This window comes from Carassius gibelio, chromosome A8 (genome assembly GCF_023724105.1).
Source record: "Carassius gibelio isolate Cgi1373 ecotype wild population from Czech Republic chromosome A8, carGib1.2-hapl.c, whole genome shotgun sequence".
NCBI lineage: Eukaryota > Metazoa > Chordata > Actinopteri > Cypriniformes > Cyprinidae > Carassius > Carassius gibelio.
Window position 1 is genome coordinate 18,569,296 of NC_068378.1, and position 539,816 is coordinate 19,109,111.

A 539,816-nucleotide genomic window follows, 5' to 3' on the forward strand; every position below is an offset into this window, starting at 1 on the left:
TTAATTAAAGGGTGAATTTGCATTTGTTTCTGCTGCTTGTGTTTCAGAAATGTATTTAAAATGGGAATACCACCCAGTATTATGACCCTAGTGTATTCAGGTATGACGGCGGGACAGCATTGATGGACTATTCAGAGCTCCAGGAGGGAAGCAGGGCTATAATCTTCAAAAATGTTTGTGGCACAACTTTTTATTTTTTTCTATGATAGAATCAGTGTGCCATAACCTCCACAAACATTATATAGTTCCTGCCCCTTTTAATTCTTATATGCTATTGTAATACTAGGACAGGGTTCCTCAAATGGAAACTGCAGGGGGGTTGTGAGTTGATTAAAAAAATGAATAATAAATTAAATGCAATGTAAAATTAAAATTAAAATATGGGGATCAAATTAATCGCAGTATATCTTTCACACACATATTTGCATAGTTTCCAATATTTTTGTGGACATTCCATTAGTATTCTGCCCAAATAAAATCTTGAAATGATAAAAGCTTGAAGGTTTGAGTCTTTGAAAGTGAAGAATAAGAAAATATAAGCATTGTAACTTGTAGTTTAAAAAAGCAAACTATATATTTTTTTACAGTACAACTGTAATTTACAGCAGTATTAAATGTCAGTCTTCCGTTTTATAATTAGAGTTCAAATAATAATAAATGTAATCAGTAATTATTAATATTTATGTGTTGTTAAATCTAAAATCTTAGGGGGTACTTCAAGTAAAAATCTTATATAAAAAAAATCACAGTAAGGTAATTAAATTAATTTAATTAATATTCATAACTTAATATTATATTTATTAATATTCTTTTGCCATCCCAAAGAAGCACAAAGTCACTTTTACGGAGTCCTTAGCCATCTTCAAGAATAGTCTTAAAACACATCTCTTCCATCTTTATTTGACTCTCTAACTTTAACACTCACTATTCTAATTCTATTCTTTAAAAGAAATCTAACTACTTTTCTAATCTTTTTGTATTCTATTTTCTTTTCATTTATTATGCAATTGTGTGCGTGTGTGTGTGTGTGTGTATGTGTAAAGACCTCTAACTAGCTTGCTCTATTATTTTATTTTTTTATTCTATCTGTTTTCTTTTTATTTATTATATTAGTTTAAATCCCATGCTACGTGTACTGTTTAACCTAACTGAGACTTGTTATAGCACTTATATATCATTGCTCTTTTGATGTTTTTGATTGCTTCCACTGTCCTCATCTGTAAGTCGCTTTGGATAAAAGCATCTGCTAAATGAAAAAATGTAAATGTAAATGTAAGTTTCAATAACAATTAATATGAAATAATATTATCCACTGTTTTCTTTTAATGACAAGTTAGAACATGCCCAAAATTAAGTTATTTTTCTACTTTGTCAATTTCGAAAATCCACAGCAGCGTGACAACAGCAGTGCCACAGTGCTCTTTAACATGTCTCCCTCTAGTGGATACAAATGTAAGCAGTAAACAGCTTAAAAATGGATTTGTTATTTAACTTAGCAGTGAATATTTCTTTGTTCTGGTCCATGGAATGTAAATGCAGAACTAATGACAACAGAATGACACCAACCCAAAACTAGTAAAAGTAAAAATGTGACGAATGTTTTGCAAGTATCACGTGTACCACTTCAACACAGTACGAGCATAACTGCCTGAACAAGCTTTACTGCAAACATATTTGTGCTATTGTAACTTTACAGCAAGTCACTTTGCATAAAAGTATCAGTGAATCTTTCAAGAATGGCCAGTATCTGTAGTGTATTCAAAAGGCACTTCAACACTAAAATCTTTGTTAAAAAAGTATTTTATTGTTATTTATGTATTAATATTATTTAATTTATTTGTTTATTTATTTTTTTCAGTCTACCAGGGGGTGGGATGGGTTGGGATAGGTTCTAAATTTGCACAGTTGCTTTTTGTTTTATACTATTGTTCCCAGAAGAAAATTAAATAAACAGTTGTTAACAACAAAAAAAGGCACTTTACAAAGTGTGCATACAAACTAGGTGTGTTTTTGATTTCCAGTGGAATCCTCAGAAATATTTGGGAAATCCTCGACAGAGCAACTTCCTTGTATGTGTTGTGTAATTGTTGACCTGTTTGAGTCGTCACTCCATGTGACAGACCTGAGCTCATAAAAACCTCACACAAAGAGCCTCTTGAGAATATAAAAACAATGCAAAAGAGAAAAACTGAATCTCCAAAGTGCTGAGACTAAGTGCGGCCCAGTGTTTCACAGAATGTTGAATGTTCAAGTTTTTAACACTGAATCGGTCAGTTCAGTTTTCCGTTGATCTCACTGCTGCTCGTTTCATCATCATCTGTACCCATCAGCCCTCTGATGACCGCCGGACCTGAGGAGATCGTAACAGATTTGTAGTAGGAATACAGGGGAAATAACCACATAAGGATATAGTGTGAATAAGTCTATTTACATATAAAATGCTTAGATGAAAGCTACAAATAAGCATACAATATTATTGCAAAATGCTAGCCAACATTGAGAGAGAATATACAGTATAAACGTTTTACAAAATGTATTACAACATGTTGATGTAACATATTTAATAAATAGGTTAAATACAGTCATTTTTAAAATGCATGTTTCCAAAAATTCCAAGACTCACGTTGCCGAATTGTAATGGGCCAGATGAGAATGGTAGAGAGACAGAGAGCTGCAACGCCAGCCACACCGCCGGTAATGATCACCATGACAGTGCGGTAAAACCATTTGCAGTCAGAGTCCAGTGTGCTGTAAATAAAGTGCAAAATAATGTGAGAAACTGAAGATGAAATCTACATAAAACATTGGACAATGAAGATTTATGCTCTTCTACTTTCACACTACTGAAAACACATAGACCAAATGTAACATACACAGTACAACAACCAGTGAACATTTGTCCTTAAATGAGACCAGTAGATTATCATAGCCACTGTGGATTCCAATCTGTATTCGGAGACAAGAAGGGTATTTCAAGATTCTACATTCCCAGCCACTATGGTCAGGAGACTGGAATTGGAATGGAAATGGAATTAAAGTGGAATAGAAATGCTGTATTGTACTCACTGACAGGGGTGTAAAGTCTGTATTATCATGACTCCAATTCCATTTGCCACCTTATCAGTGAAGCTCATAGCACCGTATACAAAAGCACCACTTTGCTGTAAAAAATAAATAAATAAATAAATAAAATATTTCATTAGTGCTAAAATATGCACAGATCAAAAACCATTCACAAGCAAAAGCAGTCCAAAACCTTACTGGTGGATTTGTATCTTGCAACCATGCAGCTTTTCCCTTCACAAGACGTTAACTGATGGACTGAAGTTGTGTGGATCATTTTTGTGATGTTTTTATCAGCTGTTTCAACTCTCATTCTGACGGCACCCATTCACTGCAGAGGGTCCTTTAGTGAGCAAGTGATGTAATGCTAAATTTCTCAAAATTTGTTCCAATCAAGAAACAAACGACTTCTGGATGCCCTTATGGAGAGTAAAGTTTCAGCAGATTTTCATTTTTGGGTGAACTGTTGCTTTAAATAGAGTTCATAAGAGTCATTTGTTAGCTAATTAGTCGTTAGCACTTGTGCTGTGTTCATTGCTGCAAAAAAACAAGGATGCACATTGTTTATGCTAAAGAGATAATATCTGATGAAACCACATTTGGACAAACACAAAGTTAGGATGACTGATGTTAGATTTTACATTTTAAACTACTGTCAGAATTGTTTTTTTGTTTTGTTTTTGTCGTATTTGCAAACATTTTAATTGCCTTTTGGAGCGCTGCATATTTTTTTTTAAAGTCCATTTGCTCAGGAGTTGACTGAAGTCCAATTTAAAGTTGAATAAAGTGCAATTTAAAGTCCAACTTGCCAAAAATTATTAAACAAGACCGAACAAAGCTGATTACCAACCAATTTCTTGTATTAATTGCATCTGATGTGTGCAAAGCCCCTCAAAAATAGGTTTATAAGTTATCACTTGTTCTCATCACATACTCTTTGATCTCCGATGAGATTGGCAGTCATGGACAGTGACATGACCAGAATGACAGCAGATCCAGCTCCCAGCAGCACGGCGGCTCCGTAAACCCGTGGACCCATGTTTGTGTCCACCAAAACCCAAAAGGAAAACCCCATTATGGGCACAAGACCTACAAAATAGGCCATCTGCAAAGACAGAAATTAAATATGAGGCATTCTGATTCACAGTATGTTGAACATGTGAGAGAAACCGTGAACTTACAGAGGTGCCGATCCATTTGTTAACAGGCTTCATAAGCAGAGAAGACACAAGCCCACTGACATACTTGACCAGGGGAATCGTTGCAATGTAGTTCTGCAAAAAAGAGAAGATGTTCTACTCAATTTTAAATCTGCTTTATTGTGCCAGTACATGCCTGGCCAAACCAGCTTCACTGTAGACATGTGGTTTTGTAATTAAAAGTACAAATACACTGTGTTAATGTTAGTTTATTTGTCTAAGCAATGAAAGTCGGTGTGCTCCATTGATCCATTGGATCCCTTTGGCTTTCATTGCATTAACTAAAATAAAAACATCTTCTTGTTATTTTAGCTTTATTTATATACCATTACAGTGTTCATTCAAAAAAAAATTATTTTAGTTTCAATTTTTATAATTTTGTAATGTGCTTTTTGTATTTTTATGGTATATATACACCATATGTTTCCATTTAGCTTAATTTTTTAATTTTGTTTTTAAAAGGCATAATTTCTAATCTGTAAGTTTTTGTTTGTTTGTATGTTTTTTTTTTACTTAAAATTCTAATACTTTTATTAATAATAGTTTTAGATTAAATGATGATTATGATTTTCTTTTCTTTTTCTGTGAACTATCCATTTAATATTCTCATGGTAACTGGGTTTTGATGTTCCACCACAAAAAAAATAAAAAAATAAAAAATAAAAACACAGGAAGATAACCTTTTTATGAGTTTGTTCTGGGAAGTGTCATGTTTCTCACCTTTGGAAGTGATAAAGAATTTATCAGATACATCGGGATGTATGTTTGGGACAAATTTACAATCAGTCTTGTGCACATGTATAGTAGGGCAACCTGGAGGAGGACAACAAACATACCTATATTGTTAATCAACAGATATTGTCAAATATTTCACTGTTAGGTGGACTTTTACTTGCTTGAAGTGTACATAATAAAGATTTTTGTATGTCTGTGTTTGCTGTTCATAGTAAAAGTGAGAAATCTCCATGTGATCACCTGATAGAAGGCAGGCTCGATGAGCCAGTGTTTCCATTGGAGCAGGGGTCCGGAGTTCTGGGAAGAGCTGGGGATGGGAGTCTCTTCACTCTCCTGAGGCTCGACTCCTTCCTCCTTAATTCCCATGTGAAAGATGACGGAGGTAACAGTACCGATGGCCCACATTATGAGTGCCAGATACTGTCACAATAAAGATAAAGCAGACATTACATGGACATTAAAACAGTAGATGATATTTAGAATAATGTTGGTTCCCAAACAGTTTCCATTCCTATTGACTTTGAAGCTAATGGGAACGGAAACTGAAATTGTTATAAATATCTTCTTTTATTATTTTCCAATAATAAAGGAAAGGACGTTTCCTTTGACTCAGATTGTACATGTCTTCAGCTTAATAAACTGATAGACTTTCAACTTGATCTCCAAATTGGGAATTTATATTTGCATTTACTCACTCGGAATGTGGTGAAAGGAATTAAATTATTTCCTTACGAAATTAACTCCCCAAGCCAAAACTCAGGAGCTCACAGAAAACAGATACCATTCTGACATGCACAGATAACATTCTACCATGCAATAAAACAATAAACTGATCTGGAAAAGAGATCTTCAAGGAGTGCAAACAACACCTAGTTACAGCCTCCTTCCTCCCTCTCCTCTCCTCTCCTAGCCTCTGACTCTCACTCTTCTCCTCCAAAAGCAAGAATATCCATATGCCATGTTATATCTTGTGAAAAGGTTGTTTTTTCCACTTCATGTTTAGTGTCATTTTAAAGGTCTTTTTGCGATTGGTAAAATGGTCTCTATTTCACAATAGTCATTTATATTATGAGAAAGATCAAGAACTTTTGTAGAATTGTTATGAATATGATGAATATGAATATGATGAATATGATGAGAATTGTGTTCTGTTCAGAAGGAGGTGTGTTCCTGTCACAGTGTCTGGGTTGTGTTCCCTGGGGTTCCACTAGATGTCCCCCTTTCTCACGGTGTCTGTCACCTTATCACTTCCTGTTCCCTTATTTGGTCACCTTCCTCCTTGTTGTGTAATTGATTGTTCCCCCACCTGTCTCCTGTTTCCCCATTTTCCTTCTGTGTATAAATACCCGGTCTGTCTGAGTCTTTGTCACGGAGTCCTTGTTTAATGTTACAGTTATTTCATGTCCGTCATCCTTGCCTTGCCTAGTGTTCGTGTTTTTGTTCATGTTATTTTTTGGATCTTCTGGTTTTGACCCTGCCTGGACTGTTTACCCCTTTGGATTTGCCCTCAAATAAACACCATACCTGCAATTGGATCTCTCTCTCTGTGTTTCCAGTACACAGTTCGTGACAGAAGGACTCCGTCAACATGAGATCCAGCGGTATGTCGTTTTTCCATTCCCCAGCCAAGATGGCGGAGCAGAGAACAAGGTATCTTCTATTGACCGCCCTCCGCCAAGAGGGCAATGAAGTGGGTGCCCTGGATCAAGTGTTCTGGTCCCTGGCTGAGGGCATGGGCTACAATGATGCAGCCCTTAAAGACCATTTCAATGGTGGGCTGGATGATCCAGTGTCTCAGGAGGAGATGGCGCAGTTAGAGACACTGGAATTCTGGGAATTCGTGCGCTGCCTGCAGCATCGGTGTCAGTGGGATGCCCCAGCCACTCCTGTCTCTTCCGGCGGGGTGGTCGTCAGCCCAGCACCACTGCCCAGGATGGCTACCAGTCAAGCGCCACAGCACAAGATGGCCGCTAACCCAGCGCCAATGCCCAAATTGGCCACCGGTCCAGTGCCACAGTACAAGATGGCTGCCAGTCCAGCGCCACAACCCAAGATGGCCGTCAGCCTAGCGCCACAGCCCAAGATGGTCGCCAGCTTAGAGCCACAGCACAAGATGGCCGACTCAAACTCTGAGTCGCCAGTCAAGGTGCCACCGACTCGCCATCGTAGAGGGCGGAGGACGAGGAGACAGGCTTCTACCGTTCTTCAAAGCCTGGAGAACGTTCCCGAGCGGGCCGCTGCCATCCAGGGGGACGTTCCCGAGCGGGCCGCTGCCTCCCAGGAGGACGTTCCCGAGTGGGCCTCTGCCGTCCCTGGGCGGTGCCCGAGGTCGTTCCCAAAGCAGTGACCGAGTCGAGTCAGGTTCCCGTGGACTCTCAGGAGTCGAGTCAGGTTCCCGTGGACTCTCAGGAGTCGAGTCAGGTTCCCGTGGACTCTCAGGAGTCGAGTCAGGTTCCCGTGGACTCTCATGAGTCGAGTCAGGTTCCCGTGGACTCTCAGGAGCCGAGTCAGGTTCCCGTGGAGGCTCAGGAGTCGAGTCAGTTTCCCGTGGAGGCTCAGGAGTCGAGTCAGGTTCCCGTGGACGCTCAGGAGTCGAGTCAGGTTCCCGTGGACGCTCAGGAGTCGAGTCAGGTTCCCGTGGACTCTCCGGAGTCGAGTCAGGTTCCCGTGGACTCTCCGGAGTCGAGTCAGGTACCGGTGGACTCTCCGGAGTCGAGTCAGGTACCGGTGGACTCTCCGGAGTCGAGTCAGGTACCGGTGGACTCTCCGGAGCCGAGTCAGGTGTTTGTGGACACTCCAGAGCCAGGTCCAGTCACCGATGACCCTCCAGAGCCAAGTCAAGTCACTGGGTGGTCTGCTGCTCAGTTCTGGAGGACTCCGGCCTCAATCACGGGGGCGTGTTGGTCATCGGCTCCGCTCTGGGGAAATCCGACGTCGACCACGAGGACGTGTTGGTCATCCGCTCCGACCTGGGGGAATCTGACGTCCACCATGAGGACGTGGTGGTCATCCGCTCCGCCCTTGGGGACTCTGCCGGCGACCTTCTCATGCAGGGTTTTAGCCAACATTATACATATAATCTTTCACATTCTCAGTGTGCTTTTTTTTTTTTTTTTTTTTTTTTTTTTTTTTGCTGAATTTAATGCTTAGATTTTAGGGGGGAAAATTAAGTCAGAATTTTTTTATAAAAATCGAACTCCTTACTTTTATAAAGATCTGCAATATCGTTTCAGATTCTGAACACATCAGAAATCACCAAGCCTTCCTGACATATCTTTCCAGTTTGCAACAATATAACATAAATAACAATAAAATATAATTAATTGAAGCATGACTTATTGGGGTAACTGTTTTTTCTTGTAATAGAACACTATAGAACTACATTCACTATAGAACAGGAACATAATTTGTTGGTAAATTTTTCTTGCCTATTTTCTTCCTAGCAAAAAATTAATGTATATGCCAAAGTAGAATTCAACAACTTTAGCCGTAATCTCTGTGATCAGCTCATCATCTCTCCATACCCTCTCCACATGGAAGTCACCTCTTGTACTTGTCACAAGATCACACCAGGTAAACTAAGCCACTAACCATCAGCTGACCGTGGAATGCCAATTGTGTGTTTCTTTCTCAGTTTTGCATGGTCCCCGATGAACTCAACGTGGGATGCCTCTCCGATTTCTTTAATATCAGGGCACTTAACCTCTAACAGGCCACAGGGAGGTTCTTCATTTGGGTCCACCACTTTGCCATCTGCACCAAGGTGTGGAGCATCAGGGTGGATGATGAGACCAGATGGAAGAATGTTAACGTCAAAGGTCTCCTCATAGCGGTGAAGAACCTCTGGCTCAAGTTTTAATCCTCTACACATAGCTCTCTAATGACCCCAACAGATGTTTACACACACTGTTTAATGCAAGATATAAATGCATTCAACCTGCAATTACAAATGCATAATGTTTTAATGTTTTAATCCCAAAATGTTGAATACTGATATTTGCAAAGGAAGAAAGTGCTTTAAGAGGTGAAATTCAAAACACCAATATCTAGACAATCATGAATTGTAAAATCACTTCCTTTAATGTTCTTACTATACAGTTGATATTGAATTTGTTTAAATGTAAAATTTTTGAAAAAAAGTATTACATGTTTATATGAAATGCTTATACAAAATAAATATGTAGTTAACTTTAAAGTATATCTACATTTCTTGCTTTCATACATGGTCATATGAAGAAATTGCCGTACTTAAGTGGTAGGTTTCTGCCATTTACTGGAAAACATTTAAAATTACAATTTTAAACAAAAGCAATATATTAACATTCTGAGTGATTTTATTACACTAATATACAATCAGACATCCCAATTTCTGTTTTGGTAAAGTCATTAAGTGTCATGTCATTTAGATGAATTTGAATTTTATTTAAGTTCCTGAAATACCCTGAACACTGCACAGAGGTTAAGATGACCATTGCTACATAAATAAAATAAAAATTGAAACTCATCCTATTTTGTTTTAATTTTCCCTTACTAAATTATACAGTTACTGATGCTATGGACTGTGGGTTTACTAACTGACTATTAACAAAAAATTGTCTCTATACCTCTTTTCTCTTTATTAAAACTTGACCTAGTAGCCTACATGATAGAATCAAATGCTTTGCAAATCCGCTCGAAAGACCCGATATCAAATATTCGCGAAACGCGCTTCGGAGTCCCGATTTGAATCAAATATTTTGCGAATTTCGAAGCCCCAATCAAATGATTCGCGAAACGCATTTCGGAGTCCATATCTTAATCAAATGTTTTGCGAACTCGCTCCGAAGCCCCAATCAAATGATTCACGAAACGCGCTTCGGAATCCCAATCTAAATCAAATGTTTTGCAAATCCGCTCCGAAATGTGCATCAGCATGAGAAAGATCCGCCTTCAATTCGCCAAACACGCGTGACTGTATTTGTAACATAAATAAATGAGCTGTATCAAGCATATATTTTCAGGATTTTACGTAGGCCTAACTGTTATAAAATAAAATCAAGTTGCCTTGGTGCTTTACAATAATCTGTAGAATATGTATTCCACCTAAACTCCTTTAAAATCCCTGCAAACTGCCGTTAAAGACATGAAGTATGCATCAGTGGGTTCCGTCAGGCAGAAGGTTCATATTCAAAGCAAACGGGGAAATCAGACGGATGCTCGTCAGCTGTAGTCTGGGAATGTACAGATGCACTTTCCTCGAATAGGGTACAAAATAAAGCCGTGAAACTGAAAAACGGAAGTGTTCCCAACAGAAGGTAGTCAGTGAACTGATGTCGTAAAGTTCAGGAATTCAAACAAAATTTAATTTTGTTTTCTGTGTGTACGTATTAATTTTTTATTATTATTATTATTATTGTGTGTATGTTTGGCGTTTTACATCCATAGGAAAATATTTTATGCTGATAAAATTGTGTTACAAAATATAAAAATGGAAGACTAGGAAACAGGTTTGCGAATTTAGCTTTAAAGGCTGTCATTTAGTAGCAACTCAGTTTGGGACCAAGGGTTGAATTAAAGTTATACTTTACCACTTTATTTATTAAATGTTAATTCTTTAAAATAAGTACCATAAATTAAAGAAAACATTTGTTTTCTAATTTAGTTTTTCTCACAATAACACAATAACAGTAAACACTACTAATTGTCAATCTTTGCAAAATGAACTGTCATATTGTAGAAAAGGTCCAGATGATGTCCCCTCCTGACTGTCATAATTTCACAGCACTTAACTGTTCAGTTTATATATGCTTATGCAAAATTCCATTATTAAACTCATTATTTGAGGATTTTGTAAAGCAGTTTTACTTACCGTTTTGTTCAGTGTCGTCCAGTTTTTTTCGGTGATTTTCTACCTGATTCTGTAGATGTTAAAAAGGTAAATCACAGTTTAACATCAATATTTCTGTTAATGTTCAGATCAAGATGAATAAACCTCAGTTGTCCAAATGCTTTATAAATAATATTTCCTCATATCTGAGTTTCTCTCACCTGTGATTGTGACTGTGATCAAGATTTCTCCTTCAGTGTCCAGAACTCTGTATGATCCTGCATCTCTGTCCAGAAATGATTTAATGATCAGGTTTCCATCATCAGTATCATTCATTCTGTCGCTCTGAACCCCGTGACCTCTCGTCCAAACCTCCTTCCACTCTCCACTAGAGTTTGTCTTCACTTTAGCAGCGTCAGACACCAGAACAGACATCTTTAGCTCCTCGCCTGTTTTCACAGAAATCTCATCTGAGGAGAAACAGAAAGACATTAGTCATTATTATAATGCTGTCAATCAATCAAGACCATAAACACATATTTATGATTGGTGACCATATGTAATCATTTAAAGAAGCAGATGCTGATGTTTGATCAGTTTTGTTGTCACCATGAATATGAAGTTGGTACTCCAGGTCTGTCCGATCATTATTGTAATAGATTCTCAAAAAGTATTTCCCAGCGTCACTGAAACTCAGATTCTTGATGACAACGTCACGGTTTCCTTCTTTAAACACTCGTCCACTACATTCTTCAGTCTCACAAACATCTATGTCTTCTGACAGTCTGAATAACTCTATGTGAACAATATTATTGTCCTCATGTTCAAATCTGAATGTGATGTTTCCTCTCTTTTTTCCTGACACAGGTTTAGATGTGTTTCCTGAAAATAAAGGATAATATTCAATCAATAGAAAGTATCAGTAATAAAAATCATGTTTCTGTCTATTCTCAGTAATTAATGTTATTATAAAATATTCTAATAGAGATGAGTCAGTTGTATTTTCTTTTGTTGAAGATATTTCATATCAGTGGAAGTGGATTCATCAGCTGTGAACTGATGGAGGAGTTTTGATTTAAGATCAGAAATGAATGTAAATATTAAGGATGTTCATTGCTCATCAGAGACATGATCTATTGTGTCTTTGTGCTCTTCATCTAGACTCTCAAAATATATAAAAAAATATAAATGAGGGCAATAAGAGAGAGCAATATTAGCAAATGTTGATGAAAATAATATAAAGCTGTATCAGATGTAAGAGAGTAGTTGTAATGAATTCCTGAACAATGTTTATTGATAAATTAACAGCAGATAAATCAGTGAAAATCTCCACATCAGTCCACAAATGTTAACAAAAGTCTTGGTTGAGAGACACAACAGAGAAATAATTGACTAGAATAAATCTATCTGACACTGAACACCAAGAATAAATAGAGTTTATGAACATAAATGACACTGACCGCTGTGATAAACCAGACAAAACAGCAGCAGAAGAAGATTGAAGCCTCTTAACCTGATGAGAATAACAGACAGATACAGACACACACCACAACACATTAATACAGACAGAAAATACTGACCTGAGAGATCAAATACTACACAACCCACACAATACACAGACTACAAACATTCTCTCTCTGTGTGTGTGTGTGTGTGTTTCTTAATCATCTGAGATCTGAGTCAACATGATGGAGACAAACAGACAGAGTAACCAAACAATCCTCAAATCAACGTAGAAATCATTTGAATTGAGTAATCAATGTAGAACATTTTAATAATTACATTAATAACCACACTAGTAAAAAAAACATCATCATTATCTTCGTTCATTAGCATAACGGTAAACATGTTCACTAATTTCCTTAACGTTAGCATCAGTAGCATGTTAGCAGGCAACCCTTTTTTTACAACGATTGGTATAATAACACAAAACATACAAGCTTATATTTAAACGGATAAAAAAACTTACATTGTAAACGTTCAGCAGGAGTTTTACATTCTACATGCATTACATTTAGTAAACCACTGGGCGTACCCATAGGCATCATATAGGTAGAGTTAGTTAGACTATGTATCTCCCTCCCTCAACTCAAGTGTTTCTCACATAACTTACTATTCAGATCAGAAAGAAGTTCGAAAAAGCACTTGTTAGACACACGAAACTTACTTTTAGCGTTAGGTAACGTTAAGTGCCTATTACCAACACAATCCAATCTGAAGTTAATACATACATTGTTTACATACAATTACATATAATGATTGTTCGACAGGACATAATAACTGTTATTTGTGTTTGCGCACGTGATATCAGGAAGTAATGTATATTAAGGTTGCTTTGTTCAAATTTGTCTGTTCTGTAAAGTGTATTTGAGTACTGTGTAAAGCGCTATATATGTATTATTTGTATTCTTATTATAAGGTGCTGAGAGCTGCAGAGAGGGTGATCCGCCAAGCTTCAGAAATACAAGCTCCTCAGGTGTCAACAGTCACACACATTGTGTGGGAGGAGATTGGGACAGATGATGTTTTCCTTCCTGGAGAGCACATTGAGGAGACCCAGTTTAGCATCGACAACCATCAGTCTCATTTGTTGTCATTGGTTGTGTCTGTGTTTCTAAAGATTAGGCTCCACCATATTGCCAAACTCTCCTCTCTTGAACTACAGAAAGGGAGCATGAGAAAGAAGCTCTGCAAAACAGTCCTCTTTCAGGGGTGTGTGTGTGTGTGTGTGTGAGTGTATGAGAGAGAGAGAGAGAGAAAAGAGTGTGTGTGTGTGTGTGTGTGTGTGTGTGTGTGTGTGTGTGATAGAGAGAGAGGGAGGGAGAAGAGTGTGTGTGATGGAGAGAGAAGAGTGTGTGTGTGTGTGTGTGTGTGTGAGAGAGAGAGAGAGAGAGAACCAGAGAGAGTGTATATGTCACAAATTATAATAAATTGTTTCTTCAACTTATTAAAATATCTTATTTTACTGCAACTATCTGTTTCTGCTTCTTTATCATATTTATAGTGTGTGATTTATAAATATCCTACCTCACATATTTAGAATTTGGGCGTGTGGTAACTTATATCTTATATCAGAATATAATATGTAACTGTAAAGCCTGTTATGAATATTAAAATACGCTGAACCATGTGTCCTGTATCATAGCTGCATGAATGACCTTTGCAGCAAAGAAACCCGCGTCAAAATCAATCAGTTAGGTATTCAGTGAGATATGATTAATTTAATGCCCTGACAGCTCATTGCACCTGGCAAACAAGTTACTCTTGAGTGGAGCTGGTTGAAATGACTAATATTATGAACAAGGTATAATTTCATTCATTGCTAAACCGGATAAAGATCCAAATTTGATAGAAAATTGGAGACCAAATCTCTCTTGGAACAATTGATTATAAATTAATTACTTTAGTATTTGCTAACAGATTACGAGAAGGTTTAAATAAAATTATTAGTGAATGTCAATCAGGTTTTTTGAAAGGACGACACATAACTAACAATATTAGACTTGTGCTTGACCTTTTGGATTATGCTGAGAATGTTGATGAAGGAGCCGTTGTTTTCTTTTTAGACTTTTATAAAGCATTCGATACAAATGAACATGAATTTTTATTTAAAACTATAACACTTTTTGGATTCGGAAATACATTTTTGAATGTAGATAAAATGTTTTACAATGATATTAATAGTTCTGTAATACTTAATACTTCCATCTCTAAAAGATTTAACATTAACCGAGGAGTACGTCAAAGGTGCTTTTTATTTTTGTTGGTTGTCGAGTTATTATCCATTGGTATTGCTAATAATGAACAAATTAAAGGTCTCCAAATTTTTGGTAAAGAAATTACAATTTCACAATTGGCGGATGACACAACCTTATTTTCAAAGAGCTCATCTCTTATTCCTACTGCTATCTCTTTCATCAACATTTTCACTAAGGCTTCTGGCCTACTAAATTTATCCAAATGTGAAATCTTTCCTTTACACAATTTAAATGATAAAGTTATAAGTGATATTCCAGTGAAATCCTCTGTCAAATACCTAGAAATTCTTGTAACAAAGGATGTTACAGAAAGACAAGCTTAAATTTCTCCTCTAGATTAAAAAAGACCAAAGCATTATTAAACTGTTGGTTACAAAGTTATTTCTCTGTTTATGGTTGTGTCATTATGTAAAGCAGAAGGCTTATCTCAATTTGTCTATCCCGCCTTATCTTTATATGTTAAAGATTCTTATTCTAAAGATATCAATAATCTGTTTTATTCTTTTATTTGGAAAAACAAATCCCAAAGACTGAAGAAAAGGGTTCTTACTAACAAGAAAGCTGAAGGGGGTCTTTAAATACTCTATTTTGAAGATGTTGATAGAACTTTTAAAATCAATTGGATTAAAAATGTTTGATTAATCGTTACTCCCTTTGGAACCACATCCCACACAGTCTCTTTGACCAAATGGCTTTGAATTTCTGTTAACTTGTAACTTTAATACATCTAAACTACCTCTTAAATTGTAAAAATTCCACCAGCAAGTGCTTTTAGCATGGAAAATTTGCTATTCACACAATTTCTCTCCTCACACTGCCTTCATATGGAATAATATCAATATAACGAGTGCCAATAGATCTTTATTTTTAAGGAATTGGTTTAACAGGGATATTAATCATCTGATACATATGTTTGATAATATTGGAAATCTTTTAACTTTTGAACAATTTATGCAAATCCACAATTTCCCTGTGCATTTTAAGGAATTTAATTTGGTCATTAAAGCTATTCCTTCTACTCTTGTACATCTGGTTAAAAGTCATATTCACTACAACTCTATAGTAAGGACAAAACCAAAATTAATTTTAAACGGTCTTGAATTGATTAAAAAATGCAATGAAAAGCATATTTACATTATTTTCCAAAAACAAAATAAAATAACACCTAGAGGAAAATGTTTTTGGAACTCTATTATTGATAATATTAATTGGAAGACTGCTTGGTTAATTCCATTTAAATATTGTATTAATAACAAAACTAAAGAAATACATTTTAAAATTTTGCATATCATCTACCCTGTTAAATCAATAATTTCAAGATACTCTTGATGATTTTATGATTTATGATGATTTATTGATGATTTATGTTCTTTTTGTAAAAATGAGAAAAAGGTGTTAACACATTTGTTTTTTGATTGTAAAATTGCCCAAAAGTTTTGGAAAGAATTGGCAGATTTCATTTTTTCTCTTGTAAAGGATAAATACTATTTTTCTTTAAAGGATATTATAATGTACTATGAAAATAATGTAAACAAAGGTCTTGAATACATTGTTAATTTATTCATATTGCTGGCGAAATTCTACATATACATAAACAAAAATGTTTAAACTCATCCCCTATATTTAAAGTATTTTTAATTGAATTTGATTGTTTTATATCTTCATTGAAATTGATAAAAAACAAAAAGTCATTAACATGTTTAAAATATTATGCAATTTTCTTTAGATCCCCTGTAACTAATTAATGTCATTTTATATTACACTGACTGTCCTATGCTCTGTACTATGTATGTTATTTGTTCTGTGTTCAATAAAAAAAAAACTGAGTGGAGCTGGCTACCGGTCCAAGATGGCGGCTCCACGGCTCGTGCCAGAGCCGTTGAGAGCCGTTGAAAAACAGAGTTGCGACACTCCCATAGACTGCCATAGGAACATTGGAATGCGGAAGTAACGTGTGTCCTGGAGCAGCCAATAGTTCCAAACACTGATAGTTCCAGCGCTAAGCTCCACACATTTTCAATGTTTCTGAAAGACGCTCGCTGGTAAATTGATGAAATTACTCTATTTTCGACATTTGAACGCATTAGCCGACCTCTCATGAATCTATATAATAGTTGTATTTTATGTAGCCAGCTTTATTAATGTTTATTGGAGCCTGAGGTAGGACTCTTAATCGCTGCTCTGATTAACACTTGTTTGCGACCGTATAAGTACACCTGATTACAATTAACTTTAGCTAGTTTAACTATAATTTTTTTATTTTTACTAGCTCAACTACATAACATAGCTAACTTGTACCTTGCAAGGTTGTTCTTTTGTTAATTTAGTCATTAAAGTTACACAGACCGTTTGTTAGACAGTGCATTGTGATGATAGGATATGTAGCATAAATGTGGATGATCCCAGCAAATAAAAAGTATAATTGCAAAAAGAAAGATTATTAATCTATTTTTAAATTGAAGAGGCTGACATGTGAAACAATTTGAGACTGACTTTTGACCAAAAAACTGAAGTCATGATTGTAATAGTTGTGATTTAGAATACAGTGAAGAATTTCAGCTGCATAACTCATGTTAATGGCTCTTAAAATTTTTGATGAAAGAAGCACATGTACACTGCTGCTCTTGAAAATGTATCAAGGAAAATTGATCTACCCTCTCACAGGATGTAATGTTTAATTTTGCAATGTTTTGTTGAATGCAATTGGTTGCCTTGTATATTTTTCACTGTTGACATTTTTTCTTGACTTAAACTGAGCAGCTTCTGGCATTCATTGATATTCACTTGTTGTGCATGTGTATATATTTATGTGAAAACATATACCACGGCAAGACGCAGCAACAAGACACAAGACGGATGCGCTGCTTCAGATGTGCTGCCCAAGCTCTGTTGAAGAAGCACAAATAAATTGAGGACTGGTCAGCAATGTCACCCAAAGAAACTTACTGCAGAAGATGAAAGGCACATCATGCTTACTTGCCCTGCGATTAGAAGATGTCCAGCAGTACCATCAGCTCCGAGCTGCAGAAAACTGGGACCCTAGTACATCCATCTATCGTCTGGAGAAGTCTGGTCCGAAGTGGCTGGCCAATTCCTAAGAAGCAGGTTTTAAGACAACTTTGTTTCACTTTTTTTGATCCATTTCTAATTTTGACTACTCTATATTATATATACATTTATTTAATTATATATATATATATATATATATATATATATATATATATATATATATATATATATATATATATATATATACATGTATATCAGTGTGTGTGTGTGTATAATAAACACATTACATATAGTGTTTATCTGTGTACGTGTGTGTGTGTGTGTGTGTGTGTATATATATATATATATATATATATATATATATATATATATAAAAGCATGTATATGTGTACACACAAACTCACCATATGTAGAGTATGTGTTTTTATGTACATATGTGTATATGCATGTGTGGGTGGGTGTGTGTATATCTATATCTATCTATATCTATCTATCTATCTATATATATATATATATATATATATATATATATATATTTATATATATATATATATATATATATATATATATATATATATATATATAGATAGATAGATAGATATAGATATATATATATATATATATATATATATATATATATATATATATATATATATATATATATATAAAATTCAGAAATGCACACAAAATTCAGAAATACACACACAATTCAGAAATGCAAACAACATTTACAAATGCACTCAAGATTCACAAATGTGTGGAGTCAAGTCAGGGGAGTCTCAAAATTCACACACAAATGCAGTGAAGTTCACAGACCGCAAGCAGTTTGTAAATCAAGATATATGTGTGTGTGCATCAGAAATACATTTCTGAATCTTGTCCTGTGCATTTGTGAATCTTGAGTGCATTTGTAAATGTTGTTTGCATTTCTGAATTGTGTGTGTATATCTGAATTTTGTGTGCATTTTTGAATTTTGTATGCATTTGTGAATCTTCTGTGCTTTTTAAATTTTGTGTGTGCATTTGTAAATTTTGTGCGCATTTGTGTATCCTGTGTGTGTATTTATGAATTATGCGTGTGCATTTATCTTTATTGAGACTCTTTTGACTCTATACCCCTGACTTGACTGACTCCACACACAAATGCTTTTTTTTTAAACAGGGAATTGTCAGCAACCAATCAGATATCTCCCTTCTTTTAGCCAATCACAAGAACGCACTCCATGGTGGGGGATTGTTTACTTATGAGCCAATCACATGAACGCTTTCACACAGCGTGATATGCCTGTGGTGCTGCATATTAAAGCCTATATGAAATTGTATGAAAATACAGATGTTTAGATTACAATTCAGGTTTACTTTTTTATAATTTTTATATAAATTTATAAATGTCTCAATACATATAGCCCAGTGACTGCAGAAAAAAAGTTAACCATGGATTCATAAATTTGCAATAGGAAATTATTTAATTTTATTGAAATATTTTAATGAAAGAAAAAAAAATACACCTTTTTGAATATTTAAATATATCTAAATATTCTTTTGGATGCAATATAGAAGTCACTTTAATTATAATAATTCGTTCCCTACATGAAGAGAGAGCCAGTGCTCCACTGCAAGAGGAAAGTGACTCACCGGCTGCGCAAAGTGAGTTGCCGGCTGCATGAGGAAAGTGAATCGTTCGCTTAGGAAAGTGAGTCGTTCGCTGCGTGATTCGTGAGGAAAGTGAATCGTTCGATGAGGAAAGTGAGTCGTTCGCTAGGAAAGTGAGTCGTTTGCTGAGGAAAGTGAGTCGTTCGCTGCGTGTGGAAAGGGAGTTGTTCGCTGAGGAAAGTGAGTCGCTCGCTGATTGGCTCATAAGTAAAAATCCCCCACGTAGGGTGCATTCTTGTGATTGGCTAAAACAAGGGAGATATCTGATTGGTTGCAGATCATTCCCTGTTTAAAAAAAAGGCATTTGTGTGTAGAGCCAAGTCAGGGGAGTCTCAAAATTCACACACGAATGCAGTGAAGTTCACAGACCGCAAGCAGTTTTTAAATCAAGATATATGTGTGTGTGCATCAGAAATACATTTCTGAATCTTGTCCTGTGCATTTTTGAATCTTGAGTGCATTTGTAAATGTTGTTTGCATTTCTGAATTGTGTGTGTATTTCTGAATTTTGTGTGCATTTCTGAATTTTGTATGCATTTGTGAATCTTCTGTGCTTTTAAAATTTTGTGTGTGCATTTGTAAATTTTGTGCGCATTTGTGTATCCTGTGTGTGTATTTATGAATCATGTGTGTGCATGTATGAATCCTGTGTGTGCATATGTGAATGAAGTGTGTCCATTTATCTTTATTGAGACTCTTTTGGCTCCATAATGCTTGGGGTTGATTTTGTCTTTAGTTTTCTCCAAAACTATACAGTAGAATTATTTAAAAATGAATACAGTAATGGTCAGATTGACTGTAACCAGAAATAAACTGAAAGAACGAGCAAACCTATAGAGCAAAGATTTTTTATGAGTGTTTGAAAATGGGTAATGGTGCAACAGATAGAATAAACTTTGATTTTGGCATGATTTTGCCAATGATTTTTTCCAAAACTATACAGTAAAAATAATTGAAAATTAACACAGTAATGGTCAGAGTGACTGTGAATAGGAATCAAGTGAAAGAATGGGCAAACCTATAAAGCAAATATTTTAATAAATGTTTGAAAATGGGACATGGTGTTAAAAAGCTTATGTGATTAGATTCTTGGGGTTGAATTTGGCTTTAGTTTTCTCCAAAACTATACAGTAGAAATATTTGAAAATTAATACATCATTGGTAAGAGTGACTGTGAATAGGAATCCACTGAAAGAAAGAGCAAACCCATAAAGCAGAGATTTTTATGAGCATATGAAAATGGGTAACGGTGCAAGTGCTAAAATGCACTTTTTTGGAGTCATTTTGCCATTAACTTTCTCCAACGCTATACAGTAAAATAACTTAAAAAATTAATTCAGTAATATTCTGGGTCACTGTTATCAATTGGAAAAAGGAGCAAACCTTTTAAGGAAAGCATTTTATGAGTAAGTGCTTTTTATGAGAAAAGAGTGAGAATGCACTTTGAGTTTTGGAGTGATTTGCCTTTAAATTATACAAAAATTGTATAATAGTTTTAACTTGAAAATAAATACAGCAATAGTCAGGATCACTATTAGTTGAAAGGTATACACACACAAACAACACACAAATACGCAATACATATTGTATCAATGTGTGTATGTGTATATATATATATATATATATATATATATATATATATATATATATATATATATATATATATATATATATATATATATATATATATGTATGTATGTATATATATATATATATATATATATATATATATATATACATACACACATTGATAAATTATGTATATTAATGTAAAATAAAAATGTTAATGTACAAAAACAATGTGCCATACTGCGGTCAAGCCAGCCGCGGTTTGAAAGTACACGGTCAAGCCAGCCGCACTTTTTTTTGTTTGTGCGTCTAATCGTGCACTGACGGTACGGGTGCAGGGAGCTGTCAAAATAGATGTAAAGAAGCTGTCGTAACGGCGTTTCCTTTATACTTTTTCTGATATTTTCAATAGTTCACGGGTGCCCACCCCCTCCCAAAAAAAATAAATGAAATAAAATCTGCATAAAACGTAATTTAACCCTAAAAAGAACTTAAAGGGACATCAGAATATTTATGTATTGCTATTTTATGTCATGATATAAATAATGCATTTTTTTTAAATGACTTGAACATTGAATTAATGTTTGTGAATGCATTGTTTTTGTACATTAACATTTTTATTTTACATTAATATACATAATTTATCAATGTGTGTGTGTGTATATATATATATATATATATATATATATATATATATATATATATCAACATTGATACAATATGTATTGCGTATGTGTGTGTTGTTTGTGTGTGTATACCTTTCAACTAATAGTGATCCTGACTATTGCTGTATTTATTTTCAAGTTAAAACTATTATACAATTTTTGTACAATTTAAAGGCAAATCACTCCAAAACTCAATGTGCATTCTCACTCTTTTCTCATAAAAAGCACTTACTCATAAAATGCTTTCCTTAAATGGTTTGCTCCTTTTTCCAATTGATAACTTTTAACAGTGATCTAGAAAATTACTGAATTAATTTTTTAAGTTATCTTACTGTATAGCGTTGGAGAAAATTAATGGCAAAATGACTCCAAAAAAGTGCATTTTAGCACTTGCACCGTTACCCATTTTCATACACTCATAAAAATCTTTGCTTTATGGCTTTGCTCTTTTTTTCAGTGGATTCCTATTCACAGTCACTCTTACCATTGATATATTAAGTTTCAAATATTTCTACTGTATAGTTTTGGAGAAAACTAAAGCCAAATTCAACCCCAAGAATCTAATCACATAAGCTTTTTAACACCATGTCCCATTTTCAAATATTTATAAAAATCTTTGCTTCATAGGTTTGCTCATTCTTTCACTTGATTCCTATTCACAGTCACTCTGACCATTACTGCGTTAATTTTCAATTATTTTTACTGTATAGTTTTGGAAAAAATTATTGGCAAAATCATGCCAAAATCAAAGTTTATTCTATCTGTTGCACCATTACCCATTTTCAAACACTCATAAAAAATCTTTGCTCTATAGGTTTGCTCGTTCTTTCAGTTTATTTCTGTTTACAGTCAAACTGACCATTACTGTATTCATTTTTAAATAATTCTACAGTATAGTTTTGGAGACAACTAAAGCCAAATTCAACCCCAAGAATATAAGCGCAAAAGCACTTCTACACCATATCCAATTTTCAAACACTCATAAAAAATCTTTGCTTTATAGGTTTGCTCGTTCATTCAGTTTATTTCTGTTTACAGTCAATCTGACCATTACTGTATTTATTTTTAAATAATTCTACTGTATAGTTTTGGAGAAAACTAAAGCCAAAATCAACTCCAAGCATCGAAGTGAATAAGTACTTTACATCATGTCCCATATTCAAGCACTCATAAAAATCTTTGCTTTATAGGTTTGCTCGTTCTTTCAGTTTATTTCTGTTTACAGACAATCTGACCATTACTGTATTAAGTTTCAAATATTTCTACTGTATAGTTTTGGAGAAAACTAAAGCCAAAATCAACCCCAAGCATCTAAGTGCATAAGCACTTTACATCATGTCCCATATTCAAGCACTCATAAAAAACTTTGCTTTATAGATTTGCTCGTTCTTATAGTTTATTTCTGTTTACAGTCAATCTGACCATTACTGAATTAAGTTTCAAATATTTCTACTGTATAGGTTTGGAGAAAACTAAAGACAAAATCAACCCCAAGCATCGAAGTGCATAAGTACTTTACATCATGTCCCATATTCAAGCACTCATAAAAATCTTTGCTTTATAGGTTTGCTCGTTCTTTCAGTTTATTTCTGTTTACAGTCAATCTGACCATTACTGAATTAAGTTTCTAATATTTCTACTGTATAGGTTTGGAGAAAACTAAAGACAAAATCAACCCCAAGCATCTAAGTGCATAAGCACTTTACGTCATTTCCTATTTTCAAGCACTCATACAAATCTTTGCTTTATAGGTTTGCTTGTTCTTTCAGTTTATTTCTGTTTACAGTCAATCTGACCATTACTGCATTCATTTTTAAATAATTCTACTGTATAGTTTTGGAGAAAACTAAAGACAAAATCAACCCCAAGCATCGAAGTGCATAAGTACTTTACATCATGTCCCATATTCAAGCACTCATAAAAAACTTTGCTTTATAGGTTTGCTCGTTCTTTCAGTTTATTTCTGTTTACAATCAATCTGACCATTACTGTATTAGGTTTCAAATATTTCTACTGTATAGTTTTGGAGAAAACTAAAGCCAAAATCAACCCCAAGCATCTAAGTGCATAAGCACTTAACATCATGTCCCAATTTCAAGCACTCATAAAAATTTTTGCTTTATACTGTACATCATGTCCCATATTCAAGCACTCATAAAAAACTTTGCTTTATAGGTTTGCTCGTTCTTTCAGTTTATTTCTGTTTACAGTCAATCTGACCATTACTGAATTAAATTTCTAATATTTCTACTGTATAGGTTTGGAGAAAACTAAAGCCAAAATCAACCCCAAGCATCTAAGTGCATAAGCACTTTACGTCATTTCCTATTTTCAAGCACTCATAAAAATCTTTGCTTTATAGGTTTGCTCGTTCTTTCAGTTTATTTCTGTTTACAGTCAATCTGACCATTACTGTATTAAGTTTCAAATATTTCTACTGTATAGTTTTGGAGAAAACTAAAGCCAAAATCAACCCCAAGCATCTAAGTGCATAAGCACTTTACATTATTTCCTATTTTCAAGCACTCATACAAATCTTTGCTTTATAGGTTTGCTTGTTCTTTCAGTTTATTTCTGTTTACAGTCAATCTGACCATTACTGTATTCATTTTTAAACAATTCTACAGTATAGTTTTGGAGAAAACTAAAGCTAAATTCAACAACAAGAATATAAACGCAAAAGCACTTCTACACCATATCCAATTTTCAAACACTAATAAAAAATCTTTGCTTTATAGGTTTGCTTGTTCTTTCAGTTTATTTCTGTTTACAGTCAATCTGACCATTACTGTATTCATTTTTAAATAATTCTACTGTATAGTTTTGGAGAAAACTAAAGACAAAATCAACCCCAAGCATCGAAGTGCATAAGTACTTTACATCATGTCCCATATTCAAGCACTCATAAAAAACTTTGCTTCATAGGTTTGCTCGTTCTTTCAGTTTATTTCTGTTTACAATCAATCTGACCATTACTGTATTAGGTTTCAAATATTTCTACTGTATAGTTTTGCAGAATACTAAAGCCAAAATCAACCCCAAGCATCTAAGTGCATAAGCACTTAACATCATTTCCTATTTTCAAGCACTCATACAAATCTTTGCTTTATAGGTTTGCTTGTTCTTTCAGTTTATTTCTGTTTACAGTCAATCTGACCATTACTGTATTCATTTTTAAATAATTCTACTGTATAGTTTTGGAGAATACTAAAGCCAAAATCAACCCCAAGCATCTAAGTGCATAAGCACTTTACATCATGTCCCATTTTCAAGCACTCATAAAAATCTTTGCTTTATAGGTTTGCTCGTTCTTTCAGTTTATTTCTGTTTACAGTCAATCTGACCATTACTGTATTAGGTTTCAAATATTTCTACTGTATAGTTTTGGAGAAAACTAAAGCCAAAATCAACCCCAAACATCTAAGTGCATAAGCACTTAACATCATGTCCCAATTTCAAGCACTCATAAAAATCTTTGCTTTATAGGTTTGCTTGTTCTTTCAGTTTATTTCTGTTTACAGTCAATCTGACCATTACTGTATTCATTTTTAAATAATTCTACTGTATAGTTTTGGAGAAAACTAAAGACAAAATCAACCCCAAGCATCGAAGTGCATAAGTACTTTACATCATGTCCCATATTCAAGCACTCATAAAAAACTTTGCTTTATAGGTTTGCTCGTTCTTTCAGTTTATTTCTGTTTACAGTCAATCTGACCATTACTGTATTCATTTTTAAATAATTCTACTGTATAGTTTTGGAGAAAACTAAAGACAAAATCAACCCCAAGCATCGAAGTGCATAAGCACTTAACATCATGTCCCAATTTCAAGCACTCATAAAAATTTTTGCTTTATAGGTTTGCTCGTTCTTTCAGTTTATTTCTGTTTACAATCAATCTGACCATTACTAAATTAAGTTTCTAATATTTCTACTGTATAGTTTTGGAGAATACTAAAGCCAAAATCAACCCCAAGCATCTAAGTGCATAAGCACTTAACATCATGTCCCAATTTCAAGCACTCATAAAAATCTTTGCTTTATAGGTTTGCTCATTCTTTCAGTTTATTTCTGTTTACAGTCAATCTGACCATTACTGTATTAAGTTTCAAATATTTCTACTGTATAGTTTTGGAGAAAACTAAAGCCAAAATCAACCCCAAACATCTAAGTGCATAAGCACTTAACATCATGTCCCAATTTCAAGCACTCATAAAAATCTTTGCTTTATAGGTTTGCTCATTCTTTCAGTTTATTTCTGTTTACAGTCAATCTGACCATTACTGTATTAAGTTTCAAATATTTCTACTGTATAGTTTTGGAGAAAACTAAAGCCAAAATCAACCCCAAACATCTAAGTGCATAAGCACTTAACATCATGTCCCAATTTCAAACACTCATAAAAATTTTTGCTTTATAGGTTTGCTCATTCTTTCAGTGGATTCCTATTAACAGTCACTCTTACCGTTAATGTTTTAATTTTCAAATGTTTCTTCTTTATAGTTTTGGGGAAACCTAAAGCCAAACTCATCCCAAGCATCTAAGTGCATAAGCACTTTTACACCATATCCAATTTTCAAGCACTAATAAATATCTTTGCTTTATAGGTTTGCTCATTCTTTCAGTTCATTCCTATTCTTAGTTGTCCTGATTATTACTGTATTAAGTATAAAATATTTATACTGTATAGTTTTGGAGAAAACTAAAACCAAATTCACCCCAAGCATCTAAGTGCATAAGCACTTTTACACCATATCCAATTTTCAAGCACTAATAAAAATCTTTGCTTTATAGGTTAGCTCGTTCTGTCTGTTTATTTTTGTTCACAGTCACCCTGTGTAATGGACTGACAGAGACATGAGAAGTGCTGATCTATATGCAAGCTTTCTTTCCCTGACATGATCTAAACACAGACAGGGTTGAAACAGGAGCAAACAGGTATGGTATGGCCAAGACACAAGAATAATCCAAGGGCAAAAAAGGGTCTCTGATCAGCGAACAATATCCAGAGGGCTAAGCAAGAGGGGTTATCCAGAATTCAGAGCTAAGGGTCAAAACACAAGTAACAGGGCAAAGCAAGAAAAAGACTAAACTATGAAAACTAAAAACTGAAACAAGACTATGAAAACTATAAACTTAAACAAGACTATGAAAACTATAAACTTAAACAATACTATGAAAACTAGAAAAAGAGACACAACTATGAAAACAATGAACTTAACAAAAGTATGAAAAAAACACGGAATGGCTTGCTATTGCTAGGGGAGGGATATGTGCAGAACAATACTCGACAGTGTGTGAGGGAAAGTTCAATTCTTATAAAGCGTGTCTGATGATTGTGCTGTGTGTGTGTGTGTGTGTGTGTGTGTGTTTGATTGGTCTCAAGTGCATGGTGTGATTGTTATCAGGTGAATGTGATTGGTGCAATGGAGCTTGGTAAATGTAGTCCAGGGTGTACTGTTTAGTGTGAGAGTCTGTATTGTGGATGATGACTTCTGGTGCTGAATTAATGGCAGTCCAGTGGCCGGATCATGACACCCTAACTATTCCTTTAAGTTTCACATTTTTTCACTGTATAGTTTTGGAGAAACTTAATATCAAATTCACTCCAAAAAACAAAGTGCATTCTTATACTGGCACCATTTGCCATTTTCAAACACTCATAAAAGTCTTTCCTCTATAGGTTTGCTTATTTTACCATTAAAGTCACTTCAAGCATCCAAGTATATTCTATCCCTTTTACATCAAGCCCCATATTCATGACCCTTTCACATTTTTGTAACCATACAAACTGATCATGTTCATAATCCTTTTGAGAAATTGTTATTTGCTTAGTTACTCACCAATACTGTAGTTTCTTAGTTCTATGATTTTTATAGACATTTCAGTTAGGTCTTAAACTGGCAGCTGTTTTGTTCTAGATTGTGCCTGCAAAGTAATTTTTGTTCCTTTTTTGTTGCTGTTTTGTTTATTGTTTTGCTTTGCTGTGTTAAGGTTTACTTTAATCTTAATTCGTTGTTTCTCCTCTTCCTCGACTGAGCTGTTACATTGTATAGTATTGAGATTAACTTTAAAAGTAAAAAATGATAAAAGTTTATAAAATATTTGCTCTTTTTATTGCAGAGAACAACTATGTGCATCTTGCAGAACAATACCACTTTCAGCATGCAGTTGGATCCACGTACATCTGATCAGACTGCACAACAGTGTCAACTGTGGCATTAGCACCTGTGGACATTTATTGAATCTCTGCTGCACACTGATCCACTCACATAATAAAATAATGTACATCTATTACTTTATTGCTGGATTAGTTGCTTTTTTTTCTTTTGTTTTTGTATTGCTTAAAATTTACATATTTGCCTGTGGATACTGTGAAATTTCATAACACGTTACATAACACATATCACTTCATTTTCTTGTAATTTAAAATTCTTCATTAGAAATGGGTTGTGTTGCAATATTCTGATAATTAGTCAATACTGTGTCCGAAAGCTGTCATTGAGTTTTGAAAGGTGCGTATAAAAAATATTATAGTATTATTACCCATACATAGGAGTAAGCTGCAGCTGAGGCTGTGGCAGAATGACACCAAGGAGTTATGCAGATGCATGAGGAACATCACCATCTAAACAGGAACATGACCATTTTCTACTATTGACACTCAAATAATAATAATATTAGCACACTATAACAGGCTATAATAATCTTACAGTATTTAAAAAATATAGATATAATGTATATATTTGAGACTAGAGGGTATTTGATTTTTTAATTTTCTTTTTATTATTTCATAATAACTTTTGAATGACTTTTATAACATTGCCAAAACTTGTTTTAAACCTACATAATCTATTTTACAGTACAAAGGTGGAGGTGGAACTATCCAATCTGACAGATAGTTACCCCTTAGAGCATCGATCAATAGCACTGTTAGCGAAAAAGTACTTATTGTTTTATGTAAAAGACATTTCTTTTAGTTGCGTTGCCGGATTGCTTTTGAATTATGTCAGTTATTTGTAAGAAGTTAGTGAAAAGTATACATATTCTGCACTAAAGGACAAGTAATCCCAGTCACAGGTAATCAAACATTTAATTAGCATGCATAGGGTATCATGTAATAAGATACTGTGTCATAAACCTTTACCAAAGTTATCTGCTGTTTAATCAATATCTTTTTTTTTTTTTTAGCTTTACATTTTTTTTTTTAGCTTTACATCTGCTAAATGTAAATGTAAATGTAAATGTTACATTTAGTCTACTATTGCCTATAAATATATATTTGACAAAAAATACCATGTTAGTTTACCTTATCTTGTCATAATATTATTGTGTGATGATTTGTAAAACTTAGTTGTGCTCGAAGGAGGTAAGATCTAACATAGCGAGCCTATTTCTAATGCAGAACTGTGACACACGTATATGGTCACACATAATATATGTTATATATATGACGCACGCACGTAAAGCGCACATACACGTACTTAAAGCATTTGATTCTTAATTGAAAAGCAGCATTGAAATGAAAAGACAAATTAGAAACATAATTGGCCTTTAAAATAACTGATTAAACCTGTATTCCTTATTCAATGATGAAAATGTGTGAATCCAGTTTTTTCTTTTTTTAACTAAAATTTGCATGTGCATTTTGAAATTTATTAAATCTGATTTAATGAATAGTGTTTTATGTAGTTGTTGTTGTACATTCCTTTTCATTGTGAAATATTTATTGATTATTATTTTATCATTATAATTTAATTTATAAATTTTTCATAATTTCTAATTGTATTTTCCCATTAAAAGATCAAGTAATAAATAACTTTTTTTTATTTAGTAATTATGTAACACATTGTTTCATTAATTGATTTATTAATGTTAATCTGTATTAATATTAATACAGTGTTTTTTTTTGACATTTTTCAAAACTGGAGACACAAAACTCAAAACTGTCATTATTTGTAACACAGTTCTTTACATCGTTCAAAATGCATGTTGCATTCAAAGCCTTGCATTTGCAGAATCACTGGTTCAAGTAACTACTTTATTATCAACCAGAATAGGAACATTACTTTACATCACACACACACACAAGATACCCATCATGTACTTTCTGTGTGCAGTTGTCAGTACAATAATGTAAGTAGTTCACAACGTGGTATGCAGGTTTCATTACGATTCTACACATGCATACATCACAATAATATACTATATATGGAGAGAGATCAAAGTACAGACATTGCAAGCATTTTACAAAATCTTAGAATGATTGTTGAAATAGCTCACAACAAAGGTTTTGCCAACATTTTTGTTAAACAAAATTTTGATAAGAAGAGAGAGAGAGAAAGAAACCCAACAACAGTACAGTTGAAAAGTACAGTAAAATGTGAAATTGAGTGTTACTGGAATCCTGGCATCCAGGCCTGACACTGGTCTCCTGTCACTGCACGCATTATCCATGGCCAGGAGAAGAGGGACTTGTTTGTGAGGGTGCCTATTGTAAATCTTCCATCTTCATGTGGAGAAAAAATCCTCAGTCGGGTTATGGAAAGGGGAGTGTGAGTGTAAATTAAAGGTGATCGTCTTGAAACCATGATTAAACTCAGTACCATTGAGGATCTCTCAGATTTACTTTCAGTGGGGGGTAGTTGAACCTGGAAACAGAAATAAACAGAAATAAAACTGAAAGAACGAGCAAACCTATAAAGCAAAGATTTTTATGAGTGCTTGAATTTGGGACATGATGTAAAGTGCTTATGCACTTAGATGCTTGGTGGTTGATTTTGGCTTTAGTTTTCTCCAAAACTATACAGTAGAAATATTAGAAACTTAATACAGTAATGGTCAGATTGACTGTTAACAGAAATAAATTGAAAGAACGAGCAAACCTATAAAGCAAAGATTTTTATGAGTGCTTGAATTTGGGACATGATGTAAAGTGCTTATGCACTTAGATGCTTGGTGGTTGATTTTGGCTTTAGTTTTCTTCAAAACTATACAGTTGAAATATTTGAAACTTATTACAGTAATGGTCAGATTGACTGTAAACAGAAATAAACTGAATGAATGAGCAAACCTATAAAGCAAAGTTTTTTATGAGTGTTTGAAAATTGGATATGCTGTAGAAGTGCTTTTGCGCTTATATTCTTGGGGTTGAATTTGGCTTTAGTTTTCTCCAAAACTATACTGTAGAATTATTTAAAAATGAATACAGTAATGGTCAGATTGACTGTAAACAGAAATAAACTGAAAGAACGAGCAAACCCACAGAGCAAAGATTTTTTATGAGTGTTAGAAAATAGGTAATGGTGCAACAGATAGAATAAACTTTGATTTTGGCATGATTTTGCCAATGATTTTTTCTAAAACTATACAGTAAAAATAATTGAAAATTAACGCAGTAATGGTCAGAGTGACTGTGAATAGGAATCAAGTGAAAGAATGAGCAAACCTATAAAGCAAAGATTTTTATAAATGTTTGAAAATGGGACATGGTGTTAAAAAGCTTATGTGATTAGATTCTTGGGGTTGAATTTGGCTTTAGTTTTCTCCAAAACTATACAGTAGAAATATTTGAAAATTAATATATCAATAGTAAGAGTGACTGTGAATAGGAATCCACTGAAAGAAAGAGCGAACCCATAAAGCAAAGATTTTTATGAGTGTATGAAAATGGGTAACGGTGCAAGTGCTAAAATGCAATTTTTGGAGTCATTTTGGCGTTAATTTTCTCCAACGCTATACAGTAAAATAACTTAAAAAATTAATTAAGTAATATTCTGGGTCACTGTTAAAAGTTATCAATTGGAAAAAGGAGCAAACCTTTTAAGGAAAGCATTTTATGAGTAAGTGCTTTTTATGAGAAAAGAGTGAGAATGCACATTGAGTTTTGGAGTGATTTGCCTTTAAATTGTACAAAAATTGTATAATAGTTTTAACTTGAAAATAAATACAGCAATAGTCAGGATCACTATTAGTTGAAAGGTATACACACACAAACAACATACACATACGCAATACATATTGTATCAATGTTGATATACACACACACACACACACACACACACACATATATATATATATATATATATATATATATATATATATATATATATATACACATACATACACACATTGATAAATTATGTATATTAATGTAAAATAAAAATGTTAATGTACAAAAACAATGTATTCACAAACATTAATTCAATGTTCAAGTCATTTAAAAAACATGCATTATTTATATAATGACATAAAATAGCAATACATAAATATTCTGATGTCCTTTAAAGTTCTTTTTAGGGTTAAATTACGTTTTATGCAGATTTTATTTCATTTATTTATTTATTTTTTTGGGAGGGGGTGGGCACCCGTGAACTATTGAAAATATCAGAAAAAGTATAAAGGAAACGCCGGTACGACAGCTTCTTTACATCTATTTTGACCGCTCCCTGCACCCGTACCGTGTAATGATAATAGTAATTGGAACCAGGTGTGGTTTTGGTTATATATGTCTGCACATGTGCAGTATGGGGTAGATGACTGCGGTCAAGCCAGCCGCGCTTTGAAAATACACGGTCAAGCCAGCCGCACTTTTTTTTCCTTTGCGCGTGTAATCATGCACTTACGGTACGGGTTCTGAGAGCAGTCAAAATGCATGTAAAGAAGCTGTCGTACACACGTTTCCTTTATACTTTCGCTTATTTTAACTCATTATTGTATATAAACGTTTTTGTTGTTCATTAATTATTTTAAATCGTTTATTAGAGATTATAAATTACAATATTAATGATTTTCATTCTTTGGTTTTTTTTCATGTTTGTGTGTGTATATGTGTATGTGTGTGTGTATATGTGTGTGTGTGTGTATGTATATGTGTGTGTGTGTATATGTGTGTGTGTGTGTGTGTGTGTGTGTGTGTGTGTGTGTGTGTATGTATGTGTGTGTGTGTATGTATGTGTGTGTGTGTGTGTATGTATGTGTGTGTGTGTGTGTGAAAAAGCAAAATCACCCCAAATAAAAAATGCATCCGAGAAATTGCAGTGTGTCCCATTTTTCCACATCCATAAAAAGGGTTGCTTTATAGGTTAGCTCAATATTTCAAGTTATATGTATTCAGAGTGACCCAGACTACCACTGTATTAATATTCAAGGCATTTTACTGTATAGTTTTGGAGAAAACTAAAAGCAAATTCCCGCAAAACATCAAACTCCTATTTTTGCACTTAAACTTTTTCCCATTTTCAAAAATTCATAAAAAGGGTTGCTTTATAGGTTAGCACAATATTTCAAGTTATATGTATTCAGAGTGACCCCTACTTTCACTGTATTAATTTTCAAGGCATTTTACTGTATAGTTTTGGAGAAAACTAAAAGCAAATTCACCAAAAACATCAAACTCCATTGTTGCACTTAAACTTTTCCCCATATTCCAACATTAATAAAAACATGTATACAGAGTGAGCCCGACTATCATTGGAATCATTTTCAAAGCATTTTACTGTATAGTTTTTAAGAAACTAAAAGCAAATTCACCTTAAAAAAAATGCATCCTAGCAATTGTAGTTTGTCCCATTTTCCAACGCTCATAAAAAGGTTTGCTTTATAGGTTAGCTCATTTCTTCAGTGGACATGTATTCAGAGTGACCCTGACTATCGCTGTATTAATATTCAAGGCATTTTACTGTATATTTTTTGAGAAAACTAAAATCAAATTCCCCCCAAAAAACTAAATGCATCCTAGCAATTGCACTGTGTCCCATTTTCCAACACTCATAAAAAGGTTTCCTTTATAGGTTAGCTCATTCTTTCATTGGACATGTATTCAGAGTGACCCTGACTATCAATATATTCATTGTCAAGTTATTTTACTTTGTGTTTTTTCAAAACTGTAAAGTAAAATGACATGAAAATGAATACAGTAATAGTCAGGGTCATTGTAAACATGAATTAATGAAAGAATGAGCAAACCTATAAAGGAAAGAATTTTATGAGCCTTTGAAAATGAGACGTAATATAATAGTGCAAAGGTGCACAAAGATACTTGGGTAGAATTTGGCATAAATTTTCTCCAAAACTTTACACTAAAAATATTTGAAAATTACCACAGTAATAGTCAGGATCACCATGAACAATAATCAATTGAAAGAACGAGCGAAGTTACAAAGAAAATATTTTTATGGGTGTTTGAAAATGGGTAATGGTGCAACTGGTAGAATGAACTTTTTTTTAAAGTGATTTTGCCATTAATCTTATTCAAAACCATACAGTCAAAATAAAAAAAAATATGATCATCCCACCCCTATCAGGAATGCTGAATCCCTGACAATTTTCAAGCGACAGCTGAAAGCTCATCTCTTTCAAAACTACTTGGCTTCATCGAAAAAAAACAACAACTCTATTTATTCCTTCTTTTTCTAGCTTTTACTTATTTGAATAATGTCTAAAACTTGGTATTACAAGCACTTCCTGTGTCTGTTTGCCTCTAAGAAGAATCCCTTTATGTATCCCGAAATTGTGAGTCGCTTTGGATAAAAGCGTCTACAAAATGACTAAATGTAAATCCATCCATCCATCATCTTCCACTTATCCGGGGCCGGGTCGTGGGGGCAACAGTCTAAGCAGAGACGCCCAGACTTCCCTCTCCCAAGCCACTTCTTCCAGGTCAGCCGGGAGACATAGTCCCTCCAGCGTGTCCTAGGTCTTCTCCGGGACTCTGCTTCTGCTTTGAAAATGAATCCAGTGATAGTATGGGTCACTCTGAATACATATGATTTGAAAGAATAAAGCAACCCTAAAAGAATGAGCTAACCTATAAAGCAACTCTTTTTATGAATGTTGGAAAAGGGGAAAAAGTGTAAGTGCAACAATTGAGTTTGATGTTTTGGGTGAATTTGCTTTTAGTTTTCTCCAAAACTATACAGTAAAATGCTTTGAAAATGAATCCAGTGATAGTCTGGGTCACTCTGAATACATATGACTTGAAAGAATGAGCTAACCTATAAAGGAACACTTTATATGAATTTTGGAAAATGGGAAGAAGTGCAAGTGCAACAATGGAGTTTGATGTTTTGGGTGAATTTGCTTTTAGTTTTCTCCAAAACTATACAGTAAAATGCCTTGAATATTAATACAGTGAATGTAGGGGTCACTCTGAATACATATGACTTGAAAGAATGAGCTAACCTATAAAGGAACACCTTTTATGAATTTTTGAAAATGAGAAAAAGTTTAAGTGCAACAATAGGAGTTTGATGTTTTGGGTGAATTTGCTTTTAGTTTTCTCCAAAACTATACAGTAAAATGCCTTGAATATTAATACAGTGATAGTCCGGGTCACTCTGAATACATATAACTTGAAATATTGAGCTAACCTATAAAGCAACCCTTTTTATGGATGTTGGAAAATGGGACACACTGCAATTGCTAGGATTCATTTTGTTGTTTTGCAGGAATTTGCTTTTAGTTTTCTCCAAAACTATACAGTAAAATGCTTTGAAAATGAATCCAGTGATAGTCGGGCTCACTCTGTATACATGTGTGTTACATCCCAAAAATTCCTGTGAGTGCCTGCTCTCTCTCTCTCGCTTTTTCCCTCCCTGGCTGTCAATCTCTTAGGCGCCTCCCTTGTCTGCTGATTGGCTCTGGAAGCTGTCAATCTTCATTAATCAATGTGACACCGACCTATCACCTACCGTGCCAGTAAAAGTTTCCACCATCAGATAAAAGGACGTGCAAGGAAGTGAACTGGAGACCTTTTTGCTTTCCTGGGGTTTTGCTGTTATGTTACTTGTTTCTTGATTTGATTTTTGTTTCTTTTGTTTATGCCAAATTTCATTTAGTTTGTTTTAACCATTTTCCTTTTGAACCTTGCCTCTTTTTGATTTGCCATTTTGTTTGTTTTTGTCACCTTGTGACTTGGATGGCGTTGCTCTTTGAGCTTTGCTGAGCTTAGGCTCTAAGACGTTTACTCCTTACCCAAGAGGAAGGTGGATAGGAAAGATGTCGTGCGACTTCCATTGTGCAACATTTAGGTAACTCAATCTGTTTAGACACCCTAGGTAAGAGGTGAACGCCACCCTCTGTATGTTTGGTTTTTTTATTAGTTGAGAATAGGGAAGTTTATGGCGCCTGGCGCTGAAGATTTGCTTTTTCTTTAGTTAGGTTAGAGGTTTAAAATAAGTTAGAAGTGATTTTGTTTTGTTTCTTTCTTTCTTTTGGCGTCACTAGCGTCCTCTTTCTCTTGGGTTTATTTATGTTCTTTTTGTTTGTTTTTCTGAGTTGTAAATATTTGTATATATTGGTTGTCTCTTTAATGATTTATATTCTTTTTGGTAGTTATTTGGATTTTCACGTTGTACAATAAATCAAATTTGTTGGCAACCAGTGTCTCTGCATTGTCTCTTGCTGCCTCCATCAGGTTTACAGGTTTACCACAAGAATTTTGAATGTTACTCCTTTTACCCCTAGACCATTTTAAGAGGGTCATAACATTTAATGGGGGCTCGTCCGGGATCAATTAATCCCAAAAGAGTGTGTTAATTGTGGTAACTTTGTAAATGTGTTGGTGGCAAAGAAATGGACATTGCATTGTTTGTACTGCGACAGTATAGGATTTTCTAATGTGGTGTAGTAGTGTAATTCTTATAGGTTGGTTATTAATTATGGAAGTGTTTAAGTTGCAAGATTTTGTTATCAGTCCATCTGTACAGCAAATTAACTCATGCAGGAAGCAGGATTTATTGCAGATTGCAGACCATTTTCAGATTGTCGTTAGTAAACAGTCTCTTAAAGAAGAAATAAAACAAACACTGATCTTGCGTTTGAATGAGTTGCAGGTGTTGCCTATGTCAAACGCTGGGGGCAGTGAAACGGGTGGAGATGTTAACGTGGATGGCGTGGCTCTGGCGCAATTCAGTTCTGGGGAGGAGGACAAGCGTAGTGATGGAGCTGATGCTGACGTGGAGGCAGAGGTCAAAGCCAAGGCCGGCTTACCACCGTTTGAGCCGTTTTCACCCAGTTCTGTTGATTCACGGGATGGATCGCGACTGAAGGTCCGCCTTGCCCGTTTGCATTATGAAGCGCTAGAGAGAGCCCAGGTACGCCAAGCAGAACTGAATTTGCAGTTGGAAGTACGCAAGCTGGAAATTGAGGCTGAGACGCAGGTGAAGCTGAAGCAGCTTGAGCTGGGTGCATCAAACGTTGCTACCGGCTCCGCTTTACAGCCAGTCCCTGCTCAAGTCTCTTCTACTCCTCCGCGGGTTGGTTTAGCCCCAGATGCTTTTGATGTGGGTAAACACATTGCACTTGTTCCTCAATTTAGAGAAACAGAGGTCAATACTTACTTCAGTGCGTTTGAACGCATCGCAACTTCTCTTCATTGGCCTAAGGAGGTTTGGTCTCTGCTTTTACAATGTAGATTGTTTGGTAAAGCGCAAGAGGTTTGTTCTACATTATCGTTATAAGAGAGTCTGAAATATGAGTCTGTGAAGTCTGCTATCCTGCGAGCATATGAGTTGGTTCCGGAAGCTTATAGGCAACGTTTTAGGAAACACAAAAAGAGTCCTCCACAAACATTTGTGGAATTTGCTAGGGAGAAGGGAGTGTTGTTTGATAAATGGTGTGCTGCCAGTAAAGTGAGTGATTTTGACTCCTTAAGAGAGTTGATACTGCTAGAGAAATTTAAGGGATGCTTATCTGAACGCATAGTAGTATACCTTAGTGAACAGAAGGTGACTACTTTGTCACACGCAGCGGTACTTGCAGATGAGTTTATTTTAACCCACAAGAATGTATTTGCTTCTGCACGTCCTGAAAAGTTACAGATTGACTGTTCACAATCTCAAGCATCACGTTTCAGATTTAGTCCCCTTCATAATAAAGAGGAGCGTGAATGTTTTTACTGTCACAAAAAAGGGCACGTGATTGCAGATTGCTTGGCATTGAAGCGCAAGCAGCAACCACAACCAAAGAGCGTGGGGTTTGTGAAAGCTCTTAAATCTTAAATCTAAATCTTAATCTTCAATCTAAAGTTATCGGCCCTTTGTGTCGAAAGGGTTAATATCACTGAGTGGGATAAGAGAGGACCAGGAAGAAGTAAGAATACTCAGGGACACTGGTGCCATGCAATCATTTATTTTGGCAGGTAAATTACAGCTGTCTGACAACACCTTTTGTGGTTCTAGCGTGATTGTTCAGGGCATTGAGATGGGTTGTGTGAAATTCCCGCTCCATCGTTTGCACTTACAAAGCGAGTTGTGTACTGGTTTCGTAAGAGTTGCTGTGTGTCCTTCACTTCCTGTGAAGGGTGTTGAGTTTATCCTTGGAAATGACCTGGCAGGAGGAAAAGTAATGCCTGTTATTGAAGTTGTTGATGAACCAAATGTATTTTGTGAGTTCGAGGTGCTGTCTGAAACTTACCCTGATGTTTTTCCAGCCTGTGCCGTCACACGTGCTCAGTCGCGCAGAGTAGGTGATGTAGATGATCTGTCTAATACCTTCATGTTTCCACTGTTGTCAGGTGACGCATCACTGGATATGAATCTTGAAAAGAAAAATGGTTCAAAGACTGAGAATAAAGGTGTAGTTGTGTCTGACGCAGATTTACTCAAATTACCAGTGTCACGTGAGAGAATTATTGCTGCGCAGAAGGAGGATAAAACTCTTGTGACTTCTTTTAATTCTGCTCTCTCCCTTGATGGAGCTAAGGAAAATAAATTTGCTTATTTTATTGATAATGACTTATTGATGAGAAAATGGTGTTCTCATGTTGACAAGAATTCAGACTGGAATGTTGTTTATCAAATTGTTGTCCCCTTTTCCTATCGTCAACATGTCTTGTGCTTGGCTCATGATCACCAGCTTGCTGGTCATTTAGGAGTTACGAAGACCTATAATAGGATTTTGAGCCATTTCTTTTGGCCAGGATTAAAAAAAGATGTCACTCATTATTGCCGTACTTGTCATACCTGTCAGATTGTCGGGAAACCGAATCAGAGAATTCCACCTGCTCCTTTGTGTCCTATACCTGCGATTGGAGAACTGTTTGAACATGTGATGGTAGACTGCGTTGGTCCATTACCTAAGACTAAGTCTGGTAACCAATTTTTATTAACCATGATGTGTGTGGCTACTAGATTCCCAGAGGCGATTCCACTACGAAAAATCACTGCGCCTGTCGTCATAAAAGCATTGGTGAAATTCTTTTCCACTTTTGGACTTCCAAAAATAGTGCAAACTGATCAAGGTACAAACTTTTTATCAAAACTTTTTAAACAAGTACTCGAGTCACTGGCAATCTCTCACAGAGTCTCAAGTGCATACCATCCGCAGAGTCAGGGTGCACTTGAGCGTTTTCACCAAACTCTTAAATCAATGCTTTAGAAATATTGCCAGGACACTGCAAAAGACTGGGATGAGGGGGTTCCCTTAGTTTTATTTGCTGTCAGAGAGACCAGTCAAGAATCTCTTGGTTTTAGCCCAGCCGAACTTGTGTTCGGACACCAAGTTAGAGGTCCACTCAAAATTCTTAAAGAACAGATTTTAGAGCCCAAGTTGAGTTCAAACACTAATGTGTTGGATTTTGTATGCACGTTTTGAGATCGTCTTCATACTGCTTGGTCACTAGCTAGAGAATCGCTTGCTAATGCTCAGAAAGACATGAAGAGTAAATACGATAAGCAAGCGGTAGTGCGATCATTTCAACCGGGTGATGAAGTGCTTGTGCTGTTACCTGTCCCAGGATCATCTTTGTCTGCTCGCTTCTTTGGTCCTTATGTTGTGAAAAAGAGAATGAGTGAAACTGATTACATGTTGTACACACCTGATCGAAAACGAAAAACCCGTGTTTGTCATCTAAACATGTTAAAGGCTTATCATACTAGAGAGTCGTCAACCGCAAGTGCTGTGGAACAGACTGCAGGGCCCGCGGTCTCTTCTGTTGCGATAGCTGTGGATTTGGCGCCATCTCCTAGTATCTTGGGTGTGGACACAGATGGTGTGGTGCTTCGTCAGGCTTTTCAGCAGGGTACAAGGTTAGCAAATTCAGAGATTTTAGAAGATCTAAGCTCCTATCTTGATCATTTGACTGTGGATCAGAGGATAGACATTGTAACCTTACTTTCTGATTTCAAATGTCTGTTTGGAGATGTTCCTACACAAACAAATGTCCTGAAACATGATATTAAGGTGAATGGAGCTTGTCCTATTAAGCAACATTCTTATCGTGTTAACTCCGTAAAAAGATCTGTTATGCGTCAAGAGGTAGAGTATTTGCTGGAAAATGATTTAGCCAAGCCCAGTTGCAGTCCCTGGAGCTCTCCGTGCCTGCTTGTTCCCAAACCCGATGGCACCTTCAGATTCTGCACTGATTACAGTAAGGTAAATGCTGTGACTGTGCCAGACAGTTACCCGTTACCTCGAATGGAGGATTGTATAGATAACATCGGTTCTGCACGTTTCATTACAAAGCTTGATATGCTGAAAGGATATTGGCAAGTTCCACTCACCCAACAAGCTTCAGAGCTTTCAGCCTTTGTAACCCCAGATAACTTCCTTCAGTATACAGCGATGGCTTTCGGGCTTAGAAATGCCCCAGCAACATTCCAGCGCCTCGTTGATATAGTTTTACGTGATGTACCAAATTGCAATGCGTATCTTGATGATCTGGTGTTGTATTCGTTGAGTTGGACCGAACATATTGGACTGTTAAGAACAGTATTTGAACGACTGGTTAAAGCAAATTTAACTCTTAACCTAGCAAAATGTGAATTTGGCAAAGCAACGGTCACTTACCTGGGTAAGGAGGTTGGTCAAGGCCAAGTACGACCAGTAGAGGCCAAGGTCACGGCAATAATGGAATTTCCGGTTCCTACTACCCGTAGAGAGTTGCGGAGGTTCTTGGGTATGGCAGGCTATTATCGTAGCTTCTGCAAGAATTTCTCTACAATCGTGAGTCCTCTTACTTCACTACTCAGCCCTTCTAAAACTTATGAGTGGTCTGCTGAGAGTCAGCATGCTTTTGATTCAGTCAAAATTTTGATGTGTAATGCACCTGTTTTAATGGCACCTGATTGTACTCGTGTTTTTAAATTGGAGGTTGATGCGAGCGCCGTGGGTGCTGGTGCCGTTCTTATTTAGGAGGATGAGAATGGGATAGAACATCCTATTAGTTATTATTCTCGTAAGTTTAATAAACATCAGCTGAATTACTCCACAATTGAAAAAGAAGCTCTTGCTTTATTGTTTGCGTTACAACACTTTGAAGTCTACCTTGGTTCCAGTAGTCTTCCGATTGTGGTTTATACAGATCACAATCCTCTTGTGTTTTTAACTCGAATGTGCAACCACAATCAGCGTTTAATGTGCTGGGCTCTTATTGTCCAGAGCTACAATTTAGAAATCAGACATAAGAAGGGTTCAGAGAATGTCTTAGCTGATGCTCTCTCAAGAGCGTAGTTGGGTATGGTGTTTATTTTACAAACGAGTTTGTTCTTAAGGGTGGGAGTGTTACATCCATAAATTCCTGTGAGTGCCTGCTCTCTCTCTCTCGCTTTTTCCCTCCCTGGCTGTCAATCTCTTAGGCGCCTCCCTTGTCTGCTGATTGGCTCTGGAAGCTGTCAATCTTCATTAATCAATGTGACACCGACCTATCCAGTGCCAGTAAAAGTTTCCACCATCAGATAAAAGGACGTGCAAGGAAGTGAACTGGAGACCTTTTTGCTTTCCTGGGTTTTTGCTGATATGTTACTTGTTTCTTGATTTGATTTTTGTTTCTTGTGTTTATGCCAAATTTCATTTAGTTTGTTTTAACCATTTTTCTTTTGAACCTTGCCTCTTTTTGATTTGCCATTTTGTTTGTTTTTGTCACCTTGTGACTTGGATGGCGTTGCTCTTTGAGCTTTGCTGAGCTTAGGCTCTAAGACGTTTACTCCTTACCCAAGAGGAAGGTGGATAGGAAAGATGTCGTGCGACTTCCATTGTGCAACATTTAGGTAACTCAATCTGTTTAGACACCCTAGGTAAGAGGTGAACGCCACCCTCTGTATGTTTGGTTTTTTTTATTAGTTGAGAATAGGGAAAATTATGGCGCCTGGCGCTGAAGATTTGCTTTTTCTTTAGTTAGGTTAGAGGTTTAAAATAAGTTAGAAGTGATTTTGTTTTGTTTCTTTCTTTCTTTTGGCGTCACTAGCGTCCTCTTTCTCTTGGGTTTATTTGTGTTCTTTTTGTTTGTTTTTCTGAGTTGTAAATATTTGTAGAGAGAGAGCAGGCACTCACAGGAATTTATGGATGTAACACTCCCACCCTTAAGAACAAACTCGTTTGTAAAATAAACACCATACCCAACTACGCTCTTGAGAGAGCATCAGCTAAGACATTCTCTGAACCCTTCTTATGTCTGATTTCTAAATTGTAGCTCTGGACAATAAGAGCCCAGCGCATTAAACGCTGATTGTGGTTGCACATTCGAGTTAAAAACACAAGAGGATTGTGATCTGTATAAACCACAATCGGAAGACTACTGGAACCAAGGTAGACTTCAAAGTGTTGTAACGCAAACAATAAAGCAAGAGCTTCTTTTTCAATTGTGGAGTAATTCAGCTGATGTTTATTAAACTTACGAGAATAATAACTAATAGGATGTTCTATCCCATTCTCATGGGGGCTCGACAATGAATCCAGTGATAGTCTAGGTCACTCTGAATACATATACATTAAAAGAATGAGCTAACCTATAAAGGAACACTTTATATGAATTTTTGAAAATGGGAAAAAGTTTAAGTGCAACAATGGAGTTTGATGTTTTGGGTGAATTTGCTTTTAGTTTTCCCCAAAACTATATAGTAAAATGCCTTGATAATTAATACAGTGATAGTCTGGGTCACTCTGAATACATTTGACTTGAAAGAATGAGCTAACCTATAAAGGAACACTTTATATGAATTTTGGAAAATGGGAAGAAGTGCAAGTGCAACAATGGAGTTTGATGTTTTGGGTGAATTTGCTTTTAGTTTTCTCCAAAACTATACAGTAAAATGCCTTGAATATTAATACAGTGAATGTAGGGGTCACTCTGAATACATATGACTTGAAAGAATGAGCTAACCTATAAAGGAACACCTTTTATGAATTTTTGAAAATGGGAAAAAGTTTAAGTGCAACAATAGGAGTTTGATGTTTTGGGTGAATTTGCTTTTAGTTTTCTCCAAAACTATACAGTAAAATGCCTTGAATATTAATACAGTGATAGTCCGGGTCACTCTGAATACATATAACTTGAAATATTGAGCTAACCTATAAAGCAACCCTTTTTATGGATGTTGGAAAATGGGACACACTGCAATTGCTAGGATTCATTTTGTTGTTTTGCGGGAATTTGCTTTTAGTTTTCTCCAAAACTATACAGTAAAATGCTTTGAAAATGAATCCAGTGATAGTCGGGCTCACTCTGTATACATGTGACTTGAAATATTGAGCTAACCTATAAAGCAACCCTTTTTATTAATGTTGGAATATGGGGAAAAGTTTAAGTGCAACAATGGAGTTTGATGTTTTGGGTGAATTTGCTTTTAGTTTTCTCCAAAACTATACAGTAAAATGCCTTGAATATTAATACAGTGATAGTCAGGGTCATTCTGAATACATATGATATGAAAGAATGAGCTAACATATAAAGGAACACTTCTTTGTGTAGGAAACTGGGACAGTGCAATTGGTAGAATGCAATATATATATATATTTATATATATATAAATATTATATATATATATATATATATATATATATATATAATATATATATATAATATATATACAGTATTGTTCAAAATAATAGTAGTACAATGTGACTAACCAGAATAATCAAGGTTTTTCGTATATTTTTTTATTGCTACGTGGCAAACAAGTTACCAGTAGGTTCAGTAGATTCTCAGAAAACAAATGAGACCCAGCATTCATGATACGCACGATCTTAAGGCTGTGCAATTGGGCAATTAGTTGAATTAGTTGAAAGGGGTGTGTTCAAAAAAATAGCAGTGTGGCATTCAATCACTGAGGTCATCAATTTTGTGAAGAAACAGGTGTGAATCAGGTGGCCCCTATTTAAGGATGAAGCCAACACTTGTTGAACATGCATTTGAAAGCTGAGGAAAATGGGTCGTTCAAGACATTGTTCAGAAGAACAGCGTACTTTGATTAAAAAGTTGATTAGAGAGGGGAAAACCTATAAAGAGGTGCAAAACATGATAGGCTGTTCAGCTAAAATGATCTCCAATGCCTTAAAATGGAGAGCAAAACCAGAGAGACGAGGAAGAAAACGGAAGACAACCATCAAAATGGATAGAAGAATAACCAGAATGGCAAAGGCTCAGCCAATGATCACCTCCAGGATGATCAAAGACAGTCTGGAGTTACCTGTAAGTACTGTGACAGTTAGAAGACGTCTGTGTGAAGCTAATCTATTTTCAAGAATCCCCCGCAAAGTCCCTCTGTTAAAAAAAAGGCATGTGCAGAAGAGGTTACAATTTGCCAAAGAACACATCAACTGGCCTAAAGAGAAATGGAGGAACATTTTGTGGACTGATGAGAGTAAAATTGTTCTTTTTGGGTCCAAGGGCCACAGGCAGTTTGTGAGACGACCCCCAAACTCTGAATTCAAGCCACAGTACACAGTGAAGACAGTGAAGCATGGAGGTGCAAGCATCATGATATGGGGATGTTTCTCCTACTATGGTGTTGGGCCTATTTATCGCATACCAGGGATCATGGATCAGTTTGCATATGTTAAAATACTTGAAGAGGTCATGTTGCCCTATGCTGAAGAGGACATGCCCTTGAAATGGTTGTTTCAACAAGACAATGACCCAAAACACACTAGTAAACGGGCAAAGTCTTGGTTCCAAACCAACAAAATTAATGTTATGGAGTGGCCAGCCCAATCTCCAGACCTTAATCCAATTGAGAACTTGTGGGGTGATATCAAAAATGCTGTTTCTGAAGCAAAACCAAGAAATGTGAATGAATTGTGGAATGTTGTTAAAGAATCATGGAGTGGAATAACAGCTGAGAGGTGCCACAAGTTGGTTGACTCCATGCCACACAGATGTCAAGCAGTTTTAAAAAACTGTGGTCATACAACTAAATATTAGTTTAGTGATTCACAGGATTGCTAAATCCCAGAAAAAAAAATGTTTGTACAAAATAGTTTTGAGTTTGTACAGCCAAAGGTAGACACTGCTATTTTTTTGAACACACCCCTTTCAACTAATTGCCCAATTGCACAGCCTTAAGAGCGTGCATATCATGCTGGGTCTTGTTTGTTTTCTGACAATCTACTGAACCTACTGGTAACTTGTTTGCCACGTAGCAATAAAAAATATACTAAAAACCTTGATTATTCTGGTTAGTCACATTGTACTGCTATTATTTTGAACAAAACTGTATATACACACACACATATACATATATATATGCACATATACACACACACTCAAACATGAAAAAAACAAAGAATGAAAATCATTAATATTGTAATTTATAATCTCTAATAAACGATTTAAAATAATGAACAAAACACAAACGTTTATATACAATAATGAGTTAAAATAAGCTAAAGTATAAAGGAAACGTGTGTACGACAGCTTCTTTACATGCATTTTGACTGCTCTCAGAACCCGTACCGTAAGTGCATGATTACACGCGCAAAGGAAAAAAAAGTGCAGCTGGCTTGACCGTGTATTTTCAAAGCGCGGCTGGCTTGACCGCAGTCACAAATGGATGGGTTCAGGAGCTGCAAATCATAGAAACGGAACAGAGGCAAAACAGTATACGTTACAGTAATCCGGTAAGCTGTGCTCTACCTAGCTGCTAGTTTAGCAACCGTTAGTCCTAACAACCATTCACACATGGACTTTTAACAATGTGTTTCAAAAGTGTAGTTAGTAGCTGTCCACCCTCCCGTTTTTCCGGGGTTCTCACGTATTTGAGCTGTTTTCCCGTTTTAGTATTTTCCTGTAAAATATCCCGTTAGCCCCTCCATCAGACCTGTCAAGTCTCTGTGTTGTTGTCCTGTTGCTACTCCTTGTCCTTCCAGCGAAACAGATGTTTTCAAAGCATCGTTTTGCTTACTTGAAAGCAACCTTAACTTGAAAGCAACGTGATGTTGGGCTTTTGAGATAGCGTGGTTGTTGTGAGAGCACGATTTCAAGCCAATCTGTAACTAAAGTCACGTTAGACCTGAGACCTTCACAAATCGCTTAACGTTAGTTATTGCAGCAGTTTTATAGTACGAATTTTTGCTGTCAGCAGAGGGATAGCAACAAAAAGATGAATGTTGAAATTTCCCGTATTTTTGATGAGTAACTTGAGAAATTTCCCTTATTTTCAATGCTGACTTAAGCTATATAAATTAATATTCAGATGTTATGGTCTCCGTAGTCGCGCCTCCAAGCAGGAAAGCGGTGTAAAGTTAATCCATTCTCATTTTATTTTCCCCATGGCGATTAAGTGTTGCGCTATTACACCCCACAATACAGCAACGGTTGAAAATGGTTAAAATTGATTTTTTTTTAATTAATCAAATTAAGACACACGGATGAGAGGGAGTATGTCTAAACACTGCGCTGTAGTCCGAGTGGCAGTAAAGGAGGCATTCAACGTGGCAGCCACGCCAAGTAATGACGTCACGACGCCCAAGCCCTATACAGCGTGTTTTATAAACATGTTGGTGCTGATTGGACTGCAGTTCTGACACACCCACCAAACAAGAGAAAACGCATCTCAAACCCTGTTGCTCACCGGTGCACAACGTTTCCAGGAAACATGACGTTCAAACCGTTAACCGTAGCAAAACGTTGCGCACCGTTTTGAACTTGAACATGCCCCATCACACAGAGGAAGTATGTGTTTTGCTCCACCCACTAAAGTAGAGTATGTGTTTGGCTCCTCCCACTAAAGGAGAGTTTTGGTCTTTATTGTCCTCTGCTGGTTATTCTGTGAAAGCTGAAGATGTGTATGAGTCGAGATAGAGTCAGATGAAGTTCATTTTAAACAAGATCTATGATGATTTCAGTCTGATCTCAACAGTTTGAGCAGCAGATGTAAACTTAACATCTACATATTTTATTAAAATGTTATCAAGACAATAAAGCATTATTTTTCTGAACTTAGAAAAAGAAAATATTAAAACTATTTAATTCATACATAAATACAAATCAACAAATCAACACCAAGAAAAATGTTTCTTACAAAAACAGTTTAATATTTACTCTTTCACAGCACAGGAATAATGCAAATAATAATGCAAATCCCCAAATAAACAAACAAAAGCAACATATAAAAATAAACGTATATATTTAAATAGAAAAAAAGTAAGGAATATACATATTTACAAGCACACTGTTTTTCACAGTTTGGCACAGATATACATGTTAACTGTTTATATTATAATTATATTTATATTATTTTATAAATACTTTACTATGTTTTTCTGTTAATGGATTAGAACAGAAACAATAATTCCTAGTAAATGAATACGGATTGGTAGAAGTGACCAGTCCAGATCTTTCAGTCAGTTTCACACAAATACTAAATGCAGATAGAGTTAAACTGATTCCTGTAGGGCTCTAGTCTAAATGTGCACAAGCACTGAAAATGACAAATAATGCTGCAGAAATATGTTGAGAGAATCTTCTGCAGATCTGTTGACTCTGAAGACAAATTACAAGAAAAGATTTGAGATTTGGACAAGTTGAAGCTACTTTGTTACTAAGATTGTGATCAGTCAGAGTTTACATTTCACAAAAACCATGAAGTATTGTATGATGGGAGTTTAAGATCAAATTTAAGACTTTTTAAGAGCTGCACAAATAAAATTAATACCATCAGAGCAGGGTGGAGCAATGTCTATGATAACATAATAAACCATAAAATGAGTGATTGAGGAAAAGTTCCGTGTTCAGCAGTGAGGTCACTAATGTCCTGCACACCCCTCCAGTTTAATCATAGTCTGTGGGGCCCTCAGCAGACATCATTATGGGTCCTCAGTGCTACTGGGGCTCTTGTCCTCCTCGAGAGACACCGCAGGTAACCTCTGAGCAGACGCTTGTGTAACGTGACAGCAGTCAGAATCAGAGCCAGCAGAAGCACAACCACAGTCAGTGCAATCCAAGAGACTACAGCTGAAGAGAAAAGTAGAGACAGAGAGCACTTCTTTTAGTTTGACATTCACTCTTTAACAGATTTGTGAAGCTCTCAATGCCTCCTGTTTTACTCACAGTCATACTTAATGTCATCAGTGAGCTCCAGTTTTTCCTTTGATTCTGTACAGAATATTGAAAGGTTAGTCTCACAGTTTAGTATGAATTTGCTGTTTATATATTAAAGATATTTCTAAACCTCACTGAGCTTCTTTCACCTCTGACTGTGACTGTGATCAAGATTTCTCCTTCAGTGTCCAGAACTCTGTATGATCCTGCATCTCTGTCCAAAAATGATTTAATGATCAGGTTTCCATCATCAGTATCATTCATTCTGTCGCTCTGAACCCCGTGACCTCTCGTCCAAACCTCCTTCCACTCTCCACTAGAGTTTGTCTTCACTTTAGCAGCGTCAGACACCAGAACAGACATCTTTAGCTCCTCCCCTGTTTTCACAGAAATCTCATCTGAGGAAAAACAGAAAGACATTAGTCATTATTATAATGCTGTCAATCAATCAAGACCATAAACACATATTTATGATTGGTGACCAAATGTAATCATTTAAAGAAGCAGATGCTGATGTTTGATCAGTTTTGTTGTCACCATGAATATGAAGTTGGTACTCCAGGTCTGTCCGATCATTATTGTAATAGATTCTCAAAAAGTATTTCCCAGCGTCACTGAAGCTCAGATTCTTGATGACGACATCACAGTTTCCTTCTTTAAACACTCGTCCTCTACATTCTTCAGTCTCGCAAACAGCTATGATTTCTGACAGAGTGTTTAAAATAATATCAGAAATCTTATTGGTCTCTAATTGACATGTGAGTGTGACGTTTCCTCTCTCTTTTCCTGACACATATATAGAGAAGGTTTCTGCAAATAAAGACAAAAAGAATATTAATTTAATACAATACAAAGTATAAATAGAAAAATAAATGTTGTTTCTCTCTTTTCTCTGTCATGAAGGTCATAAAATATTCTAGTAGTTATTTTAGTCAACAGAATATATGTGTGTGAACGTGTGTGTGTGTGTGTGTGTGTGCATGCGTGTGTGTGCATATATATGTGTATAAAAGGCTCTAACGTTTCTGGGTGCCTGTCGCTTTAAGACTCTTCTTTATGGAAGCAGTTTAGTCTCAAATATAATTCACGCAAAAAACACGATTCACACATGCGTAGACAATTTCACATGCATGAAACCTAATTCACGTACACACAAAAAAAATTAACGTAAGTGAAAAAAAAATATATTCACAAAAAGCAATTCACATGCTTTTTCACATAATAAAATTATATATTTATAAAATACGTTTCACAAATGCAAAAACTATTTGTAGATATACAACTGTGCACAAAAACCTTTGAATGTTTAAAATGTTTGAGTGTCTGAATGTACGAATCGTCATTTACAACGAATCCACTCAGATTTGTATTTGTGTGTTTTTGAGACTTTCCTGGCAGAGCTCTCTTCCCACGTGGGTCTGTCGTACTCTTTAGCCAATCAGATGCGAGCTTACCATTCAACCAATCATATCATAAGCCACTGAGTGCATTCAAGGAGCACGATTCTGCGCACCTTTTGCGCAATATGGATTAATTAGAACGGAAATTAAGCCTTTACATCAGTAATCCAGCATGACGAATGAAGAACGGGAAGCACGGGTAAGAGTTTAGTTTATTTCATAAAAGTCTGAGTTTACACATTTTATCGTTTACACATTCAATCAAAATACAGTTGTAACAGGACAGTTACAGTAATTATAAATTAAACTGTAATCAGGATATCAAAAAGAAAGACCTGTAAAGACAAAAGTAACATTTTGAGAGTTGTTAAATTATAATTCTAAATAATCTTGTTTTATAAATTGATGTCTGTTAGGTCAGTGTGTACTTTCTTACAGTAATACATTTTAAAACACATGTAGCCTAGTCACCACTACGTTGAAGCAATGTAGTTCGATCAAGATAAACAACCTCAGATATTTATAAACGTTGTTTAATTTGTAAATATATTGTCTGTACATCGAAATGCATTTTCTTTTCGTATAATTTAGGAATATCTAAAGCAGTATATTCTTCAGCGACTTCATGATCGTTTAGTTCAGGGATTCCCAAAGTGTGGTGGTGCGCGAGAGGAAAAATGTAATGGCGGTCTGTTTTTTTTAATGGGATTTTTCCATACAATAAAAAACATGAACAGTAAACATTTCCTTTGTAATCGCTTTTATTTTAAATAAAAAAAAAAACTATAATTTATTAGTTTTCGATGGAAACGTAGAAGACAGATGCTGTCTTCATCGCACTGTTCTTCTTTTATGTACTGCAGGCTAATATGCGTGCCAACTCGTTTCATTCATTCCATAATATATAATATAAATATACTTAACTGGCTGAAATCAGAGAAACTGTCAAGTCGGACATCTTATGATAAAGTTGTTAGCCAGGAGGAGAGGGGCCAAGAGAGAGTGAGGATTTTGAGGCAACAGAGACGAAGAGAATAGATAAAGAAAATGAGCAAATAAAAAATCTTGAGGAAATATCTCTCTCGCTGCAGGCTGAGTGACTTTTGCGCTGCACTCGAAAAGTTCCAGATGCATCCTCTTTCATTTTATTTTATGTTTGAGCCTATGCTCTTTGCAACTTAATTATGTTGTGGATCGTGTGTAGGTTATTTATTGTCCCTCTTAAAAAGTTTCAGATTGATCCTCGTTTTTATTTATTTTAAATATTTCGGAGGCTATTCTCTTTAATGATGTGGATCGTTTGTAACTTCATTGCAATTTAATTAAATGTACTGTCGTTCTAATTTCCATAACCGTTATGTTATAGTGCAGCGGTTCCCAAACTTTTTTTTCCTGTGCACCCCCTTCTATGTCCCAACCGGATTGGCGCACCCCCAATCCCCACTTATAAAAACGCAACAAAGCTGTCTTTTATCGCCATATAAAGAGTCATGAACAAAGAACATCAACAAAGTTTCAATATAATGCAACAAAGCTAGGCACAAGCTTCCACTTTTAAGAGGACGAGTGACAGACACAGGCTCAGTAACAGAAAGCACGGTTATTTTCAGCCGCGTAAAAGAAACAATATGCTAGGCCTATTAAATAACCATGGAGCTAGCAGCAGCATCATCTCAACCCACGGCCCGTCACGAATTCAAATGCGTCCCACCATGCTGAACACAATTAATATTTTTCTGTTTTAAAATTATTATTATTTTTTACATTAAACTTAAGAAATATAAGCTATAGCCTAATGTTTTTTTATGTTAAATTATTTTGTGTTTCATATATTATTTTCAGACATGATCAGATCTACTAACATAACATTACTCATTTAACGAACACATACAAGCGCCCACTTTGCCAGAATTCAATCAACAGCCATTAGTTCGGTAAAATTGAGCATCATAATAGACAAATTTGTTTTTAAGGGAGAAAAAAAAAATGTGAAAAATGCCAGCGAATGAACACATAAAAAAATAATAGTCCCAGTATCAGTAGTGAAGGAGAGTGCTGGATTTTCGCTTTGCCCTGCATTTTACTTGAAGTTCAGGCAAATGGGAACACCATATATTATGCCGCGTTTCCACCGAAATTACCCGGAACATTTTTACCAGGAACTTTTTTTCCCAGGAACTTTTTTCCCCCCAGACCTGTTGCTTTCTGCGTTTCCACCGCGGTGTAAAGTATCGGGAAGATTAGGCAAATGACTGGTGACGTAGGTCCGCGCGCGTTTCTCAATACAAAGTACCGCTGATAAAAAAAAAAAAACAAAAAAAAAAAAAAAGTATGCTGATTTTGGACGTGCATCATCGGTAGTTAGTTCAGACTTTGTGCATTCGACTGGGGAGTGTGATGTCTGCAACTACGCAAGTCTGGTAAATCTATAAACAGCAGCGTAACTATATATATATATATATATATATATATATATATATATATATATATATATATATATATATATATATATTATACTTGATAACTTCAGTCAGCTCGTCTTGGCTACTGCAATTTTCCCTACTGTATATTTACAATAAAACGAAATAGGATATCAAATACCACTGCCTCCTTTGGTTTTCATTTAAGCATAATAACAGCTGCAGAAATGTACTTATCTCAGAGATATGTGTATATGCAGCCTTTACAATGAAACGAAATATTATATAAATTTGCCTTTTTTATTTTCATTTTAACAAATAGATAAATTGAATACAGACCAAAGAAAACCTGTTAGATTTACCCCGCAGCTGAATTATATTTTATGTTTAACCACTAAAGACATATCAGAGCCAGCGGCACATATCAGAAGGTCTATCCCAGGAGAGGCTGCTCTCGGCGGATACATGAGGACTGAGCTCCCGCTGATCGAGTGGAGCTCTCCGTCGCAGAGATCGGCGAAACACATTTTTTAAATAGGCACGGTCTTTATAAATAAACCACAGATTTGAGTTTTAAACAACTACATTCTCGCCTGAAATACTTTTAAAATTACATTTCATGACACAATAACAGTAATATTTGAAAATGATCCAAATAAATGGTGGTTGAACTCAACCAATGCTGCGTGAACTCAGATGGCTTTGGCTAAAGCAATTTTTCCCCTCAGTATATATACAATAACACGAAATAGGATATTAAATACCACTGCCTCCTTTCGTTTTCATTTTAACATAATAACAGCTGCAGAAATGTACTTACTTCAGGGATATGTGTATATATATACAGGCATTACAATGAAACAAAATATTATATAAATTTGCCTTTTTTATTTTCATTTTAACATATAGATAAATTGAATACAGACCAGAGAAAACCTGTTAGATTTACCCCGCAGCTGAATTATATTTTATGTTTAACCACTAAAGAGACATCAGAGCCAGCGGCACATATCAGAAGGTCTATCAAAGCTGAGGCTGCTTCTCGGCGTATACATGAGGACTGAGCTCCCGCTGATTGCGTGGAGCTCACCGTCTCAGAGATCGGCGAAACACATTTTAAAATAGGCGCTGTCTATATAAATAAACATCAGATTTGAATTTTAAACAACTACATTCTCGCTTGAAATACTTTTAAAATTACATTTCATGACACAATAATAGTAATATTTTGAAAATGTTGATCCGAATAAATGGTGGTTGAACTCAACCAATCAGAATGTTTAGCGCCAAAGTCCCGCCCCCGAAAGTTCCTGAACTTTAAAAAAGTACTACCTCGCCAGCAGGGACTTTCTGAGGGGCACTTTTTTACCCGGAACTTTATTTAGTTCCTGGTTCCTGCGGTGGAAACACACCAAGTACCAGGCCAAAGTCCCTAGTTCCTGGGTAAAGTTCCTGCGGTGGAAACGCGGCTTTACATAGCAATCATCCTTAATTGAAGAAATGTGCCAAAACATCTCTGGAGAGAACCTTATATTATTAAATTTGAATGTGCTTTCCATATTTGGATCAACATAGGCTACATTTGTGAATGCACATTTTCTGCAATGTCGCGTCAAGTCATGCTCCCGTGCGCGTTTTACAGACTGCATCTTACCCATATGTTAAACTTTCCGCGTCCGTGGGGAGACCGTCATGGGAGAGTGTGTGTGGTGCTCCCAAATGTGATGCTCCCATTTTTTTATGACCACGCGGACAGGTGTGTGTGGTCAGTAGGCTTCAAAAGCTCAAATGCACATGTGGAGGCAGTGTGAAGAAGCCCATTGCTACTCGAACATGTGCAATCCGCTTGCACTTGGACCATACTGCGGCCCAGTGGAAAAAAAGGTTGAGAACCACTATAACATATATAGTTACAAATTAAACAATGTTTCTAAATATCTGATGTTGTTTATCTTGATCGAACTACATTGCTTCAACGTAGTGGTTAACAATGACTAGGCTACAAGTTTTAAAATGTATTACTGTAAGAAAGTACATACTGACCTAACAGACATCAATTTATAAAACAAGATTATTTAGAATTATAATTTCACAACTCTCAAAATGTTGCTTTTGTCTTTACAGGTCTTTCTTTATACTATCCTGATTGCAGTTTAATTTATAATTACTGTTACAACTGTATTTTTTTCTAACTAGTTTTCTAACTAGAAAAACTGTCTTGATTGAATGTATAAACGATAAAATGTGTAAACTCAGACTTTTATGAAATAAACTAAACGTGAATTTTTTTTGTGTGTACCTGAATTAGGTTTAATGCATGTGAAATTGTCTACGTATGTGTGAATCGTGTTTTTTGCGTGAATTATATTTGAGACTAAACTGCTTCTATACTTCTTCGTTGGTTATGGGGAGGAAGTGTGTAGCTAGTGTGTTGGTTATAGTGAGTTCGGGAAAGTGTTCAAGTTCAGCAGCATAGTTCAGCCTACGTACCCGTGTTGTGTAATTTCCTTAATCTGTTCTGAACTATCCAGCTTCCAATATTTATGTATTGAGTTCATGACAAAAAGTAAGTTGTCACTTCACTGTGTTAGTGTTTCTATACTGTAGAATTACAATGCATTAACATGCTCAGCGTGATGAGTGCGATGTATAGCGATAGAACAATGTTTATGCTGTAAAATACTGTAGGAAATACTAATTTAACTGATGTGAGCTTCCTGATGTTTAAATTACGTAGTAACGTTTATAACATTGAATTAAGAAGAGTTAAAACTGCAGTAGGGAACTTTTGACACTCTAGCGGTTAATAAACATAACTGCTTGCGTCTTGCGGAAGAACATTGTAGCCGGAACTACTTCTCTCTGTTTATGTCTATGAAGAATCACAAAGGTACTGGGTTACTCTGCCGCGGTACCCCCGAAGCAATCTAAAATAGTCCGAATATAAACACTTATTATAGGTGTACCCTAGTGATTCAGGACAAGCTAAAAACACGGTTTGGTAAATGGATTCATGGTGTACTCGCTTATTATGTTCATTTTTCTACATTTTGAACACAAACAAAGTTACGGACCGCAGCTCTGATTGGTTGTTTTTTACCGGGAGCGATGGAGTTTCTGCAAATGGCAATAGGACCACTGGGAGGAGCCAGAGGAGCTTGATTTTTTTCACATATTATCTGTCTCATATTCTACTGTCAGGACATAATGACAGGTTTAACAAATATGTAAAAAATATATTTTTTACAAATGTTCCCTACTGCAGCTTTAATATCGTGCTCTGGAGACCACTTGCAGATGCTGTTGTGCAGTAGCCTTTCTGGCCAGAGGATGTCGCCATTTCTCCTTCTGTAAACCCCTTTTTAATATAGTTTTAGGTAAACTGGTCAGTGATATAGAAGGTGAAGCTATTATGTGAAGGAAATAATATTATGTTTAAAGGGACATAGCAATGTTTATTGATATATTTATGTTTGATGATCCTGATTTGTATTATTTGTGTGGATTTATTATATACGTTGCATAGTAATCAGTACCTAATGGTGATTTATTTGTTTCTCATCAGACTATAATGACAATGCTGGATGCTAATGTGAGATGAGAGATCTGATGTGAGACCTAAAAGTCAAATACGTCGACCTGTCAGACTTCAGGACTTTGAAGTGGACTATATGGGATATAGTCAACAAGACCAGCACCAATGGGGCCTCTCATCCCCTGCCTTGGATAGGAGAGCGTTCCCTTTCCAGACAGCCCACCCTCACTCTAGTGGCTTCCCCAGGAATGCTGCTCACCCTGAGATTCCTCAGCTAGCCCCAGACCACAGCCAGAGAAGGGATTTGGATGGGCTTAGCCAGCCTGCGCGGACACCCTCATCCCATCAGAGCCCATATTTGGATTCTCGTTTCTCTGAGCAAATCAGAGCTATTCGAGAGGAGAATACTAAACTGCTCCAAACACAACAGGCCTTTCAAATGGGCATAAAGGAACTCAATGAAGAACGGCTCGAGATGAAAGAGCTACTGGAGGTAGACCACTCACTGAGAGCAGACCTGGCCCAAGTTAATAGCCCAATGTGTCAAGAGGGATGTGCAATCTCAGGGTTAAGGAACAAGGGCTAGACCGTAGACATCACGACCTTTCCCCTGAAGCCAGAGTATGTAGGCCTTGTAAGCCTCCACTCCCTCCTCAGTATCCTGCTCCTACTTCCGATAAAGGGATATTACGATACCTCTCTACACGACCCTCTCAGTTGCTCACACACCCTGCCCCAGCTCATGCACCTGTGATGCAATCAGCGCCTGCCCGAACCTACCATCCTTTAGCAGCCACTGAAGCGGTACATGGCATGCCACCACCTAATCATTTTGTGCAGCCGCCAGGGAATGAACAAGTGCATCGAGGGCCCCAACCCACAATCCCAAAGTTAATTCGCCCGGATCCCAGTGAATTTGCATGGCTTCGCATAGCTCTAGAAAACCTACTTCCAGATAGTGCTACAGAACTCTTCAAGTATCAAATACTTGTGGCTCATTTAAAGCTGGGGGAAGCTAAGCTTATAGCTGATGCTTATCTACACTCGCCAACCCCCTATAGTGACACTATGTCAGCCCTCCATGACAAATTTGGTCAGCCTCATCAACTTGCCTTAAAGAAGATAGCAAGTGTTCTAGAAACCCCCGAAGTAAGGCGTGGTGATACTATGGCATTCCAGAAGTTCTCTTTAGTAGATCTTAGAAGATCTTTAGTGGGCTTGTTGCGGACTCTGGGTCCTGAAGGGGAAATTGAACTCAACTGTGGCTCATATGTTGCTCGTCTGCTGAGTAAGCTCCCTCCGGAACAGCGAGCTGATTTCCATCGACATCAGTTCAAGCAGTTAGGGGCGACCCACACTCTACATGATTTGGAAGAATGGCTCCGCTATGAGTCATGGTGTCAGGGCTTCGACAGTCAGGCTACTGGACACAGCATAAAGGAAAAGCAGAATGTGAAGACTGATGGTCATCCTGGAAGACAAACAGTGACCATCCTACATGGAGCTGGTGAGTCAAGAGAGACAGCATCTTTGTACCACAAAGAGAGTTCAACCAGCAGAGGGGCCAAGAGTAAAGCTTACTGTGCCTACTGTGAGTGTACTGAGCATTATCTTAGTCAATGCAGTACGGTCACCAAACTCTCCAAAGACCAGCTTAGAGAGTGGATACGGGTTAATAAGCGGTGCTGGCGCTGAAGAAACCTTGCAACATCTGTCAGGGAAAACACCTACTTATGGAGCCAAAAGAGTCTCAATAAAGATAAATGCACACACTACATTCACATATGCACACATAGCATTCATACATGCACACACATAATTCATAAATACACACACAGGATACACAAATGCGAATTTAAAAAGCACAGAAGATTCACAAATGCATACACAATTCAGAAATGCACACACAATTCAGAAATGCAAACAACATTTACAAATGCACTCAAGATTCACAAATGCACAGGACAAGATTCAGAAATGTATTTCTGATGCACACACACATATATATTGATTTACAAACTGCTTGCTGTCTGTGAACTTCACTGCATTTGTGTGTGAATTTTGAGACTCCTGACTTGGCTTGACACACAAATGCTTTTTTTTAAACAGGGAATGATCAGCAACCAATCAGATATCTCCCTTCTTTTAGCCAATCACAAGAATGCACCCCACGTGGGGGATTGTTTACTTGTAAGCCAATCACATAAACGCGTTCACACAGTGCGATATGCCTGTGGTGCGGCATATTATAGCCTACTTATTTATGAAATTGTATGAAAATACAGATGTTTAGATTACAATTCAGGTTTATTTTTTATTATTTTTTACAAAATACAAATTTAAAAATGTCTCAATACATATAGCCCAGTGACTGCAGAAAAAAAGTTAACCATGGATTCATAAATTTGCAATAGGCAATTATTTCATTTTTTTTTAAATATTTTAAAGGGACAATAAGTAACTTTTTAGGTATTTTATTATCTAAAATCAATATTTTTATTCATAAATATGCCCTCAATGGTGTACAAATACCTTTCCCAATGTTTAAACTAATCCTTGTAAATGAAGAATTTATTATCTTTATATACATGGGACGGGTAGGTCGACGGAGGCTTCCATGTAGCTCCGCCATCTTGCAAAACTATAATAGCAGAGAGGGACAAAAAGTACTAAGCCAACGCGTTTCCACAGCGCGTTTTCGGTCAGAGCCAGAAACGCAGGTGCAGAGCAGTGAGAGGCGCTTGAAACTGCACCGGCAAGTTTAAAAGTCTGGATTGCATTCTTATTATGGACCATACATATGCCGCGCCACAGGAGAAGAAAACATCGTCGCCAAAACAGTCAAAAATAGAACGTAAAAGGAAACGTGACCGTAGATTACAGAAAACAAGAGTTAATGTCGGGGAAGCTTTTTCTAGGTGGAAAGAGCTAATGCTGGAAAAGATTTCAAAAGAGACGCTGAAGTGGCCAGTTTTCTTCTCGACAGGTAAGTCAGTGTTACAATCTATATTATAATATTTTTTTTTTTATATCTAACAATGCATATAATTCAGAAAATATAACGAATAAAGAAGACATAACTACTAATTACAATATTTCATGTTTTCCACAGTCAGTAATTGATACTGTAACATTCGTTTGTTAGTTGTCATGTTGCAGTTTGTTTGAAATAACACACCTGTTTACCTGAAGGAAAACTCGACGAAGTGCTATTAGTAGACATTCTGTCAAAGCTTTTTGGTACATATCGCCTACCGTAGATGCAACGTGCATTTGAAAAAGCGAGGTGCTGGAGAGCAAAATTAGTTTGAATGCAAAATACAATTTCACCACTAGATGGGAGTAATTCCTACTTAGTGTCCCTTTAATGAAAGTAAAAATAAAATGACCTATACCTTTTTGAATATTTAAATATATCTAAATATTATTTTGGATGCAATATAGAAGTCACTTTAATTATAATATTCGGTCCCTACATGAAGAGAGAGTCGTTCGCTTAGGAAAGTGAGTTGATCGCTGCATGAGGAAAGTGAATCGTTCGCTGAGGAAAGTTAGTCGCTCGCTGCGGAAAGTGAGTCTCCTGCTGCGCAAAATGGGTGTCCGGCTGCGCAAAGTGAGTCGCCGGCTGTGTGAAGTAAGTGAGTCGCTGAGGAAAGTGAGTCGTTTGCTGCGTGAGGAAAGTGAGTTGTTCGCTGAGGAAAGTGAGTTGTTCGCTGATTGGCTTATAAGTAAACAATCCCCCACGTGGGGTGCATTCTTGTGATTGGCTAAAACAAGGGAGATATCTGATTGGTTGCAGATCATTCCCTGTTTAAAAAAAAGCATTTGTGTGTTGAGCGCAGTGAAGTTCACAGACTGCAAGCAGTTTGTAAATCAAGATATATGTGTGTGTGCATTAGAAATACATTTCTGAATCTTGTCCTGTGCATTTGTGAATCTTGAGTGCATTTGTAAATGTTGTTTGCATTTCTGAATTGTGTGTGTATTTCAGAATTTTATATGCATTTGTGAATCTTCTGTGCTTTTTAAATTTTGTTTGTGCATTTGTGAATTTTGTGCGCATTTGTGTATCCTGTGTGTGTATTTATGAATTATGTGTGCATATGTGAATGTAGTGTGTGCATTTATCTTTATTGAGACTCTTTTGGCTCCATACCTACTGGCTCTTCACGAGATAAATACAAGAGAAGAGGGGGCTATAAAGATGTAGCTGTTAAAGAAGAGAGCTGCTTTACCACCTCTGCGGCTGACTTGCTCTACCTGGACAGACCTGGAGCTGGGAATCGAGTCATGTTAAAGGTCGTCCCTGTGCTTTTACATTTTGAGGACCGGACACTTGATACCTTTGGGATCCTCGATGATGGGTCAGAGAGGACCATGTTGTTGCCAGCAGCAGCTAAGTTTCTTGGCATAAAGGGCACTCCTGAAGCGCTTCCTTTGCGTACAGTCTGACAGGACATCCAGATCCTCCATGGCCACACGGTGTCTTTCAGTGTCTCACCAGCTGCAAACCCTCACACCAGCTATAAGATCAATGGTAGCTTCACGGCTGGCCGCCTCAGCCTAGCACAGCACACTCCCCATTGACCGTCTGAAGAAGAAATAACAATACCTAAGTGGCATTCCCCTACCTGCCTTAAGAGATGCTCAGCCTACACTCCTTGTAGGCTCCGACAACCCTCAGCTGATAACACCTGTCGAACCAGTCAGGCTTGGTCCACCAGGTGGCCCAGCCGCAGTCCGTACCAGGCTCGGGTGGACTCTTCAAGGCCCTACCTCATTCAGGGGGTGGCCAATCCAACCTGCACAGTGTCTGGTTACTTCATCTGCACCACCAATGGATGAGCTTTACAAGCATGTTGAGAGGCTCTGGCAAGTGGACACTGTACCTTACCGACATGAAAGAGAGGTGACTCGGTCTAAGCAGGATCTGCAGGCTGTAGCATTGCTTGAAGCCAAGACGGTCTGTACTAATGTAGATGGAATTCTTAGGTACGCCACACCATTGCTGCGCCATCCAAGCATGCCACCTTTGCACTCGCCAAAGGAGTCAGTTATGCCCATGTTACGTAGTACTGAGAGGCGACTCTTAAAGGACCCTAAACTAGCAAATGCATACAAGATGGAAATGCAGAAGCTCATAGAAACGGGTGCTGTGAGGGAAGTCACTGAGGAGACCTCTACCAACGAAGGATGGTACATCTCACATCATCTCGTCAGCCACAACGGAAAGAACCGCCTGGCCTTTAACTGCTCTCACCAGTACCTCGGGCAGACCATGAACCAGTACCTGCTACCTGGCCCTACCCTTGGTGCCCCCTTGCTGAGAGTCTTATTGAGATTTCATGAACATCCCATAGCTGTTAGTGGAGAAATCAAGGGACATCAAGTCCGCCTCATCCCTGAAGATCGCCACCTTCTAAGGTTACTGTGGCGAGACCTGAAGGTGGAAGAAACCCCAAGAACATTTGAGTGGCAAGTTTTGCCTTTCGGCACAACCTGTAGCCCGTCCTGTGTGACATACGCCCTGCAGCACCATGTTGTTGACCACTGCCAGCTGGACGATGACCTGAGATTCTCGGTTGAGAACTGCTTTTATGTAGATAACTGCCTGCAGAGCGTGGGCAGGTCGCCTCAGGGATCTTCTGATTTCTGCAGGTTTTGAGTTGCGTCAATGGGCTTGCAACAATCCAGGTGTCCAGAGTCATTTGCCTCAATAAGCCAAATCTGAAAGCCTGGACCTGTGGCTGGCAGAGGATAAGTCCAATCCTCTGGAGTCAACACTCGGTCTCAGCTGGAATTGGGCAACCAAGTCCTTGGGCTACAAACATAGGCCTGTGTTCTACCAGGTACCAACTCTGAGGAATATTTACAGAGTTCTAGCTACTCAATATGATCCCTTGGGTTACATGTTACCTTTTTCCACCCGAGCGAAGCTCATCATCAGGCCGCCGAACTCCTGCAAGCCTGGTCCAGCTGGGAGGCTGAACTGGAGTCCTTACCTCTCCTCACATTTCCAAATGCATATGTTCCAGCGGACGCCAACCTTGAGGGTGCTACCCGTGAGGTGCACATCTTCGCAGATGTGTGTGAGCAGGCTTATGGAGCTGTAGCCCACATGAGAACTGAGGACAGGGAAGGCCCTGCTCATTCACGAGTAGCTCCAAGACGCCTGCATTCTATCCCACGCCTGGAGCTTTGTGGAGCTCTGGTTGCAGCACAGCTGGCTCATGTCCTTGAGAGGGAACTAAGCTTGACAGTGGCTCGAACTGTGTTGTGGTCAGACTCCAATACAGTTCTAACCTGGCTACACTCCCATTCTTGCCGCTACAAGGTCTTCGACAAGGTGTACCAAACCTGGCAGGAGCTCATAGATGCCACTGCTCTAGAAATTCTAGGACCAAACCCTTCAAGTTCACCACCTAATGCTGAAGAGTACCAACAGGCAGAGATGATTGTTCTCCAGCGGGCCCAACAACAGATATTTCCAGAGGACTACAAACTCCTTGCAGCCGGGAAACCTGTCTCACCTGGGAGTCGATTACTCACCTTGGCTCCAGAGTTAGATAAATCCACGGACCTCATACGAGTAGGAGGTCAGTTACGACGTTTGGAAGGTCAAGATGACTTGACATTGCACCCTGTAGTTCTGGATGCCTCACACCCAGTTACACGCTTGCTTATGCAAAGGTTTGATAGCAACCTGCTCCATCCTGGTCCAGAGCGGGTCTTTGCAGAGATGCGCCGGTCATTCTGGATAATCCATGGAAGGGAGGCGATTCCCAGACATCAGCGTTCTTGTGCCGAATGTCAGCGCTGGAGAGCTCAGCCTTTCATTCCCCAAAATGGCAGACCTTCCCGTTGCTCGTCTCCGATTACACAAACCCGCCTTCCATTCCACTGGCGTGGATTGTTTTGGACTCATGTTTGTGAAGATGGGCAGACGCCAGGAGAAACGCTGGGGGATAATATTTAAGTGTTTAACAACCAGGGCGGTGCACTTGGATCTCCTCAGAAATATGGATGCGGATGTTATTGTGTTATTCTTTGGTATTACTCAATACAAATGTGTTATTCTATGTTATTTACTTAATATGGTATTATCTTACTTATAATATTATGCATAACTATGACAGAAAGCAATATACTGATCAATATGCTGAATTATTCCCAAATACTGGTTGTCATGAAAAGGGTCAGGTGTATAAAAGCCCTCCCATAGGGCAGTACTAGTAGTGTTGAACAGGATTGGACATAAAAGACCTCCCACGGTGAGGTCCTGGTAATATTCCACTAAGTTGTATCTGTGAACTAAACTGACCTCTGTAATGCATCTGTGAACTAAAATAACCCTGAGAACTTTGGGTGATTCCCAAGTGTTGACATCAGTGGTAAACAGACTTGGAGGGATGTCTCACGTGACCATAGCCAATCAATAGGGAGAGATTGTTTAATTGTTGATTTGGCTAAATTCCATCATTAAGCGATAAGGGTTGGCAAACTTGGGGAGCAATGCCAATTAAAAACCGGAACTACCAAATAAGGTATGAAGATAGAGGTATAAAATGAGTGCATGGACAGACAGAAGATTCAGATGCGGCGGCCGTCATCTCGGCATTGTATCTATGAGCAATAAAGTCTATATTCTGACACCTGGAGCCCGTCTTCCGAGCCTTATTTATTTGACTGAAGAAATTCATCATCAGCCCTAAGACACGACATAATTGGCGACCACGAAGGGACTGAATTGAAGTCCGGTGTCCATGAGAGCCGTCGCGGGCAGAAGGCCTGACTCCCACGCAAACTACTTGAAAATTAAAGGCGCCTAAAAAAAAAGGTAAGCAATTTTTGCTTAAATTGTACACAAGAATGTTTGCGTGGTAGGTTAAGGTCATGCCTGTGGGGGTAATTTGGACAGGGCTTCACCAATAAACAAAACTTAAGTATTGAATTTGAACTAAATTTAAAGAAAAATAAATTTAATGAAAAGTTAATTAAGTATAAATCAAGGGGCTTGCGAAAAGTAGATAGTTAGAAAAAAGTGGAGACGCCTAGGAACTAGGGAACTGCCCAAGTAGGTGGGGTGTGGCCCTGGTGGGTCTCCATGAAAAGCAGATAGAGAGAAAAAGTAGGGACGCCTAGGAACTAGGGAACTGCCCAAGTAGGTGGGGATGTGGCCCTGGTGGGTCCCCGCTTAAAGTTGATAAAGAGATTTATATGCATATGAAGTGTTAAGTGTTATTGCCCAAGAGGGGCAAGAAATCCCGTTACAGGGACTTCCTAAGTGGGGGCGCCTAGGAACTAGGGAACTGCCCAAGTAGGTGGGGATGTGGCCCTGGTGGGTCCCCGCATGGGAAGGGCTGCTTGTTCTGGTGTCTGCAGACTGGAAAGAGTTAAAAAGTGTTAGTCTCTGTCTGTCCATTGTATGTTGAGAGAGAGATTTGTGTGCGCGCGCAGCAAGCTGGATACATTACTGTAAGCGCTGATTGCTTGGCTATACTAACCACATTAACTATACTGGGCTTTGCATGTAACTAAATGTGCTGATTGTATATGTTTTATGTGGCTGTTTATGTTTTCAATGGTATGGAAAACTAGTGTGAAAAATTGTAAAATAATAAAGGAGAAGGCAATAAGGTGGTGATTGGAAAGTAAAGAGTTTATAAAGAGTTGAAAGAACAAAGAATATTTCAAAGAACTGGCTTTATCGGTTGTTTGGAGGTCATCCAAGTTACCGACATTGTGATCTAAATTGTGAAACAATTATTGATAAAGTAACAAGTGACTGGTTTTTCGTTTCTAGAGTGAGAGAGAGAAAGAGAGACAGAAACCAAGGCTGTTGTGTGCATGACGGAGGGAGTGGAAGCAATGAGTAGGAGTGAAGGAGAAGCTGTGTGTGTATGTGTGTGTCCATGCGAGAAACCTCTGTATGAGTGAAAGAGTGAAATTATCTCTGCGAGTGTCAGCAAAGAGTAAAAGCAAAAGGGCAGGGAAGAGGAGAACAGAGCAGCTGTGAGTGTGTGGTGTGATGGAGTGAGAGAGAGCATGTATTTGGGCACACATGTGAGAGTGAGTACCTGTATATTGGTCTGACTGTGCGTGTGTGTGACAGAGAACAAAGAGAAAGTGTTATGTGTGTATATGGGTGTATGAAAGAGTGTGTGTACGTGTGTTTGCATGTGTGAGCGATAGTGTGAGGGAGAGAGTTTAGGGTGTACTCACACTAGCCAGTTTGAACCGTGCCCGAGTGCGTTTGACCACCAAAGCGCGGTTCGTTTGACTAGTGTGAGTGCTCCGAACCGTGCCCGGGCACGGCTCGATTAGCCGGCCCTGGCCCGCTTGGAAGAGGTGGGCCAGAGCACGGTTAAGTTGGACGCGGTTCGCATGCAGTGTGAGCGCTAACCGTGCCGGAGCACGGAATAGGACGCGTTGCGTCACGGTTTTGCGATGCTCCAAAACCAACATGGCAGGGAAAGGGTCGCTTAGGTCTACGGCAGAGGTGAAAAACGCATAAAAACTCAAAACTGTCCAAAAAGTCCTTGCTGCACTTCAGCTGGTACCTTGCAAACTTTCTCATACGAGCAGCACGATTACGTGAAAATTTTTGCGCCACTAAGGTGACACATCTGTTTAACAACAGGCTGTGAGAGGGCTGTGGACCACCGTGGACCAAACGACACAAAATTATCCACAAAGAAAATAGAGCGATGGACTCCATTGTGTTCGGTGAGTGCCACTCTTCCTGTTTATCCCGAAACCGTCGCACCATAGTGACGTAAGCGTGCTCCGGCACGAATGCTGAAACCCTATATGTGAGTGCAGGCCAGAGGGGGAGGGGGGACAATCGTACTCGGGCCCGGTTCATGGCAACCGTGCCTAGTGTGAGTACACCCTTAGTCTTAAGAAATTACACATTAGATCCAAACATATTAAAAACATGCGAAAATCCTTTGATCTCAGTAATACTGCTGCTGAGGTCAATATGACCCCAAACATTATGCGTGTAGTCATGTCATAACGGACATCAGAAACATTATTATTAAATAAAAAACAAATCCCTAAAAAGATATTTTGTAATTAGGAAATTCATGAAATATCAGGATAGTAATAATAATAAAAAATAAGGATATATATTTTCACCATGTAAAGTGGGTCTGGGGTATGTATTATACGGATGATAATGAATATGTTGATGAATGTAGACTATTATATATGGACGGTAGAAATGTTGGTAGAAATCATCCAGGATTAAGAAATAGAAGAGCAGATGTTGAGATCATTGCTTAATTGATTTAAATAATAAAAAATAGAAAAATGGGTGAAGTTGTTGTAAAAAAAAAAAAAAGAGAGAAGAAGGGGATTGAAGGGGTAGACGAATTCTATCAATACAAGGAAAAAGATTGCTAATTGACTTTTATGGAACCATTAAATTTAAATTATTGTCAAAAGATGAACTGAACATTAGAATATTCAGGATAGGAGGGTTTCGCATAGAGTTAACCCCATCTTTCACTTACTCAATTTGGGCAGGAGGAATGACAGCTACAGGTGGCAAATTGTGGAGTTTTGAGGCAATTAGCATGGGAGAAAACAATTTGCGATGGAAAGAAACAATAGATCCTGTGTTACCCTTCAAACTGTTAACTAGAAAAAACATTGTGATTATTTTAAAATATTTGAGACAATCTAATCAGCTTCTATAAAAGGTGATAAGTCCTCTGCCCAGCAAAAGTCCAGGTGGAAATCAGGGGTCGGATACTTTTAGTGATCCTCATCTGATGAGCCTGGTAAAGATTAGCTATTAAATTGCTGGGATTAGAGAGGTATGTCACTGAGGGAAAAATAATACTAATTTATTGTGTTGAGCAAATTGATAACTGTGACTTTCAGAGATGTCAACTCAAGTAGAGTTATTGGTTTCTAAAAATCCAGCCTGTAAACAAGTACTAGGGGAGCTCTCAAAAAGGTGAGCAGCGAGAACTTGTTAAAAATCTTAAAATAATTACAAGATCAATGATAAATAAAAAATAAATAAAAAAATGAAATGAAAAACGAGAGCAGGAATCGTGGGTATTGACTCGGTTAAAACAACATGGAATTAAATTATTAAAATTGGAAAAAATAAAAAATAAAAATAAAAATTGGAGCCGCCTCCATTTGCTCCTTCCTGTGATCGAGTTGTTAATCAAATGCCTGTAGTACAGGGAAAAATAGATTTAAAGGGATAAATAGAATTTGAGTGATATGTACAAGATGCAGCTGCAGATGTTAAAATAAATGAGCAGCACAGCAGAAGTGAGCTGAGGAGAATGGCAGACAGCAGGAGAGAGAGTAGATTCACACACAGCCATGAGAGAAGGGCTGAAGCTTAAAAAGGAGGGGCTGATAACATCAACACCAATGTCTTATTTAAAACAAAAATAGAGAGAAAGAACATCCCACAAGGTGGATCTAAGGATTGAAAGAGGAGGGGCCAAGGACTACCTAGAGGAGGAGAAAACAGGTGAGCCACACACATCTCGGTGTCTTTCAGAAATGGTCAAAGAAATGGAGAATCGCCACAAACACCTAACCTCAGTTTATGAAGAATTGGGGAGCCATCAAGCAGAAGAGCTTGAAGATGCACCTGAAAGAACAGTGACGCCTGCTGACTCAGCCCAAGAAGCACTAAATGAGATGGAGGAAAGGTGCAACGGAACAAGAGAGAATCTCAAACAAACTGTCCACATGACAAGAGAAGCAAGCTGTGGACACATTGCAACAAGAGCTGGACGAACTGATGGGCAAACATGAACGAATGCAATCACACCCAAGCCAACATGATTATGTCCAGCGGAAGCAGTATAAGCATGTAGTCGGGGCACTGGTCATGCAAGACATAGAATATCCAAATGATCTGTTTCAATCATACAGACGAAGAGGAAAAGAGCAGCATGGATCAACAAGGACATCAAGAAGGACTGAAACCCCAAAATTTGAAGTGCTCAATAATCATCAAGCAAGGTCACACCCAATACATTCCCTGGGCAAGTCAAGATCTGGACACTGGTTTCCCGTCCTCTAGACATCCATAAAGGAGCTGGAAAATGGAATCAAAACTTTTGTAGAAGAAACAACTGGAAAGCTTCTGGCCCTAAGTGACATCAAAGCCCTGTTTGCTAAGTATTTGGGGACCTCCAAGATGAATGACATTCTCAAGCAGTCTGGCCTCCACCAAGCAGTTGACAGGCCTCAAGCAGAAGGAGTTTCTTTTGACAAACATTGACGTGACATCTGGATCACTCTGAGAGTTGAATACCCTATGCAAACTGATCCAGGATTCCTGAAGGGGGAGCTATTCAGGGAGACTGAGAATCCCACCACCTACATACAGAAAAAAACTAAGATGCTGGAAAGAAGAACTGGAAAAAGATCCCGAGCAAGAAAAAGTACTGACAGCATTCTTCAGGACTGCCATTGTGGAAGCCAGAGACCATGTGGTCCATGCTGTAGAACAGCACAGAAGACCAGAGTTAAAGATGAAGGACCAAAAAAAAGAGCTGCTAAATAAGAAGAAAAAGGTCCAAGCAGTGCAGAAGGAAGACCACTAAGCAGTGATGGCACCTGTCAATACTTCGATGCCTGTCAATCCACTTGTAACAATGAATGTGCCTGCACCAGCAAATCAGACCGTAGCAGCACAGGCACCGCCTGCTGGAACAGTGATGCACCACAAGGACCGGCACCAGTCGTCATCTATCTCAAGACAGATCAGCCAAACAACAGGAGCTGGAATAGACAACAACAAAAAGGACGTGGGAGAGGAAGATTTAACAACAATCAATAAAAAGTTGGTGGCCTTCCAGGAGTATGTTGGGGATGCTATCAGCCTGGACACAGCAGAAGAGACTGCCCCATCAATCCTTGGCAACAGAGCCAGCCAATGGCCCCAGGAGTCCACTATGGACAACGACAAGTGCAAGCTCAACCTCCAGGCCCTGTTAACCCATGGCGTGGACCTGATCAAGGCTATTAGGGCTGCCCAGAGAATCCTACTGGGCGGAATCAGCTTCCAATGATATCTTGTGATGCTGATCAAGAACCAATGCTGCAAGTTAAAATCGAAGAAAAACCCATTATTGCCATGCTTGATACAGGGGCAACAAACTCCTGTTTAAATCCAAGATATGCCTTGCCCCTCCCAATGTCTGGAAAATATATAAAGACAGTAGGATTCTCGGGGACAACTCAGTTACTTCCCATGACTGCCCCTGTAAGCATAAGCCTGAAAGACACTGAAATAAGGATACCAATCTTAGTCTCAGAATACACACTTGTTAATTTATTAGGCAGGGATGCTATATGTAAACTAAAAATGCAAATAGGGTGTACACCAGATGGAATTTATGTAGACGATAGGGCAATTAGACAAATTAATGTTTCATCATTACAACAAACACAAGAACCATGTGCTAACATATACAGTACTGGTTAGGTGATCTAAAGGAAGATGTAGAAAAAAAAAAACAATTAGCAAATGGGGAAGATAAATAAGAGAACAGCTTTGTGAACCAAGTCCACCAAAAATTGAAAACAAAGACCCAGAATTTGTTAGAAAACATACAAGGGTTGGAAATCCCCATGAACTCGCAATACATAATAGTAGGACCATAAGGTTAAGCTCTGCAGATATATAAAGAAAAATTAATTGATGAATGGTTAGAAGTGCCAAACTTGATTCCTCATGTTACATTGTATGTAAATAAAAATTGTGTTTCTAAAGACTTAGGCCCCACGATGAAACAAGCAGAAAAAAAAATCAACTGGGAAGCCACAGAAAATCCTTTAATTTTCCAATCAGCAGATTAAGTGTATCTAAAAATTTTGTGTACTACTCCAATGATGGGAGTCCCCAGAATGGTTATGAATACAAAAGTTGAGCCAAAGGTTAAAAAAACATCAAACAAAGCAAACTGAATTGAGAAATGTAGAAACATGTACCACCTGAATTATGGTCTCAGCATGACATAGATGTGGGATTAGTAAAATCAGATAATCCAGTTAGAATAGTGCTTAAACCAGGAGCTAAGATACCCAGAAAGTTACAGTACTAAGCTACCCAGAAAGTTTCAGTATCCTTCAAAACCAGAAGAAGAAAAAAAAAAGATAATTTGTTGATCTGTTCTACGACTTTGCCACCAAGGCTCAATTAAAGGTCTTACTTGGCTGAAGGGGGACATAAGGCATCTAAAGAAAAACTGCAATATTGCTTACCGCAAGCTGAGTAATTAGGACGCACAATTTCACATGGGATGAAAGCTACAAACAGTGGAATAAATTAATACTTTTTTGGGAATGACAGGTTTTAGTGCAGACTGGATTCACAATTATTCAATCAAAACAGTTCCACTTAGAGCACTAAGAAAACATGGGCCATTAAAATATTAAAGGACCTTTGATTATTTGAGGATTACTGATGCATGAACAACATTTGAACCATTAACGCAAAAAAAATCCAAATTGGCTTTGGCGCTCATATGAAGGTCTATATTGGTTACAATACTTATACGTTTTCCCCAAATTCGCATCATGGAAGATCAATTAGAAGCAATTGCAGATTACTACTGGGTATGTGTGAAAAAAAAAAAAGAGAAAGAGCCTCACGAAAAGACTGGAAAGGTAATGTACCAGAGTAAGACTGTTACAAGGGTTAACAATGATTGAAGGAGACTTAAATGAAGTTAAGCAGCCGCAACTAAGGTGACAGAGATAAAAGAGCCTATGAAGCAGATCCAAATCTGTACATAGATTTAATTGGCCAACCAAGAAGAATACCAAGAGCAATATAAAGCTAGATAGTAAATAAAATCTGGATTTGAGTCTATAGTTGAATGACTAGCCCCAAATAAGAACACAGAGAGGATAAATTATATTTACTACAATCAGCAGAGATTCAATAATTACATTGATGATGCATTGAAAGCCCTGGGAGAACAACTGAGTCCTACAAGTAAAATGGTATGGCAAAACAGACAAGCACTGAACTGGCTTCTGTCTGAAAAAGGAGATGTATGTGTAATGTTTGGAACTGACTCATATACTTATATTTCAAATAGTACAGCTCCAGCTGGATCGTTCACCAAAGCTATGGAGAAACTGGAAAACCTGAGAGAGGAAGTGGCCAAGAACGCTGGAGTAGACGTGCATACTTGGGATTGGTTTAATTTACTTTTTGAGTCTTGGGGACAATGGTTAACTAAACTGGGCATCAAAATAGGCATTGTTGTTGTTGTGTTTCTTTTGTTGTTCTGTTGTATTGTGCCTTTCATCAGATCAATGCTGGCCAGTGCTGCAGCCAAACAGATTATTAATGTGTCAATGAGACCAACTGGAGTGGACATTGGATGTACCAACGTGCACATTGGGACCTGGACTGGATGAACTGGATGAATTTGTGTGAAACCTTCCTGAAAAACAATGGAGTGGTAGGGAAGGGGTGCCTTTTGTTTTCTATTTTTTAATTTTTATCCTGTATTGTAACTTTTGATAGAGTGGGAGTCAGTATCTTCATTGTATTTTCATTTTCTTATTATGTAGTAGAATTAGAATACTTGGATAGAGTAGGCAGGAAGTTAGATGGTGTTATTGTATTTTATTTTGCCATATGCCCCTTCCTGAAGTTATTTACTCCTTAAGTCATTTATTTCTTAAGTCACTTATTATCTAATCATTTATTTTAAAGAACATCTTAGGAAAGAAAGGGGACGCTGAAGGTGTTAAGCAGGTCATTGTCCGAGTTACGAGGCAATGCAACCAGAAAAGGGGACGATAAAGAAAGATTGCATATTTCCTTATTATTTGAATGTAACCTTCATTTGTTAGTATATAGTTTGTCCTTTTCAACACTGGAAAAGTCTTTAAAGTTTGAAAAGAAGAAGGGATCGACGAGCACCTCAGTGCTTAGCAACATGAGTAGATTCAACTGGAGGTTTAAAAACCCACTATCTACTCCAACACCAGATAGCGCTGAATGGCAATGAAAGTTGCCTGAGCTCCTCTGGCAACGAAGGACAGCATCACCAGATAGAGCTCCAGGCTACCGGAAATGCTTGGAGTTCCTCTGGCAGCGTGGGATGAACCAGTGTACAATTTATTGTATTACTTTGTTTTTACTAATTTTGATCATTTGAATCATTCATATATTCTACATAACCATGACAACCATGGGCAAGGCTAAGACATCTCATGCACATGCTTTAATACACATTGTTGATTTGTTTTGATTCATTTGACCCCCAAGAATGTATAGATAGGGAAGCAGATTCTTTTACTCTTCTCTAGTCAATTGTGGGGAGAGATATTTGGATCTAACGTCCTCTGGAGTGCAACAACATAAAGAAACTATTTGTTAAGAGGAAATGGAGGACCATTATTGGTCCATAGATGGACAGAAGGAGAGGTGGACTTGTGGTGTTGTATTCTACGCAAAGGGCTTAGTGGTGAGACTTGGTAAAGTCTCAGAGGGGGGAATATATTGTGTTATTCTTTGGTATTACTCAATACAAATGTGTTATTCTATGTTATTTACTTAATTTGGTATTATCTTACTTATAATATTATGCATAACTATGACAGAAAGCAATATACTGATCAATATGCTGAATTATTCCCAAATACTGGTTGTCATGAAAAGGGTCAGGTGTATAAAAGCCCTCCCATAGGGCAGTACTAGTAGTGTTGAACAGGATTGGACATAAAAGACCTCCCACTGTGAGGTCCTGGTAATATTCCACTAAGTTGTATCTGTGAACTAAACTGACCTCTGTAATGCACCTGTGAACTAAAATAACCCTGAGAATTTTGGGTGATTTCCAAGTGTTGACATCAGTGGTAAACGGACTTGGAGGGATGTCTCACGTGACCATAGCCAACCAATAGGGAGAGATTGTTTAATTGTTGATTTGGCCGAATTCCATCATTAAGCGATAAGGGTTGGCAAACTTGGCGGGCAATGCCAATTAAAAACCGGAACTACCAAATAAGGTATGGAGATAGAGGTATAAAATGAGTGCATGGACAGACAGAAGATTCAGATGCGGCGGCCGTCATCTCAGCTTTGTATCTTTGAGCAATAAAGTCTATATTCTGACACCTGGAGCCCCGTCTTCCGAGCCTTATTTATTTGACTGAAGAAATTCATCATCAGCCCTAAGACACGACAATGTTTACTTGATGGCTCCACTTTGGTGGAGTGTGGGAGAGAGAGGTCCGCTCCGTCAAGTCTGCACTTTACACCTGTGTGGGGGCACAACCTGTTCATGAAGATGTCCTTCTCACTGTTCTCCTGGAAGTTGATGCAATCCTCAACTCTAAACCATTGGGTTATGTAGCTGCCGACATTGCGGATATCGACCCTGTGACGGCCAATAGTCTGCTTATGGGGCGGCCCGATGGATCTCTACCCCAAGTGGTCTATCCTGAGACGGAGCTCCTGAGTCGCAGACACTGGAGGCATTCACAAGTTCTTCCACATCAGAGGAAATGTATTAGAGCTGAAACAACGAATCGATTTAATCGATTAAAATCGATTATTAAAATAGTTGTCAACTAATTTAGTAATCGATTCGTCGCTAAATAAATTTTATTTGCCATAAGCGGCTCATTTCGTGCATATTTCAAATCTGCGGTGACCAAAGTGTGGCAGTAATGAGCCACCGGAGGTTTTACTCGGCCAGTACAGCAGATGAAGTAGCGAATAGCCAATAGCTGGCCTCGTTTTATGTCACGTGCTTTCCGAACAGCGTCTCTGCAGCATTCAGCAGGAAGTGGGAGTACTTTACTTTGAGCCTTCAAAATGAAGAGTAACCTGTAAACTCTGCACTACTGAACTGTTTAAGGGGCCGTTCACATATCGTGTCTTTTGCGTGCTCAAGTTCGTTATTTCCTATGTAGGCGCGCAGTATGCACTCTCAAAATGGAAGCGACGCGGTCGCGACACGCACGCGGTGCGATGCGCCCGTTTTTCCAGGCGCGTCCACACCGCATCGATTTATCCTTTGCTGAAATTTCCGGGTCTTCATGGAGAGGGCACGTCATGGAGAGAGCACGTCATGGTTGCTTAGCAAAGGCAGCTGCCTCAGGGGCGCTTCTGCCCGAGCGCTTTGGAAAGAAGGAGAAAGCGGCGCGACTAGCGTTTTCCACACGTTTTTAGGTGCGATATGTGAACGGCCCCTAAAAAATTTATTTGTGCAGATTCTCCAGTACAAGGTTGTTTGCAAATGTTTAGTCGTAAAAGCTGATAACATTGCTTTTTAACAGTTAACATTTAAAGCTTTACAAACATGTTATGTGATCAGTTTGTCGTTTACCAGTTCATAATTCAGACTTGCAGCCTAATTATGACTGAATGAGAGAGGTAAATGTTTGAGTATATTTAAAATGCACTTCTTTTCTAAGTATTCACTGCTCTTTTTCACACAGCAGGTTTTTTGTGTGTGTCCCAATTTTTTTTTTCTGGACAACCTTCTGATGGATTTTACTTTAAATTGTGAGTTCCATTCAGGTTTCATGCCATTGGCACTTTTTTTCGAAGGATTGTTTACAATTTCACAGCATAAGCTATAAAGCTTTTTCCCAGTAAATAATAAAATACAATGTACTGCAATTTTATTCTGTTTTATCCTTATACTTCGTGAAAATATGTTCTCAAAGATTCCTTAAGCTTTGTTTGGGATGTTAAACTACTTTAGGAGCTCTAAGGACTGCCATAGTGAAAACAATATTTGAAATCTCCTTGTGAATTTTGCTAGAGTATGGGTCAGTGTTTTGATTGCAGAAGAGTTCGACAAAGGATTACTAACATAATAAAACAACTCCAGGTATATTTTTGATGAGCATATGACAATGCAAAATGGTTAAAATCTCTTAAAAATCTATGCTGAATGATAAAGACCCTTTATTAAAAATTTACTTGGGGAAAAAATGGAAAAAAACTAAAATATAAGTACATAAACCGATTAATCGTAAAATTAATCGACAGATTAATCGATTATCAAAATAATCGTTAGTTGCAGCCCTAAAATGTATACACGACCGGTAGTTCGGTTGGTGATGTTGCCAGCTCTCCCGTTGGGGGAGGATGATGCCTCGGTGAGCCCCCCTCAGCCTGACCAGAGATGTATAGTAACGAAGTAGAACCACTTCACTACTGTACTTAAGTACTAAAAGGCGGTATCTGTACTTTACTAGAGTATTATTTTTTTCTCCTACTTCCACTTTTACTTCAGTACATATTTTCACTTTAAAGTTTAATACTTTTACTCTGATATTTTTTTTTTATGTGCTGCATCGTTACTCGTTACAATTATAAAAATGTTACGAATCATTCCATTACAAACCCACATTACCACTGCCAGAACTGAAAATGGCAGGTTTGATGAAGCTGGCACATCACTGAGCGAAGACTGCACGTGCTGACTGAACTGCTGTGAAGAGAGAGATGAACACCGAGCCGAGCCAGATAATGACTCGTTCACGAGTCAAGAACCGGTTGCATCGGTTTTCGGGATCACCAGTAGTTCTTTCTGACAGTTCGATTCAATAAACCAGTTGAAGAAAACAGTTAACCAATTCTTTTGCACTCGACGTAATGGCGTCATTGGCGCTGACTGCAAGCCTCCAAGCCTTCGGTTTACCTGGGCTCATAACATTAGCACAGAATTCGGTTCACGAATCGGACGCGTCTGACAGAAACGGTTCTTGACTCGTGAACGAGTCAGTCTGTTGTTCGTTATCTGGCTCGGCTCGGTGTTCATCTTCAGTTCTCTCTTCACGTCAGTTCAGTCAGTGTACTGTGTGAGTAAATGTATTACTCCGGGATATTGGTTTGTTTTAACTCAGAGGGAGTGTCAGACACATTAAACAAGTTAACAGCTTAAGTCATTTGTGGATTAATGCTTATTGGAGACGCGAACCGTTTAAAACGATTCAGTTCGATTTGGTGAACTGTTTAAAAAAGATCCGGTTACATCGAATGATTCGTTCGGGAACCGGATATTACAAACTGCTCTGTTTTTAACTGTCTTACAACAGAAACGGAAGAGAAGACAATGCTGAATAAAGTCGTAGTTTTTGCTATTTTTGGACTAAAATGTATTTTCAATGCTTCAAAAAATTCTAACTGACCCTCTGATGTCACATGGACTACTCTGAAGATGTTTTTCTTACCTTTCTGGACATGGACACTAGACCGTACACACAGCTTCAAAGGAGGAACTGAGAGCTCTCGGACTAAATCTAAAATATCTTAAAACTGTTTTCCAAAAATAAACGGAGGTCTTGCGGGTTTGATACAACATGAGGGTAAGTTATTAATGACATCATTTTGCAAATTGGGCGAACTAACCCTGTAACCGTTTTTTGTTTACAAAAAGTTAGTCAAAGGATTTGTGATTGTCCTTTAGGTTAATCATAGTAAAAACATAGTAAAAAAATAGTAAAAACAATATGTTCAAACTTTTGACTACTTTCTTTAATAACTACATAACACAATACTTGTACTTTTACTTTCAGTACTTGAGTAGTAAATTTTAAAATAGACTACTTGCAATACTTAAGTACAAAAAATTTTGAATACTTTAGTACTTCTACTTAAGTGTGGTGCTTAAAGAGCACTTCAACTTCTACTCAAGTCACTTTTTTGATAGAGCACTTGTACTTTTACTCATGTCTGGATCTCTAGTACTTTATACATCTCTGAGCCTGACTGATGAGCCTTTAATGGAAGCAAATGTGCTTGCACATTTGGAGGCGGCTGTAAAAAAGGCTCTGACGTTTCTGGGTGCCTGTCGCCTTAAGACTCTTCTTCGGTAGTTATGGGGAGGAAGTGTGTAGCTAGTGTGTTGGTTATCAGGGTTTCTGCATGGTTTAATCAGTCAAATTTAAGACTTTTTAAGACCTTTCTATGACTATTAGCATTTGAATTTATGACCTACACGAATTACGATAAATAACTTCATTCTTTGAATGAAATGACTTTCATTGATAGTAAACAAGTTTCATTATTTAAAGAGTTATTCTATTATTTCTTAAGATTAAGAAACTGAAGCTTTCGCATTCTTTTTCTTGAGTATCAAGAACACAGGAACACTTAACAATTGTAACATTGTAAAGTAACATTGTAAATTAACTATTATTTTATGGCATTACTTTCCAAAATAACAAGTGTTATTGGTGTTTGGTCACAGTATTCAACACCCACAGTCAGGGACGTAGCTGCGGTCAGCGGGGACCCGGTGAAGGTTGTACCAGTGGGCCCTGTTTGAAATTGTTTAATTTGTATATTCGTTCATTTTTATTTATTTTTGCTATTTACACAATGTTTACAACTTTTTCAAGTTTGTATGTGTCCAGGTATAGAATCCAAATAAATAGCACTGGATAGTCTTCAATGTAAAAATTAAATATACAATCAAACCAAAATTTATTCAGACACCTTGAACATTTATCACATTATTACAGTTTATTTGCTATTGCTTCAAAAATGGTTATAAAATGACAATAATTTAGAGTTAAACTCTGTCAGAACAAATTTGTCTTGATAATGTCATAACTTTGATAGATGGATTACAATCAACCAAAACTACAGACAACTGTTATTATGACAATATTTACACTACCATCAATACTTTGTTGACCAATTACCAAGCAATGCTTAATTTTGTTCAGAATGTGGTGTGAAAAGGTTGCATTAGCAATTCAGAAAAAAAAAACAATGCATGGTGCTTTATAAGATGCTGAATATTTTTTGTTCCCAATTTTATATATAGATAGATAGATGAAATATTTATATCTATCTATTTCACTAGTAGTTCACTGTATGAAGATTCTTTGGGTATAATATGTCACAGTTTGCTTATACTCACTTACATAAATGTATTAGTGTCCTGTACCTATTGGTAAAATATGTATATCAAAAATTATATCTAGAGTCTGGATAATTTTTGTTTTGACTGTGGATAAATTCTTGTTAAAACTACAAAGTAATGTAGTCAAGAGCAGTGAGTGATTTTTCTTTCATTTTCTTGGATTAACATTACAGCAGCTAGTAGCTAAATTAGGCGCAATCACTTTAAGAGACGAAAACGCATCTTTTTCCTCAACTGTTTACTTTCACTTAAGAAATAACTGACAAATAACTGAAAAGAAAAAGTTTTTTCGAGCATAATATCCAAGGCGGGTATTTGACATATTTTGTATGTATTTGTCGGCACAAGAGCAAAAAGAAGCAAATTCGGTGTACAGGCGTTTTGAGACGCCTTTCCTGAACACCAGAACACTGCGGTACTGAATTGGGCTCTTTCACATCCTTTTGTTTGTTCAAAACTGCGATTAGTATTTGTTCGTTCATGTGCAGGAGGGACTGTCCGTGATACGCGGCTCTCTCTCTCTCCGCACCGAACACAGGTACTCGGTTCAGCTTTTCCGCGTCTTGTGTTTGGATGCTTGATACCGATTGTTAGCGACGGGCTTGAGCCAGCTACTAAATGCACCACCTTCGAGCCATAGATCGAGGTACATTTTCCCATTGTGATAGTCAGGATGATTTCAATTAAGCTAAGCAGTGACTCAGTATAATACATAGACAGTAAAAGAAATGGACACAGCGACCCCATTGGAACTCAATTGAGACAAGTGAAGCCCATTTTTAGCATTTTTTAGCACTTCCGTTTCTGACGCGCAGACTCAACGCAGCAGTAACTTCCAGGCATGGTAAAACAGTGCAGAATTGCGAGAACCTCCTCTTAACAACACATGTAAACAATCCTGTTTCGCCGCCGGTATCCTTCCAACATGGCGGAGACCGTGATATCAAGGGAGGGGCTTTGTGCTATGACGACAACTTCTCATTCTCAATAGGAGGTGAAGCTATTATGTGAAGGAAATAATATCCTCATTATGTAATTGTAGATTATGTTTAAAGGGACATAGCAACGTTTATTGATATATTTATGTTTGATGATCCTGATTTGTATTATTTGTGTGGATTTATTATTTACGTTGCATAGTAATCAGTACCTAATGGTGATTTATTTGTTTCTTATCAGACTATAATGACAATGCTGGACATTGGAATGTTCTGATGAGTACTGCTGGATCTCAATACAGTTAATCAAAGAAATGACATCTCCTCGTCTTCATTCCTGTGTCCTGATCGATACACTATCCTGTTTACTGGCTAAAAACCCTAGATGAACTAGCCCTGCTAGAATACCTCAGTAGCAATGTGTGTGTGTGTGTGTGTGTGTGTGTGTGTGTATTTGCATATATATGTGTCTGTGTGTGTGTGTGTGTGTGTGTGTGTATATGTGCATATATGTGTGTGTGTGCGTGTGTGTTTGTGTGTATATATGTGTGTGTGTGTGTGTATGTGTATGTGTATATATGTGTGTGTGTGTGTGTATGTATATATGTTTGTGTGTGTGTGTGCGTGTAAATTAAGGCAACAGGTAGTCAATGATATCAGAAGAGACGAGATATAGTATAAATCTGAAGCAGATATATCAGTGCAGTTGCAGTGAATTCCTGAACAGTGTTTAATGAATGAATGAACTGCACAGATACCCAGTGATGCAGTGTGTGTTATTTCTGTAATATGATTGTAGATTTCCATCATCAGTCACAAATACTCACTAAACTGAGCGCTGTAAGTGATCAAAACCAGCAGCAGCAGCAGATTCACCCTGATGAGAAACACAAGAGATGGAATGGGACAAACAGACTCTAGAAAGATTAACAGCAAACTCTAAACATTCACTTTCACTTCTGTTGAAGATTTGTACATCTAAACAAATATCCAATGTTTTTACTTAAATCTCACTAAACATGCCGTGGTTTAGACATACAGAATGTAAAACTCGAGTAGAACTTATGATTTGGTTTTATTTGTGGTAAAACAATGTTTTTTTCGTAAAGTATATCTATGGAGGACGAGTGCAGTTAAACCAGGAAACATGTTGATAAAGTCAAGTGTTGCCAGGTCCACGGTTTTTCAGCGGAATTGAGCAACTATAATTATGTTACTTCGGGTTGAAGTGACCCCAAAAACATGATATTTACCCCCGATATGTGTTTTGGTCTCGTTTTGAGTTTTTTGGCGGAGTTTTTATTGGGGGGGGGGACCCTCCCTGAACAGCAACCCTCCCTGAACAGCAAGAACTGATGAATCATCGAGTGAAGACACGGTGTCAACATTCATCTTTCTCATTAAAAACTAAAATTTTTGAATTATTACATTTTTATACATTACTAAAGTGTATCTCATCCTCAGATTGAGAATGGTCCAGATTCAGTTAAACCCAAAGTCCCAATACACAAGCAAGAGCTTTTAGAAGTTATTTTTTCTTCACCGATCCGAGTAATCATGGTTAACATTTATATTAATAATCCCACTGTAAAATTATAATCATAATCATCATCGTATCCACAGTAATGTTCATACAAAAGAAACAGACAATCCTTCACTAGGTTTAGTTTTCCACAAACACAAAAACACTGCTATTACACAAAACACAAAAGTTGTCTCTGTATTAAAAACAACAACAACAACGAATACGTACATGATAAATTTTCTGCATGTATGTTTCACAACTGTACCGCCAGGGATTTGTCGTTTACAAGTAGTACCGCTCCTAAGGGGGTTTCAACACCGAGTACCGGGGCTAAGCTGGTTGCACGAGGCTGTCTCCAGCTACTCTATCGCCAGTTCCTTATTCGCCGAGCTATCCGTTCCACCTTAAAAATGCTGTACTGACTTGCTCGGCATTGGTGGAAACGCTCACAAAAACGTCATATATGTTTATGCAGTGGGGGAAAACAAACCATTCGAATTAACGCGCTGAGACCCTTATATGGCGCTTGATCTTTGGGGGAAGACGCGGCCTAGTTGTTAGAGAGTATGAGTATGACCCTAGGGCAGTGGTCCCCAACCTTTTTAGCACCAAGGACCGGTTTAATTTCAGACAAAATTTTTACGGACCGGGCTTTATGGATTGATGGATAAATACAAAATAAAATGATACGACTGGCATAAAAACTGTGGTATAGCTACTGTAAATATAATAATAAACATGAATCCACTGTGTATTCGTATAAAACTCTGCCCCCTAACCCCCTTTTTTTTCACTGATTATGGTCACTATGGTGACGTTTAAACATGCCTAAAAAATTAGACGCACCACAAAAACGAATATGAAATCCATGAAAATAACACAGAGCATCTGGCCAAGTAAAAGACTGCGGTCAAGCCAGCCGCGGTTTGAAAGTACACGGTCAAGCCAGCCGCCCTTTTTTTTGTTTGTGCGTCTAATCGTGCACTGACGGTACGGGTGCAGGGAGCTGTCAAAATAGATGTAAAGAAGCTGTCGTAACGGCGTTTCCTTTATACTTTTTCTGATATTTTCAATAGTTCACGGGTGCCCACCCCCTCCCAAAAAAAATAAATGAAATAAAATCTGCATAAAACGTAATTTAACCCTAAAAAGAACTTAAAGGGACATCAGAATATTTATGTATTGCTATTTTATGTCATGATATAAATAATGCATTTTTTTTAAATGACTTGAACATTGAATTAATGTTTGTGAATGCATTGTTTTTGTACATTAACATTTTTATTTTACATTAATATACATAATTTATCAATGTGTGTGTGTGTATATATATATATATATATATATATATATATATATATATATATATATATATATATATATCAACATTGATACAATATGTATTGCGTATGTGTGTGTTGTTTGTGAGTGTATACCTTTCAACTAATAGTGATCCTGACTATTGCTGTATTTATTTTCAAGTTAAAACTATTATACAATTTTTGTACAATTTAAAGGCAAATCACTCCAAAACTCAATGTGCATTATCACTCTTTTCTCATAAAAAGCACTTACTCATAAAATGCTTTCCTTAAATGGTTTGCTCCTTTTTCCAATTGATAACTTTTAACAGTGATCTAGAAAATTACTGAATTAATTTTTTAAGTTATCTTACTGTATAGCGTTGGAGAAAATTAATGGCAAAATGACTCCAAAAAAGTGCATTTTAGCACTTGCACCGTTACCCATTTTCATACACTCATAAAAATCTTTGCTTTATGGCTTTGCTCTTTCTTTCAGTGGATTCCTATTCACAGTCACTCTTACCATTGATATATTAAGTTTCAAATATTTCTACTGACTGTATAGTTTTGGAGAAAACTAAAGCCAAATTCAACCCCAAGAATCTAATCACATAAGCTTTTTAACACCATGTCCCATTTTCAAATATTTATAAAAATCTTTGCTTCATAGGTTTGCTCATTCTTTCACTTGATTCCTATTCACAGTCACTCTGACCATTACTGCGTTCATTTTCAATTATTTTTACTGTATAGTTTTGGAAAAAATTATTGGCAAAATCATGCCAAAATCAAAGTTTATTCTATCTGTTGCACCATTACCCATTTTCAAACACTCATAAAAAATCTTTGCTCTATAGGTTTGCTCGTTCTTTCAGTTTATTTCTGTTTACGGTCAATCTGACCATTACTGTATTCATTTTTTAATAATTCTACAGTATAGTTTTGGAGAAAACTAAAGCCAAATTCAACCCCAAGAATATAAGCGCAAAAGCACTTCTACACCATATCCAATTTTCAAACACTCATAAAAAATCTTTGCTTTATAGGTTTGCTCGTTCATTCAGTTTATTTCTGTTTACAGTCAATCTGACCATTACTGTATTTATTTTTAAATAATTCTACTGTATAGTTTTGGAGAAAACTAAAGACAAAATCAACCCCAAGCATCGAAGTGCATAAGCACTTTACATCACTCATAAAAATCTTGTCCAATTTGATGTCCCATTTTGAGCCATTTTCAAGCACTCATGTCCCATTTTCAAGCACTCATAAAAATCTTTGCTTTATAGGTTTGCTCGTTCTTTCAGTTTATTTCCGTTTACAGTCAATCTGACCATTACTGTATTAAGTTTCAAATATTTCTACTGTATAGTTTTGGAGGAAACTAAAGACAAAATCAACCCCAAGCATCGAAGTGCATAAGCACTTTACATCATGTCCCATTTTCAAGCACTCATAAAAATCTTTGCTTTATAGGTTTGTTTGTTTGTTCTTTCAGTTTATTTCTGTTTACAGTCAATCTGACCATTACTGTATTCATTTTTAAATAATTCTACTGTATAGTTTTGGAGAAAACTAGAGACAAAATCAACCCCAAGCATCGAAGTGCATAAGTACTTTACTGTACATCATGTCCCATATTCAAGCACTCATAAAAATCTTTGCTTTATAGGTTTGCTCGTTCTTTCAGTTTATTTCTGTTTACAATCAATCTGACCATTACTGTATTAAGTTTCAAATATTTCTACTGTATAATTTTGGAGAATACTAAAGCCAAAATCAACCCCAAGCATCTAAGTGCATAAGCACTTTACATCATGTCCCATTTTCAAGCACTCATAAAATTTTTTGCTTTATAGGTTTGCTCGTTCTTTCAGTTTATTTCTGTTTACAGTCAATCTGACCATTACTGAATTAAGTTTCTAATATTTCTACTGTATAGGTTTGGAGAAAACTAAAGCCAAAATTAACCCCAAGCATCTAAGTGCATAAGCACTTTACATAATTTCCTATTTTCAAGCACTCATAAAAATCTTTGCTTTATAGGTTTGCTCGTTCTTTCAGTTTATTTCTGTTTACAGTCAATCTGACCATTACTGTATTAAGTTTCAAATATTTCTACTGTATAGTTTTGGAGAAAACTAAAGCCAAAATCAACCCCAAGCATCTAAGTGCATAAGCACTTTACATCAAGTCCCATATTCAAGCACTCATAAAAATCTTTGCTTCATAGGTTTGCTCATTCTTTCACTTGATTCCTATTCACAGTCACTCTGACCATTACTGCGTTAATTTTCAATTATTTTTACTGTATAGTTTTGGAAAAAAATATTGGCAAAATCATGCCAAAATCAAAGTTTATTCTATCTGTTGCACCATTACCCATTTTCAAACACTCATAAAAAATCTTTGCTCTATAGGTTTGCTCGTTCTTTCAGTTTATTTCTGTTTACAGTCAATCTGACCATTACTGTATTCATTTTTAAATAATTCTACAGTATAGTTTTGGAGAAAACTAAAGCCAAATTCAACCCCAAGAATATAAGCGCGAAAGCACTTCTACACCATATCCAATTTTCAAACACTCATAAAAAATCTTTGCTTTATAGGTTTGCTCGTTCATTCAGTTTATTTCTGTTTACAGTCAATCTGACCATTACTGTATTTATATTTAAATAATTCTACTGTATAGTTTTGGAGAAAACTAAAGACAAAATCAACCCCAAGCATCGAAGTGCATAAGCACTTTACATCACTCATAAAAATCTTGTCCCATTTGATGTCCCATTTTGAGCCATTTCAAGCACTCATGTCCCATTTTCAAGCACTCATAAAAATCTTTGCTTTATAGGTTTGCTCGTTCTTTCAGTTTATTTCCGTTTACAGTCAATCTGACCATTACTGTATTAAGTTTCAAATATTTCTACTGTATAGTTTTGGAGAAAACTAAAGACAAAATCAACCCCAAGCATCGAAGTGCATAAGCACTTTACATCATGTCCCATTTTCAAGCACTCATAAAAATCTTTGCTTTATAGGTTTGCTCGTTCTTTCAGTTTATTTCTGTTTACAATCAATCTGACCATTACTGTTTTAAGTTTCAAATATTTCTACTGTATAGTTTTGGAGAATACTAAAGCCAAAATCAACCCCAAGCATCTAAGTGCATAAGCACTTAACATCATGTCCCAAATTCAAGCACTCATAAAAATATTTTCTTTATAGGTTTGCTCGTTATTTCAGTTTATTTCTGTTTACAGTCAATCTGACCATTACTGTATTAAGTTTCAAATATTTCTACTGTATAGTTTTGGAGAAAACTAAAACCAAATTCACCCCAAGCATCTAAGTACAGTTTTGTTCAAAATAATAGCAGTACAATGTGACTAACCAGAATAATCAAGGTTTTTAGTATATTTTTTATTGCTACGTGGCAAACAAGTTGCCAGTAGGTTCAGTAGATTGTCAGAAAACAAACAAGACCCAGCATTCATGATATGCACGCTCTTAAGGCTGTGCAATTGGGCAATTAGTTGAAAGGGGTGTGTTCAAAAAAATAGCAGTGTCTACCTTTGACTGTACAAACTCAAAACTATTTTGTACAAACATTTTTTTTTTCTGGGATTTAGCAATCCTGTGAATCACTAAACTAATATTTAGTTGTACGACCACAGTTTTTTAAAACTGCTTGACATCTGTGTGGCATGGAGTCAACCAACTTGTGGCACCTCTCAGCTGTTATTCCACTCCATGATTCTTTAACAACATTCCACAATTCATTCACATTTCTTGGTTTTGCTTCAGAAACAGCATTTTTGATATCACCCCACAAGTTCTCAATTGGATTAAGGTCTGGAGATTGGGCTGGCCACTCCATAACATTAATTTTGTTGGTTTGGAACCAAGACTTTGCCCGTTTACTAGTGTGTTTTGGGTCATTGTCTTGTTGAAACAACCATTTCAAGGGCATGTCCTCTTCAGCATAGGGCAACATGACCTCTTCAAGTATTTTAACATATGCAAACTGATCCATGATCCCTGGTATGCGATAAATAGGCCCAACACCATAGTAGGAGAAACATGCCCATATCATGATGCTTGCACCTCCATGCTTCACTGTCTTCACTGTGTACTGTGGCTTGAATTTATAGGTTTTCCCCTCTCTAATCAACTTTTTAATCAAAGTACGCTGTTCTTCTGAACAATGTCTTGAACGACCCATTTCCTCAGCTTTCAAATGCATGTTCAACAAGTGTTGGCTTCATCCTTAAATAGGGGCCACCTGATTCACACCTGTTTCTTCACAAAATTGATGACCTCAGTGATTGAATGCCACACTGCTATTTTTTTGAACACACCCCTTTCAACTAATTCAACTAATTGCCCAATTGCACAGCCTTAAGAGCGTGAGTAGTAGTAGATATACGGTAGCTTCTGTCATGATGATTTATGACTTTGACCTTTGACCTTTTGACAGGTTGAACTTCCGGTAACCTTATGATGGATGGGCGGAACAAATGAGATCAAGGGTTAACCTATGACCTTTCCACGCATCGATCATGCGGTTTTGACAGAAAGTTTTACCCTATTGACCTAATTAGTTCTAAATCATGGTTTTGACGGCTAGTTTAAACGGTACATGAAAGACTCCCCACACATCGATCATGCGGTTTTGACAGAAAGTTTTACCCTATTGACCTAATTAGTTTTAAATTAAAACGGTATATGAAAGACTCCCCAATCATCGATCATGTGGTTTTGACAGAAAGTTTTACCCTATTGACCGTTAGTTTGTTTGAAGTCTGTGCCAGATAACTTGTTTGAAGTTTGTGTCAGTTAGCTTGTTTGAAGTTTGTGTCAGTTAGCTTGTTTGAAGTTTGTGTCAGTTAGCTTGTTTGAAGTTTGTGTCAGTTAGCTTGTTTGAAGTCTGTGCCAGATAACTTGTTTGAAGTTTGTGTCAGTTAGCTTGTTTGAAGTTTGTGTCAGTTAGCTTGTTTGAAGTTTGTGTCAGTTAGCTTGTTTGAAGTTTGTGCCAGATAGCTTGTTTGAAGTTTGTGTCAGTTAGCTTGTTTGAAGTTTATCACAGTTATACGGTTATGTGTGTGTGTGTGTGGATATACGGCTTCTCCCCCCTCCCATTACGTTTATGAGCGGTGTATAAATGGGATCGGTGTGTTCTACATTTTATATATATAAAACATTATATAATTTATATAATCTCAAACAATTAAAGATTGAAAATACATTTTAATTATTTCACATTTATATATATAAAACATTATATAATTTATATAATCTAAAACACATTTTAATTATTTCACATTTATATAATATAAGTAACGCGTAATAAGACAGTTTTTGTTAAAAGATAAAGATATGGGCTGTTTGAGTAACACCTTCGTCTCCGATACTCGAAGTTGTCACCGCTTACAGGCACCCCACTAACCTAAACCTGTAACTCTATCATAATTATTTAAAATAACTATAAACTTCATGCGTGACACCTATGTAACTGACTAAAACTAATATGTATGCTAAACAAAATATTTGTGGTGGTGAAAAAAAAAAATGAAGTGAATTAATAGCTGTCAGAAACTGCTCGTCTCGCGGTTTTCTTAAAGAAGAGCGGTTATTTAGACGTGACAGCGCAGTTCCAGTCGTAGTGCGGTTTCCCGGATCAGACCTTAAGCACGACGAATGACTAAAATGGTCAAAATCATCCCGCCTCTCACTCAAAATGAACGACTTATCAACAGCGGTTTATTTATTGAAGTACTGTTTAGAGATGCATACGATGAAAATACCGCATCCATGACATCCATGACTTTTAATGTCTAACTTTAGTGTAGTAGATGGGTTTGTATTAAGTATAAGAGTCATAACAGAAGATGGTAAGGCTCATTTTAAAAGTCGAGGTAGTGGCTATTATTTGTCATTGTGACACAGGTAGACCAGAAAAAGCTCTAAAGTGCATCACAATCTCAGTTTAAACACTCTCTTGACAATCGTTTAATCATCTTGTACTCTATTTTGTTCACGTTTTGTCTGTTTGACCAAACTCTGAGAATAGTCTTTATCTAAAAAACAATGAAAAACATACACGGCTGGTGGGCCGGATCAACATTAAAAGTTTTCACAATAGTTTAGAAGAGTGGATTTCACTATTAGGTAATTGTTATTCTGATACACATTTCCTGTATAAAAGACTATATCTATAACCTTTTCAGGTGAATGTAGTGCAATCTTATGGATCTTAAAGGTAATCACGTTACAACGAGGCGACATAGTCCCCCTAGCAAATCCGTCAAAAGTGGCCAAAGCAGAAAATGAAAAGGTCATCGGCTATATGAACAAGAGCTCTCGATGTTGGGGCGATATTGTCATGCTGTAAAATTCCTATGAACAGGCAGTGTATGTTTGACCGCAGTCAGAGAAAACTCTTCATCAGAAAACTGCAAAACAACGTGTCAACAGATCGGTCGACTATCTCTGGTAAAAATAAATAAATAAAATTATACATGTTTACGAGTCACACATTGACAATTTTTGTCTTATGTGACCATTACAGCTAAAATCACTGAATTATGAAATGCAAAAGTGTGTACGGCATTTTTCTCTAACCGTTACAAAAGTGAGAACGTCGTAGTTCTCAAATGTGTTTGTATTACAACGGTAGCCCATTTAACAAATCTGGAAAAATGGAGACGCAAAGATGTTTAGCACATACACGCGTACACCGGAGATGTTGCTTTATTTGAATCGAAGAAGATGGCCGTAGGAACTGATTGTGTTGTGTTTTGTCAAAATAATAAAAAATGTTCGGGGGAAATGTTTAATCATTTTTCTTAAATGAATAGAATGCGCTCACCCCGCGCGAGAGTTGGCATGGACTTACAGGATTCTTAAAACAAAATGTGATTTGCGTCATCGGCTATCCGAACACGATGACTAAATCTAACGGAGTAATAAAAATATCATTTACAAATCAACAGTTAACAAAAAATAAATACTTTAACAATTGTATTCTGAATTCTATATGCGTTGTAAACGTTAGTTTTCTTTCTTAGCTCGAATACACAAAAGGTTATGGATAAAATGTATCTCACAAGAGTGTGGAAACTTTAACGAGTGTACCGTTTGATTTGTTTAAGTTGTAATAGTTTTAAGTGTAAAACAGCTAGACTTCATTTTTGCTTCGATGCTTCATGCGATCACACTTTTGGACAGACACAAAGTTGAGCTAAAAGAAATATCTCAAAGAGAAAAAACTGTTACTTAATTTCTTAATTTTCATTTATTCCTATTACGATGACGCCGCACAAAGATCGCATAAAAACGTAGGATCCGACAAACAAATTGTGAACGGCCGTCCAAAATCTTGATACGGCTAAATCTCGAGGTGTAAGAAAAATGTGATTTACAAAACATCGGGATTCTTAGATGTGAAACACCCTTGACATAATCTGTTGGCATCTACAAAACAGTCAAAGTGTATGTTTTCTGTTCTAGGTAAGAACATTTACACCGAGTGTTATAGGCCGGGTAAATAATTTGAAAATAGTATTTCTGTCGAATGAGAAAAGTTTAGCGTACATTTAAAAAAAATTTCTGATGTAGAAATTATGTTTCTGCCAAACACATCCAAAAGAGAAAGAGTTTTCTACTCGTTTGAGAAAAGCACTCGGGTGGATAAATTATATGAAGAGACGATGACGGTCATCGGTTATTTAAAAAAATAAGACGATAGACGGTGTGCCTTGCTTTAGTGACACACAATGTGTTTAAACACATTTCAAATTGTAGGTGTAATTATTTTAGTGACTTTAAGTAAGATGTATATTTGTTATTTTACAGTACGCATACAATCTACAGGATAGAAGGATGGGGATACAGTAAAATACAACTATAAACTTTAAGAAAAGTTAACTTTCATTACACTATTGTAAAGGGATCTTACAGTAGGCTAAATGAAAAGCACTACGTGATAAGGCTGAAGGGCAAACAACTGATGGAAAACACACGTTGGGGGGATACTGTCGGTTAAATATATTGTTTGAAATAAGAATTTAAATACAAAAGTAAGTACTTTTAATACAAAACATATAAAATAGAACTACAGCCTGTTAGATGTACAGGCGGTCATTTTAATATTTTTGCTTTTAAATGGAGGTATTTTGGGACGGCTAAGCAGAGGGCCTGCAAATGTCTTTCCTGCTCTGTGTCTGAAAGTACCGTGGATATGTGAAAGGTTTACGACCGTAGCAACGCACATAAATTACATCTCTAGGACGCGTGGGTCTTTCCTGAACCATCTTTAATGGTTGAATACGATCGAGGGTCTTCTAAAAGATAAAGCAACTTCATCTAAACTTCACAGTCTATACTGTGACAAACAAATGAGCTCCTCAGCATAGATTTAAAGCAAAATCAATATTTTAAGTTTTATTTTTAAAAAACATACAGAAAGACTTTGGCTTCATGTTTCATTGTGTGTGTGTGTGTGTGTGTGTGTGTGTGTGTGTGTGTGTGAGAGAGAGAGAGAGAGAGAGAGGGAGAGGGAAAGGGAGAGAGAAAGAGAGTGTGTGTGTGAGAGAGAGAGAGAGATAGAGAGAGCGAGAGAGAGAGAGAGTGTGTGTGTGTGTGAGAGAGAGAGGGGGGGAGAGTGTGTGTGTGTGTGTGTGTGTGTGTGTGTGTGGGTGTGTGTGTGTGTGGGTGTGAGGGAGAGAGAGAGAAAGAGATGGTATGAAAACTTTGAAGATGGTGCTAAAAATAAGAACTTTAAAGAATCTAAAGTGATTAATGCATGACGCATCTAATATAATATAATCATATATATGATATATGATATAATATGATATAAATAATTTTTTATTATATAATATTATATAAAAATATAAAATATTTTAGGTAATATATATCATCATTTTGTTGAATTAAGAATCAACGGACATCAGATGTACCGGGGGTACTGATTATTAAAAAACATTACATTAATGTTAGCTTTGAAATAATGTACACCATTGACTTAGATCATGCGGTCTGGAACTCCACCCTCGCCTGCGCGGGGTGTGTGTGAAGCAGCCCCTCGGGTCTCACATACATTTCACTACGAGGACCTGTGAGATTCTGTTTATGATTTAATCATTTTTATTTTATTTTTTAAGTCGTATTATTTTATTTTGGGGATATTTCATTCATGTTTGGACATCTCTCACCGGTCTAAAACTGTAAGGGATGATTTTTTATATGTATCATCAGAAATGTTTATTGTATATATACTATGCTATCACATTTAAAATAAGTTATCTTTTAAAAAAAAGAAGAGAATGGTGTGTTTTATAAGTTTGATTAACTTAAATGTTGAATACTTTTTTTGTTTAATGAATTGCTTTAGGATGATGATGTCATTATATAATTATTTATTTCCATATTCTTTAACCCCTGGAGTCTGAGTGGGTTTTGGGGGGACTGGAGATATTTTGACACCCCTCAGACGTTGGTGTTTTTCATTATCCTAAAACGTATTAATGGCTAGAAGTCTGAATATCCATAATATGTGATCAGCATGATTGTACATTGTCTGTAATTTTGAGAAGGCTGTGTTTATTATTAGTTTTTGTTTAAAATATGTTTAAAACGTGTTTGTATATGTTGTATAAGTATTGATTGAATACATGATTAAAAAAAATGTATGATAAAATTATTTGTTTTGGTTTAGTAACATGTCTGTTACTGCGATGTGTTTTATAAAAACGATGAATACTTGTTTAAAATGTATGTTCCGGTTTAGTAACATGCCGTCATATATAATTTAATATTGTTTAAAATAGAGATAAGTCTCTTTTTTAACTTGATATGTCCACGCGTATGTCCGCTTGTTTATATGGTTTATCAGAATACAAATTTGTATAGCGCCGTGGATATTATAGTGATATAACAAGGTACGTGTGGCTTATGATGAAATTTATAGGCTAGTCATAATTCAGATCGCTTAAAAGTGTACGTGCATGCAGCATTTTATTGTATGGTGGTACTGTAGGTGTACGGTTAAAATAAATAATTAAACAGCTTTTTGAAAAAGATATGATATAAAGATGGATATAAAAGGTTTTAAATATAATACAGAAAATGTCTTGCAACAAATAATGTGAAAGGAATTTAACTGAATTGTGTCAATGACACGTCCGGGTTCCTCAATAGACCATATTCTTCATTCTGTTCAATTATATATTTTTTCCCCGATCCTGGTAAAATTTATATTTTTAGTGATGAACAAAACTAATGTAAATGTTTTGTTTTATATTGTTTGTGAATGTATAATGTGTTTATATTCATTAAAAGAAGAAAATAAGACTTGGAGACGAATGTGTGTACACAGGCATTAGAGGGAGAGAGAGAGGGGTACAAGAGATGCTAGCCACTCGCCCACCGTAATTCATAGATGCACCGGTCAGAAAACTGTCAAAAACATGGTACTCCCGCGTGAGATACGTTAGTTTTAATAAAAAAATGGCTTTGAAGATATTATGATTTTGTAGTAAATTCCGACGAGTGTGCACTGTGGCGTGCAAACGCAGACAGTGGGGACACAGAGGGTCAGGATCAAAGGTGTGTGAAAACATCTCTTTCCTGCTCTCTAAAAAAAAAAAGGAAAAAAAGATCTTGTTTTATCTGAAACAGTCGGTTTCAGTATATTTTTTTATACAGTTTAATTTATAACCTTTTTTTAAAAGAACAGAATGTTTTTTCAACCTTAGTTAAATTGTTTTTAGATTATGTATATTATATAAATGTGAAATAATTAAAATGTGTTTTATATTATATAAATTATATAATGTTTTATATATATAAATGTGAAATAATTAAAATGTATTTTCAATCTTTAATTGTTTGAGATTATATAAATTATATAATGTTTTATATATATAAAATGTAGAACACACCGATCCCATTTATACACCGCTCATAAACGTAATGGGAGGGGGGAGAAGCCGTATATCCACACACACACACACATAACCGTATAACTGTGATAAACTTCAAACAAGCTAACTGACACAAACTTCAAACAAGCTATCTGGCACAAACTTCAAACAAGCTAACTGACACAAACTTCAAACAAGCTAACTGACACAAACTTCAAACAAGCTAACTGACACAAACTTCAAACAAGTTATCTGGCACAGACTTCAAACAAACTAACGGTCAATAGGGTAAAACTTTCTGTCAAAACCACATGATCGATGATTGGGGAGTCTTTCATATACCGTTTTAATTTAAAACTAATTAGGTCAATAGGGTAAAACTTTCTGTCAAAACCGCATGATCGATGTGTGGGGAGTCTTTCATGTACAGTTTAAACTAGCCGTCAAAACCATGATTTAGAACTAATTAGGTCAATAGGGTAAAACTTTCTGTCAAAACCGCATGATCGATGCGTGGAAAGGTCATAGGTTAACCCTTGATCTCATTTGTTCCGCCCATCCATCATAAGGTTACCGGAAGTTCAACCTGTCAAAAGGTCAAAGGTCAAAGTCATAAATCATCATGACAGAAGCTACCGTATATCTACTACTAGCGTGCATATCATGAATGCTGGGTCTCATTTGTTTTCTGAGAATCTACTGAACTTACTGGTAACTTGTTTGCCACGTAGCAATAAAAAAATATACGAAAAACCTTGATTATTCTGGTTAGTCACATTGTACTGCTATTATTTTGAACAATACTGTACATAAACACTTATCCAGTTTTCAAGCACTAATAAAAATCTTTACTTTATAGGTTTGCTCGTTCTTTCAGTGGATTCCTATTCACAGTCACTCTGACCATTTATATATTATTTCTCAAATATTTTTACTGTATAGTTTTGGAAAACATAAATGGCAAAATCATGCCAAAATCCATGTATATTCTAGCTGTTGCACCATTACCCATTTTCAAACAATCATAAAAATCTTTACTTTATAGGTTTGCTCGTTCTTTCAGTGGATTCCTGTCCACAGTCACTCTGACCATTAATGTATTAATTCTCAAATATTTTTACTGTATAGTTTTGGAAAACATAAATGGCAAAATCATGCCAAATTCAAAGTGTATTCTAGCTGTTGCACAATTACCCATTTTCAAACACTCATAAAAATCTTTGCTTTATAGGTTTGCTCATTCTTTCAGTGGATTCCTATTAACAGTCACTCTTACCGTTAATGTTTTAATTTTCAAATGTTTCTTCTGTATAGTTTTGGAGAAACCTAAAGCCAAACTCATCCCAAGCATCTAAGTGCATAAGCACTTTTACACCATATCCAATTTTCAAGCACTAATAAAAATCTTTGCTTTATAGGTTTGCTCATTCTTTCAGTTCATTCCTATTCTTAGTTGTCCTGATTATTACTGTATTAAGTATAAAATATTTATACTGTATAGTTTTGGAGAAAACTAAAACCAAATTCACCCCAAGCATCTAAGTGCATAAGCACTTTTACACCATATCCAATTTTCAAGCACTAATAAAAATCTTTGCTTTATAGGTTAGCTCGTTCTGTCAGTTTATTTTTGTTCACAGTAACCCTGTGTAATGGACTGACAGAGACATGAGAAGTGCTGATCTATATGCAAGCTTTCTTTCCCTGACATGATCTAAACACAGACAGGGTTGAAACAGGAGCAAACAGGTATGGTATGGCCAAGACACAAGAATAATCCAAGGGCAAACAAGGGTCTCTGATCAGCGAACAATATCCAGAGGGCTAAGCAAGAGGGGTTATCCAGAATTCAGAGCTAAGGGTCAAAACACAAGTAACAGGGCAAAGCAAGAAAAAGACTAAACTATGAAAACTAAAAACTGAAACAAGACTATGAAAACTATAAACTTAAACAATACTATGAAAACTAGAAAAAGAGACACAACTATGAAAACAATGAACTTAAACAAAAGTATGAAAAAAACACGGAATGGCTTGCTATTGCTAGGGGAGGGATATGTGCAGAACAATACTCGACAGTGTGTGAGGGAAAGTTCAATTCTTATAAAGCGTGTCTGATGATTGTGCTGTGTGTGTGTGTGTGTGTGTGTGTGTTTGATTGGTCTCAAGTGCATGGTGTGATTGTTTTCAGGTGAATGTGATTGGTGCAATGGAGCATGGTAAATGTAGTCCAGGGTGTACTGTTTAGTGTGAGAGTCTGTATTGTGGATGATGACTTCTGGTGCTGAATTAATGGCAGTCCAGTGGCCGGATCATGACACCCTAACTATTCCTTTAAGTTTCACATTTTTTCACTGTATTGTTTTGGAGAAACTTAATATCAAATTCACTCCAAAAAACAAAGTGCATTCTTGCACTGGCACCATTTGCCATTTTCAAACACTCATAAAAGTCTTTCCTCTATAGGTTTGCTTATTTTACCATTAAAGTCACTTCAAGCATCCAAGTATATTCTATCCCTTTTACATCAAGCCCCATATTCATGACCCTTTCACATTTTTGTAACCATACAAACTGATCATGTTCATAATCCTTTTGAGAAATTGTTATTTGCTTAGTTACTCACCAATACTGTAGTTTCTTAGTTCTATGATTTTTATAGACATTTCAGTTAGGTCTTAAACTGGCAGCTGTTGTGTTCTAGATTGTGCCTGCAAAGTAATTTTTGTTCCTTTTTTGTTGCTGTTTTGTTTATTGTTTTGCTTTGCTGTGTTAAGGTTTACTTTAATCTTAATTCGTTGTTTCTCCTCTTCCTTGACTGAGCTGTTACATTGTATAGTATTGAGATTAACTTTAAAAGTAAAAAATGATAAAAGTTTATAAAATATCATCTGATCAGACTGCACAACAGTGTCAACTGTGGCATTAGCACCTGTGGACATTTATTGAATCTCTGCTGCACACTGATCCACTCACATAATAAAATAATGTACATCTATTACTTTATTGCTGGATTAGTTGCTTTTTTTTCTTTTGTTTTTGTATTGCTTAAAATTTACATATTTGCCTGTGGATACTGTGAAATTTCATAACACGTTACATAACACATATCACTTCATTTTCTTGTAATTTAAAATTCTTCATTAGAAATGGGTTGTGTTGCAATATTCTGATAATTAGTCAATACTGTGTCTGTAAGCTGTCATTGAGTTTTGAAAGGTGCGTATAAAAAATATTATAGTATTATTACCCATACATAGGAGTAAGCTGCAGCTGAGGCTGTGGCAGAATGACACCAAGGAGTTATGCAGATGCATGAGGAACATCACCATCTAAATAGGAACATGACCATTTTCTACTATTGACACTCAAATAATAATAATATTAGCACACTATAACAGGCTATAATAATCTTACAGTATTTAAAAAATATAGATATAATGTATATATTTGAGACTAGAGGGTATTTGATTTTTTAATTTTCTTTTTATTATTTCATAATAACTTTTGAATGACTTTTATAACATTGCCAAAACTTGTTTTAAACCTACATGATCTATTTTACAGTACAAAGGTGGAGGTGGAACTATCCAATCTGACAGATAGTTACCCCTTAGAGCATCGATCAATAGCACTGTTAGCGAAAAGTACTTATTGTTTTATGTAAAAGACATTTCTTTTAGTTGCGTTGCCGGATTGCTTTTGAATTATGTCAGTTATTTGTAAGAAGTTAGTGAAAAGTATACATATTCTGCACTAAAGGACAAGTAATCCCAGTCACAGGTAATCAAACATTTAATTAGCATGCATAGGGTATCATGTAATAAGATACTGTGTCATAAACCTTTACCAAGGTTATCTGCTGTTTAATCAATATCTTTTTTTTTTTAGCTTTAGCTTTGGATAAAAGCATCTGCTAAATGTAAATGTAAATGTTCCATTTAGTCTACTATTGCCTATAAATATATATTTGACAAAAAATACCATGTTAGTTTACCTTATCTTGTCATAATATTATTGTGTGATGATTTGTAAAACTTAGTTGTGCTCGTAGGAGGTAAGATCTAACATAGCGAGCCTATTTCTAATGCAGAACTGTGACACACGTATATGGTCACACATAATATATGTTAAATATATGACGCACGCACGTAAAGCGCACATACACATACTTAAAGCATTTGATTCTTAATTGAAAAGCAGCATTGAAATGAAAAGACAAATTAGAAACATAATTGGCCTTTAAAATAACTGATTAAACCTGTATTCCTTATTCAATGATGAAAATGTATGAATCCAGTTTTTTCTTTTTTTAACTAAAATTTGCATGTGCATTTTGAAATTTATTAAATCTGATTCAATGAATAGTGTTTTATGTAGTTGTTGTTGTACATTCCTTTTCATTGGGAATGGGACATGGTGTTAAAAAGCTTATGTGATTAGATTCTTGGGGTTGAATTTGGCTTTAGTTTTCTCCAAAACTATACAGTAGAAATATTTGAAAATTAATATATCAATGGTAAGAGTGACTGTGAATAGGAATCCACTGAAAGAAAGAGCGAACCCATAAAGCAAAGATTTTTATGAGTGTATGAAAATGGGTAACGGTACAAGTGCTAAAATGCACTTTTTGGAGTCATTTTGGCGTTAATTGCAGTAAAACGCTATGCAGTAAAATAACTTTAATTAATTAAGTAATATTCTGGGTCACTGTTAAAAGTTATCAATTGGAAAAAGGAGCAAACCTTTTAAGGAAAGCATTTTATGAGTAAGTGCTTTTTATGAGAAAAGAGTGAGAATGCACATTGAGTTTTGGAGTGATTTGCCTTTAAATTGTACAAAAATGTTATAATAGTTTTAACTTGAAAATAAATACAGCAATAGTCAGGATCACTATTAGTTGAAAGGTATACACACACAAACAACATACACATACGCAATACATATTGTATCAATGTTGATACACACACACACACACACACACACACACACATATATACAGTTTTGTTCAAAATAATAGCAGTACAATGTGACTAACCAGAATAATCAAGGTTTTTAGTATATTTTTTATTGCTACGTGGCAAACAAGTTACCAGTAGGTTCAGTAGATTGTCAGAAAACAAACAAGACCCAGCATTCATGATATGCACGCTCTTAAGGCTGTGCAATTGGGCAATTAGTTGAAAGAGGTGTGTTCAAAAAAATAGCAGTGTCTACCTTTGACTGTACAAACTCAAAACTATTTTGTACAAACATTTTTTTTCTGGGATTTAGCAATCCTGTGAATCACTAAACTAATATTTAGTTGTACGACCACAGTTTTTTAAAACTGCTTGACATCTGTGTGGCATGGAGTCAACCAACTTGTGGCACCTCTCAGCTGTTATTCCACTCCATGATTCTTTAACAACATTCCACAATTCATTCACATTTCTTGGTTTTGCTTCAGAAACAGCATTTTTGATATCACCCCACAAGTTCTCAATTGGATTAAGGTCTGGAGATTGGGCTGGCCACTCCATAACATTAATTTTGTTGGTTTGGAACCAAGACTTTGCCCGTTTAACTAGTGTGTTTTGGGTCATTGTCTTGTTGAAACAACCATTTCAAGGGCATGTCCTCTTCAGCATAGGGCAACATGACCTCTTCAAGTATTTTAACATATGCAAACTGATCCATGATCCCTGGTATGCGATAAATAGGCCCAACACCATAGTAGGAGAAACATGCCCATATCATGATGCTTGCACCTCCATGCTTCACTGTCTTCACTGTGTACTGTGGCTTGAATTCAGAGTTTGGGGGTCGTCTCACAAACTGCCTGTGGCCCTTGGACCCAAAAAGAACAATTTTACTCTCATCAGTCCACAAAATGTTCCTCCATTTCTCTTTAGGCCAGTTGATGTGTTCTTTGGCAAATTGTAACCTCTTCTGCACATGCCTTTTTTTTAACAGAGGGACTTTGCGGGGGATTCTTGAAAATAGATTAGCTTCACACAGACGTCTTCTAACTGTCACAGTACTTACAGGTAACTCCAGACTGTCTTTGATCATCCTGGAGGTGATCATTGGCTGAGCCTTTGCCATTCTGGTTATTCTTCTATCCATTTTGATGGTTGTCTTCCGTTTTCTTCCACGTCTCTCTGGTTTTGCTCTCCATTTTAAGGCACTGGAAATCATTTTAGCTGAACAGCCTATCATTTTTTGCACCTCTTTATAGGTTTTCCCCTCTCTAATCAACTTTTTAATCAAAGTACGCTGTTCTTCTGAACAATGTCTTGAACGACCCATTTTCCTCAGCTTTCAAATGCATGTTCAACAAGTGTTGGCTTCATCCTTAAATAGGGGCCACCTGATTCACACCTGTTTCTTCACAAAATTGATGACCTCAGTGATTGAATGCCACACTGCTATTTTTTTGAACACACCCCTTTCAACTAATTCAACTAATTGCCCAATTGCACAGCCTTAAGAGCGTGCATATCATGAATGCTGGGTCTCGTTTGTTTTCTGAGAATCTACTGAACCTACTGGTAACTTGTTTGCCACGTAGCAATAAAAAAATATACGAAAAACCTTGATTATTCTGGTTAGTCACATTGTACTGCTATTATTTTGAACAATACTGTATATATATATATATATATATATATATATATATATATATATATATATATATATTAGGGCTGTAGTACTCGAGTCCGGTCTTGGACTCGAGTCCGGACTCGAGACATTTTTCTGTCGTCTCGGACTTGTCTCGGACTCGTTGAATTTGCACTCGGACTTGTCTCGGACTTGGCCATTGGACTCGCCAAGTCTTCTAGTTGGTCTCGACCGAGTCCAGCAAAAAAATAAAATAAAAAATTTCTCCTTCAAAACAAAACCACATTTGCATGATGTCGCGACTGAAAACGTGTGGAAAACGCTAGGCGCGCCGCTCTCCTTATTTCCAAAGCACTCTGTAGCCTGCGCTTGCGCTCCAGTGGCGACTGCTGTTGCTGGGCAACCATGATCCGCTCTCCATGATGACGCAGAAGTTTCAGCAAAGAATAAATGGAATTCCAGCACTTAAAATCACTTGCAGTAGCTCTGCTAATAGATTCATTTAAAAAATGGCTATCATTGTACAACTATGATCATCTGTTTCTCCATCTTGCCTTAGCTTTCAGTATTGTTCCGGGAAAGGATATGCATGACCAGTGGTGCACTTACTGCGACCTGAAAAGTTTAGATGTTTCTAATTTAATTTTCTACCTGTTAGATTGTGTTTTACCTAGATAGCCTTTTTTTTTATCAATAAACGCGTATTAATGTATAGCCTTATGCAACAATTACATATGTAAATTTTAAAAACTTTATATATGACATTACATATTTACATTTTCATGTAACAGCCAGTATTTGTATCTGTAACAATCACAAATTTTTTCCTATCTGCATTCGGATACAACATCGTACAGTTATTTGATAAGACTGTTATGACATTTTATATATTTTTCGTAGTTATCACTGAACAAGTATGTCGTGTTAAAATGAAACAATTATTAATTTCTAAAATAATATTTATCATGCAAGCAGAGAGATGTCATGACAAACGTTTAGTGATCATTTGAACACGACTGAATCCATTCAATGCGCACATTTTCATTACGCAGAACACTTTGAGCGAGTCTTAATGTTAATGAACTTCACTAAACAGATGTGTGTGTTCCGCGCAAACCAGCAAAAGGTAAATATGCAAACATGTAGGACAAGTAGACAATGTATCCGTATCGAAGCTGATTATTAGCCTACTCTTGAGAGAGAACTGGTTTGGTTTTTGAGAGACTGAGACGCGCAGCGCGGCTGTTTGATTGGTGAGCGCGATGTGCTTATTCCATTCATTCGTATCATGGTAGCCTAAGCTTTCAATATTTGCCTTTTAAATATATACAAATAATATAACGTGTAGCTATGATGTATTATTATAGGTAAAATTACTCTTGCAACGCTCTGATTTCTGAGAGATAAACAGAGAGGCGACAACAATGCGGTGTTTGATTTGCTCTCTTTTCACTCATAAAGTTTACATTCATTCACTTCTGGCGCTGATGCCCTGGCTCACCTGTTATCTAGCAAACACCAGACTGTGTCAGCTTCAGCCGAGTATTCAGGCAGAATTATTCCTTGTGCGTTATTCGTTTTTTAAGTCATTATCCTTGCCATTCCGAATAAGGTATTTGGCTTCAGGCACAACCCTAATTATTACATTACATATTTTATTTTTACATGCAACATAGATAAGGTCATATAGTAACAGCTCCACGCAATATTGTAATTCTAAAATTCACGTCGTACTTGCAAACACTTTGTGTGAATTATGGTTAATGCATGCTGGAGTAGTCGATTGTTTCCGACAGAGCTCGACTAGTCTATGCAAGCACTAGCATAGTATGACAAAAATGTCGCTGTATTTATGTGCGCATGTCCAGTAGAGCCAAACGTATCCATTCTAGCCTTGCTGGGCGCATTTGTCATATCCCGAGCTTTGCGTGTGTCTGTGCACTGTGCCAATTAGGCATAGTCATAAACATTTTTGACCACAGATATAATGTCAACAAAAAATAAAGTACATAAAAATTATTTGACCTTACAGTTCCAAACTTTGTTTGTTTATCCAAGTTTAGCTCCCAGGGTCGGACTGGGGGTAAAACCACTCATTAGCAAGGCCCCAAAGGAAGAGAGGGCCCTTGAAAAGTATGAATCTGAAATATATATTTTTTACCTCGATATTTTCATGGGTGGGGGCCTTGGGCGCCCATCAGGACTGCCTATAAATAGGGCCCAGGATCTTGTTTAACGCCCCTGTTAGCTTTAACCCTAATTATACACACTTGAACCTAATCAAGCTCTCACTAGACACACTAATCTTCCAGGTGTTTTAAGGCCAGTTGGAGCTAAACTTTTCAGGACATTGGCCATCCAGGATGTAGTTTGGAGACCCCTGTCCTACATAGCTGTTACTTTGCACATGCTTTTGATCATTACAAATAATAATGTAAAATGATTTTCTTAGAATAGGAGATATGCTTTCTCTCGCATCACAAACATTATCAGTAGTTAAGTATGTGGTCTTGAAGAGGACCCTTTTTTCTTTCATTTGGACTCGGTCTTGGACTTGGACTCGAAACTTTTGGACTTGGACTTGACTTGGACTCGAACCTCTTTGGACTCGGTCTTGACTCGGTCTCGACTAGTCCTGGACTTGGACTTGACTTGGACTCGACAAAGCCGGACTTGACTACAGCTCTAATATATATATATATATATATATATATATATATATATATATATATATATATATATACACATACATACACACATTGATAAATTATGTATATTAATGTAAAATAAAAATGTTAATGTACAAAAACAATGTATACACAAACATTAATTCAATGTTCAAGTCATTTAAAAAACATGCATTATTTATATAATGACATAAAATAGCAATACATAAATATTCTGATGTCCTTTTAAGTTCTTTTTAGGGTTAAATTACGTTTTATGCAGATTTTATTTCATTTATTTATTTATTTTTTGGGAGGGGGTGGGCCCCCGTGAACTATTGAAAATATCAGAAAAAGTATAAAGGAAACGCCGTTACGACAGCTTCTTTACATCTATTTTGACCGCTCCCTGCACCCGTACCGTGTAATGATAATAGTAATTGGAACCAGGTGTGGTTTTGGTTATATATGTCTGCACATGTGCAGTATGGGGGAGATGACTGCGGTCAAGCCAGCCGCGCTTTGAAAATACACGGTCAAGCCAGCCGCACTTTTTTTCCTTTGCGCGTGTAATCATGCACTTACGGTACGGGTTCTGAGAGCAGTCAAAATGCATGTAAAGAAGCTGTCGTACACACGTTTCCTTTATACTTTCGCTTATTTTAACTCATTATTGTATATAAACGTTTGTGTTGTACATTAATTATTTTAAATCGTTTATTAGAGATTATAAATTACAATATTAATGATTTTCATTCTTTGTTTTTTTCATGTTTGTGTGTGTATATGTGTATGTGTGTGTGTGTGTGTGTGTGTGTGTGTGTGTGTGTGTGTGTGTGTATGTGTATGTGTGTGTGTGTGTGTATGTATGTGTGTGTGTGTGTGTGTGTATATATATATATATATATATATATATATATATATATAGCATTCTACCAATTGCACTGTCCCAGTTTCCTACACAAAGTGTTACTTTATATGTTAGCTCATTCTTTCATATCATATGTATTCAGAATGACCCTGACTATCACTGTATTCATTTTCAAAGCATTTTAATGTATAGTTGTGGAGAAAGCTAAAAGCAAAATCACCCCAAATAAAAAATGCATCCGAGAAATTGCAGTGTGTCCTATTTTTCCACATCCATAAAAAGGGTTGCTTTATAGGTTAGCTCAATATTTCAAGTTATATGTATTCAGAGTGACCCAGACTACCACTGTATTAATATTCAAGGCATTTTACTGTATAGTTTTGGAGAAAACTAAAAGCAAATTCCCGCAAAACATCAAACTCCTATTGTTGCACTTAAACTTTTTCCCATTTTCAAAAATTCATAAAAAGGGTTGCTTTATAGGTTAGCACAATATTTCAAGTTATATGTATTCAGAGTGACCCCTACTTTCACTGTATTAATTTTCATGGCATTTTACTGTATAGTTTTGGAGAAAACTAAAAGCAAATTCACCCAAAACATCAAACTCCATTGTTGCACTTAAACTTTTCCCCATATTCCAACATTAATAAAAAGGGTTTCTTTATAGGTTAGCTCAATATTTCAAGTCACATGTATACAGAGTGAGCCCGACTATCATTGGACTCATTTTCAAATCATTTTACTGTATAGTTTTTAAGAAACTAAAAGCAAATTCACCCTAAAAAAAATGCATCCTAGCAATTGTAGTTTGTCCCATTTTCCAACGCTCATAAAAAGGTTTGCTTTATAGGTTAGCTCATTTCTTCAGTGGACATGTATTCAGAGTGACCCTGACTATCGCTGTATTAATATTCAAGGCATTTTACTGTATATTTTTTGAGAAAACTAAAATCAAATTCCCCCCAAAAAACTAAATGCATCCTAGCAATTGCACTGTGTCCCATTTTCCAACACTCATAAAAAGGTTTCCTTTATAGGTTAGCTCATTCTTTCATTGGACATGTATTCAGAGTGACCCTGACTATCAATATATTCATTGTCAAGTTATTTTACTGTATAATGTTTGAAAAGACTAAAAGCAAATTCACCAAAAACATCTAACTCAGTTGTTGCACTTGCACTTATTCCCTTATTCCAACATTCATAAAAAGGGTTTCTTTATAGGTTAGCTCATTCTTTCAAGTCATATGTATTCAGAGTGACCATAACTATCGCTGTATTCATTTATAAGGCATTTTACTGTATAGTTCTTGAGAAAACTCAAAGCAAAATCATCGAAAACAACAAAATGCACGACACTCCTCTGCCGCCCAGTGGATGGCGACGGCTCTCCCAGTTTTGGGCAGCCGGGAGGAGTCCCTGTTCTCTGCTCGTCCCCTTTCCGGGGGATGGCAGCAGGCTCGGGCTCCTGGCGAACGGTGCCATCTCCTCCGCTCCCTCAAGCGTCCACAGCGGCACACTCCCTCGCCCTGCTCGATGGCACCGCAGACTCACCACAGCGACAAGGGATCTTCAGCAGCGCGTAACCTGCTTCCTCCCAGGTTTCGGCACCAGTGTAACACTATAAAAGCTTCAGAATCTCGGGAAGGAGGCGGGAACCAGCGGACATTCAAAATAAGCTTTAATAATAAAATTAACACAAAACAGCGCGACAGCCGCGTGGAGACGGCTGCAATTCAACCTAATGGAACTTAAACAAGAGTTTCATCAAGACTGAAAAACAGAAATAAGATGTGATAGGATTATTTAACCTATATTATGACATTTCACAGATACAAATGCAAATATGTAATTTTTTATGCGGTGAAACAAAAACCTAATATGAGAAGATGATTTTAGGTGTACGCATCAGTGTGCAGAAGACAGTCAATAATTGTTCACAGGTGTTGAAGCCACAGTAGGCACTGTTGTGCAGTCTGATGGGATATACAACAGTATGCCCAAAGTGCTATTATTCCTTAAGATGCACAAAGTTGTTTTCTAAAACAAGAAAGGCAAAAAAGAAGAAAAAAAACACAAATAAATGTATAATATATATAAATATCATGTATTTATATAAAATGCATAATGTTTATAAAGTACAAAGAATGATAAAATAAAGATTAGTAAAATTAAAAATTAAAAAATGTGTGTTGTCACCTAGCTTACCATGTGTAATCTTGTTGTATCAATGGATTTTAATTGAGATTGATCATTCTAAAATCCGTTTTAATACAATTATAATCGATCAGTTACATGTAAGGAGAAACAAGAAATTGCAGCTAAGCAAACCTATTCAACAGACTTATGATTATGGGAAACAAACAAAGCAAAACAAATAATTGCTTTTCAAGCATAATCACCATTAACAATACAACAACCTCAGGGCTATAAAAGCAAAGACATAAGAAATGTAACTAAAAATTATAAACCATGGACACAAATAAGGACTTCTCAGAGGTAATTAACCTAATCATTTTCTATGGTTAAAATTAAGATTTGAACTTAATTAAATGTGACACTAATAATTAAAATGTAAGAAGAGGTTGAGAGTATCAGGAGGGTATTTCCTAGCAATTTTGACCAATACTATTTATGAAATAAGAGTCAGTTTAATGTGGTAATAAGCGTGGTACAATTGCATAATAATTCCTTCAAAATCTGAAACTTTATATGTTGGAAAATGGGATATGAGTGCAACAATACACTCTATAAAAACATTTTTGAAGTGAGAGTGTGTTTTTTCAAAACTGTAAAGTAAAATGACATGAAAATGAATACAGTAATAGTCAGGGTCATTGTAAACATGAATTAATGAAAGAATGAGCAAACCTATAAAGGAAAGAATTTTATGAGCGTTTGAAAATGAGACGTGATGTAATAGTGCAAAGGTGCACATAGATACTTGGGTTGAATTTGGCATAAATTTTCTCAAAAACTTTACACTAAAAATATTTGAAAATTACCACAGTAATAGTCAGGATCACCATGAACAATAATCAATTGAAAGAACGAGCGAAGTTACAAAGAAAATATTTTTATGGGTGTTTGAAAATGGGTAATGGTGCAACTGGTAGAATGAACTTTTTTTTTAAGTGATTTTGCCATTAATCTTATTCAAAACCATACAGTCAAAATAAAAAAAATATGATCATCGCACCCCTATCAGGAACGCTGAATCCCTGACAATTTTCAAGCGACAGCTGAAAGCTCATCTCTTTCAAAACTACTTGGCTTCATCGAAAAAAAACAACAACTCTATTTATTCCTTCTTTTTCTAGCTTTTACTTATTTGAACAATGTCTAAAACTTGGTATTACAAGCACTTCCTGTGTCTGTTTGCCTCTAAGAAGAATCACTTTATGTATCCCGAAATTGGATAAAATTTGGATAAAAGCGTCTACAAAATGACTAAATGTAAATCCATCCATCCATCCATCATCTTCCACTTATCCGGGGCCGGGTCGCGGGGGCAACAGTCTAAGCAGAGACGCCCAGACTTCCCTCTCCCAAGCCACTTCTTCCAGGTCAGCCGGGAGACATAGTCCCTCCAGCGTGTCCTAGGTCTTCTCCGGGACTCTGCTTCTGCTTTGAAAATTAATCCAGTGATAGTATGGGTCACTCTGAATACATATGATTTGAAAGAATAAAGCAACCCTAAAAGAATGATCTAACCTATAAAGCAACCCTTTTTATTAATGTTGGAATATGGGGAAAAGTTTAAGTGCAACAATGGAGTTTGATGTTTTGGGTGAATTTGCTTTTAGTTTTCTCCAAAACTATACAGTAAAATGCCTTGAAAATTAATACAGTGGTAGTCTGGGTCACTCTGAATACATATACATTAAATGAATGAGCTAACCTATAAAGGAACACTTTATATGAATTTTGGAAAATGGGAAGAAGTGCAAGTGCAACAATGGAGTTTGATGTTTTGGGTGAATTTGCTTTTAGTTTTCTCCAAAACTATACAGTAAAATGCCTTGAAAATTAATACAGTGGTAGTCTGGGTCACTCTGAATACATATGACTTGAAAGAATGAGCTAACCTATAAAGGAACACTTTATATGAATTTTTGAAAATGGGAAAAAGTTTAAGTGCAACAATGGAGTTTGATGTTTTGGGTGAATTTGCTTTTAGTTTTCTCCAAAACTATACAGTAAAATGCCTTGAATATTAATACAGTGATAGTCCGGGTCACTCTGAATACATATAACTTGAAATATTGAGCTAACCTATAAAGCAACCCTTTTTATGGATGTTGGAAAATGGGACACACTGCAATTGCTAGGATTCATTTTGTTGTTTTGCGGGAATTTGCTTTTAGTTTTCTCCAAAACTATACAGTAAAATGCTTTGAAAATGAATCCAGTGATAGTCGGGCTCACTCTGTATACATGTGACTTGAAATATTGAGCTAACCTATAAAGCAACCCTTTTTATTAATGTTGGAATATGGGGAAAAGTTTAAGTGCAACAATGGAGTTTGATGTTTTGGGTGAATTTGCTTTTAGTTTTCTCCAAAACTATACAGTAAAATGCCTTGAATATTAATACAGTGATAGTCAGGGTCACTCTGAATACATATGATATGAAAGAATGAGCTAACCTATAAAGCAACCTTTTTTATGAATGTTGAAAAATGGGACACACTGCAATTTCTTGGATGCATTTTTTATTTGGGGTGATTTTGCTTTTAGCTTTCTCCACAATTATACATTAAAATGCTTTGAAAATGAATACAGTGATATTCAGGGTCATTCTGAATACATATGATATGAAAGAATGAGCTAACATATAAAGGAACACTTCTTTGTGTAGGAAACTGGGACAGTGCAATTGGTAGAATGCATTATACAGTATTGTTCAAAATAATAGCAGTACAATGTGACTAACCAGAATAATCAAGGTTTTTCGTATATTTTTTTATTGCTACGTGGCAAACAAGTTACCAGTAGGTTCAGTAGATTCTCAGAAAACAAATGAGACCCAGCATTCATGATATGCACGCTCTTAAGGCTGTGCAATTGGGCAATTAGTTGAAAGGGGTGTGTTAAAAAAAATAGCAGTGTCTACCTTTGACTGTACAAACTCAAAACTATTTTGTACAAACATTTTTTTTTTTCTGGGATTTAGCAATCCTGTGAATCACTAAACTAATATTTAGTTGTACGACCACAGTTTTTTAAAACTGCTTGACATCTGTGTGGCATGGAGTCAACCAACTTGTGGCACCTCTCAGCTGTTATTCCACTCCATGATTCTTTAACAACATTCCACAATTTATTCACATTTCTTGGTTTTGCTTCAGAAACAGCATTTTTGATATCACCCCACAAGTTCTCAATTGGATTAAGGTCTGGAGATTGGGCTGGCCACTCCATAACATTAATTTTGTTGGTTTGGAACCAAGACTTTGCCCGTTTACTAGTGTGTTTTGGGTCATTGTCTTGTTGAAACAACCATTTCAAGGGCATGTCCTCTTCAGCATAGGGCAACATGACCTCTTCAAGTATTTTAACATATGCAAACTGATCCATGATCCCTGGTATGCGATAAATAGGCCCAACACCATAGTAGGAGAAACATCCCCATATCATGATGCTTGCACCTCCATGCTTCACTGTCTTCACTGTGTACTGTGGCTTGAATTCAGAGTTTGGGGGTCGTCTCACAAACTGCCTGTGGCCCTTGGACCCAAAAAGAACAATTTTACTCTCATCAGTCCACAAAATGTTCCTCCATTTCTCTTTAGGCCAGTTGATGTGTTCTTTGGCAAATTGTAACCTCTTCTGCACATGCCTTTTTTTTAACAGAGGGACTTTGCGGGGGATTCTTGAAAATAGATTAGCTTCACACAGACGTCTTCTAACTGTCACAGTACTTACAGGTAACTCCAGACTGTCTTTGATCATCCTGGAGGTGATCATTGGCTGAGCCTTTGCCATTCTGGTTATTCTTCTATCCATTTTGATGGTTGCCTTCCGTTTTCTTCCACGTCTCTCTGGTTTTGCTCTCCATTTTAAGGCATTGGAGATCATTTTAGCTGAACAGCCTATCATTTTTTGCACCTCTTTATAGGTTTTCCCCTCTCTAATCAACTTTTTAATCAAAGTACGCTGTTCTTCTGAACAATGTCTTGAACGACCCATTTTCCTCAGCTTTCAAATGCATGTTCAACAAGTGTTGGCTTCATCCTTAAATAGGGGCCACCTGATTCTCACCTGTTTCTTCACAAAATTGATGACCTCAGTGATTGAATGCCACACTGCTATTTTTTTGAACACACCCCTTTCAACTAATTCAACTAATTGCCCAATTGCACAGCCTTAAGATCGTGCGTATCATGAATGCTGGGTCTCGTTTGTTTTCTGAGAATCTACTGAACCTACTGGTAACTTGTTTGCCACGTAGCAATAAAAAAATATACGAAAAACCTTGATTATTCTGGTTAATCACATTGTACTGCTATTATTTTGAACAATACTGTATATATATATATATATATATATATATATATATATATATATATATATATATATATATATATATATATAATATATATATATACACACACACATATATACATATACACACACACATATACATATATATATGCACATATACACACACACTCAAACATGAAAAAAACAAAGAATGAAAATCATTAATATTGTAATTTATAATCTCTAATAAACGATTTAAAATAATGTACAACACAAACGTTTATATACAATAATGAGTTAAAATAAGCTAAAGTATAAAGGAAACGTGTGTACGACAGCTTCTTTACATGCATTTTGACTGCTCTCAGAACCCGTACCGTAAGTGCATGATTACACGCGCAAAGGAAAAAAAAGTGCAGCTGGCTTGACCGTGTATTTTCAAAGCGCGGCTGGCTTGACCGCAGTGACTGTATTAGAGTGCTTAAAGTCACTTAGCTCTTGGCTGAAGTACGAAGTCTAGGGTTGAGTTAGTATTGTTAGGTAGGTGGGAAACGTCACTAAATGTGAGAAGTTTGAGTTTGTAAATATTGTGAGGTTTTTTTTTTCTGTCTCACAATGAGTGTAGAATTGACAGATTTTTTTGAACATCCTTATGAGGAGGGCTTTAGTCAGCTTTCTAAAAAACAGCTATTAGAGGTCGCAGACAAATCTAAAATTCCCCTTACCACTTAAGATAAAAGTCTAAAGGAAGGACTGGGGCTGGTCATTAAGGCTGCTCTGGTAAAATTAGGCATTTTGACATGTGAATTATCAGGAACAGACTAAAAAGAAATTTCCTGAAGGGACCGTTACATCACTTACATTTGAACAACAGAAACAGTTGCTGCTCTTGGAGATGGAAAAGAATAAAATGAGTCAGGAAGTTGAATTGCGTAGGTTGGATGTGGAGGCTCAGAGGTTTGCTCTGATTAGAGAGGGTAGATTGGGAAACTACGATTCAACTCCAAAAGCTTTTGATGTGGCTCGTGCTCTTAAATTGATGCCAAAATTCGATGATAATGATTTGGATACTTTTTTTAATTTATTTGAGCGGTTGGCAGGTCTTATGGGGTGGGAAGATTCTGAGCAGACGCTTCTGTTACAATGTGTGTTTTATGGTAAAGCTCAAAGAGCGTATTCCACTCTTACTGTTAGGGACAGTCAGATTTATAGTAAAGTGAAAGAAACCGTGCTAAAAGCCTATGAGTTGGTTCCAGAGGCCTATAGGCAACGATTTCGAGCTTTAAGAAAAGGGGCACAACAAACATTTACTGAGTTTGCAAGGGAGCTAAGGATTCAATTTGATCGTTGGCGCTCAGTCTCACAGGTAGAGGATTTTGATTCTCTTTGTGAGTTGTTGTTGTTGTTGGAACAGTTTAGAAATACTTTGCCAGAAAATTTGTCTGTTTATTTAACTGAGCGAAACGTTCAGAGTGCAGAGGCTGCTGCTGTTTTAGCCGATGAATATGTGTTGACCCATAAAGATGTAAAAAGAACTAATTGGCGTCGTCCAAATAGCTCTGTGGACAATGTTTCAGTGGAGGTTCCATCTTTGCCTGCTAATGTAAAAGCTGAGAAAAAGTTAAGAGCTTTTGGTGACAAGAGTGATCAGTGTGCTTATTGCTTAAATAAGGGACATTGGAAAAAAGATTGTCCAGCCCTTAAGGCAAAAATGAACCGTACTAAATCTGATCTAAAACCTGCTCTTGCTGCTTCCTCGGTTACTAAAGTAGTTGAGGGGGCTGATGTAAATACTGCTCAAGGTAATTTGGTGTTGTGTAGTGATGAAAAGTTGAGTTATGCTCCTTTTATTACTGATGGTTCTGTGTCTCTGGTTGGGAGTGATGAGAAAATTTCAGTTAAAATCCTTAGGGATACTGGTGCTTCAGAGACATTTATTTTGGAGTCCGTATTACCATTTTCAGAGAGTTCCAGTACTGGGAGTGAGGTATTGATAAAAGGAATTGGTTTACAAGTTTTGTCTGTACCTTTGCACACTATGGTACTTGAATCTGAATTGATTACTGGTCAAGTTGTAGTAGGTGTGCGACCCTCTTTACCAGTGGAGGGGATCACTGTAATCTTGGGAAATAATTTGGCTGGAGGTCGTGTATGGAGGGATGTACCACCCCCACCTATTGTAACAGATTCTCCTTCTTCTTTACTTGAACAGGTGGATGTTGATAAACAGTTTCCTGATGTGTTCGTAACGTGTGCTGTTGATCGGGCAATGAGGATAAATGTTGTCAAATCAGGATAAGGAACCTAGACAGATTAGGGATAGAAGGAAAGTGTTTCCTAATCTTTCTCTTCTTTTCCCTACAGTCTCTCGTCAGGAGTTGGTGGTGGCACAAAGGGAGGACCCCAGTCTGAAAGAAATGTTTTCTGAAGTGCTAGCTCCGGAAGAGGTAGAGAGTGCAATGAGTGGTTGTTTTGTTGAGGATGGCCTCCTGTTAAGAAAATCTGGTAGGGAAGTACCCATAGGTGAGCCTTATGAACAGGTTGTTGTGCCAATGTCTCTTCGAGATACTGTGCTGCGTTGGGCACATGGAGATGTTGTGGGGCATCTTGGGGTTAATAAAACGTACAATCATTTGTTGCGTTATTTTTATTGGCCACAGTTAAAGAAAGATGTAAGGAGGTTTATTAAAACCTGTTCAACCTGTCAGCTTACGGGGAAGCCAAATCAGTGCCTTAAACCGGCACCGTTATATCCCATACCTGTAATTGATACACCGTTTCAACATCTGATTATAGACTGTGTGGGTCCATTACCTCCATCTAAGTCAGGAAGTGCATATCTTCTTATTGTAATGTGCCAGAACACTAGATATCCAGCTGCCTATCCGCTTCGTTCAATCACTACCCGTGCTATTGTTAAAGCTATGACACAGTTTATTTCTGTGTTTGGGATTCCAAGAGTTATTCAAAGTGACCAGGGATCCAATTTTACTTCGCATATGTTTAAGGAAGTGTTGCAGCAACTTGGTGTGAAGCAAAATCAGTCTAGTGCTTACCATCCACAAAGTCAAGGGGTTTTGGAACGCTTCCACCAAACTTTGAAGTCGTTGCTGCGGGCTTATTGTGTGGAGTTAAAGGGTGATTGGGAGGAGGGGTTGCCCTGGTTAATGTTGGCAGCTCGTGAGGTGGTTCAGGATAGTCTGGGTTTTAGTCCCAACCAGTTAGTCTTTGGTCATAAAGTGCGTGGACCATTGGTTTTACTTCATGATGGATTAAAGGAAGTATCTGACCCACCTCAGGGTTTGCTACAATATGTAGAGGGTTTCAGGCGTCAGTTATTTTTGGCTGGTCAAATGGCTGAAGAAAATTTGCTGAATAAGCAAAAGAAGATGAAGCGGTTGTTTGATAGGAACACAGAGTCTCGTGTGTTTTGTCCAGGTGACCAGGTGTTAGCTCTGTTGCCTCTTCCTACCTCTCCATTTTGTGCAAAGTTTTTGGGTCCCTATACAGTTGTACGTCAAGTTTCAGAGTAGAATTATTTGATTTCAACTCCTGAGCGGAAGCGACATTCACAGCTGTGCCATGTAAATTTGTTAAAACCTTTTTACTCTCGTTTCAGTGAGTCCGAGAAGGCTCCAGCTGCTGTGGCCATAGCATCTTCTGTGACTGAAATGGCTGAGGATGTTAAGGTACCCGAGGATGGTATTTTACAGCCTCGGCTTAACAATTCTGAAACCTTAAAGAAACTGGATGAGTTTGTTAAACACTTGCCTTTTAAGCAGAGAGATGAATTGTCTTCTTTAATTTCAGATTTTCCTATGTTGTTTTCAGATTCTCCTTCGCGTACTAATGTGATAGAACATGATATAGATGTTGGTGACGCCAAGCCAATACGCCAGCATTTTTATCGGGTTTCTTTGGAAAAACAACCCCATCTTGAGTCTGAAATAAAAAACATGATTGAGAATAACATCGCCAAACCTTCCTTTTCAAGTTTGGCATCACCTTGTTTATTGGTGGGAAAGCCAGATGGTACGTTCCGATTCTGTACTGACTATCGGAAGCTTAACAATATTACAAAACCAGATTCGTTCCCTTTGCCCAGGATGGAAGATTGTGTAGATGTGGTTGGCTCTGCTCTGTATGTTAGTAAATTTGATTTACTCAAAGGATATTGGCAAGTGCCTTTAACCACTCGTGCACAAGAGATTGCTTCATTTATTACTCCTTCTGGACTATATTCTTATTCAGTAATGAGTTTTGGCCTTAGAAATGCACCAGCTACTTTCCAACGCTTAATGAACCGTGTAACTTCTGGTTTGGATGGATGTGCTGTTTACTTAGATGATGTGGTTGTGTATAGAGATTCATGGGAACAACACATTACGTATTCGAGCACTTTTTGAGCGATTAGCTGAAGCTAAGCTCACAGTCAACTTGGCCAAGTGTGAGTTGGCCAAGGCGACTGTGACTTATTTGGGGAAAGTAGTTGGGCAGGGAAATGTACGTCCTGTGCGAGCTAAGGTACCGGCAATAGATAATTTTCCGCCACCAAATACAAAACGAGAGCTTATGCGGTTTTTGGGAATGGTGGGCTATTACAGGAGTTTTTGTTCAAATTTTTCTTCAGTGGTAGCCCCCCTGACCGATTTATTGAAGAAGAGTGTGAAATTTGATTGGTCCTTGCAATGTAAACAAGCATTTGACAATGTCAAACTGTTGCTTAGTACGGCACCTGTTTTGGCTGCGCCTCGGATTGGATACCCGTTCCAGATTCAGGTTGATGCCAGTCAAGTTGGGGCCGGAGCGGTCGTATTACAAACTGATGAACATGGAATAGAAAGACCAATTTGTTATTTCTCCAGGAAGTTTAAGGCTCACCAGTTGCATTATTCTACTATTGAAAAGGAGGCATTGGCATTGATCTGGGCTTTGCAGTTTTTTGAAGTTTATTTGACAAGTGGCACTTTTCCGATTGTGTTGTTTTCAGACCATAATCCACTTACCTTTTTACATTCTTTGCAGAGCCCAAATCAGCGCCTTATACGCTGGTCTCTTTTTCTGCAGCCTTATCCATTAGAGATTCGACACATAAGGGGTGTCGAGAATGTGTTGGCCGATGCCTTGTCTCGGGCTCCATGTGAGAATCTGGATACCTGATTTAAAAACTTGTATGACTGTGACTGACTTGTTTTCGTAGGTGCCGAGAGTTGCTGTGGTTCCAGTTACAAGTGAGGCCATTTTGAGAACATCTGGTACATTGTAACCCTTATTTTTTCTGATTAATATAGGTCCTTTACAAGGATCCTCTATCTTAAAGGGGGAGGTGTTATGGTGTAAGGGTGTGTGGTTTTTTTTTTTTTTTCTCTTGTGATTTCTTCTAGGTGATGGCGTAATGAACAACACCTGTTATAGATTGGGACGTACGAATAAAAGTGCCTCTGAGACGTGGGTCGAGGCACGTGGGAAGTGACATCATCCCATGCTGCCACTTGATCGCACGTTGTTTGTGGATCTGTCGTCAGTAATTAAATTGATGTGTTAATTTTAAATGTAAACCCCTAGAATTATGTAATAAAAAAATATTCTTCATTATACGTTTTTGGTTTGGTCTTCGTCATTCTTGTTGCAGTTTTGAGCTGACTGTAACAGTGTATACGTATATATACGTGTATACGTATATCTAATATATACATATACGTATATCTAATGTATGTACGTGTATGTATGAATGAATGAATGAATGAATGAAATAAAAATGCAATAAAGTCATAAATAAATTAATCCATGGCCTGTTGCGGAGTCAAGTTTTGGCATAAGCAGAGGAATAAGCATAAGCAAACCATATAAATGTATTGGTAAAACAAACTAATTTTGTTCTGCATGTAACCAATAAAGGGAAAAAGTATGGATTTAAGCACACAGATGACTGAACATTATCTTGTGATCATATGATATAGGACATTACCACAGACACATGGCCATAAGACATTCATCATAATGATGATGTCACACTTAGCATTTAAAAAAACACCAAGTACTAAACAGGTCTGGTGAATGATTGGAATTGCAGGTGAATAAATGAGTCAGCAGCTTATGAAGTGAAAATCCTGATTGGCCCGTAGATCCCTAACCTCGACCCCATCAAACACCTTCAGGATGAACTGGAATGGAGATTGCTAGCCAGGCTTTCACATCCACCACAGTGCCTGACCTCGCAAATGCTCTACTAGATGCATGGGCGGAAATGTGCACCAAACTCCATATTAATATTCATGTATTTAGAATGCAATGATTTTGAAGTCCCTGTTGATGTACACACACACACACACACACTGGAACTGTCCAAACACAGATCTGCATAAAAGTCATAAACTAATCATAATCATGTCATTTGCAAAACTTTAAAATAAACATTGCATTGACTCAAAAAAATGTCAGTGCAGGACAATAATTGCTTAAATTTTAAACATTTTACTTGGAAAGGCACAAACTATGATTTCCTGGTAAATAAACTTTGATATGAGAAATAAAATAAGTACATCATTTTTCTTCTTTTCTTTAAATGTTCCTTGAACAGACATCAGACCTCTGCAGGAGCATTACCACATCAGTTTATATAGTCTGTCGTTTGTCTCGTCATTTCATTTCAAGACCGTGTTGTCTTTTTTGTTTTGCTTTTCAAAAGTGCAATAACAACGACGAGAATAATATCCATTTGTTTCTCCGTCCCCCACAGTACCTCCTGAGACCAGTAACTGTGCTACAGAGTCCACATTGACAGAAAAAAAAGGAAGAATTTATATTTAAAAAGGACAAAAAGTAAGCATTTCCAGGACATTATAACTGCTTTACAACCCAGAGAATCCTCTCAATCCAAAAAAATATATATAAAATTACAGGAAAAAAAAGTCTGGTTGAGATGAAATGTGTCCTGTTATTTAGTAATTTGGTGGGTGTTATTCCCAGTGCAGAGGCGACTCCTGCCCTCACCTTTTTAATCACAAGATCTATTTCTTAAGAAACTTAAATTATCTGTTCACTAATGTAATGTCCCCTGATCAATGAACAATAAATGCTTTGCATGGAAACTAGTATACACCAACTCTTTCAAACAGCATCTTTTCACACCACTGTGGTTTTATGTCATCAATTAATCTCATATCATCTTCTCTTCATCGTTTTGTGTTTATGTGTGATTTTTTTTTACACATCTTCTGTTTCTTCATTTATTTTTAAGGAACCAGAGTCTGTTGGACAGTTAACAACATTTCCTTTGCACTCCATTAAGTGTTGGAGTATCAATGAAAGAAAGTGTGATGGGGAGAGAGAGAAGGAGAAAAAGACAGAGAACAAGATCTGTGTATTTTCTTGCATTTTAAACTTAACAGTGACCAAGAATGTTTCAAGTTCTTTTCAAAGAGTGCGCTTCACTTGTGCCTCTGAAGAGCTTTCCTCTTTCTTCTCTTAAAAAAACAACAGCACCTGAAAGAAAATCAGAGCAAACTTTACTACAGACCAAAAAATATATACGTTATCTATTTCAAATGTCTGAAGCAGAATTATATGGGGGTAGAATAGTTGCATTATTCCAAATAAATAGATTATGAGCCAGAAATAAAACTAAAGCATTTAACAAAAACAAACATATTTACAAAATAAATAGAATGAGATCCACCAATAAATCTTAAGAGTTTCACAAACATTAATTCACAAATTAAAAAATGTGACCATAAATGCGTGCAGCAATCTACAAATGTACAGGACATGAATCACAAATGGATGGCAGGCAAAGTTGTGTTTGTGTCATAAAAATGTCTTTGTGAATATGTTTTTTATTTGCAAATCTCATTCTATTTATTTGTCAATTTAAATTTTTTTTTGTAAATCTCTTTCCATCTATTTGTGGATTATAATTATTTATTTGGAATAATGCAACAATTCTTCCCCTCACAGAATTAGGCTAAAAACGACATAACGAGGAACATTAAAGCAGTAAAGGGACATTCATATAGCAATTTGCAGTGACAAAATTAGTAATTCATAAATAATTAATTTTCAATTAGAATTGATGAGCTTACAGTAATTAATTTGTCTCTTATGATTCATAACCACCCACATACAGGGATAATATAAAACAAAAAATAATATATGAAAAATTGTCAGTGATTAATAGGATACATTATTCTCTGTAATTTGTATACAAATGCATCTACCTGCAGAATGTTTTTTTCTTTTTTTTATGAATGAAAGCTGAACACCACTGGGTACTTCCAGTGATAATAAACTTACTTTGTGTCCTCTGCCACCTCTACCTCAGCAGGTGCAGTGATGGGAGCGTTGGAGTGTCCTGCGGTTGGGTCATCTGTATTCAGCTCTCCATTCGTGGAGCTCATGACCTGAAGATCACACAGACAGAAACAATAAAAACAAGTCATGCAATACCCAAAGAACTGAATTATTTTCAGTGTGTGACATTAGAAAGACACAATTCACACTCTAAAGAACGTATGCATTCTGTAATAATTAATTAAAAACTGTGAATTGTAAATATTAAAGATATGAAATTTATATGACCAAAAGTGCAAACTTCTTTCAGAGTATGTGAAATAATCTAATAAACACATGTACTGACTGCTATTTCATCAAAATAACATTTGATACATATGAAACACCACATAAAGTACTTCCTAAAAAACACCTTTCAACCACAACAATCATCCTTAAAAATTAAAACATATATGGAATAAAGGAGGAAGCACAGCATACAGTGTATGTGTGATCATTTAAATTAGTCATTAATAGGGGTGTAACGGTTCACAAAATTCACGGCTGTGTTACGGTATGTTCTGTAATTGGTTATGTTGCAATGAAACCGAAACAAAACATTTCTGTTTTATGAAGGCGAGCCAATGGATATCACACAGGCAGCATGAAAACTTTGCACAAGAGTTATGCCTGTGAACGTCTTAATCTCAGTCAATTCACTATATGCAGAAAGTGGAAGTAAAAACGGACTGACAAGAGTAATGATGGAGTTTCGGCATCTGACGCCGCATTCTCTCTCAGAGACTAATCTACTTCAATATATGCTGATAACGGTATATAGCTAAATGTTTGAATTTATTCACTTAATATTTCTCTTGTGGTCCTTACATAGTGAGGAAAAAAAAACAGCAAGTCAGTGCTTGGAATAAAAGCTTTTTTATTTCACAGATTTTTATTAATGACTACAGTGTTAATATTTTAGTTATAGGCATATAATTCATTGTAGACCTTAAAAGACCGTTTTTAAAAACATTTTAATTTAGGAAAGGCTACAGGTAAATATATTTTGTAATCCTCGCAGGTTGTCAGTTATGAGGTAATTATTGTTGGGCAAATTAATAGTAATTTTTATTTAATAATAAAAGTAACTTCATAATAATAATAGGCATAGTAAAAATAAGAATGAAACAGGCCTATATTAATTGGAAATGCCAAATTGCAGTGGCACTGAGCAAATTATATTTTCACACTTTAAGCTCTTTTATTTTCCTAATGTAAATTCGATTGGTCCAACAAATCATTCGGTGATCATAAATTATTAATGCGAACCAAACCGAAAGCCTCATACTGAATGGTTCAATAAGAATATCTTATCGTTACAACCCTAGTCATTAATGATCTTTTTTGGGGGGTAGAAAACATGTAACTACTCTGCAACTACACTGTTGGCCTGTCTCATATTCAACCACTTTAAGAGTCATTTTGTAAAATTTCTAACTGGAATCTAAAAGCATTTTTCTTATACACTTTGTAAGGTTTGGGATCTATACGATAACCCTGTGCTGAGGATTATAATATAAGATATAATTATCTCCAGGTTTTAGATGAAAAACCCCAGATCTGTGTTAGACCATGGGATATCATTCTAAAATCCAACACTAGGTGGCATGTGCACCACAAATACACCACTTAAGAGTTTCTCTTTTGAAATCTATCAGCATCCATTAGATCCTATCACACCGTGAGCTGCTCTTTTCAACTAAAACGCTTGATGGCTTCTATTTAAAACACATCTCCAAGGAACGGCACTGTCGCCATCTGGAGTGTGTCCAGAGCCTAAAGGAGCCAAGCAGAGCGTCACAGATGAACGAGTGTGCAAAAGACAGAGAGAAACAGTCACGCTCACCCAGAAAGCAACACCATGGCATAAGCAGTACCTGCACTGAGCCCCCCAGCCTCTCGGCCGTGAGAAGCGACCCCAGAGTCTCCTTAATGGTCACTGGAGTGGGCTGGGACTCACTTCCTTTGGGCTCGGGTGACTGATTGACAGTAGAAGAGCATTTTGGGTGGGGAAGCATGGAGGGTGGGATAGGGTGAGATGGATGGAGATTTTGAGGCATGATGGGAAGGGGCCGGTGGGTGAGTAAACACAAACAAATGAAAACATAACATTAAAAAGAAGACATTTCACATGCAGAAGCTTGCTCAATTACTAAGATAAAAGTTACAAGTGAATTACAAACTAATGTAAATTAACGAGTGAGAAAAAAAACAATACAAACATTATTTTTAAAAAATGAACAACCCAGCAAACATGCAGAATTAAGAAAAGCTGCTATTAGAAATCAAAATGGGTTTTCACAAATAATGACATGAGCACTACCATCATATCTCTTTTGACAGTTTTTTTTTTTAAGACATGCAAGCACAAGCAGAGGGGCACATACAGATACAACAATCTTCCACCAGGCTTTAAAGCTCATTTTATGCTCGTGTAGCATGAAATGAATGCACAGATACTCATCACCACAGGTTAAAATGGGATTTTGGAGTTGGGGCCTCCTTATATATATATATATTTTTTTTTTTTTAAACAAGCAAAATCGCAACTATGTTAGTGAATGCACATCAGGATACATTTGAAAGATTTTATTTAAAGATGTCACAGAAATGGAGGGATGAGCCATAATGAAATCAGAAATTCAAGGGCGGCATTCTATGCTGCACTGAAGATCACCTTCTGTTTGTTAGTGGATGTATATTAGTAACAGGGGCACATTTTGGCTACATTTTATTTTATGATTTCATTGAGACATGAGTGAGCAACAAAGAAATGGTTTATGTGCCAGAGTAGCTTAATCACAGCAAGAACACAAAGTCCAGACAAGGACTAATTTAAAATGTACACTGCCATTCAAAAAGAGTTTTTCTTTTTTCTGTTTGAAGAAATCTGTATTTTTCTTCAGCAAGGATGCATTAAGCTGATCAAAAGTAACGGCGAAGTTAATAATGTTACAAAATGTATATTTCTTAATAAATGTGGTTCTTTTAAATTTGGTATATCAAAAAATCCAGAAAAAAATGCATCAGTTTCCACAAACATTAATGCAACACAACCATTTTTCTCACATATAAGAAATGTTTTTTGAGCTCCGAATCAGCATATCAGAAAGATTTCTGAAGGATCACGTGACTGAAGACTGAAGAGCTGGCTGCTGAAAATTCAGCTTTAACATTACGAAAATAAATTACATTAAAATAGAGAACAATTTAGAAACTGTTGTTATTTAGAAATATTACGGTTTTACTGTATTTTATTTCAAATAAATGCAGCCTACATGAGCATAAGATACTTTTTTCATAAATATTTACAAATCTTACTGACAACAAACTTTCGAAAGGCAGTGTATCTAGACAAAAAAAAAAAAAAAGGAGAATCAGTATCGAGGAATTCTTGTCCTGTCCACATTGTCACAATCATCCAGATATCAGGACAAAAACAGATTCAGGAACATGATATTTATGGACTTTCACCATATGGTTAAAGTCAGAACATTTACGCCCAACAGAAAGTGAAGATTTTGTTTCAACGCAAGGGAACTTTGTCTCTAAGCAACTGTTCAGTAAAACAGATTTGTTCACATCAAGGAAGGCACAACTAACCAGCCTTCCATCCCACTAATTAATCACATGAACGAAGTTCAGAAACAGCATTGCACAACTGTATCTTCACGCTAAACCTGAGCAACTCCTCTAACAACTTTTCTTCTGTCATCAATGTATAAGGCCAAAAACATCAGGGCTTATTCTGATTGGTCACATATCCAAAGAGGAAAAGTGTTCAGGACACTCACCTGGACTGGAGTTGGTATTAGGGTTGTGCCGATAGACGATAGTATCGTGTATCGACGATAGTCAGAGATATCGACGTAAGCAGATGTCTCTGTCGATAGTCAACACGATATTGGGCTCATTCTCTTATTAATGTATTGAATTATAATAATGATAACTGTTCTTATTTTTATGATGCAGCCTATCATAATTCGGCTATCAAACTGCCCAGCTATTTCACTTCAGCAAAAGAGGATTAGACCCTGTAGTCGGTGAAGTTGTAACGCTTTGACTCTGATAACTCGTTAAATCCATGAAATGAAAGAGATAGAAAACGAGGAGTTGGTGTCCCACACATTTAATGGCTGGTACACGGCTCTTCTCATTCACGAGAGATTAAATCTTTCTTGCCATTACAAATAAAGTAAATACAAAATAATAACAAGCAAGCAGGGCGAACTTATCATCCATAGTGGTTCTAATGTCATCCTCTTAAGAGACTGATCACGTAACACTCACTATGTGGTGATGACGTAGAAGGACTCTGTGAGAACCACTATGGATAAGTTCGCTCTGCCGCCGTGTTATTTTCATGCATACCACACAAAAATGTGATGCATGCAAAATACATAGTTTTGGCCGTTACAAAGTCTCCATCCACAAACATACGTACATCGTCTGCAGATATAAGGTATTTCGTTGCACTTTAAGTAATCTGAACGTCATATATGTGCAAGATATTAAACGAGCCCTCACTAATGGAGTTTAAAGCCACAGTTATGTTAAAATGCATCTCATTCTTGTTTCTGTGGCGGTTCGTCGGACTAGTCATGAGGTGCGCGGTCCGGAGCGCTGTATGACTGATGCATCAGTTAAATTCAACCTTACTCCAAATATATGAACTTACCTGTTTTGAATACTTTATATTAAACCTGTTCATTTGTGTCCAATATTAGTGTTAAACTGTCGGACTTTAAAAGAAATCTACTATTGATTTTCACTGTTGACTGATTTCGCAGAACATTTAGACATAACATCTGTGTGCAGATGCGGCAAATTTGTCACAGGATACGCGATAAAACAGTTGCGTCCGACCATATATGAACTAGCTGTTTTAAATACAGTATTTTTATATTTAATGTTAGTTTATCAGTATGTTTGAAAGTATATTTTTCAATTATTGGTGATTTCATAGGCTCCCTCTTGTTCACCTGCCAGGTTTAAAACACCAATTAGTTATACTGTGACAAGAACAAAGAGTCTCTATCTTGCTCCACACATGCACGGTAATATCGTGTATCGTCGATCTCACAGGCTGATGATAATGACGATTTGAAAAATGACCATATCGCCCAACACTCGTGGGTATACTGAATCTGGATACATGTTTGATGCATCCTAAACTGCACTGGAGTGAATGAGATGTATACTACGACCACCTAGGAGTGAAAATGCACCCAGCTCACCTGGTTTTTGGTCTGTTGTTGTGCTTTGTCTCTGCTGCTTGGCTGGGGTGTGTCTGTGGGGATGGGGCCTATGGGTGTAGGCTGTAAAAGACAAGAAGGATCTCACAAACGCATACATGATGACCAAACGTAGCATGACAAAGACTTTTTTACAGCTGAAGTACACAAGAAAGGCATTGAGGGGAAGTGTCTGTAGAGGAAACAAACACTCACTAGAGGCTTGCCGACCCAGTCGTACTCGTAATCAAAGATGTAGCCGTTCCTGTCGAAGAGGTCTGTGAAGAGCTTCCTCAGGTAGTCATAATCTGGTTTCTCAAAGAAGTCTAGTCTTCTCACATATCTCAGATAGGTCGCCATTTCCTCTGCAGGGTGTAAAAATAGGAAATGCGTTAGTTCAGAGAATCGCTTCGCATGCTACTCTGCTTGACATGACTGAATCGGTGGCACTAACCTGGGAAACTTTCACATAGCACTTCGATCGGCGTAGCTCGCTTGGTGTCGCCAATTTTCTGGTAACGTTCTTTCAGTGTGTCCGCCTGTATGGAAAACACACACCTATATTGATTTCCCACCCACAAACTCCTCATGAAAAGACTAAAACTGGCTGAAATGTAATTAAGCATATGCAACAAATCCAGGGCAAGATTTTGCCCCTGGCTAGTTTTATTGAATAGCCAATGACTCACACAACAAATGAAGATGGTTTTACTTTTTGTTTTTTAACATTTACTTTTTCATTCTCACCCTACTGTCATGTGTCTTCCATGTAATCTCTTTATGTGATGAATTAACAATTATGTGAGAGACAGCATTGCAGCAAGTAAACGCTGAGCTTCTAACACCTGTGTGCATTCAGAATCAACCACAACCACTACCGCCATGTGACTGATTGCTCTATGGCACATGGCTGAGAAACTGAAGCACAACGTGAGCAGCTGATATCATCACTTGTTGCCATGTCATCACACTTCTCAGTTACACTACTGTTCAAAAAGTAAGTATACATTAAATTGGTCAAAAGTTATATTGTTATATTAAAAAAAAACAACAACATCCAGTCCTAAAAAAAAGGTCAAAAAAAAAAAAAAAAACATTTCAAGATTGGGTGGCAGAAAAGTGCAAACCTTCAAGCCCTGCCATGGCAAACTGCCTCTCAGGAAGTACATAAACATATGGCCCAGTGCTTCTAGGTCGTCCCTTCTGCTTTGTTCTGAGGAGGAAGAAAATGAACAACTGTTACATGTCATACTGACAGACACAAAAGGTACAATTTCACTGTGAAATGAGATTGATGCATTTAAAACTGCATGATTAAGTGTGTTTCATAAATGTGAGTCACTCAGGAAAATAAAAAAGTATGTAATTTAAGTTGCTGATTTTATTATTTTTCCTCTTCGTCCAAGAAATCAGTTTAAATAAATGTATCCAGAAAATTAACATTTTGGAAATACAAGGCTGATTTTCATAGGAAAATGAAAGGAGTGCACACCTTTTCCCAAATGTGTGTTGATACTCATATATCGTGCAGTGCCAGTCAGGCTCTTATGCTCTCGGTATGGGATGTGTTTTTTGGTCTCGGGGTCTATGTATTCTTTGGCAAGCCCGAAGTCAATGATATGAATGGTGTGCTGCCTCTTGGACCCCGGCCGCCCCACCAAAAAATTCTCTGGCTTGACATCTCGATATATCAAGCTCCGCGTGTGAACGTACTCCATACGTGTTATCTGAAAAAACAAGGAAGATGCTGTTAAGGACATTCTGGACCACCACCCTGCAAAAAATCCCACAAAAACATGCTAGAGCTGAATGATTCCTAGAAATCGTTTAGAAAACAGCCAAAAGAAATCATAAGTATGTAGTATGACTAACCAAAATAGCTGAAACAGGCTCTGACCAGATGCTTACCAGTTGAATAGCTATCATTAGGACGGTCTTGAGAGAGAAAGTGCGGTCGCAGAGGTCAAACAGGTCCTCCAAACTGGGCCCAAGCAGTTCCAGAACCATAGCATTGTATTTCCCGCATGGCCCGAAGTAGAAGACCTGAGGAACTCCCTCTGCAAAGACAAAATGATAATTTAATAACCCAGTAAAATACAAATTTAGAATCTTGAATATCAAACTTTTGTCATGTTTTTGTCCTTTAGAGAAACAGTTCTGTTTATTATATTCTTAACACCACCAAGAGGTTAGCATCCTGTTCACAGCCAGCACAGGCCACCGTCTCTGACAGGACCCATAATGACAACACATTGAACAAAACATTACTACCAAGCCCTTGGAGAGAGGGCACATCATGCAATTCATTAAAACAGCAACTATCTCACACTCACAGAGTTTACAGAGGCCTGTAAAACAGCAGATCTATCCACGTGCATGGCAAGTTCTCTCCCACAGTAACTGCTCAGTGCATAGACTATGAGTATGAACCTGAAAGGTTAATGAAGGCGGGACAGATGACTTGAACATCATTCAACAGAAGTGCTTTGCTTCCATTGAGACTATATAGCATAGTAGGGGAGGGTAATATACCAACTGAAATTACATTGACTGGTATACATTTTCTACTGCAATTATGAAAAACTGGTTTATGGTGGGGAATGGGCACTCAAAGAGCAAAAAGAACTCCCCTTAGATTTTGATGCAAACATGACAACTAAAAAGCATAATAAGCAATGACAAGCAGATATATTTAAATCAATCTAAATATAAAAGTGTATATACATGACAGTAAAAATAGGGGGAAACAATGTAGAGCTGAAGATCTTAATTTATAATATATTACGCAGACTCGGGCCAGGCTTGCTCTCCAGTTTGCGAGGTAAATGAGCGGTCATGTGATGCGTTTCGATTAGCGCGAGAAAGATGTGAAAATGGATACGGAGTAGGTCTAACGGAGGCTTGCCTCTGGCGATTACATTTTGGTTGCACCAGCAACTAAAGCAAAGTCTGAGGTGTGTAAAATTTTGACTATGTTTATAATGAGAATAATGACGCACCAGCAGGAACGCGCTGAAGCCATCTACAGTGGATTCAATAATTTTCCTCCACAAAAACATGTAGGCTTAGCCTAATCTCTGTGAGTAAAGGTTTTTCAAATGACAACTAAATATTTATTGAGTTTTAAATGCATAATGTGGAGAGAGTAGTTACGCTAATGTTGGCATTATCCTTTTATTAAATGTCAGCTGCTAGTGGCAAAGCAAATCGGGCGGAGCCTTTATCTTAATTTCGTTATTGCCAAATACCCATCTTAATAAAAAATGTATCTTGATTTAATTTGTTGAAAAAATACTCGTTTTTATTGGTGCGTTGGTCTATTTATAGGGTAAATGAGCCTATGTCTATTTAGAGTGCTGAGATGTCAAGAGGTCACAGAATATTTATTTTATTTCTTTATCCCAACTTCCAAGTGGTCTATGTTAGTTATAAATAAATTATGTTAAAACATGTATAAATGACTCATTCTTGACAAAAGGCAAAAGAGCTGTGTGTGCGCACATTTGAATAATGTCGGGCTGTAAATGGGTTCGGGCTTTAAAAAAGCTGTCAATCAAAACGTACTTTTCAGGCTCGGGTCCTGTCCGGCATTACAGCTCTAGAACAATGTGTTAAAATATGTATAAATAATCTATAATAATTAAATATAAATAAAATAGTATATACCAATATGTTATTATTATAGTTTTAAGTTATAAATTTTACATATATTTAGCAATGCATTTAATATATAATTTTTTTAAGAATACTGTGCTCTAAATTTCTGCTTATATCTCCCACCACTAGCACCACAGTACATGTTAAGGTTTCAGACCAAAGTAGATAGTCTGGTGCAAATAGCAGGTGTTGAGCATAATTACTTTTTTGAAGCGGTCTTTGAAAAATCAAGCATTCCTGTATCCTGTTACTTCACAAAACAAAACCTATAGGACATACAGTTCTTAACTGCCTCCCATTGCCAATGTTTCCAATTCAATTTCTCGGTCGTCTGTTCCAAATCCCACATGTGTGTGATCTTCGACCCAATGGTCAGATGCAGAGGCACATGAGACAGCGAGCCTAGGGAAACCTAGCTCCAGGGAGGATTATAGAAGGATTTACCTGACTTGGTAAACGTCATTTGCAAACACCTGCCTGCACTTTAACCGGCCAGATCCGTTAGGGAACCACATTGATGATGAATGTGCCCACGGCAAGAGTGCCGTCAGGAAGCTGACTCATCAAAGCACCAGATCCAAGGTTTAAATCCAATGCCAACTCGACAATCAGGAGGAGGAAAATTACAACCATGCGAAGCTGGATCACTTCCTTGAATTGCAAACAAGTCCGTGACAAGTTTCAAATCATACCAAATTTTTATTTTTATATTTGAATAATTGAAATCAGGACTATGAGAGGAAGCACCGTTCAATTTATCCATGCAGTACACAAAAAAAGCTGCACAACAGAGTGGCATGTGATGAGCAGTAATTACAGAGTCTACAAAAAATATATCTGGACATGCAAGACACAGCTTTCAATTAGCAATGATCCGATAACAACATTACAGGGCTCCAGACTGCGACCAACCATTTTTTCTGTCGATGCAACAAATTTTTGTGAGTGGTCGCGCTGGCGCAACCACTGCGTTGTCCAACTCATGAGCTCTGCCATTTCTGCTGCATTTGAGAAACATAAAACAGCAAAATAAAGAAATTAAAAATAAAACACACTATGTTTGATCTGCACATCATGGACCGTTTATCAGCTTGCACAGCGGCACATACAAACTTGTCCAAGCTCAGATCAGCTTTACTCAGGAGTTGATTTCGTGACACTGTTACTGCACAGATGCAACAGTGCTGCGAGATCTAGTGAGAATCATTAAAATTCTGCACAGAAATCTCTGTTATAAACAGCGCTGACATTCATTTGGAAACCAGAAGTGGTAATACTAACTGTAACCATGGTGTTGTGCTAGAAACAGTCGAATGCATTACATCATTCATTTCAAGCACTTTACAATGACTTTCAAGCATTTCACAATTATATACAGCACTTTAAAGCTCTTAAATGATCCCGTTTGAATCTTACTTTTAATGGGATGAACAAAATATACTTTGTGGTAAATAACACTTTCAATTTAACATGTAAAATAAAAAAAATACATCAAATCACAATTCTAACCAGTAGACAGCAGCAGAGAATCACTTATCGGCTTATTAGTCATTCATTTCTACTTTGTCTCTATATTTTGAAGTTATAAAATTACCATTATAAACACTTTTTTTGTGTATGAAGTAAGAAACGTCACAAAGTGCCTTGAAAAACAAACTTTTCTTCAATTTACTACTAAATCACGCATAATCACTGAAGTAGGTCAGTTCCATATACCGTATTTTCCGGACTATAAGTTGCACATTTTTTTCATAGTTTGGTTGGTCCTGAGACTTATAGTCAGGAGCGACTTATTTATTAAAATGATTTTGACATGAACCAAGAGAAATTAACTAAGAGAAATTAACTAAGAGAAATTAACCAAGAGAAAGCCACGGCTTGCGGCTGGAGACGGTAATGTTTAGAACAATGTGTTAATGCGACTTATATATGTTTTTTCCTCGTCATGACGTATTTTTGGACTGATGCGACTTATACTCAGGTGCGACTTATAGTCCTAAAAATACGGTACTAACATGTACGCTACTGTCAATTTTCTACCATCTAAACTCAAGCTTAGTGCTTTACTGTCAAATCTGTATAAATAATAAACAAAAGAAAAATAAACAAGAAATGAACATGAAATGTTATTAGTAACTGCATTTGCAAAACAATAGTAATTTTATGATTAAATTACCTATATCTTACTAGTCTTACTAGACACTACCCCCAGCGCTACCAAATCTGCTCCTGGTGCAACCATATGTAGAACGTAGTGGCAATGTTATTCTTGAGCCCTGCATTATGACTTATGCAGAGAATTTGATATTTTTAATATGGCAGATATCCGATAAGGTTCTAATGATAAATGAAAATCATTCTGATAATGAAAACCATTCTGAGCTGAGGTGCAATTACATGACTCAGCTAAACACACAAGCATAGTTGCAAGTTCTACAGTGCTCTTCTTCATGTGAATATGAGTGTGCAGTTAAAAACTAGATTAGAGTGGCATCTGCTGTTAAAAGCTAAGCTTAGAATCGATTCCAGAGAGAATTGCATTCGGAATCAATCCATGAATCGCTATGCATTGCTTTATCGTCAAAGCCTTAAAAGTATTATAACATTATGAAATACAAAATACAATGATAGCAAAAGTAATCGAAAAACAGTCAGAAACATCCACCCATGATTAAATATTCATTATTAGCTGATTAATATCAATGTCAACCGATATTGATAAAAATAATAAAACAATCAATCAATAGACTAATGCTGTTAGTGATCAGCAGATCAGTTTTGGCAAATGTACGAAATTAGCTCATACATTTTTAAAAGTGGTTTAAGTGTCCAATCATCTATGCAGGCAGTCTCTCATTTTATGGATTTTTTTTGAGGCACACCGTTGCACTTTAAACAGCCTCTGTGCAGCAACACCAAATTTCGAAAAGGAGATTTTCTGCCATATCAAAATCCCACTCACTTACATCACTAAGTGAGCTTGAGAGAAAACAACACAACTCATTGTTCATCGAACACATGTCCTCTCAGAGCAGATGCATTGGAATGTCAAAGTTTAGAACACATGCCCAAGTGAAGGCTTGCACATTAAAGATTCAGCATGCAGCCGGAGAACAACAAGGCCCTGATTCCATTAGCGGGACAGTGGAAAAGAATCAGGAGCTGAAACGTGATCGTTCCAGCTAGCGCAGGTCCCAGTGTGATTCAGGAGATGAGAGGGCTTGCGTTATCCGCCCTGCTGCATAAAACATCCACAGCCTGCACTGCAGAGAGTTCCATGACCCTTTTCCCCCAAACGTCAGAGATTGAATGCAATGAATGAAAAGCCACTAATCAAATCACAGTCACACCATGCAAACTCAGCTAAAAAAAACTCAAGAGCTTTAATCAGCAGCACAACAACAATTAAACCTTTAAAAAAAAAAGCTATTTCAAACAAGACACAAAAGCAAGCCAGCAAATTCCCCTTCAATGCACTTTAAAATGTTTCACGATTTAAATAATTGACAGAGGCATAAAAATGTATGACATTTAAGGTACAAAACTGTTGATGGGCTAAGCAAAGATCCTATTTATGATAAATGCAGCACTGTAGAATCATGGAGCACAGGTAAAAAAAGAGGGTGTGGAATTACGCCCCAGAAGTATGCTAATATGACCTGGATTCATTTTCCAGTACAGGAGAGAATTAACACTCTATTTAGCCGTAGGTGCATGTGAGCAGAGGTTCTCTGGTGGCTTAAGACAAGTCTCACAATGGCAGATCCTCTCAAAGGATTCTCTGTTGGAAAAGCTGGAGGGTCTGGTTTAGTTGTCGCTCTCTGGCTTCATAAACCTTTAGATCCAGAGTATACAACTGTGAATTACTGGATCCAACTGGCTTACTTTGGAAAGTGAGGTTCACTTTGAAATGATGGTTATGCATTACCAGAAAGTCTGGTTGTTTAAGATTCAGTGTCACATTGAAAATCATAGGTTGAATGTGCATTCATCTTTAAGTGCTGAACATCTCTTCACATTTTGAGCTGACCGCTGACGCTGAGCTCTTACGTCATTCCCCCAGAACTGCTTCAGTTTTACAACAGTGAGCGTGATTAGAGTGATAATAATGTTTTGAACATGGATATTTTTCTTTAAAAATCGATTCGCTACAGAAGGCCTTTGCTCACCCCCCCCCGGAGCCATGTGAGACACTTTTTTTTGATGGGTGTGCTTTTCTCATGAACTGATGGAGTGCAACACCTGCTGAGTTGCATCAAAAGGCTTGAAAGATCAAAGACAATTTTTTAAATAACTTTGACTGGATTCGTATGAAAGAAGAAAGTCATATACACCTAGGATAACTTCAAGGGGAGTAATTTATGGGCTCATTTAAATTTTTAGGTGAATTAAGGATGTTTACACATTTGAATTGGAAAAAATGCTGACAAAAATACTAAAGATATGAAGATATTGAAGAAATGAAGATATTCATTATTTGCAGCGCATGCAATATTTACTGTTTTTATTTTATGAATGTAAGATTTTCTGCTCCAATGTAAGACCTTTTAAGGTCTTAATGTGTGGAAGCACGAATTATGACTTTTTAAGACCCGCAGAAACCCTGTAAATAGTCAAACAATAAAAGATTAATGATTATTCTTTCTTTAGCCCTGTAAAAGACCTGGATCAAAACAACAGCAGCAACCTAAACACAAGAGCCATCCGTGTTTATTTTCTCTTCGTGCACTACTGAACATATGGCTTTCTTCTAGTCACGTGCTGGACATTCGATAATGGTAACCCAGCCGTGAGGAGTTGTGTAGTTATAAATATAGCGGGCCTGCCCTGCACGCCAGCACTTTCACTGGCTATTAATGTTACAGGGGTGGCAGCAGTGGCTCTGGTGAGCTGGCAGAGGATCAGATCCCGGCTCTGGAGACAGGCGTTCAGTGAATGAGATCATTTCATTGCAGGGTGGCTATGAGTCGATGTGAATTAGAGCTGCACTTCGCACCAGTCAACCTTCCGGTTCAGTGATCAGATGGATGGAAGCACCGAGGATTTGTACAAGCTGCTCGTCCTTTTCATTGTAGGGCTTAAAAGGATCAAAGTTCAGCTTTCTGGCTCTGCAACATGTATGGTAATTACAATCAAAATGGCCGGGTGCAGCTCTTCAAACACACAGCTCTAGATTTAATCTGTTTTAACCTCATTCATAAAGCAAATGATCATTTAAATCTGGGAGGGTGATACACCAAGGCATTACACGATGAATAAGGACTTGAACACAACCTTCTCATAGCAGACTTCCCTTCACCTTATACCCCATTAATCTCGATCCAATCTTAGACCCTCCTTCTTTTCAATGTCTTCTGCTGCTGATGGGTGAAGCAACCACATCAAAAGGGTGGAAATTACCGCCCCCACAATTCTCAGCACACATCTGAAGGATGATCAGTCCCATACAGGATGAGTAGGTGGCGGCTTTTCATAAACTATGTAACATACAATTCTAGAAAGGCTGTGAGGCTTACCTGAATTTCCCAGCTGTTTATAAAATCTATACTCCAAATGGAGTTGAGGTGCTCTGGATTTGATTGGCTCCTGAAAGAGAAGAAACAGAAAAGGCTAGGCATTAAGAGGATTACAGGAAATCATCAGAGAATCTGTCAAATATAACACAAACATGACAATAATCCCTGGCTTCAGCCTAGCACAAACTAAAGGTAATCTTGAGACAACATATACAGAATTCTCTGATGTATATAGATCATTTATTCCAATAGAACATTTATGTGAAGAAATCAGTGGTCAAATTTATGGATAAATCTGAACTTGTCCTAATTCCAAATTCACTGAAACAGTTGCAGTGCTTTACAGCTGAATGGGGAGATCATCAATACAGAACATATTTCAGTCTGTAAAGATTGATTGTAGGATGCAGTGGAAATCTGGATAAAAGTGATAATATTTAGTTGCAATTAGGGATGGGCATTTTGGTAAATTTCTCATTTCGATCATAGATAAATTTAAAAAATTATTAATCGTTTAATCGGGGGTGGGGCTTGTGTGAGGGGCGGGGCATGGACAATGGATATAAATGTAAAAAATCTGAAGATTGTTATGAAAAGGAATGTTAAAAATGTAAATCTGACATGAAAACTTGTCTATGAAAACATGAACACATGATTAGGACATGTTAGATTATGATTATGACAAAGCAATGTTATTAATAAAGAAGCATCTAGAAAGAAATATCTTCCTGAGGTGAAGGGTAACTTTATACCAATAAACTGAAGCTGATCCTATGACACATCCTATGATAAATCCGATAACTGAAATACATAGCAGGCGTAACATTACAACTTGTATCAGCACAATAAGATGCCAAGTTATGCATTAGACCGAGAAAGAGAGAGAGAGAGCGCGTGAGCTCCCGCTGATGCGTTTTCATGACAGTGCGCTGAAAGATGGGCAAGGACTGATTTTACTATAGATTCCTATAAAATTCTGTTATTAAGTGTAATAGTTGTAATTAAGTTTTATTTTACATCCACCTGTGTATTCTCGAAGCCATATGAACTGAATTATGCCCACAAATATGACGACAAAAAATCTTGGCTGCATTATTATAACATCAGTAATAAAATAATACCAATAATAATAAATAAAATAAAAAACATCTTAAAGCAATTACAATCATTATCGGGCATTGCATATATGAGCATAGGCTAGCTATTACAAATTTATCTGAAACAAATTCGCCAATGCAGATGTGAACCTGACCGAAAGTGTAACTCAGATTGCGCTTTACAAACACGAAAGTATAATAAATTCACATTAGTGTCACTGTCATTATTATGTATTCTAATATTTAATCAATATGTTGTATTCAATTTGCACATTCTGATCAACCAAAATTTTATTTAACAGCATGAAAATCACTGATTATTGCTAAATAATTGAATAAATTATTTTCATAATCTCTACGAATATGTTCATCGTAATTAGGCTACAAATATATCCAATGCATTTTTATTTTATAAAAAACTATTTCATTATTCATCTGTGATTTAAAAATTAACACACAAAGATAGTTTTTCTTTTTTGCTACTTTATTCAACTGAATTTTTTTTAAAACAAAACATTGTCTTCCAGTATAACTTTAGCAGCATATTTTGATCCAGCGGTGAATTTAAAATAACAAAAATTTTAAAACTTCGTTTTTTAAAGATAAAGAAAAAAGTTCACCAAAGTTTAAACAAACAACTGCTATAAGGTATAAAATGGAGACCAAATAGCCCAGATATTTTAATTATGGCTAAAACTCAAAACTAAAATAATAATATTAATAAAAAAAAAAAAAAAAAAGTATATATTTACCACGACCGGTAAAAAATGTTTGTTCAAAAAGATGAGTTGGTCTACGCGCTCAGATGAGAGCCGAATGGGAGTCTGTTCACAATTAGGTCGGCGGTGGAATAAATTCGCTCCGCTGGAACAGATGTTGCAGGAACAGCCAGGTACCACTGGACAAGTATGCTTGGCTTTATAAACCGATTCTCATTTACCTTCCACCACAGTTAAGGAAAACTTTAAACCTTCTCCATCGCTGAAACTAATGGGCAGCAAATCTTTCACCACCATTTCAGCAATTAGCTGTGTCGTCTTCTCTGTTCTGCCTGCGTTGCATTTAGGTCTTACGGCAAGTGATTCAATGCTCTTCTGAATTGCCGCTCCGTTATCGCCAGACATTTTATGTACAAATGTTAGATGATAGCGCATTGTAGTTCTTGTAGATTTGTCTGACAGCTTGGTGCTGCACAGCTTGCACTGAACTGTATTTTCATCATTCTTCTCAAAGGGAAACCAGCCATCACTTTGAGGCCATGATTGTCTCTCTTCTCACATCTTTTGAGGCATCAAGTGGGAAGCTAACCAATCAGAGCTCAGGGCGCCGCCCAAAGTGCTGCCATAACCAATCCAAAAAAATAATAATTCAATCATCGTTTACACGATCGATCATCGCTGCCGAGTACTCAAGTACTCGATCACTGTTGCACATCCCTAGTTGGCCACAAAGAAAGTTTTATTTTTAAGAACACTCAGATAAATAAATTAATACACATAATTAAAAGGAGATAATAAATAGACAAACAGGACATATAAAAAATAAATCTAAGCAACAAAATGAAAATTGATTTTTACAGAAATGACAAGTGGAAATGTCAAGCGGTTTACATCATTTAAGACAAATCAGTAAAAGCTGTAAGAATACAGATGGCACAAGTACTCTTTTAAAAACTGAAGTAGGATGATAAAATGAGAAGTAAATGCCAAAAACAAGACTGACTGTATCAGTTCTCGTTGTCAAAACAGCAGCGAATGTTCTGTCACCCATTATAAAAGTCAAGAGAGATTGCCTGGAAAAAACTTTCCAGTGTTTAATGGCCTGTAACAGAGAACACAGTGAGCGAGTCCTCAATCAGGTGTCATGTTACAGAGACATCAGAGTTCAGCAGCCAGGCCTCGCAATCTCCCAGAGCCTGCAAACAGCCAGCACTCAGGGTTTAGCAGCATCCCTCCACCTGATCACAGATGTGCACAAACATGACCTTAATTGTGTAATGGTGGCCCTGTGATTAAAGCCTTTGGGCTGGCAATGAAAAAAAAAAAATCACAAGTTCAATCTTAGGTACATTATTGGGTGACCCATGTTCCAATAAACACAAATATCATTGAATAAAGCACTTAACCACAGGATGCTCTAGGAAGACATCATATAAAATTAGTACACTGTGAGTTACATTGGATGAAAAACATCTGCAAAAAATTACAAACAACACTGATATTTTATATTATATCAGAAATGATTTATATAATTATATATAATTAATAATCTATAATTGTATAAATATATAAATATTTCCAAAATAACTGGGAAAATAATTATTATTGCCAAGGGGAAAAAAGCCATGTTTAGGAAAAGTCTGTCATTACCTGAAATAAACATAACATTAAAATTAACATTAATCATTTTTATTTAGTGTAACTTGACATACTATTAAAACTAATACTGAATCCTATAAAAAATATAATAGAGACTATTTCAAACAAAAACTAAAAATGACAAAATCTTAAATTATAAAAACTTCAGCAAGAATTAAAATGAAAAATATAAAACAAAAACTGATTTAAAATATTACCAACAATTATATTAGTTAAGGGTCATCATGGTTACTAAAATAACACTGCTTCAGTACAACATGGTACTTCAGGAATCTTTCTAATATACTGATTTTGTGCTCAAGAATAACTCTTTAATTATAAGTTTTGAAAACTGCTTTTTTCAGGATTCTTTGATGAATAGAAAGTTCAAAAGAACAGCATTTACTGGAAGAAAATCTTTTGTAAGATTTTAAATCTTTACTTTTATGTTGATCAATTTAATTCATCCTTGCTTAGAAGTTTTCATTTTAAAAAGGTTTCAAGGTCTGCTGTGGCACTGAAAGGTAAAATCAGTAGAATAATGGCTGGGTTGGGTAAAACACTAGAGACTAAGAGGGCTCTATGTTCTGGATTCTAATAGTTCAATCCAGCTCATGTTACTTGCTCAGAAAACGGTCAAACACAGCGGTGCAGAGCTGCATCTGTTGAGCTGTGATGTAACAGTGGTCAGGCACACATACAGCTCTTTCCAGGAAGAACAGTGAAGGGATCAGGACTGATTAAGCAGACCAGAATGTCCATCCAAATCTCTCAGCTTTTAAGGGAAGTGGGGGCAAAGTTTATTGATATATGATATACACCTCTGGTACACATTCAAACAAGCTTGAAATAAACCATTTAGAATCGTAAATAAACAAATAAATAGCACTGAGAGATACAGTTATACTCTTTAAAATCAACATGTGTCATGCATTAAAATCTCCGGGAATCACTTCACAGTTTCAGTAACTTTGCATTTCCTTCAGTTTTCCATTTAATGAGATGGAAATGATCTGATACAGTTAGTGGATTCCATGCAAACTTTTAAAACACAGTTTCTGTTCATGCAAATGAGCATCATCATGAATCACTGTTATAAACAGGATGCCCAAGGCACTACTAGCACAGGTTGCTATTGTGAGCACTTTGACCAGTGCAAAAACGAGAAATCAGTGTCCTGTCCTAATACCCATGGACAGCTCCACCCAAATAATTATTCAACCATAGATATGACCAAATAGCATGACATTATTTAGTATCATGAGATCTCGGAGTGCTATTAGCCGATATTAGCATGACAGATGACATTAGCAGAAAAGGGAGAGTTGATTAATTCATAATAAGACCAGGAACATGTATTCAAATAAACAATGTGACATTTGTTTTCATGTTTCCTGCTGTATTAGACTATTATATAATATACGACCCATCTTTGAACTGCAACCGAGATCAAGTCAACTAGTCCAAAATCAGTTCCTCTTTGACTTTCCAACTGACTGAGCTTTGAGAATGAATGTACAGTCTCCCCAAATGACACAACTGTAAGCAAGCAAGAGTGGACAGCCATGAAAAGCATTTCTACAAACTAAAGCTTTAATGTCATTAAAAAGCTTGAGAGATGGTACTGAGCAAATTCACTGTGTAGAAATAATTCAGGAGTCCCTGATCTCATTTTAATGTGATGCACTCTGCCCTTACACGCATGCCATTAGGAAACATATAATCCAAAAAAACGACTGTGAGAAGCTGAACGGAGTTAATCCTTGTCAGTCAGTTGCAATCGAAGATATCATCTCCTGCATTAGAGGACTTAAGTACATCTTAACCTTGAAGATAAAGTATAACTGGCTACAGGTATTACTTAATTACAAAAAACATTCAGTTTGAGCTGCTTTATGATGAGCAGCAAAGCAATGCACATAATCTTTTACCTATGTAATTAGTCAATAATAAGAAACAGATCATGAAATTGTTGATTATTGAAAATTAGTATATTTGCAGGATGCAATGTCGAATATATTTTTTATTTCAAAGATTAAACGGGTCAACATTGGACAGAAGAGGGATTTCAAAGCAGTTAGCTATCTATTGCTGTGAAATACCCTACAATTTGGGAGACTGTCCACAAAACAACCTTCAAGACCAAGATTATATGTAATCTCTGCCCTGGAAACCAGTCTCAGTGTTTACATGTGTTGACATTTTTAGGGAGCTAATCATCTGTAATAAATTGGTTACTCTGAAATTATATAGAACTAACTAGATACATAAGTGGACTCAAAAAGTAAAGAATTCTTGCAGAAGTTGCTTACGCAGGTGGTGCATAAACAACATTCACTAAAATGTGCCAACAAACTAAATTAACTAGAACGTCTGGGCCCCAAGGACCATCTGGAATGCCAAATGTGTATGTTTTGATGAGGTGTTAGAAAAGCCAGGTGGGGACCCATCATTATTGCTGACAAGGGCTGAAGAGGGCAGGTTGCACAGCCAGCAGCCCACACAATGAGAATGCAAGAGATCAGTAAGATTTTTAATGTGTTTTAAAACAAGTATTTTCTGTTCATCATAGCTGCGTTTATTTAACTAAAAATAGAGAAACAAACAGTTATATTGTAAAATATTATTACCATTTAAAATCTCGTTTTCTATTTTAATATACTTAAAAATGTTATACATTTCTATAATGCAAAACTGAATTTTCATCAGCCATTACTCCAGTACTCAGTGTCACATGATCCCTCAGAAATTATTCTAATATGCTGATTAATTGTCAATGTTGAAAACAGTTGTGCTGCTTTATATTTTTTTGGAAACCGTGATTTTTTTTCAGGATCATTTGATGAATCAAATTTAAAAAAGTGTTCATTTAAAATAAATAAATATTTTGTTCAAATACATTTTTGTTCAAATACCCAAATGAATTGTTTCTATCATCAATATGTAAAGCCAAAATAAGCACATTATACGACAGTCACAACCAGGGCCTTCAGTCTGAAGTAATTATGGGCAAAGGTGTCGAGGAGTCTGGATAAGACAGAAACAGCTGGTCTGTATCCTGCTCCTTTAACCCCTTGATTTCAGATCAGATTTCAGAATCCCAGATGGAGGGAGAACAGCTGCAGAGTCATACACAGACTGGTACCAGTGTCACTAGTGTGAGCAGCCCGAGGGAGATGAGAGAGGATTCCAGAGCAGGCCATCATTTGCAATGCAGTTTAGGAGCAGATGTGACAGGCCTAATCTACTCTGTATAAATCAGTCTTCTGCTTACTGACAGAGGACATTATAGACAACTCATTGCATATTCTTCAGGATGCATCCACGATCAACATCTTAATCTGTTCTCCAAAGACACACATACTTTAAATGCATTTATTGCCCATATTCTTTTTAAGAACAAGATGGATGCAGGGACAGGCAACAGACTCCGAGGTAGAATGGACTCCAACCCATAAAAAAACCAAATCTTGATGACAAATGACAAAACCAATCTTCTTGCCTAGAGATTATGCCAATTTATCTGTTTCTCCTGCTAACATTTCCAATTCTCACATTCCCAAGCTCTCGGTCTCAAACGATAAATGGCTGAATGCAAGAGCAGAATGAAAGACTGAATGGGTTAAGCACAGGACTCCAACTGCAGAAGAAAAAGTGAAATCCCAGAATCTCTCACACAGCGAAATCTGTGGACACATGAATGATCAAACAAGCCAGAGCTCTTGTATTACAACAAAGTAGCTGTTTGGAAGTTGTCATACATGTATTACACAACTGGGATCCCCAGCACAAGTGTGTGAGAAAGAGAGAGAGAAACTACACAGTGTTTCCACTCCTCCGCTCTGTTCTGGGTCCCTGTTGAGCCTCTCATTATAGACTGACTGGAGCACTGTGTCGACAAGAACCAGGGAACAAAGCGAACCTTTCATCAGCTTTATTCTCTCTCCAACAACTTTTGTTTCTCCAACTCTCCTCCTTTCTTTTTTTTTTCCATTTCTCCCACTATTGCTGTTCTAGGGATTTCGTCAGAGAGCAGAGCCTGACTGTGGCTCTTTTCTTTCTCATATGTTAGGAAACCCGTGACATAGAAGTTTACCTTTGCTACAGGTGCAGCTGCTACACACACAAAAAATGTACAAACTACACAAGCTAAAAAGAAACAAGGAACTTTTCAGCACTCTTCAATTTTCAAAACACGTGATCAGTGTTGGTTATGGTAAACTGGCACTGGGTTGGTTCACTGATGCTCACGTTTGGTGAGCTCCATGTGAGCGGAATGTGAAATAAACATGAACATGCCCAAGACTAGAAAATCAGCAAAGGGGCTTTAAGCCAATCAAGGACTCGCTGCTGCAAAAATCAACATTAAGACATTAATTCTCAACCTGTATTAAATCTTTGTTACAATCAAACAACAAGAATGTTTAACTGATAGCACAAACTTGTGGTCAACTCATTAAATAAGCAGAAGGCAGCTGTTGAGGACTGTGGGTGCCTTGAGGTTTTAGTGCTCAGTGAAAAACAGACATGCAACATTCTGAGTTTGCTTTAGTAGACAAATCCATGAGTATCAAAACTAAGGTTTAATTGTTTAATGTAAATAAATTAATAAATTATAACATTTATTGGTCTTTGCATCATATACACAACTGCTCATAAGTTTGGGGACAGTAAGGTTGTTGTTTTTTTAATAAATAATTTTACATCACTAAATAAAACCTATTAAATATAAAATATGTTTTAATGTTTCTATTCATCAAAGAATCCTGAAAAAGAAAATATCACAGTTGATGTAGATGTAGCCTATTAGAATGATTTCTGAAGGATCATGTGACACTGAAGACTGGAGTAATGACTGCTAAAAAAAATTATTTACCATTACAGGAATAAATAACATTTTGAATTTCTTTTTACAATTTTAGTTATTAAATTCAACAATTTATACAAACAAACAATCATGTATTTTAGAGTCAAGACATACATAAACTGAGTATTGTTGAAAGGCTGATAAATATTAAGCTTTTCTTATTAGCTACATAGCCCAGCCATGTTACAGATAGAAAAAGTGGACCAAAATGCAGTGGCACGGGTGCATCATAATCCTAAATCATTTTAACACTAAAATTACAGTGCTTGACTTCATATTGAGCTATTTAAAAACTCTTTAAAATAATGAAGCCTTTGACATTACTAATGCAAAGATAATCACATACTTCACTGGAGGATCCGGGGAGGAGGGTGACTAAGTGTGCACATGCTATCTATGACAATCCCTTTCTCATGGTGCCAAGTTACATGACAGGACCTCCCATCAGCTTAAAATGTACCTAATAAAACTCCCATTAAATAATAAACACAACATGGACTTTAAATAGCCCTGGACTTTAAGCTTCTGTTTGGGTGTAGCACAAATAGAACATGTTTCAGACTTCCCTTATTCTGTTTATGAGCCAAGTACAGATACGTGAATAAAGATCAGAAGAAATCCAGTTATCTATGACAGTCCAGGGGCAGCAAAATCTGTTCACACATCTGACAGACCTATCCTGGAATTTTGGGCTCCTATTTCCTCAAATGTTTTGCCATGTTTACTTATGTTTTAGAGGTCAAATTGAGCCCAAAGAAAGTGTGAGGAGTTACATCATAATTGGGGCTGGGAATTGACCGGCCGAATTGCCTCGATAAAAAAAAAAATTCTTGTCATCGGTACCACATTTTAGTGGTTTATCTAATTATTAAGTGTATTTTTTAAGTGGTTAATCTGGTCAACATCAGTGAGCCAGTAAGCATACAGCATGCTTGATGCACCTAAATCAAGTGCTGGTGATTGGCTCTGGTGAGGCATCCAGGAAAAACACTTATTTCCTCCTGGTTCCTCGCTGAGATGCTTTTACTCAAAACTCACTTTAATTAAACCACCATCGAGTGTTTGTAATCACTTCCGACTGCAAACAAATGTGTGTTGCTGCAAATATGCTATTTGAAGCCATTTATATCAAACTAAGAGTTATATGAACTGCAAAAATTTTGTATCTAGATAATGAATATCTAGATACAAAATAAAATTGCCCTAGTGCAATATTGAAATAGTTATCAATAAAATGTATTCCAAAACTGCACTGAAAGCCAGAAATGTAATTATTAAATTATTAAATTAATTCTTACTTTATATAAAATCTATGAAATGAATAAATAATGAATATAAATAAATAAATGAATGAATAATCATATTGTCATAAAAAAAGGAAAAGTGACATTGTCAGTACTCATCTTTGCACAAGAGCACTCACCAGTTTGATGGCCACATATTCATTTGTGTAGAGGTTCTTGCCTAGCCGCAGTTCACCGAAGTTTCCACAGCCGATCTTCTTCCCAACTCTGAAGTTGGGGCCAACCATAAGGACCCCAGAGTTGTTCCCTGTTCCCCGGCCCCCATGTCCACTCCTACTACTAGCTGTTTTTGACATCCTTTTCCCTTCCTCTGTCTCTCCCTTCCCACCTCTCTTCTCAAAATCCATAAGCTTGTGATACCCTGGCCTCTCCACGGTTACTCCCCTGCCATGCAAAACAGAGAAGATTCAAAACAACCCCCAGGAAACGTGTGGGGATAGTGGCGTGAAGACAATGGTGAAGGGTTTTAAAAGTATCAATATACTGGTTATTTCTGAAGAGCAGAAGCCAATGTCTTCTGCAGATGTGGTGGGTATCACCAAAAGTGTCGTCCTTGCATTAATCCTTTGGTGGATGGGACTCCTGTACAGTTGTCCTCAGAGTAGCATGTCACTGCCTGAAGAAGGCAGGTTATGCTAGCATACGCACACATACAGACGCACACGCACGCACTCCCGCATCCACCCACAAGTGCTCCTCAACGCTGACATACACAACTTCTGCTAGTGGAACCAAACAAGTGAACATCCCCTTGTGCTCCTCATGGTTTTGTTGAAGTCAGTCTTGGCTATTTTAGTGAACATTCTTCATGTTCTAACACTGCTGTAAGCAGACTCATACAGAACCAGCATTAACAGGTTTGAGCAGTATAGCCGTCTTTCTCTGGATGCCTGAAAGACAATGGAAAAAAGTAGAAAACCAGTTAGAATCAATAAATCGATCATGCACCTTATTTATTTAACAGTCATTAAAACTCAGAGCACGACCAGAGACAGATTTCATATTTATGTACATCTCTCACTAAATGTTACATTTGAATAACAATGCATTTTTATGCATTTAAAATGCCACATCAATATTAAAAGCTCCATTAATCATGGCCAAAAAATGCATCAAAATTTACATTTAAACAAGAACAATAAAGAATCTTACAGTTTATATATTACAGTTAATATTTGTTAGAAATTCCAAACTTTTCCATGCATTTTTAAAGTAAGTCCTCTACTACAAATAAATAAACATGCAACATTTTAGGAACACAAGAATAATGGGATACAAAGTGACAAAGTGTGAAAGTGACGTGACATACAGCCAAGTATGGTGACCCATACTCAGAATTCGTGCTCTGCATTTAACCTATCCAAAGTGCACACACACACAGAGCAGAGAACGCACACACACACCGTGAACACACACCCAGAGCAGTGGGCAGCCATTTATGCTGCGGCGCCCGGGGAGCAGTTGAGGGTTCGGTGCCTTGCTCAAGGACACCTCAGTCATGGTATTGCCGGCCCAAGACTTGAACCCACAACCCTAGGGTTACAATCAAACTCTCTAACTACAAGGCAACGACTTCACCGACTAGGCCACGACTTTCCAATACGCTAAAGTACGGACGCAAATACACAAATAATGCTTCCCGGCAATTGTTCCCGGGTTGCTAGATTTTGCATTTCACACTGCCAGTGATTTCCCAGAATATGTGCATGCTTTCACACATCAAGGTGTGAAGTGTAATGTACGAGTAAAAAACGTTATGCACGTTATTCTTTCACTTAAACTAGCAAACGATCTCAGCATCAGCGTGGAAAGTGAGGAACTAACTCATCTCTGCTTCATTACAGTTTGCACATATTTTTCCGGCGCGAACGTTGATCTTCCTTCAAAAAACCTGGTAAAAGAGTCGCGCGATAACGTGTGTCATCACTACGACATGGCTTTTGTTCACACAGCACTCGTTTTGGGACTGAACCTGCCAATCTTACTAGGTCCTCGACCCGGGATCAGTCCCAGGACGTGTTTGCTTTCATACAGAAGGCGACCCGGCAATGTTCCAGCAATTTGCCGGGTTCGATATGCAGTATAAAAGAGGCTTAAGCAATAGTAGCCCATTTATGACTACACCAACAGATTTTGCTGGTCTGCCTAGAAATCATGAGATTATTTTCAAAGTGTGGAGAACAGACTGGTTGAGAATTACAAGCCTATCAGTGCCTGTATCAGTTTCCAATACCAACAGGAACTTTGACGGCACATGTGCGGTTGATAATATAGCGGGGAAGCAGTGTAGAAGGTCAGAGATCTCTGTTGCACACCACCCCCTTTCCCATCCAGGGTCAGCACTGCTGTTAATGCAAACGGCAAAGAAAGCCGGAGCAGGTAATGCAAGAACTATATGAAAGACGGCTGTGCTTTCCTTCAGAAAATGCATTAAAAAGATCAATGGCAGACTGACTGGCTGTAAAAGGATACCAGACCAGTGCTGATAAACATTATACAATCAGCTCAGCAAAAAAACATCTTTGACACTTTATTGGGGGGGATTTTCATTACTTAATTTCAGCATCCAAGGCTTTGTTTGTTCAGCAAGTGACAAATGTGCCAGAGCTTCAGTGCATTAGATTATTAATGCATGGCTCGTTTTTCTAGTCCGAGGAAATTATAATACGTTAGCCTGTGCAAAAAGAATTATGAAAATGGTGCCCTGTCATTCAGCAAAATAAATGCATCACCAATCATGTCGGCTTAGCTTTTTATCACAGTTACGAGGGTGCTGGACAGCCCTTTTATGAAAGAATTCTTATGCATCAATTCTCAATATAAAAATCAATCATTACTGGAAACACTTTCATCTTAATTGCACACTGTAGACGCTACACAAAGGTGAATAATACACTGGATTACATAAGGCATTTAACAACAAGCACCATAATGATCTTAATCTATGGCCTAAAAATGGGAATAACCTCAAGCGACAGTTTTTCGACGGGACTGGCAGTCTGTTGTGTCTTCCCATGGTCTATTGGTTGCAACTCCACATGGTACCATAAAAATGCTGATTATATGCTCATACAACTACAAAATGGAAAACCATGCCACAAGGCAACAGTCAAAAAGGGATCAGATGTAATTACAACATCTGTGGACAAGAACTACTGTACAAGTACTGATTATGGGCTGTTTCCATCTACTACTTAGATCAGAAACATCTTATCAGTGCTTGAATGATGGTTAACTAAGATACACATTGCAGTAGCTGACTGACTCTGGCTTCAGTTTCATATTTAGAGAAAGATATATAACAGATTAAGGGATGAATCTCATAAATAACATAGGAACGTCATCATTAGAAAAAAAACACCTGACGCAAAAATTCATCAGATAAAGCCAAAATGATGACCATGATACCATATAATCTGGAATTAAAACTGCCCGACTAATAGTGGATGCCAAGTTAGTGCTGACAGCTATTTTTGAATGGGGAGATAAGCCTGCTAACAACCCATTTAACAACTTATTTCGAAGCAGAAAGATCTAGGTCTTAGCGTAACAACTTACCACAGTCCAACTTTGTGTTTCAGCTTTCAAACAGGAAATATGCAAGTGTTAGAGGCTGTGTAAAAACCAAGACACCTACTTCTACTTTCTCAGATGGGCAAAAGAGAGAAGCTAGTGCGATAAAACTGCTTCTGTTCTTCTGACTGATCTATAAAGCCTTGTGTGGTGTTGATTTGGGCATGAGCTGCCTGGTCATTTATTTCCATAAGCACAGTGTGATTTTCCATACTAATTTGTTTAGCCTCTATGTGAAACTGAGATACAGTTTAACACACCTCTTGTTTGCTGTCTGACGCCCTTCTAGTCTGATAACTCTATTTTTAAATGTAAATCCTAGTTTATAATATGTGTCCAAAATTAAGCTACATTAAACCTAACCTACTCGTGAGCTTAATACCTTAATGTTCTTAAATTACATAGATTGAATTTCCAATAACGCACTTGACAGAGATGTCTAAATCAGTTGTAATGTTACATGTATAAAATGTCGAATAAATTATATGTATATATTAATAATCCTGTCACTGAAAGTGTGTCTCATCCATCCATAAATGTTTTATTTCATGATGAAGTGTCAATCCTAGAAAGCTCCCTATTCTGGCCTAGCAAAAAACACACACACTTAAACACGTCTTTAACAGTAAATATATATTTAAAGGAATTCTTTGAGCCGTTTTCTTGGCCAGTGCCTTAAAAAACCCTTAAATTAGTGGCTGTCTAGCTGAACCGTCAAATATGAACTAAGTACACATCGAAATGTGCTTTGTTCTACAGTTAAAGCAAAATATATTCCCTCTCCTATCTGAAAGGGAAGGAAATGCCGACAAACCAGCTAAACAACTCCAAGACTTGTTATACAAACATGTCAATAATCCTCCATAAATAAACTAGCTTAGCAACCACCGGCTAAGCTAACATCATATTAGCCGTTTAGCAACGGACCTTTCAGTCTTTCGATTAAAACGAACAGGGGAATGTTATTCCTTAGGAGACATAAAGATGTTTTACCTGCGTTTGAGTTCCCTATGTAGTACGCCGCGACATTGTCTTTTATTTAAGCTCTGAAAAGTAATTTAATTTCCCACTAAAGAACAGCCCGGCTTTGCTGTTGTCTCTTTAAGCTTACCGTTTCGGTGAACGAAGCTCCAGCGTCACCCGACACTCCCATTGCTGTAGATACGTTCTCAAAAGTGCGTAGATAGATTGGTGAATATGCGGCTGTGCTATCGCGCGCAACCGAAGCTGAATAGCGTCCCCACCTGGAGAAGAACTCAACGCTTTTGCCCATATCAACAGTTGAGGGGCTCTTTACTGGAAATACTGGAGTCGTGTTTTGAGAAAGAATTTCACTAGGACTAGTTTAATTTGAACAAGGATGTGTAAATGTTTATTGTGATACCTTGAAAAGTTTATGGGAAAGCTGGAGATTGACAAGGCTGTGATAGAATTATAGGTTTCTGCCTTGAGTCCATTGTCAAAAATATTATTTGCTGAGAAGACATTAAATTTTAATAAATTTTATATCTCACTTTTTTTTAGCTGATATATATATATATATATATATATATATATATATATATATATATATATATATATATATATATATATATATATATATATACGTGTGCGTGTGTGTGTGTAATATTTTATAGCTATAACATATAAATAATTATATATAGTACATTTGTTTAAAACCTGTTGACTGTCATCGGGCTCCTCAGTGGGCCCCCAACGTTTACTTTATTATATTACAATTAAATCCTATTCTAATCATGACAAACTATATTTCGTTGAATAGGTCTAAGACTCCTAAATAAATATTTGTTAATAATGATGTAGAATAATAGATTAACTTATGGCAAGAGTGCACCTCAAAAACCTATATCATAAGTTCTGTCAAAAAAAAAAGTTTTCTTTGTTGCCTTTTTCTCTATCACACTTTTTCTATAGAAATCATCAGAAATTATATATCACTGAAAACTTAAAATCTCATAATTCATCCTTTGAAACCCATTTTAAAATCAAACATTGCATTACCATGAAAATGGTACATTTTGTAATCATGTTACAAAATGTTTTCAGTCATGAATTATAACAATTTAGGTTTGGATCATGTACTTTCAAGTCTATGTTCAAAAATGTGAGTGACAGTAAGAGGTTAAAATCTGAACATGGGAATTCAATACCTGTTTTTCTCTTTTGGAATTAAATGCTTAATCTTGCCATCTATTATAGTGATTCAACTTATACATTTTCATTTGTTTCCTCTTAATGGCACACTAGCTGTGTTATTGTATAATGTAGTTCATTAAACTCTTACAAATATAGACAATTAAGTTGCTTGATGTTTGCACTGTAAATGTTTTTTGTGTTTTTAGTAAGTCCTCATTTCAAAAATGTTTCTTCAGCTTGACTTTTCACCACTGTCTGTATCTAATATCACCTGTATTTAATATAATAGAAATTAATATTTAGTTATGGGTATATGTTGAAGGTGTTTACATGAGCCAAAATATTGATTAAAACATACATATTTCAGTAGACTTTTTCTGACTTACAGAAATCAGACAGTTGGCTTAAACTAATTATGACAAACTGATTTACATGATGCTTTAAAAATGAAAACATGACCATAACATGTAAACATCTTCATTGATGGGTAACTGTGGCTTTCGTTCATATAAAAAATGAGTAAATCATGGTCTTACATTTTCTGTAGCTATAAATGAGAATGACCAAGTACACAAAAATAAGCTTTTTTTTTTGCAGTGACATAAATTATAAAGACCAATTGTGCAATCCCAGAGGTTACACAGACGTCATGATGCAAGTTCACACAGTTATATACGGATTCAGACGTTTTTCATGTTTATTTGCATTCAGAATGATCATATGTTCATATAAATCTACAAAGTGCTCAAATATGTATGTGCAACACAACAGAATGCTCTAAGCTATGCGAAACGGAGCATGAAAGTTCACAAAATAAGCCAGTTTGTACAAATGCAATCCAAACCACTTAATGAAAGTTACAGAAAAAGATCTAAATCCAAGCCCTTCTGTTATTTTGAGAGTAAAAAGTTACAATGTTGTGGTGGGGGGAAGGACACAGGAACACCTGTTCCTCCTTCACATCCTAATGAGGACAACTGGCTCAGTGGGGTTTATCGGTTGCTGGTATGCTTACATGTCCAAGTGGCGGTGAACCATGGATTTAGATCGACAGGCAGACTGAAGCATGAGATTGTTGCATTTTCCCAATGGCACGAGGTTGACGGCTGTGCTATGCTGCTGTTGTATTAAAGGCAAATAAGTAGGAGAGAAAGGCAGACCTGCAGACAGCAGCCCAAGTGCATGAGGCATTGGTTGTTGGTAGTGTTCTCCATTAATAAATGGAAGAACAGCTGAGGAGTGTACTCTTGGGTGGGAATGAAGGTGAATAGATCCCGATGAGGAAGAAATGGTGTTGTTTTCCCTAATAGAGGACTGAGATTTTGAATTAGAGCCTTTCTCCTGGTTCTTCTCCAATTCTTTCTGTTGTTTAGTTGCAGGACGATGCATTTGGCTTTCTTCTTTGGAAATGGGTGCAAAGCGTTGACCTTTTCTATATTTGGCACGTCTGTTTTTGAACCACACCTGAAAAATAACATTTGTTAATTTCAGATGTTTTCGGTAGCACTTTAATGTATTCTAATATTTAGAAGTGTTGGACGCTGCAGATGTTGCAATGGCTCTCACCTGGATACGGGCCTCCGGGAGGTTGATGCAGACTGCTAGTCTCTCTCTCATGCCCACATCTGGATACTGGGTTTGCTGAAAGGCCTTTTCCAGCGCCTGTAACTGGGACACACTGAAGGCGGTACGACTGCGGCGCTGCTTTTGCTGGTTCCCGTAGCGTGCTTCAAGGATGAGTTCTAAATGAAGGAGATATTCATTACTTGATTAATTAATTTAATGATACCAGGGTTGTTATAGTTAACTAAAATTGAAAAGAAAATTTAAACTAACATTTTCATTACTTAAAATAAAAGAATCATCATCTAAAAAAAAAATTTCAGCTAGTTCATTAAACTTTTCAAATATTTCAGCAAGTCCATTTAACTTGATGAACTTAACTAAAACTGAAAGAAAAATGAATTAAAAATTATAAAAAACTATATATATTTAGAAAACATATTTAAAAGCTACTATAAAAAAAACACAGCACATTTACTAAAAGGGAAAATGAAAGAAAAGAATATATATGTGTATATATATATATATATATATATATATATATATATATATATATATATATATATATATATTAGTGCTGTCAATCGATTAAAAAAAATTAACTAATTAATCGCACAATTTTTTAAAATTAATCGCGATTAATCGCGATTAATCGCAATTAAAAGACTGAAACTTTTTGGATATGTAAATGTAAAATGTAAATAATTCATGTAAACTCAAGACAAAGAAACTATTTAAATTCAAAATATGATTGTTTATTGGAATTTTTGTTTAACTTGTAACACAGATTTTCTCATGTAAACAACATACCTGCAATAAACCATCAATATCCTCCAAATTAACTGTTGGCTTGAAAGCCATATTTATTACAGAAATAAAAACACAGGCATGTAAGTATCATTTGAATTTCAAAACAATCGATGCCAATAAAAAACAAAAATGATTTCCATGTTGAATTCTAAGTGGACTGCAAAAAAATTCCAAAGTATAGTCATTGCCAGTGCTTTAAGTGGGCCTGTAGGCACCAGTACTCAGTACCGCCACTTCCAAATATAGCTCTTGAGCGTACCGCCACCTCTCCGTGCGCCCAGAACGTGCTTGTAGCGTACCGGTACGCTCATTTGGACATCTGTTTTAATAGAGGTTTTAATCTTTTACCTGCACTGCCGATTTTCAGAGCGCCCTTCACAATGCAAGCTTCCTAATTAATCCCACCCAGAGCAGAAACTACATTACAAATTCACCCTTAAGTTATACAAGTGAATAGCGCATGTGTCGCTTTTCCCACTGTTAAGTGTCAACAACTCAACGTGGCCGGAGAAGGTGTGTGAAACTCGTTGTGAGTTATACTAAAGCAAAATCTTGAGTATTTATTGTCTGATAAACATTAAAAACTGTCTGCGGAGGTTGAGTCGTCCTGCAGCCCCCGCTGGCTGCTCATTGGCTGCAGCATCTTTTTTCTAAATTCTAAAAAATACCGTAGACGGCAAGGCACAAATTTAGATATTCATTTATCTAATTAATCTATAGCCTATGCACAAAGACAATATGATCTTTTTGTCCCCTTTTTGTTTTAAAGCTTGATGAAGAGAGAGAGCGCAAGTTGCGGCAGCTGCGAGTGATGCACGCGTACAGGGGTGATTGACAGTTCGCGGCACTGTGTACAAAAAATACTTAGCGTTACAGAAAGGTCTGATTTACGCACTGTTACAGTCATTGTTTTTTTTTTTTTTAAACAATGACATTTGAGTTCATGATTTTAATGTTGCTGTTTCTTGTGGCAGACTAAATAAAGAGTAATGTTTCTTGTGGCAGACTGAAGAGTAATCCGGCAGAGTTTTATACTGAAACTTTCCGTCTAAAGTCCTTCCTTGGTCTTATCCATATTTCTTTGCACGTTGAACACACATAGGCCACAACTGGAAATAAAAAAAACTGCAACCGCGTTAATTGCGTTATTTTTTTTTAACGCGTTAAATATTTCAAATTAATCGAATGCGTTAACGCGCTAATTTTGACAGCACTAATATATATATATATATATATATAGCCTATAAAACTGATTTAAAATATGAATAAACCTAAAGTATTATCTCAGTGACACTAAGTCAACACAGCACATATAGGGCTCAAAAGTGTCCACATAAAAAAAAATCATGGAAAGAATAGTAAAACATGTAAAACAAAAAAGCATTATAATAATTTTTAAAGGCACTATTTTTTTTTACTTTTGTACACTATTATTAAGCAAATAATGCTTCAGTGCTTCACTGTAAGTTTTTCCTGTTTTTGTTTACTCAATCCTATTCCATTATCATTTATAGCCCAATTGTTTATACACTCATTTATTTGCAAAAAATAAAAAAATGTCTGTGTGTTGTTGTCTCTGTGTACTAAAAGCTTGTCACTAAAACAAATTCCTTACATGCGCAACTTGGCAATAAAGCTTTTTTTATTCTAATTCTGATTTCTACATCATTTTTAATTATTCAAAACCTCAAAACCTATAATTTGAAGATTAATGCAAAGTGAGGAATCAGAAGTTACATTTTAAAAATGCTTCATTTCTCCTGTTGCCTGCTTAATTCATATTTTGAGCCTGATAAGTGAAGCGGCCTCTCACCCGCCAGGCGCTCCGCCACAGTGAGAGTCTGCATGGACGCGGGACTGGCCGCTGTATGAAGCTGATACTGCTGCGCCATCTGCTGGTGAGCCTCGTGAAATAACGAGTTGACGCGTTGTAATTGAAAAGGCCCCTGGCCGTTTCTTGCTCCACAGAAATATACAGAATTCATGCTGTTGACTGAAAGGATTAAATATATGACTTAACTTATTCGACTTAAAATAAAATGATAAATTCAATATCTCATTAAACACTTTCAATAAATAAAAAACATTATGAACACTTACTTGCGACCTCCAGTGAACTATGGAATGACGATCAGTTGCAAATGAACATTTACCCAGATATGATACTAAAATCCCAAGGAAACATTTCACAGAAGCTGCTAAAATCCCCAAAAATATGATAATAAAGTTTCTTTAGGCAAGGCAGACCTGTAATACTCCACGTTGACTGTGTTTTAGGTCCTCTCCAGTTCAGTTTCCACTATTTAAGAGGCATTAACTTCAGCTTCCTTCAACCATTAGCCAATAGAAAGAAAGGTATTAGCCTGGATTAAGTGGGTGAGAAAGGGGGGGTTTGGGGCTCAAGTTTTTGAAACTATTGAACTTGGGAGATTTAGGCAAAGCATCTCCCTTCAATGAGTGGGCATTGCGCTCCCCCCCAACTTTAAAACAATTAAAACAATGTGGTCTGCTAATCTCTGGGGTTGGGCAGATTAAAATAACAGGCTTTGATTGTCCGTTGTTCCCTTCCTTCTTTCTCCACCGATCCCCAGCTTTTGTTAGTATTAACTCCAGGGGGGGTGGGGTTTGTTTTGCTAACTGGACCCATATTTTGCCCAGAAAATGTCAACTAGAGAATGCACTCTGGAAGTGGCCTATTAGGGTAATTTCTTAGGGCTAAATGTACCAGAAATCTTTCTTTCTGATTAAATCCTCTCTCTCTCTCTCAAAAAAAAAGAGAAGGATTTAGCATTTGAAAATAAATAAAATACTCAATAACATGAAAGACGCATGGTACAAAACAAAGCAATTTGCAGCCAGTGGTGTCAAAATTGGTTGTAATTATGCAATGACACAGTTATGAAGTAAAGTGAATGTCATCCATCTCTCAAAACTCCCAAGCAGCAGTTTAGCTCCAGCTGAAACCTCAGTCACCTCAGATCAGATCATCCTCAGTTAAACTGCAGCCGAGCGGCTGGGAGCGGCTCAAGAGGTTCAGAGATGTAAATTCCTCTAAATCCTGACACTGTGCAGCTCAGGGCCAGGAAGGCGATGCATGTGGAGAGCTAGATTATGTTTCCCACGAGTATCAGGGCAGTTGCACACTCCTCGGTGTGTGAGTGTGTGTGTGTCACAGAGGGCAACACAAGAACCAAAACAGCAGGCAGGCACTGCAGAAGCTGGGCTACACTGGCATGAGACTGGCACACAAACACAAGCTTCACCTCACATTTGGCTCACTTTTCTGCTGGAAAGATTTGTTTGTTTGTATTCAGACAGTCATGGAATTCCGGTCTTTATTAGAAAAGCAGATTTGCACAATAAGATCTCTTTATATCTTTACACACATCTTTCATTATGTAGATTACAATGGGAATGTTAATTAAATGCAAGTGCAGCTATACGCTACTTGATGAACGCTTTGATTATACCTTTAGTTCTAGTTATGTCTGTTTAATAGGTTTCACATTAAAACTGCATTATATTATTTTTTAAAGAATTTAATACTTCAGCAAGGACATTAAACTGATAGAGACGCATGCAATATTACATTTTGATTTCAAATAAATGCTGTTTTTTTTCTCTCTACAAAAAAAAACTTTTCAAACTATTTCCACAAAAATATGAATATGAATATAAAAACTAATGTAACAAATATAAATATTTACTGTATTCATTTAAAATTTTCTGATCAAATAAAATGCCTTTGTGTGTATAAAAGACATCTTACCAACCTCAAACTTTTTGACATATATAAATATGTTTTGAATATTTAAGAAAATATATTTAATAATAATAATTCCTTACAGTTATATAGCGTTTTTCTAGGCACTCAAAGCGCTGTACATTGTCAGGGGATATCTCCTCATCCATCACCAGTGTGCAGTAATTGATATGTTTATATATATTTATATTGTGTTTGTCTTACAAACAAGTGAAATCGGTCTCCTGTAATTATTTAAAAGCTAATAAAAAAATTTATATAGTCAATCTATAAAACATCTATGACTATTGCTGAATTTAATGTTCAGCAATTTAATCCTAAATCAATCCTATAAAAGAAAAAGAAAAAAACAACAACCCAAAGTTTGGAGAGCCAAAAAGTACTTTAAAATAAATATCTTTTGATGTAATAAAGCCATTTGTAAAAAAAAAAAAAATTTTAAGCTTGGAGATTTTATGTTTTACATCATTGCAAGTATTTTGGCTTCCTTTTTCAGCTGTGAAATGGCACCAGCTCATCTAGACCAACACTTTCCACATTTCTGATATTTTCACACCTGACTGACCTTTCAATCCATCACGGAATTGTGCTGAACTTTTTCTCCCTGTGTTCAAGGCTCTGCTTTTTTCTCTCTTTGCGATGTTCTTGCCTGTCAAGCTGTATTAGTGTCCACTCAAAATAAGTCATTTAGAAGAACCTTAGCTGAGCAGCCTCTGAACCCCATTAAAAGCTTGGAGCTCCGGGCCCAGAAGCCTTTGTCTCTTCAGCCTGCGGGATTAGTGGAGATTTGCTGCTAAGAAAAAAAGTAGTTATTTCATGGCACTTTCATGATGAAACCTGGCCAAAGCTGTGTTGGCTGGGAGGATTAGAGCCACACAAAGACGCTGGTTGTGTGTGACCCCCTCCCCGAAAACCAACGCCCCTGTGCAGAGCCCCCTCCTAAACACACACCATTCCCACCTCATAACTCCGGCTCAGTCCGTAATGAGAGCTCCGTTTTCATCTCCACCCCACATTGCATTTCGGCTTTATCCCGACCGATCTGGCAGCTTTAAAGAGACCACAAAGTGGTGGATGCATCTGGAATTTTCTCATTCATTTGTTTATTTACATAGGTGTAATTGGATGCAAACGCATTCATCTGTCTTTGTGCCAAGCTATAGTCAAGCTTTGAAAGTTTATGCCCTGTCTGTAGAGTTTAAGGGGTTTAGAGGATGTATGCTGGAGGATCCACTTACAAAGACACAGATTAGCAGCATTAAAAACACAGGCCAAACTAGTTAACTCATTACAGTTTCCAAACCATAAAATAGCTTCAGATTTTGCTTTATTTCAAAAAGAAAGAACTGATTTAGTATTTAGGAACACCTAGACAAAGTATGGGTCTTTCATATTTAACTCTTTTCTTCTTTAGTCCCACTTTAAATGTTTAATCTATTGAAAAGAGTTAGCAGCTTACTTAAAGGGTTAAGGCCACATCGCAATGCTAAAGGTGAAACAATGCAGTGTTAGGCGCCATTCACACAGAATGTGTTTTTACATTCAACTGCATTAATTTTCTATATAAACATGCACTAAATGGACCTGTTTGACCATATCATGCTTTATTAAGATCAACTTTTAAACCGTTTTTTTTTTTTTTTGTCTTTTCAAAAAGAGGAATACCATTCTAAAAACTTAACATTTAAGTTAAAATAAGTTAAACTTCTAAAAAGCGTGTTTCTAGACTATGTTTTTCCCTATTAAAAAATGCTAGGTCTCAAGCTGCGTTTAAAAAAAGTTACTATACTATTAAAAAGTTTTATTTTCATATCAGTCTGTCATGCGCAAGATGCTGCTTAAAGACAAACACATTAACCATATAATGCATGTTTATATATTAGAAGAACAAACTTATTAGGAAAATCAGTGCAGTCGCAGTGGAACGCAAAAACACATTCTGTGCGAACGGCCCTTTTAGGACATAAAGGGGCAGTTGCTCAGCAAAACTGAACAGTGCTGGTCTCATTTAATATTCATGATATTTGCACAGAGATTTTTGCAAACTGTGTTAAGCATCATACAGAAGTGATGGAAAACGTTAATTTTTGTATTACTTATTTTTGTATTATTTATTTTTATTATTACAGTTATGATCCAAACACTTACTCAAGACCCACTGTATGGTGCATACTATATGATGACAAGTCATTATTTATAGATCACTTGCTGTGTTTGTCCAATCAAAAATATGCTCATAAAACCACAAACCTGGGATTTACACATGTACAGTGTGATATGCCTATAATATAACTCCAGTAACAACTCCAAAAACATAATCCACATAAGATATCTTTCAATTTTATTGAGTGTTTGGAGTGCTAGTAGAGTTCAGCTTTGAGTACGAGGAAACTTTTGCTCTTTTGTACTATAGAATGGCTTTTATTAGCAGAATTGTACCTTTTATCTCAATGAAGTTTCTAAAGCTGCAGCTAACTGAAAGTTTTTTAATATGATTCGGATTGGTTTAAAACTACAGGGGGGCTCTAGAGAAGGACAGAGGGGTTTCATTTAGCCTTTTGAGAGGTTTTATTTACAGGTCCTGTTTAACAGATGTTGGAGTGAGGAGCAGAATGCTCTGCCTTTCTTTAATTACTTATCAATAGTGGAAATTTGTATTGACAAGCGCCTGTCAAGAGGAGAGCTTTGTAGTTGTCAGTTATCTGAGAGAGCCGCTTAACCAAAGAGGCCCCTTGAACACTCGCCGGATCGATCCCAGCGAGGCACAATTGGCTCTCTGGGCAGCTCTGTGTGGACAGGAGTGTGTGAGGGGGGCCTCGGGAGAAAGGCTGTTGGACTAAAGACTTCTTCATAGGGGGAAATCGATGTGGCGAGCTTGGCCTCTGACCCTGCGCAGTGAGGGTCCAGAAGCGTGAGGTCAGCAGCACAGTTTAAGCTCCAATAAGAGGCACCCAGAGATATTCTCAAAAGAGCATTTGAAACACGCAAACAAAAGCTATCAAACTCCAAGAAAAAAACTAAACGCACTGCAGGAGTAAAACGTGCACCAGATGTTTACTCCGATAGTGGACTGATCCCAACTGTTTAACTGTTTATCTACATGTTAACCCATGAACACCTGTTGAAATTCCATAAAAAAAATAAAAAAAAATAAATAAACATGTATGAAGGAGTTTTAAATAAGGTCCAAGCTATGCCCTCTTGAAATATAGCAAAGTATTTGCAGTTTTTAATGTCAACGTAGTGTTGGATACATACTGTAAATAAGAAATGTCTTTTTTTTTTTTTTTTGATGATGACCCAATTATTAGGAAAACGGGAGCAAAAAAGATTGCTCCCGTTTTCCTAATAACTGAGTAATCACCAAAAAATGCAAAAATTGACATTTATACATACACACACACACACACACACACACACATATTATAAGCAAGCAAACACTTTTTTGATCTCTGTGGACCCAAACCTAAACAAAACCTTTTATACCAGACCATGGCACGAGTCTGGCTTATCTTAAGCCTAACGGATCAATATTGGAAATAACTTGAGGATCAGTCACTTAATTAGGTGACAAGATTGTGCAATGGTCTAATGAGTAATGACATATGATATGCAGTTGAAATCATTTTCTGGTGTTGGGGGTGTTGACCAGTTCACTTGGTGCTTAGTGTTGCACACAAAACACACATTAAACGTAACATAAACCTAATCATATAAAAATATTAATGACAGTGCATTAGATGACTAAGTATCAGGCCAAATCGCAAAACACTACCATCTGGCCATGAGCAGCACTCCTCTCTGTCATGACCCCAGCAGTCAAAGGTGATCAGAAGAGTGACTGATTGAACTTGATAATGACCAGGATTTTAAGCTGCACATGCTAAAATCTTTAAATCACTCAATAAACACAGTAAGAGCCATCCCCCTTCCCAGCCACCAGACATTGTGTGAGATATTGATCCTGCCGCAGTTTTTAATACCTGGGGTCCGGGACTTTGACATGAGATGGCTGCAGCCCAGGGTAAACACATGGGCTTAGGGTGAGCGGGGTACAATAGGCCTTCCCTCTATGCCTCCACAGGCTCTTTGTGTCATTTTGTTGTCTGAAAAATCAGCTGCTGAAGAAAGAGTTCTTAGTCAGGCACCTGCTAGAAAAGGTCTGATATATATAGAATCACAAAATAAATGGAGGATGATGGTGAAGTGGAACAGAGGAGTTAGGATAAAATATCAGAGAACAATCACAAAGAAAGATTTGACATCCATGTGCGTTTAGAATGTTTAGAATTTAGTTGGACATGTTCACCTGTCCATTTGCTGCTGAAATACACATGCTGACACACACACACACACACACACACGTTTGTTTTGGTGAAAAGTGGGTCCATCCCATAGGTGTAATGGCTTTTATACTGTACAAACTGTATATTCTGTGGCCCTACACCAACCCTACACCTAACCCTAACCCTCACAGGAAACTTTGTGCATTTTTACTTTCTCAAAAAAACTCATTCTGTATGATTTATAAGCGTTTTGAAAAACGGGGACATGGGTTATGTCCTCATAAGTCACCCTCTCCTTGTAATACCTGTGTCATACCCATGTCATTATAAAAAGTTGTGTCCTGATAGGTCACAAAAACATGCCCATATATATATGTGTGTGTGTGTGTTCAAAGGTTTTGGGTCTGTAAGATATGTTTATTAATTTTCTTACATGTTTGTGCAAAAAAGGTCTCTTATGTTTTCAGCAGCAATCACTCCAGTCTTTAGTCCTTTGGTAATCATTCAAATATGCTGATTTACTGCTCAAGAAACTTTAGAAGAAACTTTCATGATTATCAACATGAAAAGAAAGTTCAAAAGCATTTATTAACATAATTTTTGAAACCGAAATAGAACTTAATATATAAAAGTCTTCAGTTCTGTTCAATTTGAAGCATCCTTGCTAAATTAAAGAAATAAATCTTTAAAAAAACTTTATACTGACTGAATGTTTACACAGTAGTTTATATGTTTATACTCAAGATGTATACATACACAATATTCTATATATAATAAAAATAAATATATATGAATGCTAAGGTGGGTATAAAATTTTTGAGCTGTGTCATTCATAGCTTTTTTTTTTTTAGAAAAACTAAATAACTACAAAAACAGTTCAAATACAACTTATTTACAGCTCATGGCATTAATGTCATTTAATAACATTACAAATCAATGTACATCCATCTTGATCTTTTTTTTTTTGACAAATATCAAAAGTTATGTGTTTTTAGTAGTAATAATGTGTTTAAAGTGGCAGGCCTACATGAATGATGTGACGTTTAGAGTGTCAGTTTACAATAAACTGCATTTAATAGCTTAAACTTAATACAAATTTAAGTAAATTAAAAAAGTAAATAAAAGTTAAACAGTTTATTATTATTTTTCTAAATGTCCTGTCAGCTCTTGATTTGTGTGAACAAATCCCCAACAAATTTGAATGTGTAAACAAACTGTACTAATTGGAGTACAGATAATAATACTGAGTCTGATTAACAAGGCATTGGGGTCATGAAAATGTCAGAATGCTCTAGTTTTACTCATTCGGAGCTAGACAAGACAGCATAGTTGATTATGTGGTTTGCTATACATTATTACTAGAGGAATTGACATCGAATCAGTGCTGAAAAACATGACTTAAGAGTGCAACACACAGACCTTCCCAGATCCACATCACCTAGAGTGAACATTAAAACACCCTCACAATTGATGATGTGTGGGACTAGGGTCTTTGAAAACAAATGTACTGCTGAAAAAAACAGAGAATACTTTAACTCAACTCAAGGTCAATTAACCTCTCCTCAATCTATGTCCACTTGTGAAAATAATGCCCAAAACTAGATCAGTTTTAGCATGATGGGAATTAAGATTGCTTGTTTGATAGCTCTGGTTACTAGGAGCCATGGTGGTCTAGGCATTGCAATCTATCACATTATCCCTCCTGTCAGTCCATCTCTTTCTTTCCCTCTCATTCAAACTGCAGAGTTTACTCTGAAGCAGTTTATCCGACCCAAGTGACGCACAGCCCATTATGAAGAGCTTCAGTGACTCTTCCTCTATGATGCTCTGTTCATCGAAAATCCTTCAAGGTCATAACATCGTGTGAGAGAACTGGCAGGGTCAGAGGTCATCGCTTCACCTTGGCATCCTCTTTGATTTTCCAGATCATGAGTTCCATGCAGGCTCGGGCATCTTCACTGGAGTCATGCCCTCCAACTGTAAAGAGACCGGAAACACAAAAACAGTCCAGAGCATGGTACTAACAGCCTTTATGTGTCACATGTTATTATATGGGTTTGATAATACACTACTATTATAAAATATTCCTTCAACGGCTAGATAAGAAGGTGAAGCTCATAGAGGCTAGATTTAACCACCCAAAAAATACAAATATTTATTATACATGCCAATATTCTTTTTAAATTGTGAAGTATTTATATATTATAGTAACATGGTAGTATTTGTACTGACTGGAATTTATTGTGTCCAGGCAAAGTAAATACTAATGACACTATATTCAGTTATTGATGACAATAATAACTTTAATGGTCCTTAAAAGTAAGATTCATTTTCTTTATGCAAAAAAGAGTTGAATAACAGAGTGAATAACACCCTGTACATTTTGCTGGGATTCATGCAGATGATGCAAATGAGTGCAGATTAATAGTATCCTCACCGTTGTCTTGTATGATGCGTTTGAGGTAGTCGGCCATAAGGTTGCGCAGGGCACGCTTGTAGGGCAAACCCAGGCGGTGAGGAAACACAATAGCGGTGTCCACAACCAAGCAGTGAATAAGCTAGTAAACACAGAACAGATAGAATCATTGCATTAATAAATACGGATTAAAGGACAAAAAGATAGCATGCTACTTTACTGCACACACTTCTGCAAGCTTGGAATATTAAGGTATTTTATTATGTACCTTTATTTATTATGCTGTTTAATGGCCCTTTGTTTCACAAACACACGTAAAATATCTAAGAATACTAACTAGGCAAGCAACACACTGTGTTTTGTATTATTATGAAGACAGTAGAAATAGTGTTTGTGTGAACCTTGAGCGCAAACAGGTCACTCTCAAGACTGTGTCCGATCAGGATGGACTCTGCACTGAACATGCTCAGTAGCACCGCCTGCACATCTCTCAGGGTGATGGTGGTGTTCTCCAGGTCATCCTGCGTCACACCTGAAAACCTGGCCAGAAGGGAAACGGGTGTAACTGAAACTGAAGACAACTGAGAGGCAAATGAATGGCAGATCTCTTAACACAATTCCTACCGTGTGTTATAATCCACCACTTTGCTGCCAGGCTTGACAAAAGTGTCATAAATAACCTTGAGGTCAGAGTTAATGACGGTCACTCTGGTCAGCTCCAAACCTTGTTTTGTGTAGCACTATAAATCAAGTATTGAGATGAAATGGAGATTAATAAAGGATTAAAGCTGCTTGTAGTATCGTTAATATCACCTTCACAGAAACTATTTAGACCACATCCTGTTTACTTCACGAGGTTTTTTACATCCACCTAAAAATAAGAGTGGGAGTATTTGAATAACCGTTATTCTCACCATCTCACAGTCCAAGGCGTAGACGCCTCCATTTCCATCTACTGGCAATGGCTTGTTAAAAGTCTTCACAAAACCATCCAAGGACTCTTTACGCCCATCTTGTACGTGTTGCTGAAGGAAAAGGAAACATCTGATATCTTATTTCAGATTTAGGAAGTGATTGTGGGAGATCCAATATTTGCAGATGCATGATGATACCTACTTTAGAAACTTCACATCCAGGAGAACCAACTGCACCAGAGCAGCAGTTGTAAAGTGTCTCCCAACCTCCTGGAACTATGTAAGACACAACAACATGTCAGTTGAGCATGAAATAGATGAAGCAGTTGTACGGTCTCATCCGGTCTCACACGTACACATACCCACCTCTGTTTCTGCGCAATCTTCCCCAGTGGTGACTGCACTCCTCTTTACGCACACAGCTGCCGTTAGCATTTATCTTGTACTCGGCGCCACAACGACAACAGATTTTGGAAAAAGCTGAGGAAGATATATAGGACACTTAATCAAAAGTACAAAAGTTATGGTAAGGGAAGATATGTTCAAATTTAATACAATATCATCTATCACAAATGTTTCAAGTAATGTAACTCGTGTTCAATGAGTACATGAAAAACAAAACTGTACTGGCTGACTGGGTGATAAACGTTTGAGCGTAGTGCCACCTAGTGGTATGGCCTTTTATTAAAAGATTGAGGCAAAGGAAATTGGTGTAAGACCATAAAAATAGAACTTACGGTCATTGTTTTTCTTCTCTGGGAGGTTATGGACGACAGCATGACCCGACACCTCAGGGTGAGGTCCGGGGTAGCCATGCTCCAGCAGCTGTTCTTCAGCCATTGCATACTTTTTCAGTTTTTTGTAGAGAATGGCTCCTGAAAACCAGGATGATGCAAAAACACCTGGTGAGCCTTTGGAAATACCCCAATAATATCATCCAGACTGGTTTAATGCTAAAGAAATAATCTGGACATGGGTGAGTGAGATCAGAACAGAAAGCGGTTAGTGTTGTCATTGTTACCTAAAACTATCAATTTAAAGAAATATATATTTTTTTTATAATGTTGTTTTGGAAACTAACCGAAACAAAATAAGTACTCTAATTATAACTAAACAAGAAATAAAATAAAGAGAACCAAAAATAAAATGTGATGAAATTATTAATAAATAATATATAAATGATACTAGAATAACACTGAAGTGGTAGTGAGGTACCTTTAAGGTCTACATCCTGCTGTTTGCCGGAGCGGTTGATTGTGTAGCTGGTTTTAGCAGCAAGCCGTCCACCAAGAACTCCTTCATGAGACTGACACTTTGTATTCACTGATACAGCAGGGCTCTCTTGAGAAATAAACAGCACCAGTCATGGTGAGAAAATACATATTTTGTACAGTTAAACAACAGAAATTACATTACATCACTTTAGATGAACATCTGCTAGTTAACAAATAAATCCAAAGAAGAAAGGAGAGTATAACGGGAGTATTAATGTGCTTGTGTGTGTTAGACGCACTGTTGGCAGGGGATGAAGGTGTGTTCTTGCTACGAAGTTTCTTCAGTGTGTTTACAGCGACGTTCAGGTAGATGTTCTTACTGCTGCTCCTGTCACACACCACCTTCTCTTCTTCCAGAGCCTGAGAGCGAAGAAGACACAATATACACATCAACAATAAAGGAGTTGCCATTAGAAGGGTTGCTCACCTATAAATGGAAAAAGAATGTTTCTTACTATAGCATTGACTTCCATAGTATGAAAAAAATACTGTGGACTATGTGGTCATTAACATTCTTTAAAATATCTTCTTTTGTGTTCAACAAACGAAAGAAACTCATACACGTTCAGAACAGCATGAATGTGTGAAACTGATGACATAATTTTTTTTTTTTTGATAAACTATATCTTTAACTAAACTGGAATTATGGAGGTTTGATGACATACCATCTGAAAAGCTTCCTGTTCAGAGGAACAAAACTTCAGGCACTCATCAATGAAGATGTTTAGGTAACGCTGGCGGACATTAGTGGGCACCTTGGCCCCAAATTCTGCAGGAATGACAGGACGCTTCATGGCAGAGCTCTGTGATGGGCAACAAAGACAGAGTGTTAACTGAGGACATGCAAATAGACTGATGAAGGGCTGTTAGAGGGTAACGTCACCTTCATGGTGGGGGTGTGAGCCACTCTTTTCTGCACCGCAGTGGAAGTGGTCTTTGACAGGATGCCCACCGATGTATGAGCTTTGACTGAAAGCTGATCTGTCGCCACTCTGTTGGGTGATAACATCCGACTGCTGGCATCAGCTAGTCCTAAAAAAACAACCAAAAAAAAACCTCAAACATAAACGTGTTTTTAACTCCTAATACTTAATCCTGCTGGACCCCTCATACCAGGCTTTAAGGAGGGCAAAGAGGCATTTGGCCGGTGCGCCACCCGTCGTTTCTCTCCAGAGATGCCCTGTTTTGGGTTGGTTGATGCAGATGCAGCTTTTACTGCAGCAGCCAGCTGTGCCGCCTGTTGCTGGGCCTTCTGCATGCGTTGGTAACAGATCTCCTGCGCTGTCATCCTCCGCTGCGGCATCGGCATAGCGTTCAGCGATGTCCCTGACTGAATATAGAGAATTATTCAAGCAAATAATTAACGGTTGTTCTCCTGCAATTTCTGAACACATGTACCGATTCATCAGTTATTAGTATAGTATAGGTTATGAACCTTATTTAGGTGAACTTTTTTCCTCCTTACTTTTTATTCTTATTGAAATCGTAATGCTTTTTTTACATCATATTAATACTGGTATTAATATGTGAAGTTAGTAAGCAAAATACTTGCACTCCAAAATACAAAAATGTAATAAAGTGATCAAAAGTAATATTGTTAAATATTAATACAATAAAAAAAATTGTAATATATTTTAAAATGTAATTTATTTTTTAAAAAGCTGTATTTTTAGCATTATTACTCCAGTCTTCAGTCTCACATGACCCTTAGGAAATCATTCTAATTTGCTGATTTGGTGCTTAAGAAACATTTCATATTACAATTCAAGTTAAAAAAAAAATTTGTGCTACTTAACATTATAGATATCTTTACTGTCTCTGTGGCCAATTTAATGAGCCCTTGCTGAATAAAAGTATTAATTTCTTTTGACACCAAACTTTTGAACAGTATAATATATTTGTCAGTGTATAAATTGCTACAGATTCTGTCTTGACTTGCTTATGGTCATTAACTGTTGCACACCAAATACAGCTAATATGCAAATATGAAGTGCAGGGAACCAATAACAGAGAGATATGTACGAACAAGCATTCTCACACAAACCTTTCCTTGAGCTTTAAAATGTGACACCCTCTTCTTCTGGCCAGGAAAGAGAGTAGTTAAAGTGCTTTCTGTTTCTTCCTCATCCCCCTCCTCCAGTTCCTTTGAAGGCTAAAAACACACATGAGAGTAAAACTGAAATTTCAGTTGAAACTAAGAAACCCAGAACATACTGTACAATGGCAAAAACTTTGCATAACAACCTCAAAACCCCATTTTAGAGTAACCAAAATGACTGAAATGGAAGTAGAGAAATTAATAAAAACTCTGTGTGGTACCTGCTTAGCTTGTCTCCCTTTGTCTTCCATCTTCACCTCTTTGGATTCATTAAATATCCGCAGACACTCGTCCATCGGGTCCGAATCATACTCCATCTCATCCTGCAGACAGGAGTAGTCCACTGCTTCACCACCACCACCATCATCATCATCATCATCATCCACTTCAGAATCATCTTCCGATGATGTATCTTCAGACATTTTCCTTTTTTGATTCATGATGCTTCCCAGTTTAAAAGCAGAGGCCGACTTCCTCGCTATCCTCTCATCTTCCTCATCATCTTCTTCAGCACTCTCAGCACCGAACAAGTCTATGTGGTTCAGATTCCTCTGTTTGGTCTCACTTGCCTCTTTGTAATCAAGGACTAAGCTGCTTTTTTTGCTTTTGTCTTTAGTGCTGCTGCAACCATGGCTGCTTTTGTTTTTGCCCTTCTCCTTTGTGCTGCTCTCAAGTTTTCCGTTCTTCGGGTCTTTGAATTTGGGTGGCACCTTATTGGTTTTTACCACCTTGTCCATTTTGGGCTTCTTGATGTTGGCACTTCCTCTATCTTTTTCCTTGTGGCAATGTTCACTCTTTATCTTAACTATCTTGTTCTTTTCATCAGTACTTTTTGACTCTGAACCATCTTTCCGCACCTTTTCCTTAGACTTACTGATTCTGTCCTCATGCTTACTTTGGTTCTTGTCTATTTTACTTGAATTCTTTGAAGTAGAACTTTCCCACCTTTCTTTTTGACTCTTCTTATTGGATTCCTTCTCTTTTTTCAGTTTATCAGATTTTATATTTTTCCACTGACTCAAAGGCGTCTTTTTGTCTATCTTTTTGTTTGTCCTGTCCACATCCTGGGACTCCAAATAATCTGATTCGTTTTGTGAGAAAACCTCATCAGTATTAGACACTCGATTTCCTTGCTGTCCCATCGTACCTGACTCTCGTTCCTTTTTCAGGCTGATGTTGATCCCTTTGCGCTGCATTCGGCTTATGGATGTTGGACGATACTCTGTCCCAGAACTTTCCTCATCGGATTCAGAGAAACTCGCAGTGTACTTTGGGACAGATGCTTTAGGAGACATCGACATTGGTTTCTTTGCCGTTGGAACATATTCCTCATCTTCCCCTTGTATTCCAGGGTAAAACCTCTTTCTCGCCTTTCCCTCTGAACACAAAGTCTTTTGTTCTTTTACAGCCAGCTTAGCCGAATAGTTCAAGAGAGGGTCATACTCCATGTCCGAGGTTGGTTTGGAGTTATCCAGAGTGTATTTACACTTTGTACGGGACGGGGGAGGTAACACCTTTTTAATGCTTTTTTTGGAGACAGAGGTGGGCACATATTCCAGTGCATTGGCAATGCTGTTGTCTGAGTCTAACGTGTATTTGCTGGAGCAAGGAGATGGGGTGTATTCACTCGCTTGGCCCATTTGATGGCTCCCAGGATCGTAGCCCTGGTGGGATGATACATTGGGTTTCAGTCTCTTAACAGAGTTTGTGGTCGGCTCATATTCCTGATCGCCAATCCGAGAAAGCTTCTTCTTGTCCCTTTCCATCTCATTGCGAACAGCCTCAATGGCCTGATTGACCAATTCCAGCTCCACAGTACCCAGGTCCACATCCTGTCCCACCAACAGGCTCGACGGTGGCTCCCCATTATAATGTTCACCTGGTCTTACAACCTCTGGGCTGAATGGATCATATCCCTGATCTGTAAACAAGTTACAAAAATCAACCTTGATCTGTAAACAAGTCACACACAAAAAATAAAAAATAAAAATCAACCACAGGATCAAAACAATATATAGTGCATTGTATTTGTACATACAAATGCAATTAATTGCAAAAAAGACACAAAAAAACATTTCCCAGTTACTTCCTTTTCGAGGCATCAAAGTTGTTCTGCCAACAGTAAAAGCTATAGAAACTGGTTATTTTTAATAAATAAATTGGACTGTCTGACATGACAGCACTATTGTGGGGTTGTTTTAGTCTCTGTTCCGCAGCAGAAAGCTTTTGTCCATTTAAATGTACATGAACCCGAAGACTATTTGAACAAAGAGAAAACATGACACCACAAACACATTTTAATCACCGTTTGGACTCGCAGAACGCGCTTTAGTCTTATTGATGTCGTATATCCCAGAGGAGGCTCGTCTTTGTTTGCTGTGTCTGAAGTGACAGTAGGGTCTGCTGCACCCATCTGCACCGGCTTTCCCATTAGCATTCTCACAATAAAACGGGCAGTCAATCCCACGGAAAAAACCCGTAGACCTCAACATCGCGTTTCATAACCAGTGTGACTTTGTCTGCCTTTTAACTGGTATGTTTTTGCCACTACGTGCGTGGTTATTTGCATATCCGTATGTTACCACTTTCTTTCGAACAACAGACTTCATACGACACCATATTTTATGAGCGACAGAAGAGCGCAAGGCCCCCAGCGCATGTCGCGCTCTCTACGTAATACAGTTAACCGAATCATCCGCCTGTCAGAATTTAGCACGCTATCTACACCGCGCTTCTGCAATCGAGAAGCTGCTTTATTTGAAAGCAGTTTATCTTGAAACATGTTAATGCCTCGGCTTTAGGCTTTATATTCAAGCCTTTGGCATCTCGTTTTAATCGAATAATTTGTGGTTCTCGTGATTTAAGATGAATATAGGTCAAGGGAGTGTAAAGGAGTGCACACATTGAGAAGTGTTCATAACTGACACACGCACAAAAGGCTTTATTTTAGAAGTCAAAAATTGCGTTCAAATTATTCATCCCCGATGGAGCTTCTTCTGGCTGCAGCAAGCTGGGGAAGAGGAAACAAGGAGAAAAAAATTGTTTTTTTTCTTCAGCAGGGTAATAAAGGGGGGGTGGGGAGTTTGTGTAATAGTTTATAAGTTACAATTGTTAGCAATTTAAATGAAACAATACTCACCTTATACATACAAATAGCCTACACATGTGCAAGTGAGCCCAGTGACAAAAACAACTTGTCCAAGGTGAATATAAACCACAAACAGCCCTCATTCAGAAAGTTGCATAATACAGAATGAAACTCTAAACCCCTTTACAATGCTTTTGATCCGACTTTTATAAAGGTGCGCACACCTGAATACAATCTCAACTATTAACTGACAGGACATCTTAGCCTATTAAAAACTGGGTGTAATTTGAAATCCTGATTTATCATTGGCAAATTACACACGTTTTTAAAAAAAACACATCTTAACAGGGTAATTAGCACTAAACAGTCTCCAGGATCCAATGAGAGAGCATTGGTCATCAGAGAAAGAAAGTGCTCATCTAACACTAGAGGGAGGCATAGCATAAGCACAAAGTATGAAGAGGTATGACCGTTATCACAGTGCAAAACACGAGAGCCTGGATTTTGGTTATTTTTTTATAATAATAATAATTCCAGATCAAATATTTAACCTAAAATCCTGATATAGAAAAATATTTTATTTTAGTTTAAAAAAATCCATTCTAGTACTTTTATAAATATTCTATAGGTTCTGCTAATATCAATAATGTTAATATATACACGCAAAAGTATAATGGCCCTCAATTTATGTACGTTCACACTTGTGGAGGACACATAGCAGTGTGATCAAAACAGTTTGTTGACTTCCTTCCTCCGAGAGTTCATGTCCAACCCACACTTTTACAGTGAGCTGCTAAACTGCTCTTAGATCTTTATGACAACCGTGGGCTAGCTAACTTTTACAGTGTTTACACCAGACGCTGTTATGTAGTCGGCCCTGAAAATCAGCACTTCTCTAGAGCAGCTCTAGTCATGTTGACTTAGTAACGTAATGCATCATGGGACTCGCGCTCAGGTGATAGCGACCTGTGATTATGTCAACAGGATCAGTCACTTTCAGAACCTGTTCGAAGAGGTTGATCTTTATTAGAAGTGTCAATGTTTGCACTATCAGCATGTGATATGAGGAATGTGATTCTGTGTGAACACAGGCAGAGGTTGAGATTGATAAAGTTCAACTTTACAGAAACACTGAAGACAAAACAAGAACACTGTTCAAAGCATTTTATTGCGTTTTTGTTGGTTTGTTTTGTACAAAACGATACAAAATTCTGTTACAACAGTCATAAATTTAGCTTCGTGTGAACTGCAGTCAGCCACGTTGTACAGTAAAGTGCTTTTTAAATCAATACCTGTTGCCCCTAAATGTGACCCCATTTTAGATTTTCCCCCCAGTTATTATTTGACAAAGTTTTGAATTTGGAAATGGACAAACAGTGCTCTTAATAAGTGTTGCTGACAACACCCCCAAAACAATAGCCTTCGAACTAGAGGGTCACATTAGATATAGATATATAAACAATTGTGCGTCTGAATACTATTATCCCAATAAACTTTGAATTGGGGAAAAAGAAAACCTAGAAACTTCATATTATGGAAATTTACACTTGTTTGTAATGGCTAATATTGCCCTGTGTAAAACAGGGACATTGAATGAGAACTTTCTACATCCCCCATTTTTGAAAATCCAAGTCAGATCTGTTAATTCAAGGCGACCCATTACTATAATATGGGTAAAAGAGTGGTGAATCTTTTGTCAGAGGCACAGGGACTTCATAGGACTAGCCAAGCGCCACAGACTCTTCAGAAAATACAAACCCAAACACTTGGGATTTCTGCAAGATACCAAAGCAATGGAGAAAGATAAAATACTGAACAGAAGTGGTGGAAATGGTACTTTCCAGAAAAAAAACTGCTTTAAATCTCAGCTTATGGACATTTTCGTTTGCCATTTGTATATTATGGCAAAAGAAGTTTCCTGAACAAAACATGAGGAAACTTTAGCACATACAATTCAAGTCTTACTATAAGACATAAAAAACCCACAAAGTTGCATCTGTAAAAAGATTCTTAAAGAAAGAAAGACAAAAAAAACAAAAGGTTACAATCAGTGTCATAATAATCAGCACAATGGGCCCTTCAAAATCAAGGGCTGCCATTAGGTTTCTCAAAGCATCTCAGAGCAACACGACAGAAGAGGTGACTCTCTGAAAACATTCAATATATGCTTGGGTGATTTGAACTCCCACTGGTGACATTAATGCTTGCAGAATTTATAGACTTAATCTGAATCCAGAAGTCTGGACTCAAATGCTTTATGCACCTCAGAGAGGGAATGACGGTCTGTGCTCAGCTCAACCAAGTATGCGGTGTCTTCTGAACTGGCTAAAACTGATTCAAGATCAGCACAACCAGATACCTCAGTGCATTCGATTATAGAAACGAGTGCACTTTGGCTATAACTGATGCATCTTACTAAAACGATCAAGCAACCAATCATTTCGGAGAGAAAAGGGGAGTTTAAACAACCCTGAAGCCATTTCCAAATGATGAACGAAAACAGTAAAACATCAGATCTGTACAAGACTAGATGACGCCCTCTCTTTTTTCCTTCCTTTCTCCCCGACTCTACTCACATTCACTCTTCTCAGTCTTTACAGCATATAAATCAACATGAATAAAGTAACATAACTATAAAAAAGGAAAACGTTCCGCTTGAACAGCACCTGCATAAAAATAATATTCTTTCAATAAAAAGTTAAAGAAAGCTCAACGTTTGAAACATCAGTGTGGCACACTCTGCACTGGAGTCAACCATTAACGTATATATAAAAAAAAAGAAAAACAAGTAAACTTTCTTAGACCATTTCAATTACACAGCTACATTTTCTTGGAAGACTTTTTTTGTTTAGTTTTTTTTTTAATACGTATATTTTTTTTCCTGGAATGCTTTTTTTTTTTTTTTTTATGTTACTTGAAAATAATCTCTCCCTCCCCTCTTAATATTTATATAGTTTGCTTTTTGGTGGCATCCACAATCTGACAGTTCAATATTTCTATAAACAAAGTGGGGTACAAGCTCGAAGCCTGAACTCTCTGATACGTAAAGGTTTATAGTCACTCTTAACGGTTATTGATTCGGTTTTGGTGAAATTTACAGGAAACTTTAAGAGTTTCCTAGATATCGGTTTGGATGCACCAGATGCTGCAATTCCAATTTGAGTCTTGCAAGGCAAAAACCTTCTATACACCCTAAATCAAATGCATTTACCGGTTCCTCAACTAGGGGAAAGCAGACTGCTGGGATAGTCTATCTTTAAGGACACAGTCTGGAAGTGCTTGAATAACAAAGAAAAAACTAGCTATTCCTAACGGTCAGTCAGGGGATTTTCTAGTCGCAATTAAAAGGCTGTGGGGGAAGGACATCGATGCATTAAATTAGGCGAGGCACTATTATCAGAGCTTCGCTACACTTATACAAGATCTCTGCTAAAGTAATGCAAGTCATAATAGCCTTCATCAGGGTTGCATAAGCATATACCAGTATCTTCAGTATCTGCTGAAGGGGAGGGGGATATATGCACACACAAATACAGGAAGAACATTCCTGAAAAACAAATGCAGTTGTATCTCTCATAGAGAAAATTCACAGTGGATCCAGTTGTAACGTGGAAGCAGCACAAAAAGAGGTTTGGGAAGGAGGTGGGAGGTATTAGACCTTTGGTGTCGGAGCTGGTATTTTACGCTCTACCTTTAATTTCTGAATGGCTTGTGTAACCCAATCTCTATCCTAAACGGAGTCCAGTTCATTCGCCTTGAGCTCGCAAGGTAATTGCCATGCTGTCGAGTTGATCAAAGTGCTGGAGGAGCTCTTGCTGGAGCAAACTGGATTTGCAACAGGCACAAACTGAACCATCATTTAGGAAAGGGCTGGGTCCCATTCAAGTGGGCAGACGAAATGGAGAGGAATTTGCACAAAAGGTAGCAGATACATTTGAAATTGGAAAATTGTTCACGGGGAGCCCAGCTCAGCTGATCAAACACAGTCTCCCACAATGACCAGCGGTGCCAGGAGCTGCCTGAGCTCGGAGGCAGACACAGGTGCTCCTTTCAGCAGGCTACTCCTCTGTCTGCGCTTGGCCAGTTTAGAGTTGGAGGGAGGGGAGAGGCGCATGGAGGTGGAACTGGCTGTGACGACCTGAGGGGAGTCCTGCAGCTGCTGTTCTTCCAGGTCGTCTTGCTCAGCTAGTTGCCGGTTCATGGCAACAGCCTTGCCCGCAAAGAACGTCAGGTCCTTAGTGCTGCTGTTCCTGTGAGCATGGAAGGAAGGATGAGGTTAGCTTGATGAGGATGCTACAAGCTGCATGTATTAGCAGAAAAGCTGGTACCAACTCAACTCACCTTGGAAGCAGGATAGAAGAAGGGAGACAGTCAAAGGCACCCTGGAGAAAGAAGACAGTAGAAAATCATGAAGATACAGTCTAAGGTTGCTAAAATGACACTCAGAAGTTTTGTTGAATAATCAGTAACTTACCCCTCGTACCCAGGGGTGCTGGAGAACCTGAGCAGCGCTAAGACGCTTCTTGGCGTCCCGCACAAGCAATTTGGAAATGAGGTCTTTGGCACTTGAGGAAATGTGAGCCCACTCTTTCTCTGGAAACTCATACTTGCCCTCTTGGATGCTTTCAAACAAAGTGTTCTGGGGGGAATCAAAGAAGCAAGATATGATTATGTATTCATTGATATGTATGATAGTTTTGATGTTGGTTTATAACTGTTCACACAGTGGTTGAATAGACTAGGTAGTGTGATTTACCTGACATGCATGACAAGGGTCTCCATTCTCCCATCCACAGTCACTTCCACAGTGGCCAACGAAGGGAGGGTAACCGCTCAGCATGATGTAGAGGATGACACCCAGGCTCCACAGGTCACAGCGCTTATCGTAGATGGTCGCCTCCTCATTGAAGGCTTCCACAACTTCCGGCGCCATGTATTCAGCAGATCCACACTAAAGTGGGAGCAAGAAGAGATAAGAAGAAAGTAATCGTTAGCACATGGGTCTTTTCAGTCAAAACGCAAAAACACTGAAATGGCAGTCACATCGGCTATGCAATGTGGCGAGCATACACAGAGCTAAGACTTTTTTTTTTTTTTTTTTTTTTTTTTTTATGTGTTATGTACTTTCTAAATTTTTTTCTCCTAACTGTGGATGACCTTGTTCACATTCATGCATCTAGCTGACAAATGTCATGTGTTAATGCGAGAGCCCTAAGCCTGTCTGAAACCAACAGTGTGAGAATCACATGGTAAACAGCAGATCGCGCCACGCGCTTAGTTGGAGTGGAGGGGGGAAAAGTGTGGATAACGACAGATTATCTATTTGAATGCTAAAGTATTCATCCCTGGTTCTTGCTTATGAAACACATTTCTGCCGCAGTCTATATAGAAAATGTGACGGTGGCGTACAGATCCTTAATTGAGGTAACCAGGGTAACGTCTGTTATGTCACAGATGGAGGCGGGGTAGTGAGTCATGGAGTGTTTTGAGGGCTCAGCTGCAAGTGCACACTGCTTTGTTGGTTCGGGCTCCGACAGCATCTGCCTAAAACTAGGTTGCGCATTGGGACAGAAAAAAAAAATAAAAAAAAATTGTGCGTCCCAGAAAACCCACATACCATGCTTCATTACATAACCGCAACACACACTCAGTTTGCAACAACATCGCCACACGGACCGAAAAATCTTTCGATAAAACCTCTCTGTAATAACGGTTCAGTAGTTCAGCAGGACAAAAAACCCTTCTGGAAGAATCTGCAGAACTGGGTTTCTTTTAGTTTTCCTCGACAGGCTGGGCCATCTTGCTGCATTAAGACCCTATAATTATGCGGCGACTCAGACTGAGGTCAGTGTTACAAAATAACTTGCAATAAAAAAAAATTCCAAGAAATCAAAGATCCCAGACCTTCCCTGAATTTGTATACTTCAGTTCTGACGCATCCATGCCAACATCTGAACCCTACATGACATAAATAATTTGCCCATATAATAACTTATTATCATACAAAGTAGAAGTTCACAATTTGGAATAAATCAATAATGCTGCAAATCCAGTGATTGTAATGACCAATCTGTATATTTTCACAGGTGTTTGCAACTTGGTCATGTTTTGGTTTGTGTCTCTGAGGTTAAAGGAAGCGGTCGGTCTGCTCTACTTGTTTCTTTTGTCGTCCTCAACCCAGCTGCCGTTGTTGCTCCGCCTTCTTGCACTTATGTAATGCTATTTCGCAGTGCAGGAATCCGAGTGCAGACAAAAGCGTCCACTGTTGCACCCAACCCCCATCCACACCGCTGTTTTGGCTCTCCGCCTCTCAATACCCTCACTTCACAACCACCCCCACTCCTGAACAAAAGACTTTCAGAAAGAACGACCAATCCAAAGCTACATATACATTGCTACAACATGTAACCAGTCAGCTGTGTACCCAATTTCTAGAAACCAGGAAAACAGAGCGACCTGTAATTGGCAAATAAGGGCTCATGTTTTGCAGCAGTTTCCACGCGTTTCATAAAACCTAAATATATTCCTCTGACTCGCTTGTGAGCCTATCTCTGTGATCTGTGTCTGGGTCTCGAATGATAAGGGTGCAACAGATTTTCAGTTTCATGACACACTTCAGCTGTAAGACTAGCTCAGCATTGCATCAGTCACTTGCTACAAGCATCTATCACATGAGTACATATGGGGCTTTCCAAGGAAGGACTAACTGGCTTTAGTAGTCGCGCAGTCAGTTCGTGTGTTTTTGTCGTTGGCGGTAAGGCATGCATCAGCTGATCGAGCGAGTCATCTATACATGCATGAATTTCCACTGCGGTTATTGGTTAACACGCAGTATAAGAGTACATGCAGTGCAAGATCATCAAAAGAAAGCGCTTTTCTACTCAGTTCAGGAAGTACAAGCACTTCTCAGAAACTGCGACTTTTTTTTTTTGAAGCATTTGTGATATGATCAGACTAGTACACGCACACGCAAAAAGCCTGCGGTAACTGTAAAAAGATAATTATTTTAAAAAGGGAAAATCTTACAAGAAGCAAAGCAATCAAGTTATAAACAGAGTTAACATCAAGCTAGCGGTGAGAAAAACACTGATAAGATCCTTGGGATCCTGCCAAAGAAAAACATGTTGAGTGTATGACCAGAGTGCATTAAATGCTCCTCCCCCTTTCATCCGCCCTCTCACCAAACCAATCACAGAACAGTTGCTAGGTGTGGGGTGGTAAGACTGACTGAAAGACTAATGCCCAGACAGGCTTGAGGAAATCCACAGAGACAAAAACAAATGAGAAATGGAATCTAAACTGTGCTTAAGGGAGAAGGTACGGCAGGAAATTGAAGCACAAAGACAAAATTCTCCTCATGCTGTCCAGAAGTGGGAAATGACAATTGAAAAATTGGAACTATATAAACATTGGCTCAAAGTAAAAAAAAATAATAATAAATAAATTTCTGATTGAGGACATGTTTCTTGGAAAAAAACGGAAGCAGCCAAGAACAAAACATTCTTACAAATCTGGAAGCTTCCTACTTCAAGGTGTTTCTCACTGCACAACTAAGTCTGAATTTTTAAAGAGATAATTCACCCAAAATATTAAATACTTCATGTTGTTCAAAACCTATAGGACTTCTTTTCACCTACACAAAAGTACTATTTTGAAGATATATTTTGAAGAATGATTTAACAGTTTTAACCGTGTTAACTGTTTTGCAGAAGAAAGTTCTACGAATTGAAAATGATAAGGACTTGAGAAAATGACAAAATTTTAGATCTCTTTAAATACATGCAATGCATTAAATCAAACCCTCTCCTCTACTGCAGATTCACATGAGATGCCCATAAAGCAAGCACAAAGACAACCCCCACATTGGTTTACTGACTAGATACACTAAAACCTTTCACCCTTTAACCATTCAGTCCACAAATAGTCTTTTCAACAAGCTGTTGGAGCCAACTCAGGTTACCCTGAAAGCCCCATGCAGAGGATTTCTCACTGTCCACCCCCAACAAATCACCTGTTCTTGCCTGTCTTGCCCAAATCATTCAAAGCCATCAAGGTGAAGACAGATCTTGTGCTAACACCCACACAAGCACACAGCAGAGATAAACTCTTAAGCTTAAAATAATAAACCCAATTTCAAATATTTAGAAAGAAACAGGAACTGGGATCATTTTTAAGATTGTAAGCCAAATGTTATCCACAAGTCTGTGAAGTTGATAACTACATGGATGGGCTCAGTACTGGCGCTCCACTATCTGAAAACAGAGATTAAACTCTTAAAAGTTCCACTGTGGTAATAAACCAGCCCTTGACCTCATCAGTCTCTAGAATGATTACATTAGCCAATGAGAATAAGCTACTCTACTGACACTACTCTACATCCATCAATCGCATTAAAGCAGGTCCTCCTGATAAGTAACGACATTGACAATGTGCACATCTTATCCATAAACTTCAAAACAACAGTGAGGCGGCCGTTAACAGCTTATCATGTTTGTTTTTTTCAGTCAAATGCAATTCCTAGTTTGGGTGAATCGGTGTTCACAGGGTCACAAAGACACTCACTGGAGTAAGGAGCTCTGGAGTGGAGATGGGCGAACGGTCACTATTGAGTTTAATTCCGCTGCCCAGATCAAAATCACAAATCTTCACAGGCGAAATCTGGAAGAAACACATCAACAGAAAATCTGATCAAAAACCTTTGCTCAGAAATGACTATAGCCAAAACTGACCACCACTGAGTGTTTACAGTCTGCTTGGAAACCTCGACTAATCTGATCAAAAATGCAAAGTATAATCTGAATCTCTGACTCTGCAATCATGCTGTCGTAAAAGACTCACCCTGTCCCCGTGCTCACACAAGATGTTTTCAGGCTTCAGGTCTCTGTGGGCCATTCCTACAAAAGCACACACACAAGTCATGAGTTAGTTGTGTGGTATTCAGGCTAAGTGAAGATATTAGACAGGGCAAAGATAGGCGGATGTTTCCAAAACCGCTTGTTGCTAAGTGCTACTAAAATTAGCTTAGCAACCCCTCACCCAACAGTACTGACAGGAATAAAACATAAACCCACAACTTCACCTAGAAGTCCAGTGTGCATCCCTCAAGCTAGTCTATGAACTATGATCAAGTTACAACTTGATTCAATTTCCGACAGCCCCCATAACCTCCCCTTCCCCAGCTATTTCTTATCTCCCCTTTCCAGGCCTAAAACACTCCTCCCAGTCTGTTCGCATACCTTTATTGTGAAGGAAGTCCAGTGCACTCGCAATGTCCTGCACCACAATGCTAGCTTCCTGCTCGCTGAAGTATCTCCTCTTGTGAATGTGGGCCAAGACTGAACCTAAAAAACACATTGTAACAATTAACACCAGGGCATGCAATCCATACATTCCAATGGAGAGGGTCTCAATTTAAATCACTCATGGCTGGTCTTTGAGCCCAGGGAAGACTGGGTAAGGTTTCTCAAAAGTTACATAACACCACAGAAGCACACCTACCTCCTCTCAGCTTCTCAAACACAAGGTAAAACTTGTCCTCCTCCTCAAAGAACTCCACCAGCTCCAGAATATTTCTGTTGGGTGGACAAAAGATCGGAGTCAAAACCACCTTGTCGACAGTGGCAGGTTATTAAAACACGCAACATAAAAGTTTGACAATGGGTTACCTGTGGCCCTGACACTGGTACAGCATTTCCACCTCTCTGAAAACACGACTCCTGCTGTGTCCTGGCCTTTTCTCAATGATCTAAGAGTAAAAAAATAAATTAAAAAAATGGAAGGTTAGGATCAAAGCCAAGTGAGAAACAACATCCTAAAATGACAACTGCTCCTTAATCTAAGTGACAATCTGATTATAAATCAACTTCCAAAGGAAATATAGACTGCCGTTTAATCCATTTCAAAGTTATAGCTAACCAAAAAAAGTGAATGATCAAGTGTTGTTTTTGTATTATATGCGTGTTGTTGCATATAAGTGGATATGTACATTTTAAAACTGAATAAAGCAAATGGGATCTTAATGTTGATTTGGACCTGTATGCCCTGTATGGAGAAAAAAACACTTTTGTTTTGCACAGATTGTTATTCTTGGGTAAACTATCCCTCCAAAAAAACTAACATTAAAAAGTTCTTAGAAACTGAAAACGAGGGGCCCACACCATTAATTTAATCCCTCCAAGACCAATGACCAAATACATAAGCAGAAGTTACTATTTATTTTGAATCACATCCTCCCCCATGCGAGGCCTCTGTGTTTTCCTGACTCTGTGTGGCTCTTCCGGCTCCCTGGATTAGCTATTGAGAGCGTGCAGGCGAGCACACAATGCGTATCAGGGTTAAGAATGAGGCCTGCAGGCCAGCGCATTCCCAAAACCCTAGCACTGCTGCCACACGGCTGAGTCAGCAATCTCTACTCAAAAGCCGCAAAAACAATTACAGGGTATTATAAATGCTTAAGGCAACCTGAGGGATGTGGTGACAGATTTCACCTAGTTGAAGTCTAAACATGTTATTTGCTGCACAGAAAAGCTTTCACAATATGTTGGCAAATACGTTTTGCTATACGATGCAAGTGAGAGCGCCCATAAATTAGAAAGGCGCCCTATAGAGTCTGACCGCTGTCTGTAAATCAAACCATGCCTGTAAACACTACTCAGGCCCGGCTGAGGCTGCTACTGGAGTTGTTTTCATTCAGGCTTAACTTTAGTTCAGACCAGGACACCAAAACTACGCTAAAAGGAGGAGGGGGATGGCAGGACATCTGGTGAGAGTTGTCTGAAACCCATCCCAGCATAAACTGATCTAATGCTTGTAACAATCCATCCCCCTCAGGGATTGAAACTCATCCCTAAATCATTAAATTGTCTTTGTTTGGCTGGATTATAAGAGGACCTTATATTAAAATAAAACATACTATATTGTTCCTCTTTTGGGTTTAAATTTTAAAAAGGAAGACAATTTAAAATTCTGATAAAAATAAGAAAATTAACAAAATATAGGGTTTAAAAAAAAAAAAGTTTTTAAATGATACATCAGGACACAAAACAAAACATGCAAAATGTCACAACAATCACAACTTCCTCAAATCAGTCAAGTAAAAAGCAGACATATTTCTGGCACACAATGTACGTTTCCTAACATGTTTTTGTTCTAGATTCTGCAATAAAAAAATTTTTTTGTAAAGTAGGTAAACCCTTCAAGGATTTAACTCCACTCTAGCCCCTCCTACTTTTGAGGTTTATGTTTTATCAGACTTTCCAGTACATTATGTTCTTGCTACAGTACAACCTACAAGCCAATGAGAGCACTGAACAGTAAGAGCATGTAACTGTTGAACATTTCTGATTGGTTGGCTTTCTATCCGGTCTAACAAAAACAATGAAGTCTTTCCGTTAAGCCTGCTCTAGAACTTGTTAAACTACAGTAGCACAACAGAGGCACTGTTTGTTCAACCATCCGTGTCAGGGAACAACAACATCACATGGTTAAGAGAAAGCGGCTTAGATAAACTACACAGACAGTTGCAAAAACTTCAGTTTGCGGTTTACGGATTTAAAAAGTTGTGAATGAATTTAGTAATCTTAACATTTTCAAACCCAAGTATGCTTTTAATAAGCATGGCCTGAACATGACATAGCCATCCACAGCTTGCAGATATCTAGCATGCCTTCTCCAATCACATGCAACAGTGCCAGTCACAGTCAACGTCTAACCTGCAAAGCATCTTACCTTCACAGCATATTCTTTGTGGGTGATTTGGTTGATGCAGGTCTGGACTCTGGCATAGGCCCCTTCTCCCAGCACCTCATCTTGCAGTTTATATACATCTGACATCAAAACAAAAGTGTTATTATTACACAACTGAACCTATTTGGACCTGTCAAACTGTAAAAGCATGCTTGAATAATTTCCCTGGAGAAATGTAAACGCCTTGCAAAAATAGAAAACTCCATGCGATATGCACTTACCCTCAAATCGCCCTGAGAAGCTGTCTGTTGCCCTGCATCTCTTTTTCTTCTTGTGTCTCTTTTTGGCATCTGGGATGTCGATGGGCTGGCTGGATAGCATGTCTGCACATCACAACAGAAAGAAAACTCTAATTTGAAAACCTGATAAGCTGTGATATAAACATGCACTGAAAGCAACTTGATTATAACCAGAAGGTATTCATCCCTAATCTTTAAAGATAATATGTTAACACTGTTTCTGCCAACAGGACAGGTCTTCCTATTGGTGTTTCCATAACAGTAGATAAAACATCAACTTACCAGGTCGGGTGGAACAATCAAAATCAAAGGAAGATTCAAGGAGATGGGATCCTGTTTTGGAAAATTCCTCAGATTCAAAGGGATTTTGGCCCTGGAGATAAAAGAATATATTATTCAAGACTTAAACAGTTCAACAGTCACTTATTACTAGGCTTCTAATGAACAACTAAGAGCTTGCTGGCATTCGCTTTAATGTTTAATTAATGGTTGATCTCTGATATCCTATGCAATGTAATCAGCCTGATCAAAGTATAAATAAATGAGCATCTGTGCCTATCATGTGACATGATCCATTGCCTAATGCCAAAACAATTCATTTGTTCATGCAACAGCAGTGGAGGCGAGTGAGATTGCACTCTCACCTTAAAAGAGCGATGGAATCCGGTAACTTCAGTGATCTTGTTCTGCACCATTTTGTTCGGATTTGTGGGACTGGTGGATGTCGACAACGGTGGTTTTAGCTTTAGTGCTAAATTTCACTCAGCTAATCCAATGTCTTAGGAACCGTGGTACTTTAAACGGATTCCTGTGGGGAATAATTTGTTTATTATTACCCTTGACATTATGAATTATAATTATACATTTGTAAAAAAGATTCAGAATCACCATAATAGCAGTCCAAACGACTTGTGCGCTATATATATATATAAAAAAAACTTTAAATCGACTATAGCATTTTGTAAGGATAGACCAATAATAAGTTGTTAGCTCACTGGAGGTGTAGATCAACCTGGATTAACGATCTCGGATACCACCATTCATTAACGTCAATGAATACAAAGACTTATTTTTTTTCTTTTGCAAAATGTCTCCATTGTGTTTCCGAAAAACAATTAAGTGGTAGGGATTTGTAACGATATGAGTTTTAAATAAAAATGACAATTCTTATTTCTGAATGAACTGGCCCTTTAAATCGACACCTCAAACAGATAATATAAGGTTAAAGTTACAGGCGCAGTACAAGCAAGTCACGTCACAAGAAGACACTTGCATTTACATGCCCGTGAAACTTGTGCCAAGAATAACTCCGGTGGAAAAAGCTCGCCATTTCCGCCCGTTATTGACTCAACGACATACATTACTCTCCTTATGAGACTAAAGTTAATCACATGCAGTCGTGATGTTCAACGAATCAACACATTGAATGAATACAATGAATGATTCAAAAACAGTTTGCAACGCAATATTGACTAGTAATGAGTCCACCAGCATCTTAAATTCAATGTAAAGCAACGAAATCCTCCCAAAGACAAATGACAGCAATAACTTATATGAAATTGTAATTTCGAGACATTTCCATTTCCAAAGATCTGCCAACAGTGAACCAAATCCAACCGTTGCGCCGCATCCTTTAAAATCAAAGTTTGCTCTTCTGTCAATCCCGATCTATCGGCTGAATGTAAAGCTCGTCCTTACCCCCGTTACTGTCTTAAAAGCTCCAGGCTTGACGCCGTTGTATGAGCCTCTGCTTCGGGAGCAGCAGATGGTGGCCGTGGGCGGTAGGGACTAAATGCGTGGAAGGTACAAAGAAGACACACAGCGATCCTTGGTTTTATAATCTCAAGCCTCTTTGTACCCACCTCCTTCAGTTAGACCAGCCCCCTAGTCTCTGTAAACACGTACCACACACACTCCGCACAAACTGAGAGAGAACGAGAGTCACGTGGGCTGGTGACGAACGTTAGGATTTAAGCCTGAGGTGAATAGAGGCGCTGATGGGCTTTAGTCTGCTGATTTTTTATCACTAAAAATGTAAAATATTTTTAAACTGTTACTGATACCGTAATAAGAATCCACTCAAAAGAATGATTAAGACTCTAATGTTCATAATCCAAATCGTACGTCGTGTGTATACACTATTCGAACTAGCTTTCATTTAGCCTGATGCAATATTCTGCAACAGACAAATTAACTGTCAGAAACCCCAAATGACTAAGCTGAGGTTTTAAACAGCTGGTAAGAACTGGTATTCATTAAATACCAATTCAATATATATATATATATTGGGTGGCAGAAAACTCACAAATTATTACTAAATTTCACAAATAATTACAAAGAAACGTCAGAAACAAAGCGAATTGAATGTGTTTCTTTGACATATTACAATTATGTGCTAATTTACAGTTTCATTATAATGTATGAGGTTGGGATCTACACCTCTCTCTCACTGTGTGTGTGTGTGTGTGTGTGTGTGTGTGTGTGTGTTTGACCTAAAATATTTATTTGTACTCCCTGAGATTTAATGTACATTTTTCAGTAACCTAACACATTCACAGTTTACAGTTTCAGTGGTTGGTCACGTCAGGTTAAAAAAAACATATAGGCCTATATATATAACTTTACAATCATTTATTTACATTTCATGATTGAATTCATTATTAACATTTCACCAATGTTTGGGAAACCCTTTGATGAAGAGCAATATTTTCTTGTAGATTATATAGGAACAATGCATGGGCATTATCCACCACTAGAAAACGACATTTGTTACTCTATAAAACACAACTGTCTCATCTGAACTGTAACTTCAACATTCCATGCCCTTAATTGAATGGATGGGAATGTTAGCATTCACTGGCACACATGATCGTGACACAGGCACGTTTTACAGCCATGCTGAGTCTGAGATAGACGGGTCAGGTGTGTATCCTCACACTGGTGTTAATGAAAGCTTTGATGATTTCGATCCCTTGAATGAGCCAAGTGAAATATCTATTTTAGTCCTAGACATGGCAGTTTTGATACCTGAGTTATTTCAGCTTCCTGTACACTCTCTTAGAAACAAAGTGAAACTTTCTTATCCTTAACTCATAAGGTTTTGTCAGTAGTTATATATGTTTTTCAGTGTCTTTATTTTCTCGGGTGGTCAAATAATTAAATGCCACTTAAAGTCATTTGTCCACCTTGTCCACCTGTCTCTCTTTCTGGTTGGTCTCCCAGTGTTTTTGGCTTATATATTCAGCCATGAAAACAGCCGTAAAGATTACGCAAGGTTCAGAGTGAGGCTTGGAGGAAAGAAGCACATGATGAAATGCCAAGTTATGTTGAAAACAAGCCACGTGATGGAGGAGGAGCAGTGCGTACTCTAGGTTGACAGAGTGGGGCCTTCGCAAAAGGGTCCAAATAGTATTCTAACTCTCCATTGGGTACATGCATAACAGAGTCAAAAAACAGCAGTGTGCACATGTACATCCCAAAGAGGATGAGATCTGATTGGTGAGGTTCTGGTGTGTTAGGAAGAGTAATGTCTGGTTGTTCTGTTTAAGAGAACTAATCTGTATTTGTATGTGCAAGAAAATATGTGACCCTGTCCCTGGACCACAAAACCAAAGCTTTTTTATTCAGCCTTTAGATGACGTATAAATCTCAAAACTGGTTTTGTGGTCCAGGGTTATGAGGTCAGATATGTGTGAATTGTTTGGGAGGAGGAAAAGTGAGGAAAGTGGAGAAAATGAAAAATGAGAAAGCGAGGTGTCTGGTGTTAGGTGAGTGTGTGATGAAAGTGGAGTGTGAGAGTGTGTGTGTATTTGGAGAGGGAGAAAAAGACAGACAAGTTTGTATGTGTGCTTGGACTGATCTCTTTGGGAATTCTGTAGTCCTCTTCTGTTACATCAAGGGCGTGTAGGTTTCTGAGGAGTCAGCTAGTACATACACACATGACAAAGATTTATTTACACTTCTGCTGTGGCGCCAAAACCTTTCCTGGATTCAAAATCCATGTGGCAGGAAAGCATGAGCAACTTATGAGGAGACTGTCATCAGACACATCAGGCACTGACAGCAGAATACACCTGAATGTGATCCTATCCGCTCAACCTGAGATTGTGGATTACATTTATTGCTTGGGTGCACAGACTATGTATACATAAGGTCTCGCTATAAAAAATTATCAATGAAACTAATAAAGTTGAAAGGTTTTGTAGAAAAAGAGCAACTGTGGAGGGAAGCATGCACTTCTTCTTTCCTCTTAAACGAAGAATTTTGTCGACCCCTGAAATATTTTTCTGATTAAGCAATGTGTCCTGGGCTTCTATTGCGTAAGCTTGCTTTTATCAGTTTAGAAACTGGAAATCCTCCAGGCCCCAAACAATAAACCCCGAAAATGTAAATACTAGTGGAACAAATGGAAAAATATTTGCATGCCTGTGAGAGTCTGAATAGTCGGAGTTTACAAAAGAACAAAACAGCGACGTAAATGCGCGAGCAAAAAAAAAGTTAAGCACAGGATCACACACTGAAATAATTAGATATGTTTATATACATCTCTAGGTATGTACGAAATGTCCTAAGATATGTCTAAATATGATGTGTACACTTTTCTAAGGATATTCATATCATAAAACTCGTTTGTTCGTTCCTTCCTCGCAATATTATTAAACTGAATGCATTTATTGAACTATTTATTTTAGTTTCAGAGTGTTTTAGAGTCCCTGGGTATCAGCAGTCTAGTTAACATTATAAAATTGCATATTCGAATCCCAAGATAGACAGCCTTATGCAACATTTAGCCGCATTGAATCAGCCTGACGGCACCAACGCTTGATTAACATTACAGCGCGAGCGCGTTTTTCACCACCTCGTCCTGCACGTACCCACCCCACCACTGCTGGAGCGTGAGGCCAAAGCTCCGCCCACTGACGTGCAGTTTCTGCTTCATTCCAGTTCTGGTACATTCCTAAAGAACACGACAATATCCAGATAATAACACGTAACAGACGGTCGGCCAGGCGTTTTGTTGCTGAAAGTGAAAGAAAACGCCTGTTATGGCGCGGAGTTGTTGATCAGTGCCGAGGGAATGTGACGGAGCAGAAAAGCTAGATCTGATGCAACTCACTACTTCGTAACCCTTTCCAACGACTATATTTTGAGATTAATACATTTATTGTGTGTATGAATGCGCATATACAACATTTGCAGTTGGAAGCATATATTATGTAAACACTTTTTATGTAGCCCTTCTATGTGTTCATGTAGCGAAGCTGGTTTACAGAACAATAAACAGAATACTTGAATACTGAGTCGGTTCTTTGAATCAGGCAATCACACTCGCGCATTGATTCCTCTATGGACATTAATTAATGTAACCTATGGTACATACAGTGTGATGGCAGTAGATGATATATATAAGACATATATATATATATATATATAAAATAGTGCATATATTGCCATTTGATATAATCACTGAACTGAACCAATATGCAGGCAAAACTGTGCTTTCCCCCAAAAAAATTAAGATGTACACATGCAAAGGCAACTGGCCAAATAATTTTTCAGTGTATCTTCTGTTGGGTGTGTTTTTCCCTAATAAAAATTAAGTAGGCTATATTAAATTACATTATTATTATTATATATTAATATTTATTAAACGATGCATAAGCATGTAGTATTAATACATTCGTTGAAACAATATATTTTAGTTGAACTTATTTTTTAGAGCAGTTGTAAGCATAGTTTCATTAAGAGTATTTGTTACATTTTTGCATGAAAACACTTGAAGTGAATATAAACTTTTTAATTGGCATGAATCTCAACTAGGTTTATAAATGCGCTTTAACGAGCACATTTATTTGAGCACATAAACTAGCATAACCTTGTTACAGCGTTCAACGTCAGTGTTGCAAACACGCCCTCTCATTATGATGCAGAGACTACTGGAAAAATCTGGAATTGGGGGCAGACTGAAGAGGTGGTGTTGAAATCAAGGGCAGAGCGCGATTCACAGTTAACGACTTCATCATCCAGACAAACTGGGGCTGAATAATTATTTCCTCTAAACGTGCAACTCAGCACTTATTCAGCATGCAGGATAGTAGACAACAGAGCAATAAGATAACTATAAACTTACAGTCTGGCCGATTAGTCGTAGTTGAAACGCTAAAGAAAGAACAATTATAAAAGAGCCTTGTCCAAAAAGGAAAACCCATTGAATAACCAAACCGTAGACATAGTTGAAAATTAGTAAAATAAAATTAGTGATCAGGACTTAAGGTAATGCAACATTTTATTATACAGGTGTGCTGGAAATGCCTTTATCGCCATCTAGTGGACAGAAACAAAAGTGTTTATGAAACAGCTGGCTTGTGTCGGCCCTGCAATCTAATTTAATTGTGAAAATCGTGAGAAGGCTGAGAAAATAAGACTGAGACAAAACCAGAAGAGCTGGAGAAACAGGATTGTCTTTCATTTTAGAAACAGAAAAGATTAAAACAAAAGCAGAAAAAACCACATGACTATGAGGTTATTAAATAAAATTCCAGGGATGATGTACTGAATGATATCTTAAACTTTTATAGTAGTCAGACATTAAGTCCTACCGCTTCATCAAGTTTTTAGTGAGAATTAGTGATGATGCAAACACAACCAGTAACTGAGAACAGAACTGATGACATACAGACATGAGGAAGTGGGTTTAATATCTCAACCGCAGACATAAATAGTCAAATATAATCTGTAAATTAAAGATTATAACAGCTCAACAGAACAAAAGAAATTATTCAGAACAATTTTGAAACAAAAATAACTGATAATACTGATTTCTAATAAAAAATACTCTGCATATGCCTACACATGAGAATACGGAGAGATGTACATGTCTCTCCCTCTACACAGAATATTACAGTACATTAAAGTGTATAAAAAATAAAGTTTGGTTTCTGTTTCATCTGCTTTGAAATTGTAAATTTGCATGGTTCTGATCTGTCTGAAATGTAAAGGTCCGCTCTCTTTTTCAGTGGCACATCCGTGATGTCATCTCTTTCTGTTAAGAGAAATAAACACTGCATCAGTATGACATAAACCATTACTTTGTTTTGAATAAAAACAACTTGGCTGCCTCTAAAATGATAATCATTTATTTTCTTTTTCATTTATGAAAGGAAATATTAATGATATAAAATGTGAAATAAATGCTGATCCTATTCCCTGTGTTTATATATACACTTTACAGATGCAAAACTTTTGGAAACACTATGCAAACAGCCACAAGCTCCTGATGTCAGTAACAGGACCTGGGGTGACATCTGATGCCACGGAACCAATTCAACTGTGACTACTGAGATAATGAACTATAGATGAAGGGTTTTTCTGCACTAGGAGCTCAGACGCTCATTAAGAGCCTGTGAGAAAATGATAAAGAGGCTGGAATATCAAACCCGCTGACTCATCCTGTCCTAGTGTGACCCTACCAATTAGCAAAGCCATTATAAAATGGCCTTGTTAAATACCAATCATGACATGACGCATTAGCGCTTGTTTCTGTATCAGTCGCTCTTTGTTTCTCGCTATCTGCCTTCATTAGGTTATGGAAAATCACTCTTGATATGTTTCTAAATCCACACACACACACAGAGACGCATGCACATATAAATACTATAGTTATAAAATAATAACAATGTTTTCCGTAGCATTTTACTGCACATATGTAATTTTTTTTTTTGCATATTGCTATATTTAACACATACACTTACCAGAGGTTCCAGCTCTTTGTGGTCTATGAGGTTGAATTCAGTAACAAAGTTATAGAAATGTTTGTAACAGGTGTTCACGTGGGCCTCTGCTCCCATCTGGCTCACGCGGTCGAAATGGTGGATGTACACATGGACAAAGACTCGGAACAAACGAGACAAGATCTTCTTTGCAACCTGCATGAAGGTCTTAGGGAAGGGCGTACCTAAGAAAGAAACACCATATAAAAAAATGAATAACCTGCAAGTTTCAATGCGAAAACAGTAAAAAGAGTGAGAACTAAAACACAATTTTTTTAATCATATGCAGGCACATGCACGCAGCCATTGTTTCCGCTATTATTTTGTGTAGTTTTTTCTATTTTCAGGCCTCTATTTTAACAAACTCCTCCTACAGTTTTAATCGGATCATCTTCAGATTTGGATAGTGGAATCATAAGGCTTTTGCCATGCTAATTTTTTGTTAAAGGGTGTGTTCGTGATGGCCTGTTAAAGTCTGATGCTTTTCCACGCAAAAGGAAATGACTTGTTTTACACAAACTTAACTTTTAGGTCCGGGCCCACCCATTTTGGCCCAGGCCTATGATTAGTGAGTGATTTTCATTCTAGCGGTTTATCCAATAAGCAGTCCGAGGAAAGCTTTTGAGTTTTCTGGAGGCCCACCTACAATAAAAATCCTGGAGCCGCTAGTGGTTGGTCCATATACATAGTAAGGTTTCACAGAATAAAACCGAGCAAATAAAGTGTAATGATATAAATAAAAACTGTATTCTTCCACCAAACAATGTAGTTCCTCTGAAACAGTTGTGGTTTCAACAAAGTGGTTGCCGAGCAACACACAGAAGTAAACAAAGGTGTATGTTCGTAGTGTAATTTACAACAGCTTCGAATGCGCCTCAACCAATCAGAATCAAGGACTGGAACTATTCGTTTTATAAAAATGACTTTGACATATTCCTCCTATATTCACCACTTTAAATGAATATTGTCCACTGTTTGCTGTTTTCCTAAAGCCACTGGGTGGAAGTGGCCCCTGGTGTGAGGGACTTTCAGTACTGCTTGCAGCTATAATTTCTCATTGTGATTTTACATCCATATCAGGTCCTAACATTTGAAAGAACATCAAACTAGTTATTTGTAGATTAAAGGTAGAACTGAGATGACAAGCTGAGCCTGCTGATATCACCATAGTAAACAAATGCCTCCTATCTCTGGATGGTAACGTTAGGCCTATGTCTTTTCTCATTCGCATGTCCTCACTTCATAAGTTGCTCATCTGAGGCACGTGCTACAATATACATTGCAGAATCATATTTCCTCAGTGCGGTTTATTAATAGAGCCCCGTGATCTGGCCTGGATGAAGACAACCGTGTCCTTATACATTGGATATTCTCAGGCCCCATTTGTTTACACTAGTGCGTTTTCGTTTTAAAACAGCGTTTTAGAGTTAAAATGATCTGCGTTATCACTGGCGTTTCAGAAATGATCTCTGTCTACACTACATAACTGAAAACGCATCTCACATGACCATTCATGCACACTGGGCAGGCGCGTAAAAGTGTAAATCAGAGGTCGGTTGCTAGTCACTGGCAGGTTCAAAAAAGAGCATGATTGCTATTCACGATACGGTAACACGGTAGTCAATGATATGCAGAGATCACGTGGGCCGCCACACCAAAGTTTTGGAAAGTCTCTGTTTTGGTCCGTTTACACTAAAATGCAACCCAGGAGTTTTCAAACTAAAATGGGGTCAACAGCATTTTCCAAAGTCTCCATTTTCGAACGTGGAAGACACCGGAGTAGTGTAAACGATGGTATCTCTTTTCTCATCCACATGTCCTCACATCACAAGTTGCTCATCTCAGACACGTGCTGCGATGCGATGGATTATACATCGCAGAATCATATTTCCTCAGTGCGGATTATTAATAGAGTCCCATGATCTGGCCTGGATACAGACAACCATGTCCTTATACATGGCATATTCTGAGACTGTCTGATTGCATTCTAAGAACTGTTCCGTTTGCAGACTTGGTCTATTTGTATCCCAATGTAAATTGTATGTACCAAATTGATATGCAGCACAGATGTCCAATGACAGGTTGAGGATAATGAGATAAAGCCTGGGAAGTCAAAAACTACACTTGACCACCCCAAAGTTGTCTGCATAATTTATTATCTCTATCTTGATTCATAGTTAATCTTAAATGATGCTGCAAATGGTCAACAGTAGGGTAACCAAACGTGGCATTTTCACGTCCTGGCCAGGATTTCTATAATGTCTAAAACATCCAGGATTTGGCTTTGGGTTCCTGTTTTCATACTTAATGAAGCTAATGATCGTTTGATCAATACAATGCATACATTGTACGTAGCCGACCAATCGTGGTGCATTAGAAGGTGGGATCCACAGAGAACGGTCAAAGCGATGCAAATACGTGTACATATCAACGTGTTCAACTCGAAGCAGCACTGAGCATACCATCAGGTACTGCGTCATACAACAATTGGTCTGAGCAGTGGAAACAAAGCCAAAGCGTGGATATTTTAGACAATATAGAAATCCTGGCCTGGACGTGTCCTGGGAAAATGGCACATTTGGTCACCCTAGTCAACCGATTACTTTTTATATGGTGACCTATATGATTTCTTTAAATGTCTGCATAGCACATTCTGATGACCTACAGAGGTTTAAGTTTGATGGACTAAATAGAGAACAAAAGGTACAGTATTTGGACATTTAAGCCACACTTTTGATTACCTTTGAATGTCTGAATGTCACTGCATTGGAAAAGATGCAATGAAGTAGCATTCATTTTAAAGAATTATATGCCAGTTTGTTAGGTTTTAAATGATAAAACAATCGACATACTAAAAAAAAGACTGATTTTATACTGTATGTTCACTAAACTCCTTTGAATCAATTGGTTAAAAGTGCTCAAATAACTCCAAAAAGTTAGTTATGAGAAAAAAATCTTGGATTAAACTGGTATTTTGCTGTCTGACCAATATAATTAATTTATTTTAAGTCACTGCTAATTTCTTTTATTACACTCCTTACTACAGTCTTAAAAATGAAGTTGGGGCTGTTGAGGCAATGTAATAGAATAACCATTTTGGTTTTTACCAAAGAACCTTTCTGAAAGCAAACAAACTTAAACCCTACATCTACAGTGAAGTAAACTGTAATTTACAGTAAACTTGAAGGAAACTGTCAATAGTCTTGTATGAAAAGAAATTGGGTTTAAAACAACTTTACATATCCAACAATTTAAGGAAATTTTGGTGCAAAACAATGTTTTGTTCGGGTCATTTGGTCCTTACCAACATTAGTGGGGAAGATGTGCTCATTGTTGATCTGGACCTCAATCCAGTCCATTAGCAGGCTCATGTATTTGGGTGCTGAGACAGCGGTGGGCTTCTTATACTTTTGTTCATCCTGCCAGCGGTACTCGTACTTAGGCCCGCCTGACATAACGGGGCAGGTCTGGTCTGTGCAGGAGTCGCTGATGGTGCCGTAGATGAGGTTGATGCGGTTAAAGAAGTCCACCACGTGAACGGCCACCCAATCATTGAGGTCTTCACCATGCGGCAGCTGCACCGCCTGCTTCAGGTCCAGGCCGGCATTCAGGGACGCCTGTGCTTTCTTGTGCAGCTCAAAGCGCTGCGTTCCAGGCTCAAACTTGCGCTTGGGCCGGAATGTCCTGTCCTTGTTGAAGACTTGTTTTAGGGCTGTGGACATGGTTGCTGGGGGACAGGGTTGTTGTGTAATGTGTCTAGAATGAGCCTTTTGATAGCAAGGATGCCTGAAATGAGAAATTAAAGGATGGATAAACAAGGACAATATTGTGTGGAGGCTTTTCAGTATCACCGATGGAGGAAGGACGGATGCTGAATGAGAAAAAGGGAAAGAAAATAAAACTAGGTCAAACTTAGTCTCCTCCAGGGTTCCAAGTCCTTTTGAATAAGGGTTTGATTACATAAGAGCAGAACATCATTTTATAAAATAGCACACACATTAAGAGCAGTTTCTAGCAAATATTTTATGTTTATATTATTTAGTGCTGAGCAAGACTAAACTAAAAGAAGATTTTATTAATTTCCATGACTTCTCCCGGACTTTCTCTAATATTTCCAGGTTTACAGATGGGAACCCTAGTAGACAAAACATTAAAAGAGTGCTTGAGAGTGTCAGATTTTCTTCTCGCTGTGACACTGAAATAACTTCATATTTTGGGACCCACATTTTTATTATTGCACAAGGATTTTCTCAAACTCAAGGATTAATTCCAATCGGCTGTGCCTCAACATTAAGTGACAGAATGGCACAAGTAGCAAGAAACAGCATTTTGACTATTTTAATTTTTAAGAATTTCTCAGTTTAACCAACTGAACAAACAATATATCATATCTGCACTTTAAAGAAAAGTCGGCCACTGAACAGGTTGTATACAGACTTAGCATATTTAGAATATTAGGGGAATTACTGAGTAATTTCCTGTTGGACATCATGGGTGGCATTTAATGGCCAGGGCAGGGGGATTCCACTAACTTCTATAAAAGTTAAAGTATGTTTATTTATAACACATATTTATAACATCTTTTTCAAAAGTAGGCCTATGCATTTAAAATTAGAACTTTTAAATAATTGTAATACTTATTTTTAAGTTATATATTTTTTTTTATTTACATATTTCTATATTGTAAACATGTAAATCTGTACATGTTTGTAAATAAATGAATGTCAGTAGCATACATCAAAAGTGAAATATGTTGCTCTCTTCTGTCTACACAGTAATTCCGTATGACGATGTCTTTTTAATGGCGTGACGAGGACACGAATATTCACACGAATTTAACTTTCATGAAAACACACAGGTGCGACAAAAAAATAACCTTTGTAAAATCGACAACTGTATACCCAGAACGCATAAAATGACGATGTTTTTAAGCAAATGTTTACAGTGAAGTTGAAGCAAACTTACCGAGCGAGCGCCTTTCTTGTTCCGCTTTGATGTGAACCGCCTTTTTACACCGTCCTCTATTTTGTTCGGTATTCAAGATGGTGCTTGTTTATTATAATTACATTGTATTTGCAATTGTTATAGAGTTAAAAGGAACATCGCCTTCGTATTGTAACAATTATTAAGTCCACACTTTCTAAGCAAACCACAAGCCCCTCCCTGCTGAACAAAGTACACTTCCTCTATTGAAACATCAGTGGAGCCTCTCCAGTCCAATAGAGGAGAAGCGTGAACAAGAAGGAAGTGCATTTGTATGCACTATGGTTACACGCTAACATCAAAACATTTTATGCATCGGAGATCAATTTATTGGGGGCTGTGAAAAAAAAATTATGAGGGTTGGCTGGCAGACTTTTTACACAGGTTTATTTTTGAAAGGAAGTTTATAGACACATGCCTTGAACTTAAAACTTCAAAGAACAGAAAAGAAAAAAGAAATAAAAATAAACTGCCATTTACCAGAAAAAATGCAGTTTATGGAGTAAGTTTACGCAATCTGTCATCATGCAGAATTGTATAGGCTTGTCAGCTGAATTATAACATAAATAACAAAAATGTAAAATGTAATATAAATAAAATCATTGTTTTGGCTGATATAGTAATTTATAATAAATTTGACACTGAAAACAATTGTGACATCTTGTCTCAGTCTGACATTTATAAAAATAAACCTATTCTGAGAACAGTTTAACCTGTGTTAAATGTGTTTCAGTGTGGCTTTGGCTGTGGTCTTCTCTATATATTTGTATAATTATTAAACATATATAATTATGTTACTCTTTTTATGTTCAAGTGGAAAGTTTATGCATACGACAGACCCGTGCATCTGTTTAACATTAATTGTTTTATTGCATGTACAGGTTATTGCAAGTAAAAGAAAAACCTTCAGAATGTGTCACAAAATATATTTTCATTCAAATATTTGCGAACATATATTGTTAAAAGGAATACTGAAAATTGCAGGAAACTTACAATCAAATTATTTAACAGAAAACAAGACCATGAGGTTTAAGTAATTCCTCTCATATTGAAAGTGTTAATGGGTGATAGAGAAAATACATCCGATGTCAATAACTGAAACACTTGCAGGAAGAAAAGCACTTCCTGGTATATTTAAATAGTAAATAGACACTGAACACAAATAGTATTATGAACACTGATAATAGCAGGCCAATAATTTAAAAAAAGGTGACTTGTATTGCTCGGTCAATAGTTTGATAGACATAATGCTAAAGATTCGATTTTCTGCCAGCACATTATCCATTAAGTTTGCAGACATTTCCTTTAACCCTGGAACACAACAAAATGCAATGCAATGCAAAAATTCTAAATACATGATAGATTTGCCCCTATGATCACTTAGGGGGCTTTCCATTCTCTGTTTTCATGTAGTCTGGAATCTTCTTGGAAATGGAGTAATAGAAGTTTCTCATCTTCTCCTCTACTTTGACAAAACCTGGCCGTTCTTCATGCCTGAAGAAGACAGGAGTCAAATGTCAATCAGAGGTTATGTATATTACCTTGAGCCCCTCAATCCAATCCACATACAAGCAAACAGACAAGTATTATGAGTTTATAATGTCAATGTAAGAAACGTAATGGCATTATATTTACTTGTATGTCCAGCACTCCTTCATCAGTTCATACATGGTCTCAGGACATCCAGCAGGGCAATCCATACGATTGCCACTTTCAATAAAACTCATTACCTCTGGACCTTTCATTTTCTGCATTAGGAAAGCAAACGGATGAAAAGTCACACAAGCAACTTATTGAAGTTGGTTTTAAGTACTGTAACAGTGTAAATATTTACCTTATAAGGCTTTCCTCCGTAGGAGAAGGCCTCCCACATCGTAACACCAAAGCTCCAAACATCACTTTTGCTGGAGAACTTATGAAATTGAATGCACTCTGGTGCGTACCACTTCAGAGGCCATCTACCTCCTGTACGGGCCTAAACACATACATAACCACAATGCAGTGTTTACCATTAAATTACACAGATGCACAATGCAATAAATTATATTAATTAGAATGTAATTGTGGTAAAAGTGTGTTTCTCTCACAGTACACCTGAGAGCAGCCCACCTTGTAATAGTTGTTGTCTGCACCCAGTGCCTTGGAGAGGCCGAAGTCACTGATCTTGGCATATTGCTGGTTGACTAATAGTACATTACGGGCTGCCAGGTCTCTGTGCACAAAGTTCTTTCCTTCTAAGTACTTCATCCCCAGTGAGACCTGATGCATTAACGTCACAATGTTGTCCATAGTGACCTCGTCCCTGAAAGGAGCAATACTGATCAACTTGGGAATTTTCTAATTTAGTCAGAACAATGTTTTAAATGATGACTCTATTTAAAATTTGCTTAGAAATGACAGATTTCACACTGACTTTAACACAAGTTGGAACAGAAATCACTATTAAATCACTATTATCACAGCTAAAGTGTGACAAAAAATATATTTTATAGAGTATATATAGACTGTTAAACATATTCTAGTATACAATATAGACCAAATGTAGAAACACATTTATATATTATTAATGACACAAATAAAAGATTAAGTTCTAAATATTTTTATTCTGATATGCTCACTTCTTGCCGGAGAGAAACTTGTTGAGTGGGCCAGCGGAGGCCATTTCCATCACCAACATGAGCGCTTCAGCTTCACAGAGTCCAATCATGCGCACAATGAACGGATCACTCAGCTGATGCATAATATGGGCCTCTCGCATCATTTCATCCTTTATTGATTTTTCATTACCTTCCTTCAAAACTTTAATTGCCACATCAATCTGTTTGCTACACAAGAGAAGGAAACATGTGCTTATGATGTAGAAGTATTTCATTTAAGGAAAATGTTACAACACAAATTCTTCCACTCTTTGTAGTCACCTTTCCATTTTGAATACACCTTTCTTGACACAGCCAAAGTTGCCCGAACCAAGCTCCACCTCGTCGATCATGAGCTTGTCTCTCTTGATGAATAGTGACTTCTTCTTGCATTCATTTGGATCATCGTAAGGACTGATGAATGCATCATGATCCATAGGCAAAGATGGACGTGCACACTTGGGCACTGGGGAACATCACAGCAGATGTTAGATACATGTTTTTAGTGTGCTGATCAACTTTTGAAAGTGAAAACTTTTGTAAAATATTTAACACATTCAGTTTTTTTATTGCTAACAAGTAACACATTTTTTTGTTGTTGCTGTAGTGCGTATGTAGCAACGTGTTAGCAACATAGCTAATGCTAACCACGGGCTTATTTTACTCATAGAAAGTTAGAAATAGAAATTCCAGCAGAAACACGTGGTTAATGCAAATTCTCTTCTTCAGGACTACAAACTGGACGGCTCTATGGTAAAGCCAAGCCATTAATTTTTGTTGTTCTTTGTGCAAAACCAGTGGTTTCTCAATACTCAAGAGTTTAGTAATAGCCAAAACTTGATGCATTTATAACGTAAACAGCACAGAGACTGAGGCGTGGACTGTTTAAAAAAAAAAAAAAAACATATTTCAAGCAGACATACAATTCTAGGCTTATTTTTATTTTATTTTCTCACTGCTGTTAGATGGTTTCAACTTTCTAATGTTGTACCGATATAAACTTACCCATAGGCGGCGGTGTGTATCCATTATTTCCAGGCTTCCTCTGAAACACAAATAGAGAACCCTACGATTAACCACACACATAATATTATTAAATGTCTTTAAAAAATAGATGTGTTCTGTCATCCAGACTTACCGGACCAGTCGTAAGAGCTAAAAGTGAAGAAAAGAAACGAGAAGAAAAATATGATCTTAAGACATTTTCACTCACAAATATTAATTTTAATGTATTCATACCATGTAAATCCTCAAGTCTGATTGTTCATATTTGTATACAGAAATGTGTGGTTTTGGTGAAGATATATAACTTTTACATAAAATGTTTTTAACATTAAAGTTTATACCTGAAACTGCATTACTTTGGTTGATACACTGTTCTCTCAGTACAGTCACAAGACCATCAGGCTTCATCTTTAAATATTCAACCAGCTGCCCTCCAGAGGAATATCATTATTACAAAAAAACATCAATGACAACTACAAAAATAAAAAATGCTTTATATATGCAGAAATAATTTTCGATATTACTGTTGTATTATCTATTGGATGTTTTTGTTTGCTCTGCAAGCTGTTATACTAAAACACATTTTCAATATTTTGAAACAACTTAATATGCACATTTATTGTGCAATACTTTAAATGATTTAAATTATATATTGATTTACTTTTTGTGGTGCCAAACACCACAGTATGCACAAATACAAATAATTATATTATATAACCTTCACAAAACATAAATCCTAAATATCTATATCATAGACATACTCTTTTCTTGTCATACTCTTTATGGAACTAAATATAATGAATTAAAATACATAAATGTTAAATTTCATATTGCAAAAGCTATTACATTCTAGCGACATTGTGTGAGGGGTATTTTTATCCTTCAGTCTTTTTTTAGTCTTTCATAAAGCATTTTCAAGAATATAAGATGACAGGTAAAGCATACCTGCCACACGGTGTCAAATTTAGTTCCCTCTGGCATTGCGTATTTCCCTGATTTGTCGTGTAAAATCTGATAATGGTATACTGTTTTTCCGTATGTCACTGACAGCGCGAATGTTCCAAATTCTTCTCTCTCTCGGACTCTGGAAAACAAAACAGGTCAGATATTTGTTCATGTGCTTTCTGAGTTATTGAAGTAACAAGTACTGTATATGTAATATTGACCAATCATGCTGTGTGTCTTTTTGAATTGCATATTATTTTTATGATGCAGACAAAGCTACTGAGGGAATGTAGGTGAGCAAATATCGCATCTACAGCTAACATAATTTTTTGTAATCATCCGATTTGCATTTATTTTACTCATTACATCACACAAGACCCAATTTTATCTCTGATACAAACAATATGTTAATCAGATTTGCCTCTAAAAGCAGCCCAAGTATCATCGTGACTTTCCACCCTAACGCTGCAGGAAAAATTTAGACTGATGATTTCTCAAGCTCTTCACTCACAGGAACTTTCCATCCGGCTGAGATCCTGAATACAGTCGTCTCTCACTCTCCTGGCGAGGGATCTTGCCATGGAACCAGGGCATTTTCTCATGCGCTGTGGTGGCAATCAGTTTCTCTAGCTGTGGGGCCTGGCTAATGACGGCTTGTTCCATGGCCTCCCCCTAAAAAAAGAACATAATATCCTATTTTCGGGGTCTCTCATGAAAAATGATCAAACATTTCCTTACCATTGAAGACTGACAATAAAATTTTATTTTTATTTTCATATTTTTTTTTTCATAATTAATGCATAAAATATGTTAAATACATTTAAATAAGAGGAATAGGCCATGACGAGATCATTTAAAGGAAAAAGACTTTAATGTGTACGTAAGACAATTTTTAATTAAAATTAAAAATTAAAAAATTAGTTAAAAATTAAAAGCATGTATTCTAAAAAATGACTTGTAAATGAAAGAATGTTTGTTACACTTTTCATTTTTAAAGTTCAAGAATTTAAATATTTCCATTTAAACTATAACTATATGGATAGCCCACCTAAAAAATAAAAAAAAGTCATAATCTACTCACAATCAGGCTTTCTTCTTTATTCATCATATTATATTTTCAGAAATGTCTTTTTGGTCCATAAATTGGAAGTCAATGTTAACCAAAATTATTATGGTATTAGTATGGTAAATAATAGTAAATGGTTCTAATTTTTGGATGTCCTATCCCTTTAATGCACATATAAAACTGTATAATTTGCATAGATCAGAACATTTTTCAGGTTTAGATCACTATAAAATGTTTTTTTCATTTACATTTAGTCTTTTAGCAGATGCTTTTATCCAAATGGTTTTATTTTGCTTAAAACATGCAAAACTGCAGTTATTAGGTTGGCAAAAAGTGATATGGAACCGTAGCATGGTCATCAAACCTACAATTATTTCATAGCCACGCAGTTACCTAATATTAATCAACACCTTGCTTGTCAATCAGAATCAAACCCGTTTTGAACCTCTTACCTCCAGGTTCCAAGTGTGACGCACATATTCCCTGAGCATATTTTCCCTCAGGCTGTCAAAGACGCCCGTCTTGATTGGTGTGTCAGCCGTTCGCAGGCAGGGTTTTCTCAAGGTGCACACGAGCCCGTCGGGGTCTTTGCTGTAGTACTCACAGAGCTCAGCAGGTCCGCAGTGAGGCTTCCCACCTGCGATGCAGAATGTGCCATTAAGTTGTTTTTCAACCGAGTAATGGTAGAACTCCAGGTTCCAAACCAAAGACAGGACGTAGCCCCCCAAGCTGCGGAGGCACTGGCGCAGGAGGAAGAGGCCGTCTCCCATGCCGGCCAGCTTCAGGTTATCCTCGGCCTCCGAGCGGCTGATGCTGCCATAGAAGAACGGGAGGTCTGCGGCAGGGTCTGCCATGATGGAGGCAACAAGGGGGTTGAAGAGTCTCTCTAGATCTAGAAAATGATGTTTGAGAGAAAAACAGAGAGAGTGAGAGAGATTGAAGTGACTGATAACTTTTAACTAAATGTGGCAAACTGTAGTGAGCATGTGTTTCTGCTGATGTGGGATGTGGGAGTATTTTTTTTCACATCTGAAAGCATCTCTCCCACTTTTTCTTAGTTTTCCTCTTTTTTTGTATCCTCAACAAAGACATTTTTGTTTTTAATGGCACTATTTAATAAAAAAAATGGTATGTAGAGGTATATAGTGTTAAAAAGACAACATGTAAAGCTGGTGTGGTTGGAGCTTTAGTGCTGTGCAGCCGGCAAAGTCTCGCACTCGGATCGATTCACCACAACAGGAAATTCAGCCATATCCTTCCCCTCCCCCGCCACCTCTTAAATGACAACCCTCCACCCTGCGCAGGTGCCGATGCTTCAAGAATGTTCCTAAGCTCATCAACAGACACATGCTTTGCTGAAATGCATCTCTGGGACTAGAAGAAAATGAAGAAGATGAATAAAAATTCTGTACTTGTAGATGCCAATAAGGCAAAGATGAAAAAAAAAAAAAAAACATCTGTAAGGGACTTCCTTATGTAGTTATGACCATTTTCCAGTGACCGAATGCTAATGCTGTGTAGGAGAGTATGAGGTCAATAATGAAACATAAGCATGTTTTCACCAGAAAGCAAAAACTGCACGTAAAACACCTCAAAATGCCTCACACTTCAGATTCCATTGTTTTATGCAAATGATCCGACGGTGACTTCAGAATGGCACATGTCCTGAAGTGGCAACACATGGACTGAGAACCAATGGAAGACACAGGCAGCTGTGATTTAAACCACAGCTTCCTGGACACAGAGCTGCCCACACTAACAGGGATGACAACGGTTGAAAACACAGAGAAAGACCCACAGCCACACATATACACAACCTTGTCTTAAACCACCACAGGCCACAGCAAAGGTCTGGGGGACAGTGCATTATCTGAGGGGAAACGTGAGACTCATGAGGCAATTTGATCCTTTCCATTTTACATTTGGAACTTAATGTAAGTGTGATGTTGCACTTTTTTTACTATTATTATTTGTTACCCCTGAATATAGCACAACACGAAGGATTTATCAAGAAATAATTTAATAAATGATAAGTTATTAGAAAACTGATGCTTTGATTGTACTTTTTTTAATAATATAAATAGCACATTAACACACACACACATAAATTTATAGTCATATGTGTGTGTGTGTGTGTGTGTGTATGAAGAGTTCATGTGCTGTCTGAATTTTTTTTCAAATTTTTTTATTTTTATCAGGGTCTTATGTTTAGGTTCAGTCGTTTCACTTTTTACTTAATTGGCAAAGTATAGATCCTTTTCTATGCCATTAAAGTGAAATAACATAAATATAGGAGAACCAAATTTCAGATGGCAATTAGAGGCTTTTTTTTGCATCTGAACACTTCATATATATATAACCCAATTTAGCATAGAAATGTAAGCAATTTACATAATTAAAATAATGCAAATTGCTGCAATTTAGCATATGTATAGATATTGTAAAATAATTTATATGTGTGTGTGTGTGTGTGTGTGTGTGTGTGTATGTACTTATATATGTGTATATATAACATTTATATTCGGCTTCAGTCTTCTCCCCTAGGGAGTATAACCAGTTCTGAGAATGGATAGATGGATATTATTTAAATATATATATATATATATACATATATTATAACTTAATTTTGGGGAAGTAGAGGCAGTACTTATGTCAACTAGTTCAAATTTGTATTTTCAGTGGTCAAAGATGTGTCTTCAAGATAGATTTATCAATGTTATGCGAAAAGTGAAATGGTATTTAATAATTTGTTTGTCTAAACATTATTTTCCGGTGTGAAAGATGGGTGACGAAATTGCGGCCGAGCCTCATCGAAACATCTTCTCTTCCGTATTAGGGGTAATTTTATCATTGTGAGCAAAATGTCTCATGCGTTCAGAAGCAAGCAACCATCTAAGATGGGGGTTCACTGTCTATTTAATCTATAAAAGGAGCTTTGAAATTGAGCATCTTTGAAAACTATTCAAGACATAAATAAGATCAAGGCCTTGAGGCATACGCTCGTTTTTAAGGTTGTTTAGAAGTATATGGACATTTTGGAGATGAATTTCAAGCTAAGAAATCTGAGTTGGTACAGCTCATTTGTATGAGTTCTCTAAAATGCCCCAATAGTGGTTTCATAATTATTTTTTTTTTGTACAGATTTTCTCAACTGAAGAATCTGTTCTATGCTACTTAATGATACCTAAACTATTCATAGTGTTTATGTCCATAGATCCAAACTCAGCTGTCTTGAATGGAAACTAGCTCTGTTCAAACAGGCAAAGTAGCCTACGACGGAAACAAATACCTTCTTTTTCCCATACATAAAAGGCTATTTGACCCCTGCCCTTTTCGTGACTACTCACTTAGTTTTTTTCTATCGCTCTTTTTCTTGTCCAACTTTTCATGATTTTGTGCCCATATTTAGATGGTCTCAAAGGACCACTGAAATTTCACGGGCATTTGAGCAGTGAAACTGTCTGGATTCTTGAACCGAAACCTTTGAGTTACTTGTGATTCAGTGTACCACAAAATAATGAATTCTGGTACACATTCATTTCAAAGAAGCAGAATTAATAGAAGTGTCACCTGTTTTATGAGATAAGTTGAGCAAAATGATTTAAGTAATGGGACTCACAATGTGTTTTTAACTGTTAATCTTTAAAAATTCTTTACCTACTAATTTGAAATTAAAATTGTGTGCTGTACTTAAAAATTATAATTGCACATTTAGTTCAAACCAGTTAACAGCATCTGAGACTTTTCAGATCTTCTGCACCTGTTTTACAGTTCAATACATATTTTATCTTCGTCTCTGAAGCCACAGATGAATTTTGTGCTACTCTGCGGTCCTAGTGATGCTATTTTATATTTGCAGAGACACATTAACTTTCCGATTGCATATACTATATACTTTTCATACACATTTGCAAAATAAAACGAATGTAAAAAGTATAAACTGTCCAAATGCATAATTTATTTATGCATAAATTACAAGCTTGCAGCCATAAACGCAATGAAAATCCCTTTAAACAATCATTTATGATTATAATTCACCCTGGGAAAAAGATACCAGCATTAGCAGTGCTTTATCGTTAACATTTATTTAAATAAATGTAGACTACGCAACAAGATAAGATTGAAAATTGCACCCTTGACTTTCCGTGTTATGAACTTTCTTAACAACATGCAACATCTGCTCAGACAGCCTTCAAAAGTGTTGCTTAACATGCATACATATATGCCAACAAGATGTTTCAAATTACCTTCATATCTACAATCTCAATTTAATGTAATGGTTATGTGTCTGTACGGTATTTGACCCCTGAACATATCTCTCCTCCTTTGCACGTTACATGCCTGACATTTTGATCGACCATGAAAAGTTGTGAATTTGCCCCGGGACAAGATAAGAACAGATGGTTCTTGGCAGCCAGAGTCAAAAAAAGCCAGAATAATCTAATTAAAAACTCACCGTGGCCTGTAGCTGAAATCCAGGAAGAGAGAGACAGAAAGAAAGAGAGAGAGAGAGTGAAAAAAAAGAGTGGAGACACGGATGTTCTGGTGAAGGAGTTATAACAAATGTATTTAGTTTGCTGAAGTGATGATGCTCTCTGATCTGGCTTGTACGCTAGATGGCTTTATGCTTGCCAAGTTTGTGTGTGTGTGTGTGTGTGTGTGTGTGTGAGCTTAAAAGAAAACGCGTGCACTTATGTGTGAATATGGGTCTTGTGTGTTTCTATGCAAACAGGTGAACTGTGTGGGCTGCTCAAATCACTCATATTTGCATTCCCTTCGTGGCTTCTTCTACAGAAACTGTAACTTACTTTCTCACCCATGTCTTGGGATGTAACTGCTGAATGCTTTGAAAAGCTGTGACTAATGCCTAAAACAGTTAGAAGAAATTGGTTCATACATTTTGCATTCAATTGCTTTAGGGACCCGTTAAGGCATTTGAGAGATATATTTGGAGCAGTGCACAGTGAAAACTCTCTTGAACAAATATCATTAAATGGTTTTATCATCGCACAAAATCTTGAAATTGGAAAACATCAAAGCCAGGGTCAGAACTTAATTTACCTCATGCTCTGTTGAGTTTGTTTTAATGTATTTATGTTTGGGTCCCCGAAGACCCCTAATGTCTTAAGTGTATAATAATTAATAATAACAATAATATCAATAATGATTATTTTCTCTAATTGGACCTAATAAGAACATTTGACTGATTTTAAATGATGAGGTTTTAATTCTTTTTTTTTAAGTAGACAAACTTTTTCTTTTTCTTTTTTAAAGAAATGTAACTGTTGTGTAATATACAATGTAAAACATGTTTTTCTAAGTTGTAAATAAAACAAATATTATTGGAATATATGGAGTATGTCCTAGGCTATGTTGATATTCTTTGCATTTATTGATGTTTTTATTTGGAGTCTTGGAGACCTAAAACAGAACCCTTTTAAAAATGTTTAACAAGTTAAAATTGTGTTTATAATAAGTTCTCAAAAGATTAAGAAAAGTCATGAAGTATCAACGTTCAACTTCAATGTTTTTTTGTTTTTCGTTTTTTTTTTTTACATTAAAAGAGCCTCTCTTAGACCCAAACCCGACAAGAACTTTTTATTTCACGCCTGTTCTTCATTTCTATTTGAAGGTAAAGGAGTCACGTTTTCCTCTGAGTGTTCATAACTGTTGACGACAGCGCATCCGGCTCTGTTGGGGGGGGGGGGGGGGGGGGGTCTATCCGATATCCAACAGGTGATCGAGGCGGCCTCTGAGCGCGAGCTGATCAAAGCTAATGTAACGGTGCGACGCACAGAGCGCGATTGTTCTTCGCGGTGACTCCTCCCTGCGTTCAGAGTTTGTCTTCCTGCAAAATGAGCGCTGTGCAGAAAGCGCTACAGCATGGGGGCGTCCGATTCATTTTGCAGAATCGATTCGCTCGGACGGTTCGTTTTAAATTAAGCTTTCAAAAAAGATTCGAACTGTTCCAGTCGTTAGCTTTTTACGTTTATTCGGAAATTCTCGGTTGTGTTCGAAAGTTGTAGCGATATTTTAAAAGATTTGCGTCAAATGCTGTGTTTTTTTTTAATTGAGAGCGATTAGTGTTGTAACAGTATTAGTTTACAACTGAGCCACACAGAGAAATTAGATTTCTCCTGACGTTCCTCCTGAGCCATGAGAGTAAAAAGTATAGCCTACCTCATTTGTTTACAAATATAAATAATTTATAGGACAAAAACATTCTCAGGCACCCTGTTCATTATTGGATCATAATTTATACTAATGAATATTAAATAAATAATTAATATGAATTAATATGCTAATACATATTCCTGGAACTGGTATTAAACGAATCAGCAGGTTTTCGTCTTTAATTGGATTTATACACTGTCATTACCAGAGCCGTTAAAAAACAATGTCAGCTCAACATCTTTCATGTGCTTTAAAGTTCTTAACTCAAATTCTCTCCAACGATGAAAAGTTTTACCGATATTACATTTTTTAACATTTTACTGCTACATAGCCTACGACTGTCACAGATAGTGCTATCTCAAGATAGTTAGGCTATTCCCGTTATATTTTTATTATTATTTGTATTTACTTATTTCTGCTCATTTTTCCATAAAATGCTTGCTGCTCTTTTAATGTAGCCAATTATTTCCAACTAGTTACAGTTAACGTTTGTCCTGATTTTGTCGCTTTTATTTAAACTGTTCAAAATTAAGTGGGTTGGGAATAATGAAGAATAATAGCCTAATTATGTTGAAGTAAATTTGATCTCTTAATCAATCAACAGTGTGAGACACTTCTAACTTAACCCGCGTGAATCGGCTCAATTGAATCCCTAAAAAGATCCTGTTCAAAAGAACGACTCGGCCACGAATAGGACATCACTAAAGCGCAGTCCCTCTCTCCAGCGGCGAGACTGAAGGATTCAGAGAAACCACGTAGCACCAGAGAGAGCACCGTCCACCGGCTCATCTCAGTATGTGGCAGAGAACTACGTGGTGCTGAAGGAAGACGACAAAACAGACGGAGGTCGAAAAAGCTCAGGGTCGCCAAATTGCCCGTTCCTGAACATATTCAACGGTAAGGTCGTTGTCAAACGACAGTTTCTTTATACCTATGTTATAGGAGAATGCAAATTAATGCATTGCCACCTTGCATTATCATCATTTTAACACAAACCTTTCAGGAATACATATGCATGTATTTTCTGCTGTCAGTTTGTTACATGCAGTTACATGAAGCTAAAATGATGAAGGCAGCAGCGCTGATCAACCAGCTGATGATCACTCTAGCAGAGAGCAGAAATATCCCTCTTCTGTCTGTGGGGTTCAGAGTAGAAGAGTTTGCCAAGAGTCTTTGAGGAACGCGTCCAGTTCCCTGGGCTACTTCATAAATGATCTGCTCTTGTAATATTTCCAGTAATGCCTGATTACAGCTGCTATCAAATGGAATGACTGGTAGACAAAAAAATAAGAATTATAGAGCAACAGTCTCCCCCATGAAATATGTAGTTATTATACAAGCATAATACTCCACCATTTGGCTTTTCGAGACATGACCGTTTGAAAGCTGGATAAATTATTTAGTTTGAATGCATAAGTTGGCAACGAGGATGCCCAGGAGACCTGTTCCCCGTGAGGTAGAGCAGTGGTTCCCAACTCTGTTCCTGGAGGCCCCCCAATAACACACATTTTAGATGTCTCCCTAATCAAACGCACCTGATTCATCTCATCAGTTTGTTAGTGGAGGCTCCAAGAATTGCAATGGGTGTGTCAGATGCGACATCCAAAGTGTATGCTTTTGGGGGGGCCTCCAAGAATAGGTTTGGGAACCGCTGAGGTAGAGCGAGCACTTCTCCTGGAGCAACTCCATGCCTGTCTGTGTGCATACCTGTGATGGAGAGCAACTTGGGATAGCTGCTGGAAACTACACGTCTTATATTAAATTAAATTTATGCATTTAGCAGCAATTTTATCCAAAGCAACTTACATTTCATTCAAGCCAACAATTTTCTCCTAACATGTGTTCCCTGGTATTCAAACCCTCAACCTTGCTCTTGCTAATGCAATTCTATATTTAGACTCTGATATCAGACATAGCCTTATGTTTGTTCTCGCAGAGCGTCTTGATTTGCAGATAATTTTTTTATCTGAGTTAACAAGAACTGGTCCATGGCTCCCATGCGTATGGAAAATAATTAGGTTAAAAATAAATAAATCAATAAATAAAATTTCCAGTACTTGAAATTGGAATGGAAATGATATCTTGAATAATAATGGAAATTCATTTGTCTAATAGTGTTGGAAATCTGCTGTTCTTCCAGGAGCTGCCAAATGCTTTGTGTTAAATCTTTGGGTTATCAGTATTGATCCATTAAACCAGGGGTTTTCAAACTAAAAAATAAAGAAAGAAAGAAAGAAATTAAAGTTAAAATTAAATAACCAAATAACTAAAAAGATTTAAATAAACAATTAATACATACTATAGTGAGTAAAATTTTCTATTCGTCTATACATGAAAATATAGCTGCCTTTTGAATTTTATTATGAGTGTCTCTCACACAAGGATGATCATATTTGGGGGTCTGTGACATCTAAAAGATTGAGAACCCCTGCACTAGACTACCTCCCTCTGCTGGTGAACAACATGAACACGTAATACATTTTTTAGGTCTTTAAATAAACAATGTACTGTTTTGTCAAGGGAAAACAAAGTGGGTTTGTAGGGTTGGTGTAGAAAAATCAATCTGGTTCAGGGGTTTGAGGTTTGCAAGCTGACTAAAATGTTCATGGTCCACAGCCGGTCATGAATAGCTCTCACATTATGGTCTCTGTTGATGGATTCAGAGTTCATTACTGGCTGTTCCATAAGTACCTTCTGCAGACAGTGCATTGGTGACCATTATCTTAATTCTCTTGTTTGTGCTTTGTTTATTTAAAAGAGCGAGAAGAAAATTGACTGAGAAGTGTGATGCACTAACTTTTTGCTTTTGGGGTCTTTTCCCAGTTTGAATCCTCTGGTTTGTGTAAGTCAAGTGTTGTTGTTAGTGGGTAAGACAGTGTTTGTGAAGGCCAGTGGTCTGTGGCTCTTTCGTACTGTTACAGTGCAGTGTCAAGCTTAAGCGAGGAGGCTTTCTGCTCAGCATATGTCATCCAAATTTTGATGAAGAGAGACTAGTTTCCAGAAAGGATTGAGTCCCAAGGTTTCTCCACTGCAGAGAGGGCTTTACATTCAGTCTGTCATATGGGTTTAATTATCAGAGTTTCACTCGTGCCTGATGGCTCCCCGTCTCAAGAGTAGTCTGAAAGCACAAAATGCTTCTTGCCATCTCAGATCACACATATTCTCGTACCTCATGTCTACACTAACAGGCCCTTCCTGAAATTCCATGTCACATTTAGTGTATGTTGAGACGCCATCTGAAGCTTGCAGATGCTTCTCATTCTTGATTTGCCCCCAAGAGTAGCCAAATATGAAGTTTAACTCCTTCAAGGCCACAGCTGATTTTTCTCTAGAGGTCATGTCTTCCTGTGGCCTCTGTGGCTTGAGCTCCTTGTCCTGTTTTGTAGGCTGGTGTTTTTTTTTTTTATCACAAAACAAACTGCAGATGGACAAGTGAATCAGTCACTGGAAAAGTTTATTATTTCCTCTTATTTACACGATTTCTGTAATATTGTTTTATATAATGGGGATGGGAACTGAATGATTCTGATTCATGAACTTCTTTGGCAAGATTTAGATAAGACAAGATTTTGAAGAAAACCACCGATCTCAGTCTTGTAACTTCACAATACAACAAGACTCTAAACAGAGGTAATGCAAGTAAAGGCCTGCTCTCTTGGCAGGTATTCCAGCCAGTTCTATCAAACCTTTACAATTAATCCAGAACACGGCAGCAAGATACATTTTTAATGAGCCGAAAAGAATGCACGTCACACCTCTTTTTATCAGTTTGCATCGGCTACCAATAGCTGCTCGCATAAAATTCCAAGGCATTGATATTTGCCTACAAAACTACCACTGGCTCTGCACTCCTTTAGCTAAATTCGTTACTTCAGACTTATGTGCCCTCTAGAAGCTTGCGTTCTGCAAGTGAACGTCGCTTGATTGTGCCATCCCAAAGATGAACAAAGTCATTTTTTACTGACTTTTTTAATATAATATTCCCTCCTGGTGGAATGACCTGCCCAACTCAGTCCTCAAGAATCTGCAAAAATAGATCTTTATTTGACCCTTTAGCTCTAGCACTGTCTATTCTAATTCTATTCTTAAAAAAACACTATAAAAACAACTTGCACTCTATTCATTTGCTGCTTGTTTTCTTATTAAAAAAACTAGCTTTCTATTCTTTTTGTATTCTATCTTCTTTCTTTTCATTTATTATGCAATTAACAAAAGCAAAAAAGATCTCTAACACTAGCTTGCTCTATTCTTTTTCTATTATGTGTTATGTAAAGTACTTTAAATGCTAAGAAAACAATATTTAAATGTAAGGAATTATTATTATTTATTTTATATGATTACTTTTTGTTTATTATACTATTTAAAAAGCCTAAAAAAGTGTACTGCATTAAGAAGACTGAGACTTTTTATAGCACTTGTATTTCATAGCTATTTTGTTGATTTTGATTGCTTCCATTGTCCTCATTTGTAAGTCGCTTTGGATAAAAGTGTCTGCTAAATGACTAAATGTAAATCTAAAGAGACTTTGCCAAGCAGGAAATAACAGTAAAATCCTGGAGGGTTGAAAGGGTGTGGAGAGCAGAGGCATGTATACCATCACTATTTGTAGGGGACAAAGACCTCTTAGTGTTTTAAGATTACTTGCTGTACTTAAGCTGTTTCAAAGCAGCCCATAGGAAATGAGGGGAACTTAAAACCAGCATCAGCCTCTGAGGCCACATTTGGGTCCTGACCTATTTGTTGCTGCTATTGTTTTCAATGGAGACGGAGAGTGATTGATTTTTAATGGAGAAGAATGTAGAATATTGTCAGCCAGTTTAACATGGCTTATTTTGTGGCAACAAAAAATCTTGAATGTGTTTCACACAGTGGTTTCAAATAGCTTTCCAAAACAGTCTTTCCGTAAAAATTAGACAGAGTTCCCGCACACACACACTTCTTTGGCCATTGTCTTTTTTTGTGGTACAAGTCGGGAATAGTTATCCTTGATGGAATGTATATTATTTATCCCACCCTTTCACAAATGTTCTACCTTTCCTCCTCCTTTAACCCCTATAAACCTTTTCCCCTTTTCTTTCTTAAGTTTTTCTTCTCTCTTTCTCTTCTTTCTCCTTTTTTCTTCAGGAGGCAACTTGTATCCTTATGTTGCCAAATCATTTCTCATCTGTTCTTGATTACCTTTGTCTGCATTGTTTCTGTACACCCATCAGAGCTTGCATGGCATCTCTTTCTACCTCTTCCCAGAAAGCATGGAGTGAGGGATCCATAGATAATGGAAAAAAGGAGTGTGTAAAGGAGGTTGAATAGCTTTTGTTGATGATGATCATATTGCTGATAAAGAAAATGGAAAAATGTCTGAAACCTGTGCATTGCCATGTTTGAAATGGTATAATAACATACTACTCATGTTATCCCACAATGCAATGCACTTAACTTATAATTTTCAATGTGATGAATGAATTGCAGATAATTTCAACAGCGATTGCTTGAATTAACCTTCCTTTTCCAGTGCGGCAGAGGCAATATCAACCACAGTTTTTGCAATAGTGTATTTAATTTACTTTACATGTGATTATTACATTAATTTCTACAGTGAATTGCAGTCTCCTGAGATTATTCCAAAAAATCATTTTGGGTAAAATCATTTGCTAAATAAATAAATGTAACCAAACTAAAAGCTTTGTGTGTGTGTATAAATGTAGCATGACAACCATGTTGTGTGTGCATTCACATACTATGATCAAAAATAGTAGGCATTATACAGTATGTACAACAGTGTGCATTACATAGCCGAATATGGCTTCCTCTCTCTCATTGTGTCCCATTAAAACAGTGGTGCCACACAAGCACCTCTTGTAGTATTTCTCAAACATTTTGTTTTATAGCCGGCCCCAGACTTTTATTTTTCTTTTGCACTCTTCCTGTGAATGACAGAGTGAAGAGAAACAGCAGCCAGCAGTTTAGAAAGCGTTTTTTCCCCTTTTCCTCTTGAATGTGAAAGGAGGAATGATTGATTAGCTCTAGCAACAGGATGCAAACAACAGCCTCCCAAGGCAATATGTTTGACCGGTCAGAGAGGAACCATTTAGCCAAGAAATTCACTTTTCTTCCTTTTCTGTTGCATCTATCTAACATGTTTGTTTTTCAATATAGGGAGGCTCTTCATATTTTTGATCCCCGGTTGTACACATCTTGGAACTGCGCAAGGCTACCTCCAACCCTGAGAGGTGAAGTGTCAGGTTCGACGTAGAAGTGAAGCCCCGATGGCTCCAGAATCCTGTGAGTCACTTTGGTGAGCGTGGGGCTGTTAGAGGGCAGAAGACATGTTGGGACAGAGGGCTGGGCACCGCATTGAAGCTTGCTGTAGTAACCATGGAAACGGTGTGGAGGAGTCTGGCCTTCGTTGGTATCATCACCATGGTTGCCAGTGGAGTGCCAGAGAGTTGGAGTCCTGAGGAGTTTGCTCAGTCTCAAGGTGAGTTTCCTGATTGTTTTATTGTGATTAAGTTTAAGTAAATGGTGTGAAGAATAAGTGTTCTTTTCTTTCACAAGAGCCAGCCAGACTTGATGACCCTTCTTCCATGAAACCGACCACTGTCTCTTTTCACACAATTAGTGACCCAGTTATCTCTCTGACGAGACATGAGGCACCTTTTAGACATCCCACATCAAAATCTACATTCCTGCAAATTATGCTAATCCTGTAGCCATTTCAAATATATAAAATTTAAAGAGATATAAATGTTTGTTTGTAACTGACTCAGAGAGAAATTTTGTTTGTTTTTGCTCAACATATTGAAACATGCTTTATTGTCTTTCATCTCGTATATAGAAAATCAAGTTCTGTTAAAGAGATACAAATGTTACATAATAAGAACATGTTCAAGCATGCAGATTTGATGTGATTTCATCGTCTGGTCCAGTTCAGGACGAGCGTGTGAGCGTATCTGGCTGAGTTTCTGTGTGTTTATGCAAAAGGTGGATGGGACAAATTTGCAGACCAGCCGTAGTTGCTATAAAAATGACATTTTTTTCACCTATGAATAGCTTAATAATAGCTTAATAACACATTTTGTTAAATCATGTAGTGTACAGTTATTAAAGCAGAGCACTGAGTTTATGTATAATCTCACCACATGCAGTGAGCAGTCACCACAGGCATATAATTAATTCTTGTAGTCTAAATAGCAGTGTGACAGATGGTACACAAACAGGATATGGATGGGTTTTGAGTCGCTGACAGGGCCTCCGTTCAAGAAAGACCGACTTCTCAGCCTGGCATAGGGAAGAGTTTTCTTCTCTGCAAGTCTGGGTGCACTCGTTGACTTGATACAGCTGTTGCACATGATCTGGGAAAGGTGGACTTCTCTCTCTCTTTCTCCAGCCTGGTTTCTACAGGAAAATTTGTTTAAAAAGTGTATGTGTGTGTGTGCGGGGGGGGGGGGGGGGGGGTGGGGTTGACTTAAGTTGTCCTGCATGGCCCTAATTAAAGGTTGTTCCCTTTTCTCCTTAACCTTCTAAAATAAACTTTCAAACCCTGGGCGGCTCCTGACTGTGGTTTATTTGAATCAACAGTAAAGAGTCTTTATTCTTTTAATGGGGCTCTGTCCACGTTGAGGGAGTTTATGGGGATGTAACACAGGCATCCTCCTCCTTCGGGTTCCTTGTTGAGATTAAAGACCCATCAAAGGCTCTGGAGGATCAGTGCACCCTGTAGGTTTAAGGGCAGGGAGTACCCTTCCATCAATTGTGGGCCTTATGTTTATTTAAGATAGTGCTGGTTGATGGCGGTCAGAGGGCTGAGAGTGTGGTACAGTTTGAGCTCCGCTTTCATGTTTTGACGTAAGACCCAGCTGTGCTCCTGACTCCTGTTATTGAGACTGTCTGGATTCAAGTTATAGAGAGAGGCTAGATTACCTTTATGCTTGGCTGATTCACAGACACTTTTATACAGAGTGACTTATAGTACAGTTTTAGTACACGGATGGCCCCTCTAGAGCAACTTAAAATCGTTCAAACTAGCTAAATTTCTATCACTAATGTAATAGTGTGCTTATGTGAATTTTGGAAGATCACATGCAAATTCTGAATGAAAACACGGAGATAAAATTTTCTAAATGTGCATTAAAAATGAATTCTAAGATCAGATTTATCCTAGCATGTGATGTGTTACATCGTTGTTTTATGATTAATAATAATGAAAATTATAGTAATATTAAAAATGACGTTGTTATTTGGCTTAGGCTCTCTCTTTATGCGTTGCAAGTGTTTTATTCGTTTATTTTTTTCATTCTTTTTTGTTGTTGTTATTAGGCTGTTATTCAGAGTGGTATGTTTTACTATTGCTTTTACACCTGAATATATGTGTCCTGCTTGCAGTTTAAACATCTTCGTTGTTTATAATAGAAGCAATCTAGTTTTGTCACTTCATGCCACTTACATGTAGACCCATTGTCACACATAATGCATGCCTACGTAACTATAATTGACTAATTGTGAGAAGGATTTCAGTTGTCTTTTCATGTCTTATGGTGTAAAAAGTAAAAAAGTATGTCATTTTGTATGTTCAATCGTAAAAATTATCCTCAGAAGCAGCAGCTCATTCAGTAATTAGACAGTCTTATTAAGTGGCCCAGTCTGAGTAACTGCTGTGAGGAGGGAAAGATTCATTTCTTGGTTTGAACCTTCATTCCCTCCTTTTGGAAGCTTTAATGAAATTGACTGTATTCTCTAAGGTTACTTGTCCTTCTCTTGACATTGTATACAATGCCACATTTAATGTAAGTCATATGGTGCGTCTGCAGCTTTGAGAGATTACGGAAAGTAGTAAGACAAGCTGGCACGTCCTGATTTTGCTGAGTTAGATGTGTTCCTAGGTCAACATATTTTGTTGACCCTGGAACAACATTTTACTCCAAAAATATATTCTTGACCATTTCCCTACACCTAAACCTAACCTTAACCATGAGTAATCCCTAAAATCAGAGGAAATGATAGATGAATGACACATGATGTACAAGCAACAAACAGCGATTTTAAGTGTAAACTTCACAAAATCTATAAACTGGTTCTTCAAATCTGATTGGTTAATCACAATGTTGTTCCAGGGACAACAAAGATGTTGTCCCAGGAACATGTCTCACTTGGTAAAATCAGGTTCTGCGACAAGCTGAATCAAGGTCACGCACAAGTCTCATCTTCATGCCTCTGGACCCAAACAAAAGAGACATTGCTGTCACCCTGCTCACAGTGTTTGAACTGGCAGGATGGAGTAAACTAACCAATGGAACAAACCTTGTTTCACGTTAAGGACACTGATCCTGGTGTATTTTTTCACATATGAACGTATGAAAGGGTTTGGTTTGGTTTCAGGATGTTTGCCTCTTTGGCATTCTCCGTCCCTTGGGTGCAGTTTTTCAAATGCCGAATTTAAACAGTTATAATCTCTAGGCCCACTGTTGAGAACAGGAAGTATACAATTTCAGGATTTCCATAGCAACAAACAGCCTTGGTCTTTGGGCAACTAACTTGCTTCTTTTCTGTGGCTACTAACTTTTTCATGGTTTCACTGTGAACTCTTTTGTTTGCCAATAGACACGGTCAGAGTACATAACTGCAACTGAATAAAAGCCTTGTAAGTAACCAGAGGCCAGATTTTGATTAGTCTTTTTTCCATGTAAATATGCATTTATATTCCAAATTTTTTTTATATTATATATATATATATATATATATATATATATATATATATATATATATATATATATATATATATATATATATATATATATATATATATATATATATATATATATATATATATATATATATATATATGGAAATAATATTTTACAATTTTATAGGATATTTTCATTTCATTATATCCATTACCATTCAACTCTTAAAACTTTTGAATGACAATGTATGACAGTTATTATTATTGTTAAAAGAACGATTTCAGTGCATTTAATTATTAATTGTTTGAAACTTAACTCAACTTCCATCCATCAATCTAAAGGATATTTCATGTGTTTCCACAGCTGAGTTTCTGTCCAGCTTGGACCAGTATGAGATCGCCATCCCAGTGCGTGTGGGGCCACATGGGGAAACGCTATCAGAAGAGGAGATCTCTCACAGGAATGGCCGACACCGGCGTAGCACGGAAACGCAGAGCGTTCCAGAACCACAGCTGTACTATCAACTCTCCACATCGAGCACTGACCTTTTGCTCAACCTCACACTGCAGGGAGGACTGCTCTCGCGACAGTTCCGTGTGGAATACTGGAAGAGGGGGCGCTTGGCTTGGAGTCACCCATACTTGCCCAGTTGCCACTATGTGGGTCACCTGCAGCACCAGCCTCACTCTAGTTCTGTGGCTGTTAGCAACTGTAATGGCCTGGTGAGCATCTCTCGAATTTTGAAGCAAACGGTGATGTGTCTCAAATGATGTGCTCATTACTATGCACTTAACCTAGGCATACACTGTCTATAACATCAAATGTAGAAGTCCACAAAATGGGATACACCTATTAATAAATAACCTAAAGGAATATTCCAGGTTCAATAAAAGTAGGCTAAATCAATGGCATTTATGGCATATTGTTGATGAATACAGCAGAAATGTGAAGTTTATAATTTTATTAAAATACTTAAATTGAGTCTTAATCAAAATTTTATATGATTTGAACTGTAAAAGCTGTTTTTAATCATTATTTTACTGTGATGGCAAAGCTGATTTTTCAGTAGCTGGTACTGCAGTATTCAATATCACATGATGCTTCAAATTCATCTAATATGCTGATTTGGTATTCAAGTAACTTTTCTTGTTATTATCAATTTTGAAAACAGGTGAACATTTTTTTGGAGACCCTGGTACTGTTTTTTCAGGATTCACTGATCAAAAGTACTCCGTTTATTTGTTTTTAAATAATTGTAACATAGCATTACAATTGTGTTTACTGTAACTTTTGATCAGAGTTATGCATCCACAAGCTCATTATTTTAGAGGGGAGACTAATGATGGGATGATTTGATGTTGTCAGGGAGTTCGTTGTATATATAGTATGTAAAATCAGATTGCCCGGGGAGGCCAACCGTTTAGTTTTTTTCACGTGCAAGCAAAAGCTTGTCATATATTTCAATGCCAGACCCTTCATTCTAATCTGAATCTATGGTTGCTTGTTTTGTTTTTTCAGCAAGGGGTCATTGTGGCTGGAGGTGAGGAGTACATTATCGAACCCTTGGTTTCTGTTAAAAACTTCACCAGTGAGGATGGCAGAGAAGGGCACCCCCATGTGGTGTACAAACGGTCATCTCTAAGATACCAAAACATGGACCAGTCCTGTGGAGTAATTGGTAAGAACTAAAAAGACCATGAGCATGTTTTTTAAACCTTTTAAGCATCAACTCACAAGATAAAATTGTGTACTCCAACCCATTTCATGGGGTCTTTCATTATGTATGGTATCCCGTTTTAATTGTTACATTAAATTCACATAAAAAATGGAAGTAGCAATTAGGGAAACACGATATATATTGGGCGATGATTAATGCACATTTCGTCAGTAAAGCCGGTTCTCTAATCAGCGGTAAATGCCGTCAGGTGAGTGATTTCAATGCCAAGCTACGCAAATCCAAGCTGATAATGAATGTGGATTTGCGTAGCTTGTCAGTTAACAACGGCTCTGTGTATTAACAGCTGCTCCATGTGAAATCATGCACCTGATGGAATTTACCGCTGATTAGAGAACCATTTTTACTGACGAGATGTGCATTAATAATCGGTCAATATATCGTGCACCTCTCGTGACAATGGATATTTTCACACATATTGACATACATCTGAGTGAAACTTGGAATTTGGTTCTGTCCATCAGTGGAGGTAGATTTTAATGGCGAGCTGTAGTTGATTGTAAGAAAGGGCTGGGGTTTAAGCACACTTAATGATTGGAGAAGTCGCTGTTTCATCTGAAGCTCAAGGAATTCATGTAGAAAAAATGACAGAGTGAATTTACATTTCATGCTGACTCTCTAACTAGATCTATCTTATTTGGGAGATTGCCAAACTATTTTCATCACAAGATTTTAATAAAAACTGTGGCATTGTGGATGTTTTCTTTAGATGAGAAGCCTGGTAAGAGCTATGGATGGTGGCAGAGAACAATAAAGCCCTCACCCAACCAGATGGGACGGGGCCAGTTACCACTGAAGCGTTCTGTCAGCCAAGAACGCTACGTTGAAACCCTGGTGGTGGCCGACAAGATGATGGTCAGCTATCACGGCCGTCGCGATATCGAGCAGTACATTCTGGCTGTCATGAATATTGTAAGCTTCAACTCTCCTTGTTGCTTAAAGGAATAGCTCACACAAAAATGAAAATCTTGTCACTTCTCATGTCTTTTGGAAACTTATATCACTTTCTTTACATATAGAGATATTTTTAGCAGAATGTCCAAGCAGCTCTTTTCCATACAATGAATGTGAAAGATTCAAGAAAATTTTCACAACATTTTAGATTTTGATCTGTTCCTTAAAGCTATCATATGCATTCAGCATGTAAGTTAAATTATGTTTTTGGTGCTTATTTGGGATTTGACTGCCCCTGGTTTCCAGTTGCTGTCTTTTTTATGGAAGAAAGCTGTTTGGACATTGTGCTAAACTTGAGAGCCTTACAAATACCTAAGATGAACAGTCTGCAATGTCTCACAGACTGAGTGAACCTTTAGAGGATGTTTGACCCATTCAGGTCATTTGTATTGTCTCAGAGAATAATGATTTAATGAAAACCAAGTAACTGTCTTCTGTCACCCTGAAGATCCATATTTCTCTCTCCAATTTATTATCTCCATGGGCATTGTGGCATTGTTAAACCTGTGGAATGTGTTTAATGAAGGGATTACCTCACCTCGCGGCCCCACTGCAGCAGTTAGCACTGGTTTTATAGTAGACTGTAAACTGTCCATCTTTACAGTAAACAGCAGGATTAGAAAAGTCTAAAAACAGACAACTGGCTCATTTTTAAGACTGGTTTTTTCTTGTTTCCCTGGAGGTCAGGTTGCCAAACTGTTCCAGGATTCTAGCCTGGGGAATGCAGTGAACATCGTTGTGACGAGGCTTATTCTACTGATGGAAGACCAGGTACTATTACTGAAGTACAATAGCCTAGGGGTCTGTAACATATATAACATTTATATTACATTTGCCTGATCACATTATTTGTGCGCTTTAAATTCCAATCACATATTACATTCAAATAGGGACATTTTATGTGAACATAGAAATACGACAGCATGTTTCTGTTTCTGGTGCAGCAGTGGGTTATGTGAGATATAAACACTTCTGCATCATTTGGGAAAATTATAAACAATGGTTTAAGATGCATTGTGAATTCAGCACTCTGGCTCTACTTTATTTTAAAGTGATGGTTGATTACAATTTTTTTACTTTTTATAACGCTCAAAGTTCAATGCAAAGGGATATATTTTCTTTCAAAGATATTGATGTTTAAGGACTACAAAAAAAAAAGCTTGTAGGGACTAAAACAAGCTTCTTTGTGGGTTTGTGATATTACTAACCCTATGCTTACATAAACTCTGCCTACGGAAACATGCAACTACCCGTAATGGTAGTAATAATCACAACACACTGGGCCAGCTAACCAATAAGAGCCCATTTTGGAGGGGCTTCATGGAACCAGGAACTCAACAGACTGTTTTGACAAGAATGGAAACAGCGGTGTAGTAGAATGAAGGTAAAATATGTGAAAATAATGTGTTTTTTAAACCGATGCATAAGCACTTGTTACACTGCACCCCATAAACACAATCAAGCCTTCGAAAAATGCTGATCAACCACCCCTTTTAATATAAAATTTACAAATATATAATTTTCAAGTTTTGACAAGGATTTAGGATAGAAATACACAATTGTTAAAAAGTTTGGTGTCAGTATGTTTTATTATTATTATTATTCAGCAAGATGTGTTAAATTGAACAAAAATGACAGTAAAGACTTTTAGATTGTTAGACAAGAGTTCTAATTTAAATATACTTCTCCGTGGGATCTCTGGAATATGCTGACCTAAAACAGGCTTCTACAGATGACGCAGGGCAGGGAAAGGACAGGAGTGGGGTTTTGCGGTGTATTTAGTGACACATTAATGATCTCAAATCGCAGACCGCTAAAAATAAATCCTCTGTAATTTGTTCCGCATAATGTCATTTGACAAATGATGGGAGACCGGTCATTAGGAGCAGTTTTAGCCGTGTTGAGATAACTACCGCGTGGTATGCTGAGGTTTCTTGGAACCAAACATGGTTCGTTTCCAGATGAGAACACCCCGTCACCCCCTAAAGTAGAGGAAACCTGGAAATTTAGGATTCTGAGCACCGGATTGTGGGATGATACTATTATTGTCACGTGTATGTTCCTGTTTTCCCTATGTGATCATTCCTGTTCCTGTCTTAATTGTTTCCAGTGTGTTCCAGGTGTGTCTAGTCATTATCCTAGTTTCCCTGTGTATTTAAGTTTGCGTCTGTGCAGTTTGTCTTTGTCTAGAATTGAATGCCACCCCCTGTCCTAAGTGTGAGTTTCTGTCAAATAAAATACATTTTCTTGTTAATCCTGTTAATATATATATATTTTTAAAAAAAAATATTTGTTATATAATCACATTAGACTGCAGGTACTCAGACTCGGGATGCCCGAATCACAACGCATATGTAAGCAAGCTGCGTAAAATGCTATCTGTACAGACTGCCGTATTTACTTTCATATGAAAAACGTCCTCCTGGTGAATGTCTTGAGAGGAGAAATTCCAATGCAAATTTCACATCATGTTCATGTTTGTTGAACGTTTAATACTAAATGTGCTGCATTTACTGTTATAAAGCTGCTTGATTCATGTATTGATACACAACATTTGGACCGTCTTTCATTGCTAATTTTCATTCTCATTTCACCTTAAGGTGTAGACACTAAATGTGAGCCATATGATTACTGTACCAATGGCAAATGGAAGTGTTCTATATAACTTTTTGAAAACAATCATTACTTATGCAGTTTTGTTTTGCACTAATTGAAATATTTCAGCTTGAAAGAACCAGCATATTGTCAGCTGTTAAATAGAAGTCCAGTATCAGCCTAGTTGGGAAAAATGTTTAGGGCCTTACTGTACTACAAATACATATGAGCATGTATATACATTTATCTAATCAAATTATACACAAAGAGTACGATGTATATGCAATAAATCTGATCCAAGTTTATCTGATCCAAATGTTTCCTTTCCTCTCTTGCCAGCCCACACTAGAGGTAAACCATCATGCAGGGAAGTCTTTAGACAGTTTCTGCAAGTGGCAAAAGTCCATCCTCCACCGGAACGGACATGGGAATGCCATCCCTGACAATGGAATCGCTCACCATGACACAGCAGTCCTCATCACCAGGTCAGCATATTTTAGTATATGCTTTTAAAACTTTTTCCACACACACACATCTGTCTAATATTTTTTAGCACTCTATTGGTTCTACAAGGCAACAGGTCATGATTTTAAAATGGCTGTAATGTATTTGAAGTGTGTGCTTGGAAGAACAAGCGATTTATGGTAAATCATGCTATTGCTTTAATCTACACAATGAGGAGTTAGGTTGAATTTATGTGCTTTAGAATTGAGTGAGAGAGATAACATGAAGTATGAGAGAGAAATAGAGAGTGAGAAAGAAAGAGAAATTGTGGGAAGTGTTGAGTCTTTATATTGGAGGCTTGCATCAGAGGGTATGTCTGCTGAATGCATCAAGCATTTGCTTACATTGTCTTCCCTATTTTATCATGACAGTGTCTCACAGTTCAAGTATCTGTGTGTATGTGTTCTGTGGAAACCCAAGCAGTTTATTCATCCAAAAACAAACAAAAAAATAAACATCATAAATATTTCTCTGGTGTGTTTTCAGGTATGATATCTGCATCTACAAGAACAAACCATGTGGAACACTTGGTAAGACATCAATCATTCCATTTAACCAATCCATTCTGTTGTCCAATCCATCCATCTATCCATTTAACCAATCCATTCAGTTGTCCAATCCATCCATCCTATCATTTCATCCATTCTACCAATCTATCCAATCTGTCCATCCTACCAATCAATCCATTAGTTCTACAAATCCATCAATTCTACCAGTCTATCCAATCCATCCGTCCATCCTGTCCATCCATCCTACCAATCCATTAAATCATCCATAATTAATTGACTTATCTGTCTGCATATATTAAGTATTTTCTTTTCATTGATGAAATCTCATTTCTTCTCTGTTCATAACAAAGCTAATCGAACGTTTATTGGTACTGTATTCAATTCTAATTTTGATTCGTTTGTAGAGACTAATTAATTAATTAACTAATCAGCTGTACTGCAGTCGGATTTGCATATATGTATATTTGCATAACCACCTTATTTTTCATTGTGGATGGAAGCTATTTCCTGTGAATATGTGGAACTTCCAATCAATTAGCCGCTACAGGCAAACAACTATAAGAATAAACAGTACAGGAAATTGTAAAACAATTTGTGCAATAAAATATGTTTGTAATTGGTTTAAAAATATGATAATATGATAACAAATACAAGTTTGCAATATCAATCAACATACAATTTACTCTTTTTGTAGAGATTAAATAACTGAAAGCGGATGACAGAGTAAGCCAAGTTAAAAAGACCTGGGCCACTCTTTTACATAAAAAATATGGTGGATAGTATTGTGGCATATATGTCTGTGTTTGTGTCCATGTCACTGTGCTCTTGTGCACACCTGTCCGTATCAGGATTGGCACCTGTTGGTGGTATGTGTGAGCCAGAGAGAAGCTGTAGCATCAATGAAGACATTGGTCTGGCCACTGCTTTCACCATTGCACATGAAATAGGACACACGTGAGTCTCTTCCAATTCCTCAACTTCCTTACATATTATGTTCCTTTGTTCCTGCCTGTCTTTTGGCCTGCATTTTGATGATTGATGTTGTTTACTTTGGGTCAAGAGTAGTGGTCGACCGATATATCGCCAAGGCCGGTTTATCGGCCGATATTTGCTGTTTTTCATATATCAGCATTAGTCAATAGGCTTTTCTGCTTGGCCGATGTTAATGTGTTTTATTTTGACGGTACACCAGACTTTTATTTTGATGACGCTGAGAGTGGCAGCGCCTATTATTATTATTATTATTATATTAATAATTTGTAAGGATAAGGTTGAAGTTTGTGGATTTTTATGCTTGGGGGAGAAGGAGGGAATTAGGTGAATTCTGTGAACCTGTCGTCTGATCCACACTCCGGCTGAGCGCACACAGTTCTTTCCCTCGTTTACCTATCGTTGTTAAAAATGATGTCTAATAATCAGATAGAATGGTTACACAAAGGAATTCATGTTTACAAAAAGTATTATATCAAGTGCTTCTATGGTATATTATTAGGAATAGAAAGGCAAAGATTATAATACTTTCTCATTTGCCGTCAGCATTAAGCAAATAAACATTTATATAATTTAAACAAATCTCTGAATGGCTAATGAACATTTAGTTTCAGAAACCTTGCAATTTAGTCAAATCCAGCTGTGAGATCTTGTTAAGTGTGCATTTTTATCACGTGTTCTCTGTGTGACACTCGATCATTGAATGGATGTGATTTGAATGTTTTAAACTTTAAACTAGTAATTTCAAATTATGCTGTGCTTTACGCATTTGCCGACTGTCATATTCATGTAACTTTCACTGTGTTCTGTATTTAAAATGAGTGTTACCCTGGCTTAATTTGAAAAATATGATTCCTAATGCACACAAAATTCTCAGAATACTGAGTGCCCTGTTGGTTACAATGTTTACTTTCTTTTTAATTATATTTGTAATAAATATATATGTATTTGTGAAAAATACTTTGTCATCTACAGTATATGTATGAGTTAAGTATAAGTATGTTTATTTTACACATTTATTTTTTAATCCATTGTCAAATTATTTAAAATTTCTAAAATATTAATAAAATACGGTAATAATTATTATATCGGCCCCCTTGCTTTCCAATATATCAATATCAGCTGTCAAAAAAACTATATTGGTCGACCACTAGTCAAGAGGGAACTGCAGGGGGGTTGTGAATTAATTAAAAGCTAATTCATTAAATGATAACCATGTAAAATGAAAATAAATATAAAAATGTAAAATAAAATGAAATGCTTACTAAAAAAGATTCAATATTTAGTTTTTTACCTGCATCTAACGTGACCAGTAAACAAAGTAAGAGAATTGTGAACATGCAAATGTTTTGTTGAATTATTGAAATATTAACTTAAAATCTCAGAAGGCATTAAGTATTTTTAGTTCAAAGGGGTTCGGCTGACAAAAAAAGTTTAGGAAACCCTGATGTACCTAAACTCTGACAAAATTATGTAATTATATAGTATATTCCAAAATGTTCATATTCCAAAACCTTTTGAAGCTCTACTATAAGCCAGCATTACATCAGCTCTCTGAAATTCCAGTTTTGCCTACTTGAGTAATCATCATCTCAACTCTGACCCTTGACATCTGACCTCTACTCTGAGTGGCCTACCAAAACAAACTTGGGTTAAATTCAAGGATGAACCCTAAAGTCTCTGGAGCCATTTAAATACAAATAATGCTCATTATCAACAACTACACTAATATTTTCTGTCAGTCTTGTGAAAATTATATCTTGCCCACTGCTCAAGGTGTGTGTTCACAGTATGTGTGTGTGTACACTTGGATGGGATAAATGCAGAGCACAAATTCTGAGTATGGGAAACCATACTTGGCTACACGTCACTTTCACTTTAATCTGAATTTATGGGCATGCCTGTTTGATATCACACTTTAGAATACTTCCCTAAAAGGCAGTTGTGTTGTAATTTCTGTTGATTTGGTAGTTGAAAAGCATTTTTCCCTCATCATGGTACAGATCTGAGCGCTGTTTGTGATGGGTCATTCAGCACATTGCTGCCTTGGCTATGCTCATGGGCCTCGGAGCTGTTTTCATAGGTGGTGAAGTCATTAGTGGTCTGGTCCTCAAGGTTCATCCAGGTACCTTTGAACTGATGGCCATATGACGCTGCACACTGGGGTTGTCTAGACAAGGGGGCCTATGTTTAACTGTGTATAGGATTGCATAGGTTTGTGAGAGGTGCTGATTGGTTTGGCATTCTGTAACCAGGACCATGGGATTCCATTTTATAATTCCATAAAATCATTAATCTCTCTCTTTCAGGTTTGGGATGAATCATGATGGTGTTGGCAATGCATGTGGGGTGCGCAGTCAGGAGACTGCTAAACTCATGGCTGCCCACATCACCATGAAGACTAACCCCTTCGTCTGGTCTGTCTGCAGCCGCGATTACATCACCAGCTTCCTCGAGTGCGTCTGCTGCCTCAGTCTGAGAATCTGTATTTTCATTGACCATAAAATGTTGACCATAACATTAATGAATTTTAGTAATATAAATTTCCAAAGGATTGGATCATAAAAATGATTATTGTGAATGTATGTTTAAACTCATACAACATGATCATCTGAGTTTGTGTTTAGGAGGAATTTGTTACATTAGGTGGTTAATAATGATAGACCAATAGGCAGGCTAGTTAATATTTGGCCATTTTAAACTATAACTGAAATCTTCTGACAGCTAGTTTGCCATTTTTTGTTTTAAAATACTTTAATGAATATTTATTGTACATTTTAATCAAATTGTATTTCTTTTCATTTTAAATATTGTTTATTCTCAAATACTACAGTAAAGACTTTTTGTGTTGTTACAAAAAAAATCTATTTCAAATATGTGTGGTTTTATTTTGATAAACATTAATATTTAACTGTTAATATTTAACTAATTATTATTTATTATTACTGTTAATATTTTACTAATTATTATATTATGATTTAACTAATAATAATAATATGTTTCTTGAGCGCCAAATCAGCATGTTCTGAAGGATCGTGTCACACTGAAGACTGGAGTAATGGCTGCTGAAAATTCATCTTTGCTATCACAGGAATAAATAAAACTTTGAACTATATTATAATATTATCAAATTAGTCTGTGGCACTTTTTTTACGTAAATTTCTTACTATGTGATTAAAACCATTAAGGCCATTTCACAACACACTGATCCAAAAAAAAAGAAAAAAAATGTTAGAATTCAGTGTTTGTTGGCATCAGGGCAGCATACACTTCAATCACTTCTCACACACCCGTTATGTTTTCTTTCTGATTGTTTCTTAGCTCTGGCATGGGTTCCTGTCTGAACAATGTTCCCCCCAAGCAGGATTTTGTTTACCCCACCACAGCCCCTGGTCAAGCCTATGATGCAGATGAGCAGTGCCGCTTTCAGTATGGAGTGAAGTCTCGTCAGTGTAAATACGGGGTACTTGCATCATTCAGTGTAATCGACAACAGTTCTTCAACCAAGAAAGAAAATTCTGTCATCATCATCATCTATTAAAAATGCAGATGAGCATGATTTTTGACAATGGTACCATGAAAATACCATGTTTTTTTCTGATCAATCTTTCAAATGTTTGGGGTCACCTTCTCATTCAAAGAGTCTTCTTTATTTTCATGACTATGAAAATTGTAGATTCACACTGAAGGCATCAAAACTATGAATTAACACATGTGGATTATATACATAACAAAAAAGTGTGAAACAACTGAAAATATGTCATATTCTAGGTTCTCCAAAGTAGCCACCTTTTGCTTTGATTACTGCTTTGCACACTCTTGGCATTCTCTTGATGAGCTTCAAGAGGTCGTCACCTGAAATGGTCTTCCAACAGTCTTGAAGGAGTTCCCCGAGAGATACTTAGCACTTGTTGGCCTTTTTGCCTTCTGTCTGCGGTCCAGCTCACCCCTAAACCATCTCGATTGGGTTCAGGTCCAGTGACTGTGGAGGCGCAGCACCCCATCACTCTCCTTCTTGGTCAAATAGCCCTTGATGCCTTCAGTGTGACTCTACAATTTTCATAGTCATGAAAATAAAGAAAACTCTTTGAATGAGAAGGTGTGTCCAAACTTTTGGTCTATACTATATATATATATATATATATATATATATATATATATATATATATATAATTTATTCATTTTTTCTGTAAAATTATATTTTACTTTTTAAAACATCTCATTTAGAAGTATATAACCGTCCTACAGTAAGACATCTATGCTCAAGTAGAGTCTTTGCACAGATGAATTATGGGTTATGGTCCTATCCAGGTTGCATTTATACCCACTGTAAATCATTTAGCGCACTCTTTATCTCTGTCTCTGTCTCTCTGTAAATCTTCACCAGATGGTCGTTCTACCTTTCGCTGGCTGTAATAATCCATCTTTTTGCTCCCCTTAAGACTTCAGACACTGGCATTCTGCCACTTTTGTCCAAAACCACTTTTGGTCAAAAGTTTGCTTCTCTTTGGTTTGCGGCTCTATTTTCTGCCAACCAAGCTTGAACCTTACACCTCCACAGACCTACAATGGAGCTCAGAGCTCAGTCTGTATAGTGTGCTATGTCTGCTCTCGTTGAGTAAAGCTTTAGGTATCGACTGCTTTATTGGATACCGGAGCAGGAAAAGTTATTAGGTATGAAGTGTAGTGTGTTCCTTACATTTGTGGGGACATCTGATCTACATCCGAAACAAAAAGAGTACCATTGTATAGCTACAACATGCTTAAAATGCTCAGAACACCTTAGCATCCACATCAGAAGACGTTGTTTGTTGAAGAAATTTACAATTTCTGCTCATTCCATACATTTCTTCAGTCTCATGACTGTTTCTCAAGGTCTGTTTTTTCCTAGGGTGACCATACGTGCTATTTTTACAGGACATGTCCTGGACAGGATTTCTATATTGCCTAAAATATCCAAGTTTTGCCTGTAGGCGCTGCACAGACTGATTGGTGTATGACATCATAGAGCAGATCTTATTCTTTCGAATCGCTCTCACGGTACTTTGATGTAAAGCACCGATCGATCTGCGCAGCGCTGCTTCAAGTCTAACGAACGAACACATCTACTGTAATCTGTACCGCTCTCTGCAGATCCCACCTTCACACTCGCCATGATCGGTCGATTATGTACAATGTCTGTAAGTTATTGGTCAAGCTAACTTTCCATCATTACCTCAGTCAGTAAAAAACAGGAAACAAAGCAAAATCCTGGGCAGGACGTGTCCCGTAAAAATGGCGCGTATGGCCACCCTAGTGTTGTCCGCATTATCTTTAGTTTTGTTTAGTGGGTTGTGTGTGTGTGCTCAGGAAGTGTGCAGTGAGCTTTGGTGCATGAGTAAAGGGAATCGCTGCATCACCAGTAGTATCCCAGCAGCCGAGGGCACCATCTGTCAGACCAGCACCATCGAAAAAGGGGTAAGCACAAGGATTTCTGAGAACATGCTTTAGTTTTAAGGGAGGTATGGAAGACCGAAATTTAGGTTTTCTCTTCAGATGAAAGTGTTTTTGTTTGACGCTCAATAAGAAAAAAAAAGAAACTATAAATAAAATGTCCGACAGATTAACAAAATTCTTGGCCAGGGTCCGACTGGAGCCCGTGTCTTTTTCCCTCTCTCGCTTCCACATTGCACAAGCTGCTGTTGCAGCCAGTAAAATAGTTTTAATGTCAAATTGGTTATATATTTTTTCGTTTCTTTATTAAATTCATTGAGAAATACGTTTGGAACATTTCTTGTTTGTTCAATTCAAATTTTTATTTTTTTTATTAATTAATAACAGACATCGGCAGTTAATCACGTTTTATTTAATTCAGTTTGATTATTAGTCTTCTCAAGTAACACGACTTTTCTAAAATAAAATCTATGATATAAAACACTTCAAACATATTTCAATGTTTAACCTAAAAAAATGAGCGCTCCCCTTGCGGCCGTGCGCCCTCGGTCCGCACTTCTGCTGACTCTGAGCCCGAACCTGGGCGAGCTCCGCAGAGTAGCCTAGTATGAAGCTGCAGACTCGGAGCCTGCTGCATCTACAGTCCCGCACCCAGAGTCCCGCATTCTCTGACCCCTTGCAACCAGATCTCACGGCAATTCGTGCATATTTTAGCAGGTGGCTAATTTATACGACCACACTCGTTTAGACAAATCATATAAAATCGTGCGAGTGAGGTCATACAAACTATTAGCCACCTCGTAAAAAACGTACGCTTTGCTTTGTTACCTTTTAATAAACAAAGTAGTATCAGCTTTAAAATTGTTTAAAAAATCATAAAGAAATACATGAGAAAGACACACTTTTGAATAGTAATGCATATTGCAACACAACACTTCTATTTTGAATAAACACTGTTCTTTTGAACTCGTTATTTATCAATAAATGCTGAAATCACAGCCCCCCCCCCCAAAAAAAAATTAAGCAGCATAACTGTTTTCAACATTAATTATAAATCAGCATAAGAATGATTTCTGAAACATAAAACTTTTATTTTAAATTGTAATAATATTTCACAGAGTTATTTTTGGTAAGAAACTTACTGATCCCCAAATTTTGGTCCGCCCCAATGTTCAAGACATGATTAGGGCCTTGATCCAAAAATTTGTGCGAAGAATGGAAGCTAAAGCGTGCTTTGCAGTACATTTTATGCTCCATTCTGCACTATCACTTGCATTTTTTTCCTAATAACAGTAGAAGCAACTTAATGTTGTCATTTTTGCTCATAAAGTAAAGTGTAATACACCATGTAAAGGACTTACTTTTATTTGTGTGCAATCATAATATCAACAAAACGTTGTACTTTTGTAAAATGAAGAAAACAAACAGGATTCGCTTTTTTTCCATCTCGGGCTTGAACAGGAGTGCTTCACAAAAATGAACCAAAACTTGCCTCACAGACATGATAAATATATCTATAGAAAGCTTTCAATTACTACTTTAATACGAAATAATTCAAAGTGAAAACAAAATCTCTTTCATTATGTAATCCATAAAGATGCATTTCTCTCTAAAGTAGCTTCCATTGAGGAGATGGTGAATCATGACTGTCAGCTTCATCTTTGAAGCAAAAAGAAATTCAGAAAACACTAGATTGTTAAAAAGTATAATTCAAATATCTCCTTGCCATTTCCATCAGACACATTCATGGTAAGTACTTTTGCTGGGGCTTTGCGGGAAGCTTTAGCCTATTATGTGCACTTAAATGCAAAATAGGCTAGTCTAAATATTAAAAGCTTATTATGGTTTAAAATTTAAGTAATTAATCTCTGGTCAGGGGCGGCCGTAATTTAAAGCCAGTCCTCCATTTTTTCTATACCCTAACTCTTCCAGCTGCGCCAAAGGCACACTCGCTGCTGCTGCTGGAGGGAAAAATAAACACAGTGCAAGCCGGTTTTGACAGTCGTGGTAGCATGGTCTCATGTTGTATCCACCAGCATGGCAAATCTTTTTCGTCACCATAATTGACAGATGTCTAAAATAAAAGAAAAACAAATAAAAATATAGCTGCAAGCAGCGATGGCGGGCTCAAGCCGTCAGTGCAACGCCACCCCGGTGGCATCGGGAAAACTGTGCCCAGCGGGCATAAGCATTTACAGTAACCCTCTGGCAATCAAATTCTAAGGGATATGGCAGTTAAAGGGTTAATCCGACCCGTCTAGACTTTGAAATCACATACACAGAACAATATATATAACTTTAGTAACACTTTATTTTAATATATATATAAATGTATAAGGTGTACATTGTAGCTGACACCTAAATTAACACATTAAAATTGTTTTATGATTGAATTTACATATGACTTACAGTTTGTTTTAATAAATATCAAACAATCAATTTAATGGTGCATTATAGCTGTCACCTAGATGAACAATTACAGTTGTTTTTATGACTGTAAGTCATTCTCTTCAAATGCTACTGACGTTAGAAAATTGTATAACAATATCACATGTAACTTAAGAGACGGTCCCTAAATTTGAGACTCTCGAATGTCCAATGTCAAGCCAACTTTATGCCTGTTTTTGTTTTGTTTTTTACTTTATTTTTCTTTTCTCTGTGCCGGATTGCTGATGACTTTTACCCGGGCATAGATGTCCATCCATCAATTACGAACATTCATCCGCAAATGTCCGAGCGGTCGCGAGCGCGGATGGGAGAATGGCGCATGTTTTATTTTACTGGGATGGTGCCTCCTCTGGGAGTTGGTGCCCTACGAAGACTGCGTATTCTGCATATAGGGAGCGGCGGTACTATCTGGAAGATATATTCCTCAAACCGTCGTACAAGAGGAGGTGATGCTAGTACTTCAAGCATCTCTCAAAACCTATCTGTTCATAAAGCCTATATATAAAGTCTTAATATAGTATTCCACAATATGTTGTGCTATTCTAATATTATTGTGGTTTTTTATTGACATTGTTATTTGCTGTTATTTTTTCTTTTAATATTGTTACTGTTGTTACTTGTTGTACGGTGACCTTGAGTGGTTTGAAAGGCGCCTTAAATAAAATGCATTATTATTATTATTATTATTATTATTATTATTAGCTGTACACTTGATAAAAAAAATTAAATATAAACTTATGCAATTGTATATATATGTATATATAGTGTACAGTTTTCTTTTATTGCATCTTGAAATAAATGTTTCTGAGTTCTGTGTTTGTTTATTTTTTATTTTTATTTTTTTATTTTTTTTAGGAAGATTACAGCCTTTAATCTCCTCAAAATAAATGTGCATATAAACCATGAACAATTTAATTATAGCTGTATTTATAAAATGCTTACTAATGACTATTAATTTTGGGAGATGGCTATATAAAGCAGCAACAGTTGATGTTGAGGCCTAAGATATTTCTTAAGCTGTAATGATGAAAAAACAACAACAACACAAAATTGCTTTTTTTTTCTGCTGGTGATTAAAGAGATGATTAAGTCTCCCCCCCTCTCTCTCTCTCTCTCTCTCTGACACCAAGCCCATCCCCTCTCCCACACATTCACACAAACTCAGCACACACACTTAACACACAAACACACACACACACATTACCCACAGTGACAGAGGGACAGAGTGACATCAGATGTATGGTAGTTTTTTAATTTTCTATCATCCATATAGTGTTGTATAGTCATGAAACTATGCATATTTCCTCAGCATGACTTCTATGTGTACATTTTGTTGAAGTGTTTAGAAGCTGCACTTTAAAAAAATAAAAGACATTTACTGGTTACTTTTTTACTGTTATTTCAAAAAATCACCACGACAAAACCATTCAAGCTATTCAAAATTAATTTGCATCTGTTCTGTAAGATAAATTCTTTAAACAGTGGTAAAAGAGGATGTGGTGCTGATCCTTCAAGAGTCACTCAAAACGTGTCTGTCCATAAAGCCTATAAAGAATTATTCTTAATATACAGTTCACAATATTTCAGCTTGTTATTCTAATAAAGTGAGGGTCATTTTATCAGTAAATACATAAAATTCATATTATTTTTCTTTGAAAGATCCTATACCTCCATCTGGTGGCCATTATTGGTACTAAGAATTGCAAGCTTCATTTATAAGTTATGATAGTTTTAATTTTATGCTGGCTCTTGAAAATGATAAAGCTATTAAACTTACTGTGCTTCCTTCAAATGATGACTTCTACGTATATAAAAAAATATGAAGAGTTTGGAATGAAAAAAATTAAAGATATAGTAAAATAACTATTGTATTTTTTTTATGTTACTTTAATAAATCGCTATGACCACACCATTTAAGCTACCCTAAACCCATTCGCAATTTAACATCTCAGTATATTGGCTTCATGTTAAAAAAAGTTTGGTGTGAACTACTTGTGTCTTCTTGGAGGAGTATGAAATCATTTACAGGCTGATTTTATCATAAATCCACAATAGAATTTCTGAGTTCTGTATCAATCAGTGTTGTTGTTTGTTTATTTTTATTTTTTTATTTTTCATAGGAAGATAACTGACCCTTTACTCTCCTTTTTAACAAATGTGCTTATAAACCAAAAACAAGCTATTTATAGCTGTATTTATAAACTGCTTACTACTGACTATTAATATTGGGACAAGGCTTTATAAAGCATGAACTGACTATTTACTTTTTGAGTTTGAAATTATTATTTGCAGCACAAATAAGGTTTTTTAGGATTTTTAAAAATCCCTAAAACTGTCAGAAAAGGATAAGGCCTATTTCTATGTGAGTGGCTACATTTATTTGTTTTTATAACTATAATGCATAAACTATGAAATTATACAAAATGTATAAAAAAAGTACAACAGTTATTGTTTTCCAATGTTTTTTATTAATTTTTTTTTTTTTTTGGATTTACATTTAAAAAAATTAGCCTACTGCAATCATTCTAAACAGCTTGAATAAAACCTGTCAATATTTATTATAGACCACTGTAACTGTGTATAATCTAACAAACAAGTTTATTATGAAAATAAAAGTGTGTACACCAGAAAAATTGGACGATAAAGAAATTGCTAACAATAGTATAATAGAGCATGTTTTATGTTTTTAGGCGTTTAGATGCAGAAATGGACAAATAAAATGTAAAATAAAATGTAATTGATTTAATTAAATATAGATTAATTCTTGTTAGAGCAAAATAATAAATACATACGTACACACATTAAAAAAGCAGCCAAGATGAATGAGTTTCATTTTTTTTATAGATTCAAATTGAAGACAGAAGCAGCTGGTATATGCGGTCACTTAATATTCAAATCCAGTAGATCCACTTCAGATTTATTTCTCAACAGTTTATGTTCAATTGGCTGTTTTCGTTCATATTCGCCAAGCTATTTTGAAATAATCTTGTCCGTTATGTGTTCGTTCGTACGACGAAAGGCAGAATCCTGCAGCTCGAGAGATACATGTTATTCTGCCAGTGGCGGTGTCAAATAGTCTTTCACACTTAAACGAGTCACAAACACCTGCATTTAGCTCTTGCAGTGTTACAATGGGTTTATTGTGTGCATTTGTGGTAATATTTTATTTAAAAAAGCTCTTAAACAAGAATAAATTCGTTTGTTTTGAGCTCGACACTGTAAGCGCTGATCGGAGCGGTGATTTCAGACAGGCAGCCGCGAATATTTAATTTTCACACAAACAGTTCAAAAACATCTGAATTTAGCTCTTGGTGTGTTCTAATTGGTTGATTGTGTGATATCGCTGTAATAATTTATTTTTAAAAGCTTTAAAACAGGAATAAATTCGTTTTTTCTGACCTCTTTACTCCAGACGCTCGTGATCAGAGCGGTGATTAATCTCTCCTATTTCTCACGTATCTCTGGCCAGAAATTATTTATCCATGAGCCCTGAACCGGTAATAATCAGATATGTTGGTTTAGCTTGTCAGTGTGAATTAAATCTAAGTATGTATTTGTATTTTTAACCGATTTAAAAGTGAAAGTAAAAGTCCGGTAATTGCACCTGTAGGGGCGCTATTTCTCTCAGACAATGGAAGTCTGAAGCACATATACTCAAACAGAGGGACAGAGTGAGATGAGATGTCTGACAGTTTTTTAATTTTCTGTTATCCATACAGTGTTGTAAAGTCGTGAAACTATCCATATTTACTCAGAATGACTTTTTTTCTGTATGAAAAAAGGTTTTGAAGTGTTTGGAATTTAAAAATGCAGGACAATTAATAATTCCATTTTTATTGTCATTTAAAAAAATCACCATGACAAAACCGTTCAAGCTATCCAAAATCCATTGGCAATTTAAGTTGTTTAAAGTGTTTTGGCATCATGTAGACAAAGTTTGGTGTGTATAGTGTTACTCTCCTCTGAGCAGTATGCATTAATTCACAGCTAAATGTAAAAAAAAAATCCACATTCAAATCAAAATAGCTGACTTCCTGTTGATCGTAGCTGATGACTGTGAATTAGAAAGTTGTCCGTGTTGATAAGAACAATTTTTGTACCGAGTTTGGTGTCTGTAGCTAAAACTAACCCCCCCACTTTTGACAAAAGGTGGCGCTATAGAGTGCCTCTTCCACGCCCTTTTAAAAGCTTTTTCCATTGTCTAGCTATCAAGAATACTGATATGTGTTTTGAGTTTCATGTAAATCTGAGGTTGTTATCTGCCTCAAAATCACCATAACAGAATATTCAAGTTTGACACGTTGCCATGGCAACAATATATAAGATATCAATATCCCCACAACAGATTTACATCGGCCATGTTTTGTCATTATTCTGATGAAGTTTGAAGCAAATCGAGTAAAAATAAGATGCTGAATTCAAAGCATTTTGAAAATGACTCACTTCCTGCTGCCAGTTGGTGGCGCTATAACGTTGACTCTTAATAATCACATATATACGATCGGTATCATACATCGAACAAACCGATGAAGTTTGATCAAACTCAGGCAATGTATGTGGATGTTATTAGGCATTTCCTGTTTCTCACTTTTTGCCCTAATTTCAACGCCTCGCCACGGGCAAACCGTTCGAGATATAAAAAATCCCCTCGCAATTTTTCATCCCCAATGTCTTGAGATCATGTTCACCGAGTTTGGTGGCAATCATGTAAAAAACCTATGACAAGTATATCAAATTCCAGAACATGCTTTTTTTAAACAGCCATGAATAGCTGACTTCCTGTTGGGCGGAGCCTTTGACATAGAGCGCGAAAGTTGTTCAGCTCAATGAGATCTACAAGTGTACTGAGTTTCATATAAATATATGCAAGTGTGTGTGAGCTATGGTTCAAGATTTCTGACTGTGTTCCAGGGGGCGCTGTAGAGCCCCTGTGCCACGCCCGGGTCCCAGTCTCTGTGGCGTCCTGATGGCCGCAGATTCCAATGTGTGTGCCAATTTTCAAGAGTTTTTGAGCATGTTAAGGCCCCCAAAAACCCCCGGAAGGTTTAATAAAAAATAAAAAAAATAATAATAAATATAGCTGCAAGCAGCGATGGCGGGCTCAAGCCACCAATGCCATCGCCACCCCGGTGGCATCAGGTAAACTGTGCCCAGCGGGCACATGCATTCACAATATCCCTCTGGCAGTGACGTTTTAAAGGATATGGCGGTTAAAGGGTTAATCCGAATCATCTAGACTTAAAAATCACATTCACAGAACAATATATATATATATTCCCCAAACATATATATATATATATATATTTAGTAACACTTTACAATAAGATTTCATTTATAAACATTATGTTAACATGAACAATATTTATATAGCATTAATTTATGTCAGTTAATATTCCAAACTTAAACATTAAAACATTGTTTTATTGTGATTTTTTTCCAAGCACATTTTACCAATTCCAAACCATATCAATCTTAATAACTACCATTATTTTTTATTTAATCATTTATGAGTGCTATACAATAGTCCAGGAAAGCTGGAAGAGAAAAACTCCTTATTTTCATGTGTGCAGAATTATTGGGCATGTTTTCTTTTACAGATGAAATGCGCTAAAAAAAGAGTTTTAACTCTGTAAAGCCTGTGAGAAATATCAAACACAAATGCAATACAGAAATTGATAAATTAAGACTTGGCCATTGTACAAAAAATGCTGACTGGGTCATGAGGTCAGAAAAGAAGAAGAAAAAAACAGGTCAAGAAGAACTGACAAAAAGAATTGCAAAATAATTAGGAATTAGTGTGAAGATTAATTTTTAGTCAATTCTGCAAGACAGACTTTCAGGAAAGGAGGTGGAATAAAAAAGAGCTCCTAAATCTTAATCCCGGATTCTGGAAGATATATTCCTCAAACCATCGAACAAGAGGAGGTGCTGCTGGTCCTTCACGAGTCACTCTAATCTGTTCATAAAGCCTATATATAAAGTCTTAATATATAGTATTTCACAATACTTCATGGTATTCTAATTAAATCATTTTTTTGAATCTTAGATCTCTCAGAACCTGGCACATTGTAATTCTGAGACTCCAGGAAGGTGGCAGTTCTGTAAAATGTTGGCGCTGGAGACTAAATGCTCCCTGATAGTTTCACACCTAATTCACTTAACACACACACACACATACACAAACACACACACACACACACACACACATTACCCACAGTGACAGAGGGACAGAGTTACATCAGATGTTTGATAGTTTTTTAATTTTCTATCATCCATATAATGTTGTATAGTCATGAAACTATGCATATTTCCTCAGAATGACTTGTCTTCTATGTGTACATTTTTTTGAAGTGTTTAGAAGCTGCACTTTAAAAAAATAAAAAGACATTTACTGGTTACTTTTTTACTGTTATTTCAATAAATCACCACGACAAAACCATTCAAGCTATCCAAAATTCATTCACACCTGTTCTGTAAGATAAATTCTTTAAACAGTGGTAAAAGAGGATGTGGGGCTGAACCTTCAAGAGTCACTCAAAACTTATCTGTCCATAAAGCCTATAAAGAATTATTTCTTAATATACAGTTCACAATACTTCAGCTTGTTATTCTAATTAAGTGAGGGTCATTTTATCACTAAATACATAAAATTCATATTATTTTTCTTTGAAAGATTTCTATAAATGATTTAAATTATACTCGTTTCTACAATAATTATTTAAAAGTAATCCTATAGCTCCCTCTGGTGGCCATTATTGGTACTAAGAATTGCAAGCTTGATTTATAAGTTATGATAGTTTTAATTTTATGCTGGCTCTTGAAAATGATAAAGCTATGAAACTTACTGTGCTTCCTTCAAATGATGACTTCTACATATATAAAAAATTATGAAGAGTTAGAATGAAAAATTTTAAAGATATAGTAAAATAACTATTGTATTTTTTATGTTACTTTAATAAATCTCTATGGCAACACCATTTAAGCTATCCTAAACCCATTCACAATTTCAGTATATTGGCATCATGTTGAAAAAGGAGTATGGAGTAGTATGAGGAGGAGTATGAATTCATTTACAGGCTGATTTTTTCATAAATCCACAATAAAATTTCTGATTTCTGTATCAATCTGTGTTGTTTGTTTATTTTTATCTTTTATTTTTCATAGGAAGATAACTGACCCTTTACTCTCCTTTTTAATAAATGTGCTTATAAACCAAGGACAAGCTATTTATAGCTGTATTTATAAACTGCTTACTAATGACTATTAATATTGGGACAAGGCTTTATAAAGCATGAACTGACTATTTACTAATGAGTGCAGTTATTATAAAATGTTATCAATGCATTTGCTAATGTTAACAAATTAGACATTATTTTACAGTTATCAAATCCTTAATGACTCATAAGCATTTGTGAAAGTTCTGCTTGCATTACAGCTTAGTATTGATCTGTGAGCTGAACAGATTTACTGTTACATCCATGAGATTATGTAAATTCAAATAAATATAATGTCACAGGATGTCATAGGTCAGTATCAAATTAGTTTGAAATTATTATTTGCAGCACAAATAAGGTTATTTTTAGGATTTTTAAAAATCCCTAAAACTGTCAGAAAAAGGATAAGGCCTAAGCTATTTATATGTGAGTGGCTAAATTTATTTTTGTTTTTATAATTGTAATACACAAACTATGAAATTATACAAAATGTATAAAAAGGTAAATAAATAAATACGCACACATTAAAAAAGCAGCCAAGTCGAATGAGTTTCCTTTTTTATATAGATTAAAATTGAAGACAGAAGCAAGTGGTAAATGTGGTCACTTTAATATTCAAATCCAGTAGATCCAGTTTATGTTCACGTGGCTGTTTTCGTTTATATTCGCCAAGCTATTTTGAAATAATCTTGTCCGTGATGTGTTCGTTCGTACGACGAAAGGCAGAATCCTGCAGCTCGAGAGATATGTTATTCTGCCAGTCGCGCTTTCAAATAGTCTTGCACACTTAAACGGGTCACAAACACCTGCATTTAGCTCTTGTTGTGTTATAATCGGTGTATTGTGTGCATTGGTGGCAATATTTTATTTAAAAAAGCTCTTAAACAAGAATAAATTCGTTTGTTTTCAGCTCGTAACACTATGCGCTGATCGGAGCGGTGATTTCAGATAGGCAGCCGCAAATATTTAATTTTTACACAAACAGTTCAAAAACATCTGAATTTAGCTCTTGGTGTGTTTTAATTGGTGAATTGTGTAATATCGCTGCAATATTTTATTTGTAAAAGCTATAAAACAAGAATAAACTCGTTTTTTCTGAGCTCGTCATTCCACACGCTCCTGCTCAGAGCGGTGATTCATCTCTCATGTTTCTCACGTATCACTGACCATACATCAATTATTAATGAGCCCTGACCCGGTAATAATCAGATATGTTGGTTTAGCTTGTCAGTGTGAATTAAATCTAAGTATTTATTTGTATTTTAACCAATTTAAAAGTGAAAGTAAAAGTCCGGGAATTGAACCTGTAGGGGCGCTATTTCTCTCAGACAATGGAAGTCTGAAGCACATATACTCAAACAGAGGGACAGAGTGATATGAGATGTCTGACAGTTTTTTAATTTTCTGTTATCCATACAGTGTTGTAAAGTTGTGAAACTATCCATATTTACTCAGAATGACTTTTTTTCTGTATGAAAAAAGGTTTTGAAGTGTTTGGAATTTAAAAATGCAGGACAATTAATAATTCCATTTTTACTGTCATTTAAAAAAATCACCAAGACAAAACCGTTCAAGCTATCCAAAATCCATTGGCAATTTAAGTTGTTTAAAATGTTTTGGCATCATGTAGACAAAGTTTGGTGTGTATAGTGTTGCTCTCCTCTGAGCAGTATGCATTAATTCACAGCTAAATGTAAAAAAAAAATCCACATTCAAATCAAAATAGCTGACTTCCTGTTGATCGTAGCTGATGACTGTGAATTAGAAAGTTGTCCGTCTTGATAAGAACAATTTATGTACCAAGTTTTGTGTCTGTAGCTAAAACTAACCCCCCCACTTTTGACAAATGGTGGCGCTATAGAGTGCCTCCTTCATGCCCTTTTAAAAGCTTTTGCCATTGTCTAGCTATCACTAATACTGATATGTGTTTTCAGTTTCATGTAAATCTGAGGTTGTTGTCTGCCTCAAACTCACCATAACAGAACATTCAAGTTTGACACGTTGCCATGGCAACACTATATCAGATATCAATATCCCCACAACAGATTTACATCGGCCGTGTTTTGTCATTATTCTGATGAAGTTTTAAGTAAATCGAGTAAAAATAAGATGCTGAATTCAAAGCATTTGGAAAATGACACACTTCCTGCTGCCAGTTGGTGGCGCTATAACGTTGACTCTTAATAGTCACATATATACAATCAGTATCATACAACGAACAAACCCATGAAGTTTGATCAAATTCAGGAAATGTATGTGGATGTTATTAGACATTTCCTGTTCCTCATTTCTCGCCATAAGTTCCACACCTCGCCACGGGCAAACCGTTCGAGATATCAAAAATCCCCTCGCAATTTTTCATCCACAATGTCTTGAGATCATGTTCACCGAGTTTCGTGGCGAACGGGTTGAAAACCTCAGAGGAGTATTTCAAATTCCAGAGCATGCTTTTTTTAAACAGCCCTGAATAGCTGACTTCCTGTTGGGCGGAGCCTATGACATAAAGCGCGAAAGTTGTTCAGCTCAATGAGATCTATAAGTGTACTGAGTTTCATATAAATATATGCAAGTGTGTGTGAGCTATGGTTCAAGATTTCTGACTGTGTTCCAGGGGGCGCTGTAGAGCCCCTGTGCCACGCCCGGGTCCCAGCCTCTGCGGCGTCCTGATGGCCGCAGATTCCAATGTGTGTGCCAATTTTCAAGAGTTTTTGAGCATGTTAAGGCCCCCAAAAACCCCCGGAAGGTTTAATAAAAAATAAAAAAAATAATAATAAGAATAATCCTTAGAAGAACAATAGGGCTCTTCGCCCCTTCGGGCTTGAGCCCTAATAATAATAAGAAAAAGAATAATCCTTAGGGGAACAATAGGGCTCTTCGCCCCTTCGGGCTTGAGCCCTAATAAGAAGAAGCATAAAACAGACCACCCGCATCTGAGCTATGATGTAAAAAATTTCCTGAAGCCCAGCCCTAAAGGGGTGTAAATAAATAGGGGCTTGTCAGGCTCTGGCAGAAATGCAGAGCTCTATAGATGTCAGAGATGTGGCTGTCTGAATGACTGCCTACGGTACGTCAAATTGGCAAAATGTATTTTTCTGTTAAAGTGCAAGACGATGCAAAAAAAAAAAAAAAAGAGGACAAAATATTTTTTATTTTTATTTTTGCCCCCTAGTTTCCTGGGTCCATATGCCTGGCATATTCTGCAGCCCCCTTAACAGCACCCCTGCATGCCAGGAATAGCAGAACACAGCCATATATACTGTTTTATACTGTTTTCTTACTATTTTCTCATCAGTGGTGCTACAAAAGAGTGTGTGTGCCATATGGAACACGTCCGGAGGGGGTAGATGGTGGGTGGGGCCACTGGTCGCCATGGGAGGAGTGTAGTCGCACCTGTGGGGGCGGAGTCGCATCCTCTATTCGCCATTGTGACAGCCCCAGGTCAGTCAGGCTCATATGATTGATTAACACTGTTTTTTTGGACAGATCATTAGTTGCATTATTCAATGACAATGGTCATATGCTACACTGTGTGAAGGACAATGTTCAAAGATTTTTTTTAAATAGTAAATGGAAAAAATAGGCATTATTTTTTTTCCTACATTGTCATATTAGCTCATTATAATGTATTTGGGGCATCCAGTTACAGCATCGTAAAAAATCTAATAATTGGTCAAAATGAGTTGACATTACTTATGGTTCATCTATCACGTTGGAAATGGAAGGCCAATCAATCGTGTTGCATTATGGGATACATTATTATGTGCAGTATAGTTGGACTTCCAAGTATTTTATGTATACAGTATAAAATTCTGTTCAGAAGTTTGGAATCTTTTTTTTAAATAAGAAATTAATACTTTTACCCAGCAAGGACACAGTAAACTGTTTAAAGGTGACAGTTAAGACATATTTCAAATATAAATAAATTACATTTTAAACTTTATTTTTAAATTGTAATAATGCTTCACAATATTACAGTTTTTCTGTGTTTTTGATTCAGTGAAGCCTTGGTGAGCATAAGATACATCTTTTAAAATCATAAAAAAACGTACCCACCTCAAACTTTATTGTAACATTGAATAAAAGTGTATATGAGTGATTTGATGATTCATAATGTTCTTACTCTCAGCCTGTTGTACTCAGTGAACCTAGTCTGTCAACATGCCATGGAAAATTGGAAAAACTAACAGAAAGTCAGAAGATGTCTGGCTGAAATGAACTTGAGCAGAATGAATTAGTAATTGAGAGCTACATTGAAATTACACACAGATGTATCTTATGCCTGTCTTTGTATGGATGCAGGCCAACAGTTGGAGGAAAATATTGTCTGGGAGAGAGGAAGCGTTTCAGATCCTGCAACATTGATGTGAGTTTGATACCTGAACATCACTTACTGACTTCATCTGGGTGTGTATCTGTCTGACGTTTCTTCAAATAATTACTAGAACTTTGGTTTGTTTGTGGATGAATTGTGCTACTCTACATTAGTTGACCACTGAAGACTGGTGCATTGGGCAAAATATTAAACATCTGAATGTGTAGACTTACTCATTATTAAATAAAAAGGATTCTCAGATGACATGCTCCACTATAATCTCAGACTGACTGAATTGTGTGTGGATTAGGAGTGCCCATCCGGATCTCAGGATTTTCGACAGATTCAGTGCTCGGATTTTGACAGTGTTCCCTTCCGGGGGAAATTCTACACCTGGAAGCCATACAGGGGCGGTAAGTACACAGCCCTTTATAGCACCTATTCCGAGACATACTGGTTGTGCTGCTTTGATTTATGTCACTTCAATTAGCCTGTTTTTAACTGCTACAGTTCTACGGTAAATGCACTTTAAGTCTTACAAAATTGGTATTGTCCTATAAATGTGACCTATTTTACTGATATGTAAAATAGGTCAGTAAATTAAATACAAATTATATTCATGGGACCCTACATTATTTCTAGTTGGCATAACTTTTGTTAAACACAATAGAATTACAGTAAATGTTTACACTAAGCCTTTATGATTTTTACAATACTTCACAATACAGTCCCATTAGTTATTGTTAATTAATGCATTAATTAAATAATATTAGGTGACGGCAGTGGCTCAGTGGTTCATGTAGGTTGTCTACAAACCGGAAGGTTGGTGGTTCAAACCCCGGCTCCACCTGACAAAATGTCGAGGTGTCCTTGAGCAAGACACCTAACCCCAGCTGCTCCCGACGAGCTGGATGGTGCCTTGCATGGCTGATACCACCGCCGTCGGTGTATGGGTGAATGTGAGGCAACTTGTAAAGCACTTTTGATGGCCATGGGTCTGTTGAAAGCACTATATAAATGCAGTCCATTTACCATTAACCGATACAACTTTAGATTTTAATAAAATTTCATACATTTTTAATATAATTTCATACTAAGATTAATACTTGAGAGTAGTAGTAGTGAGTATTTCTCACAGTGAATGGCATGGCGGACACACAAATCCAATATCATTAAAAAAATAATAATGCTGTATATGTGCTACAGAATATAGTTTTTATAATTTTTCAGGTGAGAATGTAGTTGTCTTAACTTTAGATATGCAGTTTGTTAATAAAGATAATGTCTATTTGAAAATTCGCTAATATTATTATTATTATATTTTTGGTGATGTGGTTTTTGGGGATGTGAGCTCCCTCATAATTTTGAATAATTTGTGGTCTACAGCCGTGGACTATTAAGGGGAGTCTTATTTTTTCATTCTTACAAAATATAGATTGATATCTAAAGTTAGATTCAAAATATAAATAGTTATGATGTCATATTGGTGCATCCCTTGAACTAATACAAATGTCTGTACTGAGAACTGAACAGAAGCACGTGATCTCTTGGGGATGTTTAAGTTCTCAGTTGTTGTTGTTTAAGACTGTTTAGGGCTTTGGAAGGTGGTTTAGATATTAGGACTGGACCACCATGCTCCAAAAAACCAATCACTGCACTGGCTCGGGTCCAGCACAGATGTGAGAGAGAGATAATTAGAGAGAGAAAGAAACTGCAGATAACAGTCTGGCATCCATATGCTGGGCCCCCGGACTGCCAACTTCCCAGAATCCCCAGTTTAAGTTTCTGCTTTTGATGAGTGTAAAGCTGGCCGTCAAGGGCATAACTGCCTTTAATCTGCCCCTCCAATAACATAATGGCTTACAGAGAGAAGCCCACTGCAGGCTACAAGCACTGCTTTCATCAAGTCAGCTGATTTTACAATGGAAATCCCTTGCAGCTGTTAAAATAAGTGCCAGACTGCTGTTTAACTCTGCTGCAAGGTCAGGTAGCATATAGACCTTAGATCTGTACTCTCTCTGTGTTCACACTGTCATCTTCCTTGTGATTTTCTTTTCACTTCTAGCATTGATTTCTTTGTTTTGTCTGTCTGTGTGGGCCTTTCGTGTTGTTTTTATACTGTAAATTGCCTGCTATATTTTAATAACTATATGCAGTAAACATTTCACCTAGTAGAATGTAGCATTCTATTGTTTGCACTGCGTATTACTAAAAATATAGTAAATAAAAACAAACTGACTAACATCTGTTGCATATTTAATTATTAGTTGACTTGATTTGTCTCTCTCTATCGTGAATAATTTCTTTCTATCTTCTGTTTTTTCGGTCCTTTTTGTTGTTAGTCAGTTTGTGTTTATTTACCATATTTTTAGTAATATGTGTAACTAGCACTATGCAGTGCAAACAGTAGTATGCTACATTGTGGTCATATGCCCTTGCAAGATGTTTAATTCAGAGTGTTTAGCATTTTTTATAAAATTTTGTGTAAAAAATTTGATATGTTTGCATGACCACTATTGTTCAAAAAAACTGAGGTTGGTAAGAAAGAAGTGATTTAAGTGATTTGTAGTTTAATAATCACACTATCATAATCAAAGGGTTATGTTTGCATGAGCTCCATCTTAATTGCAGTACTGCCTTAATTGCATGGTGTGTGCTTGTAAATGTAGCCTGTGCCTGCACTTGTAGGTCAAGCGCATTACATTTTGAGATACATTATTTAATTAATCATGCCTTGGCTGTACACTGTCTCTCACCAGTACATCCTGAAATGACTTACACTCCAGTGAAGCCCTCTTCTAGCCACCTCAAAAATATACCTATGCCCTTCCAGAGCAAAGTCTGATGGGATGTGCAGTTTCCATCGTAAGCCTGCTTCAGTATATGTTTTCACAGTCACCCAGGACCTTATCAAATTAGTCCAACACTAACAGAAAATTGGCCATCAGCTCAAAAAAACACCCTCCATAGGTTTCTAAAACACATTTAGTGGAAGAGTTATTATTTAACGTGAAGACCAGTAGATGTGATCCTACTGATAAGGCAAACGGCTCTTAGGTAGCCAAAGTGAGATTCAACACCACTGCTGCCAGGCACAGACATGGGGAACAGGTTCAGGCCCACCATCCTGTCAAGCATAATATAAAGGAGGTGTAGAGTAGGGACAAAATGACGTACTGGTTCCAGTCAGAGTGGGATTAGGAGTCATTTAATTCCTTGTTCTGTCACACTACCAATGAAGAATATAGTGTGTGAGTACAGCATGTTCCTCTTTTGTTCTTTTGCTCCCTCTTTACCACCTTTCATGTCTTTTTTCATCTTGTACTTTAAATACCTGCAAAACTGTATTTTTCTTTAATGAATGGATAACTTAGTTAAACTAATCTAATAATTTCTTAGGGAGCATTTATATAAAATGCATTCTTGCTTTCAAAAACAACTGTACAGAACATGACGGAATGAAGGAGAATGGAGCATTTGAAGTATTAGATGCCATGTCCTAAAAAAGCAACATTTTAAAGGTTTTTTTTAAATCATGCAAATTAGGGATTCTCTTATACCGTTTTTTTTTAGAACAAGTCCGACACCAGTACTTTTATTTTGGGTACTTACCAATGTACGTTCACTGCATTTGTTATTCAAAAAAAATATTGGATACAGAAACCAAAAGAATATGAATCATGTTAACTGGCTACATTTAGCAAATAGATTTATCCGTCAGTTATTTTCACACTTAATCATGGCCGTTAAAATGTATTGCACAAGCTTTTGTAACTTTCATTGTACATTTTATTGCTGTGTTTATTGCTATATCATGTTTAATTTAATAGTGCACATGAGAGCTGCTCCACTGCAGTGGCTCAGTAAATTTGGTAACAGCGATGAACATTTTTTCTGAAATATAAGTCATGTTTTTTTATCATTTGAAATGTGCTGCAACATATATTCTAAAGTGACTTATATAATGCAGTTAATATCAAGCAAGCAAATCAAGCCCAATGCACACACTCATTTGTATTGGTTCAGTATGAGAGACAGACATTTCACACAGGCTGCTGGTTTTACTTTCACTTTAAATTGTATGCTTTCCTTTAAACTAAATGTTGTTTATAGTGAATGGCCCTATAATTTTTCTTTGTTTTATATTTACAATTCAGTATTAATCCAAATGGTGCATGTTCTAATGTATGGAGCCAGAAGAGTCTCAATAAAGATAAATGCACACACTACATTCACATATGCACACATAGGATTCATACATGCACACACATAATTCATAAATACACACACAGGATACACAAATGCACACAAAATTCACAAATGCACACACAAAATTTAAAAAGCACAGAAGATTCAGAAATGCATACAAAATTCAGAAATGCACACAAAATTCAGAAATACACACACAATTTAGAAATGCAAACAACATTTACAAATGCACTCAAGATTCACAAATGCACAGGACAAGATTCAGAAATGTATTTCTGATGCACACACACATATATCTTGATTTACAAACTGCTTGCGGTCTGTGAACTTCACTGCATTTGTGTGTGAATTTTGAGACTCCCTTGACTTGGCTCGACACACAAATGCCTTTTTTTAAACAGGGAATGATCTGCAATCAATCAGATATCTCCCTTGTTTTAGCCAATCAAAAGAATGCACCCCACGTGGGGGATTGTTTACTTATAAGCCAATCAGCGAACGACTCACTTTCCTCACGCAGCGAACGACTCACTTTCCTCAGCGAACGACTCACTTACCTCACACAGCCGGCGACTCACTTTGCGCAGCCAGCGACCCACTTTGCGCAGCGAACGACTCACTTTCCTCATGAGTCACGCAGCGAACGACTCACTTTCCTCACCCAGCGAGCGACTCACTTTCCTCACGCAGCGAACGACTCACTTTCCTCAGCGAACGACTCACTTACCTCACACAGCCGGCGACTCACTTTGCGCAGCCAGCGACCCACTTTGCGCAGCGAACGACTCACTTTCCTCACGAGTCACGCAGCGAACGACTCACTTTCCTCACCCAGCGAGCGACTCACTTTCCTCACGAGTCACGCAGCGAACGACTCACTTGCCTCACCCAGCGAGCGACTCACTTTCCTCAGCGAACGATTCACTTTCCTCACGAGTCACGCAGCGAACGACTCACTTTCCTCACCCAGCCAGCGACTCACTTTACTCAAGCAGCGAAGTTGAGCGAATGATTCACTTTCCTCACGCAGCGATCAACTCACTTTCCTAAGCGAACGACAGCCGGAGACCCACTTTTCGCAGCCAGAGAGCCACTTTCCTCTTGCAGCGGACCACTGACTCTCTCTTCATGTAGGGACTGAATATTATAATTAAAGTGACTTCTATATTGCATCCAAAAGAATATTTAGATATATTTAAATATTCAAAAAGGTTTAAACATTTTTTTATTTTTTTTTATTTCATTAAAATATTTCAATAAAATGAAATAATTGCCTATTGCAAATTTTTGAATCCATGGTTAACTTTTTTTCTGCAGTCACTGGGCTATATGTATTGAGACATTTTTAAATTTATATTTAGTAAAAAATAATAAAAAAATAAACCTGAATTGTAATCTAAACATCTGTATTTTCATACAATTTAATACAATTGCTGTGTGAACACATTCATGTGATTGGCTTATAAGTAAACAATCCCCCACATGGGGTGCATTCTTGTGATTGGCTAAAAGAAGGGAGATATCTGATTGGTTGCTGATCATTCCCTGTTTAAAAAAAAGCATTTGTGTGTCGAGCCAAGTCAGGGGAGTCTCAAAATTCACACACAAATGCAGTGAAGTTCACAGACCGCAAGCAGTTTGTGAATCAAGATATATGTGTGTGTGCATCAGAAATACATTTCTGAATCTTGTCCTGTGCATTTCTGAATCTTGTCCTGTGCATTTGTGAATCTTGAGTGCATTTGTAAATGTTGTTTGCATTTCTGAATTGTGTGTGTATTTCTGATTTTTGTGTGCATTTCTGAATTTTGTATGCATTTGTGCATCTTGTGTGTGTATTTATGAATCATGTGTGTGCATCTATGAATCCTGTGTGTGCATATGTGAATGTAGTGTGTGCATTTATCTTTATTGAGACTCTTCTGGCTCCATACTAATGGAGTAAACAGCAATCAAGATCATGAAACAAAAGTCAAGTAACTTTAGTAACTTGTGTATTGTTTTACTACTTGCTTTTGGAAAATCCAACCGAACTACAAACTTTCCAGGGATGTCTGTAAGAATGGGAAAATTCACAGTAAAACACTACATTTAGAAGGAAAAAAATATTACTGTTTTTACTGCATTTTTGATTAAGTAAATACAGCCTGGGTTTAAGAGATTCTTACAAGAAGACCCCAGACTTTTGATTTGCAATTTTTTCATACAGGCCTCAAAGGCCATCAGTCTCCTCTTACTCTCCTTTCCTCACCCATCTGGTGAGTTGCATGATTTCTTCTTTGTGTTTTAGGGAATATGCTGGGAGAGGCTGTTTTTCTCTCCATCGTGTTCTCAAATTTATAGGGCTTTTACTGAGAAGACGGGAACAAAGTGTGTGTAGAAAGCGTTTCAGCTGCTTTATCTATAAGCAAGTCATCTGAAATGTTCCCGAAATGTTCTTCTCAAGTATGTAAAATCAGTGAAAGAAGAAACTAACTAACATAAACCTCACAAGCTCATTAAAATACCATATGCAGCCATGAAACTCTAAAGATTGCTGGCGGACATCCCGCAGAGTTAGTATAGTTCTAAAGCTCTGTTTGGCTGCATTAAATACGCCGTTCACATGTCTCCATTGTTGGAGGCGCATTAAACCACAGACCAAATTTGCCAGCAGTTTGTTTTCAAGTTTGTTTTTTCCATTGTGTTATGTTGTAAAGTTAACAATGCATAACACGTGAGGAGTCAGTTCTGTGAATGCATGCTTAATGGCATTGGCATTACTTTCAGTGTATCATATTACATTTCTTTGTAGATTTTATGATGCCCTGTGATGCTCCTGAGGATATCTCATTTGCTTCATTTGTCTTTTCTATGGCATATATAACTTGTTGCACATTTATTTGAAACTTTTTGAGAAACTCCATGTCTTACTGAGTATCTGCCAACCCTTTTTTTAAAGTATGTAACATGTTTCTGACTAAATGGCTCATGATTGTTGAGGTATGATGTTTTGCATGTTTTGGCTGCAGGTGGAGTGAAGTCATGTTCTCTGAACTGCCTGGCAGAGGGCTATAACTTCTACACTGAGCGCGCTCCAGCTGTGGTGGATGGCACACCTTGCAGGGATGACTCTCTGGACGTTTGTGTTAATGGCGAGTGTAAGGTGAGACATTCACACACTCTTTTCTTCATGTATACATATCTCAGAGGTTTTTGATACAATATATGCTTTTCCAGTTGTTGTTTGTGGCTTTGAACTCCTGCCAAAGCAAGAGACAGAACAGAAGAGCAAAAATGTCCCTCTTGATACAAAGATTCACCAATCTCTGAACACATTATCATAGTAATGTGGAGCATCCTGGATTTAATTAGAGATCTGAGCTGTCCAGACTCCATTGCTCCTCGCCCCATTTTTTACTAACTGTTAAGGATGCTTTAATGCTAAAGCTTTATAGACATCAGCGTTTCAGTATCGTTTGGCTGGTGTGAAAGTGATTTTCTATAGCTTCAGGGCTCAACAATAAACATTTAGTGGCACCTAAAATAAATGATCTTTGCTAAAACATCCACTGGGCTTTAATGCAAGTGCTGTTCTGTATAATGGACAATTTAAAGCAACAACAACATGAAAACAACATTAAAGTTGGCATGTACTCGTTGGAACCATTAGCTAGTTACTATGGTAAACTCAAGGTGGCGTTTTCTTTGATGATGGTCTCTTCTAACCCAACAGTTCAATGCGACTGTACATCCAGCTGGAACTGAACTCTGGTTTGGAGCAAACAATCAAACAACGTGTGAAAGTGGCTTAAAATATGTTGTTTATTAGCATGTTTCACAATGCAAACTGTAGTGTACTTTATTTTCGGTTTTGTTTTGATTTACTGCACAGGACATGCTGCATGTGCGCCTTTGGAATGAGTTGGGCTGGTTTATCTTTGCACTGTTGTCTAGACCAGTGGTTGTTTTTATCAACAGTTCAGTTCAGTCCAGCCCCGTTCTGCTCTGCTCTGAATGCCGCAAGAACTCTGTGACCCCCCAGATCCATCTGTCTTCAGTACACACAGCTGAACATGATCACAGAAACTTCTCCCTCCCTGCCGTCAGCTCTCACTCTTTCTCCATTTCTTTCCTTCCCTGCTCTCTTTCTCTGTCTCCTTCCCTCACTCTTTACTCTGCTTTCTTATTTATGGTGCATATAAAAAATCAAAGAACAGCAGGGGGAGAAATCAAAGTAGTGTTTGCAAACTCATGATGGCTTAGCTTCCATACAATAAGGGTTTGATTATGAAAGCAAGAGCTTTGAATAACAAGACATTAAAAACAGCCTGTATAACCAATATAATAACCTGTCCCACAGCTCGGCTCTATTTGGTCCAGCAGAGGACATGTCCAACCCCCTTCAAGCAGCCATTGAATAACCATTGTTGTTGTGAGAAAATAGGTCACACATTTGCAGGTTATGGAATCTAGGCCAGGTCAACAAAAGTCTTTGGCACTTTCGGTGGATTTTTGGGAAGTTACGCAGGCCTGGATTTGGAAAGTGTCAAGCAGTTTGCAGGTCTGCCGGTTGCTAGAGTTCATTTTGTGTGTTACCTTTTACATACTGACAGCAGAGACTCCTCAGTTTCTTCTTGAATGGTCTGGATTGTGTGCAGATTTGGCCCCTTTGAGGAAACTTGTCAGTGAAAATGAATTGTTATCTTTTGAATTATGGGATTACGCTTGAGATCATACGTCAAACCTTGATATTTCTATTAGGGCTGTCAAAAAGTAACATGTTAATACACGTGATTAGTTAAATGTGTTAACACCATTTGAGCCCTTGACTTACTTTCCTCTGTGGAATAGAAAAAAGATACATAGGAGAATCAGAATTAGAAAGATCTTTATTGCCAACTGCTTGCTTGGTAATGAAGCTTCTAGTGCACACATAAATACAATAACACATCATAATAAAATTAAATTCTAAAATATGAAAAAGAATAAAGGCCGGTTAAGTCAGAGTAAACATTTTTACTGATTATGAACATTTTAAAGTATTATGGATAATAATATGAATAAATAGAAATGAATAGGAGTGAATTTTGAAGAAATTTACTGATTATTTTTTTCTCTCTCCATGCAATCACAGTGATTAGAAACCCAAGCTTTCAAGCTTCAAAAAGAATGCAAAAGCACAATAAAATCACTTATTGTGTGAAAATCTGAACATATGCTTTATCCTTGTTCATGAAGTCTTAATGCATAATACATACTGTTGACTAAAATATTAGAATAATTTTTGTTTGTGTGTTTTTGAATGAATAAATTATTCAATACACAGCTGTCTTATGGTTCTGCCATTTTCAGTTCAAGTATTAAATATTTTTGCAGAGCACATGGCAATGCAATATTTGACTGTGAATGATGTGAAGTTGATCATTTTCATATTAAGCATAATTGATTAAATAGAGCGTGAAAAATAGCTCCATACAAGTGTTCATTTGTATAGTGATACAGTATGCCTAATTACTCCATATACATAATTGAAAAAAGACATCTTTTGTAAGCAGAGTATTTGTTCTACATTCAAAATGTTGCTAGAAAGATATGATTGATAATAACTTCAGGTAAATTAAAGTATAATATAAAGATTATAATTTAAATATTTGCACAGACAATGAAGCAAATATATGTATGTATTTAGTGTAATATCTGCACATTTTACATTCCTTTTTGCCGGTAAATCTTGTGACCTTTGCCTTGACCTCTGACCTCTCTAAATATGTGTGTGCATTTGCAGCATGTGGGCTGTGACCGGATCCTTGGCTCGGATGTTCGGGAAGATCGCTGCCGCATTTGTGGAGGAGATGGGAGCAGCTGCCAGGTCATCGAGGGGGTCTTCAATGACTCCCTGTCTGAAGGAGGTACTAAGTGTGCACTTCAGTTTCAACTGGAACCATTTGTAACAATATGTGCAAAGAAACATTACTGAAATACCGTTTATCTCACTGAGGACCTGGGCGTTGAAAAGTTTCCACAGACAATTCCATTTCAGAAGAACAGTCTTGTGAAATAATGTTTTATAGTGATTAAATAGATTCAGTAAAAGAGTTTGTCTCTTGACAGAGGTGGAGTGTGGATTTACAGTTTGTGTTAAAATATGATCCCCTAATGCTGAACTAAAGCTCAGTTCAACACGGAGTTGGGTGCTAAATTATTATTCCTCTCAGCTTTAAGTAGAGCTAAAGTATTTTATTTCTGTGCTGTTGTACAGATTAAAGCACAGTTCACTTATTGATGTTTAGGTTAACATTAGGGAATCTAATAGGGAATCTAATCAACTGTAAATCATCAGAAATAAAAACTTGCTTTTACTCAGAGTCATTTTTGCTTGTTTGTTGACTTAATTTAAAATTGCATTAATCAAGTCAAAAGATATTCAGCCATTGTTTTAGTCACACCATGACTCATGCAGCCTGACTCCTACTACTTTTTTATTTCTGTCAGGAATTGATAAAAACAGGTTCCAGCCTATATTTTTGATTTTCCATTAATTATGATGTTTCAGTCAGAAATTTGTCACATTATTGTTGTGTACAGGAATTCATGTTAACTTTAAAGTATCACTATTACCGCCCGTAGAAAGGGTTGTTTAAAAGGGATTGTTGTGACCATTTTCTAGAGATCATGGTAGCAGAAGTCATTTAAATGTTATTGTCACCTAATGGTTTGTTTTCTATAGCCTGGGTGTATTTTTAAGCACGAGACAATGCAAATTGTAAAAAACACTTATTTTGCAGTAGCGATAGTGACATTACTTGATTTTCAGGGGTTAAAACGATACAGACAGCATGTTTTAAAAAAACTACGCTATCATGAGGCACAAATTTATTTGTGAATATCCCCTTACAGTTCTTGAGAAGATGGATAGTGTATTTTTTTCTGTTAATAGTTAAGTGAAGACTGCAAATGCACATGTTTCTCTTGTTAACTGTACCTCCACCCCCCAAACCTCAGAAATGTGTGTGTGTGTGTGTGTGTGTGTGACATGCATTGAGGTACTAGGAGCAGCCTTGGCAAGTTCCTCTGGTGTCTGGGGAGTATTTTGAGGCCTGGATCTAACCCAGAAGTCCAAGTGAACTTGAGAGAGACTGTTTCTCCTTCCTTCAGTGGCACACACCAACCTCTTTGAAGCTCCTGATAATTCAGCTTTCCTGTTCTCCAGTTAGCACTTTCTTACCCTGTTTCCAGAAAGTTGTTATTAAACACGCTTCCTAGTTAGCTGTTGAAGTCATGAACTGGAAAACATTAAAGTCAATTTAATGCATTTTGAGACTGTAGTTAATTGGGTGAAAATGTGGAAAGGGTTTCTTCTTCTATAAGTAATTTAGTGCATTTCACTGTAAAAAAAAATAAAAATACAAATGTGTTGCAAGTTGTTTTTTAATATTTAAAACCCTCCACCCTCTCTAAAAAAATAATCAAATTGCTTTGCGGTATGTTTTGACGCTGAACAGGCACGAGAAGTCATTGAGTCATGTTGTCAAGAACAAAATGAAAATCAGCTCACCATAGAAGAAAAGGAAAGATGGAGATGGAAGCCAAAAGCAGTTTAAGGGTACAGGAATTACAGTTACAGACAAGTAAAACGTTATTTTTACAGCACCTTTTAAAATTGTGTTTACAAATTAGAGTTGGCAGAAGTTTAAATCTACAAACTTAGAGTGAAATACATAGATGCACAGAAAAAATAAAATACCATTTCGAATAGCTGTCGTTTGCAACTTCCGGTTCACATGGACTTAACCAAATTGTTAAAAGTATTCAGAACCAGAATCAATAGATTTCTACACTCATCATCTCCTGACTGTTCACAACAAAATCTATGTCAGTGGCAGTGGGTTGAAAAATTAGTGTAGTTTTTTTTTTTTTTTTTTTTGCTCTTTGGTCAGAAGCTGGAGTTGTTTGCAGGCCTGTGGTGGAATCTGGCCTTAAACACATTGTGTGTTGGGCAGCAGAACTGAGGAACTTTGCCCAGGAATTCAGTTGTAATCTCAAACCTCTGCATATCCCATCACAGTCACTCTCAGTGAAGCACCACTAACAGCATTGTTCTTTTGCTGTGAATGAATGTATTTGTTTCTGTGTCTGTGTTCTCTCTTAGGTTATGAGGAGGTGGTCAGGATCCCCAAAGGATCTGTATTCATACACATCCAAGAGCTCAATGTCTCTCAAAATTACTTGGGTGAGACAAAATTTTTCATGGTTTGACTCAAATGTGAGCCTCTTCTGGGAAGCAGAACTAAAACACTGTTGTTGCCTTTTCACATTTTTAAATTGTTAATCCATGGCCATTTATCCCAGGTTATCTTGGTTATATTGGATATATCCTAGGTTATATTGTTCATATTTCACCCTGATTAGTAATTAAACCTGGATAGTCAGGTTTCAAAATCGTACAATATGCATTTGTAAAACCTCGTTTAAAATGTGATTTATGAGATAATTTGGTTATACACAATAAATACACTACCTGATTTAATAACTGCATGCCATTTTGTGAAAATATTGGCAGTTAATGTCAGTCAAAGTGAAGTGTTTTGTGACTGTACAATGTGCATAATATGATTTGGGGAAAGAATATGAGATGGGAGGACAAATTATCAATTAATCAATCAATGAATGCACACCAAAATGGCCATACAATATAGCACTGACTGCAGCAAAATGCAAAGCAATGTAAAAAAAAAAAAAAAAAAGATTCTAAAAAAAGACAGATCACAATGAACAGAATGTTGAAAGCAAGAGAGAGTAAATATCTTTAAAAATAAAATGTTGGTGCTTTTGTGTTTGCACACAGAACTTATGCATTCCTCCAAGAAAGTTTTAGATTGCTTGCAGAATTGTAGAAATATAGTTTTTCCTCTCATCTCATTATTTTTTATTACAAGTTTTGCATTTGCTTACAAACGTGTTGCATTACCCAGATAAATATTGCACTTGCTTTCAGAAGAACATAAATGTGGTTTCCTGCCATCTCATATTATTTACATCATTAGTTTTCTGTTTGCTCATAAGAAAATTGAGAAGGTAATATGTGACGCTAACAATTGACTCTTCCCGGCAGAACTTATGCTAGAGCTTTAATTTCTCAGCAGAACACAAGCATTTGAGAGCAAATGCTGAAGTTTAAAAACCAAACGCAAGTTTTGAGAATGAATGGTGAAGTTTACAGAGCGTAAGCAAAAGTTTTGAGAGTGAATGCTGAAGTTTAGAGAGCGAAAGCAAAAGTTTTGAGAATGAATGCTGAAGTTTAGAGAGCAAAAGCAAAAGTTTTGAGAGCGAATGCTGAAGTATAAAGAGCGAAAGCAAAAGTTTTGAGAGCTAATGCAGAAGTTTAGAGAGCAAAAGCAAAAGTTTTGAGAGCGAATGCTGAAGTTTAGAGAGCAAAAGCAAAAGTTTTGAGAGCGAATGCTGAAGTTTAGAGAGCAAAAGCAAAAGTTTTGAGAGCGAATGCTGAAGTTTAGAGAGCAAAAGCAAAAGTTTTGAGAGCGAATGCTGAAGTTTAGAGAGCAAAAGCAAAAGTTTTGAGAGGGAATGCTGAAGTTTAGAGAGCGAAAGCAAAAGTTTTGAGAATGAATGCTGTAGTTTAGAGAGCGAAAGCAAAAGTTTTGAGAGCGAATGCTGAAGTATAAAGAGCGAATGCAAAAGTTTTGAGAGCAAAAGTTTTGAGAGGGAATGCTGAGGTTTAGAAAGCAAAAGTTTTGAGAGCGAATGCTGAAGTTTAGAGAGCGAAAGCAAAAGTTTTGAGAGCGAATGCTGAAGTTTAGAGAGCGAAAGCAAAAGTTTTGAGAGAGAATGCTGAAGTTTAGAAAGCAAAAGTTTTGAGAGAGAATGCTGAAGTTTAGAAAGCAAAAGTTTTGAGAGGGAATGCTGAAGTTTAGAAAGCAAAAGTTTTTAGAGGGAATGCTGAAGTTTTGAGAACGAATGCTGAAGTTTTGAGAGCTAATGCTGAAGTTTTGAGAGCTAATGCTGAAGTTTAGAGAGCGTAAGCAAAAGTTTTGAGAGCGAATGCTGAAGTTTTGAGAGCTAATGCTGAAGTTTAGAGAGCGTAAGCAAAAGTTTTGAGAGCGAATGCTGAAGTTTTGAGAACGAATGCTGAAGTTTAGAGAGCGAAAGCAAAAGTTTTGAGAGCGAATGCTGAAGTTTAGAGAGCGAAAGCAAAAGTTTTGAGAGCGAATGCTGAAGTTTAAAGAGCGAAAGAAAAAGTTTTGAGAGCGAATGCTGAAGTTTAGAGAGCGAAAGCAAAAGTTTTGAGAGGGAATGCTGAAGTTTAAAGAGCGAAAGCAAATGTTTTGAGAACGAATGCTGAAGTTTTGAGAGCGAATGCTGAAGTTTAAAGAGCGAAAGCAAACGTTTTGAGAGTGAATGCTGAAGTTTTGAGAACGAATACTGGAGTTTAAAGAGCGAAAGCAAACGTTTTGAGAGCGAATGCTGAAGTTTTGAGAATGAATGCTGAAGTTTAGAGAGCAAAAGCAAAAGTTTTGAGAGCGAATGCTGAAGTTTAGAGAGCGAAAGCAAAATTTTTGAGAGCGAATGCTGAAGTTTTGAGAACAAATGCTGAAGTTTAGAGAGCGAAAGTAAAAGTTTTGAGAGCGAATGCTGAAGTTTAGAGAGCGAAAGCAAAAGTTTTGAGAACCAATGCTGAAGTTTAGAGAGAGCGAAAGCAAAAGTTATGAGAATGAATGCTGAAGTTTGAAGAGCGAACACAAAACTGTTGATGGGAATACTTTAAGATTGGAGAAAAAACTAAATTTCAGGGCTTTTGCAAGCGAAGCAGAGTTTCTCTGGAAAAGCACTATACATTTCCTCCTATCTCATATTTTCCCTATTTTGCCAGTGCTCTTAGGGGCTCCCTAACTTTATTTATTGGTTGCTTGTTGTCAATAAAAAATAAATAAATAAAAAAAACATTTTATACTCTTGGCACCATAGTAGTTCCAACTTCCTTTTACAAGTGTAAAACCTCTTTTGGCACAGTGTTCAGTGTCCATATCGAGTCTTGTGTTTTGAGGCCCATTAATCATGAACATTTTCCATACCATAGTGTTGAAGAGCAAAGGGGATCAGTACTTCATCAACAGCAAGCTGACCATCGACACGCCAAGACGCTTTGAAATTGCGGGAACCACCTTCCACTACCGCCGACCTGCCAATGAACCGGAGACCCTGGAAGCACTTGGACCCACCAACATGACCCTGATCGTCATGGTAACTCAGAGATGCTGGGTCATCTGTTCAAGCATGATACTTATGCATTGCTGGGTTTGGTACAGATATCCCAGAATTTAGACAAGTGTTGAATTGTTATTCAAAGCTGAAGTGTGTCATTTTTTCTATATTTTTCATAAATACATTTCTCCTATCCCAGTTTAATATGCTTAGAGATCAGTGAGTTAGCTATTTTCAGGTAAATTTCCCCAAAAAGTGTAAACAATGCATTTCTTTTGTTTTAGTTTTTTGAGCATCTTGATCAACCGACATAACAGCATTGTTGTGAGTTTAGACTATCCACTTGACCTAGCAATAGAAGATGGGTAGTTTTTGTAAAATCTGCAAAAAAAAAAAAAAAACATTTATTTGATTTCATTAAAAATCCAAATTCATGAAAATGCTAAATGCTTGAAATCATAGTGTTTTCTGCCTGGATAAGTCAGTTCAGTCTACTGTTGTGTGGTGTGTTGCAGGTGTTGGTCCGTGAGGAAAATCCTGGGATACATTACCGTTTTAACCCACCTGTCAACAGAGATCCCCTGAGCAGTTACGCCTGGCATTATACATCCTGGTCCCGCTGCTCTGCTCTGTGTGCAGGAGGTGACTGTTTTCTGTTAACTGACACACATTATGAAATCATTCACACTTGGAAGTGGCATTGCAAGGTTTTCCTCAAAGAAACTGAATTGTGTACACATTCACAGTGACTACTAAATGCAGAAGAAAGTCAAGCTCTCCAACACTGTTTAAACATTGTCAGTTTGCCATGTCTGCCATTAGGATGTGTGTGAACACCAAGAACCCCCGCTTTGATGTCCCTTCCTATCCTCAAACTCTTTCCCTATTTTTCTTGCATTTATGCTTTGTGAGTTAATGACCCGTATTTGTTTTGCTGATAAGAAACTAATAGCTATGACTCAGAAATAATTTCCTGTCGAAAACATAGACTCTAGTGAGCTGCCTCGTAGGGAGAATTCTAAGCCATCATGAAGGTTTTTAGTTAACCACCATAATGGAGAAGACATAATGCATTAAAATAAATCCAAAATGACAGGTAAAATAAGTGTTGATTATGATGCTGAGAAGGGTTGTTTAAAAAAGTAATACACAGTATTAGGGGTGCTCCGATCAAGATCGGCCGATCGTTATGCGCATCTTCTCTATTAACAACGGCTCTGTGTAGTAACAGCTACTCTATGTGAAATCACGCACCTGATGGAATTAACCGCTGATAGATAACCGTCTTTACTGACGAGATGCGCATAACGATCGGCCGATTGTGATCGGAGCACCCCTACACAGTATATTGGTACCATATGTTATACAATATTTTGGTACCTATTGGTCCATATTGGATATAAGTCAACAAACAATGAAAAAATTAATTATGCATGGCCATTTCATCTATTTTTACATTTAGATTATCTTTGCCTTCATGTAACACTCAAAAGTTCATTTTCAAAAACACTAATTTCATAACACTACTAAATGTAATTTTTTTTTAGCAGATCTCAAATTATTTACTATGCTGTAGTAATATTTTTGTAATGCCTAATTACACTTGTAGCAATTTAAAACTTTTTACTTATATTTCTTTTTAAGTGATTTGTTTTTGATAGAAGTTCACCAAGACTGCATTTACTGTACTTGTTAAAAAATATAGTAAAATATTGTGAAATATTATTCAAGTTTTAAGTAAATGTTTTTTAATTTTAGATATTTTAAAATGCATTTTATTGTTATGATGACAGCCATAACTCCGGTCATTGTTACTTAAATATAATAAAAGGTAGAATAAAAGATTTTGAAAAATTTTACTGACCCCAAAACTTTTCAATGGTAGTGTATACAAAAAAATATATAATAAAAAACACCAGCCCATTTTTTTTTTTTTTTTTTTTGACTGTAAAATCTGAAATAAAATAATTTGTATTGGGCCATAATTCTGATATTGGTCACCAATTCAGTGACCTTATAAGGTTCCATTTCATTTCATTGATTTATCAGCAAAGACTCTTCTCTTTGTCACAGGGGTGCAAGTCCAGCAGGTAGTGTGCAAGAAACAAGCCGATCTCTCTGTGGTGTACAACCACTTCTGCGACAAGAAAAACAAGCCTAAAGACAAGAAAAGACCCTGCAACTTGGAACCCTGCCCTCCAACGTGGGTGTTCTGTATGATTTTGTGTGTGTGGCATTATCCATCCTGATCATATATGCTCCATGCTAAATATAGGTGCAAATGGGATGCCTATGGAAACTTGTGGTGATTTGATCATGCAATCCACATTCAAAAATGGTCTTGGATGCATATGGCCACATCAGATTTATAGAAAATGCTAATGTTTCCTGCTGCTTTCCAGACATCATTGAAGGACCACCGATTAGCCAGTCAGTGCAATTAACTATAATATGCAAATCACTCTTCCGCATTCACATATGCTAATAAATATTCATAAGCATATTTGTATGTTTTTTCATTTTAATAGCACATCATTTTCCATTATTTATATTTTTATATTTTATATTTTTTGTTTTTAAATTGTTTAAATGGTAAACTTTTTTCAAATTTGTTTCTTTCCTGGTGTACTGTACATGCACAAGACTTCACATAATGTCTTTGGTGTTCCTGACCAATGTAATGCGACTTGCCATCAATGCCTGATATTCTGGTATCTGTGTATCTGTCAGGTGGTTGACAGGAGACTGGTCAGATTGCAGTCGGAGCTGTAACGGAGGAGTGCGGACGCGGGAAGTGCTGTGTAAAAGAAAGAGCTCGGTAACAGAGGAGAAAGTCCTGGATGACGTGGTCTGCACCCCGCCACAGCCTTCCATCACTGAATCATGCAACAACCACACCTGCCCACCAGAATGGCATGCCCTGGACTGGTCTGAGGTAGAGAAACATCTGGGTCCAGTTGCATAAACTTAGACTCTATGTTAAGACTGTGTCTTAAGAACTAGTCTGACCAACTAGCAGTCAGCCAGGGTGTCTTATTTTTCAGGTTCAATTAGAAAATCTTACTTCAACCTTTGGTGTAATTTGGTATTGTCTCTTTGTTATCATGTATCTTTTGCAGTGTACTCCTATCTGTGGTCCAGGTTTCAGGTACAGAGAGATTTTGTGCAGAAGTGGAGAGAACGGCGAAACGTTGCCAGAGTCAGAGTGCTTGAAACAAAGCCGCCCGACCACCAGGGTGCGCTGCAACATAAACCGTTGTCCACCACCTCGGTGGGTTACAGGACCCTGGGGAGAGGTGAGAGCTCATTTAAAGCTGTGAGATTGTCACTTAGTGATTTCATCACAAGCACTTATATCATCTGACGTAGGTGTTTAATGTGTAAGCAAAATTAGATTATGCCTTGAATCGCTGTGAATGGCAAGAATGTTCTCCTTTTAATTGAATACACCTAATGTTCTCATTTTTTCCAAAATGGATGTGCTGAACTGTGATGTCAGACATATAAAAAAGTACAGGAATTCAAAATGAAAATGGTTGAGTCCAGATATGTGAGGTTCGAAAAAACGTTTTGTTGTTTTATACATGTTCCTGTCCTGTTTGCGTGTGTTTTTGTGTGTGTTCCAGTGTTCGGCTATGTGCGGTATGGGTCAAGAGATTCGTTCCGTACAGTGTCTGTCATACACTGGCCAGCCATCTAACGAGTGCCCTGAGACACTTCGTCCCACCTCCATGCAGCAGTGCAAGAGCAAGTGTGATGATAATGGCCCTACAGAGAACCCTGAAGGTTAGAAGTTAAAGGACAAGCAGACGCACTTTGCATCCCAATTAGCTGACCACTGGTCATATATACTATTATAATTAGTATTTCCAAATCATAGTATGTTGGAAAGAATACTGAAGTATTTTTGGCAAATATTGCCCCCAGTGGATTGCTCTTTTAGCTTTAGCAACTGTACTGATGCAATTTAAAGCTGCAGTCCATACGTTTTGCTTCTTTGTCACCATCTCTGTTTGAAAACCTGGAATTGCAGTTACTTGCTGAATTATCTTCCTTGCGTGGGTTGTACTCTGGCATGTCTCCAGCACAGATTAATTGAATGTTTTGAGGAGTATGTGTGGCAGTCAGTCACCGCACCTGTGTGAATCCTATACTTAGTAATCATAGATTCTAACGTACGTCTTGGAATATATGAACAAAATAAGATTTTTCACCATATATTTTTATCTGAACAAGTAACAAATCTGCTACGTTTGTTCGGACCAGCTGAGGAAAAAAGCCTAGTACCCGGGACCAATTTTTAACCAAAAAAATGTTCAGACTGCAGCTTTAATGACAGTATTATGTTAACTCAAATACATAAAGTATAGAGTGCTGCAGTGATTGCATCATGACTGCACTACACTGTACTTTAAGCACGTGAGTACTTTTTGAAGGCCAACCTGAAAGTTAGCATTACATTGGTTCCCTTGACAAAAAACTGATAGGAATTTTTCTATTGCAAGGCAAATGTCGAAATGTATTACATGCTTGAAGTCACTGGAAAATCTGAAAACATTGTGTGTTTTTATGATGCTAATTTAATTTCTCTGTGACTGACTGCACTTTTTCTGTGCCCCTTAGAGTGTAAAGATGTGAACACAGTGGCATACTGCCCCCTGGTGCTCAGGTTCAAATTTTGCAACCGTGCATACTTCAGACAGATGTGCTGCAAAACCTGCCAAGGACACTGACCTCCTTCTCACTCTCTTTCACTCTCTCTCTCTCTCTCTCTCTCTCTCTCTCTCTCTCTCTCTCTCATTCTCTATGACTCTCTCTCTTGCCCTGATTTTCTTCCCTCTCCACCCTCCCGTCATCTTGCATGGCCAGAAACGCCCATACTCAGCATTCCGCTGGAGGAGTGCTGTTAACCACTGGAAGACTGACATCATTGTGAGAGAAAGCATGGATGAAATGAGAGCGAGAGAGAGACTTGAAAATAGAGAGAAAGAGAGAAATCTATGCTGCATTCTTTCTCTCCCTCCAACCATCTGCTTTGACACTGCTGCTGTGAATACCAGTCTGCCTAAAATACATCCGTCGGTGTTTCTTTTGCTTTTCCATGTGGTGCTTTTGGCCATCACTGTCATACAGAGAAGAGTTTGGGAACTGCCAATCTCAGCAAAATCTAAACCTCAGTGAATAATAGTTGTCTGTTATTGTAATGTGTCATCTTTATTATAGTCTCAAAAGTTCACTCAGTAATTTTTTGTGTAGCGCTGGTTGGTTTGGACTTTGGATAAACATTATTGAGTGCATCTTTAAAGGGATAATTCAACCAAAAAATTAAAATTCTGTTATTATTTGCTCACCCTTATGGTGTTAAAAAGCTGTATGACTTTTTCTTTATTCTCAAGAACATCAAAGATTCTCAAGAACATCAAAGATTCTCAAGAACATCAAAAAGAAATCTTTGTCCATACAATAAAATGTCTATTTTTGTTTCATAATTGTTTAGAACAACATGAGAGTGAGTAAATAATGCATTTTTGGGTGAACTATCCCCTTAAGAGCCTTTTTCACTTCTAGCAATTTGCAAAGCAACCAACAGTTAACTATTTTTATAAGAATCGGTGATTTTAAACGACATGAGCGAAGATGCGGTTTTACCACTTGTCCTAAGAATTTTCACAGTGAAATCTAATAATTTCTAAGTACTAATCGAATAATAATTTTCCCTACACAGATTTTGCAACGAATTTCGCAAGTTGCAAAATCGCTGCGTTGAGCACCAGAAAGCTGTTTGTTTTGAAAGTGACTTCTATGTAAGCAGTGCATTGTAAATTACAACACTGCGCTATACAATGGACCTTTTGCAAAGAAACATTTGCCGAAAGTTCACTAATGTTACTGTACCGTAATGCTTCATGGTACAGATGATTGCTGCAGTTGAGAGGAACACTGACTAGCAGTGACTTGTTGGCATTGAACAATTGAATCATTGTCCATGTGAACTGCTCTTTAGAGAAACTCCAGATCACTCAGATATCTTAATCTCTCATTCAGTGTGGTTGTTGCTTAGATACTGTATCTTTTAATCTGACAGCCATGTGGCTATTTGCAGTTTTGGTGCTATGCAATTTTCTTGCCATCCAGTACAATAATGCTTACATTATATTAAGATACCGTGCATCAGTCAAACCTGGATGAACAATGAGCTATTTAGCAAACAAAGGGAAATAAGTGGTAGGGTCAGTTTAGCTTCTGTGCACAATGTAATAGTAGTTAGAGGTCAATGGAAGCTGTTGTTAAACCCATGTGGTGGTCATATTGTTGTTCGCTGACACTTAGATAATGTAATGTACTTCTAATGCACCACAAGTCAACATGCAGCAATGTTGGTGGCATTGCAGAATTGTGACGCATGTAACCTTAGTTACTGGACAGCTTCTGCTTCATTTTATCAGATGTGGGACAAAAATTCATACTCTCCCCTTTGAGACCTTTAAGTAATATTTTGGGGGGAGGGAAAAAGTAAAATGCCAATAACCTACATGACCTTATGCTATTTTTATTAAAAAGTACTACAATTTTATTCAAATTCATCTAAAGTCATACAATAGGTGTACATGGGTAAAATACCAGAATGTAAGTCATTGTAATAATGCAGAAGCAATGGCATTTGAATATGCATTTTAAGTGTAAAGGGAAGAATTAGGGTGGAAGTAATATTTTTTTCGCGGGTCTGTGTCTCACAAAAAAATAAAACATGTTTGGAACAGCATAATAGTGATTAAAGGAGCCATTTTTTGATGAACTCAGTGTTTTCGTAACATATTGATTTGATTCCCTTTCAGAACCTACAATTTCCATTTAACCTTTTCTAACCCAAATATCAGCCTTTAGCATAAATTTGCCAAATTATTAGGGACAGTCATCGTAAGAGAGCGATAACAGACCTTTCCCCTGTCCTGGGTTTTGGCAGCATTCATCAAATGTTTGATTTGAAGGGCAGATCTTGAAGAGGTGTCCTCTGTTCACGGACTGGTGGCTAATCCGTGGTGCTACAGTATGGTGCTATGTCTTTATTTGCCATAATCTTTGATTGTTTTGGTAATACATTTGCTAAGGGAAAAAAAAGCAAGATTCTATGAAAACTAAAAGTATTGTTCAAGTATCTTTGCAGAGACACTAGCTTTAAATCATTTATTTGGTACAATTATTATGTGAAAGATGAATATGCTGTTTTGCTTTTTGATGGTAAGCTTTTATCTTTAAATTTTGCAGTGTGTTCCTACATTTGCAATAACTGTAGATTCATTTTGTAAATGCAGTCACACTTGTTTATTTGGACTTTAATAGTGATTTTCACATACTGTGCTGTCATGTGCTTGTGATGTTTATTTCCTCTGAATTTTACGTAGACCAGTTGAAATGAATTTGAAATACGGAATAAAAAGATGCATTGTGTAGAAATAATATCCAATGTATTGTTATATCAGCTGTATACCGTTTATATCCATTTCCTATTTTATTATTTTGTTTTACAAAGACTTGGTAAGATATTACAGTTTTTACACAGTCTTCTGTCACATATAAACCTCAGACTTGTTGGCTTGTCATATGTGTGTGTGTTTTCACTGTATGTCCATCTGCACTGTACTTTTTTACTAAATAGAATATAAAAATAAACTTCCTGCATACTGATATTAAGAGGGTCAGATTTAGTGCTAATAGCAACTCTTTGTATGTGCATATTACATTTGCATTCATTATTTTTTTATTTTTTTTATTTTTTTAAACAGTCATTTACTAATTAACATGTATAATTTCTGCTGCAGGACTATGTGGACACATCTGTAGAGGACGACAAAGCTAAAACAATTAGAAATTGCACGTATTGGTAGGCTACAACTAAAATTATATTCATGGGCTCTGTGTGTATGTGCTGAGGGGCCTAGGGCCCTGCTGATCAGCTGACATTGTATACTCCCAGAGACCGTAATGGTTAGCTTTGTTTGTCATTTTTAGATTGTAATTTTTAGGATGTGATTTTAGCCTTGGGAGGCCCCTGAAACACTCAAACCAAATCTGTTTTTGAATTCGGAACTCCATGAAGAAGTTCAAACGTGGTTAGGGTGTGTTCAGTTTTGGTGCTTTGCAGGATGACTGTATCATTTCTGCATTTCGTGCAGTTTGTTGCCATCCAATCAACAGGAGGGGCTGCATCCTGTCACACCTCAGAGTAACGGCTGACTTTGAACCTGTGAGACATAGGTTTTGTGTGATCATGAGGAAGGTGAGTTAGACCAATTATGTGTCCTCTGTGTTTGTTGGCTTATGTGTGTGTGTGTGTGTACAGCCTATGGCGAGAGAGCATGCAACTTCTTCTTGTCTCACCTAAGGGTTGTGGGAGTTTGAGGAAGTGATCTGTGCTCAGTGCTTGTCACAGACTGCTTCCCTTCACTAAACTTTTGCTCGTGTGCTCTATAGTTTGCTGGTCATGGCAGGGTGCTGAGAAACATTTGGACTGTCACTCTCATCAAAAGAAGAACTACAAACGAGGAGAAACCAACAGTACCGGCATAATGGTAAAGTAGATATTTAATGCGTTCTAACTTTTATGACAGACTTTAAATTATTTACATATTTGTTGCTCATATTTGTCATTTTATTCCTTTATGTGCCTTTGAATAAGTGTATATAGGGTTATATAATCCTCATTATACTCGAGTCTAGTTAATAATTTTGGAAAGTTTCCTCCTCTATAAAATCAAAATGCTTAAAGGGGCTCATAGAGGATGTGTGAAACTATCTAAAAAAAAAAAAAAGTAGCCCAAAGAACAGCATCACACAAAAGAAATAGGACTGAAACAACTCCTTAAATGGAAACGGACTGGCCTCTGTCATTAGCCAATGCTTAATTCACCACAAGCATTCGTGACTTTTAATTCTCTCTTTTTTTTGAGTGCACTTGTTAACCATCAAGGTCTGATGCTGTCAAACCGGTGTAATGTTCGCACGTTTCCTTGCTACTGAGGGCTTTCGTGATGTCAGGGGCAAGGTAGCTTTGTAGCTGAGAGGAGTTTGAGGCTGTGGTGGTGCTTATGTAGGAAGTGTGCGTTTGACTTTGTGTGGCGAGAGGTTTAACAGAGGAATTTTCGCAACAGCAACCGGGTGCAGGGGTAGTGGGGAAGTATGTCAGAGGGGACTTGCGGTTCTTGTCAGTACTTCCTCACCGCTTGTACAGCTTTCTGAAGCTTGTGTCTTTCTCAGCCTGTACTAAAATGATCCAGCACAACTGGACTGCAACTTACATGGGTCAGACGATGCATGCAAAGTTGACAGGAACCACATTATTTTAGGAATAGTTTAGCAAAAAAAAAAAAAAAATGTTTTTTTAAATAAATAAATATTGGAAAGGGAAAGGAAATTCAACCACCATCCCATTAATTAAATAAATCACATATGCTATCTCAAAATCTTTCATTTCGGAATGACACACAATGCTGTGCATTAACCATTTTTGGAATATGAGGAATTGGTAGGCGTTTTTCACTGGTCAAGCATTTTTCACTATTACTATGACTATTAATATCTAAGAGGAACATTAGTGATGTCATTCCAAAATAGGTATTTAAAAGAATGTTTAAACTGTTCTTGACTTTGAAATGAAAGTCATTAGGCTCCAAAACAACCTCAAATCCTACTGTCTTTCATTGTATGGATAAAAACGAACCACTGAGACATTTTTCAAAATTAGTTTTCCAAAGAAAGACACACAGGCTTGGACAATCACTTTAAGTAAGGTTTGTCCTCATCAAACGTATCCCTATTGAGAACCATCAGAGAGGAAGAGGTTTTTTAAGCTCAAGAGTTGTTTGCAAGCAACGAAAGGCTTAGCCAAAGTATTGTTAGCTGTGTTTGGTATTTCTTGTTTATTTACTTCATGGCCCTTAAACAAGTATGTACTATATAGTATGAATGTGTATTGCATGAATGCAATCTGAACATACTACATTCGTAACGTTCTCATTGTCATGTGATCTACCAGCATCAGTTGTGTTGGTTCATTGCCATTCACAAATGTTCTCCCATCGCCTCATGGGATTGTTCAGAAGCACCACCCCAGCCCCAAAAAGCTCTCAGCTACCTAGCTCCCTTGCCCCTGACATCGTGAAACATGAACATTTCACCAGTTTGACGGCATCGGGCTTTGATGAGAAACCTACACTCAGCAAACAAAGGCCTCTTGGGATTAAAAAAAATGTCCATTTCAGAATTTCTCCTTCAGAATACTTTTCACCTGCTGGTTTACAGGTACTGTGAGTTTGGAAATAATACTCATTTTATTTGCAATCAGTGCCCTCCAAATCTATCATTATTCAGACCTGTACCTCAACACAGAGATGTCAGCAAGTCATTATGGCTGATTCATTGTCTGTCTTGCTTGTCAGATTGTGAATTGTATGTTCTTATTTCCTGTTTCTTTATTTCATCCAAACATTTCAGCTATTTCAGTATTTTTCATTTCTGAGTGATTTAAATATGCTTTCATTAGCCATTTATGGAATATAAAGATCAGTAGACAAAGGCATTTTATATTTTGGGGGGTATTATCACCTAGCTCTACTAGCAAAGAGGAACATGTACATTGACTTACAAATATGACTTTATTCTGTAGAGCGGGTGCTACATCGAGATTTAAACATCTTAGGTCATGCTTTGAGTCACACTACGAACATTATGTACAGCCTGTACTCTCTCAGAACCTCTTTGAGTGAAAGAGAAATATATCTTCAGAAAATCCAGTGTCAATCAAAAAACAGTTAATTAGTTTATAATCTTATACCTCTGCTGTAGCTCAGATACTGTGTAAGTACCATGACCATCCTCCATGTGTGGTGTTTGAGCTGTGGTTGAAACATAGTCTAGGAATTCAGACCACAAACCCAATGAAGGGTTCACAGCTTCCTAACAGTGCAACACATCAAAAGAAAAGAAGCCTTAAGGAGCTTGTATACAAAAACATCTGGTTTACCTCAATCAATGTTAAAAATCAATGTTAGGCCTTGACATGCTTGGGTTAACTTTGACCTCTCCGACTGTAACGTTACAGTGCTTTCTGTGTAAAAAGTAAGTCTTTTTATAAAAATATGTTGAACTTTTCACCTAGGGTCAGTTAAATCTAAATATAAGCAGACTACATTGTCATTATGCTACGTGTTACAGGTCATTTTGCTAAGAAAGCCACAACCTTTAATGTTATGGAGGATGTAATGCATCAGAACGTGAAACGTACATACAACTGGTCTATAACTTCCTTACATCTGCTGCCTGTTGCTTGGAAACAATTTGTGGTTTCCTGTTATAGTTATCACAGATAACCACCTTAGTTCAATCACCTAGTTATTTAGACTGGGAAAATTCCGTTGTATGGTAATTATTAGAGAACATACATTGCAACCAACCTATATTGACTTATTTAGCTTACCCTTACCATCACCTCAGTCGAGTTTTTATACTTTAAATAGAGGTATACTATGTATTTGCAGTGGTTCTTTATATTAACTTACGTAGGAGGAAATCCCTCTTCAAATGTCATCTTGTAAAGGATGTAGCTATGAAATAATTATGAAAGTAACCATTTTAAATTCTAAAGCTGAACACATTATCTTTTTTGTGTGTGTGTTTGCACACAACATTGCAACATTTTTTAGAAACATGTTTTTGACTTTGTATTTATGAAGATTGTGTTTCCTTTTTAAACAAGGAGCCTACATTTATGTGAACAGAGATGCACATCTCGGTTCAGCTTTTAGCTTCTCCCATTCTCTGACTGCAATCGCCAGTGGTTAGAAATAGTGGTAAATACTTTAAAACAGGGAAGATTGAAAGAGGAACTGGATGCTGTAAGTCTGATTGAAACACAGCTGTAAGTTTTCCAAAGGCTGTGTCTTTCACTGGCTTGAATATCAGTGCAGTATATGTGAATTAAACAATGTGTTCCTTTGCTCTTTGTATGGGATATAAGTAAAAGGGTGACATACTGCCTATGTAAGCAGAAACACGTACAATTTTTAAATAAGCTGGGGTTTTTTTTCCTTTTGGATTTACAGTAATTCAATGCCATCAATGGAGTTTTGTTTCCATTGAGATACATTGAAATGCTCTGCCTAAAATTTACCCTAAGCCTCTTCAAAAGTCAGTCTGGCTTCATTTCACTTTTAACATTTTAGTCAATTCTTGATCAATATAATCCAGTTTTTATCCAGTGTTTAAGTAAGTAAAATGGATTCCGGATGTTTTTCCATATAGTATTTACATTTCTTTGATCTCAGCATCAAAGTACCATATACTGTAATATCTTCTGACTTCTCGTAGACTTGTTCAGTTTCTAGTATGAATCAATGAATGATGCATTTATATAGCGCTTTATTGTGTATTGCTGAACACCTAAAGTGCTTTACAATTATGTTGGGACAAGAAAGCACGGGTTCCCTCAAGATTTATTATGATTAAAACAAGTCAGTTGCTAAATAGGGTCTACAATAGCATAATGTTTTTTTCTTAAAGTACATGAACTTAAATCTTTGTTGTAAAATTCCTGTAAATGGACTCTATTCTCTCTCTCTTTCTTTCTATCTATCATCTGTCCTTCAGGGCAGTAAGTATCACTGGCAGAGCCAGAATGTCAAGCAGAGTGGTGTTGATGACATGGTGCTTCTCTCCAAGATCACTGAAGATGCCATCGTGGAAAATCTCAAAAAGAGATTTATGGACGACTACATCTTTGTATCCTTGATATGATAGCGATCAGATAACTCGAGGGTGGAACAACACACTCCTCTCAGCTGATCGGTTAGCACTGTTGGTGTTGTTGCCGTTTTTAAGACTTCGATCACAAGTTTTGTCTTCCTCTTTTGTTTACATGTAACAGTTCGCACACACTTGCTTCCTGATTTTACGTGACACTTAGCAGCCACTCTTTAATTGCATGGGAACAAATACGATTTCTCAGTAAGATAAATACTTGTTTTATTTCTAGATTTCTTTGTCAAATAAATTTCGACTATTCATCACAGAATCACCACAAAAACGGCTGAAAACATTGATAATATGAAACTTTATGATTTTTGAAAAAACAGAATTGGATTTCATTTAACTGGATTGTTCATATGTCCTTAACTGTGATTTTAAGACCTATATAGGGTCTGTCTTGATATCGGTGAATCCCTTCAAACAGATGCCGTACTTCACTGACCGTGAGATTGAGCTCTACCAGGGAGCTGTAGGTCAAATACAATGAACCCTTAGTCAGTCATGTAGCAGATTTATCTTGTATTTAACATGCCATATTCATAGCCATCTCTTTTTTCTTTAGGCCCAATATGAGAACCCACCGCACATTTATGCTTTGACAGACAACATGTACAGGAACATGATGATTGACAGTGAGAATCAGTGTGTCATTATCAGGTTTGTGATGTTCGCATGAAACAAGCCGCTTCTTTCAATGCGGATTTGATGTTCTTCCTGTGACTTGCCACATTCAAACCCCAGGCCGTTTTCACATGCAGGCCACACCTCTAAATTAAACCACAAGCGAAGAATTATCAGGGAATTTACATGACTCGCTTCTGGTTCAACGTTTAAAGAAATCATTTTTTTGTATGCATTTCCAGTTCTGAGTAAGCTGTCTGCGACCTTTCACTGTCTAACAACTCGAGGCAAAATTTGCTATCTCAGCCGTTTGGCAGAGATAAACATTTCAGTATTAGTGTCACCAATATCAACGTTTTACTCTTTTTGGTCCCATTCTCACTGTTGGACCGTTCCTTCCCTTATTTGTCACACCCACAGAAGCCTTTGCAGCAGTGGTCACCATTCTTAGTAAAGTTTCCTTCCTGATTTACACAGGCAGTGGAGAGGAGCTTGCAAATGTTGTTTCTTAATAGCTTTCTTTGCTGCCTTACTGTCCAGCTGAATGTAAGTTTGTATGAAAGTTCCTCTTTAGGTACTGTACCTTACAGACCATCACATCTAATGAACTAGAACAAATCTAGTGAGCTTTAGACATAACCAAACAAATATTTAATAACTAAGAATAACTATTTCCCAGTAGAACAGAATAAATAAGTTGAATTAATTTAGCCATTAATTCAATCATTTTAACCAACCATTGATATTTTACAACCAGGATATTGTAGGCACTGCAGTATGTTATCTGATTGACCAAATAGGGACATTTTAGTGTCACAAGATGTGTCCTGATGCCTTCCTACTTCCATTTTTTGGGTCTTGGCCAATGAGGATGAGAATTACCATATGTAGGCATACCATTTTATTCAGCTTACGAATGCTATAATTTCTTTAAAAAAAAAAAGAGAGAAAGAATTAAAACTGGGTTTAATTAAAAGCCACTAACCACAACTTCCTGTTTAAGTGACACCACTTTTTAAAAGCATGCTTGTGTGAGTGTGTGAGTGTGTGTGTGTGTGTGTGTGAGAGAGAGAGAGAGAGAGAGAGAGAGAGAGAGAGAATGTAAATTGAAATAGCACTGATATACAAGTGATGAATTATGTTGAATCGGGGTGACTTAACATAATCAGGGAGTTGTGTTCCTGTCTTCTGTATGTTTGTGTTCAGTGGAGAAAGTGGAGCAGGAAAAACAGTTGCTGCTAAATACATTATGGGCTACATCTCTAAAGTATCAGGAGGAGGAGCTAAAGTACAGGTAACAAGTGGTTAAATATCTCGGAACTTTTTAGCATGCGGCAAATGGCAGTTATAAAGCTTGTGCTGTGTTGTTTTTTGTTGTTCAGCATGTGAAGGAAATTATCCTGCAGTCGAACCCTCTGCTGGAAGCCTTTGGCAATGCGAAGACAGTCCGCAACAACAATTCAAGTCGCTTTGTACGTTTCACACTCACGTATATGCAGCTCAGTCTGATGAATTTACAACACGCAAACCTGTGTCCCATTACTATGAGTAACAATAGCTCAATTGACAGGGCAAATACTTTGAGATCCAGTTTAGTCGAGGAGGAGAGCCAGACGGAGGGAAGATCTCCAACTTCTTGCTGGAAAAATCAAGAGTCGTGAGCCAGAATGAAAGTGAAAGGAACTTTCACATCTTTTACCAGGTAGGAAAATGTTATAATTATAGATCCATATTTTTTAAACAGTGTCTTAAATATAAAATGTTTTATATAAATCACAGAGATCTCATTTAATAGAGTTTAGAAACCGAAAATAAGTCACCATCAAGACTAAATTTAATATATGCAATAGTATTAAAATAAGATATATTATATAAATTACATAATTTAAATAAAATCAAAGAAATGAATAATGGCATCATTACCTAATGGGTAGGTTTAAGGGTGGGTTAAGGTGTAAGGGATGGGTCAACAGTGCAATTATAAATGTAATTACAGATCTAAGTCCAATCTATAAACATGTATGTACACAATAAGTGCATTATACCAAATGATTAATTTAAATGTAAGTGCATAGTAGTTAAGGTCACTTAATATAAAGTGGGACAATTTTTTTTTTAGGCTTTCTGACTTAAAGACTCATCTAATCTCTGCAAATCCCCAGCTGTGATCCTCGAACAGTCTTTGGCCACTCAAACTCTTCTTCTCTCTACTTCTGTGCATTAGGACGATATAGACACGCGTCCTCTTCCAGGCAGATTTATAATATCTTTAGTTGATTGTAACTTCTTAATTATTGCCCTGATGGTGGAAATTGGGATTTGAAATGCTTTAGCTCTTTTCTTACAGCCACTTTCTATTTTGTGAAGCTCAACAATATTGTTCTGCACATCAGAACTATATTTTCTGGTTTTACTCTTTGTGATGGATGATTAAGGCAATTTGGCCTTTGTGTCCTTCTATTTATAATCCTGTGGAAGAAAAAGTCATGACTGGTTAATTTCATACTCCTAGTCTTTTTTTGCCTGGTGTGCAAAAAAAAAAAAAGTTAAATATGAATGGGAATATACTTCAGAGATACTTCACTCCTAAAACTTTCTGGGGGTGCCAATATTTGTGGCATCATATGTATCATATGTCATTTTCAAAATTCATAGAATTAAAAGTTAAATTCATGTTGCTGATTACATTAAATTTTCAAATTACTGATGGGCCACATGAAAGGCTATTGAATTAACCACATCTCTTTCTCTCTCTCGCTCAATCTATTTTCTACCTTTTTTTTTTTAGCTAATAGATGGTTGCACGCCTCAGCAGAGGGAAGAATTGGGAATTATGACTCCAGATTACTACTTCTACCTGAACCAGTCTGGAACATATAAGGTGGATGGAACTAATGACAGCAAGGACTTCCAAGAAACCATGGTGCATATTTTCATTTATATCATCCTGCCAGATTATGTGTATCTCTTCTCAGACACATTGAGAACAGTCCAGTTTCTGCTACTAAGACCTTTGCTGTTTTTGATGTCTACAGGAAGCCATGCAGGTGATTGGCATACCAGAGATGTTTCAGAGGCAGGCGCTGCAGATTGTAGCTGGCATCTTACATCTGGGTGCCGTCAATTTCATTGAGGCGGGAAACTACGCGCAGGTGGAGAGCACGGACTGTGAGTGATATGTGGATGAATTGTGTCTATTTGCTGTTCTGAGATCACTCAGTATAATTCTGAAACCACTGACTGTCATAATAGTAACTGATTATTTTGAGCTTTGTAAATGTTCTGTTAGACTTTGCGTTGACATCTTTTACCCTGCTTTCAACACAGTACTGGCGTTCCCTGCGTACTTGCTGGGCATCGACCAAAACCGTCTACAGGAGAAACTCACTAGCAGGAAAATGGACTCCAAGTGGGGTGGTAAATCTGAATCCATTGATGTGACTCTGAACAGAGAACAAGCATGCTACACACGTGACGCTCTCTCCAAAGCACTTTACGCCCGTCTGTTTGACTACCTTGTTGAGGTTAGCAAACAGTGCATGGACACCCAATAACTGTTGTTTGAGATGAAAAAATATTTTTATATATATATATATATATATATATATATATATATATATATATATATATATATATATATACACACACACATAGATATTTTTTTGCTTTTCTCTGTTTGAGCAGGCAATAAATAAAGCCATGCAGAAACCCATTGAGGAGCTCAGTATTGGTGTTCTGGATATTTATGGATTTGAAATTTTCCAGGTGAATATCGTCTCCTTTTATTGATTGTTATTGAATATTATAATGAGGGAATTTTAACCTTCTAATCATTAATCAGTCAGTTAGTCATATTTGTAATTTTAATTGACTCTAAATATGCATTGCCATTCAAAAGTCTGGGACTCAGTAAGAGTAATAAAAAAAAAGAATTAAATTAATACTTTTATTTAGAAATAAAGCCTCAAGTGACAGTAATTATTTATGATGTTACAAAATATTTGTTTTGCAAATTAATGCTGCTCTTTGAGCTTTTTATTAATCAAAGAACACTTAAAATATAGAACCTTATTTTTCATCATTAAGCAGCACAGCTGTTTTCAACATTGATAATAATAATTATTAAATATTATTAATTAAAATATATTAAATAGATCATTTTAATGATATTTTAGAATTGTAATCAAATTTCACAGTATTAATCTTTTTACTCTATAAGTGAACAAATAAATGCAGCCTTGGTGAAAATAAGACACTTATTTCAGTAACATTATAAAAATCGACCCCAAACATTTGAATGGAAGACATATTTTGTGTATGTGTGCGTGTTTTATTATTATTTTCAAGTGTTAATGTCCTTAAGTGACATACTGTGAAAAAAAAATGAGTACATTTTAATTTAATTCTATTGTTAATAACAATTTTTCTCTAGAGGAATGGTTTTGAGCAGTTCTGTATCAACTTTGTGAATGAAAAGCTGCAGCAGATCTTTATTGAGCTGACACTGAAAGCAGAACAGGTACAACAAACAGCTCTTTCATTATTCTTCTCACTATATTCCTCTTGATGTGTGTAAAGTCGCAGCCTGACAGACTTTATTGTTCTTTACTTCCTACAGGAAGAGTATGTACAGGAGGGCATTAAATGGACACCCATAGAATACTTTAACAACAAAGTTGTGTGTGACTTAATAGAAAATAAACTGGTAAGCCCGTAGAGAGGCTGTGCTATATTCATTATTAATAATCATTTTGATTAGCTTTGTCAGCTGTAACCCCGTCCCCTCCTCAATCCCAGAATCCTCCCGGCATCATGAGCGTGCTGGATGATGTTTGCGCCACCATGCACGCCAAAGGAGATGGAGCTGATATGACTCTGCTTCAGAAGCTACAGGCTGCGGTGGGGACGCACGAACACTTCAACAACTGGAACTCTGGTTTCGTCATTCACCACTATGCTGGCAAGGTGTGTTACGACTTTTGATCTTTAGTGCTTACCAACCAAAAACAATTTTGAACAGTAGTGTAGCACTCCCGAATTGCTTCTCATTTCTGCTTCTTTGATTCAGGTGTCGTATGACATCAGCGGATTCTGTGAGCGAAACAGAGATGTGCTTTTTCCTGATCTCATAGAATTGATGCAAAGCAGCCAATAGTAAGAGCTATCCACTAATTCTCTCTTTTTCTCTCGTGTCATAAGAACTGTTTAAGGTTGTTTTAGGTTTGGTAAAAAGGTAGAGAACTTCATGTAACAGAAAGCCAAGGAAACAACAGTACAAAGACAGATGAGAGTAATCAATTTTCCCTGCAACTTGTTTTCTTGCAAGTGGACATAACCATTTTTCCCCCGTAATCTCAGTCAACGTGTTCCAAACATCCACAAAATATTGATCTCCCTTGACATTGCAGTGACTTCATCCAGAGCCTCTTCCCAGAAAACCTCAACACGGATAAGAAAGGTAGACCAACCACCGCTAGCTCGAAGATCAAAGTAAGACCAATGTTTATAATAAACTCATATGGCACACCTGCCACATTTCCTTTATCTGGAGTCACTCATTGACTGTCTGGTCCACAGAGACAGGCCAATGAGCTGGTTAGCACACTGATGAAGTGCACACCGCACTACATCCGCTGCATCAAACCCAACGAGACCAAGAGGCCCAAAGACTGGGAGGAGAGCAGGTGAGCTCATACAAATAAGACTCCAGATATTTCGCAAAGATGGTGTAAATGAACTACAACATGTGCTATTCATAAATTTCACTTTTATCTTCTCAGAGTGAAACATCAGGTGGAATATCTTGGCTTGAGGGAAAATATTAGGGTACGACGAGCCGGCTTTGCTTATCGTAGAATCTTCCAGAAGTTTTTACAGAGGTAAGAGTAAGCCTGAAAAAATATGTTGGACAAAAATATATTTTAAAATCGTTTCATATGGATATTTTAGTAGCATTGCAAAGCATAACTTGAATTAGCTCTGGGATTTTCTAGTTAAGAAAATGAACCTCAGGTGAGAGAGCTCAAATAAATTAGTCTCGGGTGTTAATCTCTGCGGAAATATCGCTGGTGTGTTCATCTTGACCTCTCAGGAGTGCTAATTTCACAGGTGATTTCCCAGGTGTGTTCATCTCTGTAGTTACAGAAAAGCACTTGTGTTTTGCTAGGTATGCCATTCTTACAGCAGAGACGTGGCCTAATTGGCGTGGTCCGGAACAGCAGGGCGTTTTGCACCTCTTGCGTTCTGTAAACATGGACACAGATCAGTACCAAATGGGACGCACCAAAGTCTTCGTCAAGAATCCAGAGTCGGTGAGGCTCAGGAATTATCAAAAAAGTCACAAAATGAATTAAAAAGACATAGAACACCTATAATAAGGCCTAAAAAGAAGGGAATAAATAAACTGTGGGTCGAATCTGGACTTTCCCTTAAATCCCGTTTCAACTCCCATTTCTTTTAACTGCAGCTATTTTTGCTGGAGGAGATGCGAGAGAGGAAGTTCGACACATTTGCCAGGACCATCCAGAAGGCGTGGAGGAAATTCATCGCCAGGAAGAAATATGAACAGATGCGGGAGGAGGGTGAGTACAAGTTTATAAAACCTGGAGACTTCTTCCATAGAGCCTAACAGCATCCTAACAGTCGCAGAACTTCATAAGTGACTGATCGAAGCGGTCTACCATGTGCCACACAAACTGTCTTTCCATTCATTTCACAAGACTTTGCTGTTAGCATTATGCTAAGCTAATGGCAGGATCCTCTAATAAACATAAATAATACACTGCATAAACAAATTTTGGGTACAATAATCTATTTGTAATTATAAACAACTTTTTAAAATGAAACTTCTAGGTGATTTAGGATTAAATTAATTACATTTATTTATAATCCCCTTTTCTGTTTTGTAATGTTTACATTGCATATGGTAAGCACTAATAATAACACATTTTACATATGAAGTTATACACTTTCTTTCTCTCTCTGTCTAAATTTCAGCCTCTGATATACTGTATAACTTTAAAGAACGACGTAAGAATAGTATAAACAGGAACTTTGTTGGCGATTACCTGGGAATGGAAGAGAGGCCTGAACTCCGGCAGTTCATGCTCAAGAGAGAGCGAGTTGACTTTGCAGACTCAGTCAACAAGTTTGACCGTAGGTTCAAGGTGAGAAACCAATAAGCAAAAATGATGTGTAGTGTTCCTTTCAAACATTAAGATTATTAATGTTTTTGAAACAAGTCTCTAAAATGCTATAGTCTCTAAAGTCTCTTAAATTTTTTAATGTAAATTTTATTCAATTTAAAATGATGATTTAGGGTCCAAAAAAAACAACATTTCTTCTCATTATCAGTGTTGACAACAGTTGTGCTGCTTAATATTTTAGTGGAAACTGTGATACGATTCAGGATTCTTGGGTTCAGGATTATTTCTCATTGTTTTCTTTAGTCTATAAAGAGGGATCTGATACTTACACCGAAATCCATCTACCTAATCGGTCGGGAAAAGGTAAAGAAAGGACCAGAGAAAGGCTTGATAAAGGAAGTTCTGAAAAGAAAGCTTGACATTAAAAGTGTCCATTCGATCTCTTTGAGGTGAGTAGCTGCCTTATACTGCCCGTTTAGTCTATGCTAGTGCAAAATAAATATATATATATATATATATATATATATATATATATATATATATATATATATATATATATATATATATATATACATATACACACACACGTGTATAATATGCACACACACACACATATATATATATATATTTTTTTTTTTTTTTTTTTTTTCTTAGTCTAGAAATATAGTGGCATTTTTGTTGCAATTGCACTTTGCTCATTTAACAAGGAACAACTAGATGTGTAAATATTCACATTTATTCAACAAAATATTGCAATTGCAAATCCAAAATGGCATTACACATTTATACAGATATACACCTGCTTTTAAAATCATTGTCTGTTATTTAAGCTCTGAGCCTGAGCATTTATTCTGTGTCTGCTTCATACACAATAGTGCTTACATGCTGATTTATTTCTATGTGACACAAACCAGCTGCCAGACCACCACTGCTGCTACAGCAGAAGAGCGTACGCGGAAGTTCTGCTGGGTCAAACTATTTGCAAAAGTGCTAAAAGGAAATTAACAAACAGGAAATGAGTTAATATTTATGGCAGCTCAGCTCTTTTTTCTGCCTTATATGGCAAGTCTGAGTGAGAATGAAAGCGGTTTTGAACAAGAGAGAGAGGGATGGTGATCGTCTACTTGTTAAGATGATGTTTAATGATGATATATCAGAGACATGTGAAGATAATGTAAAAATCAATTACACATTAGTCACTTACTATTACTGTGCTTTGATGCCCTCTCTCATGCCCTCTTCTATTTTTTCCTTAATTGCTCTAAATCTTTTCATTGTATTAATTGTCAAGCACCATTTGAGCTGTTTGAGTTTTGAATGACTGATGAGAAAATGTCATTTGTTGGATTTTATTTAAATGAATTTACTGTTAGGTCTTCCTTGACTTGGTATCTTCATAATCACACCCAGAACTGTTCGTATCTTTTTCTAATCATATCATAATTATAAAATGCTAATAGTGAATGGTTTATAAAAAATAAAATGTTAAAAGTAACACAATTCTATTCTGGTATTGATTAAGACTTAAAGATGGAGCTATAGGGGATGTTTTTTTTTATGTTTTTGAAAAAATCTCATACAGTTTTACAAAACAGTCTACAGAACTATTACAAAAAAATAAAAATAAAAATTTATATTTGAATATATTCTAAAATGTAATTTCCATCCAGCCATTACTCCATTCCTCAGTGTCACATGATCTGCTGATTTCTTATATTTGACAATGTTGAAAACAGTTGTGCCTATGAATATTTTTGTTGAAACCATAATACATTTTTAGGTTTCTTGAATAGACTAATAAAAATAAATAGAACAAGGAAATGGAAAGTTCAAAAGAAAGCTCAAAAAACTTTTCCAAAGAAATAAAAAATAAATGAAACAAGAACAAAAACACTGGGTTAATACTGGGAAACTTATATTGAAAACTTCTGAATTTTGTTTGGACAAGCACCATATTTTCTTCAGGAAATGTAAAAAATGAGTCTTCTTTTATTTCCCTCCAGCACAAGGCAAGATGACTTCTTCATCCTTCACGAGAGTGAGTATGACAGTCTGCTGGAGTCCACATTTAAGACTGAGTTCCTCAGTCTGCTGTGCAAACGTTATGAGGAGCAGACCCAAAGCAAACTCACACTGTCCTTCAACGACAGGTGCTCATAACTCTCTATCTTTTACTCTCTATTGCATTGGACTCATTCCAGAGCGGTACATAAACTAATATTTTGTGCAGGCTGGAGTTCCGTGTGAAGAAGGAGGGCTGGGGAGGAGGCAGCTCACGTGTGGTGGTTTTCCAGAGGGGACAGACCGATGTAGCCGTCATCAAACCTGGAGGAAAGACCCTTACTATCACTATAGGAGATGGACTACCAAAGACATCCAGTACGTGAGATAAATGGATGGATGAAGTGTGTCAACAGTGGCACAAAAAAACATTGCGCTTTACTGCATGTTTTTTTTTTTTTTTTTCTCCAGAGCCAACAAGGAAAGGCATGCCACAGAGTCAAGGAGGGAGAAACCAGCCACGGCACAGAGGTAAAATTCCTAATGGATGTAATTAAGTTCAAATTCTGAGCTTAAACTGCTATACTGAACCATGTGGATACATTTCTATTCCCTCTATATTTATTGAAGCCCTCTATATGATGTGATTTTTGACAGGGGGCCATCAGAACGGGGCTGCACAGTTTGCCCGGGGTGGTGCACAACAGCAGCATCCCTCACAGAAGGAAGCGACGTACTCCATGCCAGTGAGGAACCCTCCACCTAGCAACGCTCTTCCTAAACTGGGATCGCAGAAGAATCGAAGAGGCTCCAGGCCAGCCCAGAATCAGTCCACGAACCTCGACTTCCTCAATGTGCCTGATCAGGGCATGTCAGGGTAAGAGAAAACAGATGCACATGCCCCTACAAAAGCATCTCAAAACCAGTTTTTGTAAGTACTAAACAGTCTAAAACTTCCCAGAATGCAGCGGAAAAGGAGCATCAGTCAACGCCCTCCACCGGCCCCCTCTAGCCGTCCCAAACCTCAGCCCCGACCACAGGGCCCTCGTTGCAGAGCGCTTTACCAGTATTTTGGCCAAGATGTGGATGAAATTAGTTTTGATGTCAATGACGTCATAGACCTTCTCAGTGAAGGTGAGACCTGGAAATAAGAATGTTGTCAATTCGATTCAGGCTTTGTGTCTAATGCTCCTCTGGGTTTCCTGCAGATCCATCGGGGTGGTGGCGAGGGCGGATTCATGGGAAGGAGGGTCTCTTTCCTGGAAACTATGTGGAGAAGATCTGACCTCTGCATGTTAGCGAGGTCACACTGATGCACCTGCACCCTGACCTTTGACGTCTAACCTCCTCTAGATCATGGAATCCTTTAGGCTCTGGGAATTTGGACTCAAGCCAGTGACAAGATCAGTAGGATTTTTTGCAGAATTTTATGACTTGTTTTTTTTTGTTTTTTCTTTTGTTTACAAAGACTCTGCACTGTCCACAAATGACCACTTGGCTGTGCTGTTGTGCAGTTTGAAAGATTTTTGAGAATGGTTTCTTTTTTTCAAAGGGAAGAACAACAATCAAAGCCTTTTCCTCAATTTTTATGTCCGATTTCCTGAAATTTTCTGTAATATGTAAAAATATTTTCTATGGATCATTTTTTTTTATTCCATTTTATTTCTCGTCATCTGTGTAAAATCTCCATTCAAATCTTTATAGAAAGTATAAATTGATGTCTGATATTAGCAGTATTAAAGAAAGCTTTGTTTTACATGTTCAGTGCTGCACTATATTAAATTTTAAATGAAAAATCTAAGAAATATTTATATTTATATTCCTAATATGTCCTAATGTTTTAGCCACAAATGTGATTATACTCTCAAAAAATAAGGAATATGTCCATTACAATGTGATGATTATGATGAAAAGATTTCCTCTCTGGTTCGGTTCACTCTGATCAAGCTTTGTTGAATGGAGAATCTGATAAAGTTTGCATCTGGAAGTAGGCTAATTATTACTTAAAAACTTAAAACTTAACTTGTCTTGGCCAGTAAACATGTTCCAGAAAATTAGAGCCAAGCCTAAATAACTTCACCATTGAAACTTGTTTTTCCTTCTTTCCTTTCCCTCTTGTCTAATTTCTGTGGTACATGCATTTGATGTGATATTTGGATTGGATTTGCAATTGAATTGAGAGTATTAGCCCCTGGCACAAAAGGTGTCTGACAGAAAGGTGAATGACAGAAAAAAAAACTTGTTCTTTGGATGGATGGGAAGAGTGGTTGAGCAGGTGAATTCAGATTTAAAGTCCTCTCCTTCACAGGTGCAAAGGGATGTTACAACAAGAAGGATAAGAAACTCAGGCCTCATTTTCCATGCTAAACATTTATGCAAAAATCAGCATGTTGCTGAGAGTGAAAACAAATACAGATTTAAGCCTGCACATTTGCAAGTGTCTTGCAAATGTTTATGAGGGCTAACTGCAGCAGTTTCATCTACTGTAAATGTACCTATAGTTTCTTTTAGGAAATTTGTACATGTAGATGACAACATATTTTACTATAGTAACCAGTATTAGTAAGTAATACCTAATACTGCTTTAAAATATGGATATTGAATCTACTTGAACAGCTTGAGCCTACACAAGTCATGTTGTTTCTTTTATTTTTTAACATCAGATGACAGTAGAAAAAATAACATTTGTATGCTTGTTTTTAATCACATTATCTAATCTTGTTGTCAGTTTGATTTGATTTAATTTAATTAATTTGTATAGCCCTGGTTGGCACGTGTTTAACTATAATACTTACAAAACTATAGTTATATTTATTAACACACAATTGCCAATAGACAGTGTAATCCAACTTTTATAGAGCTGAATATGTATATATTGCCACATGGTGGAGTGAAGTGTGGAGGAAAAAAAACGTGAAAAAAAAAGGAGTACAAAAAAAATACCTCTAAAAAGGCGAAATAAGGTACTTAAACACAATACTTCAAATTTGCACGAAAGCAAATAAATAAATTAAGTAACAAGTAGGGTAACCTGAGAGCAAATGTGCCGTAAACCACGGTTAGATCATGGTAAAGTTCTCTAAGGGGGGTGCGGTATGAGGCCACCTTTTTCTTTTTAAAGAAGTTACATTTTTGTGAAGGCATTCAATATTGAAACTGTAAATATTTGTGAGGTGAATGAGTTGAATGGGCGTCAAATATTTGACAGGTGAGGTGCAGGTTAACTTGACCTCAGTTCGTTAAACTTGTGCTGCAGCTCGTGCGCGGCGCGTGGATGCCGTTCTTTAGTGGAAAACGGTGCGTTTCAGTTCTTTCCGCATAGCGAGCTGACAGCTTCAATGTACAATGGCACAGTGAGGAATGCTACTGTTCCTTTGTTTTCACCTGAAGTATCCAAGTAATGTCACAACGCGAGACCCGAGTAACAGGATCTGGGACATCTCACCCCTACTACCTGACACATGGAGCGCGCGACTGTGGGTGCGCTGTAAGCGATAGGCCATTTATTACGTCTTCTTCTTTTTTTTTTTTTTTAGTTCTAAGATTGTTTGGTAGGCCTACTTCATATAGTTAATATAAGATACGCATGTTAGTCTAATCATAAGCGTTTCGGTTATTGTAGTTTTTGTTTGCTTTCTCTGTAATTATGCGCTGCACTCCCCTGCCAAATCATTTAATCTCCAGAGAATTGACTTTTCCCGGGTGAATGATCCGTGCTCTGCGAGGTAATAATGATACGTACAAGACCGCGCGAGCTGCAGCACAGTGGTGAAATGTGGTTGTATGATGATAAATGACTATAGTATACAGTATGACATATTGGTTAAATGATGAAAACCTTGTGAGCTCAGAAAAGGTCACCTGTTGTTTAAAATGGCAACAATAACTGTGGTTTGTATAGTGTCACAGGAAATAATTTTGCTACACTTACGCAAGAGAAACCTGTCATTTTCAGTTTATTTTAGAATGGCACAGATTTTGAATTATCCCACTGAATCGAATCTTTTGATCTGTTCACTAAAATATTCATTTTTTCTATGATATGAACAAGTCATTGAATCATTAAAAACAGTTTCGACCCAGTTCAACAGTTCAACATAGGACCAGTTCACTCTCAATTTTTGCATTATAGAACTTGAGACTTATGGCAAAATTAAAAAAAAAAAAAAAAAAAAAAGTTCCCTCATCCTTTAAATGCCGCTTAATATGCCTCTTTCTACAAAATGTAATTTATGTCTCAGGTGTCCTCAGAATGTGTTACGTTTCAGCTCAAAATACCCAACAGATAATGCATTATATCATTTTGAAAATGACTATTTTGAGTGGAAGCAGAAACAGCTGTTTTCTTGTCTGTATCTTTAAATGCAAATGAGTTTCTGCTTCCCGCCCCCTCTTCCAGAATAGGGCTGTGGATTTACAGCTCATACCTCAAATACTCTGCCAAAAACTGTTTGGTTTTGATTATCATGCACTAAAATCATGCGTTTTAAAGCCATATCAGTTTGAACTTCTGATACATGGTTTTCTGAGCGCACACATCTGAAGCACGCGCACAGGAAGTGCCTGTCACACAGCATGTGAGTATTAAACTAAGTTCTATTTCATGTCTTATTGCACTTAAACTGTCAAATACACACAGGTTTATGTTAAAAACACACATAAGTTACAAGAACGCAGTCTGTTATGTCTGTGAAGGTAAACAGCTGGGAAATAAATGTTTATATTAGATCTGTATATTAAGTAACAACAGCACTGTAGGTGGAAACGTGAGGTTTATTATAATATGATCCCTTTCCTACATCATAGGCGAGCGAAATCTGAGCAGCTCGTTTTTCACATGCTTACCAAAACAAAGTTCGATGCACAGGGACCTGATTATAGCTAATCTGATTTTCTTGATATGTCCCCTTTAATAAAATTTGCATGCTACAAATCAATCTTCTAGAGCCTCCAGAAAGGCAGAGATCTACCTTTTGTTCCGTAGCTCCATTCTTTCCCAATGTAAAGACTTACAATGTAAGTGTTTAGTTCTTTAACACAGATGTAAGCCACAGAATTTTTGATGTGTCAGTACAGTGATTTATAAAACAGTCTCAGGCACAATGTTACACCTATCCATGTGCTCAACAGAGTTCGAATGCAACACAGTACAGGCCATTCAGTTTTTATTTATGGTCCTACCCTAGTACTGTGACTTCTACAAAACCCCTGTTTAGAGGCATCATATGAATTTATTTGAGTTTGAGTGTGTCTGATTCACCAACATGCATTTTTCCTCATTTCAGATGAGCAGATTCATATTCTTTGTGATCTCACCCATAATGCTTTACCTGCTACACCCATATGGGTTTTGGCTATTGGCTACTCTCTGTGGTTCCCACGCAGACACTTTCCCTCTTATATTAAGGACAGGTAACAAATTCATATTTTTCATACAATGACATGTATATGGTCTGTTTCAGTGTGATGGCATGAACTTGTCTTCCTCCTCTAAAACGCTGTGTCTTCAGTTCTAAAAATAGGAGCAAATAAAGGATCCATTTACAGTCTTTAGTTTAACAGCAGCCCTGTTTAACTTGCAGCATGATATTCTGATCTCACTGTGGGAGAGATGATTGATTTCCACAGCTTTCTCAGTGGGGTCCAACCAGCCTTATATTAATATTTTAAAATTTTAAATTGTAATAATATTTCACAATAATTACTTGCTTTTGATTAAATAAATGCAGTCTTGGTGAGCATTTTAATGGCTGTCAATGAAGAAGGATTCATTTTCTAGACTGTCCCCAGTCTAAAGTATGGTCTCTCTTCCTCTGTTTTGTTCTTTTTCAGGAGAATGTCCTCTCATATGGTCCTGATCATCACTGTTATAAGCACTCTGTCCTCTTTTGTCAAACCTACAGCCAATGCCTACGCTCTCAACTGCTTCGCCATCCATATCCTTTACTGTCTGTTTGTGGAATTAAGGAGGTAAAGGATGTATATTTGTCGCTTCAGGCTTTTTCAGATGTTGTTTTAGTCACTACTTATCCACTTTAAAGCTATTAATGCTACTATACAAGATCTGTTTGTATTTCATTTAGCTGTTTTTCTTGTTTTCACTCTCATTCAATACTGAACTATTTCTCATCAGTTGCACAGATGAGAGTGTGCTGTTTCTGGCCTGGGCGTCCATTGGCCAGTTGGTTCTGGCTATCTCCTGCTGGATTAGTGATCTTCTGGCAGAAACTGGACTTCTGTTATCTGCACGGTATCTGGTGAGTGAGCCATGACATCCCACTGTACTGTATGCTGAGCACCCTGAAGCCTACAAAATCATTTGTGATGAGCAAAGTTCTAAGACCTCTAAATTATCTGCATGATCATTACTTTGCTGAAAAACTGTTGTACTTAATGTCCTATATGCCCTCTGTTGGCTGATTGATAGTTTATACATTTTTAGCAATTAAAAGGCCTTTTAGTATAATTATATTTACCTACCTATCTACCTCTCTACTGTATCTATACACACACACACACACACATACATACATAGAGTATATAAAATCATGTTAAAATGTATCATATTATACCACAGGCCTTAACTCTCAGTCAGCATTGCATTGCATTATGTTTTGCCCCCACAATAAAAACGGCAGAGCTTATCATACAACTAAGCATTTAAATATCTTACTAAGACATATTATTGGGAGATTTGGAGTGTCAACTGATATTTAAATGCATTTAAGTAGGCTTAGTCTGTTATATATTTATAAAGATGTAATAATAATTTTTGGCCACGTAAATCTTAGCAATTGCACCAAATTGCATATTTTTGGACCTCGGAAGAAAACTGAGGTTTTTTTTCTCCTTTGCTTATGTTGAGCTCTATATTCTCTGTATCATACTAAATGAGTCATAAAAAACACATATGCAAACATGTTTAGATTTGTGTGTGTGTGTGTGTTTCGTTTAAAGGTTCATTAAAAAGTTTAATTGAACAACTTTATTCTGACTATTATTTTATATGGATTGTTATTTTTATATCAGATTTTACATGGTTAAACCACATTGTTCAGACTTTTGGACTGTCATGCTTATCCAGATACTGTTTTTCCTCTGTTCAGGCACATTCTGATTGTGGTGGACACCGCTTATGATAGCACTTTGATCGCTTACCTGGACGCCAGTCTGGAGATCCCTTATTCCCTACCTGACCTGCAGTACTGGCCACGGAATAAATGGTCCATCGGGCTTCCTTACATTGTCCTCAAAGACACCACAAATACACGGAAGAGATGCTAGCAGGCACGACAAGATGAACAGAAACAAGATGAACAAACCAAATTTATTTGATAAAAAATATTAAAGCTTAATTTAACCCTGATTTAGGGCAAGCCTTTATATTTCCGAAATGGTGAATATATTGATATGGACAGGAAGGAGCTGCTCCTAGATCAGTCTTCTGAGCCACTGTATGTTATGTGAACACTGAAGAGAAACTTGTTAGATGAACCAAATGTTGTGCTGAAATTGTTGCAGTTTCTGGAACTTTCTCCACATTTCTCACAGAACCTGAAACTGAAGTGTGTGTGTGTGTGTGTGTGTGTGAGTGAATGTTTCTATGCAAGTGACTGTTCAATCTCTCATCTTTACAAACAACATGCTGTTGTTATGTAAAAATTAATATTTGCACTGTTGTGGCAAGATTGAATGTATGTACAAAGCAAGAATTCTCCATTTTACTTGATTTACTTAATACGAATCGGAGGCTTTTTATGACAATTGAATGAAAATTGTCATAAGCAACTACTTGATTCAGGGGTGAACTTGAACATGTAAATGTAAAAATGTTAGATTAATGGTCTGTTCCAATGAAGAAAATCATGCTGCTTGTTTGATGTGAGATGTCACTTTCTGAAATGATTTTCTCACATCAAATGGTGCAAACCATTAATGGTGTTTTAACTTCTAAGCTTCACCACAGTGTAAGAAATTATGTTTATTGATAATGGTGTACTGTTAATGATGATTTGTGGTTATTTTTATATCAATTATGATTGCTGGGATATTTATTTGGTGTTATTTATTTAAGGGTTTGAAATGTTGACATTAAAAATTACATATATTTATATACACCATGAGATACACACCGAAATAAAACTATAAAAAGATGAAATGTTTATGTAGAAAACAAAGAAAACTTGTCCAACTCCAGGTTATTGATACAACTTCAAGTGTACATACAAGTGTAGTGGATGCTGTTGAGCTGCTTTCATTTGATATTTGACATTTGACAAGTGGTTAGACTTATGATTTAAACCAATAATAATAATAATTTTAGTTTTCGTGGTATATTAGTGTAAGCGATGTAGGATACACTACAAAAAAGCCTTTCTTGACAATAATTTGACCTATTGTTTTCTTTCTCAAGAAAGGTTTACAATAAGAAAGGTTTACTATAACTTGTTTTACTGTGTATATTTTGCTAAAAAGCCTCTAATAGGCTATTCAAAGACAGACTCCATTGTGACAACTTACCCCATATAGTGTGACAACATGCCCCGTTATTGGTTTAACGTGTGTTAAATCATCTCTGTTTTCCCTTAGTAATAACAGTGGGAATGTGAATAGGCTAACTTTATTTTAGCCTAGACATTATCAGTGCCTTTACAGAAATTAAGGCTCTATATACTGTAGTTAAAAAGTGTGACAACTAGCCCCAGTCTGCCATGCATTAAGTTAGTCCATTCTAATATCAATTAAAATCATTTACTATATATTAATTATTTATTGTAATCTAATCCCACTAATTAAACAGAAAACAGAGGCATGCCCTCAACCAACCAATCACAACACAGCTGTGAGCAACATGCTTTGTTTTCAAATACGAAATTGAATATGATTCATATAAAAAAAAATAACAATCCTAAGTAGCGCTACTAGACTGCAAAAACAAAAACATCCGATAGGTTCGTCTAATCTCTAATTATTACCTACCAGTACAGGCAGCCCGTGGGAAGTCCCGCCCACCGCATTACGCGATTGGCTGGCCGGCGCAAAGCGCATCATAGGCGGCATCTGATTGGTCAAAAGCGCTTTCTGTTTTGGGCGCATGCCAGCGGTCCGGAGAGGGGAGGGGAACCGTCTAGTTTCCGGTTTTGGGCTGGAATTGACACACAATGAGGAGTCGGGAGCAGCCGCTCAAAAGCCTTCTGTAAATTAACAGGACCTTCATCAGGCCGGCGAACTATGGAGAATCAGGTAGAGTATGAAACGCTTTTGCTGTTGCATGGAGTGAAGTCAACTTTTTTTAAGCGCGCGCTTAGAGAAATCCACCATTGCAACTGAATGTGGACACTTAGGGCTCGTGAAACCAGCGGATCGGACCCATATAAACCCCCTCCCTCCTCCCTCCTCTCAGCTATCTGACTCGAGCTGGCCACACATATTAAAGCTACATCGGTATTTGGCGACATCAGCTCAGCCTAAAGGGCTGGATGCGTGCGCCAGCTTTTGCTGTAGGCAAGTCGTGCGTGCACCAGCAGAAACACAAAGGAGAGTGTTTTTGTCCTGTGATTCTCTGGCCCGGGAGTCACTACAGTCTGCGGCTTTTATTAGAGGAAATGAGGAACATGCATTTTCATGCACTAGTGTTCCTGACAGAGCATGCAGACTGAAGGCTGAGGGCATTGCACAGGTCTGCTCTGAGGGTGGGGGGTTCCTGATGGGCTCCTGAAGCGGGAATCTGTCTTCTTCAAAGGCTAATTAATTGCCCTTTTATGCAATATGATTTATGAGCAGCAGTAGTGATCATATGCTGTAGATGAATAGCATTGCATTAACATGCTGGCTATTTTTACACATTCTGCCTTGTGTCTGTGGTCTGCAGTAGGATAATTGCATTTTCTGCTACTGAATAAAATGTTTCATTAGTAAACCTTTATTATTATAAAAAATATTATTTGTATTGTTATTATTACGGAATGTGTCCCATTGCAAAAATATCCCTAAATTAGGATTTTTTTTGTCCACTACTGTTATTTGCAATACTGTGAAAATTATTAAACAATATTATGGGACCATTTCCAAATTTAATCTACATGGTATCCACAGTTACAAAGTTTAAAATATTCATAAAATATGGAGTCTTTCTTCATAAAATTTATTTGGTGTTTAGCAGTTTTAATGCAACAGCAATAAAATTGCAGTGGTATTTTGACATGAAATATGGCTGCCAATGTGGATGTATTTTATCACGTTTACTGTTTTGTTTGTCTTAACATTTATAAAACGAACTAGCCCAATGTTTAAAAAAAGTTTTTACTGCTTAATTTTAATGAGCTGTTTATCTAACTATTACTTCCTTTACTGGTCCTGTTGTATTGTTTTGTCCTTTTAACTTGCTTGATCCGGCTTTAGACTAGTAATTTAGCAAGATAGTTATGCATGACAGCAAATCTAAAATAAATAAAAAATCTAAAATAAATATATATTTTTTATTATAAACCTTTTTATTTAATGTGATTTTAGAGAGGGAAGTTGTAAAATTCTGTTTTATCCTTCCACTTCTCAAGTAATGAAAGATTTTATTGCAGTTTAGTTGATGTGCTTGTTTCATTCATTCATGTTTTCCAAGCTGGATCTTTGACAACAGCATTGCAGCAGCTCTTCAGAGACTTGTTGTTTTGTCGTTTCCCTGTTGGCTTCCACGTGACCTGCTTGTATTTTTAACATGCTTGACTGATAATCTGATTCATAGAAGTGACCTGAGAGAAATCCAGTCTGCCACTTTTGAGTTTTCTAACAAAACGTGATGTGACCCGAGTGTGTCTTGTGAGACCAGGAGCCAGTAGAGTTTGCCTGTCCTTCGGTTTAATCTACTCCTTTTCAAAAAGGCCTTTTGATCTTTTTACCCCCCTTCACCGGGATTAACGTGGTCATGTGTTGAACCTCTTATTGTGCACGTCTCCTGTCTGTCCCATGTCGTCTTCATATTCGGGTGGTCATGTTCCTCTCAGACGGAGTGGAACAGCTTTATGTCTGTAGCGCTTGTAATAGTTAGTTACCTCAAGGCAAGCTGCTGTTGCTGTGACAAATTACAAATGGCAAATTCTGGAAAAAGAGTGGATTAAAGCTGTGCTGTTCTCGCTGTTGAGGGTAGCCAGATTTGTCTCACTGTCTGTCTATATGTGACTCGGCTGGGGCTTGTGGGTGAGTGAATGAAAGATGGACTCGGGGGTTATTCTGATGCCTGGCAGCGTCGGGGTCTGGCTGGCAGGTTTGGCATTAGAGAAGTGGAAGTGTCGGCCAACGCAGCGAATTAAAGTGTATTATGGTGACTGGACGGCCAGCCAATAAGATTTTCCTTCCACTCGTTCTTCTGCTTACAGTCTTTCAGAAAAGTAAAAAAAAAAAAAAGAACATCTCAGTCCTGTTCTTTATTCTGCTTCTTCAATCTCCACTAGTTCAGGGACTCGAGTCAACAGCAGCTGAGCATCTCTGGGCACCTGAACCCAGTCTGGCCCGTCTCCACCCTATGTGGGCACTGTTCAGTTTTCCTGGCTGCTTTTCAAGGAATTCCCTTGATGGCTTTTTCTGGCCATTTGGCAGAACCAGTCAATGATACAGATGATTAGCTTGAGCATGTGTATGAAAGGTATTCCTATTCAGATTTTGGTGACTAGAGGCCCTTTTTTAGTAACTCTTCTCTTAGGGCTGCACGATTGTCATGGACATTTAGTCCGTAAAGCTGGTTCTGTGATTAGCAGTAAATCTCCATCACCTGCTTTTATTTACTACACAGATCCGTAGTTCTCTGGAAAGCTATGCAAAATTGCATTCATAATCGCCGACAATATAATCGTAGGGTTATTTAATCGACTGTATCGTTTGCGGTAATGACAGCTGTTTGCGTATCTTCTCAGTGAACCACGGCTCTGTGTAGTAAATGCTGCTCCATCTGAAAGCATGTTAAAATACCACATTTAATGAGATGTTTTTTCATAATGTCAGTCGAGTGTTTGAAATAAATCCTTCTGTGAGATGATGTGGCTTCTTAAACAGAATAATTAAGGCACACAATATTTCATTGTATTCTAAGCAGTGATAAAGGCTGTGTCGATTAACATTTCATTATAGATATTAGGTGTGGCACCTTTTCTTAAAAAGTATTGTTTTTCCATAAACATAGCACATACCGAACTGTACTGAAACCGTGACTCTAAAACAGTGAAACAAACCGAACCGTGAAAAAGTTGAACCGTGCCATCCCTAATAGATATACTTTATTATGATCAAAATTATAATAAGAAGAACATATATTGCCTTAGGTGTGTGTGTATTAGTCACTTTGAATTAATGAAAGCAGTTAAATCTTCTGTTTATTCAGCTGCAACAATAGGGATTTCCTGGATTTCATCTTCGGGGCATATTTGGATTTTCAGCGCGAGAGCGCCCTCTGGCTTTTGAAAGGAGATTTACTGCTGATCACAGAATCATGCTTCACTGAAAGATACACACTGAAAATCGTTGCTTCTGCTTAATCGTGATTTGATTTTGAATAATTGTGCAGCTCTATCTTCCCTGCTACATCAATAACAGTTTTCAGCTATATGAATTCACTCAATTTTGATGATTGCTTGATGATTTACCAATGTGATCTAATCCTCAAGGTCATTTTATTTGTCTTTTGTTTTAGGAGTGCACAAAAAATCTAATTCCTAAAAAGCTACGTTACATTGAAATAATTAGCAATACATATTTTAAAGTAAAAACATACGGTATATAAAATGATTACAAATATTAATATAATTTTTTTTTTCTTTTCGTTTTTCTTTTTTTAACCGTTACCATAGTGTAATAAATAAATTTGGGGTCAGGTAGATAAAAAAAAAAAAAGACCAAAAAAAAAAAAAAATCTAATTATATTCTTAAATTCACAAAGGCAGTTTTTTTTCATGAAAATACAGTAATAACATTGACATAATATTAAAGAATAAAATATTATTAAAATTTAAAACTGGTTTCTATTTTATCATATGCATTTTGTTGTAATTTAATGTAGTTTGTTCCTGTCATGGCAAAGCTGAATTTTCAGCAGACATTACTCTAGTCTTCAATGTCACGTTTATTCAGCGATCTTTCAAATATAAAAATACCTCATGCTCAAAACACATTTTTATCACTTACTGCGATTAATAACTGTGACAGCGGCTTAATATTTTTAGGATTTCAGGATTCTTTGAGTAAAAAGTTCAAAGCATTTTTAAACAGAAATCTTTTGTAACATTTTATAACAAAGCCATAATTTTTCTGAAAATCTTTTATTATATATGTAATTTACATTTTTTTAAATCCTACTTTACACTGAATGATTGTAGTAGTCTCTGATCATGAATTACATGTGATGGAAAGTGTCCGCTGGTCTCCTCTCCTGAACTTCAGCTCCGCGTTTGATTAAGATGTGTTTCTCTGTTTGCAGTGCACGGTTCAGGTAAAGCTTGAGCTGGGTCACAGGGCCCAGCTGAGGAAGAAGGTGACGTCAGAGGGCTTCACCCATGACTGGATGGTGTTTGTGCGAGGCCCTGAGAACAGCGACATTCAGCACTTTGTAGATAAAGTCGTCTTCCGGCTGCACGAGAGCTTTCCTAAACCCAAGAGGGGTAAATTTCACACCTTCACAATTGAGAAATTGCACCACTGACAGTTCAGTCTTCAAAAAGCAGCATGTGTGAGATCCACACGGCATGTTGCATATCATAAAGAGCAGCTTGCTGCTTTCTTTTAATATTTATAGTTAGGGTTGGCTTACTATCAAAGTTTTTGGCTTTGGTAGCACACTAGCTTCTAGTACTTTGGCATCGATACCCAATCAAAACTTTAGGCTACAGATAAAAAGCCTCAAATGACTGGTGAAATGAAACTACTGTCAGCAGATTAAACATCAACCCATTTCACTTGTCTTGAATTAACAGTGCTAGTCTTAGATCGAAGTTCGCGTTTTATATTCACATTCTTTATGATGACATGGATGGAGGGATATTTTGAATATGTGCAATATATTTTATATTATTTTGTTGGCAATATACAATCCGTTCTTTCACACTGTGTTTCAGTGAATCAGTTCAAAACGCTGATTCCAAGATTTTTATTTGCAAAATCAATTTATAGTTTGTGAATATCAATTGGGTCATGCAGAAATGTCCAGTCAAGTAATTTTAATAAAAATTCATGAACCGTGTCTTCACCATAGTCAGATTCTCCAATTGGCAGCTGATCAGTGCAAACCTAACAGCATGTGCCTTTCAACCAATCAGTTAAGCCTACTGAGTAAACATAATTAATATTCATGAGCAAAGCCTTCATTTTCTTGTTTGTAAATGAAAGCTCTAATGAACATGTGAAACCACTCTTATTAATAACATTATGAAACATGAAATAATACTTAATGATCTATATATGAATACATACTGTTCAAAAGTTCAGGGGTGAGTAAGATTTTGTTGGAAAGAAAAGATTGCTTTTATTCAACATCGAATTGATCAAAAGTGATGTTAAATACATTTGTTATATTACAAAAGATTTCTATTTTAAATAAACACTCTTCTTTTTGAACTTTCTATTTATCAAAGAATCATTTGTTTCACAAAAATGTTAAGCAGCAACTTTTTGTTCAACACTGATAGTAATAAGAAATGTTTCTTGAATACCAAATCAGCATATTAAGATGATTTCTGAAGGATCACGGTCCGCTGAAAATTGACCATCGCAGAAATAAATTGCATTTTTAAATATATTAAAATAGAAAACATTCATCTAAAATATTTCACAATATTGCTGTTTACAGTTTTTTTTTTTCTTATCAAATGAATGCATCTTGGGTGAGAATAAGAGCCTTCTTTCAAAAACATGAAACATCTTACCAATCCCAAACTTTTGGATTAGTGTAAACAAGTATAAATGATTACATTCAAATATTTTTGCATTTTATTGTTGCATGCCAACATTTTTAGTGAAATAATTAATTTTTTATTTTATTTGCAGTGTGTAAGGAGCCACCATACAAGGTTGAGGAGTCGGGATACGCTGGTTTTCTGATGCCCATAGAGGTCTACTTCAAAAACAAGGTGAAGTCTCCAAGTCTGTTCCTGCAGCTCTTCTGTCTTCTGTTACTGTTCTCTCTTGTTCTGTAATAGTTTCAATTTTTCACATTTTCATTCTCCTTCACCCCCCCCCCCCCCCTTTTTTTTTTCCTCTGTGACTCATCTGAGTATCGGCTTCTCTTCCTCTGTCTTGTCATCCGTGAACCTCCCCCCATTGACATTAAACAGGCAATGAGAGTACAGTATGCAGAGGAGAATGATTTGCATTGTGATCAGATTAGTATAATGCGAAACCATTACGTTCCCTTCTTCAAACTCACCCACTGACTCACAGGCTTGTGATATGTATCTGTATCTGTCATTTCTTGTCTGAAAAACATCTCCAGCCTTCAGTGAGTCTTGTTTTCCCGAGTTGTTTTCAGTATATCACAGATTTCAGCATGCTGAGAGACAGAGATAAAAAGATATAGAGGTGGAGAATGTGCATCTGGGGGTTTGATTTGAAAGTCTGATCTTTGGGGGTGTTTTGCCCTTAAATCTTGAATGATCCTCTGGCTGTGCCGCCCATGAAAGTAGTCCTAGAATCACTGCAGATGCTGCTCTGTAATATGAGATGATTTAATGGAATCACTTAATAATGTTATTTTAATACAGGAGGAGCCAAAGAAGGTGTGCTTCAATTATGACCTCTTTCTTAACCTGGAGGGAAACCCACCTGTCAATCACCTGCGCTGTGAGAAACTAACCTTTAATAACCCCACTCGAGACTTCCGCCGCAAGCTGGTCAAGGCTGGAGGGGTGAGTGCTGCATTATGGGAAATTGAGTTGTTTGTTGCTTAGTTAATTCGGGAATATTGTACAGTTTTGGTGAATGTGCTCTTGTCTTTCATTCATTCTGTACATATCAGATCATGGTGGTCCCAGAGGGGGCAGAGGTGGTCCCGAAACCCAGCCCAGATTACCCCATGCTTCCAACCATCCCTCTCTCTGCTTTTTCTGACCCTAAGAAGAGCAAGACCTCACAAGGATCAAAGGTCTGAAAAATCATTTTAAAATTTGCCATATGACATGCTGAATGACTGTGCTGTTTCCTTTCCTTTTTATACATTGGGGCCCAAAATTCAGAGATCACATAGAAAATCTGTATTTTTTCATTTAAACCTGTGGGGTGGGGGGGGGGGGGCTGTTTTAGGATTTTATTTTTTTTATTTTTATCTGAGAAAACAGACAAAGTGGTGATTTAAAATGAAGAAGATATAATTCAGGGTCAGTATTTTTTGTTCTTTTTTGGAAATAAATGAATACTTCTGTTTAGCAAGGAAGAATTAATTTGATCAAAAGTGAGAGCAAAGACATTTATAATGTTTTAAAAAAATTAAAATATTGTTCCTTTGAACTTTCTATTCATCAATAAATCCTAATTTTTTTTTGCATTTTGACAAAATATTAAGCTAATTGTTTTTAACATTAATAATATGGAATTATGATTATGTGAAATTGAAGGCTATAGTAATGGCTGCTGAAAATTCAGCTTTGGCATCACAGGAATACATTTTAAAATCTTTTTTTTTTTTTTTTTACAATATTTCAGATTATTATTATTTATTTATTTTATTTCTCAAACAAATGAATGGAGCCTTGGTGAGCATAAAGGACTTCTTCAAGAACATGAAAAGATCCTACAAAAGGGGTAATTCAAATCTTGCCCTGGAGGGCCAGTGCACTGCAGAGTTTAGCTCCAACCCTGATCAAACACACCTGAGTCTGTTAATCAATGTCTTTGTGATCATTAGAAAATCACAAGTAGGTGGGTTTGATCAGGGTTGGAGTTAAACTCTGCAGTGCACTGGCCCTCCAGGGCAAGATTTGAATAGCTCTGTCCTACTAACCCCAAACTTCTTTCACTCAAATCATGTTATTCTGAAAAATCATTTGTAATAAAAAATTAATATCTGATAACAGATTAGATAAAAGAGAGATATTAAGGGATCACAGCTTCCTCGATTCTCCCTTTTGTTGCCTTCTAAGCAGCAGATTAGATCGTTTCAGTAAGAATTAAGAGTCCATTATATAGGACATGTGTCATCTCTCTATTAAATGACCTTTGCTTTATCGTATGTGAGCGCTGGTGCTTTGTCTGGGTCACTCTGCGGCATCTTTCATTAGTGCAGTAAAGAGGGTCAGTCGCTCGCTGCTGATTTACTGTGATCATACAGAGCTGGACATCTTCCAGCATCCCCATTATCCTTAACAGTCCTAATCTCAGCGCAGCCTCATTAATACAGCACATGACCTTTGTGTCAAGGTCACAGGCGAGTTATATGATCACAGTTAAGACATGCTTTAATGGTCTTTTGTGATTCTTTTATTATTAGAAGTGTCAAACTCTATGCTTAATCCTAATAGGGGATCTGTTGTGTGGTTGTATTTGACAATGTGAACCATTGTAAATGGTGACAGACGATAGCAATATGGTACTGAATGATTCTTATTTTAATATTGGGGTTATTTAAAATGACTATTTGGATAATTATTATTAGGCATTTCCATACGTCCATGTATGAAATAAATACAACAGTGTGTATCATGAACTAAAATATAGTTCTTTTGTATTATAATTTTTTTGTAAGTGTGCACTACCTTTGAAAAGTTTGAAATTGGTCAGATTTTTGTAAATATTTTTGAAAGAAATTTCTGAAGCTTACCAAGGCTGTGGTAAGCTTTATTTATTTACTCAACACTACAGAAAAACAGTAATACTGTCATATTACAATTTAAAATAACTTTACAACTTTACAAATTTTATAAAATTACAATTTATTATATGATTATTTTAAAATAGAAATTTATTTTTTAGTGTCACATGATCGTTCAAAAATCATTCTAATATGCTGATTTGGTGCTCAAAAACATTTCTTCTTATCAATGTAAAAAAAAAACTGCCTAATATTTTTCTGCTTGATACGTTTCAGGATTTGAATAGAAAGTTCAAAAGAGCAGAACTTTTTTTAAATTAATATATATATATTTTAAATAAACAATTGTAAATATATTTTCTGTCACATTTGATCACTTTGATGCATCCTTGGTAAATAAAACCACATTTTTTTTAACTGAATTTTATATATTTTTTTTCTTTTTTGAAATTATGATGCAGCTGAGTGATTAGGAATGCAGTACTTTATATGTAGTTTTGCAGCAGTTTTTTTTTTTTTTGGATAACTGACAAATTTAACTTGGTGGATAGAGATTATATTTTTAATTGTTAACACTGTGTCTTTTCTGTAGGAACCTAGTAAAGAAGGAAGCAAAGTGTCCAAATCCCATAAAATGGCCAAGGAGCATCGAGAGCGGCCACGAAAAGACTCTGAGAGCAAGGCCACATCCAAAGGAGAAGTTGAAAGGGACGGCAGCAGCAAAAGTAACCGCGACCCTTCCTCATCTTCATCGTCATCAACCAAGAAAACCGAGATCAAAGCAAAAGACGAGAATAAAGTCCTGCCCAAAGCTGCTTTCAAGGAGCCGAAACTCATGTCGAAGGAGTCCAAAATGGAAGGCATGTCTCCTAAAGGAGGGGGAGTGGGGTCAGCAGGCGGTGGTGGGGGAGGGGGAGCGGCCGATGGAAAAGCACCCAGCAAACGACCTTCCAATGCGGAGTCACCCAAACCTAGTGTCAAGAAGCCAAAGAAGGGGGGTTCAGAGGGGTCAAAAGTCTCCAGCAGTGGGGGGTTCACCGGCACCTCCCCCCGAACAGCGTCTTCCTCCACGGCCTCCTCGGGATATGTGGATAAGAAGGCCTCTAAAGAGAAGGGCCGCTGGGCCAAGGGCAAGTCAGAGGGCCAAGAGGTCAAGGAGTCCAAGAAACCTCCGGAATCCGATGACTCCAATTCAGATGATGAGGCCTCGTCTAAGTCTGAGGTTAGAATCAAGAGATAAAAGATTTGTTTACAAGGATTTTAAACCACTTTTTTCTTTCTTTCTTTTTTTTTTCTTTCTTTTTTTTTACAAGTTAGAGGTTGGAAAAAAAAAATGTAAACTTTTTTTTTTTTAATCACAGTGTGTATGGGTTGGTAAATATTTTAAAAGTGTTTGATATATTTATATTTATTTATTTTTTTCTCTTTTTTTATTTTTTATATAAAATTAGTTTATTAATTTTATTTTAAATAAGTTAGGGTTTTCAGCCTTTTTATAAAAGTGTTAAATTTAATTATTGATTTCTTTCACAGTATTTATTTATTTAAATTGATGTCAGGGCATGACAGTTACTTTTATTTTATTTTATTTTAAATATATTAATTAATAAATACATCTGCAAATTAAGACAAACTAATTCATAGAAAAATCTATGAATCAACTTGAACAATATTTTAAAAAAGGTTAACACCTCCAGACCTAAAGGTGACGTCTGTGTTAAACAAAATCTTTATTTTGTGTCCTATCCACTCCATCCCACAGCAGTCAGCACCTTCCAGCCCGTCTAATTCCAGCTCCAGCTCCGAGTCCAGCTCCGACTCAGACTTTGAGCCACAGCAGAAACAAGGCCAAGGTAGGACCTGCTCTTTTACTGCAGGGAGTGTCTGATAAGAAGCAGTCAGATTCATAAATAGATTTCCCTACTACACTTTAACTCAAGGTTAACAGTCTGCAGCTTTGATCGATTACCGTAGAGAGGGTTAAGGACGTGTCAGATCTAGGCACTTCCTTATAATGAGAATTTTTTTAAAAAGGTGATTTGTGTAATTTGTCATTGTCGATGTTACAAATCCTTGTTCCTTTCTCATTTATTTTGTAACATCCAGTACAACACAGAACATAGGCTTAACTAATAAAATGACTTTTGTTTGTCTAACCAATGGCGGGTGGGAGGAGTTGTAAGGAAATCCGTTTGAAAACCATCATTATTTTTCCAATTCAATGTGGTCGAGCTAGTGGCACAGAAATGACATACTTCACCTTTTAAAGGGCAAGCTTGAAAATTCAATCAAACCAGCATAAATGTTGCAGAAGCTCATTGTGGATTTTGGTCCGTAGGCCCACTTCGCTCTATGGTGGCGAACCTCCAGTCGGAGGAGTCCGATGATGACGATAGCAGCTCAGACGGAGAGACGCCAGTCAAGAACAACCTGCCCAGTCGAGACTCCAGGTCATTCTCCCTCTTTCCTGTCAATGTCTGTTTAAGCAGGTCTTTCAAATGCTTTAAGTCCCTGTAATCAATGTTAGCAGAGGCGGAGAACGGATTTGTTTGCTCAGAGTAAACACTCGACTTCATGCGCCTCTCTCTATTCTTCATCTCACTCAAGTGTTGCTGAGCTGCTTTGAAAGACTTATTTTCGTGAGGCTAGAAGTGTGAGATTTAATGGTAGAATGGGATTTTCTTTCAGTGTTTATTGTTTATTTGAACTATTCTTAAAAACGAAATGTATTCATTCAGACTTAATGAAAAATAGGCTGCAAGTTTTATGGCGCTAATCCAGAAAAGAAAAAATAATTGTTGTTCTTCTTTTGACCTGTGTGTGTGTGTGTGTGTGTGTGTGTGTGTGTATATGTATGTATATGTATGTATATATATGTATGTGTGTTTTTAATATAATGAACGATCTGGTGTAAAAACACTGTAAAAGTGGTCCATGTGACTCATGCATTATATTCCATGTCTTCTGAAACCGTTAAAGATTTGTTTAAAATGTAAATCTTTCATTGAAAATCACATAATTCGTCTAGCTTTAAATCTAAAAATCAGTCAAATCCGATTAGTGAATTAATCAATAATCATTATTTTGCATCAGATCTTTACAATGAATCTGTTGATCCAGTTCGCAAAACTGGTCTAGATGATTCGTTTAGAAATCTGACAGATGCAGTTCTCGAGTTAACAGCTCACTGGAAGATCCCCAGTAAATAACAACTGAAATTTAAGTCTGTTCCTCACACAAGTCTCTTGTATGCTTCAGAACAAGCTTTTTGTGTTTCTCAAAGCTTGAAAGCTCCACTCGCCCTTCATTGCATTGAAAACAGTGACTGGAACACAATTAAAAACTATTATTTCAGGAAAAGTAAATCATTTTCACAGAGTTGAACTGTTTGCTTTTCTCCCTTCACAGACTGAGCTTAGACAGCGAGAGTGACTGCAGTGACGGCCCGCAGCGTCCCAGTCGAGACCCACCACCTCAGCCACAGAAACACAGCACCACCAACAACAAGGTGAAGTGATACTCAGGACTGTGGCGGCCTCTTGTTAATCCCTGACAGTCATCCAGTTGGTGTGTTTAATCATTCAGTCATGCCGATCGCTCAGTTTGGAGCACACACTGTTTCGTTGACTGTCGGATGATGGACGATTCGCATTAGTTCTTGGATTATGCTGCGCCCAGTGTTGAAATGAGGTGTGCCGACACACAGCTTTTGATCCAATGACTGTGGAATGCTGCTTAACTGGGTGCTGCCAGTCAGGTCACTGGGATTCAGAGCAGCGCTCCAGGCACTGGTGCACTCTTACTGGAAAATAGATCAATGTCTTGATTACCCAATCTCTGTTTCAGTCCATCCATATGATTCTTTCTTGTTCCTTTCCTCTCTGTTTCCTTTTGTCTTTCTGTCATAAAGGTGTCAGGCAGAAAGAGTCCAGACCCTTGTTTACGACAAGAAAAGGTCCTGAAGAAGGGATACGACAAGGTAGGAAGGGTAAATCAAAATTTTTTTTCTCATTCCCATAAGTTACTTCTATTTGATCAAGTCGACCCAGCTTCTAAAAGATTCTAAAAGTAGTTTGTAAAACTGCTCTTTCCAACTAACTTAAGTAAATATGGGTGCCTTTTTAAAAACTGTTAGTGCTAATACGAGCTTGTATGTGTTTATATGGCCTTTCAGAGTTAAAACTGACCTTCTGATCATCTTTTCCTATTTTCAGGCGTACACTGAAGAGCTGGTAGACCTTCATCGCAGGCTGATGGCGTTAAGAGAGCGTAACGTTCTGCAGCAGGTGGGTGTTTGCGTGTGAATTAAAATAGCTTGCGTTTGTGTACAAGCTTTGAACCGATACCACTGAGCTGTATCCTGTCTCCAGATCGTGAACCTCATCGAGGAGACCGGCCACTTTAATGTCACCAACACAACTTTTGACTTTGACCTTTTCTCATTGGATGAGTCAACTGTCCGTAAACTACAGAGCTACCTGGAAGCCACCGCCACATGACAGGAAGTCCATCAAGACTGGGGGAGGGGAGGGGAGGAGGGCTGCCCTTTGTCACTTCTTTTGTCCTGAGAGAGGGCTGCAAAAGGTGAAAATGTGTTCACAGGAAATGAAGACAGTGGGGAAATCTTGAAAAGGAGTGAAACGTCCAGTATTTTGAGGAGGAAGTGCAGCTATGTTCCAACACTACAACACTTCTTCTCTCCTCCTCAGTATCCTGTTGGACAGAAACTTCTCTTCTTAATGGGGCCAGAATTGCTTGAAGCTCATATTCAAAATAACCGGAAAGAAAACAAAAATGTCTCCCTGTAGCCATACGCACTGATGCATCAAGGGTTGCAACCTTTTATATTTTATTTTTGTACCGATGTTTTTCAAGGTATTTTTGATTGTGGTCGGAAAAGGAAGCCCCGCACGCCGTGAATGTATCGCCTTTCTATCCTCTAGGGCTAGTCTTAGTGCCTTTTTTCACACCATCTCATTTGTGCTCTTAGGAATTACAGCAGTGTTATCTTTCACTCCGACTTTAGTCAATCCTTCTCTATATGTGGGATCCCTGGATATCGTCCCAGGGAGATTCCAAATTTGTATGCCAATATGCATCAATCCTCATTTATGTGTTCGCCAAACGGGCCTTAGAACTTAAATGTCGTGCATTGCTAGTGCAGCTTGTGAAAAGTATTTGAAACTCTGTGTTGATCTGTGTTTTTTGTCATCACTTATGGTTTATTCATGAGACTAAGCGGGAGAGACAAAAGGAAAGGACGAGACGAGCTGTTTTCCTCTCATGTGACCCCTGAAACAGCAGTCTGTAGATTCACTGTGCTTCTGACTCTGACTCTCTCAGAGCGACTATATCTCGACTTCACTGACTTCACCCCTGTGCTCATTGTTATGCTAATAGCTGTAAGAGGCTCCGGGGCCTGAGCTGCAGACCACATGCCCTTAACTTCACCCTGCGAGAGTCTGGGAGTGTTGTTTGCACGGGTTTTGAAATCTCCAACTGATTCGTCTGGATCTTGGTGAACAAAAAAACGTTTATATCGTCATACTGATTTAGCATATTTGTGTGTGTTTTCAGCAAGAGAATGATTTAGTTTTATGTGTGTGAACTTTAAACTCCCAGTACTTGGTGTGTGAACTTTAACCTTTGACCGGATACTAGTTCAGGTCACACTGTCATAAAGGGGTGGGGCAAGAGGCAAAAGGAGGTGGAGTTTCAGTGAACTTGAGTGGCAGCTCTGAAAAAATAAACACCCTGTTATTGTTTTTTTTTTTTTTTTTTTACTTTATTTGAGGGAGTTATTTTTTATTTATGTACCTCTGCACTTTTGGCTTTGTTGACTCAAGTACTTAATTGTCTAAATTGTATTTTTAATAGTTTTATACAATATTTACATGCAATATGATATTAATTTGTCGATTTCTGTGTCAAGAAATGCCAGTTTTTAAAGAATTTTAGTTATTTTCTTCTTTTGTTTTTCTCGCTCTCTCTGTATCAGTACATTATTTCTTCATAGACTGTAAACATGACCATCAGAACTTGAAAATGTTACTTCAGGCCAATTTATGAGTTCATATCAGGGTGTGTTTGTATAGCAGAGCTGAATTTCTACAACTTGGCGTCTAGCATCTTTTTTGTTGTAGCCTCATTATTATCCACTACAAGGGGAGGACTGCAGATTTGAGAAACGAACAAGTATTTGTTAATGTATTTGATTTAAACCATGCCGAAAAGCTTGTTTGCTTGTAATAGAGTGGTTTTGGCCACTTGTCACTCGGTTAAACCAGCTTGAAGTTTTTTTTTTTTTTTCAGCAAGAAAGTGGAGAACCTGTTTTGTACATGGGATGCAGAAAAATAACACTAATGGAGGGGCAAATATTTCAATCATATTACATAGAGACACATGTATAGTAGACAGCGGGAGCATTTTCTACAGGAGTCTGAGGAAACATTAATCAACGGTTAATACTGCATCATTTTCACATACTTCGCTTGCAGGTTCAGAGAGCTGTCTTTTGTCAGTCAGTGGTGTTTTTATTTGTGTTTGTGAGCGCGGAAGAACTTGCTGTATTTATCCGTGGGGTTTGGGGAGGTCTGGGTTTATTACATATGTTCTGGTAACGTGGTAGAAAACCTTCCGTGATCTGAACAGAAGAGTAAACTTTGGTATGACGTGTTAAACTTGGGACACAATGCCACCATGTGGTCATTTGATGCAAGTTGTAATAAGGGCAAAAGATGTTACTTTTTATGTTTTTATTGCAAAATCATATTATGAATAAAGTCATTTGAGTACTGTTCACAGCGGCTTTTATTACTAATTTCATTTTTAGGGGCCATCTTAGCTGCTTAACCATTTTTAGAAGTCTCAGGTTGAGCATTGTTTTACAGGTACATTTATTACGTTTTATTTGTTGAATGTTTAAAATTATTTATTTGATGAAAATACTTAACCGTGATATCGTGACGCATTGCATTTTAAAATATATATATTTTTTTCATTACTTCAGTCTTCAGCGTCACATGATCCTTCAGAAATCATTCTAATTTACTGATTTTATGCTCAAGAAAAACAATTTACGATCGGCTTCTTACATTTTTATTTTTTTTTTTGTAGATTAAATTTAGTTAGGAGTTAGAAAAAAACATTTATCTGAAATCTAAATCTATAATATGTGTTGTCACTTTTAATTAGTTTGATAATATTAATTTGTAAAAAAAAAACGTATACGAAGCCCTGTTCAACATTGTGGTTCCAAATTATAACTTAATATCATGTTGACAGGGATGAAATTCTTATTACAAGCTGATCATCTGATTTAGTTTTCTTTTTAAACCGATTCAAAGTATTTCCTAGCTGTATTACATTGAAACAGCACTATACACAGCATATGCCTAAAAGCTATTTCTGATATTGGTGACCAATTAATATTCAAATCAAAGGACAAGAACTTTTAAGACTTGATCATGGTTATATCACATTTATTGTCCAGTAAAGGGATAATTCACACATACAGAAGAAACCTGGAGTTCCATCTCCCAACATTATCTATGTTCTGTAGTCCAGTTTCAACAATGACATGCATGTTTCAGAAACCCTTAACATCACACTACACACAACAAATTTTCACCCAGTTCAAGAGTTTTCAGAGTCAGATAAAACTGGGCAAACCTTTCACAATCTGAGACTTCACCTCAAATTCATGTTTGCACATTTCCAAATGGAGTGCCCTTCATGCTAGTCAAGATCTAGATCAGACATGCATTAAAACCATCACAGTATTTTTTCTAAAAAGAAACTTTTTTTAACAAAATGCAAGTGGATTTTGAAAAAGAATAAAGAGTAATTTAGTTGAAACCATAATAGAAATCCCAGATAGAAGAAAGGAAATCACCCACAAGTTCTACCTTCATTCTCACCAATTCTGATCGCGTAAACGATTTGCCCATTTCAATCACAAATTACTTGAAGTCTTCCTATTTACAAAAAGGCCTCGCTGTGGTCATGCAGTCAGAGAGTATACACACTTTGGAGTAACAGGTCCAGTATTTAAGGAAAGCTCTTTAGTGAGACAAAACTAATCTATTCACACAGGAAAAAATCATATCTTTGGATTTGCATTTGCAAGTGATTTCCATATATATATATATATATATATTCAAGCACTGATTAAATAGCACTTCCCAATTCAAAAACTTTCCAAAGTTTGATAATTTAACCGCTTTGATCAACCCATATGTTTTTCCAAATTGCATTTGAATCATTTTACTATGCAGTATACAATATAAATATAGTCGGTTACATTTTTGGTCAAAATGTCCTTATTGCACATGCAAAACAATTAACTCAACATATCTTGGTGGATCAAATTTTGACCTCTAAATAGATCTTTTATCTTTTTTCATGAGATAAATATTAACCGCTGTCCAGAATAATTTTTTTTTTTTTTTCAAAACACTCATGCTGACACTAGACTGCATGACATCCAACCTCTTGCTACTTTAAGGATTGTCAGAGTGATGCAGCAAAGCATCAAATAAGACCACAGAGGAAGAGCAAATGCAATAACGTATTTACACTATATAACAGGTCCAATAAAAAAAAAAAAAAACATTCACGACTAAATGAACCATCTGCATAAGCGAAACAAACATTCAAACAAATGTAATGCATTTGATTACAAAAGCAACAAACATTTAATGGCTTTTATGGAACAGGATTCTAGCTAAATGATCTTCACAGAACGAGGTCTTGAGGATATTCCTCTGCAAACATCTAGTTTCCATTAAACAGTGTGTTTTTGGTTGCAGTAGTACGCAGCAGTGCCGTTGACAAACAAGCACAACCACCAAATGCTTTTCTCAAAGAATTCAGTCATGCCTGAGGCGTAAGTCTGCTTGTTAGCTATTAAGATTTTTCAATCTTTGTTGATAAATTTATCCATAAATTAATTCAAATCTTTGAACGCAGACATTCCAATCACCTACACTCACATATAAATCAAGAACATGGCTCAATAGACTTCATTATAATTAGGCAAGAAAATAAATAGTAAATCACCACACACACACACACACATAAAAAAACTTAAATTCACAAATGGCTTTTTGTTTCATAAACATGTTTTCCTTCTTGCTATAAAACAGAAAAATGTAAACAGTATGAAATAAAATAAAAATAAAACCCACAACAAAAATGAACTCAAAAATGGACACAAGCTAGTCACAAGGTATGAATGGTGTTCCTGTGTGTGTGTGTGTTTTAGACCATGTCAGCCCATTTGTCTCCTTTTAAGTGGATGACAAGGCCTTTTGTTGGATGCCTATTTAGAAGGCAGAGGGTTGTCTGGGGTGGTTGGGGTCAAGACTTCTTTGTAAAAGTTCTCAATCTGGTCTTTGTACACCTTCATGACCACTGGCCTTATGAGCTTCATTGTGGGCCCTGGGAGAGAGAGTATAAAACAGCTAAACAAACAGCCTTTATAGACTTTAATCAACATAATTATCCACAAAAGCCATAAATAACAGACAGAAAGTTCATTACTAGGAAACTTACCCAGCTCTCCGCCAGGGATGGAAAAATCCTTCTCCAAAACGGTCCATTTCTGGATGCGCTGGGCGTTTGAGGTGGCTTTCTCATTGACGCGGTTGATGCCTTCTTGAATGGCTGCGTGTACGACACGGTCGCGGCCACCGGAGATCTCGCTGACTCGCGTGGAGGTGCTGCCGAGGTTACGACACAGCTCCACCGCCTCAGGAGTCAGTTCGTCTTCAGGAGCACCCGTTTCAGTGTTAACCTGACACTGAGAGCAAAAAAGAAAAAAGAAAAGAGGAGACATTAGCATTTTCTACCAGTAAGTTATGTATATTAGGTTAAATATGTATTTTATTAAAAAGTATACCCATCAATATTTGGATAAAATCATAGTTAATTAAGACTAAATTGTGCTCGCGTGTGCAAAACATTCCTGCATGATGCTTAAGTGTTTTTGGTGGTTGCCAGAGGCCAAATATGTGGTTACTAATGTGCTCCGACGGCTTTTAATCATGTCGTTTACAAAGATGTTCTGAATGCTTGCTATGCCATTGCTAGGTTTTTTTTGGTTGCCACCATGGGGCAGTGATCCCAAGAAAAGCACGGAACACGTAGTCATCTGCCCTGTACTGATACCTTAATGGTGAGCAGCATGGAGAGGAACTTTCTTTTGTCTCCGATAAGCATGGCATTGCTGATGAGCGGAATGGCCTCTTTAACAGCATCCTCAATGGGCACCGGGGGAATATTTTCACCTCCGGCTGTGATGATCAGTTCTGGGATGCAAACATAAACTTCATTACATGTACCAGACTAAATCCCATTAAAACTGTGGCCACTTTAGAATTAAAAATCGTACTGAATGCAACTGCTCAGTGGTTTCAGTTCCAGTGTGAGTAAGAGGAAGCACTTAATCTGTTTTCGATTGACGGTCATTACCTTTAATGCGTCCAGTGATGAACAGGAAGTCGTCCTGGTCGTGTTTGCCGAGGTCACCCGAGTGCAGCCAGCCATCTGCATCCAGAGCCTCTTCGGTTTTATCGGGCATGTTCAAGTAGCCCATGAACACATGACGACCCCAGAAACAAATCTCTCCGATACCATGATCGTCAGAGCTGAAGATCTTCGTCTTACAGCCTGGAATTACCTTTCCACAGCTGAGAAAGAGATACAGGTGAGAAATAAACAAAATGTTAAAGCTGATATGATTAAACTAGCTTTCCACAAATGAAGGTTTCAGTACCTGGCGAGTCTGAAGGCGTCTGGCAGTGAGATGGTGTGCGGTCCAGAGCTCTCGCTCATGCCATAGAGCTCAAACAGAGGAATGTCCAGACTGAGGAAAAACTCCAGTGTGTCTTTGGTTATGGGAGCTGCTCCGGTGTAGCACCTCGTACAGCGATCCAGTCCCAGCGCCTTCCGAACCTTCCGGAACACCAGACGCTTTGCCAATCGATAGTTTAATGGCTTTCTGGACAGGTTGCCATTACTGAGGACACAAGACCATTCCTCTCCATTAATATATAGCCTAGAATTTATGCTAATATTATATCATGTTAAAAAAAAATTCCCTGATGTATCAAGATTCATAACCAAACTGGTAAAAGAGGCCATCTTATGTAGCTGAGAGCACTTTTTTCTAATATAATACCATTTTCAATTCAGATCAATATAAGAAGAATAATTTAACTGACTGAAAAGTTGAAAATGTATTTCATTTATTAATATTGTATTATTTAGGAAAGAAACCTGACATCACAAATATTCTTAATATTTAAATAAACATTTATTAAGGAGTATTAATTGTGCTATAATGTTAAATTAAATGTTTTATTAAAATACAAAATTAAATTTATCATTTTTTTTTTTTTATGTTTTTTAAATTCCTAAAACCAGGTTTAAAATTTATTTTGAATCCCAGATTTTCAATAAAGAAGCCATATTTGACTTTTTATAGCATTTAATTTTTTCCACTTAAGATGACTTGGCTGACTTAAAAGGAGACCACCACTAATTTGAATTTTTCTAATTTAATACAAATAGTTTCTAATTCAATTATATTAGCAGAATAACAGTCTGGGTGAAAAGGTGATTTGAAATGTTTTTATTATTATTATTATTATAAGGAAATCTGACATCACAAAAATTCTTAATATAAGTAAATATATGTTTTATCTTATTCCTGTTTCCTAAAAACAGGTTTAAAATAGATTTTGAATTCCAGATTTCCAACGAGGTCTCAGACTTCTGGATCCAATAACACATGGTTGTCATGTGTTAATGACTGATAGTCATGTCTGTGTCTAAATGTTTCTACCTTGTTTGGTGTGTGTGTGTGTGTATTTACATACAGCTCCAGTTTGTTGAGGTTGGTCTGCAGGCCCACGTCTTTGGCCCAGGATGCCACCTTCCGACGCACAGTGGACGATTTGGCACCAATCGACTTCATCTTCTCCTGCATCTTCTCCCACACCCGTGGCACACCCATGAATGCGGTAGGGCGTATCTCACGTAGAGTGTTAGCCAAAGAACCCTGGAACATACAGTGACTTCTATTAAAACGCATCTAAGCAGTCTCAGCATGGTTTGCCATAGGGTTCATCTTCAAGTCTACATGCCAACATCAGCTACAGATACACCCAGGGTTGTGTCAGGTAACACGTGCAGGTATGTCTTGACAATTTCTGCCCCTGTGATCCTAAATCAATGACCCAAAACAACACTGTGGTGCTTCATTGATATCCAATGTTTGAGGCACTACAGTATCACATGCTCAGCTTCCACAGATCACAGGAGACACATCATACACCCGTTTTAATGAAATATCAGCAGATCTGCATACAGCTTTGTTTTCTGAACATCACAAAAGCCTTTCTGTGTGAGAGAGCTGCATGACTAAGGCTTATGTTTCATCATTAGAAATCTCTTTAAAATCAGTTGGTTTAAACTAACAAGATTGTCTTTGGAACGATCTTCATTTACATACACAAAACACAGTGATTGGGGAGGAAAACAGGAAGTGCCTTCACTAACATTTTTTTTAAGTTTTTTGAAAGAAGTCTCTTATGCTCATTATTTGATCAAAAACAGTAAAAATACTAATAGTGTGGAATATTATTGAAAACGTTTTCTATTTTAATATATTTAAACATGCTGTTTTTTTTCTGTGATGGCAACGCTGAATTTTCAGCAGCCATTACTCGAGTCTTCAGTGTTGTATAGAAATCATTCTAAATTGTTGCTTTGGTGCTCAAGAAACAAAATTAAATATGACCAATTCTAAGATGCGTTATATTTTTCTGGAAATTGGGCATTTTTCTTTCAGGAGAGTAAGTAATATATAAGGGTTATATAAGAATACCTTTAGCGCATCAGGCTCTGCAAAGTACGTGACTCCTCCTGCTTTCATGGGAAGCCAGATGTCAATCATCTGTGCAGCAATATGACTGAGTGGCAGGTAGCTCACGATCACTTCCTGTAGCTTATCCGCATCTGTCAGGCTCACATCTTGGCCAGTCACAAACGCTGTCCATGTGAGCTACAGGAGGAGAGAGAACATTTTAGTGCTGAGAATGACTGAATGACTGGGTAAACCCTCATTTCGGAGTTGTTTTTTGTCACAATTTGCTCAAAGGTTTTGGAACACTGAATTGTGGATGTTGTGGGTTTTGTGTTCAACTCACATTGTCGTGACTAAGCATGACTCCCTTTGGTTGGCCCGTGGTTCCGGATGTGTAGATCAGTGTACAGCACTGATTGGGTTTCTGGGAGCTGATGATATCATCCAGCTGAGCATCAGGATCATCGCGGCCCAGGTCCATAAACTCTGCCCACTGTGTGTAATGGATATTTATATAGCAAATGTCAGATTTCAGTTTGTTCAATTTGAGGGGCATTAAAACAGACAGACTAAGGTCTGAGAACTGAATTGAAAATATTTGACTAATCAAATGTACCGTGTAGAGATTGGGCTTTTTCTCTTTCAGCTCATCTTTGTACTGGATAATGGCTTTTAGGTGCGGTAATTTGTCCTGGATCTGAAATGAATAACACACACGAAGAGTAAAAGATCATCAGGATGCGTTTAATCAACATGTCTGATTAAACTAGAGAACCAGAGGATCAGTCTTGCACCAGGAATTGCCAGTTAACTGACTAGTATTGTGTTTTTGTATTTATAAATATCTATATACTTCATAAAATCATACTGACATCACCTAAAGGCAGGGCATTTAACACTTATGAAATCATTTTCATTAATGCAATGTAAGAATTATATGGTATTTTATGTATTTATGTAATTACAATTATGAGAATTTAGGGCATTGGTGTGTTTTAAAAAAAAATATTTAGCAATATTTGTCTTTTTTTTTTTTTGGTTTGTGTGATGTTGTTGTCTCAGTGTACTGGAAGCTTGTCACTAAAACAAATTCCTTGTATGTGCAAGCATACTTGGCAAAAAAGCTTATGATTCTAAATGCCATAAAAATAATGTTACAGCATAAAATCTTACCGACCCCAAACTTCTGTAGAGAAAAGTTCTGATCTGAGTTTATCTAGAAAAGGTTCTCGATAGGTTCATGTGGAAATAGGTCTTTCCCTCTCATTACCTGCAAGATCTTCTGCAGCTGTTTGTGGTTTTCCACCACAAGGATGTTGGCCTGGCAGTTCTCCGCCACATACTGGCATGCCTCGGGAGAGTTGGTGGTGTAGATGCCCACAGCAAACCCTCTGCCAACGACATACAGAATCCCTCAACAAACATCCTCAAGTCTGTTATTACTGTAACCAAAAGGCAAGCAGATCTACAGGAAACACCTTCAAACATTAACAACATTCCCTCCATTCTGACTCCACCTATATGTTTACTGACCCAGACAAGGTTCAGGTGATGCTCTTTAACAAGTGCAGGCTGTGCCTTTCACTCAAGTCATAAAGACAGCTTGACAGTTTATGGCACAGCAGAGCCACTATTTAACTAATGAAATGATTAAAGCTTTGTTTGGGACAAACACGGGCCATGATGAGTTATGACAGCCGAATGAATGCATATGTATGATTGATTTGAAGACTCATAAAGTGTTAAACATCCTAAAAATAAACACTTACCCAGCTAAAATAGCCCCGATGTCAGCAATAAACCACTCGACTGAGTTAAACCCGAGGATACCAACACCGTGGTACTTCTCCAGACCGAGCTGAGAACAGATAGACACAGTTAGCACAAGTACATTAAGATTTCAAACCAAAATTTCAATTCGCAGGCCCCATTTATTTTGAAGCATAATGTATTGTTTACATGTAAAATATGAAGAAGCGTGTCTTTGAGACATCACTCATAAGGTTTCCCAGAAGTCCCATATGGCAATTTACATATTCCTTTTTGCAGTTAAATTAATGTTTAGGCAAAATACGCATGTCTTGTCATCGAACACCTCCATTTTGAGTTTATGCTGCCTAAGGTATACACAACTCAGTCTGAATCACTCCCACAGGGTTTGAGTCTGACAAGTTACACTCCTTTTAGTAACTTTCACCATAAACAAAACCATGGAAATCAGCTGGCCAGGCAGGGAGAACGTGACCAGTTCAGAGTTAAACCTCATCGCAAGACTAGAGTGTGGAAAAACTGACTGTCTCTGACTGGGTTGTGCACAATTCAACACACAAATCAATTTTGTCTTTTGAAATTGTGGTGAAATAGGAGCAGGACTCGTCCCGGACACCTTATCACACAGCACTGATTGCTGGCACTTTCTCCCTGAGGTAACCTGAGGTCAAATGCTTTACAACAGTAATTGCATGAGGTCTGTCCATGAAATCAATAACAGTTACATCAGTTTAATGTGTTTATACGTCTTTAAGTGTTTGTTATCAGGAACCTTCGACACAAAAACCATTCCTTTTATCAGGGACATTACAGTGTGATTTTAGATAAGACTGTAATGCTCAACAGCAATAATCTCAACAGGAATCGCAAGAATATCATGAAAATTACTAGTTACTCGATTGCTAAACAATAGAAAGCCATGGGTCAAATCTGTTGTGTAACCTAGGTGCTAGGCTCAAAACTCAAGACTGTTAATGCTTCTCACCTTATCTTGGCCGACTGTATTACAATTAGGGCTGAATAATATTACCTAATGGCCCGGAGTCAGCGTGAAAGAGTTTCAGGCTAGTCTGTCACATTTGGTTTTGTATGATGTTTTGAACTGACTTACATACAAGTCTAACAGGTTACAACAATTTGTTAAGCAGCTTTAGAAAAGCTGTTTAGATAATGTTTTCAGTTTTTTAGAAAAGCAAAAATGTTATGAATTTATAGTTGTTATATTAAAAACAAAAAAATGTAGCATTAGCATAGATAGTAGTTGTAGTATTAAAATCTTGATTTAACAGTCCTCACCTTGAGGAAGCTCTTGGCAGCAATGCGGCAAGTCTTGTAGTATTCATTGTAAGTCATGGTCTTCCACTGCTCTCCCTCTTTCCAGCCCAGCGCATTGTAGTTGCCAAAGCGTTGGACCGTAGAAGTGAACATCTGGTTCACTGTCAAGGGGGGTTTAGCCTCAGGGCCGGACTCACCCATCCTGAGCTTCACCTCTCCATCCCTTTTTGTAGTCCAGAGCTCTGTGCCCTTAACGGGCAGAGAGAGGGAGTTGGGACGAGCGGTGGCACCTATAAAGGGAACAGCTGTTTTAAATCAAATGTTTCAGTGACACCCTATCAGGACATTTCCTCACACACACTTTCCTCCCATTCATCACTAGTATCTCATCCACACACTAGCACACAGTTTCTGACGAGGCTTAAATAGCAGAGCTCATCTCAGTATGCAAAGTCTTTCAGAAAGTGTCACACCCCATTTTCATGATAACTGCAAAACTCTTTTGTGAACAGCTCAAATTTGGTGCAAGGTGCAGTGTTGCATTTTTTTCCACTTCAAAACTAAAATGAAATCTATTCATTGCACCAATGGCAAGGGTTTACGACCGGGCTACTTGCTAGAAAACAATTCCTTCTTAGGCGGCCAATTGTGCCCAAATTACACACTGCACCTAAAAAAAATGATCAAAACAGTTAATATTAACAGGATTTAAATCAGATTCATATTAATAACATTAACATTTAATAATTTAACTAATTTTCTTGACTGATTTTGCAGCCGTGCATGAAAGGGGAAGAAAGCCAACCCAAGCAACGTCCTGTGTGATATCAGCTTGATAAACCCCTTACTAAATGCTGAGTTCTTCAAAACTGTTTGAAATGGAAAAGCAAAGCTATCACAGCAGCTTAACCTGTAACCCGAGTTCATGTGACTTGATGACCTGGTTCAGAGCTCTGTTAACTTATGTGAACACAACAGACCACAGCAGTGCGGTGGAAATTCTGGAAATTCACACATGGGTTGTTTCTAAACTGCTCTGACAACCGTGTAACTTTTATTTACAAGTCATATGCGACTGTAAAAGGCTACTAAAAACACTGTGATCCTGCTGTGTGTCTAAAGGAGAGGGAAGTTAGTTTGCATAGGGACAGCAGCTTCCTTTTCAAACACTTCCTCTACCGAGGACTTAAAGGCCCTACTGATGTGTCAAGTTCTCGTAGAGCTAAAGTTACATAAGAGTTTTCGTGGTGAAAAGACTGAGGAGCATTGAAGTGCAAGTTGTGGGTTAGTGCTCTGACCAGCTTTCCATTGCTCTGCTCTATAGCTGTGTTATGCAGAAGTGAATGCACACATGGCGGTTTTGGGGCCTCATAAAGACATATATGGCTTGTGCTCAAAATGGCGGTTATGGTCACATGTGTGTGCATGAGCAAGAGTAAGTGAGTAAGTTTGTATGCAAGATAGTGAGAACATGTGTTTGGGAGTTTAAAGTGATTTGCGAGTGTTTGTAAAGCAGCGAGAGAGTGTGAGCTCACCTGATTCTGGGTGTATGCTATGTTCGACTTTGGCAGTGGATTGCTCTTCTCTGGCACATGCCGAGTCCTCCTCCGATGACTCACTGTGAGGAAATAAGGACGTCAGTTAAAGAAACTTCCAGACAAGCAGCATTCTGGAGTTTAAATAGTTTCATTTTTCTCTCAGACACCGATGAGTTTCACATTACATTACATTCATTGTTCTGTGAGTGTTAATATATTTCACCGTAGTGCAAAACTTGTGGCCTTCTATGCTTGTAAGGGTTGATTACAATAGCTTTGCAGTGAATTTTAGCCTTAGACGAAGTCAAAAGACACAGTTTTTTTTGTCTATGTGAAATTCAATGTCAGTGTTGTCAGAGCTTTTAAAATGAAGTCTTAAGATTATTTTATTTAACAAGAATTTGTTTTTGTTTTTATTCGAAAGTGACAGTAAAGACATTCAAAATGTGACAATATTAAAATACTGGATTATAAAAACTTTATTACAGTTTCCACAAACATATTTAGCAGCACAACAGTTTTCAGCACTGATAATGATTTCTGAAGGATAACATGACACTGAAGACTGGAGTAATGACTGTTTAAAATTCAGCTTTACCATCACAGGCATAGATTATTTTTTGAAATATTATAATAGAAAATAGTTTCCCTTCATACTGTTTTATTTTACTTCCTTCACAAAAGAGCTGTAAACAACATAAAAAGTGGTGATGTAATGAATCTTAATTTGACATTGATATTATTCATTATGTTAAATGTATCTTTATTTTTAATGAGACAAACATCCAGAGGTAATACAACCAGTTTTTAATCCAATGACAATGCTCTCGTCTCACATGCCTTCATTCTCATGTTTACAAACACAAAAGTGGCTAATCAAGCTTGTATGTATAAATAACCATTGGAATTTTGTTGCAGACCTGACCTAGTATGCATGGATGTTAAGTGTATTCGAACATAAAACAAGAAATGAAAAGGGACTGACTTTGCTGTAGACTCGGCGGCGGCGTCCTCCAGGGAGGCGAGACTGTCTGCTGTTCCACAGGACTGAAGGAGGCTCGCATCCCCTGGATGCTCCATAACTTCAGCGGTGGACACGGATGTAGGTTCACACGCGGTCACTAATGCAAACAGACATAGAGTGTTAGAGGTAGCACTCAACCGATTTTGTTTTTCAATGCCTAATGTCAATATCTAGAAAGAAGGGTGGCCTTTAGTAAATATATACAAAACTATGGGAACAAGTTGTCCAAAATTAAATTAGTCTCCCTTCACTTCATTTTATATATTAACCACCCCTACTCCCCTACAAATAAATAGTCTTATTGTAAACTATAAAAAAGGTCAATTACTCTGGCAGATGACCATATTATTCCACAAAATATGTGTATACTTTCCCGAAAAAAAGGAAACGCCCACCCTTTTATTATCGTCTGTCCTCTCCATTCAAAAGCCTGACCTCGGCACCTTTAGAACGACATGTTGTTTTTACACACCGCAGCCATGAAAACACATGCCAGCGATGCTACCGGCCTTCTGTAATGAGCTCTGGCAGCAGGGCTCACATGATGAGAACAATCAGAAATGGCCGACCAAAGTAAAAGAGAGTCTGAAATAAACCCAGGGCATGAAAAACAAACCGGGTGCTATTCATCAGCCTCGTGCTTCATGTTCTCTCAGGTTTTAGTTTTAGGTGCTTTCATGGATGAAATGATGAATATGGTGGTTTCTTATAGTTATGAGTAACTGTGTAGTGCTGACAAGACTGTATCTATAAACTATAAACAAGACTGGCATATAAACAATTGTTACACTGAATGACATTATAGTGGATGTCTGTTGTTTTGATTCTTGAAACCCCCTTTTCCTCTTTAACCCATTTACACGGCATTCCATGTTTCTTTAAAGAACACCACTGGATTAACATGTCCAAAAAAGAAATTGTTAGTGATAGTGAAAAATGCCTGTTTGTCTTATACTCTGTTAATAGAATGCTTTAGCCTCTTCTCTTCCCTCTCTTTCAATCAATTCACCTTGGCAACTTTCCTCCCAGCAGAGCCATCTTCATCTGCCCTCAGCTGGTGCCACGGCAAGAGATCCTTACAGACACATTCTAATCTCTTCCAGCCCCAACCGACTCTCAGCATGCACTCAACAATGAGCCAGATGCAAATCCTGGTCTGGGCTGACGTCAGCTCACCTGATAACATCCTCTTAAACAGACTCCCTTGTTGAAAACTCAAGGCACTGTAGTACAATTTGGAGGGGTTCATTTGAGATTTATGAACCCATGTGACCTTGCATCTCGTTGCTGGTTTGATTAATTGACTACGTATCCAGACCAGACAGTGGATCAGCATCTAGAAAGGACCTCTACAGTCCTGAAAGTGAAAGTGACGTGACATTCAGCCAGGTATGGTGACCCATACTCAGAATTCGTGCTCTGCTTTTAACCCATCCAAAGTGCACACACACAGAGCAGTGAACACACACACACACACACACACACACTGTGAACACACCCGGAGCAGTGGGCAGCCATTCATGCTGCGGTGCCCGAGGAGCAGTTGGGGGTTCAATGCCTTGCTCAAGGGCACCTTAGTCGCGGTATTGCCGCCCCAAGATTCAAACCCACAACCCTAGGGTTAGGAGTCAAACTCTCTAACCACTAGGCCACGACTCCCCCCCCAAAGACTGAACTGCTGGTTTCGTCTGGTCAGAGGAGAACTGGCCCCTGACTGAGCCTGGTTTTTCCCAAGGTATTTTCTCCATTCTATCATCGATGGAGTTTTGGTTCCTTGCCGCTGTTCCTCTGGCTTGCTTAGTTGGGGATACTTCATTTACAGCAATATCGTTGACTTGACTGCAAATGATTGCACAGATACTATTTAAACTGAACTGCACATCACTGAATTCAATGATGAACATGCCTTTAATTGTCATTTTGCGTTATTGAAACACTGTTTTCCTCATTTATGTTGTTCAGTTGCTTTGACACAATCTATTTTGTTTAAAGCGCTATATAAATAAAGGTGACTTGACTTGACTGATGTTCCCTTGTGTGTCTTGTAGCTGGTGGGTGAGGATGGAAGCGATCAGCATTTTGGAACATTCAAAAGATTCCCACGTTACACTGTAAGCTGGTTTGACATTTATCTGGCTTTTTAGAACTCAAGCAACCTTTTTGTTAAAAACCTGTATCTCCAAATTCTTGAATACTACCAGGCATTTCATTATCTAGAAATACTTATCTACATTCCAGTATATCCTGATGTTTTAATCTGATTTTCAACTGGCTGAAATGTCATCCTTCACTTAACATCATATCTCAAAACGTCTCTCTCTATCTATATACACATACAAGACTCATGTGGTGTCCAACAATAACATCTTTGGTGCTTGTGGGATCATGTAGTCTTGTATTTTCCACTCAAGGACTTTCTGACAACACTCCTGGAGTATCTGTATCTGGCTCAATCCCACATCTACACTAACAGTTTAGGGTCAGTAAGATTTGGTTTTTAAATAATTAATTATTTATTCCAGAAAGGATGCATTAAATTGATTAACAGTCATATTAAAGACATTTAATATAATGCAAAAGATTTATATTTCAAACAAATGCTGTTCTTTTAAACCCTGACAAACATATCACAATTTCCAAAAAAAAAAAGTAAAATAAATAAAAAAATAAATAAAAATATATATTATTGATTATGATTATAAGAATAATTATAATAAATGTTTCCTGAGTGACAAATATATTAGAATGATTTATAAAAGATCACATGACTGATGACTGCTAAAATAATAATAAAACAGTTTTATTATTTCACAATATTACTGTTAGTTGTGAAATAAATGCAGCCTTGATAAACATAAAAGACCTCTGTCAAAGAACTAGACATTTAAATAATATGATTCACCAGCAAAACAGTGAATGACTCATTCAAGCATGATGGCTTGATGAGAAGTTCTTGATTTCAATTGATTATTTTAGAACATTTATAATAATTCATAATAATGAAATTTATTGTCCAATCATAAACACCTCACAATTTGACAAGCTCGGTTAAAAATTTCCAGACCCCCCCCCCCCCCCTTTCAGACACAGTCACAGCTGTTATGATGACACGTTGCATCTGCCCAGCAGAATGATGGAAGAATATGACTGCAGCAACTTGTGTATACAAGGACTTTCCAAAACACGTCGGCCACACCTTGAACACCACAAACATCCTGCAATTTACTGCCTGTCCAGACTGGCATTAACATACAGGACTAAACAGGAGGACAGGACAGGGAGGGATTTTCCACCCAAAAAATTACCACCTGTATGCCGACACACAGACTGTGATCTTGCTCGAAATAGCAATAACAATTGCCTTTTCTCAGTTATATAACTTGTGTTGGACAAATATAGGCATGTATATTTCCAATGAAACCAAATCGCTCATATATAAAGATCATCTCACCCGGCATGAGAGGCCACGCCTCTAAATTCATATCACAATTCACATCCGTTCGGATCTAAACACATCAAATACCAATAATCATGCATTCATCACAAACACAGATCTGTTGCTTAAGAAACTAACTCCAAGTGTTTATGGCTGTGATTCATTCATTCAGTCTCCTTACCAACTCCATATAAAACCATGATTTAACATATTAAAAACAAAAATGGACTTACAGTGCATCTCTACAGGCTGGAAAACGCTGCTCTGTATCTGTCTCTTCCGTATCAGAAGCTGAAATCCCTGTTTCTTCGGTTTCCTTAATGTCTGACTCCAAAATGATGGCCGCTTTCTGTCTACAAATGTGCATGTAGCACATTCATTTTCAAACACCGGGCTTCCCCTCCTCCGTAACCAGTAACCACACCCTCCACCAGCACCAGCACCCCTACAGTATCCTCTACCCTACCCGCCCCCAAAAACACTCCCTAGTGCTCTGATTGGATGAAATCTCTCACACCACAAGAGTCATCTGAAGGCAAGGAGGGGGGGAGGAGCTTTAAAACAGCGCCACTCTCATACATACAAACCAGTGCAGCAGATGCTGTGAGGTTACTACAGTGCAACTTTAAGTGAAACATTGGCTTACAGAAGACAGCACAGCTGCACTGACATCAGTCTATAGACACATAACCCACCACACACATCTGTCCCATTTAAACACTGCCATAATAATGCTGATATTGTGCTGCTGTGCATTTACATACATGGATCTACTTGAGCTTTCTGCTCCAACAAGTGACCTGCAGTTCACCTCATTTAAAGAAATCAAACCCCAAATATGAAAAGAGATGTGCAAAAAAATGTCTGTTAAAATAAGCTGTTAGGGAAATATTAAAGAACTACATGAATGTGTATACAGTATGCTGTGTAAGGTTAGTAGGGGTTGAAACAGGAACAGAATTAGGTCAGAATACACCTGAAACTGCCTTGGATGGCCTAATCGTAGTTGAAAAATGACTGAATACTTGAAGAATGCATGTGACTGACAGCTCGGTCCTGTATTTCTTGTTTGTTTCTTTCACAAAGCTAATGGGGGGAGGTTCTAGGAAGGAAGACATTTTTCAGGTTTGACGTATACACAAAGAAATTATTGTTGTGGGGAACGTTTGGTGTAATTTTAAAGATTATCTGCTTTAGTAAAATGTATCGCTGCTGTGCAAATTGCAGATCCTTTGCTCTTCATTTGTCGTACTAGCAGTAAAAAGCTTCCTGTGTTTGTGTTTTCTAAAAGCAATTGACAGTCTTCTTCATCAAAGATGCATTAAACTGATCGAAAGCCACAGCAAAGATTTCTGTTCAAATAAATGTTGTTCTTTGAAGTTTCATGGCTTTCACAAAATGTAAGTAACTGTTTTCAACATCGAGAATATTATAACAAGAAATGTTTCTTGAGCACCGAATCAGCATATTAGAATGATTTCTGAGGGATCATGTGACACTGAAGACTGGAGTAATGATGCTGAAGAAGACTCAGATTACCATTACAAGAATAAATTAAGTTTTAAAATATATTAATCCAGAAGACAGTTATTTTAAATTGTACTAAAATCTCACAATCAACTACAATTTTTAATGTATTTTTTGATAAAACAATGTAGCCTTGAATATTATTTAATGCAATATATATATATATATATATATATATTTCCTCCCTCAAGGTCACTAAGAAATTGGCTTACTAAAGATTATTTAAATTTCGCCATTAAATCTGAAGCAGCTGTCACCGTTTGAATGTATTATTTACACATTTACCAAAGGTGTGGTGTCAGACACTGATAACACTACCCGCCATATGGTTTAGTATCCAGTGTTTACTAATGCAGAACACATGACAATACACCTGTTGACTCATTAACAACCTCCATTTGTAGAATTCTGGATGCTTGGAAAATATCTGGGCTTTAAATCAGTGTTTTTAAACAAATCTTTTACACCAATTCATCATTCTATTTCATTTTCAATCATTTATATTTTTTCAGCTAAAACAATGTTATTGGTTGGATCTACTTAACAAATTCACCTTTCACATCTCACAATTCTGACTTTATCCCTCCAGAATTCTTTACATCTCACCTTTTTTTTTTTTTTTTTTTGAAGAGTTTACATCTAGCAGTTCTGCTTTTGTTTCCACTACAAAATTATAAAAATAAATAAATAAAAAAGTTAACCAACTGTTTCTCTCACAATTTGGACATGTAAAATGCAAGAAAGAGTCATAACTGTGAAACAGAAAGCTGCAATTACTTTATTTATTTATTTATTTATTGTGTGGCGGAAACAAGATTCCACAGCTCAGCGGCTTTGTCAATGGCAACAATCAAAATCCCCAGCATTACTGGGCACTGAACCGAGAAAGTCTGAGTCAGACCCTCAAACCTCAAGGAAACTACCTGGCGTTCAGTCAGTACTGATCTCCTGATATAAATCTCGGTCATTTGAAATGGCTCTGCAGTAATGATGATGATGTTCCTCTCCACCATAGTCAGACCTTATATCAGCCAATGACGGCTTGGCTCTGGATAACCATGCGATCAAGGGACCTCTGACCAAATATCTGACCCTCGAGCGCTGCTGCCGTGGCAGAGAAGCATCTGGCGCGAGCAGCACGGGAGGAAGGTTACGCGCGGTCACTGACATTAATCATCAGTGCACGGAGTACAAGCTTGCTCGTGTCAGACTATATTACAAATATCGCGAGGATAGTGCTGCAAGGGTAAGCAGGCAAAAAGAAAAAAGGGAAAAAAAAGGAGAGTTGGATGAAACTTTTACTTTTTCCTTTCGTTCCATATCTTATTTGGTTGAAAAAACGTTCTTTTCTGAAAAATAAAATAAAATAAATATAAATATATTTTTGACTTGAAAAAGACTAAAGTATATGAAATGCCTATGACAGACGTGCACAAGTTTCATTTCATACTTTGGAACTTGAGCAACAGGAGTGTCTTGTTCGGTCGCTCATGTAAACACAAGCAATCACACACGCATTTAACTGCTTCACTAATATAACACCTAAGTTACAAATACATTCTCATTGAGATCTATAAAGCTGTACTCACCGTTACTAGTTTATATTATCTAGATGGCCAGGTGTTAAAGTTGTCACTGCAATTTTTTTTGCAGTTTTCAGATTCAAAGATATAGTTGAAGTCAGTTGTGATGAAAGAGAGAGATAACGCACGCAGATGTGTCTTTCTGTTTGCGTGAGACTGCACACAAAAACCCACACCGGTTGACCACAGGAGGCTCACGCGTGCTCCTGATAAAAGCGCGCGCGCACGCCACCCAGCACTTACCCAAAGCTCTCACGCGCCACCTGCCGTTCACTTATAGGCTCCCAAACAACGCAAGCATGCTCTTCTCTGACAGTGGTATCTCCTTGGTAACCAGGTACACTAACTAAAATAACGCAAACATGCTCTTCTCTGACATTGGTGTCACCGTGGTAACCAGGTACACTAACTAAAACAACTTTATTAGGGGCGAAATTGCTCATTATATTGTAAATATGGCCAAGAATGACAGTTTCACACAGTATATTGCATTTTACTCTTTGTTTAGATCATTATATTTTTGAGCATGCAAACATTCGCAATCGAAATACTGTACAGAACAATCGAAGGCATTGTAATAATTAAATAATAAAACCTGACACAGTACTCAAACTTAAAAAAGCATTTTTTGCCGAATTTTAATTTTGCCGAAAATTTGCAGTAGACTGCCAAGAGGCATTTTAAATTTGATTTTTAAAACTTTGTATTTATTTTGTATTTATTTATTTTTATTCCAAGATGATAACTGGACACTATTTACTAAAAAATACATGTATGTAGTGAGGTGACACCCCCCTGGGACCAAGACATAGACTTTTGTCTTCTGTAGATGACATTGTATTTTAGTGAATTTCTCTGAGGGCATACATTCTACAGTTTTAAGTCTGGATGTCCTGTACAAAACACATTTAGGGCTTTTTAGAGATATTGCATGTTTGATCATGAATTGGTTTCACAATATATGACTGATATCACATTTAGCACTCTTATTAGGGAGATATGATAATGCTTTGGGATTAGAATTTAAATCTGGGTAATTTTCTAGTTGTTTGTCATAAATAAACATCTCAGAAAAAAATGTATGGGGTTTAAATTTTTTGAACAACTTAGTCCTGACGTCCTCTACAAAGAACATAGAATGAAATATCTTCCTCAAAAAAAAAAAAATTATCATTTTTTTCGGATCCTCCAACCATTGTAATGACAAAAAAAATTACAAAACATTTTCCCCCCTTGTTTTCAGGAGGATATAACAACAGTGCAACATAGTGCGGTTAGAAATTTGAGGTTTATCACCATAAGGTTTAAACTACATAGCATAAATAGTTTTAAAATAGTTGGCCATATACTGTATGCACTACGCTTGTATTCCTTTTGAAACAGCAATCCTCTCCTGATGAGCATAAGTGTGTTCATATACCGCTACCAAGCGGTCATTGTTGGGAACTACCCATGACATCATGGACAGTTTCTAACGAATAAACTTAGCAAGCCTTTATGTTTGAAAGTGAATATATTGTACTACCATTTATATGATTACGTAGTTCAAATATTACTTTGTAAATGTATAACGTCTACTATGCTTGGTCTAGCCTAGCTGTGTGTTTTTTATTTTTTTGTCCTTCTCTAAATTGGAAAGCCATGCGGAAGGAAATGTAACTAAAGAACTTCTCGGTCGTTTTTCCACCTTTATCTGGCAGTTAGCGCGGTAAAATTGCAACGTTTTGGCGGAGCAGAGTGTTATGTTGGTATTTCAGTTAGCCATTAAACATGAAGCACACACGGCTGAACGGATAATCACTTTACTAGTTCTCTCACTCACTCACACGCATGCGTAAAACAGCAGGCAAAACTTAACCCCTTCGTAACCCCCGAAAACCTAATGGTAGAACACAACACAGAGCAGAATCGAGGCGCGTTTGTGCACCTCTCCCCGCGGGAATCGAACACCATTGAGCTCAGTTTGGAACGCGTTGGGAGGGGCTCGACACTTGCTCCTCCCCTTTCGCTTTTTAGCACTTGACGTATGAAGAGGACGGTAGCAACAGTTGCCTCGAGACCCCCGCTCGCCATAGTGACTGTAGCCGTGGAGACAGTTACTTACCAACGGGAGCAACACTCAGCAACAGCAGCAGCAGCAACTGGAGGAGAGAGAGAGGGAAAAGAACAGTAAAGCCAGGGCAGAACTAAGCAGAAGGCTGAGGTGAATATCTTTTTAATGCTTAGAGAGATCAAAATGATTTGAATCTACATTTAACGGGCCTCGGAGGTTGAGTAATGTACATCCTGACGTGCTCTCACGCCCTGCTCTCCGTCACACTTGCACGCTAGTTGGTTAACGTTAGCTCATCTGGTTCGCTAACTTCAGTCAGTTTGTTTTGACATCGGTTAAACTAATTAACGTCAGCGGAGAAATCCAAGTGCTGTCATGTCATGTACACTGAATGCCATACATGTTGGTTATTGCGTTTGTAAGATGAATATGTTTATAAAACGGGTTAAATTACGAGCTAACCAGTTGCTTTAACTAGGTAAACTTTCTTTAAAAGCTGTAACTGTTTGAATAAGAGCGAGATGTTGTTTAGGAGTAACGTTAACTTAACCGCTTTGTTCCGCCGTTGCTTTGCTTCACGAATCACTTTAATTCTCGTGTAAGTGCGCGAGCTGTTCAGAGATACTGGTGTGAACCGCCTGTTCGGTTTGAATGGCGAGCTCATTTATATGTGTTTAATTGTAATAGAAATATGTGTGATGAATGTCGTGTTTAAGTTAGTCCTGTCATGTTGCTTTTGGTCTGGAAGCTTCAGGGTTGGTGCATCAACAGGTTGCTGAAGTCAGTCTGAAGAGCGGTCCCCGATAAAAGTGATGCATTTCGGATTATACGAACGACATCGGCAGTACTGACTTTACAAAGTATTTAGACGTTCGTGTAACTTATTAGATGCAAGTGTATTTCCCCAATTTTGAAGGAAATTGAATTTAGCTTCTTGTCATCCGGTTCAAATCGGATTCTCTTATCTGCACTAACATGTTTTGCAGGCTGTTGTGAAATGGTCAATGACGTCTCTTATTTAGTAATTCATAAATAAAAAAATAATTCATAAATGCCATTTTAAACAAAACCGACCTCAGTACACCTTTCGAAAATGAACAAGTCATTCTGATAGTAGAGAGTAGATGCTGTCTCTGCCTGGAGAAAAAAATCATGAAAAAGATGACAATTTTTGAAAAGTGTGTCACCTGTGATTATATTTTTTATGTTAATTCGTTAAAAAAAGTACTTAAGAAATTTTGTGTGTATATATATATATATATATATATATATATATATATATATATATATATATATATATATATATATATATATATTTTTTTTTTTTTTTTTATATATATGTTTTTAAAAATCTACCCACTTTTGAACCTCAAGTTGGTGTGGTTAGGGTTTTCAACCTGCAGGAAGTCATTTAATTGGGTTGTTATGTGAAAAGAAAACCATAATTCAGAGAGGACCCCTTTAGACCCTAATCTCTGTAACTCTGTAAGTCATAAAAAAAATAAAAATCATGTATGTCCAGTAGCCCTCTCAAAACCTCTTAATATTCATGACCTTTTATGGTATTTGTATCCTTATGTATGTTAAAAATGTGTATTTTTACCATTACATTTTTTTGAAAATACGAAGTAATTTTATTTCATTTTAAATCTTTTTTTTTTTTTTTTAGAAAATGCAGTTTTAAGTTTATTTATTTTACCAACATACATGCAGAACTAAAATACATGCAACTAAGTTTCACATTTTCCTTTTAATAATTTTGGGCATTCTTATTTGTCATTGACCCCAAAAACAATCTGCAGTTCATATTAATGCAGATCACATCATTAAACAGCAGAAAACAAATATTCAGCACAGTTTATATTTGATTATATTATATTTCCTATGCTTCATACTCCCACACAGATGATATATCTATATAAAATGTCACTGTTTTACATGCCATTTTCAGATATAATCTAAATTACTCTGAAACATTAAAGTTTTGATTGTTTTGTTGTCTGCATTATTCAGGATTAATGTTCCAAAACTTTTTTGTGAAAGTTTTTTTCTCGTTTTTATTTTCCTTTATGAAAAATACATGTGTGTATTTTCTCCACCTTTTCAAACGATGTTGTAAGTAAGAAACAGCTGAGTGTCAGTGATGTGAAACACTGTACTGTTAATTGTGAGCAAATTAGATATGTATTTGCATTGTTCTCATATTGAGAGGATGGCATTACCCTCATATTTCTGGGATGGCTGTTGACGCTAACAGTTTGCCAACAGCTTGACTGTGCTTATCCAAAGCTGCTGTAATTTTTCTCGAGTTGCATCGTGTCGCTGTGGCAATGTTACACCTGCTCAGCAGAGAGCTTGGTAATGAGCTCTCTTTATGACAATAGCATACGGTCCAGGTGTCGCCCCTCATTGGGCTGTGCTTCTCTATTTATCTCTCTTTAGCCGAGAGTGTCCATGCCACTGAGGGTAATTGGCATAGAGCGAGGCAGATCCTGATGCAACACATTGATCATGTCGGCTGGCCCATTCCTCACAAGCTAACATCATGCATGTGTGGTTTAGATTTTTTACACCCTTTCTGTTTCTGCAGTAGGAGTTCGAGGATATTTGAAATGAGGCGTTTTCGCTTGTCAGAGTGGAAGTGTGTTTGTCGCTGTGTGTTACGGGTCCCTTCTGAGCTCAGCTGAAGGGGTTGAGCAGCAGAGCTCACATCAGCTGCCGACGTGTCTGTCAGGTGCTTCACTGAGCTCTGAAATCTTCCCCAAACACATCTTCGCGATGCGACATCTCCAAGGCTCTAAGATCCAAGTCTGTAATGAAATATGTTGTTACAGGTGCATGTCCAGACTGGAGGAGAAATGAATGATTCATGTAATTGAAGTCAATTATTGATGGGGCCATTCGCTGCTTCCTGGGCTGTGTGATGTCCAGTAAGCTTGTTTTTGTGGGGTTTGGTTTGCAGTTTCCATTCTATGCTCCTATAGCCCAGACCTGCCCTTATCTGAGTGTGGGATGGTAGACTACACCTTGTTTTTGACATGACTGACTCCACAAAGTAGAATAAAGGAATTTCTATGTTTAAATATAAATTGCCACTTTAACCCATTTGGTAAATTTTGATCCAACCCAGGGCCCCGCAACAGGAGTTTTCTGTGCCTTCACATGGAATGCAAAAAGAATGTTTCCAAACAGGTTTCCCAAACACTCCTTCTGCTGCCCATCTGTTATTGTTTGGGTAGATAATCCTGTCCCAAACTAACACCATTGGTTCAGCCACACACAAAAGTTTGGGGTCAGTAAAGGCCAAAGAATACTTGGGCTGTTCGTGACCGCGCACCGTCCGCATTGAGTCATTTTCGTCATCAGGAGGTCTCGCGGACAGCAGTGCACTCCGTCCATTTGCAGGCAATTTTTTGAGACCTTGCAGATGGTGCACGTACAGCAGCACTTGCGCGAGGTGAATGCTGAGACAGAGCGCAAGTCAAGTAGGTGGTACTGCGCACGTGTCGAGCTCGTCTGTCCACAATCATCCATGGTTGAGTATATTTTGAAAGTGGATACGGCTGTGCGCGAGATGGAACAGAACGCGGAAAGTGAAGTATATCTAGGCCTTAAGATTAATTTATTTCCAGCAGGGATGTATTACATTTCAGATTGATCAAAAGTCACATTAAAGACATCTGTAATGAAAATATAACCCTAAATACTTCAGTCTGAAATAAATACTGTTCTTTTCAACTTTCTCTTCAAAGAATCCTAAAAAACGTATCACAGCTTCGACAAAGATATTAAGCATCACAGCGGTTTTGAACAGTGATAATACAACACATTACATTTTAAAATGTTAAAATATATCTTTTTAATTGTAATCAAATATTTTAATAATAAATAAATGGTAATAATATTCGACAATTTTATTGTGTAAAAAAAAATAATTTCAGTTTTGGTGAGCATAAGAGACCTCTATCAAAATCACTGAAAATTTGTACTCAACACAGACTTTTAAAGTTTAGTGTTAGTTGTCCTTATCAAAGCTTCGGTTAATGCAAATGACTGTTAGAAGGCTTCTTTGTAATTATTATTTAAGATATTTGCTTTTGAGAAGAGCAGGAAGAGGGCTTTTGATAGTGCTGAGTGACATTTAACTGCTTAACTGTTTCTATGGTTGTAGAGTGAATGCATGATACATTTAACCTTAGTGAAGTGAGCTATGTTTGAATGCATCCTTGCTGTGTGTAGCCTATATAATGTACTTTCAAGTACAAAAAAGGCATTTTTTTTATTTGTGAGTTTGTTGTTCCTTTTGCCGGCTCTTTCATCATGGTGACTGGGGTTTACATGCTGAACAGGTAGACAAATGTAAAAAGAATAGCTCATGGATATTAATTAGTTAATCTTGATGCTGCTTAATCTTCGGTGTGCTCTCAGTCAGGTGGTCTAATTAATATTAACGCGCCAAACATTAGCTCCAGGTCACAAGGAGGCTTATCTTCACAAAATCTAAATATTATGCTGAAATTAATATTTGGCAAAGTTTCACAACAAAACAGTTCCTCACTATACCACAGATGTGTAAGTAATCATATATCGCTAGTCTTGTAATGCGCATGTGAGGAACAGATTAGCTCTAAACCTGTGGGCAAATTCAAAACCATTTGTTCACTTGTTTTGACAAAGCCCTGTAATGCAACATAGTCCAAATCAAGCTTTTAATTTGCTTACACACCCACCGCAAAGAAAAATAAAGGAATGGGAATGGAATTCCGTGCAACCCAGATCCAAGCAGCTGTTATGTTTACATGGCAACTTGATACACAAATACAGCCTGGGTTAGGGAAAGAGAGGGGCTGGGCCGGGGGTGCTGTGTTATTCTTTCAAAAGTCTGTGGTTTTTAATCAGCTCCCTTCAATCCATGTTTGTGGTGATGGACGTGCACAGTCTCAGCTTGCGAAGCAGGTGAAGGGCCAAAGGAGATCAGAGAGGAAATGCAGGTATGACAGTACTTTTAGCCAAGTGACTCACCAAAACGCCATGGTTTTACTCAAGATATGACTCTGATTTTCTCTTCCACTTACTGGTGAAACATCAGTACCGGCAGGTGTTTGTAAACTTCAGCTCAAGTCACTTCAGTGTTGATTCAGTTCAATAACTGTAAAGTGAATCAATTCTGAAATCATCAACTTTAAGCAGCTCTATAGAAGACAATAGTGCTGTTATTCAGCTCCAGTTAGTCAAAATGTTGTAAGCAAGGAACCCCAACTCAATCAGGTGACAAATCTATCGAAATCTATTCTGTGGATCACAGAAAAATATTTTTTGGCCATACAGTGGAAGTCAGTGAAGTTCAATGCTATTGTGAAACCTACTGACTTTAATTGTGACGTGACATGTAGCCAAGTATGGTGACCCATACTCAGAATTTGTGCCCTGCATTTAACCCATCCAAAGTGCACACACAGGCAGTTGGCAGCCATTTATGCTGTGGCACCCAGGGAGTTGGGGGTTCATTGCCTTGCTCAAGGGCACCTAATCATGCACCTACAACCTTAGAGTTAGGAGTCAAACTCTCTAACCACTAGCCAACGACTTCCCTCAAAACAGAGTAGACAAAAACAGTTAAACTATTCTTAAAAATATCGTCTTATATCCTCCACAAAAGAAACAACAAAAGTTGTATAGGTTTAGAACAACATAATTGGTGACAAAATGTACATTGTTAACTGTCATTTTACATAATTCAAGAAATGCAGGACCCCAGTGGCTGCATTTAACACACCAGGAAGTGATATGTGTGATATTATGTACTTCTATCTGTGCACACAGAATTGCATGTCTGATGAATAACCTCGTCAAATCGTGTTCATCTTTCAGTGCCCATGTTTGTGTCCTGTGCCCGGGTCAGAGTTCACCTCCAGTCATCTGCCATCATGGAGACTTTCTGATTGTTGTAGCAGCATCTACTGTAACCTTAAACCACACTGAGCTTTTTAATGGACTATAGAAGAGCGCAGCTCTCAAGCAGACAGCTGCAGTGGTACCCTGCGAAAGGTATTTGTGCGTGTGCACCAATGCACCAAGGGGGGAAGGGTGTTGTAGGGGTGGCAAATGACCAGATACAGCTCCCCTGTGTGTGTATGTGCACATGATTAAGCTGTGCTGTATTTAGCCCATGTGGAAGAAGCTTGGCCCGGAGCAGCTTGCTGATGTACCCACCCAGCAGCTGCCCTTGTGCTGTAAGGAGTCATAACACTTGGATCAAAAGCAATCATATATTTATACAAAATGCGCTGAATAAGTTTATCTGAGTTGAAATGTGCACAAGCTGTTTTGGCACTGTCAAAAGTGTATTTAGAAATCAAGATTTATTCCGTCCTGTCAACATCAGCAGCACTGTTGATGACTGAAAACTTTCACGTCTTCAGATTTTTTTATCATGTTTTGATATTGTGTTTATGGCTGTAATTACCTCTTCATCTTATCTCTCACTTTAACATAGCAGAAATAGCTTCCTCCTGTAACTACACAAAACTGACAGGTTGACATGGAGCCAAGAAGATTCAGTTCGATAATTGTGTACAAATAGTTATTTTAGCTCTATTGTTATTGCCATAAATCGGCTTAGGGATTTGAACAAGCTTAGTAACTCTTAGTATTAAACTTTGATTCACAACTCAAGCCATATCCTTTGTGCTAAAAACATGAATGATGGCTCAAATCATGCCCCATGTTGAGGAGATTTGTTCTATTACTATGCATGCAATTATTTAATCAATCAGACTTTCAATTTTCTCTGTCTGGAGGAGTACTGGATAACTTTCCTGTTGTAAATGCAGTGTTAAGTAACATTGTACACAAGCTGTTTTATTGGCAACCCTGGCTTGAACTGTGGGTAATTCATAAGGTAAAATAGAACCTGCCTAATTGTGCTATACATACATACGTACATACATACATACAAACATATATATAAATATATATCTGCACTGGCTAACAAGTGTTAGAAATGGGACTATTATTTTGACAAGAGCCAAAAAGTGTTAGAAATGGGACTTTTTTTGACAAGAGCCTTGCCTTTAACAGTTCTGTCTAACAAAAAAAGGCTAATTCTATCATTCTTTTTAATATACTGTTGACATTAAGAAAATATACATTTAAATCATTTAAACAAGTCTTTGAATGTCTATTTGACATTTAATTCCACAAAACCTCACACAACTCAACTGTGCAATTAGCCTATATTGTTGTTTGATATCATTTAAATTGGCATTATATTGGCCATCAGCCACCCAGCATTCTAAGATATCAGCATTTGGCATCCAGAAATACAGTAATCTCAATATCATAAAGATTCATAAAGTCTCTTTTCATTCGGGCCAGTAGGTAATGATCCAGAAAGCCCTGACCACCTAGGAACATGCTAAAAGTCACTCAGAACACCTTAGCAAACACACAGAAAATACACGGGTAATGTGTCCCGGCAATTGTTCCCGGGTTGCTAGATTTTGCACTTTCACACTGCCAGTGATTACCCAGAATATGTGTGTGCGTTCCCAGCAGCAACCTCCTGCTCTCTCTCGTGAAGCGACTTAAACTAATTCCTCAACTGGGCGCTTGAGGCTGGCTGCAAAAAAGAGTCAGTCCCATAGACTCCCCATGTTAAAAAGCTCAACTTTACAGCAGAAAAAAAACATGTTTTTAGCCTGGTGCAAAAAAAGATTTTGGTCTATATAGCTGATTTTGCCCTTCATGACAACTGTGAGGGGGATGATTTTTTTTTTATAACTCATCCGTTTAAATTATATTAAGCCTTAAAGTTCTGCATAATTAGGGCGTGGCCACTGGAGTGACAGGTGGAATGCCGCTGCTGTCACCACTGTCGCGCTAGGCCACAGTGGTGACGTGTGGTAATGCACTGCCAAGATGGCGACGGCCCGCTCCGCGAGCTTTTGGTTTCAAAAACTGTCTTTGGAAACATATGGGTAACACACAACCCGTAAAGGTCCCGTAAAGACACGTGACATCAAGATGTGACGTGTAATGCACGAGTCGAAAAAAGCTAAACATGTTAACTTTCACTAAAGTTGGCAATCGATCTCTCAGCTTCAGCGCAGAAAGTGAGGAACTAGCTGATCTCTGCTTAATTACAGTTTGTACATATTACTTTCGTCGCGAACACTGATCTGTCTTCAAAACAGCCGGTACAAGAGTCGCGTGATAACGTGCGTCAGCACTACGACATACCCTTTATGGCATTAGTTCTGGCTTTTGTTCACACAGCGCTCGTTACGGGACTGAACCCCGGCAATGTTACTAGGTCTCGACCCGGGATCAATCCTGGACTCAATCCCGGGACATGTTTGCGTTCGAACAGAAGGCGACCCGCCAATGTTCCGGCAATTTTCTGGGTCCAACGTACAGTGTGAAAGGGGCTCAATTTGGAAGCCACTCACAACAGTGGTGGCGACTTTAACACCACTCAAAATTACATTTGACTTGAATAGTTCACATAGCTCTTAGGACTATTACATCCAGCCACTCCATTTGATGATCAGATACGTAAGGGCAATCGTAGTTCTCTGATCCCATTTGTTTTCTTTGGGGGGAAAAAAGAAAAGGAGATGGGTTACATTGGCTGTGAGATGTCTGAGCAGCAGGCTGAGACTTGTCAGAGACTAAAATGTGTTGCTCATAAGAGCCTCTCCTTCAGCATTCGACCCCCCCCCCCCACCCATTCGTCTCAAACTGCTCCTCGTCGTTCTTCACATTCCACCTGCTTTGTATCGTAGCTTCACGACTGCTAATTAAATTTCCTGCCACAAACAGCACACTAGGCTATGACATTTACATCACAATGGCCTCCTCTCTCTTGCCTTCTCTCATAGTCTGGAGACATGGACAGTCCCTCTAATGTCCCCTCTTTTTACTGTTGCATTTTATATGACTGGTGTTTTCCTGTCCACTTTCCAGTTTTCTTATTGTTAGCCCTTGACATTCTTTTCACAGTGTCCATAATTTAGGAAAACGTCTTAAAACTAAATATTTAATTTATTTAAAGTAGAAAAAGTCTTGCTTTAGAATGGACTCCGTCTTCTGTTTTGTTTAATATTCATCACTGCGAGGTTTGGCACACTTTAGTGTTAGACTCCATTCATCTTCTCATTCATCCTGTAGAAGTTCACTCTGGTAAAGTCAGACCTTCATTTTTTCAGGACTTTTCCTCCACCAAGGTTAACATCTCTGTAGTTATCATGCACTGCTCAAGCCATGCCTGTGTGTGGATATGCACTTCAGCTTACCCATTCATGCCCCTCTATGCACCTGAATAGATGCAGAGGAAGAGCTTGTTGATTCTGTGAGGGCTGAACCCTGTATGACTCCTCCATTGCCCTCTGTGTTATCAGTCTATTGTATGCAGAACTTGTCAAACAGTCGTTCTGCCCACTAGACCGCCCCACCCCCACCGCTCAGCCCAGGCCAGGGTCTCTTGTAGAGGATCGAATAAACTCCAACAGAACCTGGTTGTTCCTTTTTGTTTATTAAAAAATGTACACCGCGTCCAACGATTCGAAGATTCTCGTAAATGACAAATCATGTAGCAATTGTTTATAGGACTACAATAAACACAGTTTTCCATGCAGCAGAATTTATTTTGTTCTCCTAATGTTTATTATAACCATCATCTGACCAGTAGTGGCACGACTGAATTATTCAGATGACTCCATTATGTGATATCTTGACTATCACTTTTTACTTGATTATCACTTTTACCCATAATGCCCATAAACAGAACACACCTATCATTGTTTCTTGACCCAGTGTAGATCAGATAGATGCTTGTAAACACTCAGATATCAATCTTAAAAATGGGTGTATAAAATTGTAGATAAGCAATAGTATGAAACATATTAGAGCTTAACTGATGACCAAAATTTATACTTGATTTACATATTTTATGAGGTTATTATTAGACTACAATAATAAAACGTTAAAACATTTTTTTTATGTAATATAAATTTATGTTAATGAACAAATTAACAATGATAAAAATGTAATGTTTCTGAACATTTGAAACAAAATTTTGACATCTGTTGGACTGATTTTAAGGAATCAATAGCTGATTTAAAGGTGCGGTCACACTTACCAATGTATGCAGAAATTTCGTGGGTCATTTAAATAGAAATCCACGCAATCAGGAGTTCCGTGTGTGGATTTCATTCCACAGTTTCAGATTCGCAACTTGCATTGACCTTTTTGGCAAGTGAATTTTTAACAGAAATGGCCTCGAATAATTCATCTCTCAGATGAATACAATCGAAGTTACATTAAATAGTAGTCCAGGCTAATGCATGCTTTATTATGGAAGTGGATGGTAACACAAAATTTAAAGTCCAAAAAATTGCACCCATTATAAAATAAGTCCACGCGTCTCTGGGGGGTTAATAAAGGCCTTCTGAAGTGATGCGTTTGTGTAAGAATAACATCCATATTTACTACTTTATAAACCTTAATATCTAGCTTCCGCTAACTCGTACACACGTTCAAAGAGTGACATCCAGCGGATGATGTAGAACGTAGGCCTAGCATAAGCCGCAGAAAGAATATGCTAGTTTCCAAGATTTGTTTACAGCAAAGGAAGACCTGTGTCCTCTTGGCTTATATCTAAAAATTATTATTATTTTTTTTTTTACAAATCCTTGTTTTGCACTACTTATTCGTCACATTTGTTTTGTTTTGCTCTCTCCTCTGCATTTCCACCTTTGTCACTGTGTTGGCTACGTCATCAGCTGGACGCCTCTCTCGTGAACGCGTGTACAGCAGTATGTGGAAGCTAGAGATTAAGATTTATACATTTGTAAATATGGATATAAATATTTTTCTTACACAAATGCATCGCTCCATTCACAGGAAGGCAATGTTGTTCTTGCAGATTATTAAAAGAATGATTCCTCAGTCTTCATGACTCTGAAATCTGAGTGTTTTGGTGCAGACGTAATGTGGAGGCAATGTGGTATGACAGAATCACTTTAGGAAGTTTCTGTCTTCCTTCCCTCTTAAATATATTGTCTACTGTTGACCTGATGCCATTTGGCACTTAGTATTGGTAGTTTGGTAATCCTCCTGTCACTGTCTTCCAAAGAGATTTTTCAAAGAGAAAATGGCAGTATGTTGTTTTACTCTTACATTTCTGAAAAAACTCATCCCCAAACAGCTTTCCTGCATGTGTCACTGGGTGGTGTCACCAGGATGTATATTTCTGCACCCCAAACAGACACCTGCTGTTAGAGGCTCCTTTTAGCAGCACGATCCTCTGTTTTTGTATAGCTATGGGCAACAAGGTGGTGTGACAAAAAAAATGGAATTACACAATTTTGTCATCACTATTATAAAAAACAGAAAGAAAGGGCAATTATCACTATGGAACCAGACACAGTTAACAGTCTTCTCCTTCACCTTCTCACAGTCTTTGTTTCAAAGGTAAGCTTTCTCTTTTATAACACAGCCATCCCCCCCCACCCCACTTTGGAAACATCCTCAGCTCTGGGTTGGGGGTGGTGCGGATATCTGGAAAGGGTTACCGGGGGAGGAGGAGGAGGAGGAGGAGGAGGAGGAGGAGGAGGAGGGTTGTAGAGTTGTAAGTGTGAACAAACAGTCTCCATGGCAATGCTCTATTCTCCCCGGCTGCAGAGTTCTTTGCTTTTGGTGTGCTGGCGACGGATGGACTAGGGTTGTGATGGCAATTGAAGATTGAGGGTTTGGCATATGTGCCTGTTTATTTAAGAAGCATAAAAGCTGTAGGTTTTTTGTTTGTTTCTGAGGGGCTCAAATGAAGACCCAGCTGACCACTTGCACTGTCCACTTCCTCAGCCCAACCTTGTCATCTGCAAACCTCAACCTCAGTGGATCTAGTCACATACAGTACATATACACCATGCTTTCTTTACAACATCCAGGTTCAAACATTAGATTTTTAGTTAGTTTGGATGGATGATCTATAACATAAGTGGTAGGAGGAGCATTATGTGTGTGTTTTGAAAGCTGTGTATCTGTGGAACATCAACCCAGCTTGTAGGACACACATGTCCAGTATAGACGCTCCTTTAATGGCAACAAGTGTCTCTGCTTTATTGCATGGCTGTTCGAAGCTTCCGGCGGATCAATAAAGCAATCCGAGTGTATTTCCAAGCCGCAAATCTGTCAGAAACGTCTGGATTATTTAGTGGGAAAAGTAATTTGAGGCTTCGTTTACAAAGCGATTGTTGTATTTGGAGTGTGTAAGTGCAAGGATGACTTGTGGCGGCTTTTCTTTTCTTTTCTTTTCTTCTCTTAACTTTTTTTGTCTTTCTGATGGCTTTAACATTCCCTGTCAGCATGCCATACCAGACAAAGTTCTTGTAAGTCCTAAAGTATGTCTTTCAGTAGATTTTTCGCTATAACAGCACTTCTTTATTTTTTTCCTGCCTCCGCTCCAGTGGGTCAGAGTAATAGCTCATGTATTTATTGTTTTAAGTTTCTGGTTAATGTGAGATAGAAGGATCACTTGGGGGATGGCATTGTTTGCTTTGGGAAGTATTCTGTTGGTTGCATAGCAACAGGCTCCTAGAAACGGGAGTGGACGGTGTTGCCACTAGCAACCGTTGTTGCTCTGCAAACAATGTGGGCCAGTGCAAACAAGAGCCAAGACTGTGGGCTCCTGTTTTTAATTGAACATCTGCATGTGCTTTGCCCTGATCGAGCGTGATTTAAGTTCAATCTGTCTGTGACAGATGTGTCTTAACCCTCTTCTCAACACTAACCTCAATCACAGGTATTACTTTATGTTTTCCTTGTCATTTAGGCCTGGTTTATTGCCAGCATACTTCCAGGAGAGGATTTTGTTTCCCGTCTCTTTGCACTCAGGTTAATGAGAACAGAAGGAAAGGAAAGGCTGTGATGTTGTGGTGGTCTTTAATAGCTCATTTGAGTTGGGCTGAGGTGAGCGTTTGTATCGTCTAGCAGGGAGTCTCTGCTCTACTGTAATAAACCAGAAACCTACTGAGTACAGGCCTCTCTCACCCTTCACACCAAAGTGCCGGGGTGCTCCTGCTGTTTTCTGCTTTTGTGCGGCCCATAGCTGCTGGTGGGGAATTTGTGTGGCTTTTAACCTTCTCTCGGAGCTTAGACGAGATTGACGTGCACGACTAACTAGCCCACTTTACTCTTTCTCAATGTTATTGAAAAAAAAGCTCTTCTAGATAAGAGGTTCTGGTAAGTTGTGATGCAAAAATGACTGGGTCATGGACAACAAAGAAACAAATTCTTAAAAAAACTAAAAAAAACTAACCCTATATCCATGCCTATTTAAGATAGCTAAATAAATATCAGCTTTTCAAAGGGAGGAGAAAATGCTTCCCATGTTGTTTATTGACTCAAAGGTCGTGGCTACTTTGGGGATTTTGAACAAAGAAGAAGATCGAATTCAGCAGATGCCTGCATGGACTGGTTCTCGTCCTTAAACAATAAACAAGGTTGAAGATGGTAGGGTTGCATGATCATGATTTTTGCATGGCGGATTCCGATACCGATTTTTTACAAGCAAACTGGATGATTCCGATACCAATTTCCGATTTTTTTTTAAGCGACAAACAAGAAAGAAGGAAAGTATGCATAAACAAGATGTTTATTTGGTATTTAATAGGCCAAACTGGCTTTTGACTATTGAAAACAATAATGGTAACTGAAATTAACGGCAGTAACTGCACAGTAAGCAGCCTACATTCAATACAAACATAGATGGTACAGACATCAGCATTTAGCTTTTGTTTTTGAATTGTCTTGAAACTAAATAGAACTGGCCTTAAATTAAAAGATTAACTGTAACCATGTGAAATTAAAGGCAACAACTGCATAGTTTACAATCCAAACAACACACATTCAAGAAGAGGTTTCTTAATCAGCATTGAGTATTTGTATTTGTTTTTAAATTTGTTTTTAAATAATAAAAAAAAAGCTTTACTAGTGAGAATATAAAAAGTATGCTATATAAATAAATTATTCCAAAATGTTAAAATCAAATAATGTTGGTGCGAATAAAGAAGTGTTTCATTCGTCCAATTAAAAAAAATAGGGTAATGATTCACATCTATATTTTTTAACTTGAGCCAATGAAAAGTAAATAACTATTTTCTTAAGTTAAAAAATATAGATGTGAATCATTACCCTAACATTTTTTCATTGGATGAATGAAACACTTTTTTTCAATGTGCTACAGCAGGTGATTTTTAAATCAAATTAAGTCAATGTATTTTTAAGGTAAAAGAAAAATAATCCTACACAGAACTGATGTTTACTTCTGGCTTTTCAAACGTGTTTGCAAGTTATTCTTTACAAAAAAAAAAAAAAAAGCATTTCAGTTTGTCACAGTTTAGTCGAGAAGTTGAGCTGAACATCTCTTCACTGTCTCTGCTTGTGCAGGGCGCGTATGGAATTACATAGACACGGACACGTACGGTAGGCTCGCGCAGGGAAAAGCTCTTATTTGTGAGCCAGTACACCAGCTGCTGTTTGCTTCCTGCTATCTGTGCCTCAGACATGAAGCTCTGCACTTCCAGTGCTGAGCGGCTGCCCGTTTCTTGTGAACAGATTTCGAAATACTTCCACATAAATTACGTGATAGCAAATGATTACAATGTAGTCTGTGCACGCGGGCACACTTCTGGAAATATCGGCCGAAAAAAGACCATAAAAACCAAAAAGCCTATTGCGTTTTTTTAGTAAAAACTGGCCGGTTCTGATTTATGTCCGGCCACCTGGTGCATCCCTAGAAGATGGTTTATGCAGTTGATGTGCTATAATACATTTCAGTTCTGTTTTTTTTTCAAACTTAGTTGGGTCACCTCTTGATGGCCAATGTAAAATTTGGGTCTTGAAACATAGCTAGTTGGGAAGTGCTGCTCAGTACCCAGACTGAAGTAGGTTTCTCGCTGAACACCTGAAGGCACACATTGAGCGATCTCTTCCGTTCTCTGGGAATAATAGCAGGAGGCAGATTCAGCTCCAAAGATAACTGTGGCTGGGCCAGCTCACGACATATTTATAGCCAATGCAACACCCCTCAAGTGAAATCCTATCTTTTAAAAGATCTAAGCACACTCATACTATTTATTCTTGAAAGTTCTGATAAAGCTTTTTGATGTTACAACTTGCGTTTTACCTTACCTGTCTGATTTAGGTGAGACTGAGAGTTAGACAAAGTCTGTGGGATTTCAACCAAATAACTTCTGTTGAATGATACAGCAAGCCTAGTTGGAAAGCATGACTGTAACCATGTACACGCGTCGAACTGGTGTAAACAAACTGGAAGACTTCCAGCCTGGTGATGACTGGATGATTAGACCCGCACATAATATGTTCTCGCTAGTCCACAGATTTCCACAGAACTGGAATCCATGCCATTCATAAAATTCTACCAGACACCACCCAGTTTTTGTTGATGTATCATTAACAGGCGTAATCAGATAAGCAAAAATATTTGAGAGTTGTCGTAGTTTCATAGTGTTTTTTTAAAATCTGTTTAGTAAAATTTCAATCGAAAAATTTATGAAAAAAGTGTCTGCCAATTCCATCTGGCACTACTGATGATTTAAACACTGAATCTCCATGTCTACAAGCACAAGGTCTCTACGGTCATAGAAAAGTCATGAAAATTAATAATGCACCAAGCTGATTTTTATACTGAAAAAAGGTTCTTTGTGTGTGTGTGTGTGTGTGTGTGTGTGTATTTAATTTATTTATATCATAGTTTTCTATTAGTTAAAAAAGTTTATTTGTTGAATTAATAAATTAATAAAATGTATTTTATAAACAACAGACAGCCTAATGTTTTTACTTGTTTACTTGAAAAATAAACATTTAAGCTTATTATTTGATTTGCGTAATAAAATGTACAAAATTTGACAGCTATAACTTTTTCATATCAAAGGTTAAAGAGCACAACACATATTGTGATTATTGGATTGTAATGTTTATGTAGCTTAATTAGGAAGTGCTAGTTAAATGTCACTATTTCAAATACATTTTTGGATGAATATTTTCAAATTCGGTTACATTTTTTTATAGTTGTATGGTGCTCTAAAACATTTAATTCTCTATAGAATCACAAAAATCTTACGATGTCTTCACAGTCAACAAGAAAATATAATGGAAATCTTGAAAACTTAAGGTGTGTGAACATATCCAGTGCTATACAATCCCCATTTTTAATTTGCATAATGCTTGTTTAAAATCATGGATTTTTAATGGATTTTAAATGGATGTTTTTAAATTGAATTTCATAGTATAGTCTTTTTGTAAAAAGAAGACCACAAAAAAAAAAAAAGACCCCAGAGATACCCAGAGGGCATCTCAGTTCATGCTTTTTACTGGACTGAGTTACAATCTCTTTATTTTCTGGAAATGGGCATAGTTAGATTTTTCTCCAATTAATTTACCATTGAATAGAGCTTCACACTATATATCAATATATCTAATCTCAGAAAACACAAGTAGCTTTTATTCTTCTATTCCCAGAGGAAAACTTTAAGTGCCTGTAAAAAGCATCCTTTATTCTTGAAGATAAAATCATGCGTGTAAAGCGTTGCTTGTCTTTCGCTCTATTTTAAACTTTAACAACAAACTGTCAGTCTCTTGAAGCGCTTGAGCTCTCAGATCAGCCTGTGCTGCTGTTTGTCAATCACAATCAGTGCAGACATTCATTGTAAATGCTGATCTTGGACCTGTTGAGCACACTGGTGCTGGTAAAAGCACCGTCAGACTGGTGAAGAGCTTTTTTTTGATGTACCGCGATCGACGTAGACCAACCCCCCCCCCCCCCCCCATAGCTATCGTTCCCCGTCTCTGAACCCGTCTGTCTCTCCTGTCTCTCTAGCACTCTGAAAGTTCCTGTGTGTGAGCTTAAAAAAGAATAGCACAAGGGGAAGGGGTGGTGGAGTTAGGGATAGTTGCCATGGATCCCTCACCATAGCAACAGACAAACGTTTACAAAGCATTGAGGAATTTCCTCATATCAGCTGTATTATTGGAGTTCCTAGAGACAGACTCTCGTTCCTAACAGCCGCTGGAGATCATCAGTGTACTGCTGAACTATTTTAGTTTTTCCCCCTGCTTTTTCTTTTCATGACTGGGGATATGTTGTTTTTCCACTCCTCCACACTTTCCAAAGTTCCCCTGCACTTACCTCCAAACCTTTTTTATTTATTAATTTCACATTTTTTTATTTTTTGGAGCCTGTTTGGTCTCCATTACCCGGAATAATTGTACCAGGAAAATTTTCCCCAGGAATTTTTTCCCCCCCAGACCTGTTGCTTTCTGTGTTTCCACCGCGGTCTAAAGTACCGTGAAGATTAGGCAAATAGTCTGGTGACGTAGGTCTGCGTGCGTTTCTCAATACAAAGTACGCTGATTTTGGACTTGCATCCTTGGTAGTTCAGACTTTGCGCATTCGACTTGGGATTGTGATGTCCACGACGACACAAACCCGGTAATACTGCAAACAGCAGCGTACTTGATAACATCAGTCAGTTGACCATGGCTACTGCAATTTTCCTCTCTGTATATTTACAATAAAACGAATAGGATATATCAAATACCACTGCCTCCTTTCTTTTTCATTTAAACATAATAACAGCTGCAGAAATGTACTTAGTTCAGGGATATGTGTATATATATATACAGGCATTACAATGAAACGAAATATTATATAAATTTGCCTTTTTTATTTTCATTTTAAAATATAGATAAATTGAATACAGGCCAAAGGTAACCTTTTAGATTTACCCAAAACGAATTATATTTTATGTTTAACCACTAAAGAGACATCAGAGCCAGCGGCACATACCAGAATGTCTAGCCAAGGAGAGGCTGCTCTCGGCGGATACATGAGGACTGAGCTCCCGCTGATTGCGTGGAGTTCACCGTCTCCGATATCGGCGAAACACATTTTTAAATAGGTGCTGTCTTTATAAATAAACCACAGATTTGAGTTTTAAACAACTACTTTCTCACCTGAAATACTTCTAAAATTACATTTCATGACATAATATAACAGTAATATTTTGAAAATGATCCGAATAAATGGTGGTTGAATTCAACCAATGCTGCATAAACTCAACCAATCAGGATGTTTAGCGCCCAAGTCCCGCCCCCGAAAGTTCCGGAACTTTGAAAAAAGTACCACCTCGCCAGCAGGGACTTTCTGAGGGGCATTTTTTTACCCGGAACTTTATTTAGTTCCTGGTTCCTGCGGTGGAAACACACCAAGTACCAGGCCAAAGTCCCCAGTTTCTGGGTAAAGTTCCTGCGGCGGAAACGCGGCATTACAGTGACAGATAAATGAGCTGTGTCATTTTAAAGTTTATAGCCTTGTTCAGACTTTTGTGCATATCCGGATGGAATCTGATTTGACTGTCCACACAGTGTATTGCAACTATTCATAACCGATTTGTATGTCCTTAAGCAATCTTTCGTTTTACCGAATGTGCTTTGATCACTATAGCAATGCCATTTCATTGTTATGTCTACGCTAAAAACAACAATAACAGCAATACAGTTTGCAATACAGACATTTCCTTACGACATGACAAAATATTGCCATCACACTGGATTATTATTATTATTATTATTATTATTATTATGGATTTCATCTTATGAGGCAGCATCAGAAATGCAGGAAGCTAGAATGTGCAACTTTATTCTGTGCTGCCATTTCCGCTGGTTTCAACAAAACTCAGAGGTGAGTATACTAGCAATTTATTGTCTTTTTTCACTTGACTTACAGTTCGCAATAACAAAACCTTGTTTCTGCGAAGACATTTATTATCTTTCAATCGAAAAAAAAAATGACGTTTTTACGTTTTATGTTGCGTGAGAATGTGAAAAAGCTACGCTAAATCCAATCTAATAAGAGGTCAGATGGAAACTGATTTCCAGGAATGTGATTTGAATAGGATTCCAAACCACATATGAATGTAGCTCAAAACGTACTATATGCACAAATCGGATTTCATGTAGTTCGTTGCCATTCAGACTGTCTATCTAAAAATCTGATTTGGGCTGACAATCTGAACAAGGACAGGCATATGCTAAGGAATATGGTCTTGACTCATGCTGCACATTCATACAGACAGTAATAGAGACGCTATTGTAAATTGTCTTTGTGAGCGGGACATTTTAAGACTCACACCTACAGTATAACAGTTAAATTAATGCGGTTTTCAATCCCAAAAAATGAAAGTGTGAATGTAGCCTAATAATTATCAACTGCATATTAAAACTATGTAAACTAACAGCAAAACTTCCATTATAAGTCATAAACTTGCATCTTGATAAACAATTTTGCATACGTTTGCACCAAGCAAAATTAATTATTTAAAATTTTATTTGGTTCATACTTTTGATTTGAATAAACTGTTATTAGCCTTTGTTAGCATTAGCTGAAACACAGGCACACTCTACTTTTTTGTTACAGAAAGTTGTATGGTCAACATTACCAGAATATTCATGCACAAATGCACACTCTGCAAAAGAAAACAGGCTTTTGGCATACTTTTTGCTAGGTACAATGATTTTGACACGCTAATTCTAATCTCGCGTGCAGAGTGTTTAATATAGATAGTACGCAAATTGGGAAGCAATGACTCTTTTTCCCTTTCATATTTTTCACTTCCTCTCTCTGTGTCTCCCGCACTCTCAGGAGAAACCATGCAGCGGTCAGAGGGCGGCTCAGAGACGGCATCCACTGTGGCACTGAGAACGTCCACTTCAGCCCAGGCGCCAGTGGTTCAGCCCGTTCCCGCCTCCCAACAGGTAAGCAGGCTCGGTATGATCTATCATAACTCTGCTGCACACAAGTAGCATAATCAAAATTAAGGAAGCTCCTCCCACATGATCTGTTTAATATTCAAATCTGAGCTGCTTTTAGCTCTTCTGTGATTTGTTCTTTAAAGATGCTTATCATTAAGCACTGGATCCATCTGAAGCGATGACATCTTTTTTCCTCACCCACACCCTTCTTCTGTCAAAGTCACTTGAAATTATTAGCAGTGACTTTGCGTGATGCTCCTTGAGGGAGATGTTGGGTTTGGATCAACCACACATCCAAAGAAACCGGTCTTTATGTAATTAATATTTTGAGGAGAGCATCACATTTCCCTGGATAGCTGTAGAGGATTTGACAAACACCAGCACAGAATGAAATATAGACGCCTTGTATGTAACAATCGAGTTTGGATCAAAGACGACACTTTTAGAAACAAAACTTTCCAGTGACCTTTCTCAAGATATTAAGATCTTTCGCAGCGGTTTCTCTTCATTTTTGAGTGTAATTGTGTGAATTTTAAAGCAACAAAGAAATACCCTGTAACCCATCTTCCATTATTTGGACAAACAGGTAGTCCCACCCCAAGTTCACACCTTTGGTTTTAGACAGAAATTGCCACAAAAAGGGTTTACTTCAGTTCTCTTTCCATTTTAAACTGAGATAATGGTATTCTCACATCGAAAAAATTACACACCTGACCAAATTTGTACATTTGTGTGTGTGTGTGTCCCTCACCTGCAGCGTGTGTTAGTTCAGGCCACCGGCTCTTCCCAGAAGGGAGCTCAGGTGCAGCAGTTGCCAGTGCCTAGAGTACAACAGGTTCCTCAGCAGGTACACACACACACACACACACAGGACAGTCAATCAAGCCGTGCACACTCACTGCACATCCTGAGGACCCATAACCCCTCTGTCTTATCTTTGGCTTCTCTACATATCTCTTTCGCTCTCTCGTGACCCTGTTTGTCTTTCCATCACGCTCTCTCTCCCAGCATACTGTCAGAAGCGAGAAACGCAGACATGCTTTACTTTTACGCACGTTACACTTGGGCTGTTGAGACTAATACGTTAATAAGTAGTTTCCTGGATTGACAGGGCGCCTCTGATTGTTGAGGTGCAGCTTTGTGCTCACTGCCCCCTACTGCCTGCAGCCTGCATACAGCTGTTCATCTCATTTCTCTTGCAGAATCTGCATTAGTACATCTCAGATCTCATGCGGTGGTTATTTAGCTCCAGTCTGATTCATATGTGTTTGAAGGTCCAACAGGTTCAGCACGTGTACCAGTCCCAGGTGCAGTACGTGGAGGGGGGAGAGGCCGTCTACCCCAATGGCACAATGTAAGCACCTGTCAGTCAGTTAAAACAATCTGTCAAACATGTTTTCAGTTGTTCACTTTGTGCAGACAGCTGAGGATGCCCCACTGTTGTCAAAGTTAATTAAATATTAACAAATTAGCTAATATTAATGCTTCAAAATTGTAAATAATATGGCCTCTTTAACTGGTCATGAAAGATGCCTGTTCAGTCCAGATCAAATCCAACTTCTGTTAAAGACTGTTGAAAATCAAAAGAAAATGAAAATGACATGAAACTAAACCGTACTGTCTTTATCTCTTCCTTCAGTCGTACTGCATACTCGTACAACCCAGACTCCCAGCTGTACGGACAGGGCAGTGGAAGCACCTATTTCGACTCTCAAGCCGGTGGTACTCAGGTCACCACTGTCGTCTCTTCTGCTGGTGGAGTGCCCACTCACAGCATGGTGGGAATCGCCATGGACGTGGGCAGCGGTCAGATCATGTCCAGCGGCAGTGCCTACTTGATCCATGGCGGGATGGAGAGCGGCCGCCATCACACCTCTCACTCCTCACGCTCTTCATCCGCAATGGTATGGCTCGCTGTGTTGAAATCCTTCAAGACTGGTCCACTACTGACATGGGGGGGGCGTTTTTAGACTTAGAAAGCTGTGGTTTTGGAAATGTAATCATAGACTAATAACACTGTTTTATTGTTTAGATGATGTGTAACAGGAATGTACTTTTCATGTCTTTTAACATAGAAAAAAACATTTAACCCATCCATCAGTTTATAAAATCCAACCAAAATTGTGTTTACAATAATTACAGTAGCTAAGAAAGTCTGGGGCACTGCATTGCAGCAGAGTACATTTCTGGATCTCCTCTAGAATTGCTTCTTTCTTTTACAAACTGAAGGATGAGTCAAAATGACTTTCTGTGGAAATCCGCAACATGTCACAGAGGATGTTGACAGAGCTCAACTTACAGTGCATTGCTTAAGACCAAAGTGTTTTGCTATTATGTGCATTTGTCAAACCGTAACGTCACAGATTTATCATGCAAACACATTTTTTCCCTTACCAATACTCAGGAGAGAAGAGATGACACACACTGTCATCAGAGTGCAGCCTTTTTTCTAGTTTGCTAGTTTATGAGGTGGGCTGGAAGCAGGGACAGGGTTTAAGGAGGCGACTGCCTTGTTTCAGCAGTTTTCAAGCATCTTGAGTGGCCGCAGAAACAAAGCGAACCCTGGGGCTCATTACCATTTGGCAAAGGGCCCTCGGGAGCATTTTAAAGTCTTGGAAGGATGCCTGTTGTTTTTTTCTTTCTCCATGTCTCCCTCTTTCTCTTAATAAGTTTTCCCACTCCGCCAAAACTTTCTCCCTCTGCCTCTTTATCTTTCTCTTCTCCTTTAACATTTTCCCCTCAATCTCTTTTCTGGCTTCTTTATTCTAACTTTTGAAATGTGTTGTTTTTTTCCTGCCCACTATTGAACAAATATCAATGCTGGTTAATGAATGCAACAGCAGAAACTTATATCCTCCTTTCAAGCTAATACCTGCAGAAAAACATGTTTATTAGAGTCAAATTGAATCTGCTTTTTTAGCATCACGTGTTAAATGTGAGCGTGTGTTTGCAGGGGGCACAACCCCGCTAACTGTATGTTTTCAGAAGTGGCTAGAGAGTTCGTCTCATGTGTTTGAGTCGCCTGACCTCACACCCTGTGTGTGCGGATCATTAGCATATATGAGGCCGAGACAGGAAGAGTGCTGTAACCCTCCGAGTTCCTCACATTTGCATGCTTTTGTCCACCCATAATGAATGTGGCTGCAAACACTGACAGACTGTAATGGTAATGCTCAGAGTCTGGCCTCAGCTAACAGACCGATTTCCTTTTCTTTTTTTTGTGTCTTTTTTCCCTCCCTCTTGTCCCCCCCCCAACATTCCACCCCCTCTGTTTTTTCCCTTCTCTTCCCGTTTTATGTCTTGCATGCTCCTACTTTTCCTCAGCTTGAAGTGGCGATTGAAAACCTCCAAAAGTCAGAAGGGATTGCCCCTCACAAAAGCAGCCTGCTCAACAGCCATGTAAGTCAAACTGGGAAAAAAACTTTATTGAAACTGGAACAAATCCTGAAAAAAAAGGCTTAGTTCATCCTGCCTGCCTCTTCACTTTGCTTTTCAATGCTGCTGTGAGCATGCTTTTTCCAGAACAGCCCCTCGCTCTGTGTATTTTGGGTCTCCTCAGACCCCCCTGCATTTACATGACACCACTGATTCAGTCAACATCCCAGGGATCACCATGTTTATTTATTTGTGTGAGATCTACCCCTGAATATCAAAGACTCAAACTTATATCTACAGATTTTATATGTTATTTATATGTTAGTTTTAACTGAAACTAAATTGATTTTGTTAATTGATATAAAGCTAAAATAAAATAGAAATATTCTAAATATTACGGACATTCTATGAATATTCTGTGAATGTTCTAAATGAACATTAGAAATGTTGCTGAAATGACAATTACTATTAGTAAAATTACCATAAAACTAGAATAAGAATAAAAGAAGTATTTAAAAAACATAACATAAACACTATAAAAATAAAAATAAAGAAAAACACAATTCCACTTAAATAAAAACTTAAACTTGAATAATAAGAATAATTGAAAACCAATTCAAAAATATGAATAAATACTCTTTTATGTATATAATGCTAAAACATCACTTCCTATCTTTTGTGACTTATTTTCTTCTGTAGAAAAGAAAATGAGAAATTTTGAACAATATATAATACATTAGCTTTGTGTGAGGAACATAAAATTGTATTTATTCACTAAAAATCTTTATCACATGAAGATGTTGTCAAATTAATATGAATATTCAGTATGTGTGAAGAAGTGTTCATTTCTGTGTGGTTTCGTTTCTGGTTTTATTTTGTGGGGGGAAACTGAAGAATTGAAGCTTGCTTGATTAGATAGGTTTTATTCATTGGCTGTGTGTGTACAGTTGCAGTGGCTGCTGGATAATTATGAGACGGCTGAGGGTGTGAGTCTGCCGCGGAGCTCTCTGTATAACCACTATCTGAGACACTGTCAGGAGCAAAAACTGGATCCGGTTAATGCTGCCTCTTTTGGCAAACTCATCCGATCTGTCTTCATGGGCCTTCGCACACGCCGACTTGGCACCAGGTCAGACTGCGCCCCCAAATTATAGCTAATCTATAAACTACATTAACAGCTGATCCACTCTCAAAAGAAAAGCACAATCCTGTCTCAAAACCACAGCAGCACAGAGAGGAACATTGAGTGGATTTACTGATGGACTGAAATAAATGACGTACAGTCTCGAACTGTGGTGTGTTGTTGCTGGAATAAAAAAATGTGATGGCTTATTTTGTGTGTATGTGTTTGTCTCAGGGGGAACTCAAAATATCATTATTACGGTATTCGTCTGAAGCCGGATTCACCTCTTAACCGCTTGCAGGAGGACACGCAGTACATGGCAATGAGACAACAGCCTGTCCATCAGAAACAGAGGTGAAATAAGCATCCCTCTCTCTCTTCTCACTTGCATTCAATCTTTAATCTCGTATCCCAGCCACTTCTTCTTTGCCATCCCCATCTGCATATGTTTGTGTGTGTGTGTGTGTGTGTGTGTTTGTGGCTCACTCTGTTGTTAAGACCCTGCTAGAAGTCTGTTTTTGCTTTGTTTTTTTCTTGATTTATTAAATCAGTATGTAATTGATTGCCACACTGGCTGAATAGAGGGCCCAGTTTTCTCTCCATTCAGACTAGGGTTCTTTAAAGTTCATTAAAACTATACTACTATTAATAATAATAAAAACAAGTAAAAATAAAAATAAAAAAACCTTTGTCACTTTTAAAATTCAGACTTATTTTAATTCAGTTAACTGCCAAATCAACATTTCTCATTTTAATTTAAATGTGATATACTAAAATAACCAAAACTAAAAGTGATAGAGAGATGGATAGAGAGAGAGAGAGAGAGATACTGAGTTGTTGTTGTTCTTTTGCAAACATCATGTTCACATCCGGGATGCCCTCAGATTTAAGTGTCAAAACCACTTTTATTTTATTTTTTTTGCATTTAGAAATGCACAGAACAGCTTCATCTTGGACACTGGCTCTGCACCCTGATGGAAAATGCTTTTTTCAGTCTCTCTTAGTCATATGCTCTACAATCCCCAGTTGTGAATTCTACATTTATTCCTCCTGTTGCTATTTCCTGTAACCAGGTTTAAGCCCTTTCACAAGATGGATGGGATGGGGGACAGTCTGAACAGCGGCTCCCTGCATCCGTCCAGCACCCCTGAGCAGAGCGTGGCGGCACAGAGCCAGCATCACCAGCAGTACATTGGTAAACTTTCTCCAAAAGATTTAATAGATTTGATTTTTAATTTACATGTATATCACAACAAAAACATCAAATGCACAACCAACTCTAAGTGTGCCTGCTGTGTGTGTGTTTTTGGCAGATGTGTCTCACGTCCTGCCCCCCTTCCCTTCTCCTGATCTGGGCTCCTGTCCTCTGCCTGAGCCAATCAGCATAAGCGATGTGAAGAAACTACAGAGCAACTACAGGATTCACTGTGAGGTACTGCACACTGGTGTGGAATTTTTTTTTTTTTTTTTTTTTAAGTCAAAGACAAAAGAAGTGTGATGATGCAGATCACCCAATGGAAGGAAGATCTTCAGTTTTCATGGAAAGGTAGCAACTCCTAAACAGCTACCTTTAGAAAATAATAATTATTTGAAATTAGTATGGAATTAAAAATAAAATTGATGTGAATGTATAAATGAATGAATCCACAGTGTGTCAAGTACACAATAATATACTGTATGATTACTGAATAATAAAAATGTTAAAGAAGTACAAAAATGAATTAAATATCCACAGCACTACTAACACTAATCTATCCAAGCCAGTTTTCTTGCAAAAATTTGTCACATCATGTTTTCCACCATGAATGTGAGCCTTTTTCTTTCAGGCAGCTAGGAGAATAGTAATAATAATAATAATGATGCATTTTATTTATAACCCCTTATTAAAACTAATTAAATCTGAAAGTTAGCAGGACCGTCTGTGTTTAATACACACAGGTAATTTATGTATATACTATTTTTATAAAATTATAATTTAATTGCAAAATTGTGTTATTATTTGTTAAAAAGTTTAGGGTGAGTAGGATTTTATTTTATTTTTTTAAGAAATTAATACTTTACCAAGGATGCATTTCATTGATCGAGAGTGACAGTAAAGACATTTAGCAGGTTACAAAAGATTTTTTATTTTAAATAAATGCTGTTCATTTGAACTTCCTAATTATTAAACAGTCCTGGAAAATTGTATCACGGTTTCCACAAACAGTGTTAAGCACAAATGTTATTTACACTGACGATAATAACAATTGTATATTGAGTAATAAATCTGCATATTTTAATGATTTCTGAAGGATCATGTGACAGGAATAAATTACATTTTTAAATATTGTAAAACAGAAAAATAGAATTATATATTTTATAATAGTTATTTTGAGTTGTAAAATAAGATTTCTGCCCTGTCATCTATCATAATAAAAAAAATTTGTTTCATCACACTCCAGAAAGGAAAGTATTATTATAATCAATTCATAGTACTAAATCTTGTATAAAACAATTTCAATTGCACCATCCTCTTTCTCTAAGTTTTTTACTTTCAGTTTCAGTGGGTTTTAATGGAAGAATAATTGGCCCTTCATTTGTGCTTGCAGCAGTTCAGCTGCAGACAATGAAGAACTGTGCAAAAAGAAAAATCCCTCTCTCTGCTGTTGATGGCCTCATTCTTAGTATTCCACCCCCCACTCGTACTTTTTGCTGAAGGAGTTTCTAGTTTGACATGTTCTTGAGTTTTACTTTCAGAATGCGGCTGGTCTCATTACAGTCAGATTGTAGCACTGCTCTCAGTGTTTTGACACATGGACTCAACCCATCTTCATTTCATAGCTCTCACTTTTAATGTCATTTCTGCCATATTAGAACTCTTATTTTCTTTCTCCATCTCTGTTTCTCTCCCTCCCCGTCCACTGCACACCTTTTTGTTCCTTGGCTTCTTTCATCCCTCAGACTAGAAGTTTTCAGTCTTCCCAATTAACCTTTTATCCAGCAGGATCTTTACCGTCCGGCTGTGGGTTTTTGTATGTTCCTTGCTTCTGACAAATAAGCTAATTTGTTACTGGTAAGACATAAAAGGAAAGAGTGTTATTTCTGCCACACAAATCATGAACTCATGAAGTTATCTTTCAAATACAAGTGTTTCTGCATTCTGTATGCTTCATTTCTTTTAAACATTAAACATTTGATGTTTAATACACATTTACAGTATGTGCAGTGAGATTTTGAACCAATGAGATTTCATGGTTAAGGCGGAAATGATTGGTTGACATTATCGGCAATAAAAAATTGTCTTCAAATATTTTTGTTTTAAATAGTTGTTTGATCTCACATGACCTACTGTAAGAGCCTGTAATTATGCAACGCGAGACTGTAATTCTGCTTTCTCTAAATTCTAGTTTAAATTAATATGTAATTATGTGCTGTGCGCTTTCCTCTCAACAACTAAATAAATGCACAACAAAAATGACCGAGTTGAGAAAACAGCGATTAAGAAAGCATCTGATCATAGCGCACGTGCATGAGTTTGCACCAGCTCTTCCAGTCACATCACGTTTATTTATACAACGCTTTATACAATAGATTGATTTATAGCACACTGCTTTACAGTATTAAACAAGAAAAAAACAGTCTCAAAATGTCAGTCTCGCATTCAGTTCGAATTCTAACTTGATTTTCTTCTGTAAAGCAGCTGTCTAGTGTGGAGCTAGCTAATGATTCAAAGTTCCCATATGCAATACACTTTAAAAATCATCGACTTGTCCTCTAGAAGCAGGACTGCAATGATTTCCCCTCTTTCGACTAAGGTAAGAAAGCTTGTTTGTCCGGGAAAGAGAGTTTTCTCTTTTTGTTTTGGAGTGCTGTGTTTGAACTGTTGCCAGGGCAACGGTAAACAAGGTTGCCATGGTGACCTGGCTGAGAAAGCCAAAACATAGCATGTGACCGGCGAGTGGAGGATGAGTGGGGGGGGCTGTGTAACTGGATACAAGAGTGTGTGTCCTCATCGAGTGTGAATCACTGAGACAAACACCATCTGAACTCACCACACTCTCACTTCTGCTCTTCAATGAAGCTCCAGCACCTACTTTTGTTTCTTGCGTGTCACAGTTTGCTAAAATACCTTGCTCACCACGCAGACTGAATTTCCTTTTTTGGACATAAAACCCAATATAAGATGTAGTTTATGCATGAGGACTGTGTTGTGTAACAATTAAACTGTTTATATAAGAAGGTGGATTGACTTTAAGATGGGTGCTTCTGATTGAGTACTGGCTGTTTTCATCATTTAAACTGTGAGAGGGGCGGTGATGTCATGAGTGGGCCGTACTTGAGATCATCTAGAAAGACACTCGGAATGAAGGAGCACACTCATCTCACTAATGTTCCCATAACTTATATAGGAGCTTCTCAAGATAGAAACTATAAAACATACAAGAAGCTGACAGAGAAGCTGACATCACACATCAGTGTTTTTGTTCTGACATTATTTTTGTCAGACATGCATTTGCTGTATCTCGAGGATCCGTTTTCCTGGTTGAATGTGTTTATGCATGGAAGTATGTTCAAAAGTTGTATTTAAACCTGATTTCTTTCCGTCAGGCTACTCTGGACGTAGTGATGAACTTGCAGTTCCATCTCATAGAGAAGCTGTGGCAGACGTTTTGGTATTCAACAGCGCCATCTTGTGACGGAGTCACTACAATTCCTAACAGGTGCCTTCATACTTCACGTTCATGGAAAACCTTAACATTTTTAGAAGTTTTATATTTGTAATTTTTCAGGCCTGGATATATATCTGGATATAAATAAGTACAAATTTAAAAATCCTTAGATATCTCTGTTACATTAGCATTTTTTTTTTATCCGCTCTGAATTATTTCCTAAGCTACACTATCGTTCAAAAGTTTGATGAAATGTTTTTTTTTTTTTTTTTTTTTGAGAAATTCTCTTATGATACATTTCTTGGATCAATATAACAGTAAAACATTAGTATTGTGAGATTGTTACAATTTATAATAGCTGTTTTGTATAATATATTTTAAAATGGAATTTATTCCTTATTATTTATTTTAAGCAGCTATTACTCCAGTGTTACATGATCCTTCAAAATTAATTCTAATGTTATGCTGATGTCAAGTAACACTTTTTTTTTTCTTTTTCTTTTATCACAGTTGAAAACAGTCATGCAGCTGAATATTTTTCTGGAAACCTAAACAATTTGATTTAGGACTCTTTGATGAATAGAAAGTTCCGAATAAGAGCCTTTCTTTGAAATAGAAATCTTTTGTAAGATTATAAATGTATTCTTTGTCTATAGATGTCTTATAAATGTATTTTAAATGTCTATACTTTAATAATGATAATCCTATTATTTTAAAAGATTGATTGGAAAAATTGGACCCGTTTATGTATTTTTATTTGTAATTAAATAACGTAAGTGTCGCTGTTTATGTACATTTGAGACTCCGATCTCTCTGGATTGCTGTCTGAATAAATGGATGTGTTTGTGTATTGTGCAGTGAAGAGGATGTGGAGGACATCAGAGCATTCCCCAGAGAGAAGCTGATCGCTCTGTGTAAATATGAACCAATCAAGCAGTGGATGAGGAGCTGTGATCACATCCTGTATCAGGCACTGGTAGAGATCCTCATCCCTGATGTACTGCGGCCTGTTCCCAGTTAGTATTTATTCTTATACACACACTTACTGTGACCTGTTCCTGGGTCAGTGTTGCTGCTGGACTGTAAGCAGAATGTTTGCGTGCATGACTGATGGGAAATGTGATCGTGCAGGCACCCTCACTCAAGCTATCAGAAACTTCGCAAAGAGTCTGGAGGGGTGGCTGACCTCAGCCATGAGTGACTTCCCTCAGGAGATTGTCCGCACTAAGGTATGTGTGCGTTTCTGAGAGCATACAATCTGCCGGAAAGCGTTCTCCAAATCAGAATCAGAATCAGAAAGAGCTTTATTGGCAAGTATGCTTGTAGTGACATAAGCTTCCAGTACACAGAAACAACAACACACAGACAAAAAAAAAAAAAGAGCATTACAAATTGGCAAATAAATAAGTGTATAAACAAACACAACAGACACAATTCTAAGAAAGCGGCAGTTCTAAAACCCCCCAAAAATTTAAATTGAAAAGAATGAAAAATGTATATTTTTCTCGAATATCTTGTTTTTGTGAAAGAAATTCGAAATTTTATTTTTAAATGCATTTCCAAAATTCTATTTTAATTATATTCCATACATGCTTTTTTTTTTTCAAATGTGAATTAAGCAGTACGGTTAAAACTGTTGTTAAAATCTATTAAAATATTAAATAATAAAAATCTAAAATGACCTTTATTCCTGTTATTGCAAGGCTGAATCTTCCGAGTCATATGATCCTTCAGAAATTATTCTACCATGCTAATTCCATAATAATAAATAATGTTACTTGAGCACAAATGTTGAAAACAATTGTGCTATTTCATATTTTGTGGAAGCTGTGCTGTTGTTTTTTTTCTTTAGGATTTTTTTCATGTATAGAAAATTCAAAAGCACTGCTTTTTTTCTAACAGACCTCTTGTTACGCTATGTCTTAACTATCACTTTTGATCAAATGCATCTTTGCAAAAATAAAAACGAATAATTTCTTCCAAACTTCTGAATGGTAGTGTATATTAAATATGCTGTTAGGTTAACGTGTATGCTTGTGGATTATGCCTGTAACAATATGAAAGTGTATGTTTAAGTGTAACCTTGGTGACTCTTACCCTACAGGATTGTGAGGATTAGATATGTTTGTGTGTTAATGCTCATAATATCTGTCATCTGCTCAGGCTGCAGTAGTGAGTGCGTTCGCTCAGACCCTGCGCCGCTACACATCCCTGAATCACCTGGCCCAGGCAGCGCGGGCCGTCCTGCAGAACACGTCCCAGATCAACCAGATGCTCAGCGACCTCAACAGAGTGGACTTTGCTAACGTGCAGGTCTCTCTCTCTCTCTACTTCGACCTCCTGTCTCAGGTTCATGGATGTTAGGTGTAAGGTGTGTGTGCTGCTCAGCTCACTCCGTGTGTGTGTGTTTGTCACAGGAGCAGGCGTCCTGGGTGTGCCAGTGTGACGAGAGTGTGGTCCAGCGTTTGGAGCAAGACTTTAAGGTGACCCTCCAGCAGCAGAGCTCTCTGGATCAGTGGGCCGTCTGGCTGGATAACGTTGTCAACCAAGTGCTGAAACCCTATGAGGGCAGTACTAGCTTCCCCCGCGCCGCACGCCAGTTCCTGCTCAAGTGGTCCTTCTACAGGTACAAGGCTCTTTAGAATAATGCGGTATTTCCAGTGCATTTATTTCAGTTCAGTTTCATTCGGCCTCTTCACTGATCTTCTGAAGAGATCTGTCTTCTGTTAATGTGGTTGTGGTTTTGTTGTGCTGGTTTGTAATGAAACTCTCCGTTGCCCTGGTTTTAGCTCCATGGTGATCAGAGATCTGACTCTGCGCTCGGCCGCCAGCTTCGGCTCCTTCCACCTCATCCGTCTGCTTTATGATGAATACATGTTCTATTTGGTAGAGCACCGTGTTGCCATGGCGACCGGAGAAACGCCCATCGCGGTCATGGGGGAGGTGAGGAGATCCGGCTGCTTTTACAGTTTCGTGTTTCAGACCTTCACACATGAATCTGACGCTTCACGCTCGGGTTTCGAAAATAAAATATTGCTGGCCTGAAAAGTGTGTTCTCAGGGACTTTATTTAAATAATATCCAAGAGCATACTTACATGTGTCAGCAGAGTGTTTTTCTGAAATCACCTGCCCAAATTATGTATTGTTTAATAGCATGGTGTCGAAGTTACATTTCAGACTTTTTTGGGATAAAATGACTAAATACTTTTGCTGAGGCTAATTTCTCAGCTAGCATTTAACATAATACTAAATGCAAAGAATTACATATTTACAATAGATATTTTCACTATATACATACAGTGTTTAAAATAATAATTCTATTTATTATTGGCTATCTATCCATCCATCAGTCTCTACAATGAATCTTAATAAGTATACATAATCAATTATAATTATTAATAATACCTAACATAAATAATAATAATTATTATTTTTATTATATCCACCCATCCTAATAATTATATTAATAATTTAACATTGTAATATATATATATATATATATATATATATATATATATAACCACACACACACACACGTATATTAATAATTCTGTTACTCTATATAATTAAGCATTACTAATATTAATGATTGCTATATAATTAATAAAAAAAAAGTGATATTTACCTTACACTTTTTTCTTCCTGGTTATGAGGTACACTAACTTTTGGTAAACTTTTGATTTGTGTAAACAAGAATAATAATTAAAAAAAAAATGTTGATTTAAAATGATGAGGTTCAAATATGAGGTTTGATTTTTAATTTTTAATGTCGTCTTCACATTTTCAGTTCAGTGACCTCAGCTCCATGATGCCGTCACTTATGGAGAAAGGTAAGGATTTTGATGGCAACCCAAACTTACGTTTCTGTCTCATTTTGAACGTTCCTTTGCTCTGTATCCAACCTCCCTCTCTTTTCCTCTCCCAGATGCCTCGTTCTCAGACGATCTGGCCAGTGATGGAGACATGTCGAGGACGAGCGAGAGGAGCATGAGCGAGCCGGCGGTGAAGAGAGAGCGAATCGAGATCAGTCCCTCCCTGCAGGAGATCTAAGAGCAGTATCAGCCTCACCCCAGACCACCGCAGACCCACCTCCAAAGGCTGACGTGGCACAGATAGCTCATCTGTGAGGTTGTTCTTTATCTTGAGGGTACATAGGTCTGTTTAGGGTCAGTGTGTGTCTCTCTCTCTCTCTCTCTCGCCTTTAGGTTTTCCGAGACTGTGAAACAAGAACGTGCTGGTTTTGTGATATGTTTTTTTTTTCATGTGCCATAGTCTTCTTTCAGTGCCTTAGATGAGAAAAGAAACACTAGAGCAGAACTGTCTTTCTCTTTGATTTCTCTCGTTCTGTCGTTCTCTCTGCTGTGCCTCTAACCACAGAATGAATGTATCGTCTCAGAACCTCAGCTGTCTGAAGCACCTTTTAAAGATGGTCACATTTTTAGACTTTCTGCCTCAGCCGTTCCTTCGCGGTTCCTCAGGCGTAGATGCAACCTGCTGACCCCAGAGCTGCCCGTTCAGTCGACCCGAACCTGACGCACATGCAAAGCCTTATCAATGCTGAAATGGAGGGAGAACCGTTTTGTAGATAAACCCCGGCCATATGAGATGTCTATAGTCTATACCTCAACAGTTTTTAGTTCTTATGAAGTAATGTCTAACTTTTATTAAATTTGATAAAAATCACTATAAAAGAGATTATTTGACCTGGTTTGGTCTGATCGGTTGCTCTGAAAGCGCCCCGTTCTCGTTCGAAAGCTTCGGGATGTACATACACCTACTGTGTTGATGGATATTGTTCTGTTTTAGATGAACCCAGACAGAGCAGGTCCTATGAAACCTGGTATGTGACACTTTTTGGTCTAGTTTTGTAGTTCTTTGATGAATTCTTAGTTGTTAAAAAGAGCCTAGTTGATATATTGAACGTACCTGTGTGTGAGGCCTTCTGAAGTAACTGGAACTGAGTGTGCACTCAACAGGTCATGTGAATAGTTTTTGTCGGTTTTATTAAAAACATACAAGCTTTTTTTTTAAATAATTGATTAAAATAACTTCCTATACATATTTAAGTAGATATTGTGTAAATGTAATTGCAAAAAAAAAAAGAGAAAAAATGAAAAGCTACGTAATTGCTAAAAGCTTTTTTTAGAAGATGTAGAAAACCCAAAATAGATATATGACAGAATATGCAGATTCTTACAGATACGTCTCATCACCTGGTGCTGTACATCTGATGTTTTAGTTTTCACGCTTGTAATGGAAACCGTGTGCCCACTTGGCTGACATAAAGCTGGAAATATTTTCAGGAGATATGTTGTTTTCAGGATATGTCTGTAATTGTTTTGGAGGATGTTGTGCTGAACCCGGTTGGGATCTTTACTGGTGCCTGGTAGCGGCCCGTAATGGGCACCCTACATGTCCCTCTCTGCTATTTACAAAGATAAACTTCATTTCTACTAGCTCTGTGTTTGTTTCTGAGAAGTGATTGGCAGATGTTTTCTCACTGTGGTTGGTTGTGAGTGTCAGGCTCTGTACTTTACGCCTGTCATGGTTCTTTGCCTGTTGTGTGCTATTGGGAAGGGAATTTGCTCAGTGTATTTTTTATTTTTATTTTTTTTATGCTGTTTTAAAGCTTCTGGCTAAGGATTATTTTTATGGAGGTAAATGCAATTCTTCTCACTATATGAAACCTTATTTTTGTGTCTTTAAAAAAAATCTTTATTAAATAAAGCCTCAACCGCTTAGTTCGACTGTATTTTGTACTGGTAAAAAGTGTAATAAATTTGTGAAAACCACTTTGGTCTCTGATGCTTGCTGTGTTATAATTGACACAAGTAGACATATTTTTCATATTAAACCTTTCTTGAATATTCAACATACATACATTCTGTAAATATCAGAACTTTATATCCATTGTACATCTACATTCACAAATATGCGCTAAAAATGAAACGAAGTATACATCCAGTTCTTCAAACTTGATAGAGATAAAAGTAGAGGCTGATTGGGGTCCCTAATTCCAGTGCATTCTTGTCCTAGAGTAATGCATCATGGGTATTAGTGGTTTCCCACACATCACACTGTATATACAACATGGGGAAAAAGTTCCAGCAGCCCAGGGGGGTTAAAAAGTGCAAACTTTGTGCCTCTGTGGAAATGAAGCAGTCACCATCACCGCTCACAAAGAACAGCCAGCCATGTATTTTCCTGGAAAACAATTCGGATGATATCAGATCTGTGAGTGACATCATGCTGTTATCATTATGTCTGTCTTGAATTGAGTTGCTATTTCAAGAAAACGGCAAAAAAAAATTTTTTTTTTAAATCATACCATTCATTGATCATACATCATAACATTAATATCAAACTCACTTATCATTTAGCAGTGATGGTTATGATAAGTGTGTGTGTGTATGTGTGTATATATATATATATATATATATATATATATATATATATATATATATATATATATATATATATATATATATATATATATATATATATACACACACACACACACACACACACATAATCGGTACAGACCAAAAATTTAGACACACCTTCTCATTCAAAGAGTTTTCTTTATTTTCATGACTATGAAAATTGTAGAGTCTCACTGAAGGCATCAAGGGCTATTTGACCAAGAAGGAGAGTGATGGGGTGCTGCGCCTCCACAGTCACCGGACCTGAACCCAATCGAGATGGTTTAGGGGTGAGCTGGACCGCAGACAGAAGGCAAAAGGGCCAACAAGTGCTAAGCATCTCTCGGGGAACTCCTTCAAGACTGTTGGAAGACCATTTCAGGTGACGACCTCTTGAAGCTCATCATGAGAAAGCCAAGAGTGTGCAAAGCAGTAATCAAAGCAAAAGGTGGCTACTTTGAAGAACCTACAATATGACATATTTTCAGTTTTTTGTTATGTATATAATTCAATATATAATTCCACATGTGTTAATTCATAGTTTTGATGCCTTCAGTGTGAATCTACAATTTTCATAGTCATGAAAATAAAGAAAACTCTTTGAATGAGAAGGAGTGTCCAAACTTTTGGTCTGTACTGTTTACACATACATATATGTGTGTGTGTGTGTGTGTACAAAAATAAGGTTTCATATATTATATATATACACACACACACATACACACACACACACACACACACACACACACTTCAACTAGTAGCAACATTACTTATTTTAATTGTACTAATTTAAAGGAATAGTTCACCCAAAATCTAAATTATGTCATTAATAACTCACCCTCATGTTGTTCCAAACCCGTAAGAGGGACTGAGAGCTCTCGGACTAAATCTAAAATATCTTAAACTGTGTTCCGAAGATGAATGGAGGTTGCACAATGATAACACTAACATGGACAAACAAAACAACAAACCTATAAGTGCAGGAGGACTGAAGCTATATATTTACTAGAAAATCATAGAGACTTTTTTTGAATTAGACCAGCAAGCAACCATCTGGAGGACATCCTAGCAACCACCTGTTAACAAGATATCCGACAGAATAAAGAATTCACCTGTGGCAAACCTCTTCTTCACCAGGGACATGCGGTAGCGGCTGCCCACCAGCTCCACGTCCAGGCCTGCGAGAGAAGCCCCCGATCCCACAAACTGCACAGCCAGGCTCGGCGGAGGACCACGGGGCACCTCCAGGCACTGCCAGCTGGCACACAACGTGCCAGACCCTGAGACCCAGAAACACACACACATTCAGAGTCAGCAGCTCACGGGTCACCTCACATATGTGCAAGAGCCTTCTGAGATAAAAGAGCATCTTAGAAGATCCAGCTGTATAAGATCCTATATACAGCACTCCCATGATGCTCTGTCAGATCATGTATTCATAAGATTGTTTCTTGGCCTCTTGCTCCGAGCAGCCTCTCTTCCTCCCACTTCCACTGAAAACGTCGTGTCATTACAGTGATCTAAACTCAGATGTACCAACGCTAAACTATATATAGTGCAATGCTTTTTTCTCTCTCTCTCAAGAAAATCAATATTTGTTAGATATTCTTTAGCTCTTCCATTTTCTATCAGTTGTTTGAAAAGTTCTAAAATGAAACTTGTAAAATGAAAAATCTGTCATCATTTTCTCTAAAATCAGATTACAACTCTGTATGCTGCAAAAGAAATTAAATAAGGCACAGGTTGGACTTCATGACAAAAGAAGAAGGTGTTTGTTTTTATAGATGTGCGTTCATTATTTTTCTTCGGAGTGGGTTTAAATGAACTATATAGAAATATTAAAAAACAAGACTTATAAAAATGACAAGCAGATACAATGTTGAACTTATATCAATAATAATAAATACTATATGAGTATATACACAATCATAACACATCAGACTGCTTAGTATAGAGTGCATAAGCTGTATAGAGCATGACTCTTTTGTCCTCTTTAGAGCTTGGCAGTGATCGGTTACTATTAACAGAATGACATGAAAATTCTCCTTTTGTGGAAAAATCATGCAGTTCATAATTGGAATGAAGTGAGGGTGGGAACACAATTTTCTTCCCTTAAACATGAATCATAAATAAGTGATAAAAAGAAAGGCGAGGATGAACAGTGGGTGGCAGCAGTGACCTTTGCTGTGATTTGTCGGAGAAAGGTTGGACAATTTCCACAGAAGTCGTCTTTCCTCTGCGTTCCTGTGAAACAAACAAAGTTTCTCTTCGTCTATAATATATTCATTTCATTTTCTCTTTTGTTTCCATCTCTAATAAGCAACCACCTAAACATCATTTTTTTTTTTTCTCTGCAACTCCCGATACTGTATTATTAATGTAAGTCGGTGACACACTGGTTCTCACCAGGATGCGGGCGGCTGGCACTGCAGGTCGGTGGCCGTGTGATCGAGGGGCAGCAGCACTTGTACAGAGGTCAGCTGGGTGGCGGGGGCGGTAGCGGGACAGCAGTGGTAGTCTAGAGACACACGGGTCACTGTTCCACTGCGCTGACACTCGGCGGACAACAGCAGGGGTGCACGGCCCGGATCCTGAGAGGACGCCTAGGGCAGAGTTCATTCAGAAAAGCTCAGATTAACACTTCAAATAGTTGAAGAACTTTTTTCTTATATCTATGTCAGCCATAAAAGGAATATTCTGAGCTCCATGCAAGTTAAGTTCAGTCGACAGAATTTGTTGCATAAAGTTGATTAACACAAAAATATTTGACTTTCTTATTTTCTTTCCAAACTGAAATCAAGTTTACTGTGACGCACTAATTGTGAGGGGATTTAAAAGCAGAAATGTGAAACTTGTAATTTTATACAAGCACTCACACTGTTTATATAATTTTATACAATTTAATAATTTAATACAAGTACTTTTACTTCAGGGTTGGTAAACAAATTGAATCTCACCATATATGATCAAAATACAATAAAACGGCAATTTTTTTCACAAATTAAAAAAAATTTTTTTTTTAAAAATGTTCTTGTGATGTCAAAGCTGGACTTTCAGCATCATTACTCTAGTCTTCAGTGTCCCATGATCCTTCAGAAATCTTTCTAATATGCCCATTCACTGCTCAAGAAATATTTTGAAAACTGTTGTACTGCTTAATGTTTTTGTGGAAACCATGATACGTTTCTTGGATGAGTCTTTGTCACTATTAGTATTAATCTATTACGTAGCATGAATTAATTTCTTTTTACTAATCTAAACCCACTCTTCGGAATGGCAGAGTACATGAATTTTTCTGTTAAAACATCTATATAATTTCAGCTGTAAAGCTGTTTAAATAATCACTTTAGGGTTTATGGCATCACAGCAACTAAGACAATTAAGCTTAACTTGGACCGAATGTGGAATATTCCTTTAGGTATTAATCAAGAGGTTGAAGCACTCATAGGTTTTTCTGTTTTTTGACTGACCTGGTATTTTAGCAGAGCCACATTGTAATAGGAGGCCTGTGGGTTGAGCTCTGCCTCTCTCTGCAGGTGGAGCGTCAAGGCCGGCATGTTGAACCAGAAATCCTTGGTGTCCGGGTCACTCTGTGATGGGTCGCTGCAGGTGCAAAGAGAACTTGTATTAATCCCAGTCCGGGTCAGTTTTAGTGTTTAAGGGCGTCATACCTGTAGAGTAACTTCTTGTTGGGTAACAATTGGTCCAGTCGAGAGATCTTCACCAATCTGAAGCTTAATACTGGTGCGTTGGGGTTGGCGGTGAAAATGCGGATGATGCCAGCAGGAAAGGACATAGTGAGGTCACCGGTGATCTTAACCAGACAGCTGAAAACCCAAAACACACAAAAGGTTGGACAGCAAATCACTTTAAGTAGGAGCTACAGTGTGATAAAAGGTTTTGTCCTCCAGATGGGGTGAAAGACGCTCAGACGGACCAGTTGTGCTCTCCTCCTTTAAAGTAGGCGTTGATGTACTCCGTGATTGCTGCAGCTACAGGCCAAGACTCCTGAGTGCTCAGAGAAATGGGACTGGGCCCTCGAGACAAACCTGCAGGATCACAATTCAACATAATGTTAAGAAATGTCCACAAACATTTCAAAGAATGATTTTCAACAGAACATAAAACTGCTGATTAAGGCAAACTCAAGTGGAAAAATGAACTTGTGACATATTAAATTGTCGGTTTTGGGATTATGTGGAAGAGTGGATATTTGATACATGCCCATTGGGTATCGGACAAAATCAGTCAAGGCAAAACAGTGATGAGGACATTTCCTGACAGTCCCCTCCATATATGTGCATATGTCTATATTAGATTAGCATAATAAAATTGCAGCAAAGCTCCTGAGGCTGTTTCTCAATGTGATATATGATTAAGTTCTGTGGTAATGTGGGTGTTTAGGGAAACAGAGGTGCCTCGGGTCACCTCGGGCTGGGCTGGGAACACGGTTCTGCACCCCCCATTCGCTGGGACTGGAGGAGGATGAAGAGGTGAGGGGAGGACTGGGCTCAGGCAACGGAGACGAGCACAGGGACCTAGACTGAGACACACCACAGAAAAAGGACCAAAATCGAATTCTGAACTGGATTTACGGCACTTTCTGCAGTGTGCTACAGTGTACAATGTTATACTAAAATCTCAGATGGTGAAAAAAAATGAAGACCAGATATCTAAATGAAAATTATACACTTTCCCTTATACATACATTTTAAACTAATACAACATTGATGTTATTTTATTTGGGGGGGGGGGGGTAATGTCCATGTTATCTGTTCACTTTCTATTTTCAAATTATTTTCTCCTTTCTACTGTGTGTGGATTGAAAACAAACATTGTCCTGTAATATTATTAGTTACCTAACAGTATGAAGCAATTAAAAGCTTGAAGTGGAATCTTTGGTGTTAAGTGGTGTTCATTTAGAGCTGAATTTGAATGACCACATGAGAGAAACTGCATCTCATAAAACCAGAGAAGAATGAAAGAGGCTGCAGCAGAGCACGATTAAGGGATTTGTTTATATGGTTTTAAAGAAGCTTAAGTGTGCTGGTTAGATAGTTGGTGTAATAAAGGTCTGTGGAACATTTACCCGCTCACAGCCACTGAGTCTGCCTGAGGAGCGCTTGGGCCGAACCGACCGAGGGGGAGCCAGGGCCAGACGCTCAGTGCTGTCCTGCCTGAATCCATGCTGGGATACTGAGAGAGAGAGAGACAAGAGGAAAAATAAAGAACCCAAATATGAACATTTTGTCATCATTTCTCGACCCTCATGTCATTCCAAACACATTTGACTTTATTCCATGGAACAAAACAATTTGAACAATATCTTGGCCACTTTTTTCAATATAATAAATGTGGAAGAGCACCATAAAAGTGGTCTCTATGACTTGTAAACTATTTTCCAAGACTTTAAAAATGCTCTGAAATTCTTGACATTTGCCTGATTTATGAGAAAAGCAGAAGTGTCTGATTCATAAATACTTGTACTTCTGAGATGGAAACAAATCATTCAATTGCTCTGAATGATTTGTCCATGCATCAAATGGATCTAGATTATGTGTTTACTCTATTTTGAGTAAGATATTTATTATTTACCTTCTTGAAGCTTCTTTTTGAAAATTGTTTTGCTTGAAAGATGTGCTAGTGCTGCATTTCTTTACAGTGAATGCCATTTTTTAAGTGAGGGTTCTCTCTGCTCTCTAAATATCAGTATCTGCATCGGCCATTAAAACATCTTATTAGTCATACACGCGTCTGTAATACCTGGTTGTGTGTTAATATCCAGGAAATTCTGGTCCTTGTCTGTAGAGAAGCAGAGGTCCTCCTGTGGCCCAGAATGCCGTGTGAGTGGTGGTCCATTCCTGCGAGGCTCGTCGTGAAAGGATCTCTGTTTTCTGGTGGACTCTTGTGTGACAGTGTTATTTGTAGTGCCCTCACTAAAAGGGTTATGCACTGAGTTCCAGTGCACCAGCTCTTTCTTCGGCTGAGAACTAGGGGCGGGGTTAGGACTGGGCGTCGGCTTATTACTACTGGCTCTGCCTTGTGCAGCCGTCTGCGCTGCCAGCGATGATTGGTGAGTTGGACTACCGATCATAGTAATAGCGAAAGGATCATCTGGGGACTCTGGAGGTGGGACTTTTTCTTTTTTTTGTTCTCTCTTTCTGTCTCGGTCTTTGCGGGAGGAGGATGGGTGAGGGAGGCTTTTAGTGTCATTCATAGAGACAGAAAAGGGATCGGTGTGGTCTTCCATGCCCCTGCTGTCCCTGGTGGGCCGAGGGGGAGGCGGGGCCCAGGCATCCGGTGGAGGTAGGTTGCCTTTGAGGGCAGAGCGTTCAAAAGCATCCAGGAAGGGGTCTTCTGGAGGAATGTGTTTACAGCTCCACACAGAGGGCTCCAGCTCTGAAGACGCCAGGCTGTGGGAGAAGGCCGGGAAGCTGAAGGTGGTGGGCTCGATACCAGGTGGGGCATGTGGAGAACGTAGATTGGAAGGCCAGGCTTTTGTGGGGTCATCCTGTGGAAGAGGAGATCGACCGGGTGAGGGGTCACGGAACGCAGCGAGGAAGGGGTCAGAGGATCGGCTCAAGTTTACAGAGTCTTTAGATTGAGACTGAGTGGATGGCCATGCTGCCCAACCGGTAGGCTCTGGGGAAGCCCCAAGGGGCTGATGGGAAGGCGAATCCAGTCCGGAATCCTCCACATTCTCAGGAGAGGATGAATCAGAAGAGAACGCTGCATCTGTTAAACATGAAGAAGTCGTCGTCTATTACTGATCAGAATAGAAATTTCTTTAAAAAGCAACAGATTGATGAGGAAAAGGCTGACTGCAGAAATATAATAAATTTTCCACTTTGGTCCGTAATTGAATGATTCATGCTTTAATGCCTACACAAGCAGTTCTGATAAAGCGAGTCAATTCATTCTTAAAATATGGTAATGCACACTTTGGCACACATTTGGCTAGTTTAAAGCTTTTAATTCTCAGTTTTCTAAAATGCTCTAAGAGAATAACTCATCTAGTTGATTCTCATTTATCACGGTAATATAGTTGGGGGTGGTGCGCTGCTGGACATTTACATTCAGACGCAGCAAAGGCCTTCTGGAGCTGCTCTCTGCCAGCAAAGCTGTGAGATTTAAAGGCCGACTCCAGAGGAGGTCCAAACAGAGCGTCCGAACCGGATGCTGTGGAACTCAGCCTGCACAGATGAGAGAAAGGAAACTGAATGGGTGAAGAAGTCAGTGTAGCTTCTGGCACGTTAACACATGTCACATGTTAACTTCTGGCTCAACCAATGGTGTGGGTTTGGGGCAAGACCAAAGTCAGCATTTATGCATTTAGTGTCACAAAAATGACACACTTTCTGCATTTTTGGATGTTGAAGTGTTTATACGTTATATAAAGCAATTATACTGTTTCCATAAAGTGATTATGCTGTATGGAAAATCTGTTTGTACCTGCTGTGATCTGGGCTGGATGTGGATCTGCGCAGACCCTCCTGTTCTCCATCTGTAAAACAACAAAACATTACTCTACTTGTGCACTATGACAATACTATACAATAATGAAATAAGGGGTCATTTAGCAGGTGCTTTTATCCAAAGTAACTTACAGTACACTTATTATAGAGATTCTCCCTGAAGAAACATTAGGTTAAATGCCATTTGTCATGCCCACAATAGTGACAGTGATGGTAACCAGCCTAGACGTGTAACCATTATAACACACCCATAATACATAACGTACAGCATATAATTGATATAATAATGCAATTAAGTAGGTTTGATTAATAGTGAGCCTGAGAGGAAGGAATTTTTGCAAGACACTTTTGCTATTATTGACAAAATCCACTCATTCTGAGCTCATTCTGAGACTGCGATCAGTCTGTCAGTAGAAGGCAATAATGACAGTGCAGTTATGACACTGATCCCAGGTCAGCTAGATGGCAGATTGCTGTGATTAAGGTGTCAAATGGAGCTGTGTTTGTGGGATAATGACATCTATTAATGTGGACAGAGGAGGTGGGACATTCTGTGTGTGTGTGACTGTGGCCATTTGAGAGGGCTTGTCGAAATTAGTCGCAGGTGCAATGCATGAGCACTGAAAAATGAATGATCTATGATGTAACTCTATCTGAATGAGGACAGAAGTGTGGAGTGTGACAGACCTCTCTGGGGAACACTTTCCCCTTCTCCTTCAGATCGACCTGCTGAACTGGAGTTCCCTGTAACGGAGAAATGGGACGCATGAAAAATATTCACGCTTACACACATTAAAAAATACCATATGATCTCAGATATAGAGGGGAATACAAGTTAACTTACGTGAGAGCTGCTTCTTTACTGATACCTTCACAATGGGATGAATGAGAGGAGGTACAAGTACAAATGTAATCAATGTTGTGCACAATATTTTTAAATGACATCTTTAAAACGAGAGAGTAAAATGTACAAGTTTTGCTGTATCTTCTTTTTCATAAGTAACCAATATGACAGCAGTCATGGAGTTTATTTTTCTTGCCCATTGAGTAATCGTTTTGTTTTAATGTACTATGTGTGGATTTTCTGAATTAACTAGACATAGATACACTAGACAAACATCAAAGATTTTTCAAAGATTTGATTACACTAAATACCACAACTTTTGTCTGTTTTTTTTTGTTTAGCTAATTTTAACAGTCTGGTACCTTGTAAACATGACTTTTGTTTGCACGTGAACTAGTAAAATCCTGTGCAACCTGACTTATGGCCTGTTATTTGATTCGTCTTTTGATCTCTCATCTTGTAGAATAAAACAGATTTATATATACACACATATATATATAGCTGTAAAATAAATTTCTTTAAACCGCCTGCATCAGTCTTAAGGTAAGCTATTAAAGATTCAAGAGCTTTTAATCTTACCGCTCTGTTAGGGGGCAGGGTCAGCGCCCCCACTGTGGCCTTCAACTCCTGTTCATTGGCTGCTGAGTTGCTACGGTTACTGCTGGCAACCGGTCGGATCTGGATGTGAAACTTCTTGGGTTCATCATCATCGAAATCCGAGTCGCTGGAGTAAAAATTTCCCTCCTTCTCCTCAGCAGCACAACGTAGAGAGCAATGCAGTTAAGGAACAAATCCAGACACGATGCAGGATGCATATGTACTCGCACACAGGTACAGAGAAAACACACACGGACACAAATAGACATGAGGGCAGTGCACACACTCACACAAACACAGCTGTTTTGAATAGTCTACAAACTGTGGTGAGGTGTGAAAGTAACCATCCTATTTAGGGACACTACTGAGTTTCAAATCCTTTATTGGGCAAATCCATCACTGTCCATTATCAGACAATACAAGTGTATCCTGCCTTATCAAACCACACTTCCTGCAATAACTTCCTTTCTATCTTCTGATATACTATTTCTGATAGTGTGTGAAGACAGTATCGCAGAAAATAACAGTAAAAAACATACAAACAAAGAACAACAAAATCCCTCTCCCTCTGTTTTAGACCACATGGATGAGGTCTGAGAGTGAAAAGAAGTTGTGGCAGAATGATATGTTGTAATACTGAGGATATACTTCCCAATCCTCAAATATCTACAACAGGGTCCAAAAGCCTGAGGCCAAGTTGACCACTATCTAATTTAAACCTGAAATTAAACTTCAGGAGTACAGAAAGCTTTTTAACTTTTTGTTTCAAATAAAATGTTATGACATAAATGAAAAATATTCAAGATTCGATTTCTAGGTCATTAACCAAATAAGTAGACAAGTGACTTTTGTACAGATGCTTTTGGATGATTCTCAAATCATGTGACCCAGCATGATCACATGATTTCTTCTGTCAGCAGAAGTCAAACTGTTATGAAATGAACTGAAGCATGTTTACTAGTAATATCAGACTTATGAGCCCCATTAGAGTTGTACACACACACACACACACACACACACACACACTTTATACTCTATCTACATCCACTCCTGATGGTTTATTCTGAAGGATATCATTCTGGTTGACATCTGCACGTATTACAAAGCCCTCGTCGTCCACTTCGAGGGGTGAGTTCTACACACAAGCACAAACAGACAGCACAAGCTCACAATAAGAAACAACATTTAAAGGCACAGGACATAAGCTGACAGAGTGATGAATCTTTAGAGGTCTGTAACATGGATGTGGTCTGTCTTTCACTCATAAACAGGCTAATGCTGTTGCCAAAGCTCATATGAAAACAGTGCCGATGTTTCAGGAGAGTTAGTAGCGGTCTGACATCTTACATAACAGCCCGTAACACGTGTGTGTTTATAAAGGATTTTGGCAGTCAGTGAGCTATCAGACATTCATTAAACACCCCGATTACTGCCAAGGTTGAATATAGCTTAATGAGGTAACCAGACCTCGTTAAACATGACACTCTCTCTAGGGTTTACTTAGCTATTTTAAAGGATAAATTTGTCCCCAGAAGTTCTGATGGATTCAGTAACAACTGTTTCCTTAAAAAGCCAGTTCTGTCAATGAATCATTCAAAAAGACTCACAGGCTTAGGGGTTACAGGTCTAATGAATCCTTCACTGAATCAATTACTGAATCAGAGCAATTGGTCAACATCTGGATCACTCACTGAATTGCTGAAACTTTCTTCAAATTTCTTAAAATGCAATGAAATAGTTCATAAGAAAACATGTAATTTTGGGATACAGTACATCTGTCTTTGAGATGTTGTCACTAATATAGCATCTATGGTCTATGTATATATGTGTGTGTTAGTAAACTAACAACTGGTTTGAGATGAGACTCTAAAAAGTGTCACAGGAGTTTAATCAAGAACAGCTGATGATACAAGACCAGTAACCACACACACACACACACACACACACACAATCACCTGTTCTCTATGTAAAACAATTCAGCAAAGTGTGTGTGTTATGGGAACTCACAAGCGCATCTGCCACAGCTGAATCTCTAGAGGACAAAAACAGAAGACGTATGAAAAGCCACACAGCAAATAAAAAGAATTGGTCACTGAAAAATTAACTATGATTGCTCTCAAAGTCTATTACAGGCCTGATCTAGAACATTAAATGTGTTGTGTTTCATATGAATGTGTGACTCACATTGAATCCGGTTCCTTGTCTCTCTTTCCCAGTCCAGGGATCCTGAAGGCTTTAGCACGACTTTTTTTACTGTTCTCAGATACAAGAGGGGACAGATATTCCTCAAACCCTACTGGACCTTATCCACACACAAACACACACACGGTAGTTTAAGGAAGGTTTGGAGATGAGCAATATATTTGTAATTCACTACATGACATATTATAAAACCTGCATTCTGCAGAAGAATGCTTTTCAATGCATTGCTTTCCAATAAAACAGAAATGCAATTTCTGTGGAAATTGTTTTATCTTTCTGTGACTCACCGGGTCTCTCCTTCCCTGTTCCCTTCTGGTCTGTAAACTTCTGAATGAGGTTCTCAATGCCAATGTTCTCCACGTTCTGCTTAAATTCCTCATGGACCTGAAGGAGACCGAACAAAGGTTTTTATCAAGCACATCTAATCGAGACCACACTGACCAGAACAAACCTGAGCCACAGGAGTAATTCATCTGAACAGTTTTAAGCACAACTATGCAAACAGAATATAAGAGTAGGTAAAATCTCCAGAGTGAACCGTACCTGTCCAACCTGTACGTGTGTGTCTTCAATTGAGTGTGAATACGCTTTGATCAGCAGTTTCATCTGACGTAAATGAGCCTCCTCAATGTCCTGAAATTTCTGCAGATGTAGAAGGACAAATGTAAAGAGAAGCTACTGACCTCTGCTGACTTACACTTCTGTTTAAAAGTTTGGTGTTGGGAAGACTTTTAAAATGTTTTTTTTTTTTCTTACGCTCACCAAGGATGCATTTGGTGAGCGTAAAAAACCCAGTAAAATAATTTTAATAATAATAAAAAAAAAAATGTATATATATATATATACCAAACATTTTTGGTAACAATGTAAAGGTATTTATTTTTTCCCTCAATTTGATTGCATTCTTGCTTAATATAAGTATAATTTTCTTTTAACATTTGAACAGTAGTGTATAATGTGAATATTTAAAATATGGCATGACCTCAACCTTCTTATTGCTTTCAAGAAATAAAAAGATATACATAAATATGTCTTACAGTATGTATCTAAAAGAGTACATGTGGGAATATGCAAAATAAAGATTTTTTTTTGTCTAACATTGATGGCATTTCAACAGATGGGGCTGAAAAGTATTTTATTAGGCTGCAGAAGCATATTTGCAACTTTTATTTGGTTTCTTTGTAAATCAGGACCTTATATTTAAATTTGCTGAGTTTAAATAGAACTGGCCCCAGTATTTAATAGTGGTCAGCCTCTATAATTTACAGATTATTGCTGAAGCCCTAATTGAGGGATACCACGACTCTGTTGCTCTCAGAGTGATGTCAGGACTCTTACATTTTACTGATTCATCCTTTCTTTGCTCTCAAATTATTCATACATGCAGGTCGACACCAGGCAGAAATAGACTAGGCATGTAATCATTTTGTCAGACAGACTGCTTTAATGGCCCTCGTAGCCATGGTAACTTTACATTCCTTAATTGAGCTCACTGAAATACTGTAAAATGTGCTCAGAAAAATCCCCAACCTGTGCTGATTCACTCATTTTCTGTTCAAAGTCCCTTCCGGCTCGGTTAAACTTCTCAATAGACCCTGCAAAAGACTCAGCTGCCTTCTTAGATTTCAGCTCAGCCTGAGAAAAGAGAAACAGACAGATCAATATATGTGTGTGTGTGTGTTTGTATAATATATATATATATATATATATATATATATATATATATATATATTATTAAATTTAAACATTTGTTTTTTTAAGATCACAAAACAGGATGAAGGAGGATTACTGTAATTCAACCAAATTCATGTTATTCCAAACTTGTATGACTTTCTTTCCTTAGTGGAACATAAAAGAATACTTATTGAAGAACTGTGCTGGTCACGTTTTTTCTATGCTTTTGAGCATCATTATTTTGAAAAAGCATCGGCCGACGTCTATGGTGCATTCAAGAGAAGGGAAGTGACAGCTGCTTCTTTAACAAACTACTCATTGGAATCAGTTTTAATGAATCAGTTGATGTGATTCACACATCAGACTCAAACTGCTAATTGTATCTGTAAATAACTTAAAATCACATAGACCACTTTAACGTTATTCTATGGTGCTTTTGTGTCATTTTTGAGGTTTACAATGACATAAGGGTGTATAAATGATGACAGAATCGCCATTTTTGGCCTTTAATGTCTTCTCTCTCAAACACAAACACCTTTTCCAGCTCTTTCTGAGGCACTCCTTCTTTGCGCAGTCTCTCCAGCTCTACACACTTGCTGTGATAGCTTTCTCTGGCCTTCTGCAGGTGGGTGTTCTGCACCTGAAGAGACTGCACTGACTCCAAAGTCCCGATCACTTCCTCTTTCGTCTATATAAGACACAATATATGAAACAACACATATTAAGCACACATTTAGATCCCCATGCACTCGTTCCGAAATACTGTAGGGGATTGGAAATGATAAGAGACATTAACAGAAATTCTATCAGGCTAAAAGCCCTTCATTTACCCTGCGGTGAATCTTGACCTGCTCCTCGTTGTACTTGTTGATGTCACGGATAAGGTCATTCATCTTCCTCATGAGCTCCAGGTGGCAGAGGGCCAGTTTGTCCGAGGACACGCGAAACACGTCCCACATAGGGGCGAACGTGCTGGGGAGCAAAGCAGATGGTTTTGAAGCTGATGTATGGAAGTGCGTAAGCCGCTTGGATCTCTTATAGCACAGCAGTATTAGAAAAACAACAGGCTTCCTCGCCTTTGTAAGACTACTTCTCCTGTCTCCCCACGACACCAAAAAACAAAGTTTGTATCAAAAAGAAAATTACATTTCTATTAGCTTTGTATTTGTGCTTTTAATTCTTTATCCAGTTTGGCTCTGTACCCACTTTGTATCACTTCAAAGTCTGTTTTTACAGTGTTAAACCACTGTGTGATTGTTGGGTGAGAACTTGCACATGCTCGTGCAGACAGGAAGTGAGGTGAAGAGAGCAGAGGAAAGAGCTAACCATAGCAACGACATTTTGACTAATTACACACAACCGCACACACTCGTGCACAAAAATACACACATGCAACCTCCATGAATCTCCTCACTGATGAGTATCTGTAAGGCTGCAGTAGTGCAAACGTTTAAAGAGCGAACTTTTTAATGTTCTGTTCCTCTCCAGATGACTAAAACAGATGGTAATAGTGATTTTCTACACATGAGACCTTAAAGTCCAATACTGTTACCAACTCTGGTAAATAGTGCATGTAAAATTTCTAAATCCTAATCTCATAATTACAGGAATAATGTTACTCACCCGAGAGGGCTTCCATTGCTAGCAATCTTGGCCAGCTTGCTCATGGATTTCGAGTATGTCTCCTCGATGGCCGCCCTTATATGCAAACACACACACACACACACACACACACACAAACACACACACACACACAAACACACACAGAGAGAGTCAGCAGGTAATAGATTCGCTTACAAACACAAAAGCAAATATACTTTCACATTAAAGTGATTTAGCACCAACGTTAATGTCTTAAAGGTCACAAACAGTTCTTTGATGAAAGTTGCTAGGTGTATATATTTGTAATGATCCACACATATGGTTTCAAACATGGTGTGTTTTTGTAAGGGAAGCCATGAGTGACTTTAAAAGCAACTATCAGGATGAAAAACCCTCAAAAAGAGTGAGAAAACACACAGTAGTTTTCCAAAGTGTAACGACCGAAGCTGAAAAGACCAAATATTTCTATATTGTTTCTATAATACAAACTATATTGTTGGCCTTATCTCTTAGAAAACATCTTATTTGATTCTTATAAGTGAAATTTTACTTTATGCTGGGACAGTGCAATGGAAAGTTAACTCCGAATCTTCAAAGAGCAAAGCCACTTTAAGACACAATGTCCTGAGTGGATGAAAAATGATTTATGTAATTTAATGCACAAGACATGCTTTTATAAGGGACTTATAAGTCTCTGTCAATTTCTCAGCTTTCCTGAACAGATTTCTTACATAAAAAAAAAATTGAAAATTTAATCCTCCAGTCCATGACTGAGTTTGCCTGCATCCAGCTCTATTATAACGGATTGAAGAGACTATGTAAGTTGGCAGGAGGCTTGGCAGAGCTCTAAATAGTCTGTGTTCTCTCTGCAGAACAAGATAATCATTTTGGAGATTTCATTATAATTATTGCAATTAGCTCCAAATCAAATGTCTACTACAGAGCAAAAGGAGTGCTCACACATCCCACATATGCTTTGACTGGAACGGTGAAATGAAGATCAAGCTATCTTCATCTGGTTGTATTTTGTACTGCTGAGCTGCCTTGCATTTGTAGACGATGTGCATGAGTGGACAGTGAACACTTTGTTGACCGCTCTGCTGCTCTTAGGTTAGTGTGTTTTGACACTTCAGTGCTGTGTGCTGAAAAACCGAACTGTGGTGTGGAGAAATGTATCAAAAATCTGATAAAAAAAAAGATATGCTATACGGTAAGAATCAATGATATCAGTTAAGATATCACATTGCATTACACTATGCAATGTTTCGTTGGTACTATAAAATAATATGATACAATGCAATAAGAGCAATTAAAAAAATAAGATATAAGCAAATAAGAAAAAACCTCACAATAATATAATACGAAAAAACATTACACTTACAACGTACTGTAGGCACTTTAGGAAAATAAATATTACATCATATAGTAAGATTAAATAAGACAAAACATCACAAAACCGTAATGTATAATAATAATAACGTTGATAAGACATATTATAGTAACAACAAAGTACAGAATGTCATGAAACATTAACGATAAGATGAAGATCAAATAAGACGCTTTAAAATAAATGTTACAGTATTATTAAAATCAAATAAGACTTAAAGCTGCAGTAGGTAACTTTTTAAAAAATATTTTTTACATATTTGTTAAACCTGTCATTATGTCCTGACAGTTTGTGTTCAAAATGTAGAAAAATGTTTATAATAAGCGAGTACACCATGAATCCATTTTCCAAACCGTGTTTTTGGCTTGTCCTGAATCACTAGGGTGCACCAATAATAAGTGTTTATATTCGGACTATTTTAGATTGCTTCGGGGATACCGCGGCAGAGTAACCCAGTACCTTTGTGATTCTTCATAGACATAAACAGAGAGAAGTAGTTCCGGCTATGATGTTCTTCCGCAAGACGCAAGCAGTTCTGTTTATTAACCGCTAGAGCGTCAAAAGTTACCTACTACAGCTTTAACGCTACAATAACAAGGTACAGTGTAATGCAGCATAACATTATTGAAACATCAAAAGACGAACATTCACGAACATTTCACTTTAAAAACACAACTGCTACTGCTGAGTTAGAAACACAAGAAGTGAAGAGTAGAAAAGGAGCAGAATGTTTTTTTTTTTACGTCACATTCCTGACAGTACCAGTAACACCATCTCACCCCATGATTCCTCCCAAAACACCAACTCACCTCTCACGCACAAACTCTGCCAACTCTTTGGTGGCGATCTGTCCATGCTTCATGTTGTGGTAGAGAATGTCGAAACCTGCATTCTTCTCTCCCTGTGAACAAACAAAAACATCAACATAAGATACATTCCTGCAGTGTGTGTAAAAATGAATCATCATCAGAAACAAATAAGTGTTCAAACGAAAAATAGCTAGATTGGACTGATGACTGTGGGCCGTTGACTACAGCAGGCAAAAAAAGACAGTACATTATGTGCCTGTACAGAATATCAGCATTTGTCATGATTCAAACGTTATCAATTTCACACTAATTCTTTGTAGCATCGCTACCTTCACTTCTCCTTGAAGATGTTTCAAAATCACAGTGCAGTATAGTGAAAATAACTACAAAACAATAGCACAGAAGTGTGTGCAAGACATGCCACGTGAGCAGGGAGCACAACACAGACAGATTTCCTTCAAAGGCCAGTTACGCCCAGGAGGGAGATCCTCAGATGATAACCTTTGAAACAAAGCAACAGCACATCCTGTGGTAAAAGTTAGCGAGTATAAAAATACCCCCCTTTCTTCGAGCAAACAGAAAAATGTAAACAAAGAAGAGACAGAAAGAGATGACAGAACCAGGGCAGTCACTGTCCATAAATTCCTCCTCACCACAGAAAAGATAAATGGACAAAATTCCTACTATCCAAGGATAGAAACTGGAAGAGCCAGAACATCCAAAGTGACTTACAAATAAGCACAATGGAAGCAATAAAAAACAACAAGAGAACAATAACATATAAGTGCTATAACAAGTCTCAGTTAGTTTAAACACAGTACACATACCAAGGGCTTGGCAAGGTTGAGTTTAAGGTGATGGTCCTTCATCCAGACTCAAATCTGACTTCATCTGACGTTTTAACAGACTCAAATCTGCAATTTGGTCAAACAAAATTGATTTGACTTGCTTGTTATGAATCTTAATGGTCACATCTAGTTCAACACACATCTGTCCTCATTTCTATTGTTAGTAACCCAAATAACATCGCCTATATCTGTTCTCGTATCCATATAACGTTACTGGTCACTGACTCATCATTCACATTTTAAACAGCAGATTTTTATTATGTTCTGAGGTGAAATTAGCTGTAAATATTCAGATCATATTTACTGTAAGAGCTGTAAGAATTCAGTAGCTGTAAGAATTCAGATCATTCATAAAACTAGGTCAAAGGTCAAGCTTCTGTGTTCCACAGAGGAATGTAGAGGTTATCAGGAGCGAATTTAGCCAATGGCAGAGATGCTACAAATCTATGGTGTGGTGAAGTACCAAAAAACAACTGAACCAAATCAAGTAATCAAATACTTTTGATTTGAATCAAATGTTGCAGTGTTGTGCATGGTTTGGTTTAAGAATTTATGAAACAATTATTTAAAATCCCTATTAGGAAAATACATAAGATAATCAGGCAACTGAAAAAGTGGGTTCAATCCTGCACTCTATAATGTTCCTGTGGCACTAAAGTCAGATCTAGATATCATTTACCCATAAGCACTTCTGGTGTTCAATTTCAGTCCTTTATTTTGTACACGATTACAGAAATGTTCTGTTTGAAGAACTGAGCTAACAAAACAACAAAAACTAAGTGAACCAGTTGCATCCAACCTGTAAATACAATCTTTAAAAAAATAGAAAAACAACAGCTGATGTTTGTTGTGGCCAGTATGCTTGTTGAAACCTGACCCCTTTGGAAAGTTGATCTCCCATGATTCTCTCTGCTCTGCCCACACAGCACAGGTACAACAGCACCACTTTTAAAGCTGTCTCTCTCCTTCTCTCGCCCTCCTCTACTCCTTTCTCTCACATCTCTCTCTTTTTATATGCATGTGATGGTAAACCAGTATCTGGCAAGTAAACCAACAATCTTTTCCCCTGACACTTCAGTCAGAATTCGGTGCTGAAAGCAGATGGAATGATAGGCCATCTAACCCAGAGTATTTCTGTTCTTTATAGCTTCATTCCCCTCCTGAAGTTCATTTGCAAAGTATACAGCAGTACAGTATCTGCCATTCACCTTATCTAACGTGATGCTGCCACAGAGGACGCTTTGTGTTTGAAGAGAGCATGACAGACGAGGAGCGAGAAACAGAACGAATGCAAAGACATTAAACAGGGCTGCAGGTGTTGAAAGAGAAACTCCAATACACTCAGTATTAAAGTGTGTACTACCAAGATAGCGGTTGCTAGAGCGACAGGGTTCCCCTGGTAACCAGGAGAGAGTGGGAGACACATGCCGACTCATTCCATAAAGTGACAGGCGTCTGTGTGCATCGGTGCTGAAGTATTCCTTCTTGTTAAAAACAAGACCCAAGGTTGTTAGAAAATTCAGTTTGACCTCTGCTCTAAGGAAGTGGCACTTGTGAAGGCTGAAAAGCTGGATATCTTTGGTTATTGTGTTTCGTCCTGGGTTGTTTTTTCAGCATCTCAGTAACATAATCATCTGATCACAACTGATCCCCCCAGATTACATTAGCAACCATCCAGATAACTCTATCAACCCAGCAAAACCACCCAGCCCCCCTGGCAAAACTTACGTTTTCTTCAGCAAGTGCACAAACATTCAAATTCTACATTTGATTTACATAAAAAATAATATTGATATGATTAAAAAAACCATATTAACTAATCTGTGACTTGATGGGAGTCTAATAATGGGAGATGGGAGAATAATAATAAACTTTATTCTTATAACTCCTTTTAGACAAGAATTAAGTAGTTTACAATAAAAAGCATTATGGTAAACAAAAAGTTTTTTTATGTTACATGATTAAAGATGGAACCCAGTTTATAATGGTAAAAAAAGACAAAATGAGCATACATAAAATGCATAACAAAAGCTAGAAATTACAACTAATAAATAATAAAAGAATGCATAAAATATTTCAGAAAAGTCATTTGCTAGCTAAAATTTAAAGTAAAACTATGTAAAGCAGTAAAACTGTTTAGCTTTCTATTTAAATATTTTGCAAGTTGATTTCTTTAATATCTACTGGTAAATGTGCAATATGAAAATTATTTTTCAAAGTTGGAAATAAAACAAAGAGTATTGGTATACATTTTACGGAAAAAATATTATAATATTTCAGTCGTTCTGCTTAAAAATGTCATGCTTAATTCAATGTATTACTTGTCATTTCTTTTTAAATAATTGTGAAATGTATAAAAATGTTACGACACAAAATGTCACCAAATGTCGAGGGCTATTCTAAAAAGTTTTATTTTTCCAGCAATTATTTTAACTTCTGTCTTTCCCATGATGCCTTGTCAATGGGTTTCTCTGTTAAAAGTCAGTCTGAGCACGAGGCTGAACTTCCAACAGTAGCTTCTTCTAAGAACCACCTCACAATGACAACATGTGTTAGTCTGTAAAACATAACCAGTCTCACTTGATTTGAATTACCCTGTGCAGTAAACACACAAGCAGGGATGATGACTTTAGCAGCATGTAAGGAGCACTAATGTGGAGTTTGATGAATGAGCCATGTCTCATGGAAGCTGTAAGTGGATGATTGCAGGGCGTTTCAGTGCCATGCTGCTCAGGAAAGTGAGGCAATCATGTGAGACCCACTAAACACCATTTTCACTGCAGTCCCTCCAAAAACCTTTTTCACATACTACTGTCACTACAGTTCCAATTTAACTGAATCTTTTAATTGAGTTTAAACTATAAGAAACACAGACAGTCTTGTTCGGTACTCACAATCAAGTTTAACTTAATACTAAATGCCCTAAAACATTGTTCTTGTTCTTTTACAGTACTCCATGCCTATTTTGGCTGTGTGAAAACTTGTATGTACAGCACTCTCCATCCAATTCCTGACACAAATTACTCTTAAGAGCAGGATATTTAATGAATTAATATTTAAAACTGATTAGAGGTTTGAAGCGGTCAGTCTGAAATACTGCCATGTAGAAGTTAACACATTACCAGAGAGAACATTTCTTTCTCTATCTAAGAACATGTAAAAAATATATATATATATTACAACTGCAATATGATGAAATGAATCTGAACTGAATCAAATCAAACTTTTCAATACTGAATCAAATTAATTCTCAGTGAATACTTTTTCCTTTTCTGTCATCATCATTTGCATCATTTTAAGAATTTCAGTATGTTACTTGATTATGTTTGATTATTTGCTCATTTCCCAGAACTCCTTGCAGAAGTGCTGTAGTGTTAAAATACTTCTACTGCTGACTGCACATTAAACACACACACACACACATACACACACACGGCCCAGTCCTGTCACGGATGATGAATAACTGCATTAGCTCTTAGGTGAGAAAGAGGGAAATCATTGAATGACTTAAAGTACATCATTCTCCTCTCTTCTACCTTTATCTCGACCAGTCTTGATTAAATCAAATAAGTGGGACAATAGGACATACAGATATACTGTAACAGTGACGTTTCTCCTGAATTGGAGATGGAGATGGAGACAGGACTAGACACTGACTTGAGGAATTCTCTCCTGAGACCGAAAAATAGATTATTTAATGCTTGCTACATAGATGATAGCTTTCATGCACAAGCAAAGCCCCCCAGCAGTCACAATATGACCGTGGAAACTGATGGATCATGACCTAAAACACAAATGAATGGGGACGAATTACAAATCACTCAGTAGCAATAAAGGCTTGAAAGAAAGACACTGTTAAGTGTGTATTAATTAAGTAACAGATCCTTCTATTAGAATACTATTGTAAAAGAATGGCTCATGAATATTTATTATGAATAATTTTGAATAATATTCTTGAACCTTATTTTCAAATACTTAATTCTATTAAGTTTCTTGACTGAACACTCCTGGAAGATTACTAAGCAATGTGATGACCAAATTAATGACTCAATTAATATTCATACACTATACATCGATTTTACATCAAACCCTAATTATAAAAATGTGGGCAATGCATAAATGAATATTTAAAAATATATATCAAACAGAACACAGTTTCGCAGTATGAAATTTAATTTGTGTCTAATGTTTGATTGCTGATGGTACTACAGTATATAAGTTCATGAGGTCTGATTGGGCGGCACATTTCACTCACACTGGTGTGGTGGTCAAAGTCATTTTCACATGCAAAGGTAAGAAAATACACGCTCTGTAGAGTCCTGAGCTACGGTCATGCTTTAAACAATTTTCTAGATCAATCTCTCTTCTTCCAAAGCTCCAAAGCCACAAACACTTTAATGTGAGACTGAGAAAATCCACATCCGACCTCACAAAACTGAAACAGAATGAAACAAAATGAACTGATTAGGCTGTTAAATGAGCTCTCTGTTGTGCGACAAACATCTGACGGCCTGCTGAATGCCCTGTTTTCCATCTGAGGAGGAAACAGATGGAAGACAGTTGTAAGGATGAAGACGCACAAGCTAAAAAAGGAATGTGCTTAATCACTGCGATTGCGAATTCCCTCTCAGAGACTTAATTAATCATGCATTTTCAGTAATTACCCAAATGTGTCGTCTCAGTCATTTCACTCAGGTGTTTTTTATTCATTGCTGTAGAAACCGTCAGAAGGACGAACACACACAACAGACGAACACACACAATTATGACATTATATGCAAACACACAGACACATATTAGAATGACAATTAATTTCTTTACAGCCAACATGAGTTAGTGTTTTCAATGCATTTTATTTCTGTAACTTCATGATCACCCTAACAGCCCACCAGAATAACTACCTAGAAACATCATTAAAAAATAATAATAATAATAAAAAAAAAAAAAAAAAAAAATATATATATATATATATATATATATATATATATATATAAAATGCTAATTTAATTTAATGCTAATATATATATATATATATATATATATATATATATTAGCATTAAACTATTATTCAAAATATTATTACAATTATATTTAAAAATGCATCAACTTATCTGTGTCTGGCTGTGGGTCACATATATATAAACTTTTATATATATATATATATATATATATATATATATATATATATATATATATATATATATATATATATATAAAAAGAACGATTAAAGGCATTTAAAAGGAATATTTAGAAATATTTCTTTATCTGAATTTTTTGTACCAAAACGTATATTAAAGTAAATTGAATCACTTTGATTTCATACTGATTTTAAAAACTGCTTTCAGAGTAACAGAAAAGAGTGAAGGCCAGAACGTCTGCATACATCTGCATGAGCGATGAGGGGGACCAGAGTGAATAATAGTTCTGCATGGATGTTTTGGGGGGTGGGAGTGGGGTGGCGGAGGGCAGGGGGTTTACACCAGCTTTGTGTAAGAACACAATAGTGGAGGTCCTGCGTCTACCACAGTCCTGCGGCACAAAACCAGACAACTAAATGACCTTGTTGAAACCGGACAGCAGACCAAAGGCTGCAGCCACACAGAAGAACACAGTAGAGGAACTACTGTCAAAACTAAAACCTTAGTCAAGCCTACAAATACAAGAAGGGCTGTTCAGATTAAACAGGGTTCTCCGATTAATCAGCTACCGATCGCTATTAGCTGATAATCAATTTGGGAAGTTTGATTGGCAGTCTCTATAAAGGCTGATCTCATAAAACGATCTCAAACCGACAATGTGCCTGTCGTAAGAGGTTTGGAATGACATCAGTGGCGCCATCTCAATCTCTGTCCATCATGGGTAAAAAAAAATATAATCCTTGAGGTGAGGTACAATTGACAATTGACAACTTTATATGAGACGTGATTTCACAAACAGCATGAGTGAATGACCAAGTCTGGCCAGTGTTTAAACCATTCAGCACTCACGCCCCCTGCCTCCATCCATCAAATAAAAAAATACTAACTAATCTGATGGCACATGTTGTAAATTCCTTTAACATAGGGATGACTTTGTCTGGTTGGAAGGTTTCTGTACTGTTATAATGTGGCCTGTATTCAGTAACAGTGGTCCTCATTGATTTCTCCCTCGTTCTTTGAGAGCAGCAGGCTGGGTATTAAAGTAGAACGCACCTGAAATAGCCCTGCCAGGTTTGCTGAAAGAGCAGAGCAGGGTAGTCCTCATGGGAAAGCTGACAAAGAGCAGCCCTCTGCTTTTGTTCTCTCACTTTTAACTCTCTTTGTTCTATCCTCACTCCATCCCTCCTTCATTCTTTCAATGATGAGACTGAAACAGTCAGCATATGAATCCCAAACTGCTTACAAGGCAACTGTACCAAACATTCGCTGAGTAAACATTTGCTTTTACTGTAATGCTACAAAGCTGAAACATTAAAAAACAAACCATGACATAAGAAATGTGACAGACTTACCCAAAAATTATTCTTGAAATATGGCATCTCCATTTAGAGGGTTTCTAAAGGGTTCTGAAAAAAAGAAAAAGAGGGTTATGGCCCAGATATAATATTTAGAGTTGTTTTGACCAAACTTCTTCCAGGAAAATATCATAAGAATTGTAATTAAATTCATTTTAAAATAGTAAAATGTTTGATGTTCATAGACTATAACTAATCTTTATTTTATTTTACACAAATTGTTTTTAAGTAAATTAACATCAATGTTATAATGCACAGTATGAAAAAAACATATTGTAGATAGATAGATCAACAAACAGAGACAGAAAGACAAATAAAACATTTAATACCAATAAATTAAAATATCTAATATCCATATTTAACATCAACTTATTGTATCATGAGCTGTCATTATAATTAATTGAGTATCTTTAAAAACAAGATGGGCTGACTTTCTCTGTGCATAATGTAGTAGATAACACCTTTTTTGAACCTGGATGCATTTCATATCATCGTACAGTGAAGAAACACGGTACACAATCAAAACAAGGTTAACCAGGAGAGCAGACTGACATATAATGCTGATGTAAGCAGGCTCATGCAGGTGCTAGTGCCAAGGACTCAATTTTAATAAGACCAAACCCACACTAAAGTGCACACACAAACATACTCACTTTGTTTAAATGTTCTGGCAGAGCAGATGACACTGTGAAAGTGTCTCTTTGTGAAAGTAAATGTCAGCCAACTCAAAAATATATAACCATCACCTCAGCTAACAGCCTGCATGAGCAGCCCACTGAATTCCTTTTTTTTTGGTTGAGTCTATTCAGTAATATTTGTTCTTAAGGTCTGGGGCTAAATGAAACACGAAAATGCTTTTGAAAATTTCGATGTCAGATCAGTTTAACTGAGTTATGTTTCATAATGCGTCTATTCTGCAGCTGCGTATATGATGGCTAAATGTCTCTCTGAGGAGAGGTGCAAGGAGCTGAGTCATTACAGAGCATTCTTCTGTAATACACACATTTTCATCCTCTTTCCTACCCTCTCCTCATCTTTCCTCACTCTCTTTTGTAAACAAACCCTGGCAGTGACCGTTGACCGTATTTTCAGTTCAGTGTTGGCCGGTTACAGCTCAACACCAAGGGTTCATAATGAGGATCCTGACATCAGCCAGGTTAGAATCCTTCAGAAACATCTTTTGTGCCTGACAGGACAGTGGAGGTAGACAGGAATGTAGATGGAGAAGCGAACGGGATCAGGATACAGACTGAAACCCCTCTCCATGAGCACAACTGTTCTTTAAGTGTGTGTGATGAGCATTACACAATGGGCCACAGCTCTGACACACTTACTGATATTAGGATAATGCCCCAGACATCAAAACGAAATCAGTAGAAACAAACTAAATGGACCACCTTCTTAAAATATAAAGGCAAAACCAGCTATATATTATGTATAAAGACATTTTTATAAAGAAGGACATTATTTAACTATATTACTATTATATATATTATTATATGTATTAGAATTATTTCAGCTTTACTATCAAAAGAATACATTATACAACTGTTATTTTAAAATCTAATAGACCGCAATTTGTAGAAAAATGATGGATGTTTATGGAGATTAACATTGAGGAAATTGCCAAAATAACAGTGCTGTCCTTGAGTAGATGTGTTTGTGGGAGCCAGGCGTGGGCTCAGCAGAGAGCGGTTGGAGGTGTGATTCCTGTTATGATTCTGAGAGCTGGATGCTGGCAGGATCTACAGCTCATGAAGTGCTGACCACAGGGCTTTTCTCTGGCACCATTGACGGCCATCAGCCGGTGCACAGCATGACCTCTCATGGACAGGGAAATACTCATGCTTACGCCTTGCTCCCTCTCTCCTTCTTTCACACCCCTTTAATTAACTCAACCCGGCCAACCTTACACCCCTACGGACGACACAAGCTTGGCAAGTGTGGCCTGTTCCATAAATAAGACTCAGTCATCAGTTCAGAGTGTTTCAAACAGACATCAGGGCGTAACGTGGAGGACACGGAATACAATCCAACTGGGACAAGAAGGAATTTTTTAATATTGGCTATACAGTTTATATGTCAGCCATGTATAGTTCGGTGGACATGACAATAGCAATACTAAGTTGAAGATGTTTAATAAGATTTTAATCGATAACATCTTATTATTGCTAAAATATTCATTTAACACAGGCGCTTGTTAATATCAAACCAATGGCATGATAAAAGGCAAAAAAAAATATGTTTCAGTTAAATAACAAGCTAGCAGATTACAGCCATTTGGGATCATGGCAAACCTGCCCTTTTTGGCACCAAAACACAGTGACCCTGGCAGCTCAATTTTCCATTGAAGACTAAAAGTCTCCTAGAGCTGATTCTGTGGTCGGTGTGGAGTGAGTCCTGGAGGATCCATCTGGTGCTCAGCGAGTCTGTCAGGACCAGTGTACTGTTAATGGAAATTCATGTTTTCTTGCCAAAAAAATAAAAATAAATTGTTGGTAGTCAATTTCTCTAGAGGCATCTTTACCAGGAAGGTCTATGTAATACCCCCAAAAAATCGATTAGCATTAGCACCGGCACAGGAAACCCAAGACAAATATGGACAAATTTGAATATATATATTTGTAATTATCTCAAAATAATTCTAATTTATGTTAAAATTCTAATATTGAAACTAAATAAAATGTAGTCATGTCATAGTCATTCATTTTATCCAGTTCGACTGAAGATTTTTGTGACAAAAACAATATTTTAGCTGACAAGGAAATTTAAACCACATATTCCAAAAATGATGTATTAATTTAAAGATATGCATAAATATAACAAAAGCATGTTCACAGCAAGTATACTGATTGATAGCATGACATTTTACCAAAAGTAAAGCACACAGCCATGCAGTGACCCTCACCCCTCTCAAGCAGAATTTAATTGGCAACGTTCAGCTCTTTTCATCCTTTCATTCTCCCTCTTTCTCAATTTGCTGTGACTGAGAGGATTGTTAGATAACTATTGGCAGATGCAGATGCAGAGGCAACTCAAAGGGGAGACGCTGATCTCCTTTCTCTCTCTTTTGAAGCTGAAGCTTCACATGGAGCTGTATCTAAACAGAAGCAGTGTATCAACCACATTCACAGGAGTGAAGCATGGCTACAGAGCCAAGAATCGACAGTTAGACAGTCTGCTTGACTACTAGAGCCCCATCTGTCAAAGTCAGAGTGTGTGTAAGGGGAGTGAAACTCTAAATGAGGAAGAATGATTTTTAATGTGTATAATCATTTCAGGGCTGCATTAGAAAAAAGAAATTGAGGGAGCAAACCAACCAACAATGGCCTAAAAGATGTTTATAAGAAATTACAGTCCTTAGATTGAAACCGAAATCTCAGATGAACATCCCTTTTGAGGAAAAAGATGCGCCATGGCTATCTGGTGAATTCAGCCTCTAATACTTATTACCGTGTGGGTTAATGTGAATCAAAAAAGTGTTTCTGTGTCCTTCCTCACCTGCTCTGGCAAAGTAAATGAGCAGAATTTTTTTCCTATCAGAGGGGTTTTTGCAGCATCTTCAGCTGCGCTTGCCAAATCCCCCAACCACCAAGGCATTAGAGCTTCAGCAAGATGCCCAGAACTTGATTTGGTGTGATTATGAATACATTTGGGAGTTTTTTTATTTAATTATTATTATTTATTTATTTTTACTGGAAATTCTGAGGCTTATGCTGTAGAAGCCCTGTCTGCTGTTTCCACAAAAACAAAAAGCCCTTACAAAATGTTATGTGTATTCAGTTAACACAGAAAACCCAAGATCATGTTCTTAATTATTACCATATTCATTTACCAATGTATTAAAATTCCATGGAAATACCATGGTACTGTACATGTCCAAGAAAAATGGCAATTAGGCAATATTATATGAGCAAGAGTGCTTTTGCTCTAAATAGCAGCATTATTATTAACAACAGCACAATTGTGATATATTATGCAATATATTGCTTATGTAGAACAGTTCACTGAAGGGGTTAATATTCAGTAACCTACATTTAGACACAATATGCACAAATTGACTGAAATGGGCAAACACATACAAGAAGACTGATCCAAACAGTCAAAAAAGTCCCACTGCTGTTGGAATACTTTAAAGACCAAAAATAACTATTGTAAAATGAAGTTGTTAACTCCCAGTTTAAAATGCATCATGAATAAATGTCTGGGCTAAAGGTTAAAGGTTAAAGGTTTAAATTCTCAAAGGGGTGATGACCAATAAACCAAGGTGATACGAACAAGGTCTTAAACCCCAGATTTCCTCTTTCTAAAGTGTCAGCTGCTTTAGATAATAAGTTATCTGCTGTGTATACTAATTACCAATTAAGACAACATTGTCACTGATCTCTCAACAGTATGGCGAATGGCACCATGTGGACAACAGAAATGTATCCTTCCACACCAACAGAGTTCAGCTTGTTTCTCTGTTCAGAGAGAGCAGAATGAATCTACAGTCTCTACTGGCTTTTGTGCTGAATGCTGTTGTTGTTGTTGTTGTAAGTAGTGTTCCTGTAGCTCAATTGGTAGAGCGTGCATTATCAAGCGCAAGGTTGGGGGTTCGATTCCCTGGGAACACATGATAGCTAAAAATTGATAGCCTGAATGCACTGTAAGTCGCTTTGGATAAAAGCATCTGCTAAATGCATAAATTTAATTTTAATTAAATTTTAATTTGAAGTAGCGCTCGAGCACTGTCTATGACAGCAGGCCAGAGCTCACCTCCACCCGGGTACATCACCCAGCTGCATACAGAATCAACAATTGTACACAATGCATTAATTAATTCAGATCATTAAACCATGTTTGTACAGCCCAACAGCATATTTAAATGACAGAACACGTTTAGAAGACTCTGACAGAGGTAAGCAACACAAATGATAAACATAATCCTATTCTCTGGCATTACTTTCTGTTGCTTTCCCAGTTTTATGGGTCAGCATGCACCTCATAAATGACCTAGATAGCAAATTTGATTAGGGCCTTGAATTCGGGGACAGTTGCATGTGAAAGGCACAATTAAACGCCAATGAAATAAACTAGGTTTTATTATCATGCCACACAGCATGATGTCTGTACTCTGTACTCTCCTGATGATTTCACTGAAATACTGTTAAAACCTTGAAAATGACGACTGACTATTTATACTCAAAGCAGTTTAATGTTTTTTTTTATTATTATTTTTTGTTTCCCAGCATCCTCTGCCTTTGCATATGACCATAATTCACCATTCACCGAATGTTATAAACTCCTACCCACAATTGTATCGCGATTCATTTACCATCTCAACCGATTCGAATCATTGCATATTTGCATCGATTTTCAACAGGCTCGGGGTGAATTGTTACATCCCTAATGATTAAGTGACAACATTTTCATTTTTGGGTGAATTATTCTATTAAAACATTTAATTATAAACAAGATGACACAAATCGATACTTATGGAAAAGTCCAACATCCAATTCGTGTAACAATGACCCACAATCAGGCTAGGCTTGGAGCCACGTTCCCTTCTCCAGGCTTCTGTGTGCCTCCAGACAGCCCAACAGACAGAAATCCTCCATCTGCCACCAGCTGCCAAGCTTTGCTCACAGGCGCTGTCCTGCTTGGCAGGGATGTAGGTGAGCCAGCAGCACTGACACACAACCACAAATCTTTCAATGCTGATGCTATCGACCATCAGTTATGAGCGGATAATAAAACAAATGACAGGAGAATTGGACCAGATTTCAGGTTTTTACTCTGTTAAAGTAATTCGATGTTTCTCGACTGTTAATAAGGGAGTCCATGCTAATGCAGCATGAAGTCTAATCAACAGGACCAATTCAAGCCAATTCAAATTTAAATGCAAAGTACTGTGCATCCCCCACCTCCTTCTCTGCATGTCCTCTGAGTCAGGGGTGTTCCTGAATGATCCCTCTAATCCCAAACTGCACTGGCTTTCATGTGTCTCAACTCTTTCAGACCTGATAATGGATCTAACTTGACTTAAAAAATGCCAGACTTACTATATTTTAGCAGGCCCAGTGTGGGGTCAAAGTATCTGTTAACTTCTGCATGACCTCAAGTATAAGAAACTGAAAGCTAGAGATAGGATGTGCAGCCCTTTCAAAGCTCTTCACTTGAGTAAAACAGAATTATCCAGATGCCTTATTCATATAAAAGACTTAGCTCTAATCAGTCTTTTATATGAAGTGAGACAGGATAAGAACCTTAAATAGCTTCCAAAACCAAAATGCGGCATGAAACTTTTAAGAGAGAAAGCTTACTCTACAAAACAAAAAACAATGCATTCTTCATGCATGCTCACACTGGTGAGCCGTGCAGCACTGGATGATATCTCTCGAGCACAGAGGAAATGCAGCAATGTCAGTTTTCAGTCCTAAAAAATAAACTGTTTGCAAGATTCAGACTCTACACTACAGATTATAAGGTAGATCAATTTTGTATCTACTTCTCTTAAATGCATTTTATCTCTTGCAATGGAGTCAAGTCAACGCTGATAACCAAATATTGATATTTGAATTTCTAACAGGCTTTAAAAGTTGTTAGCTTTTATTTTGAGGTAAGTGCAATGCTAGAAGTGTTAAAAGCCAACAATTTTGGAAATCAAGGAAACTATGATGGTAGACATCATTAGCATTCATCAGTACAGTCTAAACATACAATATGACTAGTAATAAGTCTTTACACTGATGATCATAAAAAAGTCATATGTTTGATTTGAAGTGACCTAATTTTTACCAATCCATAACTTCTGTTGTTGTTTTTTTTTGCCAATTTCTCAAAAGGTTGAAGTACTGTAAGTACACTGTTATCTTTTCATAATAAACTTAAAATGAGGCGAGGATTCACTAGTAAATAGTGTAAAATTAAAGTTACATAACTAAACATAACACAAAAAATTGTGTTAAGTCCATCAGTTTAATTCATAGTGTGTTAATCAGTCTATTAATTCAATGTTTCAATTTGTAGAATTATTATTATTTTATTTTTTTAACTAGCCACTCAACTCAAGAACCTTTTGGAATTTTTCATGGACCACAATTTGACAAGAATCTGCATTACAGTATTAGAATCAGACGGTTGAATGGTTTGTTAAATTCTTTCCCATCTTAGCCACATCTCAATGCTCTCAGGTGCATCTCAAAATTGTCATAACAATTTTATGTTATGTTTGTGTACTGTAATTATAGATTATAATTTTGTGAATCTATGTAGACTAAGGGTAGACTAAAAGAGAGCAAGTCAAGACACACTCAAAGGACAATCTGCATGTGCATCACAAGACTCTTATCATGAAGTGGGAATACCATGCCATGCATTTACAAAACACACTGCAAGAGATCACACAGCAAAGTTACAGGAGTACAGTGTATATGGGCCTCAGGACCTGTGTTGCACAACAACTCAGCTTTGCAAACTCATTTGACTTGGGAATATAAACTAACCTGCAGCCATTCTCCACAAATCTACAATCACATGGCACTAGCTCAGGATGTGACACTGTGCACCAAGTGTTTCTAGAAATAACTTGCCACACTTCCAAACAGGTGATTGGCCAATTCTAGAGATATTTCTCCTGATCCACTTCTTCTAGAATGACAGGGACATTATTCATTCACACAATTTGCAGAACAAATGATGCGATCTTTAATTAAATTTGACAATTGTCTAAATAGAGGTGCAATTAGAACCTTAGTGAAATCTAAACGAATTTAAAGCAAAGTTTTTCTAAAATGTATTCCTTAAAACTAACCAGTAAAAATATTTTACAATAACTTATTATTAGTGATTAGTTCAGTCACTACTTATTTATTACAAACTAGTAGGCCTATTTCTTATTTCTTCTATTCTCTAACCCATCAATGACAAGTAGGTTAACTGTTCTATTGTTACTATTTACAATTTGAACATATTCAGTCCCTGAATGGAGATTTTTAGTCCATAAATTATCTGTTCACTTCAAATTGTTGTTGATGATTTGCTGTTTCCTATTCCAGGTTTACTAAATATTCTAGAGATTCAACTGGAACAGACAGCAGTGTTTCATAAATGGGTACTAGAATCTAAAATATAAATGAAAACAAATCTGGGACAGATAGCAAAAATTAGTGCCAAATGAATAGTTACTAGTAAAATTAGAATAGGTACCAGTAACAACTGGAAAAGCTACTGATCGGAAATGAAAAGTGAACCAAAGACAGAATTCATGCAATTTGTTACTATAGTTGTATTCAACAAATAATGAAAAATAAATGGATAATGAAAAATAGCCAAGAAATAAGTACCTGTATGTAATGAATAAGTGAATCAATTCAAACTCAATCAATTAATAGATTCATCTAAATCTATAGTTGCTAGTTAAAGGTACAATTTGTAAGATATTTGCAGTAAAATATCCAAAAACCACTAGGCTATTGTTATCTATTTTGTCCAGCTGATTACTAACAATATCTCAAATGTTTTCAACTACTTGTAAGTAATGAGAAAATTTCCATTCTAAACAGTGACACGGGGCAGTGCAGTCGCCTGTCAATGACGTTAGTTACTCTTTGTGACCGCCTTTACTGACATAGAAACCACATATCACAACAGTGTCGTAGACAAATGCGGAAGTAGTGTCTAGCGTCCAGCAAACCACTGGCTTGCTTCAAGCAGTTCCTTATTTACTTCTTCTTGCACGTTTTATGGTGGATTGTGTTACTTATTTATGGAACATAATAACTGTTTACCATCTGCCGCTGGTTCCGTCAACAAGGACAGCTCCCGTAAACGTGAGTGTACGGGCCAACCAAACGACCCAAGAAGAGTTTGGGACAAGAAGATAGAAAGAGCGAGGATCAATATCGGTGTTACATTTTCTAGATGGAGAGAGCTTTGCGACAAACTTCAACTAGAAAGAGATGCCGATCTCGCTTGTGTTTTACTCGACAGGTGAGTTGTTTTGATTTGTATGTTTACAGAAAAAGTATGCTATTATAACGATCAACAAGATAAGTATTTTGGGGCATACACGGCAAACGCAGGGCAGACCCACGCGAGGACATGTCTGCTCCATAGTCTGATCGCGTCTTTGCATTGACTTTGTATGTAATCTACTCGTGCAAATCGTTGAACTCGCGTTTGCTATGTATGCCCAATTATTGTGTTTGAATGTACACGAGTGTATATATTTGTTGAACAAGTGGTAATCGTTTTCATATCGTCTGATTGATGGCCGTCAGCAGTTGGGTAGAAGACAACAAATCCCATTATTGCACGCTCCTTCTTAGCATCATCAAACCACGCGATTGTTATTGTTTTGGTAGTTCGCCCTCTAGTGGCAGGTCCTACAAACTGTACTTTTAAACTCAAAACATACAAGTCATCCGTGGATTATTTACTGATAGTTTAAAATAAGCATTAATAACAAATTTAGTTACTAGTTAGCAGAGCTGGATAGTAACTGATTTCATGTGATCTGGATTATGTAATCAGATTACAATAATGAAGTACTTGTAATTAAATGAAATTTAAACATTTTAAACATTTTAAAATACTTGTAATCAGTTTAGAATTACTTTTTTATGGATTACATGAATACATATTATTCATACAATATAAATAAATTATTCATAATTTATAAATTCTCCTAATTCCTCTTTTTCATCCTTTAACTGTTCCTTTCTAAAATATTCTACTGCTTATATACTGTCAGAAAGTCTTCCAGTTTTATGGACATTCACACAAAGACTAGTCACTAGTCTGGTGGCTACACAGCTTTATACCACTGGATTTACAAAAAACATTTCAAGTCTTTCGACGTTGCATCATCTAGCCTACTGATTAACACATTGATATATGAATTATCACTCAGTAGGTTATTTAACCATCTATTTTGATGTCTTAAGAAGAAACATATTAAAATTATTTCTTAATGCAGACATTGCCAAACTTTTTTTTGTCATCTGAACATCTTTCATCTACTATAATTACTTAAAGTACCCCTGAGATTTTAAGATAAATATTTAATAACTAAGTATCACATTTGCATGTTCAAGGTTCTTTGACATTGGCAAATGTTTACATTAAATATATTATATGTATATATTATATATATAATATGAAATATATTATGTGTATTATGTGATAAGTGAGTAAGGTCAAAAGTTATCTAAAAGTAATATTATATTAGGTAAGGCAAGGCAAATCATGTAATTTGGAATCAGTAACGGATTACAGTTTTCAAGTAATCTACCCAGCTCTTATAGTTAGTTAGTTGGCATGCCATATTACGTACAGTTACCGAATGCCCTGAAGCAATATATAAAATATATAGCATCAATTTTTAAAATACATATAATAAGCAAACAAATTAATATATCCAACATTTAAATTACATTTAAGAGACAAAAAAATCTCCACTCCTTTCCTCAACATTATTCTGTCGCAGCAACTTCCAGAAAGCACAGTGTCTAAAGTCTTTGTTCTAGACAGAGGAAATGCACTTATACACATGCTGTGCGCTTACCAGCCCAAACTGAAACTGACCTTGTTGCATATGATCAAGCTTTAGCTCCACAATGCTTACACAGACACACTGAAACAGAGATGCTGCGCTGGGGAAAGTCTGACTGTCAGTGACACACGAGGAGCTGCCTGGTGTTGGACGCCTATTATGTTGCATTCCAGGTAAAATGTTTCAACAGCATAAGCAATGACTTCATACTGTGCATAAAAACGTATAAAAGTATGTTACCTGTTTGGCGTTTCAGTAAAAACAATATAGCTCATTTTCATCGCAGGCAGCTGTTCTGACCGTGCCGCTTCAATGTGTTACGGAGAGTTAAGAAGGTTTGAGCGAACAGTTGACAGTGTTCAAAAAGCCCCGCCCACCCGTGCTTCTATTTGTTCACGTTTCCCGTCACTCAAGCGTCAAAGGAGCAAAAGTGTGTAGGCATGGCAACTGCGTTTCCAGTGCCGCTTCTCCTAGCCAATAGAGTAATGGTTCGATTTCAAGAGGCAACGCCCACCTCCCATGGACAAGAGTCTTTGGATAAAGTGTTTGTCAATCAAAGTAATCCAGTTCTAAAGGCGGGAACCCTTGAGTTCGATTATTGTAATGTATGCAAATTAATTTCTTTACCAAAATTCAAAAGACAGACCGATGTCCAAATGGCCAGAAAAAGAAGTACTCGGCGCAAATGCAAAATATGGCGCATCAAATCTTTCTAACAACTGCGATTTAAGCATTTTGACAGAAATGTTGATAATTTATAATAGCAACACAGAATTCCACTACAAAATTTCAAGTTCAGATAAAAAAAATGAAATGACACAATAATAATAATAAAAAGCAGTTTCAATTGTCAATTCAATTCAACTGCCAATTAATGCTATTGACCATATTACTGAAGTCACATAATGTTGTCCCATTGAGCAGTGTGTGATATAAGTTACAAAATATGACACATTTTAAAATAATAAACAAAATGATTAATAATTAATACACTGACCTGAGTATGCTGAATTTGGTCATTTAATATAAATTCAGCTTCTGCATGAAAACAAATGTATTTATATTTTAAAAACCACCTAAAAAAGAGAAAACAAAATAATACCATAGAAGATACTACACGTGGCAATTTCTATGCTTTTTTTATTAAAACCAAAAAGCCACACTGTACAGTTTGCTCAAGGTCAAGGATACACAAGTTTTTACATGTTTATTTAAAACATAACAGAAGTTATTCTACAGCAGTGTGATTGCTGGAAGCAGAAGGGATGTGGGACTGGGTCAGAGGTATGAAGGGTAAGAGTCAGTTCCGGGTGTATTCGAGGGTGTATTATGGTCTGGGTGGCTCTTGCTACAGTGAGCCGTGACATTGTCTCTCTTTTCAAAGAGGCGACCGCAAATTTCACAAGGGAACTGGTAGGTTTTCTCAGCATTTAGCTGTTGCATGTGCCGATTTAAAGAGGCTTTCTGTCAACAGGTAAAACCACACACCTCACACCTTAGAAAGAGAGATGGAGTGGGTTATATCTGGAGCTGAAAACTAGTAGCAAAGCCTTGAGCAATATAGGTGTTGTGTTTATTATTGATGGAATGTTGCTGTAAAACTTAGTTTGGGAGTTATGTAAGCTTTGGTATAAATGCAGGGCCTAATGCATGTGTGTGGTGAAACTCATACTGCAGCGGTTTCTCTCCGATGTGTATCCTGCAGTGGATGATCAAGTTACTGCTGGTTCGGAACGCCCAGGCACATACTTGTCCAGTGGTTTTACTTCTGGATACAGATCTTACACTGGACAACAAAATTAACATTAACAAAAAAAATTAACAAATTAAAATTATTAATGATATATAAAATAAAAAAATATAATTACATTATTATATATTTTTTACTATCTATATTTGTTCATTTTCAAGGAGATTTTTTGGAACAACTTGTGTCTGTATATTAAGTGTCTTTAACCACAATGAGCTAACATTTAAAATAATAATTTGATACAATGCACTTTTTAAATATATATGTATAGATGTTTTTATATTTGATTTGCATTTAAAAATACTTTAAGCTAATAACATCTGTAATTAATTTATGTAATTACATCTAAGTACACTGTTGACCCTACAACTACTTAACAAACCCTTAAATCTAACCACACCACCAAACCTGTCCCTAACCTCACTCATATTTCACTTCAATAGCAGTTTAATCTTCTACCAAATTATCTGAAATATAGATGAATTTGTGTCATAATACAGCAGAGTTTGATTAAATACCTAACCATCAACAACAAATGAAATTGGAAGTGTTTTGTTCTCCCTTTTACATGTTAATAAACCTATTTTTTATTTTAATATTGCATTTCGCATTGTTGTCTACCTGCAAAACAGACCTGCATTCCACAAGCTGACAACCACTGGATTAGAAGAATATAACTATATTATTTTTTTATTTTTTTTTACTTGAATACATGTATGAGTATACAGTATACATATACATATAGTGCCTGTCCAGAAGTACACTGGATGACATTTATCACATACATCATTCATATTGACTAAAAACCTACTACAATGCAACTTTTCATGCTCCTTCAGATGCCTCTTAAAATTGAATGACTTGCTGCAGATGGTGTGCAAGCAGATGAAGGTCTTCTGCTGGAGATGTTGGTACTTGACATGATGCAGTGGAGAAGAACAGATTGAGAGACCATGCCATCTTGTGCACAGTGTTCATGCTTTTCCATAAAACCTTCTAGTCAACATATTTCCAGTTTAAATAAAGCTTAATTTCTCATGGATCCGTGGAGATGAATGGAAAAGTTATTTTCTTTTTAGGCATGACTAATGAATGTGTCATGTCAATACTGACTCAGCACTCAGATTTAGATATTGCCGACTGGAGAAAATCTTATCTCAGACTTCAAACTCGCAAGGCAAAATTAGTTTCGATGCTGATTTTCTGTAAACACAGAGATAATTATGACGTTAAACAGGACATTCTAAAAAAAAACATGCAAATATAAACAATTATAGAAATAAATGGCAGTTCTTATATATAAAACATACATAAATACACATAAAAAACTGTATAAATATAAAACAATATATACATTTTTTTCTAAAAATATAGATCATTTAACTGACAAACAACTAATATATTTATCTTTGTATAATTAATAACAAACCTTTTCTCTTGCCACCAATCTGGGACACGTCATTTTTCAATAACTGTGGAGTGGAAAGAAAAAGACAAAATGCCTGGATTTTTGTTAGCATTATGTGTCTCTGGACACTCTGGAGGATCTGCTCTACTCTGGGTCCCTCTGTAGGTTAAATTCAGAACTGCAACTTCCTCATTGCTAGAAGACATTGTGTGTTGTGTCTTTTTCAGTCATTAAGGGTTTCAGTATAGATCAATACGAGCACGAACTTTTCAGGGCGGCTTTGGTTTTGGACCGTCTCAAGTCATCTCACTGTCTGCTGGAGATCTGACAATCAGAAAAAGATTGAAAAGACATGAGAATTAAACAAAATATTGTAAGTAAAGCTAAACAACCAAAGATGCAAATATATATACCCATGCTCTGAATGAAAAAGGACAGCTGGCACATCATATCATATCCTTGCTGTGTCTCAGGTGTCATTGTAACACCTTAACACAAAGTTAGTCCTTGAATAACCAAAACAGCATATTTCTTTAAGATAAATCATTAAAAACAAAGTCACCTGCATTTTTGTTTTTCCCAAACGTTTCAGACCTTGTCTCATATATCAGTTCTGTGTCATTTACGATAACAACAGCATTTTATTGTTGTTGTTGTCTGGTTTTTAATCTAGTCAGCACTACTGGTTGTTTTATCTCCTGCCTTGTTGTTTGAGTCTCTTTGGGCTAAATGCAGTTTGCAGTTCTATCACCTTGATCTTGATAGGAGACCACAGAAAAAGATGTCCGTTTTCACAGGTGCATTTCAGACACATGTCCACCTCAGGTGAGGCTTTGGAGTCAGTTTCAGCTTCTCTTGTCTCTGCTGCATGTGTGCTCCGACCTCGTTCTCTTATTTATGTGATGGTCCCAGAATGCAGGACCGGGGGAAAAGGGCACATCTGTCCATGGTTGTGGACCAACAGGATGAATTCCTGCAAAGATTCCTTTGTAGTTGACAAAGTGCTTGTCTCTCCTTTCCCGTCACCCAAAGAAGATGGTTAAACAGAACATCATTGACCATTGGTGTGGACACTAATGTATATATCATTATAGTTATCTATATAGTAATCATTCATGGTGTCATTAGGTCTTTATTCAGTATTTTTGTCTTTCTAAAATGAACAAAAGGAACAATCTTAAATCAAGATATATTTTCAGTGCTTGAGAACCAAAATTACTTAAGATACCAAGTCTTGTTTTCTGAAAAAAAAGTTATCAAAATTAAGCAGGTTTATGCTTGAAACAACAGTAACTATATATATATAAAATAAAAAAATACTAAGAAAATGTTTTTTATTTTGTTTAATTTTTTGCATGTTTCACAATACAAAATATGTTGAGAGATATGAATAGAGGTTAAGATATCTACACAAAAGAACAAAAGATGTCTTAAGATATATCAAGAGTAAATTATGTCTGAATTTTCATTTGGTCTGTAAATGCCTTTAAGGAAGGAATATGGTTTACCTGAAGCCTTGATACAAACTCTTTAAACATAGCTGCAAAACATAAAGCAAATTTCATTGTCAGTTAGACCACATTTTATCCGCAATGCTTTACGCACCACCAAAAAAACCTGGCTGTCAGCCAAACCTAAATATGTTTAGAACCCCACAAGTTCATCTTTGCTTTTCTGCCTATACTTTCTTTTTAAGCCCACTCATAATTCCTGTCTTTTCCCTGTATGATTTGGAACTGGATCAGAACAACTGGAAAAAAATTGTATCTCATCTTCGAAGCCAGAATCAATAAGTGCAGATGTTATTCAACAGGAATTCTAGAGTGCACATCCAACGAACTGTCATCTTGCGGGTGTAAGGGTAACTGTATCTCTCTTCAGAACAGGATGACTATTTTGTTCCTCTCAAGCAGATGCTGAGCGAGCTCTGAATGAATAGAGAAGCCTATTATTTCTTTGTGCTCACCCCAGCTCTGCAGACACGAGCCCAGACGCACACGAGACTTACTACTGTGGGCAGAGTCTCTTTAGAGGATGACATCACACTGACAGGTGTGTTAGACATAATATGTCTAAAAAAAAAAAAAATTAAGTAGGCTACATACGGGAAACCACTGACAGTGTTTGCGGAGGCCACTAGTTCAAACTGTTGCCCTTTTAAGGAAGACCTGCTCAGTCAATCAACTCAGTCTAGCCTCCCAGAAGCCTTCGTGGCACAGCTAGGCTTTATGGAAAACGTTGTCCTAAAACAAACATCTGCGCCTTATTATCATTTTATATCATCATCAGGCAAGTGTTTTTAGCGTTAAAGACTTGATCTAAGTCATTTCTAGAAAGTATAACTGTGCAAACAAAATAACAGAATGTATTAATATGCATATTTTTGTTTACATTTCGTAAGCAAAACATCTTAAATATATGACTATGTGTCATGATTTTAAAACACTATAATTTACAAATTTCCCATAATATTTGTATCATATTGGTAAGAACATTTTTAATAATGTGCTGACACATAGACTACATACACTTGGTTTTGTAATACTATTATTTTTTAATACTACAATAATTAATAGCAATAAAATGAAAGTATTTGATTAAATGGGTACAGAAGCTCATCTGATTTCTATAATAGAGCCCACACAGCCACTCAACATATTCAAAGTGCCGTTAGCAAACAGTAGCAAAATGCAACAGGTTGAAAGACTGCATTGCAAAGGAGTGATACACTGAGAATACAAAAAGGAAGCAACATCAGTTTCACATGTGAGATTGGGCTCAACCCACACAGCTGCATGTATCAGATCACCCTACCACACATGCTCACTAGAAACACACAACACAACACACACTGCTTAACTCTCATCTCACACCCCAGACCACCATGGATGAACTTGGTGAGTTTTATATGTCATTCTAACACTAAAGACTTAAACCGTGTAGAATCTCTAAAGATGTAACGGATTTATAATCCAAAGACTGTGATGATTTTTTATTCTACGTTTAATATATATTAGTCTCATTTTAGGCTGTGACCTATAAATATAAGCAGGTATTTGTGGTTTGATCATTTTTTCTGGGGCATTTTCATTGGTTTGCTCAGATTACATTTAAACATGCATTGGTGTGTCACGCATTTCAGGGTGACCATGTGCATTTTTATAAGTGAAAATCTGTGATACTTTTGAAAATAGAGCATGAAGCATTAAAAAAAAACAGACAGCAGCATCAGTGTAGAATCCCTGAAGATGTAACACGTTTGTGTACCCAGGCCATTCTTAAAGAATGCAATCCAAAAATAAAAAAAGAAGATTAAGTAGGAGAAGAGGAAGAGGAAGAAATATATAAATATTGGCATATTATTTACTGGTATTCTAAGTTTTTATTTTTCTTCCCTGTGAGAAGGAATGACTCCTGTCACTCTTAAAAATTAATTGACATGCTTGTGAAGGAATTATTATTATTTTTTTATTTATTTTTTTGTGAAGTAAAACTCCCAGTTTACTTGGTATTTTGACAGAAGTGAGTCAGATCACCCGTTTCTACATTAAGTGATTTATCTATGTCAGCAAAAAGGGAGCAGTAAAAGAGTGGCAAAGGTTTCAAAATAATTTGTTTGTTATTTACTGTTCTGCTTCCGTTGTGATGAGAGCAACGTGCCTTTTCACTTCCTCAGGAAATAACGCACAGTGGCTTTACCTTTAGTACAATCATAACCATGCTCACTTTTTTTTCTTTTCTTTTTTTGTCAGTGCATGTGTCAAAGTTTGTGTGTTCAGTGTCACTCATTTCAGTGAAGGTGTTTCACATGTGTGAATATAATATTGCAGACATGCTTTTGGAGGAGTTGGCTCAGAGCTCCACCCAGACTTCAAATGTTCCTGCACTCATTCCACCCAAAACTCTCCAGCTGGGAGCCTTGGATAAAAGTAACAACACAACACAGCTTGAACAAGTAATTACATTTCATATTAAAATTGAATTTAAACAAGAATTTGAAAAAAGTTTCATAAGCTGTTTGGAGTTGGTGATATTTGTCTCTTATGCATATATTATTACAATTTTATATAAGCGTTTTCTATTTTAATATATTTTGAAGTGTAAGTTATTCTGAATCTTTAGCATTATTACTCAAGTCTTGAGTGTCACATGATCCTTTAGAAATCACTCTAATATGCTGATTTGGTGCTCACTAAACAATTCTTACTATTATCAATGTTGAAAACAGGTGTTCCATTGTTGTGGAAACCATGATACATTTTTCAGTATTCTTTAAAGAATAGAAAGTTCATTCATATGATATGAATAAAATATTTGTTTAACATTATTTTTGCTTTCATTTTGGACAAATACATCCCTGCAGAATAAAAGTTTGAATTTCTTGAAAAAAAAAAAAAAAAAACTTTACTGTCCCCAAACTTTGAACTATTTAAATGTCTACAATATTTAGGCCCAAACGGAGCCATTCTAAGGTATTTTTCCTGCCGTTACAGACTGAATCTTCTGGATTTGTTGCTGGTCCAGGAAATAAACATAATCCCTACAGGTACGTATATCCACCTCTTTCCAAAATTTGTAGAAGAAAAATCCGATGATGTATAATATTTATAAAGTATTGTTAAAAATTTTTTGGCATGCATGGTGTCCTCTGAGTTCCAGCTGTTCAATGAGAGGAATCTTTTTTTAGCGTGGTTCCAGTCCCTGTGAAGGCAGGAGTGATGAGTCCCGGCACAGCTACACGGGAGCTTGACTCCATCATGAATGAGCTGCTAGGGCTAGGCCTGGAGGTGAGAGAAACACGAGGTGGACATCAGTTTACCAGTTCATGCATCAGCCAAGTTGAATCTCTATTGCACATTATGAGTATCACCTGAAGAGGGCAGTATAAGCATATTAAGGCTCCTCATTTATACCCCCCTTAAGTCATTTATTTAAAGAAAAGTCATTAAAATGTTCTAAAAATGCTTTATTTTCTAGGTTTCAGAATCAGTTCCCACATCAAACCCACCTCCATTGGCTTGCAAGTCATTAAAAGACAAAAAACCTGAGGAAACTAAAGAAAGTAGTGGAAGCCAAAAAGAGACTAAGAAACCACAGCATCCTCCTCTGTCAGTGAAAGTATCCAAGAATGTGGATGCTATAGACGACCTGCTGGGCTCTCTCAGCACGGACATGGAGAAAATGGGGGTACACACAGCTGCCAAAGGCCATTGTGCTTCTTGTGGCAAGTGTATAGCTGGAAAGGTACAGGCAAAATGCAAATTACTGTCAGTTTTCTGATTGAACAAATAAATGTAATCCTATTTCCCAAACTGCAGATGATCACAGCTCTGGGTCAGGTGTGGCACCCAGAACACTTTGTGTGTACGGCATGCAGGGAAGAACTCAGCACTTGTGGTTTCTTTGAGAGAGACGGCAAGCCGTACTGCGAGAAAGACTACCAGAACCTCTTCTCCCCTCGCTGCGCTTACTGCAAGGGTCCTATTATTCTGGTGACCACATATGTCTCTATTCACCCTCTGAAAGCTCCTTATTAGAATTTCCTTGGGCATGTTAAGTGAAAATTAGAATTACAAGTTTAAAACAAAAATATAGTTTTTATTGAATATATAGGGGAGAGCGGGGTCGAAAGTAACGTGGGACGAAAGTAACAAAGCGATTTTCTCCGAGCCTCTTTCTGCATTTGCATTCCCAGCTATGACAGCACGTTCAGCATGCAATCCTTGACGGAGCTGAGAAATATCATGTGATTTTCTCATCGTTTCCCGACATTAGGTCTGTAAAACTGTTTTCGACAACAAAAAGTAAATTATTGAAGCGGTAATTTTTTCAAATTAGTTGTGTTGTTTTTCTTGTTTCATGTGTCACAGTAATGATCAATCTACAGGTTATTTAGTGCTTTAACACATCCTAAAGTTTTTTAGTATAAAAGTAAATCGAGTTTAAATGTCAGGAGTTCCTGTTGGGACGAAAGTAACAGTTGTTACTTTTGTCCCGCTACAGTCACAAAAAGTATTTATTTTGTTCCAGTGCATGCTATATTGTAAATTTCTGTGTCTTGCATTATTTATTCAAATGTTTATGTCATATCATACCAAATGTCTTAGTGAGGGTCAGAAAGACAGACAGAGGTCTGGAAAATATGAAAATGTAATTTAATAATTTTTTTGCAAAGATTAAGGACAAAATATGTTTGAAGTTATTTATTAACAAGGTCACAATCAGGTATACTTAAGAAAAATGAGAGTAACAGAAAACAATCTAGCTTATTTTGTTGTGTTACTTTTGACCCACCTGTGTGTTACTTTCGTCCCAACCGATGGGGTCGAAAGTAACAATGTGCAACGTATGTTCAAAGTGAAATTATACTGAAGTCTTTCTACATTTCTACAAAATACCACATGGTATTGTTAGACCACACTTCTGAGCTACTGGCCACAGCAGAAATATATCTCTGTCTACAACATACAACATTATCTTTTAAAATGAATTTTTTTCTGAAAAATGGTACTTTCGCCCCTGCTCTCCCCTACATATATATTTATTTTTCTCACTGCTGTACAGGTATATGACTTATTTTTGGGTCTTAACCCAACAGTTGAGAACTACCGCTCTAGACCCATCTAGTAAACTAACTTCAGTAAATAGCAATACAACGCAATAAAATTACTTAAAATAAAGCAAGCAAATAGATAAATATAATTTTAAATCTTTCACTTCACAAACAAATGAATTTTTCAAGCCAATGAAGCAGTTGGTCGTTTATTGTGTTTTCCACAGAACATTCTAACAGCGATGGATCAAACATGGCACCCAGAACATTTTTTCTGCTCCCACTGTGGAGATCTGTTTGGACCTGATGGTGAGACAAGCGCATATTCCATCATTATTTGAGAAATCACGTTTTGTACTGAATGAATCTGTCTTTTCAAGGTTTTCTGGAGAGAGATGGTAAACCATATTGCTCTAGGGATTTCTACCGCCTCTTTGCACCCAAATGCTCTGGCTGCGGAGAGCCAGTGAAGGAGAACTATCTGACTGCAGCCAATGGAACCTGGCACCCTGACTGCTTTGTATGTGCGGTGAGTGAATTAGTGGCATTGAAGGCTTGAATGCAATACAGTCATGTGACTCACTCCTTATAAATAAGGAATATGGAGTCAGTCAGTCTGTACCATTGTGGTGAGCTTCAAAGGTGAATTCTTCACCTGCTCAACCTGTCACAGAACATTCTTTTTCATTAAATGTTTCTGCATCTCTCCAGGACTGTCTGAAGCCTTTTACAGACGGTTGCTTCCTTGAGTTGAATGGTCGGCCCCTCTGTTCCCTGCACTACCACTCTAGACAGGGCACTCTGTGTGGGACCTGTGGAGAGCCCATCTCGGGGCGCTGCATCGCTGCTATGGACCGCAAGTTTCACCCTGATCACTTTGTGTGTGCGTTCTGCCTTCGTCAGCTGAGTCAGGGTGTGTTTAAGGAGCAGGGAGGGAAGCCGTACTGTTCAGTATGTCATGAGAAACTCTTTGTTTGAAAGAAGTACTGTAAGATGATTCCAGAAGTGTAAAAATTAGTTAGGGACTTCATCTTACATCATGATATTTTTACATCAAGCCACTCTGTGGCCCTCTGGAAGTTTGCAGAGGCCCCCCAGTTCGCCCCAGCTCCCTGATTGAGAACCAATGTTTTAGAAAGAAAAAGCTAGAAGGAAGGAGTGATACATACACCATTTTTTCAATTTTGTTTGAGAAAAAAAAGAGAATGCAAATCAAATGCAGAAAAATGTAAACTGCACACCAAAAATATTGTTATAAATAACTATAACTATAATAACTATAGCAACTTGTTTCATGTCATTATTTAATTATATAATTTTCACATCGCATCAATGAAGATGCTCTAATAAATGTTCATTAAATTGAAGGGATTCACTGGATTCACTGTCTTTTATTCAATTAGATTATGACATGAATTACATTTTGCACTCATAACATAACAAAACAAACATATATCCGCAGTCCTTTGAGGAAATTCTGGGTCTTGTAAATGCTATTGATGTGTTATTTCTTTAAGGTTTCAATGACTAAGAAGACTCAAGATCCTAATTAACTTAATACCATATGTGTTTTCATAGCCCATGCATAACAGTGACATCACGCGGACATTTTCTGTAAACATTCAGAAAGGATTAGAGTAACACTGACCATCATTTTCTAGCTTGAATGTACACGATCTCTACAGAAGCCGGTAGATTTTGTTGTGTGCCTGAGGCATTGCTCAAGATCCCTTGACTTGTCAGTTCACTGCACTGTTACTCAGGGTTCAGTCTGGCAGTACGTTAAGGACGAGCCTTCTCATCTTCAAAGAATGCATGACAGCTGCTTTCTGGGAGGATGGGTCAAAGATGTTTATCACACCATAACAATCATGAAGCACAAGAACCTCCCACAGTGAGTGGACAAAAACACTCATACAGTATGTGGTGAATTTAAGATTTTAATGCAGTGGCTTAATCTAATGTTTGATAACCATAAATGACAAATTCTGTCATAATGCTTTTACTATGACTATACTATTATGCTATTACTGACATACAAGGAAACACTCCTTAAATGTTTTAATGCTAGGGATCCCCAAATTTAACAATCCCCAATGAGAATACCTTCCTCAAATATATACTGATTTTGTATTAATTTCATTAAAATGCATAAAGTTTTAAGTTGTACTAATTAGACGTTTTACAAAGTTTGTAAAAAGACTTCTAAAGCCAATTTAAAAAAATGTAATTCAAACTTTAGCATTTATTATAGCGTTCACCAAAACTCACCAAAAAATCATTTGATGTGTTTTGATAATCTGATTCATTGAAAATATAAAGAGCTCAGAGCAAAAATATAAAACACGTTTGATATTATCCAAATGGAAGGATTCGTATTCTGAAGCTAAATCATCATACATTATGTACTTTTGGCAACTAGAGTCAGCTTCTCCAGATTGTAAACTGGGGCAAAAATCTGGGCAAATGTTGTGTAGTGTGCCTTATGCTATCAAATCATTTTTTCAAACAATTCATTCAAAAATGCTGATTGATTCAGAAATGAAACAAGTTAATGTTTTTATAAATTGATTAATTCACTCAACCTATTTGTTCAAAATATAATTCATTTAGGAACAAAACACCACTTGCTCTGCACAGTTTGGGAAATATTTGCATTGGCAGAGCCAAATCAGACAAAAAACCCAGACAATTTTGCATATAAAATTTAAATGACTTAATATTAACCTCTTGCTATTATTTAAAGCAATAATCATCCAGCTTGCTTCAATAATATGAGAGAATTATTGGGAGCAATAATGTTTAGCAATAGGGAATGAAGCAGGAGTGCTCAGCCTCATTAAAGTGGCAGAAATAAAAGGCCTGTCAGTAAGTGTTGGCGTAGCAGGAGTCAGGTGACATTTAGCTGTGTTGCTGACGGAGGATGGTGGGTGAATTGGCCCGTGAATCCTATTTGGTGGGTAAATAAAGGAGAGTTGTTCTGAAAGCCTTACCTGAACCAGACCTTGACCACTCTGTCACCCCACCAATTCACAAAGCCATGTTCTGGGTCACAAAGCACCATAAATACTGCCCAATCTGGCAACCCTGAGACCCCATTCCCATAATAAACAATGAAGCCAATAAGTGTCCAGTATGTCACTGCCGGTCAAGTCAGTGAGTGTGTAAACCCACGAACAAAACCACATTCAGTGGTCTCAGGCTCCTTATATAAAGGACTGGAAATATGCAAGGCAGCGACGGACTGCAATAATAAAAAAAAGTACTTTTTATATTTTTTATTTGAATTCATTAGAAAATTATCCAGAAATAATTCCATGTTTTCTCTAGTTTCTAGAACTATTTAAAAGAGTCTGACATAATGCATAAATAAATAACAGTAAAATTGCAACTATTAGGAAAATTAGGAAAATTAGGAATTAGGTCTGTTATGTTTGTTTATACATTTTTGTAATATGCAAAAGAGTTTTGACATTTTGTGTTATATGGGTGGAAAAAAGGTCCGAATTTTAAAAAATTTGTAGACACAATCATTAAAATTAAACCAAATGCTGTTTTTAGTCTTTTTTATTTTATTTTAATACATATATATTCGAAACAATCTGTATAAAAAAACCTAATATAAAATAACATGACAGCATAATATATAAATAAAACAATGAATAATGAAAAATTACATATATTTTCTTCTCATACAGGAAAAATGTGGTGAGAATTACTGACCCCTGACAAAATCTGTGACCTGGAAAATATTTTTTTTTTTTTTTCATTTCCATGGCAAATACTGAAGTACCGTCTCCAAAAATATAATGAATAATACTTAATATTTAATGAAATTTTTAGCTAAAAGGTTTAAGCTAAGCTTTACAGTGCACAAAGTTTAAGTCACTTGTCTGTGTAAGAAACTGCCCTCTAAAGAGTGGTATTTAAATGAAGATAAGAAGTGACAACTTCAACACCCGCTAATTGCTTCCTGGTGACACAGAGTGCATATATTAATTAGACAAGCTCATTCAAAACCGGAGGAAAAGGGCTGCATTCCCTCTGCCTTTACCTGTATTTGGTTTGGCCCACAGCCAACCTAGTGCAGGTATCACATCAGATTAATGACTAGCTTCTCTGTACAGAGGACTTCCTGTAGAACTTAGCTGAGGCGACTTTTTTTCTCCCTTTATCATTAGATCTGTGGTTTCACGCTCTCTTTCCTTCAGCTTCTGAGTTGTGGCCTTTAATTCCTTCGCTGAAGTAAGGACTCATGGTTTAAATGAGAATGCAGTAAGTTGTTTTGTTGCACTCTCTTTTTTTGCTTCTGTAATTTCAGCTCATGAGTGACACCAGCTGGTAATGAGAAATAATGACTGTTTTCAAACAGGTGCTCCATTGATTTGAAGAGTCAACATTTCCAGGATGCTCAGGAGAAAATGTTTTACACACTTTAAATTTAAGATAAGTCTGGAAGGTGTATAATTTTAGATTTGATGCTTTTTTATTAAAGGGATAGCCCACCTAAAAAGGAAAATTCTGTCATCATTTACTTACCCATCATATCGATCTAAAACTGCATGCCACTTTTTTTTTCTTTTCTGTGGGACTCAGAATGTATTTTTTCAAAAGAATGTATTTTGAAGAATGTACATTGGCTTCCATTGTATGAACAAAAATACTTTGCAAGCTATAACTATTTGGTTAACGACATTCTTCAAAACACTTTCTTTTGTTTGAGTGGACTATCCCTTTAAAGAAATATATGTCTTTACCAATTGTGGGCCTTCTGAAATGTGACTCATTTGTGTAGTAAGTCACCAACAGAACTCGAAAGGAAAAACAAAACTGCAAAAAAAACTGATAAGTAACTATGCAGACAGCAGCGACTGGAGGCAACCTGGGAGAGCTTCAAATCAACCTCAGACCGCAATCCTCCCACACACTAAATCCTCCTCTCTCATCTCTTCTCTCATCTGATACTCCTCCTCCTGAAAAGTGCAGCGCCAGCTTCATGAAGGCCTGATTTAGTGTCGTTCAGAGGCTGCTGAGGGTGGTCAGTTCCACGCTCTGCTGACCCCCAGAGAGCTGAGGAAGTGTGAAGGCTGTGAAAGAGAGCTCTCTTGGGTGATACATGCCTAAGCGCTGATGGGAAAACAAATGTTGACATCTACAGGACCTGATTCCCCAAAGTCTCATGCACTATAAATTTGATGGTTTGTTGTGTAAAATAATAGTCTCCAAATGTAAATTTGCTTCCTGAAGTCAAAACTTCTTACAGTCATGCATTTAAAGGCAAAAATACATAATATAAGATAAATAGCTTTCAAACTGTGTTTTTTATTTGGTTTATTAAAAATAGAATATAAGCTAAAAACAACCTGAATTACACAATAAAACTATGCGAATAAGTACTTGGATGCCAAAATGGATTGAGGATTTTTTTTTATGTGTGCAAAAACAGATTTTTTATTACTATTTAAAAGTTTGGGAACAGTATTTTATTTATTTATTGAAAGGAAATTGATACTTTTATTCAGTAAGGATGCATTCACTTACTTAAAAGTGACAGTAAAGACATTTATAATATTACAAAATATTTATATTTTAAATAATTCTATCAAATCACTATTAGACAACCCAGTTGAATAATACTAGAAAGAACTTGTTAAAAGTTGTTAAAAGTTGTTTTAAATTAACCTAGTATCCTTGAACCTCCACTGGTACCCCTTTAAAAGAAATATTAAAAATAGGTTTATGACTCTCCTGCTTGCAGTGGAATTATGGTTTTGCTCAAACTGCATTTTTTAGAGGGACAGTGCCTTTCACACTACGTAAGGAAGTTCAGACTTTATTGAGAGATTTGTCTCTTTGAAGAGTGGTTAACCACATGAGAACATAATTGATCAGTCTGTGTGTGTAGATTGGAAACAAGGGGCTTACTAGATGATAAATCACAGGCTCTGTCGGGAGAGACTTGGGCCTGGGGGTCTGTCTGGCCCCTGTCATGGAAAACACTGAGAGTCCCTCTCTCTCTCTCTCTCTCTCACACACACACACACACACACACACACACATTTATAAACACCCACACAGACCAGCTTATAAATGTGAATAGCAGAGGAATCTGTGCTAATCTAATCTAATTAACCATGTTCAAAATCCCCTGAACAAAGCCTCAGCAGACTCCGAGCACTGATTGAAGAGCAGGTCTGCTCTTTTGCTTTCATAGCTGTTTGGTGATCATCAAACACAACTGGAAAAGAACAGGAACCTCTGTGATTTCTCATAGTTAGATCTAATTAATCCATTTATATAAACTGCATGAGTATGCATGGATGGAATCTTTCAACTTTTCACAAGTTTCGCAAGACAAATTAACTTTTGTGTTTTTTAGCAAAACGTTGATTAAAGTGCTCTGATTTTTAGCTCTAAGTCCCCAAACAAATTATAGTGCTGTTTTAAGTTAACACCACATTTCATTCGTGCAAGAAAACAGTTTTTACCACTTTAATTTACAACTTCTGAGGGTCCATCTGATATTAGAAACCCTTTTACTCTGCATCAAACATTGGTTTGTTGCTTCATCAGTGTATCACTTTCCATCAAACTGAGCCAGGATAAACAGGAAAGAAGGGTTTATTGCATTTTTTCATCTCCTTGTTTTCTCCTCTTTGGATGGTATATGGTCATGCTATGAATTTTATTAAGTTTCCACTTGATAATAAAAAATAAAAATAAAAACTATGTTGTAGATCAAGGGGTTATTTCCCCAATTACCTACACTGTGTACCTACTACCTTTACTGTCCTGCATCTTCAAAACAGAAGTTGTGTCTCCAAGCAGTATATGATGACTAGATGAGAGGTGGAAACAATAAAGCACTGGGTATCTGATCAAAAAACAAACAAACAAGAGATTAATACAATCTGGACCATTATATTACATACTGTATATACTGTATATATACTGTATACACACACACATACACACACATTTATATATTTTAGCAATTAAATCTTTTTATTTTAAGAAGCCATTTATTTATTTGGAGAATCATTATATAACGCCCACTTTTTACAAGCCAATCAATTCATAATGTAAATAATCAAGTGCCTTATTACATTTTATCATTGAATATCTTCTTTCACTTGGAAATACATCAAATTATGGAAATAAAACAGTTTGATCAAAGAGTTTCATATACATTTTTAAAACTATTTGAGTTTTAAAATTAAATAACATGCTACATTTAATTATCTTGTAGTCTTATGGGAATTATAAAAATGTAATATGGATAAACTTCATCCTCTCAAATAATTTTAAACAGGAGAGTTCAGAAAAACATTCTTAGAATTCTGTTCATTCTTTAAAAAAGGAAACATTTATTATTTACGCTGTGATCTCATTCTGAACAAGAGAGTCAGATTGCAGTAATGAAACGCTTATGACCCGACATTTCATGATAAGAGAACATTATGATGCTCTGATCGGCTCTGGAGAAAACAGAAACAAATAAAAGTTTCATAACATTTCTCAGTGTGTATGGAATTTGTGTTTGACAGAAGAAATAGAAATTCTAAGAACTGCATCACACAGAATGACTGGTTTTTATTATGGCTGAGCATAAGGCACTCATCTCATTTAAATCAAATTGAGGGAAACAGTGCTATCACACGCAGCATCTAAGATATGACATGACTTAACCATCTGAGGCTGATTTAAGAGACAATAGCATCTCACCTCTGATACCACACAAATCTGGCTGGACTGAGACCTGTCTGCTTATGGGCCTTGCTGTGTGTTTAACCTCCTGTTGAGTGGTGTGTGTTTTAGCCAAACAAGAGTCCTACACCTTTGCCCACGCATTTAAAACAAACCCCTACAGACTTTACTCGGGGGTCCAGCCCTGTGTAACTGAGTCTAGCTGAAGCTTCTCAAATGCAAACCCTTTGAAAAAAAACAAGTGCACTTTAGAATTTGTTCTACAAAAGTATGCATTATATAAATAATACAATTTAAAAGAACATAGTGCAAAAATGAATGTACTGAAATTAAAAAGAAAATATATTATACTTTAGATTTATTTTAAATTCAGTTAGCTTAACTATGTATTTTTTGGATGTATTTTTTTTATATTCTTTATATAAGATTTATACACTACACGTGCACATTTAATACAAGTTAATTTCTTCACTTCTTATGACCACCTCATCATCGAAGTAATTGATTAATATGATTTTATTCGGAATATGATAATGATTTCAACACTATTCTTCGTGCCAGGAAAAGTAACATGAATGATTCATTCAGGTCTCACACAGAAATACACATACTTGCAGAATTGCTTGCATACAAATTGTGCGTGAAATGCATCTGCACAAACATGTGGCACATCAGGCCACGGCTGCTGGCAGGATAATAAACAAATCACAAAATGAAAACAGCAACAACGCGTGTTTCCTTTTCCTACACTTCCTTTAGATTACAGTTAAAGCTCAGACACATGCTCAGAATCAGCAGGAGAAGCAAAAAATGAGAGCTGAGCTTTTCCTGGAAGCGCCTACACTCACACTCACTGTTTTTTTCTGGTTTGGTGCCATTTATTGGGAACAGGAGTTGTAGGATCGTTAAAGGAATGGATGGGTGGGATGTTTCTTGGTTTCATCATGTCTCTACTGACAGCTTCTCTTTGCTTCTTTGCTGAGCCAGAGAGCAACAACTGTTTGTGTGCTGAAATTGAAAACATGTAGCAGAACGAGAAAAAAAAAGGATCTGATTGTGCTGTTTACTGACAGCACTGGATGAAAACAAACTGTAGAGGAAAGTAGCACAATTGTGGTGTCAGGGAGTGCAGAGTCTGTCATGGAACCCAAAAGCAGAGCATTTTTTCTTTTTTACTTCAACCTTCTTTGTTTCTCTCCTGAGAAAATTACTTGCACTTATAGCATCCCTGGAGAGCTTTAGGTCACTGAATTTGTCTTTGTCTATCATTCCGGTCATTTATTTAACATAAAATGCTGGACAATATATTAATTTGTCTTTTATTTATCCAGTGAAGTAGGCTCCTTCATGAAGCACATAATCTCTTGTGCAAAATACACAAAGACAGGTCAAGACAAGAAATCAATGTAATTTGACAGAATGCACTTCTGTGAGTTTTTTTTTTTTTTTTTTTTTTTTTATAAAAATGGCATTGATTCAGTCCACTGGACAGATTGGGGAAGTAGTCCACATCTCTCTCTCCCATCTTTCCTGCTGGACTTCAGAGATGTCTTCATATCAGCATATCTAAAGAAAATATTTTGTAAAATGTCAAAAAAAGATGGATTTGATAATTTAATACCATTTGAAACGTTTAAAAGTAATAGATGGAACTGAATGTTCATTTTTACCCCTTTCGTGTTTTCAAAATTATATTTTACACGAATAATTCAAATATTTTACGAAAAAATGTATATGATAAAAATGTTAACATATGTGAATATGTTAATTATTATAATAACTCTTGTTTTTTTTATTATATTTGTATACATATACACTTTTAAATAAAATGTTGTAAAACAAAGAATTCTTGCTTCTATTACATGGTACAAAACTTTGCAGAAAAGATGATATTCTGTAAGTAATTACCTGGATTAATAATAATAATAATAATAATAATAATAATAATAATAATAATAATAATAATAATAATAAAATGTAATAATAAATAAAGACTAGGCTTCCTTGTAAACCAAGTACACACACACACCAATACCAAAACATTTAAAAATCTGACAAGCAATCCAGGTCAAGTAACTGATGTTCTTTAAGAATACTGGAAAAAATGCTAGATAAACATGGTTAAGATTTCACCACTCATAAAACCCCACACAGTACGCTGCAGCCAGGAAACAGGCCTCTCTGTATTTTTTTAGGCAGCTCTCTGGCCACCCCACACCCATTTCTGTCTCATGCACACACAAACACACACACACACACACACACACACACAAACACAAGTACATTTTAAAGAGAAGATGATACACTTTATCTAACGGTGTGTCAGTACATTGGGACTGGCAAATTTGTGACAATAAATGTTTGCCTGCTTTGGTCAGATTAAGTGCTCTTGAAAACACTATAATTACATGGTCGGAGAATATGTGATTTACACCGGCTTCAGTATGGAGTACCACTGTCCCTGTGGGAAATTCTTGATCCCTGTTGCCAGTCTAGCCACTAGCATCTCTTGGACAAAGATAAGCTGATTTGCGGTGAAAGTGAATGAACTTCTGCCTGACAATGATGCCCTGGATGTTATTTCCATAATATTATGATTTCTTTTGTTCAAATCCAGACTTCCATGTCGCACTATATTAAACCACCACAATCTTTAACCAGTAGTAATTATGGAGCTCTTTGTACAGTTGCATCATGAATAGATGACTTTACTGAGTCTATTCAGACTGTAACATTGAGAGACCCCAGTAACAGATGAAGCCATAGCAGGGGTCCCCCACAGATCCTCACGCAATTACATATATAATCTCTAATCTAAAACGAAAGGCACTGTTGCATTACGGGAAGCCTTTGTGTGCGAGCTCTTTGATGTGATTGTTCAGTGTCTTCTGAGGTTATGAAATGTGCACATAAATGCTCTTCTTTCCACTCTCTCTTACATACATACACTAACAAGCCAGTTAAGCCTTTTCCAATATATAAACAAAGTTAAACAATTCCATCCAGAGTTTCAAATATTCCTTGGAAGCAACAATACTTTCAGATTCGATCTGTAAGAAATTCCATCACAGTCTCACAGAAGGTGAACAACCATCCGTCTGTCGCCTTCCCATCTCATCATCATCTGAATTTCTTCACCAACCCCCACCTCTCACTTTAACTCCTTCTCTCCATCTCTCTACTGATTCATGAGATAGCCTGACAGTCTTTGTCTGGGTGTGAGCACACGCTAGGAAAGTGACGCACAACACATGCTTTAAACAGTCGTAAAAGAGTTGTTCTACTTTAAAGGGATAGTTCACCCAAAAAGTAAAATTATGTCATTAATGACTCACCATCATGTCATTCCAAACCCGTAAGACCTCCGTTCATCTTCGGAACCCAATTTAAGATATTTTAGATTTAGTCCGAGAGCTTTCTGTCCCTCCATTGAAACTGTGTGTACGGTATAATGTCCATGTCCAGAAAGGTAAGAAAAACATATTCAAAGTAGTCCATGTGACATCAGAGGGTCAGTTAGAATTTTTTGAAGCATCGAAAATACATTTTGGTCCAAAAATAGCAAAAACTACGACTTTATTCAGCATTGTCTTCTCTTCCAAGTCTGTTGTGAGCGAGCTCCAAACTCTGCAGTGTAGTAATATCCGGTTTACGAACAAATCAATCTTGAACCAGTTCACCGAATCGAACAGAATCGTTTTAAACAGTTTGCGTCTCCAATATGCATTAATCCACAAATTACTTAAGCTGTTAACTTTTTTTTAATGTGGCTTACACTCCCTCTGAGTTAAAACAAACCAATCAGGTTTTACAACAAAGCTGTATTATTTTGGGTTTAAGGGACAATTTAAAAGTTATTTGAAAGTTACTACTGTCTACAGTGTTGTATCATGTTCAGCTACAGAACAGACAATGTCTGTCTGTCAGGATGAGCAAACATCTGCATGGTTCGAGCTAGGATTTTTTGATTTCCATTTTTTCCCCCTAATCCTCTCACTGGGAACTTTCCCTTTTGTTTGACTTTGTCTTAGGGTACTGACAGCAGCACAATAGATTTAGTTTGAGCTCACAGCCTCTTGTAATGCTATGAATGGGCAATAGAGGGCACCGTTTTAAAGATAAACAAATAAAACTGTCACAGGTATAATGGGCAAAGCAAGTTAGCACAAGCTGAAAAAAGACCTTCATATATAAATGGAGAGATTTTGCCTCGATTCAATCATGAATCATGAGCTCATTCGGGGATAAGCTGTGAAATGTCAAAGCGTCAGTTCTGGGCCTCAGAAACACAAAAACATGCGACTTGAGGAACCTTGAGGTGAAAGACATTACCCGCTCCATCCTAAAAAAGCAGCTTGAGGGCATATGAGAGCGCAGACTGATCTGTCAGCGTGTTTGTTTGGTTGAACGTCTAACCAAAGGTTTCAGTCTAACACTAAGGTGAATGAATGCAAATACGAATGTGATAGTGCAACCATATGTACACCCTTAAAGAAAAAACACAAGTTCTTGGCTTATGCGTCCCTAGGTATTCATTATAGAAACAACCAGAACAGTAACTTTCAACTGTTTTGTTTCCACTATCCTAGTGCACAATGTGTGTGTGTGTGTGTGTAGGAATTTTCCGTAACAAACTTTGCGCACTCACCAGCCAAGAATGTGAAAATCACCCTCAGACCTCGAAATCTTGCAGGGCGCGTTTTCAACTATATACATCTGCAGGTGGCCACAGGTGAAACAGAAGACAAGTACGAAGGGAAAAGCCCTCAATAACAGATCACACACATGAGAGAAGGCAGATGGGATTTCCGTGAGAGTAACAATCAAATAAACCTGCTATATGGCACATATGGTCAACGAGCCGTAGAATAACAATTACATGGGATTATCTGTCATTCGAACTGAAAAATGATTCTCTCTGAATCTCTTACTGCAACTACAACACGCAGGGGAAACTGCGAAGAAGAGCTAGAGCAGTTCATTACACTGGAATCAATCATTTAATCATTCAGCAACACTTGTGATTGAAACGTGCTGCTTTAAAACTTACTGATAGTGCACATCATCAAGACCTGGTTGAGCAGCCTCCGCATAAACAAATAGAAGGCTGTAATCAGTGTGGTGTAATCACTGAGCCGACAGAAAATATACAGTAGGTCAGAGCAAGTATGCCCATGTTGGAGCCCCATAAGGACCTGTGGAGAGTCTGGAGAATGAGACTTGATGGAGACACAAAGGGGCTCTTGTGTTGACCCTTTTTGCTGTCACCAGTGGAGCTCTAGCACTCGTTTTGAAGGATAGCCCAATGATTAATTGCCCACTACTTGACACTGTCACTCTGCCGTCCACTCGGACAATAACATGGGTCACGGCACCAGAGCTAGGCACTGAGGAAAAAAAACGACAACTGGCTTTCACCACAGCCATTCATCCTCCAGTGGTTCTGGCCGAAATTACACATGCTTCACAAGACTTGGAATGTAAAAACAAACTTCAAATATATTTTTGCAGGCATTACTTCAATGTTTAGATTCATTTATCATAGCTATCCTTGCGATCCATAACATGTCAATGTAAAAATAATTAAAGCCAATGGCCATGATGCACTACTGTCAAATAGACGGTGACAGTGTTAAATTGAGGGTAAATGGTACAAAGTGGCAGAAATGAAACATTTAAATATTAAAAGACCCCAATGTCATGCCTTCTATACAGAATGTCACATTTAAAAAAAACAACAACAAACAAATTCATGCAGAAAGCATCAGTTTGTGCTATATCTGACAGGAATTAAAGGAAAAATGTTATCTTGTAGAAACTGCTTTTCACTGCCGGTTTATTTTGACTCCCTAAAATAGATGTCAAATGTTTTTAGTTTAATTAGAAGAATAAATAGTTATAACTGGAAGTCACCTTTATATTAGTGATTACTTATTAGCTTTTATGAATAAAATGTAGGCCTACATGCAGTTTTACTGTAAAATATAAAAAAAGTTTATGGAACTAAAGTATGAATTAAAATATATTTTACAGTTAAAAACTATGTTTAACAAGATAATACATGCACATGTACAGTAAGAAAAAAAAGTTATAATTTAGAAGAAACATAGTAAAAAGACATTTCCAGAAGTCCCTGCACATCACATTCTATTTATTAAAATATTTATATTTCTTGTCTTGTATATGTATATTTATACATTGTCTTGTCATGTATATTAGAGTGTGTATGTTACACTTTTTGTTGTTTAGCAACGCAATATTGCAATGCTTTACTTTTAAAAGTAACTTCCCCCAACACTGTAAGTAGGCTAGATTTTTTGTGACAAAGTAGTATAGCTCCTGCATTAACATTATAGAAAACTGTTAAATGGTACGGAGCTTCTAAATAGTTTTACAGAAAATGTTAAACACTCGTCCTCCGAAAGAACCTGCTCTCCTTCGTCTTAACAAGCAGAGGGGGGAACATTCAAGGCGTTCCACGTTCTCTGCGCAGTTAAACTGGAAACTTGAGGGGTGCAGCGTAGAGTTTGTGCTCTCCACAGCTGGGCAGCTAGAGAGAGAGAGAGAGAGAGAGAGAGAGAGAGAGAAGGAGAGAGAGAGAGAGGGGGGAGACAAGGCGAATCCCTGTGAAATCTGGGGCAGGAGAATGGCGGAGGGGCAGAATGCTTGCCTTTCGAGAGGGCAAAATATTTTATTTGTGCTGTGAAACTAGGAGACAATAGTATACAACAGAGGTAACGGGACAGAGGGAAGCGTGAGGTGTCCTGTGCCCTCTCATCTCGAAATGAACTGTCACTCGGGACTACGATGGTTGGTAGCTTTATGCGCTTTCTTTCAAGTGGGCTCACCGTGGGACACGCACCAGAGCACGCGGAAATGTGACAAGCCCGTATCGGTGAGTTTATCTATTGCGCATGAAGTTGCTTCGCGCGCACTGCACTCACCTTTGCAGAACCTATTAAATGGCGTGTCATTAAGATCTATTCTGCATGACATTATTATAGGAGAATGGTTCGCTGTTTGATCTTCTCTGCTGGTGATGTGGGCTATATTAAACAGGTGCTTTTATTACCAACAACTGAAAGAATTCAATTTAAAGACTGTGAGTCGAAATTATTAGAATGGTTGTAATGTTTGATAACATTTAGTTTGGTTTAAATTTAACTTGGAAACTTTTTAGTTGATGGAAATAGGTTAAAAACAGATCAACTAATTTTATCTGCACTATCTTTTTCTCAGACTTCAATTTCTTTTAAACAACTGCACTAGGCCACTAAAATAGCTACGTGTGCATTTTGCAACAAATCAAAACATTAAACTGCTATTTTAACATAAAACATTAATTACTTCTGCTGTGAGGTTCGTGTCTCATTTAATTATTCTGCATTATATTGTTCCTCTTCATATCATTAACAGATAGCCTTAAAATAAAAGTTATAATGTACATTTGGATAAACATTAGACATTTTTAAAGTGAAATTATAATTGCTACAAAAACAAATATTTTAAGATAATTATTATATTTGTTGCATTTCGGTTATCAAATTAGCCATAACGGAATATCTATTTTAAAACAATAATTATTTAGTGGAGTCCAGCCAGCCGCGTGTCACTTCTTGTCATGTAATCGTAGAAATCTGGGCCAGAAAAATGACCTTTTGTGCCAAGTGAAATACTGCTAAAATCTTGCCAGTGCAGTGCCAGTTTATGTGTCAAAGGAAAAAGAGGGAAGCCCCACGGGTGAATAGACTTCAAATGCATTTATATGGGGGAAAAAAATCACTGACCCCCATAAACAGATCAAATTTCACTGAGACGAGAACTGTTAAAGTAGTTATGGAGCATATTTACTTCGTTATGATTTGGCGAGTTGCGCGAGGCTGCTTAACGCAATTAATGTCTCGCTTTCATTTGAGCCTCACAGAGCATGGATGAGAGAATTCATCATCGGTCGAGGAGGAAATCATAAGGATGGATACATTATAATCCATCAAACATATTTAATATCGACTATCCCAAGTTTTAAAAGAGAGTGCTGATTCTTCACTCATTCCATACAGCGTTTGTGTATTTATAGGCATGCAAACCGAAAATTAATGCATTATGCACGCAAACGTTCTTCCAAACTTTCTATTTGTTTTGACAAGTAATGTTTATCTTTTCCTGTAGATTTATATCATTAATGGTCCCATTGTCCAGAACATGACCTGTGCATTCTTAATGTAATTCATAATGCGCGAGTACTGCGAGGCCTGTTTTTGGTTAAGAATTTACTCCATAAAAGAGAGCAGAGGGTTTGTGAATGTGACCTGCTCATTCAGAAGAAATTACTTTAGTATATAAGCTTCTCTCCAGTAAAGCTGGTCAGTGTTCGAGACACTTCCACAGGTTTCCAAATACAATATGAATACATGAGCAGTCGCGAACAAAAGTGGCCATTTCAGACGTAAAGACCCCCCCCCCCCCCCAAAAAAAAAAAATAATAAAAAAAATAATGAATAACTGCAGTATATGGAGGCACATTAAAATCACTGACAAATAAGGATCTTGGATTAAAAAATAAAATAATAATAATAAAATTAAAAGATAGTATTAAGACGTGCTAAGTTCTTAGAAATGCAATCTAATCTTTGTATTATATGTTGGTTTTTAATACATTCTTGAAACACATACCATTTATATATATTTATATTATTATTATTATTATTATTTTATTTTATTTTTATTGTATGAGCTTAAAATGTCACATGGTGTAACCGTCAAGTAAAAACCCTTTATGTAATCCTTATTTTCAAAATTGTTATTTTCAGAAAGTTTTCAAATGTAGGTAATTCTATAAACAAATATATACAAATGTATATACACATCATGAAATGGCATCCTGTCTATTTTTTTCACATGACAGAAAAATTATGTTCTGCAACTTACACCCTGACAAAAATATTAAAATGACATCAATTCAAAAATAATCATAGAAGAGTTGTAACCAAGTCATTTATGTATGAATAGTATTTCTTAATGTGAGCAAGCATAAGATATCTTGGAGGGGGGGGGGGGGTATACAATCATAGTCGAACATCACTTGCAATGCTGTTCTCATTAACATCAACTCTGACTCGTGGTTAATAAACTCTAAACTGCTCTTTCCTGATCTGAGGTGGTTGAACGATTCATTAAATTTAAAGGTTCATCGTTTAAGCGTGAGTTGTTCATTGAAAGTTACATTTTACAAGGACACAGCTATTGACAGCCTCAGCAACCAGTAAATACTTGAAAGTTTCAGAGGGTGCAGAATAGCAGAGGTTTGCAGCGCTGCAGAGTGTAAAGGCCCTTTTTACGAGGAGAGGCACACTGTAAACTAAGAACCCCAGTTAAACATTTCCACCACAGATTTAATACGCCAGCTCTATCAGTGCACTGGCATGAACCGAGTCCTCTGTGACACAGCTACTATATGGTGCCCCCCCCCCCCTCAATTTGACTTTAATCAAGGAAAAAGTTAATGCATATGAATGTCTGTGACCCTGTGGAGGTACTTAATCAGTCTGATTTATATTGATCTATGCTGTTTAAAACATAGATTATGATATTATTTATGATAATAAAATATGCAGGCTAATCTTTGAGCGTCATTATTTGAGTTAGAATATATTTCTTTCAGTATGTTTTGCTACTGAGCCTTTGAGCCTAAAATCTCTTCTTCCTTTCCTCCTCATCAAGCAAAAAGACATGAACTCCTTCCTGTGGACGGTGAAACGGCCTCCCCCTTTCCCTCTGTCCTATCTGTTTGGGACAATCCACGTCCCGTACACTCGAGTCTGGGACTACATCCCTGAGAGCTCGAAACGGGCCTTCCAGACCAGCACCAATGTTTTCTTTGAACTGGATCTCACAGATCCTCTAACCATCTCAAAACTCACTAGCTGCCAGCTTCTGCCCAATGGAGAAAACCTCCAGACGTTACTGCCACGTGATCTCTACCGCCGACTCAAACGCCACCTGGACTATGTCAAACACATGATGCCCTTCTGGATGACCGCAGACCAGCGTGGCCGAGGGCTTTATGCAGACTACCTCTTCAATGCCATTGCAGGGAACTGGGAACGCAAGAGGCCCGTATGGGTGATGCTGATGGTGAACTCGCTGACGGAAGCAGATGTGCGGTCGCGAGGAACTCCGGTACTCGACCTGTTCTTGGCACAGGAAGCTGAGCGCCTCGGAAAGCAGACAGGTGCTGTGGAGAGGGTGGAGGAACAGTGCCATCCCCTGAATGGACTGAACTTCTCACAGGTCAGTGAGTAGGCAAGCAGACAGAGAGGCCTGTGTTTGTGTGTTTTGGCAAGGGTGCATGGGAGATCCGGTGGTAAAAAAAAGGTGCTGTAATGGATTAAGTGATTATGAATATCCACAGACAAACCAGAGAAGAGAGGAAATGAGATAAAAGTCTGGAGTTAAGTCAGAGGGGGAAGGAGAGCAGCTAGTAGTTTGATAGACTGGTGTGGAAATCAATGCTGAATTAAATTGATGAGGTATAGAGGGAGAAAAGAGAATGACTGTCTGCCTGTGGGGTCACGCTGTCATCTGACACATCTTGATTATCCTATTGCTGCCTGTCGAATGTAACATTAGAGTGAAAGATGGACAAACTAACCTAATTGCTTGATGATATGCAGGTGGAGGGTATCCAGCTTTTATTTCTTCACTGAAAAAGGAGTGGGTCACAGAAATGTATAGAGCGGAGGAGTTATATTAAACATGCAGAGTGTTTTTGTTCCTTGCGTGTCTCACACACTCACACAAACACACACACACACACACACACACACACACACACACACACACACACACACACACACACGCACACACACAGACGCACACACGCATACACACACACACACACACACACACACACACACACACTATACCCTATTTATATAGAATTTATGTCATATATGTACATTTAAAAAATATTAATTAATTTATATATATATTTTATCTATAAAGAAAAATTATATATATATCAAAAATATACATATATATATATACACACAAACACACACACACATCATACTTTACATCAAAAACGGTAAAAAAACAGCTTCTTCTTCTTCTTTTTTTATCCAAAATATTATTGATATTTGGCATTCACTGCAGTCCAAAAAGACGTCAACACAACATTAATACACTGCTTACCACCACAAAACCTGCATTGGTGGCAGCAACACAGACATGAACATTGACCCTGCAATTGAATCTGTGAGCAGGGGCCCCTGTGTGACAGGCAACAGGGCTCCTGTGCTAATTTAATAGGGTACGGGGCAACATAGCCTCTCCACTTTCATCAGCACCTCCTAACTATGCTGTCAAAAAAGAACATGCCTGCAGGGCCCACCAGCCAGTGCAGCCCCTGTAAGGAATCGTGGGAAATGAGGATCCAGCACAGGGTGACAGCTCTCTCGTCTTTAATCTGAGAGAGGTCAAAATACCACTCTCATTCCCAGGCTGACAAAGTTAAAATATCTTTTTTTCTTATTTTTATTTTTATGTAGCAGCAAAATAATGTTTTCAGAAAGAATAGGTTTTAGATAGAATTACAGTTTGGATATGTATTGCATTAGTTATTTCTTTCACTGAATTATGTTCATACACTAAATGTCACTAGAATGGGCAGAACAGATGGAGTTAGGCACTGCAATATGAACTTTTACAAAGTGCTCTTAATAATTCTAGAAGTCTCTGCTTTAGATTCTGGTGAAGGCTCAGCCAGCGATCCATTTTAATCACAGGGCTAATCAGCAAGCTTTTGAAAATCTGAATTTCATACAGCTTTCCATCCAAAAATAGTCCCAAAAGAAGTAAAGAGCATGAAATGAAGATGACAGAATCTGAGGGATAATTTAAGCGCCTTGCTCGCCTGGAACGCTCAATCAGGAGTTAGGTCAGACAGCACGATCATGCATGGAGGCAAGAAAGAAGGGGTTGGATGATGTGTAGGCTGTGGTGTCGCTGCGAGGCTTAATCTGAAACATGAGCCATGGGATTGTGGGAGATCAGAGTTGGGAAAGCTTCCAAATGCCGCTAGCCGGCGTATTAATCGTTCCCAATAAAAGTAACTGCCTGCGATATCCTCAAACTTGCAGTGCTCTCTTTCTCTGGGTTTCGCGGCATGAGTCATCAGGTGTTGCTGGCATCTCCACACCAGGATTTGTGTAAACCGCCCTGGCCTTTACCTTGTGTTGAAGCAGTTAGCCTGAACTTTTCCTCCCTGTTCAGTGGGAAACCACGCCAAGAGCTCAGGAAGTGCTTTGAGCTCAGAAGGTGCTACAGAAAGGCAGGTCCCCATCCCATTGCTGATTTGGTTCCTTGGAGGATAATGGGGTGTGATGCCTGGAGGATAGAGTGGTTAGCCTGGCCCGGCACAGATCCACGTCTGGCTCTTGGATGGAGTGCATAGGAAAGTTGAAGAGCATTGGGGAGGGTTTGGCTTGCTCTTGAAGCAGGAGTGGTGAGTTTCAAAGGCCAGATGGAGCACATGGTTCATCTCCAGCTCTGCAAATGTGGAATATCATAGACAGCTAGGTATGATAGGAAGCAACACATGCTTGCTTAAAGCTTAAAGCATGCAGAATACACCAAGCAGCACCGGGTGTCTATAGGGATGAAGGGCAAGCTCCCATAATGCATCAGTGGACTGAATGCCTCATGCCTATGCTAAAGCAATGTACATATGTGCTTATTTATCTTGGGGTCATGTTGTAGCTAGCATTTGAACATTCAGGGAGGAGACAAAAATGTAGAAGAACATCATATATATACACCAGGTCAAAGGTCACGATGTAGACAATTTCATGGATACTAGAATCTCTGTGATACTGGCTAACATAGAAGGTGTCACAAGGCTATTTTAGGCCCTGTGTAGGCAGTGAAAACCCCACTGCAAACTTAAACTCAGACTAACAGAATAAAGTTGTTGGAACTCACACTTTAGCAGAAGCCACATCTGTTTTCAACTGTGAAGAAGTGCTGAAGTGTTGATGGACCATGGAGGGATAGAGTCTGTTAAAATGGGATTAACAGAAATGTATAGGTCAAATACAACAGAAATATTTGTACACTCACTGTGAAGTTGCCATGAGCTTTTCGCCATATTATTATACAGCAATTAGTTCTAGTTCACTAATTTGTTTGTATCACTTCGCTTCTCTGTGTTTGCTGCAGAGAATTCACATTGTATTAACTACAGTCTTTTTGTTGGCAGAGAAAAAATAAACCATTCTGTATAGCCAGTCATATTGTGAATGAAATTTCAGTTTCCTTATATAACTTGTTCTTGTTCATATATTTGGGGTCAGTAAGATCTTTTATTATAATTATTATATAATACTTTTATTGAGCAAGGACATTGATTAAAAGTGACAGTAAAGACATATACATGTAATACATTAATTTTTTTAACCGTCTAATCAAACAATCCTGAAAAAAAATATATATATATAAAATATTAATATTATTATTTGAGCACCAAATCAGCATATTACAATGATTTCTGAAGGATCATGTGGCACTGAAGACTGGAGTAATGTTGCTGTAAACTCAGCTTTGCCATCGCAGAAATAAATTACATTTATTCCTATATGAAAATATATTCAAGAATTGTTTTTTTTAAATTGTCATATTTCACAATTATATATTTTTTTTCCAGCATAAAATACTTATTTCAGACTAGCAACAGAACATCACAAGCAAACAGCTGAATCACAGTGTAGTTGCACTTTTGCCTGCTTATTACTTAATCAGATATGTTATTAGGAATGATGGAAAAAGTGTGGAAAATTTCTATCATACATTTAGCAAATGTCTCATCTGGCTTGTGTTCAAAACAGTTTATCATCAGTGTTCTGCTACAAATATTTACTCAGCACAGGCTCTTTGCACACCCCTGTGACATACTACCTGCAGAATGGAATATCGGTGTCAGCATACCATGGAATTAGAATCTCAGAATGTGGGAATGAGAATACATGAGCTTCAGTCTGATGGAAGAAAAGAGGTTATCATCAAATTCTTTTCTCATTGTTTCAAGATGGTACTGTAGCTTGGTTGTTTTTACACATGGCTGACTGGATGATTTTTTTAAGCATGTCTTTAAATATTACCCAAGATTATGGCACTGTCTATATCATAAATGCTTCTGACTCTTGGTTTTTTATCAACAACTTAATTTTCTTAATTACCTATCATGCTTTTAATTTTAAAGGAATGCAACTTCCATTTGGAGGATGTCCACTAGGGGACTTAAGCCTTCAATGATATCAAGAACAAATGTGCGTAAAATCGGCACTGGAGCCAATTCAGGCATTCTAAGGGGCTTGTGAGCATACATGCGGCAGTCAAACTGCTGGCTTAATTACTTAATTGGCCTTTCTAATGACTAAATTGCCCCCTGCTATCCAGAACCACTTAGAAAATTATGTATTGGCCTGAATAGGAGGCTTGCTCTGGAATTCACTGAAGTGGAAAAGCCAAGCCTCGGATACCTTGAATGTTTACTTTCATCAAAATGGGAGGTAGTTACCTACATCAAAGTGCCATCTTAACCAGAGCATGGCACACACACAGCGAGGAAGGAGGGTGTGCCCTTCCTCACAAAGGAAATGTTCCATGCAGTCCACACTGACGTTTCTGCCCTGACAAACATCATGTTCTGTGACTTTTACAGCTTTCTGTCAAGTTTAAAATAGAAGTATAGGAGTAAAGGGGAATCAAAAGTGATCATGGGCAATCGTGTTCCCCCCTGGAATAAAATCGTGGAGGGGTCCTAAGTCAATATGCTGTTCATGCTTGCTCTCTAAAAACTGGGTGTTTATTTGGACCAGCTGGCTCCACTGAACACTACCTGTAAGTATTAATACTATTTTTTTCTATCAAAATATGGAAAAATGGCAATGGGTGTATCGTTTTCGACATGCACCATGCATGGTAGACCAATCACAACAGACTGGGTCATCTGACCAATCAGAGCAGAGTACAGTAGGCTCATGGAAATTAGGTGTTTAGAGAGACTGAACCTTAGAACTGCTTCAAACGAATCGTTTGAGGAAAATTATATTAAATGCATATTTTGAGGAACAAAAATGTTTATTTGACCATGCAGGCATGTAAACCTGTAGTAGGAGACTTCCAAAACATTATTAGGAACCTTAAAAATGGCCTGATAGGGGCACAGTAAAAAACAGATGAACATGCTCCTCTTGATATGTAATTTAAAGAACCATATAAATGTCTTATCATACAGAAATTGAGGCTGGGTTTGAGCATGCAAGTTGCTGTTAACAGTGAGTGGTCACTGGTGCTTCTTATTGTTAGTGATTCATGAAATATCTCAATGACTGAATGAAGGGCCTGTCTTGCTAAGTCTGTCGTGCTACAGTATTCCAGCCCTAATGAATTCTACACATTGGCAGATAGATTGTGCTTAAGCAGCAGGGCTTTGAGTTCCCAGCAGCTGGGAATGCAAGAGACAGAGTGCTATTCCACATAGCTGTGATCCCAGCGCCAAGATCCACCTTTCTTTTCCTTTCTCTTCATCTTCTTCACTGCATTCCTTCTTTGAGAATGGAACAGTGATTAAATCTTTGCTTTAATGACCTCACGTCATGTGAGAGGTCGCCCACCAGCTCTCTTTCCTATCAGTGAAAACAAGGTCTATTTTACAGAAATAAAACACACATACACACAAATACAAGCAATGGGTGTAACAGAGTTACATCAGAAGCAAACTGCAAACACTCTTCAAACAGTCAACAGATAATGAGGTTTTGAGAGTGTTCCCTCTTCATAGGAAAGATTCTGAGGTGACTGACCACAAACATGGCACCCTTTCAGAAATATGAGGAGACTTTCCAGCTTTGCGTTTGTTATTGGAACAAAGAACAGAGATTTAGAGACTGAAATATATTTGTCACACACACACACACACACACACACTACTTGTGTGGTCAACTTAATCACTTTTGAAAAAGCAAGAACTGCAAGATGCTGACTTTATATGAGAAACTGAATATTCAATGCAATTCAGTTCAAATTTATTTGTATAGCGCTTTTTACGATTCAAATCATTGCAAAGCAACTTTACAGAAAACCAAGTTTCTATAATAATTACAGTTTTATTCAGTCGCTAACAAGTATTTGTCCAAGCAGTTGTCACATTTTCAAAACTCTAAACACAATTAGTACAGCATCTGTCTATTGTGGCCATACCATTCACACATTTCATGTCGTTTTCACACAATATGGAGTCATTGAACACATTTCCACAATGCTTACATTTTCTGAACAGACAAGCTATACCTCCCAACAAAATTATGGATCGTTTTTTTAGTATTTACAAATGTTAACACACAACATCCCACAATAGCAAAAACAATGTTCCAAACCTTAGATACAGTATAAAAACCTCTGCTTCTGCAATGATATCAGTTCAAAAACAATATATCTTAGCTGATTTATGTTGTGTAAATTGGGCCAACCACAGCTGATTCGAATCTGGCTTAAACTCAATGGCAGGGGTTATTTTTTATACAATAAACTTATACAATAAAAGGAGGACTTTGAAGAGTGATGTTTTTGGAAACAGAAACAGAAAAAGACAAACACTGTAATGTATGGACGAGGAAGAGTAAGAGCAAGGGGCCCAGGGAGAAGAGCAGGAGCAGTGAGAGGAGCAGGAGCAGTGAGAGGAGCAGTGAGAGAAGCAGGAGCAGTGAGAGATGCAGTGAGAGGAGCAGGAGCAGTGAGAGAAGCAGGAGCAGTGAGAGATGCAGTGAGAGGAGCAGGAGCAGTGAGAGATGCAGTGAGAGGAGCAGGATCAGTGAGAGGAGCAGGATCAGTGAGAGGAGCAGGAGCAGTGAGAGATGCAGTGAGAGAAGCAGGAGCAGTGAGAGATGCAGTGAGAGGAGCAGGATCAGTGAGAGGAGCAGGATCAGTGAGAGGAGCAGTGAGAGAAGCAGGAGCAGTGAGAGGAGCAGTGAGAGAAGCAGGATCAGTGAGAGGAGCAGTGAGAGAAGCAGGAGCAGTGAGAGGAGCAGTGAGAGGAGCAGGATCAGTGAGAGGAGCAGTGAGAGAAGCAGGAGCAGTGAGAGAAGCAGTGAGAGGAGCAGGAGCAGTGAGAGAAGCAGGAGCAGTGAGAGATGCAGTGAGAGGAGCAGGAGCAGTGAGAGATGCAGTGAGAGGAGCAGGATCAGTGAGAGGAGCAGGATCAGTGAGAGGAGCAGGAGCAGTGAGAGATGCAGTGAGAGAAGCAGGAGCAGTGAGAGATGCAGTGAGAGGAGCAGGATCAGTGAGAGGAGCAGGATCAGTGAGAGGAGCAGGAGCAGTGAGAGGAGCAGTGAGAGAAGCAGGAGCAGTGAGAGGAGCAGTGAGAGAAGCAGGAGCAGTGAGAGGAGCAGTGAGAGAAGCAGGAGCAGTGAGAGGAGCAGGAGCAGTGAGAGGAGCAGGATCAGTGAGAGGAGCAGGATCAGTGAGAGAAGCAGGATCAGTGAGAGGAGCAGGAGCAGTGAGAGGAGCAGGAGCAGTGAGAGGAGCAGGAGCAGTGAGAGGAGCAGTGAGAGGAGCAGGAGCAGTGAGAGGAGCAGTGAGAGCAGGATCAGTGAGAGAAGCAGGATCAATGAGAGGAGCAGTGAGAGAAGCAGGAGCAGTGAGAGGAGCAGGATCAGTGAGAGGAGCAGGATCAGTGAGAGAAGCAGGATCAGTGAGAGGAGCAGGATCAGTGAGAGGAGCAGGATCAGTGAGAGGAGCAGGATCAGTGAGAGAAGCAGGATCAGTGAGAGGAGCAGGATCAGTGAGAGAAGCAGGATCAGTGAGAGGAGCAGTGAGAGAAGCAGGAGCAGTGAGAGGAGCAGTGAGAGAAGCAGGAGCAGTGAGAGGAGCAGGAGCAGTGAGAGGAGCAGGATCAGTGAGAGGAGCAGGATCAGTGAGAGAAGCAGGATCAGTGAGAGGAGCAGGAGCAGTGTGAGGAGCAGGAGCAGTGAGAGGAGCAGTGAGAGGAGCAGGGGCAGTGAGAGGAGCAGTGAGAGCAGGATCAGTGAGAGAAGCAGGATCAATGAGAGGAGCAGTGAGAGAAGCAGGAGCAGTGAGAGGAGCAGGATCAGTGAGAGGAGCAGGATCAGTGAGAGAAGCAGGATCAGTGAGAGGAGCAGGATCAGTGAGAGGAGCAGGATCAGTGAGAGGAGCAGGATCAGTGAGAGAAGCAGGATCAGTGAGAGGAGCAGGATCAGTGAGAGAAGCAGGATCAGTGAGAGGAGCAGTGAGAGAAGCAGGAGCAGTGAGAGGAGCAGTGAGAGAAGCAGGAGCAGTGAGAGGAGCAGGATCAGTGAGAGGAGCAGGAGCAGTGAGAGGAGCAGGATCAGTGAGAGGAGCAGGATCAGTGAGAGGAGCAGGAGCAGTGAGAGAAGCAGGATCAGTGAGAGAAGCAGGATCAGTGAGAGGAGCAGAAGCAGTGAGAGGAGCAGGATCAGTGAGAGGAGCAGGATCAGTGAGAGGAGCAGGATCAGTGAGAGGAGCAGGAGCAGTGAGAGGAGCAGTGAGAGCAGGATCAGTGAGAGAAGCAGGATCAGTGAGAGGAGCAGTGAGAGAAGCAGGAGCAGTGAGAGGAGCAGGAGAAGTGAGAGGAGCAGGAGAAGTGAGAGGAGCAGTGAGAGAAGCAGGAGCAGTGAGAGGAGCAGTGAGAGAAGCAGGAGCAGTGAGAGGAGCAGGATCAGTGAGAGGAGCAGGATCAGTGAGAGGAGCAGGATCAGTGAGAGGAGCAGGAGCAGTGAGAGGAGCAGTGAGAGCAGGATCAGTGAGAGGAGCAGGAGCAGTGAGAGGAGCAGGAGCAGTGAGAGGAGCAGGAGCAGTGAGAGGAGCAGGAGCAGTGAGAGGAGCAGGAGCAGTGAGAGGAGCAGTGAGAGGAGCAGGAGCAGTGAGAGGAGCAGTGAGAGAAGCAGGATCAGTGAGAGGAGCAGTGAGAGAAGCAGGAGCAGTGAGAGGAGCAGTGAGAGAAGCAGGAGCAGTGAGAGGAGCAGGATCAGTGAGAGGAGCAGGAGCAGTGAGAGGAGCAGGATCAGTGAGAGGAGCAGGATCAGTGAGAGGAGCAGGAGCAGTGAGAGAAGCAGGATCAGTGAGAGAAGCAGGATCAGTGAGAGGAGCAGAAGCAGTGAGAGGAGCAGGATCAGTGAGAGGAGCAGGATCAGTGAGAGGAGCAGGATCAGTGAGAGGAGCAGGAGCAGTGAGAGGAGCAGTGAGAGCAGGATCAGTGAGAGAAGCAGGATCAGTGAGAGGAGCAGTGAGAGAAGCAGGAGCAGTGAGAGGAGCAGTGAGAGAAGCAGGAGCAGTGAGAGGAGCAGGAGAAGTGAGAGGAGCAGGAGAAGTGAGAGGAGCAGTGAGAGAAGCAGGAGCAGTGAGAGGAGCAGTGAGAGAAGCAGGAGCAGTGAGAGGAGCAGGATCAGTGAGAGGAGCAGGATCAGTGAGAGGAGCAGGATCAGTGAGAGGAGCAGGAGCAGTGAGAGGAGCAGTGAGAGCAGGATCAGTGAGAGGAGCAGGAGCAGTGAGAGGAGCAGTGAGAGGAGCAAGGAGAGGAGCAGGAGCAGTGAGAGGAGCAGTGAGAGATTGTTTTTATTTTAACCCCCCCCCCCCTTTTTTTTATCTGGGCTTTTTGCTGTTGTTGTTTTTTGTTCAGAATGCTCTTATGTGTTTCATTGATATTTTGTTCACTGAAAGCAATACTGTCGAACCTGTTCTGTTCTATCATACCATGTTTCTACTGTACCTCCTGCAGTAAACAGTAAAGGAAAAAATAGCTTTTTACTGGAATGCTTCTGAATGTGAACATTACTGTACATTTGGACATATAGTTCCTAACCAAGAAATTTAGTGCAAAACAGTGAATTGCACGTTTTGGATGCAAATACCCGTAAAACTGAAACATAAAAGTCTATGCAGTTTTTGTAATGTCAACAACAGCCAGTATTTTGAAACCTGGTGTACTTTGACTGACTGCATGTACCTTGTGAGGTGAAAAGAAGTGTTATTCTTTGACAGAATAATTTAATTTTGTGTCAGATTTCTAGTGTTTTGGTAAAGTTGGTGTGTGCAGAGAAAGATGTGTTCTATTTTGAAATGAAGATTTAGTATATATTTAACAAAATGTGTTTTTGAGAAGAAAATTATCCATTTGGCCAATTGTGTTTTGTAGGTGTGAGTCTGTGTTAAGAGTTTAGAAAAAGTATCTGAAGTATGGGTAAGCACTTGCTAGCGATTGAAAAAAACTGTAGTACTAGCTTATCAGTGATCACTGTCAGTTTATGTGCATATGACAGAAATTTCTGAAAAATTAATACGTAGTTAAGACGTAGTCAACCAGATGATGAACACTATTAACAGCAATTATGATATGATGCAATCACACTAGTAGCAATATTTGGAAGTTTTGTATGTTGTTTCTGAGTTAGCATCATCTGAGGTCATCTGATGGGTTTGCATCAGAAAGGAAAATGATTGTGATTAATGTATATAGAAATCTTTCTTGAGCACAAAATCAGCATATTAAGAGGTTGATGATTTCTGAAGTGACATGGCTGTTGAAAATTCAGTGTTGCAAGCATAGAAATAAATTACATTGTAAATTATATTACAATAGAATTGAAATAAATTGTCACAATATTTCACAATATTACTGTTTTTACTGTATTTATAACCTACCTAACTGACTGGCATAAAAATATTTAAAAAGATACTTACATACCCTTCCCAAAACTTTTAAATGGTAGTGTGTGTGCGTGTATGTATGTATGTCTATATAGCAAATATCAATATTTATTTTACTAATTTAACTTAGGCTAAATGGGTAAGGAAAGCAATGTGCTAATAATATATCTTAACACATTTCTACCTCTTTCAATCAAATCTCAGTGGATAAAATCAAGTCTCACTTTATAGTTCTTACTTATATACTTATTCCACATTGAATATTCAGTCTCAGAAATCTGTACCATTACAGAAGTTAAATGTATTGCGAACATTGTTTCCTGATAATCCAGAGACCCTCAGTTCTAGGTTAGAGTAGATCCAAGGGTCTTTTTCTGCTTCTTATCAGGTCCACAGCACACATGGGCAGCCTCTCTGTGACCTCTGCTCTAATACGTTCCATACTCTCCATAAACACTCCTCTGGGTTCTGCCTGCACATGTCCACACAAACCCCGCGAGACGACTAAAGATGGGATATGGCTACTTTTGTGACCCCTGGACAAGCATGCAGAGTAAGAATCACTGCCCTAATCACAACATTCATGATCCTAATGGACAGCTTTGCGCTATAAAGCTTCAGCAAGGCTGTTATTGTTTGAACAGATGCTGCCGGCCACTGATTAAAACACGCCTCTCTTCTACCTCCGCCTCAGACAAAGTTTTCATAGCTCGCCCCCGCCAGGTTCGGACTGATGTTACGAACGCCTGCTGGATTGCTTGAAATGCTGCCCCTCTCATAAAGTTTTAACTGGCGTGCACATAAATCCTCTGAATCCCTGTCAACCTTTTCCCTCCACTTTGTCACTGTAACCTCTTTGGTCTCGGAGTCCTGATCATCAGCGCCTGAGGGATAAAGACAGGCTTCAGTGATATTAACAAGGTCTCATATTCAGTTGCACAGTCATTGCCATTCTGCTTTCTCGAGCAAGGCATCATGGGAAAGATTGTCCATCCCTCCATCCATTTTTTTATGAGATTCAGTCCCACTTCATCAATAAATAAGTGATGTAAAACAGTGCTCACTGTTCATGGTTGTTAGAGAGTGGATTATATAGCTACATGTGGATCCAAGTACTTCTACAATACTTGTTTATGGTATTTGGAGGCCGTTTTTCCCCGGTCCGTCTAAAACGACAGCAGATAGGTCCAGATTAGCACACTATTAAATTTCTGCATTATGCCAATACTGGTTTAGTGCCAGTGACATCACGAGGGAGACGGTGACACATATCCATCACTAACAGTTCATCACCCAGTCTTGGATTATCCTCACTCCTTTATTATTAAATATTCTTAACCCATCTCTGCTCTCTCACAACCCTTCACAGCCTTCATTTAGTGCCCATAATGCTCTTTACAAAGTATAAAAATGAGAGTTCACCAAAAAAAGAAAATTCTGTCTTCACTTACTTTATTTTAAAAAAAGAAATAATAAAGGAATATTTTTTTTTTTTAATTGGTTTGGCCCTCAAACCTTTCCAGTTTGACAAAAAGTAGTTTTGACATATTGCTAAAAATCTTGGATGACAGTCATATGGGTTTAGAATGGCATGAGTGTAAAGAAATGGTACAAGAATTTTCATTTTTGGGTGAGCTATATCCTTAAGTCCTTGCTGAAAGATTTTTAGTTCTGTCTTTGGTTGACACATTTTATTTGCTTACATTCCCTTCAACTGCACAAAACTGTCCAACCTTCAGGCTGTCCTTAAGTAAAATACTTCTTTTGTTTTTATAATCTTTTTTTTTCATTTTTTTTTTCAGAAACAAAATAATGTGGATTCACCCTACAAAGATTCTAGTTAACCATTAAATGTTGCATTGTTTAAGTCAGTTGTGGAGTTTTGACATGGTGTTTGTCTGCTTTTCCGGTTGTCTCCTGGTTGAACTCAACATGCTTTGTCCCTATCAAATAAATAACAAATAAATAAACTCTCAACATTTGGATGTTCTTGTTTAACATCCATGAAACCGACTGATTGAAAGAATAGATCTTTTGCCCTTTTCCCTATTTGTAGCTAAGAAAAGAGATGTTTTGGCGTATCGTTCCTCTCATCTTCCCTGTTTTTCCTCCACCTCAGATCTCGCTCAATTTCACCTGCCATTTAATGTTCTGATTCCTGTTCTCCACCTCTCTCCTTTCTCAGCTTTCCCTCTGCACCCACTGGAACAGCTTATATGTAATATCAAACACATGGCAACGTTTATAGAAGGCAAATGAGTTGAGAAATCAAATTTGCTTAACGATTCCAGCTTTGGCTTCTCAGGAACCGTTACCATGGGAAATGATGATGGGCAACTGAAATTACACCCACCAAAAGAGAGAGAAAACAAGCGAGAGAAATCTCAGCTTTTCTGGTTCAAAAGTAGGAGAGGGCACACGTCTGTATGTTTTTTTTTTTTTAGGCCTGATGTTCTCCGTAACTGTAACAAAACCTGAGCTGAACAAACAAGTGTTGTTATTCTTAACTAAAACGTAAAGAAAAAAAAAAAGTACATATAAGAAATGTTGCCTTGGCAAATGACTCAAGTAAGTTTAAACTGATGTACTAAAATTAATACATTAAAAAGTAAACTGCAATAAAAATGAAATCTTTATTTTTCATTATTTTTATTTTTCAGCTTTCATTGATATATATATATATTTGCGTGTGTATATATAATATAAACAAAAATAATGAACAAAAACTGACATTTTAAAAATTTAATAAAAATCTGTATTTAAAAAAAAACATACATAAAAATACTAAAACAGGACTAAAGTACAGATCAGTGAGCAGCTGAAAGAAAAAAAAGAAAGAAAGAAAACTCCGTAAGAGCCTCAGAGAAAAAGCATAGAATGAAGACATTTTATAAATACAGTTTAATTGTGTTTACATATTTTAAATGGGAATTTCAGGCAACTTCAGTAATGAATGAAAATGAGGAAGAACTAATATTGGGAACAGGGCTATAATACTGTAGCATCTCACATTCTTTCTGCTGGGAGCTGAAAACAGAGAAAGAGAGAGGCTGGGGGTTCGGGTGGGAGTGAACACGCACTCCTATTCGGATAGCATAGTTTGGCTTGGCAGAGCAAAACCTGTGTGTAAGCAGTCTGGGTAATTTGTTTTTGATGCCCCTGTCAGTTTTCGGCCAGACCACCTGGCTAAGGGAGGAGGTAGACAGAGAAAAAGAGACTTGCACTACAGCATCTCTATCCCACCCATCAAGCTCTTAACTTTCCAAGACGCCCCCCATTGCAACACTGGATCATTCACAGGACCCATGTACAGTGTAAGCGATTATGATGATGGTCAGATAGACATCACAGTACGAGAACAGCTCTGGCGAGGCTCGGTTGTCCCTTGAGCAGGATGCCAGCACTTATGTGCACCACAAGGCAACTTTACAGAACCACTAATGTGAAAAATATGGCTTCAGGCACTCATCCGTGCCAGACAGCGCTTTTCCATGGCTAGCCGTGATATTCGATCGAAATGCATTAGCAAATCCTTTCGTTTTCAAGTGCATAAATCACGCTTCGCTGTTCCGGCTCTCACAGGTAACAGTCATAACAGCCATTTCTCAATGTTTTAAGCAAAAAAAAAATGATAAAAAAAATGCCACATGAGGGACTTTATCCACCATGTCTAGCCAGCAACGGCTTTCAAAGCACCACTACAGAGAGACTGATTGCTGTAGGTGTGCCAAAAGCTAAGGGAGAAGAAGAAAATACATGAGCAAGAGAAAGACTGTGTGTATAACGGACACCTTCCAGACGGCCGTTATTATGGCGGCCAACTCAAGCACATGGCTGTGGTGTGAATGGCTTTTTAATGCCTGCTAACAGGAGTGGTATTTAGCACGGTGGCGAGCTGGAGATGGGAAGAAAGTGTCGACAGAGTGGGGACAGGTCTTTCCAACCATCACTGACTGTGCCGAACACGTCAGCTTTCCTTGGTGTCCACTAATCCTGAATGTTACCACTATTTATGCTTGCTGGATTCGATTAGATCTACATGTAAAGGCAGCCAAAAATGACTTGAAAGGCTCAAAAAACATCTTGGAGAGGTTCAATTAATGGTATAATGTGTTTTTGTTGGAATAATGCAGAGAGGAATTAGCTGAGAGTTTAAAATCACGGGTGTGGAGATGTATTAGGACATTGTTGTGATTCCAGAGAGTCTGTTATTACAGTACCACGTTTGGCCCACCAGCTGAAGCAATTAGGGATTTTATGGCTTTTCAGCCCAAGATTTACATATTTCAGCACATTTGACTTCAGGCCTGAGATGACTTCAGTGTCCCTATAACTTTGGAAAGCAGTTATACCGATCAGGACACACAAACATTTACTGTGTTTGTATATCTGTGTGCTAAAGACACTCTCAGTGTCAGCTGGTCTGTATATAGCCACAACGTGTAGCTTCAGCTTAAAATTCCCCAACAAATTCCTGAAAACAGGTCAGAGGAGGGTGAGACAGGTCGCTACAGAGAAGATACTATAAGACTGAATACACGTTGGAGAGGAGAAGATAAAGGAATGTTCTAAGTTCAAAATAAGTAAAGCTCTCTCAACAGCATCTGTGTCTTGCTGTCCATAACAGAAAATACTTTGGACTCATCTCTTAGTTTCTAAGTATCCCTTTAGTAATTCCATTGTTGACAATGGAAGTCTAAGGTGCAAGTTTTTGCGCCATGATAAATGTTAAAAATACACATGATTTCAAAAGTATAGCCACAAGACTAACATTATGTGTGTCAGTGTGTAAAATTAATACCTAAAAGGGATCGTTCACCCAAAATTCTGTCATCTTTACTCACTCTCATGTCATTCCAAACCTGTTTGCATTTTATTTTCTTAAAGAAAAATATTTTGAAGAATGTTGAAAACCAAATTGGTTCGGTTCCCATTGACCTCCATTGTATTTTTGTCTGTATAATGGAAATAAATGGGAATCAAAGTTGTTTAGTCACCAACATTCTTCAAAATTTCTTTTGTGTCCCACAGAAGTAAGAATGCCAGAGGTTTGGAATGAGATGAGGAGTAAACGATGACAGAATTTTCCTTGAACTATCCCTTTAATGTATTCATATGCACTGTTAGAAAAGATATTTTGTTTAGGGTCAACTTAATGTTTAAAAGCATATTAAATATTAATATTGATTCTGTTAACAAGGTGAGATGTATTCAAATGTTTTTCTGCAGTAATCAACAGCATATCACTTATGGCTAGCGTAATTTAAACCCAAAACATATCAAATGGATAGGTTCCAGCTTGGAAATCTGATTGGATGACCCGGAAGGATGTAAATTACCCAAACACTGTTGAGTGCACATGTGAATTCTATATTAATACTGTATACCAACTTGTTACCAACTCTACAGTTAAGCTAATGAATTATATTATTTGTTGGAAAACTTGATTCTGGTAATTATTACAATAAACAAACAAATCAAAAAGTAATAAACATACATGCCTTTTATATTGATGTTGTGGCCATTTTATGAGGTATTCTTCTACAAATATTTTTTTTCTAATCAAGTTCACTTTTACAATTATGCATTGCACAATACAAGCAACTTTAAATTCAAGATATACACTTCATCCGTTCATGCGAACCCATGACCAAGGCATTGCTTAATTGTATTAGTTAAAGCACAACATTTTCCTCTTCAGTGGGCCAAAGTAACTAAGAAAGGGGTTAAAATGTAAGAAAGGATTAAAAAGAGATCCATCTACCAGGGGGCTTCTGTGCATGTGTCTGCATTCTATCCCATAATGTCTTTACCGGCTAAATGCAGACCCCCTCCCACCTTGCGTTCTTCAGAAGCCGTGACCCCACTGTGTAGAGGTCAAGTGTGACAGTGCTCCGTAAATTGCGAGAAGAGCACACAGGAGCTTGTTAGCTTACTAAGCCACATGGTCCCCTGCTGCTCACTCTGTTTGGAGTGCCATCCGTCTCTGGGGTGAATGAGCCCTGTTACGGCATTACAGAACAGAAGAGCCCCCCAAAACCCTTAGAGTTGTCCACGGTGAAACAGCCATCCATCAACCTGTAGAATACAGGCCTGCAGGGGCCCCTCTCGAACCTGCCACGGGTCCAGGCCAAACTTAGGAGGAAACATCCCTCTCCAAACAAGCCCTTCAAGAGGCACCCTGTCCCTCGAGAGAGACAAAGAAGCATGAAAGAGATGCAAGGAGTCATTTGAAACACATTATCCATGGAGGAAAAGAAGGAGCTGGTGGTTTTCCTCTGAAATGGAACGGGAAAGGGAGATGGTTAGAGAAAGAGAGAAAGAGCACCTTTAGTGGACTGGTCTCTGCAGGACACTATATGCATCCAAAGAAAACGGTCTTGCCTTTTTGTTTATTGCAGTAATAACATGTTTAATGTGGTGATGGAGAACATCAGCACATTTGATTCTCTCTGCGTTGAGGCTCTGTCATTACTGGCTGCATGTGTGTGTGATCTGGGTCAGTTTTAAGGCTGATGTTACTGTGAATGTTATGACTCACAGGGATCTTTCGGTTTAGTCTTAAGTCTCAGAACTCCTAAACACAAATAAATACTCATTATTAACTCCAGTACCTTAGGAATTTGTTTCAAGCTGTGTAACTGAAAGTAGGAATGCCCTGATATTAAAAACCTCTTGCTGAGACATTAATCAATAATTGTATCCATGTTATAATGTCTGATAAAATATAAACAGCCAATATTAAAATTCTTTATGATTTTGTGGTAATATTTTGATTATTTATGATTATTTAAAATCATCTTAAATGCTACATGTGAGTTTATGCATTACAGCATTGTAGCATACCATATGAAAACTTTTCCTAAGGCCCCAAATTAAATGCATATTCAAAAGAGAGAGAGAGAGAGAGAGAGAGAGAGAGAGATTTTGCACTAAGGCAAAACTATTTGCTCTGGATCAAATTAGTTTCTTTTAGATTTTAGATTAATGAGACCAAAGTCTGCCTGTTAGAATTATCCAAAACATGTTTAACCAACATCAAAACAGCGACAAATTCAAGAAAATCTGGCCGAGGTGATGCTGCTCTTGGCGGGTTCATGAGCAATGAATGGTGGCTGACGGCCTGGAGCTCACAGCTCCTGAAAACGTCGAAGCAATCTATCTTTATTAACAAATCGCATATCTGAAGTCTAAAAAACTACGTTCTCAAGTAAAAAACTCTTAAAACTACATTGCGTGACACAAAAACAGTATTATAATTTTTTTTTATTTTAATGGATTTTGGCAACTGAAATACAGTAAGTGGAGTGATACAAACGGTGAAAGGGTGTTCCTGTAGCGATACCAGTACAATATCTCACAGTTCTCAACCAAATTAGATTTGAGAACCACAATGAACTGTTATACATATATATATATATATATATATATATATATATATATATATATATATATATATATATATATATATATATATATATAAATAATAAAAATCAAATGCAACAAATAGATTATTTTTCATTAAATGAGGATATGAGAATATTATATTCTCCCTTTCAGTGTGACTGAGCCTTTCATCAGACTTTCCCATAATCCTTCTCTCTCACTCTCTGTCTGTGTATGGGAGAGGAGTTGGGGGAGAAGGTCTTCTGAAAGTAGATCCAAACCGCCTGCTAATCAGGATGCCAAGCCTAACAGGCACTGACAGCCTTACAAGAATGTCTGTATATGTGTGTTTTGAAATGGCAGGCTGCCCTGTCAAATCTCCATTTGTTTCGTTTTATTTCCCTCTACAAAGTCTAGCAGCCCATACATTTACACTGACAAACCACTGTTTGGACTGGTGATCCGTGTGTATCTATTGGCTCATTATCCGCATCAGAGACTCTGAGCTGTATCATATTGTGGGAATAGATAACCCCCACTTCTACATGGGAAAAAGAGTCCAGCACTGACATACAGGACACCCCCCTCCCCTGATTCAGTTTCACTAAGGGATGAGAAGCAGATGAGAGCGGGTGAAAATGGAGAGAGAAAGGAAGAGAGAGAGAGACTGGGAGAAATAAAGGTAGGGAGGTCAGAATGATCCCAGAATGCAGTACAGTGAGCTCAATGAAAATAAAATGATCCGAATTGAGGATGAGTTCAATACTAGAACTAATAAAAAAAAGAATCTAATCAATAGTGGATGCTTTACCCATAATTAATGTGTGTATTTATTTTATATCAATATATGGAGTATCTTTTCATTGGAAAAAAAAAACATGTTGGACTGTAATGACAATGACTTTCACTGTATTTCTCAAAAACATATTTTCTTATGTTCCATAGTTATGTGTAATACAGTTTATGTTGAATCAAATTGTATTTATGAAGCTACTTTTTTGTAACGTCTTGTTGATACTTTTCTCATTTAATACAATAATGGCTTTAGATTATATTTTGGAGGGAATTTTCACAGTCGAATTTAATTAATTTAATTAATTCAATTAAAATTGCCACATCATGTAATTAAATAGATTAAATTTAATTGATATATAATGTTTTCCTACACCACCTAAAATCACCCCATCCCAAACCCATCAACCAAACCAGCATCATATCTCAGCTAAGCTTTACTGTATAACCCAGGCATTTGATCCAGTTCTGTGTTCTAGATGTGTGGGCTCTGTTTCCACACTGTAAAGCTGTTTTGAGTTTGTTTAAATGGATAGAGATGTAATGTTTAAATGTTCTCTGAAGATGTTTTGCAAGGCTACATTTAAAGCTGTGTTTTGACTCGTGGGCCTTGTCAGACTGCCCACAAACCGGACTTAATTATGTGTGTCTTGTGTCTGTCTAACTGACACCTTTAATATCCCCTGTAGGCGTCAGCAGTGTATGGGTCTGGTGTGACCTCAAATAGCCCAAAGAGCTCATCTTCCCTACTCAGGGATTCTGGTTGCACATTATGTTTATGGGGTGAACAATTCCCTGTCTGCCTTGAAACGCCCTGAAAATGAAGCATTTCCTCACATAGCCAAGAGTATGAGTGTGTCTATGTTTGCGGTGAACTTACTGCTTATTTTTGCTGAAATAGTTCTTCTTCGTCCTGCCATTCCTATTATGTATAAAAGGCACCGGCTGACGTGTGTGCACACAGTGCTAAAAATGTGGTTAGTTTGTGTCTAGGAGGCACAGTGCACACAAAAGCCAAAAGATACCAAAACCACAACCAGTCACCCGGAGCATCTGTTCCTAAATGAAACAAGAGCAGTGGCTCGAGTGAAAGATGGGAGCTGCTATGGCTCTCTTTTCAAACACATAAACAAAAACACATTCCTCTTAAGTTAAGTGCTTCTGGCAGTTTTTATTGTTAGATGTTTTTGAAGAAAACTTTTGAAGAAAAGAAAATTTTGATGGAAAAGGCCAAACACATCCAGACACCAAGACTTTAATCATCTGAGTCCAATGTCTATTTTAATTCTAATATTAATTTCAAAAAGCAAAAGTTTGATGAGAAGTGACTGGGTGCTGAGGTTTGGGTGAAACAGAGCTTTGAGTCAGATACACACACTGACAAAGAAAATTGAGTTTGAGGCTTTGCCAATGTCAGAGTCATTGATATTCACCATTCATATGAGTCTCATTCACAAATAATTGCATTCATGTGTTCTTGTGTCTGCAAAATTCGGTTCTCAAACTACATTTCTGCCAGAATTAGACCAGGTACATACAAGCATGCATTTCTGCACAATGCTAAAAGATGCATTCTTGGTAGTTGTACCACCATCAACACTGCAATTTAATCAGAGTGTATCCAAGATTAATAGCACACACACACATACACTTAAATTATATAAATATACAAAAACGCTCAGTACCATGCAAAAGCTTGGGGTCGGGTACATTTTTTTACTGTTTATTCGAAATTGCTGTATTTTTTTTTTTTTTTAAATGTAATTTATTCCTGTTTTGACAAAGTTGAATTTTCATCATCCGTTACTCCAGTCTTCAGTGTCACATGACCCTTCAGAAATCTTCTAACTGTCTGTGTGTCTGTTTGTGTGATTTGTGTTTGAGTTGATTCTCAATTTTATTATTGATTAATCATTCTGTGTGGAGATTTTTGCACACAGATTATATGCATGAATGCCACGTGGTTAGTGAGTGAATGAAAGTCACTGTGTTAAAATATGTGAGAGTGACAAAGATACAGAAAGATTGGGCGAGGAAAGATTAAATGACCTGGGGCGTTGCCAAACCAGACAGTAGCTTAAGCCCACAGAGAGATCTGAACAACAGATAGCTGTAGGGTCACAGAACGGCCAATCTGAGGCAGGATATATGTGAACGCATGTCAGATAAGGCATTTAAAAATCCCTGTTGGTAGCCCTTCAGGTAGGAATTCTTCAGATTTTGGTAGCCCAAAATTAATTTAACTAGCCAGAATAAAAAAAGGTTTTGGTTGAACTTTACTGCAGATAAAACAGCATGATCAAAAACTTGTGCGACTGATTTTTTTCTTCAAATAACATAAGGTGCAACAAATCAAAATCTTATAGGTTGTATCATATTATGGTCTTTTGGATAATTTTTGGATGAGCAAAAAAAAAAAAAAGTATTTTATTATTAGCCTATTTAGACAACACTTCAAGCACTTATATGATACCACAGCTAAAACTAATAGCATTACTAATAAAGGTCATATATTATTAAAGACAAGTGAACCATCTGAAATAAAATATAAACAAACAAACAAATTACAAGCATAGATAAAATATGACAAAGCTACAAGGTCTAAAATTAGTTTTGAGGCACAGAAATGTAATAATTAAGTGTAAAATAACACTGCATAGTGTTCACTGTATAATTCGATAGATTAAATTAAGACAGATGAATCTTTGTTAAAGTGTTTGGCTGTTTTTAATAAACATTAAGGTACACAGAAAGCAGGTATTTATAGGCTGTTGTCCCTTTAAGACACCCCCACCATTTGTTTCTCCACTGTTTACATTCACTAAAGACATAACCGACTGTGTTTATGAGAATACTTGCCAAGACAGGTGAGATAATTTTAAGTTCTCTAGCAATTTCTCGTGCCCTGAACTGTACTACAATAAACTACTGAAAAAAAAGATTGATAAACCAGGACATTTTATGTACCTCATCAGCCTGGCTCATAAATATTTATCAGATGATGTTAGTACTTTTCATTGGTACTGCATCAAAGCAAAACATAGCTGCTATAAATAGTATCTTATTACATAAGGACATTTCTGGTTTATTCTCTCTGTTTATAATGATAACTACATCCTTGCCTGTGCCCCACAATGCCTTGCTACATAAGATCCTCTTACACATGTGTGCTCTCTTACACACCTCCAACAGCTGCAAAAGAGTCTGCTTGGTCCCCTAAAGACTTAATCAGCACCATCTATTGCAGAAACAGGAGACTTTAAACCAGCTTTACCCATGTTCTCTGCTCTTAAACAGAGCGGCCCCACTCAAATGTATGAACAAAATCAGAGAGGTAAAGAAACAGAGAGTGAGAAAACAGTAGTTGAGAGTCCAATAAAAGAGCTCCATTGTATGTGTCCCCCTGAGGCCTCAGCACAGCCCTAAATATGATGGGAGTCAGCATTGTCCAGAGCAGGAAAGGACGACTCATTGCATTAAATCGGCTGAGATCCGCCTGGCGGCACCGCTAGATTTACTGCTCACAGCTGGTCCAGCAGAAGTAACGTTTAGCACAAAATCACCCTGTTCCTCACCTGCTCCATCAAAAGTTATTAAACTTTATAAACAGGACTGATACACATTAATGGCAATATTTCCCACAGGGATGAATCCATCTGTTACAGTTAAAATGTTTTCAAGATTAAATGGGATCACGCTTCTAAAAAGTGGTGCTTGCTAAGGCAATCATCATTAGTAGTACTTAAAGTTTGGGATTTGGATTCATCTCTGAGTTTGTGCTACAGACGTGAATAATATCTCAAATTATGTGGTTTGTTGAGGAGAGGTTTGCTATTACTTTTCTAAGCAATCCGATTTTTGCCTGACAGACAATTAAACGAGTGGAAAAATCCATTGGTCCCAAGCTAAATCTGGGGTCCATTATATCACAGAGACATGGAAGTGAACTCTTTTGACTTAACCCAGTAACCAGCTAACTAGAAGGCACACAGAACACCCTAGCAACCACTGTGTGTGTGTGTGTACATATATAATGTTTTTTTTTCCTGTGTATCATACTAGAAGTAAAAAAAAAATCATCATTTTACCAACCACCGCTATTTTAAATATGACCAAATCATCATTTCAATAAAAAGTCATGACTCTAAGAAAGACTCTGGTTTCCAGAGTACAGTTGTGAGCATGTATGTGTGCATTGCCATGGAATCTTTGGTTTCATTGGTTAAAATATGGTGCAGCACTTTCCCTCTCCCTGCTGTTCTATCAACATCAGAAATGCTCTGTACATTTCTGAAGGTTTCCCATGAAATAAACCATTGTTTTAGGGTTTTGCAATTAAAATCTATGCCACAAAAGTGAGTAAGCACATGTGTGTGCAGTGTTTTTGTATGCTCCGTGCAGCACAGATGATTATCAATGAATATTGCTTATTTATCAGGATTACAGAAGCACATGACCCAACCTTTGTTTATGCATGTTGCAAAAAAACTTAGTTTTTGATTTCCAAGGGTTTAGTTTGCTGGGCCAGAGATTTGTTTGTGATTGGTCACTGGCCCATCATGTCCTCAAGTCAAAAAAGGCCTTTATTTTCAGTTCAAATCCCAGATCACTGTTCTTCCAAATGCTTTGCATTATTAAAAGTTCTAATGAAATAATAAAATGATTGTTTTTCAAAGCACATAACCACAAATGAAACATGCACACATAAACGGAAACAGAATTAAGTAAACCAAATGTTTTTGTAATCTCAGCAAAAGGTTGCCAAATGCATGCTACTACTGGGAGGCAAACAAACAGACACACACATGTACACAAACCACCATAAAAACATACACACAACTACAAACATACAACACAACAATAAAACTTTGAGGGAAAACAACTGCAGCTGTAAATATACAAGAGAAATGAAATCAGCTTTAAGCTGTTGGACTGCCCAAAACTAAACACATCATGTGAATGATATGAAAGCTGTTAATTATGCTGGAAAGCGCCTATAAAGTTCAAGTAGAATTACAGATACGAACAAAATGTCGCACAGTTTACCACCATACCTTATGCATTAAAAAGAACAGTTCATCCAAAAATATAAATTGTAACATACAGCAGCATTCAAACGTTTAGGTCAGTAAGACATTTTATTGTTTATGAAAGAAGTCTCTTATGCTGGATTTATTTGATCCAAAATACAATAAAAACAACAATATTGTGAAATATTATCAGAACTTTTTTTTTTAAATATATAATTAAATGTAATTTATTCCTGTGTAGGCAAAGCTGAATTTTCAGCAGCCCTTACCCTAGCTATCAGTGATCCTTCAGAAATCATTCTAATATGATGATCTGATGCTCAAGAAACTGGAAACTTTTTGTGGAAATTAATAAATTTTTTTCTGGCTTTTTTGATGGATGAAAACAGAATATATCAATTGTTTGAAATAGAATATTTTAAAATCAATTTACTGCTTTCTTGCTGAAAGTATTAATTTATATTAAAAGTAAAAAAAAAAAAAAACTTTTGGATGGTAGTGTATGCCACATTTACTCATCCTCATGTTGCTGGACATTGTATGATTTCACTTAATGGAAGATGGAAATACTTTTGTATTCCATTAAAGGAAAAAGTAATGCGGGTTTGGGATGACATGAATTTGAGGAAATGACAGAATTTGAATATTTTAATATTCTATTCCTTTAACAAAGTCACTAGCATAAATTCATACAATTTGTGCCACTTACATCACTGTCCTAACTTTATCTAAAGCCCAATGGGGAGCCATAACAGTAACTAAACCCTGAATATGACATTGCATCATTCTCAAAGTAAAGCATTTACATAATAATTAAAAAACATAAATATACAAATAAATAATGTGGTGACAGGCTAATGAAGACTAAAATGAATTAAGGCATAAATAAATGCAAATAAAGCTGATTTCTGCAGTTTGGCGTGTTTAGCTTTGCAAGTTGCCCAGTTGCTTATTAACAAATTGGCCTTGCCCTCACCTGTGGAACATTCTTGTAAAATAATAAACGTCTCTTTGGCTTGGATACTTGGGCATGCCCAAAAGAGAAAGTATGAGTGAGATAGAGAGAGAAAGAGAGAGAGAGACTTAAAAAGAAAAAAGGAGATAGAGAGGGAGAAATAGAGGGGAAAAGAGCTAGATAATAATTTCTAATTAAGACCAGCACATAGTCAGAGGTGCTCTGTTTGTGTGTGTGTGTGTGTGGGTCTGTCTGCATGGCTCCATACCTTGGCTGTTTCTGTCTCTTTTCCTTGAGTTCATCCTGACATCTGTCTATCTATGTCTGTCTTAACCCTCTTTCCATTTTCCTCTCTCTCTGTGTCATGCACAGGTTAAGATAAGGATCCAGCCAGATGCAGAAATGTAAGCACTGTCTATCTATGTGTGTGTGTGTGTGTCTATTTCTGTATGTGTGTGCGTAGTGGATGTGTTCTTCTGGGATGTGGGTCTCTGAGAGAGTAAAAATGCTTGTTCCTGCCGAAACACTGGCTGTGACCCCCTGTCTTCATCTGCTTCTAATTCACACTCTCCTCTCCCTCGCTCTGTGTAGTGATGGGTGTGGAGGAGAGGGAAAGAGCTGACATGATGTATTCTGATGCTCTGAAAGAAACCTGGGCTTTGTCTGAGGGCGGCCCGAGCCAGCATGCACCTCACACACAAACATTATTTACTATAAACCTTATCCTATGCCTCGCAAATTTCATTAATAGATTTAAAGCTAAATATTATTTGGCAGATTTATGAACATCTTGAATAGTGAAGTTGGTGTTTCCCAGGTTTTATATCGGTAATTTATGGGACCTGATCACTCTATTTAGGAATAAAATAAAATAGGTGTTAATTTTAATTTCCAGGCAAACTATTTACTGTACAAAATAAATAAACAAACTAATATTCTTTTTACAAAACAAAATTGATTTAAATAATTACATAAAATTAAAATAAAAAAACTAATATTTTTGGACAGACTATTAACTTTAAATAAATCTATGCAAAATATTCCTTTTATTATAAAATAAAATTTCTAAACAAAATAAAATAATTTCTGCTTGAACTATTCTTTTCTCACATTCATATATAAATAATTTTATTGGTGTTCATACATCTGTATAAATACATATATTACACAGAGCTTGTGGGTTCTGGTATGCTTAGAGCCAAGAACAGAGTGAAAGCACGAGAAATGGATGACGTAAGAGTGCTCAAGCCCTCTATACATATTTTCCATAAAGAAAAAAGTGTCACTCCATTCTGGTTTCAGACTCTGACTGCAGCAAGCAGTGAGAGAGCGCTGGCTCCTCCACAGAATCACACGGTGCGTCTGTGCAAGCTCCATCAATATCTGCTCAGGCTCAGACAGCTTGTTCTTGTTGCAGTGTGTGCACAGGTGCTGACAGGAACCTTTTGTGTTTTAATGGAATACTACATTGAAATTGACGGTTAAGGCTGACCTCTTCGGATGAGTGCAGTTGCCTTTGTACACACACACTCAAATCCATTCAACAAAAGTTAACGCTCCTGATATGACAGCACACACACTTCCATGTTTTATGTCAACAGGTCACATGTACCATACACACAGGACACAGTCAAGTCAGCGCATGCCTGCTATTAGCCAAACACACACACTAGCACATTTCCTCTGGTTCTCTTCTAGTCTGCGAGACTGTGGCCTGCAGGCAGTGCTGGCACAGTCCATGTGTGAAATTGGACTTTTCTGCAAAGATTTGCCGTGAAATGCTATGTTTGTTTGGGCTTAGACTGCATTAGTGCGTCATTTCTGCACATAGTATGACACAAAGTCACATCCATAGCTATTCAATCTTAAGCTGTGCTCTAACCAAGCAACAAACCCTCTGTCTTCAGATAAATCTGAGTTTATCCTTACCAGCTGCATCCATGACATGCAACAAAATCTTTTGTTGGTCACCTGGTTTCTATTTTTGTAATACTAAGTAACTCCGCCCACAGTGAAATCTCATTGGTCCACAATCCTGCTCCAAATAAATGTACAATAAAGATCTAATAAATTCTGACTGGTTGTGATTTTCAAAGCATTTACTGGAAAAGAGGTTCCTTTTAGTTGGTTGATAAAATATTATTTTAAAATTATCTTTGTTTGAAATATCAAAAAATCTATATAAATAAATATGCATAAATAATAATAATAAACAACATCTGGATCATTTCTTATGAATGCTGCTTTGCAACATGATCTTTTTAAAAGGGTTAGTTTAAAAAAGAAATGTCATCATTTACTCACATTAATTAAAGATTTTTTTTTTTTTTTAACAAAACATAATTGGTAACAAAGTAGCTAAAGTGTATTTGTTGTTTTCCATCCATAAATTTAAAGTTCATTCACCCACAACATTGACTATAATTTTTTTTTTTTTTTAAGTTTATAAAAACACAAAGTAAAAAGTTTTATGAATGTAAGTATTGGGTGAATCTTGTAAGTATTGGGTGAATGGACTTTCAATGGAAGGGACAGGAATCTCTCAAGTTTCATTTAAGTATATTTGTGTTCTTATGAGTTTGGAACAACAAGATGGTGAGTAATTGATGACCAAATTCCCATTTTTGGGTGAACCAGCACTTTAATGATTATGTTATTTAATGAAGTAATGGTTTCCGTTCAGCTATTTCGCCTGTTTTCTCTTTTAGCCAAAAACCAAAGTGACATTTTATGGCATTTTTGCCAAGACAAAAAATACCTTCCAACCTCAAAGTAACGTAAACGCCAAACAGCACGCATGGAATACACCTACATGTTGACTACACACACACACACACACACACATGCACACACACACACTAAGATTCGGACAACATTAGTGGACACACACACACACGCACATGAAAGGAAAATTGCACAGGAAGGGCAGGGATTAAATGAAAGGAGAATAAACATTATGATGAGGATGAATCGTTGAGACAAACCGAGTGAGAGAGAGCGAGCGAGAAAGAGGACGTGATGTTGATAAGTCTGCAGGTTTGGGTGAGGAGCGGGCCAGCTGTTCTCCAGATCTCTTCTGTGACTCTGAGCAGGAGAACATGACACACTGTCACTGTCTGCTTCTCATTTAGTCTCTCTCAAACACACACACACACACACACCTGGTCTGTCTGTATGACTGAATGAAAGGCAGCAGTAGGAGTCTTTGTACCAGTTTCCTTAGCACATTTATTTTAAAACTCATGGGTCACACTCATGTTTCAGCACACCCTCCAGCAAGAGTTTGTGAACACTACAAATCACTCAAGGAGAATTACTCTGTCTGAGGGCATTAAACAGATGAAAACCTGTTCTGTAGATAAGAGAAAAGTTGGAAGAACGATCAGTCTTTTTTTGTCTTATTCTTTCGCTCTGCCCAGGAATGAGCATCATATGGTTTAGATGCAATCAGACGCCCCAAGGTCTGATAAAGAGTAGTGGGAGTCAGTTATCTCTCCCAGTGGGAGGGGCCGCTATACTTAGAATGTGAAAGATCAATGCAAGAGTGCAGTACAGACACTCAGACAGACACAGACACATAGTTGGGATTTTCCATTGCCTTCTATTGTGTATATACTGACTAAATGATACTTTCTTTCCCCTAACTATATATATATTAGAATGATTTCTGAAGCATCATGTAACACTGAAGACTGGAGTAATGACTTCTAAAAATTCAGCTTCGCATCACAGATATAAATTAAAATGTTAAAATGAATTAAAATGTTTAATTGTAATAACATTTTTACAAGTTACTCTTTTTCCTGTGTTTTTTTCTTTCTCAAATAAATGCAGCCTTGGTGAGTATAAGAGACTTCTTAAAAAAAAAAAATCCCCATACTTTTGAATGGTAGTGTGTTATATCATATTATGGTGTTACCTGTATACATCTCTATTTATTTCAAAGGGTTTCATGATGTATGCATCCATAGAAACACATCCCCAGAGATACATAGATCCCATTCCTGTCCGAACCAGTAAATTAAAAACAAGCATTGCATGTTTAAAATTGTAACGTCATTTAGAAAAAAAAACCTCCTCCTCTACAAGGCAAGCAAAAACCTGACCCCCGTCACACACAGGGTTTAATAAATGTCCTGAAGCCCCATGCAGCTTAGCTCATCTCTACTGGCATGTTTGTTCAGAGCGGTGGGCTTTCAGGAGGCTGAGTTTTATTTGACCTCTGACCCCTCTCGACAATGCTCCTCTCCCACTCTGTTTATTCATCCCTCCATTCCATCTTTCCCTCAGCTCCTAGAGACCGGTCTGGTTTTCCTGTTTCTCGCTGGTGTACCCTTTCACTTGCTCTGTACGTTTCATACTGTCTAGTAATGTCCCACTTTTTCTCCTCACAGCACATAAATGATTGATTATTTTCCTGCTCTTTCGTCTCATTTGCTTTTTTTGTTTGGAGGTAAAGAAATGTTGAAGACTCTACTACTGGGGCTGCCAAGTCAAATGGCATTGGAGTTTGTTTTCGGACAAGTGCAAGCAGAGAGAGAGGGTGTGAGAGGGAAAATAAAAGTCAGGAAAAGTGAAACTCTCTCCAGGATCTTATTAAACAGACACAGATGGTCACTGCAGGATGACAGCGGGTTCAAGACATAGAGACTAACAGGATGGAGACGACTGCATGGAGAGATTAGACACAGAGATGTAGAGATTTGTCTAGCAAGCCAGGATGGTTTGGAAAACCAAACAGCATCAATGTGCAACCAAACTTCTCTTGGCTGTAATTCACAGATTCCTGGACTAAAAGAAAAGACAAGTATGTAAAATTAGTATGCAAGGTAGCAACAAAGAAACATTGGTCCAGAAAGCATGCCATGTATATGTTTTGAGTTATCCCAAGCGAATCCACAATTTTTCTGTGGTATGTAGGGGATAGTCAAGAGCAAGAAACAAAGTGCAGGGGAAGAAATGGCAAAAAAAAAAAGAGAAAACAACCTCTAATTAATGACCAATAAGAGCAAGTGTCATCCACGGGATGCTGGTTTGAAGTGGTCAGCTGTGCTCGACTACTGATTTTGGCTCACACTGCCCACCAGCTGCACCTGTGCCCATCTGGATTTTTCCCACAATGCCTCTGACCACTCTAAAAAAGACGAAATCACTTCCAGCTGTGGTGCACATGCGTTTGCAGCCAGCTATTATTTATTTTGCCATCCTCTTTCCATCCATCCCTCTGTTCTACCTCAGAACTTTCCATAAACAACAATGTAGAAAATCAAGTGAATGCTGGAGAGTTGAATGAAAAAAGAGAAACAAAGAAATGGAGGTGTGAGGGTGATGTCAGGCGCATAGAAGATCTGCACCAGCTGAACTGGAAAAAGAAGCCCACTATCATGAATAAACAAGAAATCAACTGTTACCATACTCACATATGTCAATGAAATAGCATGTTTCTTTTTCCTCCTCTCATTTGGGAACATTATATGGGAATTAACATTCTCTTCTTTTGTGTTTCCCTCCCTCACTTGGACCTTTTCTCTATTTATTCTCTCCAAACCGCTAATGAAGTTTTGGAATGCAATGCTTGGGAGAAGGTTAGATGTTCCAGAAGCAGGCTGGGTTCTCCAAACTTTCTCGTTTGCAAAGGGGTTTCTGAGACTGTGGCCCCGGTTACATCTGGTATTAAGATCCATCTCGAGGGTACAGATCACAAAAAGAAGGAAAACTCACCACTGTATCTCCCAAATAAACCTTTCAGAAACACATAAGAGTCCATCTGGGTAGATCGCACTCCTTTCCGCCCTGTGAAATCTCCAGTACCAGGGAGAAAACGCTTGCTTTTGTTTAGCACAATGGATATTAAAGGGTGTCCACACTTCAACAATTGGAACATTCTCACACACTTTAGCCATCCTTCATCCCACAGACACACAGACCTTAATGTCTGTGCTCTCTCTGCACTCTGTCCATCAGATGAATGGCAAAAAAGCACAGAATGATCCAATTCTCTTTCCTGGTTCGCTCTCATCCTCACCGTCCCATCCTTTAACCCCTCTATATATCACATCTGAGTCATTCTTTCATCTCTCTATTTCTCACATGTATTGTGCTCAAGGTTAAGGGAAACTCCTCATTTTTGGCAGATGGGTCAGACATCCGTCTCCTAATCTGAGCGTGCCATGGCCGCTGCAGCAGCTGGCATCACTATAAAGCTCCCATGTGTGGGCACATACCGTGGAGCCAGAGCACATCTGTACAGGAGGACAACACCCCGACATGACATGACAACATAAAATATGAAGACAATAAAATAACACACGCAATATTGCAATACAAGGCCGATTACAAGGCCGGCAGGGGGCCGGCTCAGAGCACAGAGAGCTGGCTGGATGTGAAGTGTGAGAGATGGAGTACATTCGTGCTGATCTGGTGCTGGTTTGATCATGGTCCATTTTGGGATTACCACACTGGAAGCGTGACAAAGATCTGCACAGCACTAGGCTGAAAATAGATTGTTTAAAAAAACGTTTAACAGATTAAGTAGTATCCCCAAACCCCCACTAACATCATGCTCTGCTAGCGCTGGGAAAGCTAGTACAAATAAAAATAAATAGTTTATCCGCAATTCAGCTGCAATGAAAAAAAAAAAAAGAATTCCTATATATATATATATATATATATATATATATATATATATATATATATATATATATATATATATATATATATATTTATATATATATATATATATATATATATATATATATATATATATAAATAAATATATACTGTTAGATGAAATCTCAAACTTAATACTGTATATATATACAATACTGTATATATAAAATAAAACAAATGGTATAGAAATAATTTAATAAAACAAGAACTAATAAAAATCACAAAACAGTAATTTGCTAATTGCAACTTGTTAAAACTTAAACTAAATTTAATGTAAACTAAAATTATATAAAACGCTAATTAAAATATTATAAAATACTATAACAGAATATAAATACTGAAATAACCCTGCTCAAAAAGGTAGATGAGATAAATAAAAACTATTCTACAGAATAATTAGTTAAGGTGAGAAAGTAGCATAAGCAAAAGTAGCTTACTACATTGAAAATTATTAATATTTTTTTTTCATGAGAAATATAAAAGAATAGTAAGATGTAATACGTTCAAATGCTATTTATTACAGAAATCTACAGAAGAGGCATAAAAAATGTTGCCATGTATGTTTGTTGATGAGATAAAATGATAATGTAGCTTTGTATCACTGACAGAGAGGTAGATAGGTATGTTTCAATAAAATCATATAATTAAAATAAAACTTTTTGGCCATTGTTTTTTTACTTCTCACCGAGTGTAATTCACAGATTCATGGAGAGAGGACAAGAACTGATGTGTAGAAGTTTTGAGAACAACAAGCTTTTATAGGCTATTTTATAGGCTATTCTAAAATGTTTAAACATAGAGTGATGTTAAGCCTGGTTTGCTGTTGGCGATCTCACATTGTAGGCAAAGCACACTGGACTAGTCAGCAAAACAGCAATCTGTATTTCATTCCCAGCGATAAAACAGCACAGACTCTCATTTCTAACCTTTCTGCATGAGGCAGGGACTAAATATTCTGTAGCCTTTAAGCTAGTATATAAATCAATCAGCATCACTGCCTTCATAGACCATTTTCATTACAGTATTTCTGTCACACGCTCACAAACCCTCCCTGTAAATCTCCAAGGCAATTAGCCTGACACGTCCCAGCCAGAACAGAGAAGTACACAAATCAACTGACCACACATGATCGGGTATGAACGTGTTAGCCAGCAGAATGCATGACTGTGTGAAATTCAGTCTACGTTTCAATGCAAAATAACAGAAAAAATACCCCCCCCCCCCCATCTTCAACAGGCTTTGCTGTCAAAATGCTTAACTTTGATTGACAGCCGGGGTCGAGCAAGTCAGCAAGTCAGGCGTGGCGTGAGAGCAGAGTGGGCGGGAGTGTGAAGTTCAGGGACAGCAACATTTTCGCTGTGGTCTATGGCTGTTGCACACCGTAGATTTTCTCTAAAGAGGGTTTACTTTTTATGTTAATGGGGGCTGTAAATTTATGGCCCTTGGACCCTAGAGATAGAGCTGTTTTAAAGGGGCACTCCCTGTCTTTTTTGTCTCTCTCTCTCTCTCTCTCTCATACCTGTTTCCCTAGAAACGTGGTTGTACCTGGTCATACACTAGCACAATATTTGGGAGGCCCTAAAAGGAAAAATGATGGACTATGTTTACAGTTTGTGAATAACTAAAGAGTGCATTTGTGAACACATTATGTCCGACGTGACATAAGTTGTCTGTGGGGATGAGAATGACTACACTTGTGTATTTTATGTGTTCAGAATGACAAACTGACCCTCTCTCTCTCTGTGTGTGTCTGCAGGTGTTGTTTGCTCTGAACCAGACTCTACTGCAGCACGAGAGTCTGCGTGCGGGCATTTTACAGGACGCCTTCACTACTGAGGACCTCATCACACACTACAACTGTGGAGACCTCAACTCCATTATCTTCAATCATGACACATCCCAGGTATACACACAAAAACACAGCCTGGTCCTGTTCTATGCATCATGTGAGTATGTGTGTGTATGCATGCATGTGATGTATTAGGGTCGTTATGAACTTAAAGTTTGAGCAGCAGCAGGTTCCTTCTGATGGATGGCCTATAATTCTCCAAGTCACCCTGAAACACGCTTAAAGATTAAAGCACACACACATAGTGGGAGAGAGAGAGAGAATTAACATTTCTGGAAAACTCAGAGGGAACAGTAAGAGAGGAAATGTATTTCTGTTGTTCCACATTTCCTGCAAAGGTCAGACGCAGGGCAGCTAATGGCTCTACTGCATGATAAGGTATCTGTGCTTTGTCTTTCACTGCTTTATGCCTCTCTTCCTCGTCCTCTCTCTATTTCTGCTCCAGTACTTCATGCGAAAATGATGTAGTACTTGACTTAGAGCTTGAGTCGAGTCTTCTGTTTAAGTCTTTTCACTAAAGCCAGCAAACTAAACTGCATTCAAGGACAATGTGGACACTAAAAGTCAGGTTTCTTCTGACGTTTTCATAACTTTTTTGTATTTTTTTCTTTATTTTGGTAATGATTTGTTTCAGGCTCTGCAAGCTAGTTTTGTTCTACACTAACTCTACCCAAGAGCCATATCTAGCTAATTATTTCAGAGCAAATAGTTAAATAAATAGCACATGAAAATGTATTTATGGAAAACATCTACATATATCATTAATAACACATAAATAAATATGTCCCAGTTTTAACTGTCGATTCTCCAGCTTCTCTACAGACCAGACTGAAGGCTCTCTATAATGTGTGTTATATGAGGTGGGGGCAGTGTAAGAGGGCATTACGGGAAAAGCCTTCTGTAAAAGTGGTTTGGATGCTTACAGGGGTACAGCAGTTCATCTATCAGTGTCTGAAAACACACACAAACACACAGTGGAGCCAAACGTATGGCTTTCTGCTCCACTGCACTTCAGTTCTTTAGTGCACAGCTCATGCAGGAATCTCTCAGATAAACACACGTGTACAGCCATATTTACCCCTTCTGCCTCCCCATTTCCAAACTGTTCTCTCATTAGTGGAGCATATGGATAAATAGACACACATACATAGTATTTAGACGTTCTAGAGCTCTGGATTCTAACAAGAGGCCACCTCACAGTTTCCCTTTTAAGTCTCTCTCGCTTCCTCCATCCCTGTACCATTATCCATTATCCATTATCCATTACCCCCCCCCCCCCCATCTCTGGTGTATGTATAGCTGGTCAAGACATGGGAAGCGCTGTGTTTCCGACCATCAATTAGAGGGAAAGGTACAGAACTGAGCTCCATAACCATATATTTCTCTAACGTCCTGCTCTCTTTCAAATATCTAAACACACTTTTCCAATTCCAAAGATGGATTCCAAACACATAGAAGCCCAAGTACAAAAAATAAAAAGGTAATTGGGTATATCTTTTGTCTTGCAACTCCTTGTAATTGAGACTTCAGTTCTTGTAATTGCACCTTTATATCTCAGAATTGCAACTTTGTACATCATACAATGTTTTAAAGTATAACATTTATTGTAATCTGCCTCACAACAAGGCTAGAATGGGCTGTCATACAAAAGGTGTATGTATTATTATTATTTTTTTTATTTATTCTAAAACCTTAAAATCAAGACAATTAAAAGAAACTGAATCAAGACAATTTTCCTAACAATGTCACAATGCACTTGGTGTAAAAATCACTGACTGAAGACTCGATGAAATCAAGTTTCACTCCTTTGAAGTGCTGTGGAGATCAAACATCTCTAAAAATTAGAACAATTTGAGATAATAATCAATATTGCACTACAAACATCGCTATTATTATTTTGAGTGTGGGGCTGTAACGTTCCACAAAGTGTCATAAATGTCTCAGCTGCCCAGTTTCTCACTCACACACAGATTCAGATTCATGCCAGGCTATTAGTAACGTTTCTCTCTTTCTTTTTCTGTCTTAGCTTCCACATTTCATCAACAGTTCCCTGCCAGCTCACGAGCGTCTGACGGCACAGCAGATTGACAGTTACCTGCGGCAGGAGCTCATTTACAAACGCAACGAGCGAATGGCCCGCCGTGTCTCTGCCCTCCTTCAGAGAAATCCAACCCAGAGCTTCTTTTTCGCTTTTGGAGCTGGTGAGTCACACAAATCGTAACCATCACACATTTAAACACTCGTAACAGCATGAAGATGAGGTCAGTTGACACTGATTAGAAATAGGTCCAGCTCCACATACAAAACGAACGCACACACAAACTCCCCCAGATGGCAGTAAAACTAGATGATCCTAAGAGCTTTTCCCACGACTGAGAACACATCACTTTCATTAATTTTCTGTGTGCACCTGTGTGTGTGCGTGCATGTTCCTTTGTCTGTGTGACAAATTTATTCCTAATAAAAAGCATTATTTTCATGAAATCATGAATCATCACCAATGCAATTACATTTATTTAATGTTTTTTAGGGTTAACTTAGGATAACACTTCAAACCACATGTACGAAAAACTCCTGGTCAGTAACTACATCGTTCTTGATCCACAAGTTGAATATATATAAATAAGAGAGTGTATTATGCCAATTACTAACTGAAGCTACGTACTTAAGAATAATCTGGATTCATTAGAATGAGAATAGAGAATGTATGTGTGCATGCACCTGTTCTGAATCTGGTGAAAATGTCACACTATAACTTTTGTACATGCATAGCTAAGAACATTTAATCGCATTTAATCATAAATGAGACCCAGTTTAATGGACTGACAGCGAGAGTGTGAGCTGATTGTTTCAATTTGCATTCCAAGCTACTGTTTCCTGAGAGCTGCATCAAGGTCCTGAGGGATAGCTATGGTGTGTGTATGAGCACATGTTTATGTTTGGGTATCGTTCATTAGCCCTGATGGGGTGAAACTGAGTTTTTTTTCCGCGGGACAAGTGTGTGTGTGTGTGTGTGTGTGTTAGTGACAGCCTGTGTTGATTTATATGTGTTAATGAAGTAGAATTTAACATGATGCTGCCCTTTCAGTTTTCAGAGTTCAAAATCATAAAAAGATAATGACTGTGACAAATATATATCTTGTCCATGCTCCATGTCCCAAAATCAACAGATTAATAGTTGGGCAATTTAGGTGTTAGTTGGTCTGTATTTGTTTGGTGTGTTAGGCCTCTCTCTAACCATGTTAACTTGCAGCTCTTGTTTGAGTTACTGTTTCAATTGGACCATTTCATACAAAATCTAGTCAGAACTACTGACAGAAAGCAAAATTAGCAACTGTAAACCTGGGCTCTGAGGGTTCTACAGTTACCAGAATGCTTCATGAGTATTTGCAGGGTTGATTAACCTACACGTTGTGCTGGTAAAGTGGTTTTAACAGGCCATCCATCTTTGCTTCACACCAAACCTGCCACCCTTGCAATTTAGATGTTGCAATAGCATGTTTTTATTCTACAGGTAGCCCCATGGCACCGGCTACATGACTCTTTTGGGAAATCAAACACACGTGCACTCACACATACCCTCAAGCCTGACTCTCAAAATGCATAATGTATAGCTGGAAAGAAAGTGCAATTTGTGGGAACCGAATGCCTAGCCATTAAAGGGATAGTTTACCCACTGAAAAAATAAGTTCTTTCATCATGAATGTCATTTATATCATCACGTTGTACCAAACCCGTATGACTTTTTTCCATGGCACACAAAAGAAGAAACTCATATTTACAATAATTCTAATAACACATGAAGGAGACATAAGTCCAGCATACAGTATGTCGCCAGAGAGAAATCTGTTGTTTCATTAGAAGATGCATATGCACAATATAAAAATAAAACATACATGGATGCTTTATTTACAAAGAAATCGATAACATTGCATAGAAAATAAATAGGGTGCATTGACTTTTTATGGGTGAACTATTCTTTTAAATTGTAGTGGTAGAAACACAAGTAGAAGTTACCGCTCCCTGCTGGTTTGGAGTAGCACATATAATATATACTCCTTTTTGTGAAAATATTTTTTTCCATAAGAAAAGGGGTTCTTTTTCTCTTTCATCTATTTTGCTTTGTTCTTTTGTGAGTGTGACCTTATGAGAGAGCCTGCAAAGTTACACAACAGGTCAGATGATAAGCGGGAACATGCCACCAAGGCTCCTCTGTTTATGGTACAGATCACACACAGAAACTGCTTTATCGGTATTTCACATCTGCTAAAAATATATTAACAAACCTCACACAATCACATATACATCTTACATAAAAACAACATATATGCCCTAGGTCAATGCTATATGATTCTAAACTTCTATTTACACCAATGTAATCCATTGTGCCTCTCAAACATGTTCACTTGCATATAATTAGCTGTTTGCTGAGCCAGGAGAGAGTGTGTGTGTGGTGTTTCAGCAGGTTCTCATTTGCCTGGTTCCTCAGTGCTGCCAGGAGGTTTGTGCTCTTATTGAAAACATCCCTAGGAATTTCCTTCGATGGCCACAGCCCAGGCACCATTCTCTTCTTTAATAGACACTTTGCAAGTGATAGGAAGCATCTGTCTTTACAGTAATAGCCTCAGATTCGTTTTGTCATGCATGTGACACAAATAAATGACAAGGCTAATATCATGGGCACTAAAGCACTAATGCGGTCAGTTCCAGTAAGCACACGGGCCACTGTTTATGTCTTACTGTGTTTGTATGAACATGATCACTCATCCGTGTGTTTGTGTGCGGTGAGGAACTCTAAGCACATGTGTTTTGCAGTTGTTTGTGGTGGTCGTTGTAGTGTCATTCCTAACAGAAATGCTCAAAAATAATAGCTTTAAAGGGCCATGAACATTTTCCTGGTGCCCAAACGCATACATTTCTTCACTCCCAATATTCTTTACGCTGAATTAGAAGCATCAGTCACTGAAAGACGGTAGCCAAAGCTCCTGTGGTTTGAGAAGACTATAAAATACCTTATTCCATGTAAACATTTCAGGGTGAATGAAATAAGACATTGGCATTGTTTGCTATGGACAAAGTGATGCTTGTTTGGACGTCCGATTCACTTTACTGAACTAGTTCATTCTGATGGTTTGTTTGAATGAAGACTTTTTTTTTCTTCTTTTTTTTTTAGTTTAACTGGGATTCAAAAAGAAGTTTGACAAGCACTTTAAAAATGACTTCCAACAGTTCCACAATAACCACTACAGTTGGTCCTCTTATTGTTAAGAAATGTTAAATAAGAGCAGGTGAATCTGCTACAATGCTTCACCTGGTTAAAATGGAAATCTGATTAACTTTTGTCAGGATTAAAAGGCAAGCAGGAAGTAATTTACCTAAACGACTAAGTCATTAAATGACTACTCCAAATGGTTACACAATAATAAGCTCAACTACTAAATGGCAATCAAATCTAATGGCTTTCGAGATGCTGGAGAAAACAGTCCGTTTGTCTTGAGCTGCAATGTTGTGTTGCTCTGCATCTCTGAGGACATTTATGCAGATGCTAAAGTGACTCTCAGCGCTAATTAGATCAGCAGAGCTCATTATCACACTCTGCTATTACATGCCTCATTAGCTACTAAAACAACTGATCTGGGTGCTAAAGCAATTTAAGCTCACTTTACACCCACAACACATGCTCTCTCCCCACCCACACAGTTCTTCTGTGACGCACTTTCACAGATACATTTACCTGCACATGTGATTTCAGCCAACATATACACAGTCAAAGAGTTGTGGACGCACTCCAAGACAGAGTCTGCGATTTATAAGGCAAATTATTTAAGTGACCTTGTAAATCGCACACTCACAAGACTTAATATGGTTGTGGGTTCGAGTCTACCCACAACTGACACCGAACCCCCAATTGCTTGCATGGTGCTGCAGCAAAACCCACTACTCTGTGTGTGTTCACAGTGTGTATGTTCACTACTGTGTGTGTGCACTTGAATGGGTTAAATGCAGAGCACAAACTCCGGGTATGGTTACTATACATGGCCGTCACATCACTCACATATGTGCATAAACACACACACATACACATAGACAGAAAGATACAACAAACACTTTTTACTCTGCAAGTATGTGTGTACGCACAATTACATGTGCAAGAAAGGCTTCTTTTTCTTCAGTCATGCCCATTGCTTCACACACAAAGACACTTCAATGCATTTCGAGAAAAGAAGTAAAGACCCCATCTGTCCAAAACTAAAACAAACTGTAGGGGCAATTTCCCCTAAATGCTTTAACCCCTGTGAACTTTGACAGTTAATGTGCTCCTGCTCCCCCCTTTTTTGTTACTTTCCTCCATTTTCACTTTTCTCCAACTGTGAAAATGTCCCCAACCATTGGACTGACTCTCCCTTTGGTAAATCTGCTTGCCTGCCACCCCATAGTCACTGTAAGAGAAATGTAAACATTTGAAGCCATAAAAGAAACAGTTTCAGTGTTTTTGCATCAAACACTTGAACCGCAACAGTTCCCCGAACCCTTACACCACAGAGAGAGGGTCCCCTCATTATGAAGTCTGCTGAACTACCACCAGTCCCTTTGGACAGGTAAAAGAGAGAAGCACTAGCTTAATTCTTACTAATCTCTCGGCTCAGCTTAGATCCCAGGGATGGCCTGTGGACTGGAATTTCCTGATCTCGCTCTGAGATTTATAAGAGGTGTGAGAGCTGCTCTACTCGCTGATCTGTGGGTCATATACTCCTGCATACACCCGGGGCGGCAGAGAGGGTTTGTTGACTTAGAGACCATGCTGAGATTTATAGATTTCCTGCTGCTGTAAAACCTTGCAGAAGGTAGTATGTACAGTATGTGTGGATTAGACAGAGCTGTGCTGCATTAGAGGTTAGTTGTTTGTAGGGTTATCAAGGGGGATTGAGTGTTGGAAAGCAGAAAAATGAATGAGTCAGAGGTAGAGGCTTCCCTCGAGCATCCTCAGACACACACAGCCACAGATGCACACATGCTCATAATAATAGACAGAAAGCAGAGAGCAAACAACACAAAAGTAGTACTATGATCAAAGACAAAGGCAGCCTGGTGGCCTACAATGCCTTTCAGTTTCACATCATAAGTCTGACTATATGTGCTTTCTCTTCTCTTTCAACTGTTCCCTCTAGCTGAAGAATATTTAGCTTTTTGGCAGACTAGGCCCATTGTGTGTGAACTGTTTATCATTCAGTCTGTATGTTTGATTCGTCATCGAGTGTTACATACTGTATACAACAACAGTGCTTGACTACTGATGAAAATGTTACAGTATGACAAAAAGGCTTTTAATTTGGTAAAAAATATATATATTATTATGATTAATTTAAGTTATTCAAAGGTACTGTTTAGAAAAATATGATGACAAAAATAAATAAATAAATAACACTGCAATGTGTTGGTGCACTAACAATGCTTTCAGAAGAAGAGCTGTGCAGAATATGTTCAGTCATAAATATGAATGCCTGAACTGTAATATAACTGGTTTGCTTTAAAAAAGTTTAAGATTGGGCTATTTTGCAAATCAATGTAAAAAAAAAAACACACATATAAACAATTGTACTAAATTTAAACTGAAAATAACTATGACTAAAACTAAAAAAGCTGCTGTGTAAAACACAGCTCACAAGCCTAAAGTATTGGCTGTATGTGTATGTATGCTCTTGTGTGCCATGGATCATGTATCATGAAGGTGCTGACATGTTTGGACACAACCCAAAATACTCAAACCAATGCCTGAACCGTTCACAGTACATCTTCTGAGTACGATGAAGGGTCGAGAGGAGAGGGGGGTTCGGAAAAAGTATAAATGCACCAAAGAAGTCCTGCTAAAAAGTGATTGAGACCCCTAATTACCCCAAGAGAGAAAATGGGAACAAGTCTGATGAGAGTCAGAGAGAGAGAGCGCACATAGTTTAAACTTTAGATTTGCACATTACAGTAAAAGCCAGGCTGTAAGGACATTAGTCAAACATTCACATTTATCAATATGACAGACATTGTTATTTTAAGCCACTTTCAGTGAATTTAAGGTATGCATGTTCCCCGGGATTCTAACCTGTATCCATGGGATTATTCCCACCATGCTCCAAGCACCAATAGAGACAAAGGTTGAAAAACAAATACTCGGATTCCAACAATGAAAACACCACTTGTGCTGTATTCAGCCTGATCCAGAGGGAATGAACTGACAGTCACTGCACCTGTCTCATCTCAGTGATTTGGACGAAGGCTCTGAGCCTAACTAGCGAAAAGCCAGGAGCTTTGGCTAAGCCTCAAATGGATTTGTTCAAGGCCCGCGTGTACTGGCTGTGCGTGTACTGGCTGTGCGTGTACTGGGCTGTTTCAGGATTTCTTAACAGCAGTTTGTTCTTTGGTAATCAGAATATGCTAGCTGCGGCCACAAAATAAACATCACAAATATACATAATGAACTGTATCAGCCTTTGGAGAGCTGAAGCTTCTGAAGTGGAGTGAGTCTGTGTGTACAGAGTCTGTTTGGGTTTGTTTATTTGTTTCTGGGCGTGTGTATTTATTTATCGCATGCCAGTGTTTTGGGTGTGGGTGCCTACGCAGAAAGAGAGTAAATATTTCATTTGTATTGTAGCACGCGCCTGCCTCCTTGCATTAATTAAAGGAGAGGGCTTCAGTAACGGTGCACTCAAGTCCTGCTGGGAAGTTCCTATTTATTTGTTGGGAGGTCACAATTATGACATCAGGTAAGGCTGCACTAGGAATCATATTTTAATGGTGATCACGATTTCTGCACTCAGTTTATTAAACATCCTAAACAATAATTCTGTGTTTGTTATCTTGCATCGGTAACAAGCCTCCACAAGCTTTCATGGTTGCAGTTTCCATATTTCAAGAGTTTAAAGCTCCCAAAATAGAGCTTTTTTTCATGGTTTACTTAGTTTTCCCAACCTGGCAACCATGCTCTCTCCAAATTATGGAAAAAGCACTAAAATGAGCTGAAAACACAGGCAAACATTTCAATGCATTTCTAGTCTTCCCAACCTGGCAACCATGCACTCTGCACATTATGGAAAAAGCACTAAAATGAGCTGAAAACACAGGCAAACATATACGTTGGAGCTTGGTGATCTCTGTCAGATATTATGCTCAAATAAAAGTGTAATAGAGCAAGCCTGTTTTCTGTCACAACAATGTTTGTGCTGATTGCTGTGACTATGTAAATCTATGAGCAAACCATGCAAGCTGATGAGTCCTTGATTTGTGTGCGTATGTGAAAATCCAATAATTCTCATAAAATGTAAAAAGATTTAAAAATGACAATAATCAAGATTAATAAACGTGGGTTTGTTCTTGAGAGAAATAATTATGATTATCTATTTGACCATTATTGCACAGCCTTAATGTCAGGTACAATATGGCGATGTACCTTTTCAACAACAAAAATTCAGCAAGATTTAACTCCTCACAATGATGAATAAAGAACGAGCATCAGGTGTGTTTTTATTGAATTTATGAAAGTACTGTAAATCGAATCATTACATATTCGAAATTGTACAATACTATCATATTTTGTACATGCAATTTAGCTAGTTTTATTGTACATAGAGAAAAATAATTAATTTGTTTTATATTTACCATTTACATCTATTGCCCATGCCATTTTTTCTCATTCTCATGTCACCAACTCAGAAACTCTGGGCTTCAAGGAAGTTCCAAGTTTCCTACTTATAATTACAATATGGTGGAGGCGTTCATGTGAGCTCCAGTCATAAATACAATCTTTCTGACATGACTTGAATGCACCAAAGTCTGTAAGCAGATCCAAATCAAGAAAAATCTTATTTGGTAGCCAGGTGACTACTTCCTCCAGTAACAGGGCCGTCCTTAGGGGGGTGCAGGTGGTGCGGTCACACCAGGCCCCGCACTTTAATCACTAACGGACAGAGGGGTAAAACTTCACCAATCTGGTAGCCTGCAGTTGACCACCCGTGCCTCACCGCAGCCTGAAACATAAGCTAACTACTTCCTCTGATAACTGAACGCTTCTCTAGTAACTACTTCCTCCAGTAGTCAAACTTCTGTGAGAGCGGGTCCGGCTGGGTTATTCATGTGTCAGGAACCCTGCAAATAAATACAGCACATAAATTAAACCGGTAGATCTCAAACGCTGAATACAGAAGCATGGCTGTTTTACTTAAAAATGTCCATAAAAGTACATTCTAACAGAGTTTAATAAGAACATTAATCAGAGGACGTGGGTGTGAACGTGCCACCGTGCCAATGAACTGTTCTGAGTCTGGTACTGGGATGCGAGGCGAGGTGAGGTGAGGAATGCAACGGGACTGGCCTCAGTGGGCTGCCTGTCTGATCGATGCTTAGCGGTAGCCTCTTCACGCTCCATGCCAGTCACCCTGGCTGCCTTTGAACTTGCCGGCCAAGAAAGTGCAGCGGGCCCCTCTCTCCCCCTTCCCCACCCTGTCTTCACGACTGCTCAGCAAGATAATGATGATAAAGAAGCATGAAAAGAGACAGCCTTGAAGATTTTCAGCGTGCCGTTAATAAGCTTGTGGAGCATGCTGAGGCGATGAGGTCAGGCTGTATTAGCGCTTATTGCTGGGTTGAGTGACACACAGGATTATGGGCTGCGCAGAGAAGTGAAACAGCTTTCATCAGCGTGGCACTGGAGCGCATGTGTTTGATGTCTCAAGAGTGAAGGAATTATGAGAGTATTATACGTGAGAGCCGAGGCGGAGAGACAGTAGCGTGGGGGCTTTTTATATAGCCTCATTCTTGAAGGAGCAAGTGCACCTTGAGATCAAGAACAAGAGAAAGGGAGGGTTCTTGAGACAGCGTCACCCCCATGACTACATGCCCTTATCTGCTTTCTCCTAATATTTGCACACACCCACCTGAAACCTCTTTAACATGGCTGCTACTTGTTTCTTGTGTGCTGCAGGTCATTTCCTGGGGAATCACAGTGTACTAGACATCCTGCGCCAGGAGGGCTATGAGGTGGAGCACACACCAGCCCAAGAAACCATCACACAGTGAGTACACACACTCATACACACTTCACACCAGGCTTGTGCAAAATTCAGAATTGAACAATTGGCATAAACTGTGTTTATGACAGTGTTGACCACAGTTGAATAGGATTAACAAGTCAAATTTACTTAAATACAATGCAAATAAATGTTTCCACCCTCGTCCACAAAAGTTAGCCTAGTTTATTCAATATGAATTAATATATAAACTATATACAATATTTATATAGTTTGCATTTTAAAACATCCATCCATCCATCTATCTATCTAGCCTTGATTAGAAAATTATTCAATTAGTTCTTTCAATTTCAGTTTAATTCTGCTTTTTTTGAAGTGCAAAAAAGTAATGTGAAAATCCTGCTTCACACACTTGGCTTTATGGTTCTCCAAAAGGACCATTCTCCTCTTCACCCTTCCCTCCCCATTCAGATTCTGGCAAATTCCTTTTCTTCTCATGCCAATACTTTGCCCACACACATAATAATTATGAAGTTACTTAAACAACAAACTTTCCCATATATTCTGTAGCACAGATTATAATGATGTGTACTACGTCAACAGGTTCACCACATAGAGACCCCAAGCACATTGAAATTCACTGAGAGAATATTCCAGTTACTGTGCTAAACTGCAAACAGAGCTAAACTATGCCTATGATCTCCTCCTGCTAAGCATGACAGAGTGGGCCAGACCAGCGCTCTTAGAGGGGTGCTATGCCTGCTCAAACAGAGACAACCCACCTTCTTCGCTGGGATACTCATAACGTTATTACTCAACAGGCCTTTAGGGGAGCTGGAAAGAGTTGATCCAAAGGCTGTGTAGATTGTACTCATTAAATATCTTTTGTCATGGCTCCAGCACCCAATAAAGGCACAAATGGAAAAATTTGAATGTTATGCAATTGAATGGTCCCAGAAAGGTAGTTCAAACTCACAAAGCACCCAACAACCACCACCACAACTTCCAGTTGATGTCGTTTGAAAAATCTCCTTTAACCACCAATTTTAGTGCAAAATTTTCAGTTGGCACACTGTGGCGGTGGAAGTTACAGAGGCAGAGAAAGAGAGCGTGAAGGGTTCTCAGATTCCTGGAGATGATGACAGTGGCTGTGGTAACAAGCTGACAGCTAGATGGACCAGCTGAATGACGGACTTACTGTGGTTTGGAAACACGAACCCTTGCAGCTTTCTTAGGCCCACTCCCTTCTACCCACTTTTTCTCCACTGTAGGGCGAAAAAAATGAGGGGATATGATGGGCAAGTAAAACAATGTGCAATGGCAGCTGGACATATGTTTACTAAAAGCTCATGAACCACAAACTAGTGGCCAAAAAACAGTCCTGTAGTGTTTTTGTAGTGCACATATGGGTGATTACGAGATTCAAACCAAGCAAAATACTTTGTGGACGTACTAAACACGGCGGGCTGGTCTAACCACAATGAAGGATGGTTTACCAAATGTTGTCATGGTTACACAGTGTGCACGGCTGATGTAAAATGCCCTGGTGGGCACTCAACAGCTGGAGGCGACAAGCATAGAGTGGCATTATCTTGGACTATACTACGCCCTACTGGTACACTATGGTAAAGTCTATGTCCAAAATGTCTTTTATCTTCAGTTCTTTATTTAAAATTGATGAAACAAATGTCATATTTATATAATACTATTACTGTACTTTCATTTAGTAGCAGTATAGATTGGTATGCAAGCCTAAACTTGGATATCAGTAAAAGGGCTCAAGACTTTGACCTCACTGGCTCTTTGTAAATTCTTAGCAAGCCGAAAGGTTGATATGACGCTGTTTGAAGTCCAAAGAAGTCCACACACACTCACACTAAGTCAGAGCCTTTTAAAACACAACTAGGATGTTATCTCCCGTACTTCAAAGGCGTCTCCTGACATTTCCCAGTTCTCAAACAATCTTCATATGTAAAATCTTCGTATGTTACTATTTTAAATATTAAATATTAAGAATTCAGACCGATACCGATATTCTGATAATTATTTTAATGGCATAAATGGTTGATGTTAAAATATTCATTAATGATACATTTTATTTCAAATATTTAGAAATGTAACAATAAAAGCTCAAATGAATCCCTCTGAATGCTACAATGAACTTTTATTAAAATACATCAATATTAAAATTCTGTCCCATATTGATAACTTGAGGGTTGTGTTATAAATGGTTAATTGTTAAATAAATAATAATAATTGTAATAAAAATATATCTTTTAATAAATTAATTAAAAAAAATGTGGTGTGGGATTTACTTCGAAACCATGTCCACTCACATATCGCTAGTTAATTTGAAATAAAACACTGCAGTTCACAGCATGCCAATTAATTATCAAATGTATATCCAATTTTAACAAAATTATAAATAAAAAGTATCTAATATTGTATAATAATAATTATACACTCTAAAAAAGATGGTTCTTTACATGAAGTCACGGTTCTATTTAGATCCATTTGGTTCTGAAGAACCCTTTTAAGCTAAATTGGTTAAGGGTTTTATCTCTTTAGATTTTTGGTCACATGTAAGTATGAGTAGCTCTGTTAAGCTGTGGACACTTCTCTCCAATTCTCCACCGAGTAACAGAGATATTGAATTTATAATCCATACTTTTTGATTTTTATTATTATAATTATTGTTACTTGGGTTTATTCATAAACATACCCAGTCACATATTACAAACATTAAAGCTATTCCATTTTTTCCTTTTAACATTGTGACATACTTACCATTTTTGCTACTTTTGGCCTTTGTCAACATAACTGTTTTTACATAAACAAAAAGACACACTGTGACTTTAAACTCAGTTGTGTATTTCAGATGCATCACATCCCACAAACTCATCATCTGCATAGAAACTGCCATCCAATCACACCAAAATGGGAGAAGCCCACTTTGTCTTTGTCTTCATCACATCTATTTTCTTTCTATTTTGTTTTTACTTTTTAATGTATTTGTTCATGTTCTTGGTCAGTTGTCCTTTATTAATTTATCCAGCTAATAACTGTTGTTATCAGCGCTGACATGTTTGCTACAATTTAACATCAATAAAAAAGTACCTCATTCAAACAGCAGTCTGTCCTTGTCTTAATGTAAATCCCTAATAGAGGCTACACAATATTATAAGACCAGGCAAATAGAAGTACAAAAATTAAATATTTTATAAAATAATATTATTAATACTAATATTAATTAAATAAATATAGTAATGTAATAAAAATAAACTATCATTAAAAAGTATATTTATAATAGTAATAAAAGGTCCTACATAGCAATGTTTCATTATAGAACCTTACGAAAAGTGTTCTGCTATTGTTACAAGCTGAAGAACCCTTTTCTGGAACTGTTTAGAACCATTTTTCTTAAGAGTGTATAATAATATATCTGTAATATCACGCTGCATCCTTCATTTTAAGCACATAATCTAATGATCGACTACTCATGTTTTCACAATTTCACATTAAACCTTCGCATCCCACAAGTTTAATAACTTCCATGTGTTCTCACAGAAGGAACTGGTCTGGTGTGGAGGGGACTCCTATGAATCCCACTGAAGGCAGCTCTGAGTCAGTGATGGAATGGACATCAGAACCTCCTGAGCTAGAGGAGATCAGCCAGGAGGAACTCTCCCACATGCTTCTGCCAGACAGTCTCAGCCAGCTAGAGGAGTTCGGCCTCTACAAGCACCCCCGTAAAACCCATCGTTCACACATTCGACCACGGCTGTTCAGTGACCTGTGGGTGCGCATGGGAGACAGGTGAGGACACAACCCATGCCACAAACAACATTTCCACCACAGGGAACTCAAAGCTGATTTACCTAACAAAATCCACATTTTTGTTTTCATGTTGACCGCAGCACGACTCCAAACCCTAATATAAGGATAACCAATGGTTATGTGACAGTGGAACCTCCTCAAACACGACAGGAACAACAGCAAAGACAAACGCCACTCAGAGAAAGACTGAAGTCCCCCAGCCAGCCCACAATCCCTAGTGCACTTGACTCCGCTGATCCAAACACAACATATGCGCTGAGTTGCATTTTGGCCGGTCTCATTTCACAACTGCTTTTCACTTCCTGAATATGGAAATGGGTCTCTTGGACTCTCACAAACCAACTCAATAAGAATTTTATCTGAGTGACTTTGCCTGTGGTGAAAATAAATGGCAGTGAAGTACATTTAGGTACTGCTTAGATCAATTTTGGGTGTCTGCCTAAAGTAAATTAGTCACCGCAGAATGTAAGAGTAGATGTGTGTGAGTAATTTCTAATTGTTAGATCTGGCAGAATGGTAGTCTGTAAGAATAACAATAAGAACATTTTGTTATACTTATGCAATGACTCTGTCCAGATTTGATCCATAGAAATCAGCTAAGATTGTACCTTGTTATGTGAATTACCCACGTGACTTTTTTCTATTGCCCTATCAGAGCAGACAGCAAAACATGAATGTGCATTTTAATAAATGAAAATGGGGCAAACGAAACTATACAAAAATTAACAATATGATATATAAAGGTTAAACACCTAAATTATATAATAGTCTTATTATATGATATGGTCACTGACAGATAACTTAAACAGTTCACAGAGATGACATTTATATTTTGTAAATTGTGCATTTGTTCATACAGAAATTTTATATTTATTATTTCATGAAGAGTATATTTTCATGCATTTCTCAAGTATTAAAGTTATAGTTATGTAAACAAACTTGACTTGTCCTGTCCGTTGATATTTTGCAGTGTTGCTCAGAAACCAACTCATACTGCCCTCTACTGGTACTCAAAACATATCATTTTATTTTTATATTAATAATTATATTAAAAACTATTATTTATTACATAGTATGTCAAATTGTGAAAACAAATACGAATAAAGTTTTTATTTATTTATCTATTTACATTTATTATTATTAAATAGGGACAGAATCTGTGGAAATGGCATTAGAATACACATTTTCAAAAACGTCCACTTCTGTTCTTATAGTTAAGTGCACAGTAAAATTTCCAGTCAGTAAGGACTTTGAATTCAATATGTTGCTCCCTATGGTTTTCCCATATGAAGGAACCATTCATATGGAGTGGTTTTATGGTAGGCTACACTTTAAAATCTTTCTTCTTGTAGATTGGCATTAAAATTAGTAATACGCTTTCTTGTATTGAAAAGCTGTCTGTCTCCTTTATGTTTAAAGAACGAAAAATGCTGGTTTGGAATGCCTTAAGTAAATAATGACATTTTTTTTTTTTTTTTTTTTGGATTAACTTTACCCATAGACTGTACCTAATTTATTGTAATCGCCACTAGGTGGAATACAACCCCTTTATAACTGAATGTAGCTTGAGAAATGGGTTGCAGTCTAATCAATAACCTCCAGAAATACGTTTCAAAAGATGAATGGTTTGTCTGCGTTCAGTAATCCTGGGTTAAAAATTATTCTCTAATCTCTTTTAATTGCTATAATGAATAATTCTGATATAAAAGATATCATATTGCAAGAAAAGGCAATAACAGTAATTTCATCTTTGGAAATCCTTTTTCAACTTAAAGACACTGAAGACACCACGGACCCACATGCTTAGTATTAAATTATTTTAAACGCTATATGTTTCATTACAATATGTTTGAATTAATAAATTGGAAATAAAACAAATTGTTTACCATTAAATTAATACATTTCACTGTCTCCACTTTGTGAATATGTTTGTCCTTCTAGTATAATACTGCAACTCACATTTCAAGAATTAAATCAAATCAATAAGCAAAGCTTCAATTTTATGCATTTCATTATTCACCTTCTGCCGCTCTTCTTCAAAGTATTTCCCGTATATCCAGGCAAAGAAGAACAAGTTTTAAAATAAACAGCTATTTCGCCCCTTAAGCCAAGACAGGACAATGTTTGCCTTTGCTAAAATACCATTTTCCCTGGGCTTTGGGGTGTTATTTGAGGGAGTAGGGGTCCTGACAGGGTGTGACCCCTCCCTAGGCTTTGAGACAGAATGCCCACTGCATATTAATAAAAGATTACTGGGGAAAATCAATGTCTGAGCAAACTCATTAAAATGCCTCTTCATCTTAAATGATTCCCTCCACTATGTCTCTCTCTCTCTCTCTCCTCCTGTTGCTTTTCCCTAGCGGTAATTACTTTCACAAGTCGTTTTCTGCCCTTTGAGTTGCACCGTTTCACAAATGAAGGTTAAGTTTGTTTAACCGTGCTGGATTTGCCATCCATGTTAAAGCATATAATGTGGAAGGCAGGACTTTGCCCACACACCTCCAGGACCCCCTCAGATTTAAAGCCCCCTTTTGCATGGTCATATGGTCCAAGGTTAAGGCCCACCAGGGCTAGAACAAGATGGAGTGGCTTCAGCATCTTGTCTAGGCTACACACTGGGGAGATGCTGAGGATTCCTAACAAGTAATATTATATTCTATTTACAAAACTTATCCTTTGTCTGTGTATTTTTGTATTGGGGCCATCAAATGCTCTCTGGAAATATATCTAGCAGTTCTAATTGAGTAGAGCGAAAGATAAAGCATGCACACAATGGTTATCAACTCAAGGTCTTTCAAATATAACACTACAAGTTCAGGCTTATGTTCCAATTGATCAATAAAATTTCAGGGACATGTTTCTGAAACACACATAACAAGATGGGGCCTTGTTGCTTATATCAAAGTATTAGGGGACTGCTACAGGAAGGACTTTCTTTAAAGATCACCAGGTATAGAGGATCATTTATTATTTCAACTAAGTGCTATTATTATTTTAGTTCCTTCAAAAGGAATGTCTGGGAAAACACATTAGTACATCAATATTCACCTTGAAAAAATACATCTCTCCCTGTTGTACGAAATGTAGATAATATTAGTCTAATTCAAAATATTTCGTTATTCTATAATGTGACAATGCCACAGTGTTTCCATTGAGATTAGATTGCCTTTGTGTGGATGTCAGACAACAAAGCAGGAGCAATGCAAGGATAAACCACCATTTATTAATGCAAAATCATTTATAATGCCTTGTAATCCTAAAAAAATGTCTTTTGATAAACAATGTGTTGGCTACATAATATGTAAATATAGAATTTACATAACTGCTTGTAATACAGTTTTGTTACTTTTAAATGTTTTAACTATGTTAACATATATAAAGAAATTTAAGCAATTAGAAATTACAGGGATCAGACAGAAAGGTGTCTAATTAAATAATAATAATAATAATAATAATAATAATAATAATAATAATAATAAATAATGATAATAATATATTCAGGAAAAAATGTTAAGAAAGTTTAATGTGTCGCTTATAATTTTAGTTATTAATACACACACACACACACACACACACACACACCCAAATAATAATGTGTCCATTACATATTTAACCAGGTTCATTTATTTCATCCACATACTGTTTTCATGTATTTAAATAAATAAATAGATTAGAAAAAAAACAGGTTTTTTTTAAAGATGATGGGAGATTATTATTCTTTTAAAATAAAGTAAATTTGTTTATCACGGTAAATTAGTGGAGAAGTTTTTCAACTCAGCTCAGTTTAGTGTAAAGCTGGTTTCTTACGTATTTCCATAATAGCAGTCAAATATGAGGATATCGACGTTTAAAATACAAAAATAGAAAGAAAAAAACCCATCACAAGTTACAGAAATTTAAACAAAATGTGTTAAAAACAGACACTGTAATAAACAGGATCAGTTTGCATTTGCATGTCGCTGGCGTGCATGAGCGCTATGAAAGAAATAATTTGCTACACAGGCAGAACGTGTTTCTACAAGAGAATGAGAGCAAATTAAGAAAGGGGTGAGCTATGTCGTGGTTTACAGGTTTTTTCGGCATTTCATTATTCGTGAACAAGGGGCACTTCACGCGCTCTCTAACAAATTTATTCAAAATAAATTAATAAAATAAAATACTTGGAAATATCGTGGAAATATCGTGGAAATATGGGGGGGGGGGGGGGGATAAGTGCTATAAGCTTCATTGACACGCACGCGGGATCCCAAGCTTTGATGCTCCAGCCACATAATGCTGTCTGATAATTACATACACGTGAAAGCTTGTCTACTGAGGCAGCGACATGGGAAAAAGAGAGAAACAAATATGATGCATCCAAAGATACTTTCTCATACACTAATTCTGATAAACATACTTGATTCTTCTCAACAGAAGGCATCACTTGACAACAAAACGTTCCGGAGTAAAAGGGTTTACAGATCAACAAGCATTGAATAATGGCAGAGTGTTCATAAACAGAGATTAGGTGGTTGAAACTAACAAAAGAAACCAGGTTTTTGCAGACTACCCACTGCTGACACATGGATCAAATAAAATCCATGTTCTGAATTGTACTGGAGTTTTATGTTTAAAGGATTTATGTCACTCTTTGCCTTCATTTCATCATCTGTGAGCAGACTTGAAAAAACTTAAAGGTGCAGGGAGTCATCAAACTGTAATAATTTATATTAGTTACAGATATCCAACAGATCCATACATACATCAGATTCTCATTTTGGCTCTTGAGCCACTAAATAATTATTTTCCCTTTTTTAAGGTGGGTGGAGGAGAGGAATGGATTGGGGTGGATTTGGGAAAGTGAAAGAAAAAAAGGGATGTGTGTTTGACCGTCAGCGTTTACTCCTTAGTCAGACATCAAGGCATACAAACGCACACCTTAGCCTTCATCTCCCCGAGGAGTTTGCTAGAGGTCATAGGGAAGGTGGAGGTCAAATGGGCCTGGATTAAATTTGATCAAACAGTGCCATGGGGTGTATGTGTGTGTGTGTGTGTGTTTGAGAGGCTTTTGCCTGCCAACTGATGCTAAATACTTGCAAACACACACACACACACACACACACACACACATGGCACATACAAATATCCACACACATACATATGCAAATTCGAAGTTTAAGTGATGAGAAGCATGCACAGATAATGATCAAATATTTTCCCCTCAGTCAGTCTCCAAACACCTGAAAGGGAAATTCGATAACGGAAAGTGTTGCAGGGTGCGGTGCACGCAATGGAAACAGCATATCTTGATTTGAATATGCAGAAAAACACAATGAATATCATTAGTCCTTAACTGAGACCCTGGAGACAAACAAGGTAATAGGCTTTAGACACATTCCGATGGAGAACCCGCATGGAGACTAACTTGGAATGGATTTAGTTTGAACTCAAAGGCTCCATTATCTTAAGACCTTTATCATCTCCCCCAGGTGTATCCAGGTAACTCCAAGGTCAACGTGCTCTTAAATCCGAGACAGTCAAGGTAACAGGTAATTGTAGTGCTTCCTCATAAAAACATCCTGTTTGCCAAAGACTGACTAGCCTTCATTTAAAACCAAAGGATATATGAGAAACTGCAGCTTGATTCATTTTCTCCAAAACATCAAGATGTTTCTCTTATTTTCAAATTATTTCCTGTTCTTTCATTCTCATTCAATTAATTTGGCTCACTTCAAATTCCCTATAGGTAAACATTATGTCTCTCTCTTTAAATGTTTGATTGGACATGATAAGAGCAGGTATAATGACTAAGAACTTAATGTGGTCAAAGGCCACCAGCCAGGAGCCAACAGCCCTTACCAAATGTTCACACACAGACCATATTCAAAAATTCTCATGTTAAATATGTTGAGAAAACACAAATGTTTCTTGAAATAAACCTTCATAACCAGACACTCATATAACACATTAACACTGTCGGCACATATGATACATATACACACACAATGACAACAGGTCTCGGTTTACCACTGGATTTGCTCAGTCTATTTTCTCATCTTCAGCAATTACTTGTTTATTTCCATCTGTAAGCAAGCATCCGCACAAGCAAAATAGGAGCCATTGACACCGATAAAACTATATTTGCGTGTGTGTCTGTGTGTGTGTGTGTGCATTGCTTTTCACCTCCCACACACTCTCCATCTCCCTCCCCGTTCCCCTCTCCCTTGCTCTTCTGGTGCGATTTTGCTCCTCTGCTCTTGGCATTATAAATTCATTGTGCACAGCTTGTGCTTGTAAGCTTGATTGAAGTGACGGGCTCTGATTCCTCCGGCTTGCTGGCTGGAGGGTGCTATAGCAAATAGCCCGATGGCACTGTTTGGATAACACTGACCTCTCGCCTGCTGCCGCCGCGCGCGCCTACGTGAGCGGTTTTATAGGACTCTGGCGCTCGTAAGTGGACGGGCAAAAAAAAAAAAAAAAAAGGAGGCAATTTGATCAATTCAGAACTGGAGAGAGGAAAAGATCTGGGCGATGGTTTCGGAGCACATTGTAATTTCCACCTGCCCCCTTTTCCTGTGAACAAAAGTGATAGCCATCAAACTCGATTGCAGAGCAGAACACAAGAGCCAAGCGCCTGATCTGCATTCTAGAAGCGCCGTTACCAGGGCGACGTACTGTATGTGGCGGGAAAAACACTCGCGCCACTCCTTAGAAATGGATATTCAGGTCTTTTGTGCCATGTCATAATTGTATTTATCAAACCAATAGTGTTTGCACGGCCACTCACGCAGTGTGCCACATGTGGGCAGCCAAGTGCCAATGGGTTTAAATTTAGCGATGAATGTAGATCAAAGACAGTGAGACTAATTGAAGGGCGAGCCTAGGTTTTCATAAAAAGATGTGTAGTCGTCAGGATGAGTAGAATTCCCTGTGACGCTCTTCAACAGCTTTTCACTTTAAGAACTCACCTGTTTTATTCGTTCGTCTATCGAGAAACCTTATTTACGATTATTTCGTGTTAGTTTAGGTGGTTCTCAACCATTTTTCCCCACTGAACCACACTATGGTCCAAGCGGAAGTCTAACAGACCGCACACATATCATTTACATATACTATGTCACCAATACAAACCAACCAGATTTATAATATTATGATATATAATCGATTACAATCATTGAAAGAAATAAATAGGCTAAATAAATGTACTTAATAAAACCTGATACTGTTGGAAGCTAACCAATTTAGTGAAATTCTTCTTGAAAAGAGTAACACAATGAATCACAATGAAGTTGCAATTGTAAGTTGCAGTCTGTAAGACTGAAAGAAGACACGCGACATTGGGCATTGACAAATTTAGCATACAGTATGTTGATCTAAATATGGAAAGCACTCTCTAATTGAATAATCGTTCTCTCCAGAGATGTTTTGCCACATTTCTGCAATTAAGGATGATTTCTGCTTAGTATGCATGTTTCCTTTGACTGAAAATCTTCAAAAACACTCTAAAAATGGCTGGGTTAAAAATAACCCAATTGGCAACCCAGCACTGGGTAAATATTGGACAGAACACATGCTGAGTTAAAGTAACCCAGCATGCTGGTTTACACATTTTAACCCAGCATGCTGGGTTATTTAGAAAACCCAAGATAGAGTCATTTTTACCATTTGTGGGTTTGCATTTTTATGATTCTGGGTTATTCTTGCTGGGTTATTCTCATTTCACTTTTGCTTAACAAAGCAATCATGGACTAATAAATAATGAAGAATACAGGTTATTTAGACTGTTAAAAATATTTTTAATGCCATCTGACATTCAAAAATATTTACCAATGACAAACAACATGGAATTTTCCCTTTTTATGTTTCCAGCAAATGCAAAATAAATAAATAAAAATCACAGAAATACAGTTGCAATAAATAAGAAAATTATTTCTGAATGACCTGTGTCTAGCTTTTTAACTATTACATTTTGAGATTTTTAGCTATTTAAATACACAGTGAAATGACATTGACAATTAACATTCTTTAAATTTAAATGTAAAATCATTTAAAGATGTCCTTAAATTTATATCAAGTATATAAAGACTCCTACTTAGGTAGATGTGCACTGCTTAGGGTAGTTCAACATATAGTTCACCCAAAAATGAAAATTCTGTTATTTATTACTCAACTTCATGTCGTTACAAACCCGTAAGCCCTTCGTTCATCTTCAGAACACAAGTTAAGATATTTTCATTGATATTCGAGAGCTTTCAGACCAGGGTGAATAATTAGTGACAATTTTCATTTTTGGGTGAACTATTGTCAAACACTTAAGCTCTGAAGCAAAGATCTACACCTGAGAGCAGTTTACTCCGTTATAGAGCCTGTCTACGGAAGGACAATTTTCAAAAGGAATTGCAAATTATATTTTCAATTGCGTTTTGCACATGTGACAAATTGTGACAATCCAAACACAATTGCAAATCTTGAACAAAACACTGTTTCAAAAACACTGAACAAAAATTACGGTTTCAGTTTAGTGACTGCCAAATTTCAAATGGAAAAACAAAGTCAGTTTGTAGCTGTATTTTCCATGTATTATGAGTAATAAGCCTGTCATATTGATCAAATACTGCATCATAGCAGCTTTACAGTATTAAATAGGAAAATAGTGTGTAATAATGCAAAGGGACAAAAGTAAACACTCAGTTTTCAGTTAAAGTCAATTCGTCATTGATTCAGTGATTTATCGTCCCTCTGTGCAATCAAGTGGATGATGTCGCTTGATATTAATTGTCCCCAACTAAAGAAAAACAAGGAACCAAAACTCCATCGGTGACAGAATGGAGAAAAATCCTTGGGAGAAACCAGGCTCAGTTGGGGGTCAGTTCTCCTCTGACCAGACGAAACCAGTAGTTCAATTCCAGGCTGCAGCAAAGTCAGATTGTGCAGAAGAATCATCTGTTTCCTGTGGTCTTGTCCTGGTGGTCCTCTGAGACAAGGTCTTAACAGGGGATCTGTATCTGGGGCTCTAGTTGTCCTGGTCTCCGCTGTCTTTCAGGGATGTAGAGGTCCTTTCTAGGTGCTTAACCACCATCTGGTCTGGATACGTACTGGATCCGGGTGACTGCAGTGACCCTCTGATCTGGATACCGACTGGATCTGGTGGCTACGGTGACCTTGGAATAAGAGAGAAACAGACTAATGTTAGCATAGATGCAACATAAGAACAAGTACATGAGGTTTTATGAATTACCATGTCTGTTTTTTCACTGTGTCGCACATGTTACCTGCCAAAACTCAAATGGAATCTTTAGCATCTGAATTTCCAATGCCTCACATTGAAAACTGTCAATTTTTGTCAGAGGTGGGACCATACTATGGAGAGTGTTTGTATTGGGAGGTGACTTCACTCAAAGACAACTATGCAAAATGCTTTGAACAATGGAGGTTAAGGCACTACTAAAGGCAGCTGCCGCTCCGAGAGATGTGTGATAAAAAACAGACAGTGCAATCCGGATCTCCCTATATTCTGGGCACCTCACACAATAAATAATTCTGTCATTTTTACCCCAAATGCAGCTACTATCACACGCTAACCGTTAGAGCCACATGGTACTATTGGTCAATATTCACCATTAACCAAATGCTTTTCACCTGAGGTATAAAATATAGGGTAAGATGCAGCTAGGTAAATAAGAGTAGAACTGCAATGTTGTTTGCTGACGTGCAACAGAGTGCAAACAGTGAGAGATTTGGGGTAAAAACTACAAAATATCTCCCAAAACAAACACACCCCATAGTATAGTCCCACCCTTGACACAAATTGACAGCTTTCTGTGTAAGGCATCTGAAATACAAATGCTTTTCAATTGAGTTTGGACTATTTCACAATGTATATGTCCACATGTGGAAAAATACAATTAAATATACAATTTGCAATTCCTTTTGAAAATAGTGCAGAATATCCTTACCTGTCCATTGATTATGATCAATGCCTGAGAGATCTGCTGTCATGGGTTTTGTGGACTCTGCTCAGTTAAGGAATTCCATGTTTGTTCCAACCTTTAAAATAAAGTTGAAAAAAAAGAAAAAATACAAATTGTTTTAATAACAGTGATTCAGTTCAATTAACTGTGTGAAGTTAATCATGATATTGACCCATCATGATTATGAGTTAAATTCACCTATGAGTTGGTTTACAGAAGCAGAATATGATATAGTGATTGGCTGAAAGGTGTGCTTTCAAACTGTCTAATCAATGGGATGTTCCAGTCATTATAAATCACAGTTTTATGTTAATATGCTGGCTATATCAAACACACACAGTCACTGGCACAGATAAGGGAGATCACACTGCATGCGCGCAAACAGACATTTCTATGACAAGTCACGTAGGTAAAACAGTCCATATATAAAAACTTACAGATGTACCAAAGTGATAAGGACAAGTAAAAAACACGATCTGGAAAATTAATATATGATGTTTACGCTCATAAATTAGGTACATTCTGGTGCAGCTTTAACTATAGCACGAAATAAAAATATATGTGCGTTTAAGTTACGTGAGGGTTAACGTTAGTTGATTATCACAGACAAACAATTATGTAAAATGTATAATAAACACGAACTTACCGTTAGACGCCTCAATAAGACTGCACTCGACCAGTTTTTCTCTCACAAATGTATCCATGCGCTTTTCTGACAGGAAAAAAACACATTTTGAATTATAATTTGTATGTAAAAAGACTTTATAAACCACAAAAACATCAAATCACTTCACTAACGCGGCCAGCGTCACTCGCTGTGCGTGCGCGCACTTTGAAATGCCCTGAGACGTCGATTCTTTTCCGGGAATCACTTTGTTCGAGAATTACTGAACCGGTTTACTTGAACTGGGTCGTCGGTTCTTTTAGACCTGCGGTCCGACTATATTGTACGTAATTTGTATGATTTAAATGTCGATATGGACAACTGCAGGCGTTTACATTAGAGCAGAAAGTCGTATTCACTTTTTGAGCTCATTTGACTCACTTAAATATCAAATTCCCTTTTCAGTGTCAGAAGCTACTTTTTCCTCTATTTTCACAGGTATTCGCATATTTCAGCCATCAGTCACTTTCTGAAACTTAATAAAACTATTAATCTGTCGTCTCAGATACCTTAACGATTATGCGAGTCGCGTAACGTAGGTTGGCCGTTTGAGGTAAACAGTTCATCATTTAACGTAAATAATGTTGGCCTGTAGACGTTTAACAGTATTGTTGCTGCAAAAAAAAAAGTTATAATTCTGCCAATTTAAAATAATTATTATTGAAAACATTAAATAAACTTACCTTAAAACAGTTGAAAGCCGTGGCTTTGCCCCGTTGTTCTTCCAAAATGACAGTTGGGGAGCGATTTAAACATCTTCAAGGCGCGTTAAATAACCCAGCGCTGGCCTGAAACAACCCAGCGACGCAACCCAGCAGGTTTAACCCAACACCTGGTAAATTGAAACTACCCAAAAGTGTTTAAAAAGAAATTAAATAACCCAACAAAATGACCCAACAGACTCAACCCAGCATTTTGGGTTAAAAAATAACCCAGCCGTTTTTAGAGTGAAGTCCAGCACTCTCCTCCACTGATATACTGCATAACTGCAACTGTTTGTGTTCCTTCGCTGGTATTTTCCACATTTCGTTTTTCTCATAACTTCATTCATTCTGATGCTCAGTTTTACAGAACTAATGGCTGCTGATGACTATTTGAATTGAATCGCGCTTAAATGTTCCGATAAACACATAAGGTCTGCTCATGTCTGAAAATAATATATGAAAAACTAAATACATTTTTCATAAAGCATTATAGCTAATATTTGCTCAGTACATTTTTAAATGAATTTAAAAACTAAAATGAATTGTAAAACTGAAAGTATCTGTATTTTTTATTTTGTTAAAATAAATTATGTTTGGCCGCATTTGAGATCCACTGGTTTAGATACTAGTTCATTTTAGGGAATAAAAGTGAAAACGGCCTGTCATAGGCTCATCTCAGTGTCCTTTAAGTGCAGTTTAAATCGCAGAGTCTGTCTCTTAGTTGTCTTTTAAAAAAAAAACATCTTTGCTGTTATGCAACATCGTATCACAAAAGTCAGTTAAAAGTTATGTGGATCGCATTTATGGTTTGTCCCTAGAAGCAGGCGCTCGTAAAATAATTGTAACTCTCACATGACAGGTGCTTTAGCACAGCGCCATTAAACCCAACCTACCTGTTAACTGGGAGGAGCCTGATGTCTCCGAGTCCTGAGAATCCTCCAAGAGCATACTTTCAAACTAGAACGTTGTTGTTTAATTGAAGCCTACGGATCAATCCCCACTGATCAAGAGGTAGGGTGGTAAAGGAGAGGGAATTAAAGTAGGTTTAGCGAATTGGCAGTGTGCTGGAGTCAGCTCAGTTTCAGCAACCCCTCCATGCGCGCGCGCGCACACACACGCACACACATACACACACAAGGATAAATTGATGGATGGATGCATACGTGCATAGTTAAATTTGGTAGGTAATTTATTTTAATAATTTAGAAGATTAGCATTTTATTTTAGTGAAGGATGGAAAAATATTTGCTTTTAACTTTTATCACTGACATTGATTAATGGCGCTAAATAGATTTGATCAGATAAGGGGTTAATTTAGTAAGCTATAAAATCGTCGATATTTTATATTTATCTTTTTAATCCCAAAAATGAAATGACTTCTGAAGTATAACCAAAGATAGACTACAAATTTATAACTGATAGTATAACAATATATAACTGATTTATGACATATAGGCTATTCATATGCAGGGCCGTCTTAAGAGAACCAGCTGGTTATTGTAATTTTCTTTCCTGACAATTATTTATGTCGAATTTTCGAATTTTTCTTGTTGACATGCCAGTTACCATTTACAACACTGTTCTGCTTAAAATAAGTAAATAGCCTTTGCAAATTCACTCTTTGCCAGAAGGTGGCGCTTGTGCAACAGCAGAATTATAGCCTTTACATAAGTAAACACTACGTTATACAGGTATTACGGAGATACAATTAAAATGTAAGTTTACAGATATGAAACACTTGGCAAGATGTCATAAATGCAGGCTATTTTGTGGTCGCAGTGTTTTTATTTTTTTTAAACATGTCTGTATAAGTACGTCTTGGCTTACTAAATGGGCACCTACCCCACACCCATAATTCTAACCATTTCTGTGTATAAATAGTACTCCAAATAGAAACTAGTGGTATTTATATTCATGAGATCAGGTTAGAATATTGGTGGAATACACCGACTATACAAACTGTGTGGGGGAAACGTAACTGAACCATTTACTTTATATAGCTACTACAAGCAGGGTGTCTATGAAAATGAGTGAGTATTTTATTTTATCTTATTTTTTTGCAAATAGTTATTAGAAAAATATAATGTAGATGCAGCCAGTATAGGCCCCTGAGCTTCAGCCCGTTGAAGCCCGTGCGTTAATTCGCCAATGCTCATGTGCTTTTATTATCTTGCTGCAAGAACCCAGAACTTCATAGGGATTCTAAGTGTGTCCCGGGAACTAGGTGGACGTTGCATTGTAGGCCTATTCGGTGGTCACTAGGAGGAGCTGTTAAACACAGCTTTGTCCCACTCATTCTTCACCACCAAAACTGAAATCATCTAAAGGACAGGCGATTTATCCACCGCGATTACAAAATAACCAAGATGGATGAAATGCTTTACAGTGGCTTGAATATAAAAATTACAAAGTAGCCATCCAACGTACTTTAAACCTGAAAAATTATTTACAGAGAGACATTAATTGTGCTTTATAATACACAAAGGCTTAGTGACTGATCTACAAGCTCCACCACACTCTGCTGAAATAAGTGTTGAAATTACTTATTTGAACCGTTTTAGTGTTGTAGTACATCACAGATCTGGAAACTCACTATAAGCTGTAATTTTGTAGGCCTATATCAGGACCACAAATTAATAATAATAATTAAATAATGACAATACATAAAAAATTAAGGGAAACAAAAAAAGTTGAGATCCACAACATTAAAATATTAAGATATGACTTAATTTATATTTCTGTAGCTATATTCATATTTTGATTTGTGTTTCTTCTTGATTTATATCTCGTCTTTAAGCATTCACTCAGAATGCATAATAATACAAAATAACAAACAAATAGCCTATAATATTCTTAATCCATTGAATAGTGTTTTTTAGCAGCAACTGCAATCAAGGGATACTGTTAATCACTATAGCAGGTGAATAAAGTTTAAGTCAATATTTTAGATTTGGTGTGCTGGTTGACCAAAATTAAACTCGGCTGACTATATAATAAAATAATACGGGAGGCTCAGAGATCGAAGTAGGTGAAGAAAACCAAGTGATTCAAGAATTTTCACGCGGTTCCCTATAGAAATGTCTCATCACCAGTGAAGGACTTTGTCCTCCTGGTCACCACTTAGCGTCGATATTTCAATGGAATGCAAATCTAGGGGTCTACAGGGCTTGCTATGGGTGATCCATTGATTTGGGATGAATACAGTGGCTACTTTCAACCCCTTCATAGTTATTAGGCCTAATAGAAAAACATAAAATAAAGGGAAGAAAAAGAAGAAGGGATCCGCACAAATGGTGCGAATTGCTCGCCTCCTCCAAGCCCTCTCCAACAGTTTGGCCAGCAATTTGCATTCCTTTGTACGACAACGCGTAATCCTCCCCTCAGCATGCCAAGAAACACACAACAGATTTATTGTCCCAGTCAACAAATCGTTTAGGTCATCCCAAACCTATTACAGCCTAATGCAGCGAGAGAGAGAGAGCCTCCAGACCCAGATCTCCCCTCGGTCTCATCACACGAACCAGTGGTTTCCAAACACCGATGAAGAGCCCAGAGCTCGGCCGCTTTGTTGAGACTCCACTCTATTCATGCCAAATACACTTCTGAGGACTAAACCACTTCTCGAGCTGGGATGGAAGGGCAATGAACACGGCGGATTCTCAAGCCTGGCTGCCCTTCTATTGCTGCGGAGAGAAAGCTCAATATGCAAGCTAGAACAATTATTTTAAAATGTTTGATATATTTATTAAACAGCGGGCCTTAAACAAACAAATACAGATAGATAGATAGATAGATAGATAGATAGATAGATAGATAGATAGATAGATAGATAGATAGATAGATAGATAGATAGATAGATAGATAGATAGATAGATAGATAGATAGATAGATAGATTAGAAATAAGAATAGATTAGAACAGAAATTATTGTTCTGCCAGAATGTCTAATTGACCCGTGTCTGTTCAGTACGGTATAATGGTGGCAAGAGCACGTCCTCATGAAACGGCGCTGAGACGTGTGTTAGTTTTGCGTGCAAGGCTGTTAGTGCAGAGAGAGAAAGAGAAAAGAGGAGACTAGAGCCCATCTGCTTGCCTTTGTGTCGCACAATCCAAGACTCCAATGAGGGGTCATCTGAAGAAGAGAGGGATCGCCCGCGGAGAGAACCACAGAAAAACCAAACACGTCTTTGATTCCATTCGTTTTGTTTGGAAACACACACTGATTTAATTTTCGCTTTTTCTTCTTCCTTTTTCCAGGTAAAGAGGCACGACTCGGTTCTTTCTACAAAGACAAATAGACTGCTTAATAAAGTCTCTTTCTCTCTCTCTCTCTCTCTCTCTCTCTCACACACACACACACACACACACACACACAAAACAGTCGAGTACAGAGGTGAACTATTCACTATAAACAGCCTTTAAATAAATAGGCGTCGGTTATATCAATACAAACACAAAACACAATCAGATAAAAAAACAGGCTAAATATAATAGAAATAATATCCACTTTTAAATTCTCTGATTAGGCCTACTGCTTATAGTGAAATCCCATTTGATCTCAGTAAGGTTATGTCTAATTTTGGCAAGGAAGCAGCAATTATGTGGTGATTACAGCAATATTACAGCAATGAAGCGTTAGGCTTGTAAAATAAATTGCGGGGATTAGATTCCATTCAAACGCTGTCTCTTGCCAAGCTTCTGTCCACCGGTCTGCTGTTTAACAGAAAGGCGTGATTTATTCGTATTTATATTTCTGAATAACGCGACAGAACCCCAAACAACAGACAGACACACATATACAACTTCGTTGCTTGTGAAATAGGACACAATGTACACGTCGACGGCATCTCCAGCTCAATTAGGTGTTAGTCGGCTTGGAACCAAAGTGAAATCATATGTACTTTAAATAAAATAAAATAAAATAGCATATAATAACCATTAAACTTCCAGTTACTCGATAGACAATTTATTGTTCCAACTTGTAACAGCAAATTTAAAGACTTAAAAAAGGAACAGAAACTTGATGTACACTATTGCATATCATTACCACAGTTGTTAATAATATTAAACAATGTGTTGCTATTAATTTTATTATTAATATTATTATTATTATTAACAACTGTGGTACTGGGGCATTTGAATGATTCTTCTTGTTTTCAATAATCGTTAGTGCGTGGTCTTTTGCTATAAATATAAATTTACTTTGATAATTTAAACGATTATGGTAGCCTATATATGTAACTAGTTTTTAAATTAGCCACGTTTTATGGTAAATATGAATTAATTACTAGTAGTAGAAGGCAGTAGGCCTACTTGCCGATTTTGGATGGGTTGAAGACAATTTAATTTGCATAGTTTATGGAAATTAATTTGTCTTCAAAACCTATCCAAAATCTGCAAGTATAGGCCTACTGCCTTCTATTATTCATTTATCTTTGTCAATAAACCGTGGGTTCTAAGGAGCGTGTTTGTAAGTTGTGCTTGGCAAAGGATTGTGGAGCCTTTCACGGTCTGAATTTCTAGAGTTAAAAAGGCTTTATTTATTCATTTTATCCACAATTATTTTTTTTCTTCCACGCACAGTCTGTAAATTATTGAGACAATATGAGAACCATTCCATTTATGTCCAAACGGACAATTCACAGCTGCTTTATTGAAAATAAATCAGGTTTGGACACACACAGAAAACACGGGCTCTTTGAAGAAAGCTGTTCTGGATGTGTTCTGAGTAAGGCATAATACGTTTCACGCGTGTCAGAACCTGAAGGAAATCCTTAAAAACCTTTTCAGCAGTCCCGATTATATTCCAACAGGCCTTGCATGTTAGCCAGACAAATATAAAAATCGGACACTTCCAGACGTCTTTAAAATGTCTCAGAATAAGAACGAGTGGGTTTGGTTAACATCTATTGGCAGATTTGTCCCTCTTTCATAGACGAGGGAGAATGTGAGCTGCGCTGCCCCGAGCTCAGATAGAAACCTGCATTAGCGGGCAGAACAGGCCTAAATACATTTCATTCATCATGAGAATCATTCAATGACTTTCACATGGCAGAATTTAAAAAAGACGTTTCTGTTAATAATTTTCAGTCGTTTGAGGTTCGTCTCGAGCCCGTTCAAACATTTACATTTTTAAAAATAAAGTTTTTTTTATTCCATAGCACAAAAGGTTCTTTATAGTGGGAACAACTTTTTTTTTTTAGATTGTTGTTCTTCAAACTAAGAAGAAGAAGTTGTTGGGGGGCTATTTTAAATTAAAGGCTATTTTATTTTTTGCTTATTTATTTTAGCTTGGCTACAGTGAACGCTCTTGTCACTGGAAGCTGTGAGTCCTAAATAGCAGGTTCTTCTATGATGTTTTTTGTTATTGTCTTGTTTGTTTTTCTTGGTTGTAGCACTTTGGGCTGCTCTTGTGGCAGTAGAAATGTTCTATATAAGAAATAATCTAAACTAAACTAAAAGCTGTAGTAGGCTACTACTACTACTACTAAGCAGTAGCTGCCAAATACTACCCGAGCCCCTATTCCTAGATGTCTCAGTGAATCCACAGACAGGCAGCAGGCAGTGGTTTGGAGATGGAGGAGGTGGTGAGGAGATAAGCAGGTGTTAGTGCTAGTGTGCCCCCCCCCCAATCCCACCCCTTCCTCAATGATCACAGCCCACATTCTGCAGCCACCTCCACTTGGCTGTTCCCCCCTGGCTTTGATCAAAGCCCTCACACACAGCTGCCTATGTATGAGCTTCTGCCTCACTGGCCCCAAACCCTTTAGATCACCCCTGGAGAGTCCTCTGGGTGGGATAGCTGTGTTTGTGCAGTAGGGTGCAATGCATTGAAAGAGAGAACGAAAGATTGCCAAAAAGCTTGTGTGTACAAGAGTGTGTTAGTGCTGGTAGCAACAACAGACTGAAAGCTAAGGAGTCTTTATGAAAGAGAGAGGGAGAGAGAGTCTGAGAAAGAGTTTACTGTTTTTTTTTTTTTTTGTGTACATGATTAAACACACAGACTTTCAGATGTTTAGGCAGACCCTTTTAACACACAAACAGACAAGACCACAAATGAAACCCTACAAACTTGCTGTCAGTAAACATATGTGAAATATACAGACACATGGCAACACCTGTGTGCGCTTATTTTTCCCAGCCAAAACTGGGGCGGCACTCTGATATTTCACTTGAACTGACACTATAAGTGTGTTTAACAGATAAATTAAGTATGTTTAAAACATGTGGGTTGTCACTCAGTCAGCAACTTGAATTGTGAACTCCAATATGTTTTAAATATATGTAACTGTACATTAAACCTTAACATTCAGTGTTATATATACAAAAATACAGTCTTTTCAAAAATCAATATTAAATTAATGAATTACTGATAGAAAATATTAATATAAAAAAGCAAAATATGTAAAAAAAAAAAATAATTAAATATGAATATATTTAATAATAAATAATATCTCTTTAAAACTCTAGTATGTTAAAATTACAAAATATCAAAATTAAATCAGATGTGCTGAACATTTGCTCTTCTCTCTTTGCCTTGAACTTTTTTGCTCCTCAGCCTGTGGAAATTAATTAAGTGCCAATTATATCATGAAATACTTCCTATAGGCCTCACTGGCATTTTCACTAAGAAAAGTGGGCTGTGCTAAAATGATCCTCATTTTCTGTAAGATCATAAAACGGCAGGAAATCTGCATAGGGGTGATGACCAAGGAGATTCAACTGAAGATTAAATCTGATGTTCAAAATTATACAGTGATTCATTAATCACAAAAATCTCTAAATTGGATAAAAGGTTGGACATGATGTTTATAATACACCATGCATTATTCACAAAGCCATGAAACACCTTCAATGAGCCATATAGTAACACAAAACACAGCACGCACCTCTCATGAGCCTGTCATGAAAACATCAACTGGCTATTTTCTTTACATCTCGGGGTTGTTGTCACAGCTTACTTATGGTTGAGATCAAAGCAAGGCATCCAGAAAACTGCCCAAGGGCAGAAAAGCCGAAAGACAGTCATCAGAGAGACAGACGTGAGAGGAATGACACACAGACAGTCTTGTCATGTCTTCAGTATTCAATGTGCCTTATGCCAAAAAGATTCCTCACACAGGCCTGATTTCCACAAACTGCATGTGTTTTGCCACAACAGTGGTATGAACACAAACTGCTGTGTTGGTTTTTAGGCATCGTCTTCAGATGCAACAAGACTCACATGAAATAGCCTTCAGGTGTTCTGCCTCTACAAGCAGAGCATCACAAATGCTGTGCATTATCCTATACCCTTTTTTAACAGTAAAACATAACCTGGAACAATTACAGGGTATTAAACCCGCTCTAAATGTCTTCTGCAAAACTAAAACAAGCTATGTTAATTCTTAGAAAATGATTGCATCAATACATCTGACACAGAGACTTTACCTAACCATATTTCTATCCTTAGCCTTTAGTCAACATAATAAAATGTGCAAAGCATGTTATTTTAATTGACTGCCAAGCATTTACATATAAACAATAACACAGAGAACAGTATAATGGAGCCTTTTCCACAAAGATGGAAAGCACATTCATCCATAATGCATGATGTGACGTTAGCTGGTTGCTCATTCCTTCCAAATGTTTCATCTGGTTCTCCTGACTCTCTTCAAGTGCTGATACCAGACAGAGAGACAGAAACTCATGAAACTCGAATCCCCTGCCTGTTTATGTAAGCTCCTGCCAGTGCTGTTACAGCCTCTTATTTTTGGTTCAACCTGTGGAGAGGCCAGAAAACCAAACTATTCAGCTGGTCTGAGAAAGAGTGTATGTTTGTGTGGCCATGTGTTTATATGAGAGCGATGGAAGAGAAAAAGAAGCTAACAAACACTAAGACATTTTATTCTGTGTTTTGCTCTTTTGCCATCTGCTTCAACCTTGAAATAGTCCTCGTTGTGTAATGTCTGACGATACTATAAAACCATAGGATGTGTATTTATTTTACTAGTTAACACACACAATGGCAGCTGCATGTTCAGTTGTGGCCATTATCCCCACCACAATTTGTATATGAGATCGAGTTTAATAGTTTCTGTATTGACACAATGGCTACGTGTTTGGCTGACATGCTCGCAGAACATTTACTCAGAACTGTTTTCACCTCAATTCTAATAGATTTTAGGAGCAAAGACATCCCAACCTCACAAATTGATTTATTTAGTATGAATCTACATGGTCAAGTTGATACTGTAACCATAACTGTGTCAACAGAAATATGAAACATGATTATATTACAATATTAGGCCTATAAGTTATTTATTAATTTCATTTTAGTTAGCTAGGATTTGTTTGTGGCTTGCAGGGTAGCTAAGGACTTCAAAAAAGTAGCTTTGTTAAAGGGATAGTTCACCTAAAAACTAACCTCATATTGTTCCAAACATGCATGAGTTTCTTTCCTCTTTTGAACATAAAATATATAAGATATTTTGAAAAATGTTGGTAACCAAACAGTTGACGGTAGTCAAGATTTTTGTTTTTGGGAGAAGCATCTCTTTAAACATAATTAAAATTATAAATAGCTTGTAGCTTGACAAGCTACAGTTTCAAATTAACTTCTCCAACACTGGTTTTGACCAGAAATTGTTTCATTAGGTCTATGTCTCCTGAAATGAGCTAAACATTACGGACAACAAAACAAACCAGTGGAGTACAGCCACTGAACTTTTACACTTCGTATGTGAGGACTGTTTAGGTTGGCTGAATTTTACACAGTGATGTGTTTTCAAGGTATTCATAAGCTATAATGCAGTCAGCACTCAACAAGCTTCATGGCTGATGGGAGACCAGAAGCCGGCGTTTGGATTGGATCACATGACATCTGCAACCTCTGAGTCCTGTAAATCGAGCACTGGGACAGTCAGTTCACAGCATATACACCAGTAAAACAGTGTAAAACTGTGAGATATACTGCTAATGGGAGAAAGGGAGATAGATAGAAAAAAAATAGAGATGGAAAGTTAGAGATGAAATGTGAGGCCTGCAATGCGGAAGAATGTAAGGCTTTCCCCGAGCACAGGGAATGGTAACAGTGTCTATAAATTTACTAACATTCCTCATGGGCAGAAATATCAGATGTTATAAACAATCTTGATACAAAAACGCACACATTGACATAGTCCATTGGCATTTACTACACATTAGACTGTGCTGACGAAACAGCTTGGAATGAAAAAGTACAGTATGGATTTCTAGAAAAACAAATCTCAATAGAAAACTACCACAGGAAGGAGAACTGATTATCCAATGTAATGTGTTTGCATTACACCAATCCAATAGTTAAAGCTTTAAGTTAACTAATTAAGCTTAAAATCATCATTAATATATTAAAGTCGAAAAAATCATTACAATTTTTTTTTTGCTATGAACAATATCAGTACCCAGACAAAATCTGAGAAGATAGTCGTCATGTGGTCAAGTGTAAGTTTAAGGCCAGGACCAACATTAGCTACTGACCCACTGAGGCCAAGCTTTTAGCTCATTGGTCACATGATTCTGAGAGTAGGCATGTCACCTAAGCACCTGCATACTGTACATCCAACGGACCTTTGCTATTAGTACACTAATGTTGAATATAATTGTGCTGGATGATAATATCTGAATTTATAACTACTGTATATTTTTCATGTATTTATAATGCATTTTTCATTATTTTTTCTTTTAAAAAAATCCAATACATAAAATTCAATGTGAATTAAATTATTTTAAATATTAACATTTTATTTATATTTTTCATATATTATATTTAAATTTGACATTGTATATTTTATTTTATTACATTGCAGGTACTTTTTCGACCAATGTGACATTCTGTATTCTATGCGGCTAATGAGTCAGTGTCACCTCATTGACAGAAATGCAATATACTCACTGTGTGTGGTCATTTAGTCATTTTTGCAGTTATTAATCACTACAAGAGATGAGAAGTATTTTTCAATATTATTATTACTTTATTAGCATAAACTGTTTGACTGGAAAAGGTGTCAAACAATGAACACATAGGAGAAGGACTGATAAGTGATTCAAATATTATCTATTAAATTAATATTGCCCTTACATCTCAAGAAGTTATCCCCTATTCCTTCTTCTCATTATCATCAGTCCTTCTCCTTTCCTTCCTAAATGTTTCTTCTGGCCTTCTCACATGCTTGTTACTGCATAAGAAAAAAAATCTTGCAAGAAACAAGCAACTGTATTAACAGATGGACAGAGTCAGTAAAACACACACAAATCTTGTCTCTGACACATCTGTTCCCCAGCATTAGAGTAATTTCCTTGCTGAAGAGACCTGGGACAGCAGTGATGGAATGGAGGGGGCACTCTGGGCTCGCCCCTGAGACCTCTCATCTTTCAGTGGGAGTAAGTAACTCAGCTAATCCCTCTTGGACGTTCTTGATGAATGAGCATCATTTGCATGATCACAACTGGCCCTCCATTGTTGAAGGGGGTTCTTCTTGTAGCTTTATGACACATTTGGCACAGAGTTTTGTTTACTTTATTAAGGTCCTATTTTACAGCATGTCGTCCCATATGCTTTGTATCCATTTTAAGTTAAAACAACACAATAAATAATAAGACACAAACTCTGGGCTGTAAAACACACGTATTGTTCTCTTTCACTACGCTCACTCTGACAGTAAAGCCATTAATGTGACACAGACCCCACACCACCAGCTGAACTGGAACTGTGGCTGACCTCTGCAACACAGTTAGCTTACAATCCATACTGGAACCCTGCATGGCAGAGCTCAAAGCGAGGAAATTCCCATGATTCATGCGCTTCCATCAGCTCTCTTTAGTCCTGTGAGTCATAACTGGCTTTTCTACAGAAACCTTTGTGCTATTAAATACATATTAATAAACCTCACTGGGACATGATCTCAAAGCACTGGTGGTACAATGCTGATAGAAGCTGATGCTGTCTTTGGAAAAGGGACAAAGCAAACAAGTTGAGTATGTACACCCCATTGTTTTGACAAATGAACTCACAAAATATCATAATTTTTCCATGACATGATATTTATAACAATATTGAACAGGATGGTGCTATTGTGGATGTTTATGTCCAAAATATTTAGTACACATGCACTTAAGATGCAAATTTGATATAGGAATGATAGAACAACTGAATTACTCCATTTTATTAAAAAAAATGTTTTAAAAAAGAACACACTTGGTATAGGTCTGCATTTAATAAAATAAAATCTAATATTAATATAATAAAAATCGAATCTAAAAACAAATAAAACAAAATCAAAATGAAAAAAAAAGACTTAAATACATTAGAAATAACTATATATATATATATATATATATATATATATATATATATATATATATATATATATATATAGTTTTACTTTTTAATACAGTATTTTTATACTTTTATATAAATGTTTTTTATCTTAATGCTTAGTAGATGCACACACAGCTTGTATGTTCTATTGCATTCCCTCATTCCTTTTCATAACTGCATCTGCTGAGCATATGTGATGTTTTCACTTGATAATCTATTGATTCTGCTCCTGTTATAGTAAACAACCACATGTGTAATACACAATCTCCACAAAAGCTGGTGAATGAAAACATAACTATTACTGGAGTAAAAGGGATTTAATCATTCTATGGACCTTCACTGTGCAGTCTGCAGGAGTAGCCTTTAGACCAACAGTCACCACATGCTTAACTTTCAAATAAGCCATTATAGATCAAAAGACATGAATGTGATTAGAGTGTGGACTCTCTCTCTCTCTCTCTCTCTCTCTCTGTGTGTCTGTCTGTGTGTTTAAAGAGGCTATTCCAGTAAAATAATCCCATTTAACCTGTTTTATCTACAAAGTTATTAGAACAAAATATATCATGCAACATACTGACAGACCGACAAAAAATCGTTGTGAGACAAAATGGCTAAATATCAATTAGATTTAATCAGAAGAGGTCGATAAGCATCCAGCCTCAGTTAATTCTCAACAAATTATCTAATCCAGATGTTGCACTTTGAGTGTAAACATAGTACCCTGTAGAATCATAAAACAAATAAGCATGAAAAGGGTTTAGAGTTTCAAACAGAGCCTAACCCAGCTCGAGACCTTTCCACTGCAAACCCCACCGCCCTCCCTCCTGGCTTGGCCTTTTTCAAACAGGAAAATGTAAATATGGTAATATTTAGCACGTGTTCTAAAACAGATCGGTTTTCTCAAGCAGGGAGGAAAAAAAAAGGAAAAACAGGCCCACACACGATCCCAGGCCTCCCCACATTTACTGTGTGTTCCTGTTTGGTTCTGCAGGGATGTGCTTTGCGGCTTGATTGTGTTTGCAAACCGACCCACCCGGATCTTCCACACTCCAAAACCTCATCTGGGCCAGTGAAAGTGTCTAATGCCACAACAAACTTAACAATAGAAAAACACCGCACCAACAGGTCTACTAATCTACTCATGCAGAAGGATAATGTTTCCAAAGACTAGGGAGGGGAGAGAGAGAGAGAGAGAGAGAGAGAGGGAGGAGTGAAATGAAACACTCAAGACATATGGATGTGTTTAAGGACCACCAGGGAAGGGAAACTTGTGCATTTTCGCATAAACCCAGATAAACTCCAAATATGTAATTACACGGGGTTTAGGGCTTGTCTGTTGACAATTCATTCAGGAATCTTATGGCTTTTAGTGTACAGAGACTATGCTCCGTGATGGAGTCGGTGCTTGATCTACATGCTTGATCGCTTACAGCCAAGGAGTGAGAGAGTGAGCAAGAAAGAGAGAGAGAGATAGACAGAGAGTCCACTCCTGTTTGGCAGAGCAAGAAGAAAGGAGTGTGAGGAATGGCTGAAAGTACATAAAAAGAGAGGAAAAACGAGGACCCTCATAAAATACCTGCAGCACGTTTTAAAACTTTCATCGCGTCTAGTATTTATAGTGCTTCGATTCCATGTCAGTGTTTGTAGCCAATTTGTTGTGTTCCAATAAATAGACTGGCCTATTTATCAGCAGACCACATGGCAGCCATTTATGGCAGCTAACGAGAGGCAGATGTTCCGTGTGTATATTTTCACATGCAGGTTTGACGCGCTGACAGCCCCAGACAGATAGCTGAGATGTACAGCCTCGGCCCTGACTTCCGTATCAGCTGCACACAGCCACCGTGATTTCCACCTTGTCCCCTCCACAATGACTGATGACTGTATTAATACGTTAATTCCAGACCATTTGGTCAGCGGACACTGGAAAGATTTTCTTTGGCAGGCATGACGAGCGTACGCAGCCTAAACAACTTCAAAGCTCCTCGCTCTTGGAGAGGGAGGATTGTGTAATCTCATACACATCAGTGCTATCAAACTGTGATGTAACATGAATCATAGTTTGGGGGGACTTGGCCTGGCTGTCCCTCACACTTCTTGAGAAAAGTGCATTCATGCACCACAATCTGTATGTGTGTGTGTGTATGTGTGTGTTGTCAATTACCCCGGCTATAAATACAAGAGCCCCATCCGTCACCGAGTCTTTGGGTGGCTGTTGCACCACCCTAATTGGTTTCAGATGGTCCCCTAGATTTCTCCGCTCACAACAGCACCGTCACACAGCCTGTGTGTGAGAGAAAAGCCACAGGGCAGAGCGAACAACGGAGGGAAAAAAAGATGAGTGACAGTTCAGAAGTAAATATGGGTAGAGGACAGGAATAAACAAGAAGAATTTCGAAGTTCCTCTTCCTTTCTTCTCCAAATCTGCATACTCCATATCCTCTCTAACTGTGAGCCAGATCCACAAGGTTGGGACAAACAGAGGATTAAACATGGTTTAGTTCAACTATACATTTTCTGTTTCCTATTTTGCAAAAGTTGTTTTAGGTGATTATGTTTATAAATGGTAAATTCCTTCCTTGAAGAAAAGGGCTTGTTGAATGTTACACACCGGCCTATACAAATTGTCTCTAGGGTAAGCTTAGCATCACAAGGAAATTTTATGATGGCAAGTGAAGTAACCGGGTTAATGAGAAGTTCAACATATTGCAGTATGCAGTATATGCAGGTGGGACTTAACCTGAAGGAATGAAAAATGTTACCTGTTCCCGTTCCTCACTAGCGTCGGGCAGAAATCTAAATTAAACAGTTGATTCCCTTTGCAATTCATAAGCATGCATTTGAATTGAACTGGAACACAATGCAAAAAAATTTGAAATGAGATGACAGGAAGTGGAATTTAATCTGCAAAAAAAAAAAAGTTACTTTTTTATTATGAAAAAAAATCAACAAAGGAATGCATTCTGGGGAAAGAAAGTCTAAAAAAAGGTAATTTATTAAATATGATTATATAAATAAACTAGATAAAAGAAACTCTATGAGGTATCAGTATCTATAGGCCTACAACATTCCAAGGCTTTTAATTTTCCAATACTTTCAAAAAAAAATTATAAATAAGTTAAAATTGCAGTTCCACGAATTTCTTTGAATTTCATTTGAAAGTCATTCTCAGTTCTGAATAGTGCCTTTTGAGAGACATTATAATTTTTAACAAAGAACTTCATCTAAAATGCTGTTATAATTTATAACAATACGTAGAATCTAATCAAAACATTGCATCTATCATTATAGCAAATACTTTTTTTTCTTTGACTTTGAGCATTAAGCAGCACCTTCTCTTATAAAGATAGTGTTACAATGCATCTCAGCAGCTTATCATGCTTAACTGTGTGGCTCCCAATTCCCTGGATTACCACCTTCTTTATAGGCTAGAAGTCAAACTCTGTGTGTGGTCGTGCAATGCACCCTGGAGAGAGCTGATCAATTGACATCTATTAGCACTAAATTAGTATTGATCAGGAAGCTGGAGGATGCTGCTCCTCTGACAGCTGGCCAGAGCAAACACTGAAAGTACCCAAAAGACTTTCATCTGATGTGGAATACAGACAGCATGTGAGAAGCTGAACAACTGAAGACCTATCCTAAATCCTAAACCCAAATGTCAAACCTTGTTCATGATTTAAAGATAATGTTGAATTAATATATTTGTTAAATAGTTTCTTAGACAATGAATGATTTACTTAATTTAACAAACAATCAAATAAATAAATAAATGTGACATTATTTAATGTAAATTTCAAAGAAAAAACCCTGGGTCCTGTCCACAGCTTACAGGGAAAGAGTCAACGGTTATACTTGACTGCACATTCGCGAATGGACTTTTGGGCGAACTCCATACGCCAATTAAAGCCATTTGACATCAGGCAGCGTACCTTGGAGCCCTAAACGGCAATAAATCCATTAAATCCCGCTCATTAGAGCACTAGGCTCATTAAGTCCGAGCGAGAGAGGGAGGAGCAGCGCGTGAGTAACACTCTGCATGCGCACACAGACACAGTCATTAACGCTAGCTGAGATAATTATGGCCGCCTGTTGTCGGCTAATCAAACTATGAACATCAACACCGACGCTCTTTGGTCGCGCTAATATGGCTACTAAAACCAAGCAATATACTCCGATTTATAAATGCCGATCTTAAAAGAAAAACACATATTTAGGATTTAGACAAAGATAAATTCGTTAAGCATTGTTAAATGAATAGTAAAAAAAAATAATAATAGCCTAATAATTCAGTCACACTCATTTTGGAAACCGGCATACTGACTTTTTTGTAATATTGTTACATTTTAAATAGTTTTCTATTTTAATATTTTTTATAATGTAGGCTAATTTATTTCCTGTTTTGACAAAGCTGTATTTTTATCAGCCTTTAGTCTACTCCAGTCTTCAGTGTCACGTGATCCTTCTGAAATCATTTTAATGTTCTGATTTATTATTAAGGTTGGAAACAGCTGTGCTGCTTAATGTTTTGGAACCTGTGATACTTAAAAAAAATATTATTATTAATTTAACATCCTTGCTGAATTAAGGTATTTCTTTCCAAAAAAAAAAAAGTAGGCTACTGACCCGATTATTTGAATGGTTGTGTATAGTCACAATTTTTTTTTTTATTTATTTATAAAAGCTGTGAAGTAAATGAATTAAATTACATTTAACCCCATAATACTGCAAATACAAGCCTTCTAGAAACTAACATTTAGGAGTCAGACTGTAACTCTAACTCCAAATTATAGACTCCAATAAAATTGAAAGCAATATTCATAAAGCATTGTGACATTTTGATTAGTGCCAGCTGAAACTTATTAAGCACACTTCACACTATATTCTTCACTACATTCCCTATGCTCCAGGTGTGTGTTCACTGCTGTGTGTGTGCACCTTGGATGGGTTAAATGCAGAGCACAAATTCCAAGTATGGGTCCCTATACTTGGCTGTATGTCACGTCACTTTATGAGGGGTTAAAGCTTCTTCTCATCAATTCACATTAAAAAGTCTTAATGCTGCTGCTGCATCAGGAGTGGGGAATCATTCTGCAGTGCAAAAAAAGGGGGGGGGGGGGGCAGGGGGTGATGAGCAATGGAGAATAGAGAGAGAGAGAGAGAGAGTGACTGGGAAGGAGAGAAAGGAAAGAAAGAGAAAGGGATAAAAGGAAAAGAGGAGGCTGCAGGTTAAGGAGAGACAAGATGTTGAAGTGTGAGCACTTGTCTGGATGAGCATGTGCTAAACCTTTGCAAACCTGTATCGCCCAATATCAAATATTTATATGCTATTGTCTAATAGAGAGCTCGGCAGTGAGTGCCTTAATTTGTTTTCCTCCACCACAAATTAATTCCGTCCCCATCATCATTGTCCTGGAAGGTGACTCCGATTATCTCAGCTCTAGCTTTGGACGCCTGATCAAGCATGCTCTCCAGACATCTAAATGGTTAAATTCCACTTTACAATTATTCTCATCTGATATACACATTTCCATAGATTAAAGGTGAGTCAGAAACACTTGAGATAGATGCTGGATGTCCCTGACTAGCTCTTAATTCTCCCTCCTCTACATTTCTCTGCTAGTTTTTCCTTTTTTCTGTCTCTCCTCTATTACCTCCCCCTCTCCCTTCTTAACATTGCTCTAATGAAGAGGCAGATTAAAGGAACATCTAAGAGCTTATCAACCCAAGAGCTTCACAATTGAGACTGTAAGTACATATATTTTTCCTATACTATGTAATGTACAGTTACAAAGCCAATCATTAGAGAGCGAGGGACAGAAAGGAAGCAAGCGGTGCACACAACATCAGAAAAGTCACTTAGTGTAAACAGCATGTAAAGCAGAAATGTTTGGCCCCTCCACAGCGATACAGACTGAGTGTAGGAGCCTGATTGTGCTGCCATTACAGGCAAATGACAGCACTTCCATTCCATCACTGAGCCCATAATAATCAAAGTCATTGATGACTCTGAGAGAGAGAGAGAGAGAGAGAGAGGGGCCAGAGTCAGGAGCTCTCAGACACTTCTGCTGTCACCTCTATCATGTTGTCAGAAGTGGTTCAGTGGTCGACCATGATGAACCAGAATGAGTAGAAGTCACTGGAACCCATTGATCCAATGCAATAGAGAGACAGATAGGTCTTTCATCTTGATTGAAGAAAATCAAGTCAACAACTGCCCCCCCCCCATATTTCAGGGGACACACACATCAAAGTACAAGACATTATATAAGCAAGCTGTAGAAGCAGACTGAGTGAGAGGGTCAGTGGTTTTGATTAATGGAAACTGAAACAAATTAAACTCAAAGGTCCAAATCCAAATGTTAGGTCTATTAAGTTCAATGTGAATGAAGCATGAAGTTTTGTGAGGCAGGAATAAGCTATTCAGAATTCAACTGATAATGCATTTTATTGACAATGTAACAAATTTGAATTTAATTCGCATTTGTAATGAAACAGAAATACAGTGAATTGAAATTCAATCAATAAATGGATGATACAATAGATGGATGGATTTCGTTGTGCAGGGCGGCAGAACACTTTATTTCCCAGAATGCATGACTGATAGATATGGCATTCACAGGTCACAACCCAATTCAATTTCTTACGGTGTGTGGCTAATTGAATTCAAATTCCAACTATGTTAATTAAAAATGGGCCTTTTTTTTGTTCTTAATTTTGTCTAACTCTGTTGTGAGAGTTTGCCACACTGATTAATTTTCAAGCTTAATTCTAATGTTGAAATCGAAAAGGAAGATCTCCACTGATAGTGTGATTCAGTCAGTTCTAGGCATTAATCTCACTGTGAGAAAGTGCGTCCAGTAGTAATAGCAGTGGTTTGTGTAGATCCATAGAAACAGGTCCGATATCTGCAGCTCTTACTCGGTTGTTATTTTTCACTGCAAGACTATAGGGCAAGACAGGGAAAAGAAACAGTTTGTAACTAGCCTCTTCAAAACATTAACTTAGCGTATGATGTAACTGAACCTAATCTAATTTTCTTTAACTCAATTTTCATGTATCTGCACCAAATCTGCAACAGAGTGAAACTCAATTTGTTCCGAAAATTCGGAGGGTGAAATATCTTGGAATAATGTTTACAAAGTCACCCCAAACCTAAAGGCTAAAAGCCTGACAAAGACAGCATGTGTTGTCCTGACCATTACAGCAGGAGGGTGTGGTTCAGTGTCCAGGAGAGTTTATTTGAGCTGACTGACAGACATGAGGCCAGGTTACACAGCTGCCATTGTGGCTCAAGCATCTTCATCAGTGTGAAGCAGGTTCACGTTGTTAGTGGTCTGAGACTTACAGTAACGGAAACTGTGCTCTGATGCAGGATGGTTTAGTCACTCTCAATGGGTGAATCATTTCCAGACAGTTTAGTTTAACGCTGATCTCTGATAAATTCTACATTTTACAAACCAGTGTGAAAAGTTCAACCTTAGGACCCAAACAGTTTTTATTTATTCACATGTCTGATTTAGATGCCTACATATGAACTGACACATGCAAATCTCGTTTCATTAGTTACTTTCCATTTTTTAAACATGGTGGTTGATGTTCTGTGGGTTTTTCATGTTTTTGAAAGGAAAAGAAAGATTTGGTGTTGATGGGGTTTGATGAAGTTCCAGGCTGAAGACGGATGACCTTTTAAATTCGTCTTGACAGAGGAGCAGCGGTAAATGCTTTCCGACACAGGCAACAGTGGAGTTTTTCTTCATTTTCCCTAACAACCCCTTTCAACTCTCCATTACCATCCACCTATCATACATTGTTTAGCCCACTCAACCCACTTCCTTAATTCTGTGTCCTTTAGAGCCCTCAATGCCCCAGCCAAGTGGCATCAGACGTTATTTAGGAAATAGAATGTGAACGCGCGAAATGTTTATGAAATTTCAGAGGCCTCTTCCTGTGGACCGTGTAATCGTTCCACTATCAGGGTAGGTGGCTTAAGTACAACAGTTTGCAAACCATGTTAAACACACAAACACAGTCTTACATCAAAGACAGCTATAGAGGGGGGAAATGAATTAGCAAGACAGAGATTAGGAGATAGAAAGTGTAAGAAAGAAAGTTTGAGATATAAAGATATTGTTATGGAAGCGATCGAGTGAAAGGGAGCACGTGTGTGTGTGTGTGTGCGTTGTTCTCTGGCAGGCTGGAGTGGAAGCTGAAGTCAGTAATGGGAACAGTGTGTTTTCCCCCTCCAAGTCCTTTGCCCCAGCTGCCTATCAAAAACTAATATCCTCAAATTTGACGCTTATGTTGTCCTTTGAAATTAGAAAGAATCTGTGTCTAATGCTATAAGCCACACCTGAACTTTTCTCCACTTCCAGTGCAGTCTCACTGACTCTCTCTTTCTCTCTCGTGCTCTCTTTGTGCCACTGAGACCCTAGAATTTAAAAGACCTACAGCGTTCTCCTTCCAGTCCCAAGCCCCTGCTCCCCCAGGCCCCTTGGCCTCTCTCTCCTTCCTACCTCTCCCTTGCTTTCTCCCTGTTCGGTCAGTGCTTTTTTAAATACAGTAACACAATCTGCGGGAAACTGATATAATCTTTTCTAAACTATAAAAGTCAGTCACCCAGAGAAACATCTGCATGGTCAAATTTAAAACAAACTGTCAGGGAATCGGGTAACCCATAAAGAGACCGGCAGAAAGGGAGCGAGGTGCCACAAGGGGCTTCCTGATCTTTTTAACTTCACCTCTCCACAGATGCTCCTCTCACCATTTCTTTCTGTTTGTTCCTCCTTCAGCTTATCACTCCATTCCAGTAAATTCTATCACATTTCACTTTTTCATCTCAGCAGAGCCCACCCAGGGAACGCTATTCTTGGAGGTTGATTTTATTAACCGTTAAAGCGTTAGGTATAGGCTTTTCCCTCATGGTCGCTGTCAGACATTCCTGTTTTGTGTCACAGGTATACGTTCACATACACTTCTGGGAATAACAGACGCATTAAAGCCGCGTTTCCACCGCAGGAACTTTACCCAGGAACTAGGGACTTGGTCCGGTACTTGGTGTGTTTCCACCGCAGGAACCAGGAACTAAATAAAAGTTCCGGGTAAAAAAATGCCCCCCAGAAAGTCCCTGCTTGCGAGGTGGTACTTTTTCAAAGTTCAGGAACTTTCGGGGGTGGGACTAGGCGCTGAACACGCTGATTGGTCGGATTCACGCCGCATTTCATTGGTCGACTCCAGGCAGCAGTAAGTTCCATCCGCCATTTTCAAACATTTGTTGCGGTGCGAACATTCAACAATGGAATCTAATAAAAAATACGATCGTTGGACCGACGAGGAGGTGCAGGCTTTATTAAGCGTATTTTCAGAAGAGGACATCCAGCGGGAACTGGAAACGGCGACCCGCAATGAAAAGGTGTACTTGAGAATGTCGAGTCGGCTATGCGAGCTCGGGATAGTGCACACAGGAAAACAATGCCGAGAGAAGTTGAAAAAACTTAAGCAAGATTATAAGAAAATAAAGGATCACAACAACAGAAGTGGATCCGACCGGCGAACCAACAAGTGGTTTGACCGCCTAGACGCGTTACTAGGACACAGACCATCATTTTCTGGTGCAGCGGTGACGTCGGACTCCGCTACTGCATTGTTGGAAGCCATGCCGGAATCCGACGAACAGTGGGTTGAAGGTAAATACAAATATATGTATATATCACATCTAAATGATATCGTCTTAAAGTCGTTGTAGTGATAAATCAATCTAACTTTTTTTACACTATGTTTCTCCAGACGAATCGAGTGGGCCGAGTGAATTGCAGGCAACAGAGGTCAGCGTGTTTTCCCCTGCAATCACCAGTAGCCCTCGTCTCAATTGTCCCGCTGAATCACACACACGCCAAGGTATTACCCACGTTTGTCCAAAAACATAACTTTTCTTCAAAACTGACCTCATGGAAATGTTAATGGTTTTGTGACATTGTGTTTATTTGATATTTAAAACTAAGATTGCCCATGATCAAACATTAAAATATGGAACATGATGGGCCAACACGAATGGTTTAAAAGGAAGTTTTTTCAGAAAAAAATAATCCATTGAATAATTTTTGATGATTCCCTTTATGTCAGGGTGGACTGTGTGTTTATTACCACATGTTGACTATTTTTCTTTCACTGTAGGCAAGAGGAAAAGGGATAGTGACTTCCTTGATGCATTGCGAGAGATGGAAGATGCTAATCGAGCCGTCCTGCAGCGTGGACAAGAACAGCGAGACGAGTACATGAAGCTGTTACTCGAGAGCCAGGCTGAGGAGAGAGAGATGAGGAGGCAAGAGTTGGCATTCCTCCAGTCAGAAGCTAGAGAAAGCAGGCACCAACAGAGAGACTTTCAGGCTGGGTTTCTGTCTGTTCTTGGAGAGTTTGTACAGTCTTTCAAAAAGTAGCCACTTGACTGAACAGATTCTCGTTTGCACTTTAAACCTTTGTCTTTGCACGCCTGCACACACATATATATAAAAAATATATTATATATATATATGTGTGTGTGTGTATAAATGTTTCTTTGCACTGTTGGGAGTAGATATATAGTAGTCAACATTTGTAGTGGATCAAAATCTGTAATGTAAGTGGTCCTAGAATCTTCTTATAAAGTCAACTCTGCACTTTTGATCCACGTCAAATGATGACTACTGTACTTTATATACCATTGGAATTACTGCAGTTAAGTTTTTTTCTTTGGCTGGGCTGCTGCCTGTTATTGGTCAGGTTCTAAAATACATTTGCACATTATTATTGAATTTTTCCAAAATTTTATTTCTATTTGTACATTTTATATTTTACTTTTGTCCCAATTACTAATGTAAAATAAAGTTTGAAGTGTGACTTGTTTTCCCGTGTCTTTTTTTTTTCAATCATTATTAATTTTTTTAAATTCATTATTAATACTTTTTAAATGTTTTGGTTAGAAGTTAAAACATGTAACACATAATACATTACACATACAATATGTAAAAGGAGATACTACTTGAATTCCCTAATACTAGTAATACCCATAATGCTGTGACTAAGTACTGACTTGCAGTTTATCCATTAAATTAATCCATTAAAAACTAATAAGCTGTGTATTTATAGTTACAATCAAACACACATTACAGACTCATATTACAATGATAATGCACTTCAGTTTTAGTAAATTGAATTTATTAGAAGAAAGTTGTACACTGCTTTTGTTGCAATGTTGTATTACAGGTTTATCAGCATGAACACAAGGCACATCACAGCTGTTCACATTACATTGCAGTGATACTGCAGCTTACTATGTTGTCGTCAAAAACTGCATTAGAGCTGTGCGTGCATCTAGTCCCTCAGCCTCTACAGTGGCTGACTGAGCACCATCAGGCTGGTTTAATGCACCTGTCACCCATTCTTCCCTGAACTCATCACCATTCATCTCACAAAGGTTATGCAGAACACAACATGCTATCACCAGGGATTTGACCTTGTGCGTACTGCAGTCATTTCTTTTTAGCAAACACCTCCATCTTCCTTTTAGTCTGCCAAAAGCATTCTCCACCACCACCCTGGCTCTGCTTGTTTTTTGATTGTACACAATTTTTTGGGGTGTCAGTTGTCCGTTGTCAGTAAAAGGTTTCATCAGCCAGCTCTTCAAAGGATAAGCTGCATCACCAAGGACAAAGTATCCCACATCATGTCCACAAATGTTTTTTGTTACATCAGGTAGTAACAAACCCCTATCAACTAGTCCCCACAAACCTGACAAACGCAGCACTCTGGCATCATGCAGGCTGCCTGGTGCTCCAACAAAAACATTCCAAAAAAGTCCCCTTCCATCTACAACAGCCTGCAGGATGATCGAATGCCAGCCCTTTCGGTTGAAGTACTCTGTGTGGTAGTCCTCAGGTCCAAGAATGGGGATATGTGACCCATCAATTGCACCTACACACTGTGGCAACCCCCATCTGCGTTCAAAATATGTAGCCATTTCTTTTAACTTTTCACTGTTTGGTAATTTAATAACTTCTGGCATGAGTACTTTCTCGACAGCGGAGCAAAAATCATGAACACATCGACACACAGTAGCAACTCCAATTCCAAATAAATGAGAGATGCTTCTGTACTCGGAGTTGGTTGCTAGTTTCCACAGTGCAATGGCGATTCTTTTTTCGATGGTTATACAAAGTCTGTAGTTTGTGTCTTGTCTCTCCAGTTGAGGTTGCAATCGACGACAGAGGTACATAAAAGTATCTTTAGACATCCGGAAATTCTTTATCCACTGGGCCTCGGTGAAAGTCGAAACCACGCTGTCCCACCACGCAGTTGTTCTATTGTGTACCCAAACTGATGGCGCAACGCGACGTATTCGATAGTACTCGCAAATCTAGAACACACAAAAGTGGCAAAAATAAGTTCACGAAATCTATAATAACATTAGTCACAACTCTGGATAAATTCGATTTAATTATTTCTTACCAATCTTGTTCTTTCTGCTCGATGTCGCGCGTTAGTCCCAGCCATCTCACGGTCGATGTCGGCAATTGCTGATAAGACACGTTGTCTCGTTTTGTATCGAGCATTACGAGCTTTCTGGATACGCTTTACTATCAGTGCTCGTCTTTTTTCTGCCGTTTGGTTCATCATTTCTTGAGTAAACCAATACAACATGAGCAGAAGCAGCACTCCTTGGATCTCATCCATTCTACCTTTTCTGTCGCGCAAGAATGATTACGGTCTGTACCTGACAAGAAGAAGCAGTCGCACGCAATACTACGTCACCGGACAAATTAGCATAATCTTCCCGGTACTTTAGACCGCGGTGGAAACGCAGAAGGCAACGGGTCTGGGGGGACAAAAAAGTTCCTGGTAGAAAAGTTCCTGGGAGAAAAGTTCCTGGTAATGTCGGTGGAAACGCGGCATAAGACTAGCTGGTTCTGTCGGAAATGTGGCCTACAGGTTAGCACGCTTGATTGACACAGTGACTTGTGACTTGTGTGGTATCTGTTCAAATCTGGCTTGCAACATTCAGCCATTCTTTACCTCTCTTTCCACCATTTCCTGTTGGCTAGCTCACAAAAATAAATGTTATATTATGTATTATATACTTTTTCATTTTGATTACCTTAATTGTGATATAAATATTGTTTGATCAGAGAATAGTGAATAGTAGTGTGGTAGTGCACACACACACTACCACACTACTATTCACCATTCACTGATCAAACAATAAAAACAGTAAAATTATGAAATATTACAATTTAAATCAACTGTTTTACAGTTTTTTACACTGAAAAAAAGGTTGTAGAAAAAAATGTCACTTAGAAATGACTAGTAAATTTCACAATTACAAAGAAACAGCAATTAACACATCGAATTAAATGTTACACTTTGAAAAAGAAAACTGAAAAGTTTTTTCAGTTCAATCTAATATACTGATTTGGTGCTCAAGAATGATTGGAAAAACATAACTGCTTTGTGTTTGTGTAAATCTGTGTGTGTGTGTGTGTGTGTGTGTGTGTCCTCTTGGCTGTTGAGTCACACTTTGGATGGGTTTAATTGCCACAATGACCCACCGCTGTTAGAGAATGAACCCAGCGAAACACACAGACAAACAGCCCTTACTCTCACACTAAATACTTCAGCCCGTCAATTGTACTGCTTCTATCTGAGGACATACAGTCAACACATCAAAGCACACCCTGCTCAGAGAGAGAAAACATATTAAGAAACACATACCAATGAGCACACACACACTTGTCCACTCACTTACTCTCTCTGTCACACCGGGCGACTAATCTCACCACAAATAGCTTGAATAACACCCACAGTGTGGTGATAAATTGGTAGTAAAGAGTGTGTGCACATGTGTGTCCTTTGTGCGAGTCAATAACTGGATCTGGCTAATGCCAATCCTAAATGGTGTCTCTAATTACTTGGCCTGGAGATGGCTTTTAGCTAAATCACATGCTTTCTGAAGAGCCTGTATCAACAGAGACAAGGGCCTGAACAATTACATTAGTCCTCTCCCGTCGGCAGTGCAGTGTGGCTTTACCCATCAGCCCCTGGCTCGCCGACGCTCCCTCATTAGCTGGTCTCCTGGACTAGGATGTTTTCCCCTGTGTCTCCACAGCCACACACAGCTACAGAGAGGCCTGTCATGGAGAGAGCTTACTTATGTTAATGTTTTCACTGGCTGGGGGAGAGGGAAAGAAAGAGAGAGAGAGATATGGATAAACAGAAGCAGAAGATGAGTAGCAAGTGGACTGTTGGTTTTAATTGATACTGGAGAGGTGTAACGTGATTGTTCTGTAGAGGACACTGGAGCACCACTGCTCTCACAAACGCACACACACGTACTCAGACTGAGTGCTGTGGGTACAGCTCTCATGTTTAATGTAACGTGATAATACAGAACACTTTGACTTGGATTCATAACCTCCCTGCAATATTTGATAAGATGTTTTTTATTGAACGGTGGCTGAGCGAACAAAAGTTTGACAAAACATACCCCAGTCTCTGGAATATTTAGTGTTTTTTTGCATTTCCTTTCCAGTGTTTCTGTGTAGTGTGCAGTCTTCAGGTCATTTTTTAAGCATGTAATTTCTACGCCATTAGCGGCAACAAACAACATTGTGAATATTAATTACTTTTCTTAAATGTTGTCTCAGCACACACATTAAGCAAACATAGGAAAACAAACAAAAAAAATCTAAATGTATTTAATTATAAATGATTATCAGTGTTGTTATTGTAAACTAAATTAAAAGGCATTTGCGTTAACTGAAATAAAGATCAATTCAAATATACATGTAAGATCAAATTTATATTTTTATTTAAAAACTTTGAAGAAAAAACTGAAATGTGTTTATTTTGAAGTACTAAAAATACTAATACTAAAAAAAATCAAATGTAATAAAATCATTAAAGCTATATAAAAGTCATAGATATGAGTAACAACAAATTAACAAAAATTACTAAATATATATATATATATATATATATATATATATTTAAATAGCAATAAAGATAATAGATAAACATAATAAAATTAATTTAAAAAGATTATAAAATGCATTTTATATTTTATAAAAGTGCCAGTTTAATGTACATCAAACATAAAAATTAAAAAAGGTAAAAAAAAAAAAAAAAAAATACATGGAGCCTAACAGTGGCTAACGATTTGAAATAGGTTGAAATCTAGCATTTATCAAATGCTCAGTTGAACAACTTTTTAACACTATAGTGATTTTTTTTTTTTTACCCAAACCTGAGAGTGGCTAGACAAGAGTGTACATGGAAATACATAAGAGAAGAGGATTCAGAGAGAGGGAGAGGGAGAAAAAGGAGTAAAGGAGCTAAGTGGGGTTGGCTCTCTCAATAGTCAGCCTGCTCCACCCTATTAGCCTCCAACCATCCTCTTCATCCAACAGCACCATCCGTAAATCTACTCTGACTCCAAACACTATCACCCTCTGAGAGATACAGAGAGAAAGAGAGGGGGCCACCTCAGAGTGTGGGTGGCTCTGGCTCTTCAGTTAAAGAGCTTTGCAATCATTGTGCATATTTCATTTTGCACCATTTCCAAATCAACAGTCACTCTCTGTTCTGAAGCCCATGTTGCAATCACGAACAGGCCTCTTCACCGCAGTCAGCTTGCAGTGGAACAACATGCACCAGTTCCACACATCTCTGGCGTTCTTATTTTTAAAATTGCTGTATTACTCATAACTTAAAAGTACGACATGTAATTTTTGCGAAACTAGTAGCATAAAAAACCCTCAAACTGACACAGCCAAGTGCTAAACTAACACATTGCAATTCTGTCTATGGCCACTAGTGGAGCTCAAGGTACACACTGCGTCTTTAAAGGTGTAATATTTTAGCAAAAGCAATTGTTTCCAAACAGATTTTCCAAATTGTTTTCAGTTCAGTTGTTCAGGGAAATTTTTTTTAATTCCCTTCTAAACAGCTTATTACAGGTAGTTCTGGACGCTGTAATTTTCCCAAGACATGTTCCTGGATCAACATATTTGTTGATCCTGGATCAACATTACTGTCCAAAAATACAGACTTAACCCAATCCCTACCCCTAAACCTAACCTTACCCATAATTTATTCCTAAAATCAAAGGGAAATTATATCTGATTAATCAGGCCCTTTCTAACAGAGCATTCTGCACAACTTCTTCTCAAGGCCCTTGTCATTTCTAGGCTGAACTACTGCAATGCTCTTCTTGCTGGACTTCTATCAAGCACAAATTAAACCTTTAAACATGATTCAGAATGTAGCGACACGACTGGTCTTCAACAAGCTCAAAAGAGCCCATGTTACACCTCTCTTTATCTCCTTCCACTGGCTACTGCTTGCAGCTCGCATCAGGTTCAAGACATTGATGCTTGCATATAGAACCGCCACATGCTCAGCACCTGCCTACTTCCACTCACTATTACAAATCTACATACCCTCCAGAAGTCTGAGATCCGCTAGTGAGCGACACCTTGTGGCACCATCACAGAGAGGCTAAAAAATCACTTTCCAGAACATTCTCGTTCACCATTCCTGGCTGGTGGAATGATCTTCCCACCCCTATCCGGAATGCAGAATCCCTGACAACTTTCAAGCAACAGCTGAAAACTCATCTCTTTCTAAACTACTTGGCCTCATTGTAAAACGAAAAAAAAAAAAAAAACCTTTCTCTTTATTTATTCCTTCTTTTTCTAGCTTGTACTTATTTGAACAATGCCTAAAACTTGGTATTACAAACACTTCCTGTGTCTGTTTGCCTCTTTAAGAAGAAGCACCTGATACTGACTGTAAGCCTAAAACTGACATCTCCCGAAAAGCTATCTCTCAATTCTGATTGGTTGATTGGAATGATGTTCCTGGTTTAAGGATGTTGATCCAGGAACATCTTGTACCAGGGAGTTCCACACCAAAGTAATTCTGCACAACATGTCAGGAACTTTAAACAAAGCACTATGAATTCTTTATGGCTGCACTTTCAAATAAAATTATTTTAATATAAATGATGAATATCACCTATAACTTAAAAGGAAGACATGGAGCAAAAACGAGAGAAAAAGAGAGGCAGAACATCTATTGAAAACCTGTGGGGTCTGCACTTTCAAGGAGGGGAATACATAGGGGTTTGATACAATGGCACCAGTCAACAACAGGGCTGCCATCTCTCTCTCCATCTCTCCTTTTTTCTCTCTGCCTCTTCTCCTTCTTCCACACAAAAGCCAGCTCGTTGGATCACTCCGTGGAGAAATGAAAGAAGGACATGGCATTTTAATGGGAGGGCTAAAAGACAAGAGGAGAAGGTAGAGAAAGAGAGAGGGAGAGTGATAGATAGAGAGTGTGTGCAGAGCCTAGTCGTGCTGTTCCTGAGCTTTTTTATCTGAGTGATTGCCCCCAATTAGATCTGTGTTCAGGGTGGGTGAGAACACGCTGGGTGCAGGGAGGGGGTTTACGGTGATGAGTGCCCTGTCTCCTCCTCATTAACCTCAGTCAAAGATAACTGCAACGCAAAAAGAACATCAAAAACAACACATTATTTTGTTTAATTGTGGGTTTTAATTTTAGACATGTAAGCAAGCACAGAAACAGACGAATTATGTGTCCACTAATGGTCAAGGGGGCACGACTAAGATGCACAGATTTACATAGGTGTCCTGACTCAGTTTTCAAACGTTTTATAACCTTCCTGCTCATCTCTGAACAATTTTGAAACTTTTTATTGCAGGAGTTCTTCCTCTTTATAATGAATCACTTTATATTCTTTGTTTGCAAGTTATTTTAGATGTTCAACCCAATATTCAGCATGCAACTAAAAAAAAAAATCACATTTATTTTGAAAAGTTAATAATACATTTATTAACTTGTGTGCAAATGCTTTGTATGACAACATCTGCTAAATTAATGCATGTAAATGCAATGTTACCTGTTCAAATATAATGTATTTTTACTTTGCATGTTGAAAATTTCAATTTTTATTCAAATTTTATTCTGATTTTATCTAAAGTTCTTACACGATATAACATTATATCACAATATATTTATCAATGAGTATTTCATGGGCATGTCTAGCATAATCAAATGAAACGTCAGTGTTTGTGGACCTTCATTTGGAAAGCTAGTTCTGTAAACATTATTTCTGTAGGTTATAAAACCATTGCTGTTATTGTTATTAAAACTAAAATTCTAAAAACATTTTTTGGTGATAGAAACAAACTTAAAATATCAATTGCAATCTGTTAGAAATTATGCCTTAGAAACTAACTGAAATAAATGTTTAAGTTAATAAAAATCAAGGTAAATAGAGAATTAGACGATTACTAAAACTAAAATATAATAAAAGAAAATATATAAATCAGAACAAATTCAGAAAATTAATAAATACAATTAACATAATTACATAACACTAAAATAAAACTGACTGGTACTAGCACTCTGACACATTAGTGATAGAAACTGAATAATTCCCCTTCGTCCTTTCCTTTTATCCTCTGAGTGAAATAATACTCTATTCTCATCAGACAAGCTTATAGTAAGTCTCGTCAACATCTGACTCTTTCTCTTTTTCTCCTACTCATGATTAAACTGCCAAGCAGTGAGATTCCAGCAGACTTTCATTGAGCTGCAGGGAATTCACTGTCATAGCCACATTGAGTTATAATACCAATTTGGACGGTTTGATATCACTTTATGGCTAAATTATTGTGTAATAAATTGGTTCCATTACTCACTGAGGTAATTGTGGGGCAAAAGGGAGGCAGGGAGAGAGGTAAATCTTCATGGTCTGTCTTTCTTTCATATTAAGTAACAGGAGGACCATCTCTACAGCTGCCTTAATGCCCATTAAGACCCACATACATTAACAGATTGTCACTGTCACTGTCACACACGCAAAAATTATCTCTGTCACACGCATTCAATGCCATATTGACACAACAGGTGTGGAAGGGCAAAGGGGGAGAGTATTGTAATCCACTGGCTTAGACATGAAGAATGAAGAATGACTTCGAATGAAGCAGGAAGCCAGTGTCCATAAATCGCCACGAACGTGTAAATGCCACTGCTGTGCATTCCAGCAGGAGAACAGGAGTCCAAAACGCTACAAGTTTCTTTCTCTCTTTACTGCTGTTGTTTTAATATGACTGCTCTCCCACACACAAAACTCTCCATCTTTTTTAATTCTAGTCTTCAACTGGAATGACAAATATTTTGATTTGACAATATGCTTGGCTGTGTACTATGATAAATTGTGTACTGTAAAATAAAAATGAAAATAAGTAATATTTACATACAAATATCAGTAGGGTAATATGTATATATATATTTATATATTTAAATTAACCAATTGAAATTTAAAGGAATATATATTAAGGCAAGATGTTTCAGACAAAATCTTCACATAGATGTTTGTTTTATTACACTTTATCTATTTGTGCCTGTCGATTTCTATTAGAGTACATGTCTTTCAAGGCCATATTTTAGCCAAAAATATCAACTTCAATAGCACTTACATAAACTTTCTTTTTTATCTATATTCTTAACATTAAAATTACAAAAAATGTTTTCCTGAAATTATTCTTTTTGTTTTCCTGAAATATGGAGTGATATTTTTGAGTGATAAAAAGGGAAATTAAAATCTCTTCTGTAAAACTTTTAATGTCAACAAAATGAGACAATAATTTTAAACCTTTTTATCAAATGTTCAGATTTCTGTTTTACAAAGTTATCCAAATTACTGCATATTTAATTAAATTGGTCCTTGTTTGCATATTTTAAAATAACATTTCTGAAAACTTGATACAAAACAATTGTCTTAATGTACTGTGATCAACTGGGGAAGTACAGTGATGTCTATTATTTACTCTGTTCACCTATAGTGTCTTGCATTAATTAAACAAGTCAGTAAGAAAAATAAAAAAAACTAGAGGCTAAATAATAATAATAAATTGTGATTATGAGCCCTTCTTTCTCTCCCTTGGAACCCATAAAAATGATAGTTTGGTATGAAGTAGTTTTGGCATCATAAGTGATTTGAATGATCCTTATTTTAGAGGACACACTCCCTCCGTGCCACAAGCTGTGAGACAGAAAAGTGTAGTAATGTGACAGTGTGTTTCCACTCACAATAGCCAAGGGGCAGACCCTTCACAATAACTCCCTTACACCCCACAGTTAAACAGAGATGGGGGGGGGGGGGTAGTTTACATTATCATCAGAGTTGCTGGATTCATGTTTATTTTTAAATAACAACTTAATTATTTGCTTGGACAATACAGTTACTTACACAGTCCACTGCTTCAGCTTGTTTGAGTGAGACAAATTGAGTGTGTGAGAGAGAAATTGGACATGAAAACAAGATGTTTTTCCTTATTTTGCATGTGTCATGACATTCTTTGTCATCTCCAAGAAGTTACAGATCAAAACAGAACAACACAGAATAATGCCTCAAATCCAAATCATGAATTATGCAATATTTATTGCCACTGGAAATAGGTTTGGAAATTTGCCCCTGATTTTTCACAGACAACATTTCAAAACAATAGTGAGTTGTTTCTGGAGAGCATTCTCTCAGACTGTAGCGCTCACATGGCTTTTATCCTGTGTGACGCAGACTCAATATTACACAGCAAAGGGATCCACATTTGTAATCAAAGAAAGGACAGAATCCACAATATCTTTGTCTACAGTATTAGCCACTCCATGCGGATAAAATGACTTGTTTTTAGATGGATAAAATCAGTCAATACAGAACATTTCAGTGAACAGTTCTCCAAAGGACTACCTTTTTTTTCTTCATGTAAAGAATGTTTTAATAATCCACTATAAAGAACCTTTTGTTCAATGGAAAGTCCTAAGAATCATCACTGCCAATATATATATATATATATATTGGAGCAACATAAGGGTGGGTAATTAATGACAGTTTGAATTGTCTCTTCATTGAACTGTAAAAAAAAAAAAAATTACTTAAATATTCAGGACTTTTGATCAAAGTTGAGAGTGTACAGTGTGTTAAGGACTCAAACACACAAATGTCATGAGCCGTGGTCTTAAACTGAGTCGGCCAGCTTTCCCCTAACCCTCCACCCTCCCACATCAAAGGCCATCAATCTCTCCCGGTACAGAGGGAAAGCCAAATATTTAGAGAAGGCCCAAGCCCCCATAAATCTGTTGTGGGAGAGAGCAGGGAGAACATGATATACCCCTAACACACACACACCTAGCTCCCCATCCCAGCACTCTCCTCACCTCCATCAGCCAGAGGAAACAGAGAAAGCCAGAAGAAGGAATATTAAAAAAAGAGAAAAGCTGCGCTGTGCCCAAGTTGAAAGGTGCACAGGGAGTCTTAAATTAGGTAGAGAAGTATATAGTGCCCCCTGCCTTTTTAATATACACATGCATAAAGACAAACGTATTCCAACACACAAACATACACTAAAAATGCATAACTACTGCTTTAAATCATGGCTACGGCTCACATACTAACACACATGCAATCCAGCAACTTTGCTCCCGGCCTTTGATTTACAATAAAAAGGCTTGGTTCCACTCGAGTAGGCTGGTAAATTTTCTAGACTATTTATTCCCCCTTTCATTGGAAAACAATATGGTGTTTTGTGTAATAAAGAAAGGAATTTTGTACTGACAGGGCGAAGGTCACGTTAGGAGTAAATTGAGGGCGGATGAGGCCTAGCGGAGTGTCTAGTTTGTGAATGGAGCCGTGTGGAGGAGAGAGGACAAGATGCAGAGATGTTTGGCTTGCTCGGATTGAACAGTGAGGAACCAGCCCTAAAAGCTGGAGGGCTCTTAGCACCACTGAGATAAATTACATGAGTTTATCCATCTTATGGCTGACCATTTCAATGAGAGCATGCCTATTGTACCTGAAAAACTATTTACCAGTGTATTAGTAACATTTACACACGCAGTCATTCATACTCACATACACAGACTCTCACCATCCACTTCATCTCTTTTTTCATTCTTACACACACATGGTTTTTATACTGTACACACTGGAGAAGCCTACCCCCTTACAGAAAACTACTGGCAATTTTTGATTTCATAAAACACAGTTTTTTATGTTTTTTAAGCCTTTTGTTTTACGGGGACAAAGGAAGTGTCCTCATGTTTACTTTGTAGCACCCATGTCATTATACGCATTTGTGTCGTTATAAACCATATATATACCAGTACACACACACACACACACACACACACAAATACAGAGGACAATCCCCAGCTGACAGGGTATATATAATAAACGTATATATACTCTTATTGTGTTATTTTTATGGTATAGGATTACCATTTAAATAGTTTGAAACAAATAATCTGTCTTAATAATAAAAGCTGTATAAAACAGTACATTCAATAAAACCATCATATTTTGTATATAATAAGCAATAACGTATGAGGCCATGTTATATTGTGAATAAGTATTATGAATAAGTATTATTATTGATAATACAGCATGACTCAAGTACCTTATGCCAAAAATATTTATTCATATGTTACTTTTTTTTAAGTAAAGTCATTAAATGCTATCCTTCTGGTAGAAAAATAGTTTCCAACAGATGCAGTAAATGGCAAGAGAATGTTCTCAGGCGTAACACGTCTCCTCTTACGGTGCTCAAATAAAAACAGAGGCTAGGAACTTTTCTCATCTGCTGTGTTATTTTTTTTTGTAACAATATATTATATTTTGTCACACACGTACTTCTGCTTATTTCTCAGCATGAGAAAATATTTGTTTTCTGTCTTTTATTTTAAAACAGATTGATGGCACAGCACGTTATTAAATGGTGTAAAATTATGAACATATACTTGAAAACTAAAAAAAATAATATTCCCTCTGTTCTTAAGAAACTGTGGGTTTACACACCTGCACACACACACATATCAACATAGGTTGGGATAGGGACACTGCAATCTAATCCTGTGCGGGACACCCATTTGCTCAGCATCAGCCCTGCTTCCGTCTCTGCCTGAGCATTCAGGAAAGGGCAAATTCAGGTGCATCTGTCATCTCTCTCCGTCAGTTTTTTGGTATTCTTGGCTGTCGTGCTCAGTGAAATGTCACCTCTCTGAAGGCCTCCATCTATTTTGTGTATGTCAATAATGAGTTATACAACCACAATATAGCAGAGGATTCGTTGCACAGGGGTTTTGTAACCTTTTTCAATGTTGCGAATAACTTAAAAAAAATTGGGTATGTCGTGAATGTTCCCCCGCAGTGCAGATCTCACCCCCCAGCTATTTAACTAACCGCCTCTCCTGTGTTTCTTTTCTGTGTTTATTCTTACAGCATTAATTTCACCTTTCTTCTCTCTCTCTCTCTCTCTGTTTCCCTGTTCCTGTGTGGGCTGTGCAGAGAGAGCTCCCTTGTCTCAGTGTTTGACACGCGTCTTCCTGTGTGGCTCCCAGGACCACTGGGGACAGGAGAGGAACAGAGCTGTCCAGAGAACTGCCCGATTCAATTACACACCTAGGCCACAAAGAAAACTCAGGGCGTGTGCACCCACAGGCACAGTGACCTGCGCCTCCAACACTTTGAATGAAGATATTTATTCTTGGACATTGCATTGTTTTGCAGTTATTCAGCTTTTTATAGAAAACTTTTTGGTAAGATCCTAATAAAATTAAATCATAGGGTGCTTGAACTCCTCCTAATAGACTGCAACACAAGTAAATTCACCGAAAAATGAAAATTCTATCATCATCTACTCGCTCTCATGTCCAAATACTGAAAAATGTCACCGATACACAACTGTTTTCAACATTATTGATAATAACAAGCACCAAATCATCTATATAGAATGATATTAGATTAAATTGAAGAATTATTAGAATGACTTCTAAAGAATCATGTGACAATGAAGAAAACTCCTTTTTTATAAAATAATAATAATAATAATAATAAAACACCAACAATGCCATAATTTAAGATACATTTATTTCATACCAAGTATACTTCAGATCCAATGACATATCACTAAGGTACACTAAGGTATATATATATATATATATATATATATATATATATATATATATATATATATATGTGTGTGTGTGTGTGTGTGTGTGTGTGTGTGTGTATGCATATATATATATATATATATATATATATATATATATAATTTATTTATTTTTTTTACTGGGGATGGATGCTTAATATTCAGTATTGCATCATAGGAACGAAATGTGTTTTAAAATATATAAAAATAGAAAATTGTTACTTTACATTGTACTAATATTTAACGATATTACTGTTTTTACTGTATTTTTGATTAGATAAATGCAGCTTTGTTAAGCATTAGACCATTTTCAGAAACATTAAGAAACCCCACTGACCCAAACCTTTTGATAGGTAGTGTTAATATATTAAATTTAATGCACTGTATGTCAATTTGGATAAAAGTGTCTACCAGATAAACAAATGTAAAATATCAAACTATGAGCTACGCTATTTTTAGGCACACCACAATGCGTAAAACCCCCTTAACTGTGGTAAACATCGCTGTAACACACTACTTCAAGAGGTCGATTGCATTTTTAAACAGCAGCAAAGCAATATGATAATATGTCACATATATCATTCCTCTTACTCCTCCCCTCTCTTCACCTCATCCCTCTTGTGAAGCCAACAGCCCCCTCCACTGGGCCAGGGAGGGTCTCTGGTCACATAATTACTCCTCGCTGATCCTAATAGCACATCACAGCCACCGCCACTTCAGCTGCCCTCCGTTTAGAAGCACCCGGTCTGAGATGTTCGTTGCCCCTGTGACCCCCCACTCTAGCACCCAGAGAGGGACCCCCAACATCTTCTACCCCCAACACACAAGCGCTGCCCCCTTGCACATGCATTGTCCCCTGGGGTTTAATTGGAGCGATGTTCCCTATTGTGCTCACACTCAATGGCAGTGAAGAAGCCCATTGTTGGAGTGAATGAGGCCAGGAGTGTTCATTAGGTCCCGCGGCTGAATGGGTCTATCTGGGGGTGAGGACCACAACACAGAGCGTCTTAGACCTCCGTGGAGGGTGAAACCGCCGTCGGTCTGACATACACTGACACTTGGCATCATGAAAGGCCTGTAACTGCGGGTTCATTTGTTATGGGCCTTTTATAGCTCTAAGATAGATGAATCAGAGAAAGAAAGAGAAAAAGAGAGGCCTGGATACCAGACCATACCTGAGGGATCTAGAGCTGGTGGAAGGAGGTGGATAAAGTCCTGCAACATTGAGAGACAATCTAACCGGGATTCAGATCATTTAATAATTTAGTATGGTTTATAAATTATTACACACACACACACACACACACACACACACAAACACACACTATTCAAATGTTTGGAATGTTTTTTAAAATAAGTTTTCTTATGCTCACCAAGGCTTTTGATCAGTGAATATATACACACATATATACATATTTAAATGCATCTAAGTAGAAAATACAGACAAAGATGCATGAAATAAAGCAGTAAAAAATGCAATGCCTGATATGAATGAATTTGATTTCTCTTGGGGGACAGCAACAGTTGGGGCATTTCCGCACCTCTGCAAACTGCAGCTGGCACATTGCCAGACCCTTCAGCAGAGTCACGGTGCATTGTCTAGGACAAAGCAATTCAGTTCAGATCATCAGACTGAAAAAAAAACTGAAGCATGCTTATAAACTTTTTAGTGCAACAACAATCCAAGGTGTTTATAGGTGTAATTTTTGCATTTATCCACCAGTGTACATAGTAAAAAGAAACCACAGACTGAAATTGAGCTTTAAACATTAAGCCTGCACTGCAGGTTAGTTAAGCCTGTCCTGCAGCATGTCATATACAATAAATCATTTACTCACCCACCTGACAAACAACCTCGCCATGCTAGTTGTGGTCTAAAGCGAAACAATATATGGGTCTAACTTTGGTGACCCAGAACGTAAACTGAGCCTTTAAGGTAAACTTACAAAGCTTTCTGCACCCAGACTGCACTGACTCAAGCCCCACCAGTCTCCGCCTGTCCTGTCACTGGAGGCACAGTCATGGAGCTGTCCTGACAAACACCAGCCCTCATCCCGACCAGCACTCATCACGTCACCCCTCACAGCCCTGCTATTAAAGTCCGACTGCTTTAAGAGGACTTTCACACACACACACACACACACTCATATCCGACAGCCAGGAAAGCAAATCTAATGCCAGAAGTCATGCAAATGAATATACACACAAGCAGGACTAATCAAGACTAATTAATCTGACATAATAAGTAGTGTGTGTGCGCGTGTGTTCTGTCTTATTCATTAAATACACACCAGACACTTTCCACCAATTTAGGGTAAAAAAAAAAAAATAGCACCTAAAAATATATAATAACATTATTTTTCTTTTGCAAGAAATGGAAAGTAAAGGAAAATGCTGATCATCAACCTCAGGATGTCAAATTAAGCCATTTTATTTTCAATTTCTGCAACTGATATTGCAATTCGTATTCGTAACATTTGGAACATATAAATAAACAATAAACATTTATGAAAAATATTCCATTTATAAGATTTAGTAGTTAACTATTTTGGTACAAAATTAAATATCAATTCAACATGTTTGAAATATGTCATTGTATGATTTTAATCATTGATACAGAAAGATCTCTGAAGTAAGACAGGCGAAAACAACTATTTAAGGGTAAAACAGACATCTGATACGTTAATATATATATATATATATATATATATATATATATATATATATATATATATATATATATATATATATATATTATGATAATTAATTTTATTATATGTGTTTTACCTAACGTATGTAATAATTCTCACAATAAAAATGTGGGATTGTTGCCTGTAATGCTTAATAAAAAACAAAATGTGTCACTACCCACAAATCAAATGATGTCTCTCTCACACAGCCGACTTTACTTCTTTCTGTGTTTGTTTATTTGAGAGGAAATGTGGAGTAGCTCACAATAGTACACATATGCATGTACTTCATCCCACAAACATAAGGCACATACTAACACACATAAACATATCCACCTCGATACAATCACACTGAAACCTGATGATGCCACATTTTCATACACAACTGCATACAATTTTCACAGTTGTCTGTAGCATCTGGATCAAAAAGGTATATGTGACAGCACTTCAACAACTGGTATTTGTATTTTGCGTGTCACCTTTTTATGTTCTGTCCTTTCCTGTTTAGCCTGGGCGTCTGCTGGGCAAATGTGGGCAGTAAACAAAGGAAGGCTACGCAACCACTGTGGCATGCTCAGAGAGATGGGATGGTTTTCATTGTGGCAGAAAACCCAATGCGGATCAGACTCTTCCACTATAAAAGTGAGGTATTTTGCAAAATCTGCATTAAGCATGACCTTGCTCAAATGCTCTATTCTGACAAAGATCTATGAATTATTGATATTTTTAATAATCTTAAAATGAATCCCCCCCCCCCAAAAAAAAAAAATCTAATAAAAATTATATTAAAATACTCTTGATAGCTGGGTCATGAATGGTCCTTTTAATTCATATAATTTAGATTTAAACACTTTATTCTAATTCTTCTAAACGAGAGAGAGAGAGAGAGAGAGAGAGAGAGAGAGAGAGAGAGAGCACATCAGTGTATAAGGGCTATCAGCACAGTTTCTTCTGTACAGCAGTTCTCTTTCTCAACATAAAAACTTCAATCTCTGAAGATGCGGTTTCATCTGAGAGCATACAATAATACATGAAGTAAAGCCAAGTTGGCCTAAAAACTAAATTAAACTCAACAAAAGGCCTAGACCACATGTGATCAGCTGCATTTTTATGCAGAAACTTTCCAAGACCTAGTAAATAAATAAAATGTAAAAAAAAAAAAAAAAATGTATGCGTTAAGTAGATGCTTTTATCCAATGCTACTTACAGTGCATTCAGGCTGTCAATTTTGACCTATCATGTGTTCCCAGGGAATCGAATCCCCAACCTTCGACTTGATATCGCAATGATCTACCACTTGAGTTACAGGAACACTATAGTAGAAGCATCATTTTTGTTACTCTAAATCACTCAGCATTAAAGAGTCGTCATTAAGAAGGAAGAAGAAACAGAATGTTGAATACAGTATGAACATTTAAAATGGCATTTAATTCAATACCTAAACTAAATAAATACATATAATGATTATTATTGAATAATAATGTGAATCTTACATGAAAGGCTAAGCCTGCAGGTTTTAAGTTCTACTGTATGTGTACGCATGGCTGGTGAATGAAACCTAGTTCTGTGATATTTTTACCTCACCCTGTTTACTTTCCATGTTTTGGACCTAATCAGCATTTCCAACTCCTTTTTCTCTGTGTGCTCTTTAATTTACTCCCCTTTTGAATTCTTCAGCTCTTTCAACTAATTTCTGCCACCCTCTGCACAGTCAAACCCTAGAACGCCTTTTCCACTGAATCTCTCATTTGCCATCCACCCCCTCCCCACTTCAACAGTTTGATCTGTTGAAAGTCAAGCTCTTCACTTTTTACATTGACATCTGTGATTAGAATCTCTGGATCTGCCCACCCACATGCTGCACATCACACAGAACAAGCTTGTCGAAGATGTAAAGACATCACATTCCCCCAAATGCATGTACAAACGTCACCGTGTGACCCCAAAATCTGGCTTGACAGAGCTGTCCTGGGATCACATGGTGGGGTGTGGGTTTCAATAGGCAGCCCGGCTGCATAAAACTCACTGCTTTGTTTGTTTTGCAGCCGTCGCCCTGTTAAATCCTATAGCAATTCTCAGCACCACCCACTTTCATTGAGGAGTATCTGCAGAACAAATGTTCCTCACACTGGAGCTGTTACTGGCCACACGGTGGAGGAGGATGTTTGGAAGAGAACAAGAGAGAGAGTGTGTGCTTGTGTGGTGCTGAAACTGATGTGTGAACACACACATAGTCGAAGGCAGGGCCTGAGGGCTGTGTGTAAATGAGCATTATCCTCTCTACAGCCCCTCACATCCTGACTCACACCACATCACAGAATCAGACCCAGCCAGTCCACGCTCATCCAGCCATACATCTGTCCCCGAGCACAGAGGGAACTGAAAAAGACAAACAAAGATGAGAGCATGAGAGAGAAACAGACACGGTGGCCACACGACAGCATGCCAGATAAAAAGGGGAAAACGAATGATGGAGGAAGGATGGGTAGAGCAAAATGGGTACAAAGAAAGAAAATAATAGGAGAGTCCAGCTGTGTCCCATTAGAGGTGGAGCACAGGAGGTGGTTGGGGTTGGCAGGGGGCACTGTCCAGGAAGTGCTAAGAGGGACATACAGCGGTCTGGACAAGGGTTTTATTAGACAAACTGCCCTCTCTCTCTCTCTCTCTCTCTCTCTCTCTCTCTCTCTCTCTCTCTTGTCTACGCCCTTGGGCCTAGCAAGGGATACACCAGTAGAAAACTATTAGAGCTGTGGAACTGAGGCCGGACCACCCAGAGACACGCATAATATAATGGCTACCAGGAGGAAGTCCTGCCATCAGGCCTGCAGCTGGAGAGAAAAAGAGGCTGAGACTGAAAGAGAACGTGGATAGGGCAGAGGAAGAACGAGATATAGATAAAGGAGTACAAGAGGCGAAGCGCCGGGGTTTTGCCACTTGTGAACACAGTTCTCCTTTTACATTTTATTTATTTATTTATTTTTGCTGTCTGGCGCATTTGAATCAAACGTTTCCCCGCTTCTTCGCTAATCTTGGTGTTCCACAGCCACAGCCTGTTGCAGGTTGAAATACCTCGCGTGCTTGCGTCACAAGCCGCGCCTGAGAAAATGCGCGCGGAATCTGAGAGCTCCCAGAAATGCGCCCGTCTCGGTCAATGGACCCTCCCCGCCTTTTTCTGACAAATACCGATTATCGTCGGCAGCCCGAGGGGTAGAATACATATTCAAAGCGAATACTTTCTCTGGTATGCCCGTGTATTAACATATTCATCACCATCGCCTTAGGTAACGTAACCAAAGTTTTTAATAACGGTAACTCGCTTTAAAAAGTAACTGAACAAAGACAAGCATATGTGGAGAATTTGACACAGCCACCCTCCGTGTTAACATTCCGGGACAGGATGTGTGTATACCGGTAATGAGCCTTGGCTTGGACTTCTGTGATCCTTTCCTCCATTGTCTTTGATCTTCTTCATCAGAGTTGTATATTGTACCGTCCAAACATGCGCACCGTCGCTGTCTCTACAAACCACAAGAATGTTTGACTAAATAACGCGGTTCCTCGGCGAGAGTCATGGAAAGAAAGTATAGCCGAGGTGAGGGCGGAAATTTGCTCTCAAGGTCAAGTTAGAAATGAGAAAGATGGTAGATTTTTGGGCGGGACACATTTGTTACCATGGTAGATTCTGTTACCTCATCCAAATATAACAAACAAGGGTGGATCTGGTTAAAGTCTAGCCTTTGACTATGCTGGCAAAAAAAAAAAAAAACTATTTATATGAAAAATATCTTTATATGAAAAAATATTTGTATTGCAGAAATGGTAAAATTAGTATGCTGGTATGTTATTTCCCATTCAGCGTTGGTCACTCTCACACAGTTGGTACCTTCTCGTCCTGTTGGCCAGATTAGACCTATGCAAAATCAGCCCAATACAAAAGCTAAGCATATACTGTAGCACTAACAAATGTAACATTTTTACAAAATATTTACACTTTTCCTTGCATTTTTAGGCATAGTAGGAGGGGGAAAATCTGAAAAAATAAAATAAATAAAATGAGCCTGATAAAGACATCATCACTGGCATCATCACAACATTTGTGGGTTGTAAATATATATATATATATATATATATATATAAGGGAAAAGTCAATCTGAAATAATAATAATTAAAATTACAGCCCAATTATGCCGAAAAAGTAAAGGCTTGGCAACTCTGCTGTCCACCTGAATGTTCCAGGTTCCCTGACCCAGTTATTCAATAACAAATAAATGTACCTTTTTTTTTCTTTTGTAAAAAATGAATCAAAGAAATCAATTGTAAGGACCATCGCTAGTGGGGTGAAAGGTGGTGATGATTATAGGGGCCCACGGCTCTCCTTCACATCCTCCTGTACCTAAATTAACAAATACAAATCGCAGTTTAAACATGCAAACAGAAAAAGATGTGTAAGAGCCCACTTCAGCACCTGGTTTTCTGGTGTTCAGGGTGCATGCAGAGAGACGCGTCTCAAAACGCTTCAACGCCAAATTTGCGTCTTCTTGCTCTTGTAAATACATACAAAATTATGTCAAATTACCCGTCTTAGAGAGTAAAAAGTTTCCTAAAAAAAAAACTGTTGGTTATTTCTTAAGTGAAAGTTAACAGTGAAGAAAGAAATCAGATGAGTATCATTTATGTAAGTGAATATAGCAAAATAAAGTAAACTGACATATTATACCCAAAAATTCTTCATACAGTTAACTGCCAGTAAAATAAAAATAAAAAAATTATTCAGACACTTTGACTTGACTATGTTTTGCTTAAGTGTTTTTTCTTTAATTGCTAATGCGACATTTTTACACCACATACTGAACTAAATTAAGCATTGCTTGGTATTGGTATTGTCATACTAACAGTTGTCTGAATTTTTGGTTGATTGTAATCTATTACATACCTTTCCATCAAAGATATCTGACATTATCAAGATGAATTTGTTCTGACATTTTAACTATGAGTTATTGTCATATTTCATTACCATTTTCTAAACTACAGCAAATAAACTGTGATAATGTTAGAAAGGTTGAAGGTGTCTGAATAAATTTTGTTTTGATCGTATATTAAATTTTTACAGTGAAGACTATGCAATGCTATTTTACATTTAATAATATTTTGGTTTCTGTAGCTGGACACCTACAAACTTCAAAAAACGTAAACATTTTGTAAATAGCACAAATAAATAAATAGAGCGAACATACAAATGAAACCATTTCAAGGAGGGCCCACTGGAACAACCTTCACGGGAGCCCCGCAAACCCCAGCCATATTTGATTTAATCACATGAGATGAGTAGCTACAAGTAAGAAATAATCTATATTATAGTTATTAAATAATACATTATAATTATTAAATAATCACATGATGTATAAAAGTTAGCTGATACATGATGTGATGGACTTGAAGAGTTTAAAAATATTATTAAATACCTAAAATAGGTAATAGTAGCTTTTATACTGAATATTGAATGAATATTGCTTGGCTACTTCATGCTTGAAGAAGACCTTCATTATTTTAAAATTAATTTTATAGGGGTTCAGTGGATTAAAAAAAACAAGAATTAAAAATATTTAAAAAAATTGAACCCTAAGAAGTGTTCAATTTCAATCAAAAAACAATACAGCGCACTATTCAAAAATGCATCCTTAACCACAGTCTCAGAGTTCACTTCAAAAAGTGAAGCTTATTCATTCGCAGGTAATTATTAAACCACCAAAAGCTGTCCAACACAAAGATTTACAGAGAAGGTGTCCCTGCCAGAAAGCAAAGTGTTGGGAGGGTTTATTCTCCCTCTGGGTCACATTGTCACACTCACATGGTTGGTCTCTCGGTTCAACCTCATCCTGTCCGGTTTAATGCTATAGGCTCCCTGACGGAGCTCAGGTCGGAAGATTTAATACTTAAGCTATTCAGTCATTAAGGTGTTTTATACATCTAGCCTCGGCCTTTTCGCTCCCTCGTAAAAAATAATATTTGTCTTTCCAACTGTACTGTGAACCACAAAGTCCTTATATTTTATTTTCATCTGTGCTGTAAAACCTTGTTCTTGCCCTCAGACCCACCCGGCTACGGGCAATTACCTTGTTCTGTAACTGTACTGTGGTGTGTGATCATGTATGTGTATGCGTGCCTGAAGATGTATGAGCTAAGCTGTGGGGAAGCCACACTCTGGGCAGGAGGTCAAGGTTACTTTATATTGTGAGAGTGTGTAATATGTGCTTTAACTTCCCTCGGCCTGGCACACTCACCAGCCCACATTTGCTGCCATGTTTTTCCAGGCCTGACATGCTACTGCTTCTGCGGTGGTAACGAAAAGACAAGCTGTAAATGAAGTGTGAAAAGAAGTTGGAATGAACAGATGTAGAATAAGAGGTAGAATTAGATCAATTCAAAGAGAGAACACACCTGGGTCCATGACTTGGGTTTCAGAAATGAAGAACGTCTCATACCTGGCACTTCGACAGTCTTCCCCTCAGTTGTATCTGTAGAAACTCCACAGCGACTGTCCAGATGTTTAACATCACTGTGTGCTCGAGTGCTGTGTCAAGTCAGCTAATATTATTGCTGCCTCATTTGCTAATCAAAGCGCTAACATTTGAGATGAGCTGAGTGATCCTGTTAGCATTATGAAGAGGCATCTTCAGGGCTGTCATTTTTCTCTTCTGCTGCAGACTCCTTAGAGGACAACAATCTGCTCATTAGGAGTGTAAGTAGCGTGCCTGAATATGAGGAACTCTCCAGAGTGGCTGCCCAGAGCTGTTTGTAATAGCAGACTGGCAAACTACTCAAACATATATTTTGGCAAATTCTCTGTATGGTTGGAATACCTGTATTACATGCTACTACATATACTAAATATTACACATAGTAACGCAACACACTCAACCTTCCATTTCCAATGTAATAAATGACCCAGAAGCAATATCAATGCTCATTAGTATTATTATCTTACACATTTACATATTTTACGTATCTGAAACAGTCTTGTTACTGTTTTTTAATATATATTTCAGATTTACACATGGAGTATTATAATATTTGTTTATAATAAACCAGTTTCAATTCAGTTCCATAAATTCTGATTACAGAATTCTGAACATAAATTGCAATTTTCACAGAATAGTACATTAGAATCTTCTGACTTTTCATAGCCCTCAGAATGAATCAATTAATCAGTTTGATTGATATATTTTGGTGTGTGTTTCTGTGGCTAAATATGAGTGTTTCATGACCATGTCATTGCATCAGAATACAGAAAATTGAGCATCCATTTGACCAGTTTTAAATTAAACATTAACTCCTGTTCTCTCGTTAAAGCTGCTAGCACGCCACTCTAGAGGTTGTAAATACCTTCTCATAGCCTCTGCTCTTCCTCAACTCCATGTATACAGCTACAGTAATGAGGTCCAACAGGTGGCTCAATATGTGCATGTGATGTGTGTAATTTGATAACACTGGATAGTCCTGACAGTTGACTCCAAAACTTCTTCATTTAAATGCATTCTAGAAACATCAGTATATGACAACCCAAGTATACACTCAACTCTCTTGAACATGTGATGTACTAGACAAGTACTAGATTTTATCCACAAAAAAAAAAAAAAACATCCGTTTGTCATTTAAAGAGAATCCACTGAAGATATTTTTGCCTGGATTAAATGCTGATTAATCAGATTGTCAGGTCTGTTTTTATTCCTCGCATTACACTTTTAGTGATTATCTTGGATCATGACTAGAACATCAGTTTTTTGGCCACAGCCACCTACACCCTCCATGGCAACAGTTTATATATATTCCTTCTTTGGCATCATGAATGGTTTTGTCACCTCTGTCCTTTCCATCCCATTAATAAGGCAAACTCATTAAAGCACAGCAAAGAGAAGATAACAGGAGCCTGAATTTTCCTCTTGAACCTCCTCTCAAAGAATAAAAATATTATCTTATGCTCATTTATGACTTAAGCTTTGACTTTGTGATCCCCTGTAAGGTTTTGAGAGTGAGCCGGTCCCATGGACTATGAGAAGCAGCAGCTGGACTAAGCTGGGAAACAGAGTATCTATTCAGTATCTGCATTAGGTTACAAACTTCAGCATTATCAACACTTTTGCACACTTCTATCTCTGCAGCAGGAGTTGAATGATTCTACCCTCTGGCAAACACACTTAACCTTCATAGCCCTCATTAAACAAATCATTTTTGGAGCCTTACTGGTGTACGACATAATGAGCTGGAGTCTAATACAGGATACTTGAGGTCAAGTTTGGCTCGCGATATGGTTGAATTCTTGATTGGTCCCCCCTTCCTTTTATTTTTATGTCCTTTCTGTCTACTCTCTTTGAAATAAAAGTGCCAAAAAAGACCAAAAAACCTCATGAGATCTGGTAGTGTTGGAAAACAACATGCATAAGCAATTCTTTCATGGTCTCCATCTAAGGCAAATGTTCTGTGTCTGCGAGGGTCTTTCTTTCTCTCATGTGCTTTCTTTCTGCCTACCATTACCGCGGTTTGTCTATTTTCTTACTCCACATTTGTTTTTCTGCAGCATTCCAGTGTTCCATTGCCGCATTAAAGCCAGATTCCTGAGTATAAATGGATTACATCATTGTTATTGAATAGATGTTGCTAATTCAAACGTGCTGTATTGATTTGTTTTTAGAAATCAAGTACAGTAAGTGTTCAGGGAAGAGCAAGGGCACTGGACAGGGGGAAGCGGAAAGAAATGTAAAGAAAGCCACAGGAGCAAATTAAAGGGAACCCTTCTAAGCTTGAATTTTTACCTCGAGTGTTAGGTTTGGAGGTATGGCCGAGCTTTGTGGCTGGCTGTGTTTGGGTTTCTCCCTATCTGCTGACAGCCTTCTCCGTTGGATCGAGGCAGGATGCTTCCCACAGTGCCGTAGCCAATCACGCCAATCAGATTTGACATTTCAAGTGGGCCCCAGAGTCAGGCCGAGCAACAGAGCTCTGTTAACAATACCACTCAGCAGATTTCAACACCCGCTCAGTTCCCAAACACTGCTGCGCATCTCTAGGCTTGATATTGTCTAAGAGGACAAATTGAATGGGGCTTAAATTGAGAGCTGGAAACGTCTGCTTTGTGAATAGTGCATTGAAATGCAGCAAATTGGCTCAAAGGGCTGGTGGGTATTTTGGGACACGTTAAAGCACATGATTTTTGAAATTTTTCCATCAGACTACTGTTCTCCTGGGACCTCACAATGTCCTTAAGTCACATTAATGCAAATATGGAAGTGTGTATAAAACCAAGCAAAAGTGATCGAATGAAGATAAAGCAGGAGTATGAGAAATCTGAGAGTCCTGTGATTATGCCCATGAGTTTTTCAACACATACACACAGTTGTTCTGACCACCCAGCAACTGACCCCATCCCTACTGCCCCTCACCCAGCCTGGAGCATGAGCTGGAAAAAAAACTACACTGCCCACGTCCTCTTCTTCCACTCGGTTTCTTTCTCATACAGTCTCTGCCACTCCCAGTCATGTTATATCAGCTCGTAAAGGTGTGAGACTTTGAACCCTGTAGGTAGAGAATCTCTTGCCCCTCCCCAGATGACAGAGGTATGGGGAGAAAGGGGTAGTTTGTAAATTTTGTAAAAGGCTATTCAGTGTTTCCACCATAAACAGTGGGGGCTTGTCATAATACACTACTTTTCAGAAGAAAGTTGAGAGAGATTCCACAAAAAAAAAATTCTGCACAGTTTCAACACTGAAAATAATAATAAAAAGTTTCTTGAGCACCAAATAAACATATTAGAATATTTTCTGAAGGATAATGTGACACTGAAGACTGTAATGGCTCTTGAAATCTCAGCTTTGCCATCACAAAAATAAATAACATTGTAAAAAAAAAAAATATATATATATATATATATATGTTATTTTAAATTGTAATAACATTTCACAATATTACTATTCAACAGTACTGTTACTTACTGTGTCAAGCATAAGAGTAAAAAAAGTTTGTTTTATATATAAAAAAAGTAAAACAATTATTCATGAAACTGCAAAAATTGTACTGTTAAAACACTGAATCAGTTGTAAACATTGAATAGACAGACAGACAGACAGACAGACAGACAGACAGACAGACAGACAGACAGACAGACAGACAGACAGACAGACAGACAGACAGATAGACAGATAGACAGATAGATAGATAGATAGATAGATAGATAGATAGATAGATAGATAGATAGATAGATAGATAGATAGATTTCTGTCATACCTAAGTCATACCTAAAGTACTTCATCTCAGTTCTTCAGCTTCACAGTTTCATTTATGCTTAGAGTAGAAAGTTAAGGCTCCTGTTGGGCCTTGCACAAGTCAGAGCCTTGAAGTCCTATAGACCCTCAGAGAAGTGAGACTGCTGCTCTCCTGATGGTTAGGAGAACTTGATTCCTACCATTAGTGCTGTGATCTGGCTTTGTCATTAACACTACTGCTGTCAGAGGATTACAGTAATAGTGGAGACCATCTCTCCCATTCCAACCACTCAAACCAAACCAGAGCACCTAGTCTGATGGACAATTCTGGAGAGTAATAGAGCATTTTCTTTTACTGTTTTTCTCCTCCTCCATGGATTGTTCACTTGCTTTTTCTCATCTCTTTCCTCTCCATCCTCACTGTACCTCAGTGCCTTCCTCTCTTTCTTTATTCCTTCCTTTTTTCCTCTCTCTCTCTCTCTCTGGTGCAGATGTTGCAGCGGTAGCAGAGGTCAGAGGTCACTGAGGGTTTGGGTTTCCTGAGCACAGCCTCCTGCAGAGCTCAGTCAGGGCGCTTCCTTCAGCTCAGCCCACTCACTGCAGACTCCTCTGCAAAAATATTAGTCTTCAAGCAACACGGGGGGAAGAGGAGAGCGAAGGAAAATATCTTTTTTCTTTTCCAGCTTTGATGGTTCAAATTATGGCTTCATCTTAATGTTAAAAAATTCTCTGTGAGATTGCACTTTACGGAGCACAAACACAACCAATGTATAACTGTGGGTGAAAACATGTCTAGGTCATATTTCACCCCAAAATCAATAAGAAAAAAATTGAATAAAGGCAACACACCCTAAAGACAAAAAAATGGTCAATATAATTTCTTAATATCATTTTTATTTTAAGCATATTTACCACACAGACACACACTTGCACAAACTAGTCTGTAACTAAACAATATGATATTTAATTATTTTTTTCACATTAATAATGAGAATGATATTTTTTCACAATTCAAGCTTTTTCAGGCTTTGTGAGATTCACCTGGGAGATTGAGACAAGAAAAATGATTCTATTTTTTATTCAAATCAGTTTATAATCAGCATACCAATTTAAGTGAAAACCTGAATAAAACATTAACAAGATTTTGGGAATCTCTTAGTATTTGGCATAACCCCTTTCCCTTTAATATAATTTGTACATTGGACTTAAAATAGTCAATTTCACAAATTTGCCCATTTGATTACCAGTAACCTAGAAATGGTGCAGTTAAATGTCATGGCACGTAATTTAAAATATTCAAAATGAATGAATCCTGAAACTTTGTTTATTTCCATATAATTTCAATTTTGAATTCAATTCCATTTGAATTCAAATTATGTCCCCCACTATTTTAATAGAAGTATATATTGACATACATGTGTGTTTGTGTACATAAGCAAAGCCTATAAGTTTGTGTATGTGTGTGTGCTCTAGCAAGGGCCCGGAGGTCTGGCCTCTGCGCTCTTTATAAACACATCAGTTGAGTTGACAGAGCACAGTAGGGGTGGACTGCAAGGCAGGGAACTGAGACACTGTCCTCATAAAAAATCACTTCTAATTTATCTCCCCCCAAATTGGAAAGTGCACGCTCACACCTGACTAAATCATCATGCGTCAACAGAAGACGGCCCCCCGCCGCACACAGGCGAAACCTGAGCTCAGCTTTGCTGCATGGTCTTAGGACAGCCAGGCATGAAAAAACACACGAATGCACTGCGCACCCTGTAATGGATTCTGCAGATGTGCCGGTCCTGATAGCCCTGCTCTCGATATGGCCTCTGCTATTCAGAAATCCTTGATCAAATTTGTAATTTAGCTTTTTTTTATCACCATCCCTCTCTCCCTCTTTCTCTCTGGTCAGAATGGCCCTCTCACTCTTATGCTCCCTCTCAAGGCTTGTATCTACTACCCTTTCTTGTGCCCTACCACCCTCCTCCCTTCAGCTCATCTATCACTTCTGAGCCAGTTGGCATTTGTACACAGGGTGTCCATGCTCAGCATGCTTCAGGAAAAAGATGCCTTCCCCTTAACCTCATATTCTTTATTTAACTCACAATCAGCTTCCTGATAAGATCATTTTCTTCTACTGCTATGTTTTTTTCATTCCTCCAGGTTCCTGCCTTGTTCACACTCTTCCTCTCCTCTTTTTTTTTCTGTGGAGTCCCAGCTTGCAATGCCTAGTGTGGAACACACATGTTATTATGCCCGATTGGATGCAGTTCACCATAAGCTTGACATAAACCAAGCAAACATCATTGGTGCTCACGAGATAGGAGGTATCGAGATGGGGCCAGAGGGTGGGTGGCTGGATCTGATTGCTGCCATTCTAACACCACTGAGACAAAACACCAATTCAGACCTCCACAAGATGCCTCAGCTCATTTTAAAAATGGAGTGGTGCAGACTAGAAGAACTGACGTGGAAACCAAAATGTCGTAGATTCAAACCATGTGAGAGATGACCCATGTACTATTTTCATTATACCACTTAACCGAGTGATGCTCCGAGGAGACTCCTCCCTGTTATATACGTCAGCTAAATGCCAAATTAGATACAAGGTCACTTTGATTTCACTATGATCATCCTGCGCTCTGGGGACTGTGTGAATCTGCACAGTATTGGACATAGAAAAGAAATAAGGCACCTAAAATTAAATATCTGGTATAACCAAATCAAACTAGTCTAGGGTGATGACATGAAATTAGTATATACCAAATGATTTCTTGAAGAATGAGCAGCAGAATGTGTGTCATATTTAGGGACTGGAAATTAATGATTTCACTTATAATTCTTCATAACAAGTCTGGCTCATTGATGGTTGCTTTTAATACTTTAAGAATACATTTTGGTGGGGAAAAGTGCAAATATGTTTGCCAAATGAATCATTTCAATGTTTTAAAATAAATAATTGTCCTTCTGAGAACAGATCTAGAGAGTAAAGGTGAAAGGGAGATTCCACGGCTGACTGATGTCCTGGTTTGGTAGAGAGTGAAGGACAGCAGAAGTCAAAGGTCAGACAGGGTCAGGTTGTCAATGCTATGACATAGAGTGCTTTAACTCTCTCTCTCTCTCTGCCTCTTGTGTCTCTAGGGCCATGCCAGATGTCAAAATCTATGTAACTACTGACAGGCCTACACAGATCCTTCTCTCAGCCTGTGACTGACCTTTATAACCTCTGTTCTCACAGCTGTTGTACTGTAGAGCACTGTTTCCACAGGGATGGCAGACAGACCAGGAGAAGAGGATGGATGACGCTATAACTTATGCAGTAGAATCTTGTGTATCAGGGCTAATGTTTACACTAAAATATACTACACAATGTAACAATGATGTTGAAAATTTGTATGTATGTGTTTGAAGGAGAGATGACTGATTATGTAATAAAAATAAATTGTACTTTTTAGGATTTTCCAACATGAATGTAAAACTTCCTTTGCTATAAGTGTGACTGGAATTCTTTTCTGAGAGAATAGATGATCTCATAGAATTTGGGCAAGTTTGGGAAACCCTTGCAGGAGCTGTGAAAATGTGAATAATTTTAACAAAATAAGAGAGATCATGCGAAATGCATGTTATTTTATTATTAAGTATTGTCCTGAGTAAGATATATACATAAAATATGTTTTTCATTTAATCCACAAGAAAAAAGGAAATTGCTGAAATTATTAAAATAACCCCAATTAAAAATTGGGAACCCTTGGTTCTTAATACTGTGTGTGGTTACCTGGATGATCCACTATGGTTGTTCATGAGTCCCTTGCTTGTTCTGAACAGAAACTGAGCATTGTTTTCCAGAAAATTCCTCCATGTCCTGCTGATTCTTCAGTTTTCCAGCATCTTTTGCAGGTTTTAACATGCTTCATTAATAGCCAGGCGGTGAAAACTTTTCAACAGGACAAATAGGTCCAAATTTTGCATTTTATTTTGTTGAATTACTGCCCTTCGAAAGCAACAGAACATACTTGCATGTTTACCGGAAGACAAATCAAGTACAATTTACCTTGATCTTCAAATTCAAAAGGTTTTCACCCCCTGGCTCTTAATGCATCGTGTTTCCTTCTGGAGCATGGGAGAATGTTTGTCCCTTTTTTAATAGTTGTGTTTGAGTCCCTTAGTTGTACTCCGTGTGAAAAGATGGATCTCAAAATCATAAAGTCACTGCTGGAAAGGGTTCAAATATGTAAAAGATGCTGGAAAACTGAAGAATCTGCAGGACATGGAGGATTTTTCTGAAGAACAGTGCTCAGTTTAACTGTTCAGAACAAACAAGGAACTCATAAACAACCATCACAAAAAAGAAAAGAAAAAAAAAATCCATCCAGGTAACCACACAGTATTGAGAACCAAGGGTTCCCAAACTTTTAAATGGGGTTATTTGATTTTTTTTTTTTTTTTAGCTACATTTGTTCTTGTGGTTTAAATGTATGTAAAATATCTTAGGACAGTACTAAATAAAAGATAACATGCATTTTGTATAATCCCTTATTTTGTTAAAATTATTCACATTTTCACAGATTCTGCATGGGGTTCCCAAACTTTCGCAGTCCACTGTTTATATCTAACACTATTTGTGTGTGTGTGTGTGTGTGTGTGTTACTTAAATATATAATTAACAAAAACATACCAAACAGTATTTTTTGAAACTCAAAAATTACTAGTTTTGTGTGACTGTGTGTGTATGTGTGTGTGTGTGTGTGTGTGTGTGTGTGTGTGTGTGTGTGTGTGTGTGTGTGAGAGAGAGAGACAGACAGACAGACAGACAGACAGACAGACAGACAAGTAAACTAATAATAGAGCAAGATATTTATAAATGTATAGCCTCAAATATTAAAAGATAATTTCATTCTGATGTGACTGTGAAAAATAAAAATGTGATATGGACTAGGAAATTATTATTTTTTTAATAAACAATAGCAATTATGGTTAATTTACAGGTAGTCTATCAAAACTGTACACTTAAAACATCTTTCTACTTAGACTGTACATTCATCCATTAAATACAGATTTTTTCTATAATTTAACATGGAGAAAATGAATTAATGAAATGTAAAAAACAATGATAATAATAATTTTCTGCCATTTCAGGTAATATCTTTGACCAAAAATGAATGAATGAATGCTACAGTATAGTGTAATGTCTTAAAGTACTTGGACTGAACTCATATGGTTTTTCAACATAAGATAACTGCTTATGGCAGTGCTAATATACTCTGTGCTAGAATTGCCTGAATAGTCTGTATTTTGTTTCATTGGAGCACTGGCTGTTTTTACACCCCTACAGTCCCTTTTGGCTCCACTAATCTGCTAACCCACTTGATTTCGACACTCTTTGAGCAACAGCCCTAACAATAATGGCACTTTGTATTATAACAACCACGCATGAACAACAGCCATTCAGACAGGAGACACACTGCGGTGTGATTTGCATAGGTGACCACTGGGGCTAATAAGACAAGCAAACATTTTTACAAACAAACACATCTGTTAAGGCACTGTCTCAGGTGATTAATCACCGTAGTAATTGTGGTGTAGTCCCCCCACCAACAAGTCAGGTTCTGCTGTGGGAAACATGATCTGGGCTAATACAACCTGCAGTGCCGTGCTAAGTTGTGTTTGTGTTATTACAGCTTGTCCAGCTGCATAAGCAGCAATGCCTTGAAGAACTGAACACACCCCAAGACAAATCCAAGCCATATAACAACACGTTACACCATTGTACCACCATAAACTGCCAAATTAAACACCACCATACCAGACTGATCCAAGCACCTTTAAACTGAAAATAATCATACCAAACAAATGAGCGTATAATCAAACATCATCATAAACATTATCATACCAAACCACATTAAAAACCCCATATAACACCATTAAATCCACTCAAAATAACCGTTTCAAACACAAGCAAAGCAACAGGGTCTTTTGTTGGGTAGATATATTACAGATTATTTTGGGACAATTCAGTTCTTGGCACAAGAATAAGCTCTTTCGCTGCATAAATATACAAGATCTATTTTGAAATATAGAAAGCAAAATGGCAATAAATCCCATGGTGGACTTTACTTATAGTCTGCAAATTTTAGGTCGAGTAACATTCAGAATTTAATGATTTGCTTCCTGGTCAATCTATCAAACCTTCAATCTTACAGGGTTAAAAAAAAAAAAAACAGGAATTTGAATTATAGGCGCTCTCATTTCTGAACGGCACATGGACCTGCCACAAACACATTCAGTGTTTTAAACCATTAAAGTTGCAGTGTAAAAATGTACATGTTAATAAATAACATATGCATGAATTGTTCACTATCAGATCATTAAAATGCATTCAGAAACTAGTTTAAATTGTGAATTTTCATTTCATGTTTGTACAGGACACAGAACAGCAGAATCAAAACCGAAATACAGGTAAACTCTCTAACCTGTGTTTAATACCTAGTATAACCATAGTGACTGAAAATTATAGTAAATATAAAGACTTCCATGCATTCCATGTTTAATTATTTCAATTTTACATTAACATCCATATGTATTATCCAAAGTGACTTAAATTGCATTCAACGTACACACATTATCAGTTCTTGCTTTCCTTGGGAATCAAACCCATGACCTTGGCATTGCTGCGCCGTGCTCCACTTTTTGAGCAACAAGAATAATATTTTTATTTTAGTAAACATCATAGATTTGATCTTAATTTGAAACAATTCAGCAAGGTAGCTCCCGCTCCTCCTCTTCGCTTCCCACATTTTGTCCCACCTCTACTCCAGCATCACTAATGAGTCATGCCGAACAACACCTCCGAAAAAGGATCTGAGTAAGGATCTACCTCCTGCCTTCCTCCCCTCTTCTCTTTCTCTGTCTTTCTTTGTCTCTCCTTCTCTATCTCCTTTCCATTCTATCCCTGTGTGGCTGTATGTAACATCAGTAAAGCTGTCAGGCAGCGCAGCCAAGATAAACAGGCCGAGGACTGGGTTCAGAGGTGAGAGGGGCTGAAATGTTTTTCCTATGGAACTGAGGGACCCCTGGAGAACCACGGCTGGGGCCAGGCAAGGGCCAGCGGGGAAGACGATCCCCTCGATTGCCCTCTCCACACTAACACATTGGCCAATCTCCTCTCTCTCTTTTTCTCTCTCTCTCTCTTTCTCTCTCTTCCTCTCCCTCTTTCTCCCCAACCTGCATCTGTGTACACAATTATTCTCAACAGGATCCCGTTCAAACGTACACACACTCATTCATTAATATGCTGCCCTGGCTCTTTAAATTACTTCTGTGGACCAACACCTGCATACTCTCCCAGATATGCAGGTATGTACAATACATCACATTCACTTGCTGCAAAAATAAAATTAATTGCTATTCCTTTGTCCTCTTTAAAAAAAAAAAGAAAAAAAAAAAACGTTTACATATCTACAAATCTGCAAAAATGCATGGCAGAAGAGTGCCTGTACAGAGTGTGAGCATATGGTATCGACCTGGGTGGGGTGATATCACTCACCCAAGAGTGACCTTTCTCCCTTTTGCTTTCTCTCGTCTCAGGCTCTTTTCATAGAGAAATTGCAAACAGAATGACTGAGAGGAGAGAGAGCGAGAGAGAGAGAGAGAAAGGGAAGGTATCTAGGTATGAAATGCAAACCAGAAGCATTATAATCTAGAATGGGGTGATTCACTAAAAGGCATGGGCCTGACATGTCTAGGACAAGAAAAGAGTGTTGAACTGAATTAGGACAGTAAGATTGACAGAGCACAGGAAGAAGATCAGCAGAGGGTGAGAGAGTTGGCTCGCTGAGAGCACATACCCGTTCCCTGCCATCTGGACCGGCATTTATAGCGCAGCTCAAAACAGAAGGAATCATCTGGGATCTGATTCCTTTTCATCCTGCTCATGGTTCTCAATGCTGATTCCAGTTCAGCATTCCTGACCTGTAATACTCCAGCACAGGATAAACGGTAAAACTATGGTCAGTTCTGAAGTTTAAAAAAAACCGCGAAATATAAGGTGGAGAAATAAAACCGATGATGATGGGGAAATAAGAGCAGTCAGGATGAGCCAACAATTAACTTAATTGCATTTTCTAAAGCAACTTGATCGTTTCAGTCTTTTGTCAGACAGATCCCCATCAAAATTCATGCATCTTGAAAACAAGAACTATATTATTTCATAAAATAAGTGCAAATTCATTTTTAAATTTGTGATGTCAGACTCTTGCAAAATATAACACAAAGTTATTCCTATGCTTTCACTGTTTTCACCTTTTTTTCTTGAGGTTAGGCATCATGGCTGGTGTACTTGACAAGGAACTGATAAATTCCCACTGAATGTGGAACTTCAACAGTTTTTGTTTGCGAATCTCATTTTGTCTGGAGTAGATGTATTTATACACATGACATTACACTGTAAAACCACAAAAACAAAAAAAAAGAGGTGCATCTATACTACCAAATTAATCAAAAGTAACAGTAAACATATTTATAATGTTACAAAAGATTTCTGTTTCAAATAAATGCTGTTCTTTTGAATGTTCTATTCATTAAAATCCTGAAGAAGAAAAAATGCCTCATGGTATCCACAAAAAATATTGAGTAACACAACAATGATTGAGCTTTCAACAATGATACTAATAATAATAATATTTTTTATTATATATATATATATATATATATATATATATATATATATATATATATATATATATATATATATATATATATATATATATATATATATTAGTAATAATATTTGCATAATGTTACAGTAAACTGACATACCTACTTGAAAAAGCTTAGTAACTCAAATTTGGCTTTGAGCAAACAAAACATAATGCTTTATTCCTATATGCTTCCCTTTTTTTAATTGGTGTATATTTGTGAAAAGGTGCTTGTATGCTTATTTTACTATGCTTTGGCACTTATTTACCATGCTAACAAAACAATTTGAATCTTGAGAGCTGTACTGAAAATAATAGATGCATGACAAGAAGAAAGAAGGATGGAGCAGCATATCTGTTAGCTGTTTCTTTCCTAGCTTTCAGCTTCCTGCCACTGCTGCCCATCAATCTGCCCAGGCCACAATGGTCTGTGACAGAGCCGGGCAGGACCACAGACAAACACTGGTGGATACACACTTCCTCTTCCCTCCCGTCATACTACTCACACAGAAGTCTGCCACCCTGTCGGCCTCCCTCGTGCTGAACATCCTCTCGACACATAAATACCCAGGAAAAACTTCCTGCCCAACTCTAAAACATGACCCAGAAATAAAAGGAGGTGATATGGAACAAAAATAGCAAAAGGTTATATTAGAGTAGGAAGATAGCTGGCATTAAATGGATTCATTTTTATTTGAGAGATAATTGATTTTGTGCCTCTACATAAGCTTTCTTTCCGTACATCCAACACTGGTTCAAAAGCACAGGCAGCCATAGGATAAGGAGAGACCCTGTGAAATTATATTTTTTTTTCACTTGAGCTTTTTCCTCCCACAGCCTTGCGATGTCCTTTCATTCTGCTCTCTCTCACTCACTCAGCATCTGTTACATCTAAACAGCCCACTTAACTTCATCTCTCTGTCACTTTCTCTGGCGGAAACATGCACATACACAGAGAGGCATACTTTCTCTGAGTTCTCTCACAATGCATTCATGACAAAAAAAAGAGAGGAGAAATCCTTAGTAAAATTACTAGAGGACATTAATCATTAGGGCAGATTATACACAGCCCCTGTACTGCCAGATGCCTCTCTGTTTGAGCCCCTGCTCCGCAATCTCAGGGCACTTCACCTCCGCTGCTGCTGCCTCTCAGGGAGGACGGCCATTGTTTCTGGCCAGCTTTTATTTCTTTATTCCTAACATTTTTTAAATAAGGTGCATTAGAGAGGTCTCATCATCTTTTCCCGCTTTTCAGCCCTCCTCAGCTTTGAACTCGGGGGCTGAAAACCACAACCCACTTCAGAACCTTTAGCCCTGTGTGGCCACATACACACACACATATATATATGCACATGAAGAAACCCACACATACACCACAAAAGACGTGTTCCTCCATAACATGGTGCTTCAATACTGAAAAATAGTCCTAGGAAAGGTTCTCTAAAGGCAACAAAAGACTAAGAGGAATACAACTACACATGTGCATGCAAACACACAGTCCTCTCTTAAAAGATTAGGGTATGAGAAGCAGTATTTAGGAATAAAACCACTAAAGTAGGGTTACTACCTTAGAAACTCTCTGGGGGGGATGTAGTCTCCACATTCTCTCTCCATTCGTTGTGAGAAATTGAAAATGGCAGTGAGTTGCTGAAGTAATAAGGGTGCTCCACAGCTCCTGTGGTGTTTGCTGATACAGGAAAAAGTATTTTAGACGGAGTAAGTGTGATTCCATGTTGCATGATGGCCTTATACCTGTCAGCTTTGTGAACAAACAGACAAAATCAAACCTCAGAGCGTCAACAACTATCACACATATGCTCTCTCAAGGAAACAACCAGGGGGACGTAAATGCATCGTCTGCTTTCTATTAAACTAATATTAGCACTCAGTCACATCCTGCTTCCTATAACAATGGCAACATTTAAATAGTGTTGATGTAATAAAGGTGAGACTAAGCATGCTTTTATATTTCTCTGAAAAAGGTTAGCTAACAGTCAGATAAATAATTCTCAAATAAATAATTTAGAATGGTTGTATTATGACTGTGTATAAAGTAAATTATTTATATTCTATATGTTATATATATATATATATATATATATATATATATATATATATATATATATATATATATATATATATATATATATATATATATATAGGCTTTTCAGTTTGGGGACCAATCCTCAATATCAACTAACTGTTAGCTACAACATTTGCCTTAAATTACACATTTTAGGGTAGCATTATGGGTTCCAAAATATGGTAATTTATTACCACATTTTATGGTAATATATGGTAATGTACAAAGGCATTAATATCTGCTTTTTAATGACTAATAAACAGGCAATTTGCTAGTAAAATACACTAATTCAATTGTTTAGTGGTCAGATTTTTATTTTATTTTTTTGGTAAAGAGGCTATTAATCAGATTTGTAACAATACATATACATTTCATCTATTATATACAGATTTTTGTATTATTATTATTATTTTTTTTTTGCATCTAATTTACAGCATGTTTGTTTATTTTTGTATATAAAGAAGTCTTTTCACTTGTGCCAG

At 37.4% G+C, this 539,816-nt stretch overlaps 18 protein-coding genes, 2 long non-coding RNA genes and 2 pseudogenes across 33 annotated transcripts; 9 read left to right on the forward strand and 13 right to left on the reverse strand.

Annotated features, from left to right (window-relative positions):
- Positions 1–1,693: 1,693 nt before the first annotated feature.
- Positions 1,694–8,868, reverse strand: LOC128019151 (major facilitator superfamily domain-containing protein 12). Its single transcript, XM_052605210.1, has 10 exons — positions 8,589–8,868; positions 8,202–8,233; positions 7,889–8,038; positions 5,238–5,417; positions 4,983–5,075; positions 4,245–4,337; positions 3,998–4,168; positions 3,067–3,161; positions 2,624–2,748; positions 1,694–2,350 (listed from the first exon to the last, which is right to left on the reverse strand). Exons 1-10 carry the CDS (start codon positions 8,866–8,868, stop codon positions 2,271–2,273), a joined length of 1,299 nt encoding a protein of 432 aa, XP_052461170.1. The 3' UTR covers positions 1,694–2,270.
- Positions 8,869–46,690: 37,822 nt separating this feature from the next.
- On the reverse strand, positions 46,691–79,812 carry LOC128018752 (uncharacterized). Its single transcript, XM_052604491.1, has 6 exons — positions 79,667–79,812; positions 78,741–78,790; positions 48,253–48,525; positions 47,865–48,113; positions 47,725–47,769; positions 46,691–47,628 (listed from the first exon to the last, which is right to left on the reverse strand). Coding segments are annotated over exons 1-6 (780 nt in total). The 5' UTR covers positions 79,669–79,812; the 3' UTR covers positions 46,691–47,467.
- A 34,942-nt stretch (positions 79,813–114,754) lies between these two features.
- LOC128018753 (casein kinase I) lies at positions 114,755–145,460 on the reverse strand. 4 transcript variants are annotated; one of them, XM_052604494.1, is made up of 12 exons: positions 145,341–145,460; positions 140,776–141,546; positions 131,032–131,101; positions 123,767–123,915; positions 123,351–123,585; positions 122,986–123,071; positions 122,313–122,397; positions 122,075–122,223; positions 121,862–121,942; positions 118,502–118,603; positions 116,589–116,695; positions 114,755–115,781 (listed from the first exon to the last, which is right to left on the reverse strand). In XM_052604494.1, the coding sequence occupies exons 2-12, from the start codon at positions 141,001–141,003 to the stop codon at positions 115,727–115,729; spliced, it is 1,347 nt and encodes a 448-aa protein (XP_052460454.1). In that variant the 5' UTR covers positions 141,004–141,546; positions 145,341–145,460; the 3' UTR covers positions 114,755–115,726. The 4 variants fall into 4 exon arrangements, with proteins under 4 accessions (XP_052460454.1, XP_052460453.1, XP_052460456.1 ...); XM_052604493.1 differs by having other exon boundaries at positions 145,223–145,357; XM_052604496.1 differs by lacking the exon at positions 118,502–118,603.
- A 1,622-nt stretch (positions 145,461–147,082) lies between these two features.
- On the reverse strand, positions 147,083–151,036 carry LOC128018062 (diencephalon/mesencephalon homeobox protein 1-B-like). Its single transcript, XM_052603446.1, has 4 exons — positions 150,860–151,036; positions 150,573–150,752; positions 147,953–148,128; positions 147,083–147,850 (listed from the first exon to the last, which is right to left on the reverse strand). The coding sequence occupies exons 2-4, from the start codon at positions 150,742–150,744 to the stop codon at positions 147,398–147,400; spliced, it is 801 nt and encodes a 266-aa protein (XP_052459406.1). The 5' UTR covers positions 150,745–150,752; positions 150,860–151,036; the 3' UTR covers positions 147,083–147,397.
- Positions 151,037–157,326: 6,290 nt separating this feature from the next.
- LOC128018754 (RNA exonuclease 1 homolog) lies at positions 157,327–166,823 on the reverse strand. Its single transcript, XM_052604497.1, has 17 exons — positions 166,650–166,823; positions 165,816–166,520; positions 163,732–165,431; positions 163,457–163,564; positions 162,526–162,742; positions 162,296–162,444; positions 162,078–162,215; positions 161,652–161,772; positions 161,354–161,479; positions 160,876–161,013; positions 160,505–160,618; positions 160,341–160,414; positions 160,139–160,249; positions 159,849–159,964; positions 159,626–159,764; positions 159,246–159,366; positions 157,327–158,785 (listed from the first exon to the last, which is right to left on the reverse strand). Exons 2-17 carry the CDS (start codon positions 166,000–166,002, stop codon positions 158,697–158,699), a joined length of 3,648 nt encoding a protein of 1,215 aa, XP_052460457.1. The 5' UTR covers positions 166,003–166,520; positions 166,650–166,823; the 3' UTR covers positions 157,327–158,696.
- A 924-nt stretch (positions 166,824–167,747) lies between these two features.
- LOC128018755 (MAP kinase-interacting serine/threonine-protein kinase 2) lies at positions 167,748–180,439 on the reverse strand. The gene is made up of 14 exons (XM_052604498.1): positions 180,281–180,439; positions 179,227–179,390; positions 178,865–178,955; positions 178,565–178,666; positions 178,326–178,423; positions 176,264–176,343; positions 176,097–176,170; positions 175,835–175,939; positions 175,437–175,492; positions 175,161–175,256; positions 171,355–171,549; positions 171,073–171,237; positions 170,940–170,980; positions 167,748–170,848 (listed from the first exon to the last, which is right to left on the reverse strand). The coding sequence occupies exons 2-14, from the start codon at positions 179,275–179,277 to the stop codon at positions 170,575–170,577; spliced, it is 1,428 nt and encodes a 475-aa protein (XP_052460458.1). The 5' UTR covers positions 179,278–179,390; positions 180,281–180,439; the 3' UTR covers positions 167,748–170,574.
- Positions 180,440–185,027: 4,588 nt separating this feature from the next.
- Positions 185,028–191,542, reverse strand: LOC128018757 (MOB kinase activator 3A). Of its 2 annotated transcripts, none has more exons than XM_052604501.1 (4): positions 191,317–191,542; positions 189,656–190,222; positions 186,334–186,536; positions 185,028–185,624 (listed from the first exon to the last, which is right to left on the reverse strand). In XM_052604501.1, exons 2-4 carry the CDS (start codon positions 190,071–190,073, stop codon positions 185,595–185,597), a joined length of 651 nt encoding a protein of 216 aa, XP_052460461.1. In that variant the 5' UTR covers positions 190,074–190,222; positions 191,317–191,542; the 3' UTR covers positions 185,028–185,594. The 2 variants fall into 2 exon arrangements, with proteins under 2 accessions (XP_052460461.1, XP_052460460.1); XM_052604500.1 differs by having other exon boundaries at positions 189,656–190,137; positions 191,317–191,541.
- Positions 191,543–192,180: 638 nt separating this feature from the next.
- LOC128018756 (tyrosine-protein kinase ZAP-70-like) lies at positions 192,181–201,611 on the reverse strand. Its single transcript, XM_052604499.1, has 13 exons — positions 201,443–201,611; positions 197,439–197,878; positions 196,432–196,592; positions 195,921–196,059; positions 195,317–195,401; positions 195,109–195,125; positions 194,976–195,015; positions 194,253–194,436; positions 193,953–194,159; positions 193,444–193,636; positions 193,169–193,309; positions 192,970–193,082; positions 192,181–192,828 (listed from the first exon to the last, which is right to left on the reverse strand). The coding sequence occupies exons 2-13, from the start codon at positions 197,838–197,840 to the stop codon at positions 192,711–192,713; spliced, it is 1,800 nt and encodes a 599-aa protein (XP_052460459.1). The 5' UTR covers positions 197,841–197,878; positions 201,443–201,611; the 3' UTR covers positions 192,181–192,710.
- Positions 201,612–203,846: 2,235 nt separating this feature from the next.
- On the forward strand, positions 203,847–262,631 carry LOC128018759 (A disintegrin and metalloproteinase with thrombospondin motifs 10). Of its 2 annotated transcripts, XM_052604503.1 has the most exons (26): positions 203,847–204,057; positions 209,314–209,635; positions 213,201–213,559; positions 214,356–214,515; positions 215,282–215,484; positions 216,214–216,297; positions 218,461–218,606; positions 219,112–219,155; positions 219,983–220,088; positions 222,434–222,580; positions 223,446–223,587; positions 225,474–225,581; positions 238,512–238,657; positions 239,519–239,582; positions 239,842–239,944; positions 246,752–246,885; positions 249,508–249,631; positions 251,872–251,952; positions 254,815–254,978; positions 255,455–255,581; positions 257,013–257,142; positions 257,670–257,874; positions 258,059–258,235; positions 258,566–258,725; positions 259,563–259,693; positions 259,726–262,631. In XM_052604503.1, the coding sequence occupies exons 2-25, from the start codon at positions 209,533–209,535 to the stop codon at positions 259,670–259,672; spliced, it is 3,327 nt and encodes a 1,108-aa protein (XP_052460463.1). In that variant the 5' UTR covers positions 203,847–204,057; positions 209,314–209,532; the 3' UTR covers positions 259,673–259,693; positions 259,726–262,631. The 2 variants fall into 2 exon arrangements, with proteins under 2 accessions (XP_052460463.1, XP_052460462.1); XM_052604502.1 differs by having other exon boundaries at positions 259,563–262,631.
- Positions 262,632–263,056: 425 nt separating this feature from the next.
- Positions 263,057–279,303, forward strand: LOC128018760 (unconventional myosin-If). The gene is made up of 29 exons (XM_052604504.1): positions 263,057–263,217; positions 263,412–263,509; positions 267,582–267,713; positions 268,120–268,209; positions 268,303–268,397; positions 269,568–269,655; positions 269,744–269,833; positions 269,932–270,063; positions 271,150–271,284; positions 271,397–271,529; positions 271,689–271,885; positions 272,046–272,126; positions 272,794–272,880; positions 272,980–273,066; positions 273,159–273,326; positions 273,430–273,515; positions 273,770–273,851; positions 273,939–274,045; positions 274,142–274,240; positions 274,528–274,672; positions 274,828–274,942; positions 275,358–275,527; positions 275,810–275,955; positions 277,510–277,656; positions 277,737–277,885; positions 277,979–278,038; positions 278,165–278,384; positions 278,469–278,641; positions 278,716–279,303. The coding sequence occupies exons 2-29, from the start codon at positions 263,507–263,509 to the stop codon at positions 278,790–278,792; spliced, it is 3,294 nt and encodes a 1,097-aa protein (XP_052460464.1). The 5' UTR covers positions 263,057–263,217; positions 263,412–263,506; the 3' UTR covers positions 278,793–279,303.
- A 154-nt stretch (positions 279,304–279,457) lies between these two features.
- LOC128018762 (alkaline ceramidase 1-like) lies at positions 279,458–285,638 on the forward strand (annotated as a pseudogene).
- Positions 285,639–286,603: 965 nt separating this feature from the next.
- LOC128018761 (protein ENL) lies at positions 286,604–302,086 on the forward strand. 2 transcript variants are annotated; one of them, XM_052604506.1, is made up of 12 exons: positions 286,604–286,750; positions 290,970–291,150; positions 292,532–292,614; positions 293,245–293,388; positions 293,499–293,624; positions 295,879–296,508; positions 297,049–297,139; positions 297,625–297,736; positions 298,695–298,794; positions 299,197–299,274; positions 299,501–299,572; positions 299,657–302,086. In XM_052604506.1, the coding sequence occupies exons 1-12, from the start codon at positions 286,739–286,741 to the stop codon at positions 299,783–299,785; spliced, it is 1,758 nt and encodes a 585-aa protein (XP_052460466.1). In that variant the 5' UTR covers positions 286,604–286,738; the 3' UTR covers positions 299,786–302,086. The 2 variants fall into 2 exon arrangements, with proteins under 2 accessions (XP_052460466.1, XP_052460467.1); XM_052604507.1 differs by having other exon boundaries at positions 297,052–297,139; positions 299,197–299,265.
- A 665-nt stretch (positions 302,087–302,751) lies between these two features.
- On the reverse strand, positions 302,752–320,336 carry LOC128018763 (long-chain-fatty-acid--CoA ligase ACSBG2-like). 3 transcript variants are annotated; one of them, XM_052604510.1, is made up of 15 exons: positions 320,318–320,336; positions 313,727–313,862; positions 312,739–312,821; positions 311,225–311,493; positions 309,928–310,016; positions 309,429–309,549; positions 308,775–308,855; positions 308,502–308,651; positions 308,180–308,356; positions 307,170–307,351; positions 306,065–306,307; positions 305,761–305,978; positions 305,458–305,597; positions 304,843–305,089; positions 302,752–304,728 (listed from the first exon to the last, which is right to left on the reverse strand). In XM_052604510.1, exons 2-15 carry the CDS (start codon positions 313,819–313,821, stop codon positions 304,610–304,612), a joined length of 2,214 nt encoding a protein of 737 aa, XP_052460470.1. In that variant the 5' UTR covers positions 313,822–313,862; positions 320,318–320,336; the 3' UTR covers positions 302,752–304,609. The 3 variants fall into 3 exon arrangements, with proteins under 3 accessions (XP_052460470.1, XP_052460469.1, XP_052460468.1); XM_052604509.1 differs by lacking the exon at positions 320,318–320,336 and adding an exon at positions 320,031–320,049; XM_052604508.1 differs by lacking the exon at positions 320,318–320,336 and adding an exon at positions 317,435–317,624.
- A 1,877-nt stretch (positions 320,337–322,213) lies between these two features.
- On the forward strand, positions 322,214–357,140 carry LOC128018766 (DNA-binding protein RFX2). Of its 3 annotated transcripts, XM_052604515.1 has the most exons (18): positions 322,214–322,514; positions 342,091–342,203; positions 342,958–343,047; positions 343,475–343,554; positions 343,840–344,104; positions 345,525–345,599; positions 346,523–346,704; positions 346,933–347,052; positions 347,772–347,893; positions 348,012–348,130; positions 351,286–351,398; positions 352,206–352,363; positions 352,479–352,576; positions 353,511–353,660; positions 353,765–353,973; positions 354,137–354,290; positions 355,136–355,178; positions 355,274–357,140. In XM_052604515.1, the coding sequence occupies exons 2-18, from the start codon at positions 342,099–342,101 to the stop codon at positions 355,396–355,398; spliced, it is 2,208 nt and encodes a 735-aa protein (XP_052460475.1). In that variant the 5' UTR covers positions 322,214–322,514; positions 342,091–342,098; the 3' UTR covers positions 355,399–357,140. The 3 variants fall into 3 exon arrangements, with proteins under 3 accessions (XP_052460475.1, XP_052460476.1, XP_052460477.1); XM_052604516.1 differs by lacking the exon at positions 345,525–345,599; XM_052604517.1 differs by lacking the exon at positions 342,958–343,047.
- A 48-nt stretch (positions 357,141–357,188) lies between these two features.
- LOC128018764 (F-BAR domain only protein 1) lies at positions 357,189–392,581 on the reverse strand. 4 transcript variants are annotated; one of them, XM_052604511.1, is made up of 27 exons: positions 392,480–392,581; positions 381,700–381,753; positions 374,361–374,452; positions 372,186–372,260; positions 371,393–371,534; positions 371,098–371,250; positions 370,419–370,523; positions 369,432–369,530; positions 369,176–369,272; positions 368,871–368,988; positions 368,694–368,718; positions 367,761–367,821; positions 366,669–366,853; positions 366,090–366,114; positions 365,933–365,989; positions 365,223–365,274; positions 364,845–364,963; positions 363,534–364,505; positions 362,860–362,966; positions 362,199–362,313; positions 361,708–361,819; positions 361,442–361,597; positions 361,241–361,373; positions 360,177–360,373; positions 359,950–360,014; positions 358,883–359,050; positions 357,189–357,552 (listed from the first exon to the last, which is right to left on the reverse strand). In XM_052604511.1, exons 2-27 carry the CDS (start codon positions 381,730–381,732, stop codon positions 357,524–357,526), a joined length of 3,492 nt encoding a protein of 1,163 aa, XP_052460471.1. In that variant the 5' UTR covers positions 381,733–381,753; positions 392,480–392,581; the 3' UTR covers positions 357,189–357,523. The 4 variants fall into 4 exon arrangements, with proteins under 4 accessions (XP_052460471.1, XP_052460474.1, XP_052460473.1 ...); XM_052604514.1 differs by lacking the exon at positions 367,761–367,821 and having other exon boundaries at positions 366,669–366,833; XM_052604513.1 differs by lacking the exon at positions 367,761–367,821 and having other exon boundaries at positions 366,669–366,836.
- Positions 392,582–393,517: 936 nt separating this feature from the next.
- On the reverse strand, positions 393,518–395,603 carry LOC128019152 (zinc finger protein 692-like; annotated as a pseudogene).
- A 2,568-nt stretch (positions 395,604–398,171) lies between these two features.
- LOC128018767 (leupaxin) lies at positions 398,172–404,097 on the forward strand. The gene is made up of 9 exons (XM_052604520.1): positions 398,172–398,294; positions 399,228–399,352; positions 399,891–399,943; positions 400,085–400,184; positions 400,375–400,641; positions 400,716–400,889; positions 402,178–402,259; positions 402,331–402,479; positions 402,662–404,097. Exons 1-9 carry the CDS (start codon positions 398,282–398,284, stop codon positions 402,926–402,928), a joined length of 1,230 nt encoding a protein of 409 aa, XP_052460480.1. The 5' UTR covers positions 398,172–398,281; the 3' UTR covers positions 402,929–404,097.
- A 1,734-nt stretch (positions 404,098–405,831) lies between these two features.
- On the forward strand, positions 405,832–406,530 carry LOC128018144 (uncharacterized). Its single transcript, XR_008184726.1, has 3 exons — positions 405,832–406,040; positions 406,132–406,225; positions 406,323–406,530. It is a non-coding gene; the product is annotated as an uncharacterized LOC128018144 (long non-coding RNA).
- Positions 406,531–416,219: 9,689 nt separating this feature from the next.
- On the forward strand, positions 416,220–468,856 carry LOC128018768 (metalloprotease TIKI2-like). Its single transcript, XM_052604521.1, has 7 exons — positions 416,220–416,552; positions 419,378–419,947; positions 452,988–453,134; positions 455,107–455,281; positions 464,050–464,140; positions 467,663–467,911; positions 468,013–468,856. The coding sequence occupies exons 1-7, from the start codon at positions 416,442–416,444 to the stop codon at positions 468,236–468,238; spliced, it is 1,569 nt and encodes a 522-aa protein (XP_052460481.1). The 5' UTR covers positions 416,220–416,441; the 3' UTR covers positions 468,239–468,856.
- A 6,638-nt stretch (positions 468,857–475,494) lies between these two features.
- LOC128018769 (uncharacterized) lies at positions 475,495–479,496 on the reverse strand. Its single transcript, XR_008184979.1, has 4 exons — positions 479,230–479,496; positions 478,529–478,594; positions 477,868–477,958; positions 475,495–477,072 (listed from the first exon to the last, which is right to left on the reverse strand). It is a non-coding gene; the product is annotated as an uncharacterized LOC128018769 (long non-coding RNA).
- A 21,085-nt stretch (positions 479,497–500,581) lies between these two features.
- On the forward strand, positions 500,582–502,455 carry LOC128018063 (uncharacterized). Its single transcript, XM_052603447.1, has 3 exons — positions 500,582–501,272; positions 501,373–501,483; positions 501,760–502,455. Exons 1-3 carry the CDS (start codon positions 500,882–500,884, stop codon positions 502,020–502,022), a joined length of 765 nt encoding a protein of 254 aa, XP_052459407.1. The 5' UTR covers positions 500,582–500,881; the 3' UTR covers positions 502,023–502,455.
- Positions 502,456–502,762: 307 nt separating this feature from the next.
- On the reverse strand, positions 502,763–504,515 carry LOC128018065 (uncharacterized). The gene is made up of 2 exons (XM_052603448.1): positions 504,070–504,515; positions 502,763–503,977 (listed from the first exon to the last, which is right to left on the reverse strand). Exons 1-2 carry the CDS (start codon positions 504,292–504,294, stop codon positions 502,895–502,897), a joined length of 1,308 nt encoding a protein of 435 aa, XP_052459408.1. The 5' UTR covers positions 504,295–504,515; the 3' UTR covers positions 502,763–502,894.
- Positions 504,516–539,816: the final 35,301 nt, after the last annotated feature.

What these genes read in the sequence shown, in the direction of transcription:
- LOC128018766 (XM_052604515.1), top strand. Translation starts at nt 342,099, where the DNA reads ATGCAGCGGTCAGAGGGCGGCTCAGAGACGGCATCCACTGTGGCACTG. An exon ending in CACGCTCTTCATCCGCAATG is followed by an intron (nt 344,105 to 345,524) that starts GTATGGCTCGCT and finishes ACTTTTCCTCAG; the next exon opens with CTTGAAGTGGCGATTGAAAA. An exon ending in TGTACTGCGGCCTGTTCCCA is followed by an intron (nt 352,364 to 352,478) that starts GTTAGTATTTAT and finishes GTGATCGTGCAG; the next exon opens with GCACCCTCACTCAAGCTATC.
- LOC128018752 (XM_052604491.1), bottom strand. An exon ending in GATCACAGTCACAGTCAGAG is followed by an intron (nt 47,770 to 47,864) that starts GTGAAAGAAGCT and finishes TATTCTGTACAG; the next exon opens with AATCAAAGGAAAAACTGGAG. An exon ending in TGATGACATTAAGTATGACT is followed by an intron (nt 47,629 to 47,724) that starts GTGAGTAAAACA and finishes TTTTCTCTTCAG; the next exon opens with CTGTAGTCTCTTGGATTGCA.
- LOC128018763 (XM_052604508.1), bottom strand. An exon ending in GCCGCCGAGTCTACAGCAAA is followed by an intron (nt 312,822 to 313,726) that starts GTCAGTCCCTTT and finishes ATTTCCTCACAG; the next exon opens with TGAGTCATCGGAGGAGGACT. An exon ending in CCATGCTGCTCACCATTAAG is followed by an intron (nt 305,090 to 305,457) that starts GTATCAGTACAG and finishes TTTTGCTCTCAG; the next exon opens with TGTCAGGTTAACACTGAAAC.
- LOC128018063 (XM_052603447.1), top strand. Translation starts at nt 500,882, where the DNA reads ATGGAATCTAATAAAAAATACGATCGTTGGACCGACGAGGAGGTGCAG. An exon ending in CGACGAACAGTGGGTTGAAG is followed by an intron (nt 501,273 to 501,372) that starts GTAAATACAAAT and finishes ATGTTTCTCCAG; the next exon opens with ACGAATCGAGTGGGCCGAGT. An exon ending in TGAATCACACACACGCCAAG is followed by an intron (nt 501,484 to 501,759) that starts GTATTACCCACG and finishes CTTTCACTGTAG; the next exon opens with GCAAGAGGAAAAGGGATAGT.
- LOC128018761 (XM_052604506.1), top strand. An exon ending in AGGCCTCGTCTAAGTCTGAG is followed by an intron (nt 296,509 to 297,048) that starts GTTAGAATCAAG and finishes TCCATCCCACAG; the next exon opens with CAGTCAGCACCTTCCAGCCC. An exon ending in GATACGACAAGGTAGGAAGG is followed by an intron (nt 299,275 to 299,500) that starts GTAAATCAAAAT and finishes TCCTATTTTCAG; the next exon opens with GCGTACACTGAAGAGCTGGT.
- LOC128018062 (XM_052603446.1), bottom strand. Translation starts at nt 150,744, where the DNA reads ATGAATTCTGTATATTTCTGTGGAGCAAGAAACGGCCAGGGGCCTTTT. An exon ending in TGTGGCGGAGCGCCTGGCGG is followed by an intron (nt 148,129 to 150,572) that starts GTGAGAGGCCGC and finishes TCCTTCATTTAG; the next exon opens with AACTCATCCTTGAAGCACGC. An exon ending in TCCCGGAGGCCCGTATCCAG is followed by an intron (nt 147,851 to 147,952) that starts GTGAGAGCCATT and finishes GTTATTTTTCAG; the next exon opens with GTGTGGTTCAAAAACAGACG.
- LOC128018759 (XM_052604502.1), top strand. Translation starts at nt 209,533, where the DNA reads ATGGAAACGGTGTGGAGGAGTCTGGCCTTCGTTGGTATCATCACCATG. An exon ending in ACAGCAGTCCTCATCACCAG is followed by an intron (nt 218,607 to 219,111) that starts GTCAGCATATTT and finishes GTGTGTTTTCAG; the next exon opens with GTATGATATCTGCATCTACA. An exon ending in TGACTCCCTGTCTGAAGGAG is followed by an intron (nt 249,632 to 251,871) that starts GTACTAAGTGTG and finishes GTTCTCTCTTAG; the next exon opens with GTTATGAGGAGGTGGTCAGG.
- LOC128018753 (XM_052604494.1), bottom strand. Translation starts at nt 141,003, where the DNA reads ATGGATTTTGAGAAGAGAGGTGGGAAGGGAGAGACAGAGGAAGGGAAA. An exon ending in TAAACAGCTGGGAAATTCAG is followed by an intron (nt 123,916 to 131,031) that starts GTAAGCCTCACA and finishes TTGTCTTTGCAG; the next exon opens with AGGGAGTTCCTCAGGTCTTC. An exon ending in GCTATGTGAAAGTTTCCCAG is followed by an intron (nt 122,224 to 122,312) that starts GTTAGTGCCACC and finishes TACACCCTGCAG; the next exon opens with AGGAAATGGCGACCTATCTG.
- LOC128018768 (XM_052604521.1), top strand. Translation starts at nt 416,442, where the DNA reads ATGAACTGTCACTCGGGACTACGATGGTTGGTAGCTTTATGCGCTTTC. An exon ending in TCAATCATGACACATCCCAG is followed by an intron (nt 453,135 to 455,106) that starts GTATACACACAA and finishes TTTCTGTCTTAG; the next exon opens with CTTCCACATTTCATCAACAG. An exon ending in CTTTTTCGCTTTTGGAGCTG is followed by an intron (nt 455,282 to 464,049) that starts GTGAGTCACACA and finishes TGTGTGCTGCAG; the next exon opens with GTCATTTCCTGGGGAATCAC.
- LOC128018755 (XM_052604498.1), bottom strand. Translation starts at nt 179,277, where the DNA reads ATGGTGCAGAACAAGATCACTGAAGTTACCGGATTCCATCGCTCTTTT. An exon ending in CTTCTCAGGGCGATTTGAGG is followed by an intron (nt 178,424 to 178,564) that starts GTAAGTGCATAT and finishes TTTTGATGTCAG; the next exon opens with ATGTATATAAACTGCAAGAT. An exon ending in TCTTCTATCCTGCTTCCAAG is followed by an intron (nt 170,849 to 170,939) that starts GTGAGTTGAGTT and finishes CCATGCTCACAG; the next exon opens with GAACAGCAGCACTAAGGACC.
- LOC128018756 (XM_052604499.1), bottom strand. Translation starts at nt 197,840, where the DNA reads ATGGCAGACCCTGCCGCAGACCTCCCGTTCTTCTATGGCAGCATCAGC. An exon ending in AATTTGACACCGTGTGGCAG is followed by an intron (nt 195,402 to 195,920) that starts GTATGCTTTACC and finishes TCTGGAGGGCAG; the next exon opens with CTGGTTGAATATTTAAAGAT. An exon ending in ATACACACCGCCGCCTATGG is followed by an intron (nt 194,437 to 194,975) that starts GTAAGTTTATAT and finishes GATGTTCCCCAG; the next exon opens with TGCCCAAGTGTGCACGTCCA.
- LOC128019151 (XM_052605210.1), bottom strand. Translation starts at nt 8,868, where the DNA reads ATGTGTAGAGGATTAAAACTTGAGCCAGAGGTTCTTCACCGCTATGAG. An exon ending in CATTCCACGGTCAGCTGATG is followed by an intron (nt 8,234 to 8,588) that starts GTTAGTGGCTTA and finishes TGATGTGTTCAG; the next exon opens with AATCTGAAACGATATTGCAG. An exon ending in TATTGCAGATCTTTATAAAA is followed by an intron (nt 8,039 to 8,201) that starts GTAAGGAGTTCG and finishes CTGCATGAGAAG; the next exon opens with GTCGCCGGCAGAGTCCCCAA.
- LOC128018065 (XM_052603448.1), bottom strand. Translation starts at nt 504,294, where the DNA reads ATGGATGAGATCCAAGGAGTGCTGCTTCTGCTCATGTTGTATTGGTTT. An exon ending in GAGCAGAAAGAACAAGATTG is followed by an intron (nt 503,978 to 504,069) that starts GTAAGAAATAAT and finishes TGTGTGTTCTAG; the next exon opens with ATTTGCGAGTACTATCGAAT.
- LOC128018764 (XM_052604511.1), bottom strand. Translation starts at nt 381,732, where the DNA reads ATGGAGATGCCATATTTCAAGAATAATTTTTGG. An exon ending in AGCAATGGAAGCCCTCTCGG is followed by an intron (nt 371,535 to 372,185) that starts GTGAGTAACATT and finishes TTTGCTCCCCAG; the next exon opens with CACGTTCGCCCCTATGTGGG. An exon ending in TGTTCCCAGCCCAGCCCGAG is followed by an intron (nt 361,820 to 362,198) that starts GTGACCCGAGGC and finishes GTGATCCTGCAG; the next exon opens with GTTTGTCTCGAGGGCCCAGT.
- LOC128018754 (XM_052604497.1), bottom strand. Translation starts at nt 166,002, where the DNA reads ATGTTGAGGTCTACGGGTTTTTTCCGTGGGATTGACTGCCCGTTTTAT. An exon ending in AAGGGAGACAAGCTAAGCAG is followed by an intron (nt 163,565 to 163,731) that starts GTACCACACAGA and finishes GTGTGTTTTTAG; the next exon opens with CCTTCAAAGGAACTGGAGGA. An exon ending in AGAGAAGAAAAACAATGACC is followed by an intron (nt 160,619 to 160,875) that starts GTAAGTTCTATT and finishes TATCTTCCTCAG; the next exon opens with CTTTTTCCAAAATCTGTTGT.
- LOC128018767 (XM_052604520.1), top strand. An exon ending in GCAAGTGTATAGCTGGAAAG is followed by an intron (nt 400,642 to 400,715) that starts GTACAGGCAAAA and finishes CCCAAACTGCAG; the next exon opens with ATGATCACAGCTCTGGGTCA. An exon ending in CTGACTGCTTTGTATGTGCG is followed by an intron (nt 402,480 to 402,661) that starts GTGAGTGAATTA and finishes GCATCTCTCCAG; the next exon opens with GACTGTCTGAAGCCTTTTAC.
- LOC128018760 (XM_052604504.1), top strand. An exon ending in TCGTCAAGAATCCAGAGTCG is followed by an intron (nt 274,673 to 274,827) that starts GTGAGGCTCAGG and finishes TTTTAACTGCAG; the next exon opens with CTATTTTTGCTGGAGGAGAT. An exon ending in AGTTTGACCGTAGGTTCAAG is followed by an intron (nt 275,528 to 275,809) that starts GTGAGAAACCAA and finishes TGTTTTCTTTAG; the next exon opens with TCTATAAAGAGGGATCTGAT.
- LOC128018757 (XM_052604501.1), bottom strand. Translation starts at nt 190,073, where the DNA reads ATGTCCACAGCCCTAAAACAAGTCTTCAACAAGGACAGGACATTCCGG. An exon ending in CATCTTCCCCACTAATGTTG is followed by an intron (nt 186,537 to 189,655) that starts GTAAGGACCAAA and finishes TTTCTTTCTTAG; the next exon opens with GTACGCCCTTCCCTAAGACC. An exon ending in ACAAAGAGCTGGAACCTCTG is followed by an intron (nt 185,625 to 186,333) that starts GTAAGTGTATGT and finishes TTCTCTTAACAG; the next exon opens with AAAGAGATGACATCACGGAT.